At 39.2% G+C, this 576,716-nt stretch overlaps 16 protein-coding genes and 1 non-coding gene across 20 annotated transcripts in view; 7 read left to right on the top strand and 10 right to left on the bottom strand.

Moving 5' to 3' along the window:
- LOC128738697 (cyclin-dependent kinase 14) overlaps positions 1–167,128 on the bottom strand; it is a 227,282-nt gene extending 60,154 nt beyond the window's left edge. The window contains exons 1-3 of one of the 2 annotated variants that reach the window (XM_053834021.1): positions 166,518–167,128; positions 160,544–161,056; positions 74,615–74,692 (exon numbers count right to left, since the gene is read on the bottom strand). In XM_053834021.1, coding sequence (XP_053689996.1) covers positions 74,615–74,692; positions 160,544–160,739 — 274 coding nt within the window. In that variant the 5' untranslated portion in view covers positions 160,740–161,056; positions 166,518–167,128. Of the gene's footprint in view, positions 1–74,614; positions 74,693–95,312; positions 96,655–160,543; positions 161,057–166,517 lie in introns of those variants that run through there. The other variant, XM_053834022.1, reaches the window with a different exon arrangement.
- A 5,931-nt stretch (positions 167,129–173,059) lies between these two features.
- LOC128733937 (transcription initiation factor TFIID subunit 2) lies at positions 173,060–177,382 on the bottom strand. Its single transcript, XM_053827817.1, has 7 exons — positions 177,252–177,382; positions 176,237–177,188; positions 175,287–176,155; positions 174,603–175,226; positions 174,145–174,537; positions 173,416–174,085; positions 173,060–173,358 (listed from the first exon to the last, which is right to left on the bottom strand). The coding sequence occupies exons 1-7, from the start codon at positions 177,293–177,295 to the stop codon at positions 173,119–173,121; spliced, it is 3,792 nt and encodes a 1,263-aa protein (XP_053683792.1). The 5' UTR covers positions 177,296–177,382; the 3' UTR covers positions 173,060–173,118.
- Positions 177,383–179,381: 1,999 nt separating this feature from the next.
- LOC128737790 (small integral membrane protein 12-A) lies at positions 179,382–181,060 on the top strand. Its single transcript, XM_053832496.1, has 2 exons — positions 179,382–179,575; positions 180,839–181,060. Exons 1-2 carry the CDS (start codon positions 179,446–179,448, stop codon positions 180,970–180,972), a joined length of 264 nt encoding a protein of 87 aa, XP_053688471.1. The 5' UTR covers positions 179,382–179,445; the 3' UTR covers positions 180,973–181,060.
- A 4,907-nt stretch (positions 181,061–185,967) lies between these two features.
- On the top strand, positions 185,968–188,565 carry LOC128733975 (uncharacterized). The gene is made up of 3 exons (XM_053827905.1): positions 185,968–186,014; positions 186,076–186,969; positions 187,328–188,565. Exons 2-3 carry the CDS (start codon positions 186,142–186,144, stop codon positions 188,183–188,185), a joined length of 1,686 nt encoding a protein of 561 aa, XP_053683880.1. The 5' UTR covers positions 185,968–186,014; positions 186,076–186,141; the 3' UTR covers positions 188,186–188,565.
- LOC128733976 (transmembrane emp24 domain-containing protein 1) lies at positions 187,349–189,679 on the bottom strand. Its single transcript, XM_053827906.1, has 3 exons — positions 189,567–189,679; positions 189,054–189,506; positions 187,349–188,989 (listed from the first exon to the last, which is right to left on the bottom strand). Exons 1-3 carry the CDS (start codon positions 189,588–189,590, stop codon positions 188,768–188,770), a joined length of 699 nt encoding a protein of 232 aa, XP_053683881.1. The 5' UTR covers positions 189,591–189,679; the 3' UTR covers positions 187,349–188,767.
- Positions 189,680–191,591: 1,912 nt separating this feature from the next.
- LOC128733943 (1-acyl-sn-glycerol-3-phosphate acyltransferase delta-like) lies at positions 191,592–199,221 on the top strand. Of its 2 annotated transcripts, none has more exons than XM_053827838.1 (5): positions 191,592–191,690; positions 192,842–193,303; positions 196,781–197,310; positions 197,373–197,730; positions 197,807–199,221. In XM_053827838.1, the coding sequence occupies exons 2-5, from the start codon at positions 193,120–193,122 to the stop codon at positions 197,935–197,937; spliced, it is 1,203 nt and encodes a 400-aa protein (XP_053683813.1). In that variant the 5' UTR covers positions 191,592–191,690; positions 192,842–193,119; the 3' UTR covers positions 197,938–199,221. The 2 variants fall into 2 exon arrangements, with proteins under 2 accessions (XP_053683813.1, XP_053683814.1); XM_053827839.1 differs by lacking the exon at positions 191,592–191,690 and adding an exon at positions 192,604–192,700.
- Positions 199,222–213,150: 13,929 nt separating this feature from the next.
- LOC128738284 (roquin-1) lies at positions 213,151–275,534 on the bottom strand. Its single transcript, XM_053833299.1, has 4 exons — positions 275,421–275,534; positions 238,399–238,561; positions 225,514–229,140; positions 213,151–221,263 (listed from the first exon to the last, which is right to left on the bottom strand). Exons 2-4 carry the CDS (start codon positions 238,558–238,560, stop codon positions 220,898–220,900), a joined length of 4,155 nt encoding a protein of 1,384 aa, XP_053689274.1. The 5' UTR covers position 238,561; positions 275,421–275,534; the 3' UTR covers positions 213,151–220,897.
- Positions 275,535–284,947: 9,413 nt separating this feature from the next.
- On the bottom strand, positions 284,948–285,997 carry LOC128737980 (uncharacterized). Its single transcript, XM_053832773.1, has one exon. It carries the CDS (start codon positions 285,995–285,997, stop codon positions 284,948–284,950), a length of 1,050 nt encoding a protein of 349 aa, XP_053688748.1.
- Positions 285,998–292,648: 6,651 nt separating this feature from the next.
- Positions 292,649–309,986, bottom strand: LOC128734309 (deformed epidermal autoregulatory factor 1). The gene is made up of 5 exons (XM_053828430.1): positions 309,593–309,986; positions 294,521–295,178; positions 293,916–294,458; positions 293,445–293,677; positions 292,649–293,366 (listed from the first exon to the last, which is right to left on the bottom strand). Exons 1-5 carry the CDS (start codon positions 309,659–309,661, stop codon positions 293,196–293,198), a joined length of 1,674 nt encoding a protein of 557 aa, XP_053684405.1. The 5' UTR covers positions 309,662–309,986; the 3' UTR covers positions 292,649–293,195.
- A 7,771-nt stretch (positions 309,987–317,757) lies between these two features.
- On the bottom strand, positions 317,758–343,841 carry LOC128737931 (catalase). 2 transcript variants are annotated; one of them, XM_053832707.1, is made up of 2 exons: positions 343,544–343,841; positions 317,758–319,480 (listed from the first exon to the last, which is right to left on the bottom strand). In XM_053832707.1, the coding sequence occupies exons 1-2, from the start codon at positions 343,595–343,597 to the stop codon at positions 318,020–318,022; spliced, it is 1,515 nt and encodes a 504-aa protein (XP_053688682.1). In that variant the 5' UTR covers positions 343,598–343,841; the 3' UTR covers positions 317,758–318,019. The 2 variants fall into 2 exon arrangements, with proteins under 2 accessions (XP_053688682.1, XP_053688683.1); XM_053832708.1 differs by lacking the exon at positions 343,544–343,841 and adding an exon at positions 338,538–338,841.
- An 877-nt stretch (positions 343,842–344,718) lies between these two features.
- Positions 344,719–345,566, top strand: LOC128737934 (transmembrane protein 70 homolog, mitochondrial). The gene is made up of 2 exons (XM_053832710.1): positions 344,719–345,247; positions 345,341–345,566. Exons 1-2 carry the CDS (start codon positions 344,795–344,797, stop codon positions 345,542–345,544), a joined length of 657 nt encoding a protein of 218 aa, XP_053688685.1. The 5' UTR covers positions 344,719–344,794; the 3' UTR covers positions 345,545–345,566.
- Positions 345,567–347,490: 1,924 nt separating this feature from the next.
- LOC128736238 (chitin deacetylase 7) lies at positions 347,491–348,807 on the top strand. Its single transcript, XM_053830717.1, has 3 exons — positions 347,491–348,242; positions 348,310–348,490; positions 348,553–348,807. The coding sequence occupies exons 1-3, from the start codon at positions 347,491–347,493 to the stop codon at positions 348,805–348,807; spliced, it is 1,188 nt and encodes a 395-aa protein (XP_053686692.1).
- Positions 348,808–352,442: 3,635 nt separating this feature from the next.
- On the bottom strand, positions 352,443–352,547 carry LOC128739030 (U6 spliceosomal RNA). The gene has a single exon (XR_008412169.1). It is a non-coding gene; the product is annotated as a U6 spliceosomal RNA (small nuclear RNA).
- Positions 352,548–365,184: 12,637 nt separating this feature from the next.
- On the bottom strand, positions 365,185–436,333 carry LOC128737930 (cell adhesion molecule Dscam2). Its single transcript, XM_053832706.1, has 16 exons — positions 436,021–436,333; positions 426,136–426,297; positions 425,904–426,050; positions 418,169–418,286; positions 412,032–412,480; positions 410,647–410,791; positions 391,396–391,547; positions 387,698–387,970; positions 386,678–386,962; positions 370,075–370,194; positions 369,705–369,878; positions 367,279–369,642; positions 366,890–367,213; positions 366,611–366,813; positions 366,046–366,350; positions 365,185–365,536 (listed from the first exon to the last, which is right to left on the bottom strand). Exons 1-16 carry the CDS (start codon positions 436,298–436,300, stop codon positions 365,185–365,187), a joined length of 5,853 nt encoding a protein of 1,950 aa, XP_053688681.1. The 5' UTR covers positions 436,301–436,333.
- Positions 436,334–444,790: 8,457 nt separating this feature from the next.
- LOC128737933 (lipase member H-B-like) lies at positions 444,791–445,869 on the bottom strand. Its single transcript, XM_053832709.1, has 2 exons — positions 445,658–445,869; positions 444,791–445,604 (listed from the first exon to the last, which is right to left on the bottom strand). Exons 1-2 carry the CDS (start codon positions 445,867–445,869, stop codon positions 444,791–444,793), a joined length of 1,026 nt encoding a protein of 341 aa, XP_053688684.1.
- Positions 445,870–450,863: 4,994 nt separating this feature from the next.
- On the top strand, positions 450,864–451,952 carry LOC128736237 (pancreatic triacylglycerol lipase-like). Its single transcript, XM_053830716.1, has 2 exons — positions 450,864–451,075; positions 451,136–451,952. Exons 1-2 carry the CDS (start codon positions 450,864–450,866, stop codon positions 451,950–451,952), a joined length of 1,029 nt encoding a protein of 342 aa, XP_053686691.1.
- Positions 451,953–478,268: 26,316 nt separating this feature from the next.
- LOC128736235 (lipase member I-like) lies at positions 478,269–479,381 on the top strand. The gene is made up of 2 exons (XM_053830715.1): positions 478,269–478,495; positions 478,553–479,381. The coding sequence occupies exons 1-2, from the start codon at positions 478,269–478,271 to the stop codon at positions 479,379–479,381; spliced, it is 1,056 nt and encodes a 351-aa protein (XP_053686690.1).
- Positions 479,382–576,716: the final 97,335 nt, after the last annotated feature.

Below are 576,716 nucleotides of genomic sequence, written 5' to 3'. Positions count from 1 at the left end.
AGTCAGCCACTCATCAGCAACATTAGCATCTTAACCTCAAGTGCTTTCCACAGATAATCGCACAAAGACGGGCGGCATGAGAGGAGGGTGGTTATTAAATTCAACGTCCCATTGTATTCTAGGTGCTAGTCATGCAGACCAAAGGCACACGCGTAAATTATAAATTGGTGTTTTTGCCCTACACTTTATCATGACGTTTAAGTATATTATCTACTGTCTGCGAGCTTACTAACGGTTACCAAGATTGTCAATTAAAATGCAATGTTTCACCCACAGCAACGTGTTGTGGTGTTCCGTGTTGAAATGTTAAGCCGATTCCTCGTATAAGCTTGTATTTTTCACTAGCAATCAATTTTACGCGAGAGGGAAACTCCTATGGCTAAGCTCATTAGTTTCAATATATAACTGAATATGTTTACCAAAAATATTTAGTTGCAGTTTTATTTGGTGTTTTTCTTCCGAGTAATTTTTGATTTTCCGTTCTCCACCATGCTTCTGTTTGGTAGTATAAACACGTCCAGCGGGGCGAAAATTCGAGCTATTTTCATGTTTTATTAACCACCCCAGTCAGTAAACTGCCCCTACACCCACAGTCGACAGCCATCGGTGTGCTGTGGATAGACTCTGTCTGTATGATTGTATTGGTTGAAATTGGGTTTTCGAAAAAAAAAAAGTCGGACTATTTACGACTTACCAGGATGTGAAAATTATTGCGGTGCTAGTGTAAAAGTTTTTCTCACATAAAATATTGTAATCGAATGGAGAACTACCGTTGTTCGAAGCGATGAAAGAAACCTCGGCAAAACGGTATCATTTTTCATTTGCCGTTTCGGGATGATAACATATCTTATCCAAATCTAGCTCATATAGGCAGGAGAAAGGGGAGCGATCTAGCAAACTAATGTGATAGTCTTTTACATATGCACGATAGACATGTTTGGATGATTCTAGTCACTTTTAGGGATTGTGCTTGTATCCCTAAAACCTCTGCATAGTGTTGAATTGTATCCGACCCGGATATGAAGATGTATGATATAAGGCTACACTACATTTGTCCAGTTTCCGTTCAGAGGAGAATATGCATAACATCGGCACCATAAATAACAGATATAAAGAACTTCCCGTCATGAATATTCATTTAGAAAATACTTTAATACCGGAGTATTGAAAACGAAGATTTAATTAAATGTAGAACAATGAGTAGTATAGTGAGAAACTCTTGTTAGTTTACGCAAGGGAATAATTGTGAACGCGGCATGATTTATCGTTTTACCCTACACAATCACAGTGTTCCCATGCTATGGGTCACATTATTGTGGTACATTTATAGCACATGATGCACCATTTAAAATTTCATTCGTGGTTTTATTTCGATATCGTAAAACATATTTTACAACAGATTTGCAACACCTCTAAATATATTTTCAGTATTTATTATTGATCTGTTACAATAATTTCTATCTATTGTTATACAATAATTTTTAATCTTGTGTTTTTTTACCGGAGTTGTAGTGAAAAATTGGCTGCACATATATCGCAAAAATCGTAGTGAAACCTATAGGCGGAAAAAATTACTTCAAGGCAAAAATTTTACAGATACTGTACCAACACCGGTTATCAGAAACGACGAGGAATTAATGCTCGAAACAAGCCTGCAATTGACCACGGATGTTGCATGATGTAAATCTAATCTCAACTAGAGCAATATAAATGACAGAAAATACATACTTTCAAGCAAAAATACTTACTTAAAATATTAGCCAAATCAAATAATTTAGTGTTTGCTTCGGGAAATTTTTTTTGAGCATTTAAACGTTTTATAATTATTTTTTTTGTCTTTGTTAAAAATAATAATAAGGTGGAAACCCATCTTAGGTATAATAAGGCTTGTTCGCGACAAAATTTGGACACCCCCAAACACACACAGCTTCGGAAATACATTAACAATGAGTGAAATATTTTGCAGAATGGTAGACGTATGTCTGTTATTTTTGAAAATATAACACTTGTTTATATCACAAGTACAGAGACTATAGATTACAGAGGCACCGAGACACTCAAAAATCGCTAAAATTTGAACGAAAGCGGAAAGTTACCTTTATTTATTATAGTACTCTCCGTTTTGTTTTAAAATTTAGCGGATTTTGAGTGTCTTGGCGCCTCTGTAATCTACAGTCTCTGTAATTACAAGCGCTCAGTGTAATTAAAATGGCGTCGAAAAAAGAGCAGATGCGAAAAGCAATTGTGTCGCAATGAAAATCCGGATCTCTCGTTAAGAAAACTTGACAAAAAGCTTGGATTTCCTGCAAGCACTGTTCACAGTGTTTCAAAATCGTTCAATACTCGCTTGACAACAGCTAGGAAGAAGGGAAGTGGAACAAAAACGGATCTGAGAAACCACCACAAGGATGCGAAGGTAAAACAAATATTACGGAGGAGACCAGATCTTTCTGTACGTACCATTGCTCATAAAATAAAAATGTCGCCGACAGTCTTGCACACTTCTAAGCAACGACAAGGCATGAAGTCTTTCAAGGTGAGGACTGTGCCAAACCGTAATGATAAGCAAAATACGACGGCCAAAACACGCGCTCGTAAGCTTTATCGCGAATATTTAACGAAGTTTCCATGCGTTATAATGGACGATGAAACGTATGTCCTAGAAGACTTCAAACAGCTTCCTGGTATGCTTGGTCTGGTATGGCAAAGCAGCTGGAAAGGGCGATATCCTCTCCTAACTTTTGAAAGATGCGAGCGAACGGCTGTATTGTGCAATCCATCAGCTTATACTAAAGACATTGACTGAGGAGGAACAACCTACGGACTGGTTGGAAGGTCTCATAGGCCTATTTACAAAAAGGACCATCGACTCGAGTGCAGCAATTATCGAGGCATTACTCTCCTCAATTCTGCATACAAAATTCTCGCCTGCATCCTGTTTCTTAGACTGAGTGCGTTGCAGGAAACCCTTTAGTGGCGAATACCAGTGCGGTTTTTGAAAAGGATGCTCCACGACGGACCAAATGTTCACTTTGTGACAAATCCTCGATAAATTCCGAAAATTCAACTTGCAGACTCACCGTTTTATTACAGACTTCCAGGCGGCGTACGATTCAGTTAAACGAAATGAGCTGTGGTGGATTATGCTTGAACATAGGTTTCCAACAAAACTGACTAGACTGATACGTCGTGCTACGATTGATGGTTCAAAATCAAGCATCAAAATAGCGGGCGAGACATCGGATTCGTCTGTGACGCTAGGTGCTATTCGAAATGCAGGCAAGCAGAGAAACAGTACCATCATCACAAAATCTTACAGGTTCCTAGAGTTCGCGGATGATATCGATATCATGTTAACCGTAGAACTGTGGAAGAGGCTAACACACATCTCAAGAAGGAAGCTGCGAGGATAGGGCTTGCCACAAACTCTGCTAAAACGAAGTATATGGTAGTTGGTAGAGAGCGTGGTAGCCCATCGGGTGTTGGAACTGTGTTGGTGATAAATGGAGACACTTTTAATGTGGTCGACGAATTTGTTTACATTGGTACGTTAGCGACATGTGACAACGGAAGGAGCCGTGAAGTAAAAAGGCGGATAGTAGCTGCCAACAGGGCCTTCTACGGATTATGTAGCCAGCTGAGGTCCCGTAGCCTGCAACTCCGTACGAAACTCGCGCTATAGAAGATGCTACTCTACGATCACGAAGTGTGGAAATTTTTTTACTCCATTTGAATGCCCTATTCTTCTTCTTTCCAGAGCCATGCAATTTGTTAGTTGTTTCATTGCAAATTTAGGGAATATCACATTATATAGATCTCAAGGTTTGCTAAAAATGTAACTTTTCTTCAAACTTTCGGTGGCGAACAAGGGGTATTAAAAGTACATTTCTTATTTTTTAACCATTTTACACCAATCTAATGCAAAAGTACAAATATTTGAATATTTTGTGTCAGTAGAGGCCCCGTTTCAGCGAGAATTACTCATGAATATACAAACATATATTGACTGTTACAGAGAGGGGGAAGGGGCACCTATTTTATTCAGTTGAACATGCATGAGCTTGCTGTATTTTGTACACATTTTCAGAATCTTTTGATAAGAGTATCATCTTAAATCAATGAATCATAGATATAACTCATACAAGCACAATTTACTGTATTTTCAGCATTGTACGTCGAACAAATTACTAACTTATTGCTAATTTTCTCTTATTCTAACACTGAACACATTTCTAGACATCGTAAAATAAAAAACATTACAAATATCATTCAAAGACCGTAAAAAAGCTAAAACAATTATTATAGCCATAGTTTATTCTTTGAAACGGAATTACAAATAATGGCGGATTACGAAGCCGCCGAGGAGGTACTTTCCATCGCATCAGATCCAGGAGCTCGGAGCATTCAACGTTTCCTGTTATGAGATAATAGACAAATAGCCGCTGCTGTTTGACTCGCCTGGCTGAGAGTATCTCTAGGATAATCAACTTATAACGTTTTGGATAACTTAGAAGATTAACTGATTCATTCCAAGGCAGCTGACGCAAAGCGAATCGCAAAAATTTCTTCTGGATACGCTCAATCGCAAGGGACTGCGTTATTTGGGAAGGCACCCAAACAGGGGATGCATACTTCAAAATACTTCGGATAAGCGAGCAATACAGCGTATTGAGGCAATAAGCGTCCGTGAATCCAGAAGCATGACGCCGCACAAAACCTAGCACTATGCTAGCTTTGGCAGTACAGGTATACCTCGATATAAGACAGCCTCGTTATAAAACAACCTCGATATAAGACAATTCGATATAAGACAATTTTGTCTTATATCGAAACAAATCCCTTTGACCTAGCTGATAACGATACCAGAGCTGATTTTCCATTCTGAAATCGGTGCCATGAAGATGTTCATTATTTCAAAATAACCCCAAAAATAGTAAAAAACGAATAGTTCAAACAATAATAAATAGTTCAAGTGACTAGCACACGAAATTTTTTCGTCGGCAAAAGAAAGTTTTGGTGATGAAAGCAGTCCCAAAAAGTCGTTGATATAGATAATAAAGATGAGAGGGCCAAGCACGCTGCCTTGGGGTACCCCAAATGATATGCAGAATATTCTGGGGTGCACGAAATTCACTTTAACGAAGGCTCTGCGGTCAGACAAGAATGAGCCTAGCCATTCAGTGAACCATGATGGAAATCCCATGTGGTTCAATTTGTCGATGACGAGATTATGTGGGACAGTATCAAAGGCTTTGGCAAAATCAAAATAAATCGAGTCCACTTGTCGCTTAAGTTCGATCTCATGTGGTTTGTTGCAGTAGACACCACATGAGATCGCAGTGAGCACTTGCATCATTTGATGTCAAGCTTATAATAGTGATAATTTGAAACAAGTTTGCAATACATCAGTAAAAATCAAGACTGCTTAAGAGAGCGCTTTGGTGATTAAAATGCGTTCGGGCTGATTAAAATTAGTTCGAGCGCCGCTTTTTTTTTTTAATGTAAAAAATCAGATATTTAGCTTAAAAATAGTGACTTTCGGTGGTAACTTTCGGTGAAGAATTATCATTAATCGTTGGCGTTGGTATCTAAACTTGGACTAATGTATGTATGAATGTATATTTCACAATAACCGGTGCTGATTTTGTCGAGTGATCTGTGTCAGTGTGTCTAATGTACAAAAGAGGAACATGAACATAAAGCATCCTACTTTATAAAAACGCGTAGAAATCTATGCCACCCTATGCCAATTGCGTGACGCAGACTGTATTATAATATTTAACGAATAATTGTTATGAAGGATTACACTTAAAGCAGTAACCTGGCCAACAACAGTTAGCAGGAATGTGACCTTACGGGAACCATTACAGCAACCAACGCAACACGGAATCGGATTCGAAATTAACCTTCGGAATTAAATTCATTTTGCAATGCTGAACCGGAATGCGAGCGAAACTGGAATGTAATTTCCAGAGCTGTGCACATCGTCATGCTAGATGTTTCAGTTGAGTTATGTTGTCAGTAGGTTTCAGCACGGATATATATATATATATTGAGAAAACGGGGCTAAGGAATCCGTCCATGACTATTTAGGTGGCTTGTATATTGTGCGTTTTATAATACAGCATAATCCATTGCGGGAATGCTTTCACGGCGGTGGTCAACGAGCTGCGAGAATTGCGTTCGGAAATGCACGTAGTTTTCCGACAGATTCACACATAAGCATCATATAGTTTCTATGTCTGACTTCAACATTGGAAAGCGGGTGCTTTTCAAGTGAATTCGAGAGTTTCCTTAGATCGGTTTTCCGGTCTGTTTGAAATTTGACTGTCATTCAAGCATGTATGTTCGATGCATTATTGGTCACGAACCTCGACATTATCAGAAAACGGTGTGTGACCACTGCTTTTCGCTTTGGCAAACCTTATCTATGACGGTTGATATTGCATCCTTACCATACCATAATTTCAATAAAGCTAAAGGTAGTTTTGTACAAAATAAAAAATTGAAAAGCCACGGAAAAACACAACAAAAAATCATGAAAAACCGAAATCAATTCTGTTATTTGTTCCTCTCCTCGCATAGCTCATTTAAATCTGTTGCTGTGATTGGACGATAAATTTATATCGTACTTCGTTATATGGTAATGCGATCGGACGTGCCTGACGAGAGCGGTCGTCTATCAATTTGCGGCACAAATTTCGCATACTCCAACCCAACTACGGTCAGGTTAGCGCAGTAATTCAATGCACACCGAGCCACTGTCTGTACGGCAATTAGTCTAATTGCAATTAGTTTAATTACAATGGAAGCACGACGAGATGCGTCGCTGCTGCGGTCACATTGAATCCTTCCTACGGTTTTGCAAGCGCCAGAAAGTTCAATGATAGACATCGTCTGACATAAGCAATTCCTGCTGCAAACATGTTTTTTTTTGTTTTAAAAATATCTAGCGTATATCTAGTTTAGTATTACAGTATCCGACTATCCAACTAGATCCATCATAATTATAGCACACATAAAACTGATTCCAGAAGTGGAAGCACCTATTTTTGTGGAAAAACTGGATCCATGACAGCATGACATTGAAAAATAGCAATAAACACAGATTTACCCACGCTAAAACGATAACCGAAAATCGTTTAGTAATTCCTATTTCAGATATTACGATATCCAATCTTCGTCGACCTAAAATTTTAATACCGATTGGAAACATGTCAATAAAAAGCATAAACAAAACCAAAAATCTTATTCAAATGAAATTTTACAGGGAATCCTAGCACAGAACGATGCTCACCGCTCTGCTAGACAGGCTATACGTACGGACGGATACATGACGTTAGTAGGTCGTTCATTTTATTATTCTAAACGATTCAAAAGTAATAACTTTTGCACGATGATGATGATCCCTACTAGACAAGTAAATGATTCGAACGATATCATTTAGCATGATTTGAAGGGTCGGTCGGCGAGCTATTTCAGTACAAATTTTGTCTCGTAACCGGTAAGTACCTCGCATATTCAAATAGGTTGTACGTTTCTTCTTGAAATAAAGGGGACTCTCGAAAGCCCTCATTTACGTACGAAGGAAAAAAATACATCAGCACGTACAACATTGGCGACAAACTGTTTCGGTGGAGATTTTCAAAAGGTTTTCCATGTTCGTGTTTGCCTTGCTTTATTTACACCTACTTTTCGTCGCTCTCCTTGAAAGGAGGCCCACTAGGGAAAGTGCCAAGCGGTAAGCCGTAAATGAATGCTAATATTTCCTTCGGCCTGTTTTGTACATTATTATTTTGTTTTGTATACTTTGACTTGAAAATTGTCGCTCAAAGTTAATGCTTATGTACTCTACTCATTTTTTTATTTTTGTTTAAATATCCGATTCATTACCCATCCAGTAGATGTGGGTATAAATGTAACGAATATTCCCTCAGTAACGCACATTAACGCTTATATTCCATTTGCATACGTAAACAGACTTCAACCTACATAGCATCTTATCAGTGACAGCAAGAAACGGTCGGCTGTTTTTTTATTTACCCCACGCTTGGGTTCGATTAGCATTTCCCTCCAGTCACTATGCGTAGGTCTACATTGAAGAAGACGGCGGCAGCCATTGTTGTGGTTATTTTGCCGTCGGGGGAGCGCAATTTCCACATAATTAAAATTTTATTAGGACGGCTTTATCTGGACAGATTATCGCCTACTTCTCTCCCACGGACCATTTGGTTCCAGCCAATTCGATATCAAGTTTCAGATGAGGTTTGAAGATTTGAGAGCCCATTTTCTTAGGCAACAAAACCTGTAACAATTAAATCAACATATCTATCCGTTACCTCGATTATCGTGGTAATACAACAAACTTAATTGTAACTTTTGCACCATAATTCTACTGATCTGCTGAAACTTCGACATAATTTTTAATCCTTTCAATCCAGCAACTGGGCGAAAACTTTTACATAAAAGACAGATACTGGAATTCATTCGAATATTATTATCATGCTGATCCTTGCGTGACAGCAGAAGGTTTTCCGGAATCCGGAGGTAATTTATCATCAAAAGCCGTATGTATTACCGGTGAGTGCTTAATTCAGCCGGATTATGTAGAATGGTCCAGTTGTTAAACGAACAGATAGGTAATGAAATAAAATTGAATTTAAATCATTGGACATTGTCACGATAACACACCTTAATCAAAAATACGGCACTGAACTGAAACCCCTTTGCAGATACTTTAATTTATGAGTACCAATAAATTTTAAGCCTTCTTCAACCCGAATTTTGCTATGCAAATTTACGGTGTTGGCGGAATGCACGACAGTCGCAGCACAACAGTGACCTATTACAACTACCAGGTATTCAAGCATAACAATTTACTATTGCTTGAATATCTATGGTATCTTGAACCGGAAAAATGCACTTCCTAAAGCATTAACAACCATTGAAGTAGAAAGCCGTTTTTTCTTCGTTCGCCTTCGGCAAAGGCATTTATTTCTTCCTTTCGTCGTTCTTATCGTGCGCTTCACTTCATGTTTTAGGCGGCTGCCGATGTACAATTGTGAATTGTACGATAATCTAGTCGATTATGACGGGTCACGTGTATCTTTATAGAAAAGTTCGAGAAGTAAACTGCGGGAAACGTCAGCTGTGATGCCATGTTTTCCTAGCGTAGGAGTTTTCTCGAGAAAAAAAAACGAGAATGAAGAGGGTTAATGGTTTCTTACTGTATGTCCCATAAAACAATGTAAATCAACAACATTTTGGGGTGGATTACGACGAGACGCTTGAGTATTAACACATTTGAGAAGAAATTATTATACATGGTCAATTTAGTTGTGAATTTTTAGCATAGAGCACTAGAAACTTTTCAAGAAATGGTCCTCATTTCGATTTTTAAATTGATATTTCCTCTTGAAAATCCTTTGTTACAACTTATACTGATTATTCACCACGGTCATTCACAGTTGAAACTCACCTGAAAATAAAAAAGAAAAAACAACAGATTAGTATGAGTGTAATCAATAAATCGATTAAAGCAGTAGAATAGCGTTTAGTTTATTCAAATATGGCCACCACCAACCAGCGACCGGCAGCGACGACGACAAATAATGAAACAATTTCCCTTCAGCGTAATGCCTAAAGCGGATCCTAAGTGTGTGCCGGCCGACCCTTACATAAAATTTTGTTACGTTTATTCGAATTTCCCCTCCATTTAAGAAAAAGTAATAGCACCCCATCGGGCGGTTTTCCATAGGCCAGGCAAATAACGCCCTTGGGGTGACACAATTTCTGCCATTGGCTATGAAATATCTCATTTTTAAGCCTACGAAGCAAGAAACTTCTTTGCACCATTTCACTGCAGTTGAACTTCAAACACACCAGGGTAACACTGCCAGGACGTGCGCCGTCCCCACCGATTCGTCACGTATAATCTTATAGCTTCCGCGCTTTCGCTAAGTTGTTTAATTCGATTGAAGAGTTCAGAGAGGGGGGGCAAAATCACATTTGGAAATTGTTTAAAATGATTGATAGCAGGTGAAGACAGGCTTGGCCTGCATTCCGTTAGAGCATTTTTTGCCTAGGGGGAAAATGTATCAAGCATCCGACGGTTTCCGCTCTTTCGAACAGGATGAGCATATTTCTGCTGCGATGAGGGATTCTCCACACAAATCCTTGATTCTTCGCTGTAGGCGTACATGGCGTAAAGTTAAGTGATGCCAGTTTGAAATATTTATTTCATTTTTGTACAATTGTCACCCGTTGGTAAGTAGCCCAGACCGCAATTTCTGGTTATATAAATATTTCCAGATTTTTTGGGCAATACCAACTGGGTTTTGTGGGGGACTGTGCTACTAAGGATTAAATTTTCACAGTTCGACAAATACTTCAGAAATATCAGGAGTACAACGCAACGTGCCCGCATATGATAGGCGATTTCGTGGATTTCAGGGCAACATACGATACAGTCGATTGGATTGGTGGTTGGTGTATTTAATCTCATTTCAGCGAGCGCAATAAGGCAATAAGGATTATTGCAGCCTGGCTTCTGGTCTAGATGCCATTAGTTCATTCGTGAGGGTCTAGAGTATCACTTAACTTTAATTAGCAAGGATGCTTGCCACGATTATAAATATTGTTATACAGCAAGCGTTTTCTACGAAAGGTCCACGCTTTCTTCCTTGCCCTTGATATCAAGAAGTTAAATGGAATTTAGTATATATCTCTGGTTCCACTTGATTCCTTGGAATTCTATCTGCGGTACATGCTGCGTAGTTGGGCTGGTCGTTGACAAGAAAAATGATGGATTCATGTAATCGTCGTTGTCCAGGATGCGTTAGTATGTAACTAGATTAGATTAGAAACAAAAACTATGGCAAGTTTCTCGAACATCGCATATTTTAGACAAATATAACTTTTAAACCACTTATCATAGAACACAAATTTTTGGATGAAAATGAATGCAAACTTGCTCAGGAATTCAGGAAAGACCGAAAAACCAAATTTAGTACGGATCCAACCTCTGCTCGATTAATGGAAACACCCCTTATTTTAAAATCTTAATTTCGTTTGGCTTTATCTCCGAAAATATCCGCTTCAAAAACAATATGCTAGATATTTTCAAATCGACACAGAAGTTGTTACCTTATCAAAAATGGACGTTTCACAAGCAAAATTACTGAGGCTGAAACATGCATGTTCAGAGCTGGCAGTCAAAGCTAAGTGAGCATAACTCTAATCCGAATAATTTGGCAAAAGTTTCTGGAACACCCCTTGGCAATTGTAAATCAATTTGCTTTTCTTAGCTTTTTGATGTGGACTGTTTATCTTTTAATTAGGTTTGTTTATCGCAGCGTCAGAGAAAAGTCTTTATTAATTTTCAATATATCATTGAATATTCAAATATAATTATTCTTACTGAACGTTTTAAAAAGCTGTTAAACAACCATTCAATATCTTTAATCAAACTTGAATGATTGATCTTGGTGTAGGGGATTGTCCCCTGTTGTGAAACGGCTCCGGTTATGAAACACCTATTTATTAAATTAGCACTACCAAATTCCCAGATAACACAAAATCGTAATAGAAAGTTCACATTAAATCGTTTTCATATCAATTTCACATTGGAATTGTATAATTATTAGAGTATGTTAAATCGAAGTGAACAATAAGTTGTTTTGCAGTCGTGCGTGTCTTCATATACAATTCATGACTGTGAATTATAAAGCAGGATAGACAATTGCAATATTTGATTATATCTATATCATATATTCAGTAGTATTTAGTTGCGTGTTATAAAAACTGCGCAAAATAGAATTACAAATAGTTGTCAAAATTTTCGCACGTATATCGCCTCCACTTTGGTACATATATGCTCTTATATGGCGTGAAATATAACTTTTTCGTTCAGATATGATTTCGTATACCTCAGTTGCAATCGAGATATACAAACCAAATGGTTTACTGGGTTACTACCACCGTCTCATTTCATTGTACTCTACCTTTTGAGCAAACAACAATCAAAATACAGATTTTAGAATGTTTTGTAGGAAAAGTGTTCGAAAAAAAATGCCGAAAAAAGTTTTTTAGAATGTTTTGGAATTGATTTTTTGTGCACCAAATAGAATAGAAAAAAGTAGTAAAATGTATATAACCTTAGTTTCGGACCTCTATTTCATCACACAGACAAATTTTAAGTGAAATAATTTACTCAAAAAACATTATATAAATTTTTACAAACTCATCGTTCGCCCGGGTGAAACAGTGAAGTTTTTTGCGATTATGAAAAATTCAGAAAAAACGATTATTCAATAGTAATCAGTAAACAAACATTTTCAACACACTTTTCAGGCACATGAGAGCAAAATCCGCATATTTGAGATCTCAAACTTCCTATTTTTACATGCATAGATTACAATTTAGATTTAGATGTTTAAATTAAGAAGCTGATAAATTACTTTGCATTTAAGGTGTTTTGCTTTAATAAATGAATATAATATTTTATTTTCATTTTATTTTTTTTTTATTTTCATTTTATTTTTTTTATTTTCATTTTATTTTTTTTTATTTTCATTTTATTTTATTTTTTATTTTCTTTTATGGATTTTTTAAAGTGTTTGACAACCGGGGACAAGCAAAGATGTATGCTGTCTATAGCAAAAACATACCTAAGTCTTCAATCTATCAAATGCTTCAAAAAGATTCGAAATTAAATAATCCGTTCAAAAGCTATGACCAAAAAATAAAACCTGTTTCAAAACCGGGGACACTCCCCTACATAGACAGGGTTTTTTAAAACATTAATTGGATTGGATTTGACGCTTGAAAATTTCAAACACCGTTTATTTAAATATCAATTTAATTTTTAATATATATTTTATGCCTTGAACAATCAACCAATAAACAGTCGTGTAATATTTGCAATCACATAAAATTAATTAAAGGACAAAAGAAAGATTATTTCTCGTAATTCGTAATGTGGAAACAAATTAACCAGATAAGGAGAAAAAGCTAATCTGGTTGAGAAAACAGTTGAAATATTTTTTAACTGCACGCTTATACCAACTATAAAACTTCAGTAACCTTGTCACATGCATTCTCATCCAGCTCAGCCTAGCTTTAGCTTCGAACATTCGAACTTTTAACATTTTACCGTAGAACAAGCAACACTGGTACTGGGGATCTTTGGCTCAATGGCTGAAAAAGTGTAATAAATGATTTCATCCTTTGTCATTTCGACCAGAAGATACGTTTTGAGATTAGAAGCATGATGAAACCTGCAACCCCCGCCCGGGACGAAAAATTGTGAAAAATGCTGGGGTTACAACAGGGTTCGTACCGGTCCGAAAATGGATTCAGAGCGGACTTAGAAGAGCGGACGGGAGTTACATGATACTGTGTATTTCGGAGGACAACCGTGCAAAGAGAAATTTACTACCCCTTCATTAAAGAATGGTATACATTTCATTGCGGAGGCTCTAGTGGACTATTGTGTTTGCTATGGTGCTGTTGCGCCCTAGGTGGGTTTCTAAAACTGACGGCCAAATAAAGGTATTAGTTTGGCTGTTGTCAAAGCTAGTCAGTAGGGTGCTGTCGGATTTGGACTATCCAGTAAAGTAGATTCTTTGGAAAAATTAAGCCTTTTGGTAAAATACACTCCGTTTCAATGAAAAATGAATAGTATTGCCAACATACCATCCTTTATGAGATGAATTAATTTATCGGCATTTTAAAAAGATCAACTCGTATGTTGCCCAAAATGTAGCTAGTCACGATGCAAATTACGGCAAACGTCACCCCAGTGCGCCCGCTCATTTATCTGCGATAATAGTGCAGGAATAACGGTTTCCGGTTCCCGTCCAACCACACTGAAAAGCTACGGAATGTCTTTAAGTATATAACTGTACTAAATCGTGTTCGTGATAAATAGGCGGTAGTGTCGTAAGAGCGAAGAACCAAAGAAACCCATTTACTAGCACTCTATACAATCATGATAATTTATCATTTCCGTAATACTGATACAATAGATTTAATTATTAATTATAACCTTTGTTGGAATTAGTTAGTCATTTCACCTTCGTAATCGCTTCTCTACACGCAGTGCGATAAACAAAATGATATATTGCTATCAATGGCCGATGAAGGCAAAACAATTTACTTTTGTATAAGTTATCAAAAGCATTTCGTGCTGCCCCTAATCAAATTAACGTTTTCATTTAAGTTCGATGAAAATTTACATACTTATATACTAACACTAAATGTGTTATCTCAAACAGTACCCGAATAAAAATGTATAGCGAAAAAACATTAAATTTCACTGTTACAAACATTGAAAAACTTCGAAAAACCACATTGAAACAATGAAAATCTTTGTAAAAGTTACACTGAAGTTACCATGAATACCGCTGTTTTCACAGTAAATTTTAATGGAAACCGCCAATTTTACAGCGAATAAGGGGGTGATTAAGTGATGTAACACTAAATTTTTCGACTTTTTCCCATACAAATAAAAACCAAAAACAGTAAAATTTGTGGTACATTCACTATAAGTTTTACACTGTTTTACAACGAAGTTACAACGAAATTTAAGGTGAGTTCTGCAAAAAAAATTGTAGGCTTTCGGATTATTAGGACAAAATAAAACCGGCTGATTAATTACGGTATTTCATGTTTTTGAAGATATAATGAATTTGATAGGCTTCGAACTATTATGATTTTCGAGCCGCATTCATCGCTCATATTAGGAAAGTATTAGAGGTCAGTACACCTACATAAACAAATTCCGCTCTTTCCTATTCACGCCTTATCTCAATCTGTTATATCCTATCGACTCTTTTTACCTTTGTTATACTATAACAAAGGTTTAAAAATTGGTCGAATAATACGAAATTGATCCGAGGCCAGGAGGGCCAAGTAACATATACCAATCGATAGGGTTCGTCGATTTGAGCAATGTCTGTGTGTGTGTGTGTGTGTGTGTATGTATGTAATGATTTTTTCTATCGCCTGTTTCTCAGAGATGGCTGAACCGAATCGTTCGCTATTACTTTTGTTTGAAAGGTATTATTGTCTAGTAGATCACTATTGAGTTGCTTCGTGACACGACGTTTCGTTTAAAAGTTATAAGCAAAAATGTGAAAAATACGTGACACGGGTTTCTCTAGAACTACATGACCGATTTCAGCAATCTTAGTATCAAATGAAAGCTCTTATTAAAGCTAAGTTATTCAGGAATTTTTAATTGAAAACAAACAAGTAGTTTAAAAATTATGCTTAAAAAACCTGTTTTGACAAGGTAATAATTATCGCCTGTTTCTTAGAGATGGCCAAACCGATTTATGCGCTATTAGTCTCATTTGAAAGATAATATATCCTAATAGATCACTATTGAATGATTTTTTGATTGGACGTTTAATTTGAAAGTTATGAGCAACCGTATACTTCACACCAAAATTAACAATAATTTATAATGATTTTAACCAAGATAATTTACCTAATTTCAATTATTTTAATATCAAACGAGAGGTTTTGACACTACGAATATATATGCAAAATTTCATAAGAATTGGTTTTACCGGTCAAAAGATATTAACCCTCGAACACTCGCGCCAACTTTTATAACACAGTTACTCGCGCGCACAATAGCCTCAAACCAAAGAAAACGTGCGTACTAGAGTTTTGACTGGGAAAACTTGGTTTTAGGTTTATCGAACCTTTAGAATAGTTTCTTGAAATTAAAAGCCCTATCGTCTGGTGGAATCTAAATTTTGATTAATCCCCCTAAAAGTGAATAAAAAAAATATTTTTCTTCAGTGTCAATATAACACATTGATGTGTTCTGCAAAGTTATAGAGCATATTATTACAAGAAATTTTGCTAAAGACAGTAACCTTCCATCTCTGCAGCTAAGATAGAAAAATCTTATTTATTGTATATGAATTTGTAAAATCAGGTTTTATATTTTTGCTCTTTTTGTAATTGTAGTATGACTTTTTCATGTATTACAAAGTTGTACAAATGATAAAAATACACAACTTTGCTGAATATAGTATACCTCTATATTTGCTTGTTTAGGAACTGTAGACCTTTGATTATAAAAAATACCCTAATTTTGACTACGAATTACTCGACTACCAGCAGACGGATACATTTAAAACATTTTACATTGGGTAGTTTTGCTGCATACAGACACCATTTTTCCATATGGAGAAACGAGAGAAAATTCCACTTGGGGTCAATTGCGGTACACCTCGCTTGCTGATTGCTTCGTTTCTGTGATGGCGGTTTATGCTGATCTATTTTCCCAACAATTTAAATTATTAATGCATTGAATAATTATGACATTTTGCTCAGAATAAGTTTATTGAAGAATATACGTTAGTTAAACAATGATTTGTAACTTTATTACAATATGGCGTTGAAAAACCTACACGTGTTGTACAAAATACAACAGCGTGAGTAACCGAAGGTTAATAAAAATTGATGAAAATTATTCTAGAAAACTCTATTGATGTGAATCAAATAGAATGGCATTACAGTAAATTATGCATAGTTCAAAAACCTATAAACTAGAGCTTTACTAGGCAATGTATATGTTAAAGAATAAGATTTCCTCTTACAATTTACTTTTATTTGCACTTACGCAAATTAATAACAACTTACTTATCCTTACTCAGCAATTTCATGAAAAAAGGATCTATCAAAATTTAAAAGTGTTCCTATTTTGTTCAAAATTAGTAAACTTATTCAACTTTCAAAAATTTTATGTAAACCAACGCATTACGCAACGTTGACCAATAGATTAATTATGTTGCGAAAACGTGTCGATTTCTATCTCAAATAGCAAGTAAGACCGTATAACAAAGGTTCCTTTCACCACTAGGTGGATTAAATCGGGTTTTTTTATTACTGTCTTCTATCGTTCCCTTTCAATTGTAAAATCTACCGTTATAAAAACTTAATTATATGCCTGACACCTCATTCGATGTCAAGACGTAGAAACAACGAGGTTGGTCTATTTCATAGGAACGGAGCCTTTCCCCGAACACCCGCGTTAAGAATCGCGGCTAATATGTTGACAGACGAACAAGTAAGTCGCAAGCGCCTGCATAATGTCGTCGTCCCGTCAGTAAAACGAATTAGATTAAACTTCTCGATCGATGGTTTCTACAGTAGACGGAGAAAGGGACACAATTTGTGTCTACAAATAACTCAACCTGCCAAGGATTGGACCTTAGATAGAGATTATTTCCTGCTTCTAAACAATTTGCATTGTTGCCGAATTATATGAAAAATTTTCCAAGAACGGTACAGTGAAGTTACAGCATAAAGTGTAGTAAACAATAAAATTCATTGTAATCGTAAAGTTTTTACATTAATATGAAAAGTGAAGTTACAGCATAAAATGTTGTAAACAGTAAAATTCATAGTAACCGTAATGTTTTTACATTAATATTCGTTATGCATTTCTACCCGGGTAATCAAGTGTTGTTTCTGAGCTTTGGTAGAGCCTCAAATATGAGCAAGAATTTTTTTATTCGATCTATTAGTATGGAATTTACAAAATATTTATGTCACAACTGTTTCGCACAAAACATTCACTAAAACATACTTCATAGCACAATAAACGTAAATAAATTGAAATACTAATAATTCTAGATATTTGGAAACTGTTTTCCAAATTATAGACTTTGATTAAACTAAAACATATTATTTATTCCAAATTCTGAAAAGGTTCATGTTCTTGCTTTGTTATTCAAATAACAATTTATTCTTTTGGCCTTGCAGGAGCAACATTTGCTATTATTTTTTGTTTTCTACCAACTATGTCAAAAAAGTTTAAATTTTAGTGTGAAATTTATTCTATTTCCAAAACGCAGTTTAATACTATTTTGCCTTTCCCCGTTGCTCGGGTCCTCATATAAGTTTCTCTTTATCATATTATTGTTATCATCTTTCGCTTTTGCTTATGGCTTATGCTTATGCTTATGCTTATATCATATTATTAATATTAATCCGCTACCGGAATAGTTGCACTATGCGAAATGCCAATATAATCAGCAATAAGGCGACGTATTTTGAGAAGTACGTCAGTTTTAAATAATAGTAAGAATAATAATTAACAATTAGAGCAAAAGTATTCTGCTGAAAAAGCGTGGATCTTAAGATTTGATAAATAAATCTCTCCAGTAGTTTTTCTTCGGCCAACATCTGTAGAGCACACAGTTTGCTGCAGATCTTTTATTTCTAATATCTGTATTATAGTGCCTAAAGCTGTATATAAATAGCAATACATTTTTGCCTCATCCATTAATCGTACTTTTGCCCCGTCCGTGAATAGCACTTTTACCCCGCTAGGCGCTTGACGGGGTTCGATTAAATTACGGAAAAGCGAAATATATTTTCTAAACTATTTTCACTGTATTTTCAAAACAGATATGTGAGTGACGTAAAACGCTGCTACAAATTTTCAACAAGTAATATCCTCCTGTTGATATCGTATTTGCCGTATAACGAAAAATTACATCAAAACCACCCTAAAATAACATTTGCACATAACTCAGCAACTATGCTTCGTAAGCAACTAAAGTTTACGTTAGATTCAAGCTGTCAAAGTGGTCACCCATCCATGCCAATGTAGAAAATTTACTCGAAATCTGCACCGATAAATCATTGAATCGCACTTTTACCCGCATCGCACTTTTACCCCTCCTTACTCTATTAAATTTGTTACAGTAGGTGAGGCATGTGCCTGGGTACACCAATTTGTAATATTTTGGCAAAGTAGTTTATAATATTTGGCTCTCTGTCGATCGAATAAGAAACAAAAGTAAAAAGAGTGTTAAGTTCCGAAAAGGGCTTTTTTCAAAAAGATCATACAAAACGGTACACGACGATGGAAAACTCTAATGAAAAGTCGAAAAAACCATGTTAATTTTTTTTCTTCTTTGACAGGTGACCTTAAGCCTCTTCGGCGTAAACCTGGTCGATAATTTTGAAAAATCCTCAATCCATCAATCAACGGTTTTTATATAGAGTAAGGTGGGGCAAAAGTGCGATTCAATGATTTATCAGTGCAGATTTCGAGGAAATTAACTACATTGGCATAGATGGGTGACTACTTTGACAGCTTGAGTTGCTGAGTTATGGGTAAATGTTATTTTAGAGCGGTTTTGATGTAATATTTCGTTATATGGCAAATATGATATCAACATGAGGATATTACCGTGACCGCACATAATTGCGATCAGCTCCTAATTCCGATCACTCAACCTAAATAGTCAATTTTTAGAAAATTGAGCAAAAATCTGCAGTAAATGAGTATGCTCAGTTATTGTGTTATGTGTTTATGTGTCAGTTCCTGAAAAATGACTGCCTTTGGGGCAACATGCACTTCACAATAAATTAAATTCGACAGGTAGTAGCAAAAAATGTCATCAAAATGTATTTTCTTAGCCGAAGTGCTAAGCGCACGATCAAATTTGTTAAGACCATAGCAGCATGGAAACATATTACCTTCTTCGGTATTCTATGCTAACATGTAGATACAAGCATATATAACCGTTCTATATCAAATTTGGTTGAAAATATGCTGAATTTGCGGAATTAATTCCATTAAAGTGATTGATCGGAATTATGAACATAACATTTTTTTCTGCTTTTAATTCCGATCACTATAACAAAGTTATAAACTCGCAAAATGCATGCTAACTTAGTTGCTATTTGGATTTTAGGATTATTTGCAACATGATAACATGGAAGGATTTTTAAAATCTTTTGACGTAGAACTACGGCTTACGGCAGGGTGTCAATCAAAATTTGGAGTCAATCCAGCGTCACGAAAGATTTTGAACGCTAATAGCTCTTCCAATTTAAAACGAATTTTGATCATAAACGATGCACCAATTGTCTGATTTTCTTGAAAAGATTGTTTGCCAATCACTAAATAGTGAAAATTATCGAAAACTTTCAAGCAAATTTTTTTCCATACATTTGATAGTCTTTCTTCTCAGGCACGGACACACCAAGCTGCACCTGTTTGAAGACAATATAAACTTGCGTGTTTTTTGCTTACTATCAAAGCACAGCACAGTCTTCGCAGCCAGCTGTAAGAGTACGGGACAATTGTACGACTAGTGCTACAAATTTTTTGACAGCCTCTTTCAGTCGAGATTCAAACATCTGACGTCTGGCTTATTAGACCAGTGCCATACCACGAGGCCAATTCAGATGCTCAGACTTTTTGCTTTTCTAACGCTACAAACAAGCAACAGCGACAGTGCAGTTATGGACTATCTTATTGATGCCTGTTCTCTTATTGTAACAATAATATATTATTTTGAGGACTTAAGTTTTTTGCTAGAACTTAGGTAATAGCTGGATGCGTGAGCCAAATTTCAATACTGAAATACTCCGATTTTGGCACTGGTAAAAATATTCGTTTTTGATATCACAAAATAGCTCACCTACCAAAAACCCTTTACAATTTATTAAGCAAGATAATATTATTATTATGCTGTTTGTTTTTTCTCAATTTACGCTATTTTATGCTTCATATATACCAATATGGTGTAAAAAGTTTTCTTTAATATTCGAGGTTTCTTCGCGAAAACCAGCCTAACGTAGTTCTACGCCAACTACGCGGTCATGTTTCGAACACAACCTTTCTGATTTGATTTTTACTATTATTTTTGATCAAAACTTTTTGAAAACGTAGAATGTGGCCTAATTTTATTGCAATTGTAACAGTTGAACGAAGTTAAAAGAAGGGTAAAGTTTCATAATCCGCTTGTCGAGCTCTCGGGTACACAAATTTTATGAATATTAATCTACTGATAATAATGATTATTAACGCAAGCAGAAGATGACTGGTAGGAGGATTGTCTTCAGAAAATATAAACGCAAAACATTTCCGATCCTTTTGGTACAAGTTGACTATAGTTTAATACTTTAACAGCTCATCATGACGTGATCGGAATTAGATACACCTGTGATCGGAATTAGAATGACCCCTTAAAATTGATGATCGGAATTAGGTGCACTGATACATCATACTTTGATGCATTTTTTGTAACTTTCGGTAAATAATTAAGGCATTTACATATTTTTCCATGAAACATAACTGAAAATACTTACTAAAGACACATACCATGTAAATAAATATCAAAGCTTTATTTTTTAGTGAGGATTCAAAGATGAATCACGCCTTAGGTGATCGGAATTAGGTGCTTTCACGGTACTTGTTGAAAAATTTTTGCAGCATTTTACATCACTCACATTTCTCTTTTGAAAATGCGGTGACAAGAATTTATAAAATATATTTCGCTTTTCCATAATTTAATCAAACCTCATCAAGCGCATAGCGGGGCAAAAGTGCGATTCACGGACGGGGCAAAAGTGCGATTCATAGGCGAGGCAAAAATGCATGGGTAATTGTATACAGTTTTAGGCACTGTATTATCAGATACTAGAAATGGAAGATCTGCAGGATACTGTGTGCTCTACTAATGCTAGTCGAAGCAAAACAGTGTCCATCCGCTGGCGCTGGTGAAACAAAAAATAAACGTTTGGTAAAGCTTCGATCTGACGAAGGCTGCAGTACACCAGCGGAAAATAAAAAAAGGCGCAAATTGAGAATATTCCTTCCTGAAACTTATCTCAGATTGAAGATATTATGGTTTTGTTAGCTAGTGCGGTGCCTGTGTGCTGTGTGTTCATGGCTTCAAGTTTCGCACTTTTACCCCGCGGTTTTCGCACTTTTACCCCACTAGCGGGGCAAAAGTGCGATTTGGCACTTGATCAGAAAAATGAAGAATTTATTTTGCATAACACTATTACCCCAGATGATTGTGAAGGTACTGAGTTATTGCATCAACATAAAATAGATTTTACTGTTGTGCTTCTTCATATCTCATGAAAATTGATGCCAACATAAAACGTCGCACTTATGCCCCTCCCTACTCTAATGCAACATGTCTTTCTCACTTTTTATACAGTGTCACAGAGATATCGAATTTTCACCTTAATTTCCATTCTGGGTTACTGTGCACTAATATTATATTCATAGAAACATTCGAGAAAACTACGACACAGTTTTTACACAATTTGAATAATCTTACTTACACTATCTTCATCTCGTTTCCAAGGTAGGGGTACATATTTAGATGCTTATCCACTAAGTGAGGAAGTGGGTCATAGGAAATGACTACCACTAGGCAGTCGTGTCAAGCAGAATGTCGTGCGTGACGGTAGCTATAGGTTACGAAAAATATAAACATAAATAAGAAAGTGGCAAAGCGCTACATTTTAAGTACTTTATTTTTGTTTTGATGGTGGCTCCATAAGGTTTATCGTCCAACTGGGAAGAGAAGCGGGGTTGTTTGATTGTGAGCTCAGGGTTTCTGGTATTTGTTTTGTGTCACCTGTAGCTCTCGCGAGGATAATTTTCAAGTAGAAATTCAGTTAGCAACAGGAAAATAAGAAGGATCAATCCGAAGGATGATATCTCGCGTAACTTTCCGAAAGGTCTTAGGTAAGAAATGTAAACAAATCGAGTAAAAGTTATTTTTAATTGGACCAGCGTAGGAAAACGAACTCTCACTCGGTTTGTTTACATTTGTTACTTGGGATGAAAAAATAATTTAGTCTATTAATTCTAAATCAAAACATTCCTTAAGACAAATCCATTCGAAATGGAGCGCAAATGAAAACAAAGTTATTTTTCTTCTAAATAATCAGTGGTCTTCCCCTCGTGGGTGCGTTGTAGGCTACATCGGCAAATTAAATTAAATCCAGCAAACGTTGGTAGAAGATGAACTTACGCTCATCAGTCGTCATGACATCGTCGCCACTGCCGTTTGTTGATAAAACTCGTGCGTCCCTTTTTCGGAGCAGTATTTTTCTGCCCAGCGGCAGTGACATTGGAATCAGGCAGGCAGACAAAGGCAACGTGGCAGCAGCAGCAGCAACAGCAACAGCAGTTGTTGATGCCTTTGGGTGATGGAAAAGGTAAAATGAAGCGTTCTTTCATACAATCCCTCTAAGTATTTCCCTGTCCACGAAAGCGATGAATTGTGGGGAGTTAGCCGACGACGACGACGACAGCAGACCGTTTCTTTTCGCAAAAGGATGCCACTTGAAAAAGGTGAGAGGACGGCTCATTTAGTGAGGATTACTTCACTTTTTTTTCGTTACAAGTAGGTCTTCCGTGTTGCCAGTTAATTTACCAAATTGGGTCTGGTGGCATTATTACCTTTATCTATGATCACTTATCGGAAATTATCTAATTATGTAAATGGGAGGCAATAAGATGTTGTAATCGGAGTGAAAGATCAGAATATTTCGACTGCGATAAGAAATGTGGAATCCAGTAGCACTGCCACAGCAAATCCCAATCGACGGAAATGATGTTTCCAATGAACAACCTTATTTCCAAATGGAAAAGTTAGTTAAACTTAGTGGGTGGGCGGCGAACGACGAAAAGGAATTTGCCATACCAAAATCAAGCTTACAGTTTATTGTTATCGCCATTGGACGAACAAATCGATGCCGAGTCCTTTGAGAAGCTCTTGTTGTTAGGTGAAACCGGGTGGTGGCACAGAAAACATTCGATGGCGTGTCGTAATAGCAAATGGCACCTGTGGAGGGCAAAAGTTTTCGCCGGTATCGTAAGGCTGTATGCTGGCTTGGCAGACATATAATTCAATTACTGCTTATTGCGAATTCGATTCCGGCTAAAGAAGATGTTACGACGGAAGGATTCGTTATTCTTTGTTCCGAAGTAGGAATTAGCACCGGGATAGACTTCCATTAGTGTATTCATTATTGGCTAATAAATGTTGGAGAAGTAACCGTAGCTGCTCCTATAGACGTCGGGAAACTTTTCGTTTGAACGAGAATGGGAGTAGATTGAAAAGTTACAAAAAGTTAGTGAGCAGGAAAAGGATACATGTAATGTGCTCATTTTTGGGTTTAACATTCTACTTCACAGGCTCTTTCAGAGTTGCAAGTGTGACTGTTACAATGCAATAATAGTAATGAATACCATCCTTTGAATAGCAATTATGCATTGTTAAAATGCACATAAATATCAGTTTTAAGTATAGGGAACGAATAATTCGGTTCATATTATGAACACAAAAGATACAGAATACAAAAAAAATCAAGTTAAATTGGACACCCGCATACAACTACTGAGCCGTAGTCTTTGGAATCAAATATGTCGTTACCATTTTCTATTGGAGTACAAAGGGGTAGTTTAATTGGAATTTATACTGGTACTTGAGTGCATAGTATTGCGAATGGAGAACAATTTTTTATTTACTACTGCAAAAATACCCCGAAAGATCCAATTTTCTCATTACCCAGCTTGTCTGCTGTACCCAACTGAATTCAATTATTTACAGCATTCAGTATATTTGTTATTCCCGCCACAAGACCAGAGCTTCCAACAAACCAACCAACCAACCAACCACTGAGCACACAATTATTCACTTTTCCCATTTTCCGACAGGCAACCCGCATGTGATTCTTCACTGGAATTGGAGCAGACTAGATGACTCTTGCAGGCTCGTCGAACATCGCCGCCACTCTCGGAGCTTGCAACAGCACGATTGCCAAATCTTCTGGACAATTGTTTCTGCATTCGCCGTTGATCCCAAATTCAATAAACTTTTTCTGAGGTCGACCAGACCTCATGCGGGCTGGCTAGTCAGTCAGAAGTGCAACAATCCTGGCTGGCTGGTTCGGCGAACCGAGAACGACGCAGCGCAGTTGGATTGGCAGAAACTTGCTTTCGTGACTGCAGCGGAACTGCAGAGCTGGCTGGGGAGATTTTTTTTCTCGGTTCACTTTCTGTCTGTTTGAGTCGTTTTTCACTGATTTTGAGCATTGAATATGACGGCTGCGTCATTCCGCAAAAAAGATACAGAGTGTCAGTCAACTGCGGCAGCCCGTATTGTTTCCGAAACTGTGGACTAAAGTATGAAGCTATATATTTCGCCTATAAAGCGAACAAGCGAAAATCGGCAACTGAAAACCTTAAATTTTTTGAAACTTTTGAGATATCATATATAAAATTGAAATTTTATCATATAATGTACTCCTACGCATAGTTTTTCAAGTTCAATTTTTCTTAACTGTTGTTTACTTTGAAAGCATTGAGCAAAGATTGGGATGAATGTATGTTTATTGTAAATTATCGTAAACTAGTAGATGCTGTTTGTTGACGATTGAATTAATGACATTTCAATTAATAAAAACAAAACTCTGATTTTATGTACCGAGTAATTGAAATAGTTAGGAAACTCAAATTAGGTGGCAGAACTAAGCTGCAGCAGAAACGCGTTCAGATAGCAAATCGACGACGACTACGAGATAAAGCCAGAGGCTTCATATGACATCGAAACAAGTTAAACACCGTACAATACTGACATTTGCATTCCACACAACTGAGCCTATTCGCAGGCTTCGAGATGCATTTCCCATGCGATGACGCTTGCGAAACAGATAGCAGGTCAAGAATCTGTCATATGAAGTAAGTAGCTAGAGCTGATTTGAAACGGTTTGGTTTGGTTCCGATGTTATGTGCCAGAGCACTGATAAGTGTTCCTTCCGAATCCCATGAATGCTGTTGTCTTTCACGTTCGTCTAATCGAATTGATAAATATGCATATGTCCACTCGGTTGTCCTCAAATGAACGTGACTCGGCAAAAGCCAAGTTATTCGTGTAGTTTAACAAACGGAAACAAATTGATTGCGGTTGTGGTTACGTTGAGACGCTGATAAACAAGATATCGACAACAGCGTGAATATGAAATGATGGCTGATTAATAATATGCAAACAGATTCAATTGACCGGGTTATGCGTAGATGGTGCACATTTCTCTATTTAACAATGGGATTCGATAGGTGTAAGCAAAGGTGAGAGCGTCTTTGTAATGTTGAAATAATTTATATTGAGAATTTGAGAATTTTGAGGTTTCCTGCTTCCCAACGTTTCGACCTTTGTTTTTTCTTTCTCAAGGCAAAAAGTTTTTTTTTCATATTATTAAATGAAGACTGTTGAAAATTTGCTTTACAACCACTTCATAGGTATCGTTTTATTGATGGATTGCATCTTTCATTATATTGCACCAACCAAAGATCACAACTGACGCGTGACAGATTCACATAAATCACAACGACAAGATTCAACACGTGGATCCGTGCCCATGTGATAGAAAAGTCTGAATGATCTGGCACAAATACTGTAATTCAGAGTGTTACACAGACATTCTTATCACAAAGCTTCACAATATTTTTTCGTTTTACGACTGAATCTTGAAACATGATTTTTTCCAATAACGTTTATAGTTATTCACTTAAAACAAACTCTTCTGTGCCAGATCTTGCAAGTTCATTAATCCTTTGTCGTACAATTACACGAGATTGGCCAGGAATCCAATGCAGATGAATGACTTTAAGAATATTTAGTTGCCCTAGCAGAGCGTGGCAGGCGATGATTGTTGTGGATTTCGAATTAGCCGCTTGAAAAGCGGTTTGGATATTAGAAAAGAAGCAAATAATCTTGCCTATCAGTTCTTTCTGAAGCGCAAACTGAGTTCCGCACATAATTGCTTGAAAAGGTGAACCCAAAATTGCTAAAAGATATCAGCTTAAAAAGCAGAGCAGGAAATACACAGCGAATAGGATTCCTTCAATTCCAGCTCATGGCACTAAAAACTAGTATCTGCGCGACATTCGTACAAGGAACCGTCGGTATAACAGACAACATAGTCGAAAATTTTCCACTCCTCTCTAGGAGGAAAGTTACTTGACAAAGTCCTATACGGAAAAGTACGTATAGTACGAAAAGTACGCGTACGAGCGTTACATCGGTAGGAACAAAAACAAACTTGTCCTCTGCAATAATTTGCGACCACAATCGAGTATGATCAACGGAACCGTCCACAGACTGCCAAAGGCCAATCACACCTTCAATATCGGTGTTGAATAATATATGGGATAGGCCATCCGTTTGCTGCAACTTTCTGCGCATTGTGAAGAGACTCGAGAGTACTAAACGCGCACGCCACGTGTCACGTCACTCGCTCCAGGATAGCTTTGATCAGCCGCGTCAGTTCGCGCTCGACTGTATCGTTTGCTGCCCTGAAATCCACAAAAATGTGATGCGTGGATACGTAGCACTTCCGACATAACTGGAGGATTTGTCGGAGAGTTAAAATTTGATCCATAGTAGCACGAGCCCTTATAAAGTCCGTTTGAAGCTGTTCTACGAATTCTCTTGCTTTTGGGGATAGACGAAGATTTAAATTTCGGTGGTATGGTGCTGGACGGGTTCGTCTTTGACGGATCTTCGTCTACTTTCCTGGCATAGAAATGAAAAAACAGCATTATAATCAACTTTGATGCAAATTACAATCAAACTATTACTTGAGCATGAAAAATTGTTACACTGCGAAATGTTAAATCCTAAATATTTTACCTTTCTAAATGGATGTACAATGTACATGTGCAGGTAAGAAGTGTCGTGTAAAAAACTTGAGTACTTGCGGCTGGTCGTTAAAACGAGAACTCGTGTGCGAAGAAAACATACCACAGGAGTGCGGACTTCGCAACACTACTTACGGATGAATTCTTTTAAAAACTCGTAATTAAGTATGGATCGTGTTTACGTATGACGAAGAAGGTCCGTCACGCTATTTGGTTTAATAAAATTGCTGTATGTTAACATTCTTAACGCAAATTTTACAACATATTATTTAACGATTTAAAAACAATGTGCAAACGTTTAGCATATCAACTGTAACTATTGTATGAAGAAAAAACCCGAATTAATCCACCTAGCGGCGTGACCTAGTCTTTCTACTGCCACAATAATCATTATTTAATTTCTCAGGAACATCTATTTATAATTAACTTGACTATATTTTTAAATATCCGTTCCGTATTACTCAAAATCCTTATTTGCCAGTAAAATTCCCAACGTATTGCGTAGAATAATTAAATTTTCTTTCCTTGGGTGCGTAAATACTTGTAACACCTTATTTAGTTTTATAATCGGTCGGCGTTAACTTTCGGGCTTCAGAGCCACATATGAAACTTGTTTTGAATTGACTATATAAAATATGTGTTCACAGCAGATTTTTTGATATTTTGATATTAATACCATGCGTTCAAAAGCTAGCATCTTTGAAAAACAAGAGTTCAGAAAAATTATTATTATACTTCGCTTTTGAAGAAAAAGGATATCGACAACAAAATGATTAATCTAAAAATTTTACTATTAGTTTGCTTCGCTTCAATTTTGCAATATATCTGAATTAGAAAAAATAACTGAATAGATATGCATTAGATTTGAAATGCATTAGATATGAAAAAGAGAAATTGAACTTTTTCTTAGCTGGCGCTCATTCAGATAATTATTTTTGCATGAAAATCAAAACTTAAGCTTCTTTTGAATGTACTTTCATGCAAAGATAATCATTAGCTTGATCGCATCGTTTTTACAATGTTAGAGGGTTGGGAAAACAAGATGAGGTCGAAAAATAGTGCAAAAGCTGCGTCACAAACATGCTTGAGAATGGGAAATATGATCGATATGATTTCCAGTGCTTGTCATTTTTGATTTATTTAAACATGATAAAACATGATACATGACATAAGACATCTGTCCTTTAAAATGCCACTAACGGAAACAAATCTTACAAAATTACTACCGTGCAACGTTTACTTCCTATTTTTCATATAACATTTCTAAGCTCTAGTATCTATGGATTGAAAAGAGCATCTATTAATGCGCAAAGTTTGTTTGAAATTTGTATAAATTTATTTGGACAAATCAACTCACTAGTATTTTTAATCCTATATACCACTACATGCTTAATTTAACTTCTTTTCTTCGCTTTTTGCTTTTCTTGTACTATTGTGTGTAACAGCAAGTGAACAAAATGACAATTGAAATCTGAAATCAAAGAAAAGAAAAAACTTTTCGATTGAATCCCACTATTTAATATTTATTTGCAACAGATACGTAGTTCGCCTACGACGTGCAGGCTTCATCAGTGTCTTATTTCAAAGCGTATACGTATCTGTCGCGAATAAATATTAAATAGTGGAATTTAGTCGGTAAAAGTTTTTTCTTTTCTTTAATTTCAAAGTTCGTATTCCACTAAGAGGCTTCAAAAACTTCAGACAATTGACATGTTTCTTACTTTTCTTGAATTTAAATGCAAATTTAAAAATTGCGAATTGTCACCACATACACACACACATACATACATACATACATACATACATACATACATACATACATACAGACATACATACATACATACATACATACATACATACATACATACATACATACACACATACATACATACATACATACATACATACATACATACATACATACACACATACACTCATAAATCACACACATTGAATACTATCAACATTTGTTTTGATTTCACACGTTTTAACGGTTTAATATACGGTGCTTAAATGTTAAAGTTTAAATAACTTTTGAATGAACCGTCCGATTTTCAATAACTCGGTTTTGTTTGATAGATCTCAGCAGTAATTTTCAAATAATAATAAAATGTGTGATGTTTTTCATTGAATTAATGCTTATATGTTACAAAAATATGTTTTAAATACTATTTTTTCACATTTCTTTATGTAACTTTCAAACTACAAGTCATGAAATTTGGAAGTTAAGGGTTTGCAAGGCTCCTCTTTCATATGCAATCAACTTTGTTCAAATCGGTTAAGGGACCTATGAGATAATGAAGTCCCATATTTTTCGTATTTTTATACATAACTTTTGAACTAAAAGTCCGATCAGTATGAAATTCAATAGCGACCAATGGGACACCTAGACCTTTCATTTGACACTAAGAACATTAAAATCGGTCCAGCCATCTCCGAGAAAAGTGAGTGAGATTAAAAGCGTCACATACACACACACACACACACACACACACACACACACACACACACACACACACACACACACACACACACACACACACACACACACACACACACACACACACACACACACACACACACACACACACACACACACACACACACACACATACATACATACACACACACACATACATACACACACACATACATACACACACACACATACATACACACACACACATACATACACACACACACATACATACACACACACACATACATACACACACACACATACATACACACACACACATACATACACACACACACATACATACACACACACATACATACACACACACACATACATACACACACACACATACATACACACACACACATACATACACACACACACATACATACACACACACACATACATACACACACACACATACATACACACACACACATACATACACACACACACAGAAAATGCTCAGTTTTCAAAACTGAGTCGAATGGTATATGACATTCGGCCCGCAGGACCTTCTTTCCATTTCCGGTTTTCCAAGTGATTTCTATACCTTTATACTATATATTTATATAGTAGAAAGGCAAAACAGTGAAATGCTTACATCTGAGATTTTTTCGTGCATTTCAACCGTAATTCCTGAAACTCAAGAAATTATGTTGGCAGCTTTTGAAGCTTTCAGATTTGAAATGTGTTATAAAAATCCAAAATAAAATATATATAACTATGGAGTATAATTTAATATTACAACAATAAAAGTTATATTCCTGGTACTCGGCATTACTGCTTCTACCAACATAAAAATCAATCGAAATCAATGTCGAAGCCGTACACTCCCTCCTGAAGATCAAAAACATTGTGTGCTGGTTTGCAGTGTTTGCCCCGGGCAGTGGCTGGTGACTAACAAACTGTACCGGCATTTACATAAATACAACATTGCGCCTATTCCGGTAGCTCCGAATTGAAATCAAAACCCGAGGGTCCTATAATTTGCATTTCGATTTAATTACGTAGACGAATCAAGCGTAGCGGTAGCGGCGACCCAATCCAGCGAAAGTGCCGGAGTGCCGAGTTAGTAAGTACTACCACAAACTTACCAAACTTGTATTGAAACGATGATTCTACAATTGATGAAGGGACGGTAAGGGAAAGTAATGAAGAAGGATTTTTTCGGGAATGAAGGGGAAGGGTGGAAAGGAAGGGGGGGGGGGGTAATAGGTAGCTATGGTTAACAAGTTGTCGCTGTGACTCCTATCTTTTGTCCAATATAAATATTTATATATGCCTGACCGCATTTCAAGGTCATGACTAAAGTCACGAGTTTGGTCAATTACCAAACTTGGCAATAGGGAACCATACGTTAGACTGGACTGGTAGGTATTACTTAGTTGTTCGGTGATGAAATGGCAGACCAATATAATATGTTAATGAAGCCACTTTCGATCGGAGCATTAAATAAACAAACAGAGGAAAAGAGTATGCAGCAGGGCGTACACTTTTGCTCTTAAATTAAACACGTCGATACCGAGCATTCCATTAAAAATGGCGTTCCCATAAAAATTAAGGCATACATACATAGCTTATGCTATTAACTATTTGCAATACATATTTCGACTATTACGATACATATCTCGCAGTTTTTTTTAAATCTGATATTTTCTGTGTTTGATAGTTTCTCTAGTATGGATTTCTAACTACTCATTAATCCAATTTTATTGTACATAAAACACTTTGGCGAGCCATTAACATATTAGCTTATAAACTATGTCGATCACGCTAGTCGAAAGAGTAGATTTGAGATAGCAGAATTCAATAAAACTTTATGCATTGTTATTCCATGCGTGGTCTATCGAATTTACTACGACTTCGACGCATTGTAGAAGTTCGTTGCTTCAATGAATAATGTACTTCAGGTACCTGTTGTCAACCTTGCGAGCGTAGTAAACGGTAGCAAATAAGTGCCAAAATCGGTGGCCGTAGCTTTACGATCTAACTGAAGTCTTTGGCCATTGAAACCTTGCCAAAAGTCCAAAAAAATGGCTCAGCTGTGATCGACTGCAATGATTCGCACACCACAGATGTTGTCGCTATCCTACGCATTTGACGATTGTTGATGCATTCCATGAGGATACCGAACGAGTACAGAGCACACACGTAGATAAAGCCAAACAAAAACTGGTTATGATTTGATGTGGATTGAGGCCACTACTAATTGAAACACACATGTGATAGAGAACGTTAAATCCCCCGCAATGCAGGCTTGAGAACGCTATCAAAATAAACCTGTCTATACGTGAGTCCAAAAACTACCATTAAATGTCAAGAAAAATCCCTATATCTTGAAAAATGCAAGTACAATTTTATACGATACGAATTTTATGCGCATCATACCATTTTGAATCACGCCTAATTTTAAAAGGAGGTATACTGCCGTTATTCGCATAACAGTCCCATTTTCTACCCAGAAAATGTCAAAAGTAAAAAAAAACAAATCAAAATTAAAAAAGGGTATGGAAGGGGGAAGGCAATGAAGATGCATGCAATGCTCTTTCCTTAAGATTGAGTAGCTAAGCTAGGTGGTGCGATGCTGCGTGGCTCCCGGCTGCCTGACTTCAAAACCGTCGTTTTAAGCAGACGGCTGATCCACCCAGCCCCGTTGATAGGTAAGCCCCAACATATATTATAATTGTTTGTTTCGTTGTAGCTCTTGAAAAACCATGGAAACATTGACCGTAAAACTTGCTAATAATGTACATGGATATTGTTGGGTTGTTATACATGTAGGATTGATGGAAACTCAAATGATGGCATCATTATGATGCAATTATATCTGACGAAAAGGACTGCTGGTGAGCTCGTTCTATTTTTATTCATATTAATTTCATTTCATTATATATCATGTGATAAATTCATTATACGCATTAAATGATAAATTCATGAATACAGAGGCAACATATGAGTGGAAGACTGGAGGATGGAGTGAGGAGTCAACCGAAATTACTAGGAGGAAGCTCCTGAAGGTCTGAAACAATATTTATGTTGCACTCTTCGAACAAACAAACCATCACGTGGGTTAAAGTTGGTGCAGCGAAATGGACTGCTACATGGAAGAATCCTAATGCTGGAAGGAAATTCTTATAATCCCGGAATGCGCACAAGTGTCTCTGCTTGTGGGTCCGCCCAGTCCCTTTTGGTCCTTCTACAATAACATTCTACTATCTACTGTCTACCCACAAACACTGGCAGGATCTTGAACTGATGGTGAATTCCCCCTTACATACACGAAATATCAAAATTAAAAAATATTAGAAAAACTTTATTTTTGAACATGTTTCTAAAATTAAATCGTATTAGCATAATAAACATTGCATTCGTAGAGATTACTGTTTATAAAAATACGGCTGTAGGCTCGAAAATCACTACAGGTACGGTTAAAGTATCGCTTGATGGTCTGACAGAGCGATCTTTGAAATACGCGCAGAGCAGAAAATCTTGCATATTTCCATTGTAGAAACAGAAACCGTCTAAAAGGGTACAAGCTGCGGAAGCGTGAGCAACCGTTTACAGAAACATTCTATAATAAACCGGACTGGTTGTTATAACCGAACAGCAGCGTTAGGTCAGTTCAGAGAACAATCGGTCACTAGGGTTTTTACCCATAGTTGCTCAAGTGTTCCCTAAAGCAGCAACATAGAACCTTTGTTCTTTATTCTATTTTTGAAAGACGTAGCAACACTGCTTGAAGCTGGATGCGCACTTATTTACGCTGCGTTCCATCAACGTTTGTTCCCGGCTGCAAGGATTACTAGACGTTTTCGTGAACTGATGCAAATTGAACTACTTGATTGTGAGCACAGCAAAATAAATGGTAATCATATTCCGCCGCACCCAGAATACAAGTATACTCTCCGGAGGGTAGATCAAGTTAGCGACCTCTGCATTGTACCAATTCCAAACTTATCTTTAACGTTCACTATTCTACTATTATTTCGAAAGCATCTCGACAGCTTGGGTTCATTGCTCAAAATTGGAGATTTCAAGGATTACTGCTTAAAAGCTCTATATTGCGCGTTTGTCTTTCCTGAGCTTAAAAATGGAAGTGTGATTTGGCAGCCCTATCAGCACACTTGGATTTTAACACATTCAAAGAAGATTCATCCGTATGACCCTAAGGCTTAGGGGTTTGTCCTGAAGAAATCCTGATCATCTTGATCCCCGTATCAAGAACGTAGTCTCCTACTAGATTTAAACAGCAGTTTTGGTGAAGTTCATTTGAGCAATGAGACGGCACGAGTGAGATTTAGATTCTGGCATGCCCCGATTCAGGCACTGGCAAAGGTATTCGTTTTTGGCAACACAGAATAGCTCATCTATTGAAACACACATTCGGTAAGAATCATATAGACTTTAGTCGAATCAAAGAAGGTCAATTCGTAACAGAATTTATTGGTCAATTATTCAATTATTGGTCAATCGTACGAATGGCACACAATAGTTAAAATAATGAATGTGAAATGAAAAACGCCGTAATAATAAATACACAATTATTTCTGCGTTCCATCTAGTATTACGCATATAGAAATATACATAATATACAAATTCAAGCGCTTAGCTTCGACCCAAAGTCCATTTATGCGACGACCCGCTGTGTATCTTTCTGTGTACTGAAATGAATATTCATGGGAAAACCGAAGGGCGCCAGAGTGTTGGAAGTACCAGGTAACACATCTTGAAACAGCCCCAAGTACAAATGTATGCTGCATACAATTGATGATACTCGTTTCACTTTACGTTAGGTCCCTTTCACAAACGTAATTTGGGGGAAAAAAGTTTTGCACAATAAAAAGAGGGACGAGAAGATAGTAAAATTCCAGTGTTGATTATACAGATTTTTTTACACGAACATTACAATCTACACACGTGTCCAGGTATGCAAATTTTCTCTCTGATCCCCTTTATTTTCATCGTCCATTTCGTCCAGATTTGGATTAAAGAGTTAGCAACGCATAATCAAACAAACGATTTGATTTTCTAATGCAACACCTTTTCGAAATGATTACCAGGTATGGCGACATCCATAAAAAACATAACGAGGGTCAAATATGAGTTTTTTGAAGTCCACTTCGAACCGTTCTGGTTGGGAGGCAGCATCGGTGTCCGACAATATTTACCCTTTTTGAGTTTTTCACCACTAAAGTATATAAATGCGTTTGAAAAATTATAGTTTGGTCCATGTATCTTGAATGTATCTTGAAAACATTGAAAATACTCCAGCAACTGCTAGATTGCAGAAAATCCTCGCTAAAGATCATTCTAATGGGTTAGGTACTTTGAAAAAAGAGGATGGCTCTTTTATTAACTCAACTAAGGAAACATTAGAGTTAATGATGAGAACACATTTTCCCTGTTCAATCATTAATACATGCGGAGACCAAAGTGCACCGGCATTGAAAACTGTAAATCTTGAAACCAGGACAGACATTCTCGAAATAGCGAGTGAAATGACTGGGTTAGATAGAAACAGGAATGATGCTTGTACTTTGGCCAAAAAAATTTTTACAAGAAGCAAGGTTGAATGGGCGATTGACACTTTTGAACCCTTCAAATCACCGGGTAGGGATGGAATTTTTCCTGTACTACTACAGAAGGGCAAGGCGTTTTTAACACCTATTCTAACAAACCTTTTTCAATCAAGCCTGATACTAGGTCATATACCAGCAGTATGGCGACAAGTACGGGTCACGTTCATTCCGAAGGCTAATAAGAAGGATAAGACTTCACCAAAATCCTTCAGGCCGATAAGCTTATCGTTCGTTGTGTTAAAAACAATGGAAAAAATAATTGATGAGCATATAAAATCATCATATTTAGCCAAAGATTTGAGCGAATATCAATTCGCATATCGAGAAGGCAAATCTTCAATAACAGCAGTACAAACTGTTGTAAAAAAAACTAGAAGTCTTTTGAAGCGAAAGAAATTTCACTAGGTGCCTTCCTTGACATAGAAGGCGCATTTGATAATTCATCTCATAATTGAATGATTACGGTTATGACGAAACGTGGTTTCGATATATCCATTATCGACTGGATTAGCGAAATGTTATCAAAAAGGGAGATATCAGCAAGCCTTGGAAGCTCATCTATAAGCATTAGAGCAGTAAAAGGTTGCCCACAAGGAGGCGTAATGTCACCTCTACTGTGGTCTTTAACACTAGATATACCAGACCAGTCATTTTGACTGGTCGTGCAATTTCAATTTGAAATTTCTACAACATATAACATTTGCTTTTAGAAACAATGTTATGACTTTTGTAGCTATAACTAGAGAATACATTTTATTAACTTAATGTTACTTTATATATATTAGTAACAAATATAATTTTTGCTTTTGCCATTTATACCAGCACCAGTCAAAATGACTGGTGCAAGATTCTATGAAGAAATGTAGCATTTCGGGAGAACGGTGAGTCCGAAACATGAAATTATCTACTAAAGTGCCGTTCCTAATGGTCCTTGGCCATTTTTGTAGTGTTTTGTCGAGAGTCGGTCCTTTTCGGCGGTTCTATTCTTCAACTTACCGATTTCTCGCCGGATCTCTTTGAGATCGGAAGTCGAAACGCCTATAGGCTCTCCTAGGTTGACTTTTCCTCCATTTCCTTTTGCTATATCGCAATTGAGATCCCTATCAAAGAACTGCCTCCACCCACCAACTACCTCGCGCTCGTTTGTAGCCAGGATTCCCGGCTCGTTTCTACATATGTCAGGCCCCGGTGTGTATCCTTTACAAGATCGGTTCACCTTTTCATAGAACTTGCGCATCTCACTACCCTGAAATAAAGGTGCTAGCTCTCCTTCTGGCGTTTTGCGGCCTCACTGATGGCCGAACGTATCCTGCTCCATTTATCTTCGAGGGTCGAAGCACCTGGCCACAGAGGAAGGCGCGTAGTTCTCAGCACCTTGCGGATTGTCTAATTACCGAATGTTTAACCATGGAGGGTGGCTTTATCGCAAGGTATATACCGTCGATAATTTTGAGCGCACGTATACTGCTACTAGGTAATGATCTGAGTCGATATCCGTACCCCGTAGGGAGCGTACGTTGGTGATGTTCGAGAAAACCCGGCCTTCGATGAGAATACGGTTGATTAGGTTCAATGTTAGTTGGTCAGGTGATTTCCTGGTGGTTTTGTTGATATATGCGGGAAAAGAGTGTGTTTCTGATCCCCAGGCTTCGGGAAGCTGCAAAGTTGATGCATCGTTGGCCGATATCACTATACATTCCCTGTCGATCTGATCGTTCATATCCCCAATGACGATGATATCCCGTGGCGAGCAGCTATTGTATGTTGCCTCTAGCTGGACATCGAACGCTTTTTTCTCGTCGTCGGGTCTACCTTCGTGTGGCCAGTGCACGTTTATGATGATGTAGTTGAAGAAACGGCCTATTATCCTCAACACACACATCCTCTCGCGATCCTGCATTCTGCCCATCACTACGAAGCCCGTTCCCAGCACGGTGGAGCAACCAACGATTGGGCCAAAAATTGGGCCTTGCCGCCACGGATCCCCCACACCTTCCCGCCTTTGCGACAGATCTCCTGTAGTGTCAATTCACAATGCCGAACTTTTGCGGTTCTAACTGAACGAGCAACATCCTGTCGCCATCCACGAAATTTAGTGATTTACAGTTCTAGGTAGGAAGCACCCATTCCAAATCCTTGTTTCGTCGCCTTTGTCCATGCTAAATGTTCCGAGTTGAATTTTCTTGATTTTTCGTAATATTTTAAATAAAAATAACTTGCCTTACTAGGGTTGTGCTACCGAGTCTCATGATGGGGCTGCCATCGTATAGTGCCGAGACAAGACAGTGCCTCCTTGCCTGTCGGTATACGACCTTAGTTTCCGCCAGGGTTGGTTATCACACCTCCGCTAAGGTTGCTCGTATTCCAGCTGGTAGGGTAATCAACCTATTTTGGGCCCCAACATAATTTGGACACTTTACAGCAAAATCAAATGGAAGTATCCAAATTATGTACAGCCACAGAGAACAGACATCCAAGCGAAATGTCCCCAATTGGATAAAACTTATGTCAAATTAGTTGGGAAACTATAGTGATGGTGTCGCTAAAGGCGCAAGAAATTCTACACTAAACTCACAACAGCTAGCTTCTGGCGCTAGCATAACGCATATAGTCCATATATACTAGCGCCAGAGGAGCCAAAGGTTGTCAGTGTGCAAATCAAATGAATCATTTAGTTGGGAAACTATAGTGGTGGTGTCGCTAGCATATTAGGTGATCTTAATTTGAAATTTTATCCAAGAATTCCCGAAAAATGTGTTCCTGAATGGATGTCTGTTCTCTGTGGTACAGCTGCAGATGGGTCCAAAACAGGTTGGTTACCTTACCACGAGGAGGTGGAGATAGAAGTTGGTGGATAAGAGGCTAAGGACCACTATGGGGTCTTTGTTGCACATTCTTCAGTCGTTCACCAACCGTTTCTTATCCACCAGTCATTTTGACTGGTTTTGGTATAAATAGGTATATTTAAAATGCTGGTATATCTAGTGTTAATAGTTGATGATCTTCTTCAAAAGTTGACGGCGCTAGGCTTTGAAATAATTGGCTTCGCAGATGATATAGTCATAATTGTTCGAGGAAAATTTGATTCTATTATCGCTGACCGAATGCAAATGGCTTTAAATTTGATTTCATCATGGTGTGATAGGCAGGGTCTCAGCATAAATGCCAATAAAACTACTATCATACCATTTACGAGAAGGAAAAAATTTACATTAAATAACATCAGATTGAAAGGAACACTTTTAAAACTTTCAGACACTGTTAAATATCTTGGAGTATTTCTTGACAGAAAACTCAATTGGAACACACATCTAGAGCAAGCAGTAAACAAAGCAACAAATGCTCTATGGATATGTAAAAGAACGTTTGGTAAGCAATGGGGACTGAAACCGAAGATGATCCATTGGATCTATTCGGCCATTGTCAGACCCAGGATTACCTATGCTTCGTTGGTCTGGTGGCCAAAAACGAAAGAGAAAACTACCCAAACAAAGCTGGAAAAACTTCAAAGGCTAGCCACTCTCTCAATAACAGGTGCAATGAGAAGTACACCTTCGAAGGCATTGGATGCTTTACTCTATATACTTCCATTGCATCAGTTTATACAATTAGAAGCTGAAAAATGTGCTCTGAGGATCAAAAGATCAAAGAACCTTTTTGAAGGGGACTTAACAGGTCATCTCAGTATTCTAAAAACTATTAGTATAAATCCTCTTGTAACCAGTAATGAAGATTGGATGGAGAAAAAATACAACTTCAACCGAATATTTCGTGTATTTGAGCCTAGACGTGATTCCTGGGAAGATGGTGGTCCCGATATTCGTCCAGGCTCGACAGTTTTCTATACAGATGGTTCAAAAATGGACAATCAAGTGGGAGCAGGAGTCACTGGCCCAGGAATAGACATGTCAATTTCTATGGGCAGATGGTCAACTGTATTCCAAGCTGAAATACAAGCAATTCTAGAATGTACGACTGTGTGCTTGCGCAGGAACTATAAACATTCAAATATATGGGTCATTCCACGGGAAATTTACAGTCAAAATTTTTTTTCTCTTCGGGACATTTTTTTTACGTTCCTTGTGCAAAAAAAATCGACACGTATTTTTGTATTTCAATGTTACTGTTGGAATTCGCAAGATATGATTTTTTAAAGTATTGTAATCCGAGAAAATCACTATTTGTTAAATACTGATTGTAAACATAGTTTGTAATATCAAAAAATGACTTTCTACCAGATGTGTTCACTATTCCACAAGCTTTCAAAATTGGTATACCATACCTCTTCTCGATTGTTTTTCAATAGTTAAATAGTGCATTTTTATAAACAATTGCAATTTTTTCAAAGTTGGAACTTTTTTTTCTTGATTTTTTTTACTTTAAAATATTTGTTAATCTTTCTCGAAGAAGCATGCAAAATTTGGAAATGGAGAAATGAAAACTCTAGATGCTATGATTTTTTATATCGAAGCGCGCACGTTAATGCAAACGAGTTGACGAACGCGTGTGTTTCAACGACACGTTACACAATAGCATCAAAGGCGGCCTCGTTATGAAGCTGCCCGTGGGTTAGAACATCGATTGAGCATCACCGCTCGCTTCACATTAACACACGCGCTTCGATATAAAAATTCATAACTTCCAGAGTTTTCATTTCTCCATTTTCAAATTTTGCATGCTTCTTCGAGAAAGATTAACAAATATTTTAAAGTAAAAAAAATCAAGAAAAAAAAGTTCCGACTTTGAAAAAAATGCAATTGTTTATAAAAATGCACTATTTAACTATTGAAAAACAATCGAGTGGAGGTATAGTATACCAATTTTGAAAGCTTGTGGAATAGTGAACACATCTGGTAGAAAGTCATTTTTTGATATTACAAACTATGTTTACAATCAGTATTTAAAAAATAGTGATTTTTTCGGATTACAATACTTTAAAAAATCATATCTTGCGAATTCCAACAGTAACATCGAAATGCAAAAATACGTGTCGATTTTTTTTGCACAAAGAACGTAAAAAAAATGTCCCGAAGAGAAAAAAAATTTTGACTGTAAATTTCCCGTGGAATGACCCATATGCATCATGTCCGACAGCCAAGCAGCTCTAAACGCTCTAAAGTCGGCGACATGCACATCAAAACTTGTCTGGGAATGTATTCAATCACTCCAAAAATTGTCTCGTCGTAACCAAGTCAACTTGTACTGGGTCCCAGGTCACTGTGGAATTGATGGAAATGGGAAAGCTGATGCACTAGCAAGACTCGGATCATCTCATCAATTTGTAGGACCTGAGCCCTTCTGTTGCTTATCTGCTTCTGCTTTAAAAATGGAGCTAAAAGCATAAGAATGTACGAAAGTGGAATCAAATTGGAATAACACTTTCAATGCTAGGCAGTCGAAACGTTTCATCTCTCCAAACGTTTCAATTACTCGCAAAATACTGGAGCTTTCGAAGAAAGATCTAAGCATTTATAGTGGTCTTATAACAGGACATTGTCCGAGCCGCTATCATCTGAAGCTAATGGGAAAACTTCATGATGATATATGTCGCTTCTGCGGCATAGAAAAAGAAGACTCGGAACACCTGTTATGCCGATGTCCGGCAATTCTCAATAAAAGATTAAGGTTCTTCGAAAGAGGGCTGTTAGAACCCTCTGATATTTGGAGAACAACTCCCAGCGCAGTAGTGCACTTCATCCGAAGTGCATCACCGGACTGGACAAATGCTATTAGAAAAACAATGACAATCACTTCTGCTAGTGGTGCGTCATCTTGACAACATAGCTATAATAAAACGGGGAATATATCACAATAGATCAAACAAATGGTCGCAGTGATAAAAATACCCAACACGGAAAAAAATGTATCTTGAATTTTCTCGAACTAATATATGATAAAAGCATAATCGCGCAATAGATTTTTCAAAAATAATGTTATTATACAGAGCAGTATTGAAAGCCTGCATAATTCTACATAAAACGGATAAAAAATAAGTTCATAAGCATAAAAACATAAAAAGCATGCTTCATTGTTGCAAAGTCTACATTCCCGCTATGAACAATTTCCGATTTACGGTGACTTATTGAATATAATAAGCCCAAATTGCCGTGAATGAAACACATAAAGGTAAACTCAGCTGAAAACTTCACAGTCAAAGCGTGAATATAAAAATGAAACATTACGGCCGTTATTACTCATAAAAAGCGCATATCACACTTCTAACGTGAGTTACTCGCAAATCACTTCCAGTCCGCGCGCGCGTTTGCAGTTTCGCGTACTCCCGCACCCGCCACCCGGCGGCACCATAATGCGCCACACGTGTTTTGCGTAGAATTAGTATTCGTGGGAACAAAAGTTGACTGCAGTTATTTCCTCAGCGAGACTGTATAAGTAAACATTTCACTGGTTCATGTTTACACGATGAATCATTTAACCGGCAGGGGAAAACGTTGCACGTTTCATTCATTTCGGCTCATGGGAAGAATTTTTTTCACATCCACGCATTTTCAACGGTGCATGTGGTTCTCCGAGTGGGGTAGAAAGTTACTACATACACCAAATTGTTTAGTCGCAAAAAGGGTGACGATTGTTCTAAAATAATGCCGCATTGCTGGAAAATTTAATGAACGCCCAACAATGTAATGAATGATTCGGTAAATTTTTCAACTGCGATCATAGAGACCAGAAAAACTGATGTTATTTATTTTGTATCTAAAATAAATTCAAACAAATGATAAAAAAAATATTTCAGAACAGCTCAAGCCAATCAAACAAGTGGCAAATTTGTTCGATTCCCTTTTCTTCCCCATCAAAACAATAGACGCAGTTAATAAAAGGAAACACCATTTCGTTTTACCACCACACGATCAAAATTACTCCAGCAATGAACTTTTATCACGTTCATTTCGAGATTATTTTTGATTTGGCTGATGGGCAACCTATGTGTACGTGCGTACGTGTGATGCTGAGCTGAGAGCCTTTAGAAACCCGCCGGTAATCTGACAGGAAACAATGCCCCAAGGACAAACGAGAAAAGCACAACCCATACTCGAGCGCTGGGCGATGGAATTCCGCCAGGAGATGACACGGCATGCTTTCCTGGGATCAGAAATTTCCGTCATTCATCTTCGTCAAACAGAGAATAATAACTGTACGACGCTTGGGTCGCCGCCACCGGAAGCGAATAAGCAGTAAAAAACGGGGGGTTGGTAACTTTACCAAAACGTCATCGTGAGTCTGGTTTGTACAAAATTATACTGCTTTTACTTTGGACGCAGCAAAAATACCGACCAAGCAGCTTACGAAGCACTGCGATTTCACACATTCGAAGTAAAAATTGCGATGAGAAGAGCAGGTTCCCTCTGGGGAAATGAGTTAATGGAAGGCAGATTAAGGTTAGGGCTTATTTGAGTGGCGCCGCAAGAGAAGGTACGGTGAGGGCAAAACAAAACTTTCCAAGAGATCAATCTCAACGAGAATCGCTGCCGCAGAGGAGTGATTTCATGGAGCAAATTAGAAAACTTTATCGACGCGTCGTCTTGTTTTTCTATCCGACTTTTTTATATTTTTTTAACTTTGTGTGCAAAGGGAGAACTCCCGGAAGTAGTCTTAGGCAATTCTAATACAGAGCTTATGTCCTCAAAATAAGATTCTTAATTTAAAGTTGATACAGCAACAAATTTTTTTTTACCGTATTTTTCAAGCTTGAAGTGAAGTACACAACAAGTAGGCTCTGTTACACCTTACACTGATTCGAGGATGTATTTTGACAAAAGAAATATTTTGATAATTCAAAATTTATATGTTTTCTGAAGATACCGTTCTGGCCTCTGTGACATCGCACTTACCTGAAAATAGAATGAGAAAAAAACAGTTTCAGAAAAGGGCAGCTTGTCACTTAAAACGATGAAAAGATATAAATAATAAAGGAAATGATTACAACTATTGCTAAAATTGGTTAACATGAGCGCGATATTCAGATTTCAAAAGATGCTGGCATTTTCTCATTAACGCAATTTGAAAGTTTGATACATTGTATGTTAAAATCAACAATAAAACTCCATTAGTTTAATTTTGGTGGAGGCGCATTTCACTGTAAGTAACGGAAACAAATTTGTGAGGACATGGGTTCCAATTATGTCTATTTTTTCATGTATTTTACACCCGCTTTTCAGATCTGTCGTAATTTACTATGTATAGTTTTTATTTTATGGATTTCCTATTACTCTTCTTGATGGGTAATGGGTTGGCACTTAAAGACAGTTAGTTGTCTAATTAAAATCAACGCCAATTCGCTGCTCAGCACTTTCATCGATGTCACTTTATATCACCAGAGACAGGCACTTTAGCGCATTACAGCACCGCTGGAAATCACGACGCAGCTGACGTCCAGCTGGACGCATCCTGTGAAAATCTATTTTTATCTACTTCTGATGGAATGGAAGAAACGATGGATTTGCTTCTTGCTAGCCAATCAGATTGAAAACGCTGCAAGTGAAGACGAGTAACAATCAATGTAAAAGGGCAAGACGGAGCAAGCAAAAAAAAAAATCACCAGAAGGATGCAATGCCTGGCGGCACTCACTCAGGCAGGATGATCCACTGTTATCCTTCCTATTAGTTGCGTAGTTGACAGCATCGTTATGGATAAGGTTTATGCACTGTTTCGGAAATAAACAATTCATATTATAATTTTATTATATTCATGCCGTTATAGGCTTAGACTATCGACTTGAATTATGGCAAGCAGTGGAAGTACTTCAGAAATGCCAACAGGTCACAAGAAGAGTAACGAAGCTAGCTTACAGGTAAGGTAAGGTAAGATCCGGCGAAGTGCATCTATTCTCAGAGAACGCCATTTATGAAATTTCGGTGCATTACGGATGATAAATTACCGACGAAAGAGTGCCTGCCAGGAAATATCTACATTAATTCACTTAACGATGTAATCTGTGATTTTATTTTTGAATTTCTAGGTATATTTATATATCAGAATTCAGAAAACGTCCAACTTCAGTTATCTAATGAGAATGACTGAATATGTACGGAATTTTTCAATCTATTACGGCGTTTAACAAAGCAACATTAGTTCAAAGGATTTTAAGAAAAAAAAAACATGAAAGTAATCAGCAAACATGAAGCTTTGCCAAGTTGATTGCTTACAGTGTGGTCGAAGGGTCAGCTCATGATCCTCCCAGGTATCTTAATCCATTCCATTGTTACAGAATATGATCGCAGGCAATGATATGATGGATGACGCCATTTATCGAACAATATTTTGTGATATGTGGACAGAAGACACTACTCACTACACTCACTCACTCTGTCACCACAATAGATCAATGAACTGGTCGCAGTGGTCCAAGGTCCCCAACAAGGAAAAAAAGACACCATTCGGTTACATCAGCTGTTTATACGAGTAGTTAGAACAATTACAACGATGATGGCGATGACTTAGAAAATGTTAACACCATATATTTGCTAAGTTTCATACAAAACTTGAGTGCAATGCTTTGTTCCAAGAAGAAAAGAAGAGAAAAAGAAGAGAAACATACAGTTATCCCCCCAATAAGGACGCTAATAGGGACCGCGTTAATGGAAACCGTGTTAATGGAGTCTACGTAGCATATGGAAATTGACTTAATTGGTTCCAACATGTAATAACTCGTGATCTTGACCGTATAGAACGTTGGTGTCTTCGACAAAGTTGTTCAGCAGATGGAGGGCTTTTCGTTGGATTGTATATTTCGGAATTGCGTCACCATGTGGCGCTAGCGAATAAGTAATACAGGCCGGACTCGATTATCCGGGGATTCGATTAACCGGGGATTCGATTATCCGGGTTTTTAGACTCGATTATCCGGGTGAAAAAAAAAATTATTTGTTTTCAATGATTTATTTTAAACCTTATTGTTATAGTTTTCATGCTACATGATGATTCCTACTTGACAAGTATTGATACACCTCCCTAAAGCTACAAAATTTCTTCCTTATATTCCTTTTATCGGCGAACAAAACAAAAATAAATCCGGCGATGATGGAATCAATTTTTTTACTTAAAAATCATCATCTTCATCACCATTACCATCATCATCATCATCATCATCGTAATCATCAATAAAAAAATTGAAAAGAAGGAATTTTATGACTTTAGGGGAGGTTGATCAATAATAAAAAAACGTTTATAATACCTAAATATTGAAAAAAATAACACACAAAAAATAATATTGTACCAAAAAAAATTATCAGTGGAAAACATCGTAAGAAAGGAGTTTTCTGACTTTTGGGAAGATAGATCAATAATAAATAAAACATTTCTGATACCTAAAAGTCAAAAAACTTGACATACCTAAAAATTTATGTACCAAAAATAATGATTCGATTATCCGGGTGATTCGATTATCCGGGCTGAAAATAAAAATTGTCACCCGGATAATCGAGTCAGGGATGTATTTTTGTTTAGGCTGTGTCTTGCGCTGCTGACTATCTTGAAAGTTGCGGTCTTCGGGGAGGTTGCTCAAATAAAAATTTCAGACACATTAATATGAGACAAATATGCTTTACCTAACATATACTGTTGGTTTTAAGGGACGACCCTACTCTGGAAAGTCGGAAAAATCGAATTTTATTTTTTTGCATTTTCGAGATTACCTCGATTTTATACCTTCAGAAATGTCATGCCAAAAGGATTTTTTAATATCTGATCTCGTTGAAAACTTACGGCGAATATTGTGAAGTCACCTCAAGGGAAGTGCTGTGCTGTACGAAATTTTGAACGCGTTTTCCCTGAAACCATGTTTCTTTAGCTGGCGGTACGTGTATCTCAGAATCTAGTGGACCGATTTGGCTGAATTTTTTTTTCCGCATGTAAAAATGAATTATCTAAATTGTTACGTAGCCGTTTTTTGAAATCTCAATTTTTCAATTTTTTATGAACTTTTAATTGGCGATTTTTGATGAAAAACCCGATTTAATCCACCTAGTGGTGAAAGGAACCTTTGTTATACGGTCTTACTTGCTATTTGAGATAGAAATCGACACGTCTTCGGAACATAATTCATCTATTGGTTATCGTTGCGTAGTGCGTTGGTTTACATAAAATTTTTGAAAATTGAAAAAGTTTACAAAATTTGAACAAAATAGGAACACTTTTAAATTTTGATAGATCCTTTTTTCATGAAATTGCTGAGTAAGGATAAGTAAGTTGTTATTAATCTGAGTAAGTGCAAATAAAAGTAAGTTATAAGAGGAAATCTTATCCTTTAGCATATACATTGTCTAGCAAAGGTCTAGTTTATAGGTTTTTGAACTATGCATAGTTTCCTGTAATGCCATTCTATTTGAATCACATCAATAGAGTTTTCTTGAATAATTTTCATCAATTTTTATTAACTCACGTTGTTGTATTTTGTACAACACGTGTAGGTTTTTCAACGCCATATTGTTATAAAGTTACAAATCGTTGTTTAACTAGCGAATATTCTTCAACAAACTTATTGCGAGCAAAATATCATAATTATTCAATGCATTAATAATTTAAATTGTTGGGAAAATTTATGGAGCAAAACTATCAGCAAATGTAAAATGTTTAAAATGTATCCGTCTGCTGGTAGTCGAGTAATTCGGAGTCAAAATTAGGGTATTCTTTATAATCAAAGTTCTACAGTTCCTAAACAAGCAAACATACAGGTATACTATTTTCAGCAAAGTTGTGTATTTTTACTATTTGTACAATTTTGTAGTACATGAAAAAGTCATACAACAATTACAAAAAGAGCAAAAATAGAAAAACTGATTTTACAAATTCATATACAATAAATAAGATATTTCTATCTTCGCTGCAGAGATAGAAGGTTACTGTCTTCAGCAAAATTTCTTGTAATAATATGCTCTATAACTTTGCAGAACACATCAATGTGTTATATTGACACTGAAAAAAAATATTTTATTTATTTCACTTTTAGGGGGATTAATAAAAATTTAAATTCCACCAGACGATAGAGCTTTCAATTTCAAGAAACTCTTCCAAAGGTTCGATAAACCTAAAACCAAGTTTTCCCAGTCAAAACTCTAGCGCATACGTTTTCTTTGGTTTGGGGCTATTTTGCGCGCGAGTAACTGTGTTACAAAAGTTGGCGCGAGTGTTCGACGGTTAATATATTTTAACCGGTAAAACCAATTCTTATGAAATTTTGCATATATATACGTAGTGTCAAAACCTCTTGTTTGATATTAAAATAATTGAAATTAAATAAATTATCTTGGTTAAAATCATTATAAATTATTGTTAATTTTGGTGTAGTGTATACGGTTGCTCATAACTTTCAAATTAAACGTCCAATCAAAAAACCATTCAATAGTGATCTATTAGGATATATTATCTTTCGAATGAGACTAATAGCGCATAAATCGGTTTGGCCATCTCTAAGAAACAGGCGATAATTATTACCTTGTCAAAACAGGTTTTTTAAGGCTAACTTTTAAACTACTTATTTGTTTTCAATTAAAAATTCCTGAACAATTTACCTTTAATAAGGGCTTTCATTTGATACTAAGATCGATGAAATCTGTTATGTAGTTTCGAAGAAACCCGTGTCACGTATTTTTCACATTTTTGCTTATAACTTTTAAACGAAACGTCGTATCACGAAGCAACTCAATAGTGATCTACTAGACAATAACACCTTTCAAACAAAAGTAATAACGAACCATTCGGTTCAGCCATCTCTGAGAAACAGGCGATAGAAAAAATCATTACATACATACACACACACACACAGACATTGCTCAAATCGTCGAACCCTATCGATTGGTATATGTGACTTGGCCCTCCGGGCCTCGGATCTATTTCGTGTTTTTCGACCAATTTTTAAACCTTTGTTATAGTATAACAAAGGTAAAAACACCTTTCTTTCGAAAAAATTGCCGCCATTTTGGTAATTTTTCGAATTTTCAAAAACCGCTACGTTACAATTTAGGTATTAACCTAAAGCTCCAAAATCATCCTTGAAATCCGTTCTACGATACTCCGTTGGTTCCCGGCATGTACCGCCAGTAAGGAATTATTTTCTAGAGGGCATTCACGCGCCCACCTGCCACCAGCATAATAATCACTATTCTGGTATCTAAAAAATACAAAATATATCTTCAAATATACCTTAATCAATAACCAAAATACCCCAACATTTAACTATAATTCTTAGCATCTGAAAAAAAATTACGAAAATCGCGTGTCCTCTGGCTGCAGTATCTTGAAAGAAGTAAATAATTAACTTTGTCTTCTGAGATTTTACGCCTCTTTCATTTCCCCTTTCCAAAGCCTGGAGACGCTACTACATATTTAGAGGCTGTCTGTAAACCACGTACTTATTATTGGTTGTTGTAGACCCTCCGAGTAGTTTTCGTCTATATGTTTTGTTACAATTTGTAAGGTGCGTTGTTTTTGGTCGTCCCCCGACTTCTAATAGCCCACGTGGTTCATGGTCGACCCTATATGGACTAGTTCATGTTGTTCTACATGTGTATTGTTCATAGATACGTTACTGTTTATTTATTAGGTCTTTAGCTTACCCTTATGGCTTTGGCACAATGTCACGGGGTGAGATTGTGCCAAACTTCACGCAATTTTAATATTATCAATGTTCATTGTAACTAAACCATCTTTCTGGCAGTTGTTAACTAAACATTGAAGTATATATTGACAGGCTTTGAATAAACTTAATCGCTAAATTGAGTGTGTAACAAGCTAAAGATTCCTAATTCCAAGGAACGTGTGTGCCAAGTTTAATGCAGAACCGCCCAGGCGTTTCGGAGTTAGAGCCTCCCCCTTTTTATGAACCCCTTTAGTTCTGATTCCTTTATGTCAAGGAACATGTGTGCCAAGTTTGATGAAGAACCGTCCAGGAATTTCGGAGTTATGGCATCCCCCTGTTAGTAACCCCCCCCCCCTTCTTGTGCGCCAAGTTTGGTGGAGATCGGTTAAGGCGTTCTGGAGTTATGGTGGAACATACATACAAACATACTCACGCTCACTTTTATATATATAGATATAGATTTCGAATTCCTAGCAATCATCACATCGCACAGTTGTCATAGTCGATGCTTCTAATTTTGGGGCCCAAAACGGTCTATTTCTGCTTCTAATAAATTAGCAAGTTCAAACGTTCTTTTGCATGTCCAAAAGCTTTTCAAAGTGCGAGTAGCCGACCAAATAATACAAAAAAAGTTAAAAATCAGCATTACATACAGATATACATGCTAATCAATTGTTGATGTGCAAAACTGTCATATCCGTACTACTTTGGAGGCGATAAACGTGATGAGAAATAATTATACGCATTTCATCTATATAAGTATTTATATATTTATGATAATAGCCGATGAAGCGCGAGTTGCTCCGGTCCGTCATCCGGGGATACTTGCAACACTTTTGAACTTTAACTTCGTATAACTTTCGAAGTATACCGAAGTGAAAGTAGACAAAACTTGTATAGTGGTGAGTACTTTTGATTTATGATTATGAGAAAAAATATAAACTATGATGAATCTGGATTATGAGTCGAAAATAGGGGTGTTGCAAGTTACCCAGTAAACGGGGTTACCTGCAACACTTTTCCGATTTTGCGTTTCTTATGATTTTATATCTGATTTCAAACCGCGAATGACTATTTTGAGATATTTTGAATGTATTTGTAGTAAAACAAGAGATACTGGAGGCGTTTTTTGTTTCCCAATTTCGTCTATCGCTTTTTTAAAGATATTCGGTGAAAATGCAGCATGTCAGCGAACTCCAAATTGCCGTTTCAAGGCACGTGGAATTTTTCACAATTTTAATTTTTCTGGAGATGGTGGTAAACAAAATAACATCGTACAGATTCAAACTTACTTTGTACATACTATCTATTACGATAATTTTCATTTTTACAAGTGCTGCAAGTCGCGCCATTTTGGAAGTAACAACACGAATTCATCGTTTCTTCCCCAAGTTCGAAATATAAACAAAGCTCAAAGTTGCTATTTATTAGCTTATATGATGCACTTATTGTGTACAGAAACCAAACAATAAAAAATAATTCCATGTCAATGAACTGACGCAGCTTTGCACATCCATTTTTCCTACTCTGAAAGTGGTATTACTTTTCAATCGTATAAAAACAAGCAAAACAATGATGTAATAGATTAAACTTAACTAAACAATAGGTAAACGTCCCTTCTTTAAAATGGCATTGGGTACAAATGGTTATGTTAACAAACAAATGCGTTAGAGCTGTCAAAAGCGCGATGCGCCAAACTGTTGCGTTATTTACGATAATTTTAGTACATTGATGTACGATTTGGTGTAAGCTGGGTGAACACATACCGTACTAAAACCTCCTTCTTTTGTTCGAACGCCTTCATATTACGATTTTCCGAATTAAGGCTGGCGGGACCCGCTTTTTTGGACCATCTTTCGATTTATCCTAAAATGGGTTATCCTTACTGAACTGCTTGGTCGCTGTTCTAGTCACTTGCACCTTACGTTTCCGCCAATTTTCTTAGTGACAATGGGAGTTCTGTACATCATTTGTGTACAATTTTTGAGCGTTGTTCTGTTGTAAGTCCACATATTCTATATAAAAAATGCTGGAAAAGATATACCGCAGCACAGGTGCAGAGCGTTAAAAATAAACAACAGGATTCCGAGATGACAGTAGTCTCTTACTACACTAAGAATAAAACATGAATCTCTTGTTGTTTACTAGCACGAAGCAGATTCGTATAATTAAACGGAGGTATACTCATACGAATCATTGTATTTTACAAAATTGCACCGTACATTATACAAATGTTATAAAAGCTCATGATAAAAATAGTATCCTAATACCAGCACCTCCTAACGGTAAATAGCAGTCTAGTTTTTTTGTCGGAAAAAGCTGGCGTGATCGGGAATCGAAGTTTAGCTCGTTTGTCATACTACCGTAAGAACAGCCGTCCACACCGCAAACCACAGAACCACGACGACTGCATATTAAGACAAGGGTATTTTCACTTAGATACAATCTTCGCAGCCCGACCCCGTCCACAACGATCCCAGACAAGAACCGTGCAACAAATGCTTTCTGGTGCAAAATGTGCTACGAATATGCTCTCGTACCAAATACGAACTATTCGTTTCAATGAGCCTACGAATGTTTTTAAATGGTATGAATTTATTTTCATCAGTAACAAATATGAAATTAATTTGAAAAATATGAAATTATTTTCTCAGTGTGCGTTTAAACTTCCTGGAACAGTCCTTATACCGCCTTACGTCACAATATCGTACACCCTTTGCGGATGTACACCTTGAAATTTTTGTGAATTCTATTTTTTTTTAAATAGAGGAAGCTACGTCAAGTTAGCTTCGGGATACACTGATAATAAAACTTAGTTTATAGTACGAAAACGATCGTTTGCTTTACGAATTCTTTCGTTGTTTTCTACCACGAAGTAAATTCGTAAAATCAGTCCTGAATGTTTCGTACATATGAACAAAGCTATATTCGTGCGAATTATTGCATTTTACAAAATGTTTCGTAGATTTAACGAATATACGAAGAAGCTGGAGATAAAAATAAATATTAGATTTCAGTATGTCCGGATAGGTGTCAGTATTCGACTTTACCGGCACCTCTCGAAAAATAGCGAAATCTCTTATCTCTGAAAAAAGCTGATTTTATCGGGAATCCAACCGAGCTCGTTTGTCATTCTTCTTTACGAACAGCCGACGACGCCGCAAACCACAGAACCACAGATACTGCATACCAAGCAGGTGCACAAGCCTATTTGCTCTTCATACAATCTTCGCAACCCGTTTTCGTCGATAACGATGCCAGACAACTACCGTGCATCAAATGGGTTTTGATGCAAGACAGCTACGAATGTGCTCTCGTAGAAAGTACGAACCATTCGTAATAACTACATTTGCGGCAAACAATAAGCCTACGAATGTTTTTAAATTGTATGAAATTATTTTTCTCAGCTTTTACGAACGTTTTTTTTAAAAAAAAACCGAAATTATATTCTCAGTGTACGATGCTGGCCTAACAAGCCAGTCGTCGAATGTTCGAATTTCGGCTGGGAAGTGCTGCTATAGAGTCAGTAGGATCGTTGCACTAGTCCCGTAATTGTCCTGTACTCAAAAACCCAGTTTTGAAGTCTGTCGATAAAGAAGGGTCAGGTTCTCAACAGGACGTTTATACCCATGGCTTTGCTTTGACGTAGCTATCAATTGAGGTGGCGAACTGTTTCTGAATTGCGTTCGTTTTTCCGCCCGCTTTTTGGCACTTTGCAGTGTTTTCTTTCCGATAAAACCATGCCGTTACGTTTAGTATATTTTTAGATTACATATTTAGCATCTTTTTTGTATATAAATAGTATCAACCAATTAGAAGCTCTGTTAAATATTTAAAGGCATGGATGCCTAATTGAAGATCATGAATTACATTTGAAGCAAAAATGCAGCAGCAAATGTTATTTGCGATTTTGTCCCTTATGCTTTTGGTTTATAAGTATTCTGTATTCTACCTATATGCATAGTTTAGTACTTTTTCGTCATCACAGTTTGCTCTCGTTCGTTTTCAGGCTCTGTTTCCGAAAAAAATAATAATAAAGAGCCACTTTGTACACACTTGAAAAAACGAAAATTTACTGTAGAAAAGCAGAGAGTGTAGACAACAAAGGAAGCGCATAATTCTATGTAGGTATATAACACAAAGCCGATGGGGCGTACGAGTAAGAGCATTCTGAAATGATTTTGCATACTTATGTTTACACAGTTTCCCGTACTACGGTGCTTTCGGGCTTCATTAAATATTTGCATTAGGTTTGCTCTCGTACGGAGCTCCCGACTTTCATACGTAACCTCGACTTCTGAAGCTATAAAACGGCTAATGCTTGCAGCCGTCGCCGCACCGTACTATAATACGGCGTTGTTTGGGTATGCTGCAGCAAGTATGCTGAATGTCTGCCCACTTATGATGCACGACGTATGCAAAAAGAGTATCGACAGGCTGTGCAAATGAGCAAACGTGAAACCAACAAACAGGAAATGGTTATACGTCTACGACATGAATTCATGCGCGTTATGCGTCCGCCCCGTTCGGTTCTCGTGTACCGTTTCATGCCTTTGTCAGTTCAGCGACTCTTTTCTGGCTGGTTTGATTGCGGATGAGGCGCGGCAAAAAGTGAAGTACGATGACCTTTCCAAGGACACTCTGAACTGCAGGTATCGACGCATTATTATACATCAGCCATCAATGTCCAATTCGATAGGTTGGATAGACGACAATAGTTGAACTATAAATTCCATACTTAATCATAAATAACATATTTATGCGCTCTTTAAATAAGAGCATATTCGATTCAAAATTGGTATATCTCCAAACATGATTTCATGGTAAAACGAATGGAATTAATATACGTACGATTGTGTTAACAAAGGATTCCTCGAATTTTCTTTGTTTGCATGTCATATTTTTTGCATACCAATTTAAGCCGATGTACACGTTCGATTTAATTTCAACTGGGAAGACTGTAAAAAGTGGCAGGATTTATAGCACAAGCTTCGCAATTGTACTGTACACAAAATTTTTCGAATCTCGAGATTCTCTCGAAATTTTTCGAATAAAAAAAGTTTAAATAAAACATGCCAGTGATGAAGTAGAATTTCGCGAAAATGCTTAATTCTGCCTCACGCATAGTAATCATTCTTATATATCCCATTAATCACGTATACGCGTTGATGTGGCACCAGAAGTGTAAAACCATTGTCACAGTACGATGCACAGAGTTCTGATGCACGTATCAACACATCTACTTTGACAGTTCTGAGCGTTCTAACTGAATACTCAATGAGACGACTTCGCCGCAAGCGTAGCTCACGTAAAACAACGCAGCCTGTCTGTCAATAGCCTTACGCGAAAATAATTCGAGTACCTACAGTTGGTAGCTATTGTTCTCTCCTGTCTCCTTCAATTTTCAACTGTTGATCACCTGAAGGTGCGAAGCAAGACCGTTGTGCTCTTGATACGTAGATACGTGATATCCAACGTTACATGTATTTTTCCACCGCACTGACTCCGTAAATCCGTACGTATCGTTGTATTCGGTATAATATGCGTGATACCAACTTATATATCATTACCACCAGGAGGAAACAACGATGGCTTCTTTGTTGTTTTATGGAACGAAGCGAAGATATCCTGAATAGAACATGCTTCCTACAACAGCATACCCGGAAGAATACATATTATTGTCAAATGTACAGCTCCTGATTTGATATTCTGAGGAAACAAACAACTTATCCATGTTACTCCTCTTAAACTGGCTGCATGTACCACCCGGTGAGGAATATTCGAAATTTCAAAATGTACAAAGATATTATTTCCGGTTGAAAACCATTTTGTTGTTGAATGTGAACTGTGGTTGTCACTCAGCATTATTCAAAATGCCAAGTTCTTTTACACGTCAATACGAAACATGTGACGTATGAGTTCCTACTACTCATTACTCTTATTAAAAGAAAAAAAGCATGATGATTTTTAAATTATAAATCCAGACATTCACATACAAAATTGCATATTATTTTTTCATATTGTCCTGAACTGACAGTCGATGTCACCACAGAAGTTTGGTACGTGATAATTCAGAATACATCCAAATTCACCCAATCGAAACGTGTGGCAGCTGTCGCATGTACCACGTGGAATGTTATTGAATTTTCTTTCCCTTGAACACGCAGTTGTTGGTTGTTAGTGTTTATTGTGCTGGAAGCCTTTCGGACTGATTCGATTTGGAGCACTCAGACAGAGATTTTGCGGTATTTCCATGATTCTTGTGCACACTTGTAAAGGCTTATCGTATGATGCCTTAAATGCAGATTTTCTTGATGAATAATTCAGTGCCGTATACTGTAGGATTCCTTCGGCTGTCTCGGTTTTTGCTGTACCTACAAAGCGACGTAACGATAACAAGCTCATCCTATGCCGTTTCGATAAAGGAGATGAAAGTACAGTAGCCTAATACAATCGATTTTTTTTGCTTTGCCTGAATTTGACTCACATAAGTTTGAAGCTTTAATTTCAATCAGCATACCGTCAACGATGGCGACCTTGAGAATTTATTAATCTCTATTTTGGATGTCAAAAAAAAGAAAAAGTTGTTAGAGATGCACAGCTCCAAAAGCTTGTAATAGGTTCTTTTTGCAGTTTATAGCACCGTTTCAATTGTCCCAGTAAGTGGGAGAAAAGAAGAGGAACCAATTTTTTCGTCATATTTCTGTTTTGGGTCTACCCCTCTAACATTTTGTTTCGGGTATGAAATGGGGAAGGCAACTAGGAAGAAGCGCCCAACATAGCTCTAGCCATCCCAAGCCCCTACATAGCGCCTCCACGTGGCCATACCTGGAAATACTTCAATTTGTATAATTGAGTAGCCAAGCTAGGGGGTGCGGGGTCGTGCGGTTTTCAGTTCCTAACCTTACAAATGTAGTTTTAGGCAACCATTAAACCACACGACTTTAATTTCAAGTATTATATGATTTATACTAATTTTTTGGTAAACTAATCTATTTTCAGAGAGCGAAATAAGGCGCTATATCCTTGGCCAATTGCAGCCTGGCTTCTGGTCTAAATGCCATTAGTTCATCCCTGAGGGTCCGGAGTATCACTTAACCCTTATTAGCAAAGATACTCCCAACGACTGTAAATAAATCATTATCTATGTATATGGGAAGCGTTTGGTACGGGAGGTCCACGCTTCCTTCCTTCCCTTGATTTCGAGGAGTTTGATGGAATTAGGTATTTTTTCTAGTTCCACTTGATTCCTTGGAATTCTCTCTGCGGTACATGCTGCGCAGTTGGCCTGGCCGTTGACAAGAAAAATGATTGATTCAAGTAATCGTCATTTTCCAGGATGCCTTCCAGAATTGGCTGCGTTAGTGTGAGATTAGATTAGATTAGAGATTTACCCCTCTAACATTTTGTTTCGGAATGTGGCAAATACATGGAAGCATTGGATTGTTTCGTGCAAAAATACGTTCCGGTTTACACGTGTATAAAGTTCGGAAGACCCCGAACCGGAATGACAAACAGAGCACGGTGGCTAAATCTTGCGCAAGGAATCTATACAGGAAGTAGCTCACAAAATCGTTTTACGTTGTGATCGATGATGAAACCTACATTGAGGCCAACAACAAACAAATCAATCTGCCAAGAACTACGCGAATCCTTCCACGAATACTGGATGTGGCATTGCCACTTCCAAGGAATTAGGTCATCGGGAGAGGCCGCTACTGTGGCATTAGGTGGAGAGCGCACAGTGGTCAAATTTTGAAAAAACTTTTTTGAAGTTATATAAAAAAAAATTTTGAAGTTATTTAAAAAACCAAAAGTTTGTATCACTCTAATAAGTGAATTCACGGTCACCCTAATAGTGCAGAAAGATGCGCTATATTTTATTATTAAACTTCTCCAAAGACACTATGCCTCAAAAATAACTCATTTTTGCGTTATAGCCACCTTTTGTGATTTTGGAGGGTTCATAAGGGTGATACAAATTTATGTTTATTTAAATGCGTTCCAAAAGGTATGGTGCCTTCAGCAAAGTTGTAGAACACATTAAAATAAGCAACTTTGTTAAATACTGTAACTATCTCTTCCGCTTAACGAGCTATAATAAATTTTATCAAAAAATAACACATTTTTCAATTGATTTTTCTGAGATTCCTTTGGAGTGCTCCTGATGGAAATATTTTTTTTTTTTGATAGATAAAATATAGTACTTTCGCCTAATGGTTGTCTGGTTTGTGCGAAGCTGCCCGAAATTGAAAATTTTTTTTTGAATATTGCAATTTTTTCCATTTATTTTATAAGTTACTAGCTGACCCGACAAACTTCGTATTGCCACAAATTAACCTGTGTTGTACATAAATCATGAATCTCGGATGATCTTTGTCACTATCTCGAGTTTTGCAAGCCCCCCAGTGGGCGGCGCTTCCGACGGCGGGTCACCGGCAACACTCGCGACCGGCTCGTCCTGAATGATCTAGTGTTACTATAGATAGTTTTTGTGGTCTTGTTATTGATTAATGTTTTATGGAAGAGTCTCGAATTTCTCGAGTTGGATTAGTTTTTGAGTTTCGCAAAAATTTCTGTTTTATTTGTATGAGAGTCCATATCCCCCTACCACAGGGGTGAGAGGTCTCTAACTATCATAAAATAAATTCAAGACTCAAAAATCTCCTACATGCTAAATTTGGCTCCATTTGCTTGATTAGTACTCAAATTATAAGGAAATTTGTATTTCATTTGTATGGGAGCCCACTCTCTTAAAAGGGAAAGGGGTCGTAATACACCACAGAAAAAAAATTCTGCCATCTAAAACTCTCACATGCCAAATTTGGTTCCATTTGCTTGATTAGTTCTAAAGTTATGAGCAAATTTGTATTTCGTTTGAATGGGAGCCCCCCCCCCTCCTAAAAAGGTAAGAAGTCCTAATTCATAATGGGAAAAATGGTTGCCTCCAAAAACACCCACATGCCAAATATGGTTCCATTTACTTGATTAGTTCTCGAATTATGAGGAAATTTGTATTTCATTTGTGTAGAAGCCCCCCCTCTTGAAGTGTGGAAGGATCCTAATTCACCGTCGAAAATATTTTTGCCTCCAAAAACCTCCACATGCCGAATTTGGTTCTATTTGCTTGATTAGTTCTCGAGTTATGGGGATATTTGTATTTCATTTGTATTGGAGCCCCCCCTCCTAATGTGGGAAGAGGTCCTAATTCATCACAGAAAAAATTCTTGCCTCCAAAAACACCTACACGCCAAATTTGGTTCCATTTGCTGGATTAGTTCTCGAGTTATGAGGAAATTTGTATTTCGTTTGTATAGGACCCTCCCTCCTAAAGTGGGGAGGGGTCCCAATTCATCATTGAAAAAAAAATTGTCTCCAAAAACACACATATGCCAAATTTGGTGCAATTCGCTTGATTAGTTCTCGAGTTATGAGGAAATTTGTATTTCATTTGTACAGGAGCCCCTCCTTTTAAAGTGGGGAGGGGTCCTAATTCACCGTAGAAAATTTTCTTGCTCTCGAAAACCTTCACATGCCAAATTTGGTTGCATTTGCTTGATTAGTTCTCGAGTTATGAGGAAATTTGTATGGAAGCCCCCCTCTTAAAGGGGAGAGGAGTTATAATTCCTCTTATAAAGAGGGGAGGGGTCTCAATTCACCATAGAATAAATTCTTGTCACCAAAAAAAACACCCACATGCCAAATGTTGTTCTATTTGCTTGATTAGTTCTCGAGTTAGGAGGAAATTTGTATTTCATTTGTACAGGAGCCCCCCCTCTTAGAGTGGGGAGGGGTCCTAATTCACCGTAGAAAATTTTCCTGCCCTCGAAAACCTTCACATGCCAAATTTGGTTCCATTTGCTTGATTAGTTCTCGAGTTATGAGGAAATTTGTATGGAAGCCTCCCCTCTTAAAGGGGAGAGGAGTTACAATTCCCCTTATAAAGAGGGAGGGGTCTCAATTTACCATAGAATAAATTCTTGTCACCGAAAACACCCACATGCCAAATTTGGTTCTATTTGCTTGATTAGTTCTCGAGTTATGAGGAAATTTGTATTTCATTTGTATGGGAGCCCCCCCTCCTAAAGTGGGGAGAGGTTCTTATTCATCGTAGAAAAAATTCTTGCCTCCAAAAACACCTACATGCCAAATTTGGTTCCATTTGCTGGATTAGCTCTCGAGTTATAAGAAAATTTGTATTTCGTTTGTATAGGAGCCCCCCCCCCACTTAAAGTGGGGAGGGGTCCCAATTCATCATAGAAAAAAATTTTGTCTCCAAAAACACACACATGCCAAATTTGGTTCCATTTGCTTGATTAGTTCTCGAGTTATGAGGAAATTGGTATTTCATTTGTACAGGAGCCCCCCCTCTTAAAGTGAGGAGGGGTCCTAATTCAACATAGAAAATTTTCTTGCCCTCGAAAACTTTCACATGCCAAATTTGGTTCCATTTGCTTGATTAGTTCTCGAGTTATGAGGAAATTTGTATGGAAACCCCCCCTCTTAAAGGGGAGAGGAGTTATAATTCCCCTTATAAAGAGAGGAGGGGTCTCAAATTACCCTAGAATAAATTCTTGTCACCGAAAACACCCACATGCCAAATTTGGTTCTATTTGCTTGATTAGTTCTCGAGTTATGCAGAAATTTGTTTCATTTGTATGGGAGCCCCCCCTCTTAGTGGGGGGAGGGGTCTCTAACCATCACTAAAACCTTTCCTGGCCCCAAAAACCTCTACATGCAAATTTTCACGCCGATTGGTTCAGTAGTTTTTGATTCTATAAGGAACACAGGACAGACAGACAGACAGACAGACAGACAGACAGACAGACAGACAGAAATCCTTCTTTATAGGTATAGATCAAATATGCGTCGTAGCGACAAACAGTCTTTAGTGAAAATGTGTATTTTAGCATACCAAATAACTTTGTAGAACACTCGAAAGCAGTAAAAAAATCGTGTGCAAAGTTATTGAGCATAACTGATTTTTAGGCGTTCCTTTTTAACACATCATTATATTTCGCAACCGGTAAGAGATAGATAGTTAATGTATTCAGCAAAGTTGCTTATTTTAGTATGTTCTGCAACTTTTTGAAGAAAATTTTTTTTTGTGAAATTATTTAAAAAAACAAAAGTTCGTATCACCCTAATAGGTGAATTTACGGTCACCCTAATAGTGCAGAAAGATGCGCTATATTTTATTATTAAACTTGTCCGAAGACACCACCCTTGAAAAACTACGCATTTTTTACCCAATTGCTAACGTCCGCGTTTTTTCAAAATTTGACCACTGCACAGAGGAGTATTTGGACCAAAAAGCTGGCCAAAATGAGGAAAGTTGAAACTCGTTCAAGCTTCTCCAATTAAACCATGTTGTCTTCCCAGATACCTATCACACCAAGTAACGTTAATTTTGAAACCATTTGTTTTGTTTACATCGTGCATAGAGCTGTCAAACTTCGAGTAAAAATGGGCTACATATTTTCGCTCATGTAGGTAAGGATGTTGCCTTTCATATTTCTAAGGCTATATATATCCTATCGACCAGCTGTAAAAAGGCTTTTGAAGCTCAAAGATTTTACAATTATTTGTTGATATGGACTTTAGATTTCAATGAATATAATGAAGACAAGCGAGCAGTATTTATTATAGCAAATAAGCACAAATATGTTGCTACTTTAAAGTGATATTTGTTTATGTTCTCACCTTTTCTCATCACAATCTTTGATGCCATTTGATAGCTTAGAGTCCCAGGAAGAGCGCTGTGAGTGAAATTTTTGCAACTTTTTGCAATTTTATGAAATAAAAACTTTTTACTAACCAATGAAATATTCAATATCGCAGCATTTTTCTTGTGATAAATTATACTATCATGAAATTTCAAGCATTTGAAAGATAAATTGTGCTTGTGAGACACCAGAGGAATGCTCTATAAAGTGATTGAACAAGAAGTTTTAGGTATTGAAAGAAAAATTCGCCAAATTTCTTTAATTTCAATCAAATTTGCGCAAGCTTTGAGTCTCTTCATTACGCAATTTATTCAATAAGCGTGTTATCAATCAAAAGGCCTGTTTTGTAAGTACATGCTGGATTTGTATTAGGTTTTCCTGTAATAATTTCCGGAGTGTCACCAATCGAAGGGATTCAGTAATGAACCGAGAGAGAAGCATGCGCAGAAATACGAAGGCAAATGTTTAAGATCTCACCCCCCCCCCCCCCCCCCTTCCTCTCTTCTCTCTCTCTCTCTCTCTCTCTCTCTCTCTCTCTCTTATTCACACAATTTCTAAGAAAGTTTACATTCTTCAACTACAGTAAAAGCAATATCAGAAAAGTTATATTACACTACTAGGTAGATACAAACATAATTCTATAAAAAATTATTTCATAGAACTAATGATACTATTTTCCACTCATTACCGCTTGTTTACTCTAATAAAACTAATTAACAATACTTTTGACCAACTTTTCGGCTCAAATACTCCTATGTGCACTGTGGAGCGGAGAGGTGGATGATTGGTTTGATGGGGAATTCCAACAAGCGGTGCGTTCATACATATATATTAATATTTTTTGAAACGGTGTTTCTACAACTGATGAAGGGACGGTAGGGAAAGATCTTTCCACTAGAAAGAACTTGGCTAATTACCGACGAGCAAGGAACCTGTTGACCACGATCCTAAGGAGCAAAAAGCGCTATAAACAGGGCAGAAATCGTGAAGAATTAAAGCAACTATTCCGAGCTAATGACACACGCAAGTTTTACGAGAAGGTGAACCAAACTCGTAAGGGCTACACACCGACACCTGACATGTGTAGAGAAGAGGAAAAGAATCCAATCACATATGAGCGCGAGGTGGTCGACAGGTGGAAGCAGTTCTTCGATGAACCTCAATGGTGAAATTGCAGTAGGTGGCGGAAGGAACGGAAGTTTACCTAGTAAGGAAGACGGTAATGTCCCAGCACCTGATTTCCAAGAAATCGAACGAGAACTGGGGTTGCTGAAGACTAACAAAGCCGCTCGTAAGAACCGCCTACTAGCAGAGTTTTATAAACATGACCGTGAAACGCTGGCAACAGCTCTACACAGCAGTGACTGATATTACTAAGATTTGGAGGGTGGAGAAGCTAGAAGCTAGAATGGAAGGAAGGAGTGGTTTGTCCAATTTGTAAAAATAGTCGTCGACTTGACTACTGACGTTGATTAACGTCGCCTACAAAATACTCTCCCAGATCCTGTTACACCGGCTGTCACCAGGCGGGCTTCATGGGGCTCGCGCCACTACGGACCAAATTTTTACCATCCGACAGATCTTGCAGAAATGTCGGGAGTACGTATTCACGCATCACATCTTTATTGATTTCAAAGCAGCATACGATACAGTGGATCGAGACCAGCGATGGCAGATAATGCATGAAAACTGACGCGACTGATAAGAGCTACATTGGATCGAGTGATGTACTTTGTGTGCGCATCTCAGGGACACTCTCGAGTCCCTTCGAGACGCGGCGAGGGTTGAGACAAGACGACGGTTGATCCTGCATGCTGTTCAACAGGGCTGCTGAGGGGGTAACCCAGTAAGCGGGCTTCGAAACGAGAGGCACGACTTTCACTTAAGACAGCTAACTCCTAAAGAGTTGAGAGTTAGAGTAGTTAGAGAGAGTTAGAGCCAATAGAATCGCAGCACTAGCCATGTAATTGTCTTGTACTCTAACAACTGGCCGTGAAGCCTGACGTATAAAAACAGAAAATCAAATTTCGATAACGGAGTGTCGCATTTGGGCTTTGCTCTGCTTTGCTAGCCAACTCTTTGGTTTTACAGATGACTTTGATATCATAGCCAGAAACTTTGCGACGGCGGAAGCAATTTACGCCAGGCTAAAACCGGAGTCAAGAGGATTGGACTGAAAATAAATGCGTCGAAGACCAAACGCGCGACTCCCACGGACGGTAACCGGACAGCGACGAATTTGAAGTGGTAGATGAGTTCGTGTATTTGGGAACGCTGGTGACCACGAACAACACTAGAGAGTGGATTCAGCGGCACATTCAAGCGTGAAATCGGGTGTACTTTATCCCTTGCCATGTTCGATCGGAAGGTACTGTGCTTACAGGTGCCGATTAATTATGATTTTATAATGACAACGAGTTTGAAATGTAAGATCGCGGGCAGTCGTTATATTCGCGCGGAAATGACAGGTTTATGATTTTTTAAAAGCTCGCGTTGAAATAATAAATGAAGCATTTAATGTTTCATAAAAGCCTATCTGTGTTAGCTACAGGGAAAACAAAAATTACAATCATCAACAGATCGAAAATTCAAATGACACTGTTGAAACAGATGGAAATGGCTCAGAATGTAAACGAATCACCCCAAGGCACTGGCAGATTGTGGGTTTTTTGAGTGATTATAAAGGAAAGCTTCAATTAAATGGAAAATTCCAATAGAGATACATTTTATCAAAGCAACATTTCCATATCTGTACGTTACGTTAAATTGCATCAGGGTTTTGTTTTCCGAGTCTCCACTGCTGGCTGCTCCACAGCATTCATAATGGAATAGACTAATTGAGTTTATACCGTCGCCGGCAGCCAAGCCAGGCGCAGTTGGAATTTTTATTCAGCATAAATATATTGCCGATATTTTCCGGTCGGTACGCTCAAATCAGTATAATTGGATTTGTGTAATGGAGTATGGTCGTTTGTTTTATCAAAAACTGCATTGAATTGGAAAATAAATTAAGGTATTTATTTTATCTAAAATTGGTGAAATTCGTTTTGCTTGCACTTCTATTGGTAGAATCGAATCAGTAAATTTAATTGTCTTGGTGGTCAATCCGCCATAATCTACATATTTGTATTCGATTGAAGAGTTCCTATTTTCTATGTGCAGCTTTATGGTAAAACCGAATTAAGATATTTCTCTTTTCCTTTTTCTTCGTCGGATGCTTAATTTCAAAAGGTCAATTTAAATAATTGGATATTTCTAAAAGCATAAAAACGTTATGTTTTTACTCTTTAAAACTAAATAATTGATAGACTTAAAGGTGAATGTATTAATTATTTGTATGAGATAACTACGACAAATCTATGAATAACGGCTTAGCCTCAAACAACCACCGTCTAACGACAAACTTGATTAATCACAACCGGTCGGTAGCACGTATTATACGCCTGCTAGTCGCGACAAATGAACAGTAATTGCGCCAAAAGAGCCTCTGAAAGCCCACTTACCCTCCTTCGTGTAACATTTTGTAGACCATAGCTTGCAAATTGGTAAAAATAGACGGTCGCCTTTGCCACAGGGTGCATTTCTGAGTGCTGCTGCAGCTGTTGATGTTATTGTAGCTAACAAAACTACAGTTTTACTTGCCGCCTGTGTGATGTAGCAAATGCACTCCACTCCATTCATGTCGTCGTACACTCGGATTTCTTATTCCCGCTCGCTCTGCTGTTACCGTTTCAGGACCAGCAGCCTAGCAAAGTGCAGCACTACGCTTTGATGCCGACACCGTCGTCCAATGCAGGTGTTCCTAAGTTTGCACCTTATGTCTCATTTAGCCGCTCCACTCGTTTTAACAGGAGCTCGACTGCAGAATAGCACTCGCGCCGGTAACGAAGAAATAGGTAAGCGTATATATTTGTTTGTTTATTTTCTCCATGAATTTATATTTTGTTATTCTCATTCATGCTGTTGCACAATAGACGTTAATTGACGCAACTTCTACACGCATTTTTACAGGTACTAATGTAGGCTAGCGACGGTAACTCACAGGGCAGTTTATGAACTGTGGAATGCTCTATAAGTGGGAAACGTAGTATATGTTCTTCTCGGTCTGATTATTATAGATTTTCACTTTTGCCTGTTGCTGGGATGGGGATTTACATCGTAAGAGAGCTTCACTAGTTTTTCTATTTACGACAGCACTTTTTATTAAGATTTTTCCTTTGGAAATGATGACGCATGAAGGTATACAAAGACTTACACGGCAGAGTCCACAATAAAATTTTAGTGTACTGGACGACAATTACGGGGTCAGTCTTGTAATCCCATTGGCAAACACTCTCATACATAACATTGTTTATAGCCTCATTTCTAAAATTACGCAGTACTGGTGTAATGATCTTATTGACGCAGATACGGTCTCATATCTGTGATTCAACCTGTTTATGCGGTCAGTCTTTACAACACTGAAATTGAAAATAGCGGTTTGCTCATTTCGTTCCCAAGCAATTTCACCAGAGATTTATCTTACAAACCGGCAACACTGTTTTGGTAATTTGCTTGTTTCGGAGTGAAGTGGCTGTGTGGCTGTGAAATATTCATTTGCTGGTACATATTTGTCCGGGAGGGTTGCATAGAGAAGATGCAAACACACTTTTGAGACACCTTCGCCACAACAAGCAGCCCCCCGCCGGTAACCACATTAAATTATGGCTCTGAGTGCGGCGAGTGTATGTGAAACACTCTTAGGCTCATTTTCTCTCGAAACAAACGTGGAGGCATCTCGCAATTATACTTGGTACCTACGAAATGAAAACAAATGGCAAATTACCCTTAGCTTCTATGGAAAAAGCTACTCTGTCACATTCTGGATCAGCATGCACCAGCATGCGATGCGATTTAATACAGCAGTTTATATTCTGCTTGAATAGCGTCACTGAATGTGCAGGATGAATAAGAGAACTGCACCGTAACTCGGATTCCAATTTAGAATGATTCCGACGAGGAGTTTCATTCAAACGTCTAGAGCTGACAAGTGTCGGATTGAAAGAATGCATTTGAAGCATGATGACATAGGCTTTCCACTTTCATTTGTGTCCCTAGTGCTTAGTTGTTCAATTGTACAAACGTACTTACTCTTACATATCAGGAAAAAAATCCATTCGGTGGTTCAAGTTGCTTCATAGCACAGTTTAAAGAAAGGTTACACTCGAAATGAGTGTCATGTGCCATTTAACTTCAGCCTAGCCAATTGAGAAATGGTAAGTGTATAACCATTTGGGGCGGCTTAGCTCGTAACGAACGGTGTTTTTATGCTGCTGTCTGCTGCTAAATTTCGCAATTTGCCATTTGCATCTACCATCACTTTGAAGTAATTATATATTTATTTTACATGGTGTTAAAGTTAACAATAAATGTCGATTAAACCGGATTTTCTTGGCAAGAGGTAATTCAGTCAGAACAGAAACATTGGATAACCGCAACTGTCCGTCAAAATAATGCACAAAAACTTTCCAAATTTGTTAACTGTACCGATAGACAGAGAGTCGGCAGCACTCAATAAATTCTATCAACTCGCACGACAAGCGAAGTCATGCGGTTCGTTGTATTTTATATTTTTTATAATAGGATAAAAAGTCTGTCACGTAGTGAGGAATAAACTTCAATCAGTTTATTTCATTGTGGCTTCAATTTCGAACATTTGTAAAAAAAGGGGTAGCTATAATATACCCATGTAAAAATATGCGACGATGACGAGATAGTTTCATTTTCATTCATTTCGCAGCAATTAATGAGAAATTTTTCTACAGGTTGATTTACAATAAAGGAAAGACCGTATTTTAGACGCTAAATAGTGAGAATTTATGATAATTGAAAAGTTATAAACCACCCAGCTAGCATCGAGGTACAATGCTGGTCTAACAAGTCAGTCGGCGTATATTCGAATCTCGACTAGGTGTTGCTGCTAAATAGAGTCAGTATGATTGTTGCACTAGCCCCGTAAATTATCCTGTACTCTACTAGACGGCTGCGAAGTCTGTCGATAAAGAAGGAACAAGTCTTAGAAAGACGTTTAAGCCTAAGGTTTTGTTTTTTTTGAGAAGTTATAAATTCTCCATACGTTTACACCACTATTTCTCATCTTGCCAAACACAGACAACACGGACACATAGGAACTAGCCGCTGTAGAACTATCTTCGGATGTATAATTATATACAAAAGAACAAACAAGTATAATGTATCATTCTTTTTTCAACATGACAGCTCATGGATCAGGAAGTGGACAAAATAGAACACAATGCAACAGCATTGGATTACTCGAAATAATGGAGCACTACTTGCTGACGTAGCATGGTGGTCCGGATTTGAAAAAATGCGAACATTAGCAATTTGGTAAAAAATACGTAACTTTTTAAGGGTGGTGTCTACGGAGAAGTTTAATAATAAAATATAGCGCATATTTCTGCACTATCAGGGTGACCGTGAATTCACCTATTAGGGTGATACGAACTTTTGTTTTTTTAAATTTAAAAAAAAAATTCTCCAAAAAGTTATACATACTAAAATAAGCAACTTTGCTGAATATAGTAACTATCTATCTCAAACCGGTTGCGAAATATATTATTGTGTTAAAAAGGAGCACTAAAAAATTAATTATGTTCAATAACTTTGCACACGACTTTTTTATTGCTTTCGAGTGTTCTACAAAGTTATTCAGTATGCTAAAATACACATTTTCTCTGAAGACTGTTTGTCGCTAGGACGCATATTTAATCTATACCTATAAAAATGGATTTCTGTCGGTCAGTTTGTCGGTATGTTCGTTATAGAATCGAAAACTACTAATGCGATTGGCGTGAAAATTTGCATGTAGGGGTTTTTGGAGCTGGGAAGGTTCTTATGATAGTTAGAGACCCCTCCCATACATATGAAACACAAATTTCTGCGTAACTTAAAAACTAATCAAGCAATTGGAACCAAATTTGGCATGTGGGTGTTTTTGGAGGTAAGAATTTTTTCTATGGTGAATTGAGACCCCTCCTCTTTTTAGGAAGGATTATGACCTCTCCCTCTTTTAAGAGGGGGGCTCCCATGCAAATAAAATGCAAATTTCCTCATAACTTGAGAACTAATCAAGCAAATGGAACCAAATTTGACATGTGGGGATTTTCGGAGGCAAGAATTTTTTCTATGATGAACCCTGTTTGGGAGGGGGGGGGTTCTCCCAAACAAATGAAATACAAATTTCTTTGGATGGAATGGAACCAAATTTGGCATGTGGGAGGGGGTTTTCGGAGGCAAGATTTTTTTTGATGAATTAGGACCCCTCTCCTGTTTAAGACGGGGGGGCTCCCATACAAATGAAATACAAATTTCCTCATAACTTGAGAACCAATCAAGCAAATGGAACCAAATTTGGCATGTGGGGGTTTTAGAAGGCAGAAATTTTTTCTATGGTGAATTATGACCCCTCCACCTTTCAAGAGGGCAGGCTCCCATATAAATAAAATACAAATTGCCTCATAACTCGAGGACTAATCAAGCTCATACAAATAAAACAGAAGTTTTTGCGTAACTCAAAAACTAATCGAACTCTGGAGATTCGAGACTCTTCCATAAAACATTATTCAATAACAAGACCACAAAACCCAACTATCGGGCCCCCAACTGGGGGCCGGCAATCCCCTCGCAGAAATCACCACTGTCTTGGTTTATTTGTCTTCCTAGGTCTACTGACCTTCAGTTGGGTCCGAACGAGCAACAGCGAGAGATTCTTTTTTTACACAGGGGATGCGTCCCGTGCCAAAATGAATCATCTAAGGTTCAATTCCTCAGAAACTTGCAACACTCGAGATTGTGACAAAGATCATTCGAGATTCATGGTTTATGTACAACATAGTTTAATGTGTGGCAATGCGAAGTTTGTCGAGTCAACTAGTAAGGTATAAAATAAATGAAAAAATAATTTGCAATACTTAAATTTTTTTTCAATTTCGGGCTACTTCGCGCAAACCACAACAACCATTAGGTGAAAGTACTATATTTTATCTATAAAAAAAATATTTCCGTCAGGGATCATTAAAGGAATCTCAGAAAAAATCAATTGAAAAATGTGTTGTTTTTTGATAAAAATTTTGTTCGAATCTCGGTTAGGCGGTGCTTGCTAAATAGAGTCAATAGGATCGTTGCACTGGCCACGTAATTTTCCTTTACACTAACAGCCGGCTGCGAAGTCTGTCGATAAAGAAGGGTAATGTCTAAAAACGGTATAAACCCAAGGCTTTACTTTTTTTGAAAAACAATTGGGCATATCGGAGAGGAAGGTTTTGAGATAATTGTTATTTTATGATTTTTATTATGATTTTTTTCTTTTTAGCTGTTAAATCTGCAAAAACTTGAGAACGGCAGTGCTTTAGAAAAAAGTTTCTATGGCTTAATTTGTTCAAAATGTTGCGTAGAATTTGATTTTGTTTAAGTTTAACAAAATACTTCACAATTTGCATATAATTGAAAAACTTGTCAAATTTCAGATTTTAAATAAAATCCGAAAAAGTGTCCATCGATAGCTCTTTATCAGATTTTAGGGCATAGATTAAGCTATCTGTAAAAAAAAAGATTTATGCAATCGGAGAAGATGGTTTTGAGATAATTGATAATTGACGCTCTTTTGAAAAGTTACTCTTGGCGAAAAAAATCAAGTCAAGTGGAAAATGAGTTCTTGCGTGGTATCCAATGCGACAAAAATAGTCGAGTCAAAAATGGCCTTTTTTCAGCGTTTTGAGCTGGAATTGCTCTATACAGGAGTAATAGATGCCAGTTTCCATGCTGCTGAGTAATTCAGCATTCAAAAGTTGGCTAAACTTAGACAGATACGATGGACAAAGCATGTTGCAAGAATGCCGGATAACTACCCTGCAAAGATGACGTTAGCTTCAAATCCGGTAGGAACAAGAAGCCCAGGGGCGCAACCAGCAAGATGATTAGACCATGTGGAGCGAGATCTAGCGGCCAGTATACGGTGTTCTAAGAATAGGAGAGCGGCATCTAACAACCGAGTGAATTGGAGAATTTTTATTCATCAGGTTATGTCCTGGGACGGAAAGTCTAGTAAGCAAATAAGTGGTGACTGCTGGTCATTTAATTGTTTTACAGTCATTCGCTGTGCTAAATTTTGAGGGAAACTTGTTTAAAACAAAAAAATAAAAAGAAGATCAAAACGCGTTCGTTTTTCTGTTCAATCTTAGGTATGAAAGGATCAGTAGTAGCCCCAGTTGCAGCTCAGGAAATGGGTCAAATTATGTTCGGATGGAACGGAACAACATTGATTAGTTAGAAAGCAGTTTGCTTTTTAATCATTGTCGGTGCAGCTGCAGACGAACGTGCGCTTGATGATGAATAAATTGATTTTTTTCGCTTTTAAAAATTTAATTGAAATCTTTGAAGTCATTTGCTCCACGATTTCTTTACTTACTAAGTACGGACGATATAACTGTTCGCGGTTTGACTACTTTGTTGTAGCAAATAATATCTTAACTTCATCGTTTGACACATTCCAGCGTTACGGGTCATAATTAGCACCCATTGTTACCTTGAGAATCGCCTCCTGTTTCATTAAATTTTTGGCAAATACCTTGTAAAATAGTTGTTATAAGAGTACTTTATTTTCCACTAGAATGCCAGGAATTTAATGAAACAGGAACCGATCTGCATAGTAGGTATAATGTCCCGTAACGCTGGAATGTGTCATTTGAATTTTCTAGAATTTGCTCACTTAGGGCGCTCAACTTATATCGCATCGCTAAATGTCTATTTGCTATTGGAAAGACATACTAATTATGCATGTACCTCAGAAACAAAACACAGTTCATTCGCTTTTTATACAGTTTGTTTTTCGATTACCCGGTGCAACTTAACTTATCGACTTGTTTTCAATCATATTTTCCTGGACATTTTTTTGCTCAATCCCACGTACCTAAAGATTTTTCAACATGAATTTATTGCTGTTGTGACAAAAATGCCATTTTTAAGTGAAAGTTTGTCATGCAGATAAAGATTATTTCGAATTCAAAATGTAGATTAATGTAACGAGGTGTTGCCACAAGAAAATACTGCCACAACGACATTGACCAGTTTATTTTTTTTTAAACATTAGCTGCCGGCTATTGTTAGCTTATAGCTATGTAATGTTCTGTAATGTAGTGTTCTTTTCTTGCATGTCCAATTAAAAGTTTAATTTGTGATATTTTTCAGCATTAACTCAACTGCATTACTGTTGTATGGTAGGTATATGTTATGTCCTATGATAATAATGTCGCTAGTTCCACTTAGTTAAACGTCTGCCATCGACCCACGAACTACAGTTAGAAGCTGTATTCTCTGCATTCGGGATTGTGCTGAAATTATACTGTGCATTCGGGATTGTACTGTTTGTAATAGTTTAACAAGGCGAGTTTCCTCGAAGTAAACACAAGTAAACATCGGCCTACCAACTACGACTAGAAGGTGAAATGACACACTATAGAATCAAACACAAAACTTTCGTAGTTATATGTCAACCACATGCTTCATTATTTTATCAACTGAAGCCTTACTGTAAAAAAAGATTACAAAATTATTCTTAACTCTACTATCCACTGCTGGCTATCATTGTTTCTCAATATCTGTTGTTGCCACACAAATTGAGTGACGAAAAAAATCTTTATCTCTTTAAGCGATTAACAAATTAAGCCTGGCTTTGTCTGCTTCGTACCGACGGAAATGTAGCTTAATCAGGGTGTGCTTCCGATAGACAGTAGTCTGCGGGGGCATTTTTTACAGTCTGCATACAATAGGTAAGGTAGACTCTCCAATTGCTACTTTTCAGATAAATTTTGAGTTCACAAGCAATACGGGAATGAATGTTCTCATCGCACTTTCAGCCTTAGTTAGTGTCTGGCTTAGAAATCGAACCCCTCGTAACTGACCTAAAGCAATCCAAACAACAGCAATGATCACTTAGCTACGGGGACAATTAATATGGAAACAAACATATGTTTATTTTCGATTCGACAGATGTAAGCAACCCTACGGTCACCGCTAGTGAGCAGATTCGAAAACAAACAATTATTTACTTCCTACTGGTACAAAGTGCACAAATTCCGTCGTCATCATCATCATCAACTACAGCATGGATGCAGTCACTGCATTTTATTTTCTCTTTCTTCTCGTACTTCCTACGTGTAACAGGCAAACGATCGGCGCAGCGAGCGGCATGATACATAATAATTCCGACCAGACGCAATCAGCAAATAAACTGCACATGCCGTGACCACACGAAACCGTTAGCAAATAGGATTTATTTGCATTATTGGTGTGTTTAGAAAGAAAAAAATGAAGCGGAATTTCACTGCCGCATACCTTCAGTTCACCAGGGTCAATGATCTTTCCCTTCTGCCGGAGAATTATGACGCGTGGAGGTGCATAGAGTGAACGCATGGGTTTGATCAGCATAAGGAAGAGTTAGCCGGTCTAACTTTTTAGTTACTTAAACTGATAAATATATGTTGTCAAACACAAACAGGTGTGTGTAACAAATAAATCAACTGCTTATAAATTTTTTTTAAATACTTTTATATTTGAAACTCAAATTATGAAATATATCTTTGTTTTTCTATTATTTGATTTAGTCTATTTTCTATTATTTACTTTACTTTTGAAGATCGCGTAACTTGAGTAAATGTTTGATGTAATCTCACTGAATAAAGATTTAATAAAATCTTACTACAAATTCCTGCTTTTAAAATTCTGTTCAATTATATTAATGAAATATGAGTCAAAACAGCCGATAAATTCTGTTGAAAACGTAATGCATCCGACTAGACCATATTATAACATATCACTAATGCTCGAAGTATCAGCAACTGAAACTATTATTGTGACTACTTGAAATGCTATAAAACACAGAATAGGACTCGACCACCGCGGAAGGCCTGGCCACTTGCCATCCCTAACAATAAATACCACTACACGAAGCTCAGTCAATCTGATTGGGACTCGGAAAATTACCACCCTTATTGGAAAAACCTCCTCAAATTGACTTCCACAATTGGGAACCTTTATTACAACTACGTCTGTGATGATATGCAAATGCCTGCAAGCCAACGATTTTCGGGAGCTGCTGAATACGCACACGATGCAAAGAGTGAGAAGTTACACCCGCACACTCGTCCGTTCAATTTGCATACATTAAAAAAGTTAACTAAGTTTTTTACCAACGCTTCCATGGCCATGGACCAGAAAGAGGAAATACAACAACTCTTATCAATCCAAGCTCATAGCCAACCGCTTACAGCGACGGACCGTAATCGCATGGGACTGCAGCAATCCTGAACCCGTTTTTGTTCGATGGAAAAAGTTAGATTGCTGAAAGTGTTCTGAATATTCAGGGGCCTTCCGTAATATTCTAGTAAACAGGCGTAGCAAATGGCTTGAAAAATTCTGGAACTTTTTACCAGAAAAAATCAAATTCCATGGTTCTTTGTTACATCTATCTTTAATTTTCCAATTCAAATAAATTTTCAATTTACTTTACTACCAGCGGCTATTTGCACGCTGTACCAGTCCATTATGAACCGGCACGCTGTGGGTAGGGTTCATACATGAATCACAAATCTACCAACCAGAGTGCAATGTAAAACGACCGGATAATATGCATTGTACCTATGGACGCCTCTACCATTAACCTGGCTATCGTCATCAACATCCCGGAAAACTGTTCATGGACACAGTGTATAAAGTGGAACGAATCATGCAAAACAGTTTCGATCTTGTTACTGGTTCTGACAAGTTGGTAAATGTCAGTGTGGCGTCGAAAACGAGAAGAAGCCAACGCGGGGTGAAAGAAGGTGGCAATTTCCAATTAATTCACCGTTCCAACCTCTTTTCATCCTTCATCGGACATGCGACCGAACCAGGCAGCACTCTCGCTGCGGTGTTACTCGAACGCGACTATGGTTTACTGCGGAACACAAAAAAAACACATCAAGCGCGAGCAGATTGACACGTTTGTGTCGCCTTATCAACACCCGATAACGTGATCAGGTCGAAGTGTTAGTCGGGGCAAGGTTGTAACCCTTAATACATGCACTGTCAGTTGCGATAATGAATATTGGAAGCAGTACAGAATACACCTTGTAATCAGGACAGTAAAGCGTGGTTTATATTTTCTAAAGAAAAATGAATGTATTTTTTATCAATTGTATGCCTCTTACATAAATGTCAAATACATCATCATACATACAACCACAATGTTTGTCAGGCAGTCTGTTGTGAATCACTTTCGACAGTAAAACTCAATGAGAGCACAACCGGACCGATTTTTTTTTGTGGCAAAATAAATACAGGTGAAATTCTATAGAAATACATCGATGTAATAATAATCGATACCGTTCTATCGCTCTAAAAGCTTTACAAGTGCTGATAGTTTTTTTAACCCAGTATATCCGTTCCCGTTTTTCAAGAGCCACTCCCGAATTTTGGCTTCGTGTGACCCCGTTGGTTGGTTGTAACCATAAAACATAGAATGGAAATCAGTCACCGGGGAAAACCGCTCCGAACATACACCAGCCAAGCCACCGAGCTCGGTGCCTCTTTAGCATACGAGGCGCGAGCTCTATTTCGGACCGTTTTCCCTCCTCCCTCCTCAACCCAGACTTGGAGACTGCACGGCGTGGTGCTTTAACGATTCGAAAAGTCTCATTGTTACTTACATAATCGACCGAAACTGTGCGATAGTCGCTTTTTCAGCTTCTGCAGGGCGCCTCCTTTTTTCTCACGCATTGTTACTCCTGAAAGCAGAGGGAAAGAAGAAAAGAAAATGTTAATTTTAACTATAAACCATACAGCCGGCGCATAAATCGGTAAAGAATATTCCGATAGTGGCAGTGACAAATGAATTCATTAGCCTATTATAGCGGAGCTCGTCAAGCACAACTGAACTAAGTAATTAGTTTTAATGGGTAATAGAGCGGGTCTTTTGGAATAGTTCGGCACGTTGGCGGATAGCTGTATTAATAACGTATAATGTTGAAAGACTAAAGAAATGAATATGTCACAATCGCACAAGCAACACAAGCTACGACATGCTTTCGAATCGACTTGTGGAATAAAGTTTTTCCGCCAAACATTTTTTTTATTGAATATTCGACTTTGACTACTAGAAATGATGCTCATATAGAACATTATTTCATAAACCCCCTTTGCAATTAAATTTAAAATACGTAAATAATGCCCTGAACAATTAATGTATGTAACTCACCAGCAGCTGATACATGCAGGGGAGTAATTCTCGCTGAAACGGAACCACTACTGACACGAGGTCTTCAAAATGGTTAAAAAATAAGAATAGCACTTTTACTACTTCGAAACAGTGGACCCCTCATTCATCAAGGGGCCCGAAAGTTTAAAAAAAGTTGAATTTTAAGCAAACCTTGAGTTCTATATGATGTGATATTTCCTAAATTGGCAATGAAATAACAAATGGCATTGGTTCTGTAGAGAAGAATAACAGGACATTTAAATGGAGTAAAAAAATTTTTGGCGGCTATCATGGATTTGGTCGCTATATTGGATTTTATCAAAAAATCGCCATTTTCACCATGAGCCCCCAACCGAGTTTCATTTTAATCAATCAAGGTATAGTTTCTCAAGTTACACCTGGCGAACAATTTGTAATATGATTATACGAATGATATATCTTAGGCTTTGAGTGCATGAAGCTTTTGCCCAAAAGTTTTAATCTAACGAGGCGTCGATGAACAGCAGAAAATCGCACAGTTGTATACACTTTTTTACGCGAATTTCGGAATTTACGCGGTTTTGATTTACGCGAAACGTATCCTTCGCGTAAAAAGCCACTTGATTGTATACGCTCACATACCCACCGTTTCCCGTGAAATTCCCATGTAAATGATCTAGATGTAGAATGTATTAAAAACGTTCAAAGTAACTTAAACAATATCTACACTAATACAACCATATACAGATACAATAATTATGCCTTGATAGGCGAGTTTATTTTAACGCCAATAAAATCCACAGTTTAAAATCACAACACTCTTAAACCTAAACCCCTGTAAGTAATATTACATTTGCACGTTTGCTCGATCGAATCAATCTATATCTAGGTATATTTCAGAAAAGGTAAACGCACTACAGTAAACACTTCCTTAACAGAACCTAAGCTCGGAAGTGTGCCTCAACAGCGCGTACCGATGCATCGTCTCGCCGTCAAATCATTCATATTCATAACTTCTTGAAACCGGTAGTGCACGCTGCATGCACATTGGGGACGTCGCTGAACTGACTCTGACTGACTTGCAAGTGAATATAAATACCCCAGCAGCACGCGTCAAGCCTGTCAATCAATTTCCGATCATAATTCACCCACACAGAGTGTATTGTTGTTCAATGCTTATCCAAACGGTTCCTTTATTATTATTATAGGACGACGAAACTTAGACAGATTGTTTCGAAGCTTGTTACTTTACCTAATTAGCAAAGCGCAATGAGGTAAATTATAAGACTTTTATTACAGCAATAAAAATGAAGGCGGCCGACACCTTATTGTTTTGATTGGATTAGACAAGGTCAAATTTGAACGGATATTTATGACTATATTGATCTTTTAGTCAATGGATAGTAATAACTATAGTTTACTCTTTTGAAGCAAAAAAATTTTGGTTCAAGGTCACAATATTCAATTCGAATATTAACAATGTCAATTGCATTTTAAAATTCGTTCGTTTATTATCTACATAGATAAAAGCAGTTACAAAATATGAAATACATCACACTATTTTGTCAGTCATTTTGTAGGTTAGTAAGGAGATGTAAGCAGGATACCAGACCCGCTTTGGATACCGAAGGAGCATTCTACAATGATTACCGGCGATAATAGAGATGCTAAGGTAGCAGATGCGAAAATTAACACAATTCTTACACTATATGATATTTAATTCACAATAATACTATTTCTAGCGGTCGGTTTTTAGTGACGGATTCCCGTTATAAATACTGCACACTAGCTCGTCTCGAGGGATGGGCTGCGGATGCGACTCTATGGTTTAAAGTTTCTGTCGACTACCGCGAACGCCCAGTTCGTGATGCGCTCAATCATTATCATTATCATACGTTTCTACCATGCAGATTGGTAACCGTTTGGCTATTCGGCTTGTGCTTGGAAATACTAGTCTGTTACTGCCATCGTCAGTGGTAACAATATCTATGTTTCTATGTTTGAACTAGAGATGGTCGGGTATGAAAATTTGAATACCCGAACCCGACCCGTACCCGATCAAGAAAAAAATTAAAAACCCGTCCCCGACCCGAACCCGCAAGTTATTTATTTCCGATACCCGAACCCGACCGCAACCCGACGGGTACGGGACGGGCCTGGGTACCCGACCATCTTTAGTGTTAAATGTGGTCAATAGAGATACCCGACCCGACCCGTACCCGGTTTCAAAAACAAAAATTAAGAACCCGTACCCGACCCGAACCCGCAAATTATTTTTTTTTGATACCCGAACCCGACCCGAACCCGGCGGGTACGGGTACGGGTACGGGTTTCGGGCAAATTTTCCGCTACCCGACCATCTCTAGTTTGAACCTCTTTGATGCCATTCATCTAGTTATGTGCCATTACACAAGCGATTCCCATATCTATTACGAATTATTTCAAATACCTCCTTCTAATGGGTTCGTCATTAAGCTAATTAATTCAAGCAGATTATTGGGCGCACTATCGGCTTACAACAATGACTGCACTTGCCGGTGGCGTTACATGCAACGTAAGTATCAATTAAATTTGCACTACACTGTAAAGTTATTCAAGCACCAACAACGGCTGACAGACACCGGTTGCTAAAGACCCTTTTTCTGATGGCTGAACGGCGTCGCCTCGATAGCGAACGGAAGTATCATTAGCATAAATTAGCGTGTGCCACGCGAGTAAACTTAAACAACGGGCTCAATTCAATGGTTCGTGAAATGTTCCAATTGTGGAAGATGGGTCCCAAAATTGAAAGGTGATAAAAATATACAATTACCGTTCAACGGCGTAATAGGAGCTGCTCGAAAATTTCCATTTTGCAATAAAAACTAGCCCGTCTGCAGCTTTACTGGTCTAGGTACGACGTGATTGGAGTCACACCGAAAGCCATTACGTTACAAAAATTAATGTTTTACTCATCGTTGGCTGACGCATATAATCCTGGTGAGCAGTTGTGTTGGGTAACTTGGATGGCATAGTAATTGTCCATATGTGGCAGTACAGTACAGTAGGGTTATTCAGAAAATAAAACACATTTCCGGGTATAGCCTGTATTGTCGGTTCATAACAAAGACCCAGGAAAAGTTAGACATCTTACCGATTCCGGTTTATCAATTTTATTATGAAACAATCTTTAGAATAAGTAACGATCTTGGTTAACCGGGCGCAAAAAACATTATTCAACCATCCCAACTGACTACAAAATCATTAGAAACAATTAAAAACAACAACTAATAAAACAAGTTGCATTGCAACTTCCGATAGGCAAAACAATCCACCATTCGCAATGATATCACCCTTTGAGCGTATACGTACATACTATTCGAGTGCATCAGCATACCAGCATTTGATGAGTAGAATTGACCGCTGCTCTAACCGTTTATTACCGTTATCTCATTCCAACTATCGCACATTACAAAGCTGCCTGTGACGGATCATCAAGTGCGGCGTCATCGACGGAGAATGAATGAATGTAATTTATCGCTACATTATTCCTCCGTGCGACTCGCAGCGGATGCGCCCACAGAAACTGCTTAGTAGTAGAAATGATTTATCGATGCATGATGGACCTGTATCTGAATGTATTTCTGGATGCATTATAATTTATATCACACCCATATTTTTCGAGTTTTTTTTTCAGCTGAATAATTATATACTCAACAGGTCATTTTTCTACAATTAATTTCAACAGTTGACAAATTGACGATAGAAAATAATGTTAAAGTCAAGCATTGATTTCAGGCCATGCCTCATTCAAACGACACTGAAGTTTGCATTTGGAAACAATAAAAAAGTCGGATTAGCAGACCGCTAAACCGGCAAAGCTAGTTTTACCATCGACAGTAAGTGCATTTGTAATTGCTCCGATAGTAATTTATTGCGAACAATTTTTCCTCCTATATCTCACTCATAAAATAGTTATACCGAGTATTGGCGATGCAGCCTTCGGGCAAGATAATGCGCAAGCGAACGTAAATGTGCGTGAGGTACTGTTTCTTGGCCGGAAGGAAATATCGTTAAAGGTCAGGTTCACGGGTGGACACGCCATAGCTATAGGCGTTGGCCAGACGCTCTTGTTAACAGGTTACATGTTCAATTAGGGACGCTAATTGGCAGCAAAATATTGGAGCTGTAACTTGCTTATTGGAACATGAAATGTATAAAAGTAGAGCAACGGAAAGCAATTTCAGCCCGCTCGTATTGCGCAGTTTAACGATTTGTGCTACCCCTAAATAAGCTGACGGTCTAAATAGATTATTTCTAAATTAAGGTAATGTATACAACGAAAAAATCGTAATCGTAAGCCCTATTGGATTGTACCAGATATAGATGTAGTACTATATTATATTATTGCATTGATCATTAAGGTTAATGCTTCTTGAATGATTACTGGTACCAGTTCTACACATTTTTTTGCTTCGACTTTTCCTTGCCGATTTTGTAGCACAACTGCAGCACGACATATGATATGAACCGAAAAAAGGATGGTATCAAATGTACTATCATGTCTGATCTGTAAAGTTATCATATTGAACAAGAAACCCAGAAATTGAAACGTTACAGTAACTAATAATGTCGCATTTGCCACAAGTATAAAAATATCAGAGGAAAAAGCATACTTTCTAACGTGTTAGTTATTAAGACCTTCAGCTTCTTTAATATCGGTACTAACGGTTTGGTGAAAAACTTCTTTCATTAAATTTATTTTAATGATTACCATGAAATTTCGCATAAAAATGTGAAAGCGGTTTCTCCGTGGATGCCCCTTCCGTTTGTTTATAAAATTTACCCCTAAATGTGGAATTATTTATTTTTATCCACAGTTCGAACAATAAATATTCATTGAGTTTGCTTTTACCTTTAAAATAAATATTTCCCTCCGGTTCCAGCTCATGTACCAACTACTACCCTCCATTATCGTAATATGTACAATCCTAAGAACAGAACAAAAGACTAAATGATATGTAAGCAAATTGGAATTTATGTAAGCAACTTAAAATTAACATTATAAATATATTTTACCACAGTACCCCCTGAAAAAGACACCAACAAAGTGTCGAAACATCGGGAAAACATCAAACTTCAGTCTTGATAAATTTCGAAGACTGCCCTGCCGAATATTAACAGTTTGCTTTTACTTCCATTGTGCTGGGAAATTAGGCAGTCTTTTGAAATAGTCAATGTTTCATTCACTGGAAACAAAACCGCCGTATCGAATTCTTTGTAATGATATTTCCCGAGAACCCTAAAATTCCAGCGAAATCGGTTATGCTCTGTGGACATATTAAAATTATTTCAACAGCTATTTTGACAATATTTAATTTCAATTGATACTCCCACCGTCGACACAATTTCCCTCATCCTATGTCCAAGTTTGTATTTTTTTGGGAGATGCTTAGAAGTCCACGGCTCACAATGTCGACCAGAAGTTGACAATGAAGTTATTCCTCATGTGCCTATATGGACCGTTATTATTTTTCGGAGAATTTATTGACCACAGTCTGCTTGGCTATTGTGGTTATCCTCGTGACAGGAAAGCCCCTCGGACGATCTTGAAAAAAGTTATGAGCACGTCATTAATTTTGCGGTAGACTATTTGCAACTTATTTTTTCAAACAGTAGTTTTTTTTTCAATCCACGTATTTCCTCCGTACAGACGAAAGTAAGGAAACAAAGGTACTGATAGTATCTCAGAGGACAAGGTGGAAGAGCGAAAAATTAGGAAAGGGAGAGTAATTTAAGCAACGCTTATTAAGTTTATATAACGTTCCTTTTTACCCAAACTGGGGAGTCCGCGGATCTAACCAAGCTAATGGAAGCCATATATAGTTCTCATTATAGCTTGATTTGAACCACGAATTTTTGAGGAAAGTTTGAGTTGCTGTAGTAAAATTGAAGTTTTACTGATTACTATCCGAGTCGGACTATCGGTCGTGCTCAGCCCGTCTCGCTTTTCATCTCCTAACCACTTGTACATCTCTTTTCGTCGGGATTATTCCCATAATACATGAAACAAAACCCTTTTTCCTCGATTGCATGTGCCTCCCTCTCCCTTTTGTCTACCAGCTTAATGTACGTACATAAATATTTTTACGATACACGACAGTTTACTGTTCTAGTAAGGCCGGTAAATCAATATTTTTTGAAACGGTAGTTCTTTTACATTGACCAAACTCGTGACTTTAGTCATGACCTTGAAATGCGATCAGGCATATAATTAATACAGTGATTTACCGATTTTATCTACCCCTCCGAAAATTTTTGGTAGATATATTTGGAAAGTAGACAAATTTGGGAAAAAAGAAATTGCTCCAAAATAATTCAATTGAACAAAAAATATGGTCAATATTGATCATTTTCATCAGTTATGTGTTATTGCAGTGTAATTTTACGTATAGGAATGATTTCATTCATATCAACCATTAGCCATAATGCATATCAATTCAGCTGTTTTATGAAAAAAGACATGTCGAAATTCAAAATTGCAAATTTTGTGTACTAATACCTTTGCAGTAAATTTTAGACCCGTATTTTTATTTGGCACTTAGAGTTCTCCTTTCTGAGTCAGGGTTGTCCCCAAAAATTACCATTATACTGCCCATGGATTCATAGTGGGCGTAACGACCAACTCCATGATTGTTGAGAAAACGCATTTTTATCGAGAAAAACATTTAAAGCCATATAATCTTTACTGTAAACTTTTTTAATCAAATAATCTGTCAATTTAGTAGAGTTTATCAATTAAAAGAGGGCTGATGGGGTTTTATGATTCATTTCCCGTTTATTGTGTTTAAAAAATGCAAACGCCAGTTTATGCGTATAAATAGACTGTTTGTTGAACGTTTATTCTCATAGTTTGACGTGTATATATCAACAAAGAAATATTCTCTGTTATGCAAAAAATCATGAAACGTGATGAAACCTTCCAAATTTTCTTACCGCATGGTTGAAATCACAATTCAAAAAAAGGTAGATAAAAACGGGTACAAAAGGTAGATAAAAACGGGTACAAAAGGTAGACAAAATCGGGGGTACCTAAAATCGGGTGTAGATTAAATCAGGTGTAGATATAATCGGAATACCACTGTATTTTTTTTTTGAAACGATGATTCTACAATTGATGAAGGGACGGTAAGGGAAAGTAATGAAGAAGGATTTTTTTTCCGGGAATGATGGGGAAGGGTGGAAAGGAAGGGGGGGGGGGTAATAGGTAGCTATGCTTAACAAGTTGTCGTTGTGACTCCTATTTTTTGTCCAATGCTGGAAGGTGCATGGGTCGAACCAAGTTGTAATCAGAGATTATAACCGGATTTGAACCCTGGCCCTGGCAGGTGTTGTGGGTTCAAATCCGGTTATAATCTCTGATTACAGCTTGGTTCGACCCATGCACCTTCCAGCATTGGACAAAAGATAGGAGTCACAACGACAACTTGTTAAGCATAGCTACCTATTACCCCCCCCCCCTTCCTTTCCACCCTTCCCCATCATTCCCAGAAAAAAAATCCTTCTTCATTACTTTCTCTTACCGTCCCTTCATCAATTGTAAAATCATCGTTTCAAAAAAAATATTAGTTCTTTTACAATTGACGACGGGACGGTAGAAGAAAGTAATGAATTTTTTTAGAGTGAAGGAAAAAAAGCGGAAAAGTGAGAGAAGGGTTATTAGTAGCTAACGGGTGACAACTAAAATTTTGGAATTTTTTTGAGGCCCCTATACTCCACAACAAACGAGCTCAGAGGGAAATGAGAGCTTGTATGTGCTAGCTCTCTCCCCTCTCTCTCTCTCTCTCTCTCTCTCTCTCTCTCTCTCTCTCTCTCTCTCTCTCTCTCTCTCTCTCTCTCTCTCTCTCTCTCTCCTCTATCTCTCTCTCTCTCCTCTATCTCTCTCTCTCTCCTCTATCTCTCTCTCTCTCCTCTATCTCTCTCTCTCTCTCCTCTATCTCTCTCTCTCTCTCCTCTATCTCTCTCTCTTTCCTTTCTTTCTCTCTCCTCTTTTTTTAAATATTTTTTGTTTTGTTTATGCCTGCCTTGTTTTGCTTAAAATGACGTCGAAACAAGAAGCATTGCGAAAGCGCATTGTACACTTCTACGAACTGCCACAGAAAACTTGGCAAAAAGTATACGGTACAACATTTAAAAAGCCAATATGTTGCGGCTTCGACTGTTTTCCATATCCCAAGATGCCCAACAACTATTCGCAAGCAAGGTAGTGGAAAACCAGCCAAAATTATGGACGCAGAAGGACATTGTTCTCTTTCTTGTTTCTTCAACAAAAAGTCCTCTGTTTTGGCTATCAATTAAGACGCAGCAGACGAATGTTTGAAGATAATTTTGATCCCGTTCCTACAAAAACATCATGCAGATGGACAATACGTGTTTTGGCCGGATAGAGCATCATCGCATTACGCCAAAAAAACACAATCGTTCATTAATACCCATTCGATCCCATTTTTATCCAAAAACTACGACCCGAAAAATCTGTCTCAGTCACCCAATCAAAGATTTATTCGGGATTTTAAGTTCCTAGATGTACAAAAATAACTGGAGAACCACGAATTGCAAAAAGATGATTGGTAGAATCAAGAGATGCATTCGCAAAGTTAACATGACGGTCGTACAACGCTCCAGTTTCGACGTCAAACGAAAGCTTCGTCGAACAGCAGAATACGGACCGTTTTCAAATGTACACTAATTTTTTTTCAACAATGGATAATGTATCTTTAATTTCGGTAGATCTGATCTTCTTCAAGTATCTTTGTCTTTTTTGACAGCTTGAGAAAACAAATCCAAAATTTTAGTTGTCACCCGTTACGCTTAACAAGTAGTTGTGATTTCTACCTTTTGTCCAATGCTGGAAGGTGCACGGGTCAAACCAAGCTATAATCTGAGACTATAACAAGAGCAAAGGTTCCATGTTACTTCCTTGGGGAACACCATATTTATTAGTAAACACAGATGGTCATCCTTACTTCTTACTTGTAGCAGCATAGAATCAGGGTGCCTCTTACCGTATCAACAATTTCTCTCCACTAGGCACTAGGTCCAGGGCTACTCGTCGCCATTTCGTCAAGCGCCTAGACACAAGCAAGTCGGCTTCACCCTGGTCATGCTATCTAGCACGTTGGACATTTCTGGTCCTGGTGCCAGTGGAATTCTTGAAAAAAAATGGATTTCATAGCACAGTCGTGCGGCATCCTTGCGACGTGGTCGACTCACTGTAGTTTTCCAACTTTCGTCAGCTGTATAGCCACTGTACGTGGGAGGCGAACATTGTTTCTCTGAAACCTCTTCCTACCATAAATTTGGTTTTCGACGCATTGATTTGTAACCCAATCCTCCCAGTCTCCATTTGCAGTCTGGTGTAGATTACCTCCGCCGTACCAAGGTTTCTAGTAATGATGTCGAAGTCGTCTGGGAGGCTGGGAGTTTGCTACTTTTGCCCACTCGTCGAATGGCACCTTTAATAGCCATGTTGAATAACATACATGATAGTCTTGTGGCCCTTGTCGCAATCCTTTGTGCGATTGCCCCCGAAACACCCACGTAGCACGCCACTCGCTCCAGTGTAGCTTTAATCAGCCACGTCAGTTTGTCCGGAAAACCATTCTCATGCATTATATGGCATAACTGTTCGCGCTCAACTGTATCGTATGCTGTCCTGAAATCCATGAAAATATAACGCGTGGGCACGTTGTATTCCCGACAGTTCTGGAGGATTTATCGGAGTAAAAATTTGATCCGTAGTAGCACGGGCCCCCATCAAGCCCGCCTGATACTGCCCAACGAATTATCTGGCTAATGGTGGTTCTTTGCCATTTTTGTAGAGTTCTGTCGAGAGTCCTTTCTGTCCTTTCCGGCGGCTCTATTATTCTTCAGCTTACTGGATCGCAAGTATTCGGACAACATGGTATAATTTTTTCTTTTAATATTTTTTGGTATTTTTGCAAAAAAAATGGTAGCATTTATTTTTTAAAAGAAGCAAGTAGGTTTAACTAAAGCGTATTTGGATGCATGGCAATAGTTAGGGGAAAACCAATCCGTTGTAAAGATGGATTTGCGGGATTTCTAAAAGAGGGAATAGAATGGCCATTACCAAGGGGAGGTTCAAAAACGTCAAAAAGGCTTTCTGTTGATTTACAGGGATTATCGGGAAAAAGACAGATTTACAAGTGGTCGGGGGCCAACATGAGGGGAACCGACAAAGGAAATAGACACATTCAAATTTAAAAAAAGGTTTTCTTTCTTGCATGATGAGATGAGAGACAAAAGGGCCCCGAGGAAGATCGACCCCTCAGTTAGTATGTATATAAAAGTGAGCGTGAGTTAGTATATTTGTATGTATGTTCCGCCATCACTCCAAAACGCCTTGACTGTTCTCCACCAAACTTGACACACATATTCCCAGTCATAAGGGAATCAGCACAGATGGGTTGACAAATTGGGGGTCCCAAACAGGGGGGAGGCCATAACTCCGAAACTCCTGGACGGTTCTTCATTAAACTTGGCGTGCTCAGTGACGCAAAAGAATCACCGCATGAAAGTTGACAAAAGGAAGGTGATCTCTAACAAGGAGAGAAGGTCCAAATAAGTAACACTTCTGAAACGGGAAATAGGGTGAAGTTTAAAAACGTAGAAAAGGGCTTTGCGTCGATTTGTACGAATTACCGAGAAGAGGATAGATTTACAAGTGACTGGGAGACAACAGGAGGGGAACAGACAAAGGAAGTAGATGCATTGAAATGAAGAAAAAGTGTTTTGTTTCTTGCATTATGAAAATATTCGTTACAATAACAGATGTACAAGTGATTGAGAGACAAAGGAGCCCCGAGTAAGATCGGGAATGAAAACAGCTGTGCAAATAAGATCGGGCACTCAGCTACTTATATATATCTTATATTTTTGCACTACACTTCACTAGCTTGAATACAACTTGTTACACACCCAACGCTGCTGAGAACTATTGAGAAACTAGACACTAGTGTCATAATTAATTACCAAAAAAGCTTAATATACTAAAAAAACAGGCATGAAATAGGTATGAAAAAGCTCATAAACGTGCTTTATAAACTAACTAATAAAAAAACCATTTAGTCACATTACATAATACTTTAACGCATGGTTTCGCGTTGTTGCTATGAAACGGCGTAGCACTTTTGCAGACAAAAAGCGTATTTAGTCATGAAGAAAAAACCTAATTACCATTGGCAAACAATGATTCTTCCAAACGCACAATGCATGCCAAAACGATAGCAATTATCCTCGTTCCATTTTTTATCGGTGCGCGGAATTGTTATTTAAACAACACTGGCTCTGCACAAAATTACATAGCAGTAGGTTTACGATCTCATTGAACACCAGTCACTTTGTTTCGAAACACGAACCCATAATTTGTGCACAATTCAAAAACTGGTCACAGGCATTCGACACAACGATTTTCACAATGTACAGAAGAAAATTAATAATATCATCGTAAAAATGTCAATGCACGAAATTTTGTTTCTACCTTTTCTTTCATCAAATGGAATGATTATTAATTTCACAAATTGATGGAATCTATGGCAGTGATTACTGATTATTAAGACATTAATTATTTAGCACCAACTGTTTTGTACAAATTTTCCAACCTAATAAAGAACAAAGAATGACTTTCGGTGAGTTGCGCTTTGCTAGCATTAAACAGCTCCCATGTTACCATTATATTTGGTAAAACAAGGTTGTTGACAAAGTGCATTGCACATTAGAACTGATAATTATACCTTCTAAAGCATTGGCACGTTCACAGTTGATATAACTATGATTACTACCGGAAACATGCTACGAAACAGAAACATTTCATTCAACTCTGCTGACCTATAAAGCTTTGGGTCCGCAGACAAAGTACCAGTAGAAAAAAGTAACCCGAAATGGACACCAGTTTAGCGAGTATAGTGAGCTTGTTCCTGTCTATAGCCGTGTTAGTATTCAACAGTCATGCCGAAGCCGTCAATTCAGTTTTCATCAAACGATCAATCCCAGCGCATCATACGATTGACTTCGACAGTTCCGAAGAAATGACACCGAGGCAGACTTCCTCGTTCACCCGGGCACCTCCTTCGAGATCGTTGTCGTCAATTGTAAATCCTTCGAAAGCACATCATCACGCAGCGAGCGGTGATGCGCTGGGTCCTAGCCCGGTAATGCAATCGTACTCGCCTGAAGCATCTTCCGGTATCGGTGGAAACAAGCGGCAAGTTTACAGTCAGCAAATTCTGCTCGAAAAACCACCGCCCAGTGGTGGTTGCAATGCTGACGACGGTTGCAGCCCGTGCAACTACGTGCTGGTCGAGAAGCGACTTTTCCATTGTCGACCGAAGGAAACAGTTCTGCATGTTATGAAAAGTGGACCCGATGGTAATCCAATAATGGATGATGGATACATGGATTCTCAAGTGATTCCAGAATTTTATACGCCATGATTGAGAAACAGTGCACACGTACAAATTGTTGTTCTAGACAATAAATGTTAAAACCAGCATATAAACTAGAATATTATATGGAATTAAATTATTACAATTGTTTCTTTATTTATTTTCGAAGAACATCGCCAATAAATGGAAAATTTAAGTAAGTTCATACCGAAAAATGTGGTTTACGTTACAATAACGTACACAATACATTAATTTTTATGTATCGAAACTTCAAAAGATTGGAAAAATGAAACCCTTGCAATCATTGCCCGCATCAATTACCACCAAAAATATTGGCGAAAATTGCAAAGCCGACTGAAAACAAAAACTGTATAATTATAATGAATCAAGCTGTACTGGAACGATTTAAAATGTTAATAAAATTGATTAAAAAACGCGTCACACACTGTTCAAGCGACGTTTACAGTGCCAATTGTGTGATGGGAACACAATAACGGAACCCTGCGCAATAACTAGTAATACGGAAACTTCTGAATTTCGTATGAGAGCCTTGGCTTGCTGAAAAGCGTAAAATGTTCAAAGGCAGAAAAATAACGAAATGAACATCGAAAGCAAGTTTTTTTGCACAATTAAATCAAGATACGTGTGCAGCCATGCTTTCCTCTATCGATGTGCAGCACCCGTGACATTTTAATGCACGAGCGAAAAAGCTTTCCATTTCGAATGTAGCGTACTGTTACTAATGAAAAATGTCGCGTTGACGGCGCTTAATCAACAGAGCAAAGTGATGAGGAATAATAAAAGGAAAACACCAATATTTAACTGCTGCCTCGTGTTATTGATTTTGATACCAAAAGGCACGTGTAAACTTTAACACTTAATTTATACATAGCAAAGACTTTTAAATGATTACAGTCGATATTTCAAAATAAATAAAAAACTTACAAAAAGTGCAAAACGGGATTTTTGCATATTGCAATCATATCATATTGCAATTCAAAGAAAAACCATATGACATAAATAAGAAATACTTTGATGAGGTGTGAAAAACGTCAATATTCAACCAAAAATTATCAGGTTGTGTTTATATGCACTGACATGCAGCTCGTTCTCGCGGGAAGCTGTCAGCCAATCTCCAGTTACATTCCCTGTGCTAGTTAGACGCTACCGGCAACTACCCAAATAATGTATAAACAACACACATTACATATTCTAGGCAAATACTCTAAGATGGTATGTATTACATACCAGGATGCCACATCCTCCCCCTGCGTAAAATGAACAATGCAATATATGGTATAATTCCTGGTCAGTTATAGATTATTTCCATTATTACAAAAAAAAACTTTTTCCGAATAAATTCCACTATTAACCCCTCTAAGGTCTACATCATTTTTAGCGCCGCAAAATTCACTAAAATGGCCATAACTTTTTTATTTTTCAATATTTTTTCACCAAATTCGGGAATTTTGCCGAAAATATTTTCTATTTTCATAATATCTATAGATAATGGCCATATGCCATATGGTCCCGGAGTTATTCCGGAGTTCCTTGGGGGACCGAGATATGGCTTTTTTAGATAAAGTTGCCAAATATCTAAAATTTGTTTGAAATCTGAAGATTTTTGAAAACATATCATCGACTGTGGACATATCAGTTACTTTGCCGCAGTTATGAACCATGGTGCGTGCCATCCGGATCCGGGGGGACGCTATAAATCCGAAACCGGTTCCCGTAACGGGGCATTTCAGCATCAGTAAAACATGTCGTGTCGCATATCAAAAAACATCAGCATTCGATAAAATAGCGATTGGCGATCATCTCATGTCTTTCAGAGCCCATATGGCCGATTCCAGGTCCCGGACAAGTTCCTCCGAAATCCGTTCTGTGCTTGAATCAGAAAAGAAACCCTCCCCGGACCCGGAACCGGTCATACGGCCTCTGAGAGACATGAGATGATCACCAATCGCTATTTTGTCGAATGCTGATGTTTTTTGATATGCGACACGACTTGCTTTACTGACGCTGAAATGTCCCGTTACGGGAACCGGTTCCGGATTCATAGTGTCCCCCCGGATCCGGATGGCGCGCACCATGGCTCATAACTGCGGCAAAGAAGCTGATACATCCACAGTTGATGATATATTTTCAAAAATCAACAGATTTCAAACAAATTTGAGATATTTGGCAACTTTATCTAAAAAAGCCATATCTCGGTCCCCCAAGGAACTTCGGAATAACTCCGGGACCATATAACATATGACCATTATCTATAGATATTATGAAAATAGAAAATATTTTCGGCAAAATTCCCAAATTTGGTGAAAAAATATTGAAAAATAAAAAAGTTATGGCCATTTTAGTGAATTTTGCGGCGCTAAAAATGATGTAGACCTTAGAGGGGTTAATTGTGTTCACAGCAGATACGTATTCCACCTGCGACTAGCAGACTTTATTAGTGTCGGTAGGCGAAATACGTATCTGTCGTGAATAAAATTAATAGTGGAATTCAATCGGAAAAAGTTTTCCTTTCTTTATTTTTAGGTTTCGTATTCCATTAAGACGCTCCAAAAACTTCAGAAACTTTTTGCCCTTCGCGCAACTTGAACTCTTCGGCAAAACAACAGAAATTCAAACTATTTTCATTCCCTTGTAAATCACACTAAGAAATACATTTCATTTTTCTTATCTCAGTTACACCGAAGGTTCAATTTGGCAGTAGATCGCCAATGTGATATTCCAAGAGCCGCTCCATCATCTTGTACATAATAGAACAAACAGATTACAATCAATTTTCGACCCAATATAGAATTCCCAATCAATAGCCAGTCGTCGTATGTTAGAATCTCGACTGGGCGGTGTCGCTGTATAGAGTCAATAGGATCTTTGCACTAGCCCCGTAATCTTCCTGTACTCTAATAACCGGCTACGAAATCTGTCGATAAAGAAGGATCAAGTTCTTAAGGTGACATTAGCCGTCATTGATTCTGTAAATTTCAAAAGCAGTTTTTTTTTGTTTGAAACAAAAATTCTGTGCACGAAAATATATTCGCTGTGTTCAGATTGGCAATAAGAATGCAATGAATATATTTTTAAGAACAGAACCCCTGTTTTGGGCCCAAAAACTGCGTCCCAAATTGGGCTTTTGCTTTTGCAAAATTGTATTCGGTTGCTTTTTTCAATTTTATTTAACTTTTTTTTTTTTTTTTTCCTGTATGGACTCATCACTGCGACCAGTAAGTTAGATCTATTGTGATATCGCCCGGGTGTTTGTTGTATAACCCGCACTGCATTTATTTTAGCTATAGTCGCTATTGAGTGAGCGATATGCTTATTGAATTTCTTTTTTTATGCGTGCTTGTGTGTAATTGGGTACCCTTCTTTCAATGCTTTACTCTACTTTATCCACCTCGTTCCACATGACAGCGCACAGTCCCCAATTATAGTCATCCCTGGCGTAGCAAACCAGTGCATTTTTACTACAAGGGTCTCATTCATTTTTGCACTGTCAATAGGCCATATCGGGATAATATAGAACTCAGCATGAAGGAAGGGCGATGAGGGGCCTGAGAATAAACCCATGCTAAAGTCACTTTGACATCGAATGGCCTGATTCTACTAAGATTCGAACCCATGACCATTCGCTTGTCAAAGCAGACTCGGTAACCTTGCGGCTACAGAGCCCCCCAATTTTATTTAACTTGAGAAAGACATTATTAATGATCATTGCTAAAATTGATGCTATAGCTTTCATTTATTGTTCTTGTACTTATTTGCACTTACGGCTCGCCGTACCATACCAGACTACAGCAAAGCGAATATCGCAATTCATACATACGTAATTTTAAATCAATATATTGCACTGTTCCAATATGGAATAGCATGGCTGAAATAAATTGCATTTTCTTGATGAAAAAATACTCTCTCTTTGCACAGCAGCTGCTGCCGCGTCACTATGATGCTTCCAAAGCCAAGCCCAATTATATTCAAGTCGCGTCTTCGAAACCTCGGGAACATTCATTTTCAGCCCAAAAACGCCGAGTATAAATCGGAATAATGACAGTAATTCATTACTGCAAATAGCTAAATCCATTCCTTGAACGTCATTGCTCTGGTAAGGGGGCGACGAAATGGCAAAACAAAGAGTAGAGCGAAAAAATAATAACAATCGCTTCGCTACTATCATCACGTGGTTCGCCCCAATCATCGACTCGGAAAGTATTTTCAAACTTGCTTGCTTGCTGCTGCACGGTCCGCTTGCAGTCGGATTGGGTGTGAACTGAACAAAACACTGGACTCGGGAACTGGAAAAAGACAGCATCTGCTGCAAATTGACTGTGAGATCTGTAATGCTAATATTGCAATAAATTAGGCGCAAAGCACATTAAATGGAAGTGTTTCTGTGACGAATCGTGGATTTCGTTCGAGGATTCCGTCATCCCGGTCATTCAGAAGCTATATGCATTGAATAATGAATTTACAAGGAATAATCAATTTCAATACTTTGGAAATTCACATAAAAATAAAGAGGAATTTTTGATAACAAATCTTGTTATTTGTTGATTATAACGAACATTTAATTTCCACAATTGTAGATTATAATACAGAAAATGTAAAAGGCGTCTTCAGAGCAACTAGTATGTTTACACCCAACCAGCACACTTTCGGCTCTTTTTGTTGAAGAAACGTCATTCTTATGTTGGTGTTAAATCAGTTGCTATAACTGATTTATAGCAACTGTGCTAGTAGACAGCGTGCCAAAAACCGGATAAAATTTATTACATTACTGGGCATAAATATTACATTAGCATCAAGAATGAAATAAAGGATTTACTAATATGGATAATAGGGATTTGCCAGCTCACGGCGTTAAAGCTTTCACATCTAAATGAATCTGCCATTAGTAACGTTTGCCATTTTATCATGAAAACCTTCATTTGAATGTCCCGGTCGGCCAGGAAAACATGTAAAAATTTGTAATTGGAGGGTTCAGCCCACACTTGTTAACCAAACAAGTGGACTTAAAACCTATCGACTTTTCCGCATCCAAGAATATGGTCTTACCACATAACAGGAAAAAAATTTCTCTACGAAAACACATGAGAGTATATATGTATCGGGAATAGGGAGCGAGAGTTCTACTCATATTACTGAAATTTTTCTTTACGCAAAATCCTTCCAAAATAATGACAAAAGCGAAAGAAGTTCTGTTACAGCTTTTTGATTCTTGCGTTGTTCAAACTTTCATTGCTGTTCTCTGGCCGTACATAGCAGTTATTTTCTCAGCCGGTGTTTACACAATAATTATAGATAGGTAGTAGCAAAGAAATCATTGAGATCTCACGTGCACGGAATTTCAACCACGATTATAAACGCCAAACTCACACATTGCTTTCTTCTTCCATAGCTAGCGTTTCTGTAACGAACCACAGAGCGAAAGAGTTTGCCTTGAAAGAAACCTACAGTAAAATGCGAAAAATGCTGCACGATTTCATGGTATGGAAATCGCCATTTAGTTAACTAAAAACAGAAAAGCTCAACAAAAACTAAATAAACATGTCATTAAATATGTTTTAGTATAACCTTGCGAATCGCAGATGTCTGTGTTATTCAACAACGACTTGTGTCGGGATAAAAATGGTAGTATATTATAAAAAAGATTTTATCGTTTCAGGTATTCTACTAAGACGCTCAAATTAACATTAGTTAATTTGCTAGTATATTGCCGGAAGACCATGAGATAATCGAACAAATCAGTACTTCGATGATTTTACTAGCACCCAACCAAAGAACCATGGAACCATTTCGTCAGTACAAAAAAATCTAGAAGAGTTAAGGATGGTGCTACGAACAGTATCAAGTAGCTGAAGCACAATAAATCGGCACGGAATAATCCTGCGAGCATGCTCTTTAAAATCATCTCCCCAATTACGAAAAGATCTGTTGGAATTTATTGAACTGGCTTCGTTGAAGGACAGTCAAATACAGACCAAATCCTCACGTACCATCTCTACATTATCTTCAACGCTGCGTATGATACCATCAACCGCAACAAGCTGTGAAAAAGCTTGGAATCTCGGTGTAATGAGTTCTAGGTAGCTGACGAATTTGTCTACCCTAGCTCACATGAGACAGCGGACAATGATATTAGCCGTGAGTGTACCCTGTACAAGATGCTCATTAAATAAGTTGTCTCTAAAGGCATAAAATGTAGACAATGCACGAGGACTTGCATGTTTTTGAAAGACGAGTGCTTCAAACAATCTTCGGTGACTTACAGGAAAACGAATTACCCCTTAATCCCCACGCTTTTTAGTAGAGAGCCTAGCCTTCTCTGGAATCGAGAGAAGAGTTTTCGCAACGCCGGGAGAAAATGGCTTGAGAAGCCGTAGTATGAACCATGAACTCACACAACTCTATGACGAACTCAGTATTCAAAGGCAGACTAAAGCTGGACGAATAAGGCAGGTCATGTTGCAAGAAGGCCGGACAATTATCCTGCAATTAGGCAGAAATAAGAGGACTAGGCGAGCAAGATGGTTGGACCAGATAGAACGAGATCTGGCGGCTAGTACATGGTTTCCACGAAATCGAAGGTGGAATTGGAAAGGTGCTACCAACAACCGAGTGAATTAGTTCATCAAGTGATGATGCAAAACCGATAGCTAAATAAATAATTATAAATTAAATTAATTCCGCAACGGTCCACACTGAAAAAGGTTACAAGCAATAACCGAAATACACGTTTGTGTGAAGGGAAGATCGATTCAGTGTAATAGAATTAAATGGAACTTTTCCCTTACTTTCTCGTTGAAAATAAATAAATAACAAGACATAGGTATACTACGCAAGGGCGTATCCGTTCATTCAATCGTCTCCGATTTCCGTTGAAAAATCATCTATTCAGAAGAGGTACAATTCTGGTTTAACGTGTATGAAAATAAATAGAATTATTGTTTGATGTGGTTTATCGCACGATTACGGTCAATGGTTAGCGCTATCGGCACATATTTTGCAACCTTTTTTTTTAAAGTTGATAAAATTTAGGGATATGCCCTGTTTGTCCATCAAGATGGTACGACATACCACACTGCGGCTGTCAGAATCGACTTATTGGGTGAAAGTTTCAGAGGGCGGAATAGGTTTAATTGACAAACACTAAGATTGTACGATATGACGGTATGACGATATGACGATTTCAAGTATATGCCACCAAACCAGCCTCAATTCAAAATTCCGAATACAGCTTGCAGACCGCTATAGTAGTCATGAAATTATACCGTTGGAATGCGACAGTGCAAACAGGTTGTGGCGGACATTTGAGCAATATATTATTTATATCTTAAATGGCATAAAATTTCCCACCTAATAAATTCAATGGGCATTCGATCAAATTGTATGTATTTTATTACAATTTTAAAAAGTATCGTCGTTACTGGTAAATTCAATACCAGTTAAAATACAAAACAACATATTTGACTGTTCCGTATTTGTTAAACTTAGCGAAAAAAACAAAGATTAAATTAATTTTCATTCTACACCTACGTACGTGAAAGAATGCGCACACAGTTCACTTCACAATATAATCTGCATTGAACAATCGAAGAACGGTGAACAAACGAACAAGGTAGGTATGCAATTTTAATAATGATACTTGCTGTATCCAAATCCATTCTATCTAGATCCATAAAGCTATAACTAGCGAAACAACAATATGCAATGACGCACCTTCTTTTTTCCGCTCCTTCTTGATATACATCGGCGGCTCAATTCTGACGAAATCCAACGCGTTTGCCGCGTTACACTGACAACCGAATAAATAATCAAACAACGGCGAAGGATCCCTTCGTTGGCGTTGAAAGTGTTGCTTCCAAAACCCTTTATTCTATTCTAATCGAGCACCGCCAAGTAAACTTTTCTTCACCAAATTGAAGGTAATAATTCCACAAAACTTCACGATCAGACTTTCAAGTAATTCCAGCACAGGGCAGAAGCTTTACTGCATTTCACTTAATTATTAACTTTTTTAATCTGACAACTTCGGACGACTTCATAAAACTTCACTTTCCTCGTAATTAGATAACTTATAATATGGAGTCTCCGTGTATGTCACTGACCACTTTGCTTCTGAAATCAATATCACGAGAATAGGGATTTTTTACAGTGAGATTATTTTTTCTAATACCATCGCTGGAGCAACGCTCAAGAGGTTTCGAAAGGTCGGCTTATAAGTGATTTCTTTTGATAATCTTTCACTTGAGGGATTTCGTTTTTCTTCGCTCGCAATCACAAAGCTAACTCTGTAGAAGTTGTATGCACAACCCAAAAAATACAAAGACGTACTCGTACGTAGATTGTAGACACAAGCACCGTTCCACTACTGACACGGCCAAACGACGACGGTAGCATATATTGCACAAACTCTGATCAACAGCACTTATGACACTTTCAGTAGTGCACAAAAAGCAGCATATTCATGGAGTAACACCAAACAAGATTGGTTCAGATTAGTACACAAAGTTATTCATGCAAATTTTGCTGTTTACGAACACAGCACAGATTGAACGGAGCTAACCGTATGAGTAATAGCCGTAAGCCTTAAATGGAACTGGTTGACGAGCTCGTCCGAGCGTGGGGTGCTCTGGCAGTACTCTTGTAGGATCCTTTGCGCTACAAAAATGCGCGTTTCAATTCTAGAGCGCTAGCAAATTGGTTTTACGATTTGGTGTTATAACAAGCGGGTTATTATAACAAGTCACACACTTTTATCCGCAAATCGAATTTGATTCAATCTTTTTTATATTTGTTGAATTAAATGAGTTGAGGAGGCAAATGTGCAATTTATAAACACATCACGTTTGGTACATTTTCTAGTGGATCATTTTGCAGAAAGATTGCAAATGAACGTTTCAAACAGTTCTTCACTGACAATCACCTTTACGATGACGGGTTCGGGAGTAGCAGTTAAATTCTAATAGCTGGTGCAGGAATGGCACACAAACACATACATACACACAATCGGAATGCAACCGCCGTAAAATTCGATAACGACCATTCAAACCACGACACATCGACGAGGGAGTACGGATTGCTACTAAACACAGTTACTTGGAGAACTTACTATCGCAGTGATGCCTGTTGGGCGCTGTTGACCTGATTGCAACTCTCGCGCCTCTCCCACACAGACTTATCGAGCGAGTAAGCAGAACCGCACCACAGCAGTACAAGTTGGCTAGAGTATGCTAGATTTGTGCCAGTGCCAGTTGCCTGACCCAGTCGGTCAAAACATAAGAGAGAACTCTTAGTCAGACACTACTGAGAGAACTCGATGATATCAGTACATATCATAACCGTTCGTTCTTTGGCCACTGAGGCTAACAGAGACTCTTGCCCATTATCAGTTTCGACGGCTTCTGCACGGGCGCTATGTTATGCCTCTTGTGGTGGAGGGCAGACAGACTCGTGTTGCAGCAGCGAAATCTATGCTTCTGCGCTCTTCAATTTGGCTCTCAATCGCATAGCTCATCGCTCTCTCCGGTGTATGAGTGCTGTGCTGTTTCGTTTGAAGCAGACCTGTATTGTGCTTCGCCATGGAACTTATGCCAGCTGACACTGCACAGTGGGACAAACGGTGTAAACATTTGGGGGAAATTGTAAAATGGAAAAAACTGCGTCCGAGATATATTTTTAGTATACAATGTAATACATAGGGTACGGGTGAGGGGTGAGTATTTCCAGCACATTAAGCGGTAGCCTGAACAATATTCAAGAATTACGTTGAAACTATATTTATTCGAGACAAGATTTTTATACCAGTTGATAGAATATTATTTACTGAATATCGGCGTGTATTTTGGTTTTAATGAAACGCTACTGAATTTGAGTTATAGTCGCGAGAAATGATGAAGTAGGTATGAAATGGGGAAGGCAAATGAGGAGCGTCCAATATAGCTCTAGCCATCCCAAGCCCCTACCTAGCGCCTCCACGTGGCCATACCTGGTAATGCTCTATTGAGTAGCCAAGCTAGGAGGTGCGATGCTAGGTGGTTCCCGGCTGCCTGGTCTCAAAATTACAGTTTTGGGCAGACGAGGGAGTCACGCGGCCTAGCTAATAGATAAGCCTAATAAGTTATTTTAATTATTTTTTTCGTTTTAGCTTATGAATCGTCTCCTGCTATATAGTAAAAACTTTGGCCAAAACGAGTCTCAATACTGCACATGGATACCAGAATGAAAAATTAAATTAACTATTAGAAGCACTTATGGAACCTCAAAGGACGCTACTCTATTCCATACGAAGGACTGCTGGTGAGATGGTTCTATTTTTACCATATATACCGCATTTCATCTTAATATCATATTATTAACAGTTTTATTATTGATATCATAAATGTGGAAGGTTGGATGATGGAGTGATTGCCAACCTGAATCCTTAAGGTCTGAAGCAAATATGGCACTTCTCAATTCAAAACAAACAAATCATCACGTGGGTTAAAGTTGGTACAGCGAAATTGATTATTACATGGAAGGATCCTAATGCTGGAAGGCGGCTCTTATAACCCCGGAATGAGCACAAGTGTCTCTGCTTGTGGGTTCGCCCAATCCCTGTCTTGTGGTCTGGTGGTGTCTGTGTTTTTTAAATCCGACTGGCCGAAGTAGCCTGCACAGGGATTAGATGCTTTTCAAAAACAGACCAAAAGAGACCGATGGATAACGTTTCCTTACTGCCTACATTCCGAGCTTATTGAAGATAATTAGTTTTGCAGTGACAACAGCTTGCTGCTGGCGCTAGTGTACCATTGAATCGTTCATATACATTAGCGCCACAAGCAAGTGGTCGTCACTCAAATACTAGCTATGTCAACACGATAGAAGCTTTTCAGGCGTTTCAGGCCTCACATATCGCTAGTAGTGTAAATAACGCACCATATGCTGGAATTAAAAACAAAATGCTGCCAATACCTAGTGAATGAAAATTGATTTATATTTTCATATCAGAGGAGAACTTTTGTGTTCTTTCGTGATAAAAAGAAGTAGAATTGTTCTGTGATAGCATATTCACAGCTGTTTAGTTTCTAGAATAAGTTAACGTGATCATAATTGTGTGTTTTCCAAACCATCATCAAGAGCGGATACGCGTAAGCGATTGCTGCTGGTTTTTCCAGCCTGATTACGTGTCAGTGGATAAACAGTGGTTTTGATGTTTATTGAATAAAATTTAGCAAATTACTTAAATTTTTATGAAAATAGTTATAACACATTAAAGCCTATGAGTGCTACATTCGTTTCAGTATTGTTATATAGCGGCAAAGTTTTTATTTGGGAAAGTGTAGCCAAAAAAGGTAATGTATCACGAAATTAGTAGCGTGATGGGAATACCCTCTCGTACCCTATATATTCGTACAAAGATCATTTTATGCTTGCAACGACATATACAATTGATACAATCAAACTAACACCATGCGTATGTGTCATTATGACTTAAGTCTTGCGTGACGTATTTTCATCTTCATATTGTGTCTCTTTCGGTGTGCACGTGCCATATCCCAAGTAACAATTCTAAAGCCACTTGGTTTTACTTGAATTTTATAAAGGTTTTATTGCGGTATTGATCATTACCTCTGGTTTTATTGTGGTATTGCGCAATACCAAGAGGATACGAGTCCAAACACACTTATAGCTAGCTAGAAAACCATAATAAAACTGTTAATAAAGCAAATGTATTGTGGTTGCTTGTATTACCACGTTAAAACTTGTTGGCTGCACCATGTCTCTTACAAACCTATCATACGTGCGGCGTATCAATACAAAATGGCACACCAATCAAAATTAATCTTATCGCGGTTACTTGTCAAACCGCAATAAATCTGTTAGTTTTATAGAGCTATTAAAACGGTAACACCCTGACCAAACAGTTTTTTGCTGATATTATGAAGAATACCAAAGTTCAACACCAAAATCATTTTTTTATGGGAAGTTATATTGCCATATTCTAGTATTTTGTTTTAGCTCGCAAACTACAATTCATCAAAGTAAGGGGTTTTTCAGAAAAAAAAGTTATTATCAATCGGTTTTCCTGTCAGACGAAGCAACTAAAATGATTTTGCTAGAAATTGAGATTGACTAACTGAATATTTTCAATTTGTTAAAACAACGAGTTGTCGAAAATTGCAAAATTTCAGTGGCGTGCTCATTTTATCGACCTATCATATCAATATGCACGATGAAATTAAATGCGCACACGCTGCAAGCCAAAGAAATTGCTTAAAATTTAATAAATATTCTATGGGATCTTTTATTCGCTATAAACCAAATCGTTCAGAATGATATGTCAGTAAAACCTAAACTTTTCTTCTCACGGATATATTTTCAAGTTGACAAAGCTAGTGAACTTATTTAGCTTTTACCAGAAAAGCGAAAAGCTTTTTTAAATTATGGCGATGGCTGTCAAGCAGCGAAAGCTTAATCGGTTTTATTGCTGCTTTGAGCAGAGCGTGATACGACTACTTGAGCTTATAACCTGATTCTTATAGCGGTTATGAAAACATTCTGAGGAGTGGGCCACTTGGTCAGAAAGCAGTTTTATAGCGGTCATCAGAAAGTTCTGGTGTAGGTCATAGTTTTATTAGCGGTTTTATGAAATTGGTCATGAAAACCACTATACGAACGTAATAAAACTTGGAATTGTTACTTGGGATGCTACGGTCGCTGACAATAAATAAATTCCGAAGCGGTGCTGCTTGCGGCACTATATTTCGTGACCTCAAACATCTCGCCATAAAAGCAGGATTTGTATGCCATACAGAAAAAAATTCGTCAAGACAAGATCTATTGAAAACCGTAAAATTTCCGGAAGAAAACGAAGCGTAGGAACTGCAGAGGTTAAAAAGACTGTTCAAGAACGAAATCGTCGCAGTTGTGACCGGTCCGCACGGAAAATGGCAGTTGAGCTGAATATTAACAGGAAATCCCTTCGTCAAATTTTGAAAATGGATCTAGATATGAAAGCATTCAAAAAAGGTCAAATCCATGGATTGACGTAAGCAACAAAACAAAAACTACAGGAAAGATGCAAACTGCTGCTCCTTCGGCACGGTGATTCCGAAGTGACCTTTTCTGATGAGAAGTTGACCAAACTCGTGTTTTAGTCTTTGACCTTGAAATGCGGTCAGGCATTAATATTAATATTTTTTAGAAACAATGGATGGAGGGACGGTAGGGCAAAGTAATGAAAATTTTGGGAATTGACTCCTACCTTTTGTGGTTTCTACAGTAGAAGGAGAAAGAGGCACAATTTGTGTGTCTAAAAAATAACCCAAACCAGATACGTCGCTACATTAATAAGGGGGGTTGCGCAGCCTCCTTTTGTCCAGCGCCTCTGTGGTTCAAAGGTACACGGGTACCAGCGAGTCACGCCCTGGCGGGTGTTGTGGATTCAAATCCGGTTATAATCTCTGATTATAGCTTGGTTCGACCCATGCAGCTTCCAGCATTGGACAAAAGGTAGGAGTCACAACGACAGCTTGTTAAGTGTAGCTACCAATTTCCTTTCCACTCTTTACCCAAACTCCGTTCCCAAAATTTTCATTACTTTCCCCTACCGTCCCTCCATTAATTGTAGAACCATCGTTTCTAAAAAATATTGATGAAAAGTTTTTTGTTCTTTAAACTCCGCATCATGCTCAAAATGGTCGGTTATGGTCGGTTTCAATCATGGACGTTCCAAAGCACAAACGGAGTGTACCACGATACCGAATTTCTTCAGCGGCAATAGTATGGGGAGGCATTTCAAAGAAAGGAAAAACTTCCTTTTGTATTTATTGACAAGGGTGGGGAAGTTAATGCAAAATACTATCTAGAAATGGTCTTAGAACAAAATTTGATGCCTTACGTTTGGGGAATGTATGGGGAAGAATATTACTGCTTTCAACAGGATGGAGCTTCAGCCCACACTGCAAATCTTGTACAGACGTGGTGCAAATCTGGCGGATTTCATATCGAAAAAGGAATGGCCTCCGTAGCAGAAGCTCAAGGATTATAAATATTATAATTTGGATGAATTAGAGTTAGTTATCAACAAGATATGGGATGAAATGCCGATGGAAGTAGTACGTGCCGCATGTAACGACTTCAAAAAGCGTTTGAAGCGTGTTATACAGGCAAAAGGCGATTCAATATGGCAATGATTGTTTGTTGCGTGCTGTATCTATGGGTAAACAACTTCTAAAACTAAAATTCGAAATAAAGCCTTTATTTACAAAAATATGACTTTTTTTTTGTTCGAATATATGTGTCGCACTGTATGTGTCTGAAAAGATCGCGACTTCTCTTACTCAATGGCATTCATATACAAAAATACATTCAACATAGGAATACGTTTAGGACTATATGGACTATATAAGCAACTGAATATTTAAAAAAAAACTTGCAAGGTTCAAGCACCACAGTTGGGTTAGTTTCACCTGAAAATTAAAATCTTACTTACTTAGGTGGCTTGCCGTCCTAAGACAAAGCCTGTTGAACAAAATTTCTCCATGTAACTCGGTTGAGGGCTACCGCTCTCCAATTCCTCGGACACCGACTACTCTCCGCCAGATCTTGCTCCACCTGGTCTAACCATCTTGTTCGCTGCGCTCCTGGTCGTCTTGTTCCTACCGGATTTGAGACGAACACCATCTTTGCAGGGCAGTTGTCCGGCATTCTTGCAACATGCCCTGCCCATCGCATCCGTCCAGCTTTAGCCACCTTCTGGATACTGGGTTCGCCATAGAGCTGTGCGAGTTCATGGTTCATCCTCCGCCTCCATACTCCGTTCTCCTGTACGCCGCCGAAGATCGTTCTTAGCACTCGTCGTTCGAAAACTCCGAGCACTCGCAGGTCCTCCTCGAGCATTGTCCATGTTTCATGCCCGTAGAGAACAACCGGTCTAATAAGCGTCTTGTACAGGGTGCACTTTGTACGGGGACTTAGTCTGCTCGACCGCAATTGCTTGTGGAGCCCATAGTAAGCACGACTTCCGCTGATAATACGCCTCCGAATCTCACGGCTGGTATCATTGTCCGCCGTTACCAGTGAGCCAAGGTAGACAAATTCATCGACTACCTCAAACTCATCGCCGTCGATCAATATACTACTGCCCAAGCGGTGTCGTTCGGCCTCGGTTCCGCTGACCAGCATGTACTTTGTTTTAGACGTATTTACCTTTAACCCAATCTTTTCTGCTTCGCGCTTTAGTCTGGTGTACTGTTCAGCCACCGCCACAGATGTTCTGCCGATAATATCCATGTCATCGGCAAAGCAGACGAATTGACTAGATTTGTTGAATATCGTGCCCCGCGTGTTGATATCCGCTCGGTTCATAACACCTTGTAGCGCTATGTTGAACAGCAGGCATGAAAGACCATCACCTTGACGAAGCCCTCTGTGTGATTCGAATGAACTTGACAATCCACCCGAAATCCGAACACAGCACTGCGTACCATCCATCGTAGATTTAATCAGTTTGATGAGCTTCCTGGGGAAGCTGTTCTCGTCCATGATTTTCCATAGCTCTTTCCGGTCGATGGTATCATATGCGGCTTTGAAGTCAACGAATAAATTATGCGTGGGAACTCTGTATTCACGGCCCTTTTGGAGGATTTGCCGCAGTGTAAATATTTGATCCGTTGTAGACCGACCTTCGACGAAGCCGGCTTGATAAGTTCCCACAAATCTATTCGCAATTGGTGATAGACGGCGGAAAATGATTTGGGACAGCACTTTATAAGCGGCATTGAGAACGGTGATCGCTCGATAGTTTTCACAGTCCAACTTGTCGCCCTTTTTGTAGATCGGGCAGATAACCCCATCTTTCCACTCCTCCGGTAGCTGTTCCGTATCCCAAATTCTAACAATTAGTCGGTGTAGACAAACGGCCAGCTTTTCTGGTCCCATTTTAATAAGCTCCGCTCCGATGCCATCATTTCCAGCTGACTTGTTGTTCTTTAGCTGCATGATGGCCTCCTTAACTTCGCCTATCGTTGGGGCTGGCACCTCTTCCCCGTTTGCTGCACCGTGGAAATCGCTTTCTCCGCCGCCATGGTTTTCCGCCTGGGCGCCATTCAGGTGTTCGTCGAAGTGCTGCTTCCACCTATCCGTCACCTCACGATCGTCCGTCAGAATACTGCCAGTCTTATCCCGACACATTTCGGCTCGCGGCACAAAGCCTTTGCGGGATCCGTTCAGTTTCTGGTAGAACTTCCGCGTTTCCTGAGAACGATGCAGCCGCTCCAACTCCGCATATTCCTGCTCTTCCAGGTTGCGCTTTTTCTCCCGAAAGATTTGGTTTCGCTGCATCTTCTTCTGTTCGCGTCTTTCTACGTTCTGACGTGTGGCACTGCGCATCTTGGCCGCCCGCGCAGCGTTCTCCTCATCCATCACCCTCCTACATTCATCGTCAAACCAAACGTTTCGCTCATTCCGTGCCACATGCCCAATGGAGCTCTCCGCTACACTGCTGATGGCTGTTTTGATAGTGTTCCAACAGTCCTCGAGAGGGGCTTCGTCCAGCTCGTCCTCTTCCGGCAGTGCAGCTTCGAGTGAATGCGCGTAGTTTGCGGCGACGTCTGGCTGCTTCAGCCGGGCGAGATCTAACCGAGGCTGGCGTCGGTACCGAATGTTGTTCACAACGGAGAGTCTTGGGCGCATCTTAACCATCACTAGGTAGTGGTCCGAGTCAACGTTAGCGCTTCGATAGGATCTGACGTCGATAATGTCTGAGAAGTGCCGACTGTCGATCAAAACGTGGTCGATCTGTGATTCTGTCTGATTTGGTGACCTCCAGGTGTACTTATGGTGGATTCTGTGCTGGAAAAAGGTACTACGTACGGCCATATTCTTGGAGGAGGCAAAGTCGATAAGTCTTAGGCCCATTTCATTGGTTCGCTGGTGTGCACTGAACCTTCCAATCACCGGTTTGTATTCCTCCTCCTGGCCGACCTGAGCATTGAAATCCCCGATGACGATCTTGATATCATGTTTTGGGCAGCGGTCGTATTCACTCTCCAACTGCGCGTAGAATTCATCCTTGTCATCATCGGTACTTCTGAGGTGAGGGCTGTGCACGTTGATGATGCTTATGTTGAAGAATCGGCCCTTGATTCTCAACCTGCACATTCGAGGATTGATTGGCCACCACCCAATCACCCGTTTCCGCATCTCGCCCATCACTATGAAAGCTGTACCCAGCTCGTGTGTGTTGCCGCAGCTCTGGTAGATGGTATGTCCATCTCTGAACGTACGTACCGTTGAGCTCTTCCAGCACACCTCCTGCAGCGCTACGACGTCGAACTTGCGGCTCTTCAATACGTCGGAGAGCACTCGAGTGCTCCCTTGGAAGTTGAGAGATCGGCAGTTCCACGTCCCGAGTTTCCAATCCATAGTCCTTTTTCGTCGCGTGGGTCTATTCCGATTGTTCCAGTAAGAATATATTTGTTCTTCGTTCCATGCTTTAATATTTTTCGTGGTGACGGCTTGCAAAGCCTGCTACACCAACCCCCTGTTTCGCCGGAGGGCCAACGAAGCTCGAAAGAGCCCTCCTTTCCTGTCAGCATACGACCTTGGCTTCCACCGGGGTTGGTTACCCGATCTCCACCAAAGTTGCTCGTATCCCGGCTGGTACCACGAGGCGGTAGGAATAGGAGTTGCTGAATAAGAGGCTATGAACCACTGTAGGGTCTATTTTATGCCTACACGTGCACAAGGCCGAAAATTAAAATCAGACACGGTGAAATTAAATATTTCTTAAAGGATGCAGTGTAAATATCAAAGCAAAGCCAGTTTAAACGTCCTGTTGAGAACTTGACCCTTCTTTATCGACAGACCTCGCAGCCGGCTGTTACAGTACAGAACAATTACGGGGCTAGTGCAACGATCCTGCTGACTCTATAAGCAGCACATTCCAGCCGAGATACGAACATACAACGACTGGCTTGTTAGGCCAGCATCGTACCCCGAAGCTAACTGGTACAGTGTACACTGATTTTAGAACTGCTTTCGATCGCAATGACCACCAAATCCAACAATAAACACTGAGTCGGATAGAGGTTTCAGTGAATTAACCTGCTAGTTTCAGACAATAAAGCTAGGATCTACCGAATCGTTCAGTTCTTGCGGCAAAGCCTGATGTTCCACGGAGAAGTACTTTAGGACCGTTATATTCCCTCATATACTTTAATAACGTTTATTTTTGATTTGATTTGATTTTATATTATTATCCGTTATTATATGATCTGTAGAGAATATGAACAACCTTATTATAGTGTCGAGACTGGAATGGTGCAGCTCTAACAGTATTTAATTTTTTTTATTCAGCACTGCGTTGATCTATTGTGCCCAGGTACTTGCTGTATAACCTGTGTAATTAGGTTTACCCTTCCTTTGAAGCTTGCTTGCTCTTCCATAGCTTCTCGTTCCTCAATGCCAGTACTATTTCCAATTACAGCCGTCTCTGGTTAGCACTCAATTCGTTCTTCTAACCAGTACACTACACTATAAGAGTGACATTTTCATTGTAAAGAGGCTTTGTCAGGGTAATGGAAAATTCAGCATGAAAGAAGGGCAATGAGGGAATTGAGAATAAATCAATGCTAGTCACTTGACATCGAATGACCTGATTCTACTGAGATTCAAATCCACAAACACTCGCTTCTCAAAGCAGACTCGGCGGTTATGGAGCCCGTAATGAACGGGATACACTCCGGACGAAGCGTTTCTGGATGCTCTCAATCCGCCTAGGCCAAAAGAGTACAGCTTGTATCAAATATCAATCACACTAATTGCGCGATTGAATGATCGTGTTTCGTCGTCAGCATAAAACTTGTGCGAGATGGTAAGCACTTTCTGAATACTGGATTCGCCGTAGAAACACGCGAGTTCGTGGTTCATTCTTCACCTTCATAGAGCATTCTCTTGCACGCCGTCAAAGATGGTTTTTAGCACTTGTTCAAAAACTCCGAGTGTTCGCAGACCCTCTTCTAACAGTGTTCACGTTTGATGTCCGTAGAGAACAACCAGTCTAATTAGTGTTTTTTACAATGTGCACTTTGTACGGAGGTTCAGATTGTTCGACCGTAAGTGTTTGTGGAGTCCGTAGTAGGCACGACTGCTACTGATAATACACCTTTTATTCTCACGGTTGTTGTTATTATCATCTATTGCCAGTGAGCCAAGGTATAGGAACTCGCTCCTCAAACTTATCCCCGTCGATTTCTACGGTACTGCTTAAGCAAGCCCTGTTGCGCTTGGTCCCGCCTACCAGTATATACGTTTTATACGTATTTATCTTCAACCCAATCTTCTCTACTTTGCGTTTTATACTCGTGTACTGATCTTACATCGCCTCAAATGTTCTGCCAATAGCATCCACGTCATCAGCAAAGACTAGATTTATTGAAAATCGTGCTTCGCATATCGATCGTCGCTCGTCTCATAACACCATCAAGCGCAATGTTGAATAGCAGGCAGGGAAGACCATCCCTCTTTCGAAGTACCCTGCGAGATTCGAATGGGTCCGATAATCCACCTGAAATTCTCACACAGCACTGGATCCCATCCATCGTAGCCATGATAAGTCTAGTATGCTTTCCCGGACAGCCGTCCTCGAGAATTTTCTATAGCTCTTGTCGGTTTACACTATCATATGCGGCTTCGTAACCTATGGTGATGCGTGGGGACTCGGAACTCGTGGCTCCTAAGATTCCCCCCAATGTCGCAACCATTTTGCGATTTTGTATATAAGAGGCAATTCATGTTACAAAAGTTGCCGAAGCACCGAGTTTATCAAGCTTAGCCATCAAGTTTACTTTTACAAAAAATAAACTAGCAACCAGCACAATTGTTGGGAAGTAGGAATTGAAAAATCAACACTTTCCACATGTTATTTATAAATATTTGGCAAAAAAATTAAAATTCTATGTGCCTAAAGTTCTAAAATCTAAAGTTCGTGTATAGTTGAACACGATAGAGGATGACTAGGAAAAAATAAACCAAACAAAATAAAGTATACAAAAATATGGCAGCAAGTAGTTGCATAACCCAGTCCATTATGAGCCCACTGTCCATCAAAAATTCATCCATCCCTATATTAGTCCGTGGATCATGCAGTGTAGTGTGTGTAAGATGTTTCTGACGGCATGATTTTGCAGCACACTTATTCGTTCACCACATCATTTCACCGGAATGAGCAGAAAACTTTGTATTAAACCAATCCAATACTATCATTCCTATCATTACGTTGACTGGCAAGTGCGAATGGACCATCGTACTTTGATTTTGACGCAAGAATCGCGACAAACAGTTACGAAGAGGGGTGGATGGATGATATTCGAAAGGGGTGAATGAATGAATCTCTTATTGCATGTGTTTGTGTGTATCTGATACAGCATTTAAACCGGGCCTACCCACGAAGGGTGCATTGAAAATGTAAATAAATAGGCAACCCGCTCCGAATCCGAGTCGTCGTACCCGCCTGAGAGAAAGAGAAACTCCTGCTCCTACTATGCACGCTTTTCTGTAAATTCTTATTTCCTCTCGTCGGAACCCTGCGCTCCGCTCCAAACGAAAACTCAAAAACGTGAATCATCCTCTGTCTATTAAGCAACTGCGAAATAGGAAAGTACCTATATTCTACCGCTTTGGGTAGATTGTGCTATTCTGCATGTTGCTGACGTCTATCAAAGCTTGTACCATGCTTATCAGTCGATTGATGACGTTCATAGTGTATATTTTCAGATTTTAATACACATGAAAATGCTAACGCAAGGATGCTCTGATTTTTGTCAATTATTTTATAAGGGATTTGTTGCCAACTTTCTTAATATGTAATCCTTCTAAATCATTACCCAAATATACTGCAATTGCAATGAGGTGCAAGTTACGTACACAAAAAAGTGACGTATCAAACTCGACCTTGAAAAGTTTGATAGTCAGTCAGTAAAAATGTAATGGAAAATAAAACCGATCATTCTCCGTAAGTAGTAAGAAGATAATTTTCATCAGATCAAGATTCTAAATAGAAATTAAATTTGTAAAACAAGTAAACTCATATCCTAAAAAAAAATCTTTGTTACACTTAAATGCCTACAAAACTATATATATCTTTTTCATGAACTAAACTTAAGCAAAAATCAAATTTTTGAAGTAAATACGATCGATTCTTAAAGCAATTATGTTACCTTACTGTTTACAGCCTGTTTCGTTTGTGTTCATTTAAATGCCTAGAGCTAAGAAGTGGTCGTGAAATATGCACGATTTCTGTGCAGTGTTTATATCCATCTACCAAACAATTCCTGCACTGCACTCGAAAATGCATGGATTCCGTCAGATAGGGGGATATACAGAAGCAAAATTTGTTATGCTATTTGCCCTGGTAACATATGGATGAACCCATTCCTTCCTTATCAACAACAGCACGAGAGTGTGCTGGAAACTAGTAACGAACTGCCAATCTACAAAGTCATAGGCAAAGAAGAAAATAGGAATCTCAGAGAATACATTTATTTATTTATTTATTTTTTTTTTGTAGCAAAGGCAAGTGGAATTGCGCCTATGTTGGTAGCAATAATGCAAAACTCACACAAACGATTCTATCTTCGTTCTTTCTTTTTTTTCTTTTAGGAAATATCAACAACTCGGGTAATCACGGGAGGGGAACAAACACTGGCTACAGGATGTTGATTTGCCGTGGGTGGTTGTTTTGCTGCCATATTTACATTATGGATTTTGTTTTCAATCAGTGCGAGTTCGGTTACGAATCGGACTGAAAGGCATATTCCGAAAGGATTATTCGCAAAGAAACTCTACAACTCTTAGAACTAAAGCTGCTTGTGTTATCAATACAATTGTACTTAGGAAGGGATTGAGTAATTCCGATCCTGTTACCACAAATGGGTGAGGATTAGACGATTGAAGCAACATATCTAGACACACTCACCACTAAGTCGCAAGCACACTTACTAACGCTGCGACAATAATCGGTGATTAAAGACTAGTGAATAAGAATTGTTGTTTAAGCAGCTTAAGTGTAAGCACTATCGAAATATCGATGAACCACAAGAACCTTTTCTTTCGTCGTCGTCGCCATCGATATTTCAGACATGTAATTTTAGCGCGGGTTGTGTGACTCTGACTGTTTCGAAATGGTGGAGCTTCATCAGACGATTCGATCTAAAATTTCTGGTTCGACTGGAGGCGGTTGCGCCATTGAACGCACATGAATACGTATACTTTTGTCATGCACACTATGCCAGACATATGTTGGTAATTATTTATGAACTTGAAACGCGGCTACCCGTCGTTCGATCCACTAGCCGTTAGTAGCCGGCCAGTAGAGTAGTAGAGTAGGGTTATGTTTAGAACTCGAGCAGTTGAACACGCTCGAGCTCAAATATCGTATACAAAACAGATCGAATCACATGTTATTGCCGGTGCACCTCGAAGAACTCGCAATTCACTGTTTATTATTGCTTCGAGGCGGTCCATCAGGCTGGCAGTCGTTGAACCGCACCGTCAATCATTCCCGTTTCCACAGCGAGACGACTCTGCCGAATCCGTTTGTTTATTTGAAAAGCAGTTTCGTTTTTAAATTATCCATGTTTTTCGACGTAAAACTATGTACGTCTCACGGTGAGGTCGATGAGAATCTAGAACTGTGAATGTCCCAAAAAGTTGTTAGCTTTTAAGCACTAATAACTCAGCGATTTCCTGATAGATTTTCTGATTTTCATATTTTTTCCCCAACAGCACTAAAAATCTTCACAATCTTCTACGCACCATCGACTCTAGCAATGAAAACTATTGATTTTTAAGTGTGCATTATTACAAAATTCCCAAACAATAAAATGCCGTACCTTATTTTAGTATTTGCAGTACATTTGCTTAGAGAACAAGGTGTTTTACTAGCACAGACATCAATTTGCAAATTGTCCGACAAAACGTTCGCTTGATGAAGAGTAAATTAGTTTCTTCTCGCTTATCAAAAATTTAATTGAAATCTTCTTAAGAGTCGATTTCTGGACTTTCCAAGCACGGACAACAAAACTGTACACAGTTTAACTACTTTAGCATTACCACCAATATTTTATTTTCAAGATTCGAATTTTCTAAAAAAAAATTTGGTAGTGCTCATTTATGCAATGGAAAGTAACAAATAGAGGCAGAGCAAGATTTGGTACCTGCCGTAATACAGCCACCTACTCAGTCCGCGGTTCACTTTCCCAAATCTCTGCAGTGACTTAAGGGCCACCTCGTGAGAGGGGCACTTGCCACGTTCAGGCTTGCTCGGCCAATTTGGCATTCCCCGGTTATGTCTCCCACAAAAGTATTCGTTTTTGTCACCATAAAATAGATCATCTGAGAACATGGTTAAATGTTTATCAAGGTTTTATTGCAATCCCTGCCTAACATAACCCAACGTCAAACATGCGATCGTGTCTGTCACAGTTTTGGGAGCATTTTTTTTTTAATTCTTCGTACTCGTGCTTGCAATACAATCTTCAAAATTAATTTTTCTAACTGTTATATAATATTAATGCGGATTTACACAAAAAACTCTGTACTACAGTCAAGTACGCAGTTTTATTGCTTCTTCTTCTTCAGCAGCATAGAGCCGGGGTGGCTCGTGCTGTTTCAAGCACTCGTCTCCATTCAACTCGGTCTTGGGCCACTCGTCGCCAATTTCCTAGTCGTCTCAGAAGTCGCAAATCGCTTTCGACCTGGTCGAGCCATCGTGCACGTTGGGCCCCCCTGTTCCTGGTGCCGGTGGGGTTGTTGAAGAAGACTATTTTCGTCGCACTGTCGTCCGGCATCCTTACGACGTGTCCGGCCCACCGTAGCCTGCTAACTTTCGCTAGATGTACGATGGGAGTCTCCCCAAGCAGTGCCTGTAGCTCGTGATTCATACGCCTCCGCCACTCTCCGCTTTCAGTTTGTACTCCGCCAAATATCGTCCGCAGCACTTTCCGCTCAAACACGGCAAGGGCGCGTATGTCCTCCGTAAGCAGCGTCACGGCTTCAAGTCCATAAAGAACTACCGGTCTAATAATGGTTTTGTACATTGTTAGCTTCGTGCGGCGGCGTATGCTTCCTGATCGTAGCGTTTTACGAAGGGCAAAGTAGGCCCGATTTCCCGCTTGGATGCGCCGCTGGATCTCCTTACTAGTGTTGTTGTCCGCGGTCACCAGCGATCACAAATACACGAACTCCTCTACCACTTCTAGTTCGTCGCCGTCAACGGTTACCGTCCGTGGGAGGCACGCATTTGTTTCCTTTGAGCCTCTTCCTTTCATGTATTTGGTCTTCGACGCATTTATTTTTAGCCCAATTCTCCTAGACTCCGCTTTCAGTCTGGCGTAGATTGCCTCCGCCGTCGCAAAGTTCCTGGTAATGATATCGAAGTCATCTGCAAAGCCTAGAAGTTGGCTACTCTTGGTAAAAATCGTGCCTCTCGTTTCAATGCCCGCTCGTCGGATCACCCCCTCAAGAGCGATGTTGAACAGCATGCAGGATAGACCGTCACCTTGTCTCAACCCTCGTCGCGTCTCGAAGGGACTCGAGAGTATCCCAGAGATGCGTACGAAACACATCACTCGATCCAATGTAGCTCTGATCAGTCGCGTCAGTTTGTCCGGAAAACCGTATTCGTGCATTATCTGCCATAGCTTGTCTCGATCGACTGTATCGTATGCTGCTTTGAAATCAATAACAGGGTGTCGACTCAAATCCAAAAATAAAATTCCCTGACTTTCCCTGATTTTCCCTGATGCTTCAAATATTTTTCCCTGACTCTCAAAACTCAAATATCAAGCTTATTTGGGAGATTTCTGGCTTAAGTTTTTAATCCTTTAGCATAGCTTATGCGAGCTGCTGAAAACTAAAGCTAGATTTCTTCATGTTTTACGAACACATATCAAAGATTCTTAACCTATTTCTTACCAACTTACAAACGCCCTCTTCTATCGAGTATCGAGGAACAGTTGAGGTATCAACTTGAATCCAAAGAAACAAAGATTGAGAAATAATCTAATCGACCTGTTTTTGCACAAAGCTTAGATGTTACATACAAAAAAATTACAGCCGTGTAAACATAACAAATCTTGCTAATTTTCAGTCAGCTCAAACTAGTAACTTTACCGCTGGAAGGTGGACACATGTCTGCGAGTTTTCAGTTAAACTAAAACAAAACTTTCCTGGAAGTTCCAGCTTGTTATCTTTGCTGCAAAAAGCATGGGGTTAAGGAGATAATTCCCCAAATATTTTTTGTACAAAAATGTGCGTTTTGCTGGCTTCGAGGTACGGCAAAACTTTAGCTAGATATATAATTGGAAAATGTCCAAATGGCAAATATTTTAACCCTCAATGGTGGACAGTTAAGACTAAAGCTGTGTGTCATGATTTCGGATTGCAACTATCGAGGCTTGAAAGCAACATTGACTCGAAGGTAGTTCGGTGGCCGGCCGTTCGGTCCGATGACCGTATATGGGTGTTGAGAATTAAGGCAAATTCTTCAACTACAGCTTAATCAACGTATAGTCACCAACAAATCATAAATTCGATGGTACTAGGGACGAATTGAACCGCCCAGTTAGCTTCGAGGTACGATGCTGTTCTAACAAGCCAGTTGTGTTCGAATCTCGGTTAGCTGGTTTTTGTTAGATGGAATCAGTAGGATCGTTGCACTGACCCCGTAATTTTCCTGTACTCTAACAGTAGGCTGCGAAGTCTGTCGATAAAGAAGGATAATGTCTAGTGACGGTTAATGCTCAAGACTTTGCTTTGCTTTGCTAGGGACGAATTCTATGACAGGTTCGAAATGATTTATGGGGTGCGCACGACTTGAAAATTCAAGACTCTAGCTCCCAGATCGAGCGTTTTTAACGGTCAAAACTTTTTGGAAGTCACAATATACAGTTTTTTCTTAGCGACTTTGACCACTATCTCGACGTAAGATTCACGCAAGGTTATCGAAATCGGCGAAGGCTCGCACTGAGAGGATGTTGCATTTCAACATCTAGCGGTTTACGGCATATGACGTTGCAGTGGAGTACACCAGAAAGCTTGATCCACGAATCGCAGAACAGCAGGACGAAAGGGAATAAGACGTAAGTAGGCTGTGGAGGATCCGCCATAGCGCCAACAACTACGAGGGAAGTGATAGGCACGACGTGGGGAAGACAATCACCCTTATTTCGCGGGTCACGTGACTCAATACGACAATTGTCACTCGCCGTGACTCGCCACGGCGAGTCGAATTGAGTGCTGTCACCTAGGTGACAACCGTGTCCCCTAGGTAACAACCCCGTGTCACCTAAGTGACAAACCGTGTCACCTAGGCGACAATTGTCACCTCATTCGCGATGACTCCAAATTAGTTACGTCACTCGCCTCGCAGAATAAGGGTGAGTGTAACAGCTTGTTTGATGTCGAATGCCAGAAAATGACAAATGAGAAGAACCAGGCCAAGAGTCGCATGCTCACTGCGGATCACGTCAGAACAGAGAAACATGTAAGCTTTCTGCGTATTACGTAACCAGCTGAACCAGTCCCGAAGGTTGCCAACTCGCATAAACGCAAATTCTACAGAACGTTAATGCTCTCGGTAACCCTTAACGGACATGAATCATGGGCACTGAAGGAAGATGATCAATGCTTGGGGCTTCTGAGTGTAAAATTCTGCAATTAGTGAAAACGCTGTAGATCGCGTGTAAATAACAGTATGTATCCCGCTTTGTGCTCTTGATGTCTGCACCGTGAAGTGCGTGAGACCTGCCATTGCCGATTTCGAGCACTACAGCGAGTGAAGTCTGACAATTGTACGGCGCAAAACAAATAAAAAATTTACGGCAAACTGAAAGATAATCGAATCGCCACTAGACATGTAACAAGTTTTAATTCAACCGATCAATCTGCGTATATTTTACACGAAAATTGATTTGATTCGAAAGTTGATCAACAATATTGCCGGGTAAACAAAATTTCCCTGATTGAATTTCGAAATTCCCTGATATTCCCTGATTTCCCTGATCCAAAAATGAATTCCCTGATATTCCCTGATTTTCCAGGTTTTTTCCAGGAAATCGACACCCTGAATAAAGATGTGATGCGTGGGCACGTTGTACTCCCGACATTTCTGCAAGATCTGTCGGATAGTAAAAATTTGGTCCGTAGTTGCGCGAGCCCCCATGAAACCCGCCTGATAATTCCCTACGAAACCTTGTGCTATCGGTGACAGCCGGCGTAACAGGATCTGGGAGAGTACCTTGTAGGCGGCGTTTACCAGCAGTTTTATTGCGTGACATGCATTTCTCTCGCGTAAAATTGACTCTAGAGTATTGCGAAATTTTAGCTCAAGAGATTTGACATAAATTTGAGAGAAAATTTGAAAAGCGGCCAAGTGTCATCCCCTGGTAAAAATTGTAGAAACTAAAATGGGAAAATCTGACTTGATTCTTATTTCATTTGATTTAATGGACAATGGGTTGTGCATCTTCATATACCACTGAAAATCTTCTTCACACACTATCCGAAAATACCAACTGTTCTAGTGTTACCCTAACCTTCATGCACATATATCCGCAACTTGGACTGAGGCAAATTAAATTTAGAATCAAATGTGGGCAGCTAGAGTATTGCATCACTACCTACCAATGGAACGCACATCAGCCAGTGATCATGACCGCAGAGTTTCTGAAATTACATGCAGTATCAATATTTGAATTTTACAATTCATTGCAATGCGGCATCGGGGCTTTTTGATTGGCATTTTCGAGCGTATTGCAACGCAAGTATGGCAGATCAACATTTTTGATCACACAAATCATTCACATAAGAATGTTAAATAATTGATTAACATATGGAATGCTCCCACTCCGGGAGTAAACCTATCGTCGGAAGAACCGTGCAGCATCTGTGATTATCAGTTTAATGGCAAAACCGCGGTGCTGTGTGGTAGCATTTCTGCTGCGCTACGAACAGGCAGGCATTTCACCACAGGCCGTGTATGCAGCATCAAGTTGCAGCATGCACATGTACTATCGTGCATTAAATCATGCTAAACGATGCCGCCGCTATCACCCAGCAGACCGAAACGGTTGGTAGCTACATGAAATGTCTATGATGCACTTGCCGACATACACTTCCAGTCAAATGTTTGGGGTCACTGCAAGAGCGTGAACATATTTTTTGGCGTCTCAATTTCTGCTAATTTATTTTTAAATCATCATCATTCAAATTACCCCTCTGTAGAGATGCAGGTGATTTGAATAATGTTTAGTTACAGTAAGTAGAGAACTAACTATTCTATGCTCTTTTCAAATTACCAGCATTCGACCGGCGCGTCGTCGCTGATGACATGAATGTAATGGAGCATCGTCATGAAGTAAAATCATGTTGTGTTATCACTTTTGACATTCTGATTGTTTCAAGCAATGAACGGTTCAAATCAATTAGTTAATTTTTTTCCATTGCGACCAGTATCGTTGATCTATTGTGGTATCGCCCGGGTGTTTGTTGTATGACCCGCAATGCATTTTTTTTGCTATTAAAACAAATTTTGCTATTATTTGATTGAGCGATATGCTTATTAAATTTTATGCGTGCTTGTGTGTACTAGGGTTTACCCTTCCTTCAAAATTGGCTCTACATTACCCACTCGTTCCTCGCTGCTAATACTATCCTATATTATAATAGCTATAGCTGTCCCTTGCGAGCACTCATTCATTCCTCTGATCAGTACACTCAACTATAGAAGGGACTATTGCACTGTCAAGAGGCTTCAACGGGTATTATACAATTCAGCATGAAGGAAGGGTAAATGAGGGGGTCTGAGAATAAACCCATGCTAAAGTCACTTGACATCGAATGGTCTAATTCTACTAAGATTCGAACCCACGACCACTCGCTTGTCAAAGCAGACTCGGCCCATTTTGGCAAGTTCCGCTCCAATGCCATCATTTTCTGCTGCCCTGTTGTTCTTCAGCCTCTGAGCGGTTTCTTTAACTTCGCTTATCGATGAAGGTGGCACATCTCCGCTGTTTGCTGCACCAATGAAATTGCTTCCTTCATTATCTTCCACTGTTTCACCTGCACATTAATGCGCATTATTAAAATAGAACAGATTTTCGAGAAAATTTTCAAATTCGGTGGAAAATATTGAAAGATAAAAAAGTTACATTTTAATGAATTTGGTGATGCAAGCCTTAAAGGAGTTAATGCTCAATTGTTCTGGGAGATGTTTTTGTGTTAGTGTATTTTCTTCGCGCGCCAATGGCATGAGATTTTACACCTTTGCACGTTTTTGCACGTTTCTTGTCTGCAATATCGAAATTATAACTCTTTTTCATCGCACTAGCTTTTTTGTTTATAAATCCATAAACTTTGGAATTTCAGCCCAAACCAGCAAAATAATTTTGGAAAATTCCGTCAAACGAAGTAAGAGTATTGGAAATGTTTTCATTATTTTTTTGTCAATAAGAACTAACCGTTACTTGAAGGAGTCATTTCAATTAAACAAATACGGGAAATAGATAGAATGAAATTCAAAATTGCTCTAATTCAAACCTTTCGTACTTCAAAAAAATAGTACACTGGGTCTCTTTGTTAGATTCTAGACAGCAATAGGATCGTTGCAATAGCTCCGTAATTATCTTGTATTCTCACTAGCCGGCTGCGATGTCTGTCGATATAGAAGGGTCAAGTCTTAAAAACGTGTTTAACCCCAAGGCTTTGCTTTATGTATTGGAACCTTCTTGAAAGCGGAATAGTTATTCAATTACGATGAGTCATCGCATGAGTTTGTGCAGAAGATAAAACCTCCAATCTTTTATAGTTATTAGACTTTATGTAGACATTAGTCAGATGAACTATGAAAAAAAATAAAAGACTAAATACACCCTCGCCTTTTGAAGGGAGTCGAGAGTGTCCTTCGATTCAATGTTGCTCTGATCAGTCGCGTTGGTTTGTCCGAAAAACCGTGTTTGTGCATAATCGGCCATAGGTGGTCTCAATCGACTGTATCGCATGCTGCTTTGAAGTCAAAAAAATGGTACTCGTGCCATCTTAGAAATGCATAATTTCCTGGATAATTTCTGATCAACTGAACCGAAATTTCAATAATTTTGGTTGCAAATCAAAGGTATTTTAACAAGTTTTCCAACTAAAATATTGGACTGAAATTTAGTTTTTTTTATTTAAATATAATTTTTCAAAGGAATAAAGTTTTAAAGCTTCAGGCAATTTCACGGAGACTGACGTACGTTTGACTGCAAGTTTCTGGGATTATTGGGGTTATGATTTTTTTAGTCTGAAATTTAGTGTCAATTGAAATGGTAACTATAAACTTCTGACCGGGAGTGTAGCAAAAAATGTGACGACGATAGTCTGTACATCGACGACACAAACGCAATGCAAGTGTCCATGAATATGAATTTTAGAATTTTCCGCTGTAGTTTAGTTTAATTATCTTAAAAATAAAAGACTACAGAATTAAATGGGACATTCAAAACCATGTAAGAAAATTGTATGAAAAGCTACCTGCACTCATACTTATAACAACATCGTTCTATTTCGCCGGCCTAATTAGTTCATTATGGTTAATGTGTTTTTAGCTTGTAAATTTATGGGTAATGTTCAATGGTTCAACGCATAGCGAACATGACGGAAACAGATGGTACCAGAGCTTGAAGCAGCATGTAGTAGTAAATCATTATTAAGCTTAAACGTTGGTGTTTCTAGTCAGCCAATGCTAGAGATGGTGATGAGTAATAAAAAACGTGACAAACCTAAACGTACAACTTTTCGCCTGCTATTCTGAGTGAGAATGAATAAGCAAATTCATAGTATATGACTATCAGTATAGAACAATTTATGCCACAATAGCATTTAAATATATCGGAAAACACAAACAGAACACAGTTAAATATATCAGCATTTCGGAATTATGATAAAAGCAAAGCACAGCCATGGATATAAACGTCCTCAAGAACTTGACCCTTCTTTATCGACAGACTTCACAGCCGGCTGTTAGAGTACAGGGTAATTACGGGACTAGTGCAACAATCCTACTGACTCTATCTCTATATCCTACTGACTACTGTAGGAATTATTATACAAAAATCAATTTGTGTCCCAACCGGTACGGTAGCCAAAGCTTTAAATCTTGACTTCGATAATCTTCCTAGAATTAGCAAGCATCGAGGATATTTTCAGTATGACTCATGACATTCAATTTCAATATTAAATTGTTTTTCACCCTCTCCTTAACCCTTTCCCACCAGCCGTTCCATCTTGTACAGATTTCCGGAAGTGTTGTTTTGTGAAAGTAGCGCAGTAGACCACAACAGACCTTCATTGGAAATAATCAATTAGGCAAATGCCAGATGAAAGTACCATTCAGTAGACGATGATGATAGAACGGGTGTGTTGCGGTCCATTTGGCATTTTATACATGTTATATAGGATAGCCGAGGACAAAACAAAGCCCCAACAAATATTAACTATGGGATGGATGGAAAGACAGATGAAAGGCAGCAGACATGTGGAAAACAATGAACATGGCGAACGGTAATGAATCGGTAATATGCTAACAACATGTTATAATCGTTTGTCAGGATTTTCGTGCGGTTTACGTCATAGAACGCACGCTGCTATAGGCGTTATGCAAATATATTTTAATAATACATAATGATGTAATCCAAATTGAATTGACTCGTTGGTGTAATGGTTTCGAAAAAATCAAACCATTAACATTCCATTCAAATCAGGAGGGAATTTGCTCATGTTTGTAATGGCAACTAATAATAACTACTAAAAGTGTTTCAATGGAGGCGCGTGGTGTCATAATAATATTACAGAGGTGAACTGGACACAGATTATATTCGTGGTCAAGCTGTTGGTCCGTTTTCGTTGCAGGTGCAATTATTCTACAAATCTCAAAATATTGAAAGTGCTGAAATTGAGGAGCTAAGATCGCTAAGATTATTCCTGCAACCGTAAGTGGCAAAGATTGAAAGAAATTCAGCATTGTATGGCAATAAAGTAGTAAAAAAATTGTTAACACCAACATGAATAAATCAACAATATTGTAAAGACTTTATAACATTTCCAGGTAGTAAAGTGAAAGATTCAAAAAAGCACAATGAAACAGTATTTTATTGTTTTTGCTTTGCTATTAAGTTTTGCTTGACAACATTACTGTGTATAATGCGCCTCCAATCAAACACCTTTTTGTTGATAATATTTGTACCACAAGTACGATATCTATGAAACTTAGCAAACATCTTCAGAAAAATCACTCGATAGAATAAATATCCTTACACAGGCCTCATAAAGTGTCCTCGTAACATTCATACAATGCTCAATGGGTAAAAGCGAGTTCGTAATCCCAAGAATTAGAAGCCGCTGGTTTGGAATCTTACAAGATACCTATTTCTATGTAAAAAAAATGTAGGAAAGCAATTGATGGTGGTTTCACCTTGCGCAGACTTCGGGAAGTGGTGCATTTTGCCCTATTTTCCCCAAAAATCATGATAAAAATTAATTAAAAAGTATAAAAACTTTTTTGCCGCTCGTAAAACGCACTCACATAGCTTCCAAATTTTGTCAAAACATCAGAAGAAACCAATTCCATCCGTTCCATACTGTGCGAAATGCAAGAATAGTCCATTTCGCCAAATTCACCCTTATATACATAGACAACCTAATTAAAGCGATTAAAACTAACTCAAAGGTAAAAACAGTTTTCAAAAAAAAATGTGTATTTTATCATACTAGCTATTCAGTAGAGAAATTCAGTGGAGAAATTTGGAAGCAATAAATTAATCGAAAAATTATCTAAGTATTGCCACTAGAGAGAACCTGGCCAAGTACCGACGAGCTAGGAACCAGTTGACCACGATCCTGAGGAGGAAAAAGCGCCAAAAGGAGGACAGAGATCGTGAAGAATTAGAGCAACTATTCCGAGCTAATGACACGCGCAAGTTTTATGAGAAGGTGAACCAAACTCGGAAGGGCTACACACCGAAACCTGACATGTGTAGGGACGAGGGAGGGAATATAATTACAAACGAGCGCGAGGTGGTCGATAGATGGAAGCAGTTCTTCGATGAACACCTCAATGGCGAAGTCGCAGAAGGAGGCGGAACGGAAATTAACCTAGGAGCGCCCATGGAAGATAGTGATGTCCTAGCACCTGATCTCCAAGAAGTCAAACGAGAAATCAGGTTGCTGAAGACCAATAAAGCCGCCGGGAAGAACCGCCTACCGGCAGAGCTTTATAAACATGGCGGGGAAACGCTAGCAAAGGCTCTACACTGGGTTATTTCGAGGATTTGGGAGGAGGAAAAGCTACCGGAGGAATGGATGGAAGGAGTGGTTTGTCCCATCTACAAAAAGGGTGATCGGCTAGACTGCTGCAACTATCGCGGTATTACGCTGGTAAATGCCGCCTACAAGGTACTCTCCCAGATCCTGTTACGCCGGCTGTCACCGATAGCACAAGGTTTCGTAGGGAATTATCAGGCGGGTTTCATGGGGGCTCGCGCAACTACGGACCAAATTTTTACTATCCGACAGATCTTGCAGAAATGTCGGGAGTACAACGTGCCCACGCACCACATCTTTATCGATTTCAAAGCAGCATACGATACAGTCGATCGAGACAAGCTATGGCAGATAATGCACGAATACGGTTTTCCGGACAAACTGACGCGACTGATCAGAGCTACATTGGATCGAGTGATGTGTTTCGTACGCATCTCTGGGACACTCTCGAGTCCCTTCGAGACGCGACGAGGGTTGAGACAAGGTGACGGTCTATCCTGCATGCTGTTCAACATCGCTCTTGAGGGGGTGATCCGACGAGCGGGCATTGAAACGAGAGGCATGATTTTTACCAAGAGTAGCCAACTTCTAGGCTTTGCAGATGACTTCGATATCATTGCCAGGAACTTTGCGACGGCGGAGGCAATCTACGCCAGACTGAAAGCGGAGTCTAGGAGAATTGGGCTAAAAATAAATGCGTCGAAGACCAAATACATGAAAGGAAGAGGCTCAAAGGAAACAAATGCGCGCCTCCCACGGACGGTAACCGTTGACGGCGACGAACTAGAAGTGGTAGAAGAGTTCGTGTATTTGGGATCGCTGGTGACCGCGGACAACAACACTAGTAAGGAGATCCAGCGGCGCATCCAAGCGGGAAATCGGGCCTACTTTGCCCTTCGTAAACGCTACGATCAGGAAGCATACGCCGCCGCACGAAGCTAACAATGTACAAAACCATTATTAAACCGGTAGTTCTTTATGGACTTGAAGCCGTGACGCTGCTTACGGAGGACATACGCGCCCTTGCCGTGTTTGAGCGGAAAGTGCTGCGGACGATATTTGGCGGAGTACAAACTGAAAGCGGAGAGTGGCGGAGGCGTATGAATCACGAGCTACAGGCACTGCTTGGGGAGACTCCCATCGTACATCTAGCGAAAGTTAGCAGACTACGGTGGGCCGGACACGTCGTAGGGATGCCGGACGACAGTGCGACGAAAACGGTCCTCTTCAACAACCCCACCGGCACCAGGAACAGGGGGGCCCAACGTGCACGATGGCTCGACCAGGTCGAAAGCGATTTGCGACTTCTGAGACGACTAGGAAATTAGCGACGAGTGGCCCAAGACCGAGTTGAATGGAGACGAGTGCTTGAAACAGCACGAGCCACCCCGGCTCTATGCTGCTGAAGAAGAAGAAGAAATTAATCGGATGCGGAGTTTTTGCGCAGAGTTAATTTTTAAGTGTACTTTTTAAATAAATCATTATATCTCACAACTAGCAAAAGATAGATAGTTACTATATTCAGCAAAATTGCTCATTTCAGTGTGTTCTATAATTTTTCAGAAGAAAAATATTTTTTTGGGCGTATTCAAAAAAACAAAAGTTTGTATCACGCTGATAGATGAATATAAGATCACCTTGATAGTTTGAAAAGATGCGCTGTATTTTATTAATAAACTTCTCCAAAGACATCATCGTTGAAAAATTACTATTTTTTACGCAATAGCAAATGAACGTGTTTTTGTAGATCTAGGAGAGAATCAGGCAAAACGAACCATCGATGAATTCATCACGGTACTAAATCGATGATAATCAACTCTCCTGATATCTTTCGAGTAAATTGGTACTATTCGAGTTTATTCCCGTGTCTTTGAATTAGTTAATCGCTTTTAATCGCTCTAATTAGGTTTTACTACGTATTTAGGGGTTTTTTACGAGTAGGATAGTAGCTTGACAAAGATTTTTACCTCAAAAGTGATAAAAGTCTTTGCCAAGTTACTACCAACAAAACAAAAAAAAAGTTTGCTCAAATACGTTGTATAGTTTCTGAGAAAAAGGAACATCAAGTTTGAAATTCGTGGTTTTTCAGGAGCGGCATTTTATTCCGTCGAGGTTATTCCATGTCGCACTGGAACGCTTATGTGTATGATCGTTTTTCGGCCACTTCCCGTGGTTGGATCATTACAAATTTAATATCAAGATAAGCGGAAAAGACTGCAGAATCATAGTCTGAAATAAAAAAAATTGATTTCTTAAAAATTTTCAGGCATTCATGTCCCCTTAATATTTTTTTTCGGTACATGTTCACTTTTGACTTAGTAACCCTGGTAAATGTTGCAGCAGATGACAATCGTCGATAGAGTGCACGTTCAGGTCACAGACAAACAGACATAACGCTCACGATCCCATTCTTCGCATGCTTTAACAGTTATTTTAAATTTATTTTTGGTTGGGAATGTCTCTGTATTCGTCAAAGGGGCGCTTTTTATTGAAAGAAGGGGAATGCCCTATATAAAATACTTGCTTGTTTGAGATACCCCTGTTGTAAATTGATATTTGGAAAAGTCGATCATAGATGGTGCTAGTGTTCAGACAAAATGTGCGTCGGTGTTAATTTTTGTTGATTTTTGTTCCAAGAGCTATGTCTGTTTGTATGTGTTAAGATCGAAATCTGTCGTATAAAAAAAGGTCAAATTTCGATAACGGAATTAGCATCCAGGCTTTGCTTTATGTGTTAAGATACCGATTGTAATCAACAGAAGAATAAGATAAAGGGTAAATACCCCACATTACTTCCTTGAGGAACACCAGATTAATTAGTAAACACAAAAGAAACGGAAGATTCCTGTTTGATTTGACAGAAACTAGACTCTTCTGTGGCACAAATATGAACCGAGCTAGGACAATAGTCGTTGCAAAGCGTACAGACGGAGGCGTTTGCATAGAAAGATGCGGTGGTCGATCTGGTCGAATGCAGCATTCAAATCAGTGGGAACTGCGTTCATTTGTGCTTTGTCCTCAAGTTGCGCGAGTTGCAAGAGGAAGTGAAATCGAATAGGTTAGTTGAGAGCGATCCGCCAGGAATGAACCGGTGCTGGTAGATTGTTATATAATTCTAAGTACGGTTGAGAACTGCGGTACTGAAGGCAATAATTTCAAAAAGTTTGCAGGTATCAGACAAGCTTGTAGTACCTCTGTAGTTCTTAACATTTCGACAATAGAATAGAACTGAAAGCTTATAATTTGAGCAACAATTAATCTGCACTTGGAAGCTGCGACTGTTCCAAACAAAGAGCTGGCTACCTATTTTACAAGTAAATCGAAAAGCCACTACTTATTAAAAATTACGATCGTAAAAAAGTGAAACAACAGAAAGAGTATATATCATACGGAACTGGAGCGCAAATCCACCGTTTCTCGAGAAGATATGAATATTTCATGAAAATTTTAATCGCATGACTAATGGCCTCAATTCTAAACGGTTCTTTTTGTTTCTATTCGAAGAAATTTCTTCTCTCTTGCCGTACCTCATGAATAGCAGCGGTGTAGCATACTCTGAGGTGTTCCAGATGTCGTTACAACAAATGTAGAACTTGTGAATGAAATTGGCTCTCCACCCAGTTGGCTCAATTTGAAAGCGAGATACGGATTGAATCACCGACACTTTACACGATACTTTTCCTGTCCAGAAGGGAACGAGCGGAATGGCACGTTGTAACAATCAATGTTTCAAGAGAGTGCTGATAACAAATGAATTCCCCGCAATTTATCTAGCTTTAGACTTTTACCGGTTCGAAGGTATTTTCAATCTAGCACAGGTAATTGTAAACAAAATACCAGCAAGTAGAGTGAACATATTGGACATTTTTGCGACCTAAGTAGTGCTTTTAAAATAAATTGAAAACTTATCCTGGAATTGCTTGGTTCTGAAAGTGTAACATATAAATACATAGTTGATTAGCCACTGCGTGTCAGCATGTGAAAGACAACCAAAACCGGACTAGATATCAAAGTAAGACGAAAAAAATAACATGAGCCAATTTTCTATGGACGGTTTCTCCAGCAGATAGTGATCAGCCATTAGTAGCGTAAGGGAAATATTTTGAAAATGAAATGCTAACTCATTTTTGTTTATTTGTTTATTTGTTTATTTGTTTATTTGTTACCAGTCAACAGACCCAGATGGTCCTAATGATGCTTAAGTATACTTAAAATATTCACTTTAATTCTAGAACGTGGAATGTGGTAGTCGAATCCAGAAGAAACTCTATTAAAGGTTCGCTGCAGACCGATGACAGCACCGTGGGTTCCGTAATTAGTACGTCGAACAGGCAATCTGAAGAAGGCACTATCACGAAGAGCTCGAGAGCGGACGTTGATATTTAATTCGCCGAGAAGCGAAGGGCAATCGATGTGATTGGTTAGCAGATCGGCAATCAGCATAGCACGTGAAAGCTCACGCCTCACTTGCAGTGAGTCAAGTCCCATAAGTTGTGCACGACTTTCGTAACTTGGTAGCTGGAGTGGATTATTCCACGGTAACCGCCGAAGAGCATATCGAACAAATCTTCGTTGGACAGCTTCGATCCTGTGTACTCCATTGAGGTAATGAGGGTTCCAAATTACCGAGCAATATTCAAGAACTGAACGAACGAGTGAACAGTAGAGAGATTTCAGGCAGTAAATGTCCGTAAAATTCCTAGACACTCTCATTATGAATCCCAAGCAACGAGATGATTTCCCGATTACATATGAAATATGCTGCTGGAACGATAGTTTGCTATCTAATAGCACGCCTAGATCTTTGATGCAGTTAGTCCTTCCAATGCTAGTATCTAAAAGCTTGTAGTCGAAAGAGATAGGTTCTTTTTTTCTTGAGAATGTAATCGCGGCACATTTACTCGGATTAACTTTCATACGGTTTGTGCAACACCAGTCTGCAAAGTTGTCTAACTGTTGCTGAAGCACGTGGGCGTCGGCGATAGAGCTGATACGATAGAAGATTTTCAAATCGTCGGCGAAGGACAAACGGGGAACTTCGAGTTTAAAATTCACATCATTGATGTATAGAAGGAATATCAACGGTCCTAGGTGGCTGCCTTGGAGAATTCCAGATGGAGCAGAAAATTCTTCAGAATAATTATCACCAATCATTTGTTCACTATCTTCACTATGGGTCAATTGTAAAAAAAAAAAGATTCCCACCGTATGTTCTGGGAACGGTCGTGTTGTGATGTAAATCTACGATATGAATTTGAGTCTTGCTAGGTACCCTGGAAAAGTGATTTATATTAAACCTGTTTTAATATGCAAACTTGCTGGTACGACGAATGCAATTGGGTAAAAGCCATAAACACTAAAAATACAACTTCCATGGGATCATTTGCAAAACCATAGCTAAGTCATAAAGTCAAACCAACCGTGAGTTTAAATTGAAATAGAGATAGATCTAATTAGGGTAACTTTCCGCACAACGGGTTGGGTGTGAAAATTATATTCACAAAATTTATCTCAAAAGAAAATAAGAACTTTCGGAAAACTTTAGTTAACGGTTAAGTTGTACAGCAAAGATATATCCACTAAACTAAAAATTATTATTAATAAATATTGGTTTTTTAAATAAATATTTGTTTTTGTCAAACACGCATTACATAATACTATACGCAGATAAAACTGATGAGACGTAGCCAAGTAAGCATGGCATTGTTAGGTGGATTAAGACCCTGTGGTATGTGGAAAGAACGGAAAATAATATTAAAATCGTGAAGTGTATTTACAATGTCGACCATTCTAATTGGAAGAAGTTGTAAAAAATAAAGCAGTAAGCAGCTGGTAAAATACAATTCCGAGAAATCATCTGCCTACCTTCTATTTGCAAACGGAATCGTGCAAATTGTTGTTAGCATATTAAATTACCATATCTTCACAAACGAATGCCACCTGCCTCAGAAATGCATTGCTGTGGACTGGGGCAAAAAAACTGGAAACGAAAACCATCGGTAAGGAAGAAGTAATGCTTCTCCACTCATCATCATATCGTTTCCAAGAGTATCATCTTCAAAAATATTGCGCACGTCACATATGACTCCCCGGCAGTCACAGTTCCCTTCAAAATCAAATCCTACAGTGCAGTCGATGCCCGGATTCTATGCAAAATCAACAAACACTCCCCACGTTCCCCACGTACTGTAACATCCATCCGTCTGTAATAATTTTCCGTCCGAAGGATAGTTTAGCATTTTGCTTTGATTTCGTTCATGTTGCATTTCAATGCCATTTGCATATGCTGACTGACTTCGCCGTTGAGCCGTCCAGCCGAGTCTAACAAAGAAGGTGAACGTGCTCGCCATGAAAAAATAGATCTCAAAAAAGATACCTATATTTATGAATCGAAATGTTGCGTTGACACTTGCCTGCCCGTCAAGGTCCCGAGAATAAATTGCGTTATTCTTGGAAAATCTGAATGCGGCATCACCTTAATGCGATCAAGCAGAGGAAACGTCACACCCGCATTCGTTTATAGAATGGAGTGAGAAACGGCAATACATCAATATCATAGACGTTGTAGGCGGAGGTAAGGATAAAAAGTTCTGGCAGCGGATCAAAGTGATTTGCTCCAATAGGCGTAACGGAAGAGAATTAAATGCCTGCCTGCTCTGAATGGTCTACCCGCTGGCCCAATGGAAGTTAGTCTTCATTCAGAGTCCGATGTTGATTGAGTTGCGAATAGGTTTCAATTGAACACCACTCAAAGCGCAGTGAAGTCGTGCGAAAATTTCCTTTTGAATAACAACAAAGCGTCAATGCTAATTGTTATGATATCGTATATTTGCCAACTGTTAGTATGAATTTCAAACGGACAAAGTTCTTTGTTATTCTAGAAAATGCAAACAGCGTTAATCTTCTGGAATCTGGAGAACTTACACAGAATACTCATTGGCTATTCTTTGTAGGCCTTTTAAATTAATAAATTACAAAAATGCAACTTTAAATAGCTTGAGCACCTACTAGTTAATTAAACGTTCATGGTTCGGTTTCAGAATATCAACCAATCCAAACCAATTAATATTATCTTGATTACCTTGATACATGTGTGCTCCAGGGCTCAAATATAGGGTCTGTACATTTCAGTATATACGAAAATCATTTTCTTCATGCTTTACCATCACAGACCACTTGAAATTGCATAATCCGATAAACAATACAACAATACACCTATAAAAATATTACTTATCAAAAACTAGCCTATTTAGAGTATGCCGTTTGTAAAGTTCTGATCCTTCCTATGAGAAAAGCAAAACTGTAAATATTGCCCATTCCCGTTCCAGGACTGGACTTGCACATTGGATGCAATGATGAAAATAGCTTGAACATCAACAACTCGGCTCTGCCCAAGGTTTCTCATTTTCATTTCTATTAAGGTTGATTAACAAATGTTTCAAGGATTTAATAGAAAACTCTGTCCACCTCTTCAGCTTGTCTCAGATGCCAGCCGCGGTGGTAATAATGCACAGAATGGAAAACTATTATTAAATTGTGCCCGAGTCGCTCAAAATTTACAATTTTCACATAGTATCACTTCTATTCGCTCGGTGGTGGTATACCAGAACCAACCAACCATCTCGACAGAAAGTAGAGGAAGACATCGCTGCCATCATCAAGGAACAACAAAACTCGCTTTTCCCAGTTTTTGTGTCGCTCGGTTGGAAATTGAAATGGATACAGCCGCTTTGAAGGTGGTATCAAGTAACGATTGCGTTGTTGATGTTACATTTCCTGCGAAATGTGTTCCATTCTGTTCCATTCCGAAAAAAATAGTGTTCAGCGGTGGCCGAAAAACAGACGGTTCGCGTGAAATTTTCGTTTTCTATTACCTTTGCTGTTTCTAGTAAAGAGACTTTTAGTTCTAGAAGGTTGCACGAAAACTGACGGCAAAAACTTTATGGTGGAATTAAAGAAATCTCTAGACGTTTTTCACTTTTAGGGCCTTTATGCTCAAATAAACGAGAAATGTGTCCAGACTGGTTTACGTGACATGTTGGCACCAACGAAATCACATTCCAACACCGCGTTCAAGAGTTCATTTTGTGGAAGTTTTTAGAGACAAAATTTTGTGCAATTGTTACAGGGGAGTTTCGGAATTTCTTTACTAAATGACTAAATCAATTTCTAGCTGGTCTTCCGTTTATAATTTTAATGCATGGGTTGTAGATTAATCAATCAGAACTTTACCAATATTTAAGAACTTTAATAGTATACAAATTTTTGTATCACACTCTGCCGTTCGTTTTATACGATTGTGTTTTTGCTATAGAAACCTGAGCCATACCAAAACAATACCACACAACAAAAAGATCGGGACATACAAACCACAACTTATTTCATTCTTATTAAAAAACAGGACTCTGGTACAATTTTGACCTTCAATACCAAGACTGCATTCAATCCAGGCTGCTAATATTTATAAAAAAGTTCATTTCTCCAAATTTTGTTCGATTGAAAATTTGACTGATTGACAAAATAAAAATATACATGCAATCAGTGGTTGGAGTTTTCGCGAAAATATGAACACTTTATTCGATGGAGATCCCTTATGAACATACACGATGCGTCCATTGGTTTTTGATTTTATCACGAGCTATGCTTAGTATGAACATTCGTAGATCAGTTTAAAAATTTAATATTAATCTTTGAATGTGGCCCAGTTAGCGGATTATAGCATGCTCGGAAATGCCAGAGGGTATCTTAAATAGTAGCAGCAGCACGTTTTACTTCGCAATTTTGTGTCGTGTCCAGACATTCGACGAATTGGCGATGAATAGCCCACGACCGAGTACAATACCCAGCTAGCATTTTCATATGTATAAAAAAGGTAAAAATCATCATTACGTACAGATATACATGCTAAATAAATCGTATCTGATGCGCAAAATTGGCATATCCGTACTATTTTGGAGGCGATATACGTGATTACGAATAATTTTGAGCGTTACGACTATATAAGTATTTATATACGATAATATCCGATTAAGCGCGAGTCGCTCCGTACTACTCTACGATTTTGTGCTGAAAATCGTATGTATGGCAGTCATTATCATTTTATACGACAGAAAATCAACTTGATCCCACTTTATCCAGCTTTAGTTACGATTTCGAGTTTGTTAGGAGATATTTACGATAGTTTTCGTACATTGATATACGAGTTGGTGCTAGCTGGGTAGAGACAAGTCCTTGATACAACGCGAGCCATCTCGGCTCAATGCTAATAGAAGAGGAGTAAAGGAAAAGGAGAGGAGGTGACAACAGCCATCCAATAGGCCAATGTTTCAGTAAGCTGACATTCCTTACTATACATACCTATCTTTCACATGTCAATATAGGGTAAAGAACTAGTTTTAAGCAGTCTAAGCGGGTCACTGATTGTTTTACCTTATTACAAGCGATGGGTTGACTAAGTGGGGGATATCAGCATACCAATCTTCTTGCTATCTTTAGTTCTTCAAGCTGTTACCATTGGAAGACACTATTGTTGAGCTAAACTTTTGATTTTTCGCTTTAAAAGTTGGAGCAGCGGAACTAATTTTGAACAGACCTTTTTTAAGCAATCCTGAAATCTGAATTTTTTTACGTCCCCTTAAAAAATCCCTCGAACTTTTCCCCCTATTCAGTAAGTTCGCGTTCCTATCCGCGACCTACTAATCGGCATCTGATGCGTAATCGGCATAGCGTATCGGCATAGATGCGTAAAATGCCATCTGTCTAAATTGGTTATCGGGGCATACACTCACCGCACCGTTCGGCAAACGGCATTCGTCGTCTCTTTTATTCTCTGGTGTTCTTATGGGAAACTGCGAGTTTGACGTCTCACTCGCTGTTCATAAGGATGGTGGGAGAACAAAAGAGGTAAACATATAGCAGTACAAACGATCCGACTCAGAACAGTGTTGCCAAAGCAAATAACATTGAAACACATCGTTGCTTTATTAAAACACTGAGAAAATCTTCGAAAATTATTGAAAAAACTGTCTTTTGTGTTGTTTTTAATAAAGAAAAATTAATTATGAACATACATTTCTCTTGAAAGTATTGAACCACGTTTTCACCATAGGAGGTTTCAGTTAATTTCAAACTTAAAATTCTTATTTCCAGAACCGAAACAGTGTCTTGGCAACACGATAGTTCATCAGTTGTGCTGCAGCTGCTGCTAGTGGTGAACAGGTTCCGTCAATTCAGAATTTGTTTTCAGTTTTGTTAGAAAATAATAAAACTTTTGGCTAGTGACAAAGCCTTAGATAATAGAAAAAAAGAGAGCGAATAATATGGTATGTGACAATTGAGTGCTTGACTTTCAGAGTGGTTGTAATCAGTGCTGAAAATTTGATGAATTCGTTAGTAGCGATTGCTGAAGAGCAGCTGAAAAATGTATGTTTTTGGACAACAATTTTTAATTCATCATATTTCTTGTCGGAAACCCAGTAAATTGTGTTTGTGTGAATCAAATGTATGGTTAAGTGATTTGTGAAGATGATCCTATCAAAAGATTTTGAAAATATGAATAAAAAAGTGCATTTGCGGATCATTTATGTTCAACTAATTAAAATAGGTAACACTGCTTAACTCGTTCCTTACCCTATTGAATCATTTTCAAGCTTATTGCTTATTGCAATGTCTTACCTGTAAATAAAGGAAAAGAAAGAATTTATCATTATTATTTATTTGAAGATTAAGAATACATCCTTATTAAATTAAATTAACATTAAATTAAGCTAACACGCGGTTGTCAAGCCGGTTGCTACAAACAACAATGCAGCCGGATAAAGACATTCTTTCTGCATTACGTAGATATATCAATAGCAAATTAGCACAAATTTTATCAAAGTTTGATTAATTGCGTACGTATTCACTAAGTTTTCGATTCATTCGTTAAGATTCATGTATTTTTCTTAAAACCTAGTGCATGCGTGAGTACATGCGAAGAGTTTGTTATGGTGACAACGCACAATGTTTTGAAATAAATATTGGCAACTATCGTGCATTTAAAAAACAAAATTCGCTAATTGCATTCGTGCAATTAGCGAACAAGTGCCGTAGATTAACTTCATGTTTTGTTGTCTTGATCTTTATAATGAGGTCAGGCAATAATTATTTTTTATTGCAACCCGACGGGATAACAGAGCAAACGATTTTAAAAAATAAGATAAACAGTTATGGTTCTAGGTTGCTTCCCTGCGGTACTCCAGATTGACTGCAAAAGCAATACGACTCAGTATGACTTAATTTGACAGAAAATAACCGATTTCTTGGGTAAGTCTGAAGCCAGCAGACGAAACCATTAGAAGCGCCTAAGTGGTTCAGTCTTCGAAGCAGAATTTTTTTGAGCTACGACTACTATCTGGCAAAGGCTGCATTAGAATCGTATTAGAGCGTCTGGCATCTCATCAACAATTTTTTGAGTGCAGCTGAGGGATTTCCATCAGGAAATCAGGAATCATTCTAAAATATGTTTCGAAAGGCCAGCCCTAATATACCAGCTTCTGAGAAATGGAGAGAGCCCAAACCGAAGATACTTTCGGCAACATTATGCTTTACTTCGTTAATTTGAGAAGAGGGCGTTGAGGCTTTAGTTCGGCTAGATAAGTGTCTAGCAAACATCTCAACTACATTTTTTGCGCTTGCCTAATAAAAACAGCATTGCTTTTACCAGTCTTTAGTTAGCTAAAAAAAACTAAATTTTAAATTTCGTAATAATCGCCGTAAATCAGTGCCAACAACTTATGAATTATACTTTAATAAAGATTACAGGTGTTAGTTAGTTGTCACTTTAAAATAATACCCATTTAAAACCGGCGGAAAACAATGACTCCACGATTCCTTGCAGTACATTTAGAAGTTGCTCTTACGCCCAGTGAACACTGCCACAATAGAATAATGTACCAACTGTAATTGTTGCTGTCGAGCGGTTGAACAAAAATAGCATGAAACCGAAGTCGACGTTTGCTAGATGCTGTGTATTTTAATTATTTGTTCTATTTCAGTTCACACGTGAAATAACGCGTGTCCCGGAAATGATTACATTACACACTCATGGCAACCGAAACTCTTCACCAGTGGCACAACACCGAGTCAATGATTTCGTCAGCAAAACATTATCCGAATCCGTTTACAGTACGAGCGTCATTCCCTGCTGGCTAAGTCGGGATGGTAAATTTGTACACATTTGTATGCCCTTTCTTACTCGAATCAGAGAGATAATGTGATGTAACCCAATTTGTTATAAGCGCATCGTTGCTCCTTTTGTAATGGACAGACACACAGGCGAAAATTTGCAAAATCATCATACAATCAGCACATCCCTTGAGTTCATATTTCAAATTTGTAGCTGTGAATATCGAAAAAGCAAGAATAGTAAGAAGCACAACATTAATTTGTCATTTTCCTGTACTTTTTAGTTTTGCTAGCATAATCGAAAAGTTTTTTTTGTGTGGTTAGCCCCGCTTGATAGCCAAGCTTGTTCTGTTCCTATTCCAATGCCATTGCTATACGAAATCATGATTGCAATTTGAATTGCTTTGTAGATAGAATCACATGGCACCACGTATTTTACACTGCGAGCAATATTTCCGTCGAGGTGGCAAGCAACTAAGCGGTCTCGGGTGGTAGTCGATCAGTGCCAAACTCATTTGCTGACACGAAGAACATCAGTAAAAAGCTGATAAAGCACGTCTCATCTGCAGTTTGTTCACATTTTCTTGCCATTGGCAGTTACTCTACAGTCTACAGGATGACACAGGTTTAGTGGAGAGGAATGTGCACATTAATTAAAATTTTCGATTTCTATGACTTAAAATTTAACTTTTTATCTCAAGAAAGTGATATCAATCGGGATTAAGTGTATCAATCGATTGGCTATAAATCTCTGGAAACACCCTTCGATTACTTTCTCCTCTTCAATTTAACCTTAATTGTACAAGCTCGTTGAATTGAAAATCTGCGGCCAACTTGCGGAATTTTTATGCTGTCGCTTCGCAAAATTTCAACCACCTCGAATTGGCCGCAACCGCTGTAAACAGGCGAAAGTTTCGACTTCCACGCCAAAGCTAATTTGCAAACGTATCAATTTCCGGTGTAATGGATGCCAGATTTCGCACATCATCGCTGGCGAGAAGTAGTGAGAAAATCCCCGTTTACGGAAAAGATTAAAGCTTAAATCAATTATAATCAGTACTCATTATCTTTCTCGTTACTATTATAGCGTAATTAATGCTCGGAATGGCACCGGCCCTTGGTGCCATTACACGGTGCCTTCTTCTAGCAAAAAGTTTTCTCACAACTTTTAACTCGATGTGGTGCTGACACCCACCCACTGTGCCTGATTTTTATTAGGTAAAGCTGTTTTATTAGCAACAATATTTGCACTAATGAATGGACATGTGCGAAGTAATAATTTTATTATAAATAAAAATTGTATACTCAATTATCCGAGCACATATCTGTATGTACACAGAAATTTTGCAAAAGTGTGAGTAAACCTCGAAGCAGTCGTTGACGTTATAACGGTTTCTATGATCAATCTTGGACTCTAAAATTATCAATAAAATCCAAATTATTACTTGGAAATGCTATTTAAAAGTTTAGTTCCACTGCAATAATTTCCTGAATGTGAAATATTTTTTAAGACACTCGAAAACAGGTTACAATTATTTTGATTAATGTGAAACCTGTAAAAAAGAGAGTAAATTTATCAAAAGTCATTATTAATCACCTTCTCTTCTCAACTAACGACGAAAGTATCATGTTAACACTGACCCAACAAACAACGACATTGTAAGAAAATTTCGCGATGAGTAATCAAACGCACCTGCCAGCAAAATTATCGTCGTATAAATCAGACCAAACTGACATACGCTGCACATATTTCCAAAACCCTCATGATTACGTAAATCACCGAAAAAGATGCCATAACAAAATAATATTGATTATTTTCTCTTAGCCGGCCAGTCGGCGAGGATACAGACATGTGCGCCGTGATGCGGTGCTGTGGTGGGGTGATATGAATGTTGCTGAAGGTAGTCTCACTCTAGATTTCATGATGGATGATAAGTGCTATAAGTGTATGGTAAAGGTTCACATAATACCGCGCACCAGGGAAGTGTGCGTGTCATGTGACAATCAACAAGGAGAGGCAACGAGCGTTTGAATGATTTCATCAAAATATCCTGCCTCACAGCGGATTAATGTGTTGAAATTTGTAGTATTCATTCCTTTTTGCTTCTTTAATTAAATCGTTTTTGGCGAATATTTCGATTTTGAAAGCTTTCCGATAATGCCAATATCCATTCAAGTATCAATTTCAATCCCGTGGTGCACTAAAGCACTGTTTCCAAAAGCAGTGTCCTTTTTTTTAAATTGGATCAGATATCATTTTTTAGAACATTTGATTGTTCCCAATAATCTAACAGTTTTATCTTTTTTTTGTTGTATTACCTATTACTTTGATCCATTGTGATAAGTTTTCTTAGACTATTTTTATAACTATCCAAATAGGTACCTGATTGTGGCTAAAAAGATTACTTCAAATATGCAAAGTTATTTGAAAATTCCAGTTTTATTTGAAGACTGAGATTTAAAACAGTTTATTTTTTAAATTCATTTGTGTAAGAATCAAGTTTAGCCTGTTTTCCTCAGATTTTCAATTGGGTTACTAAGGCTTCAAAGCCTTTTTGTCCATCTAAAAAAAGATATATTGTTATATATCCTCGGGATGACAATTCTACATTTTAAAACATCAGTTAGGTTGTATTAGGGGTCATTCATAAGGTACGTCACGCTTATAGGGGGAGAGGATGCTGATCAAATTGTGACGATTTGTTACGAAGTGGTATGATGTTGCGTGACCGAAGTCCATGGCTGGTTTCAAGGTTCTTCCGTATGACCTATAGGGTGATTTAGAGTAGGACGGGGTATAAGTACGATGTTTGAAGTTGTCTTCAATTTTCGTGAGAAATAAAAAAGGACAATAACAAAATATATTTTATAGTGATGCAGTAACTTAATGTCTCCACATTCAACTATAAATCATCTGGAATAATAGTGTTATGCGAAATAAATTCTTCATTCTTCTGATCAAGTGCCGATTCGCACTTTTACCCCACTAGCGGGGCAATAGTGCGAATACTGCGGGGCAAAAGTGCGAAGCTCGAATGAAATTAGCACAGCAGTATCTAACAAAACCACATTATCTTCAATCTGTGGTATGTTTTGGTACGAAAAATTCTCAATTTGCAACTTTCCTATTTTGCGCTGGTGTATTGCAGCCTCCCTCATATCGAAACTTTTCCAAACGTTTGTTTTTTGTTTCATCAGCGGAAAAACATTGTTTTCCTTCGGCCAACATCTGTAGAGCACACAGTTTTCTGCAGATCTTCCATTTCTAGTATCTGTAATTTAGTGCCTAAAGCTGTATATAATTAGCTATACATTTTTGCCTTGTCCATGAATGGCACTTTTGCCCCGTCCGTGAATCGAACTTTACCCCGTTAGGCGCTTGACGGGGTTTGATTAAATTATGGAAGAGCGAAATATATTTTGTAAATGCTTTTCACCGTATCTTCAAAACAGATATGTGAATGATGTAAAACGCAGCCACAAATTTTCAACGAATAATATCCTCCTGTTGATATCGTATTTCCCGTATTACGAAAAATTACATCAAAACCGCCCTAAAATAACATTTGCACATAACTCAGCAACCAAAGTTTACGTTAGATTCAAGCTGTTAAAGTAGTCACCCATCCATGCCAATGTAGTCAATTTACTCGGAAGCTGCACCGATAAATCACTGAATCGCACTTTTACCTCCATCGCACTTTTACCCCTCCTTACTCTATATATTTTGGACAGGCGTCACGCGTACTCTATTTTGGACTTTTACGGCAAAATCAAATGTAAAATGTCCAAAATAGACTAGGCGTAACGCTTGTCCAAAATAGATAAATCACCGTTTTGTCCCTCCCTTACCCCCTCCCCGGATTAATTTAGACGATGATGAAATCGAGGTGGTAGAAGAGTTCGTGTATCTGGGCTCACTGGTTACTGCAGACAACGGTACCAGCAGAGAAATACAAAGACGCATTATGGCAGGAAATCGTGCCTACTTTGGACTCCGTAGGACACTGGGATCGGAAAAAATTCGCCACCGCACGAAGTTAACAATCTATAAGACGCTGATCAGACCGGTAGCCTTTACGGCCATGAGGCATGGACTATGCTCGTGGAGGACCAAAGCGCCGCTAGTCTTTTCGAACGGAAAGTGTTGCGCACCATCTACGGTGCAGATGAAATACGGAACGTGGAGGAGGCGAACGATCCATCAATCAACTAGTTAGGGAACCACCCATCGCTCACACTGCAAAAATCGGTCGCCTGCGATGGGCTGGGTACGTCGTGAGGATGTCGGACGACAGCCCGGTTAAAAAGTTCTCAATAATGATCCGACTGGAACGAGACGGCGGGACGCGCAGCGAGCAAGATGGATCGATCATGTGGAAGGCGTCCTGCGGACCCTACGCAGACTACGCGGCTGGCGAATTGCGGCCATGGACCGAGTGGAATGGAGACAACTTCTTCGTACAGTAGAGGAAACTACGACCTAAAGCTGATAAGGTAAGTAAGTTCCTTCCTCAAAAGCTCCCTGAAGGACGGAGTTTGTGCCACTTGTGGACTATATTTCGCATGTCAGGTCAGGGAATGATCACAAAAAAAGTATCAAAGAATGACAAAATCCGTCAGAAAAGTTCCGAGGCGTGTTGGTGCAAGGTATCAGCAGGAAGTCTTCATTCTTCCAATCGAATCAGACGAATTGGAGAGAATGGATAAAAATGACGTCAATATGCGCGTAACATCAATCGACGACATATCAGCAACTGCTGAAGCATATCTGATCGTAGCAATCAGAGACCTTCTTCAAAATCCGTGGATCGATGACGTAAAAGCTAGAAAATTTTGTTTTTTTTTATTTGTTGAAGTTCATTTTTGTTTTCTGATGGGTATGAAATGGGGAAGGCAAACGAGAAAGCGACCAACATAGCTTTTGCCAGCCCAAGCCGCTACCTAGCGCCTCCACGTGGCCATAACCGGTAATACTCTATTGAGTAGCTAAGCTAGAAGGTGCGTTGGCGCGTTGTTCCCAGATGCAGACGACTGAGCCACACGGTACAATTAAGACTTTTAAGCGTAACAAGCTTAAATAATGCACTTGGATATCGTAAGGAAAAATTAAATTAATTATTGAATATTAGAATGATGGAAACTGATGCAATTATTTTTCATTCGAAGGATTGATGGTGAGATTGTTCTATTTTTCCCATATATGCTCTATTCCATTTTATTTTTAATATTTTATTCATATCGTATATTACTGGGTTCAAGAACACCTATGAAGATTGCGTGAGTTTTTGCGCATCCTCTTAAAGCAGGTGGTCAACTAACGTACCCATTTCTACAATCGTAAGGACATGGCCAGGTGTATGGTGTTCTTACGGGTACATCATGTCAGCCACCCATGATGTGTACGGTTGTCTATGCTATGCTATGCTATGCTAAGTTCATTTTTGTTTTCTGATGAATTGATTGTCACAAAATAGATGTGTTTCATATCCAACAGTGGATAAACAAATTAATTGGCAATAGGACAGTTATGTATAAGTGTCAAAGTTTTCTCATACTAAAACAAGATATCAAGTCGGCCTCGTCGAAGGTCGGTCTACAACGGATCAAATATTGACACTGCGGCAGATCCTGCAAAAAGGCTGTGAATACAGAATTCCCACGCACCATTTGTTTGTTGACTTTAAAATCGCATATGATATCATCGACCGGAAAGAGCTATGGAAAATAAAGGACAAGAACAGTTTTCCCAGGAAGCTTATCAAATTGATTAAATCTACGATGGATGGTACACAGTCCTGTGTTCGGATTTCGGGTTTGGCAATCCACCCGAATCCTCATTCGAATCACACATAAGGCTTCGTCAAGGTATTGGTCTCTCATGCCTGCTGCTCAACATAGCGGTACAAGGTGTTATGAACCGAGCGGATATCAACACGCGGGGCACGATCTTCAACAAATCTAGTCGATTCGTCTGCTTTGCCGATGACATGGATATTATCGGCAGAACATTTGTGGCGGTGGCTCAACAGTACACCAGAGTAAAGCGCGAAACAGAAAAGATTGGGTTAAAGGTAAATACTAGTAACGGCGGACAATGATACCAGCCGTGAGATTCGGAGGCGTATTATCAGCGGAAGTCGTGGTTACTATGGGCTTCACAAGCAATTGCGGTCGAGCAGACTAAGTCCCCGTACAAAGTGCGCCTTGTACAAGACGCTTATTACACCGGTTGTCCTCTACGGGCATGAAACATGGACAATGCTCGAGAAGGACCTGCGAGTGCTTCGAGTTTCGAACGACGAGTGCTACGAACGATCTTCGTCGGCGTACAGGAGAACGGAGTATGGAGGCGGAGGATGAACCATGAACTCGCATAGCTCTATGGCGAACCCAGTATCCAAAGGGGGGTTAAAGCTGGCTGGATACGATGGACAGGGCATGTTGCAAGAATGCCGGACAACAAAGATGGTGTTCGCCTCAAATACGGTAGGGACAAGATGACCAGGAGTGCAGCGAGCAAGATGGTTAGACCAGGTGAGGCGAGATCTGGCGGATAGTACTCGGTGTCCAAGGAATTGGAGAGCGGTAGCCCACAACCGAGTTATATGTAGAAACCTTGTTCAACAGGCTTTGTCTTAGGACGGTAAGCCTTTAAGTAAGTAAATAAGTAGTTAAAACAAGATATAATCCTACAAGGCAGACTAAGGCTATTACAAGAGATGCTCCACAACAAATCAAATGTTCATCTTGCGATAGATCTAAGACAACTTTCTAGAATTCAACTTTGCATACTCACCATCTAGGGTGATTAATCTATTTTGGACAGAGCGTTACACGTATATATTTTGGACACTTTCAAATGATTTTGCCGCAAATATCCAAAATATATACGCGTAACACCCTGTCTAAAATAGATTAATCTGTTTATTTTTAGATTTCAAGGCAGCGTACGCTTCAGTAACGCGGTTTCCTAGTTTCGTATCAGGCTGATAAATTCCACTCTTGATAGTTTTAAGTGAAGCGTTTAAATAGCGGGTGAAATATCGGACTTCCTAGTGACATTAGATGAATTGAAGCAAGGTGACGGACTGTCGTAATAACTGTTCAACATAGCACTGAAAGGTGTTTTTCGAAGGGCCAAAATGCAGTAAAGCACAACGGTTTACCGTTATAATGGGAAAAATTTTGTACTTGCCGTTACATTTTTGGCTCTATCTTTACTATTTCTTATTCGTTTTTTATACAACTTGTCTTAAAAAACTACCTTAGATTGGCCTTTAATGAAAAAATATATTAGCAAATTTTGGATCCATTTTCTCGGAAATATTTCAGATCGCAGTGCGATTATTTTTTTCACTTCCTAAGTAACAGATGAAATAAAACGCGATCTGCTGCTGCCATGTCATTTTGTGTCAGTAAGAATTAATGCATTTTACTGTAGAGCACTGGTTCATTCTCCACACTACGGAACTTCCGGTCATTTAAATATTGTAAAATAATGTGGCAAATGGGGTATTCAACCATGGGATTTTCTTAAACAAATTCTTGATCAAACATTTGGATGTATTTCGAGGCAGTCTGGACTTTGCACAATATCTGTTGTATTAAGGCTAATAAAAACTTTGCCTGCAAAAAGTTGCGTGTACTTCCATAGCTACACAATTGTATAAGTTGCTTTATTTAGCAAATATTTATTGCAGTGTATAGAATATATGTTGTTATCTTGAGATAAATAGAATTTACGTTGATCCTAAAACCAAAAATATTATAACTAATACCCTATGTCCTTAGAGGGTTATGATGACAAATAATCTCAGGGTATGATGCATATTCATAAGAACTTTTTTTGCGAAGACAGTTGGTTGGTGAAATCAAAATCATAAATGCGGACCAAAAGTTTCCGATTTTCGAACCACAGTGCCATATAATCAATCAAAAATCATTGACACGTACTTTTGGCTCAGATTGCTACGTTGGTTCACATTAGCGTTTATTTTCTCGTCCGCTAGACATGAAAGTTCAATGAAAACACCCGCACATAATTCAGCGCAAAACTAGGTAGAAAGGTACAAAGTGAACATAAAACGGTTTTCACGACTAGGTATGTCGGCTCTATATATAGAGTATTTCGTGCAGCATCAGGATACATTCCACGTAAGTTTATCCTCCAGTGAGATGTGAGCTGATCACGTTCAATCAATCATTTCTAATCTCCACAACTCTGTCACAATAATGATGTTGACGTTTAATCCGTACAAGACCTTTGTCATTTATTGTCATCGATTTACTTTGTCTTGTCAATCGAGCTTGATGAAACCTGTGATGAAATTGAACAAAGGGAAATATGGCTAGCACCTGTTAAAATTATTATTTTTGTTATATACTAAATGGTAAAATAAACAGCAGTTTTTTCGAAGGCCAATTTAACAGATCACCAATATGGAATCTATTTTAGAAAGCCACGTGTTAGCACATGGCAGTTTACACAATAATTCTTTTAATCCTGTTGTCATGAAAGATAGATAAAAATAATTAATAATGAAAATTAAGCAAAACACTGCTCCAAATTGGAACTGTGCACAAAAAACACTTCAAAATATCTAACTAGATGTATATTACCAAAAAAAGTGTCATCCAAACAATAAATTTGGGCGTCAATCGGTAATGTTCTCTTCTGCATCCTAAATCAGTCGTAGCACCAAATTAATCTCCATTAAAATTCATTTCTCGTTTCAACATCCAAGCGTGTCCAAACAAATCCCCTGCATTCAGCGCTCGGTATGTGCGTTACCGTTTGGGTGTTGACTACTATTTTTCTAACTGATGACATCACAAAATTGATGCCCAACGCAAACTTCACCGGAAAACATTTTCGCACTGAATTTCTGTTCGAATATAAAATATTGAATCAAAATATTCACTACCCGGCACCGGCACCACACGTGCCCGATGTGGAAATGATCATTGGCGTGGAAATGGGGGATCAAACTTTTCAACACCGAAACGGAAGATTGAAACCAAAGCAATATCCGTCTGTTACACCAGACGGTTATCCCCCGTCGATTTCATTTCTCTGTCAATAAAATAAAAAACAGGAGAGCGCGACGAGTAAATTTCAATACTATTTCAACTAAATCGTTTCAAAGACGAGATTGAATTTAATCACCTGATAACAATAATCTGAAGAGTTTTTAATAGTTTCGGTGATTTGCATTTAGCGCTTTTCTACTTTTATTGTCACGTTTTTGTCGATGTTTGTTCGCTTGTTCGTGCTTTAAAAATTTCCGAGCGCAGATGGAAAATGAAGAGATACTAAAACAGTTTTATAGAGGTTCTCATGAGATCATTTTGAAAGAAAGGGGCATCACTTCTTTCGCCATTTTTAAACTAACGTGGTTACGAGATATTCAGCATACAGGAGTAGAAAATAAACGGTGCACAACCACCTTCAAAATGCATCAGCGTTAACTTCACGAGCTGGCAAAACTGCTGGATTATTTTAAAAGTACTGTATCGTGAGTGATTAAAAAGTACAAAGAAATTTTCACGACTACGCAAAGTGCAAACCAAGCGTCGTAGTGAAATTCTTGATCGTCAACTGCGGTTGAGCGACATTGAAAAGTCAAGATCAAGACTGATCCGAGCATATTGGAATAAGATTTGGCACAAAAAACTGATTACCTGCCGCTGTACTGCGTGGTGAATCCCTCTCCAGGAAGACTACAAGTGTTACCGTAGACCAGTAGGCAAGTAGACCCAACCGAAACCTCCAGGTGCTAACGGAATGTGATGAATGTGTCATACTCGACGGTGGAACTTACGTGAAAGCCGATTTCAACCAAATCCCGAGGTAAAATTCTATAAATCTTCTGCTTACGGCAAGTTTCCTAGCAAGTTCTGCTTCTGTGGCAAGAAAACCAGCATTTTTGTGACGAATAAGACCATGAATTCGACAGTATACAAAAGGAAGTACCTTAACAAACAGATTTTACTCTTTCTTCAAAAAGTCGCATGATGATCTAGTTAGCTTTTGACCAGATTTAACCAACTCCTGTTATAACAAGGGCGAATGAAATACAATGACAATGGAGTCCGGCATCCCTAGAGAACTGAATATTCCAAACTGTACCCAGTTCCGTCCAATACAGTAGACAGACCAGGACTGTGAACAAAGTGTGCGTCGGCGGGTAAGCGATATAAACAGTAAAGTGAGACAATTTCTACGAAATACCGGTGAGTCATTTGTTTTAGTTTATACATGAAATATAATACCCGAGCAGGAGCGAAGTGCAAAGTAATATCAAAATGTATTATTGGAGATCGAATAACATATATCAAAATTTGGTCTTGTTTTGGCTGACATAGTTGGTAAAATAACAAAAAATAATAACAAAATTTTACTCATTTAAGGCCAAAAGAATAACTACTTGTGTTATTTTATTAACAAAGCAATAACAAAACTGTATTCAGAGTTTAGAATAACATATTTTATTATTATTAAGGTATTGGATATCAAATGCAGTAGTATATGAGATATTAAAAAATAATTTTTTTAAATATTTATAATCTAATATCTCTTTATTCAATAAAAAAAATTGTATGAAATATATCGAATGTCATTTTAAGGCCAAAATAAGATATGATAACAAAATAAGTTATTAAACGCATCTTACAACCACTGTTTTAAATATCTACTCATTAACAAAATGTGTTATCAATGTATCTCCATATCTATTCAATAACAAAATATACATTATAACACAGTTTGATATTGTTTTTATGTTATTTTGCTCTTCGCTCCTGCTCGGGTAGTTATTAACTCGTTTCATTATCAAAAAGTGTATCTTTTGAAGGAATGGTTAAAAAATACACGCATTGGAAAGTGTCCCATTTCCAAAAGATCTAAACTTTAGAATCAATTGAACTAACTAATCTTACCTAATTGTTTTCAATTGATTATAACAGTAGTAATGTGAATCGTTTTTTGCAAACAATTGTATTAAATTTAAAAAATATTAACATGGGGACTATAAACACGAGACAGTTTTAGTTGTTACGTGGTAACTGGTTGTCCAGATCTATTTTCTGCTGGATTAGAACATAGTACTCCTATCCCGACATTTGTCTGGCATTGACCTTGATGATGATGATTACAAGGTAGAATAGTTTTGTGAGCTACTTCCTATACAGCTTGTTTGCGCGAATTTTAGTCACCGTGTTCTGTTTGTCATTTCGGTTCGCGGTCCAATTTCAATGTCCCACCAAGTTAAAGTTCAATTTAATTTCAATTTCAGCTCAGGTCCAATTTAATGTCCCATTTTATGTCCGATTTCAAGTCTAATTTTGTTCCAATTTCACCTCCAATTTAAGTCCAATTTCAAGTGCAGTTTAATGTTAGATTTGAAGGTCAAATTCAAGTCTAGTTTTAAGTGCAATTTGAAGTATAATTGAGGTGCAATTTCAATGTCCCTTTTTCAAGTAAATTTCTAGTCTAATGTATTTTTTATTTCACCGCCGATCTCATGTCCAATTTCAAGTGAAATGTCAAGTTTTATTAAGGTCCGATTTCAAGTTCTATTTCCATTCCAATTTAAGCCGATTACGATATGTCCCATTTTAAGTCGAATTTCGAATCCAATTTAGCTTTAATTTCATATCCGATGTCAAGTCAAATTTCATGTGCTATTTAATGTCCGATTTTCAGCCTAATTACAACTCTAATTCTAACTTCAATTTTAAATTCAATAGAGGTCCAATAGCAATGTCCCATATTAAGCCAATTAAATTTCAATTTCACCACGGATTTCCGGCTTTCCGGCCCAACGCGGACTCTACGAACTGACTCTGGGATCTTTCTGCAAAGGTCGGAATGTCATATTTTAAATATAATCATGATGATGACGATGATGATGATGATTATGAAGATGATAATGATAACAATGATGAAAGGAAATGTGCCTTGCTCTGGACATTTTCTATTACTTGTACTGTAAAATATAGTATAGTGAAGAAATGAAGATCTCGTAACACCGGTTGTCCTCAACCGTGTACCCACCATCAATTTTCACACAAACAACCAGAAATAAACCAATAGGAAGACATAGTAAATTAAGCGCAGCACGATCTGGGCGTTCGCGGTAGTCGACAGAAGCTTTAAATCATAGAGTCGCACCCGCCTCCCAACTTTCGAGATCAAAGAGTTAGTGCGCAGTATTTATAACGGGAGTCCGTCGCCGAACCCCAAAAACCGAGAGCCCGAGAAACATTCATCTATTAATTATCAGAGATCCCCGTACTGGTCTTATCCTTAAAAGGAATAAAAGCACTTTCTGAACAACGCAACAATCACATTTGGTAAATTTTTACCTCGAGTTTACCCCACTTGAAATCATAAAAGTATTTTGACTTAAACTCACATTCAGAACTAAATGTAACAGCTCTTCATTTACTTATTAGTCAAAAAACCCAACACTACGTCAAAGTTCAGTTTTATCATACACAATATAATGGATTGCACAGTTTCACTTCATTTGGTCCAAATTTAGGTATACTCGGTCAAATTTTAAGCCCAATATAATGACCCATTTTAAGTCCAATTTCATGTCTAATTTAATTCCAATTTTGAAGCCCAATATCAAGAATTTCAAGCGCAATGTCAAGTACAATTCCAGGCAGAGACCCCTCACCCCCACCCCACAAAAATCACCTCTGTCAGGGTTTATTTGGATGCCTAGGGGAGGCGATCACACCCGCGAAATGGTACTTTTCGCGAAAAGGTTTTCCGTGAAATGGTATTTCGCTAAACACTATATTCCACGTTATGATCAACCGAGAATTGGTTTTCTGCGAAATGTTATACAATCACGGCGAATTTTTTAATCCTATCAGCTTTATTTTATGTGGCGTAGCAATGGGGGGAGTTGTTTTTTACTTTACTGCGAGAAAAAATTGAAAATTTTATATTAAACTACCCATGGTTGACGTAACTGCCAAAATGAGTTATCAAATGTTGAACTCCTCAGAAACTTGTAAAACTGCAGATCAGTACAAATGTCATCCGAGATTTACAATTTATACATACAGTCTAATTTGTGGCACAAAGTTCGCCGGGTCAGCTAGGTGGTGCCAATATTTGTGGTTAAGCTACGTTTAAATGGTTACGACATTAAAATGAAATTGTTGTCTCTTCAGAAAATCGCTAATCGCAACTGGAGATAGATATTCTGGACCACAACAAAATTTTCGCCAATATAACTTGGTATATTCATTTTAGTCACCAGATTCGACTGAACTCAATTTTGGTATTTCCAACCATTATTTTTTAATATGTTTCTGAATTACACTCGGGACATATCGCAGAGAGAGACGTATAAAATAAACTACCGAAGCCGATAGTAAATAAAAACACACTCCGGTCCGAAAATAGCACGCGTAAATTCTCATACCGCCGTGGACTATAAATAGTAATAGTGTAGGGGAGACGAACTTAATTGGAGCTATGAGGCGGGTTGTCTTCCCGATGGTAGAGTTTTAAATAATTCTTCTAAAAGACGTTAAAATACATAGTTTTGACTCTACCCATAAAAGTAACTTACAAAAACAACTAACAAACTTCTTCAGTTTGAAACATTCAAATCAAATTTGAATCGTGCATTCCTAACTTGTTTAGCAATTTTAAACCGATACACTGCGGATATATATACATGTACATGTAACTATGCCAGTGTTATGTTTTGATTCATGGCATGAACTTTTTTTTTAAACCGCCAAGAAAAATGTAGTTGGGGGAGGCTTTGATGGTGTTAACAGTTGTGAACTATTCAACCGACTAATCTTTTTTACTTGGTTATTACACACCGAAAGCAAATACTCTGCATATTTTTGTGTGATGGATTTTAACCAGAAAACAACAGATGTTTGAAATATTGCTGCATACCATGGCTTTGTCAATGTATTACGTTAGGCCAAAAAGCGTGATATTTAGTGAATATCTAGAATAGCCATCGGAATGCTTTTTTAGTCCACGATTTCGGCAAGGCTGATACAAAATTATGTGCATACTGCATAGGAAAATAGAATAATTAAAAACGTGGAAAACTTGGAGCATGTTCTGAATGACAGTGCCATATTGTATAACATTTAATTGCTGATTGAGCACGAAGAATACCTAAATTGTGCGGCTGCAAAATAATGAAAAGAAAAATGAAAATCAATATCAGATGAAGACACAGGATGCTGTGTCTGTGTTGGGAGTAACCAATTGCTAATTGCATTTCGATGCAGTATAAAGTTGTTATAATTCCTAATACGAGGTTGGTAAGGACGTGTAGCTTTATATGTCATTGTCACCAAAAAAATGGATGCATAAACAAATTTAACTGTAAAAGTTTTACTCGAATCCAATACACAAAAATTAAGCACACACAAAAAATCGGAAAACACAAATGCAATATTGTACTTCAAAATTCATTCATCCGAGCACCGATACACCGGCGGAAACAATTCGTCCAAGTGTAATGCAATCAGAAGAAACGAACAACATACAGAAAACAGGAGAACACATCAGACCTTACGCAATACTGTTGAGACAAAAAAAACCTGAAACACTGATGCACGTGAGCTACATGGCAAAGAAATGCATTTGAGCATAGCGAACAATAGTGTAGCAGCCATGGCTGTCGAGTAGAAAAATCCTTCGTTTCCTCTCAAGTCCGGAATTGCTAAGCGATTGCAATCTCTCAAGAGTGTGGACGATGCTGTTTGAAACTGCAACGTGCAAGCACCATTGAACTCGCCTCGCTGCAAAGTTACACTCGCTGCACTTTTTCGAAATATTCCAGAAATTCTCTCATAAATCTCGAGGAGAAAATAAAAGAATACTCCCAACCTACGATTCAAAGATGCAGAAAAAAAAACTTTTGAAATAAGTTTAAAACTCCACGCAAAACCGGCTTCGGTGTGCCGCGGTATTACAATTGCTCCAATTTTCATTCATCAGACGCGGCCTGGTTGCGGATGCTGGCGGATGGATAGATGTTAAAAAGCGCACGAATGTTACGCTACGTTTACGATAGGAGTGTGTGAAACCACGATGCACACCCGATTCGGTAAAGCGATAAAGTTCACTGCTCGTGCTTAATGAGCGAATGCAATAACGCTTATAACCACATCGGACGGAAGCACTGAAGAAGTGAATTCCATGCCTGCCTGCTCTGCTAGGTATGCTAAAGCAGAATCGATGCAGGAATTCATCCGAATTCCGAATAAATCGTTACAGCCGTAGAGATCATTAAAATTTCACAGAAATTAGACAATAATGGGATCACACAGCATTCGAAAAATCGTTTGTTACGATACATTAACGCACGCAGTAGGGTTTCAAATCAAACGAACAGCTGGTAAGGACCACATAATGACGATAGTTCATTATAATTGGACATTGATTATGTCGAACACAAACCATATCGCAACGACAATCTATCTCCTGCAGCAGTCTCGGTAGACAAGACACCCACAGTAGTAATGTTATGGTCCCCATACAGACGTGTACTACATAGATGTTGATAAGTGAGTTCAGTGTTGTTAGTTATCGTCGATAATATCGTCTCGATGCCAGAGCGAAGTGCTGTCCATCGATACAATCTCGTCTGCAATCATTAACGATACCGATTTTCTAATATGTATTCGCTTCTTGTATCTGAGCTAGTCAGGTGAATGCTTGACAAACTTGGCTTCCATTTTGTGTGGTGTCTATTCCAAAGATAAGAGACTCCATTGTTTTCCATTAAACCTCATCAATATATCTTCACTTATCTTCATATGCAATTTGCAAAATGTAAAATGTTCGTTTTTTTTACACTGAGAAAATTTTTCGTATAGTTTCTATGTGTTTCACACATAGATTTTTTCCATGTGCCTAGTAAATGAACTTTATGTGCCAAACAGTTAGGAGAACCCCACAATTCGCCCTCACCCCAGAATTCGCCCTCCCATCGGTATTCCCGTGATTTAACTCTATATATAGTTGAATTATAAGTTGTTAGTTCAATTTATATTCAATTTAACTCAGTTTTCAGTGATTTAAATAGAATTCGTTGCGTTGTTTTATGTATGTTAATGATTTAATGTGGTTTGAAAAATAGGTATTGTATTTAAGACGCGATTTTTCCATTCTCAAGAACGAGCACGAAAAATAAAATTGAGGAAAAGTAATGGAAAATCGTATCTCCTTGCACTTTTTTCGCATCAATTTGGTTATATCTGATTCAAATTTCATAATTGTGCTTTTATTTTAATATTTATTCGCAATTCTGCTGAAAATAGAACATAAATGCACTGGGCGAAAACTGGGTATTGTAAATCATGTGAGTTCCAAAATTCGCCCGGGTCGAATCTGTATATACTTAACCGAACTTACTGCGTGAATATGCCACACATAAGCAAGAGCAAATCACAATCGATTAGTTTGTTCGCTGATTTATGTTTATCAAAATGGTGAGTAAAAGTATCAAATAAATAATATTTTGATGCAGAAAGCACATCATATCTTCATTTGAATTCATCTAACAAAAGAATTACCTGCTAAACATGAGCTAATGGGGCTTCTACCAAACGAAATGTTGAATTAGCAATAATCGACATCGAAATTGATAATAAGATTAAAACTGCACGAATTAGTAAGACGCGCATAATATTCTCAAAAATCACAATTTTTCTTGTCATGAGAATAAATCTAACTAATGAAAACCACGCGAAAAATCCGTCTACTATTTTAAAGCATATAAGCGCAATAAAATTGTTGTCATGGAGAATACTTTGAAAAGTATTTAAAGTGCAATGCAGACAACAAAGAAATAATCGTGGTGATAAAATAGATTGTTTCGTTAATATCATGAAAACTCTAATATCTTAGCATTACAACCCCGGTCTAACCAAAAATGCTAGTTAAGAATTCCAAGTTATGTCAAAAAATATCCTAGTTGAGTAGGTAAGATGAGTATGCTTACCAGTTACCAGGAATATTTAATACAGTAAACCGGCATACCCATTTACAGACAGTGATTTACAAAACAATTTTTTTTTCTTCATCTTTTTATTGACTACATAGCAGTTAAGCTTAGTTATTTCTTGGGGAAAAGGTTAGGTTGTGGACTCGAGTCTCACCTTCAATTAGTCAATATATATAGCCGAATATCAAGATTTTCCAGTTCATCTAATTTTTTATTATTCACAGTAAACATATACTCTTTCTCAAAAATTTACTAAACAATGACATAAGTAATCATTATATAAAGTTATTTAAACTACTAAAATAAACATTGTACCATTCCGTATGCACTGAATTGTATTTATTCGCCCACATATCAATAGTGAAAATGAATTCAACAAATGACCAGAAAAAGAACCAACAGGACCATTCATTTTAAATAGCTTTGACGAGTGCCAAAAGCCTTATTTTACTGCAATGAAAATAAACATTTAGTAAAAACCCACCTTCTCTGTTTTTTAGTTTTACTGAATCAGGTATCAGGAGGTGATCATGATCAGTTTATTTCAATTTAGATTTACATTTAACGAATTCCTGATACAAATTGATTGCCATATTAAGCACTGAATAGTCATAATCTTAACGTTAAATAATAGTAACAACAATTCAAACAAAATAATTGAGGTTATTTGGGAAATTTGCAACAAATAACAAGTGGGCGAAATTTGGGTCACATGGGGGACGAATTTTGGATCGCCATGGGCGAAATGTGGTACTAGAGGTTCCTGCTCAAAATTGAGTCTTTTACTATCAAATTTCAATTTTCGCTATTCCGAATAGCCAAAATAGATAGAATATTAATATATAGTCATACTTGTCTGAGTTCAGGGCTGATTTTATAATAATATGGCGATTTATACATTTTACAGCATAAAAACCTGATAAAAGGGGCGAATGCTGGGGTCGTTACCCTACCATTTATGTGTTTTTAAAATTTACCTTTAAAATTTGCACATACTATTCATATGCATATAATTTTCATGTGTACTTCTGGGCGGATTGTGTTTATATGAGGCACATAATAATCATAAGGATTTTCATATGGAAATTTTCCATTAGTTATGTGCGGATTATTTTGAGTGTACGTTTGGATATTAAAATCACACGCTTATTTGGAAGATTTGTGCCTCGCCCATGTTACCCATATTATCATTTCCTTGATGAAATAGAATGGATCAGGTACATTTGACGATACAGAAATTTTGCTTTTCATTAGCTTGATAACCACTGTTCTCTAGGAGGAAAGTTACTTGACTGGCCGGATATCACCAATTGACAAACGATATACGTTTAGTGGTTTAAGGAACTTGTTCATTAGCATTACGCATTAGCATTAGCATATGAGGTTGGACACATTGTAGATTGCTATATAATCACATTATATACCTGGCTACGTCCGAACAACCGCAGGGGAAATGGGTAGGAATGTTAGTGTAGCTTTGACTTTTGAAAGTGCAGGGAAGCCATACTACTTTCATAGATGTTACAGGAGAACAGAGGATATCGTGTTAGTAGGGCAAGGCAAACAATAAAGATCTTGAGGAAGCTTTATCCAATAATAAAGTATGTATATATAGTATACTAGTTGAGCCCGAATCTTACGATCCGGAAAATATAAAAGTCTGTTCAGAATTCCGAAGACTGCGGATACATTCCATTGGGCAGTGTTTGAGAAGATGTTTAGTCTTTGTATTAGTTCTTTGAGTTCTCATATTGCATAATACAGCTCTAAGAAGTTGTACCTAGTCATAGCCGGAAACTGAAACAAATAGTTTTTATGGTCGTATTGGATTTTATTTAACTGAATAAAAACTTCTGGCTGTTTGCAACATTTATGTAGTCTGATTAGAGTAAAATGCTGCTTAGAAAATTCTTGATCGTTATCATTAACTCATTTTTTAAAATTTTGCGAATTGGTTCGGTCTGATTTAACACCGACCATATGATATCGCGAGTTGAGCAGGCGAGTCTAGCAGTCGAATCAAGCAATCGAGTCCAGCAGTTGGGCCGAGCAGTCAAGTCGAACAGTCAAGTCGAGCAGTCAAATCGAGCAGTCTAGTCGAGCAGTTAAATCAAGCAGCCCGGACGAGCAGTTGAGTCGAGCAGTTAAATCGAGTGGTCGAGTCGAGCAGTTAAATCGAGCAGTTCAGTCGAGCGGTTAAATCGAGCAATCAGGTTGAGCAGTTGAGTCGAGCAGCCGATTCGAATAGTCCAACCGAGTAGTTGAGTCAAGCAGTTGAGTCGAGTAGTCTAGTCGAGCAGTGGAATCAAGCAGTTGAGTCGAGCGTCGAATCGAACAGTTGAATCGAGCAGTCTAGTCGAGCAGATAAATCATGCTATCCAGTCAAGCAGTCCAGTCGAGCAGCCGAATCGAACAGTCCAGTCGAGCAGTTCAATCGTGCAGTTAAGCAGAGCAGTCAAGTAGAGTAGTAAATCAAGCATATGTGTCAAGCAGTCGAATCGAGTAGTTAAGTCGAGTAGTCCACTCGAGCAGTTAAATCGAGCTGTTCAGTCAAGCAGTCAAGTCGATCTGTCCAATCAAGCAGTTGAGTCAAGAAGTCAAATCGAACAGTTCAGTTGAGCAGTCCAGTCGAGCAATCAAATCGAGCAGGCTAATCGACCAGTCCAGTCAAGCAGTCTAGCCAACCAGTTGAGCAATCGAGCAGTCCAGCAGTCGACCAGTGAGGTGACTGAGAATACAACCCATTGCTACGAAAGGATGACGTCCTGTCAGGAACCTGGTTTTAGTTACCGATAAGCCTTTTATGACGTCCTGTCAGAGACCTGGTTTTCGGTACAGACATAAGCCTCTTATATAAATAGATTATATAAATAGATACTTGTGACCCGCGCGTCGCCTAGCGTCTAATGGATCATTGTAGGTAGCTTTTGCTCATGCTTACCGCTAAATGGACACTAAAGCCCCACGTGGCATATTTAGAATAAACTTTAAGGCTGATACAGATTACACGTTATAATTTCTTGTCGTTCCGTTGTTGTTGACGATTGATAACGGTTAATCTGAACCGGGCTTTTTGGGTGGACCAATCAGATTGCAAGGCAGTTTGACAGTCGGTCATAGACGTTCGTCGAGTGTTTGACAGAACATGTCTATGCTGGGCCATCTGTGAAATTTTTTAGCTTTTTCAATGATCGATTGAGGAAATTGGAGGTACGCTATGTAACGCTAATGCTATGTAACTCTATGAGGTGCAACTACATTACTTTTGCTCGTCTTGAATGTAATCTGGTATGATTGGTTTGAGTCTTTGCTTAATGTGGGCGATTATTACCCCGGAAATACATATCGCGCCCCTCGTTTTGGCGACAGACGTAAGCCTCTTATATAAATAGATATGGAGTATACATGGGCAAAAAAAGAACAATCTCACCAGCAATCCTTCGAGTGAAATATAATTGCGTCATTTGAGTTTCCAATATCCAATTCATTTAATTTTTTCTTCTGATATCCATGTGCATTATTTAAACTTGTTACAGCCAAAGTTTTCATTGTACAGTAGGAGGTGCTCGATGAGCTAAAATGAAACAAACAATTAAAATATGGCCCAGTTGTCTACCCAAAATCTCAGTTTTGAGATCAGGCATCTGGGAACCACGCGGCATCGCACCTCCTAGCTTAGCTACTCAATAGAGTATTACCGGATATGGCCGCGTGAAGGCGCTAGGTAGGAGCTTGGGTTGGCAATAGTGGTTTAAGGGACTTGCTCAAAACATAAAATATTTATTATTAAACAAACAACTTTTGGTTAAAACAGAAAGTACGGATCAGTCATCACTTTACGACACTGATTCGCTCTCGTCAATTTATTTGAAAATTGTTGAAAGTACCATTTATTTATTAAAGTATGATATATTAAGAATCGGTGGTCTTTGAGTGCAGTTTTCCTCTCTAGAAATTTCTGCTTCACTTCCAATGCTCGAATATTCCGTTTACCACGTTTTCATACAAAACTTTAGTTTCAAATAAATTCCCACAGTATATCGATACAGTTGGTTGAAGGTATCGGATGTTTGCGCTCTTTTCTTTAACGATTTACCTTCAGGACATCAAGTTCGTATTGATTTCATATTCAAATGATAATACCGATCGAAGGGAAGAGATAGTTCTACACATTTACGATTTTTTTCCTTTCAAGACATCCACTTTGTATAGGTTTTATAGAAAATAGTTCCTTCCCTGTTGGGATTGAAAGATTGTCGCTTTTTTCTAGAATCGAAACAAACGAAATCGTAGCTGTATAAGAGTGTCATACTGGGCCTAGGAAGCATATGCGTGATTACAAGCGATCGGCTGACTCATTCATTTTTAACAATGCATGAAATTATTTCTATAGTGACTTGATATTTTTTTATTATATTCGTTATATCAATCAATCAATGTATAGAAAACTTTTTGATCGATTGATGCAAATATCACTAAAATCCATTGGAAAAGGGCTGAATTATAAGCGTGGAAAACATAACCACTTTTCGTTACATGTTCATTTCTTATACTTCTAAAGTGCACCTCAATATAGTAAACAAAAACGTAGCTCTACGTTAAAAGTTTCTATATGACGAATCTCTGAATATTTTGGTGAGTTTATGTCTTTCGGTATACATGTAACATTTTGGTTTCTTACCACTCTAGAGTACTGGCAGGAGGCGAGATTAGACAAAAAGATTGCAGGATTGTCAATACTGTTTGTTCAGGGGTAGCAACCCTTTTTGGAAACACATTTTAAGCAAATTTTTCGCGTAGGACTCACTGATCCTGGAACGTCCATACCCTTCGGTGATAGACCAAACAGCGGTCCCGACAGAGTGGAATTTTTTATAACCGAATTTAATGAGGTTTCGTCATCCATGGTAATTACACCCCATTTCTTGATTTCTTGGCAGTTTGTCAAACAGCTTTCGAGGCATCGGTTTTACAGATTCAAATTGATTGTTTGATACTTTGTTTTAGCTGCTTCTGCTTCAACTTATAGTAATCCCTAATCTTCCTGCTCATCGAAGGGTCAGATGGACCAGGTTTTCTTCCAGGTCTCGGGGAATCTTCGAAGATGCACTGCTCTGCATACTTCCTTAACGCGATTTGAACTGCTCCGTCGCTCATAACTAATTTTCTGATCGGAAGACCACCCTAACTTTACCAGAGCTGGGGTGGCTCTTGCCGTATCAAGAATATCTCTCCATTGTACTCGGTCCTGGGCAACCCGGCGCTCAGTCGTTGCGCGTCTCGACACACGCAAGTCGGCCTCAGCCTAGTCGAGCCACCTGGCACGTTGAGTCCCTCTATTCTTGGTGCCGATGTGGTTCTTGAAGTGAACGGATTTCACTGCACAGTCGTCCGGCATCCTTACGAAGTGGCCGGCCCACCGTAGCCTCCCAACTTTCAACAGGTGTACGATGGGTAGGTAGGGTAGGTGGGAGGTATACAATCTCTCCAAGTAGTACCTGCAACTATCCGTTTGACTCCGCCAAAAATAGTCCGCAACACCTTTCGTACAAATACGGCAAGTGCATGTATGTCTTACGTAGGCAAAGTTACTGTCAAGTCTGTAGAGGACTACCGTCTGGTTAGCGTTTTGTACATCGTCAACTTTACGCGGCGGCGTATGCTCCTTGATCGAAGCGTCTTGTGGAGGGATGGCTGTTAGCTTGGTTTGCTATTCGGTTAGCATGGCTATCAACCAACGTGGCAAGAACAAAACGAGTCGGCAAATAACACTCCCATTGTGTAAGCATCGAAACGAGAGACAGGATTTTCGCCAAAGATAGTCAACTACTTGGTTTTACAGACGGAGACGACTTTGATATCATGCTCAGGAACTTTGCGACAACGGAGACAATTCACGCCAGACTGAAAGCGGAGTCTAGGATGATTGGGCTAAAATAAATGCGTCGAAGACCAATTACCTGAAAGGTAGATGCTCAAAGGAAACAAACGCGTCGGCAAACGGTCACCGTTGATGGCGACGAACTGGAAGTGGTAGATGAATTCGTGTATTTGGGATCGCTGGTGACAGAGGACAACAAAATCCAGCGGCGCATTGAAGCGGGAAATCGGGCATACTTTGCCCTTCGCTACGCTACGATCAAGAAGCATACGCCGCCGTACGAAGCTGACAATGTACACAACTTTTATCAAACCGGTAGTTTTTTATGGACTTAAAGCGGTGAAACTACGCCCTTGCACTGTTCGAGCGGAAGGTGCTACGGACGATATTTGGCGGAGTACAAACTGAAAGTGAAGAGTGGCGGAAGTGTATGAATCACATGCTACAGGCTCTGCTTTGAGAGCTGCAATAATGCAAAAATCATCAAGCCGAATTCAGTGCCATATTGTTCCGGTTAGAGTGTACGGCGACGGAACTGAGGTACTTCGCTACATTGTCTTGGATGATACGTCTTCGTTAATGTTTATGGATGACCTAGTTGAAGAGATCAACGTTACAGAAAAGCGTCATCCACTATGTCTTAGAGATGGACCGAGGAGATACTATAGATGTTTCTGAAAAAGATTCGTACAGATTAATGCTGGATATTTCTGAACACTTGTCAGCTTTTATTACGACTCGGGCCCTAACTTCGTGCTCGGAACGTGATTTGAAAATGACATTATTGGCCAGAACTGCACCTGGTACTTCCTCACATGAGTTGAGAACCAACGATTCATGGAATCCGTCAGACAAACTCTACACAAACTTAAGCTATCTCACCGTCCAATCGATGAAGAGTTAAGAAACGCGGACTAGCAGGATTTCTCAATGCACGACCATTTACAGGAGCTCCAGCTTTCAACCGATATCGCTGGGGACATTGATATTGATATTGATATTTATTGAATAATTTCAACCGACTTATTGGTCTAAATGAAATGCTGGCTGGGAAAAGCCGCCTTGAGAATGCCTAAATCACGCATCCTCAAAGAGGCATAAAAACCCAGCATCTTTTCTTAACCTTAAATACATTTTATGACAATAGCAAATAGCACATTACATTACATATCACACTAGATTCCATATATACACATACAATTACAATTGGTCAAGTATTAAAAGTCAAAAAGTAGTCTACTACGATTGTATTCTACTGCCAAATGTCGAATTGGCTCGTGCAGGCCATAGTTCGTACGGTGTGTTCCTATACGTAAAAGCTGTTGATGTCGTTGAGGGCGCAAAGGGCAATACAGTTAAAGCGAGGAAAGCACAGCAGGGCTATCGTATATCCCCACTAGTATCTTGTGTGCCGAAGTAGCGATGATATCTTTCCGCCGTTGTTCAAGTGAGGTAATGCCAATTAGACTACATAAGTTTTCGTAAGATGGTAGACTTTCGGGATTCCTCCAAGGCAGCATATGGCAAATTTTCCTGACGAAGCGTTTCTGAACTCTTTCAATTCATTGGGACCAGTAGTCATAGTGGGGGTCCCATACAGCGCAGCTTGTTTCTAAAATGGAACGAACCAGCGAGCAGTATAAAGCGCGCAATGTTCCAGGGTCTTGAAATTCTTTGCCAATCCTTAGTACCATTCCCAGTTGTCGAGTTGCTTTACTGATGATCATCTCGTAATGTTGTCTAAACGTTATTTGCTCATCCAAAATAACTCCGAGATCAGTAACCCTGTCACCCTGTACAAGACTTGATTATTGATGCGGTAGTCGTATACCAATGTATGTTTTTTTCCGGGAGAAACTGATGACGGTACATTTTGGGATGCTTATAGTCATGCAGTTGCAAGTGCACCATTCAGAAAACCCGTCAATCAGTTCTTGAAGTCTCAGACAATCGTCGGAGTTGCAAACGATCATGTAGATTTTGGCATCATTCGCATAAAGCAATCTACTGCCGCACGGTAATAGACGGGATATATCGTTTATAAACAGAGAAAATAGTAGTGGTCCTAACGTGCTACCCTGAGGTACTCCTGAATTGTTTTGGAACCAACAAGATAGAGACGCACCAAGTTTTATTGCCATCCTGCGGTCTCGTAGATAAGAATGGAGCCAGGCTCTTAAACCAGCAGACACACCCAGTTTATCAAGCTTAGCCAGCAGAATTTCATGCGCAATCAAATGCCGCCTTCAAGTCAGTGTAGACTGCATCAACTTGAAAACGCTGGTCCATTGCGCGCAAGCATAGAGAGGTGAACTCTAGCAGGTTAGTTGAAACAGATCTTCAAGGAAAAAAAACCATGCTGTGACGTAGATATGTAGTTCTTAACATGAAACCAGAGATGCTTATAAACAATTGCCTCGAAAACTTTTGAGCAAGCGCACAGTGAAGTAATTCCTCGGTAGTGTTCCACATTCCGTTTGTCACCTTTCTTGAACACAGGAAACATAAAGGAGGACTTCCAAATACGAGAAATTGCTGACATTGCATGGAGAGGTTGAATAATAAAGCGATTGGCGATTTCAAAACTTCACAACATTTCTTCAACAGCACAGCAAGGAACATAGAACAGCTTTGACAGTTCAAAATCATGATCTCCTGTAAGCGAGGAATTCTATTGCGTTAAGACGGTGATAGTACTCGTCGTAAAGGTTCACGAATCAATTTTGCAGTCTCCATGAATATTTTCTGAAAATCACCAAACGGTCTAAATGGCATTAGAAGTTTTCTCTTTTCAGCAAACTAGAAGAAATATTGTTTGAAAAAGTTTTCCAATAAAATTTTCCACACTGGTGGTGCCACTACGGATTTAAATTGCTAAATGAACAACAATTGCCTGATGGTTTTTTCTTTTAGATTCTTGGCAAACGTCAAGTAATGTCTAAGATCCGCATTGAATTAATTCGTAAACAATTTAATAAATTTTACGAAAAATGAATAGACTTAAAAAGGGGAGAATACAGAATTTGTCTAGGATAACTTCACTTCACATTATTTTAGAAACAATATTGTTTTAAAGTATAGAACACCTTCTGTAACATAAGTAACGGCAAATATAAAAATTTTCCCGGTTTACGTATGGGACAAAAAGGAATTACAACTTTTCCCAACGAAGCACCTTATCAAATAATATCGCTGAAAACTTTTATGGCTGTATCAATCCTCCGACCGCAGCAACATTTGTGTCATCCATCGTCAACCAGCTTGCGTGTGTGTGAACAACGGCTGTTCAAAAATGTTTTACAACCGGTGGCGCTGATTCCACTGTCCCAATTCGATCAAACATCTGCGTCAGAGTGCAAATTGAACACCGGCGAAATCGACCCACAATAAACGCGGAAGAAAGGGAAAAAAGAGGTGGGAAAGAAAAAGATTTTAAATCGAAAAAATCAACATCCATTCATATTCTTCCCAGGCAGCGCCATTTCGCATTTTGCCTTCATTTCTGGTCCGATTTCCAGATGATCTGCCGGGGCGAAGAAAGCGCCGCAATGGTGCTGCTTCGTCGGTACTCCTGATTAGCTTGAATTAGAATTGATCTCTTCATCTTTCTGGCACACAATTGCAATAAGTCTGCCCCATTTGATGGAATTTCTCCTTTCGCACGTCGTGTCGATGCTCTCAAGTGGGACACCATTTAATTTGCGGTGCAGTTTTTCCATTCAAGTCATCTAACGGAGGCGGAACGCTATTTTCAAATGTACATGAAATCTTAATTTTTTTGAAATTCTGAATTATCTCTGAAATGGAAGCTAAAGTAGAATTTTTAGTGAATCTTTGATGTAAATGCATGTGGCGGATTACAATAAAATGACTCAATTACTTTTGTCAGTACCACAACAAGCGGACAAGAGCATCGTAACGTTCATATGATTAGTGAGAATTTTGTAGATACGAACTAATCTCGTATCTGTACCTATTCAAATCATTTACCTATTGGCGATTTGGCTTTTACTCAGTTGACGTAAGCTGTTATCAAACGAGTACAAGAGCGATTTTCGACAGCAGAAAAATCGTTACATTTTAAATAGTGCATTGGTTGACGAATAAGAAGGGGAACGTCCATCTTATCAAAAAAATAAACAATCTAATCTCCGAACGGAATATGAGTTCATCACTATTTTCTACATCAAATTTGCGACAGACTATAGGACAATTTCTATACAAATAACGATTACCGTTTTCGTGGATCCTGCATATATACAAGGGATCTTTCACTAAATACGTAAAAATTATGAATTTTAGAATAACATTTAAAAAGTTTTAGATGGTTATATATGAGAGCTATCAATTTGATATGTTGGAACACAAGTTAACCAGAACATTACTAGTTACAAAAAGGTACTAGTTAATATTATTATTCAGATACGTGTTGCGCCTCCGACTTGCAGTGCTTGATCAGTAGAAATAGAGACTTCTACAGTGTCTGTCTAGGGAAAATATTGTAATAAAAACTAATAAATAGAATTTAACATTTTAAAAAGATGTCTCACCTTCTTTAACACTTTTTGTGTTATTTTGCTGAGGCGTAGTTGTGTTTCCATTGCCACTTCCAACACTACCGCCCCCGCCTCCGCTGCTTCCACCGCCACCAATGCTGTTGACACTGCCGCCGACAACATTTGCTCCACCACCACCCCCACTGCTGACCACACCAGATGATTGACTTTTATCCACCGAGCAATACATAATTTACGGTGATAAAATGCACAAACTGGCGTGACTTTTTCAATACACTTGCGGTGTGACGCTAGGAAAATTTTTACTTTTGTCGAATTTTGCTAATTTGCACTAACACTATTCATTGAATCACTTTCCTACAGACTTACTACACCACTTCCATCATAGATCATCACACTTTTGAGTACAATTGCACACTTTAATATTACTTGACTATTAACCTTTTTGAAATATGAGCTTTTCTTTCACTTTATTCCTGTTTTTGAGCTACAGCCATAGAATGCTTCCGAGTGCAATCGCGCAAGTTTTGCGAGTAAGATTTATATCTGAAAAAGAAACAGATTAAACATTAGGAAACCTACTGCTATTGATTTCAAATCCCAAAACCAAAAATTAAAACTAATCTGATAATTGGAGGTACAACATTACAATGTTGTTTAAAAATGGAAATACCCTAATTCGCATCATCTTTTTCTATCTATGTATCTTCTAAATAAGTAAGTGAACGTGTGCCTGTATGTATATTCCGCCATAACTCCGAAGCGCCTGATCAATTTCCCATCAAACTTAGCATAGATGTTCCATTGCATAACGGAATCAGAACTGGAGCATTGACAAAGGAGGTAGTGATCCCTCACAAAGTGGCAGGTCCAAATAAGTAAAATACGTGCCGTTTCTCTTGCATTCAGAACGAATGGAGTCGTACCAGTACCTCGGAGACAACAGTGCACTATGGTCCAGAAAACCAAATTAGGTGAAATAAATTGTTTACACAGTAGTGGTTGATTTTAGACTGCATGTGTTAGCAACAAAAAATTGATTTAGCAAGCCGCTTTTTTGGCATGAGCTATTTAAGGGTGACCCTCAAATTAACTAAGATCCAGAAACTTCTTCATCTTCAAAACGAAACAAGATGCAGCGTGCCACGCTTTAGCAATTTTATAGCCTGAAGTATCTTGAGTAATATTGCAGAAGACGGAATGAAAATAAGGGGGGGGGGGGGTTATAGGTCGCTGTGCTTAACAAATTGTCGTTGTGACTCCTACCTTTTGTCCAAAAGAACTGGAAGGTGGATGGGTCGAACCAAGTTATAATCAGAGATTATAACCGGATTTGAACCCACAACACCCACCAGGGCATGTGGCTCGGTAATACCCGAGTACCTTTGAATCATAGAGGCGCTGGACTAAAGGAGACTGCGCAACCCCCCTTATTAATGTAGCGAAGTATCTGGTTTATGGGTTATTTTTACACACACAAATTGTGCCTCTTCCTCCGACAACTGTAAGAACCACCGACCGAGAAGTTTTAATCTAACTTGTTTTAACTTTGCGGACGACGACACTATACTGATACTATACTATACTGATTATAGCTTGGTTCGACCCATCCACCTTCCAGCATTGGACAAAAGGTAGGAGTCACAACGACAACTTGTTAAGCGTAATTACCTGTTACCCCCCCCCCCTACTTTTCCACTCTTTCCCCTCCTTTCCCAAAAAAATTTCATTACCTTCCCCTATCGTCCCTCCATCAATAGTAGAACCATCGTTTCAAAAAATATTAATATTAATTGACCAAACTCGTGTTTTAGTCTTTGACCTTGAAATGCGGTCAGGCATTGAAACAATGGTTTTTACAATTGATGGAGGGACGGTAGGGAAAGTAATGAAAATTTTGGGAAAAGGGGGGAAAGAGTGGAAAGGAAGGGGGGGGGGTAATAGGTAGCTACGCTTAACAAGTTGTCGTTGTGACTCCCATCTTTCGTCCAATGTTGGGAGATGCATGGGTCGAACCAAGCTATAATCAGAGATTATAACCGGATTTGAACCCACAACACCTACCAGGGCGTGTGGCTCGCTGGTACCCGTGTATCTTTGAACCATAGAGGCGCTGGACAAAAGAAGTCTGCACAACCCCTCTTATTAATATAGCGACGTATCTGGCTTTGGGTTATTTTTAGACACACAGATTGTGCCTCTTCCTCCGTCAACTGTAGAAACCACCGACCGAGAAGTTTTAATCTAACTTGTTTTTTACTTTCGGGACGACGACACTATGCAGGCCCTTACGACTTGCAAGGTACTGCGTGTGACGTTTTTCGTCCGAGGCCGTGTTAGTCCGCGTTTCTCAGCGCGGGTCTTCACAGAAATAAAATTGAAATTATGTAGAGAATTGCTAGCCACTAATTGACGTAAAGCAGCAAATGAAACGATCAAAAACTATTCTCGGATAAGACAGTCGCTGATGTTCCTCGCTTTGAGAATTGCTGCGTCGTCACATGCACAAATATCCCTTGAGCCCTGTTTCCGTGCAAGACAACAGTTCATAACAAATTCTTGCAGTATATAAATGCAATCTGGCAAAAGGAAATGATGACCGCTTACTTTTCTATGACGTTTCGTTTTCAGAACATCAAATTGGACTAGAAACAATGTTTAAAGAAAAAATTGGTTGAAGAAAGGGGGTGGTTTTGCACTTTATCAAAATTGTTTACTTTCAGGACATCAAATTCGACTAGGTTAAATGTTCAAACGATAAAATCAGGTAAAAAGAGGTGGTTTTGCATTCTAGCCTACTTCTTAAGCATAGATATCAAATAGGTAGAGGTTTAAACGTCGTAAAGAATCTTCGACCTGTTGGGACGGGGGGCTTTGTTACTTCTTTTTGTAAAAAGAAACCACACTAAACAGATGGTGTATTATATACACCAGTTAAATTTTAACTGTCTTCCCTACCTGTGAAGCAAATCAATCACGAGGAAATCGTATGGGGAAAGTTGACCTTGAATCTTTTCGTTAATTTTTACTATTAGTGATTGAAAATGAAAATTGTAATAAAAAACACATATCTGTTACATGTATTATAAATCGATCGGTATTTAAACCATTAAAATCCATTCATAACTGGTAGTGCTATTGGGGTTACAAACCTTTCATTTTTTCGTGACGCTCGCATTTTTTGATATTTTGTAATTACCCCCTGACCAGCTACTTTCCTGAGGGACGTAATACTACGTCAAAATAATCATGTTTGCGATAATGCAATGGAGACGCGTAGTGTTTTGTATTTCCCAGCAAGAAAGTTGATGTTTTGACAAGAAAAGCCAGGAATATCCGTTTCCTTACTAGTGACGTTTTTTTTGTGGTAACTATATTAGCATTGGGCGATACTGCGAAAAGCATCGATATTCGAATATCGATACAATTTTTGTAAAGGTATCGATCCCGTTGAAATATCGGGCGGCAGGTATCGATACCAGTGGTATCGATATCGGTATCGATACACTGACAGGGTGCAACGAAAACCACACTTTTGTTTATTATTTAGCTTAATTTTTTAGAAAATTATATGCGTGTGCTTTTACTACTGTTGATTCTCTTTCGTTCTCATACGAAATCTCGTTAGGAACGAAATAATAGCTGATGTCGGACTGGTCAGGCCTGCGGTTTTAAACTCTTTTGACCGGAAACTGCAACGAATTGCTCAGGATTGCTACAAAATTTATTAGAAAATCTAGTGGAATGATGGAAATGAAAAATAAATTTTAAAAATCGGACAAAAAGTACAAATCCGTTTTCTTACGTTGGTAAAACGACTTTTTGCCAGATTGATCGGTCACCGGCTTTGCAAGTGAAAAACCGGCCGGGCCGACCAGAAATCGACCGCTCAGCCAAGCGCTAGCAAATGCTTTTATATTTTGCGTACGGTTTATGCTCCTTGATCGAAATGACTTACGAAGGGAAAAGTAGACCTGACTTAGCTAGAATGCGTCGTTGAATCTGCTTACTCGTATGATTGACGGCGGTTGACAGAGATCCCTAATTTATGAATTCATCAACCCCTTCCAGTTCCTCTCCGTCAAAAGTCATTTCATGCACTCAGAGTTTCTTCACTTAACAACGCAGTTGCGGCTTCATTGACGGTCTAGCGTATCCAACCACATCCATCTTCGAGTGCCAAGATAGCTACCTCCATTGAGGAAAGCAGAGCTTCACTCAGCAACTTGCGAGTTGTCTAATTGATCGCATTTGAAATTAATTTTCAAATCGGAGCTGGAATTGCACTTGAAATTTTACTTAAAATTGAACCTGAAATTAAACTTGATATTGAACTTGAAATGGGAACTGAAATTTAACTTAGAATTGAGCATGACATTATGCTTAAAATTGTACTTCAAATTGATATTGATGATCAAATGATATTGGACTTCAGTTTGAATCAATATCAACTTGAATCTTTACTTTAAATTGAGCTGGAAGTAAGACTTTAAATTTAACTTAAAATTAAACTTGAAGTGGAACTTGAATTTGGACTTCAAATCACACTTAAAATTGGACGCGAAGTTAAACTCAAGTTTGGACCAATTCAGACTAGAATATATAAATTGGACTTCAAATTACACATGAAACAGGACTTATAATGAGACATCAAATTGAACTTGAAATAGGACATAATAAAGAACTTAAAATTTTACTAGTAACTAATAGTGAATTGGATGAAAAATTTGACTAGAAATTATACTTACAACTTTGCCAGAAATTGGAGTTAAATCGGACTTATAATTGGACTTGAAATAGGATTTGAAATTGAATTTGATTTTTTTACATCACCCAAGAAATCCGACTTTAAATTAGATTTCAAATTGAAATTGAAGTTTTACTTAAAATTTGATTTAAGACTGAAACTAGGAATGCATCTATTTTTGCAGAGTTTATTTATCGAAAAAAAATTAGCTTCCGCATTAATTAGGTACACCTCTTATTTTAATTTCTACGAGTTCGAGGTGGTCGGATAACATCTGCAGCGGAGAAATACGCTGAGGTATTCTTGCCGGAAGTCGTGCTTACTACGGATTCTACAAGACCCTAAAATCTGGCAAGCTTCATCCCTGTACCAAATGTACCATGTACAAAGCGCAAATAAGACCGATAGTCTACGGGCACAAAACGTGGACAATGCTCGACGGAGACTGGTCACTTTTGGACGTCGTGTGCTTAGGATTATCTTTGGTGGTGTATGTGAGTACGGTCTATGGAGGAAAAACATGAACCACAAGCTGGCGTAGCTTTTCGGCCAACCCAGTATTCAGAAAGTTGCTGAGGCTGGAAGAGTACAATGGCCGGGACATGTGAGAATGTCGGAAAACAATCCCGTAAAAATGATGTTTGCCTCGAATTCGGTTGGTACCAGGCGCAGAGGTACGCAGCGTGCTTGACGGTTAGACCATATGGAGCAAGTCCTGGAAAGTGTGGGACATTCGAGAAATTGGAGGCGGACAGCCATGGATCGAGTTTGTTGGCAGAACATTGTTATGCAGGTGAAACCCTAATGGACATCGCATTAGGATAAGTAAAGTATTTTAGTTTCTCTAGCATTTACTATAAAGGTATCGATACAAATATCGTCGTTTTAGCATCGATACTGGCCGGTATCGGGACGCTCAGTATCGATCCAAAATATCGATGTATCGGCTCAAAAGTATCGATTTTTTCGATTCAGATACAGTATCGCCCAATGCTAAACTATATTAGGACCATTAGAACACTGCAGCTCGCAGTTTATTTAAAAGGTAAATTATTTTTTAGTTTTATTGCAAATTAAAACGTTAATATAAGGGTTGGCACCACTGCCTTTCCAACACACAACGATAATACACCTTTTGTGTTAGTATACACATCTAAATGATTACCGACCATTCTCTTTTCATCTTCTGCGAATTCCAAAAAATCTTATTGCGGTGAAATATAGATATTTTATATCACTAGCTCCAAATAAGATACCTACACTACATCCCAAGCGATGTTTTCCCAGACAGAATCCAAAATAATCTACCAGCTCCAAGTCTTTTGCGAAGCAGTAGGCACCATATAATGACACTTTTGCTTTTCGATTTGATCCCGCACTGACACTAACTACGAGAACTACGGTTCCCTAGATTGGGCCCGTCAGGTAGCTCAGTTAGAATTCCGCATAGAGACTCGTACCGGAAGTCCTGGCACAGTATTCCACCGAGTGCCACACTGTTACAAGCGACAGGAGTTATTTTCAATCACTTTTCGGGCACTCAGTTCGGTGGCACTATTATAAAAGAATACGCCGCGACGGCTCCGACAAGACAACGACCGCAACCAACTTGTGGACGACCACACTGAAAGATCACAAATCAACCTGATGACGGATACACATGAACCTACAGCATCAGCAGCAACACAAGACATCTTCATCTATCTGCTGCGGATGGATAATTTGGATACACATCGGAACGCAAGCTGTGTAATTCACGTTAATTTAACACTTTCTGTTCTTCACCAAGCAAACATTCGAATAATCTAGTTGTTGCGTATTAGAAATATTACTAGTGGCAGTAAATACATGGCCATACTTTAATTCAAACGAATATGCATTACCACAAAAACGATGGTTGTGCAATTTGTCTTGCGTTTGCTATCTTTTTCACTCTTTCCATAAATCTTGAAGGCTGCCACTTGCGTACAGCAATGCCAAGTAATTTTTCCGAAGTGCAACAAACTGTAAATGTCATCGAATTCTACGGAATTTTTCTCAAAATTCCCAAAATTCTCAATACTTGTAATTTACGGTTACAAATTTCTCAACGAACGAAAAAACGAACAAAGCCCATTAGTTCTGCGAGGCTGTAGTTGCGTCGAAGATTTTAAATTTTGCAAAAATGTTAAACTATTTTAGTCTTCAATTTCAAATAGAGAAAGGTTTTTACATCTGGCATCTCTGCTTGCATATGAAATACTGACAGCACACACTGCCAGCATAAAACGTTGCCAAAATTTTATAGAATCGAGAATCCTACGTTCGACGTACAGCAAATAATAGGGTGTATTCCTGGACTCTACAATGGATTCTATCCAGCTTTTTACGAGCCATAATGGCGGACGTGTTCGTAATATTTGAACAGCATTTTTGACAGTTCCCTAGTACATCGCAAGTTTTCTTTCCGCGCGTTCACGGTAAAACTTAAGGAATGCACGGAAATAGCACATACGATGTATTAAGGAAATGTCAAAAATGCTGTTCAAATATTACGAACACGTCCGCCATTATGGCTCGTAAAAAGCTGGATATGAAACGTAATTACCTTGTATTTTACTGTGTTCACTATCAAGTAATTGAACTTGCACCAGTTCACAATGGCATGTAAAAATTCGTGGAGCCAACCACAATCTGAAATTAAATAAAAAAGAAAACTTTTCCAATTAAAATCTACTATTTGTATTTATTCGCGACAGATACGTATTTCGTCTACGACTTGCAGGCTTCATCAGTGTCTATTTTCGAGCTTTCAGGTTTCGTATTCTACTAAGACGCTCCAAAAATTTCAAACAATCACAATCGTCAATAGAACACACGGTGAAAAACAATTTAAGATCGTCAGCGTAGATAGATGCGCATCCGATTTTTTGTTAGCATAATTACATCGTTGAAGAATAATATGAACAGCAAGGGGCCAATGTGGCTTCCTTGTGGAACACCAGACCTAATTGTAAATATCAATGGAAATATGAACCAATAGTTGCTGCGAGGTTCCCAAACCTAGAACATAGAGTTCACAAGGAACATTTTTGTTGTATAGCAGCCTATCAAGCGCTTCTTCCGTTGGTTTTAGCTATACAATAGTTGAAGAAGCTACTCTTAAACAAAATGCTTGTTGCTGATATATAACTTGCACCGGTTGAGAATTGCAGTGCCAACAATAGTTTCAACAAGCTTGAAACTGCAGACAAGCTAATAATTTGTCTGTAGTTCCCAACATTCCGCCGATCGTCACTCCTATGAACGGGAAACATAAAGGGTCGTTTCCAGATACTAGGAAATTTGTCTTGTGCCTTGAAAATACAACAAACTGGCACAGATAACTATGCGCAGCGGCAAAACCTGCGGCCGGAATTCCATCAGGCAGGCTTAGCATACACTTTTCGACTCGATTTTGCTCTTTTTATTACTACATCTCAGCCAAGCAAAAGTTGAAGAAGTGATGTATGGGGCGTTCGTATAGAATTAGTATTATCTACAATATTGCTGAAGTAAGCATTACTATTCCTTTTGTATTTATGGCGTTGTAAGACTGCTACCCTCTTGGTAGCAAAAAGAGCGCATTGCAGCCTTACAGCGCTGTAAATACTAAACATGAAACTTTACTTTCTTCAGCAACATTATAGGTAATTACTAGCTCTACAAATGCCCCATACACACTTTTTCAAATTCTGCTTGGCTGAGGTGCAGTAATCAAAAGAGTAAAATCAAAGGTAAAAGTGTATGCCAAGCCTGCCATCAGGTCCAGGGGAAAACGATCGCTTCGATTCACAAGCTGCTTCAACAATCATCACTGGAGTAATTTCGAAAGTGCCATAGTTGTTCAGCTTCTGCGTTGGAGGCGAACTCATTTGGAAATACCGAGGAGATAAACGTTGGCAGGAATTGCGTTTCGAGTTGACAAAACTCTAAAAACCTTTCGAGTTTCAGATTATTTAGCTTGCACACGGAGAACATACGACTTATACTATCAGCCTACTTTGAATTCATTTTAAATCGTAGTTTTAAGCCGTATAGCTTGCATACAACTTATTGTTCACGCGCCAGCCTCACTCCGCTTTTCATTTTTACTTCCATAGGTCTGGTTACAGTCTCAAATCCGTAGGTATTCAGGTTACACTCTCAAGTCTTTAGGTCTGATTAGCATTTTGACCATCGTTAGCTTCGTGTGGCAACGTATGCTGGATGTAGATAGTGGGTTGAAAAATGTGATGGATCGTTTTCGAGAAATAGTTTAAATTTCGACTGGGGGAGGTTACAAGTGTTAATAAAGGTACGCTGGTAGCGAAGTCTGCTGAAATTGAAATGCAGCACCAAGACTTGCTTTGCTTTCTTAAGATATCTTGTGAAATCAGAAAATCAAAAAGAAATAGCTTTGGGCTCATCAAGCTTAATGCTACTGTGAGGTGTCCACCAATATATATATCACATTGGCATTTTATGCTAGGGGTTATACCCCTCGCATTTGACAGCAGTGCTGGAAAGGCTTATTGACGTATCGCAGGGTTATCCCTCGTTGGCGCCAAACGACCGAAGCAGCTGTCACCATCGCCCGTCATTGTATTGCAAAGTGATGTAAAGGTAAGTCGTGCTATCTGCGGCTGCTGATATCTCGGGATATCCATTTTTTCCCTATGTCGGGTGATTCCACTCCAGTAAGCAGATCTCACATTTGGCGACCGTGACAGGACCCACCTGCTCGCATAATCAAATAACTTATAGAATATGTGGAATCACTCGATATAGGGGGAGGAAAAGTGTTGAATACAATGTGGTAGGTATATAGAACGATATATTTAGTAAGACTGTTCCTGTACAGGAAACAAGCGTGTTGGGACAACCGGCTTAGAATTACAGGCGAGACGGGACATCCGCCTAGAATTATGAAAGAGGCGAGACGGGACATCCGCCTAGAATAAAAAATGGCGAGACGGGACATCCGCCTAGAATTATGAAAGAGGCGAGACGGGATATCCGCCTAGAATGAAAAATGGCGAGACGGGACATCCGCCTAGAATTATGAAAGAGGCGAGACGGGACATCCGCCTAGAATAAAAAATGGCGAGACGGAACATCCGCCTAAAATTATGAAAAAGGCGAGACGGGACATCCGTCTAGAAATATGACAGAGGCGAGACGGAACATCTGCCTGGAAATGTGAAGGAGGCGAGACGGGCCGTCCGGTTTGAATTATGAAAAAGGCGAGACGGGACATCCGCCTAGCCTAGTATCGTGAGCGGCGATACGCGATAGCCACCTAGAGGTTGAAAAAGGCTCAGGTCCAGGCAGCCACCTAATTTAAAGAGACCGGTTAGGTAAAGACTAGGATAGCGATCGAGGATATTTTGCACACTGTTTCGCGACAATGGTGGCGTATCTGAGGATTGTGAGGGCGGTAAAGGGCGTGAAGAATGTTGAGAGGTGTCTTTGAGTACCGGAGTTTACTGAAATAGAAAACTGGATCGTTTATATGATCACTACCAAGTTGTGACAAGTTTGGGTTGTCATTGCAAGATCACCTGGGCCGCCATCAAGCATCATTTCGCTTTTGCAGGCAGGCACGCTGGTGCGGCGGAGCTTGAACGATTTTCCGAATGGGATACAGGCGGCGAACGTATCAGTCGAGCTGCCATATTCGGCTGAAGGCAAGTGTGGTTATGCGGTTATATGGGTGGCTATCACAGGTGCTTAATTATAATACAGCTGCTTGGGCAAAGTCAGGTTCTTCCAAAGGGCAGGAGAGCATTCATAGAGCATCTAAGATAAGAGCGACCTTAGTCGCTGATTTCATCAATCGATCTCTTGATCTATTAAAGTGAGTAGTTCGCCATAGTTTGTAAAATGTGGCAACCGAAACGAGTTTACTATCGGTGAACGAAGCAGTCAGGCTCGTATCGTCGTCCTAGATGCAATCGAGCAACCTAATGGTATCATGCATCCAACCTGTCAGGACAGTCATTAGCAATAAATAAATTACCTAATATAGACGAAACAAAACAGGTGGACGAATTAGAGGAAAATATATTGCTTACTCACAGTACTGTAGGATATGTATCTTTTTTGAAAAAAATTGCATTCTTAGGAAATGAATTAGATTAAAACGGATTTCTTGTTCAAAAACCGAAGCTTTTCGAAATTTAATTGATGTCCGTCAACCTAAGGAAAAAACCTTTCCATGCCCAGCATTTCCTGTCGGCCTGCAGTTACAAAATATTATAAACTCTGTTAAGAGATGTAGGATCAGAGCTTTACTTTTTAAGAAAATAGCGTGGGAAACAAGCAAAAATTTAAAGTAACTGATAAACTCGCTATATTTATTTAGGAAGCTCAGTTTCAACTGATGTTTCATTTATTGCTTTGGCAGCCATTCAAATGAGCTTTCCAGCAACAGCTCTTAGCTGTTTGAAAATTCCTATAAATTAATATTTACACGGTGACACTTCAATTTTGTACAAGCTTTTCGATCCAACAGTTTACTTGCTTTTGGTAGCAGAAGCCTGATTAATAATTTTGTTGGGTTGCTGTGTTTCATAAACTTGCCGAAACTTGTTCGTCAATTAGGAATGCACGGATGCCTCTTTTTCGCGCGGACAGCGATGGCAACAAACTCCACAAAAGCTAGTGGTAACGATTTTAAACGGGCGACACTTCAAGGGATTTGAAGATTGACTGTTTTTTTCATGTTGTTTCTTTACGTACAGGTCAACAAGCTGACCTCCTGGGACGCGGCACACATCTCTTGTTAGATTTGGACAAACGGCGTCGCAGTGCTGATTGTTGCAGCATGCTTCGCAAAACGCGATTTTATAAACTAAAGTAACTGTAAAAATAACACCATTTTAATATTTTGGAAAGCATACTTTATATGAAATCTAATTACCGTCCTGTAATGCCTGTAACCTTAAGCTTCATCCAGTCGCTGTCATGGTTTGCAATTTGCGGTCTATGTTCGTGTTGTTATGTTTGTTTACTTTCCTCATTCTGCAGCAGATGCGTCGAATGCATCTAAGCATATATGCATCCATGGGCAGTATAGGCGAATCTCGAACAAATCCGCACATCTGAAATCCATGCTGCTAGTACCAAGTACGATCGCATTGTTACAAGGGGTTCTTCCTTCCGGCGAGGCGTTGTAATCAGTGATTACTATAAAAAGTTTTAATGATGTAACTATACACTGAGGAAAATTTTTATATTGTTTCTATGTGTCCTATGCATTGCATCACACAAAGATTTTTTGCAAGATATGCCCAATAAATGATGATTGTATGCCAAGCACACGTCCGTTATGTGTGCGCACGGAATACGCGTATAGTATTCATGTATACTCCTGGGCGGATTTTTTTTTTTTCTTGCTAGTTACAGTAATGAAGATTAGGATAGTAACACGTATTACGCGTGAAGGGGAGTTGCTGTTTTATTAGAGAAGGAGGGGGATGTGAGGTGTCCACCAATATATATATCACATTGGCATTTTATGCTAGGGGTTATACCCCTCGCATTTGACAGCAGTGCTGGAAAGGCTTATTGACGTATCGCAGGGTTATCCCTCGTTGGCGCCAAACGACCGAAGCAGCTGTCACCATCGCCCGTCATTGTATTGCAAAGTGATGTAAAGGTAAGTCGTGCTATCTGCGGCTGCTGATATCTCGGGATATCCATTCTTTCCCTATGTCGGGTGATTCCACTCCAGTAAGCAGATCTCACAGCTACAATTAAATATATCAAAAAAATATCATGCAGTAAAATAGTTACTCAGTATGAGTGCAATATATTTTTCATCTGATCGCTCTTTATGGTTAATTTCATCCGACAAATCTTACAACGTTAAATCCAGGGTGGTTGGATTACTATCTCCACTCGAACTATCTGCGGAGCTCAATGCTTCCTGGGTGTCCTCTTTGACGGCCCGCACTACGTTGGGATCCTTTCCTTTTTCCTTACTCTTTTCTCGTTCCCTGTCGCGATCCTTATCGCGATCTCGCTCCTTATCCTTATCTTTGTTGTGCTTATGCTTGTGTTTGTGCTTATGTTTCTTCTTTTCCTTCTTTTTCTTTTTCTATAAAAAGTATATATATATTTTCGATAAAGAGATCAGAATTTTTAAACATCTTACCTTACTGCCGTCGGACTTGCTGCTAATGCTTGGTTCTGATGGAGCCACAGGCATTGTATCCGAGGTTTTACCGAACATGCCAGGTTCAAAGCCTGTCGGTCCGGATACCGTAGCATTGCTGGAGGGGATGCCAGGCAAAGAAATCGAGTTATCCGAGTAAAACTCCGTTTTAGATTTTTTCAAAGCCGGCTGTTCAGTACTGGTAGTATGTGGCACAGAATTGTTGTCATCTAGATCAATAACTTCTTCCTTAAACTCTGGCTTTTCCGTTTCCACAATTTCCGTTTTGATGCTTGTTTCCACGGTCTCTAGAATGATATCGTCGCGAATTTCTGCTGCTATTGGCGATCCTTCACGACTCTTCGGTATAATCAATTCTGTCGGACCAATGTCCACCAGATCGAGTGGCTTGATGTCTAACGGACTGGGGGAGCGTGCACGCTTCAGGGATAATGACGTTCCCAATTCTACATCTGGTGGTGGAACGTACTCCGATTCGCGGTCACGATCGCGATCGGCTACAGCAGCAAACGAAGATGCCAACTTTTGTGGCTTCAAAATAGAAGCAAGCTCAGGATTCGGCAAACAGTTCGGAACACGCACGTTATACAGGGTGTAGTACAAATCAACCATGTCACAGCGAAGACGCGTGTCGTGTGAAAGAAGACCGCTGAAAAAAATACACGGTTAGGTGACTTCAATACAGGAGTCAAAATATCTTTAACTCACTTCATATTGTTCCAGATTCGAAGTGCCAATTCCTCTCGATCCAATCGATGCCTATTGCTTTTGTCGAAAGGCAAATTTTCAATCATCAGTCGACCTAGTTTGTGCCTGGCCATCGGATCCGGATCTGTCTCTAGAAGGTCAATTAAGTGTTCCAAATCCTCCCATCTTCCGTCTATTTTCACAAAATCGACCAGGCATTCCATGGCGGCTACTCGCACATCAATGTACTGGCCGTAGGCTGCATAACTGCGATAGATTTTCGGATTAGTCGGCAAGTGCCCGCACTTTTGCAGTTTCCGAATGACTTTCAAGCAGGCAATCGAAACGGTGTACTTATACGATGGTAGATGTTTCTCCAAATTTAATATCCGGGTCACTTCCTCCAAGACTAATCTGGAAGAGAACGTTTGGGTAGTCAAAGACAAGTAGTCTAAGTTTATCTAATTTATCCAGCTTACTTGGCATCCGCCGAAAGATTTTCCGAGGTCAGTGCCATACCCTGGTGAACCACCGATATTACTGGTGTAATAGAATTGCCTAATGCTTCCACTAGGGCAGCCCGATAATAATTATCAGAATAATGATTTTTCGTGTTATCATTATACTTGAACAGGTCCAACAGAAACCGAATAACCTCCGGTGGAACAATACCATGGGCCGTCCGTAAGCCGGCCATCGCTACCGGTATTGTCTTCTGGAGGAAATAGTGCTGGAAGTTCGTGAAATTGTTTTGTCGTATGATATGAGGCGCACTGAACGAACCGAAAAACTTCTTAAATATGGTCAGCATAGCCGGTGGACCTTGCCAGGAAGTCACCATAGCATTCGCCACCTTAGTCAAGCAAAGAGCAGCTTTACAGCGCACCTCGTAAAATACCTGTTCGTTTTCGATAGTGTCAGTAAGAGCTAGCCGTGTGGCAGGCGACGCATATTTTTCCAGCGCATCAATTGCCTCTAGTTGAGCAGTAACATCGCGTTCGTGTCGCAACTGAAACTGCCATTGAAAGTCCGGTTGCTCTATGTGCACCGAACGGAGTAGGGTCATCTCTGGATCCAGTCTTATCCACAATACAGGAGACTCACTGAAATAAGTTTAAGTTGCTTGAGTGAAATTACTTGAATTGTACGAAAAGAATACCTACTCCATAGGCGAGAGGTCCATATCGACTTCTTCTCCAGTGCAAAGTGGAATTTTTTTCTTCTTGTTTCTTCTGCTTTTCGAATGACATGTGATATCCGCTTTGACAACAATGTTCTCAATTTGCAGCGTATGCTTAAATGTTCCGTCCAATTCCTGCAGCTGAATTAGTAATGGGCCGACGTACTTTCGCACGCCTTTCTGATTAACAGCATCCTGTCTTATCTCAAGTTCAATTGTGTTACGCTTTCTATTGAACACCGATGTCATGGTAAATTTAGCATGACCACCAGTTCTAACCCACTGATCGATGAATACAGCCATATCTTTTCCGGTCACAGTAAAAATGGCTTTAGTAAAAATATTAGTCGAAATATGCAGGTGGTGCCAAAGACCGCTACTGATCTTTGTCGACGCAGCATTCGAAGCCAGAGCCAGCTGTTTGTTGAATACCTGCAGTAATAATTCCTGGCCGATCCTATGCTCTAACATTCTGATCACCAAGTGGGCTTTTTTTCTCATTATTTCGACATACTTCGGTGAAATAGTGTGTAAATTTTTGATTGGAAAATAAAACGGATTATCGTTGTAAGCTTTCGCCGGAGCAGCCGGAGACTGATTGATACTGGAAACTGCCGGCGGAGCTGGTGCTTGACTACAGTCCAATATAATGCCACCGAATTTTTCTTCATACTTCACAACCTCTGCCAATTCATCGCGAATCCAGCTTCGATAAGCATTGTTTCCAAAGCACTTTTTAGAGTACAAACCGCACATATATTCGGCGATGCCTCTTGCAAGCCAAGCATCAGACCAATTCTGCATTGTGATGAAACAACCGAAAAACTGTTCCGCAATTGCTTTGGACATTACCTGAAATTTGAGAAAAATGAAATATTTGCATAGGTATTTAAATCATATCTATATTTTCTTAATAATTCATAAGTCACTCACCTTTCGAGAAATGAAAGTCTGATCGATTACAGCGATTGAGTGTAACAGATGGGTCGATAGAATGGTCATCGTAGCATACGCATTACCATCGTTATCTATTTCATCCACGAACACTTGCTTGTAACAACTGAACGGATACCGTTGAGTCAGTGCTTCTTCGTAGAACTCGAACGCTTCGTGCATGTACCGCACGGTGTTTTTAAGAAGCGGCATCAGTTGTGGCAGACAAAAATGTGTCACTTCATGCATGTGCGGATCCACATAGATCTCAAATGGTCCCACTGCCAGTGCTATATTCGGCGCCGACACCGGAACCGATACCGTGTAGTGATAGGTTTTTCTTCTCAGATCGGGTGTCATTACGACTTCCACCAGCTCCCCACAGGATACGGCCGTCATGTTTTTGTCTACCGTGAATTCTAATTTCCAAGTACATGGTTCGGCGTAACTATCGACACAAGGAAACCAAAGCCTAGACGAGTTTTCGTGACCGTAGGTAAACATGTGAGCTGCTCGTTCTTCTAGTGTGCCTTCTCCCTCTGGGATCACAAAATGAACGCCACCGGAAGGATCTTCTAGAGAAAACTCAATACCAACTCGAAGTCCTCTGCCTTCCCCAATCAGATGTGTCGCTTGGTCAGGAATTACAATCACCAGCTCACCGGCGTTGTTGTCCGGGTCTGTCTTCTTTGCGGCTTCCAAGTGGCATTTCGAAAATATGTCCAAAGATTTTGTTTTGGTTTCACCTTGACAAATATCCAGGAAAGGGTCGAAGTAATGGAAAGTCGCTTCATAGCTATCGTTTAAAATAACGCGATATATTCTACATTGGCGGCAATTAAGACGAATTATTTTTAACACTTCTTTCACAGGAACAATAGTTAGCTCTACAAATCCGATTATACTTTTGCGCTCGAAGCTGATACCGGTCAAGCTTAAAATTTGATGAGCTGTGCAGAAGGAAAGACACATAATTAGTACGTAGATTTTAGCGTAGAAATCACAGGATACTTATAATTTAAACGGTCTCACGTTATCCGCTGTCTTTTCGCGTCGCATTTTCAAATAGTTTTAAGGTTTTCAACACACATTTCACAGGTAAATCATCTTACAAATCCTAAAAACTCATTCTACAAGTTTTGTTTATTAAATTCTTCAACTCTTGCTTCATTCATTTGCTTCATCAGACGCCAACCGGTCAACGTCGCAAACCAGAGCAGCCAGATTTCTGGTTTTTTTTACGTGTAACCCCAATGTACATTTTTGACGTAGGACTACGTCTTACGGCAAGTTTTGAGATAGGGTGTCTTTCCAAAAAATCGAAAAATGCGAGCGTCACGAAAAATGAAAGGTTTTGAGCGCTAATAGCTCAGCGGTTTTCCTATCGATTTTCAATATTCTTACACCAATCGATCGGAAAATCTTCTAAGAACTGACCCAAATGAAGAAAAGTATGGATTCTTGTTGTTGAACTATTGAAAAATTGAAAATAATGAACCTATGTTTTACCAGAATTCTTGCTTCGTGATTGGTTGGAAGATTCTTTACAATGATCTAAGCCTATACCAATTTGATATCTGTGCTTGGGAAGTAAGCCAAAACAAGTGACCAAGTTTCCTCATTTCAACAAGATTTCTTAACACCGCGGTTAAACCTAGACCATTTTGATGTCCTTGCTTGGGAAGTATGCCAGAAAGAGTGACAAGCCCCCTTGTGCCAACAGATTTCTTACGAACGCGATTAAACCTAGTCCAATTTGATGTCTGTGTTAGGGAAGTGTGTCAGAAAAAATGTCACAAGTTTTGTCCCAACAGATCGCAAATTCTTTACTGCGAGACGATTAAACCTCGGCGAATTTGATATCTGTGTTGGAAAAATGCGCTACAGCTGTAGTGTTCAGTTATAATACGACTCTGTATGAAGGTGAAATTAGTCATCATCGATTCTGCCAATTTCAAAAGAAGTTTTTTTGTTTGAAACAAAAATTCGGTTTATGAAAATATATTCGCTGTGTTCAGATTGGCAAGAAGAATGCAGTATATACATTTTTATAAACACAATCCCGCTTTTGGGCCGAAAAACTGCTTCCGAAATTGGGCTTTGCGACGAAAAGTCAATGACTGCTAGTTTCCCGTGAATACGCATGCTTACCGTTTCATTAGAAGTGTATTGAAAAGATGTGCTGTTGATAAAATAGGATTGAATTGGTAAAATCCCTTCAACGTGGGGAACCATGTGTAATAAAAACAATCTTTAATTTCAGTAAGGTAGCAGGAAAGCAATAGTTTGTGTTCTTGATTTTGTTAAATTGTTTTCAAATGCACAATCTTTTGAGAATTGAACGTATGCAATGTTTCTACTTTGATAAATGTTACATACAACGCATGTAGCATGTATATATGTTGCATATAGCATGTATACATGAAGAATCGAATGATTACAAGCATGAATACATGCTACTATCACTACAAAGAGACTTACGTAGTCCTGCGTCACCTATATATGCGGTCGTGTCTTGTACACAACCCCTCTGATTTTTCTTTTTGGTATTTATTTCCAAGGGAATCCATTAACAAGAGCAGCGAGTACAACATCGAACAATGAAAAATGCCTTAAATATTACGAACACGTCCGCCATTATGGCACGTAAAAAGCTGGATAATTTTTATGTATGTAATTGCACATACTATTCATACGCGCATGATTTTTATGTGTATTTCTGGGAGGATTGTGTTTATATGCGGCTCATGATAATCATATGGGATTTCATATGGAAATTTACTATTATAGTTATGTGCAGAATATTTTGAGTGTACATACCGCTCGGAGCCTGATCGATCCGTTCAGAAATTGAGCTTCAATCGGAATACAACGTATGCTATAACACACGTCGATCGGGACGTTTGTGATCGGAACAGGCCCGATCGGAATGTAGAATCGAGGCGAATGATAAGATAATCTCAAGTCAAGATGCGACCATCACTGACGGTCTGTTACGAAACGATACGTTGCCGATGATGTTTGCTGACGGTCCGTGTGATTCCAGCTTAATAACCTATTGCGTCTTAAAACGCCATCAGACGTTTAGAAAAGAAAAACAAAGCAAAAGTCATCGTTACGTCACACGGCCGGTTTTATTTTTGGTAAGCAAAGCAAATGCTAGTAGCAAGTTCGTGCGGGTTCCGATATTTGTTTCTATCTACTACAGGATGTGGCCAATAATATTACATTTTATACGTTCAAATGCGGTATATATCACGTTACCGATTGCTGGAATAATTGGTGTTATCGGCTATAACATCGAGAGTATACTTTCTGATAAATACACGCCTTATAGTGGTGAGTATTAGTTTCTAAAGGAAGCAGCACTTGGGTTTCAGGACTATTCATTGTCCTTCAAGGATGCTATCTTCACAATGTAAAAGCCTATTCCTAAACCATAATTTCCAACGATAGAGACTGTTAAATAAACTTCACTTATGCTCTGAATAACGCCTTAAGTCAGTCAAAAAATTTTTGACCTGTTTCAATCTGTTTGGATTAAAACCTATTTCAATTTCTTAAGTTTTCTTGCGTGAATTGTTAACCATTTTTTAGTGAAGGACTCTGTAGGGTTCTGTTCAATTCAGTGTTATTAGAAATCGGATAATTTTTCATTTTAATTGTTAAATGATCCGAAAAAAAATGTTTATCGCGGTTCAAATCTGGACTGAGTGCTGGTGTTTCGATAGCGCCAGGGCAACTTTACAGTACCCGTACCAGTAGCACCGCTTGCAAACATTGGCTGGGTGCTTAGAATCATCATATCGATACAGTTTGAATGCACCACACAATTTCACGTCTTGACCACTTTACTTCAAATTTTTCAAGTTCAGATAATCGAATATACACCACTATACACTTACGTATTTCTATCCACAAATATAAATATCCTATCCCAGATTTTTCTGTGGGTGTTTTGTAACTCTCTGTCAACTTTTACCTTTGATAGGTCAACCAAACCAATGAAGGTCTCTTAAAATGGGTTATGGGCTTAGTGTGTAATTCACGACAGTTGACTGTAGCTTGTAGCTTATTTTGCACAACACATCTTTTGAATAAAAAAAAAACGACTGTTGTTGGCCAGAGCTCGTTGTTTTACAAAGAATTCAATCGATTTTTAGACGATAGCAAGTTTATGATAAACACACGCCTCGATTCTGCATTCCGATCGGACCCGTCCCGATCGACGTGTGTCATAGCATACGTTGTATCCCGATCGCAGCGCAATTTCTGATCGAATCCGGCTCCGATCGGTATATAGAATAGAGGCGACAGTTTCATTTCTTATTTCTTATAGATCAATTGAGAAACTGCTGTGATCGTCATGACCAGCACTAATCATTACATATTTTTTGTTTTGATTACAGTCACTTTAACAGGTCATTTGTGATTTCTGCGGGGTTGGGATTCAAATCCATATCCTTAGAGGCGTCAATGCCAACCACTACACTGGGATGTACCCCTACTTATTACATTACTTTCATTACTGCAAAATTTCACTAATTATTTCTCACGTAGTAACACATCCGTTTTCATCGAATATTTACGTTTCTTTTTCAGCATCAATCGAGGAAAAACGTGCGGAACGAATTACGGATGATCAGAACCTGAAGAATGCCGCAAATGTGGAGAAGCTGGTCTATAGAGAAAATGTTTTAGGGCGAAACCTATCTCCATCTTTAGAGAAAAAATAGCTGTAAAACTTGCTCATTTAACAATTTTCTGTTTGTATATTTGCTTGAAAGATAAGGTTTTAATTTTATAAAATAAAATGTAATACATAGCCAGTATTGCAAATATCCACTTCATTTATAATTTCATATATGTAGTATCACAGTAATAGAACACGGTGCATGGAGTTAAATAGAAGCTGGGACATTGATCTGAAGATCTAAAGACTTGTGCTACTTTGTGCTTCGGTATCTTCGGCACACTTTTTCGTTATATTTCAAGCAATAAATCCGCCAAAGACATTGACACGATTCAACCTGAAAAGCACTTTCACAAGCGCAGTTTTGAATGTAAATTTTTTTTTGCAGTCAGCAATAAGTTATGAAAGTTTTGAGTTTTAAGTGTTTTTAGCCAATCGAACGGAAAGTCTTCTACGCATCCAATAATAAAACCTATTGATTTTAAAGAACGTACTGTTGAAAAATTGAAAATAATAAAACTGGAAATACTCTTCGTGATTAGTTGGAAAAGCCATCATAGTTTTAACACGATTTAAGAAAAAAGCCACAAAATCTCCCCGTCCCAACAGATTGGAGTTTTTTTTACGACGATCTAAACCTATACCAATTTGATATCTGTGCTCGGGAAGTAAACCAAAACAAGTGAGAAAGTTCCCTCGTCTCGACAAGATTTCTTGACATCGCGATTAAACCTAGACCATTTTGATGTCCTTGCTTGGGAAGTACACACGGTAAAAGTTCGCCGAAATTTCAACAGCCAAGCGTTCGGTAAAAATGTCGGCATATCGACGTCTACGGATCTTTAGTAACGTTTGGTAACATGAAAAAAATTGCCGAACGGTCGGCTGTTATTTCGGTAAAATGTTGCCGAATTCGTTGCTTTTTTTAGGTGTGTACCTACGCCAGAAAGAGTGACAAAACCCCCTCGTGCCGACAAGTTTCTTACGAACGCGATTAATGTTAGTCCAATTTGATGTCTGTGCTAGAGAAGTGTGTCAGAAAAATTACAAAAGTTCTTTGTCTCAAAAAGCAAAGCTGTGGGCTTAAACGTCTTTCAAAGACTTGACCCTTCTTTATCGACAGACTTCGCGGCCGGTTATTAAGTACACGACAGTAACGGGGCTAGTGCAAAAATCCTACTGACTCTATTTAGCAGCTCCGCCTAGACGAGATTTGAACATACGACGAGTGGCTTGCTGACCAGCATCGTACCTCGAAGCTAACTGAGCGGCGAATTCTTTGTCCTAACAGATCGCAAATTCTTTACGGTGAGGCGATTAAACCTAGACGAATTTGACGTCTGTGTTGAAAATGTGTGCTACAACCGTAGTGTTCGGTTAATACTAACTAATACGATTCTGTATGGATACGCATGTTAGCCGTTTCATTGGAAGTGTAGTGAAAAGATGTGCATTGATAAAATGGGATTGAATTGGTAAAATTCCTTCATCATAAGCAGCCACGTAGCCAGGGGGGGGGGGGGGGGCTGGAGGCCTTGACCCCCCCCCCCCCCACTCCGACATATATCGGCTTACATTTAAAAAAATTCAATGCAGAATAACAATACACCAAGCTAAAACTGTAGCACAAGTATATTTTTGATGAAAGCGCCTTTGAATAACAATATAACCGACATCGTTTTGTATCTCATAATCTTTGAAAATTCTCAACTATGTAACTCTCCGTTACTCGGAACATTCGGCATGGACCAAGGCGACGAAATAAGGACATGCAATGGAGACTTGGTACCGTGGACCCCCGTTCGTTTGACCGTTTTTAATCTGAACACTTTTTAATTTGAACCCCGTTGGTTTGCACGACGTGCAAATTAAAAATGGTTCAAATGTCATTCTCAATATGACATCATTTGCTTATGCAGACAATACACATAAAAACAATTAGTTTGTACTGATCTAACGTGTTTAATCGGTTTCACATTGCGTTTTCCCAACGATTGTGGTAGAAATCCGATCGCAGAATGAAATATTCGCTGCTTGCAACTGCAAACTGAATCAAACCACCAAAACAATAACAAAGAGCAGGGTAGCCAGTTCACACAAGTTCCAGCATATTTAGGGTTACCAGTTGTTCAAATTAAAAACTAACCCCGTTAGTTTGCATGAGAAATCGTTCAAACGAACGGGGGTCCACTGTACCTGGAACTGCAAATCGCTAAATTTCGTTGGTGGCAACAGGGTGCTGCTCGATCAGTTAGTACCCCGTAAGTTTGGCATCGTGGTACTGCAGTAGATCTGTTACAAAGGCGAGAAGGTGTAGAGGATCCGTGGCGGCAAAGCCAAACTTTTCCAGAGCGGTGAATTGACCAACGAGCTGAGAACGGGCTTTGTAGTATTGGGCAAAATGCAGGATGACGTAATGGACTGGAAAGCGATCAACAAGACGATATGCGTGTTGAAGATAAAAGGCCGTTCCTTCAACTACACCATAAACGTATATTGTCCACAAGAAGGTAGCCCCGACGACGAGAAGGAAGTGTTCTATGCGCAGCTGGAGGCAACGTACGACAGCTACTCACGACAGGACATCAAGATCGTCATCGGGGATGTGTAGACCGGTGATCGCGACACGAACGACAACGGTCAGCGATGCATCAACTTTGCAGCTTCCCGAGACTTGGTGATCAGAAGCACTTTATTTTCTCACAAAGATATCCACAAAACTACCTGACCAACGAACTTCGAATCAAATCGACCATATTCTCATCGAGGGCCGGTTTTTCTCGAACATCACCAACGTGCTCGGACCATTACCTAGTAGCAGTACACGTGCGCCTAAAACTATCGACGGTTCCTCGCGGACCTCGCGACAAAGCCGCCCTCCTCGGTTAAACGTTCGGAGCTAAACAACACACCAGTTGCCGAAAACTACGCGCGCGTACTGGATGAAGCTGTCCCATCTTCTGTGAAACGGATGGAGTATGATACGCTCGGCCGTCAGCGAGGCCGCAACCGCGATGCTAGGAGTGGAAATCTCGGGTGCACAAATAAATTAGTTAATTATTACGAAGTTTTCACCAATTTAGAGTCCCACGCGAAAATTATTAGCGTGGTTATTTTCTGCGTTTACCACACATGTTTGCAATTTAGCAATTTGAAGCATTAGTTTTTCGTTATTGCCTGATGTTGCCTCCCCACTGCACCCCTCCTTGCTTGACAAGCATATTTTCAATGTAGGTTTAGTAAGTACAGGATAATTATTATTAAAAAACGAATTTGCGTAGAACTCGTAAAATTGCTGCTAGGTACAATAATTCGAAAGAAAATTCAATAACATAAGCATTAAATATACAGTGGACCCCCGTTCGTTTGAACGATTCCTCATGCAAACTAACGGGGTTACTTTTTAATTTGAACAACTAGTAACCCTAAATATGCTGAAGTTTGTGTGAACTGGCTGCCCTGCTCTTTGTTATTGTTTTGGTGGTTTGATTCAGTTGGCAGTTGCAAACAGCGAATATTTCATTTTCCGGTCGGATTTCTACCATAACCGTTGGAAAAACGCGGGAAAACCTAGGGGAAAACGCAATGTGAAACAGATTAAACACGCTAGATCAGTACAAACAAATCGTGTTTATGTGCATTGTCCACATTAGCAAATGATGTCATATTGAGAATGACATTTGAACCATTTTTAGTTTGCACGTCGTGCAAACCAACGGGGTTCAAATTAAAAAGTGTTCAGATTAAAAACGGTCAAACGAACGGGGGTCCACGGTATTGCTTAAACAAATGGTTTTCTGCATAATAATTTGCCCACCCTCCAGAGGCAAGTGAACCTCGGTTTAAAACATCTCTAATAAAAAAATGGCTTGTTTACATTTTTACACTCGAACAACAAACAATCATGGATGTTTCCATGGTAACTCCGTCAGGGCGAACTCGACGCTTCTGCAATGAATGTCAAAAGATTGTGCCCCCTTGTGCCTAATATCCGCCATTATGGCTCGTAAAAAGCTGGATATGCTGCATATTGTATGTATAGAAATCGAATGATTATACCCTAGACAGACATACAATTGTACCAGCGTTGTACGTGTACAGCGTTGTACATGTACAACGGAAGGGTGACAGACATACTACTGTACGTTGTACGTGGTTGTGCTCATCACCGATAATCTCTAATTGCATGATCTAAGCGTTGGTTTTTGTTCCTATTCACGAAATGTAAACACAAATTTCAAGATGCCAAGCGTTTAGCGTTAAATCTTTGCCAAAATCTTGCAAAATAATAATTAATTTAAAATTCTGCTTAGTTTTTGTTATCACAACTACCAGTCATTGGCGCTGCGCGCAGTAAAAATCGAGCAGTTGTAGCTTCGTACAACGGTGAAAGAGGTAGGTACAGAAACCACCGTTGTACCACTTTGCTTGCGTGATTCTATCGTTGTACACGGTGACAGACATACAATTGTGCAGGTACAACGCTGGTACAATTGTATGTCTGTCTCTGGTATTACATTCATGGATACATGCTAACTATTACATGCTAACTGGCTTACGTATAATAGTCCTGCGTCGCCTATGCGGTCGTGTCTTGTAAACACCCCCTCTGATTTCCTTTTTTGATTTTTTGTTCAGCTCATTGAGCTCAGCTGCAACCAAGCCTGCAACAATTCCAGCGGGGTACTGTGGCTGTCAAACTACATACATTGTCCATGTCCCACTCATTGGTGTTGGTACTTTTGGTTCTGGTGCCTACTTAAAGGTTTATTCATTTTAAGACTACTGAAACTAATTAGAAAGCAGTTAAACGCAGCCTTTTAGCTATAATTTAACTAATAATAGCTGTTATTTTCGGTATACTGGCTGGTTCCAAGTTGTCGCCGTCCATGGATGTTTAGTCCGCAAAATTTTGACAATTTCACACCCCTGAACAATTTGCAATTCAATTTTAAAGCTCGCGTTACTCTAAACATCTAGACTCTCTAGTACACGCATAAAAAATAGAATGACAGCAGATATTGTAAACATTCGACAGTTCCATGCATTCCATGAATGAAAGTTCGCGACTGCGGCTTAAGTTTAGTTGCGTCGTGTCATAATATATTGTTATTTGCGACTAATATTATTTTTCTCGTATTTACAGTTCTCAGTGCATGAACGAAAAAGGGCTTTGCAAACACATTGTACATCAAAGTGATATTAATGTGCAATGGACACCGCCAATGCTCAAACTCATTTACTGCCTCGTCTACCCACGGAATTGCTGGTCATAATTTTCCAGCATTTACCTATGTCGGATTTGGCCAAGGTACGGCTTACTTGTCATCACTGGTATGATACGGTTTGTCACACATCCTCACTCATGGAAAGATTTGTGCTGTCGTTCAAAAACTGTCGCCTGTACGAGGGCTGCGAGCAGAGTCGAGTGTTATCTAAGACAAAAAGTAGCTACACTAAAGCAACTCTAAAAGCCGTAGCTATCGAAGAGGCGGATACTTTATGGCGTGCTCTAGGCCGAAACTTGCAGGATCTCACTCTGAACGATTGTTCCCTATCTGGCGACACCATGGTTCAACTGCTCCGATATACACCTCACCTCAAATATTTTGCCCTGAAAACCACCAAATTCGAGGAATTCCAGCTCCAGAATGTCTCAGTAAATTTTCAATTGCCAAAACTGGAGACTCTAACGCTACGTTCCATTTTTATTTACGATGAATGTTTCGAAATGTTTATGAAAGTTTGTCCACGACTGAAGATTCTTAAGCTAAATTATTCCTCGTTCGTTGGTTGGGGCGAGAAATTGGTTGAATTTGTCCAAGCGCTCCGCGGAACACTGGAGGGAATCAATCTTAGCTACACTAAAGTCGGTGCGATGCTGCTACAGAAAATAGCTACAATCGAACGGTTAAAATTGAAAAAAATTTCGTTGAAATCCAGCTACGACTTGAAACAGCGCGACATCATCCAGCTAAGCAGAGTACAGCCAACAATTGTACACCTAAACATCGATAACCTGTTTCCGGCAGATGACCAGGTAAGATTCACATATACAACACACTTAAAAATTAAACATATTTTATATAGGTACTTATTTACATTATTTTCTGTTAATGGTACTTTTTCTCAAAAACCAAAGTTTCTCTAGAATCCTTTTTATTTTTCAAAGTATTTTAAATACAAGCGTCAATCAATATTAGTTTGTAATTGGCAGTGAAAACTTATAGTAACCCTATTTACCTGTTATGCGGAAACAGGTTTTTATTATATGTTGTTTCCTATGAGTATGAGATAAAAATTTTCAGACATGCAAATTATTCAAAATTTTATAATAAAAAAAAAAGCTCAGTGGTTTGTATAAAATTTTAAAATTCATAATGTGCATTTCTTTTCAGATACTCAGTGAAATTAGCCGCAATCTGCCTAATATGAAGCGCATAAAACTTCACATCTGTCGTGTGCATAATTTGCAGCAATCGTTCCTGTGCAATATGCGACGATTGGAGTATCTCAAGATCACCGATGCAACCCACGTGGCTGGCAATCTGGATCTAAGCGCGTATGAAAATCCGCACCTTGAAAAGCTGTACGTATCGGCGGCTACATTTTCGCGCAACACCTTACCGCGATTCTTTGAGAAAACACCCAACATTCGTAGTTTAACACTGTACCAGTGCTCGTACGAAAACATTCATGATCTGCAGCTCTCATTCGCGTTTCTTAAATCATTGGAATATTTAAACTTGCAGCGTACATTCGATATCGATGATAGCTTCTTCAGTCGAACCGTTTTCGACAGTGTGAACATGCCTTTTGAGCGCATTCGGTTTTATCCGGTGACAAACTTGAGCAAACTGTGCTATTTGAATCTAAGTAGATGTCGCGATCTCTCAGACGAAACTCTCGTTGCGCTAAGTTTTTCTCGACTTAAAAAGATCGACCTACGAGGTTTGAATATTACGGATTTTGGTATTCGGGCACTAGTTCGACAATGTCCTCGGTTGGAATATGTCCATGTGGATGCATGCAAAAGGATCTGTGACAGTGCAGTGTTGATGCTGTGCCGTGATTTGAAACGATTAAAACTTTTGAACCTAGACGGGTGCCGTACGCTTACTGACGCATCGGTGGACCACGTCATCAACCACTGCCGAACATTAGTGTGGCTTAACATGATGAACTGCCCTTTACTATCAGATGACGCTAAGCATCGGCTAGAGAGCATGCGTAGCATACGCTCCTTATACGTCTAGTAAAATAGTTTGTGATTCATCCTCGACGGTGGTGGTGGCGGGTAATTATTTATTATTATTCGTAGTCAATCATGAAGTATGAACATCAGCACAATAATTTTGCTGCCTCAAGCAAAATCTCTACTCGTGTGATATGAAGGAGACATATTTACACAAAACTTCACAGGCGGTGTATTTACAGAAATTGCTGTTAAATTTTAGAACACTCTTTTATACCTAACTGAATGCATACAATTTCTATTCACGCCATCCTTGTATAAAACATTGCGGTCCGTATTCAAAATTTAGTGGTTTTACATCCTGTTGTGTTGTAGCAAAAAACTGTAGAATATTACATATCGAAATAAATATATATTTTTAAACTAAATTTTACGTTTTTTCCATTAACCGAAAAATTAATATTTACTAGCTTAGCAAAAATCTAGAAATTGTCGTTGTGTGTCCAGTTTATTCTCTTCTAAGGTTGCTTTGGCATTAACAGTATGATAGTTTTCATTTATTTTTTGCGCACGAGTTTGGATGCGTGGTGATGATTAAAATGAAAATGACTTAGTAATTGACTTTCGCGGGTGATAAAAATCATCACATCTTTCTCCATAGCTTATGGGCTTTCGAATCCGTATCGAAAAGACTTTTCACCATAACAACCTGACAGAAACCTACACTTACCATTATGATTATCTGAAAAAAGGACCATGCATTGACCTTAAAGTAATTCTCCTCCGCAACATTACGATCACGAGCTTCGTGCGATCGAAGCATGTCCTGGAACTGCCTAGCTTTCGTCAGGTTATTTCTAACACGCTATAAACATAATATGATCTTTATTATAGTAGTGTTAATAACTTGCTTCAACAAAATTGTTTACCTTGATAATATCTTCTATGTCCTGTACTTTCATGTCATAGAATTCTTCCGGACTCAACCCTTCAAGAATATCAAAGTTACTCCACCCAGCATCATCGTCTTCCTTTTCAATGATTATCTCAAAAAACACAGTTTTGCTGTTCATACGACTGAAGTCATTATTAAAGCAGAAAGAGAGCTCTGTGTCCTGTGGCAATTTGAAACGATGAATGTTGTCTGATTTCTTATAATCAGAATAGATCAGTCGTCCGTTCGAGTCCGCCAAGTCGAAGCTAATATCTAAGTCACCATGCGAGCCATCGATAACTTGATATTCAATATCGACAATCTGGCCTGCTTTCGCGGACTCGTAAAAGCAATCTCTACCTCCGGGTGTTATAATAATCGTCATTTCTTTCTGGAAGCATAGAATTGCCGGCATTAGTAATGCTAGCACCAACAGCGGCAAACAAACCTGCAGAAAGGACACCAAGAATATAAACTCCTGTAAAAGCATCATATTCAGAATAACTACCAAAGATTTAACTACTCGTTTCATATTGACAGCTCATATAAAGAATTACTAGAGAAAACTTGCATAGCGAAAACAGATTTAGATTTATTATTTATAAAAATAGTCGCTATGATAATCACGCTCGTACTCAAACTTTGCACAGTAAATAAATTAGCAGCTGCCACAGAGATGCCAGATATTAATTTTTGAAAAAATATGATCCTTTTTCTCGAAAACTGTCAAAACCCCCCTGTAACTGTAAAAACTGCTCGAAACGTGAAAAAATTTTGCCGTGAGACGTGAAAACCACGATGAGAACGCGCAAATTGCGTAAAAAGCAAAAATCTGGCTCGCATAATCAACCCTTTTACATGCATTATGCGACCTTTTGAAAACTAAAGCCAGAAATCTAAAAACAGTAAAATAGCATTCGCGATGACGGCATTGAAAAAGATTTCGTAGGCTGCTCGCACTTATAGGAAATCCCATGCCGAACTGTCAACGTGTGCGTGATGGCAAAAGCAAAAATACTTCCCTTTCTTTTTTTCTCAGGCAAAACCCTGAAGCCCTGAACAATATCAGCAACGCCGTCATAGCGAATTGCAATTCGCGACTACGAAAGTGAAAGAGATTTTTAAGCCTGTTCGCTCTTACACGAAAACCCATGCCGAACTGTCAAAACTTGCGTGAAAACAAAAGCAAAAATACTTCCTACTCTTATTTTTCACTCAAAAATCAGAGGGGTTGTGTACAAGACACGACCGCATATATAGGTGACGCAGGACTACGTAAGTCTCTTTGTAGTGATAGCAGCATGTATTCATGCTTGTAATCATTCGATTCTTCGTATATACATGCTATATGCAACATAAATGCATGCTACACGCGTTGTATGTAACATTTATCAAAGTAGTACTAGTAACATTGCATACGTTCAAATCTCAAAAGATTGTGCATTGGAAAACAATTTAACAAAATCAAGAACACAAACTATTGCTTCCCTGCTACTTTACTGAAATTAAAGATTGTTTTTATTATCCATGGTTTCCCACGTTGAAGGGATTTTACCAATTCAATTCTATTTTATCAACAGCACATCTTTTCACTACACTTCTAATGAAACGGCAAGCATGCGTATTCATACAGAGTCGTATTACAACCGAACACTACAGCTGTAGCACATTTTTCCAATACAGATATCAAATTCGCCGAGGTTTAGTCGCAGTAAAGAATTTGCGATCTGTTGGGACAACGAACTTGTGTCATTTTTTCTGGCACACTTCCCTAACACAGACATCAAATTGGACTAGGTTTAATCGCGTTCGTAAGAAATCTGTTGGCACGAGTGGGCTTTGTCACTCTCTCTGGCGTACTTCCCAAGCAAGGACATCAAAATGGTCTAGGTTTAATCGCGGTGTTAAGAAATCTTGTTGAAATGGGGAAACTTTGTCACTTGTTTTGGCTTACTTCCCAAGCACAGATATCAAATTGGTATAGGTTTAGATCATCGTAGAGAATCTTCCAACCAATCACGAAGCGAGAATTCTGGTAAAACATAGGTTCATTATTTTCAATTTTTCAATAGTTCAACATCAAGAATCCATACTTTTCTTCATTTGGGTCAATTCTTAGAAGATTTTCCGATTGATTGGTGTAAGAATATTGAAAATCGATCGGAAAACCGCTGAGCTATTAGCGCTCAAAACCTTTCATTTTTCGTGACGCTTGCATTTTTCGATTTCTTGGAATGACACCCTATCTCAAAACTTGCTGTAAGACGTAGTCCTACGTCAAAAATAGCAACTTCGTAGTCCCGAATTTGAAAATGCGGATGCGGTCAAATAATGTGCCTAAGAGCACAGCGCATCCCCTCGGCTTGCTCACAAGCACCCTTACTCACTTGCTCACTCAGTTTGTTTTCATTTGCTCGATTGACTCTTTTCGAATGTTAGTCAAGAGATTACATAAACAAATTTTAGGCATCCCTGCTGCTACTGTCAATAGCTGTCAATGAGTAATATATTGCGCTATGCAATATGCAAATGCAAAATTTACTTTATGAAACGATTTGATATTCAACGTGACGCGATTTAGTTTTTATTTGGTCGATTTGCTGTAACAAAACTAGTTGGATTGGCGTAACAGGTAAAGTACTCGTTCCTTATTAATTTGCTCATACCGTATCTTGAAGGATTATGTCAAAGGCGTCGAACGTCGCTGTAATTTGCTTCCGTATTGCGAAGATTACGAGCAGCGATTATGTATTGTGATATCTGATTGCGTATCATCAATTAAGTACTGTTATAATTTATGCTTAAAGCACAAAAAGTGGTCAATGGAAGAGTTAAAGTAGAAGAATAATAATTGGTTGACTGAAGTTTTTGTTGTTTAGTTTTGTACAAGTTCCCTTTTTATTTGCTTTTTCTTGTCGGGTTTTTTATTTGATACCTACGTAACAATGTAGAGAAATTTCCACATGGAAAGTAGTAATAAATCATGAAATATTGGGAAAATGTTGCCTATTCATCTATTATAGCTGTCAACTATTATATTAGTTGGATTTTTTTTTACAATAATAAAGCTTATTGTCATGTAATGACAAATGATATTAAATTTAGAAATTTACCGGATAAATTTATGTATATAACATAAATAAAAATTCAAAATTATTTTCGGTTAGATCCATTGATAAGCGTATTTTTAATCTTGCAATGGTGACAATGAATAATATTTTAGTTACAACGATATAATTAAAAATGCCTGTGAATAATATTTGTGTAGAATAAAGCATTGTAAATAGATTTTATGTACCTACAGTAGCATTATTAATGTCTCTGTCGATGAAAGATGACAAAGTAATATAAAACATTAACACGGTGTTGGTACCGGTTTTAGCATGCTTGTTATTATTACTATAATCAACCAACGTACACCTCCAATTGCAAGGTTTAAAGGTCATGTTTTGTAGTGTATGTACTTGACGTAAATCGCGTATTGGAACGTACTGCCGTAGGCAATGAAAAATACAAAAAGAAGTACCTAGACTGATATCGTCGAACAATGATAATAGAGGAAAACGCGTATCAGTTCGAAAACAGCCAGAGGTCGCTGTCCGCTGGGAGTGAAACTCAACTCGCTCCAGGAAGTGTCTTGCGGTCAGTTTGTTATCAATTAATCCAGTTAATCCAAAGTGATTCGCAATTTAAAATATAATTTGAAATCCTTAGCGTTTGTTTGAGACGTGTTAGCTGTTGGAATCGATTTTATTATTTTACATTATCTTTCTTTATTTTCAGATGTTCTGATAGGAGCAACATATCAACCCGTGTGTCTGTTTCGAAACCGGCCCTTATCACCTTCAGCTCACCTCTACCTTTCAGTTATCGTAGCTTTTACTTCAGTGAAATTTCAACTTCCAGTACAATACACGTATCGACAGCGCTTGACGGGTGCGGTTGAACAAAAATTAATTATCTTTAGTGCAACTGCATGCATAACATTTATACATCCGTAAATGTGTGTTTGAAATCAAATAGTTGAGCGTTATAATTGGATCCAGTCGAAACCAGTAAAAATGGCCCGAATGTGGTCGCTTATCAAACAATCAACACTGGTACATCTGTGTTTTGCTATTTCTTACTTCACGTCTGGATTGATCATTAACTCAGTGCAATGTGTACTGTATTTTGGATTGAAGCCATTTAACAAACGTCTGTATAGGAAGATTGGATATTACCTGTGTTATTCTTTCTACTCCCGTAAGTATTATGATTATTTCGCTTATAGCTGTTTTATCAGGAATAATGATAAATTTAAAATAACATTTTAATCCCGTTGTCAAGCTAATTTAGTCCCCAATGCAATGACATATTTTTGGATATCTTGTTTTCTACTCTAATAGCAAACAGTTATTGTTTGAAGAGCTATGACTTTACGGGTTGAATTTTACAGGCCATTATCGATCCCGCGCCGAACAAACCATGGTTCTCCAGTACTTCCGGGTCTGAACTGCCGTTCTCCATGCCCTTGAACACCAGCGGAACGTGCGGGGTCTGCCCCGAAGTCAACAACCTATTTCCTATTTCTCTGCTGAAAATAGTTTTGGCTGCTCTCAGCATTTTTTATGCCTTAGCTCGTAGTTTATGCGTTTGCAACATTCTCCATTTTCCATTTCATCACCAGGTATTGACCGCAGAATTTTACGCACGAAACCCCCAAGCATTCGTTGATCAGCTTCCATTAGCGTCCATGGTTCATGTCCATAAAGGGCCACCAAGAGAAGTGTTCGGTAAAGCGCCAGTTCTGTGCGAATTTGCGAACTATGGGACTTCAGCTGGTCGACTCGCGGCTGTAATTTGTCGTCTTACTTCGCGGCTTACATCGATGTCTGCACCAAAACCATTTGGTCTTCCACGATCCTTACCAGCAACCATGTAATTCGTTTTGGCAGCGTTAATGGTTAGGCCCTATTTCGCAGCTTCCCAAAGGTCTGAAGGGCTCTTCCACTGTTCTACGGTAGATTCCGATAATCGGTTCCAATGACGGCGATTATCCGTAAAACCAAGAAGCATGTCTTGTTCTTTTCACATTTGCCGTTCGTATTGCAGCTTTCAAGGCAATGTTAAATAATAGGTTAAAGAGTGCATCTCCTTGCTTCAGTCCATCCAACATATTGCTAACGACTGAGATCTCACCCGCTGTTCTGATACATGATTTTTATCCGTTTAGCGTCACACGAATCAGCTTGATTAGTATCGTCAGCAAACCATGCTAGAGCATTGACTGTCACATCATTTCGTTTGATTGAATCTTACGCAGCTTTAAAGTTCACGGCCGACGGTCTCAGTATACGCTACATGATACGGGAGAGCACCTTATAGGTCCCTTGATAGTTATTTTATTACACTTGAGTAGATGTCCTTTTTTGAAAATAGGGCAAATGTGGCCATCCAACCACTCCGGCGGTATTTGTTCTTGTACCCAGATCCTGGCAATGATCCGGTGGATTGCTTCGTACACAGCTTGACTTACTTACTTATGTGTCCATGTCCGCCAGTGCTGCAGAACAAAGGGATGAATCAGAGATTTCCACTGCCGACGATTTCCCGCCATGGTTTTTACTTATCGTCAGGATAGATTCTCGTCTACAGCCCGGATGTCGTTGCTGTCCTGCGGATTCCAGTCGAGTACTTCTCTGCAGATCTCGTTCACTTCTTGCTTCAAAGGTGTATCCGATCCACTTCCACCTACCACCTCCCCCACGTCCACCTTTTTGTTGTTACCGGCCGTTGATGACATTGACGATGGAGTACCTCATTGGATATCATTGGTTGTCAGGCCGTCAGGCACGCATGATACATCGTAGGCGCCGGTTAATAAATACCTGCAGTTTTTGCGTTGTATCCGCTGCGCGTTTCGTAGGCATACAACGGTACGGGTTTCACGTTTGAGTTGAAAATTCGTATTTCCGTATGTAGTGTGTAGTGGCGTTGCCTGGCTACCAAGATATTGAAAGGAACGACCTGCTCAACTTGTTGTGCAGCTATTGTGAAGTTGGTGGGATTATCAGTGTTCACTACCATAGACTTAGTTTTGCTACATTGACTGTGAGACTTGCTGCCTGGGAGCTCTCGGAGAGGTCATCTAACTTGCTCTGTATATCGTTTCGGCGTTGTGCGAGCAAGACATCGTCGTCTGGTCGTGGTCATTTAGCTGCTTCATCGTTAGAGGATTCCAAGGTAATCCTCGATTTGGTCTATTGTGAATTGCTCCCAAGATGACTTTTCCATCTTGGTTTGTGTTCTTGTTCGTCATTCTTCTTCGAACCTTCACTATATCCGACAAAGATACACGACGGTTCAGATTTCCTCTCCCACTTCCTTCACTTTTCCTTTGACACGTGTGCGCCATCACTTAGATTCCTAACATTCGAAGGTGCGAAACATCCGGACGCTTTTCGTAAAACTTCCTAGGTTGAAACGATAAAAAAGAAGAATCGTTTCAGGTATTCTACAAAGACGTTCAAATAAACATTAGTTAATTTTCCTAGGCTGCCCATAAATGAAGAATTGGCTAATATGCCACGAGCATGAAATTGAGAAAAATACCATTTAATTACTTTAGTCTGTCAAAGAGGTTTTTCGCGGTAATGGCAACCTGTTTAATGTGCATATTACTCGTCATACATGCCGGAGCCTTGCCGTTGAACTGAAACAACGATACCTATACCAGTGGCCAAATTCCCTCCGGGAAACATTTTTAATGCAGTAGTCAAGGAGAGTTGACAGTCCTAAGAAAAATTTGACTAACGTGCATATGTTGTCAATTATCTTATGCTGGAGAGCCTTCAAAATAGGTTTAAACTATTTACAACAGTACGGCAGCACAAGCGAGGACGAAGTGGACGATGAAACATCTAATCCGTGCACCCCGACGAAGATCCCAACGAAGCGTGAGGTTCAAGCGCACAAATTTTCCACACGATAGTGAGGAACGTGCTGTTCAAGCCACAGATGCTGAGCATACGGTTTACCTTGTTTGGTAATAAATCCGTTTTGCTCCGCCTGGCTTTAGCGACCTGGATTCCTTCTTCCGCAAAAAATTTCAAATGCGTCTCTTCTCCCGTTTGATTTTCTACCAAAATCGTCTAGGGTAATTTATGTATTTTGGGTAGGAATTACGCATACGCTACTTTGGACATTTTCCGTCCACATTTGGACGGCAAATCATTTCATGAATAAACTCAAACTCATGTTTGTTGTCTTGATCTTTAAAACCACGGGACCTGGGAGAAACTTTAGGATCAATTCCAGATAGATTTTGCTCTGCCTTATATAATTTTTCGCCGCTTGCCTTCGCGTCTTAATAAGACACCATTCTTTCTGTCTATGTCTTTTTACATTTCGCAAAGAAATGACCTGACGATTTCGCATATTCGTATCTTCTAACATATTAGCCGCTTAAGTTCAATATAGTCGAAGCATGCTCTAGTCACCATGAATATTTTGACTTCATTTGTAGAAAAATATGAAAATATGTAATTGCAGGGTGACATCCAATAAACAATTTTTCGAAAACAGCGGCAGTCCCAGATTACTCCTTTGGGCTACATCAGAGATATTGCATAATGGGATAGGAATATTATTGTCCGATAATTGTTACATTGTTTTATTTAAGTAGTCTCTGTCTCTGTTTTAGAGTGACTTATGTATGCTCTCATATTCCATCCATTGCAGAGTTAGTTTTTCTGGCAGATTGGTGGTCCGGAACAACCTTGTATATATACATTAGCGAGGAGGATTTGAAATACTGTGGAAAGGAGCATGTCCTTCTGCTAATGAATCACTCATACGAGGTAGATTGGCTTGTTGGGTGGATGTTCTGCGATAAAGTTGGTGTGCTAGGCAACTGTAAGGCGTACGCTAAGAAAGTTATTCAATACATACCGACTATTGGTTGGGCTTGGAAGTTTGCTGAATTTGTATTTCTGGAACGCTCGTTCGAAAAGGACAAAGAAATCATTGGACGACAGATAAAAGAAATCATGGATTATCCAGACCCTGTGTGGCTGCTGCTTAACGCTGAAGGCACACGGTTTACCGAAAAGAAACACGAGGCCTCTGTTCTATTCGCTCGTGAGCGTGGCATGGTTGAGCTCAAACATCATTTGATTCCGCGTTCTAAAGGATTTACTGCTAGTTTACCACATTTGCGAGGCAAAAGCTCAATTTTGGATATTCAACTGGCCATTAGCAAAGATTCACCCGTAAGTGTTCTAAGAAACGTAAAATCGCTCGATAAATAACGATCGTTCAATTCTATCGATAGGTTAAACCCACTATATTCAACATCCTCAATGGAAAGGGACTTGTTGCACATATGCATGTTCGCCGAATTCCGACCGACACTCTTCCTGAAAACGAAGAAAAGGCCGCTGAATGGTTACAGAATCTTTTCGTTGAGAAAGATCGAATGCAGGACAGCTTCCACAATCACGGAGACTTTTTCACCAGTTCTGGAGTGACGAAAAAATATCCATTTAAAGTGCAACCCCGAATATCTTCATTCATTAACATGGCAGCATGGAATGTGATAACGGTTGTCCCGATGTCTTATTATCTAGTTCAGTTGCTGATTAGCGGAGAGATTCTTTATTTCTCAATCGGATCGTCCGTACTCGCTGCTTGTAAGTCATATTCTTGAAAAAAAAACATTTACACCTTTTTAACTAATAATTCTCTTTTTTTTTGTTTCACGTCCAGTTTACACACTTATGGTAAAAGCGATTGGAATGTCAAAAATCAGTAAAGCATCCTCGTATGGTTCAGACGCCACCGGTGGACAGAGTAGTCAAAATGGAACATCGCCTAAGAAATCGGTCAAAAGTTCGTAGAACCAGTTAAAAGGTGACTGCTAATTTTTACGGTATATAGAACCTTCCACAAAAGTCCACAATCGTAGACTAACCCATCCCATTATATTTTCCTCCAATTTTTGGAGGTTAGTTTTGCTCTAAGCAAACACTACTGTTTTGTGCATTGAGACACTATTTTCTAAAAATGATACAAGGACGCGCGTTTGACCACCGTCGGGTAAAGCCAAATTTTGCTACACCATTTTACAGATAAAGTTTAAAACACCTGTAGCTCCCTTATGCCCGGAGTTAATTTGTTCCGAACAATATTTATAAAAGAAAAAAACAAACTCCATATTGGTGTAGTGTTATTGCTATAGTTTATATCGTTTTATACACCTGGATATTTCCTTATACACAGCATAAATCTATTGCGCGTAACAGATTATTAGGACGAGAAACGAGCGCAAAGGTAAGATAATGTACTATTTAAAACCGATTTTTCGGTGAGATTCTTTACACCAAGCAATGAAATTGTAATATTTAAGTGAACTGTAAAAGGCGAAATTAAAAAAGATGGCAATATTGAAAAGCTTGAATACTCAGTACAAAGTTTTCCACGTTTTTCGAACTATTGTTGGTTCGATATTTTTCTTTCGCACAACAAGTTTTCCAGTTAGGTATTCAATTATAAAAAAAATCGGTTAATTAAAACCATCAACCCAACATTTTTCTATCATAGTACAGCCAACAATCATGAAAGCTGTGTTTAATCATATTACCAACAAAACATTATCAAACTGAATTATCAAAGTTCATTTCCTTGTTTCTTCCCATTTATTTGTCAGCTCGTTTCAACTTTTGATTTTATCACCAAATTTCCACAATAAAAAGTCATATGTCATTTGTAATACATGTCATTGATTAGGTTTTAGTAAATGCAGATGAGACTTAACAAGGCCAAAGGCTAACAAAAGACGATACCGCGCAATCAATACAATATGATCAGTAAAAATATTACATAAGCTCTGACGGCTTATGAAAATCACCGAAATCGAGCTTCCCCACATATGCAACCCAAGTCTATATGCGTTACTGTTTGATTATTCGTTTCAAATAAGTTCCTTTGCACAAACAATTATGTGTAGCGTTTTCCACCATTACGACCATAACTAGCTTTTGAGGGTGAATTCAGGCAGCAAAATGAAATTCTGTGAGTCAGACCGGACACTATAAACAGTTACTTGCATGCTGCCTAGGGTTATATGTAGTAGTTTACCTATCAGACTGTGGGCAGTTTTGCAGGTGAGGAAATAAAGAATGTTGTAGTTGAAAGGCTATTTAAATTTTTAGAACTTTAAAGAAACCGGGTTTCGAGGACTGTAGTGGGTTAATCGTAATTCTAAGCCGGTGTCGATAGTCTGGGGTCAATGTCAGGACATAGGAGTAATAATATCTGTGACAAAAAATCTTTTCCATTCTCCAGCATCATTCGCTGTTTAATCGGTTTCGTCGTACAAATTACTATGCATATTTGAGCATTCTTTGCCACAGCACATTTTATCTAACTGGATCGTACGCCTCCTTAAAATCTGTCTGTGTTCTGACAGACGCAAAGAACACAATGATAAATTTTCGTGAACATATCTTTTGTTTCGGGCATAAAAATTGCTTTTGAAATCACAAAAATTGCATCGGCATCAGGCGTTGTCTGGCTAAGATATTGAAAGACTTCCACCTGCTTAACCTGTTTTCTTGCTAGGCTAAAGCTGGTGGGTGGGACTGTCAATGTTCATTACCATAGATTTAGTCTTTGCTACATTGACTATGAGACCCGCTGCCTGTGAGCTCCAGGAGAGGTCATTTAACTTGCTCTGCATATCTATTTAGTATCGTGCGAGCAAGACAATGTCTTTGGATAGGTCGCGGTCATTTAGCTACTCCAAAGTTAGAGGATTCGATCCTCGATTTAGTCTACTGTCAATGTTCCAGAGAACCTCCGAAAACAGATGTTGAACTTTATCAATAAATTCCTGATTTGGCAAGCAATTTGTTCATGTGAACAACGGAGTACACCTTTCGTGACCACAATGAATGGACCGGTGTATTTGAAAGATTGTTTCCAAAAGCGACTTCTTCCTCCTCTGAAGTCTGACAACTGTCCTACGATGTCGATATCGTGCCGAAAGATCATAACCGCTTAAATACACCGGTGCTGCGGCCAATCGAGAAATGCTAGGCTATTATGAAGTAGAATCTTCTGAAATATCCTAAAGCAGTCAAAACAGTGGAAGAAATGAAGAAAGTATGGGTAAATATGCAAAACATGTCGATTTTAAGGTTGTGCAAAATATCATGGATGGGGTTAAGGCCAAAGTACGGGTATTCGGATACGGAGGCGAAATTTAATAAAATAAAAACTCTAAAACTAAGTTTAACTATTTCATTTGAAGCCCTGAAAGTTTGATGGCAATCATACAAAAATTCGAATTTTGCGAATTAATTTTGTGTGCTGCAATTTATTTTGCTGCAAAGGGTGTCTCATATTCAACGAACGAAAGGGTGCAATTTCGCCAAAGGGAAATAAAAAACAATAACGTCGTTCATTTTTCATGTAACGTATATTTATAATGAATATACTGTCCACCAAATACATATTCGTGATTAATGTAATCAGTTTAATTTATGATTTTCATATAATCTCTTGTTTCTGTTGTCTAATCTTCAATTTGATGCAGCCGGTTTGTTTCCGATGTTTTTGTTTTCAGTGTTAGTTTTGATACAACTTTTTTTTCTACATTTGTTGGATTTTGTTTTGGTAACACTTTATCGTAAAGTTGAACGCAGAACTTTTGTAACAAACTGAAACTAGCAAATCAAACTGTATGTAATAATAAATTCTATGATTGATATTCTTTCTTCCTATCGGTTTTAGACTTTTTTTACTAGTTCCTACTCCTAATATTGCCTTCAATCAAAGGATCTCTCAGCCGTGAGAGTCCTTCTTCCAATCTAATGTTCAAACCTGTTCAATATGGACTGTTTGTTGATGCAAATTTGCGAACTATTTGTAAACCTCGTTACGCTTATTTGATAAAGTAAACAAATCTCCCTCGATCGGCTATCTGAACTTCTAACGCGTTGTTTGCACGATTCATTAATCAGGATTAATCGTTTGGATCGGAATGATTCAGCCTAGGTAGTTGAAATAAAAGCGGTTTACATATTCATACCATTCTGCAGGCATTTTGTTCTACTTAAAAAGTGGTTCTGTTCGACTATATTTATCCTCCACTAAGCGAATTAAATTATGTCTATTTATCTTGTCTAAGTTTAGTTACAAAAATTACGAAATATTTTACACTCATTTTTACAGAGTTGTTGTTTTTTAGGTTGTGTGTTTATACATCTTATCTTACGCTAAACGTTTATTATTCGTTATTTGTTTTTCAAAGAAAATAAATCAAATAATCTTTTAATGAAAGGTCGGCGAAATTTCCGCAGAGAAGCGTGTCAAGGGTAGAAATTCTTATCTTTAATGCATTCGACTGATTCAGGAACTCTGAACTAGTGAAGTTGAATGGTGTTTTATGAATGATACAGTAGTATTCTGCTTAATCTTTTGGAGAATGTATATTTTTCGCTAGGGTAAAAATCTATGGTACCCCTAAAATACTCAGCAAATTCGTATAAACATTGTGTAAAAATCTTCTGTTGATTTCTGAATTTCTTGTTCAACTTCAAATTAATTCAAACATCAAGATTTAAAATTCATTGATTGTTTTGGAGACAAAGAATAAAAATAATAATGAAAAATAAATTGGGAACCACTGGACATCTGCGCTTTTTCTATGTGATCTTTTTGACAATAAAGACACAGTTTCTATAACGAATAGTCAAATATACGACTACGCGCTGCACGTGTCCAACGACGAGAGCAGAAAGTTAGATGTTGTTGTCGAAAAATTTGAATCCCGAGCTTCGGAGCTGCCACCTGGTGGAATTGTCAGAGAGCAATGGACCGGCATCAAGAATCCGTTTATCATGACCAGTAACGAAACCCTCGGCAAAATGCGCCGCGGGCGGAGAGAGTGGATTTCGGATGAAACTTGGAGGATGATCGACGAGCGGAGAAAGACGAAAGCCGGCATAGAGCGAACGCGAACCAGAGCGGCTAAGACAGTTGCCCGTCAACGATACCCTAAACTGGAGAGGTCTATTAAACAAGCTTATAGGCGCCGGGGATAGACTGTATTTCAGCCGAGATGCTCGTAGCTGACCCATATTTGTCAGCCCAGATGATGCATGAGCTCTTCAGCAATACATGGAAAATCGTAACTTTGCCAGTGGACTCGATCTAGGGCATATAGGTCAAAGTCCTTAAAAAGGAAAACTCAACTGAATTCGGTAACTGGTGTGACATCACGTTGCTCTGTATTACTCTGAAAGTACTCTGTAAAATCCTTAAATGGACCCAGAAGTAGATAGACGCCACTCGGGCGGCAACAAACTCGAATCCGTACTGCTAGATTATGTGTAGACCATATCAGAATGGTCCGCTTCATATTTGAACAGATCAACGAATTCCAGGACTTACCATTACCAATACCATTACTCCGCCTATACTGAATGGTGTCAGACAGGGCTTCAGTAATGAAGTCAAACACCTCGGAATAATTCTCGATAAAAAACTGAACTGGGCTGCCCACCTAGATTATGCTGTTAAGAAAGCAACTTCAGCTATCTGGGCATGCAGGTCACTGTTTGGCAAAACCTGGGGATTGAAACCTCAACTAGCCTTCTGGTCATATACTACTATTGCACGGCCTAGGATAACCTATGCTGCAATCGTATGGTGGCCAAAGGTGAATGAGGTGACAGCCCAAGCCAAACTAAACAAAGTTCAGTGCCTGGCCTGTCTTACAGTTACCAGTGCCATGCGTACAACACCTACTGCAGCCATGGAGGCAATGCTATGCTTACTGCCTTTGCATCTTCATGTGAAGAAGGAAGCAGAGCTCGGCGCACTACGGTTGCAAAGGAGTAAAACCATACTCGAAGGTGACCAAATTGGTCATCTTCGCATACTTCGGGAATTCAATCTGACACCCTTAGTAGCTTCAGTCTCTGACTGCATGGAAGCCAGGCCCAATATGGACGTTCCATATGAGGTGATTGAAACAGATCGCTCAATGTGGAATAATGGAGGGCCAGATCTTCCATCTGGAACCATCTGTTTTTTTACAGATGGTTCAAAAATGGGGGCCTGCACAGGCTCCGGAGTCTACAGAGCCGGCATCAGGCAAACTATCTCATTAGGAAAGTGGCCCACCGTTTTTCAAGCAGAAGTATATGCCATATACATCTGTGCGACAATATGCTTGAAACGAAAGTACAGGCATGCGAAAATCGGTATCTTCACGGACGGCCAAGCAGCACTACTGGCTCTCAAGTCCGCCAAATGCGTGTCCAAATTAGTTTGGGAGTGCAGCACAGCATTGAGGGAACTCTCCCGCCAAAACAAAGTTTTATTACTTTGGGTGCCCGGTCACTGCGGGATCGAGGGCAATGAATTTGCTGACAACCTAGCAAGACAAGGATCAGCTCAGCAATTTATTGGTCCTGAACCGTTTCTGGGCACCTCCACATCCGCCGTAAAAGGCGAATTGATGACATGGGAAAAGCTAAAAATAGTATCCCGTTGGAATCAAACACAGGGTTGTAGGCAAGCTAAACAGTTTATCTACCCAAACCCTGCAGTAGCTAAAAAACTACTGCATTTAACTAGTAGTGAACTACGCACGATCACGGGACTCCTAACAGGACACAGCCCCGCTCTTTATCATTTAAAGAATATCGGCAAGGTATCATCTGACACCTGCCGCTTTTGTAACTCTGAACCTGAAAGTTCAGCGCATCTGCTCTGCTATTGCGGAGCTCTTGCATTATCAAGGCACAACTTCTTAGGAAGTTTCCTTCTTACTCCATATCAGGTATGGAGCCTAAATCCCAAAACGGTCATTGGCCTTATAAACCATGTAGTACCGAATTGGGGCACAGGATTACAACTATTCCGCTCAACTCCATCAATGGGTATGAGCGATCCGTAAACTGTGTACAGCAATCGGGGCCTGCCACAAAAGACGATCATTAAGACTGTCGCAGTGGCCTTTTAACCCAATGCCCTTCTGGCATACAAAAAAAAATTCCAGGACTTCCTTCTACAGATGTTCGTTGACTTTGGAAAAGTTTTTGACCAACCGAGCCGAAAACATCTATAGTAGCGAACACTGACAATCACTGACCAACAGAATTTTCATCTCAAACGTATCCGTATTGCTGTGCGCTTGCGAAACGTGGTATATGAAGGAAAAGGGTAAACCACCAGCTGTCGTCACTCTATTCTACCGCAAAAATAGTGTTCACCTCGAATTCAGCTGAAATCATACTCATCTGGTTAGGCAAAGAGGAATAAGATCTAAGAAATGTGGGGCATTCAAGAAACTGAAGATAGACAGCCTTGTAGCATTTTGGCCGTTGAAATCCTAAAAACATAAAACTATATAAACCATAAACTAAACGTCTGAAGATAAATAAAAAAAAATTGTCTCCAAAATCATTGAACTACGAATAGAATCAGTGTTTTCAATTAAAGATTAGAATCAAAACAAGTTTAGTCGAATCCAATTTATCTTCAACGTCTTATGGCAATATGTATGTAGGTAGAAGGGAAGAAAACTGTTCTTAGTTCGCTCGGAATCGAAGCTGTGTAGAATTGTTCGGAACACAGTAGATTACCTCCGACTGCTCTAGTTTGACTATTATTATAGACTTAATATAATTTCTGCAATATAGATCTTATAATTTGGATAAAGGTTCTAGACAAATTTCCGATACATTATCTAAATATACTTTAAGCTAAAATGTAAATATGATAAATATATATATTTTTCCTGTTCGCTTGAACATATTTTTCTGCATTTCTGGTATTTTGTCTATTCTCTTACCTTTCTTCATTTTGTATACAAAACAGCCAGAGAAACTCTAAAAATGTTAACTGATCATTTCATATGGTTTATATCTTTATACACTTGTTCCAAGCCAAACAGATTACAAACTGCCTCGTTTACCGCAATCAAGGATTGATGACAAGTAGGTTTTTATATTTTCTTTTCTGCTTTTTTTTTGTTCAAGTGTACGTGTATATGAAGTATGCCTTCATTTGTGTAGATTTATAGTACTATAACAGCGTATTACACTCTGTTCTCTGATATATTATATATATTAACTACGATGTTTGTTTTAAATATGTTTCCTCCATGAAACTGGAGAAAATGTGTGTTAACTCTAAATTCCACATCACAAGTTTGAAGGAAAGTTGGGAGAAAATCAAAAAAATGGACATTCTGCTAACTTGCTGTAAATGTCGCTACAGGTTTCTGTGTATAAATTGTTTCGGTCATTGTGTTTGGTTTGATTCAGTTAAATATATCTTGCTTTCATGTTTCAATTTTTAGTGTACTTGACGGTTACACAATCTGGAACTGTTGATGTATAAATTTGAATTCGATGTTACACACTGTACATTGGAAAGGTGGATTTTTGGCTCCGGTCAGGATTCTGTTATTATTTTTCCCACAGTGATTTAGGCGGATTCTGTTTGCAACTATTTTTTTATATACTGTCTTATTATTATTTTCCGTGTAAGAATCGGAAAAATGCCATTCCTCTAGTGATAGTGGGCTTCGAATAGTTTCCAATGAGTTTGAGTTTTATTATCTGATTGTAACCGTTTGCAGTAGACTGTCCTTTCGTCTGTCGCTATTGAAAACTCTATGTCTAGTCTATGTATGCTAAATTGGAGGCTAACACCTGGATGCTTTAGTGTTTTTAGACCCTAATATTTGATTTTTATTTCGCTATTACATCTATATGCTGATGATGCTCGTGAAATGCCGAGTTAAAGTCATCCGTTCTACTAGCTAGATAGTCCAACTGCAGTGGCATTTAGAATTCAATCTGTTTCATTTCATCCATATCGGCTTCCGTTCGGTTGGAAACTTGTCTGAGATGCCCGTTTCTTCCGGACGATATTGTTCTTGATTCCAGCGTTTTTCGCTGGTTACTGGTGTTTAATTATAGTATTTTCATTAAACAAAATATTGATCGCATATCTGCTAGAATTCAAATTGGTTGTCTTAAAAAATTGAAACTTAATATTTTTTATAGTTTTAATCGGTTTCTGAGTGTTTCTAGAACTTTATGATAAATGTATATATTTTAAGCAAAATAAAAATCTACTCTGTAGTATAGTGATAAAAGACATAATTCCTTTTTTGCAATTATAAATAAATGGTAGGTATCAGTAATAGATACTACGTTTATAAATTTTATTGATATATGTTAATATCATAAGTAATCAGAAAACAAACTTTTTTTTGTTTCCATTATAATAGTCGTTTTAAGGTTCCAGCAGTCATAATCGAATTTTGGGATTTTAACGGCAGTTTGCATACTGCATTCTTTCTGTTTATCTGACCGCATTTCATACAATTTTATGAACGGAAGTATTATTTAGAACATAAAAATTGCTTTTAAAACCCAAAAAATTTAATAACGACTGCCTGAACCTTAACAGCTTGTGTCATCATTCGTGACTTCTGCGGGGTTGGGATTTGAACGCGAGTCCTTAGTGTAACTGCTAGCCAGTACACCGGAATCGACCTCATAAAGATAGAGAAAGTGTTTTCTTCTGTATTGTGGGGCAAATAGGAGGGAGTTCTTTGAATGATGTGGATCGAGGTTAACAGATTCGTGACACTTGCTGACGATAGGTATGTTACAGCTCAAGAGAAATTCGAATGACAATCCACAGTGGTTTAAAATTTAAAATTTCGGAATGTTTATACTCTTTTAATGTTTGTTTATTTATTATTAAGTTTCTATCCATTCGACCTGATCGGTCTCTGATTGGACTGGAAATGATTGAATGGGGAAAAGCCAAGTTAAAGCCATTCTCACGTAGGCATAAAAACATCAATACAATTTACATTAGCATATCACATAATCTATAAACGTTATTGTCCAGTGAATAACTAACTTTAAGTTAAATACACAATATCATGGTAGCTTATCAAACATTTTAATTCGAAATCTTTTAGTAAAATTTGTTCGATGGTTCGCCAAATTAATACATGTGGTGTTCCACCTAAGAAAACGTTCGAATAAACGCCGCAATAGACACATTCCAGCGTGGCCCGTTACGACGAAGACCCGACTTTCATTGACATTTTGCTCCTACTAGCAAACAATACGTTTGTTACTAAGTCATTAAACAAGTTTTAAATTATATCTGTTAAATTTAATTTCTAACGTAGTATTTACTTTTTGATTTAGATTGTTATTTAGGTAGGTATAACAACGTACATTTCGTAACGGGATACCATCACAGAAATACCGCTTTTTCCACCATGTTTTAATATGTGTACACTTCAATGTGCTAATTATTAAACGTTCTGTATGTTGATTTTGTTGAGAACTACGTTTTCTTTGTAGTTCAATGGCTGGTAAACGGCTGAATAATGCGCACCGTCGGTGCCTTGTGCACGTGTAGGCATAAAATAGACCCTACAGTGGTTCATAGCCTCTTATTCATCAACTCCTATTCCTACCTCCTCGTGGTACCAGTCGGGATACGAGCAACTTTGGTAGAGATCGGGTAACTAATCCCGGTGGAAGCCAAGGTCGTATGCTGACAGGAAAGGAGGGCTCTTTCGAGCTTCGTTGGCCCTCCGGCGAAACAGGGGGGTGGTGTAGCAGGCTTTGCAAGCCGTCACCACAAAAAATACTAAAGCACGGAACGAAGAACAAATAAATTCTTACTGGAACAATCGGAATAGACCCACGCAAAAAAGGAACTATGGAAAAGGACTATGGATTGGAAACTCGGGACGTGGAACTGCCGATCTTTCAACTTCCAAGGGAGCACTCGAGTGCTCTCCGACGTATTGAAGAGCCGCAAGTTCGACGTCGTAGCGCTGCAGGAGGTGTGCTGGAAGAGCTCAATGGTACGTACGTTCAGAGATGGACATACCATCTACCAGAGCTGCGGCAACACACACGAGCTGGGTACATCTTCATAGTGATGGGCGAGATGCGGAAACGGGTGATTGGGTGGTGGCCAATCAATCCTCGAATGTGCAGGTTGAGAATCAAGGGCCGATTCTTCAATATAAGCATCATCAACGTGCACCGCCCTCACCTCAGAAGTACCGATGACGACAAGGATGAATTCTACGTGCAGTTGAAGAGTGAACACGACCGCTGTCCAAAACATGATATCAAGATTGTCATCGGGGATTTAAATGCTCAGGTCGGCCAGGAGGAGGAATACAAACCGGTGAAGGTTCAGTGCACACCAGCGGACCAATGAAATGGGCCTAAGACTTATCGACTTTGCCGTCTCCAAGAATATGGCCGTACGTAGTACCTTTTTCCAGCACAGAATCCATCACAAGTACACCTGGAGGTCACCAAATCAGACAGAATCACAGATCGACCACGTTTTGATCGACAGTCGGCACTTCTCAGACATCGACGTCAGATCCTATCGAAGCGCTAACGTTGACTCGGACCACTACCTAGTGATGGTTAAGATGCACCCAAGACTCTCCGTTGTGAAAAACATTCGGTACCGACGCCAGCCTCGGTTAGATCTCGCGCGGCTGAAGCAGCCAGACGTCGCCGCAAACTACGCGCATTCACTCGAAGCTGCGCTGCCGGAAGAGGACGAGCTGGACGAAGCCCCTCTCGAGGACTGCTGGAACACTATCAAAACAGCCATCAGCAGTGTAGCGGAGAGCTCCATCGGGCATGTGGCCCGGAATCAGCGGAACGAGTGGTTTGACGATGAATATAGGAGGGTGATGGATGAAGAGAACGCTGCGCTGGCGGCCAAGATGCGCAGTGCCACACGTCAGAACGTGGAAAGACACAAACAGAAGAAGATGCAGCGAAACCAAATCTTTCGGGAGAAAAAGCGCTACCTGGAAGAGCAGGAATATGCAGAGTTGGAGCGGCTGCATCGTTTTCAGGAAACGTGAAAGTTCTACCAGAAACTGAACGGATCCCGCATAGGCTTTGTGCAGCGAGCCGAAACGTGTCGGGATAAGACAGGCAGTATTCTGACGGACGATCGTGAGGTGAGCGAAAGGTGGAAGCAGCACTTCGACGAACACCTGAATGGCGCCCAGGCGGAGAACCAAGGCGGCGGGGAAAGCGATTTCGACGGTGCAACAAACGGGGAAAAGGTGCTAGCCCCAACGATAGGCGAAGTTAAGGAGGCCATCATGCAGCTAAAGAACAACAAGTCAGCTGGAAAAAAAGGTATCGGAGCGGAGCTTATTGAAATGGGACTAGAAAAGCTGGCCATTTGTCTGCACCGACTAATTTCTAAAATTTGAGATACGAAACAGCTACCGGAGGAGTGGAAAGATGGGGCTATCTGCCCGATCTATAAAAAGGGTGACAAGTTGGACTGTGAGAACTATCGAGCGATCACCGTTCTCAATGCCGCCTTTAAAGTGCTGTCCCAAATCTTTTTCCGCCGTCTATCACCAATTGCGAATAGATTTGTGGGAACTTATCAAGCCGGCTTCGTCGAAGGTCGGTCTACAACGGATCAAATATTTACACTGCGGCAAATCCTCCAAAAGGGCCGTGAATACAGAGTTCCCACGCATCATTTATTCGTTGACTTCAAAGCCGCGTATGATACCATCGACCGCAAAGAGCTATGGAAAACCATGGACAAGAACAGCTTCCCCAGGAAGCTCATCAAACTGATTAAATCTACGATGGATGGAACAATTGGTACACAGTGCTGTGTTCGGATTTCGGGTGGATTGTCAAGTTCATTCGAATCACACAGAGGGCTTCGTCAAGGTGATGGTCTTTCATGCCTGCTGTTCAATATAGCACTACAAGGTGTTATGAACCGAGCGGATATTAACACGCGGGGCACGATATTCAACAAATCTAGTCAATTCGTCTGCTTTGCCGATGACATGGATATTATCGGCAGAACAACTGTGGCGGTGGCTGAACAGTACACCAGACTAAAGCGCGAAGCAGAAAAGATTGGGTTAAAGATAAATACGTCTAAAACAAATTACGTGCTGGCCAGCGGAACCGAGGCCGAACGACGCCGCTTGGGCAGTAGTATATCGATCGACGGCAATGATTTTGAGGTAGTCGACGAATTTGTCTACCTTGGCTCACTGGTAACGGCGGACAATGATACCAGCCGTGAGATCCCCGTACAAAGTGCACCCTGTACAAAACGCTTATTAGACCGGTTGTTCTCTACGGGCATGGAATATAGACTGCTCGAAGAGGACCTGCGAGTGCTCGGAGTTTTCGAACGACGAGTGCTAAGAACGATCTAGGGTATGAAACGGGGAAGGCAAATGAGGAGCGTCCAATATAGCTCTAGCTATCCCAAGCCCCTACCTAGCGCCTCCACGTGACCATACCCGGTAATGCTCTATTGAGTAGCCAAGCTAAGCAGGTGCGATACTGGGTGGTTCTCGTCTGCCTGATCTCAAAATCGAGGTTTTGAGCAGACGGCGGGTCACACGACCTTGATAATAGGTAAGCATAAAATAAGTTATTTTATTTATTTTTTTCGTTTTAGCTTATGAAGCACCTCCTGCTATATAAAACTTTGGCCAATACGAGTGTCAATACTGCACATGGATATTGGATACCAGAAGAAAAAATTAAATTAATTATTAGAAGCACTTATGGAGACTAAAAGGACGCAACTCTATCCCATTCGAAGGACTGCTGGTGAGATTGTTCTATTTTTATCCATATATACCACATTTCATAAATAAACTAGAATGGGGAAGAGGGAGGGACCATCAGAGCACTTGTTTGAAGCGGTGGGCCTAGGGAAAGTGAAACAGTCAACTTTCTAGGGTTAATCTTGGCCCGATTAACAACACATCGTAGATAATGAGCGGGCTCTTCTCCCCACCTGCTGGAGTCATTCTGCATTAAGACGGTTTATTCAACGATTGACTCAGGCGACTTAGCCCTTGGAAGGAGATTCTCTAAATCCCTGGTACGTGTAAGTGATGTTGCTTATCGACCAATTCCCTTTTGGCCCTTCCTACAAGAGTTGGGAAGCATGACCAATCGTTGAATATCTTCAACTGTTTTTGACATGATAGGCTCATTGCTATGAACGGATGTTCTGCTAAGGCAGGTGGAAGTACCATATATTCATATATCATGTTCAAGAGTGCTAAGAATGATCTTCGGCGGCATACAGGAGAACGGAGTATGGAGGCGGAGGATGAACCATGAACTCGCACAGCTTTATGGCGAACCCAGTATCCAGAAGGTGGCTAAAGCTGGACGGATACGATGGGCAGGGCATGTTGCAAGAATGCCGGACAACTACCCTGCAAAGATGGTGTTCGCCTCAAATCCGGTAGGAAAAAGACGACCAGGAGCGCAGCGAGCAAGATGGTTAGACCAGGTGGAGCGAGATCTGGCGGAGAGTACTCGGTGTCCGAGGAATTGGAGAGCGATAGCCCTCAACCGAGTTACATGGAGAAACTTTGTTCAACAGGCTTTGTCTTAGGACGGCAAGCCACCTAAGTAAGTAAGTAGTAAATATATGAAGATGAAAATTAAATCGGTGATTCTGCTTATCAAAAGATATATTAGTGGTAAAATTCGGTAAAGTTTTTCATTTGAACATTTCAACCTTTAGTTTCATTTTCCAAAAAAAAGCAAAACTATTAGCTCGATAAATTAAGTGAATATTCCATTATCCAATCATCAGTGCACAGTAAATGTTTGAAAATGTACACTATCTCTAGAGACCCACTGGGTTCAGGAAATCAACCTTTTAAACCACTGTGTAATTGCTCACTTGTCTAGTTGTTTTCGAATTTCCTCGACAACAATTCGCATTGAAAAACTAAAATCCGCTGTTGTGGTTGTTGCATGTAATATCTTAGGTATTTGGAACAATGTAGAGTTGAAATATTATTGTCTAACAGGTAAAGTAGATGTTGGTGAAGCTTACTAGGTAGTACATCAAGAACAAGATTTCTCAGGGACACCGGAACTGTTCACGACTGCCGTATGTTAAACTTTTTACTATCAAAAAGACTAGTTTAGCACATGTTCCGGCAACCCTGGGTGGCATTTAGGGGGTGGAAAAACGGTGAAAACTGTTGGAACTGTTGATAGAGAAAAGGACCGTGTTTTTCGGACCCATTCAGCAAGATATGGGGAATAAACTAGTTTAAACGGGATAGATATGTGTTAGGACTAGATAGGAAAGAAAGTAGAGGAAGATTACGAAGCAACGCTCTGGCGCGTTGTCAATAGATTTTCCTAGTTTAGTTAGATAAGCGTAAGTTATAGGAAACGTTAAAAGATGCTATTTTTTTGTTTTGTTTTTTCTTGTTTCCAATCATGTTACAATGTAACAGGTTTCTCTTAGAAGCGATTCAACAATGTAGAAAAAGGTAATATGAAATATAATTTTCTCTTACGATGTACGTGTCGTGTTAATAAACTTTACGTTTATGCTAATAAATTTTTATCTCGCATTTTGTTCCACATTTCAGTTTAAAAGCAGTCATCGATAATATGTATAAAAGTGAGTTTTTTTTGTAAGTGTTCTTTAGGCTTCAGCAACGGGCTTTTCAAAACGGATTTGACAACGATATTTTCTTCTCGCTAGTGATTTTAATATTTCTGGCTTTTTATCTTTTTCTTCATTTATACGCGTGATTAGCAAAATGTTAACAAACAACAATTACAATTAAGCTAGAGGTTATTTACACTTTTTTATATATTGTTTTTATTTAATTCTTAGAATATTTTGGTTCTACCACATTGTCCTACAGACATTTGTTTAGTATGCTGCATATATTTATTTTATTATTTTAATGGTTAGAACTAGCTGTTTATTGATAATGTTATGTAGTTATCGTTATGGATCATGCGAAAATGCATCTCATAGTTTATTTATGAATAAAACATGCTACGATAGTAGCTTTCATCTTATACCTTACATCTTTTCAATGTCATTTTTGGACTATGGTAAATGATAAAAACCTACTTACCCATAATATATCTAAAAACCATTAAAATGATACTTCTAAAAAGGATGTTCGGATAATTTACTCTCAGACAGAGTGATAATGAAAAACAAACAACAACGGAAACATTCCAACAAATAGAAAATATATTATTAGTAATAAACATAATAATAATAGCAATATTTTAAAGAAAAGATAAATCAAAATTAGTTTGCATTATTTTTTGTTTTTGCTAGCCGCTTCCTCATCCTATCTATTGATTGATTCGCCAACTTAGAAATTTACTTTTGCAGCTAAATTATATAACTATAATAGATCCAAACGAATTATGGAACAAAAATGTAAACAGTCCAAACTCCATCAACTGCGGTTGTTTCTGCTGTTCGCAGTTTGTTTGTTTCCTCAAAAGTAATTAATGGTTGCACATGAAAAAATAAGCTAGCTAGAGAAGAATGTTTAAAAAATCTCGTTTCTCAACAGTAGTTTGTCACTCAGAATTGGTAAACCTCTTACAATTTGGAGCAAGTATGAAGGGAAACTTTGCCTTTATTTTCTACTAATAATCCTATCGACAAAATGAACAAAAATAATGCCATTTTTGTTGCTTCGGAACAACTGTGACGGCAAATTATACTGACTTTACGCCAAATCAAACTAACTGGAAATCGAAAAAAGTTAGGATTTTCTAAAATGTATGAGTGTTAGAGTGTTTTGATCAGTTTGTATATGTATATTACTGTATTGTAAGGAGGCACAACTTTTAAGGGTTCGTCTGAACATAACATCTGGGGAAATTGCAAATTTATTTAATGTGTAAGTTCATCCGGTTTGGTTCGGCACGAACTAGGTCTTTTCACCTCTTCTAAACAGCATTTTTCGCGTAACTTTTCAAAAGGACCTAAGTAACACTGAGAGACTCTCTTTGGCGTCCCTCTCTTCTGATATTACGGCGACATGAATGCATTCCAACAAAAAAAAATCCTCACGTTTAGCTAGATAATGACGCTAGCAACCGATTCATGCAAAGCTGGTGTTTTAAAGTGCATCTGCATTACCGTGGGAGGTGAAAGAGAAGAGGCACGAAGAGAATCTCTCATTGTTACTGAGGTCCGTTTAAAAAGTTACGCGAGATTTCATGCAAAAGTACCAGCGGATAAAGTTTGGGAACTTTGCACAATTTCGCAGCAATGTTATTTCTCATTAATGGATGCAGCGCGTCGTTCTTTCAATGAAGATAGCATTCTTAAAAACGATTAAATCGACTTAATCGATTCGAGAGTAAAGTAAATTCGAACAATGCTTCCAAGGTTTCTGGGTGAAAATAAACTGTTTGCTTTATTTGTACAGAAGCAATTCTATGCAAACTCTTCTTGACAAAAATTCATTTTTTTTCGAACTAGTAAGTGTCAAGAGCGGCGGTATGAGCGGCTCAAAACGGTGTCTGAACTCCATGTTAGAGGCGACCCATCATCGTCCTCGCTGTTTGTGTGAGGCTCTATACTCTTCAAGGGCCTGTTCTTCAACATAAGCATAAGCAACGTGCTACAACTCTCACCTCGAAAGTCGCGATGATAACGAAGAGGAATTTTACGCGCATTTAGAGGGTGCAACTAAGACTGGTGAACTTTGTCACCTCCTGCAGAGTGGCTACAAATTAAAGCGGAAAAAAGCCGGGAATGCGAACCTGAATTCGAGATTGCTCTAAATCGGAAATTTACGAATTTACGCTCAAACGTTCAAGCTGTGTTCATTGCTAGAATTGTATTGGGATTGACAACCATGGCATCATGAGCTATCTGCATGTCGACGCACCCGAATACAATCTTCGTATCTATCAGAGATAACTTGGTTTATAAGTAGTCACCCTGACCGGCGATGCGAGCCAGATCTCGTTAGACTGTGGCAGGGAAACAGAATTTTCCGAGCGGATGCGGGCCCGATCGTTATGTAGAATAGAGGCGAATGTCTTATCACGGAACCAGTAAGCATATTGAGACCTCTTTTTCATTGAAACTCGACAATTTTTGAGCAATTTTAAAACTCGGGCATCACCAATTAGGTATTTTCTCTTGAAAATTTGTGTAGAAGTAGTTTAGAGTGTATTATTTACATCGTATTTTTGTCGCTGTCAGTTTTTCGAAAATTGGAAAAATGGCGTCACCCGAAGAGCAACGTTGCGAATTGATTTTGCGCAAGGACTTGGAAAATCCTCAACTCTCATCGGGACATTGGGAAACAACTCGGAATCGTGCATCGTTTTTTCCGTGATGCAATTTGATGTGGGACACCCTATATCTCATGAAGGCTTTGTGCCGCGAACCGAAATGTGTCGTGATAAGAATGGAGGTATCCTGACGGACGATCGTCACCGTGACCGAAAGATGGATGTTGTACTTTGACAAGTACCTGAATGGCTCCCATACAGAGCACCAAGGCGACCGATTGAACGTTGCGGCTAGCTTCAACCATAGATGAAGTTAAGGACGCTATCCAGCAGCTGAAGGATGATAAATCTATTGGGAAGGATGGCGTCCGAGCGGCGCTTATTAGGAAGAGCCCGGAAAAGCTGGCCACTTGCCTGCACCACCTGGTTGTAAAAATTTGAGGTACATAACAGCAAATGGAAAGCTGGCCGAATTTCGGTATATTTATAAAGTTATACGCGACCCGATTTTGTTAAGTAATTCAACTGAGTCGACCGTTAAAAAGTGAGAGAACTCAACCGTCAGCAAATTGCACCTAAACTTGCGTTGTTTTGAGCCGCTATGCTTCCGTTCTTCTTGCCCTCGACACTCGACAGTGATTGAGTCCAGTCGAGTTGTTCGACATGACGTACGTAATAGGGCCCTATCTGTCCGATCTGCAAAGGTAACAAGCTGGACTGTGGGAACTATCATGCGATCACCGTTCTCAATGTACCGTGCTTTTCCAAATTATTTGCCGAATCTCACTAATTGCGAACAGATTTGTAGGAAGTTGTCAAGTCGGCATCTTTGTTGAAAGACGATCAATAATGGACCGAATTGTTGCGCTATGGAAAAATTTCGGGAGTACAATTTGCAAACTCATTATCTGTTTGTCGACTTTAAGGCGGCGTATGATGCAGTCAAACGAAATGAGCTGTGGCAAATAATGCTCGAGCACTAATTTTCCGACAAAACTAATTAAGCTGATTCGTACGACGTGTATTGGTTAAAATCATGCGTCAGAATATCGGGTCGCTTTCGTGACGTCGCGATGGATGGACTGAAGCGAAGGGATGCACTCTAACTCTATTCAACATTGTCTTGAAAGGTGCAATACGAAGAGCAAATTGCGGAAAGGAACGGTACTGCGGATGACGTCGATATCATCGGAATCAACCGTAGATTAGCGGGATTTGCCATTAGCACGTAGCAGGAGATGTAGGAGTTAACCAATGACCAAGAGAACGTCCTTCGGCTGTACGCCGCCGCAGAACAGAGTATGGAAGTGAAAAATTAACCATGATCTTGAGCAACTCCACGGCGAATCCAGCAGGTAGCTGGACAAATACCGTGGGTAGGGCATGTTATTCTTACAACATTTCCCGAACATTTACCCGAGGAAGATGGTGTTTGCTTCTAATCCGGTAGGATAATTAGAAGCACAACCAGCGAGAAAGATAATCAGACCAAATGGAGCGAGATTAGGCGGCGCCCAAGGAATTGAAGAGCGGCAGTCAACAAATGTTCATCCGACTATGTCGTAAGGCGGAAAGCCAATTGTAGAAAGAAATTGGTAAACTTCTCAGTCGCCAATCAATTTTGTCTAGTTCAATTTTGATTTATTTTACGTACAATATTCAACTGTAAATTCAGTGTTTATCTAAACTAAAATTTGTTTTGCAATTTAAAGCAAGAAAAAAAATACAAACGAAAGCGCGCTATTGTTCCCATAACGCATAAAGAGGCGCATTTTTTTCGAACTAAGTTGTGCCGAACCCCGTGTGTATGTGTAAAGTGTGAAGGTGTACGCGGGCGGGGTGCTGCATTTGCATGAAATCCCTTTCACCACCCCAGGTTCAATCGCTAGTTAGTTTTTGGCTGCATTTGTTTTTTTTGTTGATTTTGAAAAGATGTAAGTTTGAGTTTGTTATTTTGTTTTGTTTGTTGGTTCATTTAAAAAGGATACTCTTATGTTTGTCTGATTTGTTCTTCTTTTTTTACAATCTGCTATGCATTTTTGTTTGCCCTTATCATGCTTTATATCAAATGTTAACTGTTTTTTTGTAATCCTAGTATATATTCAAATGTATATAGTTTCATATATTTCTTTTGTTTGTTCTTGACTTCAATGATGATCAAAAATGCTCACACATAGGCGTTAAATGTATAACCTTAACCATTATCGCTCTTGTTTTTTTTTATTTAAATGATGTTTTAACATTTTAAATTGTTGAATTTAGCATTATTTTTATTTTTTACTTTAAATTTAAAGATCGAAATGTTTTAGTTATGTTATAGCATCCAGTAGTAATGTTTCCATTTTTAGTAGATACCTTTACGTTATGTTCAAAGATTTTAATAATATGTAAGATATTCCATTTCAATGAAATGCTTCTCATACAGATTCTCCATCATTAGTACATTGAAGGTTATTTCACCATTTGCGGTAGGGTATTGATTGGAATCGAACTCGGTTCATGTTTTTAGTAATAGCTTTTTTATATCCATTATTGTTTCTTATTTTACGTCGTGAGCAATGCGCTCCGTTTCCTCAGTTTGCCTGCATTCCAATATTAACTCGTCTCGAAGGCAATTGGATAGCAGTGGATTTTACGTCCCGCTTTCAGTGTAATCTTGACGTTGATATACTCCATTATTTTATAATAAACATAAATAATAATGAATGTAATACATACACTCATAATGAACCCATTGGGTTTAAGTAAAACTGCACCACGGTCACTTTATCCGTTTCGGTGGAAGGAGTACTTGTGAATGTGTTTATGTAATTGCAATTGGAGGTAAGCCTTCAGCACATTTAAACACATTCTTAATATAAGAATGTTTCAAGTCAGTCATGTTTATTGAACACAAGTCATAGAATATTCTAAAAGTTATAATTTTACACTTCAGCGAGAATTGCACGCACTAAAATAATAATAATAAAAAAATCACTCGTATTCAAACAGTTCGAATGAACGCTGTCTTCTAATAAGGAATTATTTGAGAATCAAATCGTATTAGCCTATGTATCATAAAGGACCGAAAGTTTTATAAAAACTCATCCAAAATGTGGTTTTTGCCAAACAACTGAACAATGGTTAGTAGAAGTAAATATAAGAAAATTTAGATAAATATCTTTAAACAACATATGCTAATTAAATAATGTTACTGAATCCGCGTTACTGGCACAACTGGGTACCAAATACTAATAATTCAAGTTCCTTTTTGTTACTTTCCATTCTCAATTGCAACACAAAAACATGCCCCAAATCCCCGCAGCCACGCCGCAAACGGCAAGCACCGTGATTCAACAGCCAAAATAGTTTGTCATTTTGCGATAGCTTTTCTGTATTATGCAGCTTGTTTTTTTTTCGCTCGCTCGCGATATCTACCGATACCAATTCGCAGCAACTACTGCACACTATTTCCATTAGACATAAAACACACGTGCAATAGAATTCGACGAGCATTTCTAATGTAACTATTATGCAGTCCGCACGTACCACTACGTAGTTCGATCATTTTTGTTCGCATTTTAACAGATTCTTGCAGTATTTGTCTACAGATGTGTGTGGTTTGTTTGTCTGCAAAGAATACTCATTCACATTCCAGTAGCTTGATAACTTTCACCTACTCCAGTAAATTTTATTGCCTTTGCTTGGCTCAGTATTGTTAATAAACGAAACAAATATGCGTATTCCACTGTATAGTACGATTTCTTTTCTAGTATATAATCTTGCCTTTTTCCTATCAGTAATAAAAAATTATTGTTTGTTTCACTACACTTCTGCAATCGGGTTCAAAACCAAGTTGGCGGCAAACGCAACGGTTGTGGGTATTTGTTTTAATCATTTTCAATATACAATCTCTTCTATAACAAGAAACGTTTCAATCTCAATGTTTTTGCCTTTTTACTTAGATATCCCTACACTTGTTAACCTTCGATTGTTATCTATACATTTCACCAAACTGTTTAGCATCAAACACCAGAAAACAATTGAAATAATCTATTTTAACTATACAGCAACCAGTACTCATTCGGTTGAAAACTTTTACTGCACAATGGACGTTTGAGTTTTCCGGCTGATTGTTTTACTCGACCTAGGCGTAAGCGCCGGTTGGCACAAAATCAACCAGCCAAATTTGTTCAGTAAAGCCATCCATTCTTCTTGCGTTTTCTATTGTGAATATAAATGGAAAACAAATTTTCACTGAGTTTGCTCTAAAACAGAATGTACAACTAACTATATTTTCATTTACAGTAACATTGACTATGATAAACAGTGACGGTAAGTAATTTTGTTGCTGCAAACTATACGCGCTAAAATATATATTCTTTTCCATAATTAATATTTTTTTATAAAACATAGTTTTACTCTTGCTTTCACACAAACCGTTACGGTAATATGTAAAAATAGTATCATATAAAAGAATTACACATAAAATATCGAGTAAAAGTATCGCGAAACGAAAGCAACAATTGTAATTATTCCGTTTGAAAAGTGTTTGATTAAAACAGGTTAATATAATTTGCTAATATGTAAATATTTGATTATTGAACGAAATATAATTCTGAATTATATTTCCGTTACTTTCAGAAAAAACGAGAAATGAGCTAAAACACCGAATATATAATATAAAACGCGCTCTCTAAGTAACTCCTCGATTTATCATCGTACGATAACCCCAAAGTGTGTCCTATAGCAAAAAATTTCGATTTAGAATATTGTTTGTGAATATGAATAGCAGTAAGAATGATAATAATAATTACAACGAACGAATAGCGTATAGTGATAATATTTGCAATATAAACGTTAATAAATAGATTTTAATTTGCAACATAACCATCAATAATATTATAATGAATCACCTTTTCCGGTTCTCTATCACGCTGTCAGTTGCTTTGCTCCTTTTCTTTTTCATATTGTTTGTTTGTTTTTTCTTTCACTAGAATTCAATATATCTTCAATATACTTTGACCTATCTCTTTAACGACAGCGTACATTCTATGGTGTATATACTAGCTAAACCGCGCTAAATTAGTTACACATACGCTGAAGTGTCCATTGTTCTTTGACACGAACCATGCTTTCATGTTTGTGGTTGTTGTTATTGTTGATGATGTTGTTGTCTAAATAGCAGTTTTGTTTCGATCCGAAAAATATCTTCTAAAACACATATTTTTTCTGCAAATCAGAAAATTATCTAAAAAAGCACATCGCTTCCGTATCTAAGCGCTTCCTTCGTGTTATCTCATCCAGTTTTTCTCGTCTCAGTACCTTCGTTTTCATTCGCAGCCGGGTTTTTTTTACTTTTCATACGAACTGATTTACGATTAATTACGTTAACGTTACGCGCAATCTTCCGGTCATCCGGATAATTCGGAACGTTTCCACTTGAATAATTTTTTTAAAATTGGTATCGTTCATTCATTTCATTTAATGAAATATAACACTGCTGATTATTTCGTCAGATTTTACCTATCCAGGAGTGTGTAAGCTTTATCTCCCAGCTTACGCTCTAGCTACGCCTACAATTTACATAGGAGATATTGATCACATTCAGTCAAAGTACGCGCGCGCGCGTTTGTGTGTACGTGTAAGTGTGTGTGTTAGTGTATTCTTGTGTACAATTCTTTACTTCTTTTTTACAATTATGAGTGTATAAGCACGCGCATTTGACTCACACTCCCGTCTCGTCCAACTCTAACTCAGACTCAAGACGGAGAGCCAGTTCACGCATGTCGTCCGCGATTCCTGCTTCGTAGGAATCTTCATTGTTGCTGCTACTACTATTATTGTTACCGATGCTACTGTTTGATGTACTGCTGTTCTGGATCGTATTGTTACCGCGGCTGTTGTTACTGTTGCTGCCCATGTTATGTCCCCCAACTACAACCAGATCGTTGCCTTCGGTCGAAGGTTTCAACCCGGACAGATCCAGTAGATTGTTCCAAAGCGGGGATACTGCGGCATCGGCTGTTGCAGATGATGTCGGTCCTGCTAGCACTCCCGATACGGGTGACAAACCGGCCATAGCATGCTGAGCCTGTAGTGAGGAGATTCAGAAATTAACAACGTTATCAATTACTTGAATCTTTCAGTTACAATTATTCACAGCTTGGGGTGTTATCGATCTTTGCATTTTGCGCTCTTTCCATAATTGTAGTAGAAAACAGAGGACTATATGAAATGGCATACGTCCGGCAGCATATGACTTCAAAAGCGAAGGATTCCAGGCACTCATGTTGTGCTTACAATAAAACGCCAGGCCAACGAGGAAAGGAATGCCAAACACCGAAAAATGACCAGGAATCGAGAAGAAGGTGGTGCTCAGTTAAAAACCAGCGCGGGAAGAAGAAGGAATATGTCGGGAGCAAACACTGCCCGCACGAAGGCGGGCCACGCCTATTGAGGCGTGTGTGATCCGATGAGCGAGTGCCGAAACGAAAGGTGCAATTTTCAACTGATCAACTCTAAAGCTTCGCGGAAAACTTCGACGTTATTATTACAAATCTTAAGGGCTTGGAAATTTACACTAAAATCAATACTTTCAAACCACATATATGATAAGTAGAGGCTCATGAGAAAATAATCTTTGCGGAAAGGAGAAACAGTTCTTTGGATGCACAAAACTCCAGAAATTGCAGTATTGCGGGAAATCTGTCGCAAACGCTAGGTGTGAGGATCCATGGCGGCGAGACCCAATTTTACCAGTGTGGCACGAGTTCTGAATGGGTTTTGCAGTGATTGGCAGAATGTAGGATCGCGTGATAGACTGGTATGTGATCAACAAGATGATGTGTATGTTGAGGATACAAGGCCGTTTCTTCAACTACACCATCATAAACGTGAACGTGCAAGAAACGAAACGAAAGTTAACCGAGGAGTGCCGTCTGCCTACAAACGATAAAAGCGTGCAGGCTTTGGAACTCAGAGAGATGCGGCGAGAAATCGTTCAGCAGAAGAACAGAGCCGCCGGAAAGGACCGACTTCTGGCAGACCTCTACAAAAATGGCAAAGAACCACTAGCAACTGCACTGGATAATTTCTAGGATTTGCGAGAAGGAGAAACTACCGAAGGAATGCATGTAAGGTATGGGTTGTCCCATCTATAAAAAGGGCGGTCGGCTCAATTGCTGTAGTTACCGCGGCATTACTCTGACCAACCGCCGCCTACAAGGTGTTCTCCCAGATTTTGTAGCGTTTGTAGCGGCCCGCACTACTGTGGATCAAATTTTCACTTCGATAAATCCTCCAGAGATGTCAGGAGTACAACGTGCCAACGCATCATATTTTGGAGGATTTCAGGGCAACATACAATACAGTCGAGCGCGAACGGGTATGGCAGATAATTCACGAGAAGGGCTTTCTGGACAAACTGACGCGGCTGATCAAAGCTACCCTGGCGCTAGTGATATGCTACGTGCGTGTTTTGGGGGACACTCTCGAGTCCCTGCAAATCGCCCAGAGGGTTGCGACAAGGGTCTGAACTTTCCTGTATGTTATTCAACATCGCTATTGAAGGTGTGATTCGGCGAGCGGACATCGAAATAAAAGGAACGATCTTCAGCAACAGTAGTCAACCTCTAACCTTCACCGACGACCTCGACATCATTACTAGAAACCTTGGGACAGTGGATGAAATCAACGCCAGACTAAAAGCGGAGGCTAGAAGGATTACAATTTTAACAAATCAATCCGTCCGTGTATTGGAAAAAATCAACAACGAAGCAAACAGACTGACGGCGGAGATGCTCCACATCAAATTACGAGAGCAGAGAGCGGTGAATCTACAGTGAGATGCGGCTAGTTTCTCCAACGCATACAACGGATTGGTAAACCAAATCAGATCACTTAGACGCTGAAACAGTGAACCGGCAACGGTAACAAATGGTTTGAATTTGAATTTAAATGTTTATAACTTGTTGTAAGTGAATGTTGTAACTTGAATTTTATGCCAGATTATTATTTGTACCTTTTTTTTAAATAAATTAGTTCTGAGGATGGTTGAAAAGAGTAAGCTGAAACGTTAACGATAAGTTATAATTTAATGATTTCATCGAGAAAAATCAATTTAAATCCGAAAAGAATAACGTACGGTGATTAAAAAAGACCACAAAGCTATATAATATACAAAACGCGACTGTAACTTTGCTTACGGAAGACTTACGTGCACTTGCCGTATTTGAGTGAAAGGTATTGAAAGTTATTTTTGGCAAAGTACAAACGGAAATTCTCAGGGTACAGTAGGTGAAACTTGGGAAACTTTGGTAGCCGGCCATGTCGCAAGGATGTCGGAAGACTGTGCAGTGAAATCCGTTCGTCTTTCGAGACGGTGAGGTAAGTATGAATCAACATTGAGATACATGGAACTTCTGTTGTTTTTTTTTATTTTGATTAAAGCAGAGGAGCGTTTGGTGCGAAAAATGTTAGACTGAATACTGGGAAAGTTTCGATCTGCGGCTAAAAATATTGGGTTAGTTTGTGGCAGTGGGACTCCAACCCACCATTTCTCGATTAGTACTCGAGTGCTTTACGCATTTAAACTATACCACACCCATGTATTAATTAGTTTCAGATCTAGTTTTGTCCTTACCAGTCCAAGCATTCCATCCATCCATCCAATCGAAATTGTGGGTTGGAGTCCCACTGCCACAAACTAACCAATATTTTTAGCCGTAGATCGAAACTTTCCCAGTATTCAGTCTAACATTTTTCGCCCCAAACGCTACTCTGCCTTAATCAAAATAGAGTGTAGGGTAGCACGGGGCAAGATGCACACCTTAAGCTCACTATCAATATATCCGAAGAAATCTACAGCAAAGGGCTCAAAACCCTCGCTACTTTATCTTTTACAGTCTTTTCTATAACCTGTATGCATATTGGGTGCTAAAAGTTATAACGCATATCAACTATTCACGAGCAAAAATTCATCGATTTTTGGGAATTTTTCTAACCTGCGGGGCAAGATGACCACCCTTGCGAGGCAAGATGACCATCCTTTCCAAAAGCTATTAAACCTTCATTGTTTTTCACGTATAATCCAAATAATAAATATTATGGATTCAAGCTGCTCATAAACTACATACTTTAAACATTATTTAAATAATTTGGAGTGTTTAGTTAACCATAAAAAAGTTGTTAATTGAATGTACGTATTCCTCTGTGGTCATTATTAGACAGAAATATGTTAAACAATGTATTTTTATCGAAAACAAATAAATTTGCATGTTTATTCCGTTACAAATATTTTATGCAGCGATTGTTGCTGATTGAAGGTTATGGTTATGCAATTCAGGGTAGCAATCTTGGTCTATAAAGCGATGCGCATTTTGCCCCGCGAGTAGATGCATTTTTTAAAAGCAATTTGTAGTAAATACATTATCTGCATAATTGCGGTAATATCAACACCTGATTCATTACTAAAATCAATGCCACGATTACTCATCTTGCTCCGGGTGGGCATCTTGCCCCTTCCTACCCTACGTTTAACCGCGAAAAAGTCAGTAACAGTAAAACAGTAACAGTCCTGAACTAGGATAGGACGTGACAACTGGCTTCTTTGTCTTCTTTTCAGCAAACTTTGGATACTGTTCCCATGTTGCCTAGCAGTTTTAGCGGAAGTTATGGATATGATGTTTTTGACAACACTGCTGGGTGTCCTTTTGGTGTTTTCTCATGCGTGCAAAGCAGTCTAATTCGGCCAATGAGCGGCTGGTCTAAAATGGCCTAAAAATCTACTACAAGTTGACACGTCCAGTCACATCTCGTCTCAGTACTGCCTTCCGGCTTTATTCCATCAATTGATAGAGAAAGTATAATCCTGAGATTTGTTCACTAAGCAAATCTCACCGACATCGACTATGATTAGACGCATCTGTTCGGTTGGAGTGTGTGGCGCTCACGCTTACCGTACTGTTATATCGTACAGTACAGTTATATTTAGATTACTGTATGGATATGTTCTGGAACTTTTTGGAGAGGATAATCCTCCAGGGACATTTACAGGGGTTACAGTTATGGGAAGGGAAGCCATAGTTTAGATTCTGAAAAAGAGGCTGTGCTGGGAGCTAAGCATCCAAGAGAAGATGACATTGAAGCGAAAGATCTAAATTAATCAGTCGATTTTCAAATTGATCGGAGTTTCGACTACCAAAACTCCAATTCAGAAAGAGGCCTGCCAAGGTAACTAATAGACCGTGTGAAAGTATGTGTTTCTCCTGAAATTATACTCAAGACTGGGTCAAGGAAGTAAAGCGGGCTGGGAGAATAACATTTTAACTTCAAAACACTTACCTTTAAATCTTTCAGCTCCCTGAAATTTTGCATTTTCAGGTCCACACCCCCACCACCACCGATTAGCTCGTTTAGGGAAACCGTGTCTGCAATATGTGGCGGCATTTTGTGCCCATGCAAAGGATGATGGTGCTGCTGCTGCTGCTGCTGTTGTAGTTGCTGTTGCTGCATTACCGAAAGATGTTGCTGCTGCTGCTGGAGCTGCTGTTGGTGATGCGGCTGCGGTGATGAATGGTGCGAATGCACTGCAGCTTGCTGTTGTTGTTGCTGCTGATGATGCGTCGGAATGCCAAATGCAGCTGCTACCGAAGCCATAGAAATTGCCGATGAATGATTTCCCGGTAGCTGCGCAGCTGAACCTACCATATGTGGAGTAGTTGAGGTAGCGTGAAGATGCTGCTGTTGGTGCTGTTGTTGATGATGTTGCAACAGTTGAGCTTCTACTTGATTATGATGAAACAACTGTGATGTAGTTGTATTTGCCTGATTGCCACCACTACTTAATGGGTCACCACTGTAATCCAGCTTGCGGTCAACTTGGAATAAATCCAGCTCCAGAGAATTATTGTTTGGTTCAATTTTGATACCAGCCGCTTGTTGGGATACTGGGGTATGTTGTTGCTGATGTTGCTGTTGCTGCTGCTGTTGTGCATGCTGATAGAACGATGATGAATTGGATGAACAATTGGAAGAGGATTGCTCCCCTATACCGGTAACTTCGTTATAAAATTGCTGCTGTAGGCCCAACCACTCATTATCTATACTACCGGCAAAAGAGATGTCGGCACGTGGCTTACCATGCTGCTGCTGATTGGTCATTCGCGAGATAGGTCCATATTTGTTATTTACGGAGTTAGCAAATTCATTCTCAGGAATTGTCATATCCTCATCAGCTAGCAGTGAATCGGAACGAACGAATATTTCTTTCGTTGCAGCTCCAACATAATGCGATAAGTCAGCCGAATTGTTCAGCATTTTGAAAAGCTCTAGTGTTTCACTACGGCTGAACTGTAAAGGAGTGTTACCATGATAACCATTCAATGCACCATTGTTTCCCGCTACAGACGATATGTTACTGTTGCTGTTCATGCTTGATGTCGCTGCAACTTGTGGATGCGGTGTGTGCATGTTGCTTCTGTTGCTTCCTCCGTTTCCAAATGCATTATGCGTTGGTTGTTGCTGCATCATTGTGTTGTTACCTTGTGTAGGTGGTTGTGAGAGGGAATGCGGCACATGCATACGACTATTGTTGTGTTTATCCCGGTAGTCACGCAGTTTATGGTATATTTGCGCATTCCCTTGATAGTACTTGCCACCAGTTGAAGGTACAGCATGGTGCGGTTGGTGGTGATGATGAGAGGGTGGTATGGCCGGCATTGAATGCTGCGAATGTGCCGCTAAGGGTGACATATTGTGATGACTTTTATGTCCTCCTTGCATAGACGAATTGGAAAACGATGGATTAATTGCAGATTTAGGCGTATGCTGTTGGCTCATCATGTTGATTGGAGGAACTATTTGGTGCTGTTGCTGTTGTTGTTGTTGTTGTTGCGGCTGTGGACCAGTGTTTACTGCAGCTGGATTCATCGGATTAGGAACAGAAGATTGTGGTGGTGGTGGTTGATTTTCCCATGGATTAAACTGTCGACGTTGGTCATTCTTTTCAGCATAATCAGGAAACCCTTGACTGGAGGTTACGTATGGAGCCGGTGGAGGAGCATTCATCAGTGGTGGATGAACTTGTTCATGCAATGGAGGTTGGCCGGGATTGGGATATGGAGGATGGTTTATTCCATGTAGTACATTGAGTGGAGGTGGTCCATTGCTGGGTCCAGCGTGCTGCATTGGCGGAGGAGGTGGTGGAGGGTGACCAATAAAATTTCCACTCGGTGGTCGAATGAAGTTATTTCGTAGCCCGCCAGTTGAGTGAACTGCTGGTGGCGGTAATGGCGGTGGCGGCGGACGTGTCCCGAACGGCAAATTACCACCTCCTGTTCCAGTGGGGTAATTTGGATTGAAATTGAAATTTCGCGAGTTCGTACCACTTCCACCATGCTGAAGGGGTGTTGGTGGCGGTGGTACGTTCGCGTAGGATGGATGCTGATGTGGTGGAATCGGCGCTAGATGACTATTGTGACTGCTGTTACTATTGCTGCTACCGCTAGCATGACTGTGGCTACTCATTGGTGATTTGTCAAGGTATCTCATTGGCGGGGTGGGCTTTGGATATCGCATTGGCGAAGCTTCTTCTCCAGATGAGTGGTATCCTAGGGAACCGGACGGCATTCCTAAATCGCCAATATACTCGCCGTGATCTTTTCCATTCGGGGTAGTTCTAACGTTACTCTTTCGCAGCTTCGTGCGATACTTCTCCAGTTCTTCATCCGAATGAGCAAATGTACAATTTGGTCCTCGTGGACAAGTACCCCGGAAATTCAAGTCGCGACACAAACTTACCTTATATTTACTATTGTGAGCCAAGTGCCCTGGTTCTTGTAACTTTCGGTTGCCATGATGCTGTACAAAATCTACCAGGCCTATAACGACCCGTTTTACCGCTTCTAGTGCCACCGAACACTCGCGCCACGTTGGCACATGATTTTCGGCATTTGAATCGATGCCGGCTAGATGTTTTAGGTGAACGCGCAATCCGGATAAATTGGCCGGATCCCCCGTTCGCTGGAGAGCTATAATAAGCTCCTGTACAGATTGCACAAACGATTGCGGTGTTTGCAATTTATCGATGATACTTTGCATGTGTGACTTGTGGGCCGTGTCGCCATAGAGTAGTGAAGACCACTGATCCGGAGCTATCCGGAGACCGGCTTCAGTAGCAATTTGTACTATTTGGGCATCGTGCTCTCGTCTAAGCGCTTCGTAAGTACGAAATTCCTCCTTCAGTTGCATCAACGATGAATCTCCTTCTCGTTTGGATACCTTGAAGCAACTTGCACGATATAACAACTGGACCACATGGCCAATGCTAGTTTTAGATGCTTGTGAGAAATGAGGTTCTAAACGCTGCACTACAAACATCACCAAAACCTTTCGCGACAATGCCGACCCATCTTCTAGCGCTAACAACACCAGCTTTAAAACTTCTTCTTGCATCGCTGGACCTAAAAACTGACAGCCACGAGCCCGCACAGCAGCCCACAGGTTGGTGCTCAGCTGTTGTGGATTTTGGTGTTGAAGTATTAGCTCGGTGACAGTTCGTTCGCCTAGGGAGCGAGCGGCACGCAAGGATCGCGCACGACCTTCATCTTCAATCAGCTGACAGTTCACAAGCGTAACCAGTTTGCGCTGCATCGGACGTGACAGGAGTCCACCGGCATTACCATTAGGGTATGGTTTTAGATACAGCGCCAGCTCTTCGATGCAGCCCCTAGCAGTTTTGTAACACTGCAGATCATCTGGATTCAGATTCTGTACGCTGGGCGAGCTTAAATCTGGATCGATCGTGCTGCTAGCAGACGCACCACCACCAACGGTCGATGATCCGGCGGATGAGCTGCCAGAGCTGGTGCCGACGCTCCCGGGGCTATTACCGGCGGTGTTACTTGTGCTGACCAGCTGCAGTAAGGCATTGTTTACCGGTAGATTATCTAATTCTGTTGTTATAATAGTCTGCAAAGAATAACAAAAAAATAACTGGTTAGAACCACAAATATTAAAACAGTAAAAAAGTTTAAATTTATCTTAAAAATGACATACAAGCTCCTATTGCGGATATAATTTTTACGTCACGTTAACGACATTACCAATATCGATTGAAATGAATTCAACTTAGTGAAAGCAAAACGCAAACGATAACCGTATTTCAGAGGGGTTTTCTCTCATTACTTCATTCTCACCATGAAGTGACAACGAGTCATATTTTTTAATCTGCATGTACGACTTGCTTGCACTTGAAAAATTGATGATATACCGTGAAAGCACCAGTCGCAGCTCACTAAGTGTTGTTTTCATCGATTTCAGCACCTTAAGATCAATACACTCAAATTTATGCGTCTAGTTTTGTTGCGGCAACAGAACTGTATACATTGAATTAAGAGATATAGGTCTCAATTAGTTGAAATCTATGACGATATCGCCTAGTGCAGGGCGATTGATGCTTCCACAATAACGAAGATGGTCGGGTAGAATAGGTTTTTGACACAGTATGGTTCGTATGGCTATTAGATTAACCGGCATAGTAAGAGACCCGTATTACCGTCATCATCTCACGGTGACGCTACGTGTCCTTGCTAGGGGACATTAAAGGTGTGTAAATCTCGTAACTCTTGATCGCCTTCAACTATATTCCTGCACCGGATCTCGTTGTAATATCCGCATCTCATGCTCTTTTATTTCAACAAAAAATCTTACTTATTAAGTAGTGTATGCATTTTAGACAGTTACGTAGCGTTTCGTAGTTGAAAACTTTTGACTCCTGACACCATTTAATGTAATAGTATTGATTTCTAGTCGCGGTCAATAGAGATGAATCTAGCATCAATATTCTTGTGACTTGATAACATAGAATTACAAAGTAGAAAAAAATTCTCACAAGCAATTATTATGCTTTTGAATCGTAGTTCCTGTTTAATCTTGCAGACTGACGCATGCAACTCATAGTGGTCATATGGTCCATGACCATGAATTTGGCTAAAGCAATGACCGCAAAAGGTAAAACTTGTGTCCAGGATGACTACTAGATCTTTCGCAGAGCTTATACATTCTGGCTTAGTTGGGTAGTTTCCCATGATTACGGCCAAACGAAATCACAGATCATTTTAATTTTTGAGCACCAATAGTCATGTGATTTCTCAGGTCTTGAAAATGATCAATCCGTCTTCAAGGTTCCGTGTCATAATATATCTTCAGGTCGTCAGCATACATTATGTGTACTCCAAATAAAAACAAGTAGTATATTTCGTTGAAGAATATTGGAATATTGAGAATAATAGAATCATAGTGGATTAATGTTACTTCCTTAGGGAACCCCTAAACTATTTCTAAAATAGTCAGAATACAATGCAGCGAGTTTTAACGCAAATGCAACGATTTGTTAGACTTTACCAACGTGTGAAGAAAGATGGGGTAACCCCCTGTGTTGATCTGATTGCCATGGTAGCCGTTTGCACAAAACAGGACCAACCAGAATCTAAAACACAAAAGGATGTGATGTGATACTACGATAATTGGTCACGTACGTTTGTTCGGTGGGTGTGAAATGGGGAGAGTTGCTTGGTAGGAACGTCAAACATAGCTCTGGATTTCTCAAGCTCCAACCTAGCGCCTTCACGCAGATCTAAGTCAAATGATGACGATCGATTACCTGGAAATGCTTCATGTTCATACTGGAGCAGCTAAGCTAGGAGGTGCGTACTTGAACGCCTGTACCCCAGGTGAGGGGCGGCTCACACAGTGTCTGTCTCGGAGCGAGCGGCAGATTATGATATGCAGTATCCCGCAAGCTATACCTAAGATGGCAGACCCATTAGCGGGATGTAGGTATCGCGACCCCGGTAAGGTAGTAACCGAAATTCTCACTTACCACAAACAACGAAGAAGAAAATACAGAACGGAACAATCGGTATATGACACGGCAAGAAACAAGGAAACGAGTAATGGATAAAGTTTGGAAACTTGGTACCTGGAATGTTCTAACTCTCCATGAACAGGCACGAGCTGGCTTGCTTGCTCGAGAGCTGCATCGACTCGGAAATGAAGATCGTTACAATAAAGGAAGTTCGATGGCCAAATTCCGGAGAAAGGGAGTTCCGTACAGTAGATCCTACTGCAGGCATTTCAGTTACAGTGGCGGTAGAAAAGCAGAATATGGTGTCGGTTTCGTAGTGTTGGGTAAGCCAAAGCAGCGAGTTATCCGGTGGAGGCCCGTAGATGACCGTATATGTGTGTTGAGAATATGGGGAAAATTTTTCAATTACAGCCTAATCAATGTCAACACACCGACAAACGATATATCCGATGATGCTAACGACGAGTTCTACGACAGGCTCGTGAGGACCTATGGAGAGTGCCCAAAACATAACGTGAAAATCATCATCGGAGATGCGCAGCTCGAAAGGAAGGAATTCTTCCGTCCAGTCATTGGAAGACATAGCTTTCATCTGTCGTAACGGTCTGAGGCTCATAAATTTTGCCGCGGCCAGAGGAATGGTAATCTGTAGCACCTACTTTCCACGTTTGAATATTCGGAAACACACCTGGTGGTACACCAAATGGAGACTCTAGCTCTCTAATCGATCATGTCTTGATTGACGGTTGTTACTTTTCGAATGTCATCGATGTACGGTTTTTTCAGGGACCAAATATCGACTCTGACCACTATCCCGTAGTGTGAAAGATTCGTGCAAGGCTGTCGAACACGGTGAAGGCTCGCACTTAGAGGACGCTGCGTTTCAACATCCAGCGGTTGACGGCAGATGGCGGGGCAGTGCAGTGCAGAACAGCAGGTAGAAGGAGAAGATATAAATGGGCTGTGGAGGAACATCCATAGTGCCTTCGAAACAGCTACGGGAGAGGTGGTAGGTACGACGCGTGGAAGACATCGTAACAGCTGGTTTGGTGCCGAATGCCAGAGAGTGACAGATGAAAAGAACCAGTCCAGGAGTCGCATGCTCACTGCGGCAACGCGTCAAAACAGAGAGAGGTACAAAGAGACTAGAGCTGCGGAAAAAAGAACCCATCGTCTAAAAAAACGTGAGTACAAGGAGCACGTGCTCGCCGGCGCAGAGGAGTGATACGCCACCAACGACATCACATGGCTGTGATGTGAAATGATAGTGTTCGCAACCTGCTTACTGACAAAACTGCGGTAGCAGTCAGGTGGAAGGAGCAGTTCCAGATACTGTTGAATGAAGAGGTAATCGCGGAGATCAGCAGAGACAGGATAAGAATTGTAAGCGATGGCCAAGCTGTGGAGTCACCAACACAGGAGGAGGCGAAGAAGGCAATCAGTGAGCTGAAAACCGGTAAGGCTGCTGGGAAGGACGGTATCCCGGCTGAACTTCTAAAAGCGGGGAGCAAACGTCTGTACGAAGTAATCCACCGGATCATTGTCAGGATCTGGGAGGAAGAACAAATGCCAGAGGAGTGGTTTGATGACCTCATTTACCCAATTTTTCAAAAGGACATCGACTGGAGTGTAAAAACTATCGAGGAATTACATTGCTCAATTCTGCCTACAAGATGCTTTCCCGTATCCTCTTCTGCAGACTTAGACCGTTAGCGGAGTCCTTCGTCAGCGAATACCAAGTTGCTTTTGGTGAGGGTCGCTCCACGGATCTGATGTTTACCCTGCGTCAGATACTAGATAAGTTCCGGGAGTACAACTTGCAGACACATCATCTGTTTGTGGACTTCAAGGCAGCGTACAATTCAGTCAAACGAAATGATCTGTGGCTATGACATGGTTTTCCGACGAAACTAGTTACACTGATTCGTGCAACGCTAGATGGGTCCAAATCATGTGTTAGAATAGCAGGTGAGACCTCAGCCGCTTTCGTGACGCTGCTATTCAACATTGCCTTGGAAGATGCAATATGAAGAGCAAACGTGGAAGGAATGGAACTATCATCACAAAATATCGCATGCTTCTTGGCTTTGCGGATGACGTCGATATCATCGGAATCAACCGTAGAGCAGCGGAAGAGGCCTTCAGGCCTTTTAAAAGGCAAGCGGCGATATTGGAGCTAACCAGAAACACCGCCAAAACGAAGTACATGATTGCTGGCAGGGGACGTGGGAGACGAAGCTACGTTGGTGCCGAGGTGGAGTTAGATTGGGAACGATATGAAGTAGTACAGGAATTTACCTTAGTATACTCGTGACATGTGACAATGATGTAAGCCGCGAAGTGAAACGATGAGTTACAGCCGCTAATCGGGCTTTCTACGGATTACGAAGCCAGCTGAAGTCCCGTGGTTGGCAAATTCGCACAAAACTGGTGCTCTACAGAACACTAATGCTCCCGGTGGCTCTTTACGGACATGAATCGTGGACGCTAAAGGAAGCTGATCAACGAGTGCTTGGGGTTTTTGAGCGTAAAATTCTGCGATCCATGCTTGGTGACAAAATGGAAAATGGAGTGTGGTGCAGACGCATGATAGCAAGTTTACAAATATGCTGATATAGTGAAGGTAGTACAATGTGGCAGGCTGCGGTGGGTTGGGTACGTGACCAGAATGCCTGATGAAAGCGTAGCCAAAACTATTTTCAGCAGAGAACCAGGAAGAGGCCTTAAACTCCGAGATAGACCCCGAGAGGTGTGCGCTGTTGAAGACGACGCTCGTTCAGCTGCTGTTCGTGAGAATTGGAGAACGACAGCCCAGGACCGACAGTACTGGAGGACCATAACTCGTTCGGCGCAGGATCGGAGACGGACCGTTGCCACTAAAGTAATGTAAGTAAGTACGTTTGTTCGGGCTTTATTTGACAGGGAGCATGAACGACTTTTCCTACTGCATGGGGACGTGAACTCTTCTTTCGAACGATTGCAGATAGCGATGAGTGGCACACTCAGCACCAGGTCGCTAGGTGTAAAAGTGAACTTGTCCAATCCTGGGACCAAAATCGACTATGACTAACGAAGCTTTCATCGCCAGTATTGGTCTGGAAACGACCGTGATCAAATTGTATCGGCGGGGTTGTTGAAGACAACCGTTTTCATCGTATTTTCGTCCGGCATCCCTACGACGGGTGCATGACACCGTAACCTACTGACATCCACCAGATATACGATGGGCTTCTCTTCAAGCAATACATATAGTTCGTGATTCATAATCCTCCGCCATTCTCTACTTTCAGTTTAAATTCCGCCAAATCTTGTCCGCAACACCTTTCATTCGAACACCTCGAGGCCGCCAGCAGCAACATAGCTTGAAGTCTATAAAGAACTACCCAGGTAACCAATAAGCATTAAAATAAGCAGTAAATCAGTCGTTTATTAGCATCCCTGGCGTTTTATACTGCAGGTTGTTGTTTATCAGCTTTTTGACCGCATAACTGCTGGAAATTGGCATCCACAATTCTATTTAAATTCTTCTTGCTGGTAACTAGCTGCAAATAAGCATTGTCAGCACTATAAGAGGGCTAGCAGTAAAGTAACCGCATATTTTGCCAAAATAGCATTTAAGTAGCATTTAAGGCAACTTAAATGCTTATTGGCTTGCTTTTAAATTGCATTGGAAATGCTTATTGGTTACCTGGGTAGTGATCGTATACGGTTTTTGTACATTGTCCGCTTCAAACGACGGTGTGCGACGGGCAAAATAGACCAGATTTCCTGGTTGATTGTGCCGTTGGATCTTCTGACTTGTGTTGTTATTCGCCATCCCAAATTTACGAGCTTATCTACCATTAGTTCGCCGCTGTCAACGATTACCGTTCGTTGAACGCGCGTTTGTCCTCCTTCAGACTCTATTTCTTATTTCTTTAATTTTTATCCCTTTGTTCTTAACATCCGCTTTCGGTCTTTCGGACGTTATTTATTCATTCAACCTTTCGACTTTTCGTTCGTCGCAAAGTGAAAATTTGATCCATAGTGAACATTGTCCAGGTAGTAGTTGATATTGATTCAGATTCTGCTAATTTTGCTTCTCAAACTAGCAGGAATGTGAGATTTGAAAATCGCGAAAACGGTCGAACTAATGGCGGCTGCTTTGAAGCCATGGGCAGACAAACACTTCGGTTGCAGACATGGACGCTTCAACAAACCTCGGCATTGTTCCACTAGTAAACCAAGAGTAGCTGACGAATAACGTGTCGACCTTCATTTCGACCACACAATGATTCTCGAATTCATCAAACCCAGAAAATAATTAACTATTTTTGCTGTGAAATGGGTTAAAATACTGGCGAGTCCTTTTCGAACAGCTTGCGATTCGTTTTTTTTTTCAAGGCCATCGTCGAGGAAAAATGTGGTCGAGCCAAAGTGAATGGATCCTGAATTTTGGATTATTTTCACACGCTCTGTACGCTCTGTACTTCTCTCGGATCTCTTTGTGATGGGAGATGATGGATTCGTTCGCCATTTTATTCGATGATCAATAAGGATTTCAACAAATAGCTTCACGTATCGTTTTTTTTCGAAGTTCAAATACTATGAGAGAGATGTAGATTTTCTCGGGATTTTGGTTGTCCCTAAAATCAACAAACTCCATAAATCGATCGATTAAAGATCTATACGCTTGAATTTTTTAGCCCCCTATATTTGATAATTTTTTTCAGTTTGTTAATGCAACTGCAAAACACAATTTCCCTTGTAGTTGATTTTCTTTATTTTAATGTTTTAAGTTAATATTTTCGCGATGCCTGTCGTCTACGCCTCTGGAACCGACTTGCAATGAATGGCTGGCCTGGAATTAACAACTATGTCAAATATTTGGGAAAATCCTGTACATTACTCTTTTGTCGAAAATCTAGACATGTTTAATGCATATTTAGTTCAAGTTTAAAAAGTTTAAGCCTCTCCTCCTCTAACAAAAAAAAACGCATATTTGCACGTGATTGCGTTTCCATTGACAGAAAAATAGCTATCAATTGGACGACTCCCCGTCGACGTGTGGTAGGTAGCCCGTAATTTATCAGAACTATCGCTGACACGTCCCGAAAGCCAAACATGAACGTTTTGTTTGTTGACGAATTGTTCAACACAAAATGTTTTCTCGTTCGAAAGCACAATGTTTGGCAACTGGTTTTGAGCGGCGCAAGCGCAGCGCTTGTTTACAGCTTTGGAAACGTTCCGTTCTTCGCGCATCAGTGAGCTCTTGTGACACATTCTTTATAGGTAGCCGGGGGCTTCACTTGCAAATATGCGTGGAATTGGGACCTGCGCCCGGGTCTTGCTTCAAACGTTCAGGCACTTTTCCAATGATTGTTCGCCATGTTGCCACAGTATCATTTTTTGAGACTATGAGTATCTTCACGGCGTTTATCAATACGTTAAACAAACTTTTTATTTGAATTTAATTTCGGCAGCCATCTACCACTGTATTTCCATAACGCTCAATTTTAGTTCACAATTTTAAACTTTCAACCAAGGCGTTTTGCATACTGGCGATATGCCACGACTAATTACAGTAAATTTTCATGAGAACACCACAGGGCCACCTTTATCCACGACGTTATTTATTACTTTTTTAGTTTTCCCATTGTTTAAGAAACAATTGGCTGATTTAACGATTACTGTACCTAGTAGAAAATGAGTTGGATTGTGTATGGCATGTCGCGCCTTCTTAGTGTAACTATAAGTCATCAAAGTCTTTTGGTGCCGAAAGCGGTGCTTCTGATTTTATTTTCCAAAAAATAGGCCAATAGTACCTCGGCTTTGTGTGGTATGATTGAAGCAATTTTATTATTAATATACAACCGACGAAGAAACATCGGTTTAATCAGGAAAGATAAACTTTAAAATCATCACCATGAGCGGCTCTAAGTCCTAAACCAAGAAGCGATTGAATTGTTGCGATCGATGATGATTTATTGTGCTGGAATTGAGTTGCACATTCATCTACAACGCTTAACATGCATATTCATGAAATTACGCTTATTCGCGTATAACTAACATGCAACGGACGGATTTCGGCACAAATTTCAATTAAAAAGTTGAACTGTTTGTTTTATTCCGGATTTCAAAATAGTTTTTCAATGTTTTCCATTGTAAATCATAAATCGGTTCATACCGTTTGGTAGAAGTATTATTATTTTAACAGGTATTATTTTTACAAAATTTATTACCCACGCTACAAATTTAGATTAGTGTCGACTTTCAGTGATAAAATTTAAAAATCTGTTGTGTGATATTTTTCAACAATAACTGATTACCTAGTTCAACTTTAATCTTTTTAAATGCCACATTTCTGAAAATTATCTATAAAAAGACAATTCTAGCTTCCCCAGTGATTTTCTGATTCTGTACCGTTCGGAGCCTACTTTTCCTTCTGATTACTCAAAGAGTTACGGCATGGCTAAATTTCTGTTTGCATTTGGATCTAGAAACTTTATGGCTGAAGTGCAACTTTCATTCCATAGATAAGCATGAAATCAAATCGTTTTACGTTATACTTGTGCATCACTTCCAATGTTGACGTCATCGCAGTCCTTAGTTTGGCTCCGCCATGCAGTCTCACCGTCTCACCTCTTCTAGCAAACGAACAGAGAACTATACCGTACATGTGGTGCTGCTGACAGCAATGCCAACAGCCTCAGTTTTTTTTTCTTCGCTACAAATACTGCTGAAGGCTCTCGGTGATGTTTTAATACACACTACAGTGAGTCATAAAATTATTTCTTCTTCTGACGTTAGCAAACGGTGCTGACCAGAACCTTTTGGGTGAATAATTTGTGCCAAAATTCGCACACGAGAGGATTTCGACGGTGCATTGTGCTCCGTCGGTTAATTACCTGCCCAAACAGGAATTGATTCCCGGTAGTAAACTTATGTAGGAAGTGCAAAATTGGAAATTGAAATATTCAAAAGTTTCTGCCATTCACTAGTCGCTGCTGCTTTCATGTTGATTGGATGATGGTCAATTGCCTATCAACGTTGCCTCCACGGAATCCGTTGACATTTTATTGGAAAAAAATATTTGACACTGATACACGCTGGTGGAATTATTGGATGGATTGCCAAGAGATACTTGAACATACAGCCCCTCATTAAAAATGAGCTGTATACCTACCCATGCAACTTCGAATTATTGTCAATCGCAACCTATCCGTTTTGTGCGAAAAGCAATTTTAATACATAGTATATCTTCTTAGAATCTACTTCGTTAAAAAATATTACAATATTTCAGATCATTCATAAAAGCTTCGATTTCTCTTGCGAAAACAAATTTAATTACATAAGTTGGAATAAGGGTTGGCAGCACTCACCTGATCGAAGGGGCACTGCTTCCTGTGCAGCGTCGCTAAGCAAGTACGGCATATGGTGTGGCCACATCCTAGGCTGATTGGTGGACGTAGATTCGCCGCAAATTCGTTGCAGCAAACCGGACAGCTGAGAAACTCTGTCCATTGCGGCGCCTGAATCGGCATTCTAGAATGAATGAAAAAAAAAAGAAAAGATCACCAGCAACGGCGAATGCCGCCAGGGTGAGGAGTGTTAGTTATATCTTCAGACTTTACGGTGACTTAGGTTCTAATAATAAATCGAGTTCAACGGTTTCGATTGCATTGGATGTCAGATGGTGTGTTGGTAATGGTTCGGCGTTCAATATGCCAGACGAACGCGCGTACCGCGGCAGTTCGAAAGCGCCGAGGCCATTCAAGGCCGAATGCGCGCTGCTTCTTCGCGAATGGCAACAGGTAGGAGCAACATTTTGAGTAGCATGAATCAACCGGTCTGCGATTTGCGGCTGCTGCCACGTTGTCAGTCTCTTATTTGAATGTGCTTCGCAGCCATCCGGTGGCTTTGCTATAGCAAACGAAGGTGCTGGTGGTAGTACTTATAGGAACTGGCAAGGGAATTCCCATGGTGTAGGCGCAGTTAAAAGCTAGATAGCTGAGACTCTAGTCTAAATAACATACAATGCGGTTTATTCGTGCCCCAAAATGGCAATCTCTTTGCTTGCTGGTAAACCGCATCCAAGACTGTGGTTAGATATCAGAGGTGTGGTAGACAGATCTAATACATTTCTTGTTCACTGTATACCTACATCTTTCATCACCGAAACACGAAATATAGTTTTTTGTCGTTCTGGTTTGTGAAACGGGTGGGATTAATACAGTCGTAACTAGCTACAACCGGAATAGGATGACCAAGAAAAATGAGCATTTTGGACAGCAAATCTTAAGATTACAGAACACCATAATATAAATAGAATTGATGGTAGCCTGAAGATACGGTTTTGAAAATGCTATATTCTTAATTTGTCATGATTTTATCATCATCTTATAAGCGGTTCTCTGTAGAGTTGTCCGAATTAATTTTAGTAAACACATATTTAATATCAGTAAACACATATTCGAACAACATAAATCTCAATCAACAATTATTGTTGAATTCAAACTCATAGATACACATAAAACAACTTGCCCCGGACATCATTTGGTTGACATAGAAGTACAAAAGTTGTGTGGTCTTTCACTTTCACTGAGAGGAAACCAGCTTAGATGGCCAATCGTCCACGGCCAACGACCGATTGTCCTTCCTTCCTCGGACTGGTGATGATGACGACACGGGCAATTAAGGCTCCGAGAATTCAATAAATAATATCACAATTACACTAAAAATAACATTTCTATTCTTACGAAACACGTTCAATTAACTGATAACAGACTACATTTATTCTAAAACTGTTAACTATTGTACTATAGCATGCGATATGTAATTTGCGTAGGTTCTCCCTTGGGACACCTGTTCTAGGCTGTGATCTGTGGCAGACTGCTAAACCGCTATGATGCCCGTTCTTCCCCTATTCGACACTCGACAGTGACTGAGTCGAGTCGAGTTGTTCGACATGACCTACAGAACAGGGCCCTACCTTTTAAATTACTAATCCAACAATTATTTTTGTGTGTTTGCATGTGTAGTGTAGATGTAGATTTACGGCTACACACCTAAATTAAAAAACTAACAACATTCAAGCATATTCGGAGCGGAATATTCGGCATCGACCTAGGCGACGGAACAAGGACGACGAATGGAGACTCGGGACTTGGAACTGCAGATCGCTAAATTACGCAGGTTGCGAGCGGGTGCTGATTGAACAGCTGGAGCCCCGCAAACTCGGCATCGTAGCTCTGCAGGAAATCTGTCGCAAAGGAGAGAAGGTATGGAAGATCCGTGGCGGAAAGGCCCAATTTTACCAGAGCGGTGGCGCCACCAACGAACTGGGAACGGGCTTTGTAGTTCTGGGCGGAATGCAGGATGGCGTGATTGATTGGAAGGCGATCAACGAGAGAATGTGCGTATTGAGGATAAAAGGCCGTTTCTTCAATTATAGCATCATTAACGTGCACTGCCCGCACGAAGGTAGACCCGACGATGAGAAAGAAGCGTTCTACTCGAGGCTGGAGGCAACGTACGACAGCTGCTCGTCACGGGACATCAAGATCGTCATCGGGGATATGAACGCCCAGGTCGGTAGGGAAGAGAAGTATAGACCGGTGGTAGGACCCCATAGCCTGCACACCGATACGAACGAGAACGGCCAACGATGTATAAACTTCGCAGCTTACCGAGGCCTGGTGATCCGAAGCACCTTTTTCCCGCGCAAGGATACCCAGCAAACATTTTCGTACGTATATCAAAGTAACAAATATGATCTATGTACCGATATATATCTAGAAAAATCGCATTCGATGCACGAAACCAGCATATGCGTACTGTTTTGGAGGCGATATACGTACTGCAAATTATATGAGAACAATTCACATTCATAAGCATTTGTATACGATGAAATCCGACTCAACATGATTAGTTCCATAATGCTATACAATTCGGTGACTAAAATCGTTTGGAAATCAGTTACTATCATTTTGTGCGAATAAATGTAAACTAGGGTGCGCTTTATTAGGCTTTATGTACGATTTTGAGTTTGTTTAGCGATATTTAAGATGATTTTCACACATTATTATACGACTTGTGGTTTGCTGGATATCCACAAAGCCACCTGGAGATCACCTGACCAATGTACAATGAACCAAATTGACCACGTTCTCATAGAGGGCCGGTTTTTCTCTAACATCACGAACGTACGCTCCCGTCGGGGTGCGGATATTGATTCTGACCATTACCTAGTAGCAGTACATGTGCGCTCAAAGCTGTCCACCGTATACCGGACATGTCAAAGCCGCCCTCCTTGGCTGAACATCAGGCGGCTAGATAACCCACAAGCTGCCGAGAACTACGCGCGAGTACTTAATGAGGCACTGCCTTCTTCCGACGAGTTAGGTGCTTCAAACCTCGAAGACGGTTGGGGCAGAACACACTCGGCCATCGGAGAGGCCGCTACTGCGGCACTAGGTATTGAGCCTCGGAGTATACAAAATGATTGGTTTGATGGGGAATGCCAACAAGTGGTGGAGGAGAAAAAAAAAATGCTTGGAAAAATTATTTAAGTATTGCCACTAGAGAGAACCTGGCCAAATACCGACGAGCTAGGAACCAGTTGACCACGATCCTGAGGAGAAAAAAGCGCAGAAGGAGGCGGAACGGAAATTAACCTAGGAGCGCCCATGGAAGATAGTAATCTCCTAACACCTGATCTCCAAGAAGTCAAACGAGAAATCGGGCTGCTGAAGACCAATAAAGCCGCTGGGAAGGACCGCCTACCGGCAGAGCTTTAGAAACATGGCGGATAAACGCTAGCAAAATCTCTACACTGGGTTATTTTGAGGATTTGGGAGGTGGAAAAGCTACCGGAGTAATGGATGGAATGAGTGGTTTGTCCCATCTACAAAAAGGGTGACCGGCTAGACTGCTGCATCTATCGTGGTATTACGCTGGTAAACGCCGCCTACAAGGTACTCTCCCAGATCCTGTTACGCCGGCTGTCACCGATAGCGCAAAGTTTCGTAGGGAATTATCAGGCGAGTTTCATTGGGGCTCGCGCAACTACGGACCAAATTTTTACTATCCGACAGATCGTGCAGAAATGTCGCGAGTACAACGTGCCCACGCATCACACCTTTATTGATTTCAAAGCAGCATACGATACAGTCGATCGAGACAAGCTATGGCAGATAATGCACGAATACGGTTTTCCGGACAAACTGACGCGACTGATCAGAGCTACATTGGATCGAGTGATGTGTTTCGTACGCATCTCTGGGAAACTCTCGAGTCCCTTCGAAACGCGACGAGGGTTGAGGCAAGGTGGCGGTCTATCCTGCATGCTGTTCAACATCGCTCTTGAGGGGGTGATCCGACGAGCGGGCATTGAAACGAGAGGCACGATTTTTACCAAGAGTAGCCAACTTCTAGGCTTTCCAGATGACTTCAATATCATTGCCAGGAACTTTGCGACGGCGGAGGCAATCTACGCCAGACTGAAAGCGGAGTCTAGGAGAATTGGGCTAAAAATAAATGCGTCGAAGACCAAATACATGAAAGGAAGAGGCTCAAAGAAAACAAACGCGCGCCTCCCACGGACGGTAACCGTTGAAGGCGACGAACTAGAAATGGTAGAGGAGTTCGTGTATTTGGGATCGCTGGTGATCGCGAACAACAACACTAGTAAGGAGATCCAACGGCGCATCCAACCGGGAAATCGGGCCTACTTTGCCCTTCGTAAAACGCTACGATCAGGAAGTGTACGCTGCCGCACGAAGCTAACAATGTACAAAACCCTTATTAGACCGGTAGTTCTTTATGGACTTGAAGCCGTGACGCTGCTTACGGAGGACATACGCGCCCTTGTCGTGTTTGAGCGGAAAGTGCTGCGGACGATATTTGACGGAGTACAAACTGAAAGCGGAGAGTGACGGAGGCGTATGAATCACGAGCTACAGGCACTGCTTGGGGAGACTCCCATCGTACATCTAGCGAAAGTTAGCAGGCTACGGTGGGGGTAAGGATGCCGGACTGTGCGACGAAAATAGTCCTCTTCAACAACCTCACCGGCACCAGGAACAGGGGGGCCCAACGTGCACGATGGCTCGACCAGGTCGAAAGCGATTTGCGACTTCTGAGACGACTAGGAAATTGGCGACGAGTGGCCCAAGACCGAGTTGAATGGAGACGTGTGCTTGAAACAGCACGAGCCACTCCGGCTCTATGCTGCTGAAGAAGAAGAAGACACCCGCCGGGCTATGTTATGTTATGTTATGTTTAACATCAGTCGATTCGACAGTCTATCACTTTGCTGAAAACCAGCAATTAACGAGCAATTACAGCTCAACTAGCAAAACTGTTTGACTCGACTATTTTTTATTGGAATGAAATTTTCCTGATATGTTGGAAACCACGCAGGAATCCATTTTCCACTAAACTTGATTTTTTCGTCCGAAAGAGTGTCCATCGATAGCTCTTCACCGGATTTTAGCGCATAATTTACGCTATTTAAAAAAAAATAGGCAAATCGGAGAGGAAGGCTTTGAGATAATCGACATTTTATGATCTTTATCATGGTTTTGAAAAGTTTTTTCGATCAGTGCATCTTTTTCCTGAAAATGCACTTAATTTCTTACAGCTTTTCCTTTAACGTGATTTTGATCAAATAAGTAGTTTTCAAGATATGATTTTTTGAAAAAAAGTAAAAAAATCAAGTTTGGAGGAAAATGAATTTTTATCAGGAAAATTTCATTTCAATCAAAAATAGTCGAGTCGAAAATGGCCTTTTTTCAGCGTTTTGAGCTGGCATTGTTCTAACCTAAGAAACGAGTCCAATCGCTCAATCGCTATCCTGACGCTTGACATGAAACTGTCAAGGGTGGCACGTGGTAGTTTGGTTAGAAATCCATGTTTACAGTCTTTTAAAACTAATTTCGTTTTGCATGCTGGAAGGATTTGCAAATTCAATTCTGGAAATTTCTCTAGGATCTGCCATTTGTCCGTTGTGGAGCGTGCCGCTCGAAGTGCCATTCGCCAGCAAAGGATTTTTGTAGTGGTCTTAGTCTATGGAACAAAAACCTGAAGAGAGCTGCCGAGTTGAGAAGAGTTATTTCAGGGTTTGAGTCAATGGTTCTTCTTACAGGACGGCTATATGAGACCTTCGAACCAGTCTGCTGGTGGTTCCTCCTCGAACCATACCCGCTGAGTACCAGCTGGTAGCTCGATCTTACTTGGGGTCACCCCCTTTCGATCTCTAAAACATTTGTACATCTTCAATAATTTATGCTCCTTTAGTAAATGAAGATGGCTTCTCCGCACCCCAGGAGGGTATGAAAGGGAGAGGGCGATGAAGATGCGTCCAGCATAGCTCTAGCCATCCCAAGTTCCTACCTATAAATTCATGAATACAGAGGCATCATATGAGTGGAAGACTGGAGGATAGAGTGAGGAGTCAACCGGAATCACTAGGAGGAAACTCCTGAAGGTCTGAAACAATATTTATGTTGCACTCTTCGAACAAACAAACCATCACATGGATTAAATCTGGTGCAGCGAAATTGATTGTTACATGGAAGGATCTTAATGCTGGAAGAAAATTATTAGAATACCGGAATGCGCACAAGTGTCTCCGCTTGTGGGTCCGCCCAATCCCGTTTGGTGCTTCTACAACAGCGTTAGTGTGAAATTCATTTGACAATCAAATTTGGATCTACTGTAAGTCTACCCACATACACTGGCAGGACCTTGAACTGATGGTGGATTCCCCCCATACATACATATATACATACATACATGGCTCCTCCGCACCCCAGGATCATTAAGATCAATTAGATCGTATGATAATATTTAATTAAATAATCATAAATATTATGCAAGAAAGCCCTTTTGCCTCATTGACGTCTCTCCCCTTTTGTCAGCTCCCGAATTGTTGTCTCCAACCCACATGTATAGAACATCTGATGACAGTTCGTAAATTCGCATAATGCAAGAGAACGAAGCCGTCTGTGAAGAGTTTTGCAAAACATTGGTACAGATTGCCTGATTCATGTACAAAAATTCCGCAGCTGAAAACCTCAGGATTTCTACAACTCGGTAAAGTAATCGCCTTTAATAATAGAAGCAAGAATTACTAGTGTATTACTAAAGGTAAACAACAAGATCGCAGGTCGCAGGTCAAAAGCCTATTACGGTCCCGTTCAACTATGAATGTGCGTACCAGTAGTGGCGCATTTAGCAGTAAAATTTCAAATTTTTGGTCAAAATACAGTGATATCAGAACACATATACATCCACACGCACACGATATGAATGAAACATTCTTAATCTTACTAAAAATAATGGTTGCAATCAATAAAAATTCGAATTTTGTTAAAGAAAAAGATTCTTCTACTTCTATTATTGGTTTTCTTATAGTGGTGGTACGGTTTCTACCGAGGTCCCTAGAGTGGAGGCATCGTGAACCCATAAGGGAGGCAACACATTAAACATTCAATTACTGCAATAAAAATTTATACAAACTGGCTCTGCTTGTTTGCGTGACATTAAGTACTCACTTGATACGCTCGACAGATTAAAATTTTTAAAACTCATAAATAAATAATATCCAAAAAAGATAAAATTCAAAACCTATTTCAGTAGCTACGCAGAATTAAATTTTAATCAGGAAATCTTAACAAAACCATTGGAATATTTTTACTGATTTCATTTTACCGCTAAGAGAAGTAAGGATTATTTCATGCGAACCTGTGGAATCCAGGTGCACATCATGTATACGGTATTTAGAAGCATAATTGCATTTTTTCTCACAAAGGAAGTATTTTATTCACGTACAACCACTATTGGTATTACCTCCCCTAAGGGTACGCATACCCTATATACTTTGAGAGAATTTTGGTATGTAGGTATTGTTTGCACTTTCAAACATTTTGAGATAAGCGCATCGGTACTCCTGCCCTGGGCTAATCGATTCACAGTTTTTGTGTCTTAAATTGTTTTTGATTCTAAAAATTTTCACCGTTTTAAAAATTATGCTGTTGTAGATTACACCAATTCCCCAATGGGCTTCTTCCGACTTCAAATGTAGATTGTAAAGCGGAGTGTTGATGATTTTTTACACCGCGATTAACCAGGAAGCTTGCATATTATCATGGAGTTTGAGCAAGTTTTAGCAAGCAAGAACTTAATAGCATTCATAATTGTAAAATATTTTACGAGGATTGAGTCCGACGTTCAACAAGTTCTTCGTTGAAGTGGGTAATGTAGTAAACAGAAACCAAGCTGTGTAACATTCACCTGCAGGTTACATAACTGTAAAGCAACCCTATACACAAGCAGTGACTAAATCGTGATTAGAACAAAAAATTTATCTACGTCTAGTAGAGTTATTTCTCAGTGGAATAATTGTAGAACGCAACAAAAATGTTCCGAATGTTTCTGATTTTGGTAATTCCAAACATACTTTTCATTTCCGCTATCGATATTTTCAAACTCAATGGTTTTGGTGGCTACTCACTGGGAATAGGTCACCAGTTGCTTTTGCTTTTTATTCCGCAGTTATTTCTAAGTTTCTGAATGAAGTGAAAGGTTATATCACCGCTCTATGCACATCTATGTCGGTCACCCTACCAGGCGATGGTGGGGTATAGACTATAGTAGAGCTGCAATATAATGAAAGCACGACTGGCACCAGTCGGCTTCAGGTCTGATTTATTTGCGCGTGGATATGTTTTCATGCTCTAAAGTTTTTACTCTCTTTCGAGCGCTCTATGTGCCACGTTCGACAAATGAAAGGAAAAGCACCGTGTCAGAAACCGCTTCGGATTGTTGTTTTTCCTCCTTCCTCCCTCGTGAAACATGCTGGCATATCCGGGCTGGCTGCCGAGTTGATCTTATGTGACGACGCGACGATTTAACTTGTCTGGCTGCGCGAATGATATGGATGGAGATGCCATTCGACTAACTTCGACTTTGGAGGGATGATGTAAAGGTTTTTTTTCGCTCTGCCCATTATTGGGAACCTCCGGGTGACAAGGGTGACTGCACGAATGTCGAGAAATCGATTTGAGAACTGGTTAGCTTCATTCAGAAATGTCAATATATTTTCAATTTCGCTATAAAGGTAGGTAGTGCACTCGGCGTTTGAAGCAAAAGCAACACAAGGTGCGACCTACACCATTAGACCATAATTACTGGCTGCCTTTTAGGCCTCAGGCCTGCAGCTCTTAGATGAACTATGGCATTAAAAAAATGTAGAGTTTCAAAAGATTGATAAGTTTTCGTTTCAATTGTCGGGTTTAACAGCCTTTAAGCCTGTTCCGTTGTTTATTATGGAAATAAACTTGATATCCAGTTTTTGCTGAATAAACCACGTATTCCGGTTGGAATTGCTTTTGCTGTGAAGTTTTAATGATTGTAGTTACTGCCACTGTTGAAATAATACGAACTTAAAAATAACACATAGGAGCGAATTTTTCGAAACTGTAGTACAGTATATTCTTGAGAGTTCAAGAATTTGTACGAAACTTATGAACGAAAACAAAAGTTGAAAAGTTGAAAAATTGTAATCATTAATTTTTCCAGAAAGCTCCGATGAAGAGTTTTCGATTTCGATCAGACTTGAGGAACCAAGCATCGTAGAACAAAATTTTTGAACTGAAAATGCAAGCAAATTTTCTCAGTGAATCAGGAAAAAATATCTGGAAAGTTCGTCGTTAGATGTTACGCGAAAGTCAAATGTTGCGAAACGATATAAGAATTGTTGGATTGGCGTGACGTATTGCGGTCACTGCCATTTTAGTTTTCACCAAATTTGTTTATGCAAGCAACTGAGCCGCAGGAAAAAGGAAGCTTACATTAGATGACATTGACATTAACTAAAACGATAATGAAAGACATTAACTGTTGACTATTAGCTGCAATGGACTGAAATTGGATAAAAAAATGCACAAAACTGGAGGACACAATGATTAAGTAGAGTGGAAAGTGACCTGTAGGAACATAGTTAGATCAATGATTGTTGTTTTATGTATGTACATGAAATTCTTAAACATATGCGTACATGCGGTATTGCGTGCAAGAATTTAGCACTAATAAATTGCACCGGCCGCTGTCTGCTTTGGAGCTTGAACTTTTGCGTGTATACTAACCAATGAATGGTAGAAACCTTATCGTGAAGATCCCGTTACCTTATTAAAATCCACAATAACTAAAACGTAAGAAACAAAGACATGAAAATGTTTGATGTACGCACAGGCGCAGCAACTCTAGGGGCTGCGCCTGTTTTCCAGGTAAGGGACGACTCAAACAGTGTCTGTCTAGGGGCGAACGACTAATTATGAAACGCTGTATCCCGCAAGCTATACCTAAGATAGTAGATCCATGCACGGGACGCTGCTATCGCGACCCCGGTAAGGTAGTATACCGAAACTCTCATTTACCACGAACAATGAAAATTTCTTGGAAATATGGAACGGATTAATCGGTATAGGACACGGCAAAGAACAAGAAAACAAATAATGGATAACGATTGGAACTTGGTACCTGGCATGTCTGAAGTTTCCATGAGCCGGTACGAGCTGGCGTGCTTACTAGGGATGGGAAAACTATCATTAACTACTGATAGTTATCAGTAAGCTATAATATCACTAAGTATCAGTAAGGTTTCGCTATTATTGATATTTACTGATATAGTTGCCTCCCAGTTGGCCTCGAGGTATGACGCTGGCCTAATAAGCCAGTCGTCGTATGTTCGAATCTCGGCTGGGAGAGGCTGTTAGAGTCAATAGAATCGTAGCAACTGGCCCTGCAATTGTCCTGTACTCTAACAGCTGGCTGCGGAGTCTGACGTTTAAAACAGAAGGTCAAGTTTCGTTAACGGAATGTAGCACCTAGGCTTTGCTTTTACTGATATAGTTACGTTGTCCCGTTAGAAAAATTAGTTAGAATAAACGTCGCCAATTTTCCAGTCGTCCAAGTCACAAATCAGTTTCGGCGTGATCGTGCCATCTTGCACGTTGAGCCCCCTGTTCCTGGTGCCAGTGAGGTTGTTGAAGATAACTGTTTCCGTCGCACTATCGTCCGGCATTCTTACGACGTGTCTGGCCCACCGTAGCCTACTGACTTTCGCCAAATGCACGATGCGATTCGCTCCAAACAATGCCTGTAGCTCGTGATTCATACGTCTCCACCACTCTTCGCTTTCAGTTTGTACTCCACCAAATATCCACAGTACCTTTCGTTCGGACACGGCATGGGCGCGTATATCCTCCGTAAGCGACCTTACGAGTCCATAAAGAACTATTGCCCTAATAAAAGATTTGTGCATTATCAGCTTCGTACGGTAGCGTATGCTTCTTGATCGTAGTGTATAGCGTAGGGCAAAGTAGGCTCGATTTTACGCTTGAATGCGCCGCTGGATTTCCTTACTAATGTTGTCCGCGGTCACCAGCAATCCAAAATACACGAATTCATCTACCACTTCTAGTTTGTCGCCGTCAAGGGTTACCATCCGTGAGAGGCATGCGTTTAGTCCCTTGGAGCCTCTTCCTTTCATGTACGTGATCTTTGACGTATTTATTATTAATCTGATCTTCCTATACTACTGCTTTCAACCTGGCGTATGTTGCCTCCACCATCGCAAGGTTCCTAGCTCTGATATCAGTGATCTTGTCACCTTATCAACCCTCGCCGCGTCTCGAAGGGTGTGTCCCCGAGATGCGCACGAAACACACCACTCAATCCAATAGCTCTGATCAGTAGCGTCAGTTTATCTGGGAAACCGTACTCATCCAATAAGTGCAATTGCTGGTCTTGATCGACTGGTTCATGTGAGCACGATGAGCTCCCAACATATCTGCTGGGTGGCAAAAATCTGGTCCGTAGTTGCGCGAGTCTCCATAAAGTCCACTTGGTAAATTACAAAGTAAACTTACAATGAAGAACGCAGTTATAATATTACAATTTCTTATTTTTTGCTTCAATGTCCTGATGAGTAAAATTACTGATATTTACTGATAGTTATCAGTAACTTACTGAAATTACTGATAGTTATCAGTAATGATTTTTAATAATAGTTCCCATACTTACTCGAGAGCTACCCTGCGTTACAAGTTTCGGGAGTGCAACTCGCAGATTCATTATCTGTTTGTCAATTTTAAAGCGGCGTACGATTCAGTCAAACGAAATGAACTGTGGCAGATTATGCTAGTTGAAGTCCCGTAATTTGTAAATTTGCACCAAACTGGTACTCTATAAATATAAAACACTCATCTTCCTGGTGGCCCTGTACGGACATGAATCTTGGACACTAAAGGAAGCTGATCGACGACTGCTAGGGATTTTTGAGCGTAAAATTCTGCGATCAATACTTGGTGGTAAAATGGAAATTGTATATGCTAATATAGTTATGATAGCACAACATGGCAGGTTGCGGTGGGCTGAGCACGAGTCCAACTGCCTGAGGAAAGAATAGCTAAAACTATTTTTGGCAGAGAACCAGAAAGAGGTCAAAGACCTCGGGTCAGACTCCGCACCCGTGGGATGTGCGCTATCGAGGACGATGTTCGAGGGGATTGGAGAACGGTAGCCCAGAACCGACAGTAATGGAGGATCATAATTACTTCTGTGCAGCATCGATAATGGACCGTCGCTAATAAAGTAAAGTAAGTATTTAAAGAAGCAATTAGGAATATAAGCGCGAAATGAGTTGCCTACGATTGTGAGGAGGAAAAAGTGCCTGAAGGATTACAGGGATCGTGAGGAGCTAGAACAACTATTCCGGGCTAATGACACGCGCAAGTCTTACCTGAAGGTGGACCAAATTCGTAAGGGCTAAGTTCATCAATCAGCATCTCAACGATGATATAAAAGAAGGAGACGCAACGGAAGTTAACCTAGGAGTGAGTACAAACGATAACAGCGTGCCGGCTCCCGATTTCGAATAGATCCGTCGGGAAATTGGTTAACTGAAGAAAAATAGAACCGCCAGAAAGGACTGACTTCCGGCAGAACTCTACGGAACTGACCAAGAACCGCTAGCAACGGCACTTCACTAAATAATTTCAAGGAGTTGGGAGGACGAGATACTACCAGAGCAGTGGATGGAAGGTGTGGTCTGTCCCATCTACAAAAAAGGCGATATGATAGATTGCTGTAATTACCGCGGCGGTACGCTGGTCAACGTTGCCTTCAAAGTGTTCTCCAAGATGTTTTTACGTCGTCTATCCCCAATCTGATTGTGAACGGAAAAATAGAGCACCAACGCTTAATGTTTTTCAGCAGAAGAGCGGATGGTGAAAACTGCCCATACTGTACAACGCCAATCGAAACACTCGAGCACAAATTTAAACAATGCATCCGTGCAACAGCCGCATGGGAACTACTGCAGGATACGATCGCACCGTTTCAACTAGAACACAGACGCCTATAATTTTGTGATATCATGAAGCCAGCGTTGAGAGGAATCAACTGTAGAAATAAAGTAGAAGTTTTGAAAAAAATTGCAAATTATATAAATTTTATCGATAAAGCTAGTAATACGGAAGATATAGGTACTTTCAGGACTGGAAGCGACCTAACCAACTAAAAATAGTGACTTTAGTGACCAAAATTTAAAAAATAGTGACCAAAAAGTGACCTAAAGTTTTAGAAAAAATAACTTAGATTACCTTATTCACGAAGTATATAATGTTGAAAACAACTGAAAATAATCAGTTTGCCCTTTTTAAATTTCATTACCTCTTCTTTTAACAAATTTGCTCCTAGTTAGCTTCGAGATATGACGCTGGTTTAACAAGCCAATCGTCGTATGTTCGAATCTCGGCTAGGCGGTGCTGCTAGATAGAATCAGTAGGATTTTTACACCAGCCCCGTCACTGTCCTGTACTCTAATAGCCGGCTGCGAAAGCTGTCGATGAAGAAGAGTTAAGTCTTAGAAAGACGTTTAAGCCCAGGTTTTTTTTTGCAAATTACTACGCTACTTCTTCTCCTAAATCTGCTGTGCATTATAACATCATGTGATCTAATGTACTGCTTCAGAACTGCAACACGCTCAAACAAAGCTTGTAAGGGTAAGCGGGGCAAGACCGCCCGCCTAAGCAAAACCACCTGTATAAAAAAAAGTTGTAGCTCAATTTCTAATTTATCTGCTTTAAATGAACAATTGATCTATTACCTACATATAAAAAATAAAAACATAAATATCTGGAATGATTTTCTATTTTTTATTGCGATTTGGAAACACGTCCAAAAAATAGAGTATTTTTTCCATGCGGGGTGAAACACGCCCACTAACGGGGTAAAACCGCCATAGCATATAACTTTAACAATATTCAACCGATTTGAATGAAACTGGTGGCATTGGATTCATGAATTTATCTAATTTAAACAAATTGAATCAGTTTGCTATCAAACAATACATAGTTCCCCGAGATTCGCAAGTTCGAAAGAGTGTCCGGCAACCACTCGTATTGGAAGAATATCAGTAATATAGGTACCGACAGTCTTGAAATTGATACCGTGTAGTTTCCTTACACAACAAGATGGATCGGGTTAGGCATCCTGGAGTCAATCTTTAAGGACTAGAGAGGATCTAAGATAAAATATAACAATATGGGTATTAAAGTTCCTGCAATTGATCCGGTAGGTCATTTTTTGACATTTCAAATTGTTCTGATTGATAAAGCAGATACATATTACTTTTCCGTTGCTAAGATAATTTGCTATATTTTCATAAAAAATATGTTTATTCTATGTTATTTGTCCCAAGAGGGAGGAATTATTAAAAAAGCTATATCCGAGAAAACAAGAAAATGTCCATAGCGCCCGCAGGGAAAATTGGCGAATTAGATTTTTCCAAACAGTCCACCAGCTATAAACTAAGCACATTTATATTGTTTTATGTAAATCTGAGATCCTTTGGTCCAAACTATGCAATTATTTTAAAAATCTCCTTATCGCACTAGCATTATACACGACGGTCTTGCGCCGTTCGTTGTGGGCGGTTTTACCCCCAAATGACCGATTTACACATTTCACTATTTATTTCAACAAAACTGCATGAACAGTTACCTAATTTAGGTACTGTCGGATGAAGACAGGATCAGAGAAGCGATGTGGGTTGGATTTACTGAAAGTTTTAACGTTTTGAATAAAATAAACCCTAAGTTCTGCGGGAACAAAGTTATAAAAAACGAAACGATTATAACGAAAAATCTATTTTTATTTATTTCTCCGATAGTTTATACGATATTGCTGTACAAGGTATTGTAAAATATTGCGTACGCATTCAGTAATATGACTGTCATCAACATTTAACACCAATTTGAGCAAGGCCCTGTAAAACCATGGTGGGCGGTTTTACCCCGGCGGGCGTTGTTACCCCGTTTACCCTTACCTACTAGTGGAACATTCGCTGTCATGTTTTTCGATCGGAAAGCTTTTTGAATTTCGATAAATTAACCTTACTAAGTTCTACATAATTTTTATACACTCAAGATTTACTCATATGCTCGCAACAGCTCGTTCGCAACGCCCACTAAGCCACGTGAACTCAGTAAATCGGTACTGGATTCCTGATAATGATGGCATAGAAGGAATTGAACTTGCAGAGAGCAAATAGTGGTATTTTTTAATTTTTCGTGTTAAAAAAATGTTGGTGTTCTCTTGCAAGACTTTATTTTTCAAATTATTACTTTCAGATTGCACCTAAGCAAAGCTGAATTTCAAGAATCACATTATACTTAGCGATTCAGGTTTTAATGGAAAAATTTCCAGCAATGGATAAAACTCTTTCCACTTCCATCGAAATTTGACGAATGGTTCCAAGCGCGTTAAATATTATGGTCAAGCATTTTTCTTCTATCTCTTCTTAAAAGGGAAAATTCACTTTTGATTGTTTTCAAAGATCCTGGTGTTTTTATTACATTCAATGCTAGTAGAATGAGTACTTTGCGTTCACCCAGGCACTTCCCATAATCAATCCCATAAATGTAAGGCGCATTTATTTACATTAAGTTTTCGTCAACTTGTTTGTTCTTAAAGTACCTTTAGAAGACTTAAAAATATTTAAAGTCTTTACTTAAAGATTACAATTGACCCAGAAAACGAAAAGGTCGTCGTTAAAGAAATTGACTAAAGAAATGACATCGAAGCTCAGTCACTCGCGGCCTCCTGTCATCATTAAATCTAATTTGCTCAACGATGATTGTTGTGCGTGACTCTGTTCAATGTTGCTCGAAAAAGTTCTAACAATATTTTTTTCGAGCTCAACATTTAGGTGATTTTATTAACTGTACGCCACAAACTTGATTGCCTGGCGTTTTCCTTTAGACAGCACGGATCGATTTCGTAATGATACGATGATATTTGTTGCAGTTTGCTTGCAGTAAATATTTTCTCCCGCGTTCATCGACTGATACTCCGCAAGTTTTCGAGCAAAAGATTCAGAAGTTTTCATCGAGATACATGCGCACTTGGTTTCGACGTACCGAAAATGAGTTACTTGTCATTTCTTTAGTCAGTTTCTTTAGTCGTCGTATTTCAATTGTTTTCCCTCAATTCTGACAGCTTTGAAAAATTCGAAAAAGATAATTGAATAGCAAGTTGTTCCAACATGAATGGCAGCATTATGTCCACCTCATACATTGAGCCAAATTCCCAGCGAAGATGCTTCAAGGCAGCCAAAACAAATTCAAGTGCTACAATTATTTGATGGACTGCTGCAAACTTTTCATCGCTCGTTGTAATTTCGCATTACACTCCAATTTAATTAGATTTCTTTAAATAATCCATTCAATTTTAAAAATCTCTTCAGCACTAATTACAAGCTGTGCTTTCAATCAGACATAATTTTGAAGCGGAGTTTTAATTAAATGCCCGAAAGAAGAAAAATACACATTTTTTGCCCTTTTATAACCAGTATATTGGTATTCAAAATTTGGCCTGTTTCGGTACTACCGGTTAGACCGCCCTAGTCCATATCCTTTTTGGGAAATTTCTAACGTGCGCTACGCGTACGAGAGACAGATTCATCATTTATACAAAATTCTTATGTTTTAATGTTCATTCATTTCAAAAATAGTTATAAATAAAAGATTTGTTCACAAAAAATTGTAAGTCTGAAAAATGCAAAAAATGAAGTGAAGAAGAGTTTCATGAACATATTTATTATTTTGAGGAGGAAAACTATGTACTTTTGAAAACCTTGAAATCAATGACACGTGTTTAAACCATGTAATCGCCCAGTTAGCTTCGAGGTACGATGCTGGTCTAACAAGTCAGTCGTCGCAGGTTCGAATCTCGGCTAGGCGATGCTGCTAGATGGAGTCAGTAGTTTTTTTGCACTAGTTCCGTAATTGTCCTGTAGTCTAACAGCCGGCTGCGAAGTCTGTCGATAAAGAAGGGTCAAGTCTTAGAAAGACGTTTAAACCCAAGGCTTTTTTTAAACCATGTATGCATGTATAAATATCAAAAAAATCCGGTAATTGTTTGAATATTCTACAAACAGATAATTAACTCTTTGTTCATTCACTTGTGCGTTTTTTATTTTATTTTTTCGTGTCGGTCAGGTATCTAAAATAACATTCTGCCAAACCTATTCTCTACTTTTTCAAGCTAAACAGCGATTCGTTGTGCATATTGCAGTAAAGCTCAACGTATTTTGATTTACCATTTCGGATACAAGTTTTCATAGGAAAATGTAAGAGATGTCATGTCGGTTCGTCGGTCCGAAAGCAGAATTTAACGCAAGGCTTTGTTTTTTTGTGCCTCAAGGACTTTGTTTTTTATTACCCACTTTTAATTTCAAATCTTTCTAAAAGAACCTAGATCTACAGATCAAAGCTGTCTAGTAATTCCTGGTACGCAGATTTCATTCTGGGTGTACAGATTCATTTGTCTCAGAATGGAATTCAGAATTAATAAATTTCCGTTAAGACCAATTTTCGCCAAATTTCCGACAAGTTCAAACTCGCAACATTTTTCCCCATTTCCCGAGTGTGGTCACCCTTTTATCAGTTACGAGTCATGATACATGCCATCAAGACGTATCAAGGGGCATAGTTAGAAAATTTTCCTAGGAAGGTCATGCAAAAAAAAATCTGATATAGCCTAACCGTGAGGATTTGGAATTATTTTCAATCAAAAGCCATTTTGGTTTCAATTGAGCGTTCCTCCAAAGAAAATAGATGTTAAAACTTAAAACCCCAGTCGTACCCTTCGAGGTATGTTGTATGTTCGAATCTCGATCTTTTCGACATGCGGTGAGGGTCGAGACGAGTTGATTGCTTATCCTGTATGCTTTTACATCACTCTTGAGGTGGGATCCGTGAAGCGAGTATCGAAACGAGAAGCTCGATTTTCAGTAGAAGTAGTCAATTCCTTAACTACGCAGATGACTTCAATATTATAGCCGTAAACGGCAACGGCGGAGTACTTCTACGCAAAGCTAAAAGTGAAGGCAATGAGAATTGGGCTGGAAATAAATGCGTCAAAGACCTAATGGTAGAGACTCAAAGCAGATGAACGTGCGCTTTTCACGGACGGTAATCGTTGACGAAGGCGGACCTGAAGTGGTAGATGAGTTCGTGTATTTGGGATCGCTGGTGGCCGCGGATAACAGCACTAGTAAGCAGATCCAGCGCATTCAAGCAGGAAATCGAGCCTTCGCAAAACACTATGATCACAAACCGCCGTACGAAGCCAACAATGTACAAACCGCTCATTAGACCGGTAGTTTTTAAGGATTTGGCGATGCTCACGGAGAACATACGCGCCTTTGCTATGTTCGAGAGGAAGCTACTGCGGACGATACTTGCCGGAGCACAAGTTGAAAGTGGAGAAGCGTATGAATAACGAACAACAGACACTGCTAAGGAAGATTACTATCGTTATCTAGCAAAAATTGATAAGTCACAGTGGACCGCACACACTTCTAACAGGACAGGAAATCACTTCTATTCAACAACCCCACCGGGACTCAAAACAGAGGGGTGCTACGTGTGATATAGCTGGACCAGGTCCAAATCGACTTGCGACATCTCTGAGACACCTGGTGACGAGTAATTCAGGATCGAGTTGAACGATGACGACTGTTTGAAACAACACGGACCACCCCGGATCAATGCTGCTGACGACGACGACGACGACGAGGATCGTACAACTAGCCCTGTAAATTTACCCATGCTAGAAACATCTGAGTGCGAAATTTCGAGCATGTACATGTAGACCAAATTTTCTTCTGCGGGGGGGTTGGAATTAAGGATAGGTTTTCTGCATTGGCATTGGCGTTGGATTTTGCATTGGCGGTACTTAAGTGGTACATTCAGAAATATAACGTTGGCGTGTTTAAAGAAAAAAAGTTGATTTTATCGATATCTTTTAGCTTGTAAAGCTGGGTTACAACGTGGTCTCCAATGATTTCATTCCATTTCTTCTTGGCTGGCCATACAAGTGGCTTACATATCCATCCTACTTCGGTTCAAAGCAGCACTCCAAACTTAAAATGCTTAGAGTATACAGATAACATCCCGCGGAAAACACAAACCATTATTCAAATTTTCAAATCCAAAAATTTCTAGCAGTTTCATTTAGCAGTAGTAAAAAATGGGACTAAGCGCCCTGTTCTGTAAGTCACGTCCAGCAACTAGACTCGTCTCAGTCACTGTCGAGTGTCGAGTACAGGGAGAACGAACAGCATGACGGTGCGATAAATAACTTAAACAAAGCAAGCTTAGGTGTCACTAGCTTTGTAGCGATCGACTCGGTCGAGTGGAATCGACAAAAATGGTATCGCGTGTGACTTACAAAATACTAAAAGTGGACTATTCGAGCAAAATGACACATGACGTGACTTACAGAATAGGCCTCTATGAAAATAGTGACTTTAGTAACTTTTTGATGGAAAAAAGTGACTTTAGTGACATTTTGATCAAAAAAGTGACTTTTAAGAGACTAGCTTGAAAAAAGTGACCAAGTCACTAAAAAGTGACCAACTTCCAGCCCTGTACTTTAAGATTCGAACTACAATTTGATCTGTAAAAACTAAAATATAATAAACTTTACTATTGACAAAAAAAATAGCAAAGAATTCGTAAGGTAGAATCTGGTAGGCTTTATGGGGAGTACTATGGATCAAATTTTTACTCCGACAAGCCCACTAGAAATGTCGAGGGTACAATGTACCGCACGCATCATATTTTCGTGGATTTCAGGGCAGCATACGATACACTTCAAGGCGAATAGTTATGGAAGATAATGCATGAGTACGTTTTGCCGGACAAACTGGCGCGACTAATCAAAGCTGCCCTGGAGCGAGTGCTTCGTGCGTGTTTCGGAGGCACTCATGAGTCCTTTCGAATCGCGCAGAGGGTTGCGGCAAGGGAATGGACTGTCCTGTATGTTATTCAATATCACTATTGAAGGTGTGATTCGGCGAGCGGGCATCGAAACGAGAGGAACGATCTTCAGCAAGAGTAGCCAACTCCTAGCTTTCGCAGACGTCCTCGACATCATTACTAGAAACCTTGGGACGACGCAGGCAATTTACACCAGATTAAAAACGGAAGCTAGGAGGATTGGGCTACAAATCAATGCATCGAAAATCAAATATATGGTAGGAAAAGGCTCCAGAGAAAGCAACGTTTGTCTCCCACGGACAGTTGACGGCGATGAACGGGAAGTGGTTGTTGAGTTCGTATATTTGGGATCTCGGGACATCACCGACAATAATACGAGTAAGGAGATTGAACGATGCATTCAAGCTGGAAGTGGAGCCTACTTTTATTTCCGTAAGACGCTTCGATCAAGGAGCATATGCCGTCACACAAAGTTGACGATGTACAAAACGCTAATCCGCTAATCAGATTGGTAAACCTCTACGGACTTGCGACTGCAACTTTGCTTATGGAAGACATACGTGCACTTGCCGTATCCGAATGAAAGGTGTTGCGGATTTCTTTTGGCGGAGTATAATGTAGGCGTATGAACCACGAGTTACAGGCACTACTTGGAGAGATTCCCATCGCAAATTTCGGGCACTATGATGAGAGGGTCTTGTCGCAAGGATGTGTGAAATCCGTTCTCTTCAAGAACCCCTCCGGCACCAGGAATAGAGGGGTGCATCGTGCTAGATGGCTCGATCAGGTTGAAGCCGTCTTGCATGTGTCGAGACGCGCAACGAATTGGCCACAAGTAACCCAAGGCCAAGTACAGTGGAGATGAATTCTTGATACAGCAAGAGCCACTCCGGCTCTCGGCTAGTAGAAGATATAAAACATGTCTATCAAAATTTAAAAGTGCTCCGATTTGATTCAAATTTGGTTTACTTATTCCTTTTTAGTGAATTTTAGACCCGTATTTTTATTTGACACTTCCTTTCTAAGCCAGGGTGGTCTCAAAAATCTCAGTTTTTGCTAGCCTTTCTTTCTTTAAAAATTCATAACTTTTGTGCCACTGAACCGATTTTGTAGATTTTAATACCAAATGAAAGGTATTTATGAGCTTTTTAGAAAAAAATACTAGACTGATGCTTAAAGTTTTTATGACCGCAAAGAAATTGGAAACACTTATTTTGTTGTGTTTCCATGGTGCCTTGACCACAGAGATTTCCAGTTTTTATATTGACCAAACTCGTGACTTTAGTCATGACCTTGAAATGCGGCCAGGCATTTGTTGGCAGGTGTTGTGGGTTCAAATCCGGTTATAATCTCTGATTACAGCTTGGTTCGACCCATGCACCTTCCAGCATTGGACAAAAGATAGGAGTCACAGCGACAACTTATTAATCATAGTTACCTATTACCTCCCCCCCCTTCCTTTCCACCCTTCCCCTTCATTCCCGAAAGAAATCCTTCTTCATTACTTTCCCTTACCGTCCCTTCATCAATTGTAGAATCATCGTTTCAAAAAAAATAGTTTTTATATGTTTTAGAAAGTGGATTTTTTTGCACAAAACATGGAAATAAATTAACGACCATGCAATGGGGACGCATGGTTTTGGTTTTTACCTGCAATAAAATAGCTATTTTTGGAAAAGAAACGCGTCTCTAGTTCATGTTTGCCAAAAAGATTCGTTTCATCGATGCGAAATCTGTCGATAAAGAAGGATCATGTCTTAGAAAGACGTTTAACCCCAAGGTTTTGCATTGCTTTCGAAGTAATTTATATTTCATTCGTATCTTTGATCAGATAGAACTATCTTTGATAGTAAACATGGCATAGAATGTGGACTGAGAAGTTTGTAAGTTCCTCCGGTCCAAATTTTTCCAGGAGAGAAGCTTAAAAGGCCTGTGAAAAAAATCTCACTTTTTCAATATTAATAACCATATCTGCAAACGATTCACCGCAACATTTAGTTGTGGCCCGTTTTGGTATCCTATTTAGCGTTTATACAACTTTGGTATCGTAACACATTTTTCCTTTCGTTCGAGTCTCACGCAATGCCCGTCAAGGCCTCATTTCGCTACCAACCGAGTATGAAGCGAAGCGCGATGTAATTCGACTGGCGCTTTTTTGGCGTTTTTTCTTCTCACCACCCGTCTGGCGATCAACTTGCGAGGATTTTTAATTCTGGTAACCAATATACACCGAAGCAACCACCGAATTAATCGAACACACTTTCAACCTACCATAAATGCGATCAACATTGACGGTCGATGCGGGTATTAGACCGTAAAACGCATCAATTTCGACTGCCTCACATAACATTTGAAGAAGAACTGTCTTGTTCCAGTTGCTATGGAATAAGGTTATTATTTCTCGACTGCCTGTCGATATAATCATATTCATTAAAAGTTATTACGACGTTCTGTTCTATTGACATACAGAAACCAAATTTGGATTCACAATGATTTGTGATATAAACCAACGAAACACACAACCGACGATCCAGTTATGCGATGGACAGGATGTATGGAACCAGTCAATTCCTTGAAGTTAGCTTTTCACCTACTGTGGGGCTTGCTTGTGTGTCCAATCACCGAACGTTACCAAGCCGTGGTAGGCAAGTTAGTAAAACACCAATAAGGAAAATAATGCCGTGCTGTGTTCACAACACTCGACAAGCAACGTAATCAACTCAATACAGTTGTGGTGCCGAAAGTGAAATTAAATCCTCCTCCGCTAGACAAGCTGTTAAAAGGCCTTCGCATCGACCGACGTGCGATAATGATAAGCTAGAATGAACAGCATTATAGATTGCATTTTTTCCTTTAAACTGTCTTAAAGTTGGGTGCCTTCAGGGCAGAACTTGAATGAGAATTTTGATTGGTTCGATATAATAACTTACACAATATTTTATAAAAGTTGAGAAGGTTTTCTTTAACTATTTTTGAAGAATACATAGTTGTATTACTATAGGATTCTTGGTAGATAGAAGACAGATAGCGTAATGATCTAATCAACTGTTAACAACCGATAACGATAAGCAGCCAGTGTATCCGCACCGGACGTAAATTCTAGGGTAAATACCAGACGACCATTTATACAATGGCGCATCAATCCGTTTCACTTGTCCGTATATCTGGATTGGAAAACATAAATTTTAGCAGATGAATTACACAACAAATGCTCCAAGCGTGAATAACGTCAGTTGGACAGCTCAGGCAGGGTTGTTTGCAAAATAAAATGCGCTTCGGTGGCTATACACTACTTTGGCCATACTGGTAGTGGCATTTATGCAGAGCGGTCTTGATGTTGAATTGCCACGAGCAAAGAGAAGAGCAATAGCATCGAGCCTAGACTAATGTCGCCGCGTGTCCCATCAACAAGTCGTTCAATGTTGTCGTTCCTTCGGCAAAAATGGTGTATAGAAAAGGAGACACAACGCCGCTCCTCTATGGTAGGGTAGGTAGTAGAAAAATAAAACTGTGAGGTGAAAGTTTTACTCTACGCTCGAGAGATTTTGTACGTAAATAATCGCTACTTGCTGATGTAGCTGGTTTCTGCTACCACCGAGACCTTCTCTAGGCCGAATGGAAATATATTTCATTCAAAAAGTAACAACAACTTCGGTTTTAGTTTTCGTAACAACCAGTGGCCGATGTTGCCGTGGGCTAGAGTAATCGTTGGTGGTTGGTGTAAATTATGTTTTAATAATAATTTTATGTTAGATTTTTGGTACCGGCTTTACATTTCCTTATGAGAAACAAATATGAATTAATACGTCAAGACTTCAATATTTTCCTGTAGTTAATGTTGGCAAAAAATATGCTATTTATGATATTGGTTACCAAGGCAAAATATAATTGACGCGAAAACGGCAAGGTTTTGAATTTTTATCGCATAATCATCCCATAGCAGTACCGATTCACGAGCTTTTTGCGTAGTTTGTTCAGAATTAATATACCTATCTACCGTGACTGCTCCTAATTCTGCACAGCTCCTAATTCTGCGCATTTTTCTTTATATAAGTAGTTTTTAACATTGTGCATAACTATGATCATTGCGTTATTCTTTTTATAAATGTCTGTTGAATATTACGCCATTATTCACAAACGGGCCATAATATTTGAAAGCGAAATAATTTAACGTGAAACTGAAAGTATGTATTTTATATGGCAGAAAACATCGTCGTTAGCACTAGCGCTAAGATTGTCCTTCTAGAAAATTAACAAATATATGATCGAAAATCTTTGCAATGATCAAATTACCCAGCATAATTAGAAAGAATAAGTTTTAGTTTTAGTCATGTTTTAGACAAAAAGAGTGATTGCTTGCATTGCTTTCCTTAGAAAAATACGATGCAATAATGCGCAGATTTAGGCACAGATTGTTTATTCATGTTCCAAATTCTGCGCAGTAATGTATCCTACGAAGAAATCGTGAAAGAATACGCAACCTCACCCAAATGGCTGAGGTATAGAGGCATGAAAATTCGAGTAGAATCTTTAACTTGCATTGATTGGAATCCTGTGCTGTGTCTCAGGGTCCGAACCTACATGCGCCAATTCATGAAATCATGTCTTCTATTTTTTTAATGTCCAACCTCATGAGGCTGTCAGAGAGTGACCCTAGTAGCACAGTTCTTATAAACTAGTTGTAGTAACCGATTAATGACTAATTTCAGTCATAAATAGGTTGCAGCAACCAGAAATGACAGAAGTGTGCTACTTGGGGAGGAAGTGGTTTCTATATGAGAACACAATTTTTAGTATTAGTCTAAAGTGTTCAGTATGCAGAAAACCCGAACTATCGAGAATAAAATATTTAAAATGAGGCAATCAAAATGATAACAATATTCCTTTGCCACCCAAACAGCACAAGAAGGCCGGGGGATCATGGATTTAATTATGGTAATGGCTAACGCCGGATTTTTTGGTGTGCTTTCAGCGTATAAAGACATAGACAGCATGGCAGGAGTATTTGTTTTCACTTTTTGGGTGCACAGAATTAGGAGCAAACATGCGCAGAATTAGGAACATGGGCAAGAAAGTGCGCAGAATTAGGCACCGTGGATAAGTTTACAAAATGAAAAATATACTCAATTGTTGGTCGACTTATAATTCCCATATTTTTTACCAGATATTATAAACCGTAGCACTACACGTTGCTGCTATCCACGTTGTTAATTTAAATCTAGAATACTTAGAATAGCGGAAGAATCATAAAAATGTCTTAACTGCGCAGAATATGGTACGTTCACGGTATATATATAAAAGTGAGCGTGAGTATGTTCCATTTTAACTTCAGAACGCTTTGACCGTTCTCCACCAAACTTGGCACACATGTTCCTTGATATGAGGGAATCAGCACTGGAGGGTTGACAAAAGGTTTTGTCTCGCTTTATGGGGATTACCGAAAATAAGACAGGTTCATAAGTGGCTGGGTGACAATAGGATGGGGAAGCTGACAAAGGGTAGACTCATTCAAATGAAGAAAAAGCATTTTGTTTCTTGGTTTATGAGAATGTCATCCGTTATGAGTTGATCCAGGTTTAGATATATCGCGTGAATAATTTTTGTTTAATACTTTAAACGGAAGTTACAGACATGCTGTTTTCAAAAATTATTATATTGAAATATTGCTAGGGTGTCTATCCAAATATGTTAGTGGCCTTATAGGGCCCCAAGGAAACCTGCTCCAGAGTGACCATTGCGAATACTACTCGTTAAACAGACTCAAAATGCACAAACATCAACTTCTGGAGTAATTTCAGGAATCTTGATACCAATATTGTTTGGTTTTATTGACAATTGTACAAATTTACCTTAGATCTGGAACATGATCCGAATTTACGGGAACCAGATAAAGACGTATGGTTGTTCCGGTTTTACATGCAAAAAATAGATAAATTTACCAATCTTTTGACGGGTCAAGATTCGAATTGCTTGATTGTTTTCGATAAACGTCTTTCAAAATTTTTGCGGCAGCAAGAGCTTTCATCATACCTATAAAAATGGATTTATGTCTGTCTGTTTGTCGGTATCCCAAGTAACAACGCTAGCTGAATTGCAAGAGCAATGGCTGTTTACGGGTTGGTTTAAGGCGATCAAAGCTGCATAAAATAAGCACTCAAATGGCGTTTAAATAAGCGGTGTTTAAGCTACTTTAAGTTTTTCAAACCAGTTCTCTCACAAAAGCTGATAAAGAAGCTCAATAGCGGATTTTTCTGCTAAACAATCTGCTTCTAAACAGCCATAAACATCAAACCGATTTACGGCTGCTTAAAGGTGTTAAAATGTAGAGTGGTAGCTTTCATTAGGCTCACAGCTTTCAAACTACTTTAAGTCTGCTTAAGGGTGTTAAAGTGCCTTTACAAACTTCTACCAAGTTTTCTTTCGGCTCACAGCACGCATACTGTCAGATCATAGAATTTCGCAATTCGGCTGACAGTACAAGTTTGTCAGTTATCGACATTTTCGACTGCTTCACGTTAGACGGGTTAGGCTTCAGGTGCACAGATATTCTCACTGTCTGTTCTGCAGATGCAAATGGGGCGGATCATACGGTGAGTGCTTATGGATCAAAAGATGGCGGGTTCAATTCCCGGAAAAAAAGACATGCATTTTTAATTAGCTAGCTTACTTGTACGAATTAAAGTTATTCGAAACTAAAAATATCGCGTTCATGGCGAAATAAAAATGCGACGCGTTCCATTTTTTCAAATTTAAAAATAGATTTTTTTTGGCTGCATAAAGGTTGATGAAGCGTTGATTAAGCGACTGGGAAAGTAGATTGCAAAACTATTTCTCGTTCTAAAAATAGAATTGACAGCATTGCGCAAATTTGCTATTTAAAAGTGCAAAAAAGTTTCTATTAAGCTTCATTGCAGCTTCGAAAGCAGCTATCAATTAGCCTGAAGCTTGATAAAATCACCAGATTTAGATGTTTAAGAGCTGAAAAAAGGTTTTCATTACTAGACCAGCCTGAAATTGTTACTTGGGATGTTCTTTATAGAATCGAAAACTACTGAACCGATCGGCGTGAAAATTTGCATGTAGGGGTTTTTGGGGCCAGGGAAGGTTCTTATGATGGCTAGAGACCCCTCCCCCCACTAAGGGGGGGATCTATACCTATAAAAATGGATTTCTGTCTGCCCGTATGTTCCTTATAGAATCGAGAACTACTGACTCCTATACAAATGAAATACAAATTTCCTCATAACTCGAGAACTAATTAATCAAATGGAACCAAATTTGGCATGTGGATGTTTTTGGAGGCCAGAAATTTTTTCTTAATTAATTAGGACCCCTTACCTTTCTAGGAGCGGGGGGTGGGGGGCTCCCATACAAATGAAATGCAAGTTTCCTCATAACTCCGGCACTAATCAAGCAAATGGAACCAAATTTAGCATGTGGGTGTTTTTGTAGGCAATTTTTTTTTTAAATGAGACCCCTCTACTCTTTAGGAGGGGAATTATGACCCCTCCCCCTTCAATAGTGGGGGGGGCAAGCCGATTTGCTATTTGAACAGGATATGGTCATATCAACACGCACCGATATTGCCCAATTCGTCGAACCTTATCGATTGGTATATGTGACTCTACCCTCCGGGCCTCGAATCAACTTTGTGTTTTCGACCGATTTCTAAACCTTAATTAAAAAAGGTAAAAAATAGTTTCCTTGAAGTTAAAAACTAAACATCGCCGGAACTTACTTTAAAAAATGTATCTCAAAAATAATTTCTTCAAAAAATAAATAAGTGACTAAATTGGTCTCTTTGCTCTTCTCATTATAAAAGCTGAAAAAATGAATATTTTCGGTGTTTTTGAAATTATCAAGAAAACTAATCCGGTATTTTTGCTCAATAGCTCATAACAATAGTTTACCAAGATGATTAAAATTGAGTTCAGTGTTATGAAAGCCTGGTGGTAAAAAATGGGCAAAATTGATCATTTTAAGAACCATCCAAACTCAGACTAATATTAAGTGTCAAATGGTCAGGGTTCTGCCAAAACGAACCAAGCACCAATTCTCCAAAACTTGAGTTATTTACACCATTGGATGCAAAAACTGATAATCTATTGACCATAAAATAATGGTGCCGTTCGGACAGGTAACAACAGTTCTAGAATTTGTTTGTTTGAACAATTTGTTTTAAAATAAATTTATTTTCATTAATTAAAATACTATGCTGCGAAAAACACGTGAGTCAATATACATTCAGTTGATGAATCAATAGCCGTTACAAAATAACAATGCGTTGTATAATGATACCCTGTTAATAATTACCATGATACTTAGTACGCTTTTGCTGAACAAAAAATGAAGTTTTGCGTGGTTGAACAGAAAATGTTTGTACGATTTCATTCTCTTTAAGATTCAGATTCCGAAATTGTCGACGATATATGACTTAAATCAAAATCAGTGTTCGGTTATCGAGAATGACTTCGTTATGGAGGATAGAAATTCAAGAGGTAATAATACTAAGTAATTTTGAATCTGGTTCACTTTGGTTGAGCAATTTTTTGATTTCTTTCGATAATAACATTTTAGAAACAGGAGAAAACGTTACTCTTGAGTCTGGTGAAAAAGTTTTGGATTCTCGCCAGGATAACGTGGATTGAACAACGCCTCGGCTCAAAAACATGTAAACACGGTGAGTCTCTGTTATGGAATAAAAAAAAACTTTTTATTAGGTAAGCTGCAAGCAGTTGGTGGGCCGATGAAGTTAAAGTTCAAATTACTCAAAATAACGTTTTTGGCGCTTGGTTTGTTCTGGCAAAACCCCGACCAAATGAAAAAAAACAATCTAAAATTTTCCGGTAAGGGAAAAGTATACATGGTTTAGACGAAGTCGAAGCACTGATAAGTTTTGATAGTAGTTTTTTCATAGAATTGCTGAATTGTTAATTTAGTCGACGCGGACGAAGTCAATGTACGGTTAAGTAATGTTTTTTAATATTTTTTTGAAACGATGGTTCTACAAATGATGAAGGGACGGTAGGGGAAAGAAATGAAAATTTTTTTTTTTGGTGAAGGAGGGGGAAGAGCGGAAAGGAAGGGGGGGGGGGGTATTGGTAGCTATGCTTGACAAGTAGTCATTTTGACTCCTACCTTTTGTCCAATGCTGGAAGGTGCATGAGTCGAACCAAGCTGTAATCTGAGATTATAACCGGATTCGAACCCACAACACCCTCCAGGGCATGTGGTTCGCTGGTACTTGTACCTTTGAACCATAGAGGCGCTGGACTTTCCGCTCTTCCCCCTCCTTCACCAAAAAAAAAAAATTTTCATTTCTTTCCCCTACCGTCCCTTCATCATTTGTAGAACCATCGTTTCAAAAAATTATTAATATATGTATGACCTCATTCCAAGGTCAAGACTAAAATCTTGAGATTAGTCTAATGTTTTTTGACATCTCTGTTAGTCAAGAAACAATTAGCACATTTTTCAATGTATCTTGCAGTACTTTCTAGATCTGCACCTTTTTCACTCAAAAAATGGGACCAAATAATATTAAGGAAAATCTGGCACTGAAAAGCAAATGGCATGCATGTATTCAATATAAATATTGGTTTACAATTGATTATAAAATTCTACAAAATGGATAATAAAATACACGTCTAAAAAAATACATTAATACATACAATTTTTTTAAAAAGATTTTTATATAAAACATTCGCCCTGATAAAAGATATTGCGCGTTGTGGTTTCATTCTGCACCATCAGCGAGATTCCCTCTTAGGCTCATCAGGCACCGGAGAGTTTTTAGCCTCGTTGAACCCGCTTATTCTATTACGCACCAGCGGGCTTGGACTAACTCTATTAAGCACATTAGACGTTGAGGGCCTAGAACTATTAAGCACATATGCCTGCAGGGTTACCCCGGCAAGCACAGACTCCGGCCGTCTTGTCACCGGAAGATCCACACGCTCCATAATGGGGTTATCCTGTAGTTCTTGGGCGTCATCTTGGTCCGGTTGCCTTATATCCTGCATTAGTCCCATTGGCTCCGGCTCTCGTGGTGCTAACATTCTCTCAATGTATTTTTTACCTTTATAGTACGCGTATATATCAGCTGCAACAGTAACTATAGAAACCGAGTATAATGCTAGAGATTGTCCAAAAAAGGTTATGCTTCAAAATGCAAATTACTTGGATATAACAGCCACATATCAAGTACAATCCACCATATCATCTCAGAAAAATCAATGGAAATTAATTGACTGTCATAATGGTTGCTATAGGCGACACATAAATAAACCAAAAAGCCGATTGCTGCCATACAGCCGTTAAAAATCGCGATGCTCACAAAAATCTTGAGGTATATGAGGTTTAGCCGGTATATGGATTTTACCAAGAAGATTGTAATCAGCGCACGGAAGGAAATATCGATGGCTATTCTTGCAGCGATCTCGTATGGGGTTTTGTGAGCTAGAAGAAGTAATGACGTTTACAAATGTTTACGCGAAAGTTGTTATTAAAATAAGGTTACGTTCTAATATAAAATATCTTGCTGTGCCAATCATCGTAACTAAGAAAGCCGCCAAGGCATACGTCCAAAAACTCCGAATTGCGATTTGTGAATCCATAGTTTGTTTGTATATACAGATCCGACCTAATGGAGACTACTAGAATGCAACTCATTCGTTCCTACCACTGAACAAACTGTTGAAAAGAAGCTTGCAACTATTGTATTGTATTGTTTCAGAACTGGAATTGAATGCTTAACCGGATGGTTGCCAATCGATTTTGTATTTATTTTCAGAAAAGATAGTTCCATATTTCGGCTTTTCAACCGGTTAGAAGGAAAGTTAATGACTATTGCGTCACACTGTGGTTTAATGATAAATTTGAGAAAACAAATACCCGCAATCAAACGACTTTCAAGATTTAGTTGATCTTAATAAAAATTTGTGATGTTCTAAAAATCTTACAATTCTGGACTTTTTGACAATTATATGATACTAGCTGGCCCGACAAACTTCGTATTGCCATAAATTAGACTGTGTTGTACCTAATCGTGAATCTCGGATGGCCTTTGTCCCAATCTCAAGTTTTGCAAGTTTCTGAGGAGTACATGGGTGGTTTAATACTCAAATTTTCCTCACAGTTAAGTAGAAAACAACTCCCCCCATTGCTTAGCCTGATAAAATAAAGCGGATAGTATTAAAATATTCGCCATGATTATATAACATTTCGCCGAATTCCATTTTGCGGAACACCACTTCTCGGTTGACCATAGCGCGGAATATAGAGTTTCGCGGAATACCATTTCATTGAAAATCTTTTCGCGGAAAGTACCATTTCGCAAGGGTGATGCTCTCCTTACTCGCCGTCGCTCGTTCGAACCCAACTGAAGGAAAGTAATAGAGGCCAGTAGACCTAGGAAAACAAATAAACTAAGATAGAGGTGATCTCTGCGGGAGGCTGTCCCCCCACAGTGGCCGGCGCACTCGCGGCCTGCGGTCGTCTCGTCCTGAATCATCTAGTGTTACTATTGATAGTTTTTGGTGGTCTTGTTATTAACTAATGTTTTATGGAAGAGTCTAAAATTTCTCGAGTTCGATTAGACCTACCACAGGGGTGAGATGTCTCAAACCATCATAAAAAAATTCCTGCCTCCAAAACCCGCACATGCCAAATTTGGTTCGATTTGCTTGGTTAGTTCTCTAGTTATGAGGAAATTTGTATTTCATTCATTTTCATTTCATTTAATTTCATTTGTATTTCAATTCATCATAGAAAAAATTCTTGCCTCCAAAAATCCCTACATGCCAAATTTGGTTCCATTTTATTGATTAATTCTCGAGTTATGAGGAAATTTGTATTTTATTTGCATGGGAGCCCCCTCCTAAAAAAAGAAGGGATCCAAGTTCATCATAGAAAAATTTCTTGCCTCCAAAAGCCCCCACATGCCAAATTTGGTTCCATTTGATTGGTTAGTTCTCAAGTGATGAGGAAATTTGTATTTCATTTGTATAGGAGCCCCCCCCCCTCTCCTAAAGTGGAGAGGGGTCCTAATTTACCATAGACAAAATTCTTGCCTCCAAAAACTTTCACATGCCAAATTTAGTACGATTTGCGTGATTAGTTCTCGAGTTATGCAGAAATTTGTGTTTCATTTGTATGGGAGTCCCCCCTCCTAGTCCTCGACCCCAAAAACCCGAACATGCAAATTTTCACGCCAATCGGTTCAGTAGTATTCGATTGTATAAGGAACATTTCGACAGACAGGAATTCATTTTTATAGGTATAGATATTGCATACCGTCATCCGGGGATACTTGCAACACTTCGGCACATCGCGCTTTTGACAGCTCTAACGCATTTGTTTGTTAACGGGAAATTAGCAGTCATCAACTTTTCGTCGGAGAGCCCAATTTCGGAAGCAGTTTTTGGGCCCAAGCGCGGGGTTCTGTTTGTAAAAATTTAAATACTGATTTCTTCTTGTCAATATGAACACAGCGAATATATTTCCATGAACAGAATTTTTGTCTCAAACAAAAAAACTGCTTTTGAAATTGACAGAATCGATGACTTCTAATTTCACCTTAACATAACCATTTGTACCCAATGCCATTTTAAAGAAGGGACGTTTACCTATTGTTTAGTTATGTTTCATCCATTACATCATTGTTTTGCTTGTTTTTATACGATAGGAAAGTAATTTCACTTTCAGAATAGGAAAAATGGATGTGCAAAGCTGCGTCAGTTGATTGACTTGGAATTATTGAACTTGGAGAAGAAACGATGAATTCGTGTTGTTACTTCCAATATGGCGCGGCTTGCAACACTTATAAAAAGGAAAATTATCGTAATAGACAGTATGTACACAGTAAGTTTGCATCTGAAAGATGTTATTTTGTCTAACACCATCTCTAGAAAAATTAAAATTGTGAAAAATTCCACGTGCCTTGAAATGGCAACTTAGAGTCCGCCGACATGCTGCATTTTCACCGAATATCTTTAAAAAGCGATAGACGAAATTGGGAAATAAAAAACGCTGAGATACTGAAGCTCTTGTTTTACTACAAATACATTCAAAATATCTAAAAATAGTCATTCGCGGTTTGAAATCAGATATAAAATCATAAGAAACGCAAAATCAGAAGTGTTGCAATCAACCCCGTTTACTGGGTAACTTGCAACACCCCTATTTTCGGTTCATTCTACAGATTCTTTTAGTTTATATCTTTTCTCATAATTATAAATCAAAAGTACTCACTACTACACAAGTTTTGACTACTTACACTTGGACCTAAACGGTATACTTCGAAAGTTATACTAAGTCAAAGTTCAAAAGTGTTGCAAGTATCACCGGATGACGGTAGGGGTGTATCGTCGTGGTTGGGCCACGTTTTGGAATTCACTCATAACTTTCGTTTCAAAAGCAATTTTGGAAATCTAAATACATCGTTGCAAAGGTCTAAGAAAAAGGTATATTTCCGGAAAGTTTTGAACTGATTGCTTGAAAAATAAAAAAGTTATAGGCATTTACGTTAAGACAAGAAATGTTGTCATAGTCGGGCCATGTTGTGCAGGTTGGGCCACCGCAGAACATCTAAGACATACATATTGAAATTCTATATAGAGACATGAAAAGAATGAATTCCGTGATCAACGACTCATGTAGGTACAAATACCCTATTTTTAATTGCATTTTTGCGAAATTTTGGCGAGCTTGTAAAATCAATATTGCTACAATCGCCTTTTCCGAAGTGTACAACTACAATGAAAAAAACAACAAAAATCTAGATTTTTATCGTATTAATTTTGCTTTATTTCATCACATTTTACGTGACTGACATTCTCTAGCGATTATTGCGCTTCTGCGCTTAAAATTATGGTGGCCCAACCATGACTACTCAAGTGGCCCGACCTTTACAAATAGTGTTTTTCTAGTATTTCACTTTAGCCTTCCCAAACACCTTACTGGAGGGGATTTTTCTATAGTCTTCATGTGCAGCACAACACACTTCATACATTTTCAAAATTTATTTCGTTAATTGCATTTCATGAATCATTTCCTGAAGAAAAGTCCATTGCGCCTGGAAAACTTTTTTTTCAGATTTAGTCACTGAATTCAGAACAGGTGTTTTGAATACACGATTAAAACTCACAATATTGTGAAAAGTCAACTATCACAGTAAGAAGTTTTACAATGATTGTATCATAGATATCATGAGTTACTAAAACTGTAAAATCGTGATGGCCCGACCATAACAGTGGCCCGACGATAACGACAATATCCTATCATATTAATGGTTATCTTTACGGAATTAGGCGTTATTTAAAGCTATCGAGTTTACTTTCACAAAAAATAAATCTACAGCCAGCTTAATTATTGAGTGCTATAAATTGAAAAATCAACATTTTCCACATCCACAATGAATATTTCGCAATAAGCTTAAGGATTATGGAACGATTACCATTTATAACTAATGGTTTAACACAGTTGTAACGAACAGATGTTCTGTAAAAATCTACAACATATTTGTTAGCCCAGCAACGACGCTGCTTCATGTTGAATGCGACGCCGGCTGATTTGCACCGATAATATAATCATAGTAGTCTAAAACATTGTCTGTGCGACGAATGGCGGGAAAAGTAAAATATCGGTTTTCTACTATTTTTCAGTTTTTCGCGTAGATTTTCATTAATTTTTGTGTATAAACCTGACCCAGATCGAAACACAACTGAAAAAAGACACATCCGTCTAGCCGTTCTTGAAGATTCACTGTTTGTCATGATCTGTAGTACGAATCGCGATCTATGCATATGGCGATAACTCACAGATTTGATCAAAACCACTGATTTTCCATCCCTGGTTGTGACATAGTGCTATTTTCTTGGAGGCTTTTTGGCATAGTGCTTTTTTCTTTTTATTGGAGGGACACTCCAATAAAAAATAAGTGGTATGCAATACATGAACAAATATATCCAGTTGGAATAAATATATTATATACCTACCTAGAATTTCAGGAAAAAGGATTATTGTTACCCTACATGGAACGAATTCGGGTGTTTTAATAACACTTGCTGCCATTCTGCCAAAAATTTATTTATACAATCGTATGCTTTAAATCGAATGATGGAAAAGCTTGCTCTTTTTGGATATAAAATTGATCCGTTTCGCTACGACTCTTGGTTCATTCTGTTGTAGCGAAGGTCTTGGCACTACATCCCGCTTTCGGAACTTGGTTCTGGTTCTATTTGATTGACTTCGCAGTCAACTGTTAGTGACAGGAAAATTATGGGACTGTTGATTCTAACAGTCCCTATTGGTTGAGTTTGAAACATCTGCTTGAAGTGTGTAAAAGCTTCAGTTCCGTAAGCAGAACATGCAAAGATTTATCGTTTTAAAAAATTATGCCCTAGTAATTAAGAACTGTAGATTTTGTCACAGTCATAACCGAAATACCCATGTAAAAACAATAGATTGCGAAAAACGTACACATGAATGGCTTCTAATAGACGATTAGCTTACATACCTAACCAGTATATAGCCACCATTCCACCGCGGCTATAGACTCGCGGCGACAGGTACGTGAAACTGGAAAATTACCACAAAACCATGTGCGCACAGCAGTAATTAAACCACTGCTGATTGAAATATTATTTAAAATGTTACGAAATATTCAGAGCGATTTTTATGTTGGTAGAATTAAAATTAAACTGCTTATGTTGGTTTAACAAGATTGGTTTTTAAAGATTGCACCTGGAATGAATTTCGGGTACTGATCAGCATCAGATTGAAAATAATGCTGGCTTGTTGACCGACTTTGCATGCTGTGAAACAAAGCAGAAAGATCCCAGCTCCAAAAGGCTCGACCTGGCCGGAAATCGAACCCGATGTTACAACATTTAGAGCTAGCTAACGGACACTATTAACTAAAGCGCTAGTAAGTGTTCTCGATTTACCTTACAAAAATATTCCACATAATTCAACATGATGTTTTGATTACTACAAATTTGTGTGATCCAATAAATCAATGACCTAATAAGATGGTATAATTCAGAGCTGACGGGGGTACTACCTGTATTAACATAAATTATAACATGGATTATGCATCTGGCAACAACGAAAATTGATAGATAGGTATTTAATCTTTCACGTGAATTAGTATTTCCACAGCTGCAGTCGTCGATACGTGTGAATTATTTGATACACTACTTATTATGACTTTAAAATGTAGAATAATGACAAAAATATCTAGAAATGTGAAAAATATCACAGTGAAAACGATTGATATTGCGTAGCAATGTAATTGACACATGAAACTATTACTGTCTTACGCAGTACTTTGTATTCGTTTCTTTCGAAATAATAATTGTATCTACAAAATACACTGCGTATAATTTAGAGCAGTTTTACTAAAGTCTGACATATTTCAATAGGTAAAACCATTAATCAAAGCATATTTTAACAGTAAAATCATTAATTCGCTTTGCTGTCTCACCAGTCAGAATTGTCTACGTGTAAACGAAAGTAGTCGATCTTACAGCACTGCCATATGTAGCTGCGATCAAGAGCTCGCTTTTTTCAAACCGTTTTCTTTTGCATATGCCAAGTGCTATTTTCTGAAAACACAATTTAAAGTCATGAAATTTTCTAACATTTATCCACTGGCTGGCTACGTGGTGCAAATGGACGGATAGGCTGCCGAAAATTATGCCCATACTTCAATGTCTTCGCAGCCAACTCAACTATTCCAGGAATTTTCTTTGTAGTCGAAGTGGTACTTCTTGATTTGTCAATTTGCCAACTTTCAACCCGGATTTCGGAAATCGTGATTCACTTTTTTCTTCATGCACACGCACCGTTCACTGATTTTCTTCTTCCTGATTCATTTTGATCTTTTTAGTACTCTTTCATCTACTTCACCTGTGGCCTTTTCTCGAAATGACCAGCCAGGCAAGATTTTCATCTGAACCTTAAAATCAACCATACTGACTGTGATGAAATCGAATTTTTTCACAGAACTCTCTTAAGATTAGGAAACATAATAAGCTTTTCTTTACCTTGAACAGCAATTTTAAAAAACATTACACATTTCCTAATTGGCGCAAGCAAAAAGTTATTTTTCAAGACATTTTTTTCCACACTCGTACTCTCACGTCTCGCGCACTTCTGCTTCGTTTCTAGGTTTTCCTGACACTGCCGATCGTTCGCCTTCACTTTTTTGCTATTCGTCTTTCGGATAGTTTTTCGTTTGCCTCACATCCCTCTTCGCTCTATCACCGTTTGACGTATGCACATTTTTTCCTGCTACATACGATTTGTTGCCAGAAAATTAGAGAAATGACAAGAATTATTATGGAATTTATTGTGTCCTTCGATTTTACGTCAGGTATGCGCATATGAGGTTTTATCAACTGAACAATGATAGAGTTTCAATGCGTAAAAAGTGAGCTTTATTATTACCATTTCAGTACTGAATGCTGATACTGTAAATGGCATAAAGTGTATGAAACGTGATCGTCGTCATTAAACTAACATACAAATTCAAGCAGGACAATTATTCTAGCAGCTCTGTTGGTATCGACATTTTTTCATGCCAACAGAAATGTCAATTAGAATGCTGTCATTGTCATTTCTGGATTCTGGCATCTCTGCTTAGAGCATGCTTATCATTTACGTCATTATTTTCGCATTTTTACCCAAGGACTGCACTCCACTGGAAATTTACTAAACAAAAGAGTGAAAATTATCAGAAACTATCAGATGACAGGAAACGAACATTAAAAAATTTTACGACGCAAATACAATTCGCGTTAACGGCATTAAACGATCTCTTGCACACTTATAGAAATACCCATATGTACGTGTGAGTGAAAATCTGCCAAAATGTTTCGATCTCTTGCGTACTTTAAGAAATTCCTATTCCGCAATAATAAACTTTTGGAGGTGGCAGCAACTTACGTTCGTCAACACGAATCGCACATCAGCAATCCTTATTCCTTTTGCAATAGTCGCACGAATAGTCGGTTTTGTCGGCGCTGCTTTGAGCAGCCTTTTTTCCATTTTCTACTGATGCGGATATCATGACAAACATTTCAATACGTCGGAGAGCACACGAGTACTTCCTTGAAAGTTGAAAGATTTCAGCAGTTCAGAACTCCAGCATAGTTGCTCGTATTGTATCCTGTCTGCCACCACGAGGAGGTAGGGATAGCACAGAGAACAGGCTACCAGGTAATTGACAAAAAAGTGTGTAAAAGGTTTTTATGTAATCTACGAGTAATCCTTCAACAGAGGACAAGGCACTGGGGGTATTTATGTATTTCTAGATAGAATTAACAAAAGGGCGAATGTCGCAAATATAAACAAATCGGGTGAGAGTTATTTTTTGCTGGACCAGCATAGGAAAATCAACTCTCACTCGGTTTGTTTACGCTTGCGACATTCAGCCTTTTGTTAATTCTATCTTCATTTAGTCGTTTACTACAGACGGTACACTCAAAATATTCTGCACATAACTAATGGTAAATTTCCATATGAAATTCCAGATGATTATCATGTGCCGTATATAAGCACAATCCGCCTAGAAATACACATAAAAATTACACGGATATGAATAGTATGTGCAAAAGTTTCGCGTACCCATAAATTATAACTGTTTGGCATATAAAGTTCATGGACTGGGCACATTGCAAAAATCTATGTGTGGGACACATAGAAACTATACGAAAAGTTTTCTCAGTGTAGATAAAGTATATAGATGCGCCGAGAGAAAAACTGTCTATTTCGCTTTTTTTGTTTATTTTATTTAAACGGTTTTGGCAACCAGTCAGAATGGATCAATCTTCCTATAATCAGCAGTAAGTTGCGTGAATCGCGAGGTATGTTCCGTGGAACTTCGCGAATTACGACGCATATTCTGCCAATTGAATAAGCCAATTGAATTTTTTAAAGCATTATATAAAATGTTTAGGGTAACTAATCCATATATTGTTAGTAAATCAATAGTTAAAGTTTTAACATTTCAGATAGTTACAAAACTTAGTCGCCCCTGCCTATATACAATGAAACACAAGTTTGTTTACTTTGCTCATTTGGAGCCTCGATTTGACGGTTCAATTGGTATTTTATGCCCCGCTCTTTGGGCGTCTGTAAATCTGTACTTTATATATCGTCTGTATCGTTTACTATAGTCCTATTGGCGACTCCCGCTCTTCCTATCGACCAGCATGTAAGGTTACTTGAGTTTCCCGCAATGGACGATCCGAAAACCAAATAGCCCATATTTCGACAAACATTAAAAAAAGGCCAAACAACCAAATGTAAACAAATTGATAAAGAATTCGTTTTCCTATGCTCCTCTAGCAAAAAGGAACTCACTTACCGGAAGTCGTGCTTACTACGGACTCCACAAGACCCGAAGATCTGGTAATCTTCACCCGCGTACCAAATGTACTGTATACAGTGGACCCCCGTTCCTTTGAACGATTCCTCATGCAAACTAACGGTTACTTTTTAATTTGAACAACTGGTAACCCTTAATATGCTGAAACCTATGTGAACTGGCCGCCCTGCTCTTTGTTATTGTTTTGGTGGTTTGTTTTAGTTGGCAGTTGCAAGTGCGAATATTGCATGCATTTTCCGATCGGATTTCTATCGTAATCGTTAGGAAAACGAAATGTGAAACCGATTAAACACGCTAGGTCAGTGCAAACAAATCGTGTTTATGTGCATTGTCTGCATAAACAAATGATGTCATGTTGAGAATGACATTTGAACCATTTTTAATTTGCATATCGTGCAAACCAGCGGGGTTCAAATTAAAAAGTGTGCAGATTATAAATGGTCAAACGAACGGGGGTCTACGGTACTTGCGTATAAATGTATGAATGATATTGCGCTCTTCACACTCAATTGGACTGCACAGTTATTAAGTGCAACCTTCAAAACTGTGATGAAAAGTGTGCTACTGATAATATCGTTAGTAATCTTATATCGATAATACCATCAAACTTTATCGTCATGGAAGAATATCGAAAATTGGAGGGTTTAAAGTGAAATCTTCTTCTTGGTTTGTTATTATTTTAACATTTTTGTTCTATTTCTTACGTATTTTTGCTTATATTGCCATATTATCGCTATTAATTACTAACGATAACAAAACTTTATCAATAATCTTTATAGATTTTGACCTACATTTCCCATCATTACAACTCTCCCATCTGAGCTGACATTTGATTTAGCAGTGGCGCCAGTACCAGTTGTAGGGAAAGTAAATAGTATTTAATTTTTCATTTATTTCATATATGCTGCATATTTATTCAAGTTATGAATTATGCGTGGAATTATGTATTTAGAAACTATTTTTATATTATTCTTTGCGTCGATAACAACTCTACGTAAGCATTAGAATTTAAATAGAAATCAACCAAGATCCATGGTGTTTTCCCACGAAATTTTGGCAACTTTTCTCACCTACAAAATGTGTGACTGGACAAGTGTGTTCAAAATCCAACTTTCAATGCAAAGAGCAATACTTGCTCGAGATACGAGGGCATATTATAAAGTCTCCGCAGTTCCTGGTTCTAGAGCTAGATTGGTATGAAAACTAGTGAGAAGCGTAGAAGGAAAGGAAGGATGAAAACACCAACACTTTATGCACGGATAATAAGCAGTTCGCTCACTCTATAGCGATATTGCAAAAATATCGAAGTGCGGAACAACACCTGGATAAGATCACAATAGATCAAAATGCTGGTCATAGTGATAATATCCATACAAAAAAAATCGTTCTGAGAAACGCTCTAATAGGAACTGAATCGAAAAATGACACTTCGACGAACAGCTGAATGGCGCCCCGGCGGGAAACCATGGCAGCGGAGAAAGCAATTTCGTCGGTATGACCAACGGGGAAGGGGTACCAACCCCAACAATAGGTAAAGTTAAGCAGGTCATCATGCAGCTAAAGAATAAAAAAGCTGGCATCGGCGCGGAGATTATAAAATGGGACCAAAAAAGCTGGCACCGTCTAATTGTTAGAATTTAGGACACAGAACAGCTACCGGAAGAGTGGAAAGATGGGTTATCTATCCGATCTGCGAGAAAGGTGACAAGCTGGACTGTGAGAACTATCGTGCGATCACCGTTCTTAACATCGTCTACAAAGTGCGGTCCCAAATCATTTTCCGCTGACTGTCACCAATTGTGAACATAATTGTTGGAATTTAACAAGTATCGGAATTTAACAACGGTATCGTTGAAGGACGGTTAACAACGGATCAAATATTATACTGTGGCAGATCCTCCAAAAAGGCAGTGAATGTATAACACAGAGAACAGATTAACAGGCTCGAAGGAAATAATCGATTTTTTGTGTGTAAAATCTGTCGGTAGCGCCCTCCAGAAATAGTTTGCCTAACGCATCAAAAAATATCCTTGTACCTTTATCAATATTTCTTTGTGCTGGAGTTACATAGCAGTGATGGCAGCGCCATCAAGATTTAGTTTGCCACTTACAGCCCAAGGGGTGCTCTATTGAAGGATTACTCGTAGATTACATAAAAACCTTTTACACACTTTTTGTCGATTACCTGGTAGTCTGTTCTCTGTGTGTATAATTCCCACGCACCATTTGCTCGTTGACTTCGATGCTGCATATGATACTATCGACCGAAAAGAGCTATGGAACATCACGAACGAGAACGGCTTCCATAAGAAGCTGATGGAACTGATTTAATTTACAATGGATAGTATGCTTGAATCCATGGGCCTGCTTCGAGGTCGTCGGCCTCTGACGGGTTATCTGCTAAATATTGTTTTCGCTGGTCTCTCATCCGGCATCCTTGCTGCGTGGCCAGCCCATTGTAGCCTGCCGTGTTTTAGTCGTTTCACAATATCCGCATCTTTGAATGCTTAGTATATTCTATGATTCATGCGCCTGCGCCATACCCTTTCGTCTGATATGCCGCCAAGAATTTATCGCAGGATCTTACGCTAGAAAACACCAAGAGCTCGTCGGTCTCTCTCCTGCAACATCCACGCTTTGTGCCCATAAAATACCACCGGGAGAATTAGCGTCTTATAAAGCGCGAGTTTTGTACGGAGTTACAGGCTTCTGGACCTCAGTTGGCTACGTAATCCATAGAAGGCCCTGTTGGCAGCCGCTATCCGCTTTTTCACCACCACTGCAGTTCCAACAGTTTGGTAGAATTTATGAAAAGCCCTATCCTCGCAGCTTTCATCTTAAGATGCGTGTACGCTTCTTCCACAGCTCTAGGGTTAACACCGAGGATATCGATGTCGTTCGCGAACTTTAAGAGCATATGATATTTCGTGGTGATGGTACCGCTTCTCTGCACTTCTGTCTTTCGAATAGCACATTCCAGTACCCAAGCAACAATTTTGTTGTATAATAGCTTATCAAGCACTTGTTTCACGGATGTTAGCTATACAATAGTTGAATAAGCTATTCTTAAACAAAAATGTTTGTTGGGTACTTACTTAGGTGGCTTGCCGTCCTAAGACAAAGCATGTTGAACAAAGTTTCTCCATGTAACTCGGTTGAGGGCTACCGCTGTTCAATTCCAAACACCGAGTACTCTCCGCCAAATCTCGTTCCACCTGGTCTAACCATCTTGCTCGCTGCGCTCCTGGTCGTCTTGTTCCTACCGGATTTGAGGCGAACACCACCTTTGCAGAGTAGTTGTCCGGCATTCTTGCAACATGCCCTGTCATCGTATCCGTCCAGCTTTAGCCACCTTCTGGATACTGCGTTCGCATAGAGTTGTGCGAGTTCATGTTTCATCCTCCGTTCTCCTGTACGCCGCCGTAGATCGTTCTTAGCACTCGTCGTTCGAAAACTGCGAGCACTCGCAGGTCCTCCTTAAGCATTGTCCATGTTTCATGCCCGTAGAGAACAACCGGTCTAATAAGCGTCTTGTACAGGGTGCACTTTGTACGGGGACTTAGTCTGCTCGATCGCAATTGCTTGTGAAGCCCATAATAAGCACGACTTCCTCTGATAATACGTCTCCGAATCTCACGACTGTTATCATTGTCCGCCGTTACCAATGAGTAAAGGTAGACAAATTCGTCGACTATCTCAAAATCATTGCCGTCGATCGATATACTACTGCCCAAGCGGCGTCGTTCGGCCTCGGTTCCGCTGGCCAGCATGTACTTTGTTTTAGACGTATTTACCTTTAACCCAATCTTTTCTGCTTCGCGCTTTAGTCTGGTGTACTTGTGGCGACATCATGCAACTTTACCCTTAGACCACAATCAATCTGTACCACATACGCAAGCACTCAATCCGATCACACTACTCGATCATACTATATAGTGACACAATAGGTACTTACCACAAAAAGTTGTACAAAGAAGTTTAGTTTAATATAGACACTCGATCACGATAGTCGCCTCCGCGTTCAATCGTTACAGCGCTATCCGAAATCCATTTTGGGGAACAAACGTACCCCCATATATTGGTGACCCCGACCGAACAGGTCAAAAATAGTTCCAAAACCGCGTAAAAGTTATCCGCGTACCGCGTTATAGAAAATTGTCGCGAAAAAACACCTTTTCGAACGAAAAAACCACGCCAAAGTGAAACCATTACCCAATGGCTACCGAAAATACACGTACGGAAGACACACGTACGGAAAACAATAGCCCTGTGAAAAGTGAAGATGGCGCGGGTAAAGAAACCGCCATCATTGCAAAAATTAACTACCCGGATTTCCACCCAGACGACATAGACACGTGGTTTCTATGTCTAGAAGCCGCGTTCAGCGTGAATTCAGTGAAAAACGACAAATTTAAGTTCAACGCTGTCATCGTTGCGCTCGGCTCGCGCGCCAAATTTGTACATACCGTCATCGCTAATTGCAACGCGTCTTCCAACAACGACAAGTATAAGACAATTAAAGCCGCTGTTATCGCTCATTTTCGGCCATCGGAGACACAGCGACTCACTAGCTTATTGTCCGGGATGATATTAGGCGATCAAAAACCCAGCGTACTTCTATCGGAAATGAGACGCCTAGGAGGAGCTGGCTGCAGCGATAGCGTCCTATCCAATTTGTGGTTACGTGCATTACCAGATACCGTTCGCTCGATTATCGCTGCCATACCAACTGCATCTCTCGATGGACAAGCCAGCGTCGCTGATAAAATAATGGAAGCCCCAAGGAGTGACATCTCGGCAGTTAGTAGTGCCGAACCCGGATCATCCGTTTCAAGTTTGGAACAGCACATAGAAGCTCTTTCCCGTAGGCTGGATGAAGTCTTGTCAGGCAGCTTCCGCGGCCGCGAACGAACCAGGGACCCATCTCGGCATCGTTCATCTAGCCGGCGCTCAGCAACACCATCGCAGCCCCGCACCCCGCGTAGATGGATTTGTTGGTTTCATTACCGCCACGGTGCCCAGGCCCGCAAGTGCGAAAAGCAGAAAGGAGATAACCCGAGCATCCCGTGTATTTTTTTCGACGGGAACATTCAGGTGTACACCCGACCGAGGGATTCATAGTCACCTTACCACCAGCGACACCACCTGTTGAACCAGTACAAAAGCCGACCAGAACCGAATTGAACCAACCCTCCAACATCCTACGTATACACGTTCATGACCACCACACATCTACGAATTTTCTCATCGACACCGGTGCGGACATTTCGGTTATTCCACCCTTACCCCGAGAACAACTTCATGCATCAAATGCGAAAAAGCTTTTTGCAGCTAACGGCAGCTCTATTAGGACATACGGCACTAAACGTTTGACTCTCGATATTGGACTTCGTCGGTCATTTGTTTGGATTTTTATTGCAGCTTGCAAGAAAAATCCTCAAAATGCGATTATCTTGACATGTTGGATCAAGTTGTCATAATGTAACCGCTTAACATTAAAGTCAATGCGTTATATGCAGGTGAGAAAATGCTGCAAACAGGGTATTAATGCAATGTCAAATATTTTTCTAATATTTTCTAAATTGATAGTTCAGCAATGTCGAAACAGAGCAACGCTTAATTTTAAAAACAAACTCCATTGTTTGGTGCGGTTATTTGACGTCGTAGCTAGTGTGATAATCGATATCTTGATATCTTTATAGTAAATACCCACAAATACCTTTTTCTTCTATACCTTTTAATATCTCATTGGGTAAAACTTACACGCACCTGTCATCTGTTTTCCTGACTATACATTCCAGATAACTCGATTTGGTTTTATTTCTGGTGGACATTGCAGTTTACAATTGCCTCCAACGGAAACTATATGGAACGTGAAAAACTGACTGAGGAAGAACACGAGTTCGATCATGTCGATTATGAGGTGGAATTCCTCGAGGATCTCGACGGACAAAATACGTTTGATAGTTTTAATGCTGGCGACAGTGGTGATACTACTGCACTGCTCTGTTCGGAACCCGGACCATCAAATCCAGCTAAACGAGTAAGTCCATTTTAATGTCTTATCTTGTATAATTAAATTATTATTATTCCTTTCTAGAGAAAAACGAACAAACCCGGAAATCGAAGTGTTTTAGCAGTGCCAGAGGAGCTGTTGCTTGGATCCATGGAGAAGGATAAACAATATTGCTTCAAAGGCGTTGTTTACGAAAAAAAATTTAAAAACCAGAAGTCTTTCGAACGGTGCGGTAACATAATGGTATCCAGCGACTATGTGGATGACGTACTCGAACAGATTTGGCAATATTGTACCAAATTTATTTATCGCGGGGTTATTTTTCCGGATACGACCGATGATAGAGGAGAGTTAAAATGGGAAGATCCACCTATGTATAAAGACTGCGATAAATTCATGACGTTCCACGATAAAGTCAGCAAGCGAAATATTGCACCTTCTAAAGTTGATGGCCATGCACTCCAAAACTGGCTGACGAAAGACGTAACAGTTATTTTGTACAAATACTCTGATGCTGTTTCTACGCTTCAAAAATGGAACTTATTGGAGAGCCAATTGCTACGCTCGCAATCAACAGACCGTGCAGGGGCTGAATCTATAACATCACTTAATGAAATCAAAGAAGAGCTTAAGGGTCGCCATGGACGTTATTTGAGTGCTGATGACGTCAATTGGGGATGCTGGGCAAACTGGATTTGCAGCAAACCACTAAACATGCGCGATGACTTGATGCGACAAACACCACCCCAGCATATTATTGGACTTTTCAGTACGGTTCCTGTTCACAGCGATGTTCTTTTGGCAAAGGCGAGATTAGATATGCAGGTAGCTTCCACTGTAAATAATGTTTATGTGAAAGTATTACATGATCTAAAAGAAGATCATCAGCAATTGGTAAACATAACATCCGTTATCGGCCAGCGAATCTCGATGCTACAGGAAAAGCAGGTTGAATATGAAAACATGCTCACTGCCATGAATAGTTCAATATCAGTAAGGGAAAATAAGTTTTCTGTAGAGTTGGCACAATCAGTAACAGATTCTATTGATGTAGACCATGAGTAAAAATTTCTTTTAAGTTTCTAAACGAATAAAGAAATATTTATATATAATATATATAAAATTAAAGATACTGTACAAAGGTCGATATCCTTACACTATTTAATTTATGTTTTGAATCCAAATGTTCTCATATCTTGACCCAAACCAATGCTGGGATCAAAAATTCCTCCGGGGAAATACCCACATTTTTTAAAGATATTCGAGCAATTAAAGTTTTTGAAATGACCCAAAGCCTCACAAATGTAAATAATCATATCTTTAGAGCTATTCTCAACATATGTTTTTTTAAGATGCCTTTTAAGGTAGCCAAATATGTACTCGATGGGATTATAAAAAGGAGCATATGCTGGTAAAAAGATGACATTAATACCTAATGATCGTAGGTACTCTACAATTGCCTTATGACAATGAATACGAGCGCCATCCATTATCAATGTACTATATTGTCCTGGGTGTCGTTTTACTACTCCACTCAACACAAATGAGCGAACGCAATCAAAAAATTTTTGCCGCGTGAAAGTACCTTCAGTGGAAAAGGTTTCAATAATCCCATTGCATCCCAAGAAACTTAACATTGAGCATCTAGGGCGCCTATTAAACTCCCCACGAAATATAAGTCGTTTTCCCAATGGTGCATAACCTTTAGTGCGAAGCATGCCACGGTTATCAAAAGATACTTCATCAAAAAACACCAGGTTGTGTATATCCCATTTTATGATGCTCATATCTGAATGAAATCGGTAGATATCTCGTTGCCGTAGTTGAATTGCTCGTCTTTCCAGTACTTTCCAGCTATAACCTTCTGCATGCAGGATCCGGCTGATCGAAGCAGTGCTGATAGACTTATGAAATGTCCTTTGAAATCGTTCTTTGGTTTCGTAGAGGTACAGAATAGGACAATTTCGGTACAAATCCACAATCCAAGACCTTTCCTTCGGGCCAAATTCCAAGTATACTTTTTCTCTTTCCTTTCGACTAAAATACTTATTTTCCTCATACAGCCGAATCCATTGAGAAATTGTGGAACGATGTTTAGCATAAATTTTAGCTAATGTAGACTTGTTGACGCCCAAATAATAATATCCGTAGAGACAGTGGTAAACGGTGTTAACGGAAGCATGACGACCAAAAACATTTTCGCGTATTCCGGCCATTTAGAGTTAGAGATCGCCACAAGAGAATTCACATACCTGTAAAAATTGTGTAAAAATTTCAATTCAGGATTATTAATGATCCATTTCTGAAGAAGTTTCATGGAATTATTTACCAATAAAATATTTAGAATCATCCGTATACAACATGTTTAGTTGAACTCGATTAGCAAATGAAAAAAAAACAAAACAACCTGACTTTTGACATTGCGTTTATCTCGCGGGTATCTTTTGAGCGCGTTATCACCGCCGCCCTATGCGGATTTTTCATAACCGCCGCAATACCATCGCTGACGTCAAATCGCCGATCATCGGAGCAGACTTTTTGCGTCATTACGATTTGCTTGTAGATCTGCGGAGAAACAAGCTTATCGACAACACAACGAATTTTGAAATCAACGACATCCAGGTAGTTGCTGAACCAGCTATAACAACGTACAACGTCAATTCACCTTTCGCGAGTATCCTGAAAGAATTCAAGGACATCATTATCCTCGACATGAACCATCGACCAACAAGAACGCAAACCGTGCACCAGATAATCACAACAGGCCAGCCAGTGTTTTGTCGCCCCCGCCGGCTTCCCGTAGACAAGTTGAATGAAGCCAAAGCAGAATTTCGTTTTCTCATGGAGCAGGGAATATGCCAGCCTTCAAAAAGTTGCTGGGCCAGCCCGCTCCATATGGTCAAAAAACCAGACGGAAAATGGCGTCCGTGCGGTGATTATAGAAACCTCAACGCCATCACTGTTCCTGATCGCTATCCCGTCCCACATATACAAGACTTCTCTAGTATCTTGCACGGTAAGACAATTTTTTCCTGTATTGATCTGCAACGTGCATATCATCAGATTCCCGTGGCACCGGAAGACATCCCGAAAACGGCTATTACGACGCCTTTCGGGTTGTTCGAGTTCAAATTCATGACGTTTGGTCTGCGGAACGCCGGTCAAACGTTGCAGAGACTTCTTCATGACATCTTGAGCGACCTGGACTACGTGTTTCCTTATGTCGACGATTTATGCATCGCATCGGAAAACTTTGCCCAACATGAACAGCACCTGCGCGCAGTATTTCAACGACTTAGAGAGAACGGCCTCACGATCAACGTCGGCAAATGCCAGATTGGCTTACCTGAGGTCAATTTCCTGGGACATCTCATCACTTCAGATGGCATCAAGCCCAAACCAGACAAGGTAGAGGCAATTTTGCGAATTCCTCGGCCTACTGTCTCCAAGGAACTGAAAAGGTTTTTGGGCAGCATAAATTTTTATCGGCGGTTCATTCCGAATGCCGCCGACAGTCAACAACTTCTGCAGTCCATGATTCCGGGAAACATCCGAAACGACCAGACACCGCTCACCTGGGATGATTCGACATATGCTGCCTTCGAAAAGTGTAAACTGGATTTAGCAAACGCCAGTATGTTGGCACACCCTTGTGCAAATGCTTCCCTTGCTTTGGAAGTCGACGCATCAGCCACGGCCGTCGGCGCAGTTCTGCACCAGTTCGTCGAAAAAGGACGTCAACCACTAGGATTTTTCTCCAGCAAATTAAGTGATTGCCTCCGGAAAGCCAGCACGTATGACAGAGAGTTGTACGCAATGTATGCAGCAGTTAAACATTTCAAGTATGCTTTGGATGCCCGTACCTTTTGCATTTACACCGATCACAAACCTCTCGCCGTGGCCTTCCAACAACGTCCAGAAAAGGCCACTCCTACACAACAGCGTCGACTTGCTTTCATAAGTGAATATACAACCGATATTCGGCATGTGCCCGGTGAAGCGAATAAAGTAGCCGACATGCTGAGCCGCATCGAAGCGATCACCAACACCGATGACGTCATTGATTTCGAGCTTTTGGCCAAACACCAACAAGGTGATCCCGATCTTCAGTCATTCCTAGATGCACCACCGCTCAACACAGGAGTGAAACTGAAATCGCTAAAATCCCCACTCTGCCCGATTCCAATTTATTGTGATATTTCGACAAATTCAATCCGGCCATTTGTCCCGAAAGAGTTCCGTACACAGATTATTCGCAAACTACATTCTGCTTCTCATCCTGGTGTGCGGGCCACGACTCGTTTAGTCACCGATCGTTTCGTATGGCCATCGATCCGGCGTGACTGTAAAAATTTTGTTGTCCACTGCATACCTTGCCAAAAGTGTAAAGTTCAGCGTCACAATAAATCTCCAATCGTCCAAATTCGAATACCTGCAGAAAGATTCGCTCACATCCACATGGACCTGATCGGGCCGTTACCACCGTCCGACGGGAATGCATATTGCTTAACTATGGTTGACAAATTCACCCGTTGGCCAGAAATAGTTCCTATACCGAATATTACAGCAGCTACTGTGGCAAAGGCGTTTGTGAATGGCTGGGTCTCACGATTTGGAGTACCAGTCAATGTTACAACGGATCTCGGTAGGCAGTTTGAGTCCTGTCTATTCAACGAGTTGACCAGACTACTTGGAATCAACCACCTCAGAACAACCCCTTACCACCCTCAGGCGAACGGGCAAATCGAACGGACCCACCGTCAACTAAAAGCAGCGATCATGTGCCACAAAAATCCCAAGTGGACTGATTCACTATCTTTCGTTCTTCTAGGTATGAGGACAGCAATCAAAGAGGATATGCAAGCATCGCCAGCGGAGATCACTTTTGGCACATCACTACGTCTGCCAGGTGAGTTCTTTGCTGACAGTTATTCGACACAATCGGCTTCGGAAGTCGTAATCGAACTGAAGACTGCCATGGCAAAATTACGGCCGATACCCACAGCAAACCATTCCAAGGCAGCTACGTTCATCCAGAAGGAGTTAAGCCACTGCACCCATGTCTTCGTAAGAGTCGATGCAGTAAAACCTCCACTATCACCACCGTTCGTTGGACCATATCGTGCGTTACGGCGAAAACGAAAAGTGTTCATCATTGACATCAACGGCAAACGGTCACCGATTTCTATCGATCGGTTAAAAGCAGCGTTCGTGCAGGCTGAAGAAGAATCACCGAAAAATAGTAACAGCATTACACCCCCAGCTGTTGTTGTCGCACTCGAGCCCTATCGCACCAGATCCGGACGTCGTGTAAGGATTCCCCGCGAATATTGGAAAAATTGAGGGGGAAGTACTGTGGCGACATCATGCAACTTTACCCTTAGACCACAATCAATCTGTACCACATACGCAAGCACTCAATCCGATCACACTACTCGATCATACTATATAGTGACACAATAGGTACTTACCACAAAAAGTTGTACAAAGAAGTTTAGTTTAATATAGACACTCGATCACGATAGTCGCCTCCGCGTTCAATCGTTACAGCGCTATCCGAAATCCATTTTGGGGAACAAACGTACCCCCATATACTGTTCAGCCACCGCCACAGATGTTATGCCGATAATATCCATGTCATCGGCAAAGCAGACGAATTGACTAGATTTGTTGAATATCGTGCCCCGCGTGTTAATATCCGCTCGGTTCATAACACCTTGTAGTGCTATGTTGAACAGCAGGCATGAAAGACCATCACCTTGACGAAGCCCTCTGTGTGATTCGAATGAACTTGACAATCCACCCGAAATCCGAACACAGCACTGTGTACCATCCATCGTAGATTTAATCAGTTTGAAGAGTTTCCTGGGGAAGCTGGTCTCGTCCATGATGTTCCATAGTTCTTTTCGGTCGATGGTATCATATGCGGCTTTGAAGTCAACGAACAAATGATGCGTGAGAACTCTGTATTCACGGCCCTTTTGGAGGATTTGCCACAGTGTAAATATTTGATCCGTTATAGACCGACCTTCGACGAAGCCGGCTTGATAAGTTCCCACAAATCTGTTCGCAATTGGTGATAGTCGGCGGAAAATGATTTGGGACCGCACTTTATAGGCGGCATTGAGAACGGTGATCGCTCGATAGTTCTCACAGTCCAACTTGTCGCCCTTTTTATAGATCGGGTAGATAATCCCATCTTTCCATTCCTCCGGTAGCTGTTCCGTATCCCAAATTCTAATAATTAGCCCCGGTGCATACAAACGGCTAGCTTTTCTGATCCCATTTTAAAAAGCTCCGCTCCGATGCCATCTTTTCCAGCTGACTTGTTATTCTTTAGCTGCATGATGGCCTCCTTAACCTCGCCTACCGTTGGTGCTGGCACTTCTTCCCCGTTTGTTGCACCGTTGAAATCGCTTTCCCCGCCGCCATGGTTCTCCGCCTGGGCGCCATTCAGGTGTTCGTTGAAGTGCTGCTTCCACCTATCGGTCACCTCACGATCGTCCGTCGAATACTGCCAGTCTTATCCCGACAGATTTCGGCTCGCGGCACAAAGCCTTTGCGGGATCCGTTGAGTTTCTGGTAGAACTTTTGCGTTTCGTGAGAACGATGCAGCCGCTCCAACTCTGCATATTCCTGCTCTTCCAGGTAGCGCTTTTTCTCTCGAAAGATTTGGTTTCGCTGCATCTTCTTCTGTTTGTGTCTTTCCATGCTCAGCAGCACATTCCAATGCAATGTTGAACAGCAAATTCGATAGTCTGTCACCTTGTTTCAAACCATCTAACGTCACAAACAAATCCGATGTCTCACCCGCTATCCTGACGCTTGATTTTGAACCATCGATCGGTACACATCGACGGCGATGAGTTTGCGGTAGTTGGCGAATTTGTCTATCTTGATATCTTGACTCATTGGTGACGACAGACAATGACACCAGCCGTGAGATTCGGAGGCGTGCTGTCAGTCGTACTTACTATGGGCTTTACGAGGGCGCACTGAGCGCCCGTACAAAGTTAGACCGGTTGTTTTCTACGGGCATAAAACGTGGACGCGGAGTTATTGAAAAACGATCTGTGGCGCACTGGGGAATAGAGTATGGTGGTGAAGGATTGAGCCATGGATTGGCACAGCTCTATGGCAAACCCAGTATTCAAACGGTGGTTAAAGCTGGACGGATACGATGGGCAGGGCGTGTTGCAAGAATGCCGCATAACTACCCTGCAAATATGGTGTTCACTTCAAATCCGGTAAGAACAAGAGAACCAGAGGCGCAGCGAGGAAGATGGTTGGACCAGATAGAACGAGATCTGGCGGAGGCTACTCGGTGTCCAAGGATTTGGAGAGCGGTAGCAGTGTCTTAGGACGGCAAGCCAACTAAGTATGCAAGTGTTCAACTAAAGAATTTTGCAAAGTACAAGTATTTCGAGTTTCAGGTCGCTAGCACCTGTAGTAAATTGAATTAGCTTGCCCTGGTCCATGTTCCGATTCATATTCGTGTTTTCATGCCATCTATAAGAGTCATTTCCAAAAATCCAGATCGATCTTCATTTTCTGTAATAATAAAGTTGTTAAATATATGTAAAATGTTGAAAAAACATAAAATTTGTGGATTATTTGACTCGATCCATGCGATAGTCTTAAAAATGTCTCTCGATTCGAGAGTTTTGAAGAATACTCATTTATCGGATATTCGGACTTAGACGGATTTTGTATTCATGCGTTACACTGAATGTATATTTAATTTACGTACATCTATTTCTTAGATTATCGTTTCATTCCACAGTATTTTCAAATAATTTTCTGCTCGTGATTTTACATCAAAATGTTTAAGGATTATTTTAAACTATTTTCCATCCATAATTGATTTTCGGATTTTATCAGATGAATTTTGTTATACATTAATTTATGCTAAATACGAATTTATATAAAACTTCATCTGACGATCGTTCGCAAGAGGCTCGTCACTTCACGAGATAATTGTGCACCATACTATTACGGTTAATCTCGATCGTAACTTGCTCGTTTGCCTTCATTGTAATGCAATTTGCTTAAATTCAATTTCTGTTGAAAACAACATAACAAAATTTTGAAATTTAACATAAATTAAGGTTTTGTCATGATTCAAAGTAGGTACAATTTATCAAAAAAAAAAAACAGAAAAATAATAAAAGTAGCATAAATCCTGCCATTCGGGCGATGATTGTCACTTCAAATGGCATCCGTGATTGCGCGACATCAAAAACGAGTCCACTTACGTGAAGTGAGTATCCCAACAACACCCAGTACGTACCTATTGATGACATTAAATTTTTAAAAGTTAAAAATCTTTTACGATTCTCGAAAGTTGTGTGTTTATTATTAATTGAACAATTTTTTTAAGTCTAGATTTTAATTAGTTTGGAAGGAAAGAAAGGTATGTTCGGTTTCTTTCTTATGGTATGGTGTAATTCTATTAGAAGAAATAATTGATTCTTCTTCAATCGATCACCGTATTAGAGACCCAATTATTTGGTAATACCTTAATGCTTTACGGTCGTGCACGTATTGATACATATCAATGAAGAAAATATGTAGTTTTTTTAAGCAAAATATTTGGTTTGTGTAAAAAAGAGACGAAATCAATTTCATTATTAATATTTTTTTAATTGTGCAGAACAGTAAAATATAAGACTTAGATCTTAGAAAGTTGAAATGCGATTAGACTTTCATTGTTAACAGAAGATGGAAATTCAGAAAAAATCACTTAAATTCAAACAAATAACAATAATAAATCAACGAATGAACAACAAGCACTGACGCAGAAAATTAACAAAGAATGATGTGATATAATAATAAAAATAAACGAAAATAAAAAAATGGCATAACAGTTAAAGAGTTGAAATCTCTTATTATTCTTCATATCCGATACTTTAAATAAAGTTTCTCATAAACTTCTTTTTTCCGTCTTTAAATACACACTTTACTCTTTAAATATATGTACTTCCGCAATTGCCTATTAAAATAAAAACAAAGAAGTTCTACACGACTGGTGCTTCTTAGCATCCGTCTCGTAAGTCCCTCGTACGTGAATCCAGTGCGGTCCGATTTCCAGTTTAAAAAAAACGAGTTCCGATTTTGCTATTTAAATATAAAAATAGTTGCTGGTGTTATCATTGCGCCACACTTTCGGCACAGCGATAAACCATTCAGTAACGCAAAGCGTCGATCATCTCACTAAATTGCGACCTTCGAATGCAGCCATGCTTGCACTTCTGTAGTATGCAGCCCAAAACAGCGGGTAGTTTGTCGTACATTCGCGTAAACTTTCCCTACTTTCAGCCCTGTTAATTTCTGAATATTACATTTTGCAGCACCTCATAGGACTACATTTTTCAACCTTCCACTTCGAGCCAGTCGCAATTAGAAAATTAAAGGTTATTGAGTTTCGTCCACTATCAGCATAATCTGATGGGTCGCTTCCTGCGTACTCCGCACGCACTCGTTCTGATGAGTGATCCAGTCTTTTCGTTGACAGAAGGTAGAACAGTACGGGGTCCGTCTGCACAGCGAACACTCGGCCAGGGCTTCCCGGTTGCAGTTGGCGCACTGGCAAGTGGCAAGTGGAACCGAAGGAATTAAATTTTTTATTAACCATGTAATAAAGAGCATTACTTCGGAGCTTACCTTCTTATTAGCATGAACCGATCCGGGCGGCAATTGACTACTGATATTGTTCTGCTCTTCGAGTTGAGTGACGGCTAGGATTGCCGCATCTCGTTCCCTCTGCAGCCGCTCCAGCTGCCGGGTGTGAATATCTCGGGCTTCGCCGATGTACTTCTTCATCTCCTGCATTGCCTTCACCACCTGAGAGCACAGAGATTTCAGGTTCTCGAACGGTAAATTGGCTTCGGAAACCACTGAAATGGAAGAAAATACGTGGCGTTACGACAAAACACATTCGCCAGAATCATTGTGCACTGTACATTATTGAGGTTTTGTGAGTAAATATTATCACAATAACATACAGCGTACAATTTAGTACCGGTAGCTGGAGCTACACGGGATGTGTGTGTATGGGTAGGTGGTAAGGATATGATTTCCGTTTCTCAGGATGGTCATTACAGTCCATTACCTCCAATAGCAGATCGCACTTACACTGTGTCGTCTGGTCGACATACTCTGTGGCACTTTCGATTCCTTCGGCTAGCGTTTGCCATGGTTCCTCTTTGGTTGCTATGGCTAATTCGTTTTCTATCTCTTGTTGCTCCTGCTGGACCACTTTAACGGTGGTCGTGGTTGTGGTGGTACTCGTGTTGTTGGTGATTATCGGCGTGGCGTTGATGGTTGCTGTAGCCTGATGAATTTGTTGCTGCACTTGATGCTGCTGCTGCTGCTGCTGTTGCTGGACTTGTTGATGTTGCTGGTGTTGCTGCTGCACATGTTGCTGTTGTTGTACTTGTTGCTGCTGCTGAGCGGTATGTTGGTGACTAACGGTGGTATTCTGCTGATTGACGGTCGCCGTCGTGGTACTTGGATTGCTGATCGTACTGCTGATGTTGTTCAAATGAATGTTGTTATTACTAGTGTTAGTATTGTTATTTACAATAATTCGTTTCTTTTTTTCGGGCTGTTCGGGCTCGATCTGATTGCGCCGTCGCCTTTTGTAGGGGGTGAACAGTCGTATAGGACCTGAAGCAGCTAAAATTGAAGAGCGTGAAGTCATAGTCAAATCGGAACGTGTACTTTTGCGTATTACTTACCAGATTCGTCATCACAGCAGGCGGAACATGTGCAACTGGTGGCATGTGGGGTAAGTATTCCTTCATCAATCAGTGCCTGCAAGCTGCGGCCACCGTAGCGTATCGAACGCTTCCAGTCTTTACTCGAACCACGGCCACAGATGTTTTCGAACTCGCTGGGCGTGTACCATCCATCTTTGTGTTTAATACACTTTCCACGACCGCCGGATCCAAGACGGCTTTTGTACAACTCTCCGGTTGTAGTCTTACATCGCACGGGCAGGATGTCGAGGTTGCTTAGTCGGTCGATAAGATTGTTGGTTTCTATGCGATATTCCTGCTGCGATTGCGATTGAACTTGCTGCTGGTCCACTAGGTCTTCTTGATTAGTACTGACTTGTTGGTGCTGTTGCTGGTCCGATCCTTGCTGCTGGATCACGATATGCGTTGGTTTGAGATCACCGGTCAAGTCTCCGACGACGGTGCTTCCCGACACAAAACCGTTATTATCCACGCAAATCATCGGTTTGAAGTGCTGGATTTGGTCGTGAGTGAGTACATTGAATGTTGTGCCGCCGATCAGCGTTCCGACCGGCAGGGAAACCGGCACCTGAACGACCGTATTACCCGACTGAACGTCAGCTGTGGTAACCAGGCGGGTCCGAGGGGGCAAAGCAACCTACAAAGACGTATTGGTTAGTATTTCAAGTTGCACAGCTATTGTTGTCATCCCCGTTGGAAAGTCTACCGCTGTAAAGTACATATTATTTACCGGAATACTGCCTTGTTCGGAAGGTTCTTTGTCAAAGTTAAATTACCAAAGATCAAGGTTAAGTTGCCCAGATTGCGGAACGAGTAACGAGTAATAAGCTAGGTGTGGTGAGTACGGAGGATGCTTGGAAACTTTCAACTCGAGTGTCTGTATATACTTTTATTACAAAATTTACGTAGTGTGTGGTTTTGTACCATACAACAAGATGGGTGTCGATCTATCAACTGACAAAGGCTGTTTACGCTAAATCTATTATGTACATCGTTTTATTCAGTTGATTGTTATTTATAAAATTAGATAAGGTGTGTGCAATTTAAAATTGATATTCTTCGGTGAGTACGATGAAAAAACTTTTCCTTTTCTTTACGTTTCGGCCTACTGATTTCCTATTCAGCCATCTTCAGAATCTTTATTACAAAAGAAAAACAATATTTCACTGTAGTTTTCACGATTAACACAAATACAATCTTTTTAATTTATAAATTTACATCAACTAATATATTTCATTTTTTACGATCATCGGCTTTCCGTGCGCCAACCGCAAGCGAGCTGCGTCGCCAATGGTGTTTGTCTTTTTAGGTACTCTCCTGCGATGTTGCTGCGTTGCGTCGCTGTCCGTAGCTTACTCAGAATACCATTGTACCCGCTGGAGAAACTCATCAGTTAACTTACAGCGTAATGCATATATGCGAGTTGTTTTTTATTTTTCGCAAGAAAATATTTTCACAGCCATGCCATCTTTCTTCCCATGCTTGTCACATTTTGCTTTCCAGCTACTTTTTAACGTTTGTGTAGGCCACATTTTTGGTGTAGAGTTCCGTTTCGCCCGAGTCCGGCGAGTCTATCAGCAGCTTCGTTGCCAGCGATGCCACAATGAAAACTATGTCTATTCTGCTGGTGTCCTTCTGTGTTGCCTGAATCCACGGGTGGTGAGCTGTTTGCGATTGGTATTGGTATACTAATTCTTCGTGGACACCGAAACCGTCACGTTCGTATGCCTTTGAGTCGTTAGTATATCGGTGTGCATGGTTGGGATACTTCTCACGTTAGAGTTTCACTGCACCCAGTTTGATGCTTTCAGGGTTGCGATTCCGGCGCATTTCATGCTGTAGACTACGTTCAGTGCGCAAAAGGGGAAGACACCAGCCCCTGTCACCGGTCCAATGTATCTGGGTCACTGGTGGAAGCTGTTGACTAGTTGTCTGTCGTAATGATTTGTTTGCATCGGTAATGAGGTGTATCCTTCGCTCTTTTGGTTTGGTTTTCTCAGCGTGTCCTGCGGCTCGTTTTGCGATGGTGAGGCTTACCAGAAAGTCAAAAGGTAGTGTTCTCAGCTCCACGTGGGTTGACAAGATTGGAATGGAAGGGAGCAAGTTGGATATGGCCCTCCTAGATTGATTCTAGGTAGGACCACGTGTGCGGACAAGTGCAGCAGTGAAGTAGTGTGCTTTTATCCGGGGTAAGCTGGAATCCGGATGTCGTCGCCCATTTTTCCACAGCTCTGAGCTTGTGCTTGTGTTCGCCGGAAGAGAGCTGGCTTCGTTTTGCCGCTGCCAATCAAAAGCATGTCATCGGCATAGGTTATTGCAGCGACGGTTTTTGGTAGGTTGCGGAAAACGGTGTCCATTATGACGAGGAAAAGGGACTAGCCAGGAGCCTTGAGGAACTCCTGTAGTATTCTCGATCGTGTGTTGCCGGCGGTGACCTGGAACCATTCGCGTCCATTCGCGGTTGATTAACTGTAGCAAGTATTCTTTGCCAGACGAGTTTCTCGTCGCTTCCTGCAGATTTTCGCTTCGGCTTCACAGAGGACGAAGCTGAGCTGAAAAGAGGGAATTAATATATTCATTCTGCCCAGATTCCGGGATGGCGGTGTTGTGGGTTGACTGGTTCGATACGTTGTTTTTTATGAAAAAAGCTAGAGGGTAGTTGTCAATCGATGACATGTCAGCGGAATGACTAACGAGTGTATTTGCCACCATGTTTGTGTCGTGCGTTAACTGGTCTTCGATTCGTAGAGCAATCCTTGTGGATAGCCGCTTGCCATTCACGGAGTTGAACTCGACATTCAGATGGAGTCTGCTCCTTAGTTATATGCTATCCAGAATCCAGTTCTTCCATGATGCCCGCTTTACATTCCGGATAATTTGCCTGCTTTCGTTTCGCAGGGTACGATATCGCTCCATGGCTGCTTCCTTGGATTAAATTTAATTTGTCATCCCAAAAGAAAGATATTTTAAAGTAGACTGCAATGAAATTTTGTAATTTATATCACACGTCTGATTCCAACAGTTCTGGTCAAACGACAGATAATAGAGATGAATACGTAAGTATATCTTTATTGAAACTGGGTATCGGAATTGAAACTCTGGCTTTGAATAAGGAACGTTCATTAAAGCCTCCGAACAGGATGAAAGGTGGAATTGGATTGATAAAATAAATTATAATTTGTATAACAAACACGTAACTTAACAGCGTTGTCATTGTTTCATCGCAAGCCATAGTCGATTATTTTTATGTCTGATATCTGATCTGATCTGATATCTGATTATCCAATTATCCTAGAAAGTTCTTTAATGCGTCCAGCATTTACGGCTATGATAAACTGATAAACAAATCTGCTAGTTAATCTATTGTACTATGTTTCACTTTCACTCGCTTGTTAGCTATTTAGTTTGTTAGCTGATTGTCTGATTATTATCTGATTGTCTTCAAAAATTGTCACTGGCTCTTTTGCATTTTTGATAGTAAATCTTCGAGTATGTCAGATAACCAAATTGCTTTGGAAACAGCTGAACTAAGTACCACGAACTCAGCTTCGTTTAAGATGTAGTAGGAGATTGCTGGAAACTGCCAAGAAACCCAATCGCATAGCACAAATCTAGCCTTGTACGAAGCAGTACATACATCAGTGATCGTAACAGATCACGATATAATTCATTTGATGAATCAGCGTCACGATAGTTGTAAACCCTTGTTCATTGGGGTCTTTACTTCACTTTCAGGTTGTCATAAGAAAACGCGCCTGTAGTCTTTCAAAAAACTACTTGAGATAAACGTAGAGAGCCCTCCCGTCGGTTGTGATCTGATTTAATGCCCAAGAAGTAGCTAGTGCTTCAACAATCGGTTATGTTATGTTTTTTCAACTTTGAGCCAGTTTTCGTCCGGCACTCAATAGATCGTCCACATTTATTGTGCCTTGCAGTAATTTTGCGAGTTTAAAAAATTCATATTTGAATATTAATTATCCCGTACACACCGATCACCGATACCGAACAGAGAGAGATACAGAGAGACTAGAGCTGCGGAAAAAAGAATCCATCGTCTAAAGAAACGCGAGTACGAGTACGCGGCGCAGAGGAGCGATACGCCAGCAACGACACACGGAGTTTCTATAAAACGGTGAGATGCAGGAATTTTGCCATGCCTGTGATGTGCAATGATAGATAGTGCTGGCAACCTGCTTACCGACAAAACGGCGGTAGCAGCCAGGTGGAAGGAGCACTTTCAGACACTATTGAATGGAGAGGTAAATGTGGAGATCAGCAGGGACAGGATAGAAATTGTAAGCGATGGTCAAGCTGTGGAGCCACCAACACAGGAAGAGGTTAAGAAGGCAATCAGTGAGCTGAAAAACGGTAAGGCTGCTGGGAAGGACGGTTTCCCGGCTGAACTTCTAAAAGCGGGGAGCGAGCGGCTGTACGAAGCAATCCACCGGATCATTGTCAGGATCTGGAAGAACAAATGCCGGAGGAGTGGTTGGATGGCCTCGTTTACCCATTTTTCAAAAAGGGACATCGAATGGAGTGTAAAAACTATCGAGGAATTACATTGTTCAATTCTGCCTACAAGATGCTTTCCTGTTCTGCAGACTGGGACCGTTAGCGGAGTCCTTCGTCGGCGCGTACCAAGCTGGTTTTCGTGAGGGACGCTTAACGACGGATCAGATGTTTACCCTGCGTCAGTTGCTAGACAAGTTCCGGGAGTACAACTTGCAGACACACTATCTGTTTGTGGACTTTAAAGCGGCGTATGATTTAGTTAAACGAAATGAGCTGTGGCAGATAATGCTAGAGCATGGTTTTCCGACGAAACTAGTTACGCTGATTCGTGCGACGCTGGACGGATCCAAATCATGCGTTAGAATAGTGGGTGAGACCTCAGCTGCTTTCGTGATGTTGGATGGACTGAAGCAAGGGGATGCACTCTCTAACCTGCTATTCAACATTGCCTTGGAAGGTGCATTACGAAGGGCAAACGTCGAAAGGAATGGAACTATCATCACGAAATTTCACATGCTTCTTGGTTTTGCGGATGACGTCGATATCATCGGAATCAACCGTAGAGCAGTGGAAGAGGCCTTAAGACCCTTTAAAAGGGAAGCTACGAGATTGGGTCTTACCATTAATATCGCCAAAACGAAGTACATGGTTGCTGCTAGGGAACGTGGGAGCCCAAGTGGTGTTGGTGCTGAGGTGGAGTTAGATGGGGAACGATATGAAGTAGTGGAGGAATTTATATACCTTGGTACACTCGTGACATGTGACAACGATGTAAGCCGCGAAGTGAAACGACGAGCTGCAGCCGCGAATCGGGCTTTCTACGGATTACGTAGCCAGCTGAAGTCCCGTAGTTTGCAAATTCGCACAAAACTGGCGCTCTACAGAACATTAATCCTCCCGGTGGCCCTTTACGGACACGAATCATGGACCCTAAAGGAAGCTGATCGGCGAGTGCTTGGGGTTTTTGAGCGTAAAATTCTGCGATCTATACTTAGTGGCAAAATAGAAAATGGAGTGTGGCGCAGACGCATGAATCACGAGCTGTACCAAGTATAAAAATATGCTGATATAGTGAAGGTAGTGCAATGTGGCAGGCTGCGGTGGGCTGGACACGTGGCCAGAATGCCCGATGAAAGAGTAGCCAAAACTATTTTCAGCAGAGAACCAGGAAGAGGCCGTAGACTCCGAGGCAGACCCCGCACCCGGTGGGTGTGTGCTGTCGAAGACGATGCACGTTCAGCTGGTGTTCGTGGGGATTGGAGAACGGCAGCCCAGGACCGACGGTACTGGAGGACCATAATTCGTTCGGCGCAGGATCGGTAACGGACCGTTGCCACTAAAGTAAAGTAAGTACACACCGATACATTGAGGATATGCTTGTCAAACAAAGAGATATACAGGAGCATCAAATTGGAGGTGAACAGAGGCGTCTAATTGCTAAATTACAAATGTGTGTTTGTGAAACAGAAAAAAACCACGCTAATAATTTTCGAGAGGGACTCTAAAAAGGTGGATTTTCCGCAAAAGAATAATATAAATCTCCTCGTCTTTTACAATTCTTGTATAAAGACAGTAGTCATGCTTTGCCCTCTGGAAATGCAAATCCACCATCCTTGTGATCACCTGCATCTTGCACATTGATTGTGCACATTTGCAGCAAAAACGGTTCGGTTGGTCGCAAGTTTAACGACTGGATCAAAAGTTTCCTAAGTTTTTTTTTGTTGGAGGATTTGACTACTTTGTCCTTAGTCTACTTAGACTACTTCCTCGTAGTCTGTACCAAGTTTTTTTGTTGAAATCCTTTCGCTATGAGCCTTGCCTTGTACTTAAAATTTTCATCTGCGTCATCCTTCAGCCGAAACACCCACCAACAGCAACCTGACTCCTTAGGGGCCATCCATATACCACGTGGACAGCTTAGAGGAGGGTGGGGGTTACGTGAATGTCCACGCTTGTCCACGGAGGGGGAGGGAGGTGTTGAAAATTGGCATTTTTGTGTCCACATGGTATCTGAATGGCCCCTTATGGATAGTTCGGTGTTGAATTTCGTGATATGATTATGTTTCCGGTGCATCTGAGAGAAGTGAATCACCAGCAGTTGCTCTGAATTCAGTAAAAGAATCAAACAACAGACCGAGAAGCCTGCGCACCCGTTGACTGTGCCATGACGATGTTTCTTCTTGACTCACGTGTCTTCTTGATTGCCAAGGAAGCTCGTCGTCTCGTTCTGTGTCGGATGGTTCACAATCTAATTCTGATTTACTGTCTGCGATTTCATGGCTCATCTCCTCGGCAATAATTTCAGAACAGGGCTGTGTATCTTCCCCCTCTTGCTTGAACCAGAAATGAACCCAAAGCGGAAGAAGACTCGTCGAACTAGGCGCCACGAGCAATCTTTCGAGTGATTCGGTTCCAATGTCGATAATCACTTGGAGTATATCCAATGACGACCATCCCACGACTTTTCGGATCCAACTTCTTACGTTGCGTTGGTGGCTATGAAACCAAGCAAATACTTTACAGCCAAAAATATGAACTTTATCCAAATTGGGCCTAAGACAACAACACAACAAACTTTTTGATTCCTTGGATTCAATGGAAACTGAGCAAACCTTTTCAATCAATGTCCTGTTGAACCAGTTGGATGCCCTTGCTTTTGTAGTTGCTTTATATTCCTGAAACCTGTTGAAGACCTCAGATTTCCTTTTTAATAGATAAATCATCGTAAAATGAGTGAATTCAGCGATGAATGACAGAATGTAACGAGAGCGAGCCCATGCTGCAGGCATTTTTCCGGATGTGCGCAAGTTTAGCAACTGGATCAAAAGTTTCCTCAGTTTTTGTTGTTGGAAGATTTTACTACTTTGTCCTTAGTCTACTTAGACTACTTCCTCATAGTCTGAACCAAGCATACCTTTCAAGCCATGATTCCCAAGCTTTGTTGACCAATATGGCCTAGTCGACAATAGTGTCATAGCTGGTCTATCTCGGAATCGCATACATTTGTGCAGCAACCATTCAATGACAGTTCCAGCTCTTGTAATCTTCCTCGAAAGCTGTCCAGTCGCCAGTATTTCACCATTCCATTTTCAATAGTCAAATTTGCAGAAAAAAAAGCCAACCTATTCACAGATATCAAGGTCTCTCGCTGATCAGGAACATACAAGACATCTTTCATTTTGAACAGCACTCCTCTGTTACCAAGCATCAACAAATCCATGCTTTTAGCTGTTACTGCTTGTCCCTCTTTTGCTACTTTAATGTTAATGGGATTTTCCAGTCTATTGAGATATGAAAAAATGGATTTATCGAATACTAAATGATCACTGCAACTCGAATCCAGCTTAAAGAAAATCTCTCCTCGTTCGTTTCGTTCGTCTTTTTCAACGCCAGTCATGAAGCTCGCCAAACTTTTCCGCATCACTACGGCAGCTCTTTTCCATGTGTCCACGCTTTCGCATTTGTGCTGTGACATTTTCTCGCGAATTCTTACTTTTTCGTCTGACTGTTATTAATCTTTACGTCCCCGACATAAAAAATGAAGGTACTTTCATTTACACTTTTGGCTCTATCTTCACTGATTTTCAATCGATTTTTATGGAACTAGTCTTAAAAGAACCACATTAGATTGGCCTTTAATGAACAAATATGCTGGTAAATTATGGTTCGATTTTCCCGGCGATAGTCTAGATCGCGGTGGGATTTTTTTTGACGTCACACATAGCAGATGAAATAAAACTAGAGATCTGCCTAATTGACTGCGCAAAAGTTATCAATTTTGCTTGTAGTCACTAATAATGACTTTTACTCTATGCTGTAGAGCGCTGGCTTACGCCCCACACTTCGGAACATCCGTTGTCGGTTCTGACGGAACTCGTGTTGAAAAATCCTGTCATTTGATACCCTCCATTTGCCATATTTTCGAAGAGAACTCCAAATGACCACTTTTCAGTTCCGGTAGAACCGACTACAAATAAAATGGATAACCTTTGCGCAGTCAATTAAGCAGATTTCTAGTTTTATTTCATCTGATACGTATGACGTCAAAAAAATCCCACCGCGATCTGGAATATCTCCGGGAAAATAGAACCATAATTTACCAGCATATTTTTTCATTAAAGGCCAATCTAATGTGGTTCTTTTAAGACTAGTTACACTAGTTGCATAAAAATCGATGGAAAATTAGTGCAGATAGAGCCAAAAGTGTAACTGAAAGTAGCTTAGTTTTGGAGTCGGACGCAAAGGTTAAAGAACGCCATCGATTTGTCCTCTAGTTTCTTTTTGTCGATCAAAGTTTTTCACAAATTAAAGTGTTAAATCTTGGTCATTGACGTTTCTTAGTACCGTAACGTGTGGACCAAGGGAATCTGGCAAGGTTGTAAATAGCTGAGATACCAGATCTCCTTCGGTAAGTGTAGCTCACCAGCTGTTTTTAGCTTCCGAACTAGTCCGTCAAATTCCCGAAGCTGACTCCTCAGCCTAGAGCCATCCTTCATTTGCAAATATACCAGCTGTTTTCTAAATTCATCCGTGATTTCCAGCTCACGTACGATTGCCAGGCATAGAGATTTAGCCTTCTGATCACTTTCTTTGAATTTAGATCTTTCAGCTGCTGCCTTCGATACGGCTCTAGTTTCTAGTAAGCATGTCTGAAACAACTACTGCTTCGAACTATAGCTTAACCCTGCAGCTTTAGGTCAGACAATTCTCTCCATTTCCCTGAAAATGAAGAATTTCGTTCACCTGACTTTTAGCGGTGGTGTCCATAACCTATTCACGGTGTTCCTCTGGCCATTATTAAAAGATCAAATAATACAAATCAGGTTTGTATTGCCATGCTAAAACTATCAGCCAAATTGTAAAAAATCGTTGGACAAATTTTTGAGCTACGCTCTTTTTGTATTAGAGGGCAGATTGCTCATGTAAGTTTTATTAAAAATCAAAAATCTTCAATAACACTCCCAAAATGACATAAATCACTGCTAGTATTGATATTTTACCCATTGGGGACCATTTTAAGAGTTTTGAGATGTATTGGAACCATCCACAAATGTTGCCATTATAGAAGAGAAACTCGGAAATGGTATGTGGTATGTTCCATTGTGCTGGAAGACTGCAATTCTCCAAATTTTGTCTGATTGAAGCACGAAGCGAAATTCGTGACAATCTTGAGGAAAGGTTACCGAGGGTACTGGGCAAAATTTGATGAATGGAATCAAACGTTAAGCTCAAGCATTTTGATGCTGGAAGGTGAACTGAATGTTTTGTGATGTGAGATGAAGCCATCTTATCCCATGACATGAAGAGTTATCCCTGATATAAAATAAATTGAAATGAATTTTTTCTATGAGTTTTTCTTTGGCTAAGTTTTATTGTGTCCATACTTCAACTCGCTTTGGAAATTGTTGCGTTATAATATCCAAAGTATGTCACATAAGTGAGCAACCTTTACAGTATTTTCATTGCTTTTTCTCACAAGACTTCATTTTTGAATATATTCTAACATCATATCCATTCAATCACTCAAAGTAGGAGGATTTGATTATTGTACACTTTCCCAATACGGTTTACTTTCAGGACATCACAGTTGTTTAAATTAAGTTAAACAAAGAAACAAATACCGGTTGGGACGGGGAAACTCTGTCACTTTTTTACTTAAACGGAAATAATTGCAATTGAAGTAAATTATCATAGCACTGGCCTGAATCTAGATTTTGGATTGCCACCCTGCGGTTAGATGTAGTACTAGCTCAAAATCGCAATTTTAAGCAAAAAGAAAAATACAAACAAAATCCGGTTCAAAAAAAACCGTTTTCCTAGAATTTATCTCTCAATGCCAAACCTGAAATACCTTTTCATTTGTTTTTTAATTTTAAATTTCGAGTGGTAAGACTACAAACCATTCAAATACAAAACGTAAAAATATAACATATAAATTAACATTCATCGGCATTAAGTTTCAGAGTTGATTTACTAGCATATTGTTATTTTATGCAACATTTGCTGTGATGTTGACTGGCTTTCGGGTTATTTGCTCTGAAGTATGACAACCGAATCTTTTATCGAAGTCTCTTACGTTCGTTTTGACTACGTAAAGACAGCAGAAAAAAGTCTGCTCCGGTGCATAGACGTAAATGTGTTATATAAATTTAAGCGCCTGAGGCTTTGTTTCATTTTGCTTTCACGCGGTTCTCGCAGACCGTGCAAATTGTTCGATAAAGTGGCTTGTGACAAAGGAAAATAACGCATAAAACGGACGCAGAATAAAACCAGAAAACATTTTTATTCGACGTTCTACTTTCAATTCAATTGAATAGGTGGCCTTCGCGAACGAAAAACTGTTCGAAGTGCCATGCTTGCTATCGTGCTCGCAACTAAAGGGGATTTTAAAAAAACGTAAACAAGAATTCCTATTGGAGATCCGCGACTACAGAGAAAAATAAGCCGAGTTCCATCGGCACTTCGGTTTGTTTATTTGCTTCCGTTTGTGGCATGGTCGCTCGGTCGGTGTCAGGAACAGACCCGAAGCAGCCACAAAAGCTAAACAGCAAGAGTTGCAGGAACACGAACAACGACCATAAAAAATGTAAACAAAAATACTTCGAAAAATATTCGTACATCATCGACTCCTGCATTATATCTCGGGTGCACGGAGCGAAGAACGAAAGATCACGGCCTTCTTCGCGTTATCCAACACACAGCCACAGATCTACGATTGCGATTTGTTTCTATCCTATAACATTTTCGGTCGGACTCGCCCCGTTGCTCTCATTTTACACACACACGCATGCACATACGAGATACATTCAATCGTTAACAGACACCATCGGAACGAATCGAAGCAGCAATCGTCGTTAGCATCATCGACCGACATCGTGTACGATATTGGAAGTGTTCCCATTCATGAAACCAAAAACTCCTTCATAGTATTGCTATTTCCAACATGAATGGTACATAACACGAGATGTCAATCAAAAGGGACAAAACTACAACAAAAACATAATTTCGAGAAAATTAATTTTGAAACTTCTAGTGCACTCTAACCTATACATTAAAATGCATTTGAGTTGTATTTTATAGCACAGTTTGTTTTCGTTGAGGTGTTTTTCCCAATATGTACTTTTAATGGTAATTTTTCATCGACTGTACTGGTTCTATACCGTTCGGTAAGTTTGAGGCATTTTGTCAGGGGTTTGGTTTTGGTTACAGAAAAGAGTCTTCTATATTGCTGAGTGCTAGAATAAAAATATTTACCATCGAGCGTACGCAATCACTCATAAAAGTTATATTTTAAGTTGATTCATTTCGGTGTCCTTGGCATACTTATTACTTGGAATGTAACGAAAAAGTGCGAAAATGCCGAAACGACTCAATCTAAAATAACAGCTTTATGAGCGATTGTGCACTTTTGATGATAAAATTATTCTAGTTAGGCCATTGCAAATCATTTTAAGTTTTTGTCGCCCCCCTTGGAAATTTTCTTGAAAAATCGGGGGGCAAAAAAATAACTTGCAGGATGAGTGAATTTTTTTTATAAAATCAATTGTCTGTGGGCTCTACAGCCTGGAAAACTTGAAAAATGAGTGTACGAGTTGAGTTAACGCTTCTAGCATGAAATAGAAATGGAAATTCAAACAGCGGAATTTCCGAAAATCGGCCAAAACAATTTTCTTTCGTTTTCGTCTTTTTCTCGTAGATTTTCGTATGAAAATTAACAACGTATATTTTAAAAGCAAGAAGAGATTTGGTTTTCACGTTTAAACTTAAAATAAAAATGCCCAAAATCCATTTTTTTTGCTCGATTAAAAAATTCTCTTTTTTTTGTGGCCCAACACCAAAGGGACAAAAACTTTTTAAAATATTTGTAATGGCCTTATCAGTAATACAGCTGTTTGTTGTGGCATATTCGTGCAATACTAATATTCTAGTAAAACGATTGGAAATCCAGCATCGGTTTGATTTTGTCATCTGTGCCACAATCGAACTGTTATTCAAAAACCATTCTTATTCTTTTTGGAACAAAGCTGACATCCCAGATGTTTTTGTTTCAAATACAGTGGACTCTCGGAAAAGGTAATCGATTGAGGTTCGCGTGAATTAACTTTTCCAAAATATTAATTTTTCTTAGTAGTCTAAAAGTCATTGAAAATATGTAAATACAAAAGCGAAAAATAGACTGATATAAGATACACATTTTAATGCATGTGGAAGTTGCAGCGGAAGGAAATATCTAGCAAGGTCCTTGTAAATAATATTAGTTTCTTTCAGTAAGTTTAAAATTGCCTGTTATACTAGTTTACTTCGATATTTTCGTACTCTACGTTTTGATAATACTCGCGCTTATCTTTTGTACAAGAGTTTAATCTAATCCTTGCTGGATATGAAATGGGGAAGGCAAACGAGAAAGCGACCAACATAGCTTTTGCCAACCCAAGTTTCAAAAGTAAATGTTACACTAACATTCCTACTTACTTCCCTTGCGATTGTTCGGACATAGCCAGGCATACAATGCGATGGCTATATACATCTACGACGTGTGCAACTTCATATGCTAGTGCTGAGTGTAATTTAATCCCTGCTATGATGCGACTTTGTATGAAACTGGAAAGGCAACAAACAAAACAATATAAAAACAAACATACAAGCAAAACATACTTGTGCGTGCTTGGACAACCAATAAATTTATATGCCTAGAAAAGTTAGGTGAAAAATTACCTTTTTATTGCGTTGCATGAGCTAATATTCGCTCAACTTTTCCGCAAAATTAACTTTCTGAGTCCACTATATTGGTCAGTTATTATGTAGGCCCAAAAGACAATTCCCAACTTGATTTACGGAGTTCTTTGCAAAGTTTCTTAATTTGAAGTTAGTTTCGAAAAAAAAACTATGTTAATGATGAAACTTGCGCTTTGATGCAATATTAAGATGCATTGGAAATGAGATTCATTCCATTCTGGTTCTACTGGTTGTGTTTCTGACTTTACTAAAAGTATGTTTAATGATCTTTATAATCATAATGCATCATATCACTTTAATTTTGTATTGAACAATCAATAGTGATGATAAATTTTAAATTTATCAACTGCTCATTTCTCACGGTTCGATTATGGCAACAGACATTTTTCTTGCGTTGCCAAAAGTAAACTGATGCTCTAGTTTTTTAAAGTGTGTCAGTGAAAAGTATATTTCCCTTGACATTATTTCTAGTTGTTTTTATCGTAATTTACCGTTTTTTGAAAAATGTATACAGTAGGATTTCGAATTTGGCAACAAATGCGTGTCGCCTATGTTGCCAAAATCGAACCCGTGCCAAAATCCAGGCCCTTTTTTGATGTGAAAAAATTGAATGTAAATGCTTTAGAAATTGACTAAATATCATTAATCAACGATTGCAACCATTTTATGTTTAAAAAGTCCGCCAAGAGCTATCCGTCAAGTGCAAATAAGTTATTGACACCCTGCGGTAAGACGTAGTCCTACGGCAATAAAAATTTTATTGTTCGAAATCACAACTTTTTTTCATGAACATACTGAGGGCATCATTTGTTCGTCATTTAAGGGATGTATGCGGAAACTGATTGATATTTAAGCATATTTTTGGAAGTGAAATATCTTGTGTTGCCAAAAACGAATACTTTTGTTGCCAAAATCGAGGCATGCCAAAATCGAAATTCAACTGTAATTGATTAATCCGCGAAAACTAACAGCTTACATCAATCAATCAATCAATCAAAAAACGTTGAATCTCTTAGCTTATTTAAACTGTTTAATAACCGATGTAAAAAATATTTATTTTCCAGTAAATAATTATTATGATATGTATTAATTATAATTTTAAAATATATTTTTAAATAGATCAGACTCATTTTACTGTGAAGCAGAGGGTAGCGCTGCTGAAAGTACAATTTAAAATTTTATCTGATAGAAAGGAGCAGATACTGTAATGCTTGACTCGCGTTAATAGTTTCCGTCTTCATACTGAACGCTCACAATAAGGTGGAAAATCTTTTTTGCACAATATATACCCAATGGAGGAAGAGTAGACTACCTAGAAGCTGTATAAATAATTACATGAATTTGAAATTTTTCTAACATACGTTGTCCTATTATCAACACAAAAATGAAACAACAAATGTCGAGCAATCTGGGCACACGGCATTACGTTTCCGAATGAGCCCCATTATGGAATGCTCTTCGTAACGCGATTTCGACGATCTTCGTGCTTCATTCAATCATCCATTCGAACACACACACATGCACCGAGTCGTCGTTCGTATACGGAGCACCATTTTCCACGTCCACTTTTTTCTTCCCGACTGTGTGCCTAGAATACACACAAACATATTGCACAAAACATCGATCCCCGATCGTTTTGATCCTTCGGAAATCCCGTTTTTCCACACCACACAAAATTTTGACACTCAAACAGTAGATTTTCAGCGGTAGACTTCCAAAAATGACCGCCAAACAACAAGGCAGATTAATTGCACTATTTTTCAATTTTTTTACTCCTGCTGCTGCTGCTCGTGCATTGATTACCTCATCGCCATTTTCAAGTTTGACATGTTCTTCGGCCTCGTCGGAAAGTTCCGGAATTTCCGAATCCATATTTTGTGGGTTTCGGAAACGCGAACGGAGTTTTGTTGCTGTCGCAGTTGGAAATTAGGCTGACTCCCGATCGTGAAGTGCGCGGACAAAATATCTCCGTGAAATTTACACACCGACGACGAAGACGATGACGACGACGAGAAGGAACAAGCGAAAAATATACGGGAAAAGTTCGCCTTTTCACACGACCAAAACGAGAATGTGTGTACGCGTACGCGTTCGCCTCGGCGACCCGAATTTTTGCTCTAGTCCACTACAAAACTTGCAGCGCGAGTGTGCTTGCTGAACTGATGGCCTTTTCTTTGTAGTTCGCACGACGGCGTTTTGCACGAAGATGGTGGTAGACTACTGACGAAAAAGTAAAAAAAAATGCAGCTGGTAGCAGCAGCTACTCACGTGCAGCGTTGCCAAAGTTTTTGACGAGTGGAGTTTGTAACGGTACATCTAGTGACGTTTTCGTTGCTTTTGTTTATGTTTTGTATTGCGTTTTGTTTACAGACATGTATTTAGCTTTTATTATGTTTTCAAATTAAAGCTTATCACAGTGTAAACTGAATGGTGCATAAAAATAAGCGTTTGTTGGCGATTACTTTTTTATGGCAAATATTGTTTAACAAATCATTGTATTTATAAAATTTACGAATTAATTTGCGAATATAAAAACCATTGTATAGAGTAAGATAATACATTAGTTCAATCATGTATAATTTTTCTTTTTGTTGAAAATTTGTAATAAAAATACTTCACGCTCAATGTTTTTAAACAATTTTTTTTGTTACAAAATTAAATTACCTACTGGGCTGAATTGTGTCCGAACATTGCTGTATTCCACACTAAATTTTCTATTACAAACAGTAGTCGCTATTGAGTTATGCATATTTTTATTTTACGCGTGCTTTTATGCATGAATGTTTAAATGAAATAAGAGGAATAAAATGGTTTAAAATTTGCCCAGTTTATAAACAATTATACAGGTCTACAAAACAAGTTTTTTTTTCAGATGCATGGCATATTTTAGGTGAATGCCTGTGATTTTTTTGTAAAACATGATTTTTATATGGAAAAATTACAAATTCGATGGAAAAGACAATACCACAAATCTGTAACAAAAAACTTGAGCAAGGTTTTTTTTGTTAAGCTTTTACCTAATAAAAAAAACAGAAAAAATACTACTAGTTCAAAACAGTGAGTACTCAACCTCATTCAACTGCATTTCCTCGTAGAAGCAAAATCTATGAAATTTATGTACGCAACATTTTTAAACAGAATGTAATCTACAAATTGTAGACTATAATGGGTTTATTTTCATCTCCCTCATTCTATATTCTATATTACGCCGATGAAGCACTTTTGACAGCGCAAAACGCATAAATACTCATAAGCTTTTATTGCTGATTCAATAGCGATTTTAGTAAAAAGAAATGTAGTGCAGGTTACAGCAAACACCCGGGCGATATCACAATAGATGAACAGTACTGGTCGCAGTGATGAGTACACACAAGAAAAAAAGTGTTAAACCACAATTACACATGATTGGCGATGATACCGCAATTTAAAAAAATTTACTTGACTTGTAGCCACTAACCAACTTAAAGTAACTGACTTGAAAGTGGCTAGCAGTTAGCTAGCTTACTTACTATTTACAACTCAAAGTTGAACAAAAAATTAAATATTTAATCTGGGTAATCATTTGCAACATCAATTCGTCACTTACCTCAAACTCATTCACTCTGATAGGTAGATTGATTTGAAGCAAGTTGTGTTTCAACTAACATGTGGACAGCCAGTTAAAATGATGTTGGTTAAAATTAATTGGCTTAATCAGTTAGTTAACGTCCTCCATTCTTTACTTACTCTTTTTGACACTTTACGTTTCAGTTACTTTCATACTTGACAGCAATACAATTGAAACAATGTAAAGAATATCAAGCGTAAAAAACCGCGTAAATTCCGAAATTCGTGTAAAAAAACTGCGTAAATTCCGAAAATCGCGTAAAAAACCGCGTTAATTCCGAAAATCGCGTAAAAACCGCGTAAATTCCGAAATTTGCGTAAAAAAAACCGCGTAAATTCCAAAATTCGCGTAAAAATAGTCGCGTAAAAACCGCGTAAAAAGCGACTTCAGTGTATATGGATTTAATCTGGCAAAAGGAAGAAGTGGTCGCTCACTTTTTTATAACAGTTCACTTTTAGAACATCAAATTGGTCTAGGTTCAATGTTTATACGATAAAATCGGTTGAAAAGAAGAGGTATTTCTATATTTAAACTAGCTTGTTTACTTTCAGGACATCAAATTGGTTTAGCTTTGATCAAAACGAATAATTTCTGATATGTAGGACGTGGAGACTCTGACACTTTTTTCTAAAATCTGTCGTCGCGGTCTTGGGAAGTAAAAACGTGACCATTAGTGACTTACGAAATAGGAGTTTCTTTTCTCTGTCGGACCAATGTAAAAAAATTCCAATTGATCGATGTAAAATATTAAAGATAGACAAAGAAATCAAAGCCTGACCACTTTTCGTTTATAGATTTTTTTGAGTGGCACCCTATCTTGTCGTAAGGTGTAGCTCTATATCAGATTTTAATTGATTTTTTCCGTATTTTCTCTAAGAAACGTAATGAAGTTTTTTGTATTCCTACTTTAAATTCAATTTCAAGTCCAATTTTAACATTGTTTTTAAGTTCTACTTTAAGTATGTTTCAAAATCCGATTTTAACTCCAATTTGAAGTCTAGTTTTGAAGTCCAATTTATTTCAATTTTTCCATGCATCCGTGAGACCCCTCTATCCCTGGTGCCGGTGGGGTTCTTGAAGAGAACGGATTTTACTGAACAGTCGTCCGGCATCTTTGCGACGTGGCCGACCCACCGTTGTCTCCCAACTTTCGCCAGGTGTACGATGGGTATCTCTCCAAGTAGTGCCTGCAACTCGTGGTTCATACACCTACGCCACTCTCCACTATCTGTTTGAACTCCGCCAAAAATAGTCCGCAACATCTTTCTACCGAACATGCTATTGTACATCGTCAGCTTTGTACGACGGCGAATGCTCCACGATCAAAGCGTCTTGCAAAGGAAAATGTAGGCTCGATTTCCAGCTTGAATGCATCGTTGAATCTCCTTACTCATATTATTGTCGGTGGTGACCAGAGATCCCAAATATTCGAACTCACCAACAACTTCCAGTTCATCGCAGTCAATAGTTATAGTCCGTGGGAGGAAGACGTTGCTTTCTGGAGCCTCTTCCATCCATATATTTGGGTTTCGACCCATTGGTTTGTAACCCTATCCTAAAAAAACCGCGTAAATTCCAAAATTCGCGTAAAAATAGTCGCGTAAAAACCGCGTAAAAAGCGACTTCAGTGTATATGGATTTAATCTGGCAAAAGGAAGAAGTGGTCGCTCACTTTTTTATAACAGTTCACTTTTAGAACATCAAATTGGTCTAGGTTCAATGTTTATACGATAAAATCGGTTGAAAAGAAGAGGTATTTCTATATTTAAACTAGCTTGTTTACTTTCAGGACATCAAATTGGTTTAGCTTTGATCAAAACGAATAATTTCTGATATGTAGGACGTGGAGACTCTGACACTTTTTTCTAAAATCTGTCGTCGCGGTCTTGGGAAGTAAAAACGTGACCATTAGTGACTTACGAAATAGGAGTTTCTTTTCTCTGTCGGACCAATGTAAAAATTTTCCAATTGATCGATGTAAAATATTAAAGATAGACAAAGAAATCAAAGCCTGACCACTTTTCGTTTATAGATTTTTTTGAGTGGCACCCTATCTTGTCGTAAGGTGTAGCTCTATATCAGATTTTAATTGATTTTTTCCGTATTTTCTCTAAGAAACGTAATGAAGTTTTTTGTATTCCTACTTTAAATTCAATTTCAAGTCCAATTTTAACATTGTTTTTAAGTTCTACTTTAAGTATGTTTCAAAATCCGATTTTAACTCCAATTTGAAGTCTAGTTTTGAAGTCCAATTTATTTCAATTTTTCCATGCATCCGTGAGACCCCTCTATCCCTGGTGCCGGTGGGGTTCTTGAAGAGAACGGATTTTACTGAACAGTCGTCCGGCATCTTTGCGACGTGGCCGACCCACCGTAGTCTCCCAACTTTCGCCAGGTGTACGATGGGTATCTCTCCAAGTAGTGCCTGCAACTCGTGGTTCATACACCTACGCCACTCTCCACTATCTGTTTGAACTCCGCCAAAAATAGTCCGCAACATCTTTCTACCGAACATGCTATTGTACATCGTCAGCTTTGTACGACGGCGAATGCTCCACGATCAAAGCGTCTTGCAAAGGAAAATGTAGGCTCGATTTCCAGCTTGAATGCATCGTTGAATCTCCTTACTCATATTATTGTCGGTGGTGACCAGAGATCCCAAATATTCGAACTCACCAACAACTTCCAGTTCATCGCAGTCAATAGTTATAGTCCGTGGGAGGAAGACGTTGCTTTCTGGAGCCTCTTCCATCCATATATTTGGGTTTCGACCCATTGGTTTGTAACCCTATCCTGTAACCTTCTCCTCCGTTTTTAGTCTGGCATAGATTGCCCCCGCCTTGTCAATACAGTGGACTCTCGGAAAAGTTAATCGATTGGGGAATGGGTCGATTGACTTTTCCGAAATATTAACTTTTCTGAGTAGTCCTAAAAATCATTGAAAATGATAAATACAAAGGCGTAAGATGCATTCCAGGATATAGGATACACATTTTTATGTATTTAGAAGTTCTAATTAAAAGAAATATGTGGTAAGATCTTTATGAAATAATAATTAGTTCCTTTCGGTAAGTTTAAAATAGTCGTTTCACTAGTTTACTTTTGTTTTTTCGTAGTCTGCGACTACGTTTTGATAATGTTCGCGCTTATTTTTAGTTCCTTCTTTTGCATTTAAAATTCAATCTGAGTTTGCGCTTTTCCAGTATGTTATCAATAATCCTGAAGTAACTATGTGCCCATATTGAACTATTGTTGGAACTGTCCAGTATAAGAGTGTAATTTAATCCCAGTTATGATGCGACTCTGTATGAAACTGTGGAAGGGCGACAATAAACCGAAAAATGAGAAATAAAGATAGAAGGTAAACACACGTGTGTGTGGACGAACGCTTGGACAACCAATAAATTCAAACTCTCAGAAAAGTTAAGGCAAAAATTAACTTTTTAGAGCGTTGCATGAGAGCTGATATTCGCTTAACTTTTCTGAACAATTAACTTTTCAGAGAGTTAACTTTTCCGAGAGTCCACTGTATTTCTAATAATGATGTCGCTGTCGTTTACGAAGGCTAGGAGTTGGCTACTCTTGCTGAATATCGTTTCTCTCGTTTCGAAAGCGATATTGAATGACATACAGGACAGTTCATCCTCTTGCCGCAACCCTCTGCGCGATTCGAAAGAACTTGAGACTTGAGAGTGTCCCCGAAATGCGCATGGGGCACGTCCGGAAAACCATATTCGTGCATTATCTGCCATAGCTGTTCGCCTTCAACTGTATCGTATGCTGCCCTGGAATCCACGAAAATATGATGTTTGGGCACGCTGTACTCTCGACATTTCTGGAGGATTTGTCGAAAAGTAAAGATTTGATCCGTAGTGGCACTGCCACGTACCCCCTTAAAGCCGCCCACCTGATACTGCCCAAAGAATTCTCTTGCTATTGGGGATAGACGACGTAACAAAATCTGGGAGAGCACCTTGTAGGCGGCGTGGACCAGCGTACTGCCGCGGTAATTACAGCAATTTAGCCAATCGTCCTTTTCGTAGATGAGACAGGCCAGGACATGGCTTGTAGGCACTCCTAGGTTAACTTCCATTGCGTCTCCTTCTGTTATATCGCCGTTGAGGTGCTCATCGATGAACTGTTTCTACCTGTCGACCAACTCGCGCTCGGCTGTGATTAGATTCCCTTCCTAGACCCTACACATTTTACGCAGCTTTAAAACTTGCGCGTGTCATTAGCCCGGAACAGTTATTCCAACTTCTCAGATCTCTGTCTTCCTTCTGGAGCTTTTGCCTCCTCAGGATCGTGGTCATTCCGCGCTCATCTATACTTGGCCAAATTCTTTCTTGTGGATTAGTCTGTCTCCTGCTGCTCTTCGGAAAAAGAAGTAAAAACAGGAAAAATGAAGTAAAAGAAAACCCGGAGAAGCGCACGGAAAAGTTGGACAAACGGGATAGGAAAAGAGAAAAAAACGCGAGAAAAAAAGAATAAACTGGATTAAAAAAGAAAAACATGGGAATTATGGGAGGGAAAAAGAAGGAACACGAGGCAAAAAAAGAGGCCGAACCGAAAGAAAAGAAACCATAAAAAACGAAGAAAAAGAGGTAAAACGGGACAGAAGAAGAAATAAAATGAAAACGGAATCAAAAGGGATCGAAAAAAAACAGAGTATGATAGAAAAGGACATAATAAATGGAAGACCAAAACAGACTAAAACAAAAAACAGGATAGAAAAGCAAAAAAAAGATGACCGAAAAAAATAAAAAGTCAAAACGGGACAGAAAATGACAAAAAAAGAGACATAAAGAGGAAAAATGGGCCTAAAACGAGAAGCGGAAGAGAAATGATAACAAACGGAAAAAACGGGAACAGGACTCAGGAAAACGGCGAAAAACAGAACAGGACAAGATGAAAAAAGAACAAAACAAGGGGAAACAACGAATAGAAAAAAGAAAAAAATGAGAGAAAAAGAGGGAAAACTGGAGGGAAAAGAGGGAAAAAAAGAAAATAAAAAAAACAGACTAAACGCTACAGCGAAGATGGAAAACGGGACATCAAAATGAGGAAAACCGGAACAGATGAAGACGATAAACGAGAAGGTAAGGAGATAAAAGTGAGAAAAAGATGACAATTGAAAACAAAAACAAAGGGGAAGAAGAGAAGAGAAAACGGGAAAAAAATTAACAAAAAACGAGTTTAAAACATGGAAAAACTAGACTGAAAATTAGAAAAAATGGGAAGAAAACAATGAAAACTGGAGTAATAAACACAGGACTGAGAAAAAAGGAAAAAGAGGAAAAACGAAAGAAAAATGAGAGCAAAAACTAGGAAAACAGTAAAGAAACTGAGAAAAAACGGAACAAAAACTAGTGAAACGGGACTGGAAAAGAGAAAAACTGTTCCACTGTTGCCTAAGTTAGTCCAAATTCAAGTCTTATTAATGTCCATGCCAAGTCCGATTTCAAGTCCAATTTTATTTCTGATTTCTAGTCTAGTCCTCAGGGCTTGTTCGTTCACTTTGACTTAATTTTTATTCATTTGACAGTACCGTCTCAGCCGAGCAAAATTTGACAAAGTTGTGTATGGAACATTTGTAGAACTAGTTATCATATTTAATTTTGCTGAATAAAGTTTTGCTGTATCTGTTGTAGTTACGATGCTACAATGCTAGTACGTCATTAGTAACTAAATGTGCATTCATTTAGTCACAATTAAGGTACTAGCATCGTAGCACCGTAAATACAGAAGATACGGTAAAACTTTATTCTGCAAAATTGTAGATAATAACTGGTTCTACAAATGTCCCACATATAACTTTGTCAAATTTTACTCGATTGAGACGGTAAATGAATCAACATTGAGTTAAAGTAAACGAACAAGCCCTGCTAGTCCTATTTCCACTTTGATTTTAAATCTAATTGCTGCCGAAAATCTGTTGAGTTTGCAACCTAATCGGCCAGTATTTTTGTGAAGGGTAATAATAGAATTGTCATCGTACGATTTCTCCTTTTTTGCAGGCCAATGCGTGTTTCTGAAGGGCCGGGATCCTCACGTTTTGTTCATGTCTGGGTACGCTAGTGAATTAAGGAAGTAATTTTGAAGTAAGTCGCGGTAGCATTTGGTTATTTTTCTAATGAAAATTGATAGGGGTAACTCTGTGTATGAATAAAAAATATTTTATGGATTTCTTTGCACGAAAATGGAAGTAATTGAGGATTTGGTGGAGAATTCCTGCTGGATAGTCATGAAACTTTTTTTTAAACATTTAATAAGATGAGACATACATATTTTCATTGATAGATTATTGGCTCACGAGAAAACTTGTGATATCTTCTATCCAATAAAACACTTCAACTGGAAATCGTTAAACTTTATTGGAATCGAATAGCTTCCGAAATAACAGATAGAAAATACGATGTATACTTCTAATGTTTAAACATATACAAAGCCTTTATGCCTTTATTTTCATTATTAGTAACCCACAGTTCTCCTTCGTGCTTGTAATGGAAAATATAAAAAAAAGTATTTGAAAAAATATAAGCTTGTATGTGCGTGTGATTGTTAATCGTAAATATCCACCAATGAATCCGCGAAACAGTTGAGTCACTGCTCGTCGGCAGTGCTTACAAATTGGCCGTGCGACGGAGCTTCAAACCTTCCGTGAGTCTGCGGCCGAAATCGGCATCAACCTGGGAGAAGTTCTTAACTGCACGCTCTTGGATGAAAGCCGAAGCATTGCTCATGTGATTCACCAGATTGTTGATCATACGCTCCCGAGCGGCTTCATCCAACACTTTGCGGTAGAAAATGGTAGGCTGAGAGAAGTTGTCTTCATTTCCTGTTTCGTAGCGTTGTACGTCTCCGCTAACTTTGAAAGTGGAGTTCTGCAGTTTATGTGCGAAGGGACTCGGCTCGGGGCCACCGAATGAGTTTGGATAGTAGTTCGGGGCTCCACCCTGGTTGTCGGTAGAATTCATTGGTCCATCACGCTGGTAGTTTGTTGTCTTAACACGATACGGGCAATTGACCGGGAGCTGAATATAGTTGGCTCCAAGGCGATGACGGTGAGTATCAGCATAAGAGAAGAGACGTCCTTGCAGCATCTTGTCTGGTGACGGTTCAATTCCAGGTACGAGATGTGAGGGAGCAAAAGCAATTTGCTCAACCTCAGCAAAATAGTTCTTGGGATTGCGATCTAGAACCATTTTTCCCACCGGTATGAGCGGGAACTCAGACTGTGGCCAGACTTTAGTTACATCAAACGGATTGAATGCAGTTTTTTCTGCCTGCTCGAAAGTCATCACCTGAATTTTCATAGACCAGCTAGGACATTCTGCCTTAGCGATTGCGTTATACAAATCGCGGATGCTATAGTCGGGATCGTCTCCAGCCAGCTCATCGGCACGTTTTGCCAAAAGGTTTTTAATACCTTGATTGGACTTGAAGTGGAATTTGCAGTAGACAGGCTTACCATCAGCATTGATTAGTTTGAAAGTGTGTGATCCGTAACCGTTCATAAACCTATAACCATCCGGGATTCCTCGATCAGCAAAAAGGAACATGACTTGATGTGTGCTTTCCGGACGCAAGGAGATGAAGTCCCAGAACATATCCGCATCCTTGAGATGAGTAGCCGGATTACGCTTCTGAGTGTGGATAAAGCTGGGGAACAGAATCGGATCCCGAATGAAGAAGATCGGAGTGTTGTTACCAACCATATCCCACACTCCATCATCAGTGTAGAACTTCACGGCAAAGCCACGTGGATCACGGGCCGTATCGGCTGATCCGCTTTCTCCTCCGACGGTCGAAAAACGAACTGCCAGTGGAGTTTTCTTTCCAACCTTCTCGAACAGCTTGGCAGCACAGTACTTCGTGATATCATGCGTTACCTCGAAGTATCCAAATGCTCCGGCACCCTTGGCATGCACCACACGTTCCGGAATACGTTCACGATCGAAATGAGCCAGCTCGTCCAAGAAGTGCACATCCTGAAGCACTACGGGGCCTCGTTCTCCAGCAGTTGCGGTAGCGGTTTTAGTACCAACCGGAGCGCCATTGCTGGTGACGGAGACGGTTTTCTCCTGAAAGCAGGGAAACGAAAAATAGAGCATTAGGAAAGTGGTTATTCAATAAAGTACCTCACGTAAAATAACGTTTAAGAATTGAATGAAATCTATTTTAAAAACCAGAAATTGTTAGCAAAACCACTTAAGTTTTACTGTATTCTCTTGAAAAATGTTACCAAATCATTTCTGCAAGCCAATTTTGTTTACAAGAAGATCTAATTAAGACATCCCTAAATCCAAAAGTTAAGGCAACGATTTTGTGTCATATACGACAATATGACAGGTCTTGTCGTTGAAAATTGGTAAGTCGTAGAGAAATCTGGGATTCATCAACGATTCAGAATTATCTGAGGTTCCTCTACTGTACTTTGATTCGCTTCAATATTGTCACTGATTAAGTATGATGTGAAATAAAGCTAAGAAAACTTCTCTGTTATGTACTTACGGTATTGCGTGAGAATAATTTTTCCAGATTTTTTATACGAAGCAAACTCAGGACTAGTTTTGTCTCCAGCTTCGATTACGTTGATTTATTTTAATACATCCTGCTAACACTGTCTTAATGAACTCAACGTCGTAAAAAACCTTAATTTACAATATCATATTGCTCGATAATCTCTGCACAAATTTATGGGCTAGTCAAATTATCTACAACTGCTACTAAATATCCGGATACCTAATTTTTTGCATCCAAACGTGGGTTCATGTAATTTAGTGTGCAGCAGAGCAGTAGAGCGTAAAGATTTTACGATCGATGCTCGAAAACTTTGTTCCGACAAAGGTGAGTTGATGTCGTCTTTAAAAAAATTAGTCGAATGTCACTTTGCAGCGACGTTCAGCTGTGTCCAGGGTAATTCACATAAAATGGAAATCCCTATGAACCACCATACGGATGACACATGCGTTACAAATCAATCCAACCAGGACCCAACCAGTTCAAGTACAACAAGGACTAGGAACATACTGACTTAAAAAAAATAGGAAATTTAGAGACGTCTTTGCAGTGTCATCCATTAAACTGGTTCCGAATACCATTCCCCAAAAATAAGAAATATATAATCTAATCACAAAGTCACGGGAATCACAATCTTCATGAGATATGAATATTAGAAAGGGCAAAGTTCCACCATAGGCAGCACAGTCTTTTAGCAACGGTCAACGTCAGTATCATATCTTACCAAGCAATCAGTCTAGAGACGGGGGACCCTTCTATATTAAAAATTTTCCTATCTACACTTGGTATATTTTTGTGTGGACTGGACGTTATCGCCGCTACCGCCATTTTTGATCTATTTTGAAATCGTTTAGGTGTTTTTCTGTATTTCTGCAGGCTCAGTCATAGTCATAGTCATCATCGATATTTTTTTTTTGTTTTTGATTATAGTCACTTTAACAGCCTAGGTCATTCGAGACTTCTGCGGGGTTGGGATTTGAACGCGGGTTCTCGGTGTGAGAGGCGTGAATGAGAACCACTACGCCGGGATTGACCCCCCATCATCGCTATAATTACCAAGCCGGTCGGCGAAAAATCGGTCAGCTAAAGAGAATAATAGAGCCGCCGGATAGGATCGGCTTCCGACAGAACTCATCAAAAATGGGAAAGAGTCGCTAGCAACGGCACTTCATTGGAAAATTTCAAGGACTTAGGAGAAGGAGAAGTTAGCGGAGGATTGGACGGAAGGTGTGGTTTGTCCCATGTATAAACCTGATTTAATCCACCTAGTGGTGAAAAGAACCTTTGTTATACCATCTTATATGTCATTTGACATAGGCATTTTCAGTTAAAATATTATTTTTGATTTCTATTTGAATTTGTAATTTTCATAAAACTGACAGTCAAATTATATACGCATCACTTTGAACTAAATTCTTATATAAACTGTTTCTTAGGCCCAGCCGTTCTCAAGTTATTCAGATGTGAAATCTCAAAATTATCTATTGGAGTCAACACATGCAAAGTATCCGATAACCGTGTAATCGACTTTCACGGATTTGAACCAAATTTTGTCAGATTGTTCATTTTAGGTCAGAAAGCAAAAATCTTAAATTTGGTGCCGATTGATACCTCCATTAGTGGTACGATTAGTGGTAGTACTTCCTTTTAAAAAAAAGACCCGTTTTGTCAAACTTTTTTATTTTTTACTTGCAGATAAACCTGGAAATCTCGACCAACATGTCAAAAGGTCCAATGTGCAAATGAGAGATTCTCTTTGCGTTTCTTCTCTTATGCTTATTACGGCGGCATAAATACATTTCAACCCAATTATTCTAAAGGATCATCTTTCCAATAACACCAGTAATCGTTTCATGCAAAATAGATGCATTCAAGTGCATTTATGCCGCCGTAATAACCGTAAGAGACGAATCGCAAAGAGAATCTCTCATTTGCACATTGGACCTTTTGGAATGCTGCTCGTCAAATACTAGGTTTAGAAAGAAACTGTTTTCACATTCAAATTCCAATTCCAATCGAAAATAGTCGAGTAAAAACTGGCTTTTTTTTAGCGTTTTGAGCTGGAAATGATAATAAAGAAATCGACACGTCTTCGGAATTTAATTCAACTGTTTGTTGACGCTGTGCTAGTTATCATCCATATGCATTATAGCGATAAACAATTTTCAGAGTGTATTTTAACCTACTAAATTACTTTATAGAATATAGGAAAGCAATAAAAACATCGTGTACAGAATTTTTGAGCAGAACTGATTAGCTTCGGGCTGTTAGCTTCGGGGTACAATGCTAGCCTAACAAGCCAGTCATTGTATGTTCGAATCTCGACTTATCGGTGTCGCTACAGAGTTAATAGGATCTTTGCCCTAGCCCCGTAATTTTCCTGTACTCTAATAATCGGCTGCGAAGTCTGTCGATAAAGAAGGGTGGTTTTTCGAGATTGATTTGAAATGATGATTTGAAAGATGGTGGACCTATGAGAAAATTTTTTGATGACATAGGAATCCCTCAGTTTAGTCGTAATGCTTCGTGCATGTTGTGAATCTGAATGCTTTCCGGTTAAAGTTCTGAAGGACGTTTACACCCATGGCTTTGCTTTGCTTGATTTTAAAGTGGTTTCTTCAAACAAATCATTAAATTTCGCAACTAGTAAGAGATAGATAGTTACTATATGCAGCAAAGTTGCTTATTTTAGTGTTCTAGAATTTTTGTGAAGACGCTATTTTTTTGGACGCATGTAAAAAACAAAAATTTGTGTCACCCTATTAGGTGGATTCACGGTCACCCTAAAAGTGTAAGAAAATGTGCTATATTGTATTAATTAACTGCTGCAAAGAAACATCCGTTGAAAAATTACACATTTTTACTATATTATTCTGTTTTAAAGGTTTAGTCCAATTAAAGGTTTGGTCATTAAGGTTTTCTTGAATAAATTTCATCAATCATTTTTAAATATCTTTTGACCAGTAGAACCAATCCTTATGAAATTTGGTAAATACATTTGCAGTGTTAAGACCTTTCGTTTAATACTAAAACAATTGAAACTAGATAAATTATCTTGGTTAAAATCGCTATAAAGTATTGTAAATTTTAACGTGTAACTTCAATTGCTCATAACTTTCAAACTAAAATTCCAATCAAAAAACCATTCAATAGTGATCTATCCGGCTATATTACCTTTCAAATGAGACTAATAGCGCATAAATCGGCTTGGCCATCTCTGAGAAACAGGCGATAATTATTACCTTGTCAAAACACGTTTTTAAGCATAACTTTTAAACTACTTATTTGTTTTCGATAAAACTTCCCGAAAATTTTTATAATTTAGGAAGAGCTTTCATTTGGTACTAAGATCATTGAAATCGGTTGTGTGGTTCCTGAGAAAACCGTGTCACGTAGTTTTCACATTTTTGCTTATAACTTTTAAACGAAACATCGGACCACGAAGCAATTCAATAGTGATATACTAGGTAATAATACCTTTCAAATGAGACTAATAACGCATAAATCGGTTCAGCCATATCCGAGAAACAGGCGATAGAAAATGAGCTGCACACACACACACACACACACACACACACACACACACACACACACACACACACACACACACACACACACACACACACACACACACACACACATACACACACAGACATTGCTCAGTTCGTCGAGCTCTATCGATTGGTATATGTGATTCGGCCCTCCGGGCCTCGGATCAGTTTCGTGTTTTTCGACCAATTTCTAAACCTTTGTTATATACTATAACAAAGGTAAAAAGCACGGTCCGCTCTTCCAGGTTTCGTTACGTCGTATATCCCCAATAACAAGAGTATACGCAGCGCAGTATGAGGCGGGTTTTATGGTGGCTCATACTTCTGCGGATCAAATTTTGACTCTTCAACAAATTCTTCAGAAATGTCAGGAGTACAACGTACCCATGCATCATATTTTCGTGGATTTCAGGGCAGCGTACGATACAGCCGAGCACAAAAAGCTATGACAGATGATGTAGGAAAACGAACAAACTGATGGGGCTGATCAAAGCTACCCTGGAGTGAGTGATTTGCTTGTCCAAGGGGAAGGACATCGCTATAATGTTTTGCGCTCCTGCAGGCATAAATAGACCTGAGAGTAGTTCACAGTCTCTTATTCAGCATTCCTACCTATGTATACCAACCATTCCCACATATAGATAATCTATCTCCCCGCATTGCACAACTTTTAAAAACAGACTACCCTCAAATTCGCTTAGCCTATAGTACTAGATACAACGTTGGCATGCTACTTCCACCGATAAAAGATACAATCCCACAGAAACTAAAACACAACGTAATATACGAAATAAATTGCCAAAACTGCACAGCCTCATATATTGGAATGACAACCACGCACTTAAAAACTCGAATATCAGGACATCAAACAACCATAAACAAGCTAAACAAACTAATAGAAACAGGACATACATACACAGATAGGGAAATACAAGATCTCAAGGAAAAAACAGCATTAATCGCCCATTGCATAGACCAACAACATAAATTCGACCTCACATCCACCAAAATAATAGACCAAAGTTACAAACGATCGTCACTAGCCATACTAGAAATGTGTCACATATACAACAGCTCAAACGCAATCAACAAAAGAACAGACGTAGAAGGACTAAACAGTATATATGCTGGAATACTATCTACTGTAAAAAATAAAAACAAGAACACCCCTACACCCCCACTGAATCCAATAGATCCACACAAATGAACAATAATTGTATAACTAGGTGACTCTTAGACCGGTAGTGCGGAAACAGAACTAAACCCCAAGAATTATAGTGACAAACGATACTAAAAATTCACAACAAATGACAAACTACAGGTTAGCACTAGACAAATATAATGACAAAATCTACATTCAAAATTACCATACACAGGAACCCAAGGTTGAAACATAAGACAGCAGTGACAATTTTAGACATTTTCAGACAAAATCATATAGACAACGGACAGAGTAGTTAGTGAGTAAATAATAAATAATACAAATTGTTAAAGATCTAAAATACAAATGTTTATAGCGATTCCTTGAAAAAGCTTTAAAAATAAAAAGCGAAACGTCGGAGAGTAACTGAAAATTTGTTACGATTTTGGTTTGACTACATACGCCATTTTCCAAAAAGTTACAAACAATAATTAGTCGACACCATACTTTCCTATGTATACCTATTCCTACTTCCTTATGGTACCAGCAGTGATACAAGCAACTTTGATAGAGATCGGGTAACCAATCCCGGTGGAAGCAATGAACGATGAACAAATAAATGCGGACTGAAACATTCAGAATAGACCCATGAGGCGGAGAAGGGCTATGGATTAAAAACTCGGAGCGTGGAACTACCAATATCTCAATTTCGAAGGGAGCCACTAGTTCGACCTCGTAGCGCTGTAGGAGGTGTGCTGGAACATACACACGAGTTGGGTACAGTTTTCATAGTGATGGGCGTGAGACGGAAACCGGTGATTGGAGGGTGACCAATAAATCTTCGAAGGTGCAGGTTGAGAATCAAGGGCCGGTTCTTCAATATAAGGTTTATCAACGTGCACAGACTTCAGCTCAGAAGTGCCGATGACCCTCCTCCTGGGGGTTATCAAATCAAACGGAATCACAGATCAACCACATTTTGATCGACTGTCGGCACTTCTCAGACGTCAGAGTCTCGGATCATTGACATCAGATCCTATAGAAGCGCTAACGTTGACTTGAACCATTACTATTGATGGTTAAGGTGTGTCTAAAACTCTCCGTTGTGAAATCTCGCACGGCTGAAGCAGCCAGCCGTCGCCGTAAACTACGCGGATCACTCAAAGCTGTGCTGCCGGAAGAGGACGAGTTGGAGGATGCCCTTGCCGAGGAATATTGGAACACCATCAAAACGGCCATTAGCAATGTATTGGAGAGCCCCATCGGGCACTTGCCATGAAATCATTGGAACGACTGGTTTAACGATGTGACTACAGGAGGACGATTGTGAGGTGACCGGTAGGTGGATGACGCAGCACTTCAACGAATACCTGAATGGCGCCTAGGCGGAGAACCAAAACGATTTCGACGCGGGGAAGCCCAACGATAGGCGCAGTTAAGGAGGCCATCATGCAGCTAAAGAACGGCTGGGAGTGACGGCATCGGAGCAGAGCTTATAAAGACGGGACCAGAAAAGCTGACCGTTTGTATGCACTGGCTAATTGTTAGAATTTGAAATTCGGAACAGCCACCAGAGGAGTGGAAAGATGGGGTTATCGGTCCGATCTATAAAACGGGCGACAAATTGGGTTGTGAGACTATTGAGCGATCATCGTTTTTAATGCCGCCTATAAAGTGCTGTCCCAAATCCGCCGTCTATCACCAATTGCGAATAGATTTGTGGGAACTTATCAAGCCGGCTTCGTCGAAGGTCGGTCTACAGCGGATCAAATATTTACACTGCGGCAAATCCTCCAAAAGGGCCGTGAATACAGAGGTCCCACGCACCATTTGTTCGTTGACTTCTTCAAAGCCGCATATAATACCATCGACCGATAACAGCTATGGACAATCATGGACGAAACGGCTTCCCCAGGAAGTTTACCAAACTGCTTCATACTGCGATAGATGACACACAATGATGTGTTCGGATTTCGAGTTCATTTGAATCACACAAAGGCCTATGTCAAGGTAATGGTCTCTCTCTCTCCCTCTCGCATGCCTGCGGTTAAACGTAGCGCTACAAGGTGTTATGAACCGAGCCGATATCAATCCGCGGGGCACGATTTACAACAAGTCTAGTGAATTTGTCTGCTTTGGTCATCCACACGATTAATGGAAGTACCGTAAAACGGGGCGAATAGAAACAGTGGGGTGAATGGAAACAAAACTGTCTACAGTTAGAAATGTCACTACTTAGAAGTCAAAGATTTTCTGTAAAAAGCATGCAAACATATTTTTCCTGTTCATTTGAAACTAAACTAGTTTCACCAACATATTTTTGGATTCCAAAAATTGCTGAAATTTTTAGAGCAATTTTACAAAACTGAGCTTCATGTTTCAAGTGTTCTTGAGTGTCCAAAAACTTTAATTGTAAAAACCATTCTATTACCTTCAAAATTTCTTCCCGTGATTTAATTGGTGCGAAATAAGTTTAGCCCATGCTCTACACTGAAATTGCGTAGGTTCGTCAGCTATTTGTCTTCTTATATACTTATGTTTTATCAGAAAACTTAATTCGCACTCTTGCGGGGCGAATAGGAACAAGGTTCTTGCTGAATTTTTTTGCGGAAGTAGGGTCTATTTCAATACTCCAAAAGTTCTTGTGCTGATTTGACTTACCTTCCGATCCGTGAACTTTGGAATAATTGAAAAGCGATTAATAAAGGATATTATTGAAATTACGCAACTGACTTTATTTCTTAAATTCGTCGTACCGTTTTAAAATCCGTCCATCAAAATTTTTCATCGTCCGAACTAAAACTCACAACAATGTTTACGAAGCTAACGCGCATGTATTTGTGTAGGACGGCAAGACAAATGTTATTCTGCAAAATTTCTGAAGGTCAGACAAGTTTTCTTGGTTGTAGAATAACGACAATGCCTTGCGTGCGAGTTATTTTCATTTATGAATGATGGAAATTAGAACGATTAGTCGTTATTTTCTTCTTCGTCGCTCGAAAAAACGTAGGAAATTTGACTGCTAGGATTTCTTTAATGAAAAAAGGCATTTAAATACATCTCAGCTCACTTTGGTTGATCGCGTATGATAGTCAACAAACTAAAATATTAGGGAATAACTAGTTTTGCGTTGTGTGTCATAAAAACGCTGATATTTTTAATAATTTGTGTTGGATACTACGGGAATAGGCAATTATGACGAAGCACCAACATACCCTAACTGAAAATGATGAGTAATGGCACTCTTTTAATGTAATTGACGCCAAAATGGTTCTCGTATATTTTCTGCTAAGCTTATGTCAGTATAGTTACAAATTAAAGGGTCAAAAGTTTGACCCAAAAAATCCGAACTCGCAAATTCAGGCCTCTGAAGTTATTTTAGACAAAATAAAACCTTTATACGCCAAGCGGCTTAGCAATACCACACCAGCCAGCCCCTCAGTGATTCGCAGGCATCCAGAAAAGTGAATTTGGGAAACGCCATGAAACTCCAAGGCGAAAAAATAAAGCTATGTCTATCATTGTCTATGTCACAAATTTAACGGAATCGATTTTTTAGAAAAAATCCCGTAAAATCCTGAGGAGATAGAAATTATTGATGCAGCATTCATTTCGTCTAAGAAAATTGCCAGGGCATTTGTTTTTTAAAATACCCCGCACAAAATAAATTAATTAGAATTATTCTCGTGTGTGGTATCTATAGATGTTTCACCCCATTGCGGGCGAATAAAAACATGCAACATTTTATCAAAGAAAAATAAGACATGCTTCTTATTTTATATAATACATGTCAGCAGGGCTTAGAGACAAGTAATATTCATATACTAGCATGCGTGCATTGGTTCTATAGCCCAACGTTTCTTTCATACTCCTTCCGATTTGTTGGAATGTGTTTCTATTCGCCCCATTTTACGGTACACTTTATGATTAATATACACTTAATTTCGTCCAACGTTTTCTTGTCGTCATTTTGATCAAATAAGTAATTTTCAACATATGATTTTTGAAAAAATCTCATGTCTAAATACGCCTTTCTGAAAAATTACTCTTAATAAAAAAAGGATGACTAATGGGAAATGAATCCTTTCGTGGTGTGCAATATATTAGCAAAATGTCATTGTAATAAAAAAAAATCGAGTTAAAATGTTTTGCTATTTGAGTTGGAAATGCTCTAGAGTCTAGACAGAGCTGATGGTAGGTATACTTTTCCCTTATGTTCCCTTAATAATCTAAGGTAGAACTCTTCAGCTCTATTGCTTTATTATTGAGTGACGACTTCTAATTGAAGATGGCGTTGATGTACACTGGTCATACCATTTTGCAGGAATGTAAAAACAATCGCGCTTTCTATCAAAACAACAGCGCAATACACATAAGTCAATCATTACCTTTGACTTTAACACTTCACAAATACTAATCGTAAAATTTTGTCCAACACGGCAGTCAGTGTCCAAGTTTCATTTATATTCGAAGCGAAAATGTATTCGCTGCCAAAACACAACCGGTAAAAGCAGCGTGCAAGTCTGTTGAAAACGACGCAGGCATACTAAAACGGTGCAAAACAGGTCCGTCTGGTCAATGCATAACCAGTTTAGACATAATAATCAGGAGGGATACAGGTGGAAGTGTTATTTACGCTTTTTTATTTATAGTTTTCCGTTTCATAGAACCAACTGGGTTTTGGGCAGTCGTTGAAAGCTTCCAGGTGAATGATGATAAAATCTAACTGCTTGTGTTCGAATAAAGTTTCAATTTGAGCAGGGTCTAGAGACAGTTGAAGTAAACTTTCAAAAACCGGCAGCAACGTAATATCACGCGCAGCAGCACTTTCTTTGATCATTCTCCCATGCTTAATGTAAGCCATGCTGTGAAAAGTCTTGTGGTTACTCAATGAACGCATGCACTGCTGTAACTGGTTTTTTCCTGGGCCATTAAGGCGGTGAAGTGCCGGTCACTGTACCAATTTTGTTGGAGCTGAAAAGTTGACTTGAATTCGTCGAGGTACAAATCAGTACCTATACGCTTATAATAATAAGTTGTAATAAATGTAAATAATAACTGAGAAATGTAAATGTCATAGTTCCTGACAGTAAAAATAATCAAATCAAACCATAAACCAGAATTGAATCAGTACATTATAACAGAAACATCACACTAATGGCTATCCGCATGGACCGTTTTAATCGGTGGACAACGCCTAAATTTGGATTAAGTCTTACACAAGTAGGAGGAATGGAATGTGTGTTTTCTAAAGGTATCATAGATCTATCGCTGGTGCCAAAGGTTCGGTTAGCTCGATTAAGTCAAAGACTTATTCTGGATTATGCTGAATTCCAAATTAAGCGACTTTTGCGACGCTGAGCGATGCATGTACGAACGATCGAACTAAGTCTGTCAACTACTCCGCCGGCTAGCACCGGCATGCAAATAGAACGAGGCAACGTTGGGGCACATAGTCGACCCAAGGCCGTAATTGAATCGGCATGCAAAAACAGTCCACCCGGCGAAGGGTAACTTGCGAACAGAACCTAGCAAAAGCTTCAATTTATTTATCGCCGACCAAGCGTATAGAATGGTTGCAGCTCATGATTTTCATAAAGAAACGGAAATTTACACTGTCTGAGGAACAGAAAACCGTTGAACCATGCTTAATCATTTTGTACACAAGATCGGTTATCGGCCTGCATACCGCATATGCGAATTGCACTTGGATATCGCCGGGCTTGGGATTCAATTAGTGGAGGTAGCGGCGCAGTGGCACACCGGCCATTTATGTATAAGCGGTAAGCGCTCAAGTGCTATAATCGAGGAAGCCGCTAAGTGTCTTGTTCTTATGCAATTATTTAAGACACCCCGGTTGATAGACTAAATGTGTAAACATACTAGAGAAATCGCCGTTTGACTAGTCATTGTTTGTTGTGGTCAATAAATTAGAATAAAGTTTTCAACATCATTCAAACAAACCTATCGTTTGTCGTTTTACCCTGGATCGCTTGTGCGCCTATATTTGCCTGTATTTACCACTCGATTGCAACAAGTTTTAGGTATTAACAGAAGTGCAAGTAAGACGAAGAATGATGCGGTGGTGGGGTTGATGAATAATTTATTGCAGAATACCGAACACGATTTTTTTTCGTGAATATAATTTGTCTACGCAGTTGTAGGCTACATTTTTCGCTTCGATGCACTGCTGCTGAGTAACTTGGTCGCAAGCACTGAGTGAGTGAGTTACAACGTCTTTTTCTTCGATTAGACACCTTAGCATTGAACTTGGTGTGAAAGTTGCATACTCATTGTAGTTCTTGACGGTGTTCTTGAACAATTTAGAACAAACGTGCTTGTGACAGCGTGTAAACTCGATTTTATCTTTTTAGTTTCTAAATATATCGGAACTTACGATGACGTGATAAAGGCACTGTGAGCTTATTCGCCAACAGCCAGACATACAGGTGACATTAACATGATAAACGGTTCATATTAACGAATCCCCCAAGTGTAAACGATTATTTTTTCACGCATTGCTATTGGTTTGGCTCAGAGTGACTTATCAGCCTGGTATGTCCCAAGGCAATTATTCGCTAGTTTTCCCACTCATTTAAGCTTGCCTTTATGTTCACTGGCTAATTACTCTGAAAACTGCTAACGTTAATTAACTACCCATACTTCTAAAAAAAAATGATTAGACTACAGGTATACCTCGATAGTATGTACCCTCGATAATACGTACATATTACCTCGATAGCACGTACATTTTGCCTCGATACTATGTACATTTTCTAGCAACACTTCACTTGTTTCATTCCAAGCAAAGGGCAAAATCATTACTTTAAAAACAAATTAAAAATAACTGCTATACTAAATCAACACCGCTAAAACATATATTTATTCAATAATGTATGCAAATTTGCAAATAAGCATAATGAAACCATACTTTAAAACCAAAAATCGTGATTCGATATTACGTACATTTAGATAATACGTACGCTAGACGAAGCAAAGATGTACGTACTATCGAGGTATACCTGTATTACACTTTTCTATACAAATCTACAATTTAGTTGGCAGGGGTTCGCTGTTAGATGAAATTCATCACAAATTCGGAAAAGAAATCGCGAAGTTTCGGGTTATCTGCGTTGACTTTGCATTTGCAATTTATTGCATTTCAAAGAACGGACTGTGTTTGGTTTATCATATTTGCCATTTAGGTGATAACAAGTAACTGTGCCTACAGTAACAGTAAGTTATATTGCTGGGTTGCGTTGCGTTTACTGCTCCAACGAATTAGCACACAGCAGATAACATGTCATCAGTTAGCTCTGTCCTAAGTTAGGTGTGGCATGATGAACATTTCTGCCGTATTATTTTCTGTGGTGCAGGAGAAATGCAACCAAAGTATCAAGTGTCCTGATTCATAAGTTTCTGTGTCTGACTCACTCAATTTAACTGTGCTGGACTGTTATATTCTACAAATTCAGAAATCGCCCACGAGTGGTTTCTGTTGATCCTTTGTCCAACATTCTTGTGACATAATTGGACCTTTATAATCCGTTTGTTTTGCCAAATTTGTGGCTGCCAGCTTCTTTTCATCCCGATTTAGATCACTGTCGCAAGCTTTTAATTGCAATTTATTAACCACTTTGAAGTAGGGTTTTTTTTCCGAATTCCCGTCGTAGTAAGTAAAGCCATTCTAATGTTCATCATATGTTGGATGGATTTAATGAATACTCCAAAAGTTCTTGTGCTGATTTGACTAAAATACACTTACCTTCCCTTCCGTGAACTTTTAAATCACATAAAAGTGATTATTAAAGCATATTATTGAAATTACGCAACTGACTTTTTTTTTCTTAAATTCGTCGTACCGTTTTAAAATCCGTTCATCAAAATTTTTCATCGGCCGAACTAAAAATCACAACAATGTTTACGAAGCTAATAAATGTTATTCTGCAAAATTTCTTCAGGTCAGGCAAGTTTTCTTGGCTGTAGAATAAAGACAATGCCTTGCGTGAGTTATTTTCATTTATGAATGACGGAAATTAAAACGATTAGTCAACATTTTCTTCTTCGTCGCACGAGAAAACGTAGGAAATTTGGCTGGTAGGACTTCTTTAATGATAAAAAGCATTTAAATAGATCTAGGCTCACTTTGATTGATCGCGTACGATAGACAACAAACTAAAATATTAGGGAATAACTAGTTTTGCTTTGTGTGTCATAAAAATGCTGATTTTTAATAATTTGTGTTGGATAGGACGGGAATAGGCAATTACGACGAAGCAGCAACATACCCTATATATTTTCATTTTGAGGGACTACTCAGATTTCTACCGCTCTCCTCTATTTAATCTTGGTAGCGTTCATAATGCGTCCAGTCCAATATTTGGACCATATTTGGGCAGCTTCTTCGTTCTTCAGTTTGCCTCTTATTAACGATCAGTATTCCTCAATTGACCTCCAGGATATGACTGTGTTCCACTCCTTGGGAAACTTAGTAAGTGACAGCTTGCTAAATGAGTCGGTCCGGTGAAAGGCAATCAACCTGATGTTGCTCCTTTTGATAAATTTGTGGTTCATTGTGCAGGAAGCTAAGAAAGCGTTATTTTTTAGCGCGCAACCGCAGATTAGTTGGCAAACGTTTAACTTTCGCGAGAACTTCGATCTCACATATATTTTGTAGTATTCCGGCATACTCTGCTGAAAATTCCGAGATTTACGATGACTGAAAATTCTAGTCCAGGAACTGTTCCAAAAATACTCTTGCAGCATGTCGCCAAAAATGCAATCGTATTTCGTTTACAAATTATGGTAGAACTTCTTAGAGTGTTTCCCTGCCTTAAAATTTGGCGTCACGTTATGTTTAGGATTGGGAGTACCGACAGTGCTCTTTGAGAACCGATATTTCGGCACGGGGAGCATCAGTACCGGTAATACCGGTATTTGTATCGGTACCCAAGATTTTTTAACGAAAAAATCTTATTCCAAGAAAAACTCGTGAATACTCTTACACACAGGATTCCTGCTTTCAGAATCCCGAGAATTCCCATTTTATGGTAAAGGGGATTCCCTTACCGAGTTTTAGGAATCCTGAGGATTCTCATATAAAAATTCTGGTTTTATAAGCATGGCATTCTGTACGAATCTTATGAAGAATACCACCACGCGATCCCAATGCGAGAAATCCCAGAGATTCTGTGCGAAACTTTTTGATTCGTATACTTATGATATTTGGGGATTTATTTTTATGTAACCTGAGAATCACTAATCTAAAAATCTAAAAATTTAGGTGAGGTGACTGTGAGAATGGAACTCCTTGAAATTGGAGCTGCCTTGAGCTTATGGAATCCCGATGAGATGATTCTAACAAAAATATTACAGAATTGTAGCTCCAGTTCATATTTCTATCAAAGTGTGTTATAAATGTGATAGCAAAACCTGCGACACAGGAAATGTTTTACAAAGAATCTATCTCGTTCTGCACGGTTTGTTACAATTTGGTTATAAATCAGGGCAGAATGCTGGTTTTTGTAACTCATCTTGAAATAAACTTGATCAAATTATATCATAATTTGATATAATTGTGATATGTCTGCAGCGGATTTTGTTACAATTTTTGTTATTTTAACTACTAACGAGACCAAGTTTATAACAAAACGCAAAGGAGATTTTGTTCTAAAAAACTGGTTATTTAGAACTCATCCTGTTGTATATTTGTTATTTTCATTTGATCGGGATATCCTTTCAAAACGTTCGGCGGTGCCTGATCAACAACTTCTTCAATCTCGTTGGTCATTTTCAGTCGTTACTCATCTTCGTTTTTGTGGACGAATGTTAGAAAAATGACACAATTTATTAGAGCCGAAGGTACTGGATGCCTATTTGATGCTTGAAAACCATCCAAAGTTTTCCGACCTTGCGACAAAAAACGAAGCAACTCCACTCCGCCTTATGCTGTGCGTTTCCAAACAGCAGTAGACGGTACATAAATTTTCCACATGGCGCGAGACCGGAGAGTGCAGGTATGATGTTGGATCTATAAATTAGTCGTCGTATGTTCGAATCCAGGCTACGAACGATTGCTAGAGTTAATAGGATCGTAGTACTAGCTCCGCAGTATACACTAACAGTCAGCTGCGTGAAGTCTGTCGAATGAAACCAGGTCAGGTTTCGAAAAACGGAATGAAGCATCGACTTCGCTTTTAAGAATGTAATTAAAACAAATTGCTATTGATTTTCAACACGGACATACGGTCTGCAATTAGCATTTACAATTAATATTCGCGCTTCTTTTATTTTCCAAGTAGCACAAAACCGACGCCACGTTCCGCTCTATCACCTTTACTATCTGTAATAGAATCTATTGCCCGGATCTATTCCTGAGTGGTCATATGGTTGAATGGTTCAACTTATGCAGTTTTCCGAACAGGAAGCCATTGCATTTCCTGACTGATTAAATGGTTGTATAACTCACATCCGTCATCTGATAGTTTTCCGGCCGGCAGGCCACACCGTAGGCTGGTGGTTCAAGGTAGAAATTCTACCTTCAAGAAAGCCATTCGCTAATTGAATCGTATTTCTTCGTCGTCTCTGAAGTATGAAGGTTTCTACCGTCTCATTAGGAAGTGTGTTGTTTCAATCTAGGTAATAATCTGTTAATTTCGAACAATAACATATTTTTTGGGCTGTATGTTCGCACTTATCGACATAAGGCCTATTTTTGGATTGTTAGCCTCAACTATATTCGAATATTATGATGAAGTAAACTATAGTAATTCGATACAAGTTCCTATCAAGGGAGAAGGTATAAGTAAAAACCACAAAATGGTTAATATAGTTTTGAACATTTCCAAAACATTTGAATGGAGTTAAAGGAGGATGTGTGGCTGGTGGAAATACCTGCGAATAACATGTGCGCCAACAAAGGGGTGCATACTGTATACGCACGGTTATTAGTTAACAGCAACTTCGACACGACATTCCGCGGCTGACGGTCCAGCAGGAAGAGGCCGATTCTACGGAGGCATTTCCGAGCATGCTTTGACCCGTAGAATTAGCAACGCATGCCTGTGACCCGCGAAATGTCGTGTTGGAGTTGCTGTTAACTGATAACCGTGAGTATACAGTATGCACCCCTTTGTTGGCGCATATGTTGTTCGCAGGTATTTCCATCAGCCACACAGTCCAAATAAGTAAAAAAGATTGCGCTTCTCTTGCATGTAGATCGAATGATACGTACCACAAGGAGGAGCTGACTAAAGAACCAACGTAGGGGAAGGGGCGGCGAGGAACAGAAGTGTGAATTTTTGTTCCGACATAACTCCGGAACGCCTGGATGGTTCTTCATCAGATATGGTACACATGTACTTTGATATGCATAATCCCCACATGTGGGTAAAGAGGCAGGGGCAGTCTCTTCCAAGGGGGTGAGGAAGGTTCAAAAGGGCTAATGGGAGCATTTATTTTGCATTTGGACCGATAACAGCTGTACAGTGGTTGAAGTGGTTGAACGACAAGAAGGGGTATCTGGAAGGGGGGCGAAGGGGTCATTGACAAGACGAAGGTTCAAAAAAGCAAAGAAGGGCGAGTTGACAAAGGCAATCGAGACATTCAAATGATGAAAGAGTTTTTTTTGTTACAATAACAGATGTACAAGTAGGTGAAAGACAAAGGGCCCTAAGTAAGATCAGGCATTCAGCTAGTAATTTATAATTATTCCTTCTGTTTATTTCTTCTGAAGCAACATAACTAACTGGTTGATTTCACAGCCACTATAGACCGCCGCTGCGCGTTCAAGTTTTTGCTCTAGTGGCAACTAACCACAATTGCAGGGTGAAAACAGATCAATATTTCTACTCTATTTAATAGCATTAGGGTAGATATCGTAATGACCGAAAGTGACACAAGTTTTCCTTTCGTCATTAAAAACCATCACGCAATGATAATTGAGGACCTGAACCTGCCTTTGATTACGAGGAAAAAGTAAATATTCCGATTTCAGTGGCAAAGTGAATGAAGTGCCTTTCTTATTTATACAGCTCTGTTATAAACAAATAATTATTTTACTAATCCCTTTATAAATATTTTCACGTTTGTTGTTCATTGCTTGAAGGTTGCGAATGTGACAGAAGAAGAATGAAGATGGTAACTGACTGAAACATAAGAACTTTCTGGTTTTTCGCCATTCGACTCTGGTAATAACTATTTTTGGCAGTAATCCTTCCTGATTTTGACATTACGCGCTGTAGCGAACATTTTTTACGATTTCGGAAATACCCATTTTCGATATTTTGTGATAAGATTTGCCGATGCGCACTTCACAAATTTAATAATCAGATAATTTTGACATAGCGTACGATTGATTAGAGTTATCAAAGTTTTTGGAGTCATACATACAACTACATGGACAGTATAAACTACCTCGTGTCATATTGATTTTTTATACCGCTCTGAATATTTTAAAAATCGTGAAAATTTATTTTCCCATTCCCGCGACACTATTATATTTTGGAAACATTAAATTTTCGTCTTGTTGCCGAAATCGGAAGCTAAACCTAATCTAACCGTGACCTATGTCACACTGTAAAAAAATAAACAAGAATTTAAATGTTGACATTACTGTTGTTGATGAAGTTTTCTAATCTTATGACTCTTATGAGCTTTGCCATCTCTGTTTGATGAATAGAAAAGTGCTTCCTACAATTTTCACCATTTCAGATCACACCTTAGTGGAAATTTCCAATTACACATTGCATTATAATCATATTGGGGTTCACGATTTTTCGCTATTTAATTTCTAGGGTTCATAAAATGTTTTAACTTGGTTCGTTTTGCTTTGTTCACCCATCTCTGAAATTGAAAGACGAGCTAGGAGCTACTCTTTTATTATTATGTAGATATCCGAAAATGAGTCATTATTCACCAGATCTAATGTAATAATAATTCATCAAAGCTCCAAATAACCTACTGCAGATTTTCAAAAGTACCGGGGTTAATGCGTAAATAAACTCTCACGACTTACAGATTAGGCTAGCTAATTTTATTGTTAATCACAAGTAACCATATTTAGTTGCTAGTTGACGGAACCTCACTAGACAATTGTTTCGAGCATTTCAGTAAGCTCAAATAAAATTAGAAGCTCTATACCCCTGTTCGCTTGGGTCCGCATACTCGTAAACAAAATACCGGTCTTTATCATTAGGTCGGTTATAATGATAACACCGGCACAAATCTTATCAATCCTTCCCGAAAGAAAAAACAATACACACCACTGCTTCTGACGAGGTCTCTCGTTATGTAATGTAAATTTAAGCACTGTCATTACTGCAAACGCTTTACACAAACGACAGGATCCCGAAATAGAAGACGGATTGTTGTTGTGTGGATGCGATATTGGCTGGAGTTTAAAATGTAGGTATAAATGATTATTGCGTCGTATCAGCCGATTGTACGAATGAAATAACCGGCCGGTTACTGTATGCATTTTAACCTCGACAGCGGCACTTCCAAAGGAAAGAAATTCGGTTACTAGGCTCTACCGAGGTATGTAACGGAATTATGCATCATATCGCAACTTAATTTAGGTTTAATGCTATGTATTGCTTCCATTGTTATATACTTAGCAGCAAAAAACTTTAAAGATAAGAAACGATTAGAATTATTTGTTGGTTTTTAATATGTTTTTAAAGTTTACAGGTTTTAGCCTTTTGTCTATAAATCTTTAAGAATAGTATAACAAAAACGCATGTTTAAGAGTTACATCCAAACTTAATTTTTTTTAATTCTGCCATTTTGTAACCACTAGTCTATGGAAAATATTGAGTTTTGTGCTATAAAGCGAAAGGTAAATTCCAACAAATTCTAGAATTTCATTCTAGTCATGTTCCGTCCTTTAGTTTCTCTGATACAATACAAAACTAAGTTTTTATCTACCTTTTGACATTCCTTGTACAAGTTTAGTTGATTTTCGGCAGGATTGCGAGACATTTTGACGCACTGTATGGGATCACTTTCAACTTGCAGCGTAGCAGAGTTAGCACTTTGGTTCACTGAGCGATCTATTTGTCCGTAGTCCGGTTTTTGTACCCCCAACTGGATCTTTGATAAGCAAGCAGGCACGAATACACACCGTATATTTGTATGTAGGTATTATATATGTATATCACAACTAAACGCGTACCGCGCGAACAGCGAAGCTGGATTTAATTGTGGAGAGAGTTGCTGCCGGTAAGAAATATTTAACCTGACTGGCAGCGAGCGGCCGACAGTCATGCTCTTTTATTGATTACCACCACGGCGCGCCGACTACTAAAGCTTCGGTGGTGTCTGGTGTGTTCTGTGCTTCGGTTGTAAGCCGGTTGTTGTTTGTGATCGCGGGGCTTTGAACCTACACAAAATACAACCCTGTCTTTGTTGTTCTTAGTGATGGTTTGATAGAACCCAGGATAAGCCCATAGTACCTGTTTTTTATTTTAGCGGAAAGGAGTTGATCATTGTCGATTTATTCCATCAAATCAAGCTATATAATTATAAAATCAGAGTATTTAATACATTCACACACGATCCCGTACATCGAGTAAGTTTCGATGAATCATAAACAATGTACATACATTGCATTGTAGAACATACACTAATTCTTTAAATTTTTATTGAATGAAGGCTATCAATCTAAATCTATTTCACAACGTATTATTGAACTGAAATAATACAATTTATAATTGGAAAAAATAAGGCTTGCTAACAAGAGAAAATTAAATTTTACTGCGTTATAGTATGAGAAAAAATATACCAGCTGTCATTGACATAATTAGCATGTTTTTGCCAAAGATTAATAATTCGTGCGTAACATTGTTTACCTATTTAGTGTTATTGTTATAGGCTGTGCATGACAGCGCATTTACAAGTTTCCGAAAACGAATGTTCTAATTTGTTAAAATCGGAACTCTCCAAAAATGGCACACAACCGTATCTTAAAAATTTCAAAACTTATAACTAATCATAACTTAGGTATTGGTACAATAATTGGGCTGATTTTCCCGATCCAAAATTCTTATCATAATAGTATTCTTAGTATAATAGTATATTTCAAGTATAGTGACCGCACGTAATTCCGATCAGCTCCTAGTTCCGATCACGTAACCGAAAAGGTCGATTTTTAGAGAATTGAATTGAAAACCATGAATTGACTCGTCGTCAATTCATTGAGCGTCTGGACACACGCAAGTCGGCTTCAACTTGGTCGAGCCATCTGGCACGTTAGACCCCTCTATTCCTAGTGCCGATGGGGTTCTCGAAGAGGACGGATTTCACTGCACAGTCGCCCGGCCTCCTTGCGACGCAGCCGGCCCACCGTAGTCTCCCAAATTTCGCCAGGTGTACGATGGGAATTTCTTCAAGCAGTGCCTACAGCCACTCTCCGCTTACCGTTTGTACGCCGCCAAAAATAGTCCGCAATAATATCTTTCGTTCAAATACGGCAAGTACACGTGACTAACGCAAGCATAGTTACAGTCTTAGGTCCGTAGAGGACTACTCGTTTGATAAGCGTTTTGTTCATCGTCCGATTTGTACGTCGGCATATGCTCCTCGATAGTAGTGTCTTGTGGAGGGAAAAGTAGGCTCGACTTCGTTAAATCTCCTTACTCATATTATTGTCGGCATGATCAGAGAAAAAGCCTTTGCTTTGCTTTGCATGGATATAAACGTCCTGCTGAGAACTTGACCCTTCTTTATCGACAGACTCTATAGAAGCACCTCCCAGCCGAGATTCGAACATGGCGTGATCAGAGATCCTAAGTATATAAACTCATGCTACTGGGTAGTTTTGATCAACCGTGTAAGTATGTCCGGAAAACCGTTCTCGTACATTTTTCTGCCATAATCGTTCGCGCTCGACTATATCGTATACTGCCCTGAAATCCACGAACATGATGTGTAGGCGTGTTGTGCTCCGGACATTTCTGGAGGATTTGTCAGAGAGTGAAAATTTCATCCGCTGTAGCATGGGCGGATAAAGCTCACCTGATATTACCCTACGAATTGTCCAGCTATTGTGAATAGACGATGTAACAAAACCTGGGAGGGTACCTTGTAGGTGGCGTTGATATGCCTGATCTCATTGAAGGTTAAGGCAAAACACGAGGTTGGTCTAACAATACTTTTATTTTGTTATATTTTAACAAAACTAAGCATGACATATTGATTAAAATCATCTGATAAGCAGAAAACAAATAAATAAAAATGTAGATTTTTGAATAATAGGTGATTTTCTTAGAGCGACCAAGGTTCCAAAAATTACCCCAACTGGATTGAAATCAGTCGTGTTAAAATCGTCCTTTGTAGTTCGCTTTGGGATCCAATCGGCTAAAAAAAGACAGCATGTAGTACCGGAAAGAGAGCACGAACAGTAGCCTTATATAAGCAAGATAAGTAGTCAAGTAAAGGCTGTTATAATTAGTTATAATGCATTCGTCTAAAAGCTTGTAAAGATTATATTGGACATTGTATACACTACTAGTGCTCAAATAATGTTAAATTACGGTAATACTTATTATTGCTGATATACCGCTATCTGTTACTAAAGATGCTGAATTATTACTAGCATGAGGTTATGGGTTAATGCTTGCGGCTCCTTGTGTTTGTTTTTTTTACTCAAAATAATAGACGCATTCGCTTATAGTATAACAATATTTTTTTCCTGAGTTACTTCCGAAAAACTAACGACCGATCACATGCTGTCGTTAATTGGTAGTTTGCCAGCAATGATTTAAAAACAAAAAACAACGCTGTCGTGTCGTGATTTTTATCATTGAAAAATTAAATATTGGATGGAAGTTTGGAAACCGTTGTGACATTGTTTTTGAAGAACTTTCTCCAAACGATGTTTCTGGCTTGTTGAGAAAATGTACTTACATTTTAGTATGAAAAAATCGGACAGTTTTGTTTGAAGCCTTCCGGAGAAACATAAGAACCCGAGTTTTCCAAATACTACGTTTAACTTACGATCGGTTTACTCACGTACAAAATTTCGTACAAATTCTAAAACCAAGAAATTTTTTACGATAATTTTGAAAAACCCCTGAATATTTCGTATAAAGGAAAATTTTGCTGCGGTCTGTATATACAAGACATTATACTTTTTAACATAATCTTTTGTAACTGTACAGAAGAAAAACCGAGCAAAATATACTATTGTTTACTAGCGACAAAGCGGATAATATAATGCGGAAAATAGCAAATACTCAAACAATATTAAAGCACTTTAATGATGATGAATCCATACTCAAGCATATAAACTAAATCAAATAATTTAAATCGAAAGCAAGAATGGAATGATACTTTGGATGAAACAACAATGTGGAACATGCACATTTGCATGTCCGCGTTAACCCGTGTAGGCTATTCCATACAGTTGCATCAGTTTTTTAAGTGTTTTTGCTACAACTAAATAATTCACCAAGTTGCGCGTGAGATAAAAAAAATCGATATCAATTCTCATCCCTTTGCTGCCGATGTTCAAAGAAGGCTTTGTAGTTCTCGATGATGTTAAATATATGTTCAATTGAAAAAATATCGAGACTAGATTTTGCAATCGAACAATTCTAATAGTGTTGAAATGTCACCACTTGTGATTGAACATACAATATGATATAGCAGTATTTTGTGTAATCTGTGTAATCAAATATTTACATAAAAAAAAGCTTAAAACAAATTGAATAACGATGACATAGGAAAAATTTACAATGAATTTGGTAATGTTAGCAAATTGAAATTGAGTAAGTATAGACAATGTATGGTCAACTCTGTTTTCTGAAGGTTATTTGTAATTTAAAGATATCGTGCATTTGTTGCATATGGTTGTACCTTCATATATTATGCATGAGTGCGACTGCCAACAGCTGATGAGCTGACCACGATTGATTGGTTTACCATGCGGAACATAAAATAACAGTAACATATTTAGCTAAACGTATATAATTAAAGGTTCTAGGTGAAGGCTAATATTAGTTCAAGCGTAGGGTTATTTCACTAAAAGAACTTGATATTTCATCAGAAAATGTGTTTGTGTGATATGTTCCTTATTCATTTGCGATTTCAACTTGATAAGAAAATGTCGTTTATTGGCTCAAAGTCTGTAAATTATCTATAATATATAGAGCACCTATGTGCTAATTATATTTCGCGTGGTTAGAAATCGTGAGGGTAGTTGCATCGAGCATTCTTCTGGACTTTTGGCATTCTTGTTTTTAACATCAGATTATATGTTAGCTCTATATTTTATGTACCTAAAGCAAAAAGGTTTTTTTGACAAGCTGAAAATGTAGGTATTATTGCAAAATGTGAATGGCGCAAAAATACAGATCAAAATCAATTGCTCGAGAATTTGAATTTAAATATCTTTTGGTTTGTTGTTTAATTTTCGATAGACTGCCGTATTCATGAAATTTGCTTAGTGTGGAATACTCATAAGCAGTCTAGCTATTCCACAAATAATATCAAAGACTAACCGTGAGGCTCAACCCGAAAGTCCTTAGTATTTCTAGAACGGCTTGCGGTAGTGTGAGTTCAACTAAATTTATGTCAATTAATTTAGTAAATTGTAATATTGGTTGTCGGGAAGTTTTACTTTGCCCAACAGAACATAACAAAAATTAATAAGATTAAGGTGAAATCGATTCTGTAAATTTTAAAAGCTGTTTTTTTGTTTGAAACTAAAACTTTGTTCATGAAAATATATTTGCTGTGTTCAGATTGGCAAGAAGAATCAGTAAATACATTTTTATAAACAGAAACCCACTTTTGGACCCAAAAACTGCTTCCGAAATTGGGCTCTCCGACGAAAAGTTAATGGCTGCTGGTTTCTCGTTAACGACAAAATAAATAAGTTCACTCCAAATATTGCTCATCCTTTTAAGATAATAGGAACATTTATTTCTTACCTTTTGTGTATTCTTGTAATTATTCAACTGATTTTCTGCAGGATTGCGGGACATTTTGTTTTGATCGAGTTTAATTTGCGTGTTTTGAATATCACTGAAAGTTTTGTGATAAGCAATATTTCAGCGGCAACAGATTACAGATCACGTAGAAAAGGCAATTGTTTTGCTAATACAATATAAAATATCTGTTATTCTTTCAACTTGATTTGCACAAGCAAACGGCACCACCAAACCAAAATCCAATCCGAAAACCGAAATTCCAAATAATCCAAAATAATAAAGCGATGATGATGTTGATGACTTGAATGACGATAATGACATTCAAGCCGGCGAATGTGAACTGTGAACTATGTGATGTTGATGTGTGAAGCGAAATGAAATCAGAGATGCCAGATATTATTTTATACTCAACGATACACTGAGGTTGTGAACAATTTCGCGAAATTTTTCACTCTTTTTAGGAAAAATTTGACAGTTCGGTAATTATATTTCTTCTCAACTGCTTAAAATCTGTTCATAATGTGAATTGTTTGATATTTTGACAAACGAGCAGTAATTTTATTCGGAACATACTGGAAAAGTGCAAGCTCAGATTGAATTTCAAATGCGAAATAAGGAACAGCAGGGATCAGGGAATATAAAACAAGCGTAACAATATATCAAAACGTTGTCGTAGACTACGAAAAAAATAAAAGTAAACTAGTATTATAACATATAACCGATTATTTTAAATATATTGAAAGGAACTAAGTATTATTATTCCATAAAGATCTTGCTACATATTTCTTTACAATACAACTTCTAGATACATACAAATGTGTATCCTGTATCCGAGAATTTATTTTTCGCTTTTGTATTTATCATTTTCAACGACTCTTATAGGACTACTCAGAAAAGTTAATATTTCGGAAAAGTTAATCGACCCATTCACCAATCGATTAACTTTTCCGAGAGTCCATTCGGAACTCTCTCTCTTGACTCTTGGCAGAGTTGATAAGTTGTTGAAAGTGTTTTTGACTTGTGGATTTTAATAAAGGCGAAAAAGTGGAAAAAGTTGTCAATTTTTGCATTTGCCCTTTTCAAAAATTATTGGTTGAGGCTTGAGGGACGAAATGTCAGTACCACAGTATATCGAAAACGTCAGATTTATTGTACAATGTTTTTTGGGAAAGCAGTGCAGTGTATTATACAATATAAAAAAGAACAGATTTATCTGAATTTGTAGCATACAATTTTTTGCAGTTTAAAACAATGTTATGTTTGCGTGTTATGTCCCGGGGGATCCGATATTTGCAGTCTCCCGTGGCTCATTCGAAACAGAGTATATTATGTTGCTGCTCAATGAAAAGTGCTTGCCGACGACCAGTGCCGGTTCTCAAATATTTTTGTACCGAAGCTACCGGTGAAAACGAAAAGCAGGTTTATCACGGAGTATTAACCCCGCAAATACGAGCGGTAAAAGTTTTTTCGCTCGTCACAAGCATAGGCGGACTGGTTGCTCAGCCAATTTTGTTGGAGCAAGCAAACAAAATCGGTGGCACTCCTATGATAGTGGCAATATGTGGGATAGCTGGATTTTTCACATTTGTGACACCTTTCCTGCTGCATCTCATTACCAAAAGATACGTTACAGACCTAAGTTATGATTCCACTACACAGGAATATACCGCAATCACTATTACATTTTTACTCCAGCGACAGCAGGTATGTTAAAGTTGTGAGAATGTTAGATTCTATTCTAGAACTGTCAGTCTATATCTTCCAGTTCCTTTTTTTAATGATAACCAATTATTACAGACTAAATTTCGAATAAAGGATGTGGTAGTACCGGAAGTGCCTGGTATGTTCACGACATTCATGGTAGGCGACAAATCCCTATTTGTTGATCCAACATTGTTTCCGGATCCGACGCATTATATCAAAATTATGGGATACGATAAGCCGATCGATTTTAAGTTTGAAGAAGCGCGACGAACTTTAGAGCAAGAATCCAAAAAGTAGTCACCACATTGATCAATAAAAAAGTCGTTAGTTGATTTTATCGTTTAGAGTTTATTGAGTGAATGTGATCCATTATGTCCTGAACCCAATGGCGTGCCCAGCTATTACAGGAGGTGGGACACCGACTTTTCAGAAGCAAATTATCGTAGGACAGCGGATCTATTTTTATGCAAATAATATGCTTATCGAAAAAATACCGATTTCATAGAGCAGACGGAACACGTGCCCCAGCCTGGGCATCTCAGTGGACCTGTAAAGGGGTTTGAAACTAGACATTAGAACTTTTTTGGCACAATCTCACCCCGGTGGCCCAATGTCACCCCGGATGGCGGTATTGAATTGTAAGTCCGACATTTCGTTTAAAAGTTATAAGTAAAATATGAAAACTACGTGACTCGATTTTCTTCGGGACCTTCAACCTATTTTAATAATTTTAGTATCAAATGAAAGGTCTTGCTGTTGCAAAAACTTTAGAGGAGTTTTGTTGAAAAACAGCAGTTTAAATGTTATGTTTTGAAATGTGTTTTTACTAGGCGTCGAATAGTCGAACGTTTTTCAGAGATGGCCCAACCCGATCTATGCGCTATTAGTATTGATTTATTTTTAGATTTGGCGTTTAATTTGGAAGTTATGAGTAATCGTATATAAAATATAACACAATAAAATTTAGAATATTGTATATCGATTTTAACAAGATGTGTCAGAATTAAATTATTTTAGTATCAAACGAAAGGTCTTAACGCTCTAAACATAGCTGCTAAATTTGGTAAGAAATTGTCTTACCGGTCAAAACTTATTTGATAAAAATTTGATGAAATTATTTAAGTAAACTTTACTAATATGAATTAAATAGAATACAGCGGGGCCAAACCTCAAAAACGTAGCGTAAAAAACCTGATTTCTCAAGCGGTGTGTCTTTGGGAAAGCTTATTAAGCGCTTCTTTTTGCATTATTAGGGTGACTTAGAATCCTCCGAATAGGTTGGCACAAATTTTTGTTTTTTAGGTGCATCCAAAAGAGAAATGTCTTAACAAAAGTTGTAGAACATAGGGGGAGGGGAGACTCTAGTCTGTAGTGTCGTCAAATAATGGAATTTCGGGATTTTTTTCAGATGGAATTAAAGTTAAGTGTTGGGGTAATGTGTTGTGTTTGAATGTGTATTTTGCATTTTTTTGAGAAAAAATAGTGATTATTATACTGTTGGCAATGGGGGGAATGAATGCTCACTAGAAAACATTTACTTTGTAGCGATACGTACCGCTGCCGGAAACCAACGAAATATAGGAGAACGGATTTGAATGATGATTTCGAAACATAAGGTCAATAGCTAAATTGTTTCGGAACGATAATTGAATATTCGAAAAATTATCAAAATGATGGCCATTTACAAAAAAAAAATCGATTTGTTTCCACTTTCCAGAGTAGGATTCCTCCTTAAATATCAATAACTGCTCAATAACTTGCACACATTTTTTATTGCTTTTGTTAGAAAACCACATTTTCCACTAAGCTATTCAGTATATTAAATACATATGCATAGTATATTAAATACGTGTTGATAATATTTAACACAACGTTAACAAGAGTTGAATTATGTTCCGAAGACTTGTCGATTTTTAACTCAAATGACAAATAAGATGGTATAACAAAGGTTCCTTCCACCAATAGGTTGATTTAATCGGTTTTTTTAAACATGACTGACAATCATCGTTAGTTTGAACATCTAAGCCCTTAAATCTTATAATGTTTAAAATACTTCAAAATGTAAGTAAAAGTAAATTGTGAGTCAGTCTAATATCTTTTTAACTTACAAATACGACACTGCATACTTGAAGTTCGATTGAACACAATCACACCACTTCAGTTATTCCTATATAAATTACCCATCCGTTGGCAATTAGCACTTAATTTTTCGTAACTTCTATTACCGCTCACTTCGTGCAACTATGTCGATAGATACATTCGTTTGTTTGTCGCTGCTGCTTGCAGTGGTTCTTCCAAGTGTAACCGTCCTAGGCGACACGGCTTTGCCATGTGGTGCTGATTGTAAACCGCCAAATTGCCGTTGTTCGGGACTCACAATTCCCGGTGGCCTTCAACCTAATAACACACCCCAGTTTGTGTTGTTGACATTCGACGATGCTGTAACCGTGTTCAATATTCCGTACTATCGGGAGGTGTTCAACAAACGAGTTAACAAGGATTCCTGTCCTGTTTCTGGAACATTTTTCGTTTCTCACGAATATACTGACTATAGTTTAGTGAATGAGTTATACTCGGCAGGGCATGAAATTGCGCTTCACTCGGTGTCACACAACACCGATACTAAGTACTGGCGTGAAGCATCGGTGGAACTGTTGACCGAGGAGTTTGCCGGTGAACGGGAAATGATGGAGAATTTTGCTAAAATTCCAGTTGATCAAATCAAAGGCTTACGAATGCCGTTCCTGCAAATGGCCGGTAACAATTCCTTTCAGATGATGAAGGATAGTAACTTTACCTACGATTGTTCGATGCCAACCAGAAAATTCGTGTCGCCTGGTTTGTGGCCATACACACTTGATTACCAAAGCACGCAGGACTGCGTAATTGGTCCTTGCCCTTCAGATAGTTACCCAGGTGTCTGGGTGATTCCAATGATTACATGGACCACCAAGGATGGATTTCCCTGTGCAATGGTCGATACATGTTTGGGAATGTACGAAACCTTTTAATTCGACCTGCTACACGTGACCTAACAATCACTCTTATCTGTACTCTTATAGGCCAAACACCACCGATGAGCTGTTCGAGTACTTCAAAAAGAATTTCGAGAAATCTTATCTAGGAAACAAAGCTCCACTTGGATTCTACGTGCATGCTGCTTGGTTCACGCTGAACGAAGTGCACTTTGAAGCTTACAGAAAATTTGTGGATTACCTTCAATCGCTCAATGATGTATTCTTGGTAAGTTACAAAAAACCTGATTTAGTAGCATCACACGTTCGATGAAATATAATTCATTGCAGGTTGGTGCATCTACTGTAATAGAGTGGATCAAGAATCCTGTTCCTCTGTCACAGATGAACGATGACAATTGGTCAAAATGTCGTAAACCTGTTCAGCCAAATTGCAAACCTGTTTCTTGTGAACTGTGTAAAAAAGAAGGCAACCAGTACGTAACCCGTTGGATGAAACTGTGCGATGCCAAGTGTCCCAGCTCGTACCCATGGTTAGAGAATTATTTGGGTATGCAGGATTACGCGAATAACTGTAAACAATAGTTTTGCTGCATCAGGGCGCAATAAAGAATTGATTGAACCAGCTACGGAACAAATATATTTTTTATTTTCTTTATAACTAAACACTAAAGGGTAAAATGGTCAAAAATTAAGCGATTAACTGTGTATGGACTATGGTATTATTAAAATGAAGAAACATCATTTCTTTTTGAAGACCCACGAAAAACTTTCATTCATTTATTTTGTACTAGCTGACCCGACAAACTTTGTATTGCCACAAATTAACCTGTGTTGTACATAAATCATGAATCTCGGATGATCTTTGTCACTTCTCGAGTTTTGCAAGCCCCCCAGTGGGCGGCGCTTCCGACGGCGGGTCACCGGCAACACTCGCGACCGGCTCGTCCTGAATGATCTAGTGTTACTATAGATAGTTTTTGTGGTCTTGTTATTGATTAATGTTTTATGGAAGAGTCTCGAATTTCTCGAGTTGGATTAGTTTTTGAGTTTCGCAAAAATTTCTGTTTTATTTGTATGAGAGTCCATATCCCCCTACCACAGGGGTGAGAGGTCTCTAACTATCGTAAAATAAATTCAAGACTCCAAAATCTCCTACATGCTAAATTTGGTTCCATTTGCTTGATTAGTACTCAAATTATAAGGAAATTTGTATTTCATTTGTATGGGAGCCCACCCTCTTAAAAGGGAAAGGGGTCGTAATACACCACAGAAAAAAAATTCTGCCATCTAAAACTCTCACATGCCAAATTGGTTCCATTTGCTTGATTAGTTCTAAAGTTATGAGCAAATTTGTATTTCGTTTGAATGGGAGCCCCCCCCCCCTCCTAAAAAGGTAAGAAGTCCTAATTCATCATGGGAAAAATGGTTGCCTCCAAAAACACCCACATGCCAAATATGGTTCCATTTGCTTGATTAGTTCTCGAATTATGAGGAAATTTGTATTTCATTTGTGTAGAAGTCCCCCTCTTGAAGTGTGGAAGGATCCTAATTCACCGTAGAAAATATTTTTGCCTCCAAAAACCTCCACATGCCGAATTTGGTTCTATTTGCTTGATTAATTCTCGAGTTATGGGGAAATTTGTATTTCATTTGTATTGGAGCCCCCCCTCCTAATGTGGGAAGAGGTCCTAATTCATCACAGAAAAAATTCTTGCCTCCAAAAACACCTACACGCCAAATTTGGTTCCATTTGCTGGATTAGTTCTCGAGTTATGAGGAAATTTGTATTTCGTTTGTATAGGACCCCCCCTCCTAAAGTGGGGAGGGGTCCCAATTCATCATTGAAAAAAAATTGTCTCCAAAAACACACACATGCCAAATTTGGTTCCATTTGCTTGATTAGTTCTCAAGTTATGATGAAATTTGTATTTCATTTGTACAGGAGCCCCTCCTCTTAAAGTGGGGAGGGGTCCTAATTCACCATAGACAATTTTCTTGCTCTCGAAAACCTTCACATGCCAAATTTGGTTGCATTTGCTTGATTAGTTCTCGAGTTATGAGGAAATTTGTATGGAAGTCCCCCCCTCTTAAAGGGGAGAGGAGTTATAATTCCTCTTATAAAGAGGGGAGGGGTCTCAATTCACCATAGAATAAATTCTTGTCACCAAAAAAAACACCCACATGCCAAATGTTGTTCTATTTGCTTGATTAGTTCTCGAGTTAGGAGGAAATTTGTATTTCATTTGTACAGGAGCCCCCCCTCTTAGAGTGGGGAGGGGTCCTAATTCACCGTAGAAAATTTTCTTGCCCTCGAAAACCTTTACATGCCAAAGTTGGTTCCATTTGCTTGATTAGTTCTCGAGTTATGAGGAAATTTGTATGGAAGCCCCCCCTCTTAAAGGGGAGAGGAGTTACAATTCCCCTTATAAAGAGGGAGGGGTCTCAATTTACCATAGAATAAATTCTTGTCACCGAAAACACCCACATGCCAAATTTGGTTCTATTTGCTTGATTAGTTCTCGAGTTATGAGGAAATTTGTATTTCATTTGTATAGGAGCCCCCCTCCTAAAGTGGAGAGAGGTTCGTAGTCATCATAGAAAACATTCTTGCCTCCAAAAACACCTACATGCCAAATTTGGTTCCATTTGCTGGATTAGCTCTCGAGTTATAAGGAAATTTGTATTTTGTTTGTATAGGAGCCCCCCCCCTCTTAAAGTTGGGAGGGGTCCCAATTCATCATAGAAAAAAATTTTGTCTTCAAAAACACACACATGCCAAATTTGGTTCCATTTGCTTGATTAGTTCTCGAGTTATGAGGAAATTGGTATTTCATTTGTACAGGAGCCCCCCCTCTTAAAGTGAGGAGGGGTCCTAATTCAACATAGAAAATTTTCTTGCCCTCGAAAACCTTCACATGCCAAATTTGGTTCCATTTGCTTGATTAGTTTTCGAGTTATGAGGAAATTTGTATGGAAACCCCCCCTCTTAAAGGGGAGAGGAGTTATAATTCCCCTTATAAAGAGGGGAGGGGTCTCAAATTACCCTAGAATAAATTCTTGTCACCGAAAACACCCACATGCCAAATTTGGTTCTATTTGCTTGATTAGTTCTCGAGTTATGCAGAAATTTGTGTTTCATTTGTATGGGAGCCCCCCCTCTTAGTGGGGGGAGGGGTCTCTAACCATCACTAAAACCTTTCCTGGCCCCAAAAACCTCTACATGCAAATTTTCACGCCGATTGGTTCAGCAGTTTTTGATTCTATAAGGAACACAGGACAGACAGACAGACAGACAGACAGACAGACAGACAGACAGACAGACAGATAGACAGACAGACAGACAGACAGAAATCCTTCTTTATAGGTATAGATTGCTGTTGTTCCTTATGCCATGTCAATTTGCTCTGAATTACTTCTCATTACTAACTGTTTTCCATTGGCGGAACTAGCGCTCATTTCTAGGGGGGGGGGGGGGGGGGGTTAAAGCCTCCGGCATTTTCTTCGACCATTTTATTTGGTCGGCCAAGTCCATTTTTCTAGGGGGGCTAAATCTCTCCTAGAGGGCCCCCCTCCCTAGGCCTCCTCTAGTTCCGCCAATGATCTTTTGAATTTTCTTGAGGTTCCGGTTAGCGATTGCCCAATATTTTTCAATTGCTCCGACGAGTTTGCAGACCGTTGGGTACGACTTGCACATTTTTGGCAGTATACCATTACTAAACCTTTTTACTTAGTGACAGAAAACGAGGTCTGGCCAGCAACGTGGAGTAACATCAACACAACATTTATGTCTGGCAGATCTGTATGCACGAATCAACTTGACTTTACATGCATTACACATGGAATAGAAGACTCAAGTTGATGCAATCTACACCGACTTGAAAGAGGCGTTCGAATGGATAGACTGTGACATATTATTAAAGAAAATTTTGTGGCATCGTGCATCGCAGAAGCTTACTGTATGACTGAGTGCGTATCTGCGCGATAGAGTTCTGCGTGAAAACTCAACAGATGCTTCTACTGAGTTAACAAACAGTTTTGATGTTCCACAAGGCATTATAATGGGACCTCTGTCATTCACGTTATTTTTCAACGTTGCTACCGTTACTACGATGTTGTTTCCCAAATTTGGGAGGAGGTGAAGCTACTCGTAGAATGGATGGAAGTATTTATTTGCATTGACATGCCAGACATAAACAGAAGATGAGGCATCGATCTTCAATAGCATGTTTTAACCTGAAAATTATCTTTATCTTTGAGCAGTGACCATGCTAAGCTTCTTTGTACCGTTCTAATTTTAGTATATGTCCAGCGGAAGCTAGGATTAAAGCGGATCTTCATTTCGCCATTAATTTACTTATTGCAAAAATACAGGCCAAACGACCACTTGCTTACAAGCGAGCGATCGCTTATGTCAAACAGCAGAGCGATGTACAAAGGTACGGGAGACAGATTTATGCAAAATCCAGTTTGTTTCACCGGTAATCTGTATGAATATTGGAAATAACCCGACCCGACTTTTTAAGTCGTCGGCGAACGCAAGCCGAGGACCTTTGAGCGTTATGTTGACGTCGTTAAAATAAATAAGCAAAACCAAAGGTCAGAGATGGCTGCCATACGAAATACCGGATAAAGCGGTGAAAGTCTGTGAAAGGGACCCGTCAATAGATACATTACCAAGACGATTCGACAGATACGATTTAAACCACTGGAGCAGCGGGCCTCCAATGCCGAGTTTGTCCAGTTTAGCGATAGCGATTTAATGATTCAGCTTGTTAAAGGCAGCAGAGAGGTCCGTGAAGATAACATCTGTCTGAAATGCAGTCCATTACGTAGAAAGTGCGTGTTAGTAGATTGGTGGACGTTGAGTGCGTGGGCATGAATCCATGTTGTACTGCTGGACGAATGAGGACGAACGAATCTGTTCAGTCCGTGCGATATAAAGAAAGCAGTGCGTTGCCGACGGTCGCACGGCAAGTCTCATGATTAAAACCACCACCGCGGTGAGCAGTAAGAAGATTCCGCGCCGCATTCAATCGGGTAATCGGGCCTCAGGAAGCTTACGCCATAGCATGAAGCTGACAATGTACAAAACCGGCATTAGACTGGTAATTGTTTATGGACTTGAAGCTGTGACGCTGATCACGGAGGACATACGCGCTTTTGCTATGTTCGAGCAGAAGTTGCTACGGACGTTATTTGGTGGAGTACAAACTGAAAGCAGAGAGCAGCAGAGACGTATAAATCACGAGGAGTGTGCCTCATTAGGCATAATGGATGTTAGACATAAATGCATTTGGTTTAATGGACGATAGGAATAATAGAAGAATGTTTTGGACCAACTATCTGCCGTTTGCTTGCATGAAGCCCAATCGATTCAGTGGAAAAAAGCAAAACGCGGCTTTGGCGAACGTACTGTGGTTGATGGTTCACCAATACTTGTGAATCACAGTGCCTGGGGGCTCTCATAACAGCTTGGTTCTATTCCCAGCTTCGAACGTTACACAGACTTAATAAGAATTGCTTCAATTACTCTCTCTTACCTAATTACCCACTCTTTCTCCTTCACGTGTTATCTCGTCCTGGAGATACTGTAAACACCTGTGCTTCATTACTTACGTTCCCTCCGCCGTCTATTAGAAATACTACCGCAATATAAAAAATTAATGCCTGATTTCATTATAAAGGCCAAGGCAACAAAATATGACGTTAGTTTATGTCAATGTTTTTTATCCGTTTGGCATTATACCAAATGACTTTGTGCTAAATAGGCGGTCCATGCTCTCATGGCATTGTGACGGAGCGACGATTGGCTTCAGTGCGCATTCATAGTAAAGAGAGGTTTTGTAAATGATGGCGAACGTTCGTTATACAAATCATCCATTATGCTTATCACCCACTATGCCTATCATCCATTATGCCTATCGTCCATTATGCCTAACGTCTATTATGCCTAACATCCGTGTACCTAAAGTCCGTATGTCAAAGGGCCAAACAGAATGCTGCGTCGACGCACCCGTCAGCGTCAATTTTACAGGTAACCCATGGGAAAACTGTCAGGATAACGCTGACGGACGCGTGGAGGTAGCATTTTGCTTGGCTCTTAACGTCGCACATTCAATCACGAGTTATAGACACTGCTTGGAGAGTTTTCTATCGTACATCTCACGAAAGCCGGTAGGTTACGGTAGGCCGGACACATCGTAAGGATGCCGGGCGACAGTGCGACGAAAACGATTCTTCACAATAACTCCACCGGCACCATGAACAGAGGAGCCTAACACGCAAGATGGCTCGACCAGGCTGAAAGCGATTTGCGACATCTGAGACGCCTGAGAAATAGGCGACGAGTGGCGCAAGATCGAGTTGAATGCAGACTACTGCTTGGAACAGCACGAGCCTGGATCTATGCTGACGATGAGGGGCGTTCAATTTTTTTTCAAACGTAGTTAGGTTAAAAAATTACTATTTTTTGAAACGATGGTTCTACAATTGATGAAGGGACGGTAGGGAAAGAAATGAAATTTTTTTTTGTTGAAGGTGGGGAAGAGCGGAAAGGAAGGGAGGGGGGGGGGGTATTGGTAGCTATGCTTGACCCCCCCCCCCTTCCTTTCCGCTCTTCCCCACCTTCACCAAAAAAAATTTTCATTTCTTTCCCTACCGTCTCTTCATCAATTGTAGAACCATCGTTTCAAAAAATATTAATATATATGTATGACCGCATTTCAAGGTCAAGGCTAAAAACTTGAGATTAGTCTAAAAAATTACGCCAAATTTGATTCGACCAATTTTTAACCGTTTTACGCTTAAGTTTCTACAACTAGTGAACAAACAAAGAAATTCACGAAATTTCAATTTTCGTTTTTCACTTTACATCAACTCAAGAGGCTTTTCGGATATGAACAACTGTTAGTGCAGTAGTAGTAGTGTAGCAATTTCAGTTTATTTCATCTCTAGTCTTCGAGTAACGATTGTTATTTTCCAACCCATGAACGCGTCACTTGCTGTTGTTTAGCCCTTGGCAATCAAGTTAACAATCCACTTACTCAACGGTTTTCTTTTTCTTTGCGTTTCTTCACATTCTCTATACTCATATTAAATATAAATAGTACATTTTTTTGTTTCATTCATTAACATTTTGTTTTCGTCTTAGCATTTGTTTACATTTGGTTTGGCTTTTTAGCACAACTATACAAGGTCTAACTATCATCACGCCCCACACTTTTGCCGCTTTTGTCCGTTGTCATTATTTTAGTCTGTTCAATCAATTTGATCTTCTCGTTCGTGACCAGTTATTGCACTAGTTTTATTTGCTTTGTTCAGTTAGTATAATGCCAGTGACATATTGAATACATCTCATCCTATTGATTCGCTTAGCTGTAGTATAGTTCATTTTAATTTGTTGTTTCTCGTCTTTTTTTTTCAATATTCTAGATGAATGCGATTGATTTGGCTCTAGTTCTGCTCCTATCAATGAGATTTTTTCTGTGTGCTATTAAAATTGTATTTATTCAAAAAGGGCAGTTTGTTGTATTTGCTGTTCTTCGTGTTGGATTTTCTTCATGTCAGTTAATTTTGGCGTCAATTTTGAACTCTTTTCTGTTTCCATTTTTGCTCGTTTGTTCCTGTTTTTTGTTTTTTTTACAAATTGGCCGAAAAATATATGCCGAAACGTTTCTGCTGATAGTGTGTTCGTATGCTGTGTGTGTATGTGTATAATTGTGTTCGGTTTGGCTATGTTCGGAATCGTGTGTGCGTACTATTAAGGGTGCGTTGCTAATGGAATGTTCTCTACTACACTTGACTTCGACATCGTTGGGAAATGTGTTATCTTTTGTTTGGTTTACGTTGTAATGAAAACAAATTCGATTATTTGAATAAAACTGGTTTGTTTGCTAATTTTGCGCTAACTGTTTCTTATGTTGGTTATTTTTATGTGACTCATGTAACTGTATCTAATAGTAATTTGATTACACATATCACAAAGTATTATTTGCCTCATAAACACTGTATCGTTATTGAATAACTTGCCATTACTGGATTTCGAGAAACTTTGCTTGCAAAGCTTTGAATCTGTTAAGCTTCTTTCTTGTTCAATGTGGTTTGCTTCGTTACTCATGTTGTAAAAAAGTTTTACGGGAAACAATACTTGTTGCATTTAGTGTTTATGGTTCTGTGTATCATTAAATTCGTACAGTTCGTTGATGATTTAATTTATAAATTGTATCTATTACATTCTGTAGTGACTAGCGTTTAATAGGTTTCTGTTTGTTTCTTTTTCTTTGCATAATTCATTCATTATTAATTAAATTCCTGATTTGTAATTCACTGTAACCAAACAGTTGTGTTGCGGAATGTGTAGCATTGTCTTGCTCAACTAATCGCACTAACTGTTTAGAATAAACGTCAAATGTAACAAAATTTGCTTATACGTCGCAAAAGCTGCGGGTAAAACAGGATGTTTAATATTTAACTAGTTAACGTTACAAACTATCAATCGTTAAAAATATCATTAAACCCTTGTTTGCATATCTGCTGACTAGGTGAGGCCATATAGTTGTCGGCCATTTTGTAAATTTGATTGGTATACACACATGCTGCTTTACCCGGGTTCTTTTACCGTTTAGTGTAATAACTTGTATCCATCTCGTAGCCGATTGTTGTGATATTCCACATTTGACGTTTGAACCGTATCCTTTTTTGTGTCTTTCCTTCATGTTCCACTCGTTTTTTTTACTTTTATAATATTGTTTTGTTCTTCTGTTTTGTTTCCTACTCCGTTGCTTTTTTAGTTTAAGATGTATCAATGAAAATTCAGTCTTTATACACAGATACAAAATCCTAGCAAATACAGGTATTGTTTAAATTTGTCACATTATTAAATTGATCGTCTTACATAAAAACTATTCTATTCACAAAAAAATCAATCATTTCAATCGAAAAATAATTATCTAAAAATGTAACAGGGTTTAGAACTACTCATGTAGTTTTTTGATTACTAGGAGCTAATTTAATTCAAAAGATTTCATAGTTTGGCACACTTTTGTTCGAAGAGCTTCATATTGGCTTATTGAAAAAGTGGATTAACATAAAAAATCTCGAAAACAATTACAATTTGTACCAAAAAGATTAAACGACTTTTATTATTTTCCATTCTGTACACAGTTTGAAACGGTTGTATATATTATTATAGTATAAAATTTTATCTACAAACTTTACTTAAAATAATTTTGATTACTAATATAACCGTTCGTGCTGAATCAATCAGTTATGGTTGATTGGATGACGTATCGAACCTTGTAATGTATTAGTAGCTTAACTTCAGCAGTTTGCACAGCACTAGTTTAGCTTTTTTGCTGAATGATTTTGATTCTGATACTCGTAGCAGTAGTTTGGCACCGATTCTGAGTCCTGCTATTTATTGATTGGTCTTTCTGTGAAAGTTTAGTCTCAATTGCGGAAAGTATAAAAACAACTTCCAGAAATGTTAATGCCCAATTACTTTTCAAAGTCGTGGGTGACAGACAGATGATTGTTTTAAAGGTTTTCGTACGTCACAAATTAGGCTTGTACTGCTAGAAAATAATATTACTATTGATTTTACATTGAAAGATAGATATTTTTTGAAATAAATTAAAATTAAATTAAATGAATATTGTTATTTCACAATTGAATTGCTCTGGTACTGTGAAAATTCAAACCAAACAGGTCATTATAAATTTAGCTGCAGCAAGGATAAGAAATTATATATAAGTAAGATAAGATTGAATTTCTAATTTAATAATGATTCCCTTACTAGAGGTGTAAACAGTTCTGCTTTGTTTTTAAATTTAACTATATCAGATGTCTTTGGGATATATTTTGTTTTAATCTTTTCCATAATATTTTGGTTTGCTACTCTCTAGCTATAGATGATGAACTTATATATTATCGAAAGCAATACAATCCGCAGTGTATGAGGGATTAGGTTTTTTTTGTAAATTAATTCAAGCAAAACTAGGATACTCGATTGTTATGATCAACTAGTAACTAATCCGATTGCTAATGAAATTACCACGTTAAATATCGAATAATAAATCGAATATCAGAAAACTTATAAAAGTTTGATGCATTAGTCATTACTTGAAGCTTATTGGCCGAGATTATGGTGACAAGTTTTCGTAATGTACATGTTTGCATTGAGGTATACCAAAACTAGAATGTAAAATAACTGACACATGAGCCGTTCTGAATTACAGTGGTCTATTGAACTTTTTTTTTATCGAAAATGAGATTTTTGCATAAATCGTATCTTTTTGCATAGATGTACCTACTCTGCAAACAATAAAAATTTCAAAAAAGTACCTTTTTAACCTGTTTTTTTTCATGCTAAATTTTTGGTTGGGAACAGAATGATCATTTTGTTGATTTCAAAACTATGTCGGAACACAATATTTGACTTTTGCTCTTTAAACCATTTATCTAATACTTATGTTGTGGAGATTTTGTATTATTCTCAGTCATATGCGGTCATTTTCAGAAAACCGGAAGTTGCCATCTTTGACCCGAAAATGGCGCCAGAACACAATATTCCATGCCCAGTCGTCATACTATTTCACCAATACCCATTTAATGGAGGTTTTGTATCATTTATTGACATTTACAAATCCCATGGATATAGACCACTATGTTGCGGAACGTTTCGGGGATTTCAGGTAAATTATATATGAAATTGTGTAAAATTCACTGAATGGTCAATAGACCACTATACCACGGAACGGCACACATAACAAGACAAATTTTGCTCCTTTGCTTCAATTATAAGCAGCCACACTCTACAATTTTGCAAAAATCTTGCTGCGATTGAGAATTTAAAATATCATGATACTTTTCGTCTTCATTGAATACCAATCCGAAAAAATTGTCAATCTAGGCTGACTACTTTAGTTGTATGGACCGACCGAAGAATACGGAAAATGATCACTAAACTCTAAAGTATTCGACTTCTTGGTGGGGATTAGTGGCGACTAATGGGATAGAAATATGAATGATACAAAAAGGAAAGAGCTGAAAGGAGAAAGGTGTTTGCTTCATATTTTGGCTATAATTGTGCTAAAAGTCGAGAGACCGTAACCACAATGCTGTCTGCCGAGGTAAAGTAGAAGCAACTCATACCGGTGTGGGTATATTAGAATATACAGTCAGTGCACAATCATGGGTCACACACAATTATAAGTCATTTTAAATGTGTCTGTTGATAACGCGTGAATTTTTTCCACAGAATAGAATAAATAATAAATTTTCAGCAATCTCCGTAGCTGTGCAGCATATGCGCATTAAATTTTATCGTGCAAATTGGTATAATAGGTAGAGAATTCCAACGCACTATCAACATTTAGCAATTTTTGAAATCTAATTGTTTTAACAAAATTATTATATTCAGTTAGTCAATCACAATTTCTAGCAAAATCATTTTAGTTGCTTCCTGTGACATGTAAACCGATGGATAATGGCAAAACACTTTACTTTGATAAAGTTTTGTTTGCGAGCTAAAAAAACTAGAAGCGTTTGGGCCTCAGGACACAAACGTTGGTTTGGCGTAGGACTACGTATACCACTGTATACAGCGATAGGTACAGTCCTTCCCCTTAATATTGGTACAATGGACCTATAGATTCCGTATAAAGATATCGAATTTGAATATTATTAGGTCAAAGTGTATGCTACAAATCGATACTTTTGCAACAATCTATGAATTCCACTCTTTAAATATTTTAAATGATGGAGCCCAATTCGCGTTGCATCAAATCTGTGTTCATGACTCAAGGTGGTCTAAATTGTGGTTGTTCAGCCATTACCTACTTTTGATAGATTGAATGCAAGCTCTGTTATGATATATTCTGTTAAGTTTTAAATCAAGCGGTAGCCACCATGCATTTCCAGTGACTAGTTAGCGTTATAGATCTGCGTAGCTACTAGCGCTTTGCATAGTCAACATTCAATAAATAATATGTAAATGTACCCAACTATTGTTGTGATCCTGATGCCTAGAAGAAATTCGAGAGTATTTAGAGCCCATAAACGAACTAACTTTCCCTTTTGCCTGTCAACAAAGCAAAAAACAAACATTTTATCATAAACTCAGCAGAGAAGAAAAGATATTAATCACTGGGTATTTACGTTTTCTAAACTCACTGTTTATAACTCTGTAGTTCCCAGCAGGGAAACAACCTGTTTCATTTAGTTGATGGCACCAAATCCAAGATGGCCTCCAAAATTTTTTTACACCATTTGGAAACCCTGTTCTTCTTCTTTACAGAACAGGGCAATTTGTTAGTTGCTTCATTGCAAATTTATAAAATATCACACGATATTGATCCCAAGGTTTGCTGAAAATTCAACCTTTTTTTGAAACTGTTAGGCCCCTCGGCAAACGAGGGATCCACTATCTCGAGGTATTAAAAATGTAATTCTCATTTTTTAACCATTTTCAACCAATTAAATGCAAAAGTTCTAATATTTGAAGACCTTGTGTCAGTAGTAGCCCCGTTTCATTGAGAATTACTCATCTATCTTTCATTATGCCTAATAACGTCCATTATGCTTTACGTTCATATACCTAACGTCCGTGTGCCTTTCTTTTATACGTGTATTTAAAAAAACTGAATACCCTTCGCTTTGTGGGGTCATCATCATCATCATCATTTTGATATTTGCTTTTCAGTTATTAAAATAACGTTCAAACAAGAGGAGCAACGTATCAAAATTATGCCTACTGCTCGCAAAAATCAGGACTTCTTGTGCACGTTGAGTTAGTGAATTTGCAAAAAGTGGTCAAATCAACTGCAATCAATGCACAGTGGTCCAGCAGCGAAAATTATGTGGAAAGTTTTTTGTGGTTCAAAATAGCTCCCTACAATGTTCAGCAAAGTTGTTCAACTCTTAAAGACAATTAATGTGAAATCAACGCCTAAGTTCCAGTTTGGCTTGTAAGCCCATAACACATAATAACTTTTGATTGAAAAGAGATAGAAGAATAATTTCTTGGACAAAGTTGTAGCTAAAGATTATATAAGTAACTTTGCCAAAGACATAGTAGGCGTATTTTTTGTAGTTTCTATCTCACAGGGTGTTTTATATAAAGACCTCTCAAAAATCACTTTTTCACTAAGGCAATTACAAATATTTAAAAAAGTTTTTGTCCCTCCGGTGTTGGGCCACTGAAGAGGGGGGCGAAAAAAAAACAAAGAGAAGTCGAGCAAATAAAATGGATTTTAGTCATTTTTACTCAAAGTTTAAACGTGAAAATCAAATCAATTTTTTTTGGCCGATTTTCGTAAATTCCATTGTTTGAATTTCCACACTCAAAAAAATCAGCACGTCAAGTTTACGTGAAAACATAGGTAATTCTCATCCATCACACTTTTCATGTAACATTCACGTGAATTATTGGTAACTCGCACTCATACTAACCAGTTTACGTGCGATCCCGGTAAGTTGTATCAATTTTCCCATTAACTAGTACATGAAGCTCACGTAAGTTGTTGTACAGAAGTTTACATGATACACGTGAAAGGATGCGACGTGACGATTTTTTTGAGTGCATTTTTATTTCGTGCTAGAAGCGTTAACTCAACTCGTACACTCATTTTTCAAGTTTTTCAGGCTGTAGAGCCCACAGACAATTGATTTAAAAAAAAATCACTCATATCCTACAAATTATTTTATTGCCCTCGATTTTTTTAAGTCAATTTCCAAGAAGGGGGTGTGTGACAAAAACTTTAAAAATAATTTGCAATGGCCTAAATTTAATGGTTTTATTGCTTCATAATAAAACAGAGTTGATTCTCTTATCAAAAAACTCAAAAAACGAGTATAACGAGTTCTAACGTTGTTCCTGTGTTTTTTAGTCTTTTTCAGAATAGAATATCTCAAAAAGGGGCAAACGAAAAAAAAATCAAACTTGGCCGTTTCTGAAAGCTTGAAATTTATTTCAAACATACGGGAAAATAAAAAGTATGAAGGTTTAAGCCTAAGGGCACGAACGAGGGGCTTACGTAGGACCACGAATACAGGTTCAATTCGATAAAGCTTGATATATTACAAATGTTTGTCACGCAAATTTTTAATTTACTGTTTGTAATAAATGCTGCGGAACATTCCTATAAATTTGATACAAGAAACCAAGTTTAAATTTCTTAAACTCCCGTGCTCTTTACATTAGTTTTATTCGTTTCTTCGAGTTTGTATTTCCACTAAGAGGCCATAATACACACTTCTTTAATTAAGGCAACATATTGAACGCCCAACACCTATTTTCAGATCAGACAGCCACTAATTCATCATCACTTCCCCGACACGAATGCACTAACGAATGTCAAGTGTCGTAAATAAAAAACAACAACAACAACAACAAATCATCACTTCGAAAATTGCTACATCACGTCACATGCATGAATATTCCGTCAAACCCTTTTTCATATAAGACATCAGTTTTGAATAAATTCTTTCAGTATTTAGATACAATCGGGCGAAAGATAGGGTTGATCGCTCACTTGTTTAAAATTGTTCACTTTCAGGACATCAAATTGGACTAGGTCTATCGCGGTCCTAAGAAATCTTGCTGGGAACAGGAGATTTATCACTTTTTCTGGCGCATTTCCCTAACACAGACGTCAAATTGGTCTAGGCTTATAGCGGTCCTAAGTAATTTGGTTGGGACGCGAGGACTTCATCACTTTTTCTGGCGTACTTCCCAAGCACAGATATCAAATTATTATAAGCCTGAACGTCGCTATGAATCTTCGACCTGTTGGGACGAGGGGACTTTGTCACCTTTTTTTTATAAAAATAAAGGAAAAATTTAACGAAAACTATTAAATGGAAGGAATGACTGTAAATTTAAGTACGGTTGTATACAACCGAACTGCTTGTGCTATGGAGACATCATTCTCGCTACGGGAAATCAGCACTACTTATTCCGACCAATCACAGAGCGTGGATTTTTAGTTAGACAATGCCTAACAATTTACAATTATTTGAAAATGTGTTAGTGAAACATGTAACCTACTGTATTGAAATGGATTCTTAGAAAAATTTCCAATCGATTGACACCAACATCTCTAGAATCTGTTGAAGGATGACTGCGTTATAAGCGTGCAAACTATAACTACTTTTCGTTACATGTTCCCTTTTCGTTACTCTAAAGTCCAACCCAATATAGAAATCAAAGACGTAGTCCTACGTCAAAAACTGGTTTTTGTCTAACGTGTATCGTTTGTCGGCAAAATCTGGAAGCCGCAGAGATGACAAATAGGATGACCAGCGCTTTCAAGCGGAAGCCCAACTTTCCTTAGGTGCAAACAAACTGGGAGTGACGTCTACAACCGTACATCTAAAAAAATGGCCTAAAATGGGTTGAACTGTCTACTTAAAAGAAGGTAGTCCAGCTCAAACTTGATCTCGGATGTTGTACGCGACGTTGCTAAAGACGTTCGGTTGGGTGGCGAATTGGCGATAGACGACGAACACTGCGTCAAGGCAGACATCAAACAGCTTCCTCACCAGGAGCTTTATACCGTAAGCCAAACGAGACAGGTGGCAGACATTTTTAATCCTATGAAATTGTCGAAGTTCACTGAATAATATCGGGATTGACATGCTAATTATAAAAAACCCTTGGGCTTAAACGTCTTTTTAAGACTTTACCCTTCTTTATCGACAGACTTCACGGCCGGCTGCTAGAGTACAGGTCAGTTACGGGGCTAGTGCAAAAATCATACTGACTCTATCTAGCTGCACCGCCTAGCCGAGATTCAAACATACGACGACTGGTTTGTTAGACCAGCGTCGTACCTCGAGGCTAACTTATATCTGTGGGTATTTACAACCGAGATCGTTAATCAGGAAATTTACGTCTGCTGCTTTTCGTGAATTAATACGATTGTTCTGTGCTGTTTTGGCTGGATTTGGCATCCTGCCATTGGGACAAGGCCCCTTCCAATAGGCCAGAGTTTTGTTCAATCGAAAAATTTTGGGCCATCGCCAAGCGGAACGTGAAGAAAGTTCAAAGATCTTTCGGGAGCGAGAAGCAATTTAAGGCAAACTGGCGTTCTGGGGCGAACCAAATGGATGAGAAGGGTGTACTGAATTTGATGACAAGAATTAATCGAAACACTCGGCAATTTATATTCGCTCAACTGGAAGCGAAACTGTTTCTTTTTTGTATTTTATAGTAATTGAATTTTAACAAGATAAATGATTTATTTTTTACATAGAAAATGTAATCAATTTACACGCCTTCTCGTCTCACCAAATTTTGATCGTAACACCCTTTTATTGTAATTTAATTGTTATTGAGCATGATGAGGATCAGAATTATAAAATTTATATTTAAAGAACGTTATTTATCTGTTCATTTGACTAGTATAATGGGTAAGTAGCAGTTGTGAACAATTGATAAAAAAAAATGCTAAAATAAGTATAGAATGAAATAAATAGGCAGCACTAAGTGTCAACAGAAAAACAGAACAAAACGACACAACAGATACAAGCAACCTCTCAAATCATAAAAAGAGTAATTTGAGGGATAGCATAATTGCTTGTATTGTAAAATGATTTTTGGCATAGAATCAAGAAATTGATTTTTTAAAACCCAAGTACACTAATACGTTAGCGACTGCGTTTTGGTGATTTGACAGGTTATTTGTCAAATTCCTGCAACATTTAGCCGCAAACGTATCAATCATGCTTGACCTTCAGGCAAAATTATTGCAACAATGTTTCCAGCACAAACCGTAGATACTGTCTGTCACCCACTACAGCAATGAAGTTAGGTTAGATTTTTTTTCTTTGCACTTGCATGCAGGTGAATCAACCGGATAAACATATCTCAAAAAGGTTTGTCCCTACTAGAATACGACCTCAAAAAAGGGCACCTGTTTTCGAAACACACCGCAGATAGAGTTCTCGCTCGGGTTAACTTTATACCGCAATCGAGTAGTCCGACGGATTTCCACCTGGTACTTGACCGGGACCAACGTTACCCCCGCCACCAGGGATAGCTCCGGTTCCGTTGCCACCACCGGGCACTCCCCCTGGGACGCCGCTGCCGGCGTTGGCCGCACTATTGCTCTGCTGCGGGCGCGACCACAGCGACGAACGCATACCCAGCTTCAGTTTCTTGATCGTGTCGATGTCGCATTCGGCCTCCGACAGCTCCAGCCGGTCCGGCGTGCCGCTCTCGATCGGTACCTGGTGGAACAGCGGACCGCCACCTCCTCCCGGTGTATTGTCGGGTAAATGTAGTGGTGTAAGTAAGGATCTCATTGTTCCCCTATACATATAGATGTGTGTTTGGTTGTAGTTGTTGGAATATTTTTGTTCTCTTTTCTTGAGTCTTGAGCTCAAAACAACATAGTTTAACGATTGATTTATGATTCAACTACATGACTGAACGGATTGTATTTTAAAAATTTGTTAGACTTGGAGGTTGTTGAAGAAACCTTCTAGTTTGGTTTTATTTTTTTGTTCATAATATAACGTACTCTCAGGTTTGTAATGAATTTTCAACGTGGGTTTTGATTTTGAAACAACGATCGCTAATTCGGATTGGTTTTGGCACAATTTCATCAACAATCGGAAGATAGACGTGATGGGGTGTTGATTGTTCTACTACTGTGTATGGGGCGAAACTGGGACGGCATGCGAGGAAGTTGAATCGTTTGAGTATCGTTTTGGCAACTACTACGAGGGGATGTAATTGGCGATTGAGCGGTTTTGCTACTGAGAGAGGACTTGTGTCGTGGTGTGGTGTTTGTGTTATGGAGATGAAGGTGATGATACCTTGATCTGCCACGACGAGGTAGTGATTTTTGTTCAGACATCGGTGATAGGTCGGACGAAGTGCTCGACTGCGTACCGTGATAGATGAGACCTGGAATGGAACGCATGAAATGCTGGTTATAGGCGAGGTCGTCATCCTCACAAGCTGTTGGCTGTAGCAGGTCATCCTTACTATGCTTGATCTTGGCATCGAGTTGGTTCGACGATTCGGTTCTGCTGGAGGTTAACTGATCTTGGTCAGAATCCGACTCTTCACTCTCCGGTTCGGTTTTACGCGAATGTCTTCGCCGACCTTTCGATGAGTTCTAGACAATCGGGAAAAAAGAAAGAAAAGAGGAAAATCGTGTGAGCTGCTAATTTTTACGACAACCCGGACACACGTGTTCACGCAATTGCTAAGCCTCTACCGTGCGCTTCTAAAGTAAATTGGAAACAGTGTTGAACAGTGTTCTAAACGAAAACGAAGAAATTTGGGATGAAATTAGTGAAAAGAAGCATCAACTAGAAGCCAATCAGCGTGTGTGTGTGAGTGTTATATTGATAGAAAGAAAAAAATCAAACGCACGATATTATAGTAAGGCGACTGATTATGAAGTTGTCTCAATACCGCTGCAGGGGGTGGCGATGCACATCCCTCGGTCATGGCTCGTTCATGGTACATGAAAGAGTGCAGCAGGGTGTTGGTTGGTCCGCTGTGATGTGGTTGTGCCAATGTACTGGCCTCCGACAGTTGGAACGTTGCGTACGGTGAAATATCTTCGGAGGTTTCTGTTGTACGTGTATATAAGAGTGGTTATGGCTTTCAAGAGTGGTCGAAAAAATAAAAACTTGTACGGGATGTTACCTGGAATCTTGTCACCCGCTTGCAGTGCCACCTTATGGATGGTGGCATAATACCTGTCTCGTTGGGCATCCGCGCTCTGCTGGTTGCCGTCCATCGTATCCTTCCGTTCACGACCACGTTGGCCTGGGAAGTAACGAGGCGGCTCAGAGCCGATACCAAAACAGAACAGTACAATATACTCACGATATTTGTAACAAACTACCGTGAACGCAATGCAGATGATGGTTGCAGTGATGGTAATGATTATCGGTATTAGCAGTTGAATGTTGTTGTAGAAAACTTGAGAACGATGTCCTCTTTGTACTAAATCTGGCGGTGGTGGGTCTATAACAAGGGATAAACAGGTAATCAGTCGAATGATTTGCAGAGTTCAAGCCATATAAACCTACCTCCATCTTTCGTTAACGTCACGAACGTGTACTCGGCATTCGTGGATCCAGCCACATTGTGAGCTTCCATCTTTAACTGGTACAGCGTGGTCGGAAGCAGTCCCGATAGGGTAAAACGACGTTGTGGTTTTAGAGCGTTAGAAACTAAGTGCCATTCATCGTCCAGATTGTTCGAAATTGAGCGATATTGTAGAACGAAGTACAGGATTGGACAGCCATTGTCAGGCCATCCGTTTAACCGCAGAACTACGGAGGTAGAGTTCGGAGCTATCAGTACCGATGGTGGCGGAATCCCGGGTGGTTGTCCCTGAGTCTTGACATTGAGCGTAGTGCTGGCCGGCGAAGAACCTATTTTGTTGTGCGCAACCAGATACACCTGGTAGGTACTACCGCAGAACAATCCTTTTAGTTCGTGGCTGGATGCATGCCGAGAGAGTTGCATTTCTTCCAAATTTCCGTGAACGCGTCGATAGTGCAGTGAGAATGCAGTGATCGGTGCGTTTCCCGTAGAACCAATTTTCCAGTGAAGCAGTATGCTGCTGGAGGTAGCACTGGTTACGTACAGGACCGGTGGTCCTGGAGGAACTTGAACTAATAGATTGTGCGTTAATCGATCAGTTCCGATACCGTTGTCGACCTGGCAGGTATAGTTTCCGGTGTCCGTGGTTTGTAGCATGGTTATGATTATCTCACCGGAGTCCAGTATTTGAACGTTGTGATGTGATCCGGAGCGTAAGAGAATGTCTCCCTTAAACCACTCGCGACGAGGTTGTCCAACGGCCATGCAGTTAAGTGACGCCGATGTTTTCCATGGACGGATTGTCAAGCCTCCGAACGAGACTATCTTTGCCGGAACTCGATTTGATGTCATCTGAGACACGACTCTAGTACTCTTACCCTCACCAACGCGCGTTGATGCTGACACCCAGAACTGATACTCGGTGTGACTTTGCAGCTGTTTTGCTTCGAAATAATGTTGGTGGGGCAGTAGATTGCGCTTGTCGTTGCTGAGCTCTTCGCGCCCGTTTACTGCTCTCATATACAAATTATACTTTGTAATGATTCCGTTCGGTTCACTTGGAGCTAGCCACGACACGTATAGAGAGGACGGTGAACTGATGGCTATCTTGATGTCGGATGGGGCTTCTGGGGCATCCTCTTCAGTGTGGCAAAATGCTGGAGGTGAAATGACTCCGTCACCCATGCGGGTGTATGCTAGAACCTGAACGCTATAGTTGGAGAATTTTCTCAGACTCGTTAGTATGATTGTTAGTGCAGTGGTTTTTCTTGTTTCCATATCGCCGTTGCTGATGGAATCTTCCGAAGCGGACTCATAGAATACCTTGTAGCCCTGCAGTAGTCCATTGGTGTGGTGGGCTTGAGGTGGTTGCCAGGATACCTGAATCGACGTCGAAGTTAACGCTGCACAGCGGATATCCTCCGGGGGCTTGCTCGGTACGTCTTCCATGGTTTGAGCTGTAACTGGTTCCGACAGAGGACCAGGTCCTACCTGATTAAATGCTTGAGCAACTATGGTATATCGGGTATATTTTGCGAGGTTTCCAAGCAAGAGTTCACCGGTACCGTCTTCGCCATCTCCTGATACGGAGGTGAAGTTGTAACTGTTCGAGTTAGTATGCATCGAACGATAGCCAATGTTATAGCCTTGTATTTCACCATGTCTAAGCTCGTAAGTTGGAGGCATCCAATTGATGAGTATTTCCGTCGATGAGACCGGCCGGGCAGATAGGTTCAGTGGAGCTCCAGCTGGCCGCTGGGGTTCTGTTTTGATAAATAATTCCTGGCTCGGTGAGCTTCGCCCTGCGGGTCCCTCGGCAATTACTCTGAACATATAGTTTGTGGCTGGTTTTAGATTCTCGATCATCGCTGAGTATTGCGGTGGGTCAGATATTTCCATATACATCCATTGTCGATCGATTTCCCTGTATTCTACGATGTACTTCGACACTTCGGCTGCATCACCGCCTCGTGGTTGCCATTTCAGGTTAACTGCCCGGCTTGCAATCATAGAGGCTTCCAGGGATGAGGGAGGCTGTGGAGGTTCCTGAACTTGTAGTTGCACTAGTTGTTGATCTCGACCGTATAAGTTACTAGCCTGGCAGAAGTAGGCCCCACTGTCACTACTCTCTACGCTCGAAATTTGAACCTCAGCATGGATTCCTTCAGGTGTAGCATCCTGTTTGATTGACACTCGGTAGTTGGTTGAAGGGTTTAGTTCATGCTTACCGTTACGTAACCAAACCACATTAATAGGTTTGTCACCCTTAACCTCACACTGCATTATTGCAGTGTCACCTTTCTTTACCGTCACCATTTTCGATTGACCGGAGAAGTAAGGAGAAGCTGCAACAAAATTTATCTTGCGTAAGTTAATGTTTCTGACAGAATATTTTTCACACACTTACAGTTGACTTTCAATTGAATAACCTTCCCTATTCCAGTTCCAATTCCGTTGTGAGCCTGACAGAGATAAAACCCTTCCCGATCTTCTTTCACATGCTGCAGCAGTAGCGATCCGTTTGTCAGTAATTTCGTGTATGGTCTCTCCCGAACCTCTTCATAGTCTCCCGATTTACTTCCTGTTGGGTTGGGGACAGAAAAGTCATCAGAGAAAGAAAAAACTGGTATGAGGCCAAAAAAGGTAAGAAAAATAGCATCCTGCCAGAAAAGTCAACGATCGACAAAGAAACTTGTCGTTTATCTTGCGAAAACAACCGGAGCGACATACATTGGTGGCACGTGATTTATATTCGCCGTTCGCTTGTTGAATCTCACCTGTTGCTTTCTTCCACTGAATCGTAGGTATAGGAACTCCCTGGGCCTGGCAGTGTAACGTAATGTGGCGGTTTCTTTCCACACTCACGTCGGTCGGTTCAACAATCCAACGAGGTGGAACTGTTCATGGGTGGCAGCGGTAGGTGTATTTCGACCGTGAAAAGGGAAACGGGAAAGACGACAGAAAAAAAGTACACTCTATTAGAGGAGAAAGTTGTCGAAAGTTTTGCTTTTTTTCGGGAGGTTGTTCCTTTCGAGGAAATCGTGGTTCATTTCTTGGGAAAATGAGTTACATGGAAAGGCGAAACTTTCATTGGTTTTGCGGATTGCGGCTTGTTCCTGAGGCTTATCATCGAAGGATTTTGGTGAGTGCTTGATTTTCTCGGAAAATTGTTTGCGGAAAAAAGTTTTGCTGACTATTGAAGCTGGGAACAAGTCGCAATTCAACGACGATTATAACGTGTTAGTTCTGAGGTAAAAAAACTAAAAGCGGTGCTGGGGTTTGCTAGGCTTGAAAATTTGATCTGGCGATTATTTTTAAAGGGCAGGGAAAACTAAATCCTTTATTTACTTTGAAATTCAGTTGGCCGAGAAAGCGTGTGTGCGTGTTTTACATACTTTGATTATCATACACATATACTGCTTCATGTTGGCTGGCAAGGGTGGGTGCATTAATGGCGGTATGTTAGTAACGCAGGTTTGTACAAGACACGTATCACATCACATCACTAAGTGATTATAAACGCTGGCTGCTGGTTTAGAAGCGGCTGAGTGTGCAATACATACGGAAAAGCAGTGAGAACTTTTGGATATTATTTTGTCTATCGATTGCAATCATTCTTAGTTTCTGTCCGTTTGTTACTTTGCTTTTGCTATTGCTACCATTTGTATTAAAATCGAAAAGCACAAAGAATTGTTCAATGTTTATAGAATAATTGTAAATTCCCTAGAATAATTGTAAATTCGCGGACTTCTACAGATCAGTTTTGTTTTCTTTTAGTAGGTAAACAGCCTATGATAAGCCTTAATTATACACAAAAATAAGCTCGGTTAGGGCACAACTGAGAATTTGTCGTGGATGGGTATCATTACTCACCAGTTTATTATGCTTTTTGTTGTAATTGAAAAGATAAGGAAATATGGGTATTCAGTAGGGGTGGGTGGTAGTTAGTAAAACAAAGGAAGATAATCGATTTATTAAGGTGCAGAGTTGAATATTATAATTATGCCCGACTCCCGTGAGGCGATAATATGATTACGATTTATTTGCTTTGTCATGGATAACACGACAGAACATCGTTAATAGTTAATCATCACGCTTTACAGCACATAGATCAAGAAGCAGATTAGCTTAATTATGTCGAATGCATTGAGAACCATGTAGAACGTTTTCTTTCTATATGAAAGCGAGAAGCCAGCTGAAGGACAGATTACTCACAAATAATATTGTTCGGGATAAATGCACCGAAATGCGTGAAGACTGTACTTAAGAAAAGTGAAACATATTGATTAGTTTGAAACTTTTTAGCATTATTCGAAAGGTGCTCCGGATGGTAAAATCATTCAAGGAGACCCAGCGGCGGTCAGACAGCGGCGAAAAACCGAAGACAGCCGATCTAGTGCAGGACAGGAAGTTGTCGAATCTATTCAAGCATCGGCCGAACCTCGACCGAATCTTTCGATTCCCGATGTCGTCATGAAGAAGGTGGTTTGTCCAAAAAAACAATGAATTGTGCCGGCCTCCACGTCTTCAAGGTCCGGAGGGCACCGAACCGGAACGACAAACCAAATATGATGGCCAAAGCAGGAAGCTGTACTGAGAGTGGCTACCGAAGCCGTGGGGCGATGGACGACGAGATTTGCATCAAGGCGAACACAAAGCAGTTGCCGGGGTAGTAAAACTTCTACCACATCACGACTGGCCGTTTCCGAGGAGGTAAGGAAGAAAACGATGTATAAATTTGCCAAAAAGTTCTTGGTTTGGCAGGTTATACGGTTAGGTGCAGCAAGATGAGCCAGCAGCAGTACATCACGGCCGGTGCCATCAATGGGCAAATCTACCGGGATAAATGCCTCCTGAGCGTCTGCTGCTCTTCCTGCGGTCTCATGGAGGCGAGACGCTCTCTAGGCCAGATTTGGCATCCTTAAATTGCGCGGATTCGGTGTTAGACTGGTTCAGAGATGACAATGTGGTTTTTGTACCAAAAGACGTCAACCCACCGAACCTGCCAAAACTTTACCCGAATAAGAGGTTCTGGGCCAGACTTCGTACAACACATGGAGAACAAGCTGGTTTTGAAGAAACAGTAGGTGTGCAAAGTGTCAAAAGAAGTCGGTCCCCCCATTGTCCAAAATCTTACGAGTGGGCTCAAGGGCAAGGTACGGGAATTCGGTTTTGGAGAGGAGAGCCAACAAAGCAATAAAGTAAAAACCTATTCCTAATGCTGTAGTTTATACCTTGAAAATTTGATGACTTAGGCTGTGAAGTGTGAACAATTTCGTGAAATTTTTAACTTTTTAGTTAAAATCTGACAGTTTAATGGTTATTTCACCTTCTGTCGAAAATAAACCTGCTCTGAAGCATGGTTATTTTTAACAGTTCGATGGTTATTCTGAGAACCAATGAGATATGCACAGGTGAGGAAGAGAGCTTCGATGTGTTTCACTGATTTTTCCTTGGATTTTTTTTACCAATGTATGGATGTTTATCGTGTAACGAAATTGTTTATTCAAGTCGGGATGAAGTGAGATGAATTTGATCTGTCAAATATGAGCAAATGATCCTATAAATGAACACCAAAACTTCATTCAGTTTCAACCTGGACTATTCAGTCCAATTCGCTGTTACAGAAACATATCCTCATCCTCACCTTATATGCTCTCATTGAACAAAACAACTATCAATCTGTCAAAATTTGAAATGGTGCGCATTCTAAATTGATTTTAACCACTCGAGAAGAAATAACTATCAAACTGTCAAATTTTAACTAAAACAGCCTTAAAATAAATTTTTGGCGACCAGTATCGTGCACCTAAATAATAGTGGTTTCTTCGAGGGGACTGTCCCCCGCAGTGGCCGGCGCTTCCAATGGCAAGTCACCTGCGCACACTCGCGGCTTGCGGCCGTCTCGCGCTGAATCATCTAGAAAACATTTGCTACTGAACCGGTAAATAGGTCTCATAGCTTATGATGAACGTAAATCATTTGCGCCTAGAGGATTCGGCTATTTGGATTTCGGCCTATGTTAGCTTATTTATTGCGAAAAAGATTAATTTTAGCTCAACGGAATCCGGAGATATGGACTTTTACATCTTTTCATGTCCAGAAAAGTAGTGTAAAATGCCCTCCTTTTAGTAAAAATACCTGGCAACAGATCCGTGCCGTAAACAAGCATCACGCCATTGCACAGTGGTCAACTTTTGAAAAAAGTGGACATTAGCAATTGGGTAAAAAATGCGTAATTTTTGAAGGGTGTTCTACAAAGTTATTCAGTATGCTAAAATACACATTTTCACTGAATATTGTCGCTAGGACGCATATTTAAGTTATAATATAAATAAAAAAATTGCAATATTCAATTTTTTTCAATTTCAAGCCGCTTTGCGCAAACTAGACAACCATTAGGTGAAAGTACTATATTTTATCTATAAAAAAATATTTCCATCAGGAGATCTCCAAAGGAATCTTAGAAAAATTAATTGGAAAATGTGTTATTTTTTGATAAATTTTTTTTAACTCATTAAATATGCATCTTAGTGAAAAACAATCTTGAGAGAAAATGTGTATTTTGACATACTGAATAACTTTGTGGAACATTAAAAAGCAATAGAAAAATCGTGTGCAAAGTTATTGAGCATAAATGATTTTTAAGTGTTCCTTCTTGGCACATCATTATATTTCGCAACCGGTAAGAGATATATTGTTACTATATTCAGCAAAATTGCTTATTTTAGCATGTTCTGAAACTTTTCGGAGAAATTTTTTTTGAGATTATTTAAAAAAACAAAAGTTTGTATAACGTATTTTTGACCCAATTGCTAATGTTCGCTTTTTTCAAAATTTGACCGCTGTGCATTGGAATCTTTATAAAAATATTTTTCTTTTGACATAAAAATATTCATCCTAGCCCAGTAGTATTTTGAAATAAAGGACTTCTTTTCGAAAAATACCCCACTGTGAAGTGCTATTGCTACGATATTGTAATTTGGCAAAAAATATGCTTATTTACGTTTGATTGCAAAATAAATTTTCGGCTTGTTGACAGCGGTGAACAATGATTGTGAAACAGAGATACCTAGCGCGTATTTGCGAGCGTATTCATTTCATATTTTTCTCATCTCCTTTGAGCCAGCGATTCATCGCGAGCGAATAGGATAAGAGAGAGTTACCAGCTGACGAAATTTAAATCGCTGATGAGCGACATTGGTTCAAACAAACATGATAGATATGGAGGATGGTGGACAGGCGTTGTGGAGTCCCAACTCAACTCAACTTGCAAACACACTATCTATTGATAGACTTTAAGGCAGTGTATGATTGAACTAAGCGGAATGAACTATGAAAGATTATGTTTGAACTCCCTATTAGTTCCCTATGATCACTGATTACCCTGGTACGTGTTTCCATTGCATTGAGGATGGCGAATTAGAACGAGAGGATCGGGAGCCCAACTCGCTGGGTTCAGAAGGAAGTTTTTTTTGGCTCTGCTCAAGTTCTGGTAGCGCTTGTTATTTAACATAGTAGTACTACATTGGTCCTCCCACGAAACACTACGGATGGTTGTGTGCCTTACGAGCTGGCACCACTAAAAACTTAAGCAACGAACGGCATAATCGGTAAATGGGATTGGAACAATCGGTAGAGACCTAGACGGTTAAAACGGATTTTGCAATGAAAACTTGGAACATGAAATTGTTAGTTTTTGAATTTTTTATGCAGTTACTCGTTTATTTCCGAAGAAGTGAAGAGCCATAAATTCGATATCGTAGCGCTGCAATGCACACGAGTTCTCCTCAAAAGTATCGATAAAGACCAAGTCGAGTTTTACAAGTAGTTGAACGGCTCGGCGCACACAAGCAAACGAATGAAAACTGCCATGAACTGTTCGACATCATCGCCTCCAAGAACATGACCATATGTCAGAGCCATAAATAGAAAATATGCCTCAAACCCCCAAGACAGGACAACACTATAGGCTAAAAGTTGCTAGACAAAGGCAATCAAATTGTAACACAGGTCACAATTAACTAATAGAAGACACCAATCCTGGAAGGGTCTTAAAAAGATCCTAAATAGGGATCAAAATTATGGCGTAAAAGTAGAGAAACACGTCTTCTTTATTGAAAGACTGCACGGTCAATTTCTAAATCTATCATAAGAAGCTTATTAAAAATAATGGATAGTAAATAGAAGGTAAATGCTCTACGTACGATTTGTACCAATAACGAAAAAGGGTTATTACGGTAATCTCAGACGCAGAAAGTTATTATTAATGCCAATACATTCTTCCACATCTATAAACAAAACGAATATTCAAGAAACCAATGCACTGTGACCGGCTTCGTACAATATGTTGTGAAAATAGCTTAAACCATCACAGGGGATCGGTATCGAACGTAAGTGAAGTGTTTGAGCCGATCATTGAGGGTGAACGTCACTCGCTCCTTCCGACTACCATTTATTTAGTCAATGGAAATAGCATCATAATGATAATTTACTTTTGATTGTCATAAAGCTATAAAAATTGATATTAGGTTATAATGTTATAATGTTTCATGTTATTTATGACATATTCCAGCGTTACGAAACACCATGAGCAATCTTTTTTCTATATGAATGAGTTCATATTTCACTAAATATAACAGAATTTAGGTTAGCATTTTTCCAGATATGTGTCAAAAATTGGACGAAATGGGAACTAGCCTACCATAGCAAAGAACGCTGGAATGTGTCATATACTTCTATGTCATTACAGTTTTGTACGATTAGTTTTCGACAAATTTTGTAATCTCAGATGTGCGTGTTCGGTTTAAATGGGCTTTCAATAGACGAGAAGGTCTCGTGGCGTTGCACAATCATTATTTATTAAGTGTACGACCACGCGTCTCCATTCGACTGAACGATATCAAGTGGACCAAGTGGTTCTACAAAAGACACTAAAAAAAGATGTATCTGTGGAAGTGGTTTTTATACGCTTCATTAGAAATCCTTTAAACTTAACACATGAAAATACAATTGAAAAAATTTAATGGAAAATAGTGCACGGAAGTAGCAATAGCAATAGCATTTTTGCCGTATTCTCAGATTTGATAACTCCGTTATCATTTAGATATAAAAAAGGTGCCTCAAGCACTCTGTTTTGTTTCGGTTATCATCTGAGATACGTCGTACATATAATAGAATGTAGCGATTAGTTAGTGCAATCGATGGGGTATCCACTGAAAACTTCAAGCGGCAAGCTAGCAAAGAACAGGATAAAAATCATTGAACTTATTATTTATACAGGCGTTGGCAGCTATTGAATATTGAATATATGGGAATTATTAAGTTATACAGTGTGTATAATATATGCTCGTAGGGCTAGGATTAATCAAACACTAACTAACTAAGTATATATTAGGCTTTTTGCGGATACAGATATAGATGCGCACCACGCCGTGGGTCTACGTTTCCAGTCTAGTGATCTCGCTGCAAAACAGCGTTTAATTTAACATTCGATTAACCATATAAATGTTTACCAGTTTGTGCCGGATTGAGTTTCAAAATAAATAAAGCAATATCGGTAGCAGAAAGAACTAACACTTAGGATGTCGAACAAAAAAGGTTTGGCAGGAGAAGGAAAGGGGCGGGATGGGATAGGATAGGGCGAATTAAGGAAGGAATCGAATTTCAGGTGCGAATTGTAGCTTACATTCTAGCAATGAAATAAAACTTGAATAGTTGAACGCAAAAATGATGTCGTTAAACATTTGTACTGGCGCATAGGGTAGTTGTTAGTGTGTGAGGGTTGGTGTGAGTTCTGCGAAAGCTGCTCATACATTTGGTGCCGTCGAGGGGAAAATATGTAGAAATTAAAAACAGTTCCAAAGTGTTATCCATACTCCTTCTAATATATAGGTAGGCAGTAGTAGTGGGGTGCTGTTAGCGGTGGGCGGTGAGGGGCAGTGAATATACACATATCGATATGACATTCAGAGGCAAATGGTACAAAAAGTGTTTAAAGTGTATGCGTTTGGGCATTAGTTGATTGTATTTGCTGAAAACTACGATGTGACATGATTAATATGGCATTGAGAAATCAATCGTTATTACATATGGAAATTTTTCTTATTCCCTGTTGAGTTACGTAATGTAACATAATCAAATAATTTAATTGTATAATTTTCAGCAGATACACCTTTTAGAAAAAATGTGCTTTTTTTCTAAATTATACTAAGCTTCAGCTCGCTGTGCAAGGTGTAGGTAAAGGAGTGGGAACCAAAGTAAATTTTATTGTTTTAGTGCGTAGACGTCCGGAGTACACATGTCTTTTGCACGACGATTTGCAATATTTTGGTGGAATTATTTAGGGAGGATTTTGTTTTGTATCCGAGGAAACCTGTAGGCATATTTGATTTTCGTGAATTCCAGCAGAATTTTATTTATACCCATCGAAGTTCGTGCGATCCGTTATTCGACTGCATCGTTCCTATTGGAAATGGCTGCTGCAGGGAAAAAATTCGCGTAAATGTAGACAATGCCACTAGAGTTTTTCTCTTTCATGAGAATTTCGATTTTCAACTAGTTTCTACGGAAACGAGAACGAATTATTGTGTTTGTGTATAGATTGGAAAAGCTGTGTTCCGCTGGAAATTTTCAGGCGCAATGCGTATGTACCAATTGGTTGTTGAAATCAGCGTTTGAATGAAAATATGATCCACATGAAACGGATGAAGGCATCCCATGAAATAATTGGTAAGCGAAAATCATTTGTTTTGTTTGAAAAGTGATGTGCATCAGACTCATTTATTTTTAATTCATATACTTGGATTACTATTTGCTGAGTTTAAATTTGTCAAATTGATATTTTTAAGGTTTAAAGTTCGTCAGGATCAGACAGATTTTTTTGATTTGGTTGTCTTCTGCTCAAGCTGTAATTTTGGGTACTCGCGTGACAAATGTTGAAATTAAAGTATGACCTATGCTAAATCCAATTTCAAGCATAAAACTGCAGCATTAAAATGAAACATAGACTTTTCCATTTTTTGTCTATTCTTAACAGTGATTCTCAGCCTCTTATCCCGCCTCTCCTGTCGGTACCTCCACGCGGTACCAGACGGCGGTACGAGTAACTAAGGGTAAGTTGGGTAACCAGTCTCAGTGAGAACTTGGTCGTAATGTCAATTTTTTATGCGATTATCCTATCATTTGGTCGTGAATCCACTTACGCATTGACCCTGTTGCGTACAGAAACAAATTGAGTAGATAGATTTGCTGTACCCATAGCGAAAACAGTTAAGCATCTTCGCTTGATACTTTGTTCGTACTGCCAGATCTACCCCGAAGCGCAGACGTTGGACAACGTGAGGTGCTTCGTGTCCGCCGGATATAACCGATTTAGCATTTACAACATTCTTTTCCTTCTGGAGAAAGGCGAGAGCATCGAATGTAAGCTTAGTTCCGGCCACCCGACGGTGCTGCGCGACCATAAAGTACAGTAGCTGCTGAAGAGGAAGACCGAGAGAAAGGTGGTCTCATCGTTCCGCGCCTTAGGCCAAACGATGAAGAAGTATCTGGTCAAACGGACATTTTAAAGCGGAAGCGTCAGTCGAGGCCGGCTGTGTCTGAGCGGCAGGGGCAGAAGGCCAGAAGGGGCATTCGTCCCTTTTGCGTCCCTCACCAAGGTGGTAACCGTCGAATATATTTTCTACGTCAAGTTCTCGAAGAAGGTCGTTCTGTGACTGACGATCAGCAGAAAGGAAATATCCAAGCTGCTGTTCTTTCCTCCGGGCATGCGATAAGCGCGGAGAAATACAATACGAAGTGCTTGCCGGAAGTTCACGCCTTTATCAAGAAGTATCATGTGAATGAGGATGTGGTCCTTTGGCAGAACCTGGTTTCGGCCCATTATGCCATGAAACACTGGAGGAGATGGATTTGCTGAAAATAAACCTTGTGCCGAAAACCTCCAACCATTCCAAAAGCCTCCAGCTGCGACCGATAGAAAATTTTTGGGCGAACCTTGAACGGAGGATCTTCTCCAATAATTTCGTGGCCGAAACAGCAAAGCGGCCATCGCGCGGTTTCCGTTCCTAAAAGTTGTAGGACAATAAGTGTGGAACTTAATTGGTAGTGCTGGGCAGAGTGCGCCACTGCGTAATCAGATGGCAGCCGAACATCGCGGGGATATGTAGACTGAGGATTAAACGCCACTTTATCAACTACAATTACATAATCAACGTGTATGGTGTGAAAGAATCGTTTTATGTGCAGCTAAAAGATGTCCCACATCAAATTGCATCACGGAAGAAACGATGTAGAAAATTACGCATTGGGTATTTTCTCTTGAAAATTTGGGTAGCAGTAGTATAGAGTAGTAGAGAAATCGGGCTGCTGAAGACCAATAAAGCCGCTGGGAAGGACCGCCTACCGGCAGAGCTTTATAAACATGGCAGAGAAACGCTAACAAAGGCTCTACACTGGGTTATTTCGAGGATTTGGGAGGAGGAAGAGCTACCGGAGGAATTGATGGAAGGAGTGGTTTGTCCCATCTACAAAAAGGGTGATCGGCTAGACTGCTGCAACTATCGCTATACTATCGTGGTATTACGCTGGTAAACGCCGCCTACAACGTACTCTTCCAGATCCTGTTACGCCGGTTGTCACCGATAGCACAAGGTTTCGTAGGGAATTATCAGGCGGGTTTCATGAGGGCTCGCGCAACTGCGGACCAAATTTTTACTATCCGCAGAAATGTCGGGAGTACAACGTGCCCACGCATCATATCTTTATTGATTTCAAAGCAGCATACGATACAATCGATCGAGACAAGCTATGGCAGATAATGCACGAACACGGTTTTCCGGACAAACTGACGCGACTGATCAGAGCTACATTGGATCGAGTGATGTGTTTCGAACGCATCTCTGGGACACTTTCGAGTCCCTTCGAGACGCGGCGAGGGTTGAGACAAGGTGACGGTTTATCCTGCATGCTGTTCAACATCTCTCTTGAGCCACTTCTAGGCTTTGCAGATGACTATCCCAAGTAACAATTTGGGTTTTATTACACTCTTATGATGGCATTTAAGACCAAAATTGGTCTTGAAGACCACCATAAGAGTACAATAAAACTTATATTGTTGCTTGGGTATGACAGATCATAGTCAAAGGAAACAAACGCGCGCCTCCCACGGACGGTAACCGTTGACGGCGACGAATTAGAAGTGGTAGAGTTCGTGTATTTGGGATCGCTGGTGACCGCGGACAACAACATTAGTAAGAAGATCCAGCGGCGCATCCAAGCGGGAAATCGGACCTACTTTGCCCTTCGTAAAACGCTACGATTAGGAAGCATACGTCACCGCATGAAGCTAACAATGTACAAAACTCTTATTAGATCGGTAGTTCTTTATGGACCTGAAGCCGTGATGCTGCCCACGAAGGACATACGCGCCCTTGTCGTGTTCGAGCGGAAAGTGCAGCGGACGATATTTGGCGGAGTAGAAACTGAAAGCGGAGAGTGGCAGAGGCATATGAATCACGAGCTATAGGCACTGCTTGGGGAGACTCCCATCGTACATCTAGCAAAAGTTAGCAGGCTACGGTGGGCCGGACACGTCGTAAGGATGCCGTCGTGCACTCAACTGTGAGTCGTGTGGTTAAACGTTACTACGAAACTCTGAGCATCGAACGGAAGGAGAAATGCCGTCAGAATGGATATTCTATTAGTGATCAGGATCACAAGCGTGTCGTGCAAGCGTTTATGCTTCGGTCAGGGATGTAGCTAAAAAGTTGACTCTGTCCAAGTCTTTCGTTCAGAGAGGCAAGAAACGGGAGGAACTGCGTACGTACAAAGTGTAGAAGGCTCCAAATTGTGACGAACGGCAAAATACGGTGCAAAAGTCACGGGCCCGAAAACTATACACCCAGATGCTGACGAAGCGCCATTGTCTCATCATGGTTGATGAGACTTAAGTCTAGGCGGAGTTACGGCAGCTTCCGGGGCGACTGTTCTTCACCACCCAGCACAAGTTTAATGTTCCGGAGGTAATAAGGAAGCAGAAACTTTCAAAGTTTGCCAAGAAATACATGATTTAGCAAGCGATCTGTTCATGTGGTAAACGGAGGAAGCCGTTCGTGACTACTGGGACTGTAAACGGCCAGGTCTACCTTAGGGAGTGTCTACAGAAGCGTTTGCTTCCTCTGTTGAAGCAACACGAGAGCCCTACGATCTTCTGGCCGCATCTAGCTTCGTGCCACTATTCAAAGGATGTCCTAGAACGGTACGAAGCCAACGGGTCCAATTTCGTACACAAGGACTTGAACCCACCTCCCCCCCACCCAACACGCCGGAACTAAGGTGAAATACTGGGCTATTATGGAGCAGCCACTACGGAAGCATCCCAACATCCCAAGGAGGTTAAATCTAAGGAAGACATGAAGAAAAGGTGGGTTTCCGTACAAAAGAAGGTGCAGCTAGATGTTGTAAAGAACCTTATGAGTAGAGTTAAGCATAAGATGCGAGTATTCGGTTATGGTATTGAAACTGAATGAGATAATTATGCCTAAAGCTTACTAATGGGTTATATTTTATTGTCTGAAGGTATGAAAAGGATCGGTCAATTAGGTAATTTTCTACAGCGTTTCTTCCGTGCTGCAATTTGATGTGGGACACCCTTTAGAACAAGTGTTTGATAGCGGCTCACGGAGGGACACCCGCCTGAAGGCGTCCCACGACATAAATGCCTATACTTTTTCCCCACACCCCCCCTCCCCCACACTTTTTCCAGCAGAGATAGAGAGCTGAAACCTTCAGGAAAGTTTTGCTTTAGATCAACTAAGATAGCTTTGTCATTGCGGAGAGGTTAGAACATTAGATTTGAATCCTGAAATACTGTCATTGACGTTTCCGCTTTCACCGGTTTCGTCTGTTTCATCCGAAGGCAAAGTTACTAGTTTGAGCTGAATGCAAATTAATAAGACATGTTATGTTTACATGGCTGTAATTTTGTTATATGTAACATCTAAGCTTTGGGCAAAAACAGGTCGATTAGATTTTTTCTCAATTCTCGGTTTCTCAGGGTCCAAGTAGATATCTCAAACCTCGCCTTCTCTAGAATCGTGAGAGTGGTGCGTTGCGTTTTCGCAACGCTGGGAGGAAATGGGTTAAGTAGGACGACAGGCAATATGCAGATCAGTGATTGGGTCGAATAGTCTGCATGCCGTACCGAAGGTTAACAGCTACAGTCAACGACATATTGGCATTACAGTGCCTTGTGAACTGATAGTCCGAAGTAGCTTCTCTTCCCGTAAGGTGCGGAGGCTACTAATCAAAGCAATGATTGGTTTGATGACGAACGCAAGCAGTTAATGGAGGGTGCAGTATGCAGTAAGGGTGTAAATGATGCAACACTGTACGAGAGCTGACGTGAAACGGCTCGTACTGGTACGAAATAAGTCAAACTCAATCTTTGCACGAAGTAGCACCAACAGGAAGAATAGGATTATGAAACTATGGAGGAACTCCTCCACTCGTTTGTGTTTTATGAGAAGCTAAAGGCTATGTGCCAAAAACCGATATTTACCGAGATTTGGAGGGTAATCTTCTTATAAGTGAGTGTGAGGTGACTGAAATGTGGTAGCAACGAGTATCTTTACGGCGACATAGCAATGGACGAAAGCGGCACAGCGATAGATCTAGAAGCACCTGCAGACGACCACCGCTACTCGGCTTTCGGTCTACAAGAAGTTGATGAGGAGATCGGATTGCTGAAGAACAGTACTGTATTGATGGTATCCATCAATTACTGAGCTAGCTACTGGAACACGGCGGTGAAGCACTGCACTGGGTAATTCTCATGATTTGGGTGAAAGGAGTTTATCGGCCAAGCGGATGGAAGGAATCGTGTTATCAAAAAGGGCGACAAGTTGGATTGCTGCAACTATCACGCAACCACGCTGGTCAAGTCTGCCTACATGGTACTCTCGCAAATACTCTGTCACAGCCTATCATCAATAGCCATTCATTGATTTCAAGTCAACTGAATACTGAATGCTGAATGGTATGCGTAGTACGAGTCTCGTCGACACTACCGAGTTCCTGCAAATTTCGAAGAGGGCTACGCTATTTTGTACCTACATTTTAATATCATGCTAGAAGATGTGGGATTAGAGTGGTATGATTTTCCGAGAGTTAGTCCAGCTTTACGGATTCGCAGATGACATCGTGATATACAAATTTGAGACAATGACGGGAGCAAATGTCAGACGGAAGGCTGAATTGAATTTATCATCAATACGTCGAAGATAAAATACATGCGATGCTCCAAAGTGCCTAATATTTACTTCTCATCAAGAATTTGAATCGATAGTGACGAAATCAAAGTGATAGATGAGTTCGTGTATTTGGGCTGGTAAACGTTGGTAAATGACACATTATGACAGGAAATCGTAGTTACTTCGTACTCCGGGAGACGAGTAAAATTCACTACTCTATGAAGTTGCCCATTTATAAACAACTGAGGACTACCGGTATTCCTCTACGACTAGCAAACATGTGTTATTCTCGCGGAGGACCAGCACCTTGTGTCTTTGAATGGAGGATGTTGCGCTTCATCTAGGGCGTAATGCAGATGGATGACAGAGCGTGGATAAAGTGAAAATGGTTTACGACAATCACCCGTCTTAAAAGCAGGCTTGATTTTGCTCATCTTAAGCATACAGAGGCAAAGCAATCTGCTTCGTTTTCTGTTTAGCCATTTGCTCTCCTTCCGAATGATGTCCGAATACTGTTTTCTCTTACGACCACTCATCTTGTATAGAAGGAGCACAACTATAAGCAGAGCTAATCTTTTCTTCGTACACTGGAGACACAATACTATGTGCTTCGTATCCCATAGAGAATATTGGACAGAAAATTATATGAACTAAAACGATTTGTTCCGTTACCTTGAGAGCATGCATTCGGTAGAGTTCCGGCAGAAAAAGAGAGAAATGAGAGTATGTGTTAGCTCTCTACGGCCGGCCGTACAACGCTCCTGTTCGGACATGAAACGGAAGCTTCGCCGAACAGCCGATTACGGACCGTTTCCAAATGTATACTTATTTTTTCTAAACAATGGATAATGTATTTTTAATTTCCGTAAATCAGAGCTTCTTCATGTATCTTTGTCTTGTTTTGACAGCTTGAGGAAAATATTCCAAAATTTTAGTTATCACCCGTTAGTTCTAGAAGTTGTTTTTCCGTAACATTAAAAATATTTAAAATTCGCAAAATATTTGTTTCAAATTTTCCTGACTTTTGTTTTTGAAAAATGATAACTCTTGAGCGCACTGTTAGAATGTTATGATGTCAAAAATGCTTTCTGAACATATTTTCAATATTAGCCATTCGAAACAAATATCACATGTGACTTTGTGGCTCTGAAAGCCAAGGCCATCTACAAACGCTTTATCTTATCGCGGATTAAAGGAAAATTGAATATAATTTGGTCGGAGTTAAATCAGACGGGACCAACGACCAAGTCGTAAAATTTAAGCAACACCAAACGATCAAGAATTTCTTAGTTACATTTTACTCTAATCAGATTACATAAATGTTGCAAACAGTCAGGGATATGAAATGATTTCGAACGATTGGTAGTTTTAGCTTTAAACAACACAGAGTAGCAAACTTTGTGTTTGGTTTTCTCGAAATCAGATTTTTGTCACTTGGTTTGGTCTGACTTAACACTGACCGTTTGTAGATTGACCGGGAATGTTTTGTAAAACTTTGATAAAAGATGGATTCGCTATCAGTACCGGTGAGATTTCCGCATCAAAAAAAAAGTTTTTTCAAGTTTCTGCGAAGTTTCGCGAAATAGACTGAAACAGGATTTAGTTAAAATTGTTTTTGCTTATATTTTTTCTTTATGATATGAAGCAGCCTGCTTTCTCGTCTGGTTATATTGTTCAATCCTCCAGTCCGGGATTATTAACACCAAATAGGATAGGTAGCGTTTTATCAAGTGACGTAAAATCCCGCAAATAACAATAAAGAACCATAACCGGTATGATTTGTTTTACTTTACAAAAGGTTTTATATATTTCTATAGCACATTGTAGAACTACGCCTATACGATTCTAGAATAGTTTTTCACTATATCATTCAATGGTTAAACGATGATGGTGTTGTGTCGGTCTAGGTTTTTGGTGCACTCAAGCGAACAAGTTATCTGTCGTTTTAAAGGTAAAATAGAATACTTTACGGTATACTATACAGACAAAAATTGCAAGCAATTTTATTGGATATCTGGAATCGATATTGTTGGATTGAACTGATAACGATGGACGGGGAAGTGGTGAAGGTAACAGGTTTACTTCTATTTAAAATTTGTTATATATAGAGAGAGATGAAACACTAGCGTTTGTGAGTGGGGTTTGCGGAAGCCTTCTGTCAAAATGAAACCAAACATGTAATTAACTGAGCAAAATCACAAAGATAAAAAGAACGCGAACACAAACGCAAAGAACAGAGGAATAGAACTAAATTAGTACCAGTGAAGCAGTGAAGCTTTATAGTCAAATATTTATATTCAAGCAATACTTTTTATTACGGGCAGTTTTTGTTGGTTGTTGTTACGGGGGGTTTCTTAGTGTTGACATTTTGCTGGGGTGTTCATCAGGTACAACTATCCATGGATTGAAACGAACATGGATAGGAGACCGTACCGGTTTAATGATCAAAAAGAGAGATAATGTTCAGAGGACTTGTGGAAATATTTTCATTCCAATCGAGAACACAGCTTTGTGTGAAGAGTGACAACGAAAGGCAAAAATGTTTGAGAGGAGTTTGTTTGAAAGCAACCAATCGTCTACTTTACGCTATGCTACATTCAGTACAACACCTACGGCATGCGAGCATTATCTACGAAAACAACCAAAAACAAACACAAACTGAAGACTTATAAACTGTGTACAGAGAGAAAGGATTTTTAAGGAAGAAAGATTAGTTGAAGAGAACAGGAGCACATAATTGACACAGGATGAAAGTTAGAAAGGAAGTAAGCAGCTCACTGATTGCAAATTCTGAAACATGTTCAGAAAATAAGACAAGTATTTTTGGAAAGAATCATAGCAAAGCAGAGAGCAACCTAAGAAATCAGAAAAGGAAAGTTGAAACAGGAGGAGAGAGAGAGACCGTTAGTAAAGAGGAGGAAAAGAAAGCGAAGGAATGGTGCAGAAAACAATTACCTGGTGATCGGCCGCAAACCCACTGCGTGCCAAAGCAACTGGGAAGGGACACACAATGGTGGTTTAATTGCGCTTATAAGATTAAATATGTATGTATGCATCGTAAGATTTGAAACGAAACGAATGCAGGAACTGGTGCAGTTTTGCAAACAATGGCATGACTTTACTTTACCTTTTACCTGTAACGACGCAGTGAACTTCACCTCGGCTGCTGGATTGCTGGCAACGCACGTGTAATCGCCGGAGTGTGCCGCTGAGAGGGAAGGAATATTCAGGAGGGACGAATACTGATCAAGAGTGGAAATATTGGCCCCGAGCAGTGAGGATAGCGGTTCACCATCTTTGAGCCATTTGAGAGATAATGGTGCGTCGCCCTTGGATACGCCGCACACCGTACGGGTTCGCATACCCTCGGCCAGGCCGTCTTGGAAGGAGAATGGCTCGATATTGGGAGGAACTGAAGATGATCGTGTGGTCGGTTTTGTTCATGTAATCGCGCGCACCCGACGGTCATAGTGGATTTTTCAATTTTTGCCACCGTATAATGTAATGGTGGTAGTAAGTAGTGGTACAGTGATGGTAGTGTGTGGTAGAGTTTAACGGAAACGGAAAGAGAAAAGAAAAGAAAAAAAACACGTGAGTAAGTTTGACATTAGTACGGCTTGGTTACCATTGACGAGCAGCGCCTGACTGCCCTCGGTTTCGGAGGCTGTGTTTCGGACGACGCACGAATAGTTGCCAGTGTGATCTGCCGACAGGTTCTCGATTACTAGAATCGAGTTGTACTGATCTACCTGGGTGACGGACATTCGTTGGCTAGGATCAATCGGTCGGCCATCTTTTTTCCAAGTGATAGTTAGTGGAATGTCACCCTTGATAACCGAACACGTTATCGACGCACGGTCTCCGACATTCAGCGATAGAATCGATGAATGAAATGGATTCAACTTGGGTGGAACTGCAATTCAACATAGTTGGTTAGCGTGAGTTGAAAGATTCATGATATGCTGTGATGTGACCGTTTAGAAACTGCTAAAAAGGCAATAACTAAAAATTTCAACCTGTATGTACAAAATTACTGACATCAAATATCAATATGACCTTTAGTAAGAGATTCATTTCAGCCATGTATCTTTCAGCTATAAATATCTGTCATAAGGAAATAAAAGACCGTTCCAGGTCGTTAACTGACCTATCACTGTGACTTCGCCACTCCGACGGGCGCTATGTCCCTGCTTGTTTCTTGCCCAACAGGTGTATACTCCAGAATCCAGTGATTTCTGCACTTCTTTGATTTCCAACGTTCCATCGGATTGTACCTTTTGCCGCATGTCCTCCGGCAGCTCGCGACCGCCACGTTCCCAGTGAATTTCTTCGATAGGGTAACCAGCAACCGGACACTTCAGATACAGCGTTTGTCCGGCCACCGCAGTCACTTTGGGAATCAACCGGATGTAAGGAAGACCTGGAAAAGTTTCATATCATCAATTATTAGTTTATCTTTTTTTGTTAAATACAGTTGTCCAAAAATTGGTTCCAAGAGTATACAAAATTCGATTTCTAGTTGCACTCTTAGATTATGCAAATTTGAGCTAAAATGTTAAAATTTGAAATGCAGCACTTTCAGCATGAAGTGTAGACTGAAGGCTAATGTGTATCACACAAAGTGTTGGTGATAAAGGTGATTTGTACCCAGGATGATCGATTACTTATTACTTTTTCTAGTAGCACAGAACCGGGGTGGCTCTTGCCATTCTTGCTATTCGTTGCGCGTCTCGACACACGCAAGTCTGCTTCAACCTGGTCGAGCCATCTAGCACGTTGGGCCCCTCTATTCTTGGTATCGGCGGGGTTCTTGAATAGAACAGCGCTTATTGCACAGGTGTTCGGCATTCTTACGACGGGGTCGGCTCTCCGTAGCTTTCCCACTTTCACCAAGTGCACGATGAAAATCTCTACAAGTAGTTCCTGAAGATCGTGGTTCATACACCTCCGCCACTCTCCGCTTGCCGTTTGTACTCAGCCAAAAATAGTCCGCAAAACCGTTCGTTCAAATGAGGCAGGCGTATGCATGTCTTCCGAAAGCAAGGGTACAGTCTCAAATCCGTAAACGACTACTGGTCTGATTAGCGGCTTGTACATCGTCAGGTTTGTGCAGCTGTGTTTGCTCCTTGATCGAAGCGTCTTGTGGAGGGAATGATAGGGCTCACTTCTAACTTGAATGCGTCCTTGAATCTCTTTACTTGTATTGTTGTCGGTGGTGATCTGAGATTCCAAATATATGAACTCATCAACCGCTTCCAGATCATCGCCGTCAATAGTCACTGTCCGTGGAACCGAAAGTTGTTTTTTGGAACCTCTTCCGACCATCTATTTGGGTTTTGGTTCATTGATTTGTAACGCATTCCTATTAGCCTCCGGTTTTAGTCCGCCGTGTATTGCCTTCGCCAGATTTAGACGATTAAAGGAAGAAATTGACCAATGTTTTTGTATTTTTAGTCTTACATAAATCTTACATAAATAAATGATTTTAATTTTTGATTTTCCTTCAATATTTCAATGTTTTCTTTTCTTTTCTAACAATTTCCCGAGGTGTTTCAGAACCGGGGACACTTTTTTTTAGCTACAAAAAACTATGTTTTGAAATTTTGCTATAACTTTTGTGTTTTAAACAAAAATCATATACTTCCTTTGGTAAAAAGATAGGTATACGTTTAAACTTTCCAATGCTTCAATTTGCAATTAAAGATTTAAAATTGGATGATCCGATCAAAAGCTATGATCAAAAAACAACACTTGTTTCATAACCGGGGACATTCCCCTACTCATATCTCTGCGGTACAGTATTGCGTGTAAAACTCGGCTCCAGTATTTCATCGGTGCTCACTAATATGTCTGGAGTTCCCCAAGGTAGCAACATGGGACCTTTACATGTCTTGTTGTTTTTTAACGACATCACTTTATCGCTTAGTATTGGCTGCAAATTAATGTACTCTGACGACCTGAAATTGTTTGCTTCTATACAAAACATTGACGACTGCCACCGCCAAGAGTTGCTCGATTTGTTTGGTGAATGGTGCAAACTGAACTGGCTCATTGTGAGCATTGCTAAATGCGAGGTAATGAGCTTTTACCGCACTAAAAACCCTATTTGCTTCAGCTACACTATTGATGGTATTGAGTTGCGCAAAGTGGACCAAATTAGTGATCTTGGTGTCTTACTGTACCCAAAATTAACGTATGACTTACATCGTGAGCTAATTATCTCTAAAGCATCTCGGCAGCTTGGGTTCATTTTTAAGATTGGACGAAATTTTGAGGATCCGCATTGTCTAAAATCACTGTATTGCGCCCTAGTTCGCCGCTGTTGGAGAATTGTAGTTTGGTGTGGATCCCTAAACAGCTAGTTGGAACATACGGATTGAACACGTGCAAAGACGATTCATCCGGCTTGCTTTACGACATCTTCCATGGAACCATCCAGATAACTTGCCCCCTTATGCAGATAGATGCCGTTTACTGGAACTTGACACACTAGAACGTAGACGCAAAATGCAACAGGCATAATTTGTAGCCAAAATTATTAACGGCGAAGTTGGCTCTTTAATGTTATTAACCATGCTCAATTTCCGGGCATCACAACGACCATTGCGCTCAACGGGATTATTGCAAACGCAGTTTCACTGGACTTCATTTGGTTACAACGAGCCAATTACTGAATGCATTAGAACTTTTTCGAAGGTGGAGGAACTGTTCAATTTCGGTGAACCAACGTACTTGTTCGCGCACAACTTAACTTCAACTTAAGTTTTATTCATGTAGACAAATTCAAGGTCAAATGAATTATCCCAAATAAATAAATAAATTAATAAATAAATAAATATCTTTCTCGTCGCTGCAGTTCCATCTGTCGTCTTTAATTTGACCATCACAATTGGTAAGTATTCCTTAATTTAACCATATCACCGGTTTTGAACAAAACTCTCGTTAGCTGGGCTGATCTGATAAAGTCAAGAGTTGATATGACCAACTGGTCCCGAGTATTAGCTGGATTAAATTCCTTGTAAACCACAGTAACGTCAATGTCGTTGTACCACTGTTTGGTCGAATTTGAGTAGTGACAGCTTGGTAAGTCGAATCAAAAAAGCAATCAATCGCACTCGCACGTTGCACAGAAAATACGACAATCTCTTCTGTTAACACTACCAATGATAAATTTCGTGATTGACGGCTCTTGAAGCTTCGAAAGCGTTGCTTTTTGGTCTGCAGACTGCTTAACAAACGAGGAAATTTTTCAGAAACTTCGAACTCTTTTGTATTTTGCAGGCATCGAATGAGGCAAAATATTCTTGTCAAAAAAATTGTCCGAAAACGAACTTACAGTACGTTTCATCTTCCATAACGACGTCATTCGTTCAACAATTTTCTAGAGCTTCCGTAAGCGTTTCTTTTCTTACTAATTTTGCTTTGCGTCATGGTTTGGTACCATTTGTGTCTTAAGATTTCTCTATCTCTTTGGTTGCTGCTCCCTGTCATTATCGTCACCTCTTTCGATGATAATTTTAGGTACCGTTTGACAAATGATGGAACTTTTTAATGGGCTTCAGAATAAGTTATTTTTGCTTCTGGACTTGTGGATTACCTGTCGATGGTCAGACTTTCTTTAAATCGTTTTAGAAGGTCACTCACTGTGAATATGGGATAATTATACAGTTTAACCAACTCATGCACGTCTTCCGGTGACTTCCGATTAAAATAGGCCGTATGAATATAACAGTTTACTTTGCTTTTCCCGTTTAAATCGTATGGGAGCATTTGCTCTAACTCTTTTATTCATACGGCCTAATGTTTTACTTTCGTCAATTGAATACTCGTTCAACTCTCACTTACCGTAGATATTCAAGCGTGCAGAATGCGACGTTTTGCCGGCTCGGTTTTCTGCAATACACGAATATTCTCCGCCATCTTCGACCATAACGTGGCTTATGTTGACGTGGGATATCACGTCCCCGTGGACAGTCACATATTGACCGATCATAAATCTGAAAAGAAAAGAGGCATAAATCTGCGTAAGTATTGTCGTCAAACTTTTCCTGTGCCCATGGTAAAAAATAGTTATAAAGTCAAAAAGCTGAATCAAAATATTTTCGAATTGGGAAATCTTTAATGTTTCACAGTTTGGTAACGTGCTGAAATGTCCGGGGGAAAACTCAGGGTTTGACCCGGGGTCACATCGTGTAACATTAGCGGCCGGCTGACGGGCACTTTTACTGCGTGTGTGGGATAATGAATTCAGAGTTATGAGAAGCTATGGTTTGACCGTGTCGAATAAAATATTAAAGTTTAATCTTGCTGTTCTTATAATTGGATTCAGCCAGACGCTCCACACACTGGCTCATGCAGTTGGTTCCATGCGCCATCCCGAAAGATTTAAATTAGTTAAAACTTTGTCGATCGTTTTGATACTTCTCCTCCCCGTTCGACGTCGTTTTCAAGTGGAAAATAGCCAAAGAAGGCATGTGGTGCACAGCTTGACGCGGTGCGGCGGTGGTGAACATTACCTTCTAGAGCTGGGTGTTACAGATGCAAGAAGTACCAACTTGAAGGTGAGAAGCTTTACACGACTTTTAGCGAACTACTTGTCTGTACATTAACAGGAAAAGTTCGATGCTTTTTCCCAAATGGGGTTTAACTGCAGTTTTCCCACTTTACTGCCATTACTCGGCGACCGGTGCAAGATGGAAGGTGCGAAAATGGAAGGGCCAAGAGAGCACCAATAACAAGCTTGTCTGGCATGGAAATCCAAGTGGGAATGTGCTCGTGCATGTGTCGGTGCGTGTTCTTCGCTCCCCGGGTGTGACGAAGTGAAACTTTCCACATTGACAATTGACTTTGCAAGATTTCGGTGCGCAATATAGGATGCAGACAAGGATGCTGCCAAGTGGATTCAAATAAAAGCAGTTTAGTGTTAATTTCTTTACAAATTGTTCGCCCTGTTCCGGTTATAGCCCGGTAATTTCCTAGTTTTTTTTTATTGAATATAGAAATTAACAGTACTTAAACTTCGGTGAGAAAATGAAAAGAAATTTATAAATTAAAATAGTGTGACTGCGTTTTCACATGAAATGATTGGCTTGGTTTGCTCGGACTTGGATTTTTCAATGGACAAACGAACTTACTTTGATTTTGCAACAAATGTATGGATTCGGTTAATCGTCTGAAGACAGAAAATATATATATTTAGCACCGTTGCTGTTATTTCATGTATTCTGCAGAATGATGTAAAAAATGATTACAACATTCATTGGGTCGATTTCGGACAAGCTGTCTCCAAACGCCAAAGTGACCAGGAATCCTGGTTCCGATTTGATTAAAGAAACTAGAAGTGTCTAAAATTTTCCGAAGTTTGTGGATATTGTTCTCAGCCGGTAGAAAAATTTAGGCTTTAGGTAGTGAGTTCACATATATTACTATTAGTGGGGGGGCTCTGTAACCGCAAGGTTACCGAGTCTGCTTTGACAAGCGAATGGTCATGGGTTCGAATCTTAGTAGGCCATTCGATGTCAAAGTGACTTTAGCATGGGTTTATTCTCAGGCCCCTCATCGCCCTTCCTTCATGCTGAGTTCTATATTATCCCGATATGGCCTATTGACAGTGCAAAAACGAGACCCTTATAGTAAAAATGCACTGGTTTGCTACACCAAGGATGACTATAATTGGGGACTGTGCGCTGTCATGTGGAACGAGGTGGGTAAAGTAGAGTAAAGTATTGAAAGAAGGGAACCCAATTACACACAAGCACGCATAAAAAAAATTCAATAAGCATATCGCTCACTCAATAGCGACTATAGCCAAAATAAATGCAGTGCGGGTTATACAACAAACACCCGGGCGATATCACAATAGATCTAACCATACTGGTCGCAGTGATGAGTCCATACAGGAAAAAAAATTACTATTAGTGACTACGATACGAAAAGAGCGATGCAATTCAATATCCATTTCGTCGCATAAATAACTGCAAAATGTCATCCAAGTTTCAAAGAAAGGTATTAAAAACGCATATCGAATTCGGGCTTACATTCTTCACTCTAGATGTCGTAAAACCAAAAAGTAATCAATACGCATCTCCAGTCTGTTCTAATCCAAAACACAAACACTGACACCGACCGAGCAAGCTAATATATGGGATTTTTCCAACCCCTCCGATTGATGGAAAACTATCACTCACGTACCTACAAAGAATCTTGCCGGATAGAGAGAGCCGGTGATTAATTAGTTTCAAGCAACGCCCAGCTATTTTCCTACATGCTTTCCCTCCTTCATTTCCTGCAGACACGTCGTAGTACCGTCTCAATGCATGCTATTCATTGATTGGCAGACGGCGCAAAACTTTATCCATCATTGGTGTCTGCTGCTGGTACAGGAGGTAGATTGATTCCGTAGTCGTACAAAACGGGTTCTAACTTTACAGCGAAACTTTAATTAATGACTCTTGTAACGTGGGAAGGGATATGGCGCTGATCCCCAAGGACGTACGCAAGTAACTGTCAAAAGTTAGCGCCATGAAATACTTTATTATGGTTCCATTGATCAATCACTTTCACACTTCATGGAATTCAACTTGTTCGCTCGTTACGTTCTCCATCGATGGTGGCGGGTGGTGGCATAAGGTGCAGAGGCTAATGAGGTCAAAAGACATTTCGACCCATTCGGTTTCCAGCAACGTATAGTTAGACGGCTGCGACTGATTAAATCGGTCGACAACTTTAGAATCCCAATCTATCAGCCATCAAATTTCTCCCGCCAATGCAAATGGGGTGGGCCTATCTGCATGTGAATAAACCACTCACGTGTGTTTATGACGTGCCACTTTTGAAAATCAATTTGGCCCATTTGGCCATCAATCAAAATTGCAATCAAACGTTATATCAATGCCGGGCAGCATGTGTGGAAGGAAATTGGAATTTCAAAATGATCGAGATGAAAGCATCGATTGTGCGATGGCCGGACGAGATGAGAAATCGGAACAGTCGGTGTGATGATTATTGATAATAAGAGCGAAATTTAATTATACGATTCGGTGGATTTCTTGGATATATGGAAACACAGCGGGTAATATAAAGTTAACTTTTATGATACAAATCATCGTGGATTTTAATCAAAGGTTACAGTATGGAATCCGTCGTGCATGATGTTCTGTAATCATGTCATGTATTACAGATTTGTCGTTAGTATGAACACTAAGACAATTTCTAGGGCTTTTGATGGTAACAAATACAATTATATGAGCATAAAGCCGCTCTAGTTCTGGTGCCGGTGGGGTTCTTGAAGAAAATGGATTTTACGGCATAGTCGTCTGGCGTCCTTGCGACATAGTCGGCCTACCGTAGTCTCTCAACTTTCCCCAAGTGTACGATAGGAATCTCTCCAAGTAGTGTCTGTAGCACGTGGTTCATACGCATACGCCACTCTTCGGTATCCGTTTGTACTCCACCGAACATACGGGACATCAAGATCGTCATCGGGGATATGAACGCCCAGGTCGGTAGGGAAGAAATGGATAGACCGGTGTAGGACCCCATAGCCTGCACACCGACACAAACGATAACGGCCAAAGATGTATAAACTTCGCAGCTTCCCGAGGCCTGGTGATCCGAAGCACCTTTTCCCGCGCTAGGATATCCACAAAGCCACATGGAGATCACCTGACCAACGTACAATGAACCAAATTGACCACGTTCTCATAGAGGGCCGGTTTTTCTCTAACATCACGAACGTACGCTCCCGTCGGGGTGCCGATATTGATTCTGACCATTACCTAGTAGCAGTACATGTGCGCTCAAAGCTGTCCACCGTATACCGGACACGTCAAAGCCGCCCTCCTCGGCTGAACATCCGGCACCTAGATAACCCACAAGCTGCCGAGAACTACGCGCGAGTACTGAATGAGGCACTGCCTTCTTCCGAGGAGTTAGGTGATTCAAACCTCGAAGACGGTTGGGGCAGAATACGCTCGGCCATCGGAGAGGCACTAGGCACTAGGTATTGAGCCTCGGAGTATACACAATGATTGGTTTGATGGGGAATGCCAACATGCGGTGGAGGAGAATAAAAATGGTTGGAAAATTTATCTAAGTATTGCCACTGGAGAGAACCTGGCCAAATACCGATGAGCTAAGAACCAGTTGACCACGATCCTGAGGAGAAAAAAGCGTCAAAAGGAGGACAGAGATCGTGAAGAATTAGAGCAACTATTCCGAGCTAATGACACGCGCAAGTTTTATGAGAAGGTGAACCAAACTCGGAAGGGCTACACACCAAATCATGACATGTGTAGGGACGAGGGAGGGAATCTATTTACAAACGAGCGCGAGGTGGTCGACAGGTGGAAGCAGTTCTTCGATGAACACCTCAATGGCGAAGTCGCAGAAGAAGGCGGAACGGAGCGCCCATGGAAGATAGTAATGTCCTAGCACCTGATCTCCAAGAAGTCAAACGAGAAATCGGGCTGCTGAAGACCAATAAAGCCGCTGGGAAGGACCGCCTACCGGCAGAGCTTTATAAACATGGCGGAGAAACGCTAGCAAAGGCTCTACACTGGGTTATTTCGAGGATTTGGGAGGAGGAAAAGCTAGCGGGGGAATGGATGGAAGAAGTGGTTTGTCCCATCTACAAAAAGGGTGATCGGCTAGACTGCTGCAACTATCGTGGTATTACGCTGGTAAACGCCGCCTACAAGGTACTCTCCCAGATCCTGTTACGCCGGCTGTCACCGATAGCACAAGGTTTCGTAGGGAATTATCAGGCGGGTTTCATGGGGGCTCGCGCAACTACGGACCAAATTTTTACTATCCGACAGATCTTGCAGAAATGTCGGGAGTACAACGTGCCCACGCATCACATCTTTATTAATTTCAAAGCAGCATACGATACAGTCGATCGAGACAAGCTATGGCAGATAATGCACGAATACGGGTTTCCGGACAAACTGACGCGACTGATCAGAGCTACATTGGATCGAGTGATGTGTTTCGTACGCATCTCTGGGACACTCTCGAGTCCCTTCGAGACGCGGCGAGGGTTGAGACAAGGTGACGGTCTATCCTGAATGCTGTTCAACATCGCTCTTGAGGGGGTGATCCGACGAGCGGGCATCGAAACGAGAGGCACGATTTTTACCAAGAGTAGCCAACTTTTAGGCTTTGCAGATGACTTCGATATCATTACCAGGAACTTTGCGACGGCGGAGGCAATCTACGCCAGACTGAAAGCGGAGTCTGGGAGAATTGGGCTAAAAATAAATGCGTCGAAGACCAAATACATGAAACGAAGAGGCTCAAAGGAAACAAACGCGCGCCTCCCACGGACGGTAATCGTTGACGGCGACGAACTAGAAGAGGTAGAGGAGTTCGTGTATTTGGGATCGCTGGTGACCGCGGACAACAACACTAGTAAGGAGATCCAGCGGCGCATCCAAGCGGGAAATCGGGCCTACTTTGCCCTTCGTAAAACGCTACGATCAGGAAGCATACGCCGCCGCACGAAGCTAACAATGTACAAAACCATTATTAGACCGGTAGTTCTTTATGGACTTGAAGCCGTGACGCTGGTTACGGAGGACACACGCGCCCTTGCCGTGTTTGAGCGGAAAGTGCTGCGGGCGATATTTGGCGGAGTACAAACTGAAAGCGGAGAGTGGCGGAGGCGTATGAATCACGAGCTACAGGCACTGCTTGGGGAGACTCCCATCGTACATCTAGCGAAAGTTAGCAGGCTACGGTAGGCCGGACACGTCGTAAGGATGCCGGACGACAGTGCGACGAAAATAGTCCTCTTCAACAACCCCACCGGCACCAGGAACAGGGGAGCCCAACGTGCACGATGCCTCGACCAGGTCGAAAACGATTTGCGACTTCTGAGACGACTAGGAAATTGGCGACGAGTGACCCAAGACCGAGTTGAATGGAGACGAGTGCTTGAAACAGCACTAGCCACCCCGGCTCTATGCTGCTGAAGAAGAAGAAGTCTGTCGATAAAGAGGGGTAAAGTTCTGAAGGATGTTTATACCTATTGCTTTGTTTTTACCGGTGGTGATTCGAACACTTCCGCTCTTTTTCATGATGATGATGTGGGCTGGCGATGTCTACTCGGAGTACTTGACTTACTCATTGAATACTAAGGCAAGCTTCTTATTAATCTTGGCTGCATACCGGACTCGCAATGTGAGAGGTACGTTCCTAGCTCTCGCGAAAATTGGGGATATCCCTGGCTGTAGGTGAACTTTCGCAGGTGGATCTTCGAGCTTTTCTGGAACGTCGCTACAGATGTAGTCGAAGTTGTCTGAAAGCTACGACAGGTGGGTTGCTTTTTTTTTATCTAGAGTAAGTTCGGTGCTCGTAAATGAGTTGACGGATGACTTTGGGGAGAAAATTTGGTTCAAGTTGATCTGGTCGTCAAAGTGAATAATCCATTCGAGCTCGAAGAGAGAGAGAGAGAGAGAGAGAGAGAGAGAGAGAGAGAGAGAGAGAGAGAGAGAGAGAGAGAGAGAGAGAGAGAGAGTTGAATTCTCCGGACACGACGTACAGGTTTAGTGTGTGTATTGTAGATTTAAAGCATACTTGCACAGGGAGCCGACCAAGCCAGTGAACGCGATGATCAGTGTGGCTGGCAAATTGTCGATCCGTTGACAGCAGCGAAAACTTCAGCTTGTCGGTTCGTAGCTTTGATTCTCTATTATTCCACACGGTACTTCGGTATCCAGCAGACGACGCCACCGATTTCGACATCGGTGACTATCGTTCCGGTAGATAAAGGGTGTCCCACACCAAATTGTATCACGGAAAAACATTGTTGAAAATTACCCATTGGGAGGGTATTTTCCCTTGAAAAGTTGAGAGAAGTAGTTTTGAGTCAGTTTTTCAAAATTTGGAAAAAATGGCATTGTCACCCGAAAAGTGACGTAGCGAATTGACTTTACGCGAGCACCTGGAAGATCCTCAACTCTCTCATCGGGACATCGGAAAACAACTCGGAATCGTGCAGTCAACGGGGAGTCGTGTCATTTAACGTTACTACAAAACTGTGAGCATCGAATGGAACTAGAAATGCGGTCAGAATGGATGTTCTGGAAAACGTAAAGGCGGAATACCATTGCTTCGGTCAGGGAGGTGGCCAAAAATTTTAATCTGTGCAAGTCTTTTGTTGAGAGAGCCATGGACCGGGAGAGACTGCATATGTAGGGGAGTGTCGTCACGGTTGGGTCATGTTTTGGAATACGCCCATAATTTTCGTTTCAAAAGGAATTTTGGAAATCTAAATACATCGTTGCAAATGTCTAACAATAAGGTATATTTCCGGAAAGTTTTAAAATTGATTGCTTGAAAACTAAAAAAGTTATAGGCATTTACGTGAAGACAAAAAATGTTGTCATTGTCGGGCCATGTTGTACAGGTTGGGCCACCGCAGAAAATCTAAGATATACGTATTGAAATTCTATATAGAGACATGAAAAGAATGAATTCCGTGAACAACGGCTCATATAGGTACAAAACCCTATTTTTAATTGCATCGCCTTTTCCGAAGTGTACAACTACAATGAAAAACAACAAAAATCTAGGTTTTTATCGTATTAATTTTGCTTTATTTCATCACATTTTACGTGACTGACATTCGTTAGAAACGAAACTAGGTATGCATCCCTAAATGTTATATTACGCTCCCAACTTCGTTGAAAAACTGAAGAAATTCGATATTCCAACAAAGGACTTGCCTGCTGTTAAGTGAGTCGACTGTCCTTTTTTACGGAAAGCGTAAATAATAAAGTGAGTATTGCTTATAAACTATGATTACATTCATAGTGAGAGAAACCTCTGCAATGCAATTACCTTTCTCACTAACTCTCAAGCCTTCTGCTGTCTGACTAGCAGTCACGTGTAAAATTAAATTATAAATTCAAAATTTGAACTCTTACACTTCCTCTCGTGGAAACCAATCAAAGCTGACGCATTTCACCGCAAGTTGCAGCAACTTTTCGCACCCGCAAAAGTGGTAAGGAGGGAATTATGTTGGAATTAAATTTGATAGCTTCATAACCTCTGGCAGAGCGTGTAGCGTGCTTCTGATTTCCCAGTCTACCCTGGATGGAGCACGCAAACAAGATGAACAGTCCTTCTGTCTGGTTGTGCGAAATTGGGACGAGAAAGCCAAAAACACACAATATATAGCAGCTGAGTTGCACCTGATACCTACTGCAGTCCTGTAAGCCTGAACCAGTTTTAACGAGACAGGTGCGGAAACTCCTCGCAATACCGCATACAAATGCGTTCGCCCGTGACTAGATGGGTTAGAGTAAATTCACTCTTCCGATGTCTTATTAAGCTGGACCAAAGAGTGTTTATTGTTTGTGCTTGTGTGAAAGGTAAGGGTACAAGCGGAGGAAGTGGCAGACGTGTAAAAACAATGAGGTTTCAGTGAACACAAATCCTTTTTTCACACCACCTTTTCCCAAAACCGGGTTGGGCTGAAATCGGTGTTGGGGAGGTCTTGCGAGATTTACCCTTTCAGGGAAATAACTTTTCCCATCGCCAAACAAACACACAGGGACAGGAGGCAGGTATTCGGGCTTGATCCGGATACTTTGCCGTACACATTCACACTGACAGGTGTGAAGGTGAACGGGAAATTCAGCTGAAATAATATAACTTTTCAGGAGAGTCTTCACCTTCCTCCCTACCGGGGCTGATTCTGGCACAGAGCTTTTGTTATCCGCTGGGAGTTACTGGGGAAAATAATCACAAAATTATGTGCTGTCGTGGTTCGATTCGATTCACGTCCCGTGGTGTTTACGTTGGTTTATACTGTTTTTGAAACGTTTCGTACATGTAAATGTAAATAAGTATCTCGTTGATTAGGGTGATAATAGTCATTTCCAATTTCAATTGGAGGGAAATCATCCAAAAATTCTGCCAAATTTAACTTCAATATGGAGCTGCCAGATTATAATGAAAGAACATCATAAAATATAAAATGAATGAAAGTTTAGTTGAATTCTTAAAAATGTATATGTATTTCATAGGAAAAAATGACGATAAAGTAAAAAAAAAGTTTGTTTTAGCATAATCTCTGTATTCGTAATGTAAGTATTTGAACTGTAGATTACTTGTCCTTGCTTATTCGTTAAACAAAAACGATGTCTACTTTCCCGGCATGCACTAAGGTTACGCAATATTAAATTTTTAGCAAAGGGTTGCAATTCTAGTCCTAGCATACACTCTTAAATGAATCTACCTGTAAATAGGTCGGATTCAGCTAAAACCTGGTTGAAACTACTCAAAATGCCCTTGAAGTGTACAAACTCAAATTTTGGGTAAAAAATTCAACCAATTTTGACTACTTGCTACCGATAATTGAATTATTCTCTGTGACAAATAATGTACTTTTGAGTTTCTACCACCAATTTTTTGGTTTAAAAACTATTCAAAATCTGAGTTTGTACACTCTAAGGGCATTTTGAGTAGTTTTAACCAAGTTTTAGCTAAATCCAACCAATTTCCGGGTAAATTCGTTTAAAAGTGTAAATTATTTCCACGAAAATCAACACTTTAAAATTCCTTCACCTGTATTACCGTCATTTATAGTTGACTACATAGCAAAAGAAAAAAGTTATCTTCTTTTTTTATATCTCTACGCTTCAGCAGTGTAGTGAGCCAGGCCAAGAGATAACACTATCGGATGACATACTTCATCTCTCCTGCCAGCTAGCCATCTAAAGCTATAGTGTTATCTTCATGCGGCCCTTATCCTCGCGACGTATTGTTTCGAGTTGGATGGCATCCGTGTTACGCGGTTCCGGTAGCAAGTCCCTCTCTGTCTAGCTTTGTATGTCGATATTATTTAGTACTAGGTACGGAGCGTTCGGAGCGCGCTGTAATCTCATGTACCTTCCTGCTTTCTGTCATGTCCGGTATTGTGGAGGGTTCCGAGATGAAATGCTTTCCCAGTAATGCAGCTGCACCGTGTTACATGAGCTTACCTGTGTCAGCCGGAGTCGCAGTTGTTATCAAATTGGAATCAGCGAGTGCTTCAAATTTTAGCAGAGAGTACATTTTCTCGTTACTTTACGAGTTTAATTAAATTAGTCGACTGGAATACTATTTCTGCTATTTCCAATTAAACGAAGTCATTGCCAAAAAGCAGCACTGTATTTTGTATTATTTTTGTTTCCACTATAGCAACCATTAATGAAGAAGAAAATTTTGTTAGTTTTACTGCTCACCTTTTTTGTATCAAATTCACCTAATCGGGATAGGAATTTTGTTATATTATCGAAGCTTTTATTAAGGATAGAAGGGTATTCATCTTGTGAACATGTTACAACCATGTCTATTATATTTGGTCGGAGTCAAATCAGACCGGACCAAGTCGCAAAATTTTAAAAAATGAGTTAATGACAGCAAACGATTAAAAATTTTCTAAGCTGCGTTTAACTCTATTCAGCCTATATGAATGTTGCAAACAGCCAGAGTTATGAGATGATTTCGAACGATTGACAGCTATAACCCATACAGAGCACCAAACTTTGAACGTTTTTCTTGAAATGAGAGTTTTGCCACTTGGTTCGGTCTGACTTAACACCGACCATTTGTTGTTATAAAAACCTACCAGCTAAAGTTGTAAACCGGATTTTCAGCTCGTTGCGGCGTTTACACGAATCGGGTAAAACTGTGTTGTAAGTTAGTCATAGTAGTATTACTAAATGTGGTGTAACTAGTTCTCCGGTGCGGTATACGCGCGAAGGAATGGTTCCGCGTTAAGTGAGGCCGAGTCGGGGTTTAGTGTCAAACGATTGTTTTTGCACTATCGAGCGAATATCGACCGCTGGTCCTGAAGTGGAAAAGTGTCAGATGAGCCATTGGCTTTTGAGAACAGTCTTAGGTCGTTCAGGGTGAACGCAAGTCGAGAAAGCCAAAAACAAACATATTGACGTCGTTGAAATGAACAAGAAAAACCAGTGGTCCGAGATGACTACCTAGTGGATTTTCCAAAAAAGCAGTAAAAACCGACGAAAGGAACACATCGATAAATTCATTAACGAGACCATTCGACAGACACAATTAAAACCACTGGAGCAGCGGCCCTTCCATGCCAAGTTTGTTTTCAGTTTAACAAAGGCGGTTTGATGATTCAGCTTGTCAAAAGCAGCACAGAGGGTGGATTTCCAAGCAGAAGGAAACCACCTCGATTACATGAAGCGCTACGTAATCGACGGTTTTCCGGACAAACTGATGCAGCTGATCGAAGCTACTTCTTTTAAGGACACTCTCGAGTCCTTTCGAATGGCGCCGAGGGTGGCGGCAAGGAACATCGCGGTCCAGTGAGCGGGCATCGAAATTTGAAACGAGAGAAACGATCTTCAGCAAAAGTAGCAAGCCCCTAGTTCTCGCAGACGACCTCGACATCATTACTAAAAACGCATTGATTTGTAACTCAATCCTTCTAATCTCATCGTTCTTAGGACGGAGGTAATCTACGTCACAATAAAAATGAAGGTTAGAAAGATTAAGTAACAAATCAATGCGTCGAAAACAAATATATGGTACGAAGAGGCTCTAAAGAAAATTACGTTCGCCTTCCGCAGACAGTGACTATTGACGACGATGAACTGGAAGTAGTTGATGAGTTCGTATATTTGGAATCTCTGGTCACTGCCGATTCAACAACGCATTTAAGCTGGAAGTCGAGCCTACATTTCCCTCCGCAAGACGCTTTGATTAAGAACATACGCCGCCGCACAAAGCTGACGATGTACAAAATGCCAATCAGACCGGTGGTCCTCTACGGACTTGAGACTGTGACTTTACTTATGGAGGACATACGTGCACTTGCCGTAATTGAACGAAAGATGTTGCGGACTATTTTTGGGCGGAGTACAAACGGAAAGCGGAAAGTCGCGTTTGAACCACGAGCTGCAGGCACTGCTTGGAGAGATTCTCTTCGTACACCTGGCGAAAGAACCCCAACGGCACCAGGATTAGAGGCCCAACGTGCTAGATGGTTCGAGCAGGTTGAAGCAGGCTGGCGTGAGTCGAGACGCTCAACGAATTGGCGACGAGTAGCCAGGGCGGACTGGGCGCTGAAGGGCCCAACGGGCCTTTTAGATTAGGGGCCCCATTTGCCAATATTCTCATGACAGTAAGATTCGAATAACCACGGCGATCCACCCGAGATCTGTTTACCGCACTGCCTATCATTCATCGTAGTCCTTATTTTTTTATTGCTTGAGTTAGTCACCGTTCACTTTTATAATTTGAGTTTCTTGATTTTTTCGGTGAAATATATACAAATATTAAGTTTTCCGCGAACCGAAGAATAATAGGTCGAAACGTCCGCGGAAAACACCATATTTGTTTATATTTTACCGAAAAAATCGAGAAACTCAACCCAGCAAACCACAAATCGTATAATAATATGTGAAAATCATCTTAAATATCGCTGAACAAACTCGAAATCGTACATAAATCTTAATAAAGGGCACCCTAGTTTACATTTATTCGTACAAAATGATAACTGAAATGGTAACTGATTCACATACGATTTTCGTCACAGAATTGTATAGCATTATGGAACTAATCATGTTGAGTCGGATTTCATCGTATACAAATACTTATGAATGTGAATTATTTTCATATAATTTGCAGTATACGTACTGCCTCGCCTCCAAAACAGTACGCATATGCTGGTTTCGTGCATCGAATGCGATTTTTCTAGATATATATCGGTACATATATCATATTTGTAACTTTGATATACGTACAAAAATGCTGGGAAATTATATGTAGCCCTTATTAGTTTGATCAGTTTCATGGAAAAGCCGTTCTCGTGTTTTTCTATGGCTCTTTACGGTCAATGGTATCATACGCAGCTTTAAAATTAATGAAAAATTGTGCGTGTTAACTCTGTATTCGCAGACTTTGTGAAGGACAGCCACAGTGTGAATATTTAGTCTAAACAGCTGATTGTCCTTCAAAGAAGCCGGCCTAATAAATTTCTACAAATCTGCTCATTATTGGTGAGAGTCGTCGAAAAATGATCGCACCGAACTATCAACAAACTAACGCCTCTGTATGGAACGCAAAATACAACAAATAAATTGTATAAAAAGGGCAGTTTGTAGTTGGCATTGACAACGGCGATCGCACGATTATTCTCACAGTCTAGTTTGTTTCCTTTCTTATAAATTTGGTAGTTAATATCATCTTTCCACGCCTCCAGTATCCAAAAGTCTTACAATCTGCCGGTGTAGACAAGTGACTAGCTCTCGGGTCTCTTGATCAGCTCCACTCCAAAGGCATCCTTCCCTACTGATTTATTGTTCTTCAGCTGCTTGATGGCCCCCATAACTGTACCTATCTTTGATATTGCTATTGCGGAATGGGTTAAGTTTTTGATGGAACTCTTATGTTTCTAAGTACGATGCAGCATGCATCTGCTCTACCTACTTCTACTTTTTTTCCCAGATTTGGGCTCGCTGCATTTCATATTCACCCTTATTCTGCGAGGCGAGCGACGTGACTTTTTGCAGTCACCGCGAATAAGGTGAAAACACGGTTTGTCACCTAAGTGACTTGCTTTCACCCCATTCGACTTGCCGTGGCGAGAGGGCTCTATGGTGCTAAAAGTATGAAGTAGAAATAAGTAAGTAAGTACGTAATCGATGTGCTAAAAAGACATCGGATTGGTATCGTTAACCAAGGCATAGACACAGTTCGTTAAAAAATTTGATGATGTATCGTCCGGTCCGGAGGTTGAGCTTTACAACGTCAAAAGGGCCAGCTTCATGATAGAAGCGTTAATAGTTTGGTAAGAGAATCTCCGAGATTTATCACTACCTAGTGCAATAGATACTTCTGTTTCAGACAGCCTTTTATCAACTAAGACACTGGAGAATTTCCGCGGGAATGGTTGACAAACTATCTCCAAAATTGTAGCAGTGTCGTCTCCAAGTAACAGGCTTGATTGGAGACCATCGTGCTGAGTTGTCGTGTTTGCAGAACGACTTGGAATTACGTTTCAATCTACGCTCAACGTTGTTTGAGTATTTGCGGAAGCAGTGCCGATTAAATTTTTTATAACGCATGTCTTATACCTTAAGTATTTTTTCCAAGCAGCTTTTTTTTCGGATTTAAGGCGACAGCGTAGCGTTTATCTACGGCAGAAATGGTTCTATGTGTCTCATTTTTAGGCACGTGGTGGTCAATAGTGTTATTTAAAACATGCGAACTGGTCAACGCGGCGATCCAATGTCATCCAAGACTCCATCCCAATCGATACTGGTTAAAATACTTTGGATGACGTCAAAATTGGCACGGTAGAAATCATAGTAGTCGGAGTGTGGCGCATCAGGCATTCTACATGGCATATGTGAACGCTTGGTGTTCATTCCACCTACATTTTGGTAATACACTTAGATGTTGTGCTGGACGTCGCACATGCTGTTCAGTATCAGTAACCAGTTGGATGACAATGAATGGATGACTAGAATAGGAAACGGTGGGATCTAAATTGGCGGTAGTGCGCTTGCCTTGAGAGGAGTTTTAGAAGTCCCTCTTATTATACGCTACGTGTGGCGCCGGAATGACCGCTAAACGTTGGGAAGGTATAGTTCGAGAAGATGTCACCTGGAATTGTTCGTAATCCACTCAAATTTTGGTAAAATAACCGTATGGGTACATATTTTCCCCACTGCTAGTAACAACATTTCCATAGTTCAGCTCTGGAATGTAATTACACGGTGATTAGCAGCTTGAGAAAGCGCTGCCCTACTAGCACAGTTGTTATTAACCAGTGGTGGTAACCGATTGATGACTAATTTCAGTCATAAATAGGTTGCAGCAACCAGAAAAGATAAAACTGTGCTACTTGGTTGGGATTGGAGGGACGACAACGAGGGATGTGGGATGTCCTTACAGAAAAATTGCTATGAAGAAATTTCAGGAACCGAAGATGAATCATAAAGTAGGTACCCCAGTAGCACACTTTAGGTCCATTTAGTTGAAGCAACCGAATTAAGACTGAAATTAGTCATATTTCGGTTACCACAACAACTTTGTAACAACCGTGCTGGTAGCGTGCTTGCCAAAGAAAGTAACTTGGAAACCATCATCACCGGTACTGAGTGCAGGAACGGACGCGACTGTGGCGAGCGGGTTGAGAGTTTCAATCATACTTTTTGATGTGTATTTCGTTGATGGGGAAAAAGACACAGAAGGCAAATTATCTTCTAGTGGTCCACTGGTTATTTGCCTAAAGCGCGGAACGCATCAGCAGGACATACGACGGGTTAAAATTTATACTTGCCAGGAGTTGGATTCCGGATGCCCTGTTCCCAACACCCATACGTAGGACCGGGACGACAGTTATACGCTGGCGGCAATAGCTCGACTACGGTGCGGGGTTGCGAGCTTCCGAAGTATTAAGCTCGTTACGTCCCAGTATCCAGCTTAGCAACGGAAGCTTTCATTGATCACCCAAGTAACAATTTGAGTACTGTTGTAAAATTTAAAATGGTATTAATAGCCAGTTTTGGTCACAAAAACTATCATAAGAGTATAATAAAACCATCAATGTTACTTGGGCAGTTTGACGATGGCTTCGGATGTAATACTGGGGTGAATTCGGGAAAGGTATAGCCAGAAAAATTGCTTGGGAAGAGATACGGTTAACACGGCTTGTGAGGTGGATGACTTTGTACTGACACGAAGCATTTTACTGACAGGAAGCAGTATTGCACGCTCTTCATGGCGATGTTTTTACGGCGATTCTGCAGTCTCCTGTCTTGAGGTATCAGGTATCAGCATCTTTGGCTCGAGTAGCACGTTCCTCACAATCATGTGGAAGATTTGTGCCTTGCCCATCTTGCCCGTGTCATCATTTACTTGATGAGGACGGGAAGGAAAACAGGTGGAATAGGAAGGGGTGGATGAGGAATTTGGACAAACACAAACACATACATACCGAGAGATTTTTGTACCCCCGAGGGGATACTGCAATCCTTGGTAGTTAACTTATCAATAGTACACCCCCTGAGAGGTATACTCATGATAAATAAGAGCTTATAGCTCAATACCGCTTTCGGTAAGAAACATCAAAATGTCTCGTAATTTTAGTTTCCTAAAATCCGATTCATTTAAGACGTACGATCCAAAGATCCTATGACGCAATTGTGCTACTGCAGGACAGTTGCAAATTACGTGATATGGTGTACCGTAGTCGGATTCACATTAATTACAATAAAACGATCCAGCTCGCTGAATCGTAGCCATATGATAATTTAATCTGCTGTGATCAGTCAGTGATCTGACAAGAATACTGCAATTTACCTTTGAGTGTTGCAAAAGAAATTTCGCAACCTTCTCACAAGGCTTAACAATGAAACTTTTCGTTTGACGACAAGTTTCAAGATTTTCCCAATAACGTACATGTTCAGATGAAAACCAAGATCGAATCTTTTGTTTCATCCAACATGCCGCAATTGGTAAAGTAGGTTCCGGTCCGAAAACCGACTTTTCTGCTCCAGGTTTTGCCAGGTCATCAGCCCATTCATTTCCGGTTATACCGGAATGGCCAGGAACCCAAACCAGATGAATGGCAATTAGAATGCTTAGTTCTTCTAATTGGGTGTGGCAGGCGATGACTGTTTTAGATTTAGAATTAGCCGCACAAAGGGCTTTTATAGCGGCTTGAATGTCAGAACAGAAGTAGATAATCTTGTCTATCAGTTCTTTCTGAAGTGCAAACTGAGCTCCGCACATAATTGCAAAGATTTCAGCTTGAAAAACGGTGCAGTAACTACCCAACGAATAGGATTCCTCCAATTCCAGCTCACGGCAGTAAACACCAGCACCCGCGCGACCTTCGTACAAGGAACCGTCGGTATAACAGACCACATAGTCGGAAATTTGCCTTTCCATGTAGCCTGACATCCACTCCTCTCTAGGAGGAAAGTCACTTGAGAAAGGCCTATACGGGAAAGTAAGCATGAGCGTTACATTGCTAGGAGCATGGGCACACTTGTCCTCAGCAACAATTTGCGACCACAATCGAGTATGACCAGTGGAACCGTCCACAGACTGCCAAAGGCCGATCGATCATGTCTTGATTGACAGTCGACACTTTTTGGATACCATTATCTCGTCGTTTGTTATATTCGCGCAAGGTTGACGATCGCGGCGAAGGCTTGCACTGAGAGAACACTGCGTTTTAACATCCGTCGGTTCACAATGGATGGCGCGGTAGCTGAATACGCCAGAAAGCTTGAACAATAAATTGCAAAACAGCTGTAAGAAAGGGACAAAAGTATAAGTGGGCTGTAGAGGAACCTCCATGGTGCCATTGAAACAACTGCGAGAGAGGTTGTAGGCACGACACGTGGAAGACAGTGTAATAGCTGGTTTGATGTCGCGTGCCAGAGAGTGAGAGATGAGAAGAACCAGGTCAGGAGTCACATGCACACTGTGGCTACACGTCAGAACAGAAAAAGGAATAGGGAGATTAGAGGTGCGGAAAACAAAGTCTGCTTACTGACAAAACGGCGGTAGCCGTCAAGTGAAAGGAGCATGTCCAGGCGTTGTTGAATGGAGAGTCCGTATTTACCTCTTCAATCAACAACGCCTGGACGTCAGCAGGAACAGGATAATAATTGTGAGTGATGAGCAAACTGTGGAGTCATCAAGATATGAGGAGATTGAGAAGGTAATCAGTGAACTGAAAAACGGTAAGGCTGCTGGGAAGGTTGGCATCTCGGCTGATCTTTTAAAAGCGAGGAGCGGCTGAATGAAGCAATCTTCCGGATCAGAGTCTGGGAGGAAGAACAAATGCCGGAGTGTAAAAACTGTCGAGGCAAACATTTTTGTTGAATAGTAGCTTATTCAACCATTATATGGCCAATTACCGGGTAACCAGCACTTAATAAGCTATTATTCAACAAAAATGTTGAGCGTAGCGTTAGCGGAGTCCTTCGTCGGGTAGTTCTACGACGGATCAGATGTTTACCCTGCGTCAGTTACTAGACAAGATCCGGGAGTACAACCTGCAGACTCATCATTTGTTTGTGGACTTTAAGGCGACTTAAGATTCAGTCAAAAGAAATGAGCTGAGCGCCAAAACGAAGCACTTGTTTGCTAGCAGGGAACGTGGGAGTGGAAAAAGTCCTACACCTTGGTATGCTCGTGACATGTGAGAAAGATGTAAGCCGCGAATTAAAACAACGAATTGCAGCCGCGAATCGGGCTTATTACGTAGCCAGCGGCTGTTCCGTAGTTTGCAAGCTCGCGCAATAAAGTGTAGTGTAGACGCACGAACCACGAGCTGTATCAAGTAAACGAATAGGCTGATATAGTGAAGGTAGTATAATGTGGCAGGTTGGACACGTGGCCGGAGTGCCTAGAGAAAGAGTAGCCAAAACTATATTCAGCAGAGAACCACGATGAGACCGTAGATTTTGCGGCAGATCCGCACTCGAAGGATGTGCGCTGTCGAGGACGATGCACGTTCAGTTGGTGTTCAAGGCATTGGAAAATGGCAGCCCCCGACCGACAGCAAGACCATAATTCGTTCGGCGCAGGATCGTTAACTGACCGTCGCTACTAAAGTAAGTAGGTAAGTATTAAGAAAAATGTTCAATTATTTGTTTCATTGAGAAAAATAAATGATAAAAATAAAAATAATAAAACAACTCTCTGTTTAAAAGCTTTTAAATAACTTTTTTGGATATCGTGTTATTTAGTTCTGTTCACACAAAAGTTTACATAAAAGAAAAATGGAAAGCAATATTTTAGTTCGCATAACCAGGAGCACCTGGTTGCCAATTTGCTTACATAAAAAATTCTGATCACGCAAAATAGGCAATGCAAAATCGTTATTCTCTGCTTTTTATGATCACCTTAAACTTTCAAACACTAGATAGGCCATCTTAAAGTGTTTGATTGATTGTTCCTTGGCTGTTTATCGGAAAACCCATTGCTGATGTTATGTTTGTTATTTGCTGGATTTTTGGAGCACATTTTTAAAGCTTATCTAACAGAACAAACAGCGCTCTTCCTTCCCCTATAGCTACGAAAACACATATCAATCAGACTCACCTTCCGTTGGTAGGCAGCGGAAATCCATCCAGAGTCCAGGAGATTTGTGGCGTCGGATTACCTTGGGCGGAACATTTCAGTGACACGGCTGGTCCAGGCTGCAGTGTTTGTTCGATGAAGCTGTACACCAATGATGGGGGCGCGTCTGTAGTCCACGTAGAAGGGAGAGAGTGAGATGGAGAGAAAAAGAAACATGAGGAACGAAACGAGATGAGAAAATAACCCTAAATGGCCACGGTCGGATAAACAAACCGCAAAAAGTATATAGGGAAAAGCAACGGAAAAAGTAGGAAAATTGGCAAAGAGTTTTGCCTTTTTTCTGCACGCCTGTGAATGGAGCAAAGAGAATTAGAGGTGGGACGGGCAGCGATTTACGAGAGCCGGCTGATAATTAATTTGCGGTTGAGTAATTTTCTCCAGAGCAGCATTTTCCGCAATCCTGGACAGGTTCCAGCATTTCTAATAGAAAAGGCATACCGCGGGGTTGGCAATTAGAATGACTGTAAAATATTTCAATTTTTTCTTGGTGTTCGTAAAAGTTCGGTTTAATCTCGCTTTATTTGTGTGGGTCACCAAGGTAGTTTTGTTTGTGATTTTTTTTTATCAGAATGGACAATAGGCACATTGCGGTAAACCAGGCACCCTACTGAATTCTTTCATTATTATTTAGACCGAAAAATTAGCACCATTAAAATATGCAGGAGCGAAAATTGGGGCTTGGAATAGAACCTCGGGAAAAATCTTCAAATACACATAAACACATTATTTCAATCCTGCTGGCAGGCAGCTTGGCTTGGTGGCTTAGTGGATCACAAAAAAATAATGTTATTTTGCGGTCTTATAGGAGACCGGACAACTGACCAACAATAATTATCTTGATTTTCGGGTGCCGTCTAATTCAACAAGGATTATGATATTTTTATTCAGATTTATGCTTTAATGATTTTTTAAATTCCTTAATTAAAATAATATTATACTCACAAGCAATATGTGTTCATTTAAACCAAACATTGTTGAATACAGGTAAATAACTATGCTAATTCTAGGATTTTCATAAGTGTTACTGCATGCAGGTTAATTGGGATACACATTGGTAAGCGAGAAAACGACGAAAGTGCCTCAGGGATTTGAATTATGCAGCACGTGCTGTTGTTTGAGAATGGAAAATTTTTGCCGGTATGTGTTCGGATTGGTGCTTCTCGGATGAGATAGAGATCTTAATCGAGTGTATAATGGGTTTGCTGGCTTGGCTGATTTCCAATAGACGGAATAGCATTTTCCTGAACAAGGTTTTCATTGGGATTTAGACTGTTTTGATTGAACAAATTGTGAACGGATTCAGTGCAGGAGATTTGCGTAATACTAAGCCTCTAGCCAATACTCACCTCCCAACTGCAATTCGGCAGACGCCTGAAAGGAATCTCCTTCTTGACGTCGCACCACACACTGGTACATGCCCTTGTCCTCCCGGGTTACACCGGTTACCTGGAGCGTGTCACCGACACGACCGGAACTGGGTAATTGGCGGCCATCTTTGAACCAGGTGATGTGTTGCGGCCCTGCATTCATACCGTTAGTCGTAACCAGGCATCGGAACTCAGCTGTTCCTCCCATGTGAACACTTAGTACGTTTGGAGATATCTCAACATGAATAGGCGTGGAAACAGTTAACCGTAGATCGGCGCTTGCTTCCCCGCCGGCATTTGAAGCGGAACATTTGTACACACCACCGTCCTCACTAGTTACCGCCTCGATAGCAAGGACCGGACCCAGCAGTCGTATCCGCGGCCCGGATGAAACGGGAATCGGTTCCGGTCCATTGTGGGTGTACCATCTGGAATAGAGTGGAATGAAAATATTTGAAAGAAAAATCAATTCCATTTCACAACTTGATGGGTAAAGCTTTCCCGGTGAGTGACAGCGGGAAGTTCAACTTCCTTTGCACTACACTCGAAGTACAGGAAACAAGCCGAAATCAATTTCCGCTGTTTCCTATGTAGAGGTCGAAAGCGAGCAAATAAAATACGGTACGAAACGTTGCTTGAATAGCCGGTCTACATAAATGTTTGCTAGCATGTTAAATAAGTGGTCGTAATCGTGAGCAAGCAAGAATAGTATTTTATTGCTAATTGTTTTTAGAGAAATAAAACTGAGGTTGAGCACAGAAACAATAATGGGTGATTTGCCTTTTTGAAATATGTCGGACCGCTAGGTGACTGAAACGTAGCTTTTATCAATCTTTCAATCAGTAACAACAATAATTGATTGACACCCATTGGCGTGCCCAAACCACGGTAGAAGATGGGACAGCGAACTATTGCAACACGCAACCGTGCCATGTTGTTAATTGCATTGATGCAAGGTAGCTTTAATTTGGGTTTAAATATGTTTCAAACTCCTATTCTATTTATCTCAATAATTCCAATCTAAAATTAAAATGGGGTAGTGTTGCGAAAAAAACAAAAAGGTCACACAAAAAAAAAAGATTTTTATGCATTTTTGCTTCAATTTTATTCGTAAAAACCTTCCAAAATAGAGTCAAACTCGAAAGAATTTTTTTTTGCCGATATTCGGAAATTACATTCTTTTAACTTCCACTATTGTTTTGTGCTAGAAGCGTCAATACGTACACTCATTCTTCGAGTTATTTAGGCTGTAAAGCCCACAGTTAATTAATTTTATATAGAAATTTTTTACTCAAGTTCAAAAAATTTTTTTTGCTTCCCGATTTTTAAGGCTAATTTCGAAGAGGGGGGAGAGGACAAAAACTTTAAAAATAATTTGCAATAGCAGCACTCGAAACTTACAAGTTTATAGTACTTGAGCTAAGCTTCAAGGTTAAGGACTGATTTCATGTCTCCACTTGCTCCAATCCACCCTATCACGAGCCTGATGTTAAGGAAAAATAAAGCTTAAATAAGCGATAAGGATTTGTAAGGAGACGTCATGGAGACTTACAGACTTCTGCAGAAACGTGTGTTTTGAGAGCTACAATAAAATGCAACCAACAAAAGCTACGCGTGAAAAACTAATTTTTTAAGAACGTATAAAGAAAATGCTCTGTATCTCTACACCCGAAGGAGATAGAAATTTCATTTCGTCAGCAAATTTGTTTGCCTTTATATCTTCTACAACTTTGACAACACAAAAAATATACATTTTTATTTTTGTCATAGTAAGCCATGACTAACTTTTGATACTTTCAGCTTATGAGGAATATTCCGACGAACGAAAGTTCCGAAGTCACTACACTGCTAAAATTAAAGCATAAGACGGTAGGAAAATGTTCCACTTTTTACCCTTTTGGACCACTATTTTTTTGTTTTTTGTTTTTATTTCGAACATAGAAATTCGTTCAAAATTTGAATGTTGAACAATGAATGTGGCCGATTTAGCGGGTATAGTATGTACGGGGGCGCCCGAAAGTGCCCAAAACAGTATCAATACAGGAACATTACTGTACGCATGTTGAATTATGGGCTGACAAAATGGGGAAACTGACAAAATCGGGAAATTTTTTTCGAACATTTTTTCAAAAATCTAAGACCTAAGACCTTGCTATATCGAAGACTTCTACTAAAAATTAATTAAGCCTCAATTGATCAACCGAAAGCTTAACACAATTCAATCAACCGGGCACAGCACACTGGTCAGGTCCAGTTTTGAGCGGGAAAACTTGGTTTTAGGTTTATGGAACCTTTGGAAGAGCTGCTTAAAATTAAAAGTTCTATCGTTTAACGGAATTCAAGTTTTGAATTCTCGTAAAAGCGTACTAAAAAATTTCTTGAATTTTAATATAACAGGGCTTTCAAATGGAGTAAAACATTTTTGGCGGCCATCTTGGATTTGGTCGCCATGTTGGATTTTATCAAAAATCGCCGTTTTCGCCATGATCCCCCCAACCGATTGTTATTTTAAGATTTTTAAGACCACCAACGGAAAGCTGAGAAAAAAATGCTATAAGGAACATTTATCAAATCACATGTGTAGGGGCATTAAATAAGCGAAACAATTAATTATCTGTATTAAGGTTTAGAACTTTCATATAATGGAATATCTTGCTACAGAAAATTAATTGTTTTATTTGTTAATGCCATTGCACACCTAATTTGATGAATGTTTCTTATAGTATTTTTTCTCAGCTTTCCGATGGTGGATTCCGAAATTAAAATCGGTTGGGGAGATCATGGCGAAAACGGCGATTTTTTGATAAAATCCAACATGGCGGCCAAATCCAAGATGGCCGCCAATTTTTTTTCACTTCGTTTATAAAGCCTATCTCTCCTCCTTACAAAACCGAGTCGTTTGTAGTTTGTTTCATAGCAAATTTTCGAAATATCGCAATAATTGTATGAAAATTGTGAACCTGGTTACAAATAACTGATTATTTTATTCAGTTAATGGCATTGCACACCTAATGTTATGAATGTTTGTTGTTGCATTTTTTTCTCAGCTTTCCAATGAAGGTCTTAAAATAAAAATCGTTGAAGGGCTCATGGTGAAAACGGCGATTTTTTGCTAAAATCTAATATGGCGACCAAATCCAAGATGGCCGCCAAAAATTTTTTTACTCCGTTTGGAAGCCTGTTCTTCTTCTTTCAGAACTGGGCCATTTGTTAGTTGTTTCATGGCAAATTTATGAAATATCACATGATATAGATCTCAAGGTTTACTCCAAATTCAACTTTTCTTGAAACTGTTAGGCCCCTTGGCGAACGATGGGTCCACTATTTCGAGGTATCAAAAGTGTAATTCTTATTTTTTAACCTCGTGTTATTTTTTAGACCTCGTGTAAAATGTATTTAGATTAATATGATTTTATAAAGACCATTCAACGTCAACCCAAATTGAGTGGCAGTTTTGAATAGACAATTAACGGGTGGCAACTAAAATTTTGGAATTTTTTCGCAGCCCCTATACTCAACAACAAATGAGCTCAGAGAGAAATGAGAGTATGTATGTGTTAGCTCTCTCTCTCTCTCTCTCTCTCTCTCTCTCTCTCTCTCTCTCTCTCTCTCTCTCTCTCTCCTCTTTTTCTCAATATTATTTTTTGTTTTGATATGCTTACCCAGTTTTGCATGAAATGGCTTCCAAACAAGAAGCATGTCTGGAGCGCATTGTACACTTCTCCGAACTGCCACAGAAATCTCGGCAATAAGTATACGACAATACGACAGTACGTGACGTTTTGGCCGGATAAAACATCATTACGCATTACGCCAATAAAACACAATCGTTCCTGAATTGAATACCCATTCGATTCCATTTGTACCCAAAAACCACGACCCGAAAAATCTGTCTCAGTGCGCCCAATCGAAGATTTCTTCGAGATTTTGAGTTCCTTTGTGTACAAAAATAACTGGAGAACCACGGATTGCAAACAGTTGATTGGTAGAATCAAGAGATGTATTTGCAAAGCTGACATGACATGACGGCCGTACAACGCTCCTGTTCCGACATCAAATGGAAGCTTCCCCGAACAGCCTATTACGGACCGTTTTCAAATGTACACTAATTTTTTTCAACAATGGACAGTGATTCTTTAATTTCGGTAAATCAGATGTTCTTCATGATATATCTTTGTCTTTTTTGACAGCTTGAGAAAAAAATCCAAAATTTGAGCTGCCACCCGTTACTTCATTTACTTTTTTTGCTTTGCAAATGCATTTTTCCATTACGCTTGTATCCTATAATGTATTCTCCATTATCCTTGGATTTTAATTTCTTATTAGCCACAAGAATTATGTTCCCATTAAGCCAAGCAGATGCGGGTTGATTTTTCGCTTATTGTTTTATTTACATCGTAATAGCTCTAAAGTTCATGACTGCAGATTTTCCTTTTGGGAAGTTGTGAACTAAAAGGTACGGAAATGAATGTTCCTGTCCGTGCACACAAAGCCATACAATTGCAGATTGCAGAGTCTTTATATTTTGGCGAAGAAAATGTTCCCAACTACGGCGACGCTAATGGCTGCGATTATGGTCAGTGGTGCCGCCGGCGCACCGTGGGATGAAACCCAAATCTAGGTGGACAAAAGTAATTACGCTTAAACCGTTAGTCCTAGGTATAAAGTATCTTCGAAGAAAATTTGTTATTTCAACTTCCGCGTTTTTTGCTTTATATGGCATTAGGGTTACCACCATAGTAAGCGTGTGCAAAATATAAATTTTTTTATGGTTGAAATTAGCTGAATAAAATGTTCTGCAAAGTTAAAGAAAATTAAATTTTGAGTAACTTTACTAAAGAAATAAAAACCCTATCTTTTATGGTTGATGGACTGGGGTAATTTAAAGTTTTTTGGTCGGGGTGGACCTAAAAAATCTGTTTTTCCTTAATATCTCCTTTCGTGTTTATTTCTCACAAATCACGCCTTCTGAGAACTTTTACATCCATTGAAAACGCACATTTTGTTCGAAGCAATCAGGTCGCTATCTCTTTCGGTTCTAAAGCTACAGACAGTTTTTCTAAAAAAATATTCTTTTTTCAAATGTCAATAACGTAAAAACTGCTCAAAAGCAGCACATGAAATTTTGTATGGATATTTAGTAATATATTGGCCACCGAAATTAATTGAGATCGCATCGGTCCAGGTCGGCCCTTTTTTGCTAGACCGTATTGAATATGAAGTAAAAATTACCATTTTACTTACCAAAATCACAATTTTTACGATAAGAAGATGGATTAACCATAAAATCATAGTCCATCAACCATAAAAGATAGGGCTTTTATTTCTTTAGCAAAGTTACTCAAAATTTAATGTTCTTTAACTTTGCAGAACCTTTTATTCAGCTAACTTCAACCATAAAAAAGTTTATATTTTGCACACGCCTACTATGATGATCACCCTAATGCCATATACAGCAAAAAATGCGGAAGTTGAAATAACAAATTTTCTTCGAAGATACTTTATACCTAGGACTAACGGTTTAAGCGTAATTACTTTTGTCCACCTAGATTTGGGTTTCATCCCACGGTGCGGCGGTTAGCGAACGCTGGCTGAGATAAATTATAATTTCGAATGAAAGTTTGCCTCAAACTGGCCAGACAAATATACTTACTGGAAGGCAGAATGAACTACCACCAGCAGAACATTGTTTACCCGTGCTTGCTTTGGATAACCGCAGGGAGTTTATATGAGTTTTCAGATTATTTTTGCCGCTCCGAGGCATAAGAAAATTGGTTGTCCGAGTAAAATTGTTTTTTTGGAAGCTCGTCCAGTTTTTATTGGAAGCATCTCCAAAAAAGAGGAGAAGATTTTTATTGTCGTTTTCAAGTGTATTTGTTGGCCTTTTAGGATGCAATGAAAAGAAAAACGTCATTAATGTATGTTTTGATTGAGAACAAAAATAGCAACCTCATATGAGTGCACCTCATATGAGTTATTTAATATCAGTTGAGTCGTGCATGAAATTTGACACTCCAGATCTCGGATCTGAGCTATGTTTTTCGACCTCCGTAAAGGCACAGGTAGAAAAAAATTATTGCTTTTTTATTTTTTGCATGAGTATTTTCAAAACTTACCGATATTCAGGCGATGGACAGCCTTGCGCAACACAAAGGAGGACAGCACCTTCGTCCTGTGAAACAGATACGTGAGACGTGTGCTCCACTACGCTTGGAGAAACGATGCCCCGTTGTTCTGGAAAAAGAAATACAATAACACATGAGGTGAACAGTTCCAACATAATATGATTCAATATTCAATATTCCTTGATATATCTTTCAGGTGATCACAAAAAAAAATATCCTTTACAAGCAATGTAGAATTCTGAGATTGATTGAACATCATAGTCAGTCAGTTTTCGAGTCAATCAGTCAGTCAAATAATAAAATGAAAAGAAAATTGAAGAGTTTTATCCTGCACTATTGTAATAAAATTTAGAAATGGACAAGGACAACGAGTGAGCTGTGCATTTCTATTGTTTCATCGTTTTGACAGACTAGACACACGACGCGAATGACGTTGGAGAGAGTCACGGAAATCCCTGTAGGTTGGTTTTCTTACAGTAGATTATTTTCTGGTGGATTTTATCGAAAATGATTAAGTACGCTAGAAGATATTTGCTCATACGACCATTTGATGGTGATATTGTGTATACATATTGCATTTCAGGGGCGGTATGACACAGCCACGGTGCTCCAAATAGCGTTATTATCAGAAAAAATTCTCCATAAAATCCGAGTATACCAGTCGATTTGTATTACTTTCCACCACCTTCAGTCAAAATTTTAAAAAAATCGTAGGCACAGTTTTGGAGAAACGGCCATTTAATGTCAAAAAGGCGTAAATCTCGTAGAAAAAGACAAAATACATATACAATTGTGCTTATTTTATCACACAATGATTTGAAATAATCATACTGCTGTCATTATCATAAAAAGAACATAGTAGGCCTTGTTCTGCACTACAACAAAAGTTAATGTAAGATTAATTTTTTTGAGATAGAGTAAGGTGGGGCAAACGTCCGATTCAAGGATTTATCAGTGCCGATTCCGCATAATTTGACAACATTGATATGGACTTGACATACTTTGATAGCTTAAAGTCCATCGTATACATTTCCTATTTACGAATCATAATTGCAGAGTTAAATGGAAATGCTCAATTAGTGCGGTTTGGATGTTTTATTTCGTAATACGGGAAACGCAATATAAACATAGTTGAAGCAGCATCTCACATTACTCAAGCATCTCTTTTGAAAATGTGGTGAGAAAAATTTTACAAAAATATATTTCTATTTTATATAATTTAATCAAATCTCGCCAACCTCTAAATGGCACAAAAGTGCAATTCAATTAGTGTATTAGCAAGTGCACTAATTTAATAAATTCAAACTTCGAACTTTTGCCTCGCGGTCAACGCACTTTTTCCGTGCTAATTTGGCAAAAGTGCGATTCGGCACCTGATCAGAAAAATGATGATTTTTAATACTATTGCTCCAGAGGATTTATAGCTGAATGTAAAGATGTTGAGTTGTTACATCAATATTAAATATAGTTTACTGTGCTTTATTTCATGAAAATTGAAGACAACTTTAAATGTCGCACTTATGCCCCACCTTACTTTAACGGATAATCACGAAGAAAATCGTAGGAAAGTTTTACGAAAAATAAAAATGCCCACTAGCGTGGCAAAAGTTCATTTGAATCCAATTCATAATTACCAACGCATTATTTACTTGTTCATGAGGGGTCAATCCCGGCGTAGTGGTTAGCATTCACGCCTCTCACGCTGAGGACCTGGGTTCAAATCCCAACCCCGCAGAAATCACGAATGACCCAAGCTGGTTAAAGTGACTATAATCTAACAAAAAAAAAACTTTTTCATGAATCGCACTTTTGCTCCGCCCGTGAATCGCATTTTTGCCCTACAAGACGTTTTAAGGGGTTTGATCAAATTATGGAAATAGAAATATATTTTGAGAATTTCTTTCACCGCATTTTTAAAAAAGGTGTTTGAGTGATGCGAAACGCTGCTGCAATGTTTCAACAAGCAATAGCCTCTATATCAATAGGAGCCGTATTTGCCATATAACGAAATATTACATCAAAACCGCTCCAAAGTAACATTTACACTTAATTCAGCAATTATGCTTCATAAACAACAAATGTTTACGATAGATTCAAGCTATCTCAGTATTCGACTATTCATATAAATGTGGTCAAATTACGGGCAATCTGCACTGATAAACCATTGAATCACACTTTTGCCCCTCTTTACTCTACACATATTCATAAATATGCGGTTAATTAAAGCAAAATTCATTAATATACGAGAAAAAATTGAAAAACTCCTTTTAATACTACAATATTTTATGTCTAAAGCTTGCCACTCACTAGAGTCCGAGCCAAAACGGCTTGTAGCCTTCTTTAGTGAGTGGCAAGCGACTTTACATAATAATTTATTATTATTATTCAAAACTCATTAAATCATTCATATTTCCATTATATTGCATGCAGCATATCTCAAAAATATTAAAATACTTCTACCGATATTTGGTACTCTTGTGCGCACTAAACAAGCGTATTTGTATAGCTATTGCGTCAATTTGCTTATGATTTATGCTCTTTTCATTTTAAAAGGGCATATCTCCAAAACCGTGCCTACGATTTGTTTTAAATTTCACCCAAATATAGTGGTAAGTGCTACACATCGGCTGGTGTACTCAGATTACATGGAGAATTTTTTTGATAATAACGCTATTTGGAGCACCGTGACAGCGTCAGACCTGAATTAGATTAAATTTTTTATTCTTGCTCCAGCTTTGAAATACTGTGGATTTTGTCATTGCTAGGTGTATATCTGTCTGTATTAAATTTTGATTAAAGTGCGTCATTTGCAATTTGCAATTTATTTTCATTTGAACAAAAAACAATTTCAAAAATTGCTAAAGACATCGTTTAACCTTAATATTCATATAAATGCCCTTACTTCGATTCAAAAACTTTGCCCGATACGTACTGAAGCAACAACTGTCGATTCTTTTTAAAATTCTGCCCTGTCGAATCGTATTGATTCTTCCAGCTCTTTCTACTGAAATATCTCCAACTATCAAAACATCACCCAATCAGAAACGCTCATTTATCATCAAGTATTTGCGACCAGATGTTTTTTTTCTCGATCCTGAAAGCCCGGCAGCTTTTCGAAATAGCTTCGCACTTTCATCTGTCAACCATTTAAACGCTTCGTTTAACTCGGTCGGACATTTCTGGCCGGCTGCAACTCCCACATCTCTCTCTCTCTCTCTGCCCATGTACTTTCTCTCTGTACCTACCGACTCGGGCGGGTACGGTTGGCGAACACAATGTTAGTAGGTAGGGAGGCAGGACACACTGGCAATGCGTCCTGGTGTGGGTTACGAAACGCACACCCGCCCGTTCCATTTCAGAAGTGGCAGAAAGCACTCTACTTGGGACGGCTGACTATGGCATTTCCGTTTCAAGTGGCACAGCAAGCAGAAGCCCTGTCGGTGATATCTTGCAGTTCTGAGGCCACTCGATGCAATTTCGTGCTGGCATTGTGTATTGTTAGGTTTTAATCACAAATTTAATACATTTTACATCGATTTTGAAAGTTGAACGTTTAACAAAAAATGGTGTCCAGTTTTATATCTTTGGAGTAAGCCATGTAAAAATTTCAACACTTCACAACGCCTTTCGAACTGCAAATTTCCAGATTGTGCCTGTGTAGCTTACTGATTAAATTTTCTCAGAACGGTGTTTAAGAAAATCTAATTCTACGACTGCAACATAATCATTTCGGACGAGTTTTCCCCCGCACGATGCATGATGCAGATTCGAGAACCGAGCGAAGGAAGACAAAAGTTTCAGATTTATTTGTCAATCCATCACAACAATAGGATTAAGCAGTCGTAAAAGGTTACACTGCTAGTGATAAAGTAAACTTTTGCTCGTTTCCGAAACTAACCTGATGGATGGAAGAGCATCGAATAATATGACTAACAAAAGTTGCTCTGCAGTTCTGCAGTCTTGGGTGGACAGATGGAGGAAGATGCATACAGGAAGTGCCCGCAGATGGAGAATTTGTAAAAATATCATGGTTGGAAAATAAATTGTTGCACTAAATTTGCTTACCGGTTATGTTGGCATTGTATCAATCATATTGAAAATTATCTTTTGTTTGTTGGATTCGAAACTCTGTTGGTTTTGTCTTACCAACAAAGTGTTTGAAGTTATGGAGGTAGTTAGGTGGTAGTAAATCAATTGTCAAAAAGAGTTGTCAGCTTTTTGAATTCTTGTAACATAGATATTTCTTGGCAGATATACAGGAGTTTTGCATCAATCGCTCATATCTGCTGTACAGAAACGGAGTAGTTTTTAGGATAGTTACTATTTGTGAAGTGGGAAATAAAATTTAATAAACTATATGATGGATTACAATTCCTGTTGGATAAAATTATACCAAAACGATTTTGTAATCAACAACATTAAACTTTTAAGTTTTTGATATCAGATTTTTTGAGTATTAGATTTTAATGTTAAAATTAAAGACAGCATATATTTTTCGCTTGAAACAAAAAAGTTATAGCGAAATTGGGAGACACAGTATTTTCTGACAAAAAAGTGTACCCGGTCGCGAAATACTTCAAAAATTCAAAAAAGAAAGTAAAAATAAAGAAAAAAAATAAAGAAATATAATATGAAAATGAAATATTACATTCATTTAGTCACGGAAAACACTTTAAATGCAAAGTAATTTATCAGTTTCTTAGTCTAATCATCCAAATCTGAATTGTAATCAATGCATGAAAAAACAGAAAGTTTGAGATCTAAAGTATGCGGATTTTGCTCTCATGTGCCTGAAAAGTGTGTGTTTTTCATAACCGGAGAACTTAACTGTTTCACAACCGGGGCGGACGCCAATTTGTAAAAATTTGTATAATATTTTTTGAGTAAATTTTATTTCACTTAAAACTTGTCTGTGTGATGAAATAGAGGTCCAAAACTAAGGTTATATGCATTTTACTGTCTCTTTCTATTCTATTTGATACTAAAAAAAAATCGATCCCGAAACATTATAAAAAATTTTTCGAGCCTTTTTTCGAACACATTTCCTACAACACATTCTATAAGCAAGGACTCGAATGAACGCCTCGCGTTTAAAAAGTCCTAATAAACTAATAACAACACCAACAACATTCTATATGCTGTATTTTGATTGTTGTTTACTGCTGCTACTGTCGTTAAAGCTAGAATACAATGAGACGAGACGTTGGTAGTAATTTGGTAGTGCTAGTTTAATAAACACGTCAACAATGATAGGTGTTTCACAACCGGGACAATACCCTACACTAAATCATGACTTCAATTCAACTTAAGATTGTAATTCAATACAAATTAAGGCACAAAAGCGGGTGATTCAAATCTATAAACCTATTGCATTCTATGATCTTTATGAACAACTAGTTGAGCCCGAATCTTACGATTCGGAAAATATAGCTGTCTGTACAGAATTCCGAAAACTGCGGATACATTCCATTGGCCAGTGTTTGCGAAGATGTTTAATCTTTGTATTAGTTCTTTGAGTTCTTATATTGCATAATACATAATGCACCATATCAGTCTCCAATTGTAACAAATTAAAAGGCAATAGCCTTACGTTACGAAAAATAAACAAATAAATAAATAAATAACATAAATAATATATCTCTGAGATGTTGTACATAAAAGAGTCACAGCCGGAAACTGAAACAAATAGTTTTTATGGTCGTATTGGATTTTATTTAACTGAATAAAAATTCTGGCTGTTTGCAACATTTTGTAGTCTGGTTAGAGTAAAATGTTGCTTAGAAAATTCTTGATCGTTTGCTATCATTAACTCATTTTTAAAAATTTTGCGACTTGGTGCGCTCTGATTTAACACCGACCATATGATATCGCGACAAGCAATCGAGTTGAGCACGCGAGTCGAGCAGTCGAATCAAGCAATCGAGTCAAGCAGTTGGGTCGAGCAATCGAGCCGAACAGTCAAGTCAAGCAGTCCGGTCGAGCAGTTGAATCGAGTGGTTGAGTCGAGTAGTCAAGTCGTGCAGTTTAATTGTTGAGTCGAGCAATCGAATCGAATGGTTTAGTCTAGCAGTCGGGTCAAGCGGTTAAGTCGAACAGTTGAGTCGAGCAGTTCATTCGAGCAGTTGAGTCGACCAGTTCATTCGAGCAGTTGAGTCGAGCAGTTGAGTCGAGTAGTCCAGTCGAAAGGTTTATTCGAGCAGTTGTGTCGAGTAGTCCAGTTGAGCAGCTGAGTCGACCAGTCGAGTCGAGTAGTCGAGTCGAGTAGTCCATTCGAACAGTTGAATCGAGCAGTTAGGTCGAGCTGTCGAATCAAACAGAAGTCAAGCAGTCGAGTGGAGCAGTAATATCAAGCAGTCTAGTCGAGCAGTTAAATCAATCTGTTCAGTCAAGCAATCCAGCTGAGTAGTTGAGTCGAGCAGTCGAGTTGGGCAGTCGGGTCAAGCGGTTCGGTCGAGTAGTTTAGTCGAGTAATCCAGTCGAGCAGTTGAATCGAGCAGTTAAGTCGAGCTGTCGATTCAAACAGTTAAGTCAAGCAATTAAGTCGAGCAGTCAGGTGGCTGGCTGGTGAGTGGTTAAGTCTAGCAGTCTAGTCGAGCTGTTGAATCAAGCTGTCAGTTGAGTCGAGCAATCATATCGGGTAGTCTAGTCGACCAGTGGAATCGAGCAATCGGGTTGAGCAGTTAAATCGAGCAGCCGATTCGAATAGTCCAATCGAGTAGTTGAGTCAAGCAGTTCATTCGAGCAGTCGAGTCGAGCAGTTGAGTTGAGTAGTCCAGCCGAGCAGTGGAATCAAGCAGTTGAATCGAGCAGTTGAATCGAACGTCGAATCGAACAGTTGAGTCGAGCAGTCAGTCGAGCAGATAAATCATGCTGTCATGTCAAGCAGTCGAGCAGTCGAGCAGTCGAATCGAACAGTCCAGTCGAGCAGTCGAGTCGAGTAGTAAGTCAAGAAAATGTGTCAAGCAGTCGAATCGAGTAGTTAAGTCGAGTAGTTCACTCGAGCAGTTGAATCGAGCTGTTCAGTCATACTTTCATGTCGATCTGTCCAATCAAGCAGTTGAGTCGAGCAGTTGAATCGAACATTTCTCGTGTAACTTTTCAAAAGGACCTAAGTAACAATGAGAGATTCTCCTTGTGCCTCTTCTCTTTCACCTCCCACGGCAATGCAAATACACTTTAAAGCACCAGCTTTGCATGAATCGGTTGCTAGCGTCACCATCTAGTTAAGCGTGAAGAAATTTTTTGTTAGAATGCATTTATGTTGCCATAATAATCAGAAGAGGGGGACGCCAAAGAGAGTCTCTCAATCTTACTTAGGTACTTTTGAAAAGTTACGCGAGATTTCAGTCGAGAAGTTCAGTTAAGCAGTCCAGTCGAGCAATCAAATCGAGCAGTTTAATCGACCAGTCCAGTCGAGCAGTCTAGTCAACCAGTTGTGAGAATTGACTGATTAACTGAGAATACAACCCATTTCTACGAAATTAAGACGTCCTCTTATGACGTCCTGTCAGAGACCTGGTTTTCGGTACAGACATAAGGCTCTTATATAAATAGATGATACGAAAAACGTCAACTGATGGCTGCTTCTCTGATAATACTGGAATGTCAACATCGAGTTTGGAAGGCGCAAATACCCAGCGACATTACTTTTCCGCTCGGTTGAAAATCTATATGCTGTTGAAATTGGTCAGAATTGGGTTTAAAACACTTTCAAAATTTTACTTACCACTCATCCGAATTTTCGCGGAACTACTCGTGACGACCTGTCGGGTCAGTTTGTGCATCGTTCGACATCGGTAAGAGGGGTACCGATCGTTATACTCTAGATTGTGGATTAGAAGCTCGCCAGTCGGAAGAAGGTGATATTTTCCATCTGCGGGACGAAAAAAAAACGAAAACCGAAATGTTAATCGGCAGTGGGCACAACTGTTTCCCAGTTGGCTGGTAGTTATACTTACCGCCCTGCAGCGAGGGATAAATATAGAAGGCAGGTTCTTGCACCCAGGAGACCACCCGTACTAGCTCCTTAACAAAATTAGGCACTACACAACGCAGAATCGCGGTACAGCCTCGGGATGCTGCCAGGACTTCCACGTCGACTTTGTACGCTTGAGCAACGACTGATGACAGCGGTCAGGAAAGGGGGCGGTCATGGGCGGTGAGTAGTATAGAAATATTAGGTTGTAATCAGAAACAGGGGAAAAGAAAAGATTGCATCGTTAGTGCTAACACGATTACCAATTCTAATAAGATTCATTACAATGTTTTCCTATTTTTCGCCATAACTTTTGTAAATTGCATCATACAGTGCAAGGAGAGATGTAGTAAATTATTATTATTTTTAAGTTCTTTGCACATCTGTGAAATTCCAAGTTTAAAATTGTACTTTTTGATGAGCAATGCTGCTATTGCTCAGGCTTTGAATGTAGCTGGAGATGCCTTTAAAGATATTGTTCTTTTATTCTATTGGGTATAGTTTCAACTAAGCTAAGGTCTATTCACTTTTTTACTTTAATTTTTTTTTAATTTCCGAGTCTTCGAAAGAGTTTATTGAAAATATTTCCCAAAACGTATTAAGAAGTAGCCTTTTTCTTAACGGGTTATATTTTAATCTCTGTAGTTAATAATTAAGGATGGATTTTCTATGAATCACTCAGTTTTACGAAGTCAAGTATATCAAAGAAGAAGAAAAAATTTATTAAGAATCGAATCGTTTGCAAGAAAAGAGCAAAAGTTTCTTGGAAAGAAAAAGCCAAAGTCAATCACTCTACACTTTACTACTAGCCACGACAAAGTACAACTTTTACACCACACAGCACAGTTGTAACCACAGTAATTAGCTAGGTAAACTTTTGTTTGCGGTGCACTGGAAGTATACTTTACTGTTGCTGCTGCTGCAAGAAGAAGGGAGCGCCACCGGTGTGCTACTTTCGAAGTTGGAAAAAATATAGCTAACCCCGTATAGTGGTGCATACCGACGATGAAAATGTTTCCATTGAGTTTTGCAACATGGCGGAACTGTACTGTACTGTATTCTTCATGGAAGTGTAACAAGCACCATCACATTAAACGCCGCTGCAGTAATGTAGTGATGTGAATTTAATGAACACTTGAAAACCCAACAGAATAGGGTCTGTGTTACTTTGCACAGGTAAGGCTCATTTCCATGCTACTTGCCAGGAATTCGCCGCCTTGGTTTGGATTTATTTTGATTTTAGTTTTTTGTTTAAATATTTTATAGTTTCGTGTTACTCCGAACATTTACTGACTGTGTTCAGTTTGATTTATTTAGTAACGTCGCTGGCCGCCGGTCATTTCCCAGGAATCTGGAAGATTTCGCACGTTACTCCGATACATAAAACAGGTGCCAGACGTGATGCAGAGAATTATCGTGGGGTTGCTATATAATCGGCTATCCCGAAACTTTTCGAATCATTAGTTTATTGTCGCCTTTATGACAATGCAGTCGGACGTATTTCTTCTGTGCAACACGGATTCTTGAAGAAGAAATCAGTTGTAACAAACCTGTGTGAGTTCACCTCAATGAATGGTTACGGACTGCATATCGAAAGGTTTTCAAGTAGACTGCATATATACCGATATGAGCAAAGCGTTTGATACCGTTAATAGCATCTTGGAGGTTGTTGAAGAGTTTGGCGTTCAAGGTCCATTGTACAGCTGGATAGAGTACAATTTGTTAAAATTCGTGGCAACAAATCTTGCTCATTTACCGTACATTCTGGAGTACCACAATGTAGTCACTTAGGACCGTTGCTGTTCGTGATTCTAATGAAAAAATAGCCAGATGCTATCACTCACGCAAGAATCCTAACTTATGCAGACGATATAAAAATCTTCTTTCCTATCAAGTCCACGGAAGATTGCATGAAATTGCAACTCGATCTAGGCCACGTTGGAAGGTACTGCGAAAATCGTGGATTAAAAGTAAATGCAGACAAGTGCTCAGTAATGACATTCGCCAGAAAAGAGTAGTGCCGCGCACAGAATATGTTCGTGACCTGAGTGTAATATTCGACCGCTCGCTCTCCTTCAATAGACACATTGATAATGTAGTCAAAGAAAGCCTGAAACTGTTCTCGCTCTTAGAAGATTTGGCCGTGACCTCAAAGATACTTACGCTATATTAGCAGTCTACAAGGGTCTTGTTAGAAGCAAATTGCACTATGCTAGCGTAATATGGCACCCGCAATACGTAACTTACATTCACCGAATAGAAAAATTCCTGAAGAGATTCGTTAGATGTGCTCTCAGAAATCTCGGATGGAACGGAGAAGAGCTACCACCTTATCAGGACCTGTGCTGCCTGGTAGACCTTGACTCGGTCCTCTCGAGGCATAAGATAGCCGATATCATGTTCTTCACGAATACTCTTGCAGGACGAACTGTCAGCTAACCTCTTGCCAGCCGACTAATATTGAACGATTGAACGAACGAGAACCTTCGAGCCACCGTTGCGAACCAGGAACTACACACAGAATGAGCCAGAATGAGAATGAATGCCTACAATACACTTCAGACACATTCCAGCGTTACGGGACACAATCAGCAACCATTTTTACTGTGTAAATTGGCTCTTGTCTCACTGAATTTTTGTCAAATAGCTTGTAAAATAGGTGACTAAGAGAACTTTACTTTCCAGTTGCATGCCAGGGATTTGGTTCAACTGGAACTGATTGGCGGAATGGCCATGGTGTCCCGTAACGCTGGAATGTGTCTTCGGGAAATGGTCACCATTGATATGAGACCAGATACAAATAGACATAAGCTTAGAGAACAATTGTATTAGTGTCTTTATTGTTTATATGTATTATTCATTTTAAGAAGTGTGTTTTATGTTTATGTTTTGTAACTAGGTTAAGATTGGGTAACGGGCTAAACGTGACGTGGGCACAACAACAACGATGGGTAAACGTGAAAAATAGTGGTGTTTCATACTTTAATTGACCTTGAAAATTTAATCTGTGTTAGTCACATTCCGTATTAGTCGATGCGGTTGTTCAGTTCGTTCGTGTTTAGTGTAGATATCATGTTGGTGATAAGTTTATGATATTTTAATTTTGTTTCTTTTGTTTATATCGTATGCGGTTCAACGTGCAATATTTTTATATGTTATTGTTACTTCATTGATTCGTTTTGATTGATTGAACTGACTTTGTCATGTCGAGTCGATGTTATACACAACGTTGAAGTCTCGAAGACATTAGTTTATTACGTTGTTCTGGCCACTCAAGTCGTTTACGAATAGATTGACGAGCAATGGTCCAAGTATGCTTCCTTGGGGTACGCCGGAAGGAATAAGAAACGTTCGAGAGCGAGTGGAGTTCACTACAACGTATGCCGTGCACTCCGTCAGCTATGAACAGAACAATTTTGTAATCCAATCCGGAAGGTCTATGTGCTTCGACTTAGCGATACCCAGAACATGTGGTGCAAGCTTTTGCAAAGTCGATGTACACCGATTCTATTTGTCATTTTGCTTTGACTTCTCCGTATGAAGTAGAGACGTACTGTATCTAATTAGTGTTTGTTAACCGGTTTCTCATGAAGTCGTGCTGGATCTCAAAGACGCCTGGCGTAACTGCGTTGTATAGCGCGTTGTGAACTAGTTTTTTCTGAAACCCTTCTTAAGTAGCGAGATGTTAGTTGGAGATATAGTTACGGTTCGGCCAGACTATCAGCACAGTTTTTTAGGACAACTGGAGGAAGGTCGTCTGTACCTGGCCCTTTGTTAGTGTCTAAGTCTTTGAGTGCACCGATTACATCGTTTGTAAAAATAGTGACGACGGGTAGATTAAAGTCATGTGCTTGTACATGGAAAAACAGTTGAGATTCTGCACCGGTGCTGCTCTCCTATACTCGGTTTCGGAAAACGATGCGAAGAGTGTCCCCATTTCTGCAAGCGTTGGTGCCATCGTGGCATACGTGATTAAGAATGCAGTAGTCCTAATATAACCCCTGAAACGTGCCTGATATTGACTGGATCCTTGAGATGTAATTATCATAAGTTGTGTATCTAAACGTTCTTGATTAGTCGATTCAGCCTTGCGAAGGGATGCTCGATCTAATTCTGACCTAGAATCGTTTCCGAGATTTTCTTAGTAACTTGCTCAATCCCGAAGACCATCACCAACGTACTGTTTAGTCTGCTGATTGATCGTAAAGTGTGTCCACATCAAATTGCATCACGGAAAAAATGCTGTAGAAAATTACCTGGTTGACCGATCCTTTTCAAACTTTCAGACAATAAAATATCACCTAAGCTTTTGGCATACATATTTTACTAGTTGACCCAACAAACTTCGTATTGCCAAAAATGAAACTGAGCTGTACATATACCGTGGGGGCTGCCCCCCGCAGTAGCCGGCGCTTCCGACGGCAGGTCGCTGACAAGACTCGCGGCCTCCGGCTGTCTCGCCCTGATTTCATCCATCATCTAGTGTTACTACAGGTAGTTTCTGCTGGTCTTGTTATTGACTAATGTTTTATGGAAGAGTCTGAAATTTCTCGTATTCGATTAGTTTTTAAGCTACGCAAAAATTTCTGTTTCATTTGTATGACAGTCCGCCCCCACTACCACAGGGGTAAGGGGTCTAAAACCACCATAAAATAACTTCAAGCCTCTAAAATCCCCCACATGCCAAATTTGGTTCCATTTGCTTGATTAGTTCTCGAGTAATGAGGAAATTTGCATTTCATTTGTATGGGAGCCCCCCGTCTTAGTGGAGGGAGGGATGTCTAACTATCATAAGAACCTTCGCTGGCCCCAAAAATCCCTACATGCAAATTTTCACGCCGATCGGTTCAGTAGTTTTCGATTCTATAACGAACATACGCTTCCGACGGCAGGTCGCCGGCAATACTCGCGGCCTGTGGCCGTCTCGCGCTGAATTATAAATTATGATATTTTTGGTGGCCTTGTTATTGACTAATGTTTTATGAAAGAGTCTAAAATTTCTCGAGTTCCATTAGTTTTTGAGTTACGCAACGATTTCTGTTTTATTTGTATGAGAGTCCTTATCCCCCTATCACAGAGGTGAGGGGTCTCAAACCATCATAAAAAAATTCCTGCCTCCAAAACCCCCCACATGCCAAATTTGGTTCCATTTGCTTGATTAGTTCTCTAGTTATGAGGATATTTGAATTTCATTTGTATGGGAGCCCCCCCACTATTGAAGGGGGAGGGGATATAATTCCCCTTTTGAAGAGGGGAGGGGTCTCAATTCTCCATAGAAAAATATTGCCTATAAAAACACCCACATGTTAAATTTGGTTCCATTTGTTTGATTAGTTCTGGAGTTATGAGGAAATTTGTATTTCATTTGTATGGGAGCCCCCCCCCCCTCCTAAAAACGTAAGGGGTCCTAATTATTCACAGAAAAAATTCATGCCTCCAAAAACACTCATATGCCAAATTAAGTTCCATTTGATTAATTAGTTCTCGAGTTATGAGGAAATTTATATTTCATTTGTATGGGAGCCCCCCTCCTAAAGTGGGGAGGGATCTCAATTCACCATAGAAAAAATTCTTGTCACCAAAAACCATCATATGCCAATTTTAGTTCCTGTGCTTGGTTAGTTCTCGAGTTATGAGGAAATTTGTATTTCATTTGTATGGGAGCCCCCTCTCCTAAAGCGGGGAGGGGTCATAATTCCCCTCCTAAAGAGGGGAGGGGTCTCAATGCACCATAGAAACAAATCCATTTGTTTGATTAGTTCTCGAGTTATGCACAAATTTGTGTTTCATTTGTATGGGAGCCCCCCTCTTAATGGGGGGAGAAATCTCTAACCATCATAAGAACCTTCTCTGGCCCCAAAAACCCCTATATGCAAATTTTCACGCCAATTGGTTCAGTAATTTTCGATTCTATAAGGAACATACGGGCAGACAGACAGAAATCCATTTTTATAGGTATAGAATTTTTATAAGTTCAACAAACAAATTACAAAGTTGTTTACATATTTCTTATCCAATTTTGTGATAGACTTTACATATAAATAGCATTTCACATTTCAGGTAATGTTTCGTCCCAAATAGTTTTTCATGCGTTTTGGAGATAAAGTTTTTTTCTTCATTTTTTCAACTTTTTTCTGCCATTTATTACAGCTTTGGGCTGTTGAAAATACAGATAAAATAACAAAAACTGACAGATTATCTTACACATATATCGGACTGATGTCTTATCTCTCTTGTAATGATATATTAACAATGCTAACTTCAGCAGTAAACAGGTTTTGAAGACGGGGTATGATATATCATACGCTAGGACATAATGGGTTAAGATTACTACGTTGCGAGTATTTGTCTGCGATAGCGGATGGATCTTCCTCTCCATGCTCGAGTACAGGATCGGGGCGACTGCAAGTCACTGGCGGGATTAACTCGACTGCATTAAGGTATGCACCTGAATGGTGTAGAGGCGAAATACCAAGACAGCTAGGGGAATGATTAAATCAGTACGGCAGATAATGGAGATGGAGATGGAGATGATGGAGATGTGCCGACTCCCACAATAGGTAAAGCTATTGAAGTGGTTGCCGTCAAGCAACTGAAGAACAGTAAGAAGGGAGCAGAGAAGAGTGGAAGAAGGGTGTAATATGCCCAATATATAAGAAGGGTGCCAAGTTGGTGTGGCGTAACTACCGAGCGATCACTATTCTCGACACCATCTCGCCTATAAGGGCTTTCTCAGATCGGAGTGTGGACGGACAATCAACAACGGACCACATCTTAGTGTTGCGGCAGATCCTCCGAAAGTGTCACTAATGCCAAGTCCCTACATATCAACTATTGAGAGATTTCAAAGCCGCCTATGATACTATCGAGCGTGAAGAGCTATGGAAAATAACGGACGAAAACAGGAAGCTGATAAGACTGATTAAAGATACGATGGATGGCGCACAGCGTTATCAAGTTTGCAAGGGCAGGTATTTCCTGCCTTCTGTTCAACACCGTTCAACCTCAATCGGCTTTAGTTCCAGGGTAGAGTCGTTTGGGGTCATTTGGACTCCTGGGGTAAAATGAACAGGTGCTTTATCTCGGAAAGTACCAGTTCCTCTGCTTTCACATTATTCTCAACTTCTTCCTTATCTTCTTATACCATCATTAACGTAAAAAAATGGGCTTAACATTGACAGGTGTTGCCAAATGTAAACGTAAACAAAACAACTGCCTAAAACGACACCAGATGTAATTTTTATGCTCAAGGTTTTAAGGTTTTTCCAGTGATTTAACAAACTTTTCAAATTATTGTGCAGTGCAGCTCTGTTTGGCTACATAAGAGAAACTGTTTAATAAAAAATTATAGCTAGATTGTATAAAAACAAATCCAATTTTTTAAACTCATATTGTATGCTGTGTGGGGTGAAATGGACAGTTTCTTTTGGGGGGTGAAATGGTCAAGTTGATTTTAAACCATTTTTTCGGTCTAATTGATTCTTGGTACCGAAAAAGTTAAAAAAGATGTGCATGTGATGTTAAAACAAGTATCCACCGAAAAAACCATTACAGGCAATCAAGAATGGATTTTGAGTATTTGAGAGTATTTGCAATTCCGGTAATAACGTATGATCGCCAAAGCGAACATTCGCAACAAAAGTAAGGGCTTTTAATAATCGGGTTTCGGTGTGTTTGAGAACAAACTAAATGAAATATTTCTCTGGTCATTTCCACTCATACTCAGATTCATATTAAACTATGTGATTTTAGAGGCACTCGGGGCTAATCCCTGAATACCTATGGTTGTGCGAAATGCAATGTCACATTCATTTTGTTATCGCAAGTATTTTAGCTTTAGGTTTGACTACCGCTCTGAGCTACCAGGAACTGATGCAGAAGCATTTGCATGTAGCAAATGTGGAATAAGACTTTAAATAAGATCTAGATTAATCGAATTATGGTTTTGTTTAGTTGCAAAAAAATTAAAGTTATATTGGTATAATTTATGAACTGGCTCTTCCACTCAGATAGACGGAATTGAGCTCGAGACACTATTACTAGTTAATCTGTTATCTGCTATGAGCCACAATATGTTATTTCGTTAAAAACAACAGTTTTTTAGACATTGTCCATTTCACCCCAGTGGGTGTCCATATCACCCCAAACTAAATTTTGATGCCAAAAAATCATTATTTTTATTTTAACATATTTTAGCAAAACTAAGCTAGATACAATTGTGAAACTCCGCTGTTAAACAGAAAACAAGTAAATCTCAGTATACGATTCAACTTTTTTTAAGTTTTAATTCATAAATTTTGGGATAATAGGTGATTTGCTAAGGGTGTCCAAATTCCCCCAAATTACCCTATTGGCCGGATCCGACTCCTTGGTATTTACAGCAACGCCATTGTCGTTGTACGTTGCACCCCTGTTTGGTCGAGTTTGAATAGTGATAGCTTGCCCAGTCAGACCCAAACAGGAAATTAAGCTCAACCTATAGGGTGACTCATGTATTTTGGACAGGCGTTACGCGGTCGATATGGTCATTTACGGCAACATTAAATAGAAATGTTCAAAATAGTGTACGCCTCCCAGTTGGCCTCGAGGTATGATGCTAGCCTAATAAGCCAGTCGTCGTATGTTCGAATCACGGCTGGGAGAGGCTGTTGGAATCATAGCAACTCGTAGCAACTGGCCCTGCAATTGTCCTGTATTCTAACAGCTGGCAGCGAAGTCTGTCGTACACAAACAGAAAGTCAAGTTTCGATGACGGAATGTAGCCCCTAGGCTTGGCTTTGCTTTTTTAACGCCAGTCCAAAATATATAAATCGCCCTATTGACGAGTATGTGGACAGTTCTTGTTTTTCGTTCGATTCGCAACAATGTTATGAACAAAAAAATTACAAATGGCAGGTCTCGTATAAATAGGCTTTGCACTTTGCATACAATCACTGTTAAAAAATGTTTCCCCTTTTTTCTACAGTTCAATTAATGAGTTCTTATAAAAATTATTTGAAATTATACCTACCATGCAATAAAAGAAAGAAATCATTGCTCAACTGTTAGCGAAACCCAATTTAAAACAGCTGATTAAACCAGTTGGATTCTCGTCAGGAAACAATACTGATTTCTTTTTATGTTTCAAAACACAATCGTGAAGTATAATTTAACTGGTTGAAGCACTTTATACGCTATTCTAAAGTCATTTTTTCCGTGGTCTCATCGCCATCTGAAAGCATAATCAGGGGCACCATTTCGTCTTCATCACTGGCATTAGAGAGTGTTTCCTATGTTATGGTAATAGTTGTCGAGTCACTGTCGTTTCTGAAAGTCTCCTGTCGACCGTATACCGTAGTCTCTGCCCGTTGAGTCAAGTACACGCGCTTTGCGGAGAGCAAGCCTCTAAATACAGTCAGCCAGCAGCTGGCTGCTGGTCTGCCGACCGGCATTTTTGAAAATTAATTCCTATCACGTACTTGAAGATTTTCGCTTATAATGTGATTGGGATCGTGTCCAAGCGGAACAGTTTCCCAAAACAGCGTGTAGCTATAGCAGAATGAGGAGGACATTTTTTGTCCTCCTGTTTAATGGCCGGTTTCGCGCAGTGAACGTGCTGAAGGCGGTGGTTGTAAATTGAGGCAATAGAACTTAAGTTTACAAATTGCTGTAATAATAATTGTACTGGTAGCAAAAGTCAACAATATTGTTTTGATGGTGAATAATTCAATGGTGTGCTGTTTTTTGAGAGAAAGAAAGACAAGTATTAAAATTAGTTATTAAATGATCCTCGTCGGTTATGAAAAATTTCGGGCTAGTAATTTGTGTTATTGATGATGCAATTTACAACACTTTCGGCCACTTTACTGCCACACATTGCATTAGTTACCTGCTCGCACTTGCACGTCCCGGGAAATAACCCGCCCAACGGTGTTCGATGCTACGCACCGATAGATTGTACTGTGAATGTCCTGTCGGTAGGCCGCGGCAGGAAAGGGCAACAGGACTAGCGTTCCATTTCGTAGCACCCGCCGGACACCGCCCACATCGCCGACGGACGTACCGTCCACCGACAGCCAGTCGATAGTGGGCTGTGGGCTCCCTGAGGCGGAACAGTCCAGCCAACCGCCGGACGAGTTGGAAAATTCAAGCCGCGGAGGAGGTTCCATCACGAATGAAGGCCCCCTTAGGTGTGAGTCGAATGCGCGTACAAAGTCTGAAAGTAGAATAGGGTAGTTTGTTAACATTGTCGACTATTGTTCAGTTATTCGGAAATCGGTTTCAGTAGAACAGAAATTGCTTGTTTGATTGATTGATATTCGCCATAAGTTAGTAACCGGTATAACAGAACTCTACTTAAAAGTATGTTAGCGGTCATAAAAAGATTATTCAATATTGTAATATCAGATCATTATAAAACATTTTGCGATTACTTCAAAAAGTTTTGCATTTACTTTTTATTCGCTGTACCTTTTCAGAAAAAATGTAAACTATTATGATAAAGTGGCACTTTCCGCATACGCTTTGCTCACATGAATCCCGACAAGCGATGTTGGAATTGTGTGCAGATGAACTGGAAATTGCGCACTTAAGTTTCAACAATGCATAAAACTATGCAATAACAGTCTGTACTTACTTACTCCTCCTGTGCCATCATTCCACGAAAGATGCAACAGTTGTTCCTAAGATAATACTGCAGTTTAGCCCTGATCAGTCAAAAAGGTTTTATGAAAGATGTAGACCATTCACGCGATGGCGTACAGGTTAAAACGGGAAGTACATTAGAAAGAGTAGTGGAGGATTTTGGTTATAGTAATTTAATAATCGTTTGTTGAAAATTTGCCGCATAAAAGGCAGTACTATATACTATGTAAAATAGAGCTATACCATGATTTTCGTTAAAAAAATTTCTTCCTTTAAAACTGGCTGCAGGCTCTGTTTGTGTCTGTTCCTTAAAGTCATAGAAAAACAGGCGCACGTACCGATTATTCTTTGTGCCATTAAATCAACCGCAGTTTACGATGAGGAAAATCCTAACAGCTGCCGGTATTCACGGCGAACCTAAAGTGGGTGTAAAACTCTGCGGTAGAAAATTTTAGGGTGACACGAAGAAAAATGAAAATTTTCCAGCTGGTTGATAGTATTGTCTATAAACGATGGAATAAAGCAGTTTTCAACCACTGGTGTGCCCTAACCAGTCAGAATCGTTTGTAAAAGATTCATTACGAAGTCATTAATTATGTGACAGATTGAAATAAAAACCGAATTGCTCGTAATTAGCACTACAGGAATATTCTGTATTTACATATCCACATTTCTGCCTCTTTTCCATTGAAATAATCTACTGAAACGACACCCTAATGCATGTACAGTGTAATATCTCATTCGGAAATGGTATCGTAAAATGAAATCCCGCCTTCAGTTTAGTACTGAATAGGATAAATGCGCTTTGAAGGCGTAAAAATTAAAAAAGAAAAAAATCCGATGCAAAAAAACACATCTTCGTTCGTTGCTTGCGAAAAAAATATTAATTAAAAAGTTATACCTATTGGTTTATTAAGTACAAAACCCCTTAGCCAGCATGTGCACTTCCGACCAGGGATGCCACATATAATTCTGTGTGTTTTATTGGCAAAATCTACCCATCTGTACAGCGAAGAAAAACATCTGCGCAAAAATCTGTCCAATGCAAAACAATGAGAGCGAAAGAGACGGAGAGTCATAATGCTGACTATTTCCGTCTCTTTCACTCTCATTGTAAAAGTTTAATAATCTGTTTAAACTGTGTATTTGGCGAAAAGGTGTATTCTATGCACACAGATTCTGTACAGGGGATTAAACTCAGAATAATCTGTGCATATGGCAACCCTGCTTCCGACTGGTACGAGCATTTTCCAGAACGTGCTGCATGATTGTGATAATAGCACATTGTTCGATATGTCCCGAGACTAACTCATTTTTATGCCAGACAAGCTTCATACCTACAAAAAAGTACTTGCAACCTTCTTGCTGATGTCTCTATAATAGTTTTAAGAGCAAAGAAAAAAATCATCAATGATACAGTTGGGCTGCAATCGATTTTGCAATGGTTTGACTGTCACAAGGTGATTACTCAAAATGCATTTCAAGTGATTTGAAAAATTATAATTTTATTATAGGCCGGAACAAAAGATTAGTTTTAATTGGTTTGGAAAATAATGTGGCTATTTTAATGTTACTTTCTATTGGGGCAGGTCGAGGCTCACCGTGGCTGAATATCACAATTCAAAGTTTGTTTCAACAAAAACTCATTTATTTGATACGAACATTTATTTCTGGGAATTTAATCAAAATGATCTTCGGTGAGTGCTTCACTACAAGTGATCCGTGGTGACGATCGCAATCGGGCCCACACTAGTGAGCGGCTATATTGGGAGCTAGAGAACTATACATTTGGTGATCAGAGGATTCGGACTGTATCGTCGAAAAGAAAATCTATCCATATCAAACACTTTCTTTTTCCTTTCACACTGTTTTACCTATACAGTGGTTGAAGTTGTCAAAAAAGTTTAGTGTTAAAATTTTAATTCGACAGCAGGCTATGTATTAAGCCAGAGCAAAGCAAAGTCGTGGGCTTAAACCGTCATTAGACATTACCCTTCTTTATCGACAGACTTCGCAGCCGGCTGTTTAGAGTACAGGAAAATTACGGGGCCAGTGTAACGATCTTACTGACTCTATCAAGCAAGCACCGCCTAGCCGAGATTCGAACATGCGACGACTGGCTTGTTAGACCAGTATCGTACCTCGAAGCTAAGTGAGCGGTGTATTGAGACAGAAAGTCAATCAAATAAGTAAATATTTTATAGATGACACGCATCCTAAGTAACAGTTTGAGTTTGTTGCACTTTCATAATGGTATTTATAACGAAATTTGGTAAAAAAACTACCATAATCGTGTAATAAAACTTTTAATATTACTTGGGAGATGTTTTGTCAAATTCAAAATCCCACTGTACAGTATTATAGTACTGAGCTTCCAACTAGTACAGAAAAATATTCAGAAAAGTTTTGGAAAAGGAAACTATGCTCTGAGAAGGAAAAATAGGAAAGCAAGTTGGAAATGAAAAATAGGCAAAGATTATAAGAAATCTGAAAAGGGATTAGGAATTTACTTTTGAAGACAACAAAAAAAATAGGAAATGAAAAATTTGAAAGAGAAACAATGAATATGAAAAGGAATATGACAGGACAAAATGTGCAAGAAAATGGAAGGGCAACCGAAACGAGCAATTGAAATGGAAAGACGAATCGATATAAACAAATTAAAAAAAGGAATTGGTAAAGGAAAATAATAAACGGAACATACCAACGTAGAAATTAATGCAAATTGGAAAAAGCAAATGAATAAGTGAACTAAAGATGTGAAGACGAAAGACAAAGTTTAGGAAGTGAAAGAAGATAATAAATTCAAAAAAACTAAAGAAGGGGAAAATGTAAAAGAAACCTGTAATAGGAAAATTGAAACAGTTAAGCAATTCACTCGAAAAAGTCGAAAAGAGAAGGGAAAATAAAAGGAGGTGGGAATGTGAAATAGACAGAAAAATGGGGAAAATAAATGGAAAAGTTAAAATAGAATGGGGAATGGGAATGATATGGAAGACTGAAAGTGATTAAGCGGAATAAGACAGTGAAAAAAATGGAAAGCTGAGAAACGAATAACGGTAGATGATAAGAAGAGTAATGGAAATGTGACATGGAAAGAGAAATAGGAAAAGCTATGGTAAAAATAAAAATAAAAACAGAAATGAATAAAAAATGAGATAGCAAAATGAAAGAGTATAATTGAAAAGGGAAATAGAAAAAGAAAATGAGAAATAAAAGGGGAAACAGGCAAGATAATAAGGAAGTGAACGTGAGAATAGAACATGTGAAAGAGAAGTAGGAAAAATGCTACAGGAAATATAGAAAGGATAATATGAAACAGATATGGGATAGAGAAATAGATAGCGAAAATAAAAAAGCTCAATCGGAAAGTGAAACCAAAGAGTGTATTGTAAAAGTAAAAAGCGAACCCCCCTTGAGTACAAACGTATTTCGCAGCCGCATATTAGAGTACAAGACAATTTCGGGGCAATTGCGATGATCCTCCCGAGATTCCCGTCCAACCGAAATGCGAACATACGACGACTGGCTTGTTAGACCGGCATCGTACCTCGAAGCTAATTGAGCAGTTGGAAAAAGTAAATGAGAAGTGGTAAGGGAAAATTACTAAGCAGCAATAGAACTAGGAAAAATAAACAAGAAAGAAAAATGGGAAAGGTAAGTGGGAAAGGGAAAAAGCAAGATGAAGTTTAAAAGGCGGGTTGTAAAGGAAAGAAAGGTCTGAACGACAAATTTTATTAATGGAAGGATAAATGTATGGGCGGAAAGAACACAACAAAAAGAAAATAGAAATGGGAAATGAATATCAATAACTGATACGAAGAGGGGTGATAATGGGAAATGGAAATGAGAAAGGGAAAAGTGAAAAGAAGATAAAAGATAGAAATGAAGAAAAAATGAATCATGGAAATAAAAGAATGTAATTGGAAAGTGAAATAAGAAAAGCAAATGAGAATGTAGCAAGGAAATGAAAAAGCAAAATTAAAAAAGAAAAACAAGAAGTGATAAGAGAAAATGCGGATATGGGAATAAAAATTGGGAAAAATAAACAGAAGTCGGAAAGGAAAAGGAAAGGAAGCAGAGAAGGGATCCAGAGAAAACAAAATGGGAAGTATAATGGAGAAAAATGAAAATAGAAGGGGCAACGTAACGGAGAAATGCGAAATAGAAATGAAAGAGGGAGTGAGAAATGACAAAGAAACATGAGTAAATCTACAACAAAAGGCAAAAGACTGCCATTTTGAAATAATAGAAATAATAAAATAAAATGAGAGGAGATGTGAAATAGGCAGAGAAATGGGAAAGATAATCGGGAATGTGAAAATAGAATAAGAATGATTTGGTGTTTTGAGTGAGGAAGGGGAACAAGTAAACGAAAAAAATTAAACGAAAAACCAGAAAAGTAAACCAAACAAAAAAAAAAGAAAAAAATGCAGTACGGAAAAGAAGTGGAAAAGTTAGATAATAAAGGGAATGAATAAGTAAAATGTAAAAATCGATATATGATAAAGGAAATAAGAAAGCAAAATAAGAAAGGGAAAAAAGATAAGAGATTGAAATAAAGAAGGGGAGTGAGATATTAAACTAAAAAACTTCTTAGGAATTGAGACAGGCAAATGAAAGCAAACAATTGGAAAGCGAAATAGGAGCAGAAAATGGAAAATCAACAACGAAATGGGAAAGCCAAAATTGAAATAAGAAAGAAAAAGAACAAATAATAATGAAAAACGAACATGTGAACAAAAAATGAGCGAAAAGGAATGAGAACTGTGAAGAATGAGAATTCTGGGGAAAGTGTGAATGACAAATGGAAAAGTGCAATTATTAGGGAAAATTCAAAAGCTAAATTGGAAAGAGAAAGAAAAGAGACAAGTTGGAAAAGTGATTGAGGAGTGGCGATAGAAATGGAAAATCAAAAGCATAAATGGAGCTGGAAAAGATGGGTGAAAAATGTGGAAGATAAATGCGAAAGGCAAAGGAGAAAAACTGGTTTAATATAGAGATATGGAAGGAAGCAGAAGTTACATTAAGAAGTTAAGGAAGGAAGCTACGAAGTTGGAAAGATAGAGGGAAGGGAAATGTAAAACATTTTGTCATAAATGGAAATGGAAATATCAGTAAGACATACGAAGACGGATGGAAATGTAAAATGAATAGGGAAATAAAAAAGGGAAAGGCAAAAATAAAATAATAGATAGAAATGAGTAAAAAAGTGAGATATGCAAATGTTGAAATAGAATTGAATGAGTAAACAGAAAAAGAAATTGGGTATTTAACAAAGAAGATGGGAAAGGAAGGAAAGGAACATGAGAAAGCAAAATAAAAAATTAAAATAAGAAGGGGACAGGAAATGAAAATACGAAAATGGGAATAGAAAATGGCGAAGAGAAGTAGGCAACAGAAATGGAAAAGAAAACCGGTAAAGAAGGAAAGGGAAATAGAAAAGACAAATAGGAAAAATCTACAGGAAGCAAAATACGAGAAGAAAATTGCAATGGGAAGCAGTACTTAGAATGTCAGTCCCATTTGGAGAATTGAGAAAAAAATTGTAAAGCAAAATGGGACAGGGAAAAGAACTGAAAGCCTGATAGGTAAATTGGAAAAGGAACTAAAAAAGGAATTTCGGAAAGATATATGAGTTATAAAAATGGACACAAGTAAATGTAAACAGTAAGGGAATGGGAAAATGAAACGAGAAAAGAAAATGTGAAAAGGAAACTGTGAAATCAAATAGTTGAAAGAAAAGAAAGTGAGATGGGAATTGGGTGAAAATATAAAGATGTGGAAGTTAAAAAACTAGGGAAAGTACGGAATTCTAACTATAAGAGACACAGAAAACAGCAATTTTAAAAAACCAGAAAGAGGAGCAAGAACGAAAACTGTACAAGGCAAATGACAAAAAACTTAAGTAGTAAAATATGGGAAAAGATATATGGAAAAGGAGGTAGAAAAGAGGTATTCGAAAAAGATATAAAAGCAACGCAAAGTAAAATAAATGAAATAGGAAAGTCGAAGAAAGTTCAATTGGAAGCAGACGTAATAAAACCAACTAAAAGACGATGAGAATGGAAAAAGATATAAAAACGACAAAGTAAAAGGGAGACATAACAGCAAATTAAAAGACTCAAATTGAAAAGTGAAATAGGAATGCAAATTGGGAAAAAATAGGGAGGAAAATGATAAAAAACAGGTGGGTGTGCAAAAAGAAAATGGAGAAGAAAAGTCGGACAAAGTGAAATGGGGAAATGAAACAGAAAATAAAATGCCAAGGAATTCAAAAGAAAAAATATGGAAAAAGAGTAATGTAAAGGGAAACGGAACGAAACATGCAAATAAAGAAGCTCGAATGAGAAGCAGAAACAAGGAAGGGAAGTGGAAAAAGAGTATGGGTAAAGTAAATGGCAAAAGGAAAATGAGAAAGGGAAATGGAAAAACATGGAGGACCGTGAAAAATAGAAACTGGAAAGAGATTTGGGAAAAGCAAATAGAGAATAGAAGAATAGAAAAAGGAAATAGATAGGGGTGAAATTATGAAATGAGAAAGAAAACTGGAAACGTAAGTGGGAAAACTAAATGAGAAAAATCAATTAGAAGGCGAAATGGGCAAGTCAAATTGAAAATGGAAAGAAGAATGAATAAAAAATAGGAAAAGCATGACAAAGAGAAAGTGACCATCGAGTAGAGGCAAATCGAATAAGCATGCATGAATGATGAATGGAAAAAACGGTAATAAATATAGTCAACTAAACACCGCAAGTAAATTTGCAAATCAAGCAGAAAACAAAAAATTGAAAACGGAAGAGTCGTCATCATTTTTGATGTATTTCAACTAGTTCCGTCTTCTATGGTAAATAAACAATTTAATATCATATCGTTTCTGGTTATAATTAACTGGTATTTTTCGACTGTGTATCGAATAATTGGGAATTTGGTTGTTCAGTCATTAAATTATAGTAGACGCTAGATTTTCCTTTTATGCTAACGTTTCGATCCGGATTTGGATCTTCATCTGGGCTTAAAGTGTTGATTTAGACAAAGACGATCAGCACTTTAAGCCCTGATGAAGATCCAAATCCGGATCGAAACGTTGATGTAAAAAGCAAAATCTAGCGGCTACTATAATTTAATGACTAAACGGCCTAATCCCAATCATTCGGTTTCTCGTTATACATTATTAAAGTTGGTTTATCTGTATTGATAAAATTACGAATATATAACCATTCAATACTTTTCCGCGTAAAATCATTCAACTTTGCATGTAACTTAAATTTTTTTTCCGTTCAGCATAATGAGAAAAAAGGTTGGCAATTTTTAAATCACCGACAGTTTTTATCATTATCATCATCATCATCATCACCAACTGCACCATCACCATGCACAATTCAGCCTACATTGCACAGCGGGTAGGCAGGCTCTGCTGGACGCTAACGGGAGCGGGGGAACCTTTACTGTCTTGACTGCAGGCTAAAGTTTGTAGATTCTTCATTTATTCTTTGTGAAAAATTCTGGCCATGGCCAGAAGAAAAATGAACTTCATCCCAATGAGATGGGATCTTTGCGAAAGAAAATAAAAACTAGCAAAATTGCGGCAGCTTTCTTGCATTATTCTCATTTTCATTAGTAGTACACAAGCTTCGCGGAGCACAAGTGGAGAGCTCTTGCAATGTTAAATAATAAGAACTGTAGTTGGCAGCAGCCAGTGCACGATGCAGTATATTTATGGGCAAAAGTTACAAGAAAGATTTAAGAAATATTTAAAAGAACTAGTTTTTTTGTGCTTCTCAGTCTGCGTCAAAAAGTTTTTAAATTGGACTGCAGGATGAGCTGCAACTAATGGCAAATGCTGCACATGACATGAACGATAAACTGATGGTGTAGAGTGTCAATAAAAGTTGAGATAATTAACTGACCATAATTACAAATGCGTTCAATGGGATTAGTGGACAAGATTCAACAAAAAGAATAAGTAAATTTGGAAAGATCGGTTTATTCCTTTTCAGCTTCCAACTTAGCGTTTACGTGTAGGGTGGAAAAGCAGATGTCATCAGATAAAAGTCCCCACCCACACGGCTGGAATAAATGCCCATCTTTGTCGATTTGTTGAACAGACAAAGTCCTACTAAATACGCAGGATATGCACTGCACTTTTTCCCATTGAAAACATTGTTTGGGTTTAATGCCATTTGGAAAAGAGTACAAGCATGAGAATGACTGCAGGTTATTTGTTCAAAACTTTCTGAGTTTCCAAATAATGGCAGCACACAATTCGGTTGTGGTACTAATCCTCCAGTTGGGTAAAAATTTTCGTGCCCATCCCCAATGCACACACCGAGGGCGCAACGGGAAGTTATGATCATCTGAACGTACTGCGCATCAGAACTGTCCAATCTTTTTGCTGGACCTACATCAAACGGCATAGTAAAAAGGGGACCGGCCGGATCTAGACCGTAGATTGCTGCTATTTTGCCTCCTAGATTCCTCCCGGTATGGCCGCTTATTTGAGCTCCTAAACTGTGACCCACTAATGTCACTTTGCTCAAAGGAATGCCCTGACCGTTTAAATAGGTGATAAAGTTGGCCATATACGCTCCTACGCGGAAAGTGTGGTTGACCGCTATCGCATAACCGTACAGGCATAGTTTGCTCCAGTCCACAACGCACACATTCGTATCCACGAACTTCAGATAATCAGCTGCCATGTTTCTCACCCAGATCCTGTTACCATTGTCTAGCCAGCCGTGAGTGATGAAAACCATTGGTTTGCTGGCTACGATTTTGGAACTAAAGTTACCATCGTTTATAACAGTTTGCGAAAGCTCCGGAGAATTTCTGCAATCAATGATCGATCAATCATAGAGTAAGTTAATCGCGAATGATTTTACCTATTTCCACACTGAAAAATTACATCCGACTCGATGGGGTTTTTAGTATCGCCCGTTAAAATATATTGGATGTCATTGCTCATAACTTTGAAAATACTGTCCATTACATTAGCCGCATTGTAATCGGTGTTAACGTTAAAAATGTCCAGAAGACCGGCGGAGGCGCGGTCCCCGAAAACAGCTACAGCCAGTGTTATCACAAGATGAAACATGGTCCCATTAATTGCTTAATTACTCGGGAGCATAGTTCCAACTGAAGATGCATTTTTGAAGGCCACCGATTATATACCGTTTCGAAACAAAAGCCCTTGATTGTACGTTTAAATTTTATTGAAACAGCTTTGCATCGACCTTGAAATTTTGTTTCGAATGCTGAACCTGAAGGTGTACGCTAAAGCGTGCGTCAATTTAGCAATGCTTATTTATTTTCCTTTAGCAGCATCTGTCCGCTACTGTTGTGCCAATTAATTATGCAATGATCCTGATGATTTGTTGATCACTAGACCGAGCCTTGCGGGTTTAGAAGGCGTTTCCGGGAATGTTTTATTTCATAGAAGATGTTTCTAGTTATGATCAGTATTGTCAGGTTTGTATTTCATGTTGAAATTTCGATTAAATTAAATGGATAGAAATATGTCCGTACCACGTCCATGTTTTCTTATGAAAGAGCGGGACCTATAATCAAAATTTGGCGAACAAGAATGCGTGCAAACTTTTTTTATGATGTTTGATTATTATAAAATACAGGAAAAATATTCAGTTAAGTTTCCGGATACGAACTGCCGGACCTTTTGTTTAACTCTTACTACTGTTCTGTACAGTTCTTTTCTCCGTATTGGCAGGTTGTCAAATCCGGCCAAAATAGCACGGAACAATTATGTCGCTTTAGGAATCTTACCAGACTTTTTCCAGTCCAGATACTTATTTACGTTAAACTTATTGCTTGACGGTCCTGGTTACAATTAAAATATTGCTTTTCAAGCCACAGATACAAATAGTCCTCCAAACCCAATTTTTTGGCGACCTTCGACAGTGTCACAAGCTGGAAGATGACTTTCTTCGTCCAGATTCCGTAAAAGCCGCTTGCCCAGGAAATTGTTTGAAATCTGCGTTGACGTAGATTTTGTCGTCCACCGTCCCTTCGAATACGTGATCATCATCAGTATCGTCGTGTACAGCGTCCAGGATCGTGTTTGGCAGTTTTGTTTTATTTATAGATACAATTTGATCTTTTTTCACTGTCTTGATACAGTGCGATAGTTGAATGAAAGAAAAATCGAAATATTACTAATTTTGTCTTTCGATCTCCCGCCGATTCATGCTTCCATTACTGGCTGTCAACAAATGTCAACAAATTATTAAGTGGCTCACAGCTGATTCGCTCACTTTTAACGGTTTTCACGGCCTGTACGTGCGATTTGTTTAGATTTTCGCAATTCGCGATGCATTACTCCTTTTTCTTGGATGCTATATGATAATTAAAGTGCGAATGTCAAAATCCAAATACAGGCATCATTCTGCAAAAGAAATGCGTCTAGTTTAAATCGACCAAACTTTGATCATAACACTCTTTTTAGTAAATCAAGTGAAAAAGGTTTTGCGCTGATTCGAAGATTTTTGTATTTCTGAGGCTTAATAAGGGTAAATTTTTTTTTCATGATCATTATATAGGAACGACTGAATACATTTTATCAGGGGATAATATTATCGTACTTTTCCAACGATTAGAACTAGACGCTGATTCGAGGATCTAGCAGTTGACCAACGAACTGGGCGTAAGGCCTAGCGACTTTGTCACATTTAATATCATGGTTATAGAAGGTCTTCCAGCATATTTTTTCTATTAGGGGGGACTTAGACTTAGATATACTCCTTGACAAGTACATCTGGAGGTCCCTGAAACACAGGTCGACCTCGTTTTGATCGACTGTCGGAACATCTCGGACATTATTGACGTCGCATGGCATCGAAGCGTTAACGTTGCTCGGATCCTTACCTAAGCAATGGTGTAAAACTTCAAACAAATTGTCGGAGGGAACGCTAGAACAAAGTAAAGAAACGAAAGTGTTGATAGTGTCCGAAAACAATGGGACAATGCGTGAAGAGCGCAAAATAAAGTAAGGAAGGGTCATTGAAGCAACGCTTAAGATGTTGTGTACCGTTCCTCTTTTCCCAAGCTGGAGGATCCGCTGATCAAATCAATCTATAATCGGAGCCAAGTATAACCAGATTCGGGCTCAATTTCTCATCCTAGTTCCTGAGGATCGTAGGTATTGGTAAATCATTGAATCACAGTGGACTGGATCAACCCTCCCTTACCTAGTTTACCGCTACTTCCCCTTCACGTCTTGTCACATTTTGTTCGGACACTATCAACACCTTAGTTTCATTACTTTCTTCTACCGTCCCCGTCGTCGATTGTAAAAACTACCGTTATGAAAAATTAATTATGTGCCTGACACGACCTTATTAAATGGATCAAGACAAAACACGTGATTGATATATTCAAATAAAAGTCGGAGTATTATGTTCTGTCACATGGAAATTTTTTAAAATATTTTTTTGCTGTTGGTGAGTTATGGCCAGAGCTCGAAAAAATTAATAGCCCTGCATGAAGGCGAATATAAAACGCATTCAGCGCATACGGCTTACCCCTGGTAGTATTCTTTTATTTGTCAGCGCTTGGACATGATTACTGAATCGCTGACAGTGTTTGTTTTTCTCAGTTATCTACCCTTCAAAATTGCAGTGCTGAATGATTTCCCGACTAACCTGTCACTCAATTTTCTTGCTCTGGACTGCTATTTTAGGTCTCCAAGTTTAATTTCTTAAACTGCCTGCTTTTTAAAATCAAATAAAACCTGGCTGAAGGAAATTAATTCGGAAGAAACACTTTGGAGCAATGTTTACATTTATTGTAATTTCAAAATGAATGCATGATTCACATTTGATTTCACGCACTATTGTCGAGAATGAATGAAAGTAGAGAACAACATGAACAGGAACGCAAATGATTTGCTCGAGTCTTTGGTTTCAGGTTGGCAAAGCTAAGTTAATTTCGTCTGTACCAGAAATAGAAAAGAATTAGCAGTATATTGTATCAATTCAGAAAATGAGAAAATGGAAGAAAATGAGAATAAGCTGGAATAAAAGGAAAAACACGGAACGAAAAGAGGAGAAAAACGCTATAGAAAAGGAGTAGCCTGATAATGAGGAAAAAGAGGACAGAAAAACAGGATAAAACAAATAAAATAAAAACAAACGTGATAGAAAAAGAGGAAAAGCAGGATATTATAAGAGAAAGATTAGAACAGAGCAAAATAATGAAATGAAGTTAACGGGATAGAAAACAAAAAACGGGTCAGCAGTAACAGGAAATTCAGTAAGGGCGAAAAACGGTGCAGGCGAAGAAGAGAAAGAGAAAAAAGTGGGTGGAAAAAAAGCAAACAAAACAAATATAGGGAAGTTGGAACAGAAATAGAAAGAAAAGTATAACATAAAAGGTGGGAAAAGGCGAAAGAAAAAGAGGGAAAACGAGACAAAAAGGAAAAACGGTACAAAAATTGAAAGGAACAATAGCGAAAAAGAAAAATGAAAGAGGAAACAGGAAACGAGGAGAATGGGTCAAACAGGGTAATGGAACAAGATGAGATGGAAAGATGGGACTGAAGATGAAGAAAAGAATATTAGGAAAAACAGACTAAAGAAAAAGGAAAAACGGGAGAAAAAAAGTCGAGAAAGTGGGGGGCAAGAGACAAAAAACAATTCAAAAACAGAATAAACGAGACAGAAAAGAAGAAGTAACGGGGTATCATCTAAAAAAGGAAAAACAGAATAAACAAAGATGAAAAACGAGAAGGAAAGCAGAGTTAGACGTAGACTGGAAACAAAAAAAGGAAACAGGGAAGAGAAAAAACCGAAAACAGGAAGGAAAATTATAAAAAATTGCTCGAAAAACAGGTCTGAAATCAAGAAAGAGTGGGGTGGTAAACGAAATAATGGAATAATGAAACAGAAGACACGGAAAAAACTAAAACGAGAGATAAAAAGGAGACAAAGAAGACAAAATGGAACAAAGAGTGGAAATACGAAACAGAAAAAGATAGAAAGGAACAGAAAAGAGGTAAACCGTGTGAGAGAAAAGAAAAATGTAATGAAATCGAGTAAAAATTAAGTGTTCATGTCCAAATTTAAGTGTAATTTAATGTCGTCAAGTTCAATTGAATGTCCGATTTTTCACTTTAAACTTCAAGTCTAATTTAAATCCAAGTTTTGGTTAAATTTAAATTCAGATTTAAAATTTAATTTCTAGTACAATTTGGATTTCAATTTCAAGTCTAATTTCAGATGTTTTCATGTCTAATCTCAAGTCTAATTTCAATCAAATTTACGTCCAATTTCAGTTTCAAATTTAACTTTAGCGTCGCTTGTACAACTCCACTTCAGCTTCCCAGTTGGCTTCGAGATATGACGCTAGCCTAATAAGCCAGTCATCGTATGGTCGAATCTCGGCTGGGAGAGGCAATAGGATCGCAGCAACTGGCCCTGCAATTGTCCTGTACTCTAACAGCTGGCTGTGAAGTCTGTCGTATAAAAACAGAAGGTCAAGTTTTGATAACGGAATGTAGCACCTAGGCTTTGCTTTGTCAATCGTAACTTCAAATGCAGTTCCGTGTCCAATTTCAACTTTAATTTCAAATCCAACTTAAAGCCCAATTCCAAGTCTAGTTCAATTCTAATTTCAAGTTTAATATTTAAACGTTCCGGGAAAATCACCGTTTGCTGGATGTACGCTGGCCTTTGTAAATCATCATGTTTTGGCGTAATGATAATAACAATGATTATAGGTAACCTTGCCATAACAAGCAGTAAATGTATTATTCAATGTATTCGCAAGTGGTTCCGGTTCCTAAGTTCATTGATCTATGCTAACCTCCTGGCAAAAGAATCACGAGCAATTGTGCAAAATTGCTGGTTTGCGCACGATTTTCAAGGCTCGCCTTAATTCTGTCCGTCAATAGCAGCAATTGTTTCAATTTACGTATTTTTAATACGCAGTTCACGCAACACAACAATTATCCTATTAATCAACGCTGCCGAAAACGACAGTTGAATAAACAGAATTCGTCTGGCATAAAACATGATATCTTTATAGTCTTGTAAAAAGTATTAAAAAGCCATTAGTTGTCTTTCAAATTTGGAAAAGATGAGACGCCTGTTTGAAGTCTTTTTCGTCGTCCTACTGGGACAAAATGCGTTTGCTGGACTGTTGGACATATTTAGTGCCACTTCTGATTACGATGCCGCCTTTTTGATGGACAGTTTTTTCGGGATTGTAGCCAACACTACTAAATACATCATCAATGGGGATTCTACGAATCCAATCGAGGTGGATGTTACTTTTTGGTGTGGAAACCGGTAAGAATGTGGTAGGTTATCAGTTGAACTTAGTATTAAACTTAAGTGAATATTTTGCAGTAATTCTCCCAATCTTGAGCAAACTGTGATAAACGATGGAAGCTTGAGTTCAAAGCTTGTTACCTCAAAACCGATTGTTTTTATCGTTCATGGATGGTTGGACAATCGTAACCGTAACTGGATTCGATCGATGACAAGTGATTATTTGCAATATGTAGACACGAATATCTGTGTAGTAGATTGGGGAAATTTGGCTATCTATGGCTATGCACTTGCTGCAAATCATACTGTACGAGTGGGCGCGTATTTGGCGAAGTTTATCACCTACCTTAATCAGCAGGGAATACCGTTGAGTAAGGTAACGCTTGTAGGTCATAGCATGGGAGCACACGTCAGTGGCAATGCTGGTATGAATTTGGGAGGCAAGATTGGGGCAATCTATGGTCTCGATCCGGCTAGTCCCTTGTTCAAAATGCCATTTGATGTTGGAACCTCGAAAAGGCTGGACAAATCAGATGCTTCGTATGTGCAGATGATCATTACATCTCGCTGTACTTGGGGTGTATGTACCGGAGATGGTCACGAAAACTTTTACCCAACCGGAGGATCAGCTCCGCAACCGAATTGCGTAATTCCCTTGTTTTCCAACGCGGAAGCTGCTGAGCCTATTATCTGTAGTCACGCTCATTCGTACACGCTGTTCAGAATGGCGTTGAATACTCGCAATGTCTTCAACGGTAAGCAGTGTTCTACTTACGCGGGATACTTGCTTGGATTGTGCATCTTCAACAAGTCTACAAAGATGGGGATCTATACTAGTCGAGTTGGGGGTGATTTCTATCTGATGACATCCGTGTTTGAGCCGTATACAGTTTAATAACTTGTACATAGTTATTTGGTAAGAAAATAAAAATGTAAGAGCAGTTGAACATTTTCGTGTATTTTTTTTTAATTTTCTATTTCTATTGATGTAAATTTTCGTAAACTTTTATAGAACCCTTTCAGGTCAGCTAGGTTTTATAATTATGCAAGAGTAGGAGGTTTTTTTGTGATTAAGATTTAAATCAAACACGTCTTCTGTTTAGTCTTTGCTGAATGTAGCGTTGCTTTATCCATTTTTGCACTGAATATAACATGAGAAGATATCCTTATTTCGAAACAAGTGTTTCTTTCATACGCATAGGGAATAAAACTATTGTTAGACCATTCACGCACATTACTGTATACCAGCGCTGATCCGAGTCCATCTTCAATTTTATTCATAATACAAGTTTCGTTCTGAATTCATCTCATATATTTTTAAATACGCTTTCCCCAAGATTCAACCCACTTTCTTCTGTGTAATAATCGAGAAGGTTATGTCGTAGGTGACTGAAATCAGGATTAGTTTCTTTATTCGGTTTTATTCAGTGACTTCGCATTCACAGAAGGCACACAGTTCATGGACTACTACTCTGCTATGGCACGTTTGTGCGATCCAACCAAATTTTAATTTTCCAAATGGCTTTTAAATAATTCACCCTCACTGCCATGCTGCTGTGGAATGAGAACACACTCCGGAAGCGGAGTAGGCCGGACCACATTTACACATGCGGCGTGGCCTATATTTTCGCCAGTCGAGTCTCGCCCGGTTGAGAAAATTGTGCTATATGTGCTCCCCCGTACCGTAGCCGTTGCCGTAGCCGACCGGCAGTGGCAGGCCAGCAGGCAAGTCCAAGTCGACCCTAGGTATAGGTGCTTTTGCACCTAGAGTCCACTGATGTGGTTTCTCGCTAGAAAAGCAGATATGAAAGGGTTCATCGTACCACGATAGCGTCTTGTTGACATTAATGCTGCAGTTGCACTAGACTGGAAATAATGTGGAGCATAACCGTCCATAATGAGGCGTTTTCGAGGGCACCGAAAGGAAAACTGGCATTGTTTCAAAAAGCGTGAATGCAATCTTTGCAAACTAATGGCAAACCTAAATGCGAAAGTATGAAAGAAAATATACGGAATAATAATATTAAAAGCCTATGCGTGAACAAATGTTCCTATTTCTGATGTAATGGGATTTCGCAGTCAGCCCTTTTCTCGTGAATACTTCGAGCAATTAAATCGAGTGCGCCATGAAATATATCTTAAACATATTTTTGTCTTGCTACCAGGGCTGGAAAAATGCAAGTTTATTGGAGAACTCTATAGAAAAGAAAGCGCTAGTCAGGAATATTTTTACAGATAAGAAGCCGTAGGATTTGGTCGTAAAGCGGGATACACAGTTCAAAAGAAGTGGAATAAAAGCTATCAACAAATGCTCAAGATATAAATTACTTTAGCGTTTGCTCAATCAGTACGAACCTGTCAAGAAATAGTGTTCCACGTTCAGAAGGCGCAGTTTTCATGCAATTGAAGTAAAAAGTCACTTTTCCGTTAAGAATAATATCTGATTCGAATATTCCTACAAAAAAAATAGAAGGGTCTGTGTTTCAGGACACAAACGCAGGATCGGCGTAGGACTATGAATATAGAATACATTACACCTATAGGTTAGAATCATTAGGACCGTAGCAACTGGTTCTGCAATTGTCCTGCACTCTAACAGCTGGCTGCAAAGTCTGTCGTATAAAAACAGAAGGTAAAGTTTCGACAAAGGAATGTAGCACCTAGGCTTTGCTTTGCTTTACACCTATAGGTACCGTTCCTCCTCTTAATAGTAATACCACGGACCTTTCAATAGATTTCGTAAAAAGGCAGCTTCTCCTAAAACCCATTCAAAGGTCGAGCTCAAAGTTGTCATTGAGAGATGCGATGAAATACCGTTTCTTAAAAAAGCAAAAAGGGCATTGTTTTGAGAAGTTTCAAGACACAAGTTGTATCGGACAATACAGCGTATAGCAAAATCGATCAAGGATGCCCTAAGTGTTTTTGGTAATGAAATACAATTCACCGTTACGCATCATGAAACCTAACGCAAGGCTGTTTCCGGAGAAATTCCTGGAAAAGCTTTTTATACCTCGTTCATTCGGTAGAAAGCTGGTAAATGGTGAAACAATGCGGTGGTTCTCAATTCCTATCCGTGACTCTACGCGGTACCAGCTGGCATACGAGTTATCGTGAAGGCGTACAGGTAATCAATCCCTGTGGGAATTCGATAGTATACTGGTAGAGAAGGGGTGCTCTTTCGAGCTACCAAGCGTCTAATCTCCATGTTTAAAATTGGTCAAAATGGCGTCTGTGCTCCACGTTAAAGGCAACCGATCACCTTTGTCGTACCAGTCTATAGTCTATAGTGAATACGATTGTCAACTTGATGTTAGGATCATCGGGGATCTGAATGTTTAGGCCGACTAGGAGGTAGAATTCGCAACGGTGATTGAACAGTTCAAATTCCAACATACAAATCCAAAACCAAACAATTAAGCCTTGCGAAATAGAAAAAACTGTTAGCCGATAACATAATTCGACCTTCAATTTCCCCATATAATTCACCAATCCTTCTAGTGCTAAAAATGTCGATGATCAACACGACAAAATAGTGTTTGGTCGTAGAGTTCCGTGGCAGATAAATTCCCATTGTCTAGAATCGACGATATCCTAGATCAATTAGGTTGATACTTCACTACACTCGACTTGACATCAGCTTTTCACCAAGTCGAACTTGATGAAAATTCTAAGTAATATACCGCCTCCTTTACTCAAACCGGCCACTATGAATTCAAAAGATTATCGTTTGGTCTAAATATATCACCAAACAGATTTCAAAGGATGATGACCATCGTTTTAAGCGGGTAACCTCCCGAAAGTGCATTTTTATACATTGATGATATAATTGCAAAAGTTGAATGATGTCGGCAGCTGCTCGAGCGGCACGGTGATTGTGAAATTTTGATTCCGGACAAAAACTTTTCCTAGTACAGGATCACCACAATCAACAAAATGTTTCCAAGCTGATGGGATGGGAATGTTTCTCCAATAATTTAAAGCAATGGAACACTGTTCATTGAACCTGATGTTAAAATCAACACCGAATACAGAATACCTCGATATAAGACAATTCATCATTTCAAAAAGTATCGAAATTGACTTCTTCACTTTTTTTTTGCATTAGTGGTCGCCAATTTTTCTCTGTGTTGTGTGTTTACGATTTTTGAACTATTTATTAATGTTTTGAAGAACCATTTGCTTCTTATCGTCAAAAAGCACTACATGAATGCATCATACTTTCAACAAGATTCTGCACCATCTCATCAAGCGAAAGGATATCGATCTTCCATCTTCCGGGATAGCCACCTTCCAGTTGGCTTCGAGGTATGATGCTGGCATAATAAGCCGGTCGTCGTATGTTCGAATCTCGACTGGGAGAGGCTTTTAGAGTCAATAGGATCGTAGCAACTGGCCCTGCAATTGTCCTGCACTCTAACGGCTGACTGAGAAGTCTGTCGTATAAAAAAAACAGAAGGTCAAGTTTCGATAACGGAATGTAGCACTTAGGCTTTGCTTTGCCTCAGGATGTCGTACGTGTCAGCTGTCAATAACGATTGCGACTTGCCAGTATTTTGAACCATCCACGGACAATGGCTTTCTGCAGCATCTCGAGGATGGTGTATTTTCAGCTCGAGCCTTGTTTTCCAAAATGGCCAAGAGAGATTCATCAATCGGATTTGCATGTGGTAAATTCTAAGGCCATTGTGCGGTCAAAAAGAAGTTCGGAGCGTTGTTTTTCAGCCTTTCTTGGCTCACTTTATGAGACGGTGCAAGTAGCGATTTTCCAGTTGAATACAAAGCAATCATACTGTTACCTTTTTCTGTTTTGCTTGTGTCTGACTCTGACGCGGTCCAACGTAAACTTTTTTTTATAAAGTGGAGGAGCTTTTGTTGCGAAGAATGATAAACTGGATGAAACTGGGAAGTTTCGATATGAGGCCAAAAATATATTAGGTCGTTTAACGGTAGGAGGCACTCCAACCCACACTCTCTCCATTAGTACCCAAACAGGACTTAAAAAGGGTTCGCAAGTTGAATGTGACTGCCGTGAATGCGTACACTTTCCGCATTCAACCTGCGCTTTTTGAACGATCATTTGACTGTTTTTTGAATCCAGTCAATCTGCTGCTTGCCCTGCTGCCGTTTTATAATTCATGCTGCCTCTCAGCAGCAGCAAACAGTCATACTCCTGCTTTGCGCGTTCATGTGAAAAATCTAAACTGCAACCTGACTGGAAGCATAAGATGACGTATTTTATCGTTTCTCTTTTTGTCTCCAAATCGGCTGCTCACAGTAATAGTTTGTCACCCAGACATCGATCCGACGCAAGCAAAATGTTCGTTTGTATTGGACGGAGTCCGACCGACTTCTTCCATGCACAGGTAGTGGTTGTTTTTTTCTAGTATTGAATATACGATAGCGCGGTTGCTTTTCGTTAATGTGGGGACTGCCAGTCATTTGACTGTTTTGCAGTCTTTCGCTACTCCAAATGGTAAAGGCAACTTGACCGAAACGACAATGTTAAAAAGGCTTAGAATGCATTCGTTCTACTGCGTTCAATCGGCGTTTTGACTGAGCAAACTGCCAGTTGTGTTTTGCATTGCGTTTTATTTCACCACTAAACGGACGGTGTGAACTTGAATGCGCTGTGGTGTGACTGCGGTAGAAAAAAAGGATCGATCGAAGCCTTGTACCCAAGTGTTTTTGCAATTTAACTACCGCCGCACCAGTATATTAGATAGTCACATGTCTAGTGTATGTGTGCGTGTATAGATTGTTAAAAATTGGAGGAACAAAACTAGGTATGATACTATCTAATATAAAAAAGTTCAACTGTTTCCACCAGTGCATCTGCAAAACATTGAAAAGTGTCGAAATAATGTGCCGAGAGAAGATAAGAGCCCCGGAATATACTGTGGTCAGGGTTGCCACATGCACAGATTATTCTGTGTTTAACAGATATTTAAAAGAAATCACCTGTACAGAATCTGTATGCATAGAATACAGATTTTCGCCAAATTACACAGATTAAACAGATTTTTGAGCTTTTACATGAGAGTGAAAGAGACGGAAATAGTCAGCAAAATGACTCTCTATCTTTTTCACTCTCATTGTTTTGCATTGGACAGATTTGTGCACAGATATTTTTCCTCGCCGTACAGATTGTCAGATTTTTCCAACAAAAAACACAGAATTATATGTGGCATCCCTGACTGTGGTACAGATTTGTTGTTGTAGTACAATTATCCCAGCCAGGGCCTTAAACTATCACCGAATTTCAAATAAAACAGAAAATTTTTTTTCTCAGCATACATTGTTTTTTATGCCTCTGCACTGTGATTTTCATCATAGTATACAAGTTCAATATATCGTGAAAGTAGAACAGGAGAAAGTGATTTTCAAATCCAGAAGGTGATATTCACTTAAGTTAAAAAACAATTTTAAATGCAGTTAGTGAAAAGAAAAAATTTATTTTCAACAGCTGAATGCAATAGATGCTAAACCACAACATAAATTTTTTTTATTGATTTTCACTGCTCAAACGTGAATATCAGTTTGCTACAATATCACAGGGCGCTGATATTCTATATTCTCGTGCATGAAGTTCATGCTTGCTGCATTTAGCTATTATGTACGTTTGATCAAAGCAAGCAGATTTTCAATATAAGGAAGACTGATAATCCAGAAGTTTGAACGTTATGCTGATGAATATTAACAGCACTGATCCCAGCTAGCACCAACTCGTGTATCAATGTACGAAAACTATCGTAAATATCTCCTAACAAACTCGAAATCGTAACTAAAGCTGGATAAAGTGGGATCAAGTTGATTTTCTGCCGTATATAATGATAATGACTGACATACATACGATTTTCAGCACAAAATCGTAGAGTAGTACGGAGCGACTCGCGCTTAATCGGATATTATCGTATATAAATACTTATATAGTCGCTCAAAGTTATTCGTTATCACGTAATCACGCCTCCAAAATAGGAACGATAGGTCAATTTTGCGCATGAAATACGATTTATTTAGCATGTATATCTGTACGTAATGCTGATTTTTACCTTTTTTATACGTATGAAAATGTTAGCTGGGATACGTGTAGACCATTTTCCTCAAGTCCATAAATGAAACAGTTTGGTCTCTTTTCTAACTGATTATATTCTACTGTATCTTATTTCGAAACTGCATTGATTTGCACGGTTGTAATTATAGTGGATAGGATACGCTGAGCATTTTTAACGTTCGCTGCTGAGGAACTGCCTCGGATTTTGCTCAAAAATCTGCTTAGTATTGAAGGTCCATCTTACATAGTCAAATACATCAGCAGATGTGTAATCGAATTTTCTACTATTTGAAATTACAGTAGATTTAACAACACTCGACTTCTCATGTGGCTCGGTGGGAAAGTCAATGACCCTCTTCTAGGTAGATTGTGACGCATTTAGAGCTACGATGCAGTTTCGTGATTCGTGCCACAACAGCTTTATACCTACTCCATTTGTTTTGTTCAAAATTTCTTTCAGTATGACTTCCGTAATTGCCGCTGGTTCATTTAACAAATTGGTAATTAGAGTTTGCGACTAATCGTCCGTGCAACGCCATTGTTTCGGTTGTGGAACTAGTCAAGCTAATGTTAATTTCCTCCTTGTAGGTATTTGCTGGCGTCGTCGGTCGTGTGCAGTGAAGAATGACATAAACGTATGTGCTCTACGGGGTTCCTAGCCGTGTTCGGTGAGGTATGCCATTGGACTATCAAGCCAGTAATTGTGGGTTCGATTCTCGATTGACTGAGAGCGGCTGTGAGAGTTAATAGAATTATAGCACTATTCTTGCTTTAAGACTCGCAATCAGAATGTATATAGTACCGAGACTTTGCTATTTTGCTTTTGAGCTACTTTTTAAATTGTATACTCTGAACCATTTTTAAATGTCTTAGTTTGGCATTAGAAAACATATGTAAGAACTGATAATATTCACAATTGAATTAAACAATTTTCCTACCAGTAATAGAAGATCGATTTCGCTTTGCTACTTAGAAATGAGAAGTTTTAGCACTTTACTAATTTAACTCGACTGTAGTATATGATGAGGGGCTAGCGTGGGTTGGTGTACATCGACCGAACCCGGCCAATGTCATGGAGTTGTAAAGTTTCCTGCAGAACAATTGTGCAACTGGAAGCGCCCTGTATGGAAAGTAATCGACTTCGATGCAAAATCCGCGTGTGGATGGAAGCGAAGTCCAACAGTGTAAAACCGTGAAATGCCTCGGAGCACCAAAATCAAATTGCCATGCACAAAGGAGAGCCACACAGTTGTCCTTCATACGTAGAGACGCGGTCTGCTGCTGTTATCAATTCCCGTGTGGAAAACTTATAACAAAACATATCCTGAGTTTAGGTTCTGCTGGAAGCTGGTTTTCGACGGTAAGGATGCACTGCACACTGCACAGTCCTTTTGTATTAGTGCTTTGCATTTCTCTGCTGTCCGTTTTTGCTTGTTTGTCAGTATTTGCGGTTGTAAAAGTTAACGCAGATCAGGATTTTATTTGCTAACATGAGGCACACTAGGCAATTTAGATATTGTTGGAAGTCGCATGGTGTAAATATGTTTGAATGGACACATTTGTCTGTTGTAGACGCAAAATGTATTTTTGTGTCACGGGGTCAACCATTCTTAGTAAATTAATGATTTTTCAAAATTAACGGAAAAGTCAACACAATAATGGATAAGTTTATTTCAAAAAATATCTCACTTATTGTATAAAACTTTAAATGCGAAGGAATTTTGGATTGACTAATGTAAAACTCTCGTGTATCTATCATGAAATGATGACATTCAAAACATGATATTTTTTTCATTAATTTTATTTTCGTCAGTGCTCTCCTTTTTGTTAAATTTGTTATAATTGGGTAAGGGAGAGGATTTTCAGCCCATTAAGCGATTGCATCTATTTTTTCGGCCTAGATATACTGGAAGAACAGGTGGTTTTGGCGTTCTTTTAATAAAAAATAATAGATTACTTACAGTCTTGAGAAAATAGTTATAACATATTAAAATGTCGGCAAAATATTTTTATTTGCGAAAGAAAAGTCAAATAGGCTGAATTTAGAAGCATGCTTAAAGTACTCTCCCGGACCCTATTTCTAATTATTTTGTAGCATTAAATATTCGAATTATATCTCAAAAAATTAGGTAGAACATCACGCTTGATGCTGAATTCCTTGCTTAAAGGTTTTTCCCCCTCGCTAACCCGGATGGCATCAGTTCAAACGGTCTCGAGGGGTGTCAGAGGTATCAACCGGGCAGCCAGCAGCCGTACCACAAACCGAGGGCCGTCTTATTTATGACAACCAATTTGGACCATATTTGCAGTAAAATTTATGAATTACTGGTTCGTCTGCTACCTGCACCCATGTGGACACTCGGGCGCTGCGCTGACTGTCTGCATCGTAAAAGTCAGATCGACACCGACGGGGCCGGACCGCACCGCACCGCAGCGTAGCGCAGCATTTGGTGGAACAATCCGAAATTTGGCTGGCTGACATGCGGCAGATGGTCGGTGCCAACGCATTTTTGGTAGTTCGGAATATTGGCACGATATATTGGAAACGATTCGCACCGTCAGGTCAGGAGAAAGGCAGAGTTGTGAAAATTTGGATGCAGACTTAAACGTGGCAGAAAATTCTACCAAGAATGGGCCTCTTTCTTTTATTGGAAAAATAAATATACGCATTTGAGGTTATACTAAATACTAAAAAAATTTAGTGTTTGAGTGTAAATTTACTATTCGGTATAAACGAGGTATTCAGAAAGTATTCTATATCGTTGATTTTTTTTTATCAAAAGTCTTAAATTATATTTGAATTATTCTTCCACAAAGTAGCGACACTTTTGGTGGAGATGCAGTTAGCTAATGCAATCAACCTGGGAGACAAACAATCATGCGCCCTCATCTTTTATGAATTGAAAAAATATACGGACCGTTGGCGGATTATGGACATACCGAGTCCTATTTATCTAGACAAGTTTAATAAAGATTGGGTTTCAGTTTGAAATGTGTATCAACGATTCTTTGTAAAGAAATACTACCGAAATTTAAAAGTGCTCTGATTTGGTTCAAATCTTGTGTTGTTCCCTTTTGGAATTTTTTTTACTCGGCTTTGAAACTGCAAACCCACGAAGAGATGAAACTTCTATTGCACTTTTACGCAACAAAACGAATTAAGTTGGCTTTTGCAATTTTGATTACTGGTCATTTTATTATCAGCGGAATCTTTCCGATGTTTGTAATTAAATTTAAAAAAAGCTCTTGTTAGTCGTCCTCTAATCGTACTGGTTAGTTCGACAATTTTTGCTGCGTTGAAAAATTTGAGATGCTTCCCTTGAATCAACAGTTCCTTCCCATAGATATATAAAGCTAAGTGTATTTCATCGTAAAATGGATAGTAAAATCTAGACGAAATCGTTCGGTATCATCGGAGCATTACTCTATTCACTGCAAATCAAACACGGAATAGAGTACTCTACCAGAGTACGGGGCACCAGCCAGCCGGGTAATGAAAAATCTTTTTGCCGCGTTGCCGACACATAAAGATTGTGCGTGTGTTTTACGAGTGCAATAAAAATAACCATTTTCGTCTGGTCGATATAACACTACCGGGAAAATCGAAAAAGGATGAACAACTGTGGAGTGTAGCGCGTAGATTTAAAATCCGGACTGGAAAACGGCTTACAATATTTTGATGATACAATATCCGGTTTGCTACACTTATGGTATGGTTAAACAACTAAAGGAACACCAGACGTTAGTATTTGTGTAACGAACGACACGTTTCATTTAATAACTTGTACCGAATGTCGAAGAAGATATGCAAAGCGAAGCTTTGGTGCTACATTCCGCTACATTACATTCATAACTTGACCTCCTATTTTTATTCGACAGACTTCGCAGTCAGGTATGATAGTACAGGACAATTGCGGGGCTAGTACTATTAACTCTTACAGTCTCTCCCAGTCGAGATTAGAACATGCGACGACTGGGAGGCAACAATGTACTGGCAGGCTTACAGAAAAGACTGAACTATTAGCAAGGTAATAGAACGTTTCCTTTGTATCTAATACGATCTGATATGGTTTCGCTTTAGTAGGGGAGTGTCGTCGGGGTTGGGCCACGTTTTGGAATTCGCCCATAACTTTCATTTCAAAAGGAATTTTGGAAATCTAAATACATCGTTGCAAAGGTCTATAAGAATAAGGTATATTTTGAATCAGTTTTTTGAATCAGTTCAAAAGCCTGAAAAATAAAAAAGTAATAGGCATTTACGTGAAGACAAAGAATGTTGTCATAGTCGGGCCATGTTGTGCAGGTTGGGCCACCGCAGAAATTCTAAGACATACGTATTGAAATTCTATATAGAGACATGAAAAAAATGAATTCCGTGAACAACGACTCATATAGGTACAAAAACCCTATTTTTAATTGCATTTTTGCGAAATGTAAAATCAATATTGCTACAATCGTCTTTTACGAAGTGTACAACTACAATGAAAAAAAAACAACAAAAATCTAGGTTTTTATCGTATTAATTTTGCTTTATTTCATCACATTTTACGTGACTGACACTCTCGCGATTATTGCGCTTCTGCGCTTAAAATTATGGTGGCCCAACCATGACTATTCAAGTGGCCCGACCTTTACAAATAGCGCTTTTCTAGTATTTCACCTTAGCCATCCCAAACATCTTACTGGAGGGGATTTTTCTATAGTCTTCGTGTGCAGCACAACACACTTCATACATTTTCAAAATATATCTCGTTAATTGCATTTCATGAATCATTTCTTGAAGAAAAATTCATTGCGCCTGGAAAACTTTTTTGGTAAGATTTAGTCACTGAATTCAGTACGGGTGTTTTGAATACACGATTGAACCTCACAATATTGTGAAAAGTTAGCTATCACAGTAAGAAGTTTTACAATGGTTGCATCATAGATATCATGAGTTACTAAAACTGTAAAATCGTGATGGCCCGATCATAACAGTGGCCCGACGATAATGACAATACCCTACAAACCATAATGAGCTAATTGTAAGTGCAAGAATTAAAGCTTTTAGTATGAAAATTCCAAAAAAGATGAACTTTTGCTGTTTTTAATGCCGTCGGTGATGTTTTAATTTTCGCTAAATCATTGAGTCCGACAATCCACAAAGAATTAAATTCAATCCAGCTCTGTCAAAGTGATATTTGTGTTACCCATACGCTTTGATTGATGACATTATGATTGATACTAGCTAAGAGTGTAATGTTTACATTGGCGGAGTTTCATCTCAATATTTTAAGTGACTATCGAGATGGTATCGGAGCACGAGCAGATCCCCTAAAAATCAGCAGAAACTGAAGACAGTTGTAACCTGGGGAACGCTAGGAAGGTATTGAGTCTGTCGATCAAGCGTCGATCGATCCAGGTCATCCAGAAGGTCGATGCTACTCTTCGGCGGCAGCAAGCTGGATTCCGTGTTGGCTAATCAAGAATAGGCCATATAACAACCCGCATTGTATTGTAGAAGATCAACAAATTCCAGGACTCTTTTCTTAATCGGCTATATCATCAAGCGAAAATCCTGAATGTAGGTGTAAGTGGATCGGACACACCTTGAGCAAAGGTGTAACCGTTGGTTACAGTTGATATTTCCGCTCCGCCGAAATCATAATGTTGTCCAGAGTTGCGCAGAGTCCACATCTGAGCAAACTGTAACAGAAGCAACGATAGCTCTTCAAGTCTTCGGACGGAGATGTCACTCACAGATGTCTAGTAAAAGCATCCTTCTACGGGAGAGCTGTCAATAGTGTGGGTGATAGCACTTAAAGTCGATGGACAGAAAGGTCTCTAATGCAGGATGGCTTTACCAAGAGGTAGCATGTGGATAGCACACCAAGTTTGCGGGCGGAGTGGTCACTCACACGGGAAAGCTGAATTCACCACTGCCACTCACAGCAATATGAGTGATATCACATCAAGTCTGGCGCAGTCTGGTACAGAGTCTAGTACCGGTCTGGTACTAAGTCTGATGACCAAATGAATCATGTGCAAAATCATGAGGTGCAAATGACCAAATGAATCATGTGCAAAAATGAATCAGGTGCAAAATCATGAGAAGGGTTGCCATTATAAAGGGTGTCCCACATCAAATTGCATCACGGAAAAAACGCTGTAAAAATTACATACTTGATCGATCCTTTTCAAACTTTCAGACAATAAAATATAACTCATTAGTAAGCTTTTGGCTGATTTATTTCATTCAATTTCAATAGCATAACCGTATGTTCGCACCTCACGCTTAATACCACTCATAAGGTTCCGTACAACATCTGGCTGCAGCTTCTTCCGTACGGAAACCCACTTTTTCTTCATGTCTTCTTCAGATTTGACCTCATTAGGATATTTCCGTAGTGCTTGCTTCATAATAGCCCAGTGTTTTTCGATGAGCCTTAGTTCTGGTGCGTCGCGAGGGGTTTATGTCCTTGGGTACGAAAGTGAACCCGTTGGGTATGAAATGGGGAAGGCAAATGAGGAGCGTCCAATATAGCTCTGGCCATTTCAAGCCCCTACCTAGCGCCTCCACGTGGTCATACCTGGTAATGGTCTTTTGAGTAGCCAAGCAAAGAGGTGCGATGCTGGGTGGTTCCCGGCTGCCTGATCTTTATTTTAATTATTTTTTTTCGTTTTAGCTTATAAAGCATCTCTTGCTATATAGTAACAACTTTGGCCAAAACGAGTTTCAATACTGCTCATGGATACCAAAATGAAAAAATTAAATTGAGTATTAGAAACACTTATGGAACTTCAAAGGACGCTATTCTATTTCATACGTAGGACTGCTGGTGAGATTGTTCTATTATATACCACACTTCATTATATACCCATATATACCACATTTCCTCTTAATATCATATTATTAATAGTATTATTATTGATATCATAAATGTGGAAGGCTGGATGATGGAGTGGATTGCCAACCTGAATCCTTAAGGTCTGAAGGAAATATGGCACTTCTCAATTCAAAACAAACAAATCATCACGTGGGTTAAAGTTGGTACAGCGAAATTGATTATTACATGGAAGGATCCTAATGCTGGAAGGCGACTCTTATAACCCCGGAATGCGCACAAGTGCCTCTGCTTGTGGGTCCGCCCAATCCCTTTTGGTCCTCCTGTAACAGCATTTGTGTGAAATTCATTTGATAATCAAATTTGAATCTACTGTAATTCTACCCACATACATTGGCAAGTCCTTGAAATGATGGTGGCTTTCCCCTACTACTACTTGGGTACGAAAGTGAACCCGTTGGTTTCGTACCACTCTAGGATATTCTTTGAATAGTGGCACGAAGCTAATCAGCCAGAAGATTGTAGGGCTCTCGTGTTGCTTCAACAGAGAAAGCGGACGCTAATGTAGTCACTCCTTGAGGTAGATCACCCGTTTACAATCCCAGAAATAATATATTTCTTGGCAAACTTTGAAAGTTTCTACTTCCTGACTTCCTCCGGAACACCAAACTTGTGCTGGCTGGTGCAGAACAGTAGCCGCGGAAGGTACCGGAAGTCCACCTTGACGCAAGTATCATTATCCATGATGAGATAATGAGGCTTCGTCAGCATCTGGGTGTATAGTTTCCTGGTCCCGTGACCGTATTTTGCCGTTCGTCTCTCCTGGTCCTTGGCTCTCTGAACGACATACTTGGACACATTGAACTTTTTGGCCACATCCCTGGCCGAAGCATTGGGATTCCGCTTGAACGCTTCCACGACACGCTTGTGATGCTGATCACTTCGTAGTAACGTTTACCACACGAGTCACTGTTGACTGCGCGATTCCGAGTTGTTTCCCGATGTCCCGATGAGAGAGTTGAGAATTTTCTAAAGCACCCGAGAGTTGCGGCACGATAAACAAAAACTTTTCACATCGAAATGATTGAGCTAACGAACAATCGCTGGTTGTGATTTTTCTGCTAAATATAAAATAATCACTTTGTTACATTTGAATTCCATAGCCTGTAACTTTTTCGCGTTCATTTTTAGAAAAAAATGCATGCTTGTAAACAATATTCAGAAATGTCATTTAGCACATCTGTAGACAGCTGCTGTCAGTGTGACAGCTACGGTAATGGCCTGAAGTTGGCTACACTTTGAGTGCCGGACCCTTAATACGATAGAATACGTGAGTTTTTGATTTCGACAGTAAGGGCCCTGCAGCCGCAAAGTTACCGAGTCTGCCATAACAAGCAAGTGGGCAAGCCGACCTCGCACTTCCTGGCTCTAGAGAGCGAAATTGGTTAAAAAGCAGTAAAAGCATAAAAGAAAAGCGGTGAAAAACCGACACACAATTGATCAAAATACTGGTCGAAGTGATACTTTTCATACAGAAAAAATTACAAACCTATACGACGACTTTTTCGTTTACATTCCTGGACAATCACAATATTGATACGACGACTTTTTCGTTTACATTCCTGGACAATCACAATATTGATCGACTGGCGGTGAACACAAGCTGTGTGCCACTGGGGTGATTATGTAAAGAAACATTCCCAGTTCATGGAACCCAAACAAAACGAATACGATGTTAGCCATTTAAGTGAATAATTGCCGAGCCACATGATCATTTTCGCTCTCCGAAAATTAGCAATTTCTGCACGAGTTTTCTGAATTTGATCATTATAGAATGAATAATGAGTTAAAACCCCAAGACTGGTACCATTATTTTTCCCAGATCCAAGTACAAGCCATGTGCTTTACTGCACATGCGAAGGGTATTGTATGTGGTATTGGAACACTGGTCCACTGGTGCTTGTTTTAAATTTAGGTTAAAAATTTCGATGTATTTTCAGTGAACGCGTGGTTGTGCATACGGGACGATACGGACAATGCTGCGATAGTGTTTTTAAAGTGAAAGATTTATTTTAATAATATTTCTAGTTTTATTTTAAAGCGATACATTGAATAAAAACTTTTTAAAGTTAGTTAGAAATTATTTTTAAGTTTGCTCAAGTTCCAAAAATTATGTCTGATGATAACATTATTATAATTCCGAAATTATTATGAGTTCCTTATTCTGACCTTTTCGAACTAGCAAAAAGGAACACAGTCCAACACGCAGCACGCATCTGTACGCACGTATGCATCTGACCGTTCGTACGTAGTTGTGATGCAGATGTCCGATTGCATTGCATGCACCAGCACCGAATGCCTGATCTACGTCAAAGCGGGTGCAGTTTTCGAGCCTGTTCCTAGCATCATAGTGTGGGACCCCACCCAAATTGGGACCGAACAAGGTGGTGCATGTGTTACTACATGTACGTACACACGTCCTACTACGAAAAACCCAGTCATTATGGCTGCTGCTAGCACACACGAAAATCCAATATACAGATCAGGGGATTCTCGATGACCTACATGCGTACAAAATACAAACAGTGTGTATTTTTCGGACAATGAAGACTCCATATATAGGCTCACGCGTGGAGTAGCTGGCGGTGGCAGGCAGCTGCTCCGAACCGAACCACGCCACCTGCCTTTGTTCGGTTGCTTCAAATTTAGCATCCTTGCCGTTCAGCAACCCGCCTATGCTGGCTGTCGATAACGAGAATGATGCTGCTGCAGCTGCTGCCAATCGTAAAAAACGATGGCTGACTGGTTCGTTCATACACATAAATACCCTATGGTATCCTGTCAGCATTCGGGGCAGACGGAGGGCCCGAGCTGGGTGCGGCTCGTTTTGAAAAGCCAAGGCCGTTGTCAAAAAATGGTGAACCTGGAATGGATTTTCTGCGCAATGACACCCACATGTAAAATCTCCCGCCGGAAATGAAATCAGAACACTGAATGGGAGTTTTATTCCGAAGCACCAAATACTAACCAGAAATCAAGCGACATTTGGACGATAGTGGATCGGTCTCTGCAGCTAGCGCCATCTGCGATACGACAAGCATTTGATTTTATTTATTGAAGGATGATACATTCTGGATTGGCCAATGGAAATCTTATTCAATTCATCTGCCGGTATGTAAAAGGGACGATTGCTAGCTCTACAAGCAAAACATACCATTTTTCCCATTTTTGTAGTTAGCAACCATTTTTTTGATATCGTTACGCGATATCTATAGGCTTCTAACTCACAGACCTGCCGAATGCCTGAATTGGAAGTACTGTGCGATCTATAAAAATATTGCATGTTTTTTACATTTCCAATAAAATAATTGTTTTTGAGGTTTCGATATTGCTTCAAGTATGTAGTGTCCTTTTACTGAAATGCTCAGCTTTGTATTTATTTGAATGAACCTTTTTTCATATACATACATGACAATGTTTATCGTGATATCAGTATGCGTAATTAATATGCCTCTAATAGTATTAGTGCAACGTACGTTGTCTATGGGTTAATGTGATCGTGTGTTTGTTGCTTCTGTTATAAATACGTGTTTTCATTAAGGGGAAATGAACAATCATCAACTTTTCGAATAAAGAAAGCAGTTTTTTGCCTAAAACAAAAACTCTGTTTTAGTATTTATTTGTTAGGAGTATTCTTCTTGCCAATCTGAACACAGAGAATATATTTTCATGAACAGAATTTTTATTTCAAACAAAAAACTGGTTTAGAAATTCACAAAATCAATGGCGTCACATTTCTCCTTGCTCCTTGCTGCTTGGTGTCCAATTGCTATAGCCGCACGCCCAAGCAACCAAAAGTTCGAATTTCACTTAAGGAATAAACTTGAAAGTTCATATTTGGTTCAAATTTAGTTCCGCAGAACTTCCTTGCTGAACAACCAGACACTACATTTTTAAACCGAACTTCATTCTCAATAAAGTACCGTTAATAGCTGTTGCAACTTGAAAGTTCAACATGCAGCTTGAAAGTTCAACACGCAATTTGAAGGTAACTAGAAGTTCGGATAATGGTGTCTAAGGAAGGTTACTAAGCTTTATGTTTATGGCTCTATAGCTTGCTAACCAGCTTTACCCGTAATTAATCAAACTTTAAAGTTGCCTTGAGTTCGCTGTATAAAGAGTTAAGCAGCTTCTAAGGAAACTCTGTCAAAAATTTATAAAATAGCACTTAAAGTTCTATTTTCATACTTTTTATTTCCTACCTCCGCCTCCTCGTAACTTCTATAAAGTCGGTTTATGCAACTAAGATAGACCATATGAAAAAACTCTAACACCTACCGCTTTTAGATTTGAACCCGAGAGTTCCGCGTTGCAAGCCTATCCTGATGCATTGCGCCATCTCTGACGCCGCTAGTGACATGAAATTTGCCGATGAGTTGATTATGAGTGTAAGTTCGTTTTGGGCTATGAGAAATGAGAAATTAGCACAACGAGCAAAATCGATGCAAACCGCATATTCCAGCAACGGAGCAGTGTTATGCATCTAAGTCACCGAAAGGAAGTACTCGAGTTCAAATCCCCGAGGTTTGGTTTGGTTGGTGGTGTGTGGTAAGTTACAATAAAAATAATGTTTATAAAAAACAGTCGATTATTCTTCTGATGATCTTTCATTAAATAAAATAATTGATATTGTTGATTTCAGATAATCGCCGCCACCATAATGTTTGTTCGATTTAATCGACGTTTTTCGGCGAAATAAGTATGAAGATTTAAATTACCAGTTAGTCCGGACGTTTCGAGCTACTACTGGTCTTCGCTCATCATCTGCGGACAACTTTTTCGTCCATTAGGTAGTAGAAGTAGAACCTAATGGACGAAAAAGTTGTCCGCAGATGATGAGCGAAGACCAGTAGTAGCTCGAAACGTCCGGACTAACTGGTAATTTAAATCTTCATACTTATTTCGCCGAAAAACGTCGATTAAATCGAACAAACATAATTGATATTGGTAATCACTATTAACCAAAATTAAAAGCCTTAGTTTAAATGTGGGAAATCTATAAATCAACAGGAAAGAAGTGGGAAAATTTTCCAATCTTTTTTAATTTAAAGATTATTGGAGTTTCTTTTTGAGCTGAACAGTGTTCTATATAGCGACTTCGAAGTTTATTCACCAAATACGAACTTGAAAGTACGGTTAACTACTTAAAAATTAAGCTGAATAGAGTTCTATTTATGATCATTTCGTTGGCTGATCAAGCCAAAAAAACCCCATTTATCGGAACTTTTGGTTACTTGGGCGGTGTATTTTGCCACGTTTTTCTTCGGTTAAGATGGTTTTTGAATTTTTTTTACTCAATCAGACAGTTTAAAACTACAAAGAAAATGTTTTGAGTGTGAAAGAAAAGGTAGTGATTGAAATCTATAATAAGATAGGCGTATCAATTCGAGAAACGGGACGTTTGCTCGACAATCTGGGTAAAGGTGTAAGAAACTTTTAGAAAAATCCACATTTTTAAATGAGTCTACCTGGTAAATAGGTCGGATATAGCTAAAACTATTTAAAATGACCTCAAGTTTCGGGAAGAAAATTCAACCAGTTTTGGCTATTTGCTACCGATAAACGAATGAGTCTCTGTGACAAATAACGTACTTTTAAGTTTCTGCTTCTGATCTTTTAGTCGAAAAATCTGAGTTTGTACTCTTTGAGAGCATTTTGAGTAGTTTTTACTAAATCCAGCCAATTTACAGGTAAACTCACTTAAGAGTGCAAGAAGCCATTCTACGATCAAACGAAAGTCAATAAAATTGAAGTAAACAGCAAGAGATAAACGATTAATTGTGGCTTCAAATTCTGACATCCACCAATCGAACCGCTTCAAAAATCATGACTTATGAATCATGATTTACTAGTTTGCAAGCTAACAGTTCATAAAATTTTGGATACCAGCACTAATATTATTGCATATAAAATGAACAAAGCTAAAAAAGCACAAACTGTGGTGCCATTTTTCTGTAGAGTTTAGAGTTTAATATGATAATATTTGCCTAATAGCACAGACGTAACACTGAAACCTCATTCCATCGTCAATAAAAACGATCATTTCAAATTTACGCTTAAGCCAAGACTCAACCAAGACAACTGCTGGCGCTGTTGTCAGATAATATACAAGTAAATTTATAGCATTGCTAAATTTATAGCAACGTACCCTGCGTAGCGCGAAGACAGCACCAGGTGTTGCTAGTGTTTTTTCCAAGTTTTAGCGGTGTCATTGAAACGATGTTTTGTTAGAAAATTTGTTCGAAGTGTTACGTCTGTTAGTCTGTGCTTATAGCTTAGATTATTAAAGAACTAGATACGCCACTCTTCGCAGATTCAATCGTCAGTAAAGTGGCTCCTGACGGCAACAGAGTGTATTAGCCAGTCATAGTGTTTGTAAAGCGTTCTCATAGGCACACGTTTGGCTATATATTTAATCTGTCACTAACACTTGTGCAAAATGAGCGGGCGATACAAAGACTATGATAGTCTAGAGGACCCTGCCGCCAGTAGATAGTTCTGATGGTATACTTTTTATTCATGAATGAGTAAATCAAAGACTAGCGTATCTACTTCCTTTAATAATCAAATCTTAATGTAAATTTTACAGATTTACTGAACTTTACAGTTAACACATAATGCAACCCTGATATCTCTGTTTTGAGTTGCAGCATCAGGAGCATATGTACAGACGATTGCCCAAATGAATGTTAGCCACAGACCACAGTCGATGAAAGCCTTAACCTTCCTAGTGCATTGGGGTCGTTTTCGACCCATCGGCATACTTACAAAGCTTGATACTCAGTAACGGTACGAGCTAGAGACTTGAAATTTTCTGATTTTTCCTAACTTTGGAAAATTTGCATTGTGGGGGAGTTTCAGCTTTCAGCGACATCTAGAAGAGCCACAGCAAAAAAAGTTACATATTATGCATTAAGGGTCGAAAACGACCCAAGTTTTGAAATTGCTCTCATTCATCCAATTTCAATCCGAATTTCGTTTTCTTTACCTCGTTTGAAAGATATGGCCAAAAACTAGCACCCAAGGTATGTTGGGGAATATTTGTTGACTGATGGCCACTTCTGCGTCGGTTCCGGAACACCCACTACCAGGTCCCGGGGAACATTTTTATATTTTGAGATAATTCATTTTGCGGCACATCAAATCACATTGGCTTGATAAAATAAGACTAGTGGAAGTACAATGGGGACATTTTGAACCCGAATGGCCACTTCCTCATCGGTTACGGAACATCCGGTACCTGGTTTTTGAGGCCATTTTTGAATTTTAGGATGATTTCTATTGCGGCACGTCAAATTTCATCACATTGATAACATAAGACTATTGAAAGTATAATAAACACATGTTGAAGGCAAATGGCTACATCAGCATCGGTCCTGGAACATCCGGTACCCGGTTTTTGGGGACATTTTTGTATTTTAGGATAACTCATAATGCGACATATCAAATCACATCGGCTTGATAAAATAAGACTGATGGAAGTAAAACAATGTCATTTAGAAGCCAAATGGCCACTTTACCATCGGTACTGGGTCATCCGGTACCAGTTTCGGGGGACATTTTTGGCTTTTGAGATAATTCACCATGCGGCACCTCAAATCACATCGCGTTGATAAAATAACAACAATGGAAGTATAATGGGGCGTCAGTCGCATATAATCCGGTACCCGGTATTTATAATTAACAATAAAACGGGGTAACTCGGGGCAGATGATTACCCTGTAATCCAAAAATGTCCCCAAAACCCGGATACCGGATAGTCCGGAACCGATGGTGAAATGCTAATTTTGGCTCCAATTTTTCCATTGTACTTCCATTAGTGTTATTTCATCAAGCCAATGTGATTTGATGTGGCGCATGATGAATTATCCTATCCAAAAATGTTCTCATAAACCGTGCACCGGATGTTCCGGAACCAATGATGAAATGGCCATTTGTCTTCAAATGGTCCCCATAGCTTTTGTAACTGTCTTATTTGATCAAGGCCTTGTGATTTGATGTGCCGCAAGATGAATTATTTCATAATCCAAAAATATCCCGCGGAACCAGGTACCGGATGTTCCGGAACCGATGGTAAAATGGCCATTTGGCTTCTAAATGACCTTATTTTATTTTCATCAGTCTTATTTAATCAAGCCGATGTGATTTGATGTGTCGCAAGATGGGTTATCCTAAAATATGAAAATGGCCCCAAAACCCGGGTACCGGATGTTCCGGGACCAATGCTGATGTAGCCATTTGCCTTCAAAATGTCTTTATTATACTTTTAATAGTCTTACGTTATCAAGCTGATGTAATTTGACGTGTCGCAAGATAAATCATCCTAAAATTTAAAATTGTCCTCAAAAACCGGGTACCGGATGTTCCAGAACCAATGAGGAAATGGCCGCTTGGGTCCAAAATGTTCCCATTGCACTTCCATTAATCTTATTTTATCAAGCCAATGTGATTTGATGTGCCGCAAAAAGAATTATCTCAAAATATAAAAATGTCCCCCGGGACCTGGTAGCGGATGTTCCGGAACCGACGCAGAAGTGGCCATCAGTCAACAAATATTCCCCAACATACCTTGGGTGCTAGTTTTTGGCCATATCTTTCAAACGAGGTAAAGAAAACGAAATTCGGATTGAAAATGGATGAATGAGAGCAATTTCAAAACTTGGATCGTTTTCGACCCTTAATGCATAATATGTAACTTTTTTCTAATGCATTAGGAAGGTTAATGTACGGTCGCCATATTTAAAAAAATCAATTTACACGTTTTAAAGGTAGACACCTTACTCAATTTTTGGGCCACATCATTTGGCAGTTTGAGAAAAAAGTCAAATATAAGTGGTATTATTTTTTACTAGCTGACAGACCCATCTTACTCGGGGCCACTTTGTCACTCAGTTACTTGTATATCTACTATTAAAACGAAAATTCTCATAATGCAAAAAACAAACCCCTTTTTCTACATTTAAATGTGTCTACTCCCTTTGTCCCCCTGTTGTCCCTCAGTCACTTGTAAATCTGTCTTCTTTTCGATAGTTTATATAAAACGTGACAAAACCTTTCTATGTTCTTGAACCTACCTCTTGTCAATGGCCACCCCTTTCAGAAACCCTCTCTTGTCGTCCAGCTACTTGTACAACTGCTGTACAACTCATTCCAAATGCAAGAGAAACGCACCCATTTATCCCATTCAAACCTTCCCTTTCGAAGAGACCACCCCCTCACTTTTTTCAGCCCCCTGTGCTGATCTTTTATGTCAGCGACCATGTGTGCCAAGTTTGATAAAGAACGGTCCAGGCGTTCTGGAGTATTGGCGGAACATACATTCATACTATAGCCCTATAGAGATTATAGGTTACAGAGGCGATGAGGCACTCAAAATTCGCTAAATTTTAAATCAAAACGGAGAGTTACCTTTATTTGTGATGGTACTCTCCGTTTTGATTCAAAATTTAGCGGATTTTGAGTGCCTCGTCGCCTCTGTAACCTATAGTCTCTGTAATTCATACCCACGTTGCTCGTCCCCACTGTTGGCTCCCTCCCTGCGAGCTTCCCTTTCTCTCACGTAGCCAATTATGCATTTTTTGTGGTCTTTTCGTCGGTTTTTTGTCTTTTTTGACACTCCTTTGGCATTTCTTGCGTCTGTTCATTGTATCTTTGTCGTTTGATGGCTTATTTTCATTGGTTTTTCGCCTGCATGTTATCACTTTTTTGTCATCTTTACGACGTCTTTTCGCCATCTTACGTTATATTTTTTTCGTAACTCTTTCTTTTGTTGTGTCTTCGTCAATTTTATTTTGTGTTTTCCACGTCATTTCGCCTGTTTTTGTCCTCTCTTTGCTGCAGGGGTGTAGCCAGAAGGAGCGGTTTACCAAAAGAAATCTGCCATACTTAAACCTACCTAACTTTAATAACAGGGCTGAAAGCCGAAGAGGCAATATAGGATTTTAGTGACTAAATGAACAGAAATAGTGACTAAAAGTGACCAAACAGATAGAAATAGTGGCCGAAAATTGACCAACAGATAAAAATAGTAATCAAAAACAGACCATATTTGAAATTTCGATGGCACCTATATTGAAACAACCAATAGAAGTATTTTCGAAAACGATCCTTTACCTCATTATCTCCAAACGTCACTGCTTATCTCAAAAATGCAGCACTAATTGTACACAGAGGCAGGTGACAAAAAGTAGAACGAAAACTGTATGAAAAACAGTTCAACGACCGTAACCTGCCGATTTTCGAAAAAGATGTACGATAAGAATCTCTTCATGTAGTGCCTGTAGCTCCAAGCTCATACGTCTTCGCCGCTCTTCGCTTTCCGTTTGTACTCCGCCAAATATCGTTCGCAGCACCTTCCGCTGGGCGCTTGTCTTCCGTGAGCAGCATCATAGCTTCAAGTTCATATGCAATTATTGGTCTTATAAGGGTTTTGTACATTCCCAAGTACCAATTCTAAGTTTTATTACGTTTCTTTAGTGGTTTTCATGACTAATTTCAAAGAATCGCTAGTAAAACTATGAGCTTCATCGGAAGTTTCTGATGACCACTATAAAACTACCTTCTGACCAAGGGTTTTTAGTTATACCAAAAGGTTTTTACAACTTCTTTAAGAATCAGGCTATAAGTTTAAGTAGTCTTATCATGCTCTGCAGAAAGCAGCAATAAACCCGATTGTGATTTTCGCTGCTTGACAGCTAGCGCTATAAATTTAACAAAACAAAAGCTTGAAAATAAGTCTGTGAGCAGAAAAGCTAAGGTTTTACTGTCCCAGAGAGTAATTAATAAATTTCCAGCAGTCTCCGTAGTTGGGCAGCATATGCGTATTAAATTTTATCGTGCATATTAATATGCCATCGAAATTCTGCAATTTTTGAAAACTAGTTGTTTTAGTGATATAAATATATTATGTTTTGCTACAAGAATTTTTGTTTACGAGCTAAAAAATACTAGAATATGGCAATATGTCCTAGCATTAAATAAAACGTCTAAACCTCCTCCTTACAGCATACACCCATGCTTTGCTTTCTTCGTATTTGTCGTATTTTTGTCGCCTTTTCGTGATCTTTTTACCATTTTTTCAACGTTCTGATGTCTGTTCGTCGTTTGGACCTCTATTGTTGTCATTTTTTGTCGCATTTTTTTGCTGTCTTTAGGTCGTCATTTTCTTCGCTGTCTCTTTATTGTCTATTCGTATTATAGCCATCTTTACATTGCCTTTTTTTGTTTTCTGAAGGCTTAAAAGTTCAACCGGTTTTGATTAGCAGCATAAGGATTCCATCTACGTATTTATGAACCTTATTAGCTTGACTGAAGTTTTTGGAGCGTCTTAGTAGAATACGAAGCCTAAAATTAAATAAAAAGAAGAAAACTTATCCAATTTAATTCTACTATGTATATTTTATTCACGATAGATACGTATTTCGCCTACGACTTGCAGGCTTCCTCAGTTCGAAAACAGACACTGAGCAAGCCTGCAAGTCGTAGGCAAAATACGTCGTGAATAAAATATACATAGTAGAATAAGTTTTCTTCTTTTTATTTAATTTTAGGCTTATTAGCGTGACAAAAGTAAAGCTCTTAAAGTTTAATCGCACTATAGAAATCATATCGAGAATTGACAAAATGTGTGAAGAAATAGAAACCAACATTTCTCGGCATTTTTCCGTACTCCAGCTAGAAAAATATCAATATTACTGGTAATGTGAATATACTACGGTCAGAGAGCGAAAGCCGGAGAGTGAAGAATATCATGCAACTAACGCATATAATGGTGAAAAATTCTTTCCATCTAAGTGAAACATGCAAGTGATGCGTCCAACGTGGCAGCATTAATGTAAATCTTTTCTTTTTAATTCACTACTCATTATAGTTCGCTGGTTTCTCTCAGAAGAACTCTATTAGAAACTTTTATATCGGCTCTTGAAAAATATAGTTATACCACAGACTAACAGACGTAACACTTCGAACAAATTTTCTAAAAATTATCGTTTCAATGACACCCCTAAAACTTGTAAAAACACTGGCATCACCTGGTGTAGTCTTCGCGCTACGCCGAGCAGGTCGCTATAAACTTACTTCTATATTATCTGACAGCAGCGCCAGCGCAGGCGAGCGGTGTTCTCGTGCAGTTTGAGTCTTGGCTTAAGTGAAAATTTGAAATGATAGTTTTTATTGGCGATGGAATGAGGCTTCAGTGTTACATCTGTTAGTCTGTGGTTATACTTTTCGGAATATTATTTACAGGAAGCAGCGTGATTTTTGCAACTGAAATTCAACTTTTCCGTAAAATATATATCAATTTTGTTGATTTTTTCGGTGAAAGTAAAACTTTTTTCTTTTTTTTTACTTTCACCGAAAAAATCAACAAAATTGATATATAAAATTCACGGTGACGAACTCCAACAATTTTCCGTAAAATTTGAGGAAATCCGTAAATACGAACATTTCCATAGAAAGTTCATAAATCTGTAGAAAAATTACTCAAATGTTATATAATATCTGAGAATCACAGAGCCTTGGGGAAAAGATGGATCCGGTTATAATTGGCTGTTAAAGTAGTTTGGATAAATCCGCGGATCCTGGCCTGGTAAAAAGGAACGAACTATGAAGCTAGTAAGCGTTGCTTCCATGACCTAACCTATATAATTTTTCGCTCTTTCCTCACGTGTTGTCCCACTCTGATGGATACTATAAACACATTTGATTTCATTACTTTTTTCTACCGTTTCCCCCGTATGTTGGGAAGACTACTGTGTTACAAATTTAATTAATGCCTGACTTTTTTAAAAACATGAGGTTAGTCTATATTATTGAGATTTATAATTTCTTTATAAAATAGCTAGCACATACACTACGGAGCAACCCCAACTGTATTACAATACGAAACGATTCCAAACATTTGAAAGACAATTTTGGCTATCAACGTCTCAGCCGCGTACTTTACTCTGTACTGCATCTCTTGGTAATTGCTCGAAGTTTAAATTCCCCATACCTTGAATTTCGCGACACGATGTAGCTTAGGAGCTTAGCCTTTAGAAGTTCAACATTTTTTTTCCATGTTTCGTATTGAAATGAAGTTCCGGAAAACTAGTTCAAGGTTTGTTGTTTAGATATAGTGGCACAGCTGATGCTGCTAACCATGCGGAGTGGCAATGAAATTGTAGACTCCAAAAACTAACGCCCGCTCTGGCCCGCTTGGCGTAGGCACAGTTTCATATATAAACATACGACCTGTGGGAAAACGCATTAGTTTCGTTGAGGCATCCCGCTAATGAAAATGTTACCGACGCCATCGTCACTGACGTTGATAATTGCCGCTGCGCTGTCCGCAATGGAGGGCATCAGTTGTGGTCTGCTGGATATGTTCAACACCAGTTCGGATTACCATTTGGCTGCCTCGATGGATGCCGTATTTGGGGCACTGAAGAATGACATCGCAACCCTGCTGAAAGGGCCCGTGACGAATCCGATGGAGGAAGAAGTTACCTTCTGGTGCGGAAATCGGTTCGTACAAAAAGTTGTGTTTGTAGAATTATATTTAGCTTTTGTTGTTTTTACTAGAAATTCAACGAAACTGACGCAAACGTTTCTGAATGATTCCGAGATAATGATGAAGATCGACGTAAATAAACCGATGACGTTTGTAATTCACGGTTGGTTGGACAACGCCACGCGCTTGTGGGTGCAGTTCACTGTACAGGATATTATGAAATATTCGGATACAAATGTATGTACTGTAAACTGGTCTCGCCTAGCTCGCTACAACTATTATCAGGTGGCTGTCAATCATACATTGTTAGTGTCGGAATTTCTAACGAAGTTCGTAGAGTTCTTGGTTACAACAGGAATTCCTCTAGATAAGATAACTATGGTTGGCCACAGCATGGGAGCGCAAATCTGTGGCCAGGTAGGAAGGAATTTTAGGGGAAAAATTGCAAAAATCTACGGGTTGGATCCGGCTGGACCGTGCTTCACTTTTCCTCGGGATCGAGGACTGCAGTATCGATTGGATCACACCGATGCAAAGTTCGTGCAGATGGTTATTACCTCGAGATACATGATTGGAGTGGGCTCCGGAGAAGGTCACGAGAATTTTTATCCGAACGGCGGATACTCACCGCAAACGAATTGTGCGCTTCCTGTGACGAGCGATGCTGAATTTGCGGACCAGATAATGTGCAGTCATTTGCATGCGACCACACTTTTTCGGTTGTCGTTAAATCCGAAAAATGTATACCGAGCACGACGGTGTATCAATTGGCCGCTGTATCTACTGGTGTTTTGCAATTCTAATGAAGCCAATTTGCTAGGAGTGTACAGTAATCAGGCATCGGGGAATTTCTATTTGAGAACATCAGCTTTTTCACCGTACACCGTGCTGCTGAGTTGAAATAGACGAATGATTTCTAAATGACAAACGCTGACAAAACGAACATATAACAATCGATAATGTTTATCATATTTAGCGATTTAACAGGTAGAAATACTAAATAAATCAATGTACAACTGAACTTTTTATCTGATAAAATATTATTATGTCGGTCACGACACTGTACTTCCCAGAAAGGTTTGAAACGAGTCATTTTACCTCTGGCAAAATGTGCCGGTGCCAATGATTGCAACGTTCATTCTGCGTGCTTATTGGTGCAAATAAATTCAAGTTCTCGCGCCGCGCCTTCAGGGAAAACTTGTCGGAAGAGTTTCTCGTTCCGGTTCTTTCGGTCGACTTCCGTTCATCTTGATCATTATCATCGCAATCAACGGCAGTGTGCAGCATAGTCATTGTGATAGTTCGTCATCCCAATGCGGCCAACCGTCAGTAACGGTGACGATGATGTTCATAGGAGTGACTGCCGCATACACACAAACTTGGCACAGTGCAATCTGTGTCGTACAATAATGAGCGTCATAGGCAAAAAAACCGTCTCTCTCTACACTGGAAAAAATGTGGCAGCAAAATGTAATAGGTAAAGGGGAAATTATTTGGGTTAAGCCAAATGAGGGGGAGGAGATTTTGTTGGCAACTGTCAGGTTAACATTATATTACGCATTTTCACATTATGAAAAAAGCATAATATTGCATCGCTTCTAGAGATAATTACTCTGTCATGTATTTTCGGCAAGCTCTAAACCAGACGAGCATGATCTGTAATTATATCGTCAATTTATTATTTTTCGGTATAGTTCACTTACCGCTTGTTTTTGGTTGATTTGAATGCCGATTTGATTCAAGCATAATTAATCACTGCTAGGCGCAAAAAAGACTGATAGTGATATTTAAGAGGAAGCATGCATATATTTTGAAATGATGCTGAATTTAACAGCAACGTTTATTGCCATTACCGAAGGCCCTTAATTTGCGTTATGTTAGTGTACTGCTCTGGCAGAGCAAATGTTCTGTGGTTTCACTTTCGAATTCTCAAAGTTGGCAGGTGTTATAGCCCAGCTGGTCAATCAAAGCCTTGGGTATAACCGTCTTTAGACCCTTCTTCGAAACTTCGAAACTAGCTGGGCGGGCTAACGACGATTAAAGAGCGGTCAGCGTTTTTAAGTGGAACTGCATCCTCTCCAAATGGGTTGTGCCAAGCCGGATAATGGCAGAATATCAGAGGTCGGGGAGTAATATGCCACCAATAGCGTGCAAAGACAAGAACCCTCCCAGTACGCCAGAGCTTCGCTCAATCAAGAGATATTGAGTTATCATCCAAAAAATGCGATTCCGGAAGCTGTGCGGACGACGAAGCCTACGCGAATGCAGGTTGCAAATAGCTTCGTGGGCAAAAGCACAGACTAACAGACGTAGCACCTCGAACAAATTTTCAAACAAAACATCGTTTTAATGACAACCCTAAAACTTAGAAAAAACACTAGCATCACCTGATGCAGTCTTCGCGCTACGCCAGAGTAGGTTGCTATAAATTTAGCAATGCTATAAATCTACTTGAATATTATCTGACAACAGCGCCAGCGCAGACGAGCGACGTTTTCACGCAGCGACTGTTGTTTGAGTCTTGGCTTAAGCGAAAATTTGAAATAATCGTTTTTATTGACGATGGAATGAAACTTCACGTTTACGTCTGTTAGTCTGTGGCAAAAGTTTTATACTGCAACCGGAAGCGGAAAAATGGCTAACATTTTCAAACACATGAAATTATCCAAATTTGCCGGTTTTGTATCCTATCTGTGTCTTTGGCTTTGGAACGACGCACTCAAGCTGGAAGTCGAGCCTACTTTTATTTCCGCAAGACATTTCGATAAGAAGCATACTAATGAGACCGGTAGTCCTCTACGGACTTGAGACAGTAACTCTGCTTACGAAAGACATACGTGCATTTGCCGTATTAGAACAAAAGCTGTTGCGGACTATTTTTGGCGGAGTACAAACAGATAGCGGAGTGTGGCGTAGGCGTATGAACCACGAGTGTCCGGCACTACTTGGAGAGATACCCATCGTACACCTGGCCAATGTTGGGAGACTGCGATAGGCCGGCCACGTCACAAGGTTGCCGGACGACTGTGCAGTGAAATTCGTTCTTTTCAAGATCCCCACCGGCACCCGTAATAGACGCCCAGATAACACAAAATCGTAATAGAAAGTTCACATTAAATCGTGTTCATGTCAATTTCACATTGGAATTGTATAATGATTAGAGTATGTCAAATCGAAGTGATATTGTTTTGTAGTCGTGCGTGTCTTCATATACAATTCATGACTGTGAATTATAAAGCAGGATAGACAATTGCAATATTTGATTATATCTATATCATATATTCAGGAGTATTTAGTAGCGTGTTATAAAAACTGCGCAAAATAGAATTACAAATAGTTGACAAAATTTTCGCACGTATATCGCCTCCACTTTGGTACATATATGTTCTTATGTGGCGTGAAATATAACTTTTTCTTTCAGATATGATTTCGTATACCTCAGTTGCAATCGAGATATACAAACCAAATGGTTTACTGGGCGGGCCCTGCTAAACGCTAAATGGCTCGACCAGGTTGAAGCCGACTTGCGTGTGTCGAGACGCCTAACGAATTGGCGACGAGTAGCCCAGGACCGAGTACAGTGGAGAGGAATTCTCGAAACGTCAAGAGCTACTCCGGCTCTCGGCTGGTAGAAGTGTGTGTTCTGTGTCTTTGACTTGAAATGCTACATTTACATTGCTGTCTAGACCGTCAAACAGGAAATTGACGTGAACCAGTGTCTGAAAAAATGACTGCTGCTTGGCCTGCAGCAACTCGATTGTTCCGTGCTGTTTCAGCCGGACTTGACATTCTGCCATTACTTAACAGAGGTCGGGGAGTAGTATGCCACCAACAGCGTGCAAAGACAAGAACCCTCCCAGTACGTCAGAGCTTCGCTCAATCGAGAGATATTGAGTTATCATCCAGGGAATCTAAAGAAAATCCAAAAAAATTATTGGACGTATGAAGCAGTTTAAGGCAAACCGCAAGCAATTTGCCAAATCGGATTCGGTTAAGCGTAGAGTATTTATTCTGTATTTTATAATAATTGAATTTTAAACACAAAAATAATTAGATATTTTGAATAAAAAATTTAATTAATTTACACGCATTCTTGTTTGACCAAATTTTTATCGTAACACTCTTTATTCTAGTTGCAAAATGTGTGATGCCCTGAAATGATTTGGAACACGACTGACCATCGCACAGTGGTGCAGAATCGCCAAAAAGCGGACACTAGCAATTGGGAAAAAATACGTTCAAGAGTGGTGTTTTTGCAGAAGGTTATTAATAAATTATAGCGCATCTTTCTGCAGTATTAGGGTGACCGTGAGTTTACCTATTAGAGTGAAACTAACTTTTGTTTTTTTAAATAGTTTCAAAAAAAATTTCCTCCAAAAAGTTGCAGAATATACTAAAACAAGCAACTTTGCTGAATGTAGTAATTATCTATCTTTACTGGTTGCGAAAAATAACGATGTGTTTAAAAAGAGCATCTAAAAATCAATTTTGTTCAATATCTTTGCACGCGATTTTTTTTATTGTTTTCATTGTTCTACAAAGTTATTCAGTATACTAAAATACACATTTTCTGTGAAGACTGTTTTTCAAGAATGATGAAGAAAAATATGATGAATAATGAATATTTAATAAGTTACAAAACATTTTATCAAAGAGTAACATACGGTGGCACGGAAGCAAGAAAAAGTAAAAGTAACATATTTTTCAAAAAGTTTTTCCGAGAGTGCTTCCGAGATTTCTTCACGAATTTTTTTTGTAGACAAAATCTAGTTTTTTCCTGTGAAAGTTGTTGGTTTGCGCGAAGTTGCCGGAAATTGAAAATAAAATTGAGCAGCGCAAATTTTTTTTCTCAAATAGTTTATAACTCATTAAATATACGTCCTAGCGTCAAACAGTCTTCAGAGAAAATGTTTATTTCAACATGCTAAAAAACTTTTTAGAACATTTGAAAGCAATAAAAAATCGTGTGCTACCATTTTTGCTACCAATGGCATTGCAGCTTTGTAGCGCTATAAATACAAAAGATTAAACTATACTTTCTTCAATAATATTGTAGATAATAAGTAACTCTACACTTGTCCTATAAATCACTTTTTCGAATTCTGTTTGGCTGAGGCGCTGTAGTCAAAAGAGCAAAAAAGAAGTAAAAAGAGCAAATCAACCCTGCCGACACGTTATCCATCGGTCTCTCTGTGGATCTGTTTTTGAGAAGCATCTAATCCCTGTGCAGGCCATTTCGACCGGTCGGATTTAAAAAACACAGACACCATTATAGAAAATGGGCCCAAATTAGCCGCAGCGACTTCATCATTTCTCGCGACTATAACTCAAATTCAGTAGCGTTTCATTAAGATCAAAATACACGCCGATATTCAGTAAATATTATTCTATCAATTGGTATGAATATCTTGTCTCGAATGAATATAATTTCAACGTAATTCCTGAATATTGTTTAGGTTACCGCTTAATGGGCTGAAAATACCCTCCCGTACCCTAGCTAATCTCAAAGCTTATTTGAAAGTGGTGGCGTTTTTCAAATGGAGCCCGAAGTGGTCTTGAGTGACACGACGAAAATGGCACGGCTTGCACAATCTTATGTTCAGAAAGCTAATAAGAGAGTTGGTTTGAAAGGCCTCAAGAGGCAAGTTCTACTCCATTATAACGGGTACTGAAATCTGGATACAAACAAACACTCAAGGAAGCTCTAAGAGTATTTGTTGAGGAAATGCGGCTGCGTTGTTATGGATGTTGCAAAGTTGAACTACAAAATCATTTTTGGACGATTTCCTGAACAAGACCAAGAATCGATCGGCAGAGTGCTTCGGAAAACTGCAAAGTAAAAGAGTGGTCGATATTCCCGGCAAGTTCCTGGTCCAACTTTGAATTCTACTAGACGATGGTACAGCGACAATGGCGTTACTGTGGTTGCCAAAGAGCGAAACTAAAGCCGATTGAGGAATACTTAACGATTGTAAACAGTTGTGATTATGAAGTGTATTAAAGCTCATTACCGAATTAATTTTTTATGCTAGGCCATATTGCCATATTCTAGCCATTTTTACCCACAAACAAAATTTCATCAAAGCAAAATGTGAATTGCTGAAAGAATGTTATTATCAATCGGTTTTCGGATCACTGGAAACAAATAGAAGGATTTTGCTGAAAACTGATTGAGTCATTTTATTTAAACAAGTGGTTTTCAAACATTGAAAAATTTCGATGGTGCGTTGATGGTAGCCTACTGCCATTCCAATATGCGCGATAAAATTTAATATGCATATGTTGCACAACTACGGAAACTGCTGAAAATTCATTATTTATGGGTCATTCCACGGGAAATTTACAGTAAAATTTTTTTTTCTATTCGAAATATTTTTTTACGTTCTTTGTTCAAAAAAAAAATCGACACGTATTTTTTTATTTCGATGTTACTGTTGGAATTCGAAGGTTTGATTTTTTAAAGTATTGTAATCCGATAAAATTACTATTTTTTAAATGCTGATTGTAAACATAGTTTGTAATATTAAAAAATGACTTTCTATCAGATGTGTTCACTATTCCACAAGCTTTCAAAATTGATATACCATACCTCCTCTCGATTGTTTTTCAATAGTTAAATAGTGCATTTTTATTAACAATTGCAATTTTTTCAAAGTTGGAACTTTTTTTTCTCGATTTTTTTTATTTTAAAATATTTGCTGATCATTCTCGAAGAAGCATGCAAAATTTGGAAATGGAGAAATGAAAACGCTGGAAGTTACGAGTTTTCATGTCTCAGCGCGTGTGTTAATGTGAAGCGAGCGGTTATGCTCAATCGATATTCTAACCCACGGGCAGCTTTATAACGAGGCCGCCTTTGATTGTATTAAGTGTAACGTGTCGTTGAAGCGCGCGCGTTCGTCCGCTCGTTTGATCAAGCACAATCACAAGTTTGATGTTCCGAAGGAAGCAGAAACTTTCAAAGTTTGGCAGGCGATCTGCTCATGTGGCAAGCGTCTGCTCCATCTGTTGAAGCAACACGAGGGCCCTATGATCTTCTGGCATCTAGCTTTGTGCCACTATTCAAATGATGTCCTGAAGTGGTACGAAATGTATGAGGTTACTTTTGAATCCAAGGACATAAAACTCCTCCAATGTACCGGAACTAAGGACCATCAAAAAATACTAGACTATTATGAAGCAGGCACTACGGAAGCATCCCAAGGAGGTCAAATCTGAGAAAGACATGACGAAAAAGTGGGTTTCCGTACAGAAGAAGCTGCAGCTAGATGTTGTACAGAACAACATGCGGCTATGGTATTGAAGTTGAATGAATTTATTATTTGCCAAAAGCTTACTAATGGGTTATATTTTAGTGTTTCAAAGTTTGAATAGGATCGGTCAATTAGCTAATTTTAATATGAGTCACCCATTAATTGACAATAAATGGGGTTTTTGTAAAACAGAGAGTACATCTGTTGGTCGAGGGGTGGTCCAATCGGCCTCAGCTTTGGGATTTTTACTATTTGAATTAAACTTAATTGCAGGTTTCATTTTTTACGCTCCAAAAACTTCTGTCAAGAAAAACACTTCTGATAATACGACACTTGAGTTTGGTTCGCAGGAACGGAAATTTTAGCTGCTTTATTGGGTTGTTCCGCAAGTAGTTTACTGCATAGTATGACTAATTTATAGTCGTACTCTAAATATTTGCCCTACAAGAACCACTCAAGTGAATTGCTTTTCTGTAAAAATTTAACAATAATTTGATTTGGTTGATAGGAAACGTCTACGATTATGGTTTGTTCAAACTGGTGAGTTGAATTTAATTTTGTTTCAGTTTTACAAAAAAATAAAAATTGGATATTTTTGAAAAATTAATCAAATTTCAAAGATTATTAAAAAATCCGAAAACTTGCGCTTCGAAGGCGATCATTTGACTGCTTTTTGAATTCAGTCAAATGGCCACTTGCTCCAATGCCGCTGCCGCCTATAATCCATATGGTCTCTCAAGAAAAACCGAGAGTCGTTCTACCGCATTGTGTTCATATTGAAGAGTGTAAACTAGAAAAACAGAAAATGAGAGACTGGCCAAAGTAACTCAGTAGCTTGCGAATAGGGTAACCAGCGTATTTTGGACCCCATCAGCAGCTGTACAAAATAAATGACTGTGCATAAAATTAATAGGGTAGACGCACCAGTAGTAGTGGTAGTACCAGTAGTGGTGGAAACTTGAATTATTTCATTATTTTGGCAGATTTTGGTACAAGTTTGATAAGTATCGAACTACCAGTAACAGTATTATTTGATAAGTATCAAACTTGTACCAAAATCTGAAAAAATAATGGAATAATTCGAGTTTCCACCATTTATGGTACTACCACCACTAATGGTGCGTCAACCCTAGTGGAATTTATTCGGAAAAAAGTTTTCTCTTCTTTAATTTCAAGCACAACATATGTTGACATAGTTGTACCGACTGAAGTTACATCGAAAAGGATCTCTGTACCACAATTATAGGAACACCAAGACCAACTAAAGGAAAATTAGCGCAGCTATCGGTATATTCTTATTGAACTGGATTTTTTTCCTTTATAAAGTTACGCTCTCAACGTTTAAGTACATCGTGCCTAGGTGTAATCCAGTGTTTGATAAATTAAAATCCCACAAACATTAATTGAAACATACATCCCAGTGAACAACAAATAGGAAATTACATTGTACATTTAGTTGCGCCATTAATGGAGCATCTACCCTATAATATTCATTATTATTTATGTCGCTCTTCCTAAAAAATAATCCAATACCAGATAGTTGACATATCAGTAGAGACAACGAAAAACTTTTTCCAACGGAACGTACCATCACGAACGTGTAATTCACATCCGTAACAGCTACATAGTTGCTGGTACGTGGGCTCGTCTACCTGCCTGCCATACATGGATAAACACTGTCGCATAATTTCCACGGGGAATTTCGATTTTGCAATTTGTATTTGCTGACGTCTGATGAGGTATGCAATTTTGAGCGATTGCGTAACTGGTGAAATGCTGCAAAATATTTCTGACCGAATCCCAAGAGATGTTGGTAATAATTTAAGTGTGTGCAACTACCGACGACATGTAGCGTTGATATGACATTTTAATTGTCAGTTTGTTGTGAATAGTTGGAAAATAGCTGAGCTACATGTTTGTTTTCGTTTCAAACTGGAATGAGGCGTGGGTTTCTTTCTACGTATCACCTTTTCAAACCCGTTTTAGAAATAAAGCATTCGAAATATTATAAACCTATTAAAATATTACTCTCTTTAATGAAAATCCAGTTCCAACTGCAAATCTGTACTATTAATAACTGATACTATGCACACATTAGTATATTTTATTATGTATGTAAATTACTTACAAAGTGCTGCGTTCAAAGTTGTTTTCTAAAATTGCCTTTTTACAGTTCTTAAGGAGCTTCGGAAAATATTTCACTTAGTATTTGTTTTTTTATTGGCTATTTTAGTACATTTTGTTGTTAGTTTTATTATTTTTATGTGCACCACCTGATAGAGAGATTTCATTCTGTCTGCTCAATCGAAACTAATAATAGTCGCTGTTAGCAGATGCACTGACAGATCTACTACAGTGCTTGGCAGCGTTGACAATGGCCTACCTGAGCGGAATTCCCGAACACCCGGTTGCAAAAGCGATTACATTGGTTATTAGGTTCAGAGATCAGTTGTACCTAATGAAATCTAGGTCCTTCGTTAGTAACGTCTGACTTCACTTCAATTAATTTTTCATCGACGGTGATGACTATTTTCAATTCACAACACTGAATAACTGGTTGTAAAGCAAACTAACCCGGGAGGCAGCACCGGGCTGCAGTACCCGGCAGGATCGACCGTGACAAGTCAACCGGAAAACACCGTGGTATCACTATATAGCGAGGCTGCTATTGGAAAATTGTAATGGTCTAGCTGGAAGTGTGGAGTGTTTGTAGCGTAGTAGTATTTTGCCCAGATGATGCTCCTGTGCCAGCGACTTTGTATAGTTATGTACGTTTGTCGACTCCGTTTGCATACATATTTATATGTATATAAGTTGTAGCATGACAATAGGGTGCGTTATAAAAATGCATTCGTCGTTGGACCGAAGGCAGGTTTTTTTGTACTAACTGTAAACTTACTTATTATCGTTAATCTGAACATTTTAAATTTGATTGAAACAATCGTCAATGGGGTGAAAATTAAAGTTGCTAACATTACGCAATTCTCCCGATGATAGACTGGTTCGAGTTTGCTGCATCACATCTGTGCACCATCCTACGGTCGGTGCATGCATGGTTACGACGGTCGGTGGCGACTGACGAGCGACTGGAAAATCGATCGATCCAGTCAGCGTGCCACAGCTCAACGCTGCTCAACCGACGTGGAGACCAGAAAGAAAGTGTTGAAATGAGTAGTTGTACATGATGAATCTGCATTCCCATCCCTGTGCGCTGATGCTGAAGGATGCTGCTAGACAGCGATATAAAATGCAACCTATACCTACACCGAGTAGGTAGGTGTGGGAAAGTCAACGAACGCTGAGTAGAATGCATGCCGGCGAGGGAAGCTGTACGGATCTAGCGGCGTGGTGGCACGTGGGCGGCGGTAGGGAAGTGGGCGGAAAAATGCGGGGGTAGATTAAAGGGTGGAAAATGTGCAACTGCATTTTTTTTGTTGAACTCGCGAAATGCTTCGCTTTTTGTTTTTACTCACTAGAACCGGAATTACTTTCCAGGCTGAATACTCCGTCATTAAAATCACAGCTTTTTGTGGTCCGGATCAAAGCTTACCTGTAATGAGATAGAGCAGCGAGAAAAAAAGAACTTCTAAATGATTTACGTTTTGTAGGGTTCTTGCAGATGAAAATTGAATTTTATGGAAAATCATGCACCGTTGGAGATTTTTACAATGTTAACCTCGTTGTACGAATGCAATGAACGTGTAAACTACTCTAAGTAAATTACTTCTTTATTCTGATTGTAATTGTGTTGGCTGGATTAAAGAAGAACTTTAATTTGTTTCAACTGTTCACTTTTAGCTGTAAAAGATTTTGCAGGCATAACAAAGTAGACTGAGACTGTCTCCCAGACTGTATTTCGTTAGAAGCTTCATCAAAAACTAGAGCTTTTATATGGCATGATTTTCAAACAGGATGAACTTAAACTTCCAGATATCTAGTAAAACTAATAAACATGAGTGAGAATGTTTGATGTTAATACATTAAAAATGTATTAAATGAAATATCAACTTTAACACTCAATTTTTTGGTTTTTATAAAAATTATAAACAATTTTTGCAAGTCTTATAGCATAGCATGCACTGCGCATAAACAATTTTTGCAAGTCTTTTACTACAGAAACACGATTTATAGGTGAGTATTAAAAAATGTGCTGAATTTTCACAAAAAATAAAACTAACACTGTCCAGGACGATACCAGGGTCACGAATATGCTAAAAGCGATAGGCTTATTGAGATTGCAAAGCTCTTTGAGATGTTGTTAGCGGTAAGCATGTTAGGCTTCGGACACAAATTACGTAACGTTTAGAGGGGAAAGAGGGGGGTTGAGTTGGCGTTACTTGTTGTTACATAGGGAAGACATGACTCCCCCATGAGAGTAGTTACGTAACAAATTTAAAAATAACAAATACCAAAAAGGCAGTTGCCAAACGAGGAAAGGACGTGTTGGCGGTGGAAAACAGTGAATTCCTTATGCCATTTGTCTACTAAGCATTGCCGTTCATTGCAGTCGATCCATTTTAATTTCCTGAAAGATTTTTGCATCGTCCGCAATGGAAAGACTGGCAACTAGGTGGCAAGAGAGCTGAAAGTAAATTTACGGAAAGAGAAAAGAGCGGTGGCCCATGATTGCTCCCCTGTGGTACGCCAGAAATGTTTCCGAACGAGTCGGAAAACTCGGACCCGATCTTCACACTCAGCCGACGGTGTGTCAGGTACGAGTTGTTTCACGGGGTCTCCGGGAGATCTTTCTTAGGCAAACTTTCAACCCTTTTGTACGTCTGGCCACTGGGCGTGTGCGAAGTAAACTTTAAACATCAACTGGAGAACAAATAAACCTAATGGACTTTCATTTCATACTTTGATGACACAAAACAGCTTAATTAGGCAGGCCATGCAGTTTTTTATTAATTTTGGGAGGAAGGGGAAATTTTCTTGCATACTTTAAAGACGCTTACTAGATAGCACTTTTTTTTAAATATCACTTCGATATCGTTGCGGCCGGGATGAACGGTGGTCGACTTGCAGGCAGCAACCAGGAACGGGACCGGAACTCACGGCTGGAACGGGAACTGGCAATCACGACGGCAGGGACAACGAAAACGGGTCTCACGACGGGCACTGGCACTGAGCGGGCACGGGCACTGACGGTACTTGCAAGCCGTATCGAGGGCGGTAACTCGGCCGTGTAACGGGTGGCCTAGCGTTTCGGGTCCGGGAGTGGTAACGTGCGCACTTTATTGCATCTTCATCGCGAGAGACTTCGCACGGTCGATTGGGGTTTGTAACGTTTTTCGCGGTCGAGGCAATTCCAAAAGCACCAGTCCCCGGTATAGTCTCACTTAGCGTCCAAAATGGCGGCTAGCGACCTAATAGCACTCGCGGAATAACTGCAGTTTTCTTCTTCTTGGGACTGGGCTTTACAACGTGGATACTGCACTTACCCCAATCGACTGATCCGGCCAGGAATTAACCTTCATGTAGTTCTTCTGGCGGATCATGCTACGCATCTGCAAATCCCACTGAACTGTTTGACTGCTGAAACGCGGTTCCAAATGACTAACGAAACGACGCTGACTCCTCTCGATGACTCAGCAACTCGATGAGAGTTCTTACGACGGGCTAACAATATTAAGTTGGTGTCCCGAGCAAAACTTATTTAATGGTACTTTTATGGTAAATGTTGCATGCAGATTTTTTTGATATTTTTATTTAATTTTCTTGATCCTTAAACTAATACTAAACCTAACTTGAACCAAAACTGAACTTAAAAACTATTGCATGCAACAAACAAATAATTTAACAAAAACTAAATGTAATTCAAATAAATAACATTAATATTCGCGGACACCAACTTCAGGCTACTGAACACAGAAAAACGTCCCTCAAATATGCAAGCATGGAGGACTGACGTTTATTCTGCCTTCGGACATTTACTAACAATATTAGCAAAAAAAAATGACAATGTTTCACAGGGCCTAATTCAAGCTGGCCCAGTGACCAAAACGTATTGTGATCACAAGGTAGATCACAGAGTGTAGCCATTTGCAGACTTACTTACTTACTTTTGTGGCTATGTCCACTGGTTCACAGAACAAAGGGATGAAATCAGAGTTCTCCACTGCTGATGGTTCCATGGCTTTTACTTGTCACCACTCGCCAGGACAGCTTCTCGTCTACAGCCTGGATCTCGTTGGGTAAGCAGCGTCGCCTTGAGCCTCTGGGTCTGCCTCTTCTACGTTGTCCATGCGGATTCCAGTAGAGTGCTTCTCTTCTAAAGAACTCATTTGCTCCTTTCCTCAAGGTGTGTACTACCATAGATGCTTAGTTTTTGCTACATTTACTGTGAGATCTGTTGCCTGGGAGCTCTCGGAGGGGTCATCTAACTTGCTCTGCATATCGTTTCGGCATTGTGCGAGCAAGACAATGTCGTCGGCTAAATCGAGGTCATTTAGCTGCTCCATCGTTAGAGGATTCCAAGGCAATCGATTTGCTCTACCGTCAATTGATCCAACTAATATCTCATCCCTAACAATGAGAAGCGGAAGCGGTGGTAACATTCAGCCCTGTCTCACGCCAGCAGGAACCCTTAAACGGTCGGGCATGACGCCGTCGTACAAAACCTCTGCCTCGTAGTGAGCCTCGATGAGATGAACTGGCTTATTTGGAACTCCTCTATGCCTAAGTGCGCCCCAGATGTTTTCGTGGTTGAGTCGATCAGACGCGTTTTCGAAGTCAACGAACACCAGTAGAAGAGAGCCCTGAAGCTCGTTGATATGCTCCAATATAATGCGGAGGAGTGTGATATGGTCTAAATATAAGTGATTGGCCAGCACGGAAAACTATCCTCAAAACTATCCACGGTATATACCTCGCGACAAAGCCGTCCTCCTTCGTTAAACATTCATTAATTAGAAAGCCAGTGATTAGCAAATGATATAGTCGAATGCGAACAGCTGGGCTAGTTAATGCACGAGAACAGTTTTTTGGACAAACTGATCAATCTGGCTGGTCAAAGCTGTCCTGCTGCGTGCTTGTTTTGGAGGGAACACGCGAATCTTTGCGAATAGTGCAGATGGTTGTAAGGGTATGCACTGTATTGTATGTTATTCAACATCGCCATTGAAGGTGTAATCCAGTGAGCGGGTCACGGGACAAGAGGAATGACCTTCGGCCCATTCGACAACAACCTCGACATCACTACTAGAAACCATGGGACAGCAGAGGCAACCTATGCCAGACTAAAAATGGAGACTAGGAGGTTAGGCTTATAAATGAATGCGTCGAAGCCCAAATATATGGTAGGAAGAGGCTCCAAAGAAAACGATGTTCGTTTACCACGAACACTGACTAATGACGACGAAGAATTGGAAATGGTTCATGAGTTCATATATTTGGGATCTCTTGTTACCGCCGACAGCAACACGAGTAAGGAGATTGTACGTTGTATTCCAATTGGAAATTGGGCTTACTTCTCCCATCGCAAGACATTTCGATCAAGGAACAAATGCCACTGCACAAAGCTTATGATGTACAAAACGCTAATCGGACCGGTAGTGTTCTACGGACTTAAGACTGTAAATTTCCTTACGGCAGACATACGCGCACTTGTCGTATTTCAGGTATAGCAGAATATGTCTAGCGGAGTACAAACTGAAGGTGGAGAGTGGCGTAGATGTATGAACCACGAGCTGCAGACACTACCTGGAGAGATTCCCATCGTACACCTGGCGAAAGTTTGGAGACTACGATGGGTCGGCCACGTCGTAAGGATGCCGGACGGCAGTGCAGTGAAATTTGCTCTCTTCGTCAACCCTACCGGGACTCGCAATAAAGGGGCTCAACGAGCAGAATAGCTCGACCAGATTGAAGTCGACTTACGTGTGTCGAGATGCACAACGAATTAGTGACGATTAGCTCAGAGCCGAGTACAATGGAGAGAAATTTTTAATACAGCAAGAGAAAAAGAAGAAGAAGAAGAAGTTTCTCATTTTTATGGATACAAGTTGGAGCTATTGATAGAAGACCAGATACGATAAGCTGATCTATAATGGACCTAGATATAGCCGACGACGACGACAGTGTCTTGCTCGCTGAATGACGTACTGATTTGCAGAGTAAGGTAGATGACCTCTCCAAGAGCTCGCCGGTAGCAGGTCTTACGAAATGGCTACACGGATCCGGAAAGCTAGGGGTGATTTTGCAGATCTGCGAAATATTAGGCGCTCAATAAACCAGATCACCCGAAATCATACTAAGACCCAACATTTTAATTTCAACGATTAATCCGTCTTAGTACAGCAATTAGACAGCTTTGCAGACTGGTGTTGCACAAACCGTATGAAAGTTAATCCGAGTAAATGTGCCGCCATCACTTTCTCAAGAAAAAAGAACCTATGTTTTTCGACTACAAGCTCTTGGATACTAGCTACTAGCCAGGCTTGGCATACAGTTTTCGCTTCGATTTTGCTCTTTTGATTACTGCACCTCAGCGAAGCAGAAATTGAAAAAATGGTGTATGGGGCATTTGTAGAGCTAGTATTTATCTATAATATTGTTGAAGAAAGTAAAGCTTTATCTTTAATATTTACGCCGCTGGGCTGCAATGCCGTTGGTAGCAAAAAGAGCGCTCTTTTTGCTACCAACAGGGTAGCAGCCTTATAGCGCCGTAAATACTAAAGATAAAGCTTTACTTTCTACAGCATAGATATCATAGATAATTACTAGCTTTACAAAAGCACCATACATCAATTTTTCAAATTCTGTTTCGCTGAGGTACAGTAATCAAAAGAGCAGAATCGAAGCGAAAAGTGTATGCCAAGCCTGCTACTAGCATTGGAAGAACTAATTGCATCAAAGATCTAGGTGTGCTATTAGATAGCAAACTATCGTTCCAGCAGCATATTTCACATACAATCGGGAGAGCCTCTGGAAATCTAGGTTTCATGTTCCGGATCGCTAAGGATTTCAGTTACATCTATTGTCTGAAGTCTTTCTTTGTACTTTTCGCTGATGCGTTCATCTCTCGAATATTGCTGCCAAATTTGGAATCCATATTACCGAAATGGAGTTGATCGTATCGAGGCTGAACAGCGGAGGTTTGTGTGCTTTGTTATTCGACGCCTTCCATGGAGGGATTCATTCCGGTTAGCCTCCTACGAAAGTCGTTGTCAACTAATCAGTTTGGATACATTAGTTATCCGTCGCAATGTTGCCCGTGCTATTCTCGTGCTTGACGTCCTGACTGCTAGAACAGAGTGCCCAGCATTGCTCAACAGTATTCGGCTACTGGTACAACCAAGAACTCTGAGAAGTCAAGGATTTCTACAACTTCCCGCACGGTGGACGAATCACGGCATGTACGGTAATATCGTTGGGCTTCTTCGGTTATTTAATAGAGTTACAGGAGGTTTTGACTTCAATTTGTCCAGAGAAGTGATTAAGCGTAATGTTAAGATAATTCTAATCAATTCAAATATCATTAGGGCATAGTGATAGCCTGTTGATAATAGTGTAAATAACTTGTACGCAGAGGTGGCATAAACCGCAGCGCAGACCAAAAGACACACATTCTTAAACAACACAACACTCGCCATGCGGTGTGTGTTCGCCCACAAATTCCCTTCAGTGTCTCTTTTGCTACACACGCTCTTTCGTGTTTTACGCACACCAGGAAAGGGCAGTCGCAAACGCAGAGTGATAAATTTGCTGCGTGCTTTATCACACCAAGAGCCGCACTCTGCGCGGCTGGATTGTACACCCTGCGCTGGGTCAGTTGAAGTGGTGTGATTGAAAAAAACATTTTTACTGTTGCGTCGCCTGATCCGTACTAACTTAACATAGACCATATTAGTTGTTCAGTGCAGCGTGTATTTTCACTTTTAAAAGGGCAGAAAATTTGTAAATACAAAACAATTTTTTTGCGTTAATTCCGCACGGAGAGTGGCAAAGGGCAGCACCAAGTGCTGTTTGGATGATCACTCCCTGGGCGATTTTCACCAAGTGCTGTCGTTCGCTCCCACTCCGCTTTCGCCCATACGCTGTGTGCATATTAGCTGTAGAGGTGTGTTGCCGAATCGCTCTGTGCGACAAGGCATAATATTGGAACATTGGGCGCATAGTGTGAGCGAATGACAGCCCTGCTTGTACGCATGTGATATGTGGTCCATCTCAGCGGAAACCACATAAAAACTGCTGTCTGCGGTGTATCGTTTGTGCCTAATGATCTGGCGACTGGATTTCCAACGAGAAACTCCATTATCGATGCTCTCATCGGTCGCTAGCAATAGAAGTTCCAGATCTTAGATGGACCAGCTGAAGTCCCGTAGTTTGCAAATTTACACAAAACTGACGCTCTACAGAACACTAATCTTTCCGGTGGCCCTTTACGGACACGAACCATGGACGCTAAAGGAAGCTTGGTGGCAAAATGGAAAATGGAGTGTGGCGCAGACACATGAATCACGAGCTGTACCAAGTATACAAATAAGCTGATATAGTGAAGGTAGTGCAATGTGGCAGGCTGCGGTGGGCTGGACACCTGGCCAGAATGCCCGACGAAAGAGTAGCCAAAACTATTTTCAGCAGAGAACAGGATGAGGTCGAAGACTCCGAGGCAGACCTCGCACCCGGTGGGTGTGTGCTGTCGAAGACGATGCACGTTCAGCTGGTGTTCGTGGGGATTGGAAAACGACAGCCCAGGATCGACGGTACTGGAGGACCATAATTCGTTTGGAGCAGGATCGGTAATGGACCGTTGCCACTAAAATAAAGTAAGGTTCAGTACCCAACAGAAGAAGAAGTTAGCATTTTGATTCTCGTATCGTGTCCAGTGAAGCAACCTTCCGCATCAGCACGACCGCGATTCTAATGCTGTCGTTTCATACGAGCTCTCTGTTAACCCAACATTAGAAAACTTGACTGACGTCGATTGATTGATCATTGTCATAGTGTTCAACAGTGTCACTTAGGTAAGGCACCTTGTATATAATTCTGCATCAACGCAAACTTTAATTTGCATGAATTACCGTACCTTTTGCTTCCTAATTCAATTGAATTATGCCATTGACTTTAACCGGCAAAAAGCTTACCAACCCAGTGTGTATGTTTACGTTGTGTGAATACAAGCGGGAACGAGTGCATGAATTTCATTAATCTCAGAATTAGTAATGTGAAATTCAATCGCCCGGATTTACAGCAAGAGTCGCCGGTGAATCGAGTTTTGTTCGAACGGATCCTTGTCGGCGGAGTCTTTCTTGGCTGCTGCTATTTACCATGCAGTGGCAGCTGCAGGGCACTCTCTTGTGGCCAGTCGCCCACAAGCAGTTTTGCCCTAGCTGAAACAATATGCGACCGAGCGACGACGGTATCAGGAGGAACTGTGGAAAATTAAATGATAGGGTAATAAATTTTATAGCATCCGCAGCTAACTGGCTGCCACTCTGGGCCAACTTTATTGGCCAACATGTGGGAAAATGGTATATATTTATGCTCGAACGGGGCCCGGGCGCGCGGTGTGGTATTCGGTGACTGTAAGCCATTGGATGCCCGTTCAGAAATTTGTCAGGTTCCATTTATTGCCGCTGCCGGAGTCGAGTTATATCCGTAATTTAAAGGTTATACTGTTTTTGATTACGGTGTTAGATCATCCGATGGAGAGAGAAAAAAACCAGTAAAGTGTGTCATCGGAACTGGAGACATGCGAAACGATGTGCTTCGACATTTTCAGTAATGTATTACAATTTGTTAAGCAAACCCAAGCGAATTTCGTACATGTTTTGTAAACAGTAGGAATGCAGCTGTGTGTTCAGCAGCTAAGAAGGTCAAACACTAGAACAGTATCAGGATATACATAATATGAATAAATAACTAATATCCTTCAGATGAGTTTTAGGTCAGTTATGAGGGACTGTTATTCCATCTTTAGATACATGTATATGAGAGAACTGTCTGTTATCCTGTAGCACGTGCGTTTGCATAAATATTTTCATAAATATTTTGCAACGGTTAAAAAGGTCGTAGGTATGAGAGTTTTATTTTAAAACGCAGTTTCTGATTAAATGTTCGCTATCTGTGGTTAAAAGTCAGTTTTCCTATAAATTTAACAAGCGTGATGTATTTCTGCGTCGTAAAACGGAGATCGCCCCGTTTATTATGCCAGTAGCGCCAATAAAACTGACAGGGAAATGCGAAAAGCTCGAATGGTATGCATAAATTCATGTTTTAATTTGCATTGCTCAATGCTTTTAATACAGGTCTGTTGTGAAATTTTGCTCAACGATTTTTCTCTTGCGTCTTCAAAGTAGTAACATTTACGTTTTCATCGTTTTCGACCAACTCCTCTCGAGCTCTGGCAGGACTGCTACGGTACGCTTCGAATGAAACACGCTACGCTACGTTTAAGATGCTTACTGATGATTCTCTGTGTGCGAAAAGGACCCGAAGCATAGGCTGGCTGGTGCGCAAATCTAAATAAAAATATTACAAATTATCAGCAGGCTCCTTCACCGCCCGGTTGGACTGAATTTTGTGGTTGAATACTGTCTGGCGTGACGGAGTAAGGAGACCGTGAAAATGGGAAATTTTCTCTGCTGGCCCCCCAGGCAGCCGTAACAGCCAGTTGATTTAGTTTCTCTAACGCTCGAACTAGTGGTGTTAAAATTTTCTCGGAATGGGCTGTTATCAGCCTAGTCTTTTGACTTTGGCATTTGCTTGATACTAATACTAGTTCTTTCGTAATCTAACTGGTTAGCCTAGTAATTTCAAATATGGTGTCAGATCCAAAACTATATAACTAGAAATTTATACCAACAGTCTAATAAACTATTAAAAGGATAATTGAATAAATTTAAATTGGCGGAAAATGGGACTTAATTTCAAACGCAATTTTTCCTGGTTTGCGGTGCGGTACCCGATCTACTCGCCTACCTGTGGTATGTAGTTGAGTTATGGCCACAAATAAGATCGGACTCTTCCACATCGCCGCACAGCATTTAATCCCGCGAGCTTTGCAGTGAGACTGAAATTGATATTTCCAGTGCCGTGGAGAGATATGAAGGGAAAAATGGCATTAAGCTACAAACGTTCTCTGCCTGCGTTCTAGCAGACAGGAAGGGTGTGAGCGTCTTCGCAGGTGGTAGTATTTTTTTTCTTGCTGATATTAAAGCAGTAAATTATTTTTATGGGAAGCTGAAAAAAAACTTATTAACAATTTTTCCTCTCTCGTTTCTCTGTAATGAATTGAAATAGTCACACATGAAATACTTACAGATAGCCGAATAGCATGTAATTCACCCTCAATGAGAGCTGAATCTTATTTAGCATTTCACTGGTACGTCAGTAATTCTTGCTATAAAATCCTCTTCCAGTTGTTCTTGTGAAAATGCATACGATTTGACTGCGCTTGAGTCGGACAATCTTTCTTTTTTGCTGATTGCAACACTCGGTTACACTGAAGCTTCGTTAGTGTCGTCGATGAATTCGGCTATAAAATGTCATAAAACAACTCAAAAGCACGACTCTAAACTTATAATACTGCCGACGCGGTTGGTTCTTAAATGATAACATCCATCAAGTTATTCATGCAAAATTGCATTCCACAATTTTGCATTCTTCCTTCTGTTGCTATTATTTTTCTTTTTGCTTTAAAAATCTCGATCAACATTCCGGTCAATTCCGTTCATAAATCTGTGTCTCCGAAAAGAACAACTGTTATCTGCAGCCACGAACAGTTGAAGGATTTATTTCTTCCTATTTCACTCCTCGGAAGGACTCATATTTTATGCACTGTTGGGCCCCGGTTTGTGCTGCTTTGCTAAGGTTTGCTTATTTATTGCCACTGCCTCTCCCATCCAAGGCAAGAGGCCCTGGCCCTGTGATCATAGCAGCTCAACGGGCGCGGCGGAACGATTTTATTGCGCCGGACGTCCAGTTTTCCGTCTATTCACCACTAACAGTCGAAATTTATTCCAACGACTAAAAGCAACCGGCAGCAGCTCCTTCGCAATGTGGCATTTTCGAAGGGGCGCTTCTCCGACCGGATCTCAAGTCAGGTTCAGTCGAGTGCAAAAAATGAGCAAATTTTTCATTTCTTAAATACCGGAAACCATGGCATTAGGATGTGTATAACTCAGAGTGGTTCATATACTACGTGAAAAACGGATTGTGCTCTAAATTTTTCGCAGACCCATTACTTATTGGAAAGCTGGCACAGAAAAAATCTGCACTAGATTGCAACCATTAGAACAGCAAGCAAGCGAAATCTTTTTGAGCTAAAATTCTTTATTGTCCAATGCCGCTAGATTGGACATCAGTTCCGTTGATCTTATTTTGCAAATCAAAAATACGAAATCAAAGCAAAGCCATGGGTATTAAACGTCCTTAAGAACTTGACCCTTCTTTATCGATAGACTTCGCAACCGGTTATTAGAGTACAGGAAAATTAAGGGGCCAGTGCAAAGATCCTATTAACTCTGCAGCGGCACCGCCCAGTTGAAATTTGAACATACGACGACTGGTTTGTTAGGCCAGCATCGTACCTCGGAGCTAACTGGGCGGGTTCGAAATCAAAGATGGTACTACATAAATAATACGAAACCAAAAATTACCAAAAATCCTGAACACTACTTTTGAACGTTATTACCGTTGTGGTTTTAATGCTACCGTATTACAATTAAAATTATATATAAATATGGGAACGGATGGTACTGTTGTCCCCGTTTCTTCTTCCCCTGTAGATTCGAAAATGTATCATTGATCAAATTATGTTTAATCTTGATACATTTTAAGAATCATCTCTGCGGCAAATGTTGCTCAGGCGGCTTGGCCGATTTAATATTTATTTTGTATAAACGTTTACTCGGTATACAGAATTATAAGTAGTAAGTATTAATACAAGACAAGATGTGCGTTTGAGATTAGCTCTAACAAACACCAGGATCAAACTGGTTGGGTATACATTAGATTGATTAATTGATTGATTGAAGACCGCAAATCTCTAGCACCTTGCTTGCGATATCCGATATCTTTGCAAGAAAAGTTGTTAGAGTTTTCTGCAAAAATGTGTGTTTCAAGTGTTTCGATGGTTTCCTGGAACGAAGTATTCTTGTAAAATGTAACTTACAAACTTGACCAAACCTCGTGATTTTAACCATGACCTTGAATTGCGGCCAGGCAGTTATTATTATTTTTTGAAACGATGGTTCTACAATTGCTGAAGGAACGGTAAGGGAAAGTAATGAAGAAGGATTTTTTGGGAATGGAGAGGAAAGAGTGAAAAGGAAGGGGGGGGGGGGGGGTAATAGGTAGCTACGCTTGACAAGTTGTCGGTGTGACTCCTACCTTCTGTCCAATGCTGGAAGGTGCATGAGTCGAACCAAGTTATAATCAGACATTATAACTGGATTCGAACCCACAACACCCGCCAGAGCATGTAGCTCGCTGGTACCGGTGTACCTATGAACCACAGAGGCGCTGGACAAAAGGAGACTGCACAACCCCCCTTATTAATGTAGCGACATGGGTTGGGCTATTTTGAGACACAAATTGTGCCTCTTCCTCCATCTACTGTAGAAACCACCAACCGAGAAGTTTAATCTAACTTTGTGTTTACTGGCGGGACGACGATACTACGTAGGCCCTTGCGACTTACAAGGTATTGTGTGTGAACTAGCGCTGTCGGTATTGGGCAGGGGGGATCTATTGCTGTCAAATTCCATACATGTGTGCGTTACCGCAGATGGTGTTTGGTCCATGACGTTTGTACTGTCATGGACCAAACGGCGTGTGATTGATTTCGAGCCAAGGGACTCGCAACTCTACTTTTGTCTGCTGCAGTTGACAGAAACTCAAACCCAAACACGCAGCGCAATTGTCGTTTGTATTGTTTTGATCCCGATAATGCATTTATCTGCTTTTTAGCGTAAATAAAACAAACTAAGAAATTTTTCGAAAGCTACATATACAGGCAAGAGCAGCAAATCGGTAAGAAAAAAAGTAGCAAGAGCAGCATTGAAAATTATGGTCACCTGCCTGCCCCTTCACATGTGAGTTTCACAATTCCTTACCGATAGATCCCCCCTGATATTGGGCGCTTTCGGTGAAAGCCGGTATTTCGGTATTGGCGTAGCAAATGCCGGTAATATCGGTCGAATACCGGTATGTATTGGAAGATTATTCGGAATCAATAGAAATGTAGATGTTTTTCACTGAATGTCTTTATTTTTAAACTTTAGCTTCAGTATTGTTGCTTAGCAAAGTAAAATTTAAGCAGATATAATACGCTTAGCGATTTATTTTCCTTGCTAGAACGAATTTTTGTTGCCAACATTTCCAACAATTGAAAAAACTTCCCCTTTCATCGAAGTCTGACGAACGGCTTTAAGCCGCATCAGGAATTTTCCTTTGATTTCTTCAAATTTATAGTAGGGAAGCCCGCTTTTAACTATTTTCAAAAATCCCGCAATTCTAGCTTCCAGCGCACAGTGGTTTGATTGCTCTGGAATCGTGAACTTTTTTAATAACTCTTTTCAAAGTGTTTTTTTCAATATGGCGTCTTCGGAAGAATTTCTGTATATCAATAGGCGCAACAACTGGTGGTTAGTATTAGTTCGGAACTCAAACACAGGTGGCGCTGCAAAATTTAACTTTCTAATTTGATGATTTAGAGCTATAGTATGTTCTAAAAAGTTTTAGATAATCTTATTATGAAGCTTTTTCCTGAAAACATTATTCCTCTAAGTATCACAGTTTTCGAGATATGAAGCGTTTTTCATGACGGGCCCCCACAAATCGGGTTTATCACTGTAGCTTCAAAACTATGTGATTTAGGGGAAAATAGTGTTCTGCAAACATTTGCATCTATTAAAATCACACACTTTTGCAGAAGAAAGTGAACACGTATCTTCTATACAGAGCGAGTTACTGAACGATTTAGGTAAAAATTAGCCATACTTCGTACTGCTATACAATAAAAACTTGGAAAAACTGGCGACTGAGATATAATTAAAGTGAAAGTACATTCAAAACTGATCTTAAAACATGCTAAGTCATTTGTCTCTTTAAGTATCTTCATCATTTAATTTGCTTTTCCAAAAAGTGTTACTCAGTCTTTTAGAGACATATATGATATATATCATAATGTTTACTATATCCCATCGCCCTGTTAACAGCAAGGTACGATGCTAATCTAACAAGTCAGTCGTCGTATGTACTAATCTCAGCTGTGTGGTACTGCTAGAGTTTAATAGGATCCTTACACTAGCCCTGTAATTGTCCTGTACTCTAATAACCGGCTGCGAAGCCTGCCGATAAACAAGGGCAATGTCGTCAAGACGGTTATATCCAAAGCTTTGCTCTACTTGCATCGCAAGAGACTAGTAAGAAAAGCAAACTAATGTTAGGTAATTAAAAGTCATTACTTTGAGGCTTCGCAGCCGGTTATTAGAGTACAGGACAATTACAGGGCTAGTGTAAGGATCCTATTAAACTCTAGCAGTACCACACAGCTGAGATTAGTACATACGACGACTGACTTGTTAGATTAGCATCGTACCTTGCTGTTAACAGGGCGATGGGATATAGTAAACATTATGATATATATCATATATGTCTCTAAAAGACTGAGTAACACTTTTTGGAAAAGCAAATTAAATGATGAAGATACTTAAAGAGACAAATGACTTAGCATGTTTTAAGATCAGTTTTGAATGTACTTTCACTTTAATTATATCTCAGTCGCCAGTTTTTCCAAGTTTTTATTGTATAGCAGTACGAAGTATGGCTAATTTTTACCTAAATCGTTCAGTAACTCGCTCTGTATAGAAGATACGTGTTCACTTTCTTCTGCAAAAGTGTGTGATTTTAATAGATGCAAATGTTTGCAGAACACTATTTTTCCCTAAATCACATAGTTTTGAAGCTACAGTGATAAACCCGATTTGTGGGGGTCCGTCATGAAAGACGCTTCATATCTCGAAAACTGTGATAGTTAGAGGAATAATGTTTTCAGCAAAAAGCTTTATAATAAGATTATCTAAAACTTTCTAGAACATACTGTAGCTCTATATAGTCAAATAAGAAAGTTAAATTTTGCAGCGCCACCTGTGTTTGAGTTCCGAACTAATACTAACCACCAGTCGTTGCGTCTATTAATATACAGAAATTCTTTCGAAGACGTCATATTGAAAAAAATACTATGAAAAGAGTTATTAAAAAAGTTCACGAATCCGAGCAATCAAACCAGTGTGCAGCGGTTTCCTCAGTCTCTTTACGAATTTGCCCGAAACCCTTGCATAGCTTCATCCTCTTAATCATCGTTCACATATACCTTCTCTTCTCTATTATTAATCCCGCTATTCGCAGATTTTGACTTCGAGTTTCCAGCTACTAGTTTAATCAATGTATCACTCGAAAGGCTTGGAAAATATTTCAAATTCTTTCCTGGCACGAATTCTTAAAAAGTGCAAAGATCCCCGTATTCTGATTCCGATTTTGGGCCCGGCATCATCGAAACAAATAAATGAAGCTGATTTTCTATTACTTTCGCTTCATAAACGAAACGACTGGTTTCATTTGTTGAACAGAACGTTTCAAGCAAGCTTCAGCTGAAGCTGGGCAGTATCCGTTTCAAATGACGACGACTGATAGTCAGGCGCGATTTGTCGATGTTGAGTAGGTTAATTATAATATATGTTAAATTGTAGGAAATGTTACTTAAATTCAACTTAATTGCACTCAAAGTTGATAGAAAAATACAAATGAAACTTTAAAACCGGTCGCCATGATGAAGTGAAAAGCATTTCATTAACGCTGATTGAAGCCAGTTTTGAAACGAAGCGGCGCTGCTTCAGTTAAAATCGAAGCTTCATTACTTCATCGTTAAGTGACGATTTACTATTATAACTGATGTTGCCGGGCGCTAATCTTGTTTTCTAAATTCGTAATTTGAGAACTTAATAAATAAATTGAAACACGACGTCTGTTAAAATGTAGCGACATGGGTTGGGCTATTTTTAGACACAAATTGTGCCTCTTCCTCCACCTACTGTCCTTCTTCATTACTTTCCCTTACCGTCCCTTCATCAATTGTAGAACCATCGTTTCAAAAAAAATTTAATATATGCCTGACCGCATTTCAAGGTCATGACTAAAACCACGTGGTTTGGTCGAGTTATAACATATTAAAATTGTATGTCGGCAAAGTATTTTTATTGGCGACAATAAAGGCAAATAGGCTGATTAGAATCCTGCTGAAAATACCCTCCCGTACCCTATAACCTATTGTAAGTATTCAAGTAAAATACAATTTGGTTGTATGACGTTATGGCGCATGACGTATGACAGAACAGTTTGAACAGAATGAAAATTTTATTGAGTCTAGCAAATCATAGCTTATTGATAGCTGTTCAAGCTAACTTATGACTAGCTAAACCAATAATAACAACAGTGAAACTAGCAACACTGTACCGGCTTGAAAGGATAATGTGGATTGTGCATGTCGGAGATAAGAGGTTAGTTTATATTTTTGTGATTTTTATGTTATTTTTACTACTACGTCATCCTAAACCACGAAACCGAAATCTGAATACTTGGTAAAAGATACATAATTAATAAGGATTAAAATAGTGGGACACTTATGTCGGTAAATAAGAGGAACATTTTCATACTGTTTGGGCAAGAATGAGACAAGAATACGCATTTGTTTCCTCGTCATTTTAAATACTTCTGGGATGCTGTACCTGAGAATATTTAAGTTTCAATCCGGACGTACAAAAAAAACAACCCGGAAGATTTGCTTACCAAACGGGAGAAGCTGGTAACTGTCAGGTGTTACGGAGCTCCAGACTCACTAACTTCAGCTTCAGGAAGTATAGATTTTAACGGACTAAATCCTGACGAACCATTGGATCTTTTAAAGCGATCGACTCCTGCAAACCTTCGACAACTTCCAAAGCGTGTGGACCAACAACAAAGATGGAGGAAAGGACAAAAATCTGAAATTATTACGAGCACACCTGTTAAGAGAAAATTGGAATTTAATCTTCAGCAGAAGTAGGGAGTACCTTTAGCGAAGCGTAAGCTTGCAACTGAGACTGGTGCTCCAAAAGCAACTAAACGGATAATAAAGGACAAGTTTTCAAAAGGTTCTGACGTTCCAAAAGGATTTAAAAGGGCACGCAGTGTGACTAGCTCTCCCACATGCTGATTTGGTCATGGAACTTTTCACTGGGTTTTATCATTCACTTTGTTGAACTTATCCTATGTTGGAAATATCCTTCATAGCCTTCACCCATGTTTTGGTTGATTTTAAAAAGCAGACAGTTCAAAAAACAAAGTTTGAGTTCTAAAATATCAATCAATTATAAGAAAATTAACTCACAGGTTAGTCAAACAATCATTTAGCACTACAATTCCTGAATGAATTGTTTTCAAGGGTAGAGAACTGTGAAAGACAAACACTGTCAGCAGTTCAATAGTCGTGTCCATGGGCTGACAGATCAGAGAATACTACCAGGGGTACAACTATATGTACTGAACTCATTTTAAGGTAATTTATCTATTTTGGACAAGCGTTACGCCTACTCTATTTTGCACATTTCCATTTGATTTTGCCGTAAAAGTCCAAAATAGAGTACGCGTAGCGCCTGTTCAAAATAAATAAATCACCCTATACATATTCGCCTTCATGCAGTGCTGTCAATTTTTTAGCATTGCTTAATCGGTCCTCATTTTAAAACGCGTGAAATTATTCTTAAACATAGGGCCCTATTCTGGTATTATGTAAGTAATATGCGACATGTTTTTGTTGCGTAATTCGACTGAGTCGGTCGCTAAAAAGCTGGTGACTCAACTGTCAGAAGTGACACCTGAGCTTGCTTTGTTTTGCTTGTTCATCGAGCTGCTATACTGCCCGTTCTCTCCGTACTCGACACTCGATAGCAACTGAGTTGAATTGAGCTGCTCGATGTGACTTACAAAAAAGGGCCCATATCTTGATCCGAAATAGCCTAGAATTACCCCGCAAATCCAGTTTAATTATCAACCTATAGATCCTATTGCACCAACATACGAAGTGTACGAGCATTATTTCGTATACCTATTTTCTAAATACACAAGTTAGGAAATTCTATCAAAATGTGTCTAAATTAACCCATTTCCTCCCAGCGTTGCGAAAACGCAACGCACTTTCATTCGTTTCTAGAGAAGGCCCGGTTGAAGATATCAACTTTGACCCTGAGAAACAAAGAAAGATTGGAAAAAAATCTAATCGACCTGTTTTTGCTCAAAGGCCAGATGTTACATGTAACATAATTACAGCTGTGACAAAACAACAGGTTTTGCTATTTTTCAGGCAGTTAAGGAAAAATGCTCATAAAACTCGATTTTACCTCTATTAACGCCTGACCTATCAATCAGTGTTAGTAAGAATCGGTTGCTTGCCAAAAAAAACTTTGTTTCATAATTTTGATTATTTTTGTAATTTTAAGATAGGTTTGAAGCTTTGCGTTGCGAAAACGCAACGCTAGGAAGTAACGATATTCAAAATTTGTAACGGGAACGTTTGTTTTCGTTCGTTCGCTGCCGTTTTTCATTTGATGTCGTTGCTTTTTAGTAAACAAATGAATGTAAATCTTATCTTTCGCTTATTTAAAATATCCCGGAAACATTATAAAAGTTTACATAACATAGAATTCGCAACTTCAAACACTGATGGCAGATGGAGAAGCCGTTGTGATAAGAGCGTAATAAAATTGTTAAAGTACCTTTGCCTCCGGAATATCTGGAAGAATTGAGTGATGGCAACGACAGTTTCATGGACCCAAATTTATTATTACAACCTTTCCGGAACGTGTTGGTAGGCATTTAATCATCTGCGACGACATGCATTTAGCATTCAAACTGTATACTATGCGTCTAGTGCAAAGATGGTCTCCAACCCAAATGTTTCGATATCTATCATAAAACATAACATGTAATACTCTAAGTAGTTCATTTAATCTTTATTAATACTCAAAATCACAAAAAAAAAATCCCAAATTTGATTTAACGGTAAAAAAGTATGAAGCATTTATATGCATAATAATGAAGGTATGCAAAAACGGTATACCCTTAATGCCCAGCGTTGCGTTTTCGTAACGTAGCGTTGCGGGACACAGGGTCAAAATTAAAAATACATGTCAGCGGCTTTTTCTTAGTTGACCTAAAAGAGAATTTTCCTGAAAGTTTCAACTTTCTATCCCTGCTGAGAAAAGTGTGGGGCTTAATGGGTTAATTCGTAATCACCTTGGATAACACGTTACAAGTAACATCGAAAGTTTTATTACACTCTTATGACCATTTATGAATAAAATTGGTCATAAATACCGTTATAAGAGTGCTATAAAACTCAAATTGATACTTGGGGTAGTAGTTCATTTTAGAGGGAAGCTTTAACCCGCAATGCTTGATTGCGATTGACGGAATCTTTCAAATAAAAAAACTCTTATTGATTTCAGCTTCTTTTCAACATAGATCCAGATTAAAAACCGAATTCGCAACTCGCAGCAACACTCGCGATTTTGAAGTGTTAAAATCTACATATAAAAAAATAGAATAAACGAGTTCAGTCTCTTTGGCAATTGTTGCGCTTTATGCCTACCATCGCATACTATTTAAGAAGTAAACCAGCCATTGGTAGTCACTTTGAAAACTTTTCCTTTTCAGGGTGTCGTCGTTTCCTGCCGAAACACTTTAGTAAATTTTTCAACAGTCGACAGAGGAAAAGTGCTGCTACCGTGTCTATTTTCGTTCACACGGAACAGCCGAAGAAAGCGAAAACAGACGTGAAGATTCAGGGCGAACTTAGCAATAAAACTAACATTTTTATAACCATTGTGATCCCTTCCCTTTGAGTTCGGTTCTCCAGCCCAGGCTGCACACGGAAAAGGCTTATGGCAGCGTGTGGGATGCGTTATAGCCACCGGAATAAGAGATGCTCTCCGGGAGGCTTATGGAGTTGTGTTGTGAAAGAAAAACTTAGGACGCTGGAACATAAATTTCACATTCCATCCTTCATTGACTATAACTGGGAGGAAATGAGGAACCTTTCTGGTGGCTGTATGGCCATAATGCTAACATTAGGGTGAATTTCGTGTATCCTTTCTTTTTTATTTAACACTGTATTGAATTTGTCGCTAACCGAAGAAAATAATTCATGGATTGAGCTGGCAGATTGGACAGATTTTGGCATTCGGAAGCCATTAAAAATCGAAAATCAAAATTCGACACAACTGCGTTGTTTTTAAGTGAAGATATAAACACAAAAAGCCTACAGTATGTAGGCTCACTAGGTAATATAAAACACTTTATTATACAGTTAGATAAGTTTTCAATCTGCTCACAAATTGTATACAGTTTCAGTACGAAGCGGTGGCACAGCATCGTTACCGATGAACCACGAAGTTCATGTTTTATTCAATCCTTTTTATGAGAACGGAGTGATGATTTATAAGTATCATTGTCGGCAACGGTCTAATTGTTTCTTTCCCATCGGAGTTCATCCCGCGTGCTGAGATTTATTGTTTCAAGACATGCTAATTTCGCATCCATTAATCTTAATTTCCCGATATAAGTCTTGCCTTGGCGTGGAATCGGTATAATTTAATCCTTGTCAGATACCACCTAAAGTCGCTCGCCATGCTGTCCTTACCTTTCTCTTGCTGTCCCGCTTGACTGCCACAACTGCACCAGCCTGGCGGAGAAAACCTCGCCTGCGTTTGACTAATAAAAACAAATGATTAATTAACCGCCAACCATTTTTCTTCTTCACAGGCTGCTCTGGTTTGTGTGGGGATTCCGAACGATCCCTGCATTTCAGTAGGAATCCTTTTCTTTTATTATTTCCGTTTTGGTGCTCTCCTAGGGAATACTGTCTGTGTTTTTCCTTTTGATTTGCTGTCGTGCAAGAAGTAAATTGCAGACATCCATATTTAATCCATTAATCAAAGCAATTTGCTCTCGATACGACGGACGCCCGTGGGAGGGAGGTTAAGGCCGAAAGGGCGGAAATGGTTTTGCGGTGCGAAATATATAACAATAAAAGCACTGCTGATGGTTGGTCGGTGGAGATATTATTGTCGACAATTTGGCGGGAATATTCCTATAATATTATCGCACTACGGAGAAGGGACAAATAGCAGCAGTGTTATGTGGAATAAGCGAAATCTAGATCAAGTAAATTATCAATACAATATGATGCAATATGAAATAATATGAAATTAAAATGTAAAATACGATTTTGATAATCAAAGTCACGTCATGATTAATGCCAGTAATAGTTGTCAATTTTGCTGAATTTAAATATAAAATCCATTCCGGCGGAAGCAGGCTAATACCTTGAACTTTCTGCACCTAATTCAGTTATTTTAGCTACTGCTTTCCTAATGCATTCTCTCTTTCCAGCTTCCGTTGACTCGAGCCAGACGCAGCAGATTGTACGATTTCGGCACACGAAACTAGGTACTTTCTACCGCTGCGCTCTATGCCATCGTTCTGCAGGCACATAGATAGGTACAGCCTGGAAGCTTCTCAAGAATATTTCTGGCACTGTGTGGTGGTGCCGCTGAATTGAGTGTGCCACAGTCGGCAGTAGAGGAAGGAAATAAATTTTCTAACGATCACATTTGCACGCGACATTTGGCAGCTAGCAGAAGCGCAGCGTGGTTCAGCCGTTCTCGACCCGAGCAATTGGCAGAGGACACTTGTTGAGTTCATAAATTCTTGGCACGAAATTTGTAAGAAGCATATTCGGAGAGATTTCTTCATTGCACAGAAATTGAATGGTAGAGTGGCTCAAAAATTTCCACCGAAATTTGATCTGCTGATTTTGCGAACATTATTTGACATACTTTTGAATCAGTACATTACTATCTCTTTGTTTGATGTTCATTGCCTTGAACTAGTTGTTAAACTAGGTTTTCTAAATGCTAATTGCTTAATAATTCACTTTTTCATCTAGCAATGCTTTGAATTTAGATTTTGATCCACCGGAGAAAAAGAAAAATATTTTTTTTGTGTCGTTTTCTAGTGAAATTGCGCTACTGCACTCAAAATTATGATGGCCTAACATTGACTAAATAAGTGGTTCGACTTTCATGACTAGCGCTCCGGTAACATTTCTTCTTTCCAAATCTTAACCGCTCATAGGATGAAGTTTTCGCTCAATGTTTATTATGGAGTACAACTCTCTTAAGCCATTTACAGTGGTTACCTATACCTTAACTATTGCATTTTTCCGAACCACTTCTTGAACACAAGTAAACTGCTCCAGCAAGACTTCTTATGTATTAGTAACTAGTGAGTTCAGAACACATGAAAAATACATTTTGTATTATCAGCAAACTCACAATGTTTTGAAAAAAAAATTACCTGTCGAGGCAGTCACAGAGATAACATTTATAGCACTTGTACGTAGATGACACGAATGGATAAAGTTGAAATATCACGATATATCTGCTATAATATTACATATTTTTAGGGGATTTAAAACCAAAACCGCTAAGGTTCCTTCACACCTTTTCACCTTTGTCACAGACCTCCTGCAGTGCCATGATACAGAGCTCTCGGAATTCTATCTGATCGAGCCGCATCCTTTCACTACCCGTGAAATTCAGCGATTTGCATTTCCAAGTACCAAGCACCCATTTCATGTCCATATTTCGTCACATTTGTCCATGAATGTTTTTAGTCGTAATTTATTGATTTTCCTAAGTAAATTAATTTTGGCGGGTTACCTACAAGGTACCAGGTATCACACTACCGAGTCCTATGATGGAGCATCTATCTTAGCTTTCAGAGACCATAAATTTCTTAATTCAGTCGCCTGATCCGGATCAAACGCAGTTGTGTGCCGCTCCTAACTCACTAGGTTGAAAAATTGTCAAGTCGTCAATAATCGCCCCTGACATAGGAACTGTGGCACTAGGCTGACAAGGCTATTTCTCGTTACTCAGCATGAGTGCTTTCTTCCCTGTCGGTACCTTATCTTGTACTGAGGTTTCGATAGCACGGCCGTAGCAGAACAACCTACGTAATCATGAATTACTACGAACATTTAAGCAAATACGGATCGGGATATTTGGTATCGACCAAGGCAGGCTTGATTGTACTCATTTTAAGCATATAGAGACATAGCAATCTGCTTCTCACAACGACCAAGTAGTTTCGTTTCCTGTGCAACCATTTGTTCTCCGTCCGAATGATGCCTGAATATATGTTTTCTCCACCCCGGTGGCAACTTTGACGTTTGCGAACAAAATAGGTGAAGCCAACATAGCTGGATCACTGGATCACTTTTATATGTATCGGATCACTAGTGTGCGTGTAAAAGAACGATTCACACGATATTTCTGCAGCGCCACACGTGATTTTCGCTGCATTATCATTCATTTCTTGTCCTAAAGGCAACGTTTTCTGTTAGTTGATAGTAAATTATTTTATCGATGAATTGTTATTGAGATCCATGTAAAATTCTTCACTTCTACTTGATTATGTTTTGTTGGCTTGATCGCATCACTTCACTGCCGTGTGAATGCTGCGTATTAAAAGCAAAACGCCTGTAGCGCCACCTCATTTTGTGTCGGTTTCAGGAAACATAGTAGATACCCGGGGGTTGGTTTTCTCTTATAGACTGTGTGCAGAATGACAAGTGGCGCTGCCAGCGGTCAACGTGTAAGTTTTTGCGTAACCATTTTTAATGACCATATTATCACGCATGGTAAATAGCGCAAGAAAAATGACTAAATTAATCGTATTAGCGCATTGATGGTTAATTTCGAGCATGCGGGATTATTTATTATTATTTCATAAGCAAGTAAAGTAAAAAATCCTGTATTTTGTGCTTTTATCAGAATGGAAATTGCGGTTGCGCCTACCGTCAAGGAACTGACTTTTTGAAAAGCGATGCTTGAAACGGAAAAGAAATATGAAGACTGACCATATCAATCCATAGCAAAATCTAGATCTAAACGATAATAATATAATAATATAAGTTACATTATCCGTCAAACATCAATCATTGCGACTGCATCTATTGCACAGCTTCACATAAATTTCAACAAGATAATGATTTGATATTCAATAAACACGCAATGAAAACGGTTAGACTTTTGTTAAATTCTATTCTTTTATGGAAAAGTGTATAAATTCCTGTACTTTTAGTAATAATTTCGAGAGCTCCGTACTACTCACCAGTTTTAGAGTTTCATACGCGCTCTCTGAACAACAACTTTTTGGAGCAATTATTTTTTTTTTTATTAGTTATCTGAACCTAACCTTTAGTTACCTAAGGCCCATTTGAGTTGAAAGAACACTAATTAAGCCGACAATCATACCAGTTATACGAACAAGTTGCAGTAGACCTAGACGAACAAGGACATGTAGGGTCGTTTGGGATGATTTGGACACCTGGGGTAAAATGGACAGGTGCTTTATCTCGGAAAGTAGCAGTTTCTCTGCATTCACATTATTCTCAAGTTCTTCCTAATCTTCTTACACCATTATCAACGTAAAAAAATTGGGCTTAACTTTGACAGGTGTTGCCAAATGTAAATGTAAACAAAACAACTGCCTAAAACGACACCAAATGTAATTTTGATGCTCTAGGTTTTAAGGTTTTTCCAGTGATTTAACAACCTTTTCAAATTATTGTGCAGTGCAGGTCTGTTTGGCTACATAAGAGAAACTGTTTGATAAAAATTATAGCTAGATTGTATAAAAATAAATCCAATTTTTTAAACTCATATTGTTGTATGCTGTGTGGGGTGAAATGGACAGTTTTTTGGGATGAAATGGTCCAGTTGATTTTAAACCATTTCTTCGGTCTCATTAATTCTAGATACCGTAAAAGTACAAAATAGATGTGCATGTGATGTTAAAACAAGAATCCATCGGAAAGATCATTATAAACAATCAAGAATGGATTTTGAGTATTTGAGAGTATTTGCGATAACACCAATAACGTATGAACATTCGCAACAAAAGTCAGGGATTTTAATAATCGGGATTCGATATGTTTGAGAACAAACTGAATGAAATATTTCTCTGGTCATTTTCCCTCATACTCAGATTCATATTGAAATTTGTAATTTTTGAGGCACTCGGGGCTAATCCCTGAATGTCTATGGTTGTGCAAAATGCAATGTCACATTCATTTTGTTATCGTAACTATTTTATCCCAATCGATATGTCAAACTGTCATTATATCTTCAGTTTTAGGTTTGACCACCCTCTCTGAGCCACCAGGAACTAATGTGGGAATACTTGCATGTGACAAATGTAAAATAAGACTTTAAATAAGATCTAGATTCATCGAAGTATGGTTTTGTTTACTTGCGAAAAACTAACGTGATATTGGTATAACTTATGAACTGGCTCTTCCACTCAGATAGACGGAATTGAGGTCGAAACACTATTACTAGTTAATATGTGTTCCTAAGTTATCTGCTATAAGCCTCAGTATGTTATTTCGTTAAAAATAACCGTTTTTTACACATTGTCCATATCACCCCAAACAAAATTTTGATGCCAAAAAATCATTATTTTTATTTTAATTTATTTTAGCAAAACAAAGCTAGATACAATTGTTAAACTCCGCTGGTAAACAGAAAACAAGTAAATCTCAGTATACGATTCTACTTTATTGAGTTTTGATGCATAGATTTTGGGATAATAGGTGATTTGCTTAGGGTGTCCAAATTCCCCCAAATTACCCTACAGTTTGTCTAGTAGTGAGCACTGATCATTTTTAGAAACTGCTGTCTGTCCTTTTGTGGAGTTATTCAAATCTATGAAAATATGCATGTAGTAAACTAAACGTGATTAACGCAAAATACATGGATTGACCATCGATTTAGAATTTTATCTTGCATTTGCACTGCAAACTGAAATTAACATGGAATCATTCTGTCTGAAAATTTAATATGAAATAAAATATGTTTAATATCTAAAGTCACAAATTAGTCCTGCTAAGAGGATAATATTATAACCATTTGTATTTATTTCAAAGTCGAAAAATTGGATGTGTTTTCGATCGGTACCAGATGCGTTGAATATAAAAATTTGCTAACTGCTAACAACTGAGTTTCATAAAAAAATCAGCAGTAAAGTGTTAATTACAAAGCATATTTATAGTTTAGAGGTGAATTATCGTGTGATTTGGTTCATATAAACACAAAATTGTTGTCAGCTAAAATCAAATAAAATCAAATTGTTTTGTTTAGATTTAGCGTTAATTTTTTTTGCTATTTCAACGTCGCGTACCACTTTTTACATGAAAATATTAGCTTAATCTGGATTGAGTGCCTGTTAGAGAGTTAACGATGGAAACAGCTTTTCATTCTTTTCTGAAACCGTTAAACTGAGTTAAAATGTGTATTCAGAAAAGCAAACTCAGAATTCAGAAGCAAACTAAATTACATTTGGTTGGTGTGCTTGTTTTTGAAACTGGGTTTGTAGCCAGCACAGTCTTGCAAGAAACTTAGTTTCTAATTTTGTTCGAAAGCATAAATATATGATTTAGGTATGGAAAAATAATATTTTTCTGGTAATTACCACTATAAAGCATCATTAAAACAACCGGGTAGAACTATAACATTAAGCATCAGCGCGTACCCGCTGTCGGAATAAGATTTCCACAAAAGCTTACAAAATCCACCACTGGTAACGCTGGTGGTCATGCAGGCTATCGCCCCGCCTTTCTGCACGCTGTCTATAAATAATCACTTATCTAGCGCAGAAGGAGCTCAACTATCAAGCAGAGCTAATCTTTTCTTCACACACTGAAGACAAAAGACTATTTGCTCCGTATGCCAAAGAGAACATCGGACAGGCAATTAGGTATATGGACTGAAACGATTTGCTCCGTGAACTTGAAAGCATGCGTTCGGTAGGGCTCCGGCAAAAAAAGAAAGATGAAACAAAACTGAAGCTCATTCGGAGGCAGAGCAAAGCAGCAAAACAGTGCAAAAGCAAAAAAACTCGTCACTTGTCGGAGAAGGTAACATCTGACAGAGAGAGAGTGTGTGTGTGTGTGAGAGCGAGAGAGAGAGAGAGAGAGAGAGAGAGAGAGAGAGTTAGAGCAAATCGATTCGTCTTTTACACTTTGCCAGTAAAACGCTGAAAATTGAGACCATTTTCAGAGTACGACGGAAGCCTGTACCAAGCCGACGGATAGAAACTCAATACTTGGAACTGTAGATCGCTAAATTGCGTTGCAGATGGCCGGGTGTAGCTCAAACCCTTGAACCCTGCAAATTCATCGTAGCTCTGCAGAAAATCGGTCGCAAAGGTGAGAAGGTTTAGAAGATCCACGGCGAAAGGGTCAATTTTTTTCTAGAGCGGAAGGGGAAGAGGGAACGAGTGTTGTTGTCTTGTGCAGAATGCGAGATCGTGTTATAGATTAGTGTATCCCATTAGGCATACGGACGATAGGTATAATGGACGTTAGGCGTAATGGACGATATGCATAATAGACGATAGGCATAATGTATGGTAGACATAATGGAATTTAGGCAATCTGCCGTTAGCTTGCAAAATGTCCAACCGCCTCAGTTTAAAAAGGCATTGCATATACACACTAAAAAAACTCGGCAAAATTTGCCGAGATTTGGACAGCCGAGCGCTCGGTGAAAATTTCATCAGTGCATATCGACGTTTACGGATCTTTACTACCGTTTGGTATCATAAAAAAATTTTCGAACGCTCGGCTGTCCAAATCTCGCCAAAATTTTGCCGACTTCGGTACTTTTTTTATGTGTATTGGGTGAATCGGATTACCTAAAAATGTATTTGCTTATTTAGATCACCGTGACACTAATATTATTAGAACTTGTTGATTCTTTTCGGTGAAAATTAAAAACTATTGATTTGGTGTGACGTTTCTGCCTACTACCAATTCCACAACCAATTGGTTGTGAGTGATGATGCAGAATTGACGCGTTATTACGTCTGATGATGGCTGAAGGAAAACAGTAGGCAGAAACGTCACACCAAATCAATAGTTTTTGATTTTCACCGAAAAGAATCAACAAGTTCTAATAATATTACCCAAAAATGGCCGAAACACAAATGGGCCAATGGCCTAAACTCAATTGGACAAAATAACAAATGGCATTGTAGATCTAGAGGAATCGAAAATGATCAAAACGCGAATGGCTGAAACACAAATGGCCGAAACACACAAATGTATGGTTGAATCATGAATGGCCGAATGTCATGGAAAATATTCACGGTCTCCGATCTGCTCGTTCGTTCTCAAAACTAAAGGAAAATGACTGCAGCTAAATAGAGTTCTTATGCCTATCAACCATTATGCCTTCCGTCCATTATGCCTAATATCCATATGCCCAAAGTCCTTATGCCTAACGTTGCACTCCCGTGATAGATTGGTAAGCGAGTAACAAGCAGATGTCTCTATTAAGGATAAATGATCGTTTCTTCATTTACAGTGATAACCAAAATGCGGACCGCGGGCCACACTGATTTGATGGATGGCGAACGGGAACTATAGATTAAATTTATTAATATCAGAAGTCATTTCGGTCCGCGGATCTACTGAGCAGAGCTGATTTGACCCACATCATGCCTATACCGTGGACACCACTGATTTACAGCATCATTTACGTGCACTGTGAGCGATGATGAGAAGGTAGTGTTATGGAGGCAACGTACGTCAGCTGTTCGCAATATCTAGCACAGTGCACTGCAGTGACAGGGTCCCATAGCTAACACAAAACACGAACGATAATGGCCAACAACGTATGACTTTTGCAGCATCCCGACGCCTGCTGATCCACAAAGCCACTTGAAGCAGTTTTTCGATGAGCATCTCAATACCGATATAACAGGAGGTAGAACGGATGTAAACCTGAGAGTTTTCACAAACGATAATGGCGTCTCGGCTAACGTTCTAGAACAGATGCGAAGAAATAGGACAGCTGCAGACTATTAGAACCGCCAGAAAGGACTGACTTTCGACAAAGTTCTATAAACATAGTAACAAAACCCGCACATTTTAGGCAATTATGACTGCAGAAACTTATTTACGACTAAAATTAGTCATAATTCGGTTGTCACAACTGGTTTGTAACAAATGTGCTAGTTGCAACGGGACTGCATTGGATAATTCCCCACGCTATATCCGAAGACACTTACTATTTAACTTTCATGCATCTCAGATTTCTCTTCACAGGGTGTTAGTATTGGTCAAAACAATAGGAGTGACTCCTATATAAACTTAAAAATTGAATTTTGTAAAATATTTCAAGAATTTCTTTAAATTCATTGTTTTGATCAATACTAATATCTTATGAAGAGAAATCTGAGATGCATGAAAGTTAACTAATTTTAGGTATTTAGGTATTTAGGAGGAGGTGAAACTATCGAGTGAGTGTACGGAAGGTGTGGGTTGTCTATCTACATAAAGATCTATCGGCTGGATTACTATAGTAATTAGTGCGCAATTACGCAAATCAACGCTGCCTATAAGGTGCTCTTCTAGATTGTTATGTCGCCTAGTCCAAAAGCTAAAGATTTAGCATTGACGAACTGACATGACACTTAGAAGAAAATCCTTTAAAAACCATCGTCCTGCTCATTTTGCTTGCACACTAGCACCCTCTGTTACGCATGTTGCGGAGTAGCTTGCATATGCAGGGTTTTATACTGTAGGGTTTTGTACCTTTGAATGGTTTTATATCGAAAACTCAAAGCAACACTCGCGCGCCGCGGTGTGGCCATGTTACGAAACATGCTTTTTTGAAAAATGAGTGGTTTTTGATTAAACGATGGAATTATCGCGAGTGTCTCGTCTGTTTGTCTGTGGATTTAGTAAGACTATACCAGGCATGCTTTTTGGGGGTTTTTTCACGCTCCGACACATCCTTCAGAAATGTCGGGAGTACAACGTGCCCACGTATCATATTTTCGAGGATTTCAAGGCCGCATACGATACAGTGGAGCGCGAACAGCTACAGCACACCCAATGCATGAAAATGGTTATCCTGATAAATTAACGTGGCTGATAAAAGCTGCTAAGGAGTGAGTAATGCGCTACGTGCGTGTTTCCGGGGTACTATCGAGTCCTTTCGAATCACGGAGAGGATTGCGGCGAGGGGATGAACAGTGCTGTATCTTTCTAGGCTTCAGAGATGATCATGATATTATAACCAGACACTTTGGGTCGGCGGAAGTCATCTAGGCCAGGCTAAAACCAGAGTCTAGGAGGATTGGGCTAGAAAACAATGCGTCGAGGACCAAATACATGAAAGAAAGAGACTCAAAGGAGACAAACGTGCGCCTTCTACGACCGGTACCTGTCGACGGTGGCGAACTAGAAATGGTAGTTCAGTTCGTGTACTTGGGATCGCTGGTGATCGTGGACAACAATACTGATCCAGGGACACATTCCCGCATGAAATCGGGTCTATTTTGCCCTTCGCAAAGCGCTACGATTAAGAGGCATACACCGCACCACCGCAGAAAGTTGACAATATACAAAACCCTCATCTCACCGGTAGTTGTTTATGGACTTGAAGCTGTGATGCTACTCACAGAGGAAATTCGCTCCTTTGCCTTGCCATGATCGAGCAGAAGGTACTGCGGATGATATTTGGTGAAGTATAAACTGATAGGGGCATATGAATCACTAGTTATAGGCACTACTTCTAGATTAATATTTTTTGAAACGATGGTTCTACAATTGATGAAGGGACGGTAGGGGAAAGAAATGAAAATTTTTTTGGTGAAAGAGAGGAAGAGCGGAAAGGAAGGGGGGGTATTGGTAGCTATGCTTGACAAGTTGTCATTTTGATTCCTACCTTTTGTCCAATGCTGGAAGGTGCATGAGTCGAACCAAGCTGTAATCTGAGATTATAACCGGATTCGAACCCACAACACCCGCCAGGGTATGTGGTTCGCTGGTACTTGTACCTTTGAACCATAGAGGCGCTGGACAAAAGGAGACCGCAAAATCCACTTCTCAAGAATAGCGACGCGTTTGGTTGGGTTATCGACACATATTGTGCCGCTTCCTACATCAATTGCAGATTACCACCGAGCGAGAAGTTTTAATCTAACTACTTTTTACTTTCAGGACGACGACACTATGCCGGCCCTTACGACTTGCAAGGTACTGCACGTGACGTTGTTCGTCTGTCAGCGTGTGTTATCCGCGTTTCTCGGCGCGGGTTTTCGAGGGAAGGCCCCGTTCCTATGTAATAGACTAATCTCAAGTTTTTAGTCTTGATCTTGAAAACCCTTCCTTTCCGCTCTTCCCCTCTTTCACCAAAAAAATTTTCATTTCTTTCCCCTACCGTCCCTTCATCAATTGTAGAACCATCGTTTCAAAAAATATTAATATATATGTATGACCGCATTTCAAGGTCAAGACTAAAAACTTGAGATTAGTCTACTACTTCTAGAGATTCTCATGGCATATTTGTGCACATTTGGCGATAATATGCGCATATAGGGTAAGTTGGGCCGGGCACGTCATAAGGATGCCGGACGGCAGTGCGGTGCATGTTTGATAAGCAATGTTATTGAAAAACGAGAGTAACTATGAGAGTAAACTATGTGAACATTGGCAGTTTGAGTCAAACGAGAGCCTTAAAACCAGTGTGGAGAAGCAAAGTGTAAAGGTACGTTTAGATTGGCAACTTGTGGCATGCAGCTTGTTCCAAACTGTTGCCCGATGTATCCAAATAATAACTAGCATTCCATATGTTGCCAAAAAGTTGCCCACTCTAAACACACTTTAACACAAAAAATAAAAGAAGTGAAGTAAAATCTGTAAGTAAAGTAAAGTAAAGTAAAGTAAAGTAAAGTAAAGTAAAGTAAAGTAAAGTAAAGTAAAGTAAAGTAAAGTAAAGTAAAGTAAAGTAAAGTAAAGTAAAGTAAAGTAAAGTAAAGTAAAGTAAAGTAAAGTAAAGTAAAGTAAAGTAAAGTAAAGTAAAGTAAAGTAAAGTAAAGTAAAGTAAAGTAAAGTAAAGTAAAGTAAAGTAAAGTAAAGTAAAGTAAAGTAAAGTAAAGTAAAGTAAAGTAAAGTAAAGTAAAGTAAAGTAAAGTAAAGTAAAGTAAAGTAAAGTAAAGTAAAGTAAAGTAAAGTAAAGTAAAGTAAAGTAAAGTAAAGTAAAGTAAAGTAAAGTAAAGTAAAGTAAAGTAAAGTAAAGTAAAGTAAAGTAAAGTAAAGTAAAGTAAAGTAAAGTAAAGTAAAGTAAAGTAAAGTAAAGTAAAGTAAAGTAAAGTAAAGTAAAGTAAAGTAAAGTAAAGTAAAGTAAAGTAAAGTAAAGTAAAGTAAAGTAAAGTAAAGTAAAGTAAAGTAAAGTAAAGTAAAGTAAAGTAAAGTAAAGTAAAGTAAAGTAAAGTAAAGTAAAGTAAAGTAAAGTAAAGTAAAGTAAAGTAAAGTAAAGTAAAGTAAAGTAAAGTAAAGTAAAGTAAAGTAAAGTAAAGTAAAGTAAAGTAAAGTAAAGTAAAGTAAAGTAAAGTAAAGTAAAGTAAAGTAAAGTAAAGTAAAGTAAAGTAAAGTAAAGTAAAGTAAAGTAAAGTAAAGTAAAGTAAAGTAAAGTAAAGTAAAGTAAAGTAAAGTAAAGTAAAGTAAAGTAAAGTAAAGTAAAGTAAAGTAAAGTAAAGTAAAGTAAAGTAAAGTAAAGTAAAGTAAAGTGTTAAATAGTGTTACAAGGGACCCAGTATTTTCGGAGTTATTTGATGCTTTTGGGCTAAAAAACACTGCTAAACACTACTAGACTTGATTAGCTCACTACCTACGATAGCTTTTTGCATCAATTTTTAATGAAAGAAAAAAGTTCAAACAATTAATTTCAAACTCACAAACTAAACGAAAGAAAAAGTTTTCCGTGTTAACTAAGCGAAAGCGATTAGCTTCACCTTGCAGCTCAGTAAATCGTTTATGGCTCGCGATTTATTATAATGCAAAGAATTTGTTGAAGCATTCCTTTTTGCCCGAGCAATTTCTTATCACGCTCTTCGAGTTGGCTGTGTTCGTCTGTTGGCTAAAAGAAGCATCGCCGGCTATCATCTGCACCAATAAGCTGAATAATGCTCCCACGGAACCCGGTAGCCCCTGGTGCTGGCTGGTCGCTATCACAACGCGGCGATGCCCATCCACATTCTAATGAATTGGAAACTGAAAGGTTTCCCGTTCCTTTGGAAATCTCTTGGCATGCAATGTTGTCGGAAAGCAACGATAAAGCAAGAAAAAGGCGAATATTTGAAAGATTTCGCATGCAAATGATTTCGATCAGCAGGAAGCATGCGACAAAGAACCGATGGAATGTGTGATCTGATTTGCAAGGCAACAGGCGGGAATGGTGCTGTACCAGAAGCTGGGCAAGATTCTACAAGAAGTAGAAAGGATGTCTGGGTGAATATGCATAAGTATATAAGGTTTCCATTTTCCAGTGATGTGGTGCAGCAGAGGGGAAGAATTTGATGATTCAGGCGATATCTGGAGCGTTCGCTTTGTCGTTTTATTGATTACGTAAGCATTTTTTTCTATTCTTATTTTCGATCTAAATTTGCTTGTACATACAACATTATGATTGATGTAGCGCTTTGTGTGTGCTGCTGAGAATAGCAAACAACGAAAATCTATACGTTTATTATCGATTCTAAAATGCCATGAGCACTTAATTTCTTCATGAAAAAAAGCAGTGTTATTGAAATAATACAAATATTATTCCATCGCCAACTGATGCCAAAACCGAAACGGAGCACTCCCAAGACTCACCTTTTGAAGTGCTAAATCAGCCGTCTCGTACAACACCCGACCGACAGTGTTTTTATATGGCATCAATCAATCATTTGCTGTTTGCAAGAAAAGCTTTGAGCTTTTCTCGTAGTACAGCGTGGATCCAATGCTAGCCGGTAGACCGGCCGGTTGATTACTGTTGTTGGTAGCTTTCGGTTATTTCGTTCGTTTCGGTCGAATGAAGCAGACGAGCTGCAGACAGCAGAGGCGCGGAGATAAGATGCTGCTTTTGGCAGGCATGCCACATTTCGGCCACACTTAATCAATCATCCGGAGATCTGTGGGATTTGAGAGAAATGGTACACAATTCGCAGATAATCGTCCGGATTCGATTAGTAGTGGGTTAGGGGAAAAAACGGTAGAATCGTTGTTGAGGTCAAACTGGTAGTATAATAAACTTTGTCCAATAAAATTGATAGATTTCTAATTCTCTATTCACTAAAAAACTAAATTGTAGTTGAATCAACCTCTTGACCACGGATTTGAAACACTTCATTAAAGTTCTTAATCGAGTTTCCGTTTCCACCGGGTGGGTGGCACATAAATGACTTTGTTGGAGCCCGCGTTCGAAACAGATTTCATCCGCTCTAATTCACTTTCTGCTTCGGCACGAATATGGAATTTTCCTGTTTTTCGCGCAATTGATTTGCTCCAATTAGGGTGATGGCATAGAGAAGCGGTCAAGAGAAAAATTCGCTTAGCACTTTTTTGGCCAGCCATTTTCTTCTTTTCGTCCAGATAGAATTACCATGAAGCATGCTTCATCTTGCATAACGGTTTGCATCGGTTTATACGGTGCGGTTCCTGCACAAGCTGCTTCAATTTCAACTAACAGACTCTTTGCTGGCAGCAGTTTAGTCTCAGTAGATGCTGTCGAAAAACTGAAAGGTTTTAAATATGGTAAATTGGCTTTGAAAATAATAGCATAGCCTGCAAATTGACATCATAATTGTCCCATTGAAACGTTATGCATTTATAGATGGTTTCATGAGAGCCATTTCAATAATGGTTCACGAAAAAATCCACTTATGCTACTTTACCACATCGTTTTCAATGTTTTGTTTTATTGTGAAACCATACGTTCACTATTCATTGTTACGTATGCATGTATATGTACTAATATTGGACGTGTAATTTGAAAGTTATGAGCAACTGTGTCCAACACATAACCAAATACAAAAAATTATAACGATTTTAATCAAGATAATTTATCTAGTTTCAATTATTTTAGCTTTGAGCGGTTTTAACACTGCGTCTAAAACTGCGAAATTTCGTTAGATTTGGTTTTTGCATAATGTTTCAATGCGACAATCATACAAGCGTACCCGAATATGTTCAGGACAGTGCTGCAGAAATGCCTGGAAGATGGTCATTTCCCGGATAGTTGGAATCCAGAAGCTAGTGCTGTTGCCTGAACCAGAAAAGCCTGCAGGTGATCATCTGACCTGCAGCCCATCATCTGACTTACTTACTTATCCTGGTGCGATGTCCTTTAGAATTTACCTGCATACCAATGTTCCGCCAACAAACTCGGTCCATGACTATTCGATTCTAATTTCTCGAATGTACCACATTTTGCAGGTCTTGCTCCACTTGGCCTAACCATCAAGCACGCTGCGCACCTCTGCATCTGATACCAACAGGATTCGAGGTCTATTGTCTTGCATTCCCACAACATTTCCCGCCCATTACACCCTTTCAGTTTTAGCAACTTTCTGGATATTGAGTTCACCAAAAGGATGCGCCAGCTTGTGGGTCATCCTCCTCTTCCATACACCGTTTTCAGCCAAAGATGGTCCTAGGCACACAACGTTCGAAAATGGCCAATTTTTTCAAGTCCCCATCGAGCATTGTCCACATTTTGTGACCGTAGAGGACTACCAGTCTTATTAGTGTTTTGTACATGATACATTTAGTACGAGGGTGAAGCTTAGAGGGTCTTAGGGTTTAAAGGACTCCGTAGTAAGCACGACTTCCGGCAAGAATACGTCTGCATATTTTTCTGTTGCAGTTGTTATCCAACGTCATCAACGACCTAAGATACCTATACAAATTCGTTCACTACATCGAACTCATCCCCGTCGGCCATCACACTATGGCCTATGCGAGCTCGATCGCGCTCGATTTCTCCTGCTAACAGGTACGTAGGATAGGAGAGAGTATTTTCAGCCCATTAAGCGGTGGCCTAAACAATATTCAGAAATTACATTGAAACTATATTCATTCGAGACAAGATTTTTATATCAGTTGATAGAATAATATTTACTGAATATCGGCGTGTATTTTGGTTTTAATGAAACGCTACTGAATTTGAGTTATAGTCGCGAGAAATGATGAAGTCGCTACGGCTAAATTGGGCCCATTTTCTATAGTGGTGTCTGTGTTTTTTATTTAATTCCGATCTGCCGAAACAGCCTGCACAGGGATTAGACGCTTTTCAAAGACAGATCAAAAGAGAGACCGATCGTGTCGTTATTGCCTAGATACCGGCTCATTGAAGATAACTAGTTTTGCAGTGACAACAGCATGCTGCTGGCGCTAGTGTATCATTGAATCGTACATATACACTAGTACCAGAAGCAAGTAGATGTCACTCAAATACTAGCTATGTCAACACGATAGAAGAGTTTCAGGCGCAACTTCATCACGTATTGGGAGTAGTGTATAGAGAGCACTATATGCTGAAATTAAAAACAAAATGCTGCAGATTACTAGTGAATGTACTTTTAAGTACGAGTTGTTTGGTCTGCCACCATTTGCCACCTTGGGAAATATTTAAGCTCAAAGTAGTACTATTTTTCATCAAAAATACTCAAAATCTCCGAAACTGCAGAAAATCACTTATAATAATGTTCTACGAAAACATTGATTTTAGCAAGATAAACAACTTTCTAGAACACTATGAACACTTAAAAGTTAACCAGAATAAGCCAGGGTTTAAAAATTGTTTTAAAGGGTCCGTCCACGAATAACGCTTCATAGATAATTTCCATGAAGAGATACAAGTATGGTGTTCTTGATAAAGTTGTTTGTATTGATATTTACTACAACCAGTGCTGTTAATATTCATCAGCATAACGTTCAAACTTCTGGATTATCAGTCTGCCTTGAATTGCAAATCTGCTTGCTTTGATCAAACGTGCATATACAGCAAGCATGAATTTCATGCACGAGAATATAGAATATCAGCGGCCTGTGATATTGTAACAAACTGATATTCACGTTTGAGCAGTGAAAATCAATAAAAAAAATTTAAGTTGTTATTTAGCATCTATTGCGTTCAGCTGTTGGACATAAGATTTTTCTTTTCATTTACTGCATTTAAAATTGTTTTCTTCCTGAAGTGAATATCACCTTCTGGGTTTGAAAATCACTTTCTCCTGTTCTATTTTCACGATATATTGAACTTGTATACTATGATGAAAATCACTATGCAGTTGTACATACGAAACTCAGAGGCATAAAAAACAATGTATGCTAAGAAAAAAGATTTTCTGTTTTGTTTGAAATTCGGTGATAATTAAAGGCCCTGACTACAACTTTGCTGAAAGTACTAAACCTGTATCTCGAATATACGAGAAAATAAATTTCGTATATCACTTTTAAGGGAATTAATCACCCATGGATTTCTCTCATAAGAAGGGGCTTGTTATACCAAGAAATGTTCCTAAAGACACTATATGCGAAAAACTTCACGTTTTGGCGCAATATCACACGATCACGTATTTCGCTGATTAGACCACTGTGAACCGGTCTGAATTCCTTCTACTGATCAACCTGAACGTCAAGGTCTCCGATGACGATTTGGACGTCATTCTTGGGCAGTTGCCAGATTCATGCTCAAGCTGCGCGTAAAAACTATCCTTATCGTCCTCGTCACTTCCTAGGTGTGGGCTAGGCACGTTGATAATGCCAATGTTGAAGAAACGATCTCTAATCACCGTCCAATCAGGCGCTTTTGCATGTCGCCCATCACGATAAAAGCTGTAACCTGCTCGTGTGTATTGCCTCAGCTTTGATAAATGGTGTAGGTATCTCTTTCAATACGAATGTACCGGAGACCCCTTCCACCTTACCTCCTGCAGCGCTACAATTTGCGAGCCCTGCTTCCCAGAAAATTGAGAGCTTTGCAGTTCCATGTCCCAAACTCCCAACAGTTAGTCCATTTTCATTGCCTTCGTCTTTTCCGATTGTTCCGGTCCGTATGTACATTATATGTTTTCTGTACTGGTATTTTTTTACGGATGACTTGTAAGGCCTGCACCCACCCGCTGTGTCGCCGGAGGACCATGATTCGACCTTACTTTCCACCGGTGTTGATTACCCGAACTCCACTAAGGTAGCTCGTATCCCGGCTGGTACCACGAGGGGGTATGGATAGGAGTTGCTGGATAGGGGACTGAGAACCACTATGGGGATTGTTTTACGCATTATGCAGCCGTTTACCAACCATCATATAGGCCGATATATCTGCTAGATACAGGCTGACGACGTAGACGGAAGGTGAACACGGTCTGTCAGGTATGCAGTTCGGATTCCAGGAAGAGAAGACCACTGTAGATGCTATTCGGATAGTAGTCGAGCGAACCGAGAGGTCATCTAAACCCAAGCGAAGAGAAGATCGTTTTTGCATTGTTGCAATAATCGAACCTGAAAAACGCCTTTAACAGTGCCAGCTGGGAGGCCAAATCGATACACAGAATGCATGTCCCTGGATATTTGTATAGAATTCTGAAGAGTTACTTCCAAAACCGAGTGCTTGTTTACGAGCCCGTCGAGAAGCGGAAGATGATGACCATCACGGCGGAAGTTCCGCAAGGCTCCATCCTCGGCCCAACGCTTTGGAACGGGATGCACAACGACGTGCTGACTCTCAACGCATATGCCTGAGCATCTTGGAGTAATGATTGATGATAGGCTTAACTTCAACGGCCACGTCGACTACACTTGCGAGAATGCAACGAAGACAATCAACTTGTTAACCAAAAATATGCCGAATAGGTACGGTCCTAGAAGCAGTAGCAGCAAACGACGGTTACTGGAAATCCTGCTAGGGTGGCTGTGAACGAATGGACGTTATGACAGCCGCCATCTCCGGATTGGTACACGTCTTGACAGGTCTACGAAGCAGTTTACAGACAGAGCCCAAAAACGCGTTTTCTGAATAATGACGGCATTGATTATTACGTCCAGGGCCTTATAACGTCACCTTCAACTGCAAATCGTCACTCGACAGCGAAGCAATGAGGCTTCGCTTTCTACTGAAGCAGAACTGTTTCGCTTCAGCGTCAGTAAAACGAGTTTCTGTTCATCAGGATGATCGCGTTTAAAGTTCAGTTCGGTATGGGAAAGCAGAGAGATCGGACGCTTGTGTGTTTCGTGATACGTTGGATCGAAAGATCAGTAGTTTTCGCTTTGATTTAATATACGCGAGTGCCTCTAGTTGAAATTCCTATAAGCAAGAGTGACTAACGATGAGTTTATACCCCGCGGATCGGAATGAGTGATATTTTGAGCTAATTGTGATGAAAAGTGCGATTCCGAACCAAGCTATTTCAGCTTTTTCCTTTGTCGGTTATGCATGTCTGTTTCGGCAGTTCGTATCAAATGCAAAGTGCATGTGTGTTAGTGAAGCAGTTGGGGCTTGTTAATTTTATTGCCAGCACATGAAGTATTCCACCACGCACACATATAAGGATTTTTTGACATTAGCTGAGGCCCTCGCTGAGGCTGTTTGCAGAAGGAATAATATCAAAAACATCAAATATCAAACTCCCGGATCCTCTCCTCCACTCTTCGCTCCCCTCTCACTCCTACATAACCGATCCTCAGCTAATGTCATTCTGGTTAGTGACGAAACCGCAAATTACTTCATAGCTTCGTGCTTTCTGTGTGTGCATTTCGCTGCTGCGCTACTTGCCGTTGAAGCCGCTGACGAATAAACCGTATCATCGCCGTTCGTCTTTTCGTGTTTTTGCTTGCTAGTGGTGGGAATAAGAGACCATCATGCAAACAGTCTGTACATAGTGTACGGATACCATGCTCCCCATGTGTAAGGTCTGATATGTAGAGTGGTCAGAGGACGTTCCGACGAGTGCTTAGATAAGTCGTTTGGCTGTTTGCTTTTAAGGCTGAAGACTGATGTGTCGCGATGTCTTTCTTGTGTGCTATCCGTTTTAAACCTTACACAGTTGCAGACTTTGCTGCCCCATCGGGAGGCGGACTCGGTTAATAATACAGTATACAATTTTATACAATTGAATGTACTTTTAAAATATAGTTTATTAATTAGTATATGACTGCGATACATAAACAAGTGAAGAATCATTGCCACTATAATAGATATTCTTTATATATATTGTATATTCATATTACTCATTATTTAATACATTTACATACTGCCCATAAACGCATAACAGTCCCATATGACTTTTCACCATTTTTGAGATAAGTCTGGGAATCATCTTTAAATTACCTATTCTTTCAATATTTCAAACAAAAAAACTATGTTTGTTCCCGAAATGTTGAAAAAAATATTAAACTATGTCAGTCCCATATTACAAATTAACGCATAACAGTCACAGTAGTGAATATATATGAATAAGCATTTGATTTTTTGAAATTCCTGAACCGATTTGACTGCAACAACTACCAAACGAAAGATTTTATGGCCTACAAGAACACTATTGAAGAAAATTTGGAGCAGATACACGGTTCCGAAGCTATAGTCGGAACAAGCTCCGGAATATATGGAACTTGAATCACCTTGAATCACAATAATTCCGTTATACGACACCTCAAAGTACTCGAATTTGCAAAACTAGACCATTGGTAGTTGTATAAAGTGTTCAAGACGTCATTGACCATATCTAACCACATATCCGGAAATGCTCCGGATACCCCTACATGGATCAGTTTCTGAATAGAACTAAAATACAACATGTGACATCTCTAAGTACGCGAAAGTGCAAAACTAGCTCAGAATAGTTCATTTGTCGTCATATAATATGTCCAGGATCACATTGGTCACACTCGGACACGTTCTGGGAGGGTTCCTGACACAGGAAAGCGACCAGTTTCTGAGTTGAACAAAACCTCTTATGCGACCCCACGATGACAAATTACAAATAAAAGCAGAAAATGCTAGGAACTGGAAGTTTATCTTCAGTGTTATCCTTACTCTCGTCAAATTTCAAATAGTTCAGTACAGACATTTGAAACAGTTGAATTAAACGTGCACGTGAATTATCAAAACAACAACCACACGTGGTCGTGAAAATACTCCACCGGCAGTCACCGGCTCACCGGCAATGCAAGGATCAAGGCATGCTGTGAGTGTGACTGTTATGCGTTTTTTCTTGCTTATTCAAGCACAAATAAACGCATATCAGTAACTTCGGTAGTTTTTAAAAGTTTTGGAACAAATTGTAGGTCACTTGTGAACAAATTGCTTGTAAAAGTATTCTATAATGTACATTCAAGAAATATTATGATGATTTGGACGATTTGTTTCCGAAATTTACTCAATATTTAAGAAAAAATTGTAGCGGTTTCAAATGCGTTTTTCGCCGCTGCACGTTTTTGCATATGTGACTGTCTTCTATTTATGGGCAGCATATACATCATTAAAAGGGAGGGAAGGGAACATCAGGGTATCGAATGAATCAAAGACTGGATGAGGGATGTGGTAACCAGCCCAAGTCATATAAGGTCGGAGACGATTTTGACGCGCCCTTCCAGCACACAAATCATCACGCAAGATAAGTTTGCACGGCGAAGTTATGTATCTAGAAACCGGAGGTCTATGCTGGAAGGAGTGTCTTATATTCCCGTGGAATCATATAAGCGACATTGCTTATAGATCCACCTAACCCCTTTTGGTCCTTCACGAACAGCATTGACATGAAAGTTACTGGGTAGATAAATTCGATACTGCAGTAATTCTACTTGCATACAATGGGAAACCCTTGAGGTTATGGTGGCTATCCCCATACATACATACATACATCAGGATGATCGCGTTTAAAGTTGGTATTGGTTGGTATTGATTTTTATTGGAGAGTGGATTTAAACCTGGAAGTTCATCCGCCACTCGGGTTTAAAGTTGCATTTTCACTTTTCTATCAAATATTCAGTAGAAGGCCAGTAACATCGACAAATCGTGCCCAACTTTCAGTCGTCGTCACTTGAAACTGTCGCCCAGGTTACGTCAACTATGCAACCACGGGAAATACGGCTGCGGCTGCACGTCAGAATAGAGAAAGGTTAGGGAGAATAGAGCTGCGATAAAAAGAACTTATCATTTAAAAATCACCAGTACGAGAAGTTTTTACAAAAAGGTGAGAAGCAGCAAAAATTTGCTGTGCGTGTTATGTGCGGAGGCTGCCAGATAGGTAACACAGTTGAATGCTGTGAAATGAATGAATATTGAATGTTGAAAGCAGGAACAGTATACGAACTGTGAGCGATGGTCAAACTGTACAGTCACTAACGCAGGAGATGGTTAAGAGGTTATTGGTGAGCAGAAAAACGGCAAGGCTGCTGGGAAGGATGGTATCTCGGTTGAATTTCTAGAAGTGGGGAGCGACGGGCTTTACCAAATAATCCACCGGATCATTGTGAGGATTGTTAGAGCTGAACAAATGCCTAGTGATGTCCGAAATTTTCAATTATTCGATTACCGATTAATATGCGAGCGTTGTCTGCACTAATCGATTAATTCAACTATTCGTGCTAGTGGTATTCGATTAGAAATATTCGAATATTTTTTTCATTAATTCGATTAATCGAACGATTATGAACGATTAGCGGCCATTATTCGGGGATTATTCGCATTCATATTATTTCCTTTGAACTATTCGATTAATTCAACTACTCGTGCTGCCAGTATTCGATTAGAAATTATTCGAATATTTTTATAATTATTCGATTAGTTGAATTAATCGAACGATTAACGGACATCACTACAAATGCCGGAGGAGTCGTAGAATGGCCTCGTTGGTCCTATTTAAAAAAAATACATCGACAGGAGTGTAAACTATACCTCGAGGCATAACATTGCTCAATTCTGCCTTTAAGGTGCTTTCCCGTAACCTGTTCTATAGACTAAGACCGTCAGCGGAGTTCTTCGTCGGCGAGTACCAAGCTGGTTATTGTGAGGGTCGCTTCTTGATAGATCAGATGTTTACCCTACCTCAGTTGCTAGACAAGTTCCAGTAGCATAACTTACAGATAATCTGTTCGTTGGTTTTAAGGCGGCGTATGATTCAGTCGAATGAAATGGGTGCTGGCTGATAATGATAGAACGTAGGCTTCCAACGGTTAAGCGACACTGGTTGGGTCTAAGTTATGCATCAGAATAGCAGGTGAACCTCAGCTACTTTCGTGACGTTGGATGGACTGAAGCAAGGAGATGCTCCCTGTAACCTGCCACGCAACATTGGAAATTGGAAATTGGAAAGTGCAATACGAAGAGCAAACCTTTCCACGTCGGGAACGAGACTATCAGCACGACATGCTTCTTGGTTTTGCACATGACGTCGATATCATCAGTATATCACCTTTGCACGCTCGTGACACCAATTCAAGTCACGAAGTATAGCGACGAATTGTACCCAAGAATCGAATTCGCTACGGATTACGTAGCCGGCTGAAGTCTTGTAGTATGCAAGCTCGCACAAAACTGGCGCTCTCCTGGACATCAATTGTCCCGGTGGCGAAATATTTATCGGGAATACATCGAATGATTAGGTTGAAATATCCGAAAATCTGGATTGCAGCATTTGTTACTTAGAGTATGTTGCTGCTTTGTCGTAATTGCCTATTCCCGTCCTATCCAACACAAATTATTGAAAATATCAGCGTTTTTATGACACACAATGCAAAATTAGCAGGCATTCAAATTATCGTTTCAAATGCGCGATATTCAATGAATTTTGCCTACTACGACTAATAACCTAACAAAAGAGATACGAGAATGTTCTATACGGATGTATTGTCGCTCGTGAGCGTAGGCTACCCATAATTTCCTTTATCCGTTGCATTAGAGTTTCGCGCTAATTCTACCTGCGGTTAATATTTATCGTGCTTCAGTGAGAGAGTGATAAATGTTTTTCAGGGAAAAATTAAATAAGACACTATCAACTCTCCTTCTCTAGCATAAAAATGTTTTTCTTCTGTTTTATACAGACAGACAAGTATAAAATCTAGTTGCCATATGAGAATAACAGGTGAGCGAAAAAAGTGTATCTTACATGCGAGTGAAAATTTTAATCATTGAAAATTAGTTATTCCCTAATATTTAGTTTGTTGACTATCATTCGCGATCAATCAAAGTGAGCTGAGAACTATTTAAATGCTTTTTTCATTAAAGAATTCCTAGCAGACCAATTTCCTACGTTTTATCGTGCGACGAAGAAGAAAATGTCGACTAATCATTTCAATTTCCGTCATTCATAAAATGCAAATAACTCACGCAACGCATTGTCGTTATTCTGCAGCCGGGAAAAGAATAACATTTGTCTTACCGTCCTACACAAATACGTGCGCATTAATCTTGTAAACATTGTTGTGATTTTTAGTTCGGACGATGAAATATTTTAATGGACGGATTTTAAAACAGTACGACGAATTTAGGAAATGAAGTCAGTTGTGTAATTTCAATTGAAGCATTTAGCTTTAATAATCGCTTTTTATTGAATTCAAAGTGCACGGATCGGAAGGTAAGTGTGTTTCAGTCAAATCAGCACAGGAACTTTTGAAGTATTCATGAAATCCATCCAAGAAATGATTAAAGTGGGTTTACTTACTACGACGGGAATTAGAAATAAACTCTTGTGTATTTCGAATTATGAGAAACTTGTGCACCTGCACGAGTGTGCTCTAGTCTAAAAATCAAAATTAATGAATAAATCGAATTAAATCAAACAACTACAGCAATCAGCTAAGGTAGGCATTATGGTCCGAGTAAGAAGTAAGAACGGGCAAGAAGCATTCTCATAAAGCAGTTAAATTAAATTACCGAAAACCCTTCTCACATAAGAGGTTGCCCAAAACTGAGAAAGTAAAAACTGATCGTTTTCTTCTCCATTGCTTCTATTTATTTATATCATGCTTTTATGTTGAACAGTAACTCTATAGAAATTTTTACAATTTGCACATCCGCACAAAATATTTTTCATACGGTTTTGAACATGCAAGGCCATAGCTTGAGTGATTAAAGGTTTGTTTGTATTTTTGTTGAATGAATTCATTATTAAAACCTATAGAAAGCGATAACTGGTTTTAGCTCACTTTAAACGGTCAAACGGTTCAGGCACTCAAAACTTGCTAAAGATAGTCGCCTCAATGATGTTGCCGACAGCCTTGAAACTTCGTAGTATGCTTCGATGGCGGCAAACGGTTGCGTCATGTCATGCAGGAAAGCGAATCCCCACATTATAATACCTACCAAACCAACCATCTTGTTCTGCTGCTCTGCTCGGGTTGTCAGTTGATGCCGAAAGAAATATAATATGTTTTATTATAACATCCTTTTTGCCTCTCTTTCCGGTACCATCCGCCCCCCCCCCCTCCCTCACAGACCAGTGTTCATTGGCAACCGTTTCAAAAAAGATTGCCGAGTGTGCTTCATCAGCGTCGAAGCTCGTTTCCTAGCGGTCGGTGTCGGTTTGACTGCGAACCCAGGATTGCCTTTCTGGTATGCCAAACCATCTTGATGTGTTATATGGTGATGCTGTTATTATAACCATCTTCGTGTGAAGAAATGATGCTGAAAATAATATTTCAATGTATTATTAGAATGACTTACTGCAAGCAATTTGATGTACCAACGACCGCATTGCTAATTGATAACTGATGACCTATTCTCACTATATGAAATCTTTATATTCCCTTCTAGGTGAATTCAATTGTTTCTTTTTTCTGCAGGAGGTTAGAAGAAAATGTTTTTCTGCAAACATATTTTTTGCTTTCATCTATCTACTGGTGAGAATTTTCTCACATTGGACGGTGTTTGATATGAAGGAAAATATTTAAATTGATGTTTTTCCCTATAATAATGATTCGTAAGGTATTCAGTGCTTTTCTTCCAATCAGCAGTCTGTTGTCGTTGCAAACACAACAACAACGAGTGAAGAAAACAGACCTCCCTTCCTTTTCCTGTTTTCTCATACGTGGGAATGTGAGAAATCCATGGGTGGTGTGCTTACTCTAGCCTTTCGTCGTTGAGCGGCAATAATGATGGTAATAATAATAACCTATAATGAGTAAAGGGAAAAGATATGCTCAATTGGAACGAGTGGAATGTTCGGGAGGGATGTGATAGAAAACTGATTTTCCCGTAGTTTTCCCTGACGTCTTCCAGGTATCTAGTAGACAGGTAAAGACGGTTGAATACATTCTTACGTAAAGCAAAAAGCAATTTGCAGATCGTTTAGGCGGTGCATAAGCCAAGACGTTGTTGTTGTTGTTAACGGTAATGGCAAACGACGTCGAAAAATGTTTCAAATGGTTATAGATCAATAAAGGAAACACTGGAGAAACAGTATAAGGATTGTTTATAGTTAGCAATCAGGATATTGTGTAAGTGAGTTTCAGAGCAGTTTTTTTAGTTATGTGGCTAGTGAATGTGAGCATGCAGTCACCTAAATGATCGGCTCTCTTTAGTTTCATTTCGTCGACAGGATAAGCATACACAATTGGTTTTGAAATAAGATGAAACGTCACCTCACACTTGGCACTTGGCGAAGACCCGATTTGGTGCCCCCTTGTTTTTTGATTCACTGTTCTTTCCTAGTGTATAATTAAAAAATGTGTAAAATTGTGCATCATTTCCTCCTTCTACATTTGTTGCTGGTGTCTGGTTGAAATCCAAGTCCTTCTGGACCACTAAAGGGCTACCCTCTTTCATGGGGGCTAGTCCAGCCAATCGCATGCTACGACGCTGTTGGCAATGCTGATCACGGGCCAGTCTCTCTAACAGTAGCCAGTGAAATTATTCAACAAGGCTTGTAGACTACGGCAAACTTCCATTCGTTGTTTTAATTACCAAACGCAATTTTTAATCATCAGCATATACTATTTTGTAGCCAGATGCTAGTAACAACACGGAAAGAAATTTGATTCCGATGCCATGAATGAAATCATGACATCATGAAATATGAATTCCTGTCAAATCATGACTGAACTGCCATATCAGTCAGCACAAAATCATGAATAATAGCTCATGATTTTGCGTTGTGCTGTACTGCAAGAAGTTTGTGATATCATGATTATTATTCATGGTGTATCTTTATAAATCATAAGCTAGAAACCTGGAATCATGAGTCATTTTGCTCGTTTTGGAGATCAAATTTCTATTCGTGAAACGATGTCGTTGAATAAAAGCATTATAATAACAAGGGTCTTATGTTGCTTCCTTGCGGTACTCCAGAATTATTAGAAAATTGTGGAGATATTCAACCGTATAAGTAGAAGCTCAACCATTCAACGCCTCGACAACAAGCTCCAATTTGCGAAATTTTACACATAATACGATCGAGGGCTATTTTTGAATCAGTGTAAAAGTGATGTGCTTTCTGCTCCATTTACGAGATACATGACGAAGTAAACTCTACCAAAATGGTCGACGACGCTCCTGGCCCTCATTGTAATCTTTAAGCTTAGAAACCTAAGTCGAAAGCCTAATGATGCTACGTTAATTTTGGTAATTGGTTCAGTTCCCAGATTTTAACACTGGCAAAATAAAAGACCTTAGAAAATGCTACCAGGGAACAGAAGTGCCAAGATCGAACAACGCAACGATCAAAAAGTGGTCGATTCTTTTCTTTTTTTTAGTGCTTTCATATAGACAGGAATAACAGTAATATGAGCAGAAAGTTTGGTTCCTTTCGCTACTATATGCTTGCGTGTGCGTTCGTGTGTTCTCGTAGAAAAAAGTCTCTAACTATCACCAGGTTTGCTAGTATCTGCAGAAGGTATCATGTACGTGATTGGATTTTAACTTCCACTTTTGTTCTGTGCTGCTACCATGTTTTGTAAAATAACCTTTGGGCAGAACACCTGTTGAAACAATGTGGATTTTATTACACTCTTATTAAAGTTTCTATAACCAAAATGGGTTATAAAAGCTATCATAAGAGCGTGATAAATCTTCTGTTGTTACTAAGGATGATTAATACATTATATTATAATGTGCGAATGAAATTCAAACGGCGAAATGCGTTTACTTACCATGAAAACGAAAAATGATTTTGGTTCGTTATAATAAATATCATTGCTCACCTGTAAATAAAACATAAAATATATTATTAGTTTTTGTCAGCTTATTTAATTTATTTGTTCAAAAAGAAAGTTCTAACATGCAATTCATTAGTTATTCAAACTTCAAGAGAAAAATAATTTGTGAGAGAATAAGCGTGAGAGAAAAAGAGGTGGAGAAAGGATGATAGAGAGAATGAACGATAGCGGGAATAAAAGAGAGAGATTACCAATGAATGGCTGAAACACAAAAGGTCGATTCACAAAAGCTCGTAACTTGAGTGCCCGAACGCCTAATTCGGCAGAAATTATTCACGGCCTTCAACCTACATAAACGTTGGGTACTTGCTGTCCTTACTTGCTGCCGCTCGTTCGGACTTAACTAAGGGATAATCCTTACTAGTGAGTAAACCTAGGAAAATGCATACACCTAAATAGAAGTGGGTTCTTAGGGGGGGGGGTCGCTCATTCTGTTTTTTGTTTAATTAAAGCTATTTGTTAACTGCTTGCTTCGTGTTTATTTTATTGAATAGTTATTTAGGCTTTTCGAGAAAATTCGGCCTTTCGTGATTCGGTCATTCGTGACTTGGCCAAACGAAATTTCGGCCTTCTATGACTGTTAATGAAATTCGGTCTTTCGTAATTCGGCCCTTTGGGTTACGGCCATTTGGTACCAGCCCATAGAGAGAAAGTCAAACAATCAAAACAGTCAAATCCAGAGAGCAAAAGAGAAAGAAAATAGATAAAAAAAAATATAATAAAGCAAATCGAAAAGAAAGGGGAACTGCTTTTCTCTAATAGATGGTAGGCTTGGAATGCTCTTTGTGCTTAGATTTTGCTCTATTGATTATTGCACCTCAGCTAAGCGAAATTTGAAAAAGGTGTGCAAGGGGCATTTGTAGAACTGGTAATTATCTACAATACTGCTGAAGAAAGTAAAGTTTTATCTCTTGTGTTTACGGCGCTATAGGGCTGCAATACCGTTGGTAACAACATTTTAGCGTCATAAACAGAAGACTGCAATGTTTATTTGAACAACATTGTAGATGATCAATCACTAATTATTCACATGCCACATACACCATTTTTTAAAATTATGCTCAACTGAGGGGCAGAAATCAAAAGAGCAAAGAGAGCGTACCAAGCCTGATAGAGAGAAATATAAAGATCCACAGGGAACCGAAAGAGATACCCCAAAAGAGAACCAACGAGAGACCCAAAGAGAGACAAAAAGATAGGCACAAAGATAGACCCAATGACAGACCCAAAGAAAGACCCAAAGAGAGATCCAGGCACCTAAAAAGAAGCCCAAATAGAGACCCAAATAGAGACCCAAAAAGAGACCCAACGAGATACCCAAATAGAGATCCAAAGTCAGACCTAAAGACAAGTACTAAGATAGAGCCAAAGACAGATCCAAAGAGAGACTTAGAGATTCAAAAAGAGACTTAAAGATATACCAAACGAGAACCCAAAGAGAGAACCAAAGAGAGACCCAAATTGAAACACAAATAGAGACCCACAGAGAGACACCCGAACAAAGACTCAAAGAGAGATCCAAAGAGAGACCCAAAGAGAGATACAGAGATCCAAAGAGAGACCCATAGAGAGATCCATAGAGAGACCCAAACAGAGACCCAAAAAGGGACCTGAAGATAGACCCAAATAGTGACCCAAAAACAGACCCAAGTAGAGACCCAAAGAAAGATCCAAAAACAGGCCCAAGAAGAGACTAAAGAGAGACCCAAATTAAGACGCAAAAAGAGACCTAAAAAGAGGCCAAAAGAAATACCCAAAGAGAAACCCAAAGAGAAACCCAAAGAAAAACTCAAAGAGAGACCCAAAGAGAAACCCAAAGAGAAAGCCACAGAGAGTCCCAAAGAGGGACTCAGAGAGAAACACAGATAGAGACCCAAAGAGAGACCCAAAGAGAAACCCAAACAGACCCAACGAGAGATCCATAGAGATCCAAAGAGAGATCCAAAGAGAGACCTAAAAAGATACCCAAAGAGACCCAAAGAGAAACCCAAAAAGAGACACAAAATAAAATTCAAAAAAAGTCCCAAAGAGAAACCTAAAAAGAGACATAAAGTAAGACCCAAAGAGAGATCCAGTGAGAGACCCAAAGAGAGATCCAATGGGAGACCCAAAGAGAGACCCAAAGAGAGACCCATAGAGAGACCTAAAGAGAGGCCTAAAGAAAGACCCAACAACAAACCGAAAGAAAGACCCAAAGAGGGACGCAAAGAGCAACCCAAAGAGAGACTCAAAGACACCCAAAGGGAGACAAAAAAAAATACCCAAAGAGAGTCCCAAAGACTGACCCAAAGAGAGACCCAAAGAGAGACCCGAAGAGAGACCCAAAGAGAGACCTAAATAGTGACCCAAAGACAGACCTGAAGACAAGCACAAATATAGTCCCAAAGACAGACCCAGAGACTTAGAGATACAAAAACAAAAAGAGACTTAAAGAGATACCAAAAGAGAAACCCAAATAGAGACCCAAATAGAAGCACAAATAGAAGCACAAATAGAAGCACAAATAGAAGCACAAATAGAAGCACAAATAGAAGCACAAATAGAAGCACAAATAGAAGCACAAATAGAAGCACAAATAGAAGCACAAATAGAAGCACAAATAGAGATAAAGATAAAGATAAAGATAAAGATAAAGATAAAGATAAAGATAAAGATAAAGATAAAGATAAAGATAAAGATAAAGATAAAGATAAAGATAAAGATAAAGATAAAGATAAAGATAAAGATAAAGATAAAGATAAAGATAAAGATAAAGATAAAGATAAAGATAAAGATAAAGATAAAGATAAAGATAAAGATAAAGATAAAGATAAAGATAAAGATAAAGATAAAGATAAAGATAAAGATAAAGATAAAGATAAAGATAAAGATAAAGATAAAGATAAAGATAAAGATAAAGATAAAGATAAAGATAAAGATAAAGATAAAGATAAAGATAAAGATAAAGATAAAGATAAAGATAAAGATAAAGATAAAGATAAAGATAAAGATAAAGATAAAGATAAAGATAAAGATAAAGATAAAGATAAAGATAAAGATAAAGATAAAGACAAAGATAAAGATAAAGATAAAGATAAAGATAAAGATAAAGATAAAGATAAAGATAAAGATAAAGATAAAGATAAAGATAAAGATAAAGATAAAGATAAAGATAAAGATAAAGATAAAGATAAAGATAAAGATAAAGATAAAGATAAAGATAAAGATAAAGATAAAGATAAAGATAAAGATAAAGATAAAGATAAAGATAAAGATAAAGATAAAGATAAAGATAAAGATAAAGATAAAGATAAAGATAAAGATAAAGATAAAGATAAAGATAAAGATAAAGATAAAGATAAAGATAAAGATAAAGATAAAGATAAAGATAAAGATAAAGATAAAGATAAAGATAAAGATAAAGATAAAGATAAAGATAAAGATAAAGATAAAGATAAAGATAAAGATAAAGATAAAGATAAAGATAAAGATAAAGATAAAGATAAAGATAAAGATAAAGATAAAGATAAAGATAAAGATAAAGATAAAGATAAAGATAAAGATAAAGATAAAGATAAAGATAAAGATAAAGATAAAGATAAAGATAAAGATAAAGATAAAGATAAAGACATTATATTAGAGTTTGGCTTTGAATTTGAATGACTGCACCTTGAACTTGAAGTTCAAAACTAAACTGAAAATTGAACTTGAAATTATACAAGAAATGGGGTTTGAAATGCAACTGGCAATATGAATTAAAATTTTGCAGTAGCAATCAGACTTAAAGTTGAACTTCAATGGGATCTGAAGTTGTAGGCACGACATTGGACCTGGACTAAAATTTGATTTGGTTTACTTTGGTTGGTTATCATATTGGCAAACGGATTAAAATTGGACTGTAAACTTGACCTACAATTGGACTGGAAACTGACTAGATCTACTTTTACACAATTAATTTGCTTACAGTTAGTACAAAAATATCAGCTATTGGCATGACAACTCCGGACTTACACCCTAAGTAATTATTTGGTCTTACGTTAATTTTTTTAGAGAAGGTGGAGCACGTGCCAGTGTCCCCTCCCCCCCAGAGTGCACGCCAGAGTATACGATTCTTTTCCATAACGTATCATAAATATACCGATACAACCACCAGAGGAAACTTCTGGGATCGGGAACATCATTTATTTTCCACTCTGTTTAGTAGACAAGAAATGCTACACACGCCAATGGCAAAACTCGATGAAGTAAAATCGAAACGCATAGAACGTCCTAAGCGAAACAAAAGATGAAGAACCTCGTCCTGTTGAATAACTTTTTCAATTTGATTCCTTTATGAGAGGATAATGGCGCTGAAATTGAAATTTATATAAGATTTATTCACCTACTTTGGGACACCTATTATGTTCGAACACGACGTGTCCAACGCTTATCGTCCGAACCGAACGAAGTACGAAAAGATAGCAAAAAAAAAAAAAATTACTGAGCGAAGGGTTGCCAATAAAAGTTCTGAAAACTTTATTGGTTTGCAGTTTTTATGGTACGCTTACATTCGAAAATTATTGCAAAACTTCAAACGTACGAAATTACCACGCCATGAACATCCCCAGACGAGGATGGCTAAGCGGGAAAAGAAAAAGGATCACTCCCAACTCGTTTGCTATCGCACCTGCCTTTTTCGACCACCGAGTTCGTGAAAGTCATCGGCTGGGTTCATGTTTCCTGTTTAGACGACAAGCTATAATGCCGCGGGTGGTGGGTGACTGTGCACAAGAGCAGAAGAACGGCAAACCTCCCCAATCCCCGAAGTACCCACTGTGTCAGGGCGTCATCGAGGGCGGATGGAAGGCAGACAAGCAGTGTATTAGCTTAATAGAGCGTCTCAAAACGGTAAATCACATCGGTACACATAACAAGCATCGGCAGCAGCATCTCCTGACAGTTTCCTTAGTATATTAGCGAAACAAGTGAGACAAGCAGTCGAGTACTCGTTCGGAAAAGACGTGGTCTCTGGAGTGGGTGAAGCTACTGGTTTCTGCAAGTTTAGGCAGCGGGATTTCTTTGCTGCTGCTGCTCGGTGGCGAATGAGTGAGTGGCGGTGGCGGCCGGCGGACGGCGGTGAGAAGAGTGGGTTTTGTACGCTTTCGTTGCCGATTTTCGGAGTGGAAAAGCTCCGAACCAAGCCGTTAAAACGTTGTTGCTGATGCTAATGGAGCGCGCCGATCGACGTCGCGCCGGATGTTGTGGGCGCTGGCGAAAAGTATATTTTCCGTGGAGAGTAAATAAAAGGCAACAGCCTAGCGAGCGGAGGAACACTTATTTTTCATCGCACTGAATGTGCTAGTGTGTAATCTTTCACGCCACGCCGGGACGGGAGAGGTTTGTTTTATGGCAAAAATACAACTTGTGTAGCATTCTACTGAAAGAAAACGCAAAGCGAACAGGTTCGTATATATTTATTATAGATTGAAATTTGATTAAGGACGGATATTGTTTGAGCCTATTTATTGATTTATTAATTTTTATACTGACATTAGGAAGCGTTAAATTATCGTACGCCAACATGGCACGTTCACTAGCATGTTTTTCAAAGTAAACGATTGCATATTTTTCCCAATTCTTATTCAATCTTGTTGTTTATTAACAAACGTTTAAGTTGAATGCAGCGAAATTCGAGAAAACTGCGAATGAAACTGCTTCATAAAGTCATCTGCAAATTTATCAACATTTGTTTTGATTTTCTACCCAAACCACCTCGTTTAGTGAGCTTTAACCACCACTTTTCTGTAACACACCGTCGTTCTACACCATGTGCAATATGAGGTTTCCTTTACCCAACCGTTTCCACACTTCATTGAATAAGTTTGTTCGTCGTTGAGATATTTAGGTATCAAGCCAAAGTATACTCGTAGTCTTAAAGTGGTCATTTTTTCCCGCTTTCCCAGACAATAAGCAGAGTGTTTTAGAAGTGAAATTTAATCTCCATCGTGAAAAGCAAAACAAATTCCGTCACTGGCATTGGCTGATACCCGAGAAGCGCAGCAAACACTATAAGTATACTGCGTACAGAAACGGTGCAAGGAAGCTCTTGGAAAGCAGCAGGCAGCACCAACCACCATCATCATCCCAATAAGTAGAACGATTTCCTTTCCATACTATTTGGCCAAATATTTGTCTTAGCACGTTCGAAGGTTCTTGCAGTGTTTTGCCGGTCTGTCGGCTATTTGCTCGAAACCTTTTCCGTTTGCTGTGGCCAGGCTCGAACCACTTTCGAGAGCGAGGGACAAGCATATAGGTATGGATATTTTTACCGGTCACGTTCGCGGTAACTTCGGCTAAACTCTACCGCACTACTCGTTGGCATCCTTATTCGTGAGGCAAACTGAAAAATGCCGGACCGAAGCAAACGGACCAAATCTACCTCGAGCACTTTAGAGCGATGTTGGTTGCTTTTTGGTTTCACTCATCTTAATGGATTTGGATTGTTCTCGGTTTAGCTCGGTTTCGTATCGTATAACTTGCACTGATGCTGTCAGGCCACTGATCGTATAGTTTTACAATATCAATTCCATTCTTGGATAAATCAATCCAGTTAGGAAATAGGTTAATTTGGAACTCGGTTTCATGCGAGGTATTTGTGTTTCGCATATAAGAAAACTTGTATTTAGGATTTATTTACACGAGGTGTATTTTAATGCGTATAATTTAATCATATAATTCAAACTACCTTGCGCCCTCTTTTAATGGAGACGCCTGGTCTTTTAATGATTTGAGGTGTTATCGCATTATCTTGAGTGGTTGTGATCAGGGCTTCAACCCATCCTTTTTTTCTACTGCATTCACACCACCGCACATTCAAATTCACACCGTCTGTTTAGTGGTGGAATACATACGAACGCTATGCATAACGCAACTAGCAGATTGCTCAGTCATGCCTCCGTATTGAACGGTAGAACGAATGCATTTTAAACTTTTTTTATTTTCGTTTCAATCAAGTTGCCTTTACCGTTTGGAGCAGCGAATGACCGCAAAACACTCAAATGACTGGCAGTCACCCCGCTAATGAATAGCAACCGCGCTATTTTATGATTCAATACTATAAAAAAAAACAACCACTACATGTGCATGGAAGAAGTCGGTCGGACTCCGTCCAATGCAAACGAACATTTTGCTTGCGTCGGACCGACTCCGGTTGACAGGGCTGGTACCGAATGGCCGAAACACAAATGGCCGAAATCCAAATGGCCGGATTTCAATAACAGTCACAGAAGGCCGAATCACGAATCTGCGGCAGCCCCCCCCTGCAGATACCACTACTATTTAGGTGCATGCATTTTCCTAGGTTTATTATCTACTAGGGGTTATCCCTTAGTTAAGTCCGAACGAACGGCAGCGAGTAAGGACAGCATATACCCAACGTTTGCGCAGGTTGAAGGCTATGAATATTTTCGGTCGAATATGACATTCGGCCATTTGTGATTCGGCCATTCGTGATTCGGCCTTTTGTGATTCGGTCATTCGTGATTCGGCCATTTAATATATTATGCCATTCGTTATTTCGGCCATTTGTGTTTCGGCCATTCGTGATTCGGCCATTTGTGTTTCGGCCATTCGTAGGTAATCCGGATGACAAACTATTATACTGTGAGCAGCCGATTTGGAGACAAAAAGAGAAACGAAAAAAACGCTTCTTATGCTACCAGTCAGTTTGCAGTTTAGATTCTTCGACATGAACGCAAAGCGGGAAAACAACTGTTGACTTCTCTTGAGAGGCCGCATGAATTATAAGACGGCAGCAGCGCAAGCGGCAAATACACTGTATTCAAAAAAAAACGGTCAAATGATCGCTCAAAAAGTGCAAGTTGATTGCGGAAAACGTACGCATTCACGCAGTCACATTCAATTTGCGATCCCTTTTCAAGCCCTGGTTGTGATTCCTCATATTTATAGTTGTTACCTATTAATTTTAATTTTAATAAAACTTAAAGCTGCGGCATCAGTTTTTCAGTCTGTTTCTATTTTGGTCCTACTTTCTGTTCTACGCATCCTGGGGGGAAAATCATCACTAATCACATGACGAAAATAGCATCCAATGCCCTACTGTCTACTGAAACAATTTCTTAGTTTATTTTTTTCAACTTGACTTGATGGTTGCAACCGCAATGAGAATGACGTAAGGTTTGAAAATCCACATCTTGCATATGTATTTTAAAAATTTGTTTCAGTTTAAAGAAAAGATTTTTAATTAATAATTAATAATACAAAGTAAAAGAGCACTTTTTACTTATCATTTTTGTATTTCGCTTATCATTTTCTGTATTTGTATTTGTTCTGGCTTTTGCAAGCTTTTTGAACATTGAAAAACATTGACTTAAATTCTAAATATATAAAAACTAAACACTGTATCATTGACCTCTGTAGTGCAGGCTAAGTCTTCGTCGTAATATATTCGGTGTCATAGGGTATGTTGCTGCTTCGTCGTAATTGACTATTCCCGTCCTATTCAACACAAATTATTGAAAATATCAGCGATTTTTATGACATACAATGCAAAATTAGTTATTCCCTAATATTTTAGTTTGCTGACTTTCAAAATTTTCACTTCTCACTACTCATCTTTCGTTTTTCACTTTTCACTTTTTACTTTTCACTTCCCGCTACTTACTACTTATTTAGCGTTACTGACTTGTCATCACTCACCTTTCGCTTCTTATTGCTCACATGTCAATGGGGAAAACACGAAGTGGCTCGTCGTCTAACAAGCATTCACTTTTTTCTTTTCGCTTTTACTTTTCACTATTCACTTCTCACTTCTAAGTTCCCACTTTTTTCTAGTCCTTTCCGTTTTCCATCTTTCATTTTTCACTTTTATTTTTCACTACTTACTATTGATTTTTGTTGATCATTTCTCACTACTCCTTTCTCACTTCTTATCACTTACTTCTCATTTCTCACTACTCACTCATCAATGGTGTGGCGAAGTGGCTCGTTGTCATGCGACCATTTACGTTTTCACTTCTCACTTCCACTTCTCACTTCGCAGTTCCCACTTTTCACTACACCTCTTGCTTTCCACTTTTCACTATTTGCTTTACGCTTTTCACTACTCACATCTCTCTTCTCACCACTTATTTCTCACTCGTCACTCCTCACTTGCCAATGATGAAAACGCGAGTGAGTCGTCGTCCCCTTGGAGACTCCATAACCCCCTAATTAAGCGTGCGACGTACTTCAAATTCCACCAACACTGGCGGGATGAGATATTTTTGTACGTTAGTAGTAAAAAAACTTCCGTTATAAAAACTGAATTTATTTTGATGCATTAGGGTGGTTTAGAATGGGATAATTTCTAAGTTTTTGGGGAAGGAGAGACTACCGGATGATTGCTGCAATTATTATAATACACGGTTACCTAGGAGCAGGTATCGCGCCCTATCAGCTCTGGTTACGGCGTCCATTCCCAATAGCTAGAGAATTCGTAGGACACCACAACGTGGGCTTTATGGAAACGCACCCTACGACTGGTCAGATATCCAAACTCCGACAAATCTTTCAGAAATGTCCGGAGTATTACCCACGCCTTTTAACGTGGCAGACATGGCAAAAAGAGTCAAGCAACTGCGCTCGATCTTTGTTCATGCTGCAAACTCCATCTCGGAGCTTGGTGCGGAACATATTTCGTGGAGGTCATCATTTACCCCCCTGGGGGAGTGCTGTGTCTGGTTTGGGGTGTAAAGTGCCTGAGCCCAGGTATGAAATGGGGAAGGCTAATGAGGAGCGGCCAATACAGCTCTAGCCATCCCAAGCCCCTACCTAGCGCCTCCACGTGGCCATACCTGGTAATGCTCTATTGAGTAGCCATGCTAGGAGGTGCGATGCTGGGTTGTTCCCGGCTGCCTGATCTCAAAACCGCGGTTTTGGGCAGATGGCGGAGCCATGCGACCTTGTTAATAGGTTAGCCTAATATAAGTTATTTGAATTATTTTTTTCGTTTTAGATTATGAATTTAGATTTTAGATTATGCTATTTTCGCCCATATGTACCGCATTTCATCTCAATTTCATATTATTAATAGTATTATGGTGGAAGGCTGGATGATGCAGTGCATTGCCAACCTGTTTCCTTAAGGTCTGAAGCAAATATGGCAGTTCTCAATTCTCACAAATAAATCATCACGTGGGTTAAAGTTGGTACAGCGAAATTGATTATTACATGGAAGGATCCTAATGCTGGAAGGCGACTCTTATGACCCCGGACCGCGCACAAGTGCCTCTGTTTGTGGGTCCGTCCAATCCCGTTTGGCCATTCTGTAACAGCATTAGTGTGAAATTCATTTGATAATCAAATTTGGATCTACTGTAATTCTACCTACATACACTGGCAAGTCCTTGAAGTGATGGTGGATTTCCCCTACTACTACTAAAATGTCTGAGCCCAGTTCCAAGTCGGCTAGTTGTTACCACCGTCAAGTATCCAGCAAGCCTTTTCATATGCATGTTAAGGTTACAAATAAGTATTACGTACCGACATACATACAACAATCGTATTCGATGCGCAAAATCAGCTTTAACGCGCTGAAGAATAATTTCTAACGATTCATTTATATAGGTATTTCTATACGATTAGATCCGATTAAGCGCGACCAGCGTCATACTCCTATACAACTTTGTACTGAAAATCGTATATTTGACAGTTACTATCATTATAAACAATGGAATATCAACTTGTGCGAGGTTTATTAGGCTTTAATTACAATTCCGAATTTGTTAAGCGTTATTTACGACAGTTTTCGTACATTGATATACGAGTTGGTGCTGCTTGAGCAGGTCTCGTCATCCATTATGATCATGACGCGACGACGCGCTTTGCTGGAAAGATGTTGTTCATCTGCTGTTTAAACACAGCCAGCCCCAACTAAAAATGTCCATTTGCATAAAAATGTCCATTTTGGTCAGCTACTGCTCCACCTTTTGACCAATTATTCCGATCTCTGCTACACATTCTGCTTCACTTTACGGTCACGCAGCACCGTCGGGGGACTCGAAACAGGTTTCTTTTCGACGATTGCGCCTTTTTTCAGAACGGATGTTGTAAATGTCGAATCGCGGCGAACACAAAGAGTGCTGCCATGTTTTTCTGTACAAGCTTAACGTGATAAACGTAAGATTTAAGAAAAATCTGTTAATAAACGTAAAATTCAAACAAAAAAAAGCTAGATGGCTAGGGGATGGACTGTCCTTGGGCTGTATGATATCTAAAGTCACCATTGAGGGTGTGATCGTCCACAAACCCTAGAAGCATGTGAGATTTCGTGATGCTGGTAACGCTTGCAATGCTGAACAGCAAATTCGATAGTCAGGATATTTCGCCATAGCTTATTTCGTTTAACCGAATCGTACGCCGCCTTGAAGTCTATAAACAAATAGTGAGTGTGCAAGTTGGATTGCCGAAATTTATCGAGGATTTGTCGTAAGGTGAACATTTGGAAACGCGCCTGGCCTGTTTATTTAGTTAATGTGAAACTATATGATTGATCGATATGTAACTTAGGCTTTCATTTTCAAGTGAAATTTGGAGTCCTATTTCATGTACCATTTTAAAATCTATTTTATGACTCATTTTAAGTTTCTTTCCGTGTCTCATTTAAAGTCCGGTTTGAACTTCCATTTAAAACCTAAATTTTACTCCAATTATTGGTTTAATTCCATTACCCTCCAATATCAGTTCCTATTTGGAGTCCAATTTAAGTTCAATTTCGAGTTCAATTTGAAGTAAAATTTTCAGTTCAATTTTATGTAAGTTTTAAGTCCAATTGTAACTTTTAAGTTCAATTTGAAGTTCGATTTCAAGCTCAATTTCAAGTTTGGTTTCATGTAAAATTTCAAGTGTAATTTTAAGAACAATTCCATGTCTTATTTCATACACCATTTCCTTTCCCATTTCATGTCCAATTTTGAGTTTTTTCAAGTCCAATTTGGAGTAAAATTTGCTGTTCAACTTGAACCAAAGCAAGTCAGTATTAGTACAATTTAAATTCCAATTTAAATCCAATTTCAAGTCTAATTTCAAGTCCAATTTCAAGCCCGATTTGAAGTTCAAGTTTTATTTTATATGAGTAATTCCCGCTGAAACGGGGCCACTACTGACACGACGTCTTCAAATATTGGAACTTTTGCGCTTAATTGGTTGAAAATGGCTTAAAAAATAATAATTACATTTTTGATTCCTCGAAATAGTGGACACCTCGTTCGCCAAGGGGCATAACAGTTTCAAAAAAAGTTTGATTTTGAACAAACGTTGAGATCTATATCATGTGATGTTTCATAAATTTGCCATGAAACAACTAACAAATGGCCCGGTTCTGTAAAGAAGAAGAAAAGGGCTTTCAAATGGAATAAATTTTTTTCGGCGGCCATCTTGGATTTGGTCGCCATATTAGATTTAAAAAAAATAACCGTTTCCATCATGAGCCCCCCAACCGGTGGTTTTATTTTAAAACCACCATTGGAAAGCTGAGAAAAAATGCTACAAAAAACATTCATAAAATTATGGGTGCAATGGCAATAACTGAATAAAACAACCAGTTGTTTGTAGCAAGGTTCACAATTTTCATATAATTATTGTGATATTTCCAAAATTTGCTATGAAACCAACTACAAACGACACGGTTTTGTAAAAAGGAGAGACAGGGCTTATAAACGAAGTGAAAAAAAAATTGGCGGAGAGATTGCTCAGCTTTCCGATGGTGGTTTTGAAATTAAAATCGGTTGGGAGGATCATGACGAAAACGTAGATTTTTTGATAAAATCCAACATGGCGGCCAAATGTAAGATGACCGCCAATTTTTTTTTCACTTCGTTTATAAGCCCTGACGTTTCTGGTTTTTTGTCGGACATCACTTCTAGTTGTTTTATATTTTCGTTCTGTTGTTTTGGTAGCTAGAGAGCTACTCTACCTAAATCTTTAAGGTGCCAAATAGTTTCAAAACAGTTGCTATGAAGCTGCCCCTATGAAGTTTTACTGTTTTAGGACGTACGAAGAGATTAGTAAGTAGTGCATTGTCTGTGATTCCTATTTGCATATATCATTGATCTTTTCGTAAGTGATTGTAGCCGACAGCATGCGCTCAGAGTGCCATATCTCCGTTACGGCAAGTGTTGACTATGCAAAGTTCTATTATATTCGAATTCAATTTCCTTTTCGCCTCACAATAACCAACGTTCATTATTGAATTCCTAGCAAGTTCATTAAATATTCCTTCCACAAACGACAGTCTACACAGTCCACGTATCTGGCTAGTAAGTTGGCCATCCGTTCAATCTCCTCCGGATCCAGTCCATCACTCTCGCTCGGCACATACCAAAACGGATGAAGTCGCTGTCGTCACCGTGGTTAGCAAACCGTTAAACGATAACACGAATGATCACAACGAAACCGTCCAACCGCATCTAATTCCATTCCGTCCAAGCAATAATATAAAAATCATCGGAGAAACTTCGGAGGAAAATCAAACAAGGCTCGCCTAGCTTTGGTCGGTTGAGGAGACGAGACGTGACGGTGTGCAGCCAACCAACCAACCAACCGACCGGTATTCAATTTCAATTGTTTATTCATGAAATGGGCTGAGTATAAGTCTTCTGGCGAACAGGAATGACCGGAAAGTTGATGTGGACACACATTTCCTAGGACGTTATACATACCTATAAATGGCTAACCACGGAGAATGCCGTCGAAGCTTACAGATTTTTTTTTCTTCTCTGCTGAATGGTCGACTGCTCCAGCAATATAATGTGGATAGCAGCTGGCAAATGCAGGCAGCCAAGCATTATCCTTTACTGATGGAAATTAGATAAACTGGACTTCTGGAATCTAGAGTTGATATACCTACCTACATGCGGGGGGTGGACTGATGGAAAATGATGAGATGAGATTTTCTTTCCTCCGCTGCTTCGGAGTGCGCAAACAGTTTCGTGTCTAATGGGATGCGGGAAGTCAGTTTTGTTTTAAGTGGATTGAATGAATTCATGGCTTTGATGGAAAATAAATGGGTTGTAATTCTTCGAGACAGTGGAGACAGTGATTTACTTTACTTTTACGCTATTAGAGTTATCTTGCAACGATTAAAATAAGTAGTTAACAATGACGAATGATAACGTTATGGTCCGATGCTATCACAGCATCGAAAGAATGATCTAAAATTAATCCTAAACCAATAATAATAAACCAAGATTTAAACAAAGGTTTAACTTCGAAACAAAGTTGGTTTCATGTAGAAATTCTAAATCATGAAATTTCTCCAATTATCCGTTACTGCCTCTTATCTTTTTAGCGCCGTTACTAATGCTAAAGTTTTTTTTTATTACTATGCAATCAAGACGAACTTTTTCTCATTAATTGGCTCAGTATAGACTTCGTATCTGCAGAGTTTCACCACAACGTAACACCATAATCGTATTTCCGATAAAGCTTGTTCCATAGGCTGAAATGTTCTCTCTTCAGCAAAAATACTTTCATCGCCGCTCGCCGAACAAAATTCTTAGAATTGTTCAGTGTATGACAAAAAGCGGGAAAACAGTTGTCCGTGGTTCCGAAATCAGATAAAGGCCCACAAGATTCTCGTTCGCTCAGACTGCGGCCATCGCTGCCGCCGCCGCCACCACGCCATCACGCGGAAAATTGTACGGCAGCAAACGATCCCCACTATAATGGGTGTGCTCTTCGCAAGCCACCCAAGGAAAAGCACGTCCCTCTAATTGATTACTCCTTGGAGGCTTTTCCGGGTAAACCTAATTTTTGTTGAGATTTCGTTGTTTATTGCAATTAGATGGGCGGCCAGCGAAGAGAACGCAGCAACGGCTACGGTTTTATTGCGTGTCTACATATTCCATTCGCCAATAAAGTATCATTTCGGATGAAGTAGAATTGGCGCCTTCGAAATGTGCAGATGAACTTTGTGAGATAAGCGTGACGGGGAAAACAGGCGTCACGGTAATAAAAGCCCAATGTCCCGATATGGTTGCTGGCATAAATGTTGCTCATTACGAAGTGGTGTCGGACATGATAACAGTGCTCGTGTTTTTACGGAGTATTTAAAGTTACTTAAGTTTTGTTTTTGTATTATTGGACAATTTCAGTAAATTTTGTGTGCGAAAATTTGAAGAGATTAGAAAATAATTACTTCAACAATTAAAAAAATTAGTACACAGACCCAAAACGGGGACCGCAAACCTAACGAAAAGATGTGCTTTTTCGTTAGAGCCTTTGTTTTTGGTTGTGGTTTTCAAGGCGACACTAAGATGATGCTTTAAGATATGCATTATCGCCGAGGCAAACATTATTGCGATCGGTGTGGCTCCGAGCGACTGACGCCCGATGAGACGGGCGACTCGTGATTAGGATAGAAAAAGCTTTGCTGATAGAACATTGGATATACACGGTCCTGTGCGTTGGATACGGAATAAATAACCCGTAAGAAATATATTACAATTTGTCAGTTACGATGTTTATTGCCAAGCACGTGCAATTAACTGATTACTTTATCCTTGAATGATGTTTCACACTGGATGTTTTAAGGAATCTACATGGTTACTTGTGTGGATTAGACTTGTAAAGTATTAACCTACGAAATACGAAGATAGATATTTGTAATGGTCTAGAAATTCCAATTAAGCAATTAGCTTAGTAATGCCGAAAGTATGCAATTTAGGGGTCATTCCAAGCGAAGTGTCCGAGACCCGTGTAATCGACCATCACGAATTTGAACCAAATTTTGCCAGATTGTTCATTTTCGGTCAGAAAGTAAAAATCCAAAATTTAGTGACGATCGGACATTCCCTCGATTAACGGAAGCATCTCCGTTTTTAAGGAAAATGCCCGTTTTTGTCAAAACCTCTTATTTTCTTTTGCTTAGGTACCGTGACCGCTCCTAATTCTGCGCAGCTCCTAATTCTGCGCATTTTTCTTTATATAAGTATTTTTTAACATTGTGCATAACTATGACCATCGCGTTATTTTTTTATAAATGTCTGTTGAATATTACGCCATTATTTACAAACGGACCATAATATTTGAGAGCGAAATAATTTAACGTGAAACTGAAAGTATTTTATATGGAAGAAAACATCGTCGTTAGCACCAGCGCTAAGATTGTCCTTCTAGAAAATTAACAAATTTAAGATCGAAACTCTTTGCAATGATCAAATTACCCAGCATAATTAGAAAGAATAATTAGTTTTAGTCATGTTTTAGATAAAAAGAGTAATTGCATGCATTGCTTTCCTTAGAAAAATGCGTTGCAATAATGCGAAGATTTAGGCACAGATTTTTTATTCATGTTCCAAATTCTGCGCAGTAATGTATCCTACGAAGAAATCGCGAAAGAATACGCAACCTCAGCCATTTGGGTAGAGACATGAAAATTTTTTAATGTCCAACCTCATGGGGCTGTCAGAGAGTGGGGAAATGGTTTCTATATGAAAACATAATTTTTAGTATTAGTCTACAGTGTAATGTTTAGTATGCAGAAAAAACGAATCAATTCGCCCTTCACGTTATCGAGAATAAAATATTTAAAACGGGGCAATCAAAATGATAACAACATTCCTTTGCCACCTGGACAGCACAAGAAGGCCGGATCATGGATTTAATTATGGTAATGGCTAACTCCGGATTTTTTGGTGTGCTTTCAGCGTATAAAGACATAAACAGCATGGCAGGAGTATTTATTTTCACTTTTTGGGTGCCCAGAATTAGGAGCAAATATACGCAGAATTAGGAACATGGGCAAGAAAGTGCGCAGAATTAGGCACCGTGCATAGATTACAAAACGAACAATATACTCAATTGTTGGTCGACTTATAATTCCCATATTTTTTACCTGATATTATAGACCGTAGCACTACACGTTACTGCTATCCACGTTGTTAATTTAAATCTAGAATACTTAGAATAGCGGAAGAATCATAAAAATGTCTTAACTGCGCAGAATATGGTACGTTCACGGTATATCTCCGGAAATATTAGGTTTAGAAAGTGGCTATATTTACATATTCAATGGAAATTACCCAAGAAATTCGAAAAAGATATTATTTTTGAGCACTCGTGCTGCCAAATATTTTTAATATTAATACATTTTTAAAATATTTTTAGAGATTGTTCTAAAAAATTTCAACTTCATCGTATTTCGCAGATTTTTTATATAAGAAGCACTCATCGCCCCGAGGTCTCCTTCTCTCCTCTTTTTGTTAATATTTTTTGTTTTGTTTATGCTTACCCAGTTTTGCTAAAAATGACGCCGAAACAAGAAACATGTTGAGAGCGCGTTGTACACTTCTACGAACTGCCACAGAAATCTCGGCAAAAAGTATTCGGTTCAACATTTAAAAAGCGAATGCGACTTCGATTGTTTACCATATCCTAAGATGCCCTACAACTATTCGCATGCAAGGTAGTGGAAGATCAGCCAAAATTATGGACGCAGTAGAACTTCGTTCTTTTTCTCGTGCAGTTAACAACAAGCCCTCTGGTTTAACTATCAATTAAGGTGTGCACCAGACGAATGTTTGAAAAAAATTTTGATCCTATTTCTACAAAAACATCATGCAGATGGACAATACGTGTTTTGACCGGATAGAGCATCATTGCATTATGCCAAAAAAACACAATCGTTCCTGAATACCCATTCGATCCCATTATTACCTGAAGACCACGACCCGTAAAATCTGTCTCAGTGCGCCCAATCGAAGATTTCTTCAGAATTTTGATTTCCCAGGTGCACAAAAATAACTGGAGAGCCACGAATTGCAAATAGTTGATTGGTAGAATCAAGAGATGCATTCGCAAAGTTGACATGACGGCCGCACAACGCTACTATTCCCACATCAAACGGAAGCTTCGCCGAATAGTCGATGACGGACCGTTTTCAATTTTTTTTCAACAATGGAATGTATCTTTAATTTTGGTAAATCAGATCTTTTCCATGTATCTTGTATCTTTGACAGCTTGTAAAAAAAATTCCAAAGTTTTAGTTGCCACCCGTTATACTTACAGCGGATCAGCTTAAGGCTATTCGCAGTGAAATCCTGTACTGCATTGTGAAACGTAATTCTCCAGTCACATGGCTAAAGTTACCTGCTCCTCGTGTTTGCTGGAGACTACGGTACCAACCCTCAAGCCGTGGAATGAAGCGCTGCTACGATCTAAAGACTCAGCCAATGGCGGCATACCACGAACATAATGGATAGTCTTCACTGTGTGCAAGCAAACCTTCATCATGCCAAGGGCAATTCTAGTGTCCACAGATGAGGTCCTAGACCTCACTCTGTGCAGCACTTCTATAGCTGAGAAGGTCAAAAACTAGCACGTCTTTGATGAACTTAGTTTATCACATCATAGGCATATCGTTTTTGATATTGAAGCAAACTCTCTTAGGAGGGAACAATACTGAAACCCGAAGAAAACTAACTGTTGTTCTTTCAGAGAACATCTGGATAACTCTCGAAATTTCTGTCATATTAATCTACGCTCCTACTAAGCTGGACGTTGCAGCTAATGACCTACAGAAAAGGATCATTGAGTTCAATTCAATGGACAAAGTAGTCTAAGTCTCCCCTAACAAAAAAAAAAGGATCATTGATGTTTATGCCGCCAACTATCCGTTAATCACGCGGACAGTCTACCGTGAAGTGCCCTGGTGGAATGAATCGTTCAGCAACCTACGTTGGGAGGCTAGGCGTTAATTCTACAGGGCTAAGAGTACGTCCGATTGGGAGGCGTCAGGGCATCTCTCACCAAACACAATGCAGAGCTTCGCAAAGCCACAAGGAAGTCCAGGGTCAAGTTTTAAGAGAGCATCCAGACTCTGCCTGAGCCGGCGCGACTCAAAAAAGCATTAGCCAAGGACTAGGGTAGTTTGCCAATTGTTGCTCACCACCCAATTGTTGCCCACTTCTCGGTTTTTGAATAATATCTGAGAATATCTATATTAACGCAGCACTCCAAACAATCAAAACACAAATATATTTCATTACCTTCAAATATATGTAAACATGATTGTTAGCAAACAAATATTTGGAATAGTAAAATTACCTCATAAAATCCAACTCTTAGTAGAGCCAAAATACGTCGAATGCTTACAGTGTGAATTAAGAAATCACTCATCAAATTTAAGCTTATAGATCTCAACAAAAAGCAAATTTACCCCATATTACTTCGTATGCCTTTCAAAATACCCACATTCATAATGTTTAATTAATTAAATAACTATATGTTACTATTTTTGTGTTCTAATGCATAGCGGTTAATAATTGGAAAAAATTAGGATTTTGTCCATTTCTTGCACACCATCCGCAAATGCCGCTAAGCTAGGCCCTACTGTACCATTCTTACTTGATCCAACTCTTATTGAAAATTTACCACTATTTGGATGTCGGATTAAAACAATACCAATAATTTTCGATTTCTCTGGAGACTAAATCAGCAAAAGCCTAATGATATTACCAGCGTGTAACAATTTTCGTGAATAGAAAATAATGTTCGTATCCGTAATCCACAGTCGATTAACGGAACAATGTGTGCGGAAGTTTATTATGAGAAATTCTTGAGAAATGAACATAATAATGCAAAACAATGCTTCAGCTTCTATTAAACAGAGAAAAAAGTTATGTAGTGGCTAAAAGAACTTAAAAGTCGAGGTTTTTCTTATACGCTCGAATGTAAAAAATCGAAAAACTTTGCATTTGAAAAAACCAAATCCCAGCCTAAAACGTATACTGCATTTAAATTTGAAAAAGGAAAGATACCGGAAAACAAAATTATATTAATTAATTTCAATTAATACATATATTAATTCAATGCAATAATTTTTACCTGTTCTTGTAAACCATGGTTCGGTGAAGATTGAATTACCTACGTTCAAATACGTGACAAAATGGTAACGGTACGGTACTTATAATTGGTAAACCTGTTTTTAAGGAGTTCTTCTTCATGTGTCAGTTTTCTGTACTTGGTATTTCTCCTAATTCCATTTTTTTGCCGTGCAACAATTGGATTGAAGGTGTGCAATATTAGGCAAAGGACATTAATCAAGTGGGCAACAGTTGGGTCTGTATGCTGTTGAACAAAACCTCAAATTGCATAATATGTGCAATATTCCAGGCTATGAAAACATACCAAATGTTTTAGTGAAAGGTCATTTTGTTTATAAGACAAATTTCGATTTTAGTAACGAAATAGTTTCCCCGATAGATAAGATAAACTGAACGTTCCTGCCTTAGGTGTGCAACAATTGGCAAATTGCCCTATAACAATGGTCTAGGGCAGTTGAGAAAAGAGGATGACAGTCTCACTGTTACTACTAGAAAACGTTGTAGATTCTTATGAATACAGTGACCACTGGAAGCGACGTCGATGGGCAGCGGCAAGTTGAGTCATCACGTAATGTGTCAAATGATCGGTTCTACTTGCACGCCGACTGTTTACGGAGGATAGGATACCGCCTCTAGTCTCTTATAATAAAGAACAGAAGTTGGCGTTAGTGTCTCATCATGCGCCATGCAAGAGAGTATGCTTGAAACTATCAATGTTTCCCTATTGAATACAACAGATGTCGTTACGTTGTAACGCATATTGTACATACTGGAAACAGCCCAATTTTGCGCGTCAATAAATTTACTTAGTGCAGCAACAGTACTCCCTCATGCATCTCAGTTTCTTTTATCTGAAGTTTTTTGACTGAAGTTTTTGGAGCGTTTTAGTAGAATACGAAACCTAAAAATAAAGTTCGAAAACAGACACTGAGGAAGCCTGCAAGTCGTAGGCGAAAAACGTATCTGTCGTCAATAAAATGCACATAGTAGAATTAAATTGGATAAGTTTTCTTATTTTTTATTTTTAAGTTTCTTCTATGTTTATCGCTAACCGCAATATAACGTTTGACAACTGAAACAATAAATAGTTGGTACACATTGTTTTTATTTATCGCGTTCATGTTGCGAAATTTAATTTCTTCGAATTGAAATGTCGCAAACATATTCAGCTCCTGGTTCTCGTACGGTATCAAAATCACTTTGCCGGGCTCACGGAAGAATGGTAGTAAGATGCTATCGAGAGGTATAGGAAAAGTTTGTTTTTTTTTATCAAAATTCAGCATAAGTTTTGAAAATTAAGCATAACAGAGAAACTGTACAACAAATAAAATGTGATTAGGGATTGTTTTTTAGGTAGGCAAACATAAATAAGTGAGAAATTTTGATTTTACTTCCACTAGAAAAGCGCCATCTCTTGTAAAGCAACGGTTCGTGTGGTGTGCTATTGGGCAATCAGCTCCTTTGTACCACTGAAATCTCCAGGTCCGGATGGTATACTAGCTTGTTTTTTACAAAAAGCGGACGAGATTATAATATCCGAGCTCATCAACCTCTTTCGTGCCAACTTTACGTTGGGACATGTCCCGGCAAGCTGGCGGAAAGTCAGGGTGGTGTTCATACCTAAGATAAAATCATGCCAAAACCTTTCAGATCAATTAGTCTGACACCAACGCTTCTTAAGTTGTTGGAAAAAATCACAGATAAAGATAATCACATCCGTAATGTGTTCTTAAAGAACTCTTCTCTGCATGGCAATCAACATGCTTATCAACGCGGTAAATCTACGGAATCCGCACTTCACTGCCTAGTAACGCTGATTGAAAAGTCGCTCCAATACCAAGAGATGGCACTTTGTGCTTTTCTTGACATTGAAGGCGCTTTAGCCTACGCGTCTTTCGCTTCCATTAATACGGCTCTTCTTAATAAAGGAACTGATTAACCGACAATGAGCTGGATTCAAGAAATGCTGTCAAGCAGAGAAATAACAGCCTCATTAGGAGATACATCGATCACAATCTCAACGATCAAAAGATGTCCTCAAGGAGGAGTTCTCTCCCACTTGCTTTGGTCAGTGGTGGCTGACGTATTCTTGCACAAGCTACCACAGGATGGTTATGAGGTCATTGTGTACGCCGACGACGTAGTATTTATTGTCAGAGGTAAATTTGACGCAGTGCTGTTGCTGTTTAGTCGCATGCAAGGCGCTCTAAACACCACTTTTTCGTGGTGTTTACGAGAGGGGCTTAATATAAACCCCTCCAAAACAGTCGTGATACCATTTACTAGGCGGAGGAGACATACTCTTACTCCCCCTATACTGAATCGCGTCAGACTAAGCTTCAGCAATAAAGTTCTGGGTATTATCCTGGATTATAAACTGAACTGGACTGCTCATCTAGACTATGCTGTCAAGAAAGCAACTACATCCATCTGGGCATGCAGTTCACTGTTTGGCAAAACATGGGGACTGAAACCTAAACTAGCTCTTTGGTCATACATTACTAATGCACGGCCTAGGCTAAACTATACAGCTCTTGTATGATGTCCAAAGGTGAATAAGTCCACTGCGCAGGCTTAGCTAAACATAGTTCAACGCCTGGCATGTTTGTCAGTGACCAGCGCTATACGCACAACACCAACTGCAGCCATGGAGGCAATGTTATGCTTGCTACCTTTACATCTTCATGTGAAGAAGCAAGCCGAACTTGGTGCACCAGGGTTGCAAAGGTGTCGTAACATAGTTGAGGGGGACCAAATTGGTCACCTTTGCGTACTAGGAGAGTTCAAACTATCACCTCTAGTAACGACAATCTCTGAATGGATAGGGCATACCTAAGTAATCAAAAGTTCCGATAAAAGGAGATTTCTTGGCTTAATCAACCAACGAAATTTTCATGAACAGAACTCTATTTAGCTTATTTTTTAAGTAATTAACCGTACTTTCAAGTTCGTATTTGATGATTAAACTTCGAAGGGAATACAAAGCAGCTTCTAACAGAACTAGAAAGTTCACAAAAAGTTCACTTAAGCCGCTATATAGAACACTGTTCAGCTCAAAAAGAAACTCCCATAATATTTAAACTTTAATTTAAACTAAGGCATTTAATTTCGGTTAATAGTGATATCAATTATTTTATTTAATGAAAGATCAGAAGAATCATCAGAAGAATGATCGACTTTTTTTTTTTATAAATTTTAATTTATTGTAACTGACCACACACCACCCCAACCAAATTTCGGGGATTTGAAGTCGAGTACTCCCTTTCGGTGACTTTGATGCATACCACTGCTCTGTTACTGGAATATGCGGTTTGCATCGATTTTACTCGATGTGCTAATTTGTCATTTACCACAGCCCCGAAACGATCTTACACTCACCCAAGTAGCACACGTTGTCACAATTGAGTCGCAGCGGCTGATATGCGACAAATTTAAATGTAAAACTTCGGTTACAGTAACCTAAAATATAACAGTTGTGTAACCGAAATAGCGCAACTTATGTAACTAAATCTGGTTGCATTAACAGTTACTCAATAACCAATATGTAACATGTATAGTTACAAAATGGTTACTATTGAAGTTACACATAAACTGTAAATTGTCTTTCAATTGGTGGCAAATTAGTTATCTTGTAACTTTTATTGCATAGCGAAAATGTAGCAGGTTTATTATTTCAATCTATGGCTGTCAACGTCAAGCAGTAAATTTAACTGTTGAATATAGAAGAGTGTATAAATTATTATTTCAACACAAATTTTAATGCAGTTTCAAATTTATGGTGAAATGCATGATTCTAGCTTTGAAAAATTCACGCGCTCTTATTTAATATAGCTTTTCGTTACTTACTTCTTTGAAAAATTGATGTTTTGTAAATCAAATATAAAAATTTAAATTTTAATTTTTTGATTTTTTAAATTTATTCTTAGCAATAATGAATTAGTGGAGCATTCACCTAGAAACCATTAAAAATCAAGTTGTTTTCGCTATCGTTTTCGGCATATTGCATGAAATGATTTTAAACAGCCATTGTTCATTGTTCACATTGTTGATATCGGGAAAAGGTATTTTTAGTGATTGTTGTGAAAAGAAAGTGTTAATTTAATATCAAAGAATAGTTTCAGTTTGAATAAAACAGTTACCACCAGTGTTAATCATAGAAGGTTACATTTCAGTTACATTCTAGTTGTACGTAACCTTATCCTTCGACCTGGTTACGGTATCGGTTATACGGTAACCAATATTAAATCTGTTGTAGTCACTTATTTCTTATGTCGTCATTTCTAAGTTACACTGTAACCTATTTTCATTGCCGGTTTCGTTTCGATGTAACTTGATCGTTTTGACGTTTGAGAATAATCATCATTTGTTTACTTAATACCAATGTCTGGGCGGAGAAGATTCCAAGTACCATCAATTAAGTAAATAAACGCATTTACAAGAGCATTTCACAACCCGTGTACCAATTGTTTATCTTTACCATTAGCAATATTCTTCAGGTCTAGTTTTTCCTTAATCCGTTGTGTTTACAAGGAACAGTGAACAAATTGTTGCGAAAATGTTACTAGCCGACTTTTTTTGACTTCGTAACTGCTCGTAACGGAAAATTAACTGTTTTGCGACCAGCAAGTTGATGACAGTTTGGAAAAAGGTTTCATTTGTGTCACTTGATAACTATTTGGTAACTCGTAACTGAAAGGTGACTGTTTTTCGACGACCAAGTTGTTGACAGTTCGAAAAAAAGGTTTCAATTTGGTCATTTGGTAACTACCAGTAACTTTTTGAGATTTTTGTCACTAGAAAACTAAAAAGTAACTATTTTTAATTTTATGTAACCTAACTCGTTACAAGTATCCTAAATGTAACTGCTGTGCAACCTTTTTGTATTTTTTTTATTTTTATGATTAGTTACAAGTGCTACTTGGGCAAGAACAACTCATCGGCGTCAAGCCACGTCACTAGTGGCAGCAAGTTCACGTCACTAGTGGCGTCAAACATGGCGCAATGCATCAGGGCAGGGTTGCAATGCGGAACGCTCGGGTTCAAATCTAGCAGCGGTATGTGATAGTTCCAGTTTTTTAATTGATCTATTCTAATCGCCTGAACCGATATAACTTAAGAGGAGAAGGTAGAAAATAGAATAGTATAGAACTTAAAGTGCTCTTTTATTAATATTTGACATAGTTTCTTTTGAAACTGTTTAGCGCTGTATGCAGCGAACTCAAGGCAACTTTAAAGTTCGGGTAATTACAAGTAAAGCTGTTTAGCAAGCTATAGATCCATAGACATAAAGCATATTAATCTTCCTTAAACACCATTATCCGACCTCTTAGTTACTTTCAAGTTGCATGTTGAACTTTATTAAGAATAAAGTTCGGTTTACAAGTGAAGTGTCTGGTTGTTCAGCAAGAAAGTTCTGTGGAACTAAATTTGAACCAAATATGAACTTCCAAGTTTGTTCCTTTAGTCAAATTCAAACTTTTGGTTGCTTGGGTGGCGTAACATAGATGTTCCGAATAGTGTAATTGATACATATTGCACTGTAGGGAGCAATAGAAGGCCTGTTCTTACATCCGGTACCATCTGCTTCTTTACAGATGGATCAAAAATTGGGACCTGCACAGGTTCCGGAGTCTACGGACCCGGAATAAAGGAAGTTTTACCACTGGGAAAATGGCCCACCGTTTTTCGAGCGGAAGTATATGCAATATACATCTGCGCCAAGATGTCTAAAACGAAAGAATAGGCATGCGAAAATCGGAATCTTTACGGACAGCCAGGCTGCATTACTGGCTCTCAAGTCTACCAAACATGCATTCAAATTAGTTTGGGAGTGCAGCACAACCTTAAGGGAGCTCTCCCACCAGAACATAGTTTTATTATTCTGGGTGCCTGGACACCGCGGAATCGAGGGCTATGAGTTTGCGGACAGCCTAGTGAGACAAGGATCTGTTCATCAATTCATTGGTCCCGAACCGTTTCTGGGCACCTATATATCCGCAGTCAAAAGTTGATATCGAGTGTAGTAGACAAGCTAAACAATTTATCTACCCAGATCCTATAGTTGTTAGTTACAGTTACCTTAACGCGTAGTGAACTGCGCACAATCACGGGACTCTTCAGTCCTCACCGGACATAGTCCCACTCTTTACCATTTAAAGAGCATCGGTAAGGTCTTAACCGACATTTGCAGCTTTTGCAATTTAGAACTAGAAAGTTCAGCGCATTTGCTTTGCTCCTGTGGAGCTCTTGCGTCTTCCAGGTACAGCTTCTTCGTAAGCTACTTATTACCTCCATACTCTGTATAGAAAATCCATCCCAAGAACGTTATTGGTTTTATTAACCATGTAGTACCTAATTGAGGCAAAATCGCAACCTAGCTCAACTCCATCAATGGGTATGAGCAATTCGTAAACTGTGTACAGCAATCGGGTCCAGCTAAAAAAGACAATCTTAGTGACTGTCGCAGTGGCATTTTTGAACCCAGTCTGGCATACAAAAAAAGGTTTGTAGAATAAATAAATTTTCATGACAATGTAAGTATATTTTAGTTTGCTAAATATCCAAAAACAATATTATCTAGAAAAAGTCGAAAAAACTATGTTTTGGTATAAAGGTGTAAAAAATAATTCACCTACTATCCATGTTCTAGTGTTTGACATCGAAACGAAAATTGAAGTCCGGGTTCCGGTCCGGTCCGGTTAAAAGTCGGTACGAACTTTGTTATTCCGACTATAAAGACTATTAATCCGGTCCGATTTGGCTCTGTTCAGGATCCGGAACCAGAACAGAGCCAAATCGGACAGGAATAAAGTCTGAATAACAAAGTTCGTACCGATTTTTAACCGGACCGAACCGGAACCCGGACTTAAACTTAAAGAAAAATGCCTTGCTCTTCTGAACCAACAGCAATATTGGGACAATATTTTCAACATTTTGGTCAATCAATAAAACAACCGGCTTTAAATCTGACACCCTCCACGACCAGTTCGATTGTGTTACTGTAGGTAGCAACAACGCTATGCAACTATACCAAGAGCATTAAAAGTCGATTCAGGATAAGTTAGCGCTTTGATGGTGAAATAAACTCCGGGTTCGGCTGTATAGAGCGAAAGAAAATAAAAAAGATTATTTGAAAGTCCTTTTTACCTAGGGCAAAGTGACCGATTATAAACCCACCAAAAACGGCCGAAAAATGCCGTTGCCAACCGAAACAAAGTACCACGTCAGCGCCTATTTGTCTGCCTGGGGCAATCTGATACACTAATTGAAAAGCAATAGCCAAGGCGTTTTTTACCGCTTCTTTGATCCAGCACAATAAAAGTTCAATTAAATTCCCTTTCTGCACCACAATTTGCTCCTTCTCTCTTATATATGTACATGTCGGTTCGTGCATTGCGCAAAGCCCTCCTCGATGGTTTGTGCCTTATATTTGTCGCACCGGTAGTTGCCTGAGCGGGAATTTATGTTCCCTTGATTTATTTTTTCAAAAGCGTGAGCACGTTCTGGAACGCGCTCAAGTACGGCAGCGACGATTTTCCTGGCTGGTTCAGTCATACAGGGGTAAAAGTGTAGCTGGTGGGTTCGTCCATCTCCCCCCCCCCCTTTTCCCCAGCTTTCCCCAGTAAAGCAGCTAAATTAAGGTTGTACGGTTTGGTATAAATTTACTTCGATCTTGCGTCTGCACGTCTTTCCACCCGGAGTACATCTTTCCACTTATTCTGGATTTTCCGTTTCAACGTTACGTTGCTCAAAGTCTTGTAGTTGGATTTCGAAGAAAGTTAAAGGAGAGTTTCGACGTTTTCGATTTGCTGCAGGCTGCGCAATCCAATTATTGATAACAAGCTCCGAACATTTTCTGCTTGTTAGAATCTTAAGCAACATGTCATTCGTCGGGTCAGGTTCTCGTTGGAGCCCGTTTTTTGCGTTTCTCGCCGAGAAAACGTCATGGTTTCTCGGAAAAGTAACTTTTTGGGGAAGGTTTGTAAAATTTGTTGCTTCGGTTTTTTTATGCACAGTAGAGAAAGTAATTCGACTTTACACTGTGCGTGGGTTCTATAAAGAAGGTATATAACCGATGCTAGGTGGATTCAGGTTGCGTTGCAAAGCTAAAAGAGACTCTTTGCTCACACCTTTAGATATAATACCACAATTTCATCTGACATTTCTCAACGGAAGTGAATGAAACTTGAAATGAAAATAAATTCAGCGTTTCTTTCGCGAAGAATATTGAGCCAGCCACTTCTCTTCCAGGTCAGCGAAACGCAGCAGAAATAAAAATCCAACTTCATTTCCCAACAGAGTCAACTATAAAATGCGTGGCGAAGCTCAATATAAATTATTTTCCTTATGCAAGTTGGGCATCATCCCAATCTTTGAATTCGCAGGGTAATTGCTTTATTCACGGTCATACTTTGTCGCAAAAGTCTCCGTTACCTTTGTTCTTTCCCAAGTACCTACATGTTTGCCTTCATGTTACCGAGATGAACTCGTTTTTATGTCTTCAAAATACCTGGCACAACTACGCCGTCCCAGGAGAATCTAGCAGACAAACAGCAAAAAAAACTTTTCGAAGGGAAAACTTTTTAAATTAAGTGATTTCAGTGCGAGATTGCTAGGAAAATTTATGTATATTGAAACGAAATGAGCGCTCGGAGAATCCCCTGGGTGATTTCTCGGGTTAGTCTTTACGCTTATTTGCGCTCTCTCTTTCCTGGTCTTCCTAATTCCCGGAGTTCATATTGCCGGCAGCCGTCGAATGTTTCCGTGGATAATTTCTCGGAAGATTAAATTTCGAATTTAATTCGGCACAATCACGCCGCTGCGTTGTCTGTCGGCAGCAGAATACCTGACACCTAACACTGTGGAAAGTCATTGATAGGAAATTCTCAGCTCAGCGCGCGTACTTATATTTGGGTTCTCCTTAAAGACAGTAAACAGTTTTTAACCGAAATTTGAAAAGCCGCCGTTAGACAGTAGATAAAGAGTTTCTCGGTAGGATGAGGAAAAATTATACCTTTGATGGTTGATAAATAGTTGTCAATTGTGTTATGAATAAAAATAATTTGTAGGATATGAGTGATTTTTTTTTATAAAATCAATCTACAGTCTGAAAAATTCGAAAAATGAGTGTACGAGTTGAGTTAACGCTTCTTGCACGAAACAGGAATGGAAATTCGAACAATGGAATTTCCGAAAATCCCTCAAAAAAATTTTCTTCGTTTTTTTTTCGTAGATTTTTGCATAGAAAATAATAACGTATATACTATAAGCAAGAATAAATTCGGTTTTCACATTCAAACTTTAAATAAAAATGCTTAAAATCCATGTTTTTTTGCTCGATTAAAAAATTCTCTTTGTTTTTTTCGCCCCCCCCCCCCTTCAGTGACCGAACACCGGAAGGGCAAAAACTTTATGAAATATTTGTAATGGCCTATACAAACGAAACATAGCACAATGACATAATCAAACACTTCGCTAAAAAAGAAAATTCTTCAGAAAGAAAAAAATTTTTTTTTGAAAAATGTATTCTGAATTCGTGCAGCTGACGTCATATTTCATGGTGATAGTTTGCAGTTGCGAAAAGTTAAACATACATATTTCTAAACAAAAGTTAGCATTCCCTGGGGCAAAGTTCGGTCCAAGGAAGGGTAGAATATTCTTACTAGCGAACCATATCTGAATGAGCTGATAAGCGCATCGTCTATTTATAAGCTCAATTTAGCATCATTTTAGTGCAGTATCGTCCAAGGTTGAGCGCAAGACCACGTGACCGTCTACCTGATGTTGGTTTTGTGTAAGTTTTACTATTTTGTAGGAGCATACGTAACGGTAGAAATTCCATCTACCGAAAAGGACTGGCACAACTTTTTCTTGCCCAAACGCTTCCCATACACACTTTGGTCCCTTCTTAAGTGTCCAATCAGGATGAATAAATTATTGCGTTCGGATCTTTCACAGATCGGAATGAGAAACCGTTCGATGAGATCTTCGAACAACTTTGGTGGTTTGATATCTTTGATTCAGGGGTGTTAATATTGTCTAAACAAACGTTAACATTAAACTTGGATGTTAATCGGTAAGAAGTAAGCTCTCACAATACATCATAAAATTTAAACCAAAGTTTACCATCTGATTCAGACCATGTTTGATAAATGAAATAGTGAACACCCCAGCTACTTTGAAGTAGGGAAAACCTGAAAGGAAGCAAATTTCCATTGACATCTATTATGTATTATGGGTGGACTATATTTGAAGACAGGCTTTGTAAACTGGAGAACAAAAGCAAAGAACGGGAATGGTTCCAACCGCTGCTGGTGCTGCATTGGAGAACCATCATCAATAACAACACCAACAACAACAGCAGCAGCAGCAACAGCAGAGCAGGAGCGGGTGCGCGGAAAATACGATACAGAAAGAACGGGAAATTCCGTTTGCAGAATCACGCCAGTACTTGAAAATCAAACACAATTGCGAGGTTCGCTTCGCTTCGACAACAGGACAAGAGGATGTCGAATCGAGTGCGAAGGAACTATACAGCTGTTCGAGTGGCTTCAAGTTAGAGGTTTTTGCACACCCTGCCTGAGAGACAACATTGTTTCGTCGAATGGAATAAAGACGGGTGTGCCACGGATCGGGACATAGTTACTAGTGTGTACTTCTCCTGTACAGGAGTACATCCGTCGCGAGGTTTTCCTGGTTTTGCATGCTATTGTTTTCAAGTTTCTCGGCTGTAGAGACACTAAGTGTCAGTTGTAAACGGTTGCTATGGGAAGAGGATTTATGCATCTCATTTCTTTGATGCATTGTTTCGTTTCTGATATCTGGCTGAAAGGAGAAGGATCTCGAAGTTGTTTAACCAACAGATAAAGCGACCGGTGGCAGTTGTGAATCGTTACATGTATGGTAATGCATCACATGCAGCATGATATGTTTTTTCTCTGTCGTCAATGAAAGGATCAAAAACATGGTATAATTATATCCAACTAGTAGAATACCAGCTTTAATGTTACTTACAGTTTGTCTTTTAAATTAAATATGCAATATTGCACAGTGCAAATAAGCAACATTTTATTGGTCAATAAACAGAAATATTTGTTGAGATTACAAATGAAGTTTGACAAGGAATTGTTGTTTATGTTTTACCTTTATTTTACTATAGCAAAAATTTAAATGTTGGTTGCAGTGTTACCAGGTCGACTGCCTATTTTCCCGCTGCCCAGAGGTTGATTTCCCGCTGAAATCCCACTATCTAGAGTCTGTTTCCCGCTAGAAATCCCGCTGAATCAAAAGTCATATTATTCTTTCGTTTTTGGTGCAGAATAAAAAATAAAAAATATTCATTTCAGTGTAGGCTTGTATTTGAAATTAATGTCGAATTTGTTTATTCAATCCGGATTGGAACTGGATGAACTTTTTGTGTTCATTTACTCCTATCTGACAGATAAAATTCATCCAGTTTCAACCCGGATTATATAAACAAATTCGACATAAGATGAAATTGAGTGGTTGCGAATAAATGAACATTATGCAAATTTGCTGCATTCATTTTGACGAGGTTTTTGGCTTCAGGAAACAGAAAAAGAAATATCTTGTTATCCCTCATATAATGAAAGTTTACTACGAAATTTCGCAAGAATTATAAGATTAAGGAGTCTAAGAACACATGCAAAAATTTTGAAAAAAGCTTTTAGCACAAATTCTTTTTCTGTGTCTAGCTACGATAAAAATCATGCAAAATTTCAGCAACGCTGGCAAATGGTTATGGGTTTTCGTGACAAAAGAAGATATGTTTCAATCTTCATAAGCACCCAAAAATCAAAAAAATATCTGTAAAGCGCATCGGCTCTTTGTTCTCGCTGATATTTTGTTTTAGGAAAAATGTTCCCAGGCTTGGCATTCACTCTTCGCATCGATTTTGCTCTTCTGATTACTGCACCTCAGCCAAGCAGAATTTGAAAAAGTGGTTTATGGGACATTTATAGAGCTAGCAATTATCTATAATATTGCCGAAGAAAGTAAAGTTTTATCTTTAGTATTTACGACGCTGTAGGGTTGTAATGCCGTTGGTCGTAAAAAGAGCGCTCTTTTTGCTACCAAGAGGGCAGCCTTATAGCGCCATAAATACAAAAGGCATAGTAATAGGCATAGCACTTCAGCAATATTGTAGATAATAACTAATGCTTCAAAAGCCCCATACATCACTTTTTCAAATTTTGCTTGGCTGAGATGCAGTAATCAAAAGAGCAAAATCGAAGAGAAAAGTGTATGGCAAGCTGTACCGATTTGTTTTGGATCTGTTATCACACAAATGCTGCGGTATATAGCAAACTATGATGTATATAGATACATAAGTGTTGCTTTGTTTCCAATTCATGAATCAGTTAGATTTTGCCATTGACAACGTATTAGTTAGTGGAAAAATTAGGAATACGCAAAACGGATTGGTTTGGTGGTCTACTTTTTCAGAAAGTTCTAATGAGTATTTGTCAGAACTCGTCCCATTCTAGGCAAAAACCAGGGTATGAAATGGGGAAGGCAAATGAGCGTCCAATATAGCTCTAGCCATCCCAAGCCCCTACCTAGCGCCTCCACGTGGCCATACCTGGTAATGCTCTATTGAGTAGCCAAGCTAGGAGGTGCGTTGCTGGGTGGTTCCCGGATGCCTGGTCTCAAAACCGCGGTTTTGGGCAGACGGCGGAGCCACACGGCCTAGCTAATAGGTAAGCCTAATAAGTTATTTTAATTATTTTTTTCGTTTTAGCTTATGATGCATCTCCTGCTATATAGTAAAAACTGGCCAAAACGAGTTTTAATACTGCACATGGATACCAGAATGAAAAATTAAATTAACTTTTAAAAATTAAAATTAAATAAGAAGCATTTATGGAACCCAAAGGACGCTACTCTATTCCATACGAAGGACTGCTGGTGAGATTGTTCTATTTTTATCATTTATACCACATTTCATCCTAATATCATATCATATATTAACAGTATTATTATTGATATCATAAATGTGGAAGGCTGGATGATGGAGTGGATTGCCAACCTGAATCCTTAAGGTCTGAAGCAAATATGGCACTTCTCAATTCAAAACAAACAAATCATCACGTGGGTTAAAGTTGGTATAGCGAAATTGATTATTACATGGAAGGATCCTAATGCTGGAAGGCGACTCTTATAACCCCGGAATGCGCACAAGTGGCTCTGCTTGTGGGTCCGCCCAATCCCTTTTGGCCCTTCTGTAACAGCATTAGTGTGAAATTCATTTGATAATCAAATTTGGATCTACTGTAATTCTACCCACATACATTGGCAAGTCCTTGAAATGATGGTGGCTTTCCCCTACTACTACTACTACTACTCGTCCCATTCTAGGCAAAAACCATAGAGTTTTCTAATCAACAGAATATACTAAACCCTCTGCCAATGCATGAGCAGACATTAGAATGTCACTAAACGAAGTGTTTTGCTGTCAACCTTTCTTTCAGTATTCTTCTGGCCTACCAAATATCGCTAACTCTAGATCCCGCTAAAATCCCGCTGAGTTATTTAAGAAAACCGCTAGATTCCCGCTAGCCGCTGTTTGGTTATAAAGTCCCGCTGTCCGACTTGAAATCCCGCTAAATCTAACGGGAAAACCGCTGATCTGGCAGCGCTGGTTGGTTGAGAGATATGAAATTAATCTGAGACCTGGAGGGGGTGCATGTATACGTGGTGTATGTGTCATGGATTTGTATAACGCTGTTTTTAGTCCTCTGTTTCTCGGATATGGCTGAACCGATTCGTGCGGTATAACTTTAATTTAAAAAGGGGTTTTATTTCGTTTGAAATGTATTCTACTTATGTTTATGCTTTTGGCACAATATCATGCCCTAGAAGAGGTGAGATTGTGACAATGTTCATGTACCCACGATGTCATGTTTTGTGTATCCACACAGAACGAAAAAATGAATGTTACATTCAACGTAAACTGAAATGTATATAGATTAATGAACGCGTAACAAAAATCACATATATTTTTCCATTAAATAAAACGTAAATAGCCAAAACCGTTTTTAAAGATATATTTTAACATCAAACCAAATTTAATAAATAAGCCTACATGTATGCAACACACACTGCGACATTTTATATAGTGATTCATAATTTGTGAAAGAACATGTAATTTTAGTTGATTTGTGATGTTTTATTTATGTGCATATCAAAAGACGTAAATTTACAGAGTTTTTTTCGAAGTGTGCGTGTCAGGGACGGTTTTCGATGACTTAGGGGAAGACGGGGTAAGACGGCCCCCCCTAAGCGAATAAATTGCTAGCTATAAATGTGTACGAAAATTCACCTTTTCTTGTTCCACACATGGAACAACATTCATTTATCTACCATTAAAAATTATATAAAGAATTAATTAGTCTATTTTTCCATGATTTTTCGTCAATTTTCGAAACATCTAAAAATTACTCGTTCACAACCAGGTGGGGTAAGAAGGACCATCAAAGGGGTAAGACGGACCATGGTGGAGTAAGGCGGATTGTGACAGATTTGAAGGTTTCTTTGAGTTGTAAACACAATTTCAATATTATTAATTAAGTAAGAATAAGTTCTTAAGGGGTTTTTAGGTACATGCTAAAAGAAGGTATAGTTTAATTTAGACACCTGCTAAAAGAATTTTACTACTAGTTCAATTTTCAAAATAAGAGTAGACATTATTTTACTCCGCTGGTATTTATTTACTACTAGCTGACCCGACAAACTTCGTATTGCCACAAATTAACCTGTGTTGTACATAAATCATCTCGGATGATCTTTGTCACAATCTCGAGTTTTGCAAGCCCCCCAGTGGGCGGCGCTTCCGACGGCGGGTCACCGGCAACACTCGCGACCGTCTCGTCCTGAATGATCTAGTGTTACTATAGATAGTTTTTGTGGTCTTGTATTGACTAATGTTTTATGGAAGAGTCTCGAATTTCTCGAGCTCGATTAGTTTTTGAATTTCGCAAAAAATTTCTGTTTTATTTGTATGAGAGTCCATATCCCCCTACCACAGGGGCGAGAGGTCTCTAACTATCGTAAAATAAATTCAAGACTCCAAAATCTCCCACATGCCAAATTTGGTTCCATTTGCTTGATTAGTTCTCGAGTTATGAGGAAATTTGTATGGAAGCCCCCCCTTTTAAAGAGGAGAGGAGTTATAATTCCCCTTATAAAGAGAGGAGGGGTCTCAATTTATCATAGAATAAATTCTTGTCACCGACAACACCCACATGCCAAATTTTGTTGTATTTGCTTGATTAGTTGTCGAGTTATGCAGAAATTTGTGTTTCATTTGTATGGGAGCCCCCTCTCTTAGTGTGGGGAGGGGTTTCCAACCATCACTAAAACCTTTCCTGGCCCCAAAAAACCTCTACATGCATATTTTCATGCCGATTGGTTCAGTAGTTTTCGATTATATAAGGAACATACGGACAGACAGACAGACAGAAATCCTTCTTTATAGGTATAGATTTTCTTGGCGTTATTTTTGTTGATTTGTCAGCAGGACGTTTACTCTTTGAATACCCTTCACTTTAGGCGAAGGCAAATAAGGCAACACATTAAATGAGCCGTTAAGTGAATTGCAATCATCGAATTTTGATTCCGTTAAATCCAAATTTACATTGATTGTGTTATTCGAATGGCACTTGTTGGCTTCTTTTGACGTGGGAGGCTCTGTGTTAGACAGGATGGTTTCAGATTCAGGGATAATTTTTATTACAGGTGTACTTTATTTCGAAAAAGACAATGATGAAGCCTGCAAGTCGTAAACGAAATGCGTATCTGTCAGAATAATAAAATAGTTCGTCAAATTTATCAGGAAAAAAGTTGGTTTTTTCCTTCAATATTTTTAAAATCTATTAAGACACTAAACAGAAGAACTTTAGGCAATTATGAGCACTATGACGTATGGCCCTTTTACCCCGTGAAAAATGGCCCGTCTTACCCCTAGTTAACAATTTACATTATTTTCCTTTTATCTCTCAATCCGTACTATTTTATATACCTTTTCTGCCACACGCAGAACGAGAATTGTCCAATTAAAGTCAGTGGTAACAGAAACGACAAAATACATAGCTTTTTTTGCTGAAAAACCTTAAATTTGTTGCTGCTGAAATTATATCGCATGAAGATACTGCGAACGGAAAGTTCGTTTTGATTCTAGTATTGACGTTGGATACGGCCTAGTGCCACAGGTTGTCTCGAAAGTGTTTAGATAGGCTAATGAACAAAATGCCCCAGTATGGGCATTTGTAGAAAATTTAAGGATTTCTTGACGAAATCGATGTGGTCCCTCTTACCCCGCCGGGCCTTCTTACCCCTTATTCCCCTAGGGACCAATTGTTTCAAGAAATGGCTTATTGGGTTCACTGCTCTTGGTTTTTGCGGTTAGGTATTATGAGCCAGTTAGCAATGTGTGATTATCTACGTTTTCATTAAAATTGCCAAGAATTTGAAATTGTTTCGCTATGGTCAATGTTCTTAATTAAATTCTAACAATTATGGAAGCAAATTTTTATTCTCAGTTTTCGTTAATAGTGCTGAGGTGTTCAAGTTCTGAGTATTTTATTGCAACGGATCAGTATCGCTTGCTTTCGTGTCTCGTTCGTTGCAAAAACTTTGACAAAAAAAATTTTTTCAAAGTCGTGACAATTATCCAGTTTTAAATTCGAACCAGTAGTTTTGAATAGTAGTTTGTATTGTAATTTACAATAATATTTGACTCAGGTGCAGGGCACACGTCGGTCGTGGTGGCGGTTCGCGGAGTAGCAAATTTTTAAATGTAACGGTTTGTAAACGAATTAGAACGCGTGATTTTGATGACCACCTCGATATCGTTATCTTGATTTTGCGAGAAACCTCATCCTCTTCTAACAAGACGTATGTAATATCATTCGCCCACAAAGTGGACATGGAAAAACATGGAAACATGGAAAAAATACCCCTACTAACATAAATCCTATCCCATGATACTTATGGAGATGCAGTGGTACTCGCGGTCTCTAGCAACAAGTATCGGTCTAATATTTCTTCCTTTTCCATGTAGTACAGCCTTTTGGTCGTGGCCGGCGTCGTAATTGGTCAATTTTCAAAGTATTGAAGCAGTAGAAGTTGCACAATGAGAATGTCACGCTACTCCCAAGCACCATTCAATTGGTTCTTTGTGCAATCTTACTGATTCGGCAATCACGGAGCGCAACTACGGGCAGTCTACCTAAGCTTAGCTAAGCTAGTAAGCGCCTGTATCCAGGTCAGGAGCGGCTCAAGACAGTGTCTGATGCGGAGCAGGGGGCTGAATTAAGAAAGGTGACGTTCTGGCTTTAAAGCTAACATCGCAAGTAACAATTTTAAGTGTGTTTCTTAGTGGTTTTCATGAGCGATTTCATAAAATCGCTAATAAAACTATAAGCTCCACCAGAATTTTCTGATGACCGCTATAAAACTGCTTTTCGACCAGGTGGCCCACTCTTCATAAGGTTTTCATAACCTCTTTAAGAATCAGGTTATAAGCTCAGCTAGCCGCATCACGTTCTGCTGAAAGCAGCAATTACCGACTAAGCTTTCGCTGCTTGACAGCCATTGCCATAAGTTAATAAAGCATTTCGCTTTTTGCTTTGGTAAAAAGCTAAATCAGTCCGCCGGCTTGTAACGCTTTCAATTTAACTGATACTGAACAAAGCGTTACATGCCAATTCTCCCTATGCCCGGACTGACCAGAAAGGTTTTTAAATGCCTTTGCCTACAACGGCTTAAGCGCCACTTTCGTATCCGAAAGACCGTTGCGGAAGATGGATAGGGATGCCCGACCGAGGACTCTTATCTCGGGGCGAGTATTTCAAACCTCAAAGACCTTCTACGAAGCTAACCGACAACTAAGTTTCAGACTCAACAAATTTGAATCGTACTAAAACAAACGCGACGAACAATCCTACGCATTAAAAAAACCTTCACTTCTGTACAAACTCTTATTCACGTATCATCATTTATTAATAGCCCTCGAATATCGTCCGCGCAAAGTTAAAGCTATTTAGCAGAAGGTTTACAAATGTATTCGCCCTTGGCGACAAACCATGGTTCGTATCTTAGCTTCTAGTGCACTTCTTATCGTCTACACATAACAATTGGTCCATTTTTAAACCCAACACGGGTATTGTTTCACCACGGTGGGTGTCTCGACTGCTGGTGGGTATCCCAACGATGTCCACATAGTCCGGTGCTCTACCGGGTCGCGTTCCTTGCCACCGCAACCCAGGAAGCTTTACGGCGAAGCGGCTGGTTTTTCTCGAGCGGGTGGGAAACTTCAGTAGCGTAGTTTAGGCTGCTTCACGGATGAACCGGTATTCGTTCTGGTCCAATTTGATCCGGAATTAGCTTTTCCGGCCTCGCACTCCAGATTAGCACCCACGTTTATGGGTTCCTATAAACGTGGAAGTTACAATGGCGGTCTAAAACCTACCAAATTGAAGGTAATTCTTACCTTCAGATTATAACGATATCGCACACTTTTAGCCTTTGCTAAGTAATTAATAGTCGGGTTTTTTTTCAACACTCGCGACTTTTATCTTCTTTTCCACTACTGCTAACTCGGCTTAACTTTAGGTGTTAAAAATCCGCGATCACGCGACTAAACTTTTCTAGACCAGCACTTGAACAAAAGTGAAGCTGCGTCTAATTGTTCGCATTTCCCAAACCGATCTTTTATTTTGGGTGGCCTTGAGTAGACCAATCATCGACATTTAATTCTTACAATAACTCATTTGTCGCTTGTCTTTGGAAGTCATTTGATATTCTTTATACTCTAATTCGCATCGAATTTCCCGAAGATAATTGCTTTCGATCGGGCTGATGGGCATATGAGGGTTATCTGGGTATTCGGGCGAAAGCTTTATTTAGTTTCGTAGTAGGCTAATTAAAGGCGTTAATCTTGCTTTTATCAAAGCCGATCTAATCCAATCGTTACAGGCTTTATCAACTTGAAAATACATCCGTGAGCAGAAAGTTAAAGTTTTACTCTCAGATCACCCTGTTTTTTCATATGTGGACTCATCACTGCGACCAGTATAGTTTTTTTGTATGCCAGAAGGGCATTGGGTTAAAAGGCCACTGCGACGGTCTTAATGATCGTCTTTTGTGGCAGGCCCCGATTGCTGTACCAGTATAGTTGATCTATTGTGATATCGCCCGAGTGTTTGCTGTATGACCTGCACTGCATTTCTTTTTGCTATAATCGCTATTGAGTGAGCGATATGCTTATTAAATTTTATGCGTGCTTGTGTGTATTGGGGTTACCCTCCCGTCAAAGCTTGATCTACTTGCCCACTTATTCCTCGCTGCCAGTACTATCCCATATTATAGCCATCCCTAGCGAGGACTCATTCGTTCCTCTGACCAGTACACTTAACTACAGGAGGGACTATGGCACTGTCAAGTGGCTTCAGTGGGTAAATATAGAATTCAGCATGAAGAAAGGGTAAATGAGGGGCCTGAGAATAAAGCCATGATCATCCTGTTCGTTGTGGTTTATTACGACCAGAATAAAAAATCCCATAGAAGAATTAATAAATTTGGAGCAATCTCCGTTGGTTTGTAACAAATGCACATTAAATTTTATCGTATATTGATATGATAGGTGGATAAAATCAACGCGCCATTGAAATTTTGCAAATTTCGAAAACTGGTCGTTTTAACAAAATAAATATATTTAGTTAGTCAATCTCAATTTCTAGCGAAGTTATTTTAGTTACTTCCTGTGACAGGAAAAACGATTGATAATAACTTTTTTTCTGCAAAACACTTTGCTTTGAAGAGTTTTTCATTGTGAGCTAAAACAAAATACTAGAATATGGCAATATAGCTTCGCATGAAAACAGTAGCTCCGGAAGCTGGCCTTGACGTAAGTCTCATCATAAATGATGAGACAATGAGGTTTCGTCAGTATCTGGGTTTACAGTTTCTGAGCCCGTGACTTTTACACCGTATTTTGGCGTTCGCACTTTGAACGTATGCAGTC

This window comes from Sabethes cyaneus, chromosome 2 (genome assembly GCF_943734655.1).
Source record: "Sabethes cyaneus chromosome 2, idSabCyanKW18_F2, whole genome shotgun sequence".
Taxonomy (NCBI): domain Eukaryota; kingdom Metazoa; phylum Arthropoda; class Insecta; order Diptera; family Culicidae; genus Sabethes; species Sabethes cyaneus.
The sequence above is the reverse complement of the archived record's forward strand: the minus strand, read 5'-3'. Positions and strand labels throughout refer to the sequence as shown.

What these genes read in the sequence shown, in the direction of transcription:
- LOC128733943 (XM_053827838.1), top strand. Translation starts at nt 193,120, where the DNA reads ATGGCCCGAATGTGGTCGCTTATCAAACAATCAACACTGGTACATCTG. An exon ending in GTGTTATTCTTTCTACTCCC is followed by an intron (nt 193,304 to 196,780) that starts GTAAGTATTATG and finishes CATCCATTGCAG; the next exon opens with AGTTAGTTTTTCTGGCAGAT. An exon ending in CCATTAGCAAAGATTCACCC is followed by an intron (nt 197,311 to 197,372) that starts GTAAGTGTTCTA and finishes TTCTATCGATAG; the next exon opens with GTTAAACCCACTATATTCAA.
- LOC128737790 (XM_053832496.1), top strand. Translation starts at nt 179,446, where the DNA reads ATGTGGCCAATAATATTACATTTTATACGTTCAAATGCGGTATATATC. An exon ending in TAAATACACGCCTTATAGTG is followed by an intron (nt 179,576 to 180,838) that starts GTGAGTATTAGT and finishes TTTCTTTTTCAG; the next exon opens with CATCAATCGAGGAAAAACGT.
- LOC128733976 (XM_053827906.1), bottom strand. Translation starts at nt 189,590, where the DNA reads ATGAAACGAGTAGTTAAATCTTTG. An exon ending in AACGAGTAGTTAAATCTTTG is followed by an intron (nt 189,507 to 189,566) that starts GTAGTTATTCTG and finishes TCCTTTCTGCAG; the next exon opens with GTTTGTTTGCCGCTGTTGGT. An exon ending in ACATAGAAGATATTATCAAG is followed by an intron (nt 188,990 to 189,053) that starts GTAAACAATTTT and finishes TTATGTTTATAG; the next exon opens with CGTGTTAGAAATAACCTGAC.
- LOC128737931 (XM_053832707.1), bottom strand. Translation starts at nt 343,597, where the DNA reads ATGTCCCGCAATCCTGCAGAAAATCAGTTGAATAATTACAAGAATACA. An exon ending in ATTACAAGAATACACAAAAG is followed by an intron (nt 319,481 to 343,543) that starts GTAAGAAATAAA and finishes CCCTGCTTTCAG; the next exon opens with GAGAAAACCGTCTCCGTCAC.
- LOC128737934 (XM_053832710.1), top strand. Translation starts at nt 344,795, where the DNA reads ATGTTATGTTTGCGTGTTATGTCCCGGGGGATCCGATATTTGCAGTCT. An exon ending in TTTTACTCCAGCGACAGCAG is followed by an intron (nt 345,248 to 345,340) that starts GTATGTTAAAGT and finishes CAATTATTACAG; the next exon opens with ACTAAATTTCGAATAAAGGA.
- LOC128736238 (XM_053830717.1), top strand. Translation starts at nt 347,491, where the DNA reads ATGTCGATAGATACATTCGTTTGTTTGTCGCTGCTGCTTGCAGTGGTT. An exon ending in GTCGATACATGTTTGGGAAT is followed by an intron (nt 348,243 to 348,309) that starts GTACGAAACCTT and finishes GTACTCTTATAG; the next exon opens with GCCAAACACCACCGATGAGC. An exon ending in CGCTCAATGATGTATTCTTG is followed by an intron (nt 348,491 to 348,552) that starts GTAAGTTACAAA and finishes AATTCATTGCAG; the next exon opens with GTTGGTGCATCTACTGTAAT.
- LOC128737933 (XM_053832709.1), bottom strand. Translation starts at nt 445,869, where the DNA reads ATGTTTCATCTTGTGATAACACTGGCTGTAGCTGTTTTCGGGGACCGC. An exon ending in ATTTTTCAGTGTGGAAATAG is followed by an intron (nt 445,605 to 445,657) that starts GTAAAATCATTC and finishes CATTGATTGCAG; the next exon opens with AAATTCTCCGGAGCTTTCGC.
- LOC128736235 (XM_053830715.1), top strand. Translation starts at nt 478,269, where the DNA reads ATGTTACCGACGCCATCGTCACTGACGTTGATAATTGCCGCTGCGCTG. An exon ending in ACCTTCTGGTGCGGAAATCG is followed by an intron (nt 478,496 to 478,552) that starts GTTCGTACAAAA and finishes TGTTTTTACTAG; the next exon opens with AAATTCAACGAAACTGACGC.
- LOC128734309 (XM_053828430.1), bottom strand. Translation starts at nt 309,661, where the DNA reads ATGGATTCGGAAATTCCGGAACTTTCCGACGAGGCCGAAGAACATGTC. An exon ending in AACTTGAAAATGGCGATGAG is followed by an intron (nt 295,179 to 309,592) that starts GTAATCAATGCA and finishes ACGTCTTTGTAG; the next exon opens with GTTGCTTTGCCCCCTCGGAC. An exon ending in TGTCGACCAGACGACACAGT is followed by an intron (nt 293,678 to 293,915) that starts GTAAGTGCGATC and finishes CTTCCATTTCAG; the next exon opens with TGGTTTCCGAAGCCAATTTA.
- LOC128733975 (XM_053827905.1), top strand. Translation starts at nt 186,142, where the DNA reads ATGGACACCGCCAATGCTCAAACTCATTTACTGCCTCGTCTACCCACG. An exon ending in TGTTTCCGGCAGATGACCAG is followed by an intron (nt 186,970 to 187,327) that starts GTAAGATTCACA and finishes ATTTCTTTTCAG; the next exon opens with ATACTCAGTGAAATTAGCCG.
- LOC128733937 (XM_053827817.1), bottom strand. Translation starts at nt 177,295, where the DNA reads ATGCGACGCGAAAAGACAGCGGATAACGTGAGACCGTTTAAATT. An exon ending in CGAATCTGGAACAATATGAA is followed by an intron (nt 174,086 to 174,144) that starts GTGAGTTAAAGA and finishes TATTTTTTTCAG; the next exon opens with CGGTCTTCTTTCACACGACA. An exon ending in GCAAGTCCGACGGCAGTAAG is followed by an intron (nt 173,359 to 173,415) that starts GTAAGATGTTTA and finishes TACTTTTTATAG; the next exon opens with AAAAAGAAAAAGAAGGAAAA.
- LOC128736237 (XM_053830716.1), top strand. Translation starts at nt 450,864, where the DNA reads ATGAGACGCCTGTTTGAAGTCTTTTTCGTCGTCCTACTGGGACAAAAT. An exon ending in ACTTTTTGGTGTGGAAACCG is followed by an intron (nt 451,076 to 451,135) that starts GTAAGAATGTGG and finishes AATATTTTGCAG; the next exon opens with TAATTCTCCCAATCTTGAGC.
- LOC128737980 (XM_053832773.1), bottom strand. Translation starts at nt 285,997, where the DNA reads ATGGCCGGAATACGCGAAAATGTTTTTGGTCGTCATGCTTCCGTTAAC.
- LOC128737930 (XM_053832706.1), bottom strand. Translation starts at nt 436,300, where the DNA reads ATGGAACCTCCTCCGCGGCTTGAATTTTCCAACTCGTCCGGCGGTTGG. An exon ending in TGGCGAAGTCACAGTGATAG is followed by an intron (nt 386,963 to 387,697) that starts GTCAGTTAACGA and finishes GATCATCTTCAG; the next exon opens with TTCCTCCCAATATCGAGCCA. An exon ending in AGTCGCCTTACTATAATATC is followed by an intron (nt 366,351 to 366,610) that starts GTGCGTTTGATT and finishes CCGATTGTCTAG; the next exon opens with AACTCATCGAAAGGTCGGCG.
- LOC128738284 (XM_053833299.1), bottom strand. Translation starts at nt 238,560, where the DNA reads ATGCCGATTCAGGCGCCGCAATGGACAGAGTTTCTCAGCTGTCCGGTT. An exon ending in AGCAGTGCCCCTTCGATCAG is followed by an intron (nt 229,141 to 238,398) that starts GTGAGTGCTGCC and finishes TATTCTTTGCAG; the next exon opens with ACTATTATAACAACAGAATT. An exon ending in GGGAGCTGAAAGATTTAAAG is followed by an intron (nt 221,264 to 225,513) that starts GTAAGTGTTTTG and finishes TCCTCACTACAG; the next exon opens with GCTCAGCATGCTATGGCCGG.